The 455,699-nt window shown below is 38.6% G+C and overlaps 1 protein-coding gene and 2 long non-coding RNA genes across 16 annotated transcripts; 1 reads left to right on the forward strand and 2 right to left on the reverse strand.

The window, feature by feature from the left end:
- Positions 1–30,522: 30,522 nt before the first annotated feature.
- Positions 30,523–38,777, reverse strand: LOC116444695. The gene is made up of 3 exons (XR_004240448.1): positions 37,440–38,777; positions 32,399–32,445; positions 30,523–31,425 (listed from the first exon to the last, which is right to left on the reverse strand). It is a non-coding gene; the product is annotated as an uncharacterized LOC116444695 (long non-coding RNA).
- A 23,401-nt stretch (positions 38,778–62,178) lies between these two features.
- LDB2 (LIM domain binding 2) lies at positions 62,179–431,614 on the reverse strand. Of its 14 annotated transcripts, none has more exons than XM_032109229.1 (11): positions 431,532–431,614; positions 430,949–431,005; positions 274,929–275,004; positions 202,726–202,828; positions 114,687–114,859; positions 109,453–109,575; positions 107,747–107,830; positions 73,722–73,845; positions 72,461–72,606; positions 66,142–66,284; positions 62,179–63,475 (listed from the first exon to the last, which is right to left on the reverse strand). In XM_032109229.1, the coding sequence occupies exons 1-10, from the start codon at positions 431,597–431,599 to the stop codon at positions 66,180–66,182; spliced, it is 1,059 nt and encodes a 352-aa protein (XP_031965120.1). In that variant the 5' UTR covers positions 431,600–431,614; the 3' UTR covers positions 62,179–63,475; positions 66,142–66,179. The 14 variants fall into 14 exon arrangements, with proteins under 14 accessions (XP_031965120.1, XP_031965119.1, XP_031965118.1 ...); XM_032109228.1 differs by having other exon boundaries at positions 72,455–72,606; XM_032109227.1 differs by lacking the exon at positions 66,142–66,284 and having other exon boundaries at positions 72,461–72,603.
- Positions 81,473–86,857, forward strand: LOC116444129. Its single transcript, XR_004240216.1, has 3 exons — positions 81,473–81,740; positions 84,136–84,191; positions 84,991–86,857. It is a non-coding gene; the product is annotated as an uncharacterized LOC116444129 (long non-coding RNA).
- Positions 431,615–455,699: the final 24,085 nt, after the last annotated feature.

Here is a 455,699-nt window from a genome sequence, read left to right on the forward strand (position 1 = left end):
AAACCTTGAGCCACGCAAATAAAGACCTTGTTCAAAAATGGAAAGCGACTGGTCAATTATTAACTTTAAAGCCAGCAAGGTTTCAGTGAACTGCGGAGCACTAGGTGGCCTGGGCCGAGCCCTTGAGGTCACAGCGCGGCGCTGCCCCGGCTGGGGCGGCCCTGGAGGGAGCCGCGGCTGCCGAGCCCGCCCCGCCCGCCTCGCACGGAGCTCAGCGGGCCCCGCGAGGCTTGAGGAGCCTGCAGAGCTCGGCGAGCCCCACCATCCCGAAAAACAGGGCCCGAAATCGCGTGGCTCATGAAGTGCTGGAAATGCTGTTTGTTCTGGCAGCGTGGTACTGGCAGTGATGAGGCTTGCCAAAGACCATACTAGTGAAAAATAATTGTTCCTGCCACGGACTGCTTGTAATTTGTACACAAACATGATTATAAGAAGCAGGCAGCTCAAGGTAGCCGTGAAGCACTTGTTTGCAGGAATTCGCATGGGCACGAGGACAAAATACCTGGCCTGAATTTCAAGTATGAGTTCTCCTTCACATTCAGTTCTCGTGTTCTTATCATACATTCACAGGCCAGTCAGCTTAATATTTAGCCACTCGCCCTGGGAAAACAAAGAATGCTTTATTCTTTCTTTGGAAGGCCATAGTAGTCTTGGTCTATGACTCTTAAGTTAATTGTACAGTTGTCTCAAAGACCATTTCAGGCTTTGGATAGACTGGATGCGCCCGTTTCCATTGCCATGAGTAGTGCTAAATGCCCCAAATCAGGAATTTTCAGGCCAAATCTTGTATTTTTAATCCAAATTTTGTATCCAGTCCAATTTTGTATTCAATCCAATTTTTGTATCCAAACCCAAATCCAAATCTCCTATATTCAGGCGGTGGAGTGCTTTTTGCAGACAGTGATACAGTGTAATAAGAGTATCATGCAGGGGGCTAACAGTGATAGCTACTACACTACACATTATCAGTCTGGAGTTTCATCTTTTCTCTTTAGATGTAAAAAGTAGTTGGAAAAATAGGATGCAGAACAAAAGCTCAAAAAAAGAACTGAAAAATTCTCTCAGCTGGTGCAGTCTATACAAAGTTACATGATGCCTTGAGAGATGTTCTCTCCTTTCAACTCTGTATAAAAGTTTTATCCAACCATAAGAAGCATTGCATGATATTTAAGGACAACAAATTGTCACAACCTCGTTATCAGTCGTACTGAAAAGAAGGTTCTTGCAGCATCAAGCATCATCTAACATCTTATTCGGGCCCACTGAGAGGCTATCCAGTGAGTTTCTGGCACGAATTGTGACAGCACATACATTTTTCTCTTCAGGGGTTAACCCAAGACAACCTTGCCTAGTTTACAAGATCTTCAGTTTTCTGCTTGAAGTAATTCAGCTGAAGGCACGATAATATTATGACTGCAATACGGTTCAGCTAAGAAAGCAGTCTACTTCTGACACTTCAAAACCACATTGAGCAGGTATCTTTGAGTTTCTACCCACGGAGTCCTCTGCATTTTTTTTTCTGTATTTACATACAGTTTATAACCATCATTTGCAGGATTTTTAGTATGTTGTTCTTCACATGCAAATACATGTGTATTCCAAATATTACATGTGATATTTTGGCATGGTGGGCTCCTCTGGAAGGTCAACTCAACTGCAGCAAAAACCAGTGTTTAGGTATTTGAGACCTTGAACTAGCCAAGACAGAAGAGAAAAGTTGCCTGGTGAGAAACATTAGCAGTGTTCATACAGGAAGTAGTGGTTCATTATGATATCTTCTGTTGGGAGTTATCTGGAACCATCTGCTGTTTTGGCATAAAAAGCTGAATTTTTTTGCCTTCCATAGCTTATCTGCTTTGAGACATGCTATCGAGTGACTCTGCAGCAGGTCAGAATCTGCTTTACAGTTTCATAACTGTTCACAAATCTTTTTCCTGAAACGATTTTCTTAGAACAAGACACAGCCCTGTCAATGTTCCTACAGCTGCAGGTCCACCTTTTCCCCCCAAGAGATAATTAGCAGGTAGGGAGGAGAAAGAGGATTGTTTCAAAAAAATTACTGTCTCCCAGGAGAAAAACCCAGTTTCATTCATAGAACAGCAAAAACCACTAGGATAGTGAATACAGAAGTAAGGGCTACTTAAATTGTATTAGAAATGTCAGTTCTATTGATCTTTGGGGCTTTCTTTGCACAAGCTACTTAATTTTTTGGCTTAAGTTTTCCATACATATAGTAGACTAATGTTTAACTACCCAAAAGGTATCTTACACATAATCATCACAGAGGAATTTTTACTAATTTGATATTGGAAAAGTTTTCCTAGCACTGTTAAGTATTAAAGCCTTTATAGTGTGTCCAGCTCAGCTGTGCTTTAGTCCCTGAGTACTCATTGCTGCAACTACTCTCTCTCCTAGTGAGGAAGATTCTTTTATTCTGAAGAACATTTCACATGATTTAAAACTCCTCCTTTTCTGTAGTGGATTTTTTTCCCCCCACACAACTCAACAAAAAGTCACTAAGAAGAAGACTCACAAAACGCATAATAAGGTTTTTTTTGTTAGAGCTTTTTGCTGGTAGAACTTTCTTGTCTTTTCAGACCTTGCCATCTATGTCATTCACCCCCACCAACTCAGACATCCCTCTTATGAGAGATGATATATCAGTGATGTGTGTTAAAAAGAGGTAAACTAAGATTTTATTTTTAGATAGTAATAGAAACATGGAAAAGATCTATCACCAAAATTATATTTCATGTGAGAAGTAAATTGTGGACATAGGCTAGGAAATGTGAAAGAAGTCTAGAGAAACTCATTGTTCTGCCCCAAGCAGAGTTAAGTGAAACAAGAATACATTAACTAACGATAAAGAAGAGGCAGATGTTAAAATGATGATAATAACAATGCACTACTCATAGCGGTGTGAAACAGTTACGAGTAACTGCAATACTCATAACTGTGTGAAAATATCTGCTTTCTTTCCATTGTAAGCTTTTTGTTACTGGTGCTCAAACTTCTTTAGACTTTGCAATATTATACAAAATAGACTAGATACTAAAAATACATGGTTTAATTATTTAATTTCTTGAGTCTCCTGCAAGAATTATCTTGAATTATGATCTTCAATGTGATTTTCAGTATTTTTTCATTTTTAAATGTCATTGCCGTGTACACCTTCTGTGAGGAGGCAAGTTAACAAAACTCATGGTGAATTCAAAGTGCAATAATGCTGATTTATTTCCACAATAAAATATTTTTGGCCCATTTGGTAATATAAACAATTTATTTTGGTGTGGGTTTGTGACTTTTAGTTCATCAATACACTTATTTTGTGGGTGCATATTCATTCTTCTACTAAAGGCAATGCATCTCTTAGCAACAACTAATATTAACAAACTTAGTTCTAAATCTTTCAGAGTTGCAGCTGTCATATATTTGCAAGGTACAAAAGTATTGGTTGGAAATATAATCTAATTCTGTCTCAGTCAGTTGTGTTTGGTAGCTGAAGTTAAAAATAGCTGTTTACGCCCACAGGAGAAAAATAGAAAAATCCTGTAAAGACTTTTTCCTCCATTTTATATTCAACATCTAAGCAGCACATTAATTTTGCATGGGATAATCTTCACATATGAAAAATAATCAGTATAAGAAATTGTCGTACTTTTCTTAATTTTTTTTTTTTAATCTCAATAGAAAATACACAATGCTAGAGTTTAATGTATTTTTTCCTGTGTTGTAAGCTCACTAAAGATTAGGTTGACTCCTAGGTAAGCTTAGGGCATTACTCAACATCAGCATGTCCTTGAATAATGAAAGTACAAATCATGTTATGCAATAGTACAGTACCTGAAAGTCGGGTTTGACTTCTCACTGGTACATTTCCATTGTTTGTTTGCTTTGGATACCTCATTATATAGAACAGGAGCTACTGTACAGTTAAAAATCAATGGTGCTTTCCAGTGGCATCATGATTTTCCACACCTGCCATCTTTGAAAGTTTTGGAGAAATAGTTCTTTGGAGATACTTTTATATGGCATTTTTTCCTGGGACCGTAGTTCAAGCAGAACTGAAGGGAAGAGGTACAGAAAGTACAGTATTACAGGTTTTTAAATGCATGCACATATTATCCTAAAAAATAAAATTGATAATATTATTTGATTTTTATTAAGACTTCTAAGAGCTTCCTAGTGTAATATTTTTATATCTCTTTTGCTGTCAAAAAAAAAAAGTCTTGAATTTTTTTATCAAGACAATACTTTTTCTGTGACAGTGTTTTCCTGCCTGTGACCTGATCTCCATGTCTCAGTGTCAAGATTTCTTCAGGTTTTATATCTTGATCAAAATGCCACAGCTAATACTTAAACTGCTGCCTCTGTTGGAGTGCAGATATCTGAACCTCTGACAGCTTTTATGTAAGAAAAGCAACAAAGCGTCTTTTCAACAGCAGCGTCACTGACCTCTGTGATGGGGCATTTCCCCATGAAATTGAAAGTAAAGTAAAGTTTGAAAGTAAAGTAGTACCAAGATTCCTAAGTCTCTTCAATTCCAAGCTACTTTTATCATAACCTTCACCCTGAGATGCTGGAAGGAAGGTTTTGTAATCTTTTCTCTTTTTTTCACATTATGTATCTGTATCTGCATAACATTCAAAGATGGCTCTATACATGACAAGATAGTTTTAAGTGTTATAAAATAAAAGTTCAGCTGCCTTTGCCTCCATCTTCAGCTGCTTCCTCAGGAAAGCTAAGCCAGACATGGTGTGAGAGGACTAGGTGGGAGAAAATCAGTGGAGAAAATGCAGATGGAAAAAATGGTTATAAGGAGCTCCAAAAGTCAAGAATTAAGAAGAGGAGAGCACCTGGAGAATAGGGTCTCAGCATCTAAACATGAGTTTCCTGTACCTAAGAATGAAACTTCCAGTATCGTACAGAAAGTGGCTGGTGTTTCATTGAGGTGTCAGAAAATAAGTTACCTCTAAAAATGGGTTTCCTAATGTATAAGTTTCAATCTAACAGTCTTCATATTTTTTGGGTCCAGGGAGCAGAAGTGAAATGCCATATTTAGAGTGTCTGAGATTTTATGTCTGAATTTACAATATGTGTTTTCAGTCATGCCAAACCCAAGTGGAGATGGAAGTCTCTGTTATAAGAATCATTAGCAATCAGGTTTGTTCTAAATGTCCTATTGATTTTAATAAGTTGAAATCTCAGCTCAGCAAGAGGATTTCTATTATGATAATGTATGAACATGTATAGGTATAGATATGTAGATATGTATAGGTATACATACATACAAGCTTTGTGCCTAAAATTAGGTTGTGAGATCTCTAGATCTTATTTCTCTCTCTTCTGGGAAACATCTCTACTGAGAAGAGAATTCAAATGTGTTAGATTTAAACATAAGGATAACTGTTTTCTAACTTAAGGCAGTAAAAGTCGTAGAATTACAGAATAGGTGAGATTGGGAGGGACCACAGTGGGTCATCTGGTCCAACTTCCCTGCTCAAGCAGAGCACGTGGTGCAGGATTGCCTCCAGACACTTCTTGAGTATCTCCAGTGAGGGAGACTCCACAATCTCTCTGGGCAACCTGTTCCAGTGTTTGGACATTCTTCCTCATGTTCAGGTGGAGCTTTCTGTGCATCAGTTGCTGCCCATTGCATCTTTTCCCATTGCTTGGCAGCACTGAGCAGAGCCTGGCTCCATCCTCCTGGCACCCTCCCTTCAGATACTGACAGACATTGATGAAGTTCCCTCTCAGTTTTCTCTTCTCAAGGCTGACAAGGCCCAGGTCCCTCTGCCTCTTCTTGTAAGAGAAATGTTCATGTCCTTTCACCTCTCTAGCCCTCCCCTGGACCAGCTCCAGGAGCTCCAAGTCTCTCTTGTCCTGAGGAGCCCAGAACTGGACACAGCACTCCAGATGTGGCCTCAATAGGGCTGAGCAGAGGGGCAGGATCCCCTCCCTGCTGGCAATGCTCTTCCTAATGCACCTTAGGATACCATTGGCCCTCTTGGCCACAAGGGCACTGGCTCACGGGCAGCTTGTTGTCCACCAGGACCCTCGGGTCCTTCTCCACAGAGCTGCTTTCCAGCAGGTCAGATCCCAGCCTGTGCTGGTGCCCAGGTTTATTCTTTCCCAGATTAAGGACCCTGAACTTGCCTTTGTTGAATTTCAGATGGTTCCTTTCTACTATCTCTCCAACCTGCCCAGGTCCTTCTGAAGGACTGCACAGCACTCAAGGGGATCAGCCCAGAACTCCTCTCAGCTTTGTGTTGTCAGTGAACTTGCTGAGGAGGCATCTGGGCTTCATCCAAGTCACTGATTGAAGTTAAACAATCCTAGGACCAGTACTGAACCTCGGGGGACACCACTCATGACAGGCCTCCAGCTAGTCCCCGTGCCACTGATTATCTGGGATCTACTGTTCAGCCAGTTCTCAATTCACCTCACTGTCCACTCATCTGGTCCACAATTCTTGACCCTATGAGGTTGTTGTGGGAGACAGTGTTAAAAGCCTTGCTGGAGCGAGAGTAGACAATATCCACTGCTCTCCCTTTATCCATCCAGGTAGTTGTTATCCCATGAAAGGCAATCTGTTTGCCCAAGCATGATTTCCCTTCAATGAATGTATGCTGCGTACTACTGATCACCTTCTTGTCATCCATGCAAATAGAGATGGCCTCCAGAATGAGACACTCCATTGCCTTTCCAGGGATAGAGGTGAGGCTGACTGGCCAGTAGTTCCTTAGGGCCTCCTTCTTGTCCTTTTTTGAAGACCAGGGTGACATTTGCTTTCTTGCAGACCTCAGCCACCTCTCCTGATCTCCATGACCTTTCAAAGATGATCATGAGTGGCCTCGCTATAGTGTTGGCCAGCTCTCTCAGTACTCATAGATGCATCCCACCAGGGTCCATATGTTCTTCAAAAATGTTGAGCCTCCTTTAGGACTAACTGGATCAATTAAGAGGTTCTGGGACACTAAGTTTAGATTTCTGTTTGTGAAGATCATGGTTCATTTCGTAATTATACTTGCACATGAAAACTATGAACTATAGCATACACAGAAAAGGAAACGTATTGCTTATAAATGTATGACTAATGGCTTTGAGATCAAATCTTCAGTTATTGTAAGTCAAAATAAAGTAATGACCTTCGCTGGACTCATGCAGTGTTCATGAGGTTAGGACTGGTTTTGAAATATTTGAAGTTGGAAAGGATAAATGTTTTATTGTTTAATTGTTATTTGTTATTTAAACGATGCTAGAAGAGGTACACTTAATCCACTATGCACAATATATTGGGGGTGAAAAACCTTATACAGAACTGCTTTTCATGAACACACATACTGTTTTTATATATATAAACACACAAATGTTTATTTACATATATATGACGACAAAATGCTGAAAGCAAGGTCAACTTTATTGTTTTAACATTAAAAATGTTCTAAAATCAGCCATTCTCTTTCAGGAAGGGGTTCCGTGCTATGTTTTTTAATAATACTTATCCCTTTAGATTAATTTTTGCCTTATTTATTGGTTTTGTTATTAACTCTTACAATCCAATTGTCAAATGTGAGAACAGAATTTGGATCAAATTCAACTCTAAATAAATTTCAGTAACACCAATATAGTCTGTATGATCTTTTATAAGTTAGTATGCAGGTGTACAGTTTTGATATATTCACAAATTATGTCTATCAATATATCAAATTGTGTCTATCAATAGCATAGTTAGAGCATCAAGGGAGTGATTTCTTATGTGCCAAAGACCCTCAGTAGTAGCTTGATGAGATAAGAACCCATCATCAACTGGAACTCAAAATTTCCTGTCCTTTTTTTTTTTTTGCCCAAGTTTTATATTTTAAGCAGACAATTTTAATTTGGCAGGCTCTGTACAAGTCCAATTATCATTTGGAACTGCAGGAGGATTGCTCTACTTTGATGAATAACAAGATGCACTGTAATGTATTGGGATTGCTCTTTCATCCCTGACAGTTAATAAAGAAAGCCACTTGACACTGAAAATGCTTGATATATTCCTGCAAAGTAACCCTACCTGCCCTACATTTGCATCAACTAGCACATTGACTAAATATGTCTTTCCTTTCCATTTTCAAATTGCTATTGTTGGGAGGTTCTGTAATTTTCAACAATTTATATGCCCCAGAGTCACATTTTGGGTTGACAGAACTCATGGAGAGACATCAAGAGTAAAAGCTGAGATTCTGTTTGTCAGTTGCTAAGTTCACATTTGGAATACCAGAACACAGGTATTGGGGAAACCATCAACAGTTAAAAAAAATCTAGCAATTTAATTGAAACAAAATGAAATATATCCCTTTTTGGAAAATCTTATGAAATTACATTTTCAAACACAGGCAGAGGACTAAGAAAAAGTAATGTAAATTATGTATCTAAACACTATTACATTTAAAGTACTGACAACATTTGAGTTAGCAGGATTTACTGTGGAGTGCTAGATTAACTTCTATCTCAGCCTTATGAATATATGCTTCTTTACATTCTTATGGCTAGTTTTGGCCTAAAAAACTTGCACCAATATGCATTGATATTCATGTTTGTTTAGAGCACCTGCACACAGAGATGCCTGTTCACCTAACCAAGTACCCAATATTCCATAGAGGTGTTGATGAAAACAAGCGTAGACCAGCAATTATCCAACCAGCTTGCACAAAGATGACTCCCATGCATATGGATATTTTTGTAGGCATTAGTCAGCTGCTTGGTTATGATAACTTGATCCAAAGTCTGACTCTGGAGTTACTTTAGTGACCAGGATGCACTATTTTGGGTCTGTATTATAAATCCCTATAATATAATTGCTGACAGAACCTTTATTGCAGCATTGATAACAGGACATTTATGATCATTATGGTCTGCTAGAAGATCATTTATTCATTCAACCCGAGAATAAATGCTTGATACATAAATTTTAATAATTGTAGCCCTGCCCAGTCAGGATGACCCTTTCCGAATGACTGGATATTACATGACTCATTCCCCCTTTTTATATTCCCAGCTGGTACATTCAGTTCCCTCCCAGTGCTCCTATATTTCACAATCCATAACAATCATTTTCCCATTTCCCTAAGTGAGATTGTTTGAAATGAAATCAGGAGACTTATAAATTGAAATAAGAACAGCTGAATGTCTGAGTGTTTCCCCTTGGATGAATGCAGAACTATCATCTTAATTGAGAGCAGCATACTTTATGGTAATATACAAAGTATACCTTCTGATTATCTGCAGAGCACAAGCATACATTTAAATTGGAGTCCCTGATATGGACTAAGAAAGACATACCTGAGAATTAGCAGAAAAAAAGTTAATGATATTCACAGAATTACTGTGCCTTCTTATTTACTGTTTCCATCTCACAGCATGCTCTTGACTTCTGATGCTGTGACTTAAGATTACTCATAATCTCAAATCACCCTTTTATTTTTTTCTACAGTGCCTCCAGGGCACATCTTGTTTTTGCCCCCTTAAACATGTTTGGCTCAGGTCTTCGGCAGACAAACTTTACAACTTTGCCTGAGCAGTAGTATTGTGGGCTTTTCAGACCTCTAGCCCAACTTGAGTGAGCACATTTAATGCCTGGCTGAATCAGCCACATGATGAGCACCACAGTACCCAGAAGGCACATCCAGGAGCTGTGTGTTTCACTCTGGAAAATAACTGGTGCCCTGGGAGAGAGAACACCCTCCCATTTGTTTGCAATGGCTGCTCAAACACTGTTATGCTAGAAGCCGTCTGTTCTAGAAAGTTAAGGAATAGACTGATCCTGGGCCAGCTCTTTCTGTGCAGCTAAGCCCAGTTTCTATGGGCTTTCAGGGATCATTGAGCAGATAATTCAGACCTGAGAAAGTGAGAACACTGTGTCCTGCTGGGTTAGAGGCATTTGGAGGTGGCAAGCAGTTTTGCAAGGGAGCCACTTGTATTTAAAATTTTAGATCTGTGTTGTAGAGTGTCATTTTAGATACCCAGGCTTAAAAGCTGGAGCTTAAATTTATGTGTGGGTTAACAACTGGACTTTGTCTTTTGTGGGAAATGGATTTCCAGGTTGGGAACTACTCTAATACGCAGTTTTCCCATTTATTAAATATAGCTATTCATTTTAATTTGCATGAAGAATATGGATATGTAAGTCTTCAATTACTTTAAAAGCAGGGGTACGATGAAGTAATTAGTTCAACAAGGAAATGATATTATGTAGTGGAAAGCTTGGTTTGCCAAGGATCAATTTGTTGACATTTGAATCCAACTAGAAATGAAATGCGTGGAACAAAAAGTAGAATATTTTAGTAAAAAGCCATCTCATCAATTTGGATACAAATTAAAAGCATCCCTGCTTCCCAGCCAGAGAGGCTAAGTAAGGGATTTCTCTGCAGTAGAAGACTCACAAATGACCATTTAAAATATGAGAAAAATAGAACAGTGTATGACTAAGGCATAGGGAACAAGCATGTTTCTTTCTTTATTCCAGATATAGAATCATTATTCCTATAGCACTTTTTTCCTGTATATAAAATGAGGATATTGCTACATATGCTACCTTTTTACCAGAACTGTGAAGCTTGATCCTGGAACATAGAGTCATAGAACAATTTGGGTTGGAAGGCATCTTAAAGGTCATCTAGTTCCATTCTGCTGCTGTAGGGTGGGGCATGTGTGTTTGTGTGTGAAGTGTATAATGAGTGTTGTATCTGTGAAATTTCTGAAATCCTCAAACAGGAAATATTACAGGAAGGGAAGTACCATAACTTTGGTTTATATCTGGATTTCCTTTGCATGATGGCTACAGTTGTGTATGTAGTCATATAAATTCATTGCATCATTCTACAAATAAAGCACAACAAAATTTTGTTCCAAGAATTTTACTGTCTGAACAGGTGATTATAATAAATACAAATGAAGTGATAGCCATGAAAAATGAGTGAACTATGAGGGAATGAAGAATACAGCTGTGAGAGGTAAAAAAGCAGTTACTATGATAGACGCATTTTGTTACTTTGTCCGGGAAGCAAAAGGGAAGGACAAGGTGCTTTTTACAACTAGGAGGTTTTCTTCCTCGGTACAAGATAGATGTGAACGTTGCTGATGTAACAAGCAAGTGAAGGATTACATGAATTATCCAAAGCTCAATGACTTCTAGTTATTCTTGAAAATAAGAGCAGTTTTTAAGTCTTTTTTTATCAACTTAAGCTTGGATTTAAAAGTTATAGGCCCCGCATGAAAATTTTACTTTCATGCTATTCCTAGAGTAATATAATTACAATAAATTAACAAAAGCCATTAATTTCTATTCTAATTAAAGAGAATGGTAATATTTATGATCATTCATATCAGTGTTGGATAAAAACTCAGCAAAAGGCTAGCAAGGGCTCACTTTATCATCTAGAGATTGTGTAATCATGCCTGTCAGAAATAAATAATACATATATATTATACATATATATAAACCCCCACCCTGCTGAAAGCATTCAGACTATCTCCCCAACTGAAATTGAATCAAAATAGGGATAAAGAAAAGTCCTTTTAATACCATATAGGTATGCTGGATAACCAGCTTCCAAATAGCAAATGAAGCTATAATACTCAGAATTGAATTGGCAAAGATTCAGTTCTGTCGTAAGAATTAATTTTCTTTTTTTTGGACATGAATCAAATTTTAACTGATGAGAGTTAGAAAAATGTGCCTATGGGGCCCCTTTTTATTCCAGCCTGGTATGCTTCAGGATTTCTTACTCTTTCCTCATAACAAAATAATTGGGGTTGAAGATAGCCTGCTGGAGACGGGATACTGCCTCATGGTAAGGAGAAATCTCATCAGCTGTGGCCATGCTTATCTGTTTATCCAAAACATGCACAGATTTTGTCAATTCCAGTATAACAGGTCTTTCAAGGACTACACAATAAGCAATTACCAGTAGCTAAGAAGAATTCACCTCTTAAAACCAAAATGGGCCCCCAAGTGACTGAGTGCTGCCTTTCTGTGTTTGCTCTCCTGTGGATGAGCTAGGTCAAGTAGCGGACTAGTTCTGGCGCATCTCATGTTTCTCCTATATTCTGCTTTCGCCCCCTTTTGCAGCTTTGACAAAATTGGCAGAGAAGTATTTCAGGCTGACAGAGGTCATTCATGTCTTGCTGGTCGGTGTACACTGGTCTCTACCTCACACTGCTGTTGTAACCTGGACCACACTGGAGGCAGGACCAGGGCATCTGACTCCTCCTGGGCTTCTGCTTCCATGTAGTTCCTGGTGGCTTTCTTTCATCAGCAGTCAGAAAGGGAAGATTGCTTCTGGGTGACTCTCGTGGTTCCTATTTGTAAGTTGTGAGCTTATGCCATTTTGAAGGTGAAGCAAGTGCGAGGACTGATCAAGCGTGTGATGAAGAAATTCCATTGTGTCTGAGTATGTGTGGATTATATGGGTATTTTGGAAACATTAGTGACATAGCATATTGAATCTGCATCCCTGCAATAATGGTAACAGGCCCTCAGTCTCTGTTTACATTAAGTGATTAACACTTTTCGTAATAATATGAAGCATTGGGAACTGAGGAAACAGTCAGCAGTTAAATATATTTTGTATTCTAGAGACTTGCCACAGCTAGGTTAACAAAGAATGACTGCATGGCCGAACCAAAAGGCTCCACAACGCACCTGTGTGCAGCTGGTGGTACTGACACACTGCATCTGCAGAGCCACTGCAAGTTGTGTCAAAGCCACTTTGGGGGAATATTTGAAATAGGAGAAAAATGTGCCCTGGGCAGTCTATCATTCTACCTGTGGCTTGGCTCTTGTAAGCTCTGGGGGGAAAAATAAGCAGACAGCACAAATTATGGGAGACATTTAGATTAGGCAAGTGTACACCAGGGGCTGCACACACCTGTGGTAGCATATATACTTTTTAATTAGGACTTTTCTTGTCTCTCTGTTGATCTCAGGGACCTTCAGCTAAGAACTCTGTTCACTACTCGGTCTTACTGATGTATCCAGTTATTTATGAGTTACTCCTTGAGTTTTAAAAATGCATCTTTCACTGCACTGTATTTTTTATTTTCAATGTGGACTTAGATCTACATAGTTGCTAGTGAAGAGTTCTTGCCAGGAGTTGAATTATCACTAATTCTCTGACATGGATATAAATTTTGTGTGCTTGTCTGCTTATAAGAACAATTTCTCTTTGAAGGACTCACTATGGAGAAAAGCAAAAGGTAATCAGATTTTAAAAGAAAGGCCTGAAATTCTTTAGGAAAATGTAAACTAAGTATGCTTCTATAAAATGTTTAATAAATTTAGCGGCAAAAGTAAAATGTTTTGGGCACTGCTAAAAAACTTCACTGTTTATAGTGTAAATCAACCTTAACTAAATCACGTAAGCCCAAATACAAGGTATCAGAAATCTTTAATTCTCTGCTGCCATCTTGTGACTACTCCTGTGACCTGCTGGTGTATAGCAAAATCCTAGCACTTGAAGTATGACTGTACAGCTTGGTGGAGACGTTTTACTGCAGTACTCTTTCTGTTCTTATGTGCTCAGTCCATACTGAACCAATAGCAGGGAAAAAGAGAAAATACTTTGAATATTTGTGCTAATTCAGTTATCAGTAAGGAGTGCCAAGCTTGGCTGTTGTTGATAGGATGGTTACTCAGTGAAGTCATAGTCCTTACACATTTCTGAGAAGGAACCTTCTGTAAGCATCCATTGAATCAATTCCTGCCTATAGGTAAACAGATCTACCAGAAGCCCGTCTTCAAAACTCCCTGGAGAATGTACCAAGTGAGTTTTTCTGTCACTGTGGGAAAGCAACATGAAAACCAGCCAGCCTGTGAGTTCCTTCTCCTCTCTGTAATGTAAAAAAGTGGACATTTAGCATGGAAGGAAATTTGAGCTTGAATTAGATGTTTTAGAGCATAATATCCTGCTGTTCCTGCAGCTTGGCTTTGAGAAGTCTGTTGAGGATGAATGAATTAGCACCAGTAAGCAAGGTAGCTCTTAGCTGGCAGTAAGACAGGCAGTGCCATGCACTGTAGCACAAGCACAAAGCACAGACAGCATGGAAAGCATCTGCTTTGGGTAATGCCACTCAGGTTGAAGATTTGCACATGAAGACACACCAGCTTTCCAGAGGTGGGTAGATGGTAGAGTAGATAACTATGCTAAACCTTCCCACGAATCATACTGTGGGAACAAACTTTCGAACATGGAGAACATACAAAATAACAACAACTCAAAATTACTTGAGGGTGGAAGAAGTAATTTTTGATGCAAATATAATCCAATAGAATCAGAGCGTAAATTGTCTGAGGATGAATTTAACTTGGAATTTAGAGAAAAGTGGCTTATCACTTAATTAGTGAGATTCCAAAATGGCCAGCTAGGAGAGCAAAGGAAGCCTGGATACTAATAGGTTTAATCTTGTTAAAGCTGTTGAAGAAACACTGGCTGGATTTCAGGTTGCCTGCAGTTCAGTTCAGTGGTTGGTGCAGTTAATCAGACCCAAACTTTTGAAAGCTCAGATAAGAATTACAGTTATATAAACAAATGGAAAGTGCTATGTTTGAATAAAATATTGTAAAACACCCCAACACTTGACAGATACGGGTGTAGCTTGAATTGGAAAAGAGGAGAGCCCGAAGGACACAGAGCTGCATGCACAGAGAGGAATATGAAAAGAAATGGAAGGGACATGAACGATTGAGGCCTCTGTTTTACTCATGATGGGTTGAAACTGGCAGATTTAAACACCACTGGATGTAAGCATGCCTAAATTTATCTCTAACACTGATGAAACCTGGCAGATTCACTTTTTCCCTGGGAAGTGCACCTGTAGTGAGGTGGAGGAACTTCTGTTGGAAGAATCTGTGGTTTGTAGCTTCAGTTTGGAAGATTGCCTAGGGAAGAGTGAGAAGTTCAGTTAAGATACCACATGGTATTGAATTTCTCTAAGTATTTTCTGTTTTCTTTGTTCACCTTCAGTTTTGATCAGATAGTATATGACCATGGTGAATTAAGAAATAATGTTTTGTGGAAACTAGGTGGAGCTGATTTTTCAGCACATGAAGCAGGTCTGGTATGTTGCTCTCTGTATGCAGCATAAAGTGCATGTTTTATGTACGCAGATGATGCAGGTATTACCCATATTTCATGACTCACACATTTGCTAAACTTCTGTGAATGCACTGGTGCATTTCATGATGTATCTGAGCTGACATACTGAGCACATTGTGTACATGGGCAGAGTGACAGTTCTTTTTTTGTTAGAAGATATTTTCAGACAGCTTGAAGAAGGCAGTGGCAGCTACTTAAGTGAGTGGCAGAGATGGAGACTGCATTGAAGATTGACTGGTGAATAAAGTCTTAAAGGGAGCCAGGTGTTGGGGTCCCTCTCCTGCCGTGTAGCCCTCGGAGAGGGGCCCTGAGGGCACAGACACGGGGCTTCCCTGTCCCTGCTCAGCCTCGTTCCCATGGGTTGGTTTGTGTTCCCTGCGCGGGCAGAAGGACCCTTGGTCCCGTGACTGGAACAGTTCCTGGGCAGAGCTCCGGCCTTTGGGCTGGGGAAATAAACATCTCTGAAACATCTAGCAAGAATCTGTCTGTCCATATATATTTCCTTTCCACGGGACTCCTGGTTTGGTATATGCGTGTTGCAGGATCCCCACTGCAACATAATGGTGGGGAATTGAGAGCAGAACGATCCCCGATCCCTAAGCGACTGATTTGTGTGAGTCAAACTGGAAACTTTGGATTCCTCTTCTTGGTTTTGCTTTGCTATTCCATATCTAAACTATGGAGGAACCGTGGGAAGACTCTTGGCTCTCAGAGCCGCATATGGACATTTATCTTAAACTTAAAATGATTCTTGAACAACGATTTGTAAATTTTAGCTTGATTCAAGCTCAGAAAGAACTGAAACACTTCCTGGCATGGTTGTTTAAGAACTTTTTCTATGTTTCTTGGGATTTAATTCTTACCAAGGGCTTTTGGAAAACCGTTTGGACACAGTTAATATTTGAGTCAAAATATATGCCGATGGAAGAATATTTTCGTGAATATTATTTAGTTACCGAGACTGCTGAGCAATGTCAGCTGTGTCCTGGCGAAGGGAAGCCTGGCTCAGGGACCGTGCGGCCCAGGCCACGTGCACCGAGCGCTCTGCGAGCAGCAGCGAGGCAGTTCCCGCGTGCGGGCGGAGCCACGCGAGCCGCAGTGTCGGTGGCGGAGCGAGGCGCGGCGGGACCCGGCGGTGCCCGCCCGGTCCTGTGCAGCGTGTGGTGGAGCGAGCCCCGTGAACGCCCGACCGAGAGGGGCGGCGCGCGGGTGGCGGCTGGCGGCAATGGCGGTGGAACGGAGCCGCGCCGAACCGAAACACGCGCTGGAGCAGGGCGCGGAGGGGTCGTCGCTCGGGGGCCCGGCCGAGACGTGGATGCAGCGCCCGGCATCGGCAGCGAAGCTGCGACCAGAGGAGGCGACGCACGGAGAACTGAGCGGTGCGGCCCGGCCCGGCCCGCGCAGCCCCGAACGCGACACACCTCCAGATAGCCAGGAACATCCTGCTAGATAAGATGTTTTTATGTTATCTCCAATTTGTATTGCATTAGACAGCAAAGTTACATGGTCTGATGTGTTTTTACATGGTCTGATGTGTTTTCCTAGGGATACACTCCCTGCTTGTTAACTGGATAAAACCTGATATTAGCTTGGCTTTGTTTAATTTCTAATGCCATTTACTCTGCGATAACTGACTAACCTCAGTTAACATTGTGAATTGTTTGCCCTGTAATGACCAGATATTCCATTACATTATGTAAATTATTTGCATAGTGATCAGTATTTAATGTTATTGGTAATTAGAATTATTTGCCTGCTGGTAATGCTGTATAAATGATCTGTCATTAATCACAGGGCACACCTTACCAAGATCTCTAATGAGGAAAGCTGCAGTTTAATGTCTCTAGACTATTGGCCTCCTCTGGGCCATTGTTTTACATCACAGGGAAGTGGTTTTTGTATTTATTGATCAGTCATTGACCATTACCATAAAGACCTGGCGCTTTGTAAATGTCTTTATTCCTTGATGTAAGATATCACCAGACTTTGAGTCACAATAGTTAAAGCATGTAGCTGATAAAACTTGACAGATTTTCACACTTGCAGTTTTAAACCACATGAGAAATTCCTTCTCTTGAGAAGAAAGAAGTTCCATAATCCACACCTCTCACATTGGTACTGATAGAGCCAAGGGCCCATCTTTGCCAAAGGAAGATTTAAAAGACAGAGGCTAAGGAGACCCCAGCCAGCTGAGCATCATCTTATTCAGGAAAAGACACTTCCGAGAGGAAGCTCTTCTTCCCCTGCAAAAAGCCAACCGAGAAATTACTCACTTTTATTATTACTCATTTTTATTAGGAAAATATGTTATTACTCACTTTTATTAGGAAAATACACTTTGATTCACTGTATATTCTTCTTGCAACAAATTACTAGTAAACTAGTTAGTGAGAAGAACAACAGCAATAGACTCAACCTCCTTCCTACCCCTATTTAGACTTTGCTATGGCTAGCAGAGAATCCTATACTCTTGGAAAGCTGAGTGTCCATTTAAAGCTAGGTGCCAGAAAGACACAGCTGTGAGCCCTGCAGTGATGAGCCGGTGTGTAAGAGCAGTATCCACACCGCACACATGTAGCGACAATTTCTGTGTATAGAAAACAGAACAGAACCATTAACTGCCAGCATCTTCAAGGTAGGAATTAGGGCTTAAGGCCCCAAAATCAGGATTTAAGGTGCATTTCTATGCCTTGGACCTCCAGATCATGAACCAGTATGTTGAGCTCATATGAGAAGTCTGAGGAAGACTTTCACATACCCACAGTAAGTGTAAAACCTGAATGTTTTGTCTTCTCAGGCTCTGAAGTTACTTAAAATCAGACCTGTTTGACTAATATTAGATGATAGAGTTATTCACAAATGAGACACTACTCCGGACACTTTCTGAAATAAGACTCATGCCTAGGAAAGAGCCTTTCATGTGACTTTACTGCAAAGCATTTGGTGTAAATACTTTTTCTAAGTATCTGAAAGAGCTAGAACTGTATATGAAAATGCAAATACTTGTCACAACACTTTCTGTAATTTTTGTGGAATAAAGAACTGTTTACCCATATAGTGATTCATTCAAATTGCAATGCCTGTTTATCATGCTAAAAGATTTGAATAGTCTGAAAGAAATATTTGTACTGAAAAGCTTTATTTAGAATCAAAAAGAAAATAGCTGAAATGTACTGAACCAGCAAATGTATGCTAAGGAAGATCAATGTGAATAAAATATGTCTTTTAATATTTTACCAGGGGAAAAAACAGCATCGTTAATGTTATTTTTGATTTTGGCCCTCTGAAACGGTCTTGATTTTGCCCGGTAAAGTTAAACCATAAGTGTAATCAATTGTACAAGGGAGAAATGGATAATAGAGGAATAGGAAGAACAAATTAATATATATAAAAGGCTAATTGAGGATTGATCGATGCAAATAAATATAGAATGTGAATGATTTTGATGAGCCTTTCTCATGAAACCTGTGTGCTTCATAAAAGCTGAGCTATTAATGTCAGTAAAAGGTTTGGAAGACAAGTGTTCCTACATTCTTAATAAATAAAGACAAAAAGAAAGGGGTGAATACATTTCAAAGTATTTGGAATTGTTTGCACCACTCTGTACCCGTCGTAGGATACCTACTAACAGAATTAGGCAGGCAAACAGATGTGCACACAGCAATATATTGGAAACGTGGTGGGTATCTTTAGTTATTCAAAATACAGCAGCTACCTTTTTTGTGAAGCCAAAAAAAATTGAGGGAGCAGTTTGTGCACTAACCTTGTGCTTTCCTCACACAAGGACATTATGTTTCTCCAAGTCTTTTGATAGACATGGACCAATTGCCCTATAATAACAAGAAACCGAGGGAATGTGTTCTATGGGTTCTGTGAGCATTTTGCTAAAATAGCAGCAAATGATTTTCTATGAATGTAGGGATGGATGTGTTTTGCATTTTAGTTAATTTCATTTCACTTATTTTTTTCATCGACAAATGAAGCCGTAGAAGAGAACATTTTCTAATTTAGAGTTAGATTTTTTTCCTTACAATGTTTCCAATAAATGTATTTCAGTTTAGGTTAGAATAGTGCCATCTATCAGACAGTGCCTTCAGCTGAAAACACTGGAATCCCACAAGCATGGGCACTAGGGAGATGCAAAGGGTAGCAACAGTCCTGCTGCAGATCAGATGTACAAGAAAACCAAAGACACAGGTATGTTTTAAAATATGGAAATCCAGACTCACATATTAGCTTTTCCAGTGTCTGTGACTTTTTTGACCCCAATTGGTCAATTAATGAGGTTGGGAAATGCCTTTGTGGAATCCTCTGAGTCTCTGCACACAGGCGGACAAAAATAGCAGGGAGCACAGAAAGGCATTGGAGAGGAGAGGTTGTTACAGATGTTGTAGTTTCTTGAGGTTCTTCAGAACGTGTACAATGTGGGAAAATAGTCCAGCTACACCCCTGTATTTATTCCCTTCCAAGAGCTGGGCTAATCAGAGTTTACTTGCAGGAGTTTGTATAGAAAAAGAATATGAGAGGAAACAGCCTTATGGTCTGGAGGGGAGGGATAATGCGGACTGCCATGTGTGCTGGATTCACCACATCCCAGATCCCTCCCGATCCTCTTGGCAGTGGAGGATCAGTCTCTGTGCAAACTGGGGCATGATGATTCTTCCTGCTGTAAGTCTTCAGACTCTCTTTTGCTCATTCTCCCTGAAGAATCTGGAGGATTTCTAGCCATTCCTTTCTTCTCCAGGCTGAAGAGACTAGATGATTTGTAGCTACTGGATTGATGCCACACTGCAGAGACTGAAAAACTGCCTCAGCAAAGAAAATGGAATTATATATACACATATGCTAAAATACAGCCTGTACAGAAACTTACTAGCACAGATAGGGAAATAAGTGCAAGAAAATACTGACAAATACTACACAATAATTATTGAATTTATTAAAAAAAAAATCATAAAACTGCTTGCAAGGACTGGCAAGTGTGTATATTATAAAATAAAACATATGGTACTCCCCTAACAGTTTAGTTCTGAGCAATATTGACCAAACTTTGCTTGGCCTTCAGCTGAGAAGTGGAAAAAAAGGTAACATCTTAGTATTATATGTAATACTACCTTAGTGCCTTCCTAATCCGTAATGGAAGCATTAATCACTGTGTCTTTGTCATGGCAGCAGGGCAGTTTGCAGTTTGTGTGGGTACTTGATTTATAAACAGCTGATGGCCACTGAACTGCATCAGTCCACCGAACAGTACTTCCTTCTGCTTTGAGTATAAGTGCTACAAAGCACCAACATTATATTTTACCTAATATATGCAAGGTTAAATTTGTAAGCTCCTTAATTTTTGCCTTTCTTTCCTCTGGTTTTCATGTCTTGCTTTTTCTTCCTCCATCACAAAAGATATTGTTGGTCCCAGACCCCCAGCTCACCACCTTGCTTCAAAGTCTGGGCTTCGCTGTGTTCAAGAGCAGGATCAGCACACTTCTACCTTCCAGCATGGTCAAGGTGAGCTCCTGTCTCAGCTGAGAAACAAATGGCATGGTCCTCCAGCCTATTGTCCTTCACCTCTCTGTAGGTTTCCACTTGTCCCATGGGTTTCATACAAGGTTTGGAGTTTTGAGGTCTAGTGCAGATCCTTTTGGACATAAGTGCCCAGTATAGCCAAACTACATAGTTGCATTGGAAGGAAAAAGGAAGGGGACTAGATTTGCATTTTGTTCTTTTGCAGATCTTTAAGAACTGGGAGACTCAGAGCTACAATTTAGAAACACCTGGGCATTCAGAGAGAGCCCCCTGCTCAGCCTCAGCTCCAATTCCTTGTTTGCAAAGTATGTATCCTGTCTCCAAAAACATCCGGCTCCATTCTCACCAATGGGTGGAGGAAAGTGGCTCCATACCTGTGGTGGCACAGCAGCTGTGGAAACCCACACACTTCATTAATGTGCTTACTCTGTGTGTCATTTCTGCTGTGGTCTGCTCTGCAGGGAGATTTTGCCCATTTTTGATGAAATAGCTGTGTCCCCCCTTTTTTGATATTGTCTCATTCCTTAGGCCTCTTCTGTGCTCTGGTCTGCAATTTTTAAAAGCCAAGGCTGTGTCCGAATTTCTATTAATTAAGAGACTGACAGAGCAGAGATTACTGCATTTTGTAGTGCTTGGGAGGGTATTGCTTTGGAAACTGTACACTGCTATTCACCATTGCCTGTAACAAAGCACTTTTTTTGGGTTAATAGTGTCTAGAAAGTAATGGTTAAATTTAAAGCCTCTCCAGTTCTGTAGAGTGTGTTAAGAAAAAGAAAAGAAAAAGTCAATCACTAGAAAAGCCTAGGTTTTTAATGCTTTATCTCATGTCTCTTGGTAAGAGAATGAGGGATGTATTCACACATATTTGAAGAGTGGCTTGAAGAGATAGTGCTGCCCTACAGGAACTCCTGGCATCAAAGGGTATATATCAAGGCATAATGGGATGAAATTAGGCAATAAAGCTAACCAGATAAGTAGTCTTTCATCCTGGAAGTACATTCCAAATGTTGCATAAACGAAATAGCAATTGCAAACTTTTTTGGGGGAGGATTCCTACCAGCGAGATTTGCCAGGTGTGGGTGGGGACAGAAGAAGGGAGGCTGAGCTTTGTCCTGGCCAGCACAGCGTGGGCTCCCACGCAGCCCTCTGCCACCCCAGAGCAGGTCGAGCTGTGTTCCATGGGGTTCACTCCCCAAGGAGCCCAGCTGCAAGCCCTGACCCCTGTAAAGCTGAGCTGAACCAAAGCACTATTACAAGGTTCCACCCTACACTGGTGGAAAAATCCGTAGGGTAGGACCAGAAACAGAGCTTGGCCCAGAAATCTCCATGAAGCCTTGGCCCAAAGCCCAGGTGGCTCCATGGGAGCCCATCCCTGCCTCCATGGGCATCCTGCCAGCAGCAGGGAGAGCAGGGCAGGGGAGGCATGGTTCCATGGGCATGACACCATGGGCAGCGCTCGGCTCACGAGTGGGGACACAGGGAATGACAGCGTGCAGTCATTTGGGCTGTAGCCACCATAAGTGATGACAACAAATTACTGATCCATTTCTCACAAGAGAGTTTAGGAGAAAAGGTGAGATGCAGCAGAGGCATATCAGGTCGTGGGGCTGCAAGAGGGGGGGATTGGGCTGGTTTGCTTTACCTCCTTTGACTTTCTGTTATTTTTCAATATAGAGCTTGTATTATCATAACTATTTATTTTAAATGCCTGAAAATTTAAAGGATAATAGTATTGCGATAAGCAGAAAACCATTTCACCTCCACCACCGCCCACAAGATGGAGCTCGCAGCTCAGGAGCGGGGACGATGTTCTTTGTGTCACCAAAAAATGAAATGGTTTTACTCTCACCCTTTTCTAATTTTTATCTTTTGCTAATATAATGCAGATTGGTTTTATACATTATTTATGGAGCCCAGAACTAGTATAGGGAATGCTGTCACTCATTTTAATGATTTAGATATGTTTTTTATTATTATTATACTGTATAGACCTTGGAAAACCTTCATTTGGATCCCATTTAGAACACAGGAAGTTGCCCAAAGCTTGGATGTGAACCTTAATTTACTGAAATCCTTGTAAGGCTGAGAATATTTACTGCTGGCATTTATTGCTCCTATGAGAGTTAGAGTGAGAGAGAGCTGGGGGGAGAGAATGAGAGGAAAGACAACAGTAACTTCAGCCAAAAAAGCAAAGAACATATGTTGGAGTTGTGCTCGGCTGCATGCGTGCAGAGCAGGGTAATCTGCCTCTGAGCTGCTCTGCTGGGACAGGAGGTGCCTTACTGCCTCTCAGATTCAGGAGAACCCCACCAGGACTTATCCTTTGAGGAGCTCAATCTGCTTTTTCTAAAGCTTCTCTTTGTAAAGTGGGGTTCACAAGCAATTAGGACACTTGGTTTTGATGTACCCAAAAGGGCTGGGTTCTCTTTGTGCTGCAGCAGAAGTCCCTTTGGACTTCCCACTGTGCTCTGCACACAGGGATTTTAGCTGTGCAGAGTTGCAGAGGTTCCAATGGTGCCCGAGGGAAATACAGCGCACGACCCCAGGCAACCTTGGCTGGAGACAAAGGAGAGCTGCACACCCACCGCTGTCTTGCAGGGGGTGGAGAAGGTGACCCAGCGACCAGTAGTAATGGAGGCAGGAAAAGACCTCTTAATTTTCTTCCTCTTTCCAGTTACTTTGTGCCTGCACAATAATAAATAAGCCTATTCAAGCTTGGTTGTTATAACTTACAGAGAAAAATATTCCTAAGATGGGTCAGTCTTTGCTCAGGTAATGAGTGCAGGCAATTTCAGCAGTCTCCAGCTTTTCAGAAAATCAGAGTTCTGCACTTCAGGAAAAAGAACAGGTGCCTCAGTAAATCCTGTAGCCTTTTTTTACTTACAGAAAAGCAGAGCAAAATTTTAAAATTTTTTTAAGGTATTTGTTTTATGCTCCCCTGTTCCTCCACCCCTCTTTCATTCAGCTGCTTAACCTGCCTTTCATCTGGTCTCTCTGGTGGCTTGTTTGTCCTGCATCACGACAGCTAAAACAGCTAATAAAGCAGCTGGCAGGAGGGTGAATGAAGGGACCATGCCAGCTACTGCTCCTACTGTGGAAAAAGACCCAACAGTAAAGTTTTATATGTCTACCTTGAAATTTCCTCAAAAACCTGTATATTATGGAGAGTTCTTAAATGAAAACACTGTTTTGTGAATCTCTAAAGAAATACAATACATTTTCTGAAGAGCATTTTAATTTAAAAGATTGCCCATTTACATGAAATACCCACAACTGTTTGTTACTATTATTACTGAAACAGCTTTTGATGATATACTGTCATTATTTTGAATTTAGTTATGCTTTGTTAGTATTTATTACCGGCACTGTGAAAGGATCAAGGCGTTGCTCAACAAGGCATACCAGTGCATGGTGAAGAGACAGCTTTCCTCACAGCCAGAGTTTAGTCTTGAAAGGAAGCAGGATGGGGTGAGCAAATGGGAGCTGGAAAAAGCAGAAGAAGTCAGTCTATGGAAAGCTGTCCCCTCTAATAGGCTCTATATTGCATGCAATAGCTGGGTGGGGCCCAGAGACACAAGATTATTGCCAGGGTCTCAAATAATATTTCAGTGAGACAACATGATTCAAAGAGCAAGTACATAAAATTGGAAGATCTGTGTTCATGATACACTATCTAGATGCTTACAGTATAATTTTAATCATAGCACCACATTGCCTTCCGCATAAACATCTAACATCTCAGTAAAGGCCTCCTGAGGTACCTTGAAAGATGTGCAGGTAGCTCAAAATATGCAATGTCTGCTCCCAGAATTAGGAAAAGTGAAATGAGGAGAAGGAATTTGCAATTGCTTGTAGAGCTGGAAGGTTAGTGGTCATTCTTTATCTCTTATTGTGTGAGAGGACACCCACCATGAACAAACTGCTAGGCACAGTTGTTCATTTTTAGATTAAAATGTCATTTCACATTAATTTAAAGGATTCCAGTGCAAAATGTGGTGGTATGGTTTAATTCTTAATAATCTTGTAAGGATTACAATTTTGAGAAGATATTTAAGTGTTGGAAGAGATAAGGAAATTGGGAAAATTCAATCATTAGAACTGTTTAGAACAAGTTGGACAAATGTCTGCCAGGAATGACATAGATATAGTTGATTCTTCCTTGTGGCAGTAGAAATAGACAGGATGACCTATTTACTCTGTTTTCAAGGACTTGTGTGTGACTAGCTGCAGGTGCTTAGTGCAGAAATATTCTGTGTCAAGGAAAAAGACCAACTGCACTGAAATAAAGTTCAACTTAAGCTCAAGATAAACAAGAAGTTTGCAGAAATCATGTAATTATCAAAATCCAACATAAATAATACCTAAATTTCAAAGGAAATTGACCTTTTAAGGAAGTATATGGAAGATAGTATGAGAATGCTCAAGAAATGGCATCCAAGACAGCTCTGCTGTCTAACATTATCAAATAAATAAATTATTCCAGTGAGGGGCATTGTGTGTTTCTAGTTCCAGATTCAAATGTTTGCCTACAAATAGAAATTATCTTTTTTTTCCCCCCTTTCTGTCCTCATAGTGTTTGCCATTAAGAATATACGCCAGCAGCTACTTTCATTAAGAGAAGCCTGGTGATCTCAGCTGCAGGAAGAACAATGGAAAACATGCTGTTCTTCTCAAAATGCCTCTGTGGATATAAGCTTCTAATGCCCTGCTTTTTCATCATAAGCTCTCTGCACACCAGCACTGCAAGCCTCAAAGCAGCCAGGGAAGAGCAGGGTTTAGACTGGATTTCTGGGTCCTCTGTCCCTTGCATGGGCTGGGGCTGTGCTGGTGGTGTCAGCAGGTTGAGCTGCAGGATGACCAGGCTGCTGCTCTGCATTGCTTTGCCGTGCTGGTGCCATGGTCTGGCTGACAGCCTGCAGACTGGATTTCTTGGCATCTTTCCTAGGAGGGCACTCATCCTGTAACCTCATACCATATGCTACAAAAGGTACCTGGGACTGGTGGGCAGCCTGAGTTTTTATACTGTGGACACTGGGAGCTCAGCTATAAACCAATCCTCTGTCCCTCTGTGTGCCCTCAGAGAGCCAGGGCAGGGAGTCTGGTAGGCTGTATTCTGGCTCTGATCATTAGCAGGTATAGATGCAGCTCATACTGGGAAGTCACTTCCATTTAGGACAAAGCACCATTTTGACAGTTCCCACACTGTCCATTATTAATTTTCTCTGGTTTTGTATTTGAGTTCTTTACTCAGAGTTTGAATTAAAATGCAGGAGATTGAGAATTCTTGTTCAGACTTAGTTGTTATTATATCTTATCAGTAATACAGCTGCACAGTGTGCCTCTTAGTTGGCAGGGTGGAAAAAAGGCCCCAACTTCTAACTTTCAAGGCCTTTTAAAGTCTAAATCAACCAATTATGAAATACCAAAGTAATATGTTTTTACTTACAATCCAATAACTATCTATTTCATGACCTGCAGCGTGGGTTTTTTTGACCCAATAACAGAGTACTTAGTTTTGTGAAGCAGAAGGAGAAATGAGGAAGAGCTAATCCACGCCCAAAATCCTCCATATTGTTACATATATATATTATTATATCCCAGAAACCTAAATTCTCTAACCCCAGGGTTCCAACAGTCCATGAAATTTTCTGCAGAAGAACTTCTCAAAACAACAGTGTTTAAGGGGGGAAATGATTGTTAATCCTACAGCATTGTGTTAGAGTATAGGGCACAGTCTTTCATAGCTTTAAGTACTTCAAGAATATAGAGAATCCCCTATTTTACTATGATAAGAAGATCAGAGGAACAGAGCACTACTTTATTCAAGATAACCTTTTAAAATGAAAATTAACTCCCAAACTGACTGCCCTGGTTTATTTATAAAACCCTAAAAGTGTATATAGCTGTTTTGTGCTTTCCCTGTTAACAAGGGGGATTTATTTGGCAAGGCTGTGACCTTCTACTATCATTTTTTGAGGTCTTCATTGACTGCTTGATGTACCATTGAGTTGACACTGTTTTACTTCAGGATATCAACTGCTAGAATGACATTGTCTTGTTGGCTTCATTTGATGAATTCTTGCAGGTGGGATTCAATCGAATGTGTAGCAAGCAGTGCACAATGACCTGATTATTTATCTTGTCAAATGGAGTCCCTGGACATAACTATCAAGCTGCCATTGACACTGGAATATAACCAGCTCTGTATTAAACTGTCCAGCTGTGATGTGAAGAGTGCACCAATTATTTACTTAAGAAGCATAACACAGAGTGCTGAGGATGTTTGAGAGACTTGAGAGCCTGGATAGCATGAACTGCTGCCTCAGTAGCCTCTTTGAGGCTGTCCCAGTATCACATTTTCCCGAGACTGCTCTAAAAGGTCATGTTTATATCATACTTAGCACAAATTCATGGAACATGCCCACAATTGGTGGGTTTTTATTTTTAATGATTTCATCAGTTCATTCAATGTAGCATGGTACAATCAGCTAATGAAATTTCTAGATCTTTCCCAGTGACAGCTTTCATCAGGCTTCTTTAGCACAGTTGTGGTACCACTGCAACTTGAAAGGATCTGCTACTGGTGCAGCATGTTGCAGTTTAACCTGTCAGGCAGCTAAACACCACACAGCCACTTTCTCACTCCCCTCCCGTGAGATCTGGGAGAGAACTGGGAAAAGGGTAAAACTCATGTGCTGAGATAATGACAGTGTAATAGGACAGGAAGGCAAGGGAAAATAGCAATAATGATAAAGGGATATACAAAACAAGCTCTGCACAATGCAATTGCTCACCCACCCACTGACCAACGCCCAGCCAGTCCCTAAGCAGTAGCTACTAGCCCACAGCCAACTCCCCTCTATTTTTTGTTCACTATGATGCCAAATGATATGGTATATCCCTTGGGTCTGCTGGGGTCAGCTGCCCTGTGTGTGTCCCCGCCCAGCTCCTTGTGCACCTGCACCCTCCTCATGGACAGGCAGTATGAATAGTTAAGATGTCCTTGACATAGTGTAAGCTCTGGTCATCAACAACTAAAACGTCAATATTATTGTCATCCTAAATCCAAAACATAGCACAGTACCAGCTACTAGGGGGGAATTTAAGTCTATCCCATGCTAAAGCCAGGACACCCCAGTTTTCCTAACAGAGCTTTTTCAATTTGTTGTTGAGTTGAGGCAACAATGATGTGAAGACTTAATGGTCTTTCAGTCATTAATGTCAGCTTTAGCCAGTGAGAGTTGTGCAAAAAACATATACTAGCACTGGAGACTTGACATGTCCAGTCTACCTCCTAGAGCTGAATGCCTGTAATATCTAGCAGACTTCTTTGGTGAAGACCAGCTGTAGAGGAGGATGGTGACTGGCTACATCTCTGAAGTAGCTCCACTTTAGAGTTAACTGTTGACCTGACCCTCTTTGGATCCTGTATATTTACAACAATTATATAAAACAATAATTAGCAACTTATCTTCACTACAATCTATTTTTATGTAGTACAGCTTGTGCACAAGTTTTCGATTAATTTTAACTACATGAAGAGTTAAGAGAGTCTAGTTTTAAGATTATTCAGGTCAAAGAACAGATGTTAAATTTCTTTAAATAAACAGTTTAATTTTAGCACAAATTAACAGATTTGTTTATTAATGCTTAGAACACTCAACCTGGTTTTAAAGGATGAGAATTGTAGGATTGGAGAGGTGCGCTCATTTTTTTTTGTCCATAATAAAAATGGTAAATCTGTGCTCTAGAAGCAAGAGAGAAGTCTCCCTAAACCATAAGGTTGTGACCAAGGTCTTAAGAGCAGAGCTGAGAACCTGTTAACTTTGTGAGCAGCTGGGGCAAGTAAGCCTTTTTCAAGGAGATTCTTGAAGTTGATATGTGTTACAAAGGATTTGCTGTGAATTGGACCCAATGCAGGGAGTCCCTGCAGCTGGGCGTTGCCTATTCTCCATCCTCCTTCCTCTGACAGGCAGCCCAAGAGCAGGGGGGCTGCACATCCCTCTGGTGCCACACTTCATCCCTGTGCTACCTCCACGGATTGTTTTGGGCTTATCCTTTAAGTACTTTGGTCATCATAAAGTGGTGTGTGTGATCCCAAGCTATGAAACCAAACTTCATTTTAGACACAAGAACCAGCTTTGAGAGGTCCCCTATGTTTGCAGAAAATCTAAGCATCAAAAAATGCTGTATATTAACACCTATCAAAGTCTGTGATTCCTGGTATTCATGGAAATTAATTGGCTGTGTGAAATCTGAGAATTATACAGATTCACTGCTAGAACTAAGTCACAATTAGTGACAAGTGCTTTTACCACTAAAAAAGCCCCATGGATTAGGCCTTTCAGAAGAAAGAAAACCTGCTTCTGAACTTTTTGCCGCAGTTGGATACTCAGTCGTAGAATAGTCTCCATACTGCCAGTACATTTACAATGTAAACGCTTTCTTTTCAAGGTCAGGGTTTTAAAGCACTAGACTGCTATTGAAACTGCAGGGGCAGAGCCTGAACAATTCTACTGGTTTTCTAAAAATAAGGAGCTTTATAGCTAAACTGCAGGATGTGTTTTAAAAGAGTCTCAACATTTTTCTTTTTACTGCTACTTGTATCCCATCTCTACCAATTTTTACTGCTTTACACAAAGGCACATTTATCGCAAGGCATGGCATAAAATCAACACTCTTCCATCCTAGCAGTTAAGCCCCATCTTACAATGCTTGTGATGTGCCACAATATTCAAATGCATTAAAACAAAACCTGACCCACCAGAGGGAATATGGATTTACAAATAAAGTGACAGAACAGGAGAATGCCTACTTCACTAGTTCAGACTCCTTAGCTGCAACTACTCTGTTGAATTTTGCATTAAAAATGTCTTATTTTAAAACCTGCATCCCTCAAATATCTCTGAGGCGTGAATGAGGCAATCAGTTCTTTCATTATAAATGCTTAATTCTAATCAATCAGGGCTTAGTATTCCCAAACCTTTAGAGTGCTCTCGTGCAGCTTTTGCAGTGCTTGAAAGTGTTTATTGACCAAAGGGTAAAATGCTTTTTCTTCTTATTGGAAAAGTTTTACTGTTAAAATACTTAGCACTAATCCCCTTAAAATACTGAGGACTAGTTTCTGGTCAGTTTGTAGCTAGGTGTACTGACAGAAAAACAGTGAGGTCTTGGCACTCATATAAGGTTACCAAAAGATTGTCTGGGGTTGTAAGTAAAAGATCATATACCTGCTCATATCCATACTTTCCTGGAGGCTGTGACAAATGGTCATGAGCTTTCAAATTTAGAGGACAGCTCAATGTGTACTTGGCTGTCCTTGCTTCAGATTTCAGGGTGAGCTATTGTGCCTGTATCCCAGCTGGCTGATTTGCCTGGCCCAGCTGCTAAGCACTGTCCCAACGTAAAGGCCAACAAGTCAATTTAAGTGCCACCAGTCTTGCTTTCCCGATCCTCACTGAGAACCAGGACTGAGGAAAAGCAGATGATGGTGAAAACCCACCCACATGGATAACAAAGACTCATCTCTCATTTTCTTCTGCAAGATTTTCTCTTTTTCTTAGTACCACATTTAAAACTGAAATACTTAAGCTCTCTTTTATAGATATCTGAAGATCTTGTTCTTCAATTCCAAGCAAGTCCAATACTGATGGTGTGTTATTTGTCATTAGCAAATGTGGTAAAATGGTAAGTTTTATGTACAAACTCTTTTTTTTTTTTCCTCTATTCTTGTCATTTAATAAAAAAATAGATACACATGTAGATAGTGTACATAAATTTTTTGAAGTCAGACTAAGTGTGGCAATTTAATTGTTCCAGTCCAAGTATGTCTTAGCTGAATTTGGGTACTGGAGTGTAAAACTTCATTTTCATTTTCTAAACATTTTCGTTGCATCTGCATCTTTCAACCTTTTTTTCTCTTTAATTGCTTCTATTAAAATATGCAAAAAATATAAAGGGAGAACTCTATAAATTCTTTTAAAAATAGCAGAATTGTAGTTGACAAAATTGGTACAGCTTTTAGGACACGACTCAACTAGGAAATATTTCCATTCTTTAGCATATAGAAACTTACATATGGTTTGCTATCACTGCTGCCCAGCACCAAAGCCAACATCTCAGTCTGTGCAAAGAAACAGGAGGACAGTCAGCAGGTGGGCTCGAAGCATGAAACAGAAGGAGGGAGAGGGAGTGAGTGGGGGAGAGACTGTGTGCATATGTCCAGAGGAGTTGAGTAGTTAGAGCATCAGTTAGCGAGATGAAGAACCAAGATTCATACTCTTCTTCTCTATGATCCACAAAATGTGCTTAAATTCAGCTCCACCAGATCCCCCATGGGCAAGTTACTTGGTTATTCTGTACTTTCTAAATTCCAAATGAATAAATAAAAGATATGTCTTGGAGCAGGAATATTCTGTTCATGTTAATTAACAGTATTCTATATGTTCTGCCTCTCTTTGTTCCTGTGCTAACTATATCAAGTGAACAGCAACAGTGCGACACCTGGAAAATTTCATCCTGAACTGACCCAGGGGATGGAAGATGTTGATTGAAGTTTGTGCTGTGAATGGGAGCAGAGTGTGTTTGCAGGATGTGTCTCATTCCTTGGGATCCCACTGAAGGAGCACACCTGATCTGAGTTAGGTGCTCAAATCCAGCGACTCAGCCTCTATCTCCTGGGGCTTGTCTTCTCCTCTGAACTGCAATTGTATCCAGTAAAGCAGCTCTCTCCTCTCCCACAAGTGCTCTCTGTTCCCACAGGTTCCTAAATCAGGAAAGGAGATGGTATTAGATGGCAATCATCTACAAGTAAGATGTTTCAGTGGCTAAGTTGAGGATTTATTCATAGGTTTTACTGAAATCGGGGGGAAATGCTCATCTAGATTCCTCTGTAAGTTACCCCTTAGGAGTTTCAATAGGAAAGGAATGTCTGGGCATCATCTGTGTTATTAAAGTTTATTTTTGATGCCTCCATAGATTTTACAGTTTTGCAAAAACACATAGCAAACATGGAATTTATTGCTCATGGTTCATCCAGGAAATGTGTCATAGTACAAGATGGACTGAACATAAAAGAGTATATGGCAATGGTCTGTAAAACTGTTAAATAGATCAATAAATAATTCCAGTGATAGCATATTGAATTGCAGTAGTCAGTGAAAACCAACAGTTTCAAAATGCTGAATTTTGCTTTTGTAATGACTAAGTCTGTGTCACTTTACCATAAATACTCAACTTTAGCAATTATCATCAAGGTCTTATTTAACAAGTTTCTAATTTTTACAAATGTGTTTTACTGCAGTAGTGAACTGTTGATACAATACCTATTCTTTATCCCTTGATGATTTTAACCCATAAGTTGATTATATAAGTAAAAATGTCTGCAGGGATTTTTTTCAGTAAGTCTAAGGAATAGGATGGGGGAGTAAAGCAGTGTTTGTTATACTCTGGGGATACAGAACTGAAGGTCCCCCAATGTTTAACTGACATCCAGAAAGCTGGCAGCATCCAGTCTTTAGGGAGAAGCTCAACTCTCCTAGCTTGTCTGGGTAGCAGGATTTGTTCTAGGACCTTTGCCGTGTTACTTGGTGTTTACGTGGGGACATCTTCAATGCTGTAATGCTGAAACTTGTAGCACCACCCTTGCCACCCATCCATCTCAGTGATCTGAGACACCAGATGGAAGGAGGAGTCAGACACTGAATATACATTCTCAAAGGGACAGAAGACTTCCATACCTGACTGGGAATCACAGGCAGTTTTCCAGGGAACAGAGCCTGAAAAACTAAAGCATTTCATAGCACTGGTTTTAGAAGAAGTTAATTGAATATGTTAAAACCAGACCACTGTAAATTAATTTGTGTAACAAAAATACCGAATAAAATATGTAAAAAGCAGCATAATTTTATAAATGTAACAGAAAGAAGCCTAACACCAAAATTCTTTATAAAGAACATAAAATCCAGTAATAGCCAGCTAGTAAATTAGGCCTAAGTCTTGTCCAAGCTTTTTACTGTTAAGGTATGAAGAAGTGAGGACCTCTTTTCCCTGCAGGTGACGACCTTCAGCTGCAGAGGACTGCTGCTTTAAGGCGTGCAGATCTTTATTATCTAATCATTAACACCTTATTATACAAACATTAATACAGGCTGCATTGTTAAAAATAAAGCAAATGGATGTATTTCCAGGCAGACTAGATCTACGTGCATTGATGGGTATTCTGGGATTAGCTAAACCAGCCTGATTTAAATCTGTGGTCAGTCCTACCTGCACCAGTTCATTCCTTTTTGTCACCTTGATTTTTCTTTTTTTGTCAGCTCTTCTGACTTAACTTTAGCAAATACACTTACTTTTTAAAGCACTCTGTAAGAAAGTCTTACAAAATTTGCAAACAGCATTGCTGCATCTCCTCAGACATACTCCTTCTGCCTTATGCCAGGATCAATCTCTTTTTAAGTTGATGTTTGTATAGCACCCAGTCTAACAGGGCTTTGGTTTCTCAGGTGCAGCTGCATGGAGCAGTAACCCAACAAGATATATGAAGCAGACAGGTATAATTTAAGGCCCGGACCAATGAAAAATGAAAACAGAAGCTGAGCAAAAGCAGAAAAAACACTTTTACCCTCGGAGGTAATCAGAATTAGCTATTAAACCATGCACCAGACAGGTGGCCAACAGGGACTGTACCCATCAGATGTGTTCATATTAGGCATGAAATGTATCTTGATAGTGCCAAGAAGCTTACAGCTCTGGGTGGTACCTAAACAGGCACCAGATAAAGCTTCTGTCGGAAGGGGAGTGTTCACTGTGAGCCAAATGGACTTCCCACAGTGGGAAAATATTTCTAGGTAAAAGTTTATAGTGAAAAAAAATTTCATTATAACTTGTTAATTTGGACACAATGCTCAGCAAAGCTCCTCTGTTTCGTGAGTCTGTTGTTAGGCTGGAAATTAAAGGGTACAATTATAGCCACCAAAAAAAAAAAAAATAGATACAGGTATGTAATGCTTTCTTGTCTGTGACCCACTCAATAGCTTCCACAGATAAACAGCCTGGCACATGGCCTAAAATCTACACTCTCCTATTAGGACAAAATTGTCCAATGACAACCTTTTATAGCTTCCTTTCCTTTCACAAAAAGTAAATTGATTTGCCATGAAATTCCTCTTCATATCATGCTGTGTTATTCCTCATTCCTGCATTACATTGTCTTCTCTAGATAAATTACATACACTAAGTCTGTAAGGTATATGGAAATTCAGCATTTTTCTAGGTTTTCTAGGTTGTTCTCATTCTGGTTTGTCCCATTCCCCACCACCCTTCCCAACCCCCCAGACCTTCTTGAGCTTTACAATAACACTTTAATGGTTTTGTGATCTACTCAGCACGAACATTGTGGAATGAGTCTGGAAGCTGTAGTTCACTACCTATATTTTAATCCAAGTGGAGTAATTTAATACAAATATCGGGTTCAACTTCTAGATACATAAAGTATGTTGATGTTGTCAATGAGTTACGAAAATCACTTCAATCCATAGGGAAATAATTATGTATGTGAAAAGTAGAAAATTCTAGAGGAACCATTTAATGTTGAGAAAAAAATATACCAGACCAATGGCTATTGCAACAACTTTTCATTATAACAGCAATAAATTTTCTGCATTCATGAGATATGCTGATAAGACAGAAAGTTTAGTAACTTATATTGCTGAAAGTTGCACAATCACCTGTAATCCCAATTGCTTCCAGTAAGTGTACTAAGTACCAACTGCTTCTGAATAAAAAGTCTGCGGAAAATTTAATTGTTACTTTTGTTTGCCTTGCACATTATTTAAACAAGAGTTTGCACATTCATGGCAGCAATTTCTGTCTCTGAAAGCAGTAATGATTAGGTCTCTGTAACGATAATAGGAGAAATACAGTTTTTTGTATTTTTAGATAAATGTTTCCATGTTATGAAGTATTAATGCCTAATTACATGTTTCAGCAAATAATCAAGTTTTGTTTCACAGTGCGAATATTTATACTATTTGATCTGTCTTCTTAGTTCATCCTAATTTTTGTATAGATATATGTATATATATCCTATGGTAGTCTGCACCAAGCAGCTCAAATTGGCATGAAAATATTACCTCACATGTACATTAAAATGATTTATAAAATGGAATCAGTAAAAGAACCCCAAGTGGACTATTTATCACTGAAAAAGATCAAGGTTTCTAACACTTTATTTAGTTCATTTACATATCCTGAGCCGGAGCTTTAACTGAAACTCACTTTTCTTGCCTTCAGCAGAGCAGATCTAGCAGGGACGAATCATGAACCAAATCTTTGGTCTTGATTCTAATTTTGGTGCTAGCTGAAACCATGAGCTGCTTTTTCAGTTGTTCAGCTCCATGTTGAAGCTAGAGCAGACCTTTAGGGAAGTGGCCATTTCCCTGGAGAGTACAGGTTTCAGCTCTACTCTGGGCCGGTTGTAGAAACCTTAACAAAGGTCTCACAGTTTAATAATGTCGTGATTCATATAAATATACATGATTACTGTAGATCTTAAAGAGGTCAAGGGCTTCTTTGGGTTGGGGGTTTTTTTTGGTTGGTTTTTTTTTGGTGGGTTTTTTTTTTTATGTGTGTTTGTTTTGTTGGGGGTTTTTGGTTTGGTTTTTTGTTTTGTTTTTTGTTTTGTTTTATGATTTGTTTTGTTTTGTTTGGAGGTTTCTTTTTTTTCTTTTTTTTCTTTGTTTTTCTCTGTAGGTACTTCTGCTACTGAAAGATCTTGTCTTTTTAAGGAATCTGGATTAGCAAATACTAATTCAGAACATGTTGAACTTCTCTACTCAAAAGTACCCATAGCTGTGTAAGACCATGTCATGTTATGCCACCCAACACCACACAGATATTTCTGAACTTGGGGGGGACATTTTGTGACATATTATTCTCACTTCTGGTCCTGGAGAAGGCTTGGACTGGCACTGCTTTGGGTGTTTGCACTGGAATTCACTGGGCTGCACAGAAATACTTGTAGCTTGGGGTGATCCAAGCCTGGATATAAGCCCAATCTGATCCCTCCAAGACATACAGTTTTCTCCATGGACCACATCCTAACTTAGGGGTTGCCTTCATGTTGCAGCCTGGGTGCTCACCCTTTGATGACCATCTGTGCAAGAGGACTCTGTATTACACTGTACTCCAAAGGTCATTTTTTGCAGTGTTGGTAGCACAGAATGATTGGTTAGGAAATGCCGCAGGGCTAGTGCGGCAGTACAGGGCTAGTACAGGGCTACGTGAATAGATAGTTCATTAAGCATTGGTAGAAAAGTAATAATAATATATGTTCCTAATGACAATTGGGTGATTTACCTTTAAAAGGACCTTGAGTTTCCTGCATTTTGTCTTTTGGTACTTGTTCTGCTTCATGCTATGTCGGCAGCATGTAAATTACTGATAAGATACAATAAACAATCTGAAGACCGAGAAGATCCAAAGGTCCCGTTCATCTCTTATTCCTGGCAAGGACTTTCTCCCCCATCCAGGGAGGACATGTTGGGGTCAAGAACCCGCACACAGGCCCAGGCATTGCTGGATGCGGTGTAGATCTCAGTGAGGTTGGTTCCAATACCTGAATTCAACCTACACCCCATCTGCGGTGGAATTTCTCTTCACCTGAGTGTGTGTTTTGTTTAGGCCTTGTTTTGCTCCTTTGTTTGCTTCTCTCCATATGAGTGTGTAAGGAGGGCTTAGGTAAGAAAAGGAACAAGTGCCTAGTCCAATCCTGCATGCTGTTTGGATATGTCTCTTGAAGTGACACTGCTCGTTCCCATAGGATGCCCCAGATAAGTCAGCAGTGCTCTGCTGTCAGTGGCATTAAAAAGTTACACCTCGCTGCTGCAGCAAGGGCTCTTGTCCTCCCTCACAGATGAGACAGGCAGTGCAAAGGGCTCAATTCACCATTAATGGGTTGCAAACTTTGCCTTCTTTTTTGTGCTCTTTTAGAGTTCGTAAGTTATTGCTCACGTACACAAATGCTCTCTTCTGCTTTGGGAATTTTAAGCAGCTTTAACTTCTACCAGTAGATAAGTTTTAACTTGACCCGTTCTGCTCAGCCAAAACTGCACCAGTTTGGCCAAGCTGCTGGTTTTATTTGCTTTTAGGCACATTTGCACAGTTTGTTAATATGCTATGAAAAGCCTAAATATCAAATTACACTATCTTCACATTTCACTTATGCACTCTTTAACTTCCTACAAATAAAATGCTCTGCATCTTATAGTCCAAGCTACCTTTGTGCATGGCCTCTGTATTTGCTGTTTATTTAGGAACAAGATTGAGGAATATCAGACCATTACAAATGCTGGTTTTGAAATATACTCTTGGTATAATTTTTGGATTATTCCTTTTTATCACATCTTAACTTTGAATATCAGAAATCCTTCTCCTGTGGATAAGGGTAGTTATTGCCAACCTAATTTAAAATGGACTTTAAAATTTCAATCGTTTGAGCTCTTTAGATTTGATTGTGTATGGCTTGTAGGATTATAGCTTCTTAGTTTTAATGTCTATTTTTGAATGCTGGTTTGGGGTCAATGGTTAGAAACTCTCAGTATCATTTTTAGTTCTGAAATATCCTTTTGATTTACATGTCTGAAGTGGCAAAACCTCTTATTGTTATCATTTTTGAAAAATTGCCAATATACAGCCAAATCTTTCACTGCTTGCTGCACAGAACTGGTTCTTGCCTCCGTGTACTGTAGAATTCATTATTGTAATGCCTTGTTTACTTACATTTCTTTCTTGTGATAATAGGCTTTTCAGCCTTCAGCATTCAAGGCCTTTGTCTGCAGAGGAAAAGAAAAATCAGGCAAAACATCAGGCTCTTTCATCAAGCTTTTCAAATCTCATTTCAAAAGTTAGCTGTTAACCATTTCAGCATCACAATAGAGAAACAAAAACCTTCACAATAAAAGATCCGGAATCAGAAATACCTCTGCAGGGAAACAGTTTTTGTTCCCAAAGCTGTTTTGATGCAAAGCATATCTTCCAAGATGCATATTCCCCTTTCAGTGGTAAGGGCTGCCTACCTTCACACGCCTTCTCCAGTGTATTGCTTTCGATAAAGTCAGAAAATGATGCGGTAGCATCCTTCCTATTGTCATTCTGTTCATGGTACTAAATCCAGCGAAGTGCCATATTTAACCACTGGTCTCTACTTCCCTAAACGCACAAGTTCTTGGTCCTTTAGGAATCGCCAAGGCTAATGTGTTTCAAGAAGCTGTTGAATAATTTCCAAACAATTATACTTATTTTTAAACCCAAAATATTATCTGAAAAAAAATTACTGACATTATCAATCATGTTTTATGCAAAATGTTTTTTTCCACTTTTTAAAATAGCAAGTATTCACAAAATGTTATTTTTTAGCTGTAAACGTATTTTGTGTGACTATTAAAGAATAAACTGGGCTTTCTTTACCATCAACAAACCTGTAAACCTGACAGTGCATGTAAACTTAATAAGTAGGGTTTTGTTTTTCATGTAATTTAAAAAAGTTTTGTTTGATTGTTTGTTTGTTTGTGTTTTTTTAATTCTAACTTCACTGCTGTTATAGTTCCTCAGGCTTTCCTGTTTTAATACCATCTTCATGATGCCTTTAAGCTTGTGGTACCTTGCTGCTTTGATGTCATTGATATCTGGCTCAGAAGAATGTTTTAGAAACTTGTTTATAATTTCAGTGAACACAAATAAGTGATTTCAAAGGAGTAGGCAAAGGGCAAACTTGTCTTTCTCACGTTGGACCCCCATCACATTTCCCCAGAAAGGATCTGCTCATCAATTGAACATTGCTCATTCTGGGCCCTGGACATGGTGGTGGTTCAATGGAAAGGAACAAGAGAAATGTGTCATCAGATGTTTGAAGATTACATAGGAAAAATTAAAGTTCATCAGTCTCCTGACTGCTCAGTGCTTGGCTTTGCACCCATGAGCTCTTCAGGCCCGTCTCCATCATCATCGGTGATTTATTTGGCCACTCCTATTGTGAGATTTTTGTGATTTAGTCAAATATAAAATAGCTGGTCTGAAATGTTCTGTGCTTCCTTTCTGTCCCATGTGATACTTTTTGGAGATCTTGGGAATCAGTAGTCAGATGGCTTTTCCAGAATTAAGACAGATTTCTGGCTTTTCCAGAGTTAGGGCTCCCTTTCCAGAGTTAAAACACTGCTTTTTAAGAAAGTCTCTGACATGCTCATAATTATAGCAGAAATTGAAATCTGGCCAAGGGGGTTGGTTTGGCATCAATGACATTCCTTTTTTTCAAGCTCGTGAAAATTCATCTGTGTTTTCTTCTTGCCCTGTTGTGACTCATCAGAGTTTTGTGACCAATTGTCAGTAGATTTCACCTACACTGTGCAGACTCCATCTTCTTACAGCTCCTGTCTGCCACTTAGACTGTTCTGTGCCTGAGCCATCCCCCAGCATAACCAAAATATTTTATGGGCTGCTCAGACTTCCCAGCAAGGCTGCAGCTCTGTTGAAAGTGATAATACTGACACTGTCCATACCAGCGAGGTGTTGCTTCTCAAAGACTCTTGTTCTACAGCAACTGTGCATCTTCCAGTAGATTGATGAGGACTTTCAACTCTGAACCTCTTGAATTTATGGTTAGCTTGGGGTTTGTTTACCTGGTGCTTCAGCTCTGGCTAGACACTTCTAAAACACCCAAGCATATGAATACCTACCCTTCCCCATACAACACAATCCACCTGGAAATATGTCACAGGCCCCATAAGCATAGTGGGAGAGTAGTTTTCCTTTTTCTATTCCTGATGTAGTATTTACTGGTGGCTAAACACCATTAGCTGAATTTCAAGCTTAAAAAAGCAGAAGCATATTTAATATGGAATTTGAGTGTTTTAATAAATTGCGCACATTTGAAAATAGGACATATTTCTATTTTACTGTAAAAAATAAACAACCCTTTGTGAGTTACGGTAAGGATTCATGAAAATAAACATACCCTATGCTTTCTAAACATCTTATCAATGAATAATAAACTTTATTTCAGGAGTCTTGTAATAATATAAAGAGTTGAATCTGTCTGGAAATGTATTCTTTAATGAGTGCATGCTGCAAGCACATCCATCTGTAAAGCTGAACTTTAGCATTCAGGTAATAACTGTTCTGTCAGTTTGGCATCTATCTTATGGTCAGCACTATAGCAGTAAAATAATTAAGAAATATTAAGTGTCTTAAGATCCTCCATTTGAAATGATGCATTAGAACAGTGTTTGTAAGTTATTTTTCTTTTCAGTGTTGGCAGACAAGTTTCTTTTCCTTTAAGGCTTCTGGAGCTTGGTGAAGTCCCTACATTCTGTGCATTCCTGTGGGTTTTGAATTGCATTTAATGGGTGAACATATGAACATGTAAAAATGCTTTACCCCCTGCCATAAATTATTCATACCAATAGGCCACTCCTGCTGCTTCTGCACAGCCTGTGGAAGTTGGACACATGGACAGACTGATATTTCTAAGAGCTTTAGCATGAATCATGTTGGAGAGGTGTTAAGAAAGCCAGCAATTCCCTAAAGATGGAGTGTATGTGCTTTCTTCTTGGAGCATGTGCTCATAAGAAACTGTCGACTTATTCCCCAAGTAGAATGCATTTAAAAAAAAATCCTCTCTGTACATTAAGTAAAACACTTCAGCCATCATTAGCAGGTCTAAAAGAGAGCAAGAGCATTAAAGATAATACTTGCAAACAAATTAGATATGATCCTGAGCCTGCAACAAGCAGCTTTCAGAAGGCATTAAGGCAGGATGGAGACTGCAGGCTGTAAAACACCAAATTCTTCTGACGAAGAGAAAGGGAGAGAGGGAGAATGAATATGTGAAGTAAAGGCAGGAAAGTTCATTGGTGTGAGGATACTGCATCCCCATAGTCCAGAGCAGCTTCAGCAGGCTGGCTGGGGCAGTATCCTGGAAAATTAAAGCAGAAGTCTACATATACAGCTGGTAGTTTTCTGGTTATATATGAAAGTCTTGACTATGGGTTTTTTTCCCCCGTTTAATTTTGTGATGTCAGCAGATCCCCATTCAGCAGACAGCAACCCTCATGGATGGGATTTGCACACATCCACAAGTACCTTGCTGAATTAGGGCTAATGGCACTGACGATATCAGTATGTGAAACCACAGAATAGGGGTGCAATTGACTCGTAAACCAAAATTCAGAAAGCCAGTATTAAAACCTGCAAAATTAGTTAATATTTTGTCTTGGCACCCTCAAGCAATGGAAGGCAGATATATGAGATTTTAAGCAAGGACTCTAAAGAGGTTTTTAATTGCGCTTTTTTTTTTTAACTTTTATATTTTATGTCCTTGATTCTTTTCTACTCATGTTTTTAAAACTAAAAACAGTGTTATTTAAAATAATTTTCTCTTACACCAGAAGATATGAAGCTCTATGGCATAAAACCAAAATCATTATTTCTCTCATTAGGAATTACTTCTTCATGAAAAAACAATATGTTAAACTTAAAAGAAAAAAGGTACAGTTCTTCAAATCTTCAGTCAGAATGAGAGGAAAAAGCCTTGGAAGTGCATATCCACTGCACAGGTAGAACAATCTAAAGTATGAGGTCAATGTACTTGTGCAATATCTAAGGATTACTGTAGGTTTCTGGATGTTTCCTTTTCTTAGTTCCATGATTGCTCATCTTAAAATAAAACAGATTGAAATTGATTGGATTTCCTTACATTTATGTAATTAATATATCCTCATTAGAAATCAATTAGCTCTGATAATTCCCATTGGTGCCATGGTTGATAAACTAAATGCCAATCAGTGTAATAAAAACAGTGAAATATAATTTCTTGTTGTTCCAAGTGATGATCAACTAATCAGCAGTAAATTTAATCAGAACACATTAACATCAATCAGTCATATTAGTGCTTGCGAACTATAGTAACCAGCTATGTCTGACAAGTTATGGAAGTTTTTCTATGCTCAATTGTAGGCCATATGCACATTTAAGTATATGGGTTTTATGTATGTGTGCAAGCAGTTTAAACATATAAGACTATAAAATTTCCATGAATTAAGTAGTTAACCCTGTAGTAAATGTCTGTTGCTTGAACAGTTTTAAAATCTGTACTGAGCTTTACTGTTAATGGATCCAAGAGATGTTTATAATGAATGCCAGCTTTTCTGCATGTCCTGTAAATGTGTCCATACCGCTTGTTCAGACAGAAGCTTTAGTCTCTTCTCCCTTTCTGGTGGGCAGTAAGTAGGGAGAAAAATGGACCTAACTGATGCATTTCCCTGGATTTCCTTTCCTTAATTTAACAGGAGAAGATAAAATGTGGACCCCCACCTGGATAGGACCTGGCTATCAGTGGGGACGCGGGCTAAAATTGAAGTGGCTTTTAGGGCATTCCTAAATTTTTATTGGGTTGTTTTCATCCCAGTCACCAAAATTCAATATATTTAATGAAGGACTTGATGTCAGGTATATAGGATATGTGGGAATTTATTAATTTCTATGGTGTAAATACAGGCTTCACTATTCAGGCACTGACCTTTAAGATGCACATATTTGCAGTATTTAATTCTGCACCACACATGTTCATGGTAATGACTGAAGACCTGAAGAAGCATTTTGAAGGGTATTCATTTGATGTTAAGAGAAGCATTTTCATTTGTCTTCAAATAGACCACAAGTGTACATCAGGGCAGTGTACATCTATTTGGTGTTAGTTTCTATGGCTGAATGGGTATTTTATAGTAAATAACCTACTTAATTGTTTTAACCTTTCTCTGTTTGCATATATTCTGAAGATGCTTTATAATTTTCTTGAATTAGTGGAAATTACTCTTTTAATAGGTTCTCTGAAGATTACCTGTGGATTGTTTATGTTTGAAAGACTCACTATTCAAAATTAAAAATGTAAGATAATTTTGAACTTCACTTGCTACATACATTATTTCTATTCACAAATTAGGAGTGATTTCTGATGAAACTGCTCTGAAATACAAGTTTAAATCCACTTGGTGAATAGTGTCATTATTCTCAAATATTCTTCAACACTCCTGACTGTGAACTCATCTGCAGGAATAGTCACAGAAAGTAAATGGAAAGAAGACAAACAGCCAAGACACATTCACTGTTTTACTTGAGTGAATATTCTTAGAAAATATTTAGAAATATTGGCTCTGTTATTATTTATATAAATATTCATACAAATCTGTCTATCAGATTGCCTCCCTGAAATTACTCAGGCCTTTTTAGGAACTTGGAGAGAAAAGTCTCTTAAAAATATATTTCTGCACATTTTCCAGACGTATAATAGGCTGGATATGGCCTTATAAATTACAGGCTTTCCCATACTCATCCAGTCATGGGGCCAAATCTCAAAGTTAACTTTAATGGGATTTTGGCTCAGCAAGGTTGGAGGAAGGGCAGCAGAATTTAGCCTATGATTTATACTGCTTTCAAAAATTGCTCAGTGAAAAAAAAATACAGCAGTGGTACTTAGGTAGTACAGTTGCATGTAATTTATTTTCTGCATAACCCACATGAAATTGAATAAGATATAAAAAAGTCACATTTTTGACTGAAGTCTTACAAATTCTAGCTTTATTGAAAATAACTACTGGCTTCTCAAATGAGTTGATCAAGTAGGGCAAAAAGTGGAAAACATCTATTCATTCAAATGTGTTTTATTTGATTATTTTTATTTTTTAAAAAAAGGAATTGTATTTCACAAAATACACTAACATATGATAGAAATTAGGAAATGTACTGTAGCTGTGTTCTCAGCAGGGATGAAAAATGAGAATGCTCTGGCAGTCTAGGGAGATAGGATTCAAACTCCAGGGCCAGCAGCTATATTAGTCTCTAGGATAAAAAGACTGATTTTCATTAAAGACAGTGGTACCTGCTGCCTTAAAAAAATAAAATAATTAAAAAAAAATTTGTATATATAGGAACTTCCTTTATAGAATATCATAAGTTGGAACAATTACCACAAAAAAACCTTCAGTAAGCTATGAGCTTTGGTAACTTTTCCATGGACTTTTATTTGCACGTGGGTGTGTTTGATGACCAGATACCAAGATAAGGTGGCAGTCAAACCCTGATGTAGTCAATTCAAACAGATTTGTGGCAAATAAATGGAATTCAGTGAATAATATTGTTTATTGACTTCCTGAGATAAATCTCAAAGTAGAGCAAACCAAAAAGCAAAGCAGAGAGCTGCCTGCAACCATTGGGGATTACACCCAGCCTGCCACCCAAAGAGTAGCTGCAGCCACAGAGGCTTTGTTGTGCACCTAAGGAATTAAGCATCCTCTGCAGATGACAATGGTACAAAATGTGCAATTATTTATATACTTTTACTTAGGCACAGTATTAATTCTTCTTATGGAATACATATATTGATTAAAAGACCCAGGGACTATAAAAAAGCCAAATCACACCAAACCCCCAAATGCCCCAAATTTTAATTGCCAGCAGTTCAGTAAAACTTGTGCCATGTAGCCACAGGGCTACTATGTGCCTGTTTTTCTCTGCATCTGAGAGACACTGGGTTTACATTTGGAGCAAGGATGACTCAGATTAGACATTGAAACAGATTGCCTGGAGCATCTTCAGTCCTGCAGATCTATAAGAAGAAATTAGATAAATATTTGTCAGAAAGGCAACAGATATGGGTAATCCTGCCTTGGTGCAAGGGGCTGGCCCCCCATTGGCTTCCCAGACTTATGATTTAAAAGATAAAGCTATGTATATAAAGTTACAGCTTAGGTGAAACCTATATGTTCAGTAAAAAATAATTAGAATATACTAACTATTATATTCTTTTGGCACCTAAAATTAGTTTTAAATTTGACCGAAAAATTTAAAATTTATTTCTCTAGAGGTAAATACAAGAATAATCAGAGATTTTTTTTTTTTTTTTTTTTTTTTTTTTTTTTTTTTTTTTTTTTTTTTTGGAACAGGGATGCAGTTGCTTTAGGCTCAGAGGTCTACACTAAATATTTAGAATTCCACTAAGGGCAAAATCTCTCCCTCTCATGCAGTGTTCTCAGAAATGAGGTCAGGCATTTCTCAATCCCTGGCAAGAAAACTTTCTGACTCATTATTCCACCACAATGCATCCAGAATTTCCGCTTGGGTCCCAGTCAAGTTGTTCAAATGTTTTGGAAAAATATATCTTTGACATCCCAAGAAAGGGAATATAGAAAAGATGTCATCCCAGCGTGAAAGGATTAGAGTCCTCTTAGATTTGAAGCAGAATTTCTTGCAGTTTCCAAGATATTATTATTTATTAATTTATGCAATGGGCTTCACAATCACTGAGGTACTTTATAGAATTAAAATTCTCTTGCAAAAACACATATGTGAAAGTCCTTTTGTTACAGACACTGCTGACGTGACCAGCTTTCTTGTAAGACCCACATATCATCAGAAATCCCCACTAATTTGGCACTGAAATGACTGAGCTCCTCCTGCATCATTGCTGAGGACTTCCAAATTCCCCAGAGCTTTTTGCCCTGAGTTTAAGACATCAGGTACTCACTTCAAGCAATTTGAAGACCTCCTGTGTTTTTCTTAATGGTTGAGCCTATATGCTTATGTCCTGAAATGAATGCAGCTCATCCAAGCCTGCCAAGCAGTACACAGTTTTCTGGGAGGTCTGGGATTCATTTCTGAACCATAAGCCTCAGATTTCTTTTCCTTATGACTGTCCAAGATCTGATCTGGGCACATCCATTGCAAAAACATGTTGATGCATTTCCACTCCATCCCTCCGTCCACACTCAGACTCCAGCAGGTTTGAAGGTGTTCTGGTCCAGGTCCTGCTCAGAGTAGGTCCAACCATAACTCTTGTTCTGTTTTTTCAGGGAGCCTGTCTTAAATACTAGCTTTGTTCCTTTTTTCTACTTCCATTTTTTTTGTTGCCAATACATTGCTTATATAAAACTCCTGAAAGAATTCTTGTGGACAGAAATGGACTTGTGTCTGCCATGGTCATAACCATGCAGGTAACTCAGGTAACTGGCACTGCTACCCACTTTTGTCGTCAGAGAGCCTATCTACCCTGAGACTGGTTACACAAGAGGTGTCACTGTGAGGGCTCAGGGTTAGGAGGGAGGAAAGACAAAGGACAACACTGAGCTGATGATAAATTCATATTTCTACATCATGTATCCCTTTTAAGGAAAGGGGGAAAATGGGGTAAGCAAGGGCTACTCTCAGTGTTGGACTTGAGACAAATTAAAACCTACCCCTCAATAAAATGGCAATACTAGAAAAAGTTGATGGACACATAACCTTTTAGTTTGTGAGAAAGCAGGCGAGATGTCCTGCCCTGTAAAGTGCTACAAAGCAGCTGCAAGCCAAGTAGCAAGAAGAGGCTTTCCTGAGAAGGGAAGCCCTGGTATGTGTACATGGCTGACCACTGATCACCACTTCCCCTCTTCTGTCTCTTCTGAATTGCTCCTATAAATTGTAATACTGACATTGGTACTGGAAGAACAAGGATAAAACGTTTGTATGATCCCCAGGTGGTCCCAGACACCAGACAAGCCTCTTCAAACACATTCATACACCTACATGGTGGTGGTTTCTGTTTAAGCTTGAAGTAAGTAAACATGTATAAAAAATCAATTAGACCTGGATCAGTTTGTGATCTCAAAAACGTGGAATTATGCTTTCTCAATTAGCTGTTCTGTGCTGAATTTAACAAGGTGTAAAGCAGGAAAAAAAAGTACTGCTTTGCTTCTTGCATAGGACTTGTCCTGGAGCTGGAGAGCCCAAGGGCTGGAGGCTTAACACCATTTCATACCTCTGTCCTCACACACTAGAAAGGCCATGTATGCATGTATCCCACTGCTACCACTTCCAGTAACCACATCATGCAATCTTGCCTGGAAATTTCTCTCTGACAAAAAGATACCTTTTCCACCCCACTGATTTCATACTAGAAAGCAGTAACAAAAAATCACTCATTTAGCACCTGATTATACATCAAGGGCAAGTGGCAACACGCTGCTTTAGAGAAGGTAAAGTGTCATGCTAACATATTATATTCTAATATTAATAATCTGATTTAATATTTAATATTGCTTTTTGGTGTTTAGATAAGAATTCAGCAAGCTTTCTCAGCCATCTCCCACACTTCAGTTTCTGGAATATTGTGTGCCCTGTCCCTCACAGCACTTATTCACACATTAGGAAAATATTGACATGGTGTTGTTATCCTATTTGTGCAAAGGTCTCATCTGCTGCTGACACGTCGCTCCTTTAATCAGCCATAAGAGTGCCGATGTGTCGCACAATCAGTGTCAGACGTTTACAAGCTCGACCCAGTAGCTCTTCAGCGTGCACAAATCCCACTGACTGAAGTGGGAGCTTTATATGTTTAAGGGCAGTAGGATTGGAGCAGTTCCAGCAAATGATCCCTGCCTACATTCACAAGGACAAAGTGAAAACTCTTGACTTTCAAACAGCATCACTGGGACTCCCTACACCAGGTTTTCTGTCCCTCTTTGGTTTTATGTAGCAATGATTATGCTCATTCTCCACTTTTTTTTTCATTTGGGTGTCACAAAAACTTTTTTTTTTCTTCAGTCTACTACAGAGTAGTTCCTGGGAACTCAGCCCCCCCAAGGTTTCCAGGATCAGGCCCCAACTGATACCATTTCAGGAAATCTCAAGATAAGAAAAACTGGCTTTCTGCCAGAAAAATGATATGCATAGATTTTTTTCTTAGACCAAAAAGATTAGGCCTACTTTCCAGAGCTTTCTGATTAGTTAAAGATGTGCCTCTTCAAAACACTTTAATCTCAAAGTAGCATTAATGTTTCCCCCCTTTTTTACTGCTCTGTTTTTGTCATTATAAAAACCTGGCATACATTTGCTTTTTCTTTCTGAAAGAGCTTTTTCCTTATTTAAAAAAGTTTAAAAGTCTGTCCATTGTCCCTCACTCACACAGAGCTGCAGCCCAGGCAACCACACAGTTGTAATCCAGCCAGTAACTCCCTAAGCTCCTCAGCAGACAGGTCAGACAAAGCTCTCCCTGTGAGCTGCACTGGTGATGGTTTCTGAAGCAAGGTTTGTGGGAGAAAGCCACAAAACCAGGAGTATTGAGCTGTTACACATCTCAGCTGCTTTCCCTACTCTTGCAAAAGGGATTGTTCTTATGCTGGGCACTGCAGAGGACAGTAGTGGTAGTTTGCTGGGCTCCCAGTGTTTTTTATAGCTATTGTGAGTTTTCAGAAATTTGTATGAAAATGAAATCTCACCAATTTATTACAGTTCTGGTTTTGTAACCTCATGATAAATTCATGAGCTGTACCACAAAACAAACACATTGCATGTTGTGTTCAAATGACAACAAACTGAGGTGCTGAAGTTAAAAGCCTCATTTTTCACTTCTTACCTGAGCAATGGGTTCAGGTAGACATCTCTGGGGCACTTCTTGGATTTTTGGGTGGGATGAGTCAGCTAATAGAAAAACTTCCTTTCCCTAACAAAGACATTATCACCTCATAGTTTATTTTTGACAAGAGACTGAATACTTAAAGCTCTTCCCTCATATCCAACTGGGTTCAGAAGTTTTGCAAGACTGAAGAAAACTAAGGGAAGAAATAGGGCAGGTAATAAGGAAGGAGTGGCAAATAACAGGCTTGCATATACCATTCTGAACAAGGATTTTCTGGAGGCTGTATTTTATTTTTATGGGTGTGTGTGTGTGTAATTTAGATTTTGTTTAGCTTTTAAATTGCCAGGGAAAGAACAAAACAGGGAGCAACTTAAAATACACATTAACTTGGGCTCATCTTACCTTCAGCACTCTTTTGGTGCTGTGTTGCTACATTTTAAGAAGAAAAACTATCAAAAGGGCATAAAGCTTTGATTTGGAATTGAAATTTCTCAAAGCTTCAGAGTATGTGAGGTGAAACATGTTCTTCTGAGCAGGTCAAATATAGACCTCAGTTCTCTTCACATCCTGGCATAGTCAGGGATCTGGGTTTTCATTTAACCCCATACATGTCTCTTCAGGTTCTCTCTTCTCTCCTGGGGATGCAAGGAATAGAAGGGTTGAGGGGGAGAGGAATTTATTTCATTAAAAACCGGAGAGATTTTATTATATTTTTCTGAAGTGTCACAAAATTAGAAAATGAATGAAAGGAACAGTCATTATGACATCTTGTCATTCCTATTCTGCCTTTCCTCCAGCTCCCATAGGCTGCACTGAACATGCAGCTATCTGCAGATCTGTAAGGTATGAATCATCTCACACATTGCCGAGGTGAAACTTGGCAACTGCTTAACAGCACTGCTGCAACACTATGGAACATTTTAAGACAGGAAATTAAGCATACCTGAGCCAACTAAAGCCACAGGGGGAAGTTTAGATGGACAGAATTTAATTACCCAGTTTGGAATTTGGCCAGGTCACCAAAACTTACACTCCAACCTTCCTGTAAAGTGCCATCGGATCTTTAATACTAACAACTGTTCAAAACATCAGCTTTAGATCTGCTCCAAATGAGAACAGCACTAGAAGTCATCCAAGACCTGTTAAGGTATTCATTTACTACTGACTGACAGGAAGGGTACAACATATTGATTCACACAAACAAGCTAAAGTAAAGCACAGCAAGCAAAATACCTCTCTCCTAGCAGCACTGGAGGCTTAATGTTTTTAGGAGAATTCAGTGTATTTTCAGAAATGTATCAAGTAAAAAAATTATTTATTTTACTATCTCAGCAGTCAAAACATCTTTGTGTCCCCCTTGCAGAGCCCCCATATAAACTTCATTGCTCAGCCTCTTGTTTGTTGCCATTTGTAGCATGGAAAAGGGACACACTATAGTGAATAACAGTGTGTTGACTTTAAAGGGAAGATTAACGCCTGAAAGTCTATACATTTTCACTTCTCCCATTATTTTTCTAAAGCAAGCTGTATACTATTTAATGTTTATTTGTGGTGAAGATGAAAAATTCTTTCTGTGGGTTCTTCAAGAAGAGTAGGATTTCTACAAATCACAGTTCTTGAAATTCCTTAGGCTGAGGAATTATGTCAGCCCTGAAAAGCATGGGTTCATTATTCACATCGTGTTACTCTGTTGACATAATTCCCTAACAGACTGGGACATGAGGTGTCCCATTTTGATACTTCAACCTACAGTCACTGCTTTTGCTTTCTCTAAATAGTAAACACTTCTGTCTCTGAGTTTCTGTTTTAAAAAATCCTTTGAGCAGTATATCTATATAAAAAAGAAAATCTGGGTTAGCTGTGGTCCACCAGCAATTTATCAAGCAGTATTAGTTATGTCTGTGGGATATTTTTCATTATCTGAGGATTATTAATAGAGATACTATATACATAGTGATTATTCCTTGACTAATAATTGAGATAATATCAATATAAAGCCTAGTTTCATTAACACCTTAGTAAAGAGACTGTGATGTGAGGGGTTTTTTTTTATTCCCTCCAATTTGTAATCAAAAGTTATTTAATGGTAGAATCAGTCTTTACTTATAACTGAGGTTGTGGACTTTGGGAGTTGGCAGAGCCAGCTGCTGGGCTGCTGGGAGCCAGACTCTTTTTGATCTTCATATTGAATGGTTTCCTTTGATCACCTAGACAATAGATCATAAAAGAACAGAGCTTTTACCCATATCTCCCTAAATTTGCAGGTAAATAATGAGATGGTCTGAACTCAGGCTGGAGTGTAAGATTTTTAACAAACAATTCTCCCCTTTGAAGTAGACTTAGTAAAATTAGCATATAAATGAGCAATGCTGCTACATAAGGACATGTGGCTGAAGAAGAGGGATAATTGGACTGAGGGGGCTAGTTTCTAAATGAGGTCGTTTGCTGAATAACTGGCAGTTAGACTACAGGTGTGTTCATTTTGTGAGTCGAGGATGAGAACTGAATAATAGGTTTGCTCAGGTTGGGGGCCATGGCTGGTGTGGGAGAGGACTGGAGCTTTGTAACTGGGCTGGAAAGTGCCAAGTTAGGTGGGAGGCAGGGCAGAGATAGACCCTGCCTCTGCAGGAAGAGGCATTCTAATCAGTGCTGTGGAGTCAGGCTGTGGTCCATCACACCAACATTCGCCTCTGTCATCTTCAACTGTGCAGTGCTCTGCAATATGATCATCGATAAAGCTCCTCAGAGCTCCCTTTGCTGTGCCTATGAAGAAGGACCATTATGCTGAAATATCTGCACCAGTGGCTGCTGGCAGGAGCTGCATGAGATGAATTCACTGAACTCAAAAAGCAAGAACAAGGATTTAGTGTGGTGGTAAAAGGTTAACATTAGAATTTTGAGCTTCAGAGCTTTTTACTTCACCAAAATCAGTGGAATTGCCTGCCCCAGTGGGAAACTGCCACCTTGTTACATGGTACCTTGGACTCTCTCCCCTCTGCGTGGCCAGGGCAGCTGCCTGGGACCAAAACACCCTTGTCCTTCCATGGCAGGGACACATGGCTGGAGCCCTCTCAGTAGCAGTGCTTCCTAATGTAGTAAATTAAAAGGAAGTTAAATTAAGTACGGATATTTTGAGTCAGCTTTCAACAAAAATTTCTCAGTGTGCTTGAAAGAATCATGCTCAGTTCACTTGCTCCTTCATGCAATTTAACAAAAATCAAACTTGAGATTTATAGAGGACAGTACATGGATGGGACCATGATCCCAGTAGCACCTGAATAGCAAACAGGACAGTGTGTTCTGTGTGGTACAAAAAACCAAGCTCAGATTCCCTATGACTTGCTTTGAGTATAGATATAGACTAAGTTTTTGCAGAAAACATCAGCATATTCTGGAGCCACTCAGTATCCTTTGGCCCAGAAACTACTGAGATCACCTTTACCCTTCCACAGGACATGAAATTGGCCCCTCTTCATTGTAACCCTCCTGTAACATGGGAGGTTGAAGGCTGAATCCAGCTCTTCAACATCTTAAGTGAGTGTTAAGGGCAATATTTTTTTAACATATAAATAATGTTTCAGTCTCTTCTGAATATATGCTGAAAAAAGAGTTTCTGTACATCAGATATTCCCTCCTTATAGTACTCCTTTCCTGCCCTTGGAGACCTGTTAGGACAGGACTTGGTACTGCTAGTGAGCACAGCAACCCTCTGGAACCTTTGGCTTGCTGCTGAAGCGCCACCTGAGGCTTTTTCAAGAAGTAAAGATGGGCATAGTGGGCTAGCTGCAGCAGCCAATGATGCTGAGAAGAGCCAAGCACCTGCTCTGACATAGATGAGTGAACCAAGAAGGGGCTTTGGGGAGGATTTTTGGAGGTGCTTGAATATGGGGAGCTCTTGGTGGGTTTGGACAAGAGGAGTTTAATGCTGAGCTTTAGAAGGTATGGGGATGGTAGAGGCTGCGGGCCGTCCAGCTGGACCTGGGCATGTTCATGTAAAGGACCAAGGTATGGAGAAGGTTGAAATGGATGGGTTCAGAAATAGGAGCTTTGTCTCAGGAGGTGGGGAGAGCTGGGGCAAGGGCTGGGGCAGGAGGGTGATGGGCACCAAAGGAAATGGTTTTATTAAACACCTCTGACTTAGATGTTGTGTTTGGGGCAATCTCCTGTCCTGTTTTACTTCTCCTTCCTCCTTGGATTTTTTTTTTTGTTTTTGTTTCGGGTTTTTTTTGTTTGTTCATTTGTTTGTTTGTTTGTTTGTTTTTTCTTGCTGGCAACAGGAGTAGCCTAGCCCAACTAAACAGAGGTGATTGGTTCCAGAAAAATTGATATGAACTTCTTCTGCACTTCTGAAATCTTTCTGTCCTCACGTCTTATATTTATTAGTTCAAAGTTATTCACCAAAAGTTGACCTGAATTCTCAAACTAGTTTTCTTCTGGCAAATAAACTCTTCACTAAAAACATATGTGCCCATCACTACACTAAATGCAGGCAGTCTATTTACTTGCTGTTTGGCTGATAGCTGGCCCGCTCCCAGCAGCACAGAGGAGATGGAAGGCATTATGAAAAGCCCTGAATATTGCTGGCTGAATAGTCTGCAAAAAAGGATAAGGATGACAGGAATGAAATCCTAGCACTGTTAAGAGGCACTTGGAAGATTTTGCTACAGTTCCTATTAAAAAAAAGTTAAAAATTCAGTGGAAATTACACAAATAAAAACCATGCACAGCACTTTGAAACCACACCAGTGTGACACCATAAATATGTGGGAATTAAAAAAAAAAAAAAAGGACCTTAGTTGTAGGCAATTCACTTTAATGGCTCAGCTCAGTATGGAATAACCTCAAAAATACATTCCAGAATTGGTTTCTTCATCACATGGAGGAAAGGGGCAAATAGAACTGCAAATACGAAGGCACAGTGTCTGCTAGGACTTCACTGCCTGGCCACTGCTCTAGCACAGCTGAACACATTTCGTGGTGGGGCAGAATCTGGCCTTGGGCTGATGGGTTGATCTGGAAGCTGCAGGCAGAGAAGGTGCGATGGGATCACCTTTATGAAAGTGGGGGTTGGCCGAGAAGCTGAATGTGGAACTGGTGTTCAGCAACCCTGTTGTTACAATATGTAGGGGCCCTCAAGGAAGTTACTGTATCAGTCAAAATATATTCAATAGTAAACAAGGGGTGAAGAGGCAGCGAGCAGCAACAGCCTCCAAAAGGAACTGAACCATTGTCCTGGGTTTAGCTGGGATAAAGTAATTTTCTTCATATGGTACGGTGCTGTGGTTTGGATTCAGTGTGAGAATCATGTTGATAACACACTGATGTTCTGGCTGTTGCTCAGTGGTGCTTTAAATCAAGGACTTCTCAGTGTCCTGTGCTTTGCCACTGACCAGATGCACAAGAATCCAGGAGGGAGCATGGCCAGGAGAGCTGACCCCAACTGACCAAAGGGCTGTTCCATGCCACAGGATATGTTGATTTTATAAACTAGGGGGGAGCTAGCTGGGAGGCACCAATTGCTGCTCAGGGATGGACTGGGTATGGATCAGTGAGTGGTGAGCAATTGTAGGGTGCATCACTCGTTTCTCTTGCATTTTATTCCTCTCCTTCTCTCATTTTCATTACAATTGTTATTATTGCTATTATTATCATTAGTATGATTATATTTTACCTTTAATTATTAAACTATTCTTATCTCAACCCAGGACTTTTATATTTTTTTTCCTTGATTCCCCTCCCCATCTCACCAGAGAGGATGTGTGTGTGGAAGGGTGGGTGGGGTGTGAGCAAGGAGATTTCTGGTACTCAATTGCCAGCTGGGGTTACACCACGACAACTGTGCTGTGCCAATAGCTTGATTTGGAGACACCAGCAAGAATTGTGTAAAGGTCTCCTTGTCTTTAGGCTAATGGAGTAGCATTACAAAAAAGGTGTATATCCTCTAAAGACATTTCCCAGGAGAGAGACCATGCTGGTGGCTCAGGCAGGTGACACAGAAGGGGGAGTTTCCATTTGGGGGGGGGTACGATGGTTTTAATCAGGGTTTAAAGCAGGTGACACCTGCTCTTGGGGCCTTCACAGAACTGAAAACATATCTCGAGTGTTGATGAAGTGTGGAACAGAAAAAGAGCTTTTATTTCCATACAGGGGAACCATTTGGTGGTATTGAGAGGGAAATATTTCACTAGGAAATAGGAATAGTCATGAAGGAAAGATATAGGAAACAGAAAAATCACAGGATGAGGTAGGCTTAGTAGCAAAACAACTGGGGGGTTGAAAAATTACCAGAAAATTGATATTCTCAAAAGTACAAGCAATAGCACAGGCTCCACTGAAAATGAGGTTAGTTTTGGAAATTAACATCACATCTGTCTAGTTCCAATAATCCTTGTCCATTTTAAAATGGAGCTCATGACACAAGATAGCTGCTATAAATAATCAAATACATTATAACCCGGACATATCCTCTACATCAAATAATCCTGCTATAAAAACTGAGAATAAAGGAATTTGCTGGATGACTAGCACTTAAGAAATTGTTCCCTGGTGGGTTATTTGCAGCCTATTCTCTACTTCAGTAGGAGTTTATGTTGAATAACTCACAGCTGTGGAAATACCTGCACAATGGAATTTAATACTGCTAATAAAGGGATCCAAATTGGCCCAGCTCCACTCAAGACTCACGAATGTTAAGACAGACAAGTGTCTTGGGTTGTGTAAAAGGCTGCGTGGCCTCAGTGCAGGACTGTGGATGCTCAGGAAGAGGGGCTGTGCCCGCTGCTGAAGGGTGGGATGGGGTCGTGGATGAGCCAGGCAGCAGAGTGCACTGTACTCCTCATCAGGGCACTGCTGGCTTCCCACCAGGGACCATGGATGTGCCACAAAGCCAGGTGAGCCCTGAAGCCTTTTTTTTTTGTACAGAAAGTGAGGTCCTCAACACAGTCCTTTTGTGGGAATTACAGGAAACTGTGGTTTTTAGGAGCTTCTTGCTGCGCTGTATACACAGAAAGTGCCGTAGAGCCACACGTGCACGCAGTGGCCACAGTCCAGTCAGGGTTATCCAGTTCTGGTCACATTTAAAGAACCAGCTGCCATAACAGTATCCTGAGATGAGCCCTGTAACTGGAAAGCCAGAGCTGAAAAGCCTTCACCCCCTTTTTTTAAAAATTTTCTTTTTTTTTTTTAGGTTTTATTATTGCAACTCTCCTGGATTAGTCTATTTTCAAATATTGAAGAGGATTGAGGAAGGAAGGAAGGAGAGGAGAAAGATGGAATAACTGATGCTTTGGGTGATCTATATCGTTCTATATCATTCAAATGTCCTTCAAACTACCTCTCTGCAACGTTTACAAGCATATTTCTGTAGAGAGCTGGGCAGGATGCAATCTGTGTAATTCATTCTTAAGCGTTGTGGCTTAGTCAGGAGCCTTGAGAAAGGAACCTCATCAGCCCACCCCTGGCAAGTTCAGAGGTGCTTGTATTTGATATTTTACTTCCAGCTCAAAAAAATTTTAACTGTCTGTTTTAAACTGAAAACATTTGTGGTGCTTGTAGTTTCATGAATATCACATTTGGAAAGAAAATTATCGAAGTACAACTTAAAATTTCAATGCCTAGAAGGAACCAAAAGAAAAAAATGCATTCTAACCAAACAAAAAGGTTTTGGTTGAACAACAAAAAAAAATTAAAGAATCATGATTTTGAGAAATCATTATTTCTGTACATCTACTCTGAATATTTCACAACAGCCTGCAGTCATGCAGGCAGACATTTTGCAGTGACAAATTGCTAGAAACCTTTCCCTAAGGAAGGCGCTGGTCTGGAGGAGACTGTAGGATACTCAGATGGAGGGTGAGGTGCAGGTAGATGGCTGCAGCCAGGCTTTTAGTGTGACAAAATGACTCTGCTGGTTTTAAGGTAGGGCTGTCCCTGTGTTTTTCTTCTACCTCAAAGGTTATTTCAAATTAATCCACCTGTTAATCAGCTGAAGGAGGTTGTTGCAGTTAAGAAATCAGAAGTTTTTGGCACTGAACTGCATGGTCACAGATGATTAAAAAATAAAACAAATGAATAAAATTAAAAACATATTAAATAAGATCAATTTTCCATTTTCCCCTTTGAGTCTTGACCTTGCAGCTATGTGCCCATCCTGGTACATGGAAGTGCCTGCATGAGGCCCATTGCTAGGTTTCCTTCATTACTGATTGCAGTTTTCTTCCCCTGTATATGGGCTTTTCTTGGAAACTGCTGTCTTGTAGATTGCCACTTTCAGAAGCCTCAGACTGTTTGAAGGCAATTATTATACAGACCACTCCTTCCTTCCCCAGCAGTTCCCCTCCCTACTTGAGAACTGGCCATGCTGTGGGTCTCACAGAAAAATCATAGGACTCGACAACTCCCTTTCCATTTTAAAAGCCCATATCCCACTATTACATGGTCTTGAGCTCAAAAATGTTGCCTCCCTGGGGAGTGCCACTGTTCAGCCTCTCATTATAACTTGGCCATTAGTATTTCTTTCCTCCCTCTCAGGAATGCAACCGGCATCTACAGTAAAGCGAAATCCTGCTGCGTGAAATTTGAGTTAGACCCTTCACAGGGAAGCCCTGGCTTCTATAAAAAAAGGGTATATTTAAAAATAATACTTTCTGAAAGAAAGAAGGCTGATACAGGTTATATTTTTTTTTGCTTTTAGGCTGAAATAGCAGCAAAACAAACAAAGCCAACCTGAAGCTCCCCTCTCTGTTGACACAAAGATCAGCAGAGAAGATAGCTGCAATATGCAAAAATGAAATTGCATTACTGCTGCAGAGCTCAGGAACCACAATAAAGGTTCTTGATTGCTGTCCAGGGACACCTTAGCAATAAGCCCAGCTCCTGCAGCACTTCCCACCTGATTGACATTGGAGGAGCTGGTGGTCTAAGCACAGACACAGACACAGAGCTGCTGAAAAACTCAAACGGAACGATAGCTGTCTCAGTAGTTCACCCTTTGTTATCATCCTTTGGAACACGAGTTTAACCTGGAGGGGAGATTTCAAAGAAGACAGCTGAAAATTCCCTTTCTGAACGGAGTTTGCAGTCAAAGACAGACACAAGCCCCGGTATCGATCACAGTTCCTAAATTTCACACCTTCTGTCTGCTGAATTTGATCTCTCTTGGCAAGCCGGGAGCAACCCACCTTGGTTTTGATGGGTTTGTCTGCGTGGAGCACATGCGAGCCCTGTGTTCTGTTCTGCACATGGCCAGAAGAAGATGGAAAGTTAAAAAGTTTGTGCAAAATGACAAATAAATTTTCATAAGCTATCAAAGAGAGATGGAAGAAAATAGAATGGAAGAAAACCTCCAGCATCTGAAAGCACCAAACACCAGCTCTTAAAAGCTTTTCCAATACTCAGACCCCCCCAAGAGATTACTCAGGGAGGATGAAACTTCATGTGATGAAATGAGAGTCACAGCTGAATGCGATAAGGAGTGTTAAATGCCTTCTTTATATCAAGCATTTGCTAAAACGTCTCCTAATGCATTACAAAGGAGATGCTGACCTTATACATTATAACTGTTCAGTACAAAGTTATACATAGCATCTCAGATGAATTCAGAGTTGTTGAGACAGAGCTATTAATTAAACTGCGGTGATACACAACTTGAGGATCTCCAGAGATCAGGAGGAGCTTCTTTTAACATAATATAAAATACTGCTACACACACTCTAACGAGTGCTCTGCACGTCACCTTCCAACTGGTATGATCTTGGACATCTGAGAAGTACTTACTGGGCACTGTACAGATTGAAGAAAAAAGAAAGAAGACCCCAAATATTCCCAAATTAAAAATCCTCACCCTCATAAAATCCCCACAACTGCATACAGTAAAAAAAGAAAATGAACCTGAAGAAATTCAGACTCCAGGCATGAGCACTGACCTAAAGGATCCTGAATTTGGTTGTCTAACAGGCATGGAGGCACACTGGGTGTGCATTTATCTGGTTCAGCTGAAGCACGTTCCCTTGCTAATGTGAAGTAACCTGTAACCTGAATTATCAGGGATGGATTCAGGATCTTATTCAAAATAAAGCTAATCATTCTCATCCTGATCCCTGTAAAATTGATGGAAACAGAATTGGGAATTTCTTGGGGAGCTGGAGTGCTTGTGCTCTGTTGTAGGTGGATGCTTTTTATACAGTTTTTGACTCTGTATGCACAAGTGAATTATTTCCTGATGTCATCTTTAGTGCATAATGGTGTTTTAAAATGTGCTTATGAATTAAGACTGCCCATAGACCCATTAAAAATTATTTCTTGATGTGAAGGATAAAGTTCTTTTATTTCAGAAGTGATTCACAGGGTCGTAGAAGAAATGCTTTTACAGTTAGATTGCTCCATCACTGTTCCTAATAAAGCCTCTCCCCTTTAAAGAACTGATACTAGTTGCTGTCAAAATAACGTGGTAAATTAGATTTTAATACTGTGAGCGTTCAGTGGAAATTCATATTTTCTCAAGAAATGTATGAGTATGGTCCATAAATTTAGAGACTTGCACAAGCGACTCTCTATCTAAAGGTACCATCTGCCATTCTGCAATGCTGGGGTAACACCAGGCTTCCTAATAGAACATAATGACATGCTGGAGTAACATCAGTTCTATGGGATGTTAAATATTCAGTAGCTCCTCTTACATAGTAGAAGATTCAGGCCTTAGCCTTGTATAAAAATATGCTGTCAAAAAGCTAGAAAAAACATACAAATCATCCAGTCCTGCACAGTAAAACCAGCTGCTGGGGTTACATGTGCCCCAGGGCAGCTTTAATTTGGACATGCAATACATCACCATAGGGCTACTTGATCAGAGTTGCAGTCTCAGGAAATATTTTCAGGACTATTCAATTTCCATTAGCAGTTTCTCCAGGATATATTAGACACAAACTGGGTTTCCTTCAATATCAATCATTTATGTTTTCTCTTTCATCCTGTCTGTGCTAAAATGGGATTTTCATGGAGGCTGTGGAATTGCAAAATTTAGTCTGTTCTATCATTTAGACTCCTTCAATGGTGTTTTGCAGCCATGGCTGGGTAGGGAGCCTCTCTCCACCCTGGTGTTGGAGAACACCCAGTAGTGTTCAGTATTTTCCCTTTCCCTTTGGTGGTTTCCTCCCCCTCTAATCCTTGTGTCTTCCTGCACGCTTCAAGGCTGATCATCCTTGGCATCTCCAGCTCTCAGGTACGGGGTGCTTTTGCTCTGTTTCCCAAGGACGCAAGCCAGTTACGCTTCCCAAACCTTTGAGAGCAGTAACTTCTCCAGGACCAAGGTTAAAAATTAGTCACGACTTTCACAGAGGTCTGTGATGCTGAAAGAATGCAAATACTAGTTATACCTCCCAAGGTCTCTTCCAGATTTAATTATCCTACCATTATCACACCCATACAAGGATGCCCAATGCAAGGATGATGAAATCTGAGAAAACCTGCTTTCTGAAAAGACTACAAAGTGGTAAATACTGCTTCTTTTTGCTTGTTGTGAAAAGAAAGAGAGAAAGAAGGAGCTCTAGGAACTGAAATATTCTCACAAGGCGCAGCCAGTGAGACCAGCTGGTGATTCACGGGGGTTGAAAGTTCACTGAGAAATGGACTTTGCTGAACAATTACAAAAAAAAATAATAATCCCCAAACAAAACAATTCAAAGAACAATCAAAACCCACCAGTGCTTATGACTCTTGCATGGTTTAAGTTCTTTGTAACATCAACCAGCTTGGTTCTCAGTGTTCGTATTTGGTCCCTTTACTAATTATATGATTCAGCTTTTCCAAGTAAAGTCCTGGAATTTCCTCCCTCTGATTTGCAAGGGCACTTCTCAGGGCCAGTATTTCCCTCCATTTAACTAAAACAAACAAGAGCTTTCTTTTTGAAAGTATTTCAACATAATGAGATAAGTTTCCTTCCTCCTTTTAATAGCTTCAGAGCTCCCCAGGGGGAAGTGCCAAAAACATTATTTCCTTCCAAATTCTAAGAGAGATACAATGTTCTGGTAGGTGGTGAGATTAGATTACAGTAAAATTAACTATTGGTTTCAAGCTTTCATTCTTTAGGCTGCAACCTTATCTCTTCCAAACCTGTTGTTTGAACTCACCTGTGGTGTTTATTCACCTTTCCCACTGCTCTGTTCCAGGCAGTCATGGAGCACATGGAAGCTGCAGTGTCAGTTAATGACAACCCCCAATTGAGAGCCATGAAATCCATTAGTTCATGTGATCGATGTGCTTTAATCCTCAACCTGTGGGGAGAGTTCCTGAGGACAGGGCATGAGCACTTGGGAAGAGAAATCGGATCACAGGCTCCATCTTGATGAGCTCACCATGTCATTTCAAACATGGTACGAAGAGCCCACGCAGCAGCTTGGGACGTGGGGTGAAGGACACAGCAGTGAGGAGACCGTGTGTTCAGCTGCTGTCCATCTCAACCACTTCCTCAAGCTGGCCCATTTTGGCCATTTCATTTACTAATAAATAAGTGAATAAATAAAATCAGCTAGCTGTGTCTGTTATTCACCCTAACCACAATAGGGTGGATTGATAGCTTGTAGATGAGGGTTTTGAGGAGATATGGAAAAAGTGTCCTTCAAGATTAATTCAAGGACAGCACTCTAAGGAGTCTGTTGCTCATTTTTCAAGCATTCCTGTGTTTATTTACTGAAACAACAGGAGTAATATGACATCATAAATCTTTTAAAAATTGAAATAGTAATGCCAGTCTTGAAAGATTAATAATAAGGAACACCTTTTAGAGTGTGCTCATGGAGATGTAATATGAATGATTAGTGTTTCTGAACATTAGAATTACAGTGTATAATTGTAATGTTATAGTGGTTATGTAGAAGCCAGAGATCCCTTAATGGAATACATTGTGAATTTAATTATTTACATGGAAAAATCAGGGCTGATATAGTCACTGAATGATAAAACTACAATTTCCTACATACAAAGGAGCAGCATGGCTATCCACATTTTTTATTTAGCTAGTTTAAAATTCTGTAGTGGATATCCTTTGTGCTCTAGAGCTTGGAGTGTCTTTTGGGCTATCTTCCTTTTAGGCAAGGAGTACCACAGGTGCCAAAATTCACTGAACAAGACTTTGCTTTCAGGACCATGGGCCCAAGGCTGGTTCCTGGGGAAGGGAGAGAGCTGTCTCTCACCAAGAACCAAATGGCCACAGAGGGTGCTTTGCCTTGTATTCCTTCTGCAATGGTGGTTTCAAAACTGTTTGGTGGAATCACATCCAGCAAAAGCATTATTAAAAAAGTATGTATATATGCTTAGGAGACACATTTCCTTAGGCTGGCTTCTGGGTATACATACAGCCACTCAGAAAAAACCTAGGAGCTCTTTAACTGCTCTTATCATGTCAGCAGTATTGAAAGTCGAGTTTCAGGGAAGAACAAAACATCACTCCCCTGCACAAAAGGCAGGATGGTGTAGATTCAGCATCTCTCTGCCAACAGTTCTTCCGGTGTTTGCCACTCGCAGGGTGCACCTTGCAGGGCTTCCCAGGTGCCTCGGGATGTGGGAGTGTGCCTCTGTCCTCTGGATCAGCCATGGGGCTTTGCAGGCTGGGATGTGCTCAGAGTGGCTGCACCACTCCAGGGCTTTCGCTGGCACCTGTGAACAATTGGTATGATAGCAGAGCAATGAAAGAAGGAGGATTTTTAAAATCCTCTCATCCTCAATTGAGGGAGTCATCATAAAACTATCAGACTTAATTTGGCAGAGTGGAAATGCCTGCTCTGATAAGCCCTGGCCCTGGACAGCAAGGGATACAAAGTTCAGGACGGAGGTGCTCTGGCTGGACTCCCTCACACTTGGCTCTCATTGCTGTTACTCACCTGTGGTGCTGCACATTGTTATTGTTAGAAAAAGAGCATCAAACCAAACTGAGCTGCAAGTGATTCACACCTAACCATAAACCTTCCCTTTAGCTGGAAAAAGACTGCAATTCAGTGAAACACTAATTCCAGAAATCCCTGGTGCATGATGCTGAACACGGGTGTATGTGTTTTGCATGCAAGGAACTGTAAAAGCACTGTATAAGAGCACATTTGTTAACACAGTTTATTGGCACACTTATTGGCAAAGCATACATAAAATACAGTTGTATTATATAACACACTGACTCACTGTGTCTTTACATGATGAGTTGAACATATTAATATGTAAATGAAAAAAATTAGTTTCTTTTATAAAGTTTCACATAAATACACCGGAATATAAAACAAAACAAAACAAAACAAAAAAGTAAAACAAAAAATGAGGGCTTTACAAAAATATTATACAAGAAATATACTATGAAAAGAAATAACAACGAAGCCAACTTAGATACAATAATAAAAACACAAAAGTTTTAGATTTATTAAGCTGCCCACAAAGTTAATGGATTACATGGCTTTAAAATATCTGGATCGACAGCAATTTTACAAAGCATAAACTCTCATAGGACTGGGTGTCTTTTTCCACATAAAAATATTTCTCATGTCTTTGATGAAAAAAAGACATTTCTTGTTTCAGTATTTTTATTAAATGATGGATAGAGTATCTACTGGCATCAGCTAAATGTAAATTAAAAATGCTGGATCCTTTAAATGATTAACTGATGAAAGAAAAGTTAAAGAACGAACAAAAGTACTTTAAATTACTTTTCCTTAAAAGCTGATCTTTTTCTGAAACAAGAAATTTCAGGTGCAAGTTGAAAAGCAGAAAATATATTACAATTGTAAAAAGTTTTACATAGTTACGTTAATGAGATCCTGAGCACTGATGACTTGTTAAAATATGGCCATTGTTTGATGAGGAAAAAAACAACCCCTTCCAATAAAATGCACTGCCAGAAATTTGCCATGAGATGCTGTTTAATTTTCACTTATTTTAATTGAGGTCAGTGCCAGTATCTAGTTGTATGAGAATACTTCCAAGGAATGTATATGGAAGCTTATACAAGAGTTTTCCCTAACAAAAAAAATTGGATAGCTTTAGTTTAGAAATAGATACTGTATCATTTGAAAGGTGTTTCTTTTAAATTTTATTTTGAAGAATGCTGTGAAACAGTAATTAATAACCCACTGAGGTATATTGCAGTGGGCATTGCTGCCAGAATAACCTATTGGGAAGCTTGTGGTGTGGGGTTTTCAGATTTAGTCTCCTGGTTAGCAGGAGGTTTGCTGTTCCATGGGCTGTTATTTCCCAGTGCAGGTGAATTGTTGAAATCTTCTTCATCATCCATGCCATTTGCTGCATCATACTGTGTATTCTCTAATCTAGTGATAAGCCTTTCGTCTTCATCCCCAAATTCGCCTCCCATCAGGGTTGGTTCTCCTACCACCATCACATCCTGTGAACAGCACCCAATATTTGTTATATGGAAACCTTGAGAGAGAAAAAATCAACTTAAAATATTGTGTTAGAGAATTTGCATCTCTTAACTTTGTGACATTTGAACAACAGAGTTAAAAGTTCCCACATAGTAGGAACAAGGAGAGAGGCTTACACTTTATTTCTAATTTAATTTAAAAACTTCAACACATCTCTATAGATGCATGCTCATGGCTCTGGATCTCAGAAACCCCAGAATGGAAAAGCAGGTAGGCTGAAAAATGTGCCTGATTTTAAGCAAATAAACAGGCTATGAAACTGCCTTTAAACTTCTCCTTGAAATATTTAGCCTTTATCCAGTAAATCCTTCCTGAGCCATTTTCTTTGGAAAAGCACCAGGGTGTATCTCAGTTGGAACTTGGTGATATGCGTATTTTAAAAGTAGTTTGAAAGAAACCACATTTCTTATCCTCAGACTTCTCAAATGTCGAGCACAGCACTCTAACAAAGATGGTAACTCTCTTATCCATAGCCAGCCAAGCCCTTTTACGCATCCAATATACTTGACATTCTGCTACTTAATTATGGTAATTAATTTAGGTAAAGTTTTCGATAAAAACAATGTTCACACTGATTTGACAATTTGCATAGCTAATTAAGTCATTAGCAAAAACCTGCTGATTGCCAACAAGCCCTGAATTTACCATCTGTTATTTCATGGTGCCTGTCACCTAACTCCATGTAGGCAACCCTGCCGCCAATCTGTGCAGTAAGAGGACCAATCTGTCCAGCTGGTACCGTAAAAGCAAGATGAAGAGTGCTAATTATAATTACACTGATGAAGCTAGTACTCATCAGAAACTAAAGCATGCAAGAAAGAAAGAATTCATCTAATCACTGCTTTAAGTACAAATTGTTCTTCCATGAAAACAAGTAAACCGCCTACTGTACTCCAGTGCATCACAGATCTGCTGCAAAAAACCTAAGCAGCATGGGATAGAAAGGTGCAAACTTGAGATTGGAAAGCAAAGGTGCAAAGCTAGAGAGCTCTCTTGTTCTCTCTGTTCAAGGGAGAATCAGGCTGCTGTGCTAACAGCTAAAGAAATATGTGGGATGCATCTGTTCATGCAGCTCAGGTGTCAGGGCATCAGGTAGTACTTGGTAGAAGTGCAGTAATTCCAGATGTCTAGCTTTGTTCCTGCTGATTTAACAAGCCCTTCCAAGAATCCTAGTGAACAACAAATTCATTTTTTAAAGGATCTGTTCCTCCTTGTTAATGTAAAAAGGAAAATAGAAGACAAATATTTGCATTTAATAAGGTTTCTTTTTAATCAGATATCTACTTCCTTCACCACAAAACAATACAAATTATTGCCTGCAAGTGTTTACACCATTTCTTGATATCCCTCAGCAAAGGCTGGCATGCTACAGAAGAATGTTTGTGTCACATTTTCAGCCTGTGCTATGTAAAAAAATTGTGAGTATATGGAAATTGTTACATTATTTCTTCTTCACTTTGTCTGTCTTGTTACTCCATATATCCATAAAATATTTGGTTAAATAAAACTCTCACACAGCTTTGCGACATAGAAGTTCAAAAGACAAAGGTGTTCATAAGCAAAAGTTTATTCTAATTTACCCCGTCCCTGTGAACAACAGGCAGTATATAGTGCGCACTGCTGAACCAGACCTGATCCCATTGTGTTGCGAGAGCATTAATGACAAAAGAGACCTGGCAGAGGACAGCAAGTTGGGTGTGAGTGTGCAGTGTTATATGGCAGGCAAAAAGGACCACAGTGGCTGGAACACAGTAAAAGTTCCTTTTACTTCAACATTCTTGAGGACAGGCCTCAAGTTCTCTCTGTTGCGATACCAGCAAGAGGTCAGCGACTCAGATGAGACTTAGACAAGTGCATCAAAAATCAGTATGGGGCTACAACAGCTGGCTCAGGAGGCCACATGAAAGAATTAAATATGTATTACATCCACCAAATGATTGGGAGGGGGAAATATGCTTAACATCTGCAAGTGCTGAAAGGACGACAATCACTTTAGGCCAATCTGAGGAGACGTAATAGCGTACTAAGATGGCATTAAGTAAACAAAAATGTAATCCCCACTGCTAAGACAATATTCCTGTTCCTGCTAATGGCAGGCTGAGGATTAATGACCCCACTGGAACAGTGCTAGTTTTGCTGCTCAGGTCACCTAACACTAGGCCGGGAAAAAATCTCGATCTGTGGCAGGAAACATTTGTGCATCAGTGGGAAGATGTTCAATAATTTTGCAAGTATTTCCACCTCTAATTTCTCAGGTTCATTTCAAATATTATTCCTTTCATATAATGACTCCCACTGAGAGAACAGTTTGAACTGTTTGTATTTCCCTCCATGCTATTGAGTCTCTCTCTTTCTGGGAATTGAACTACAATTATATTGAGGTTAGTGGAGTTTTCCCTCATTCTATTTAAAAGATAGATATCACAGCATTAGTTACAGGACATCTGAAAAAAAATTCTTGACAATCTTGCCACTTATAGTTATAGCAGGCAAAAATAGTGTCTCAGGAAGCGCACATGCTGTTTCCTCCCCAGAGGATTCTGCTCCTCAGACTGAAAGCTGAAGACCCCACCAAGTGCACCCCATTGAACCTCCACTCACTAGATCCCGTGCAATGACCACCAACCTCTGAGGAGGACTGGAAGTGACTCCTTTTAGAGCCCCTCAATGCTTCTCCTTAAATTGGCCAGTGGGGGTCACTGCTGTTGAATGACACAAGGCTCCATCCCTCCCAGGGTTGAGGCTGCAGCTCTGGAGTGCTCCTAGCTCCTGCTCATGGAGTGAGAAGCAGAATCCAAGAATTAAACCCTAGTCTCTTGCATGGCAGCACACACTGCTATGGCCTAGTTATGGTAGCACATATTTGACTAAATTAGTTTAAAAAAGATTTAGACTGTAGTCACTCAATCTTATTATTTACTCTGTGATTAGAAACAACATTTTTGGTCAAGGAATGTCTCATGATAGTAAAATATGGTTGCAGTGAAGCACTGTAAATAAAGCAGTGGTTGTTTTACATTATGTGATAGAAATGTATTATTTTATAATATAACCACAAAAGCAGCTTTCATGTATATCATACCTTTCATCCTGTAATAACCCTAGTTGCCATCCAAACTTAAATTGATACATATAAACTATACACAGAGATCACTTCACACAACACTCAAATGCAAGCACTTCTATTTAACAGACTGGTCATTTCTAGGCTTCATCTTTTTTTTTATACCAAGCCTCAAAATTTAGCTCTGCCCTGCCCAGTCAAATAACTACACTTTTTAACTTGGGATCATTCTGTATCTAAACAATGTCTTAGTGAAGTTTGGAGGTAAAAATATCTTGTGGGCCATGTAAAATTCCCCATCCCGGAGCCTGCCATCTTTGCTACTGTTAATATGTAGCCTCAGTAAGTGTGTTACAGTGATCGATTTGTAGCTCTGTTGTCACAGTCCCCAGAAGTAGACAAACAGCTCTTCACAAGCCTAAAATAATTAAGCATGCCCGGCACTCTCAACTGTATCATTCAAGCACATCTCATACTCCAAGAACTGAAAGTTGCACTGGTTTTAGCAGCTAGCATATCTCTAAGTGCTAAGTCAAAAGAAGAAGGGTTCCTCCTCCTCCTTCTTATAGAATTGTGTTAATGGTAATTATTTTAATATTTGGCTTTTTAGCTCCTTGGCACAAAAATTATTAATGACTGAGAGCCCCACTGCTGCCCACACCCATAATGGTCACTGCTTCCATGAGAAAAACATCAGACTGATGTTGGAATTGAAATGATCTTTAGAAACAGAACTGACATTTTAATTAGGTTTCAGAGTAAACACTTTCTAGAGAAAAATCTTTCACATCTCATCATAATCCTCACTGTTAACTTGACATTCTGGCCTTGTTTGGAATGTTTTTCCTAAAGTTTCCTAAAACTGGAAACAAATTTATTCTCTCTCATCTCCTTACTACTAAATCTCAGATTCTGAATTGCACAGTTCTGAGACATGGGATAATTTCTGACACTAATCTCTGGCCCTGGAACTGTAGCTCTGGTTCTACAACATCCATTACAAACCACCTAAACCTCCCCCGTTTCTGAAACACGTAAGAGATTGTATTGCTCCTTTCCACATTAACAGGGTTATTTATGCATTTAGTTTCTGAGGAGCTTACAGAGAACTACAAAGAGAAAGAGAGATTACTGAGGTATGCAACTTGCTTAAAGAGTGCAGGGAGGTTCTACTTAAGACTCTGGATGTAACAAAGAATGTTTGATTTACTCAGTAGCATGTAGTGATGCTTTATTCTTTCCAACACATGATATTTCACTGGGTTCATGGTTACAGCATACACTCAACAAGATCTTCATTAGTAAATGAAAGCAAAATCCACCTATTAATTTCTGTGGTAATGACTGGGAGCAGCATAGAGCAATGGTTCTTAGGAGTTTGTGAGAGTTGTGGATTGCTACCAAGTTTCAAATATATGAAAAAGGATCGATGTGCCCTTTTTTTATTAAACTTAACAGAGAGTGATATTTAAGTGAAAACAGCTGTACAGACACCTTCTGATGACCATGCTTATTCCTGTAATCCACAGATCACAGTATACAAATCACTGCTCTACAGTACAAGGGTTTGGGCTTGCAAGGAAGTTGTATTTGAAACAGGGAGTATGAAAAATGCCAAGGAATATGATTTTAGCCAGTAAGAAGGCTTGAAAACTGAGAAAAGACTTGGGAAAATATTGCAGCTGGATTCAAATACTAGAGGAAATTATTAATACTGTGTAAGTGACAAGACAATTACACACCCAAATTAGATAACTGATTTCTTTACAATCATGGGAAGGTTAACATTAGAAAGCAGGTTTTCTGTGAACCTTGCAGAAGGACTCGCCCATCTTTCCTCTTCGTCTAGAGGAAAGTAGAAATTGGTAACTCCAGTTTCTGCCCAGTGGGCCTTTCGAAGATCAGATATGATTGAGAACATGAACAAATCCAAGTTTAAATTACTGGCATCTGCTGAGACTAAGGCAGCTGAGTGGACTACTGCTTCTGGGTCCCTGTCCTGTCCATTTTCTTTATGCACTAAAGCCAGTCAATGCATTTATGGGAAGCACTGGCAGTACTGAGCCTGCACCCATGAGAGCCTGAGAGAAGAAAACTTCTGGTGAGAAAAATGTTTTTGTATTTGTGCTATTGGACTGACTTTAGCAGCACTAAGTTCTATTGCCAGCACACTACGGTGTGTTGCCTCAGCACCCACAGGATTTGGGTCAAAAGCATCACTGGACAAGCAATGGAACAACCTAAGCACGAGCTGTGTGGTGCAATCATGGGGCGTCTTGGCTAATTGCACTTGTGTTAAGAATGTGGGAAAAATGTAGGAGATATGTAATACATAGAACAGGTATTAAACAAGGGACTTGGGCCAGAAGAGTGATGCTGACAAGAGATACTGAAGGTCTGCAATTTGAGAACTAACAGAATCCCAGAAACCACTGTTTATCCTACCATTGTAAGAGAAAATGGGGGCAATAGAGTGCAAGAGACTGTCAAAAGGACAAAGCTTTGTATTTTATTTACCACAGTTGAGAAAGTATAAACAATAGTTTAGAGGACGGACTGAAAGCGAACCTTTTCAAACTACTGATGAGAGGGAAGCTACCCACCCAGTAACAGAGACCCTTCAGATGCTTTTATGGATTGTCATTAGAGATGTATCAGAATGTGCTAGCACTGTGGAAGTGCTAATAAATGTAAGGCAACACAAGGAGCACAAATGATACTGATTGTTTAGGCTTCACCAGCTGAGCTTCAGGGCTCAGTGCCAACCTGAGCCATGCATGGAAACATAATCATGTCATTTCACTTTCTGGGCTTGGCTCTGTATTGTCTGCACTGTCCCTGCCTGGAGAACTGATCAGAAAATAATGCAGGTAGAGGAAATGGCACAACCTTCTCCTCCTACTACTAGAAGAACGTCTATGTGACCAGTACCATTCCCTCATTAATCAAGGTTTCCTCAGCCCAGTGTATTTATGTGAAGAGCTGGAAGGAGCTGTGGGGAATATGACAACACTGTGAAGATTCAAGCTTTGCCATAGCTGATGGTATTTCAGCTGTTTTCTGGACACTAATCTGAACATGGGACATTTGCCTCTCCAGGCATGAAGACCTCATTATAGAAACAGAAGTTAATGGTATGAGTATGAGTGAGAAGTGTGGATGAGGTGTATGGTAAGTTCACATATTTGCCAGAGTGTATGCAGCATTAATATATGGGCAAAACAGAATAATTACTATGTCTTAAACCAAGAAACATCACATAGAACAGAGGCTAAGAAAACACTGTTTAACCAGGATTGATTTACTATCAAAGTTAAAACAACACAGAAGCTTAAAAGAGACAGGAAATTAGATGTGATTATGGTGGAGAGACTGACTTTGCTGGCAGGGAAGAAATCATTGGAGAAAAAGAGAAAGTTGGAATACAGGACTTCATAGTAATCCAGGTTTGATATTTTGCGGGGCTCTCCAGAGAGGAGGATGAGAAAAATGGAACTGAAACTAGCTCTGGTTATGTGACTCATCTGGATAGAAGATGAGTGATTCCATTCCTCTTCTCTAATAAGGAGAGGGGAAATGCTTTTAACACTAAAAGGGAATGATTTCAGTAGGGTGGGGCTTTTTTTCTACTGAGCAGAAAAGTCCCATTCACAGAAAGCTGTATGGCCAAATGAATATTTTAGTGAATTGAAAACTGACAAATTGTGTTCAAGGATCTCTTGTCTTCTATTGCATGTAAGGGAAACCAAACGTTAACTACCAAATGATACACTTTAAGGTACAGTTATGGGAAAGAAACAGAAAGCAAGTTACTGCTACCTGCAGCTATCTTCAGAAAGCAATGGCAACAAGGTCGACTTCAAAGAATGCATAATTTTGAAGAAGCGTGGGGTAACATCTCTTTATTAAACTGAAAAGTGTTGAATAGTTTTACACCGAAATATCCTCCTGCTAAAATTATTTTGAGTTCTGTCTACTCTACAGAGTGGCCAAACCATCAATTCCATCTGGTTTGCTATCTTTGCTGTGGGGAAGATGGGAAGAGCTGTTAGTATGTCAAATCGAACAGCTAAGCATTTTCCCCTTTGCAGATGGAAAGGAAAAGTGTCCTAAAAATGGAACCTTATCCTCAATACAAAAGAGTTTGGACCATTTTGCTAATCTGGTACAGAAATCAAAGAATATTGAAAAACATTGAGTATGCAACATCCTCAAAGTAAATGAAGGCTAAAAATCCATCCCTCATACCATAATAAACTTCACCAATATGTCTCAGATGCTCAACTATCACCTGCATCAGGAAGAGCAGCCTTGACTACTTCATCTGTCAGGAGTAGCCTTTCAGTACCTGAAGTCACTTTCAATATCAGTGGGAGTGACAGGGAACTATCAGAGGGCTCAATCACACTCAAACATCCAAGTACACATGGCTACCACTGAAGCCAACAAAAGTCCTCTCTCCAGGGAGGAGCAGGCTGAAGAGAGGCAGGGGGTCAGATTCTGATCCTGCTGAACTCTGAGCAGGGTGTAGCTGACAGAAAGTGATTCTACTGTCTTTTGAAGTTGGAGGCAGCATGGAACTAGCTAGTTGCTCAGTTTTGCACTTCATTGCTGTTTTTTCTTAAATACGGTTGAATATTGATCCAAAGGTTTTTCTGGCAGACACCATCAGTGGGGCAGAGTGGTGCCTGCCACCAGGAGATCAGGTAGTCAGCCTTCTGACTGCTTTCTGCTGCCAGAAAAACACGGAGATGCCTATATTAGGGAAAGAATCTGACTCTGGGGATGTGAGCCACGTGAAAATTTTAATATGACAAGGAGGAAATATGAGTTTAATGTACTGAAGCCCAACGCTGTAAACCAGTGGATTGCTAAATCAGTTACTAAACAAAAATCTTCATTTCATTTCACTGATGTTAGTCTACTCTTTTTTTTTATCTGGATATTCAAGCTTCCTAGGAAGTGTCTGCTTTGTGCTAACAAAAGGCCTATATTCTTTGTCAGGTTTCAGAGGAGACCTAGCCCCTTCCTATCTGCTGATCAGAAAACCAATAAAAATCCTTGCATGTTATTCCCAGGATATGACTTTATGATTCCTATAATATCAAATTAATTTCCCGAGCTTTAAAATGCATAAGCTATCTCCTTATTGACTAAGGCACACTTTGTCACAATTTGGGGTCTGATTACCCCCATATTGTGACTAAGGTAGTAAATGTGACATTATTAAAGTGCTGATACAGTTGCTACTCTGGAAATGACTTGGTGTCTCCCTATACAATTAGGATGTCAACAGTTACAGCTAGAAGGGTGGATAAGCTGAGAGTCATATTCCAGGGGATCTACCCTCTGCAAGTGGAGTGGTTTGACAAAGATATAACCTCTGCAGGTAAATTAATTCATAACCTCTTCCTGTTCAGCATCTGAACCTGGCACCAATTAGAGGTAAGGTACTAACGCAGAGAGACCAGCAGCTTCCTAGGGGCAGCTGTCCTGCACCACTGGGACACATCCTCGCTTAGGACCTGGCAGATGGAAGTCTCCAAGGCTCATGTTATGTCTAAAAACACAAGGCCTAATCTGAGTCCCACCACTAGTGGAGGGACTCCCCCTGACATAAAGGGGAACGGGCCCAGGCCTTTAAAAAATCATATCTGATCCTCAGGATGCTTCTGTTTGAGGGTCCTTCATTAAAGCTGCACTGCAGAACAGCTTCTTCACACCTCTCCACTAATTCCCCAGCTTCCACAGCACACTGTGCAAGATTGCCTTTTGCTTGTGATAGTTTTGGCTCAAGAATGCACCTTCTTTACAATGTATGGAAATAATTAAAGCACCGTAAGTGATTCAGGCCTAAAAGGAAAGTGAGACTTACAGGTACCTGACTTGATAGACTCAGGTTTGCAGCAGCTGACTTCTTCTTGCTGTTGGTACTATTTGCATTGTTCCCAGCACTACTGTTAGAAGTGCTGCTGGTAGAGTTTTTCCTTTTCCTCCGTTTGGTTGTTGGTTGTCTTGTGGGTTCTGCTGCAATAAAATGGTAAGAAGGAAAGCAAATGGCAGATACTGTAAAGTGTGAACTAAAATGATCCATAAGCAGAAGTGCTGGAATACTGTTTATCTAGTTTTAAATTGCTAAGTTTAATAGTAGTAGTTGTGTTAGATTTAACATACAAACCGTAGAATGATATTTGGACCCAAACCAATGGAATCTGCTTTCAATTTTTTATGATGGATTAACAAAGCTTACTGTCCCAGCATTGTCTATAAAGGTACTCAAAAGCATTTTACCGATGGGAGTATCATGATAACGATCATTATGGTCAAAGCGACTGTGGAACTTCCTGAAGGTCATACAGCAAGAAACGGTGCTAAACAAAAATCCAGGTCTTACTCTGATGTAGGGTACAGCCTCAAATGACCCAGCCAAAGGCTAAAGGAGCTTTCTACCCTACAGCTGCCATCAATGTGGCACACAAGCAACCACCCTTTGAGTTCCTCCTACATCCTGTGTGGGCTTCACCTTTAAAACTGCTGCTCCCAAGAAAACCCACAAACACTAATTGCTAATGCCATTGCCCTGCAAGCCTTCAAAACCCAGACCAAATCAGGACAGTTACACAGCTTTGCTTAAATTGGCAAAGCACAGAGGGGCAATTGTTCTTCTCAAAATTTGGCCTGGGCACCAGTGTGAACACTATTAGATATATGAACCTTTGTAATCAGAAAAAAGAGAGAATTATTATTTTGAGGTATAAGAGCAAGGAGATTAGGTCCAGGCCTGTAAATAACTTGATATTAGTCTCAAAGACAATTAATTATGAATTGTAGCTGTAATTTCAGAGTCACAGCAGGAAGCAGGATTATATAAACGATGAATTCTAATGGAGCCAGTAGGCATTTTGCATTCCATCTACACATATTTTTGTACTAAATTATATCCCAGTCATAGTGAAACCATCTCAGTGTGCACATCTATAAATCAGTAGTGTCAGACTGAAATCATAAAATATCAGAATAATTTTCAGGCTTGCTTTGGGAGCAGTGTTAATTTTTATTACTTTCCTTTATAAGTAAACTTTCCCGTTGCTTCTCTATTAATTTAACTATAAAGTAAGTGGAATATTGGAAGTGAAACATACCTGGTGGGGCCACCATTCTCTGCCATTTTTGAAATAAGCAAGTCTTCAAGCAGTCTCGAGGACTTAGATTGTAAGTTTTATGTCTTGACATCAGTTCCTGCATTGGCTCCAATATTACACACAACTGGAAGAAAAAATCAGAATAGAACAATGTCATCCAAGCAAAGACTCCATTGATCAGTATTTACATAGCTGGAAATTATATTTTTGGATTTTTTTTAACTCTTGCTAACACAGCATGTCTTCTACAGTTCAGGTTAATCTGCACTGGGATTGCAAGATCAAAACTCTGAATTGGGAAAACTTTTGCTCACTATTTATTATCCTATGTATTTTTTGGATATATCAGATAACCTTCAGCTCTAGTCTTCCAGACTACAGAGATTTCAGAAGACTAGAAAATGTTCATGCTTGATTGCCAAAGATGCAAAGATTAATTAATAAATAATAAAATTCCCATAGTGGATTATCATTCCCATACAGCAAAATGTGTTCTTCTGACCTGCTGCACACCACAATGAGAACTTCTTATAAATGAACTTTTATTTTGATATTGCATTCAAAATAATCCAGGTAATTTTGGGCTTTTTTGTTGTATGAGGACTATACACACTCTTCCTATCATATGAATGACACATATGAGAAAAAAGGAACCATTTTATTTTTCTCATCTGCTTGAATGCTGAATATATAAGACAGAGATTTCTGAAAACATGGCATTTCAAACACCTTTTTTTAAATAGAGCCTTATATATTTTCTATCTGTTCACTTAATAATTAAAATCACTGTTCACTACTTTTTACTCCTGTTAATCCTCACAGCAGATCCAGCATAAGGAGCACTGAACTGCTTTCTATTTTCTCCTGTTTATAACCACAGAATCATTTCCAGTCATTTAAACCTCACTCAAAGCCATTGAAGGCTACAAAATTGCACACATGTAACTGAGGGCTTACTCTTGCTTGCTGGACCCTGGGTTTTTAGGCATCCTAAACAAGGAGAAAAAATCCAGGTTGACCTGTAAGTTCTACCTGAAATTTGCAGGGCTAGCACATAGGAGGAAAAGGTTCCTTACTTGCAAACTGAGCACATATGATAAGGAAGTAGCTGGCAGAGAATAAACATGGAGCCTGCGTGCCATTTTTAGTCACTTTTCAAAGCAGAACTGCATTTAGAAGCAGGGGCAGGTTTGGCTTTTTTTACCAACAGAAGTAGGGCAACAAGTTGATCAAATTATTAGAAGCTAGAATGGCAACTCAAGAAAGGCGTAACTTAAGCAAAGTCTTTTTTTTTGAATTATTTACTTAATTTTAGAAAGTTTTGCTGAAGAAGCATCTAGGATTTACTTCAGCAGGAGATGTTTTCCCTTCATTCTTTGACAAATATGTAAGACAGGAGACAAATTCTTCTCTCTGGGCTGCAGAGCTGAGCAATGCTCCATTCACCCCACCTGCACCCCTCTCTCATTCATATAAATGGAGATGCAAAGTATGCAGGGAAAATAGCTGAAAGGGAGCTGACATGAGGACTAATTCAGCATTTAAATATTACTGTGTATTGGCACTGCTGTTTGATGAGCCTTTCATTAACAGCAGTTAAAACAGAGATAACATAAAGCAGCAGGGAGAATGAAGAGCTTCAGTATGAGAAATTATTTTTTCCCACTGCAGAAATTGAATCTGCAGTTGCCTCATTGACTTTTTTCTTACATAGTTTTTACATATTTTTTGTAAATAAATATCTACAAGATAATCGAATAGACAGAAAGCTGCTATCAGATAGTGCACTTCGGGCTTGGATTTTCATCTAGTTCAATATTCTATCAAAAATTAAGATCATCAGGTCCTAAAATATATACAGGATCCAGTTTATGCTGTGAAAGAGGTGTTGTATTTTGAGTTCATATTCAATTTATTCTGAAGCCTGCAGGTCCTTGCTCAAGTTTTGTGTGTCTGTGTGTGTGAGAGAGAGAGAAAGAGATTCATGATCATAATGGACACCATTGTTTTGGCTCTCAAAAGTTTGGGTTTCTGGTATGGCTGCCTAAATTTTCTCATTCTGAGCTGATAGCAGCAAGCATGAAAAAGATACTTGTGATAATTCTGAACAAACTAATTACCCTGGGCAGAGCACTAGACTCACATAGCTCTACTGCTGCTGGGACTAAAAATACATAAATATATATGTACGTTCTTCCAACATTTCCTCAGGGACACTTTACTCATGACATACTTACTCTTCCCTAGATATTTATTACTGGCAACAAAGAGAATGTTTCTTCTTTATCATCTTGGCAAAGATGTTTGCTATTGTGCTCTGACCATAATGTGCACTGAGAACTATGCTGTCCCTGCAGCCTGTGGATATCTTGACTGCTAATCCTATATATAATCTCTTTCACTTCACACACAAGATTAAAATGGAATACAGACCCAAAATGTAGAAATGCTTGACTGATCTCACATGCATAGAGAAAAAAGTATGGGCATGGAAGGCCCTACTCTAGGATGTGGGAAAGTCTCATCTTCTGGATACCTGGGAGCTGTATCCACTCACACGAATTCCTCGTCTGGTTTTTCTTCCTCTAAACTCTGAAAATTGTAAGGTCAGCTTTGGATACCCGAGTAATAGGAGGGCATTGCACTCTATAGTTTTAAATGCATGTGAATTGGGCATAAGTGTAAAATACTTTAAAATGATTAAAAATGATTGATAGCAAATTTCACAGTCTTCTTCGGTGACCTCTGAGACCTACTTGAAATCTAAAGTTACTCAAACCCAAATCCTTGAAAGAGGAAATGATTGTGCTCCAATTATCTTAGGTCCAAGGAACTTGCCAGTGACAATCAGTAGCTTGGTTTTTTCAAAAAAGCCAGATCAAAAATGTAGGGACAAGATGCATTTAAAAGCTTGGTTGGCCAAAACCACCTGCTGTCTTTAACCATGGTGAGCAGGTAACTGGCAAGCTGGGTTGACAGAGTGAGCTCTTAAAACAAAGCTAACGAAATATTTCATATTCCTGCATTCATTGGCATATAGAAGAAGCCTGAGGCTTAAACTGTCTATTCCCCACAGATCATCTAGTCTCGCTCTGTGAGATTTCTTCAAAACACCCATTTTAACATTGTTTCAAGCACTGGATAATACCAAAATGTACAATTTTTTACTATAGTACTATATTAATAATATTTGGAACACCAACAAAACCAATCTCTTCTACAAGCAGTTTCTTCACAGCTTGAAATCAGTCACCCAGGAAAATAGTCTAAAGACTTCAAGGATTTAGTGCGGTGATGATGTATGATTACAGAAATAGTTTCTACATTCCTAGGAATGCAGAACCCTTAATGGCAATGCCTAACAAGACAGATATTTCCAAGTTCCACGCTTAGGCAACACTAGAGGTGGGACTCAGACGCATTCACATACGTGTCTAGAACTAGGTGATGATGCCCTAGATGATGCTGGATCTGATCCACCAGATCACTCTTGCTGTCCCAGAAGGACACAAAACTCCATGTGGATGTTTCAGGCACTAGAATGTGTCCTAATTGTGTGCACAATTGAACAAAGCCTAAAGTACAATGAAAAATTTTGTTTGTTTTAGCTTTTAAAACATATTTGGAACAATGTGTATCATAATAGATTATATACTTTCCCTTTGCAGTGCTAAAACCTACTGAAAGAATTCCATGATGCTTAACAACCCAGCATTATCAGAATTAGTTTCTAGACATGTTATCTGACCTCATAGTAAAGATGTCTGACCATTACTCAGAAGCATTGCTGTTTCACTGTCAGAGCAGTGAGGTGGAGCCAGCACTAGGGATGAACACAGCGCTTCACACTGAGAGATCACTGGTATGAGCAGCCTGTGTTTGTGGGTGCCCAGTACACACTGGGACCCGTGCACACGTTTTGGTGCTATACAGACTGGCAATGACTTTCCTAGAGTTCCATGTGTATCCTATGGACAATTCATCAATTACAGGGCTTGGATCCAACTTGACAAAATGGTAAAGCTATACCCTTGGGGCTCGGGGAAGTGAAAATAGGGAACGTAATAAAGCACATGTTTGGGGGTTGGTTTTTCTTTTTTTTTTGGTGTTAGTAAAACACATCTGAAAAATTAGATTTATTTTTTAATGATTTTTTTGGAGGACAAGACTAGCATTTACAGGTTTCAAAAAAACTGTGTGTTTCAAGAAGGGAGTTATACAAGGAGATACCGGCAGCACTGCAGACAGGAGTTAAAGGGTTCTGAGAATATGGATCCGCACAAAATTTCCTGTAATACCTCAGTTATCAGCAGAGCCCAAACTGGCCTTCATCAAGGAGGGGTCATAATCAGCTCTGAGATCAGTCCAGTCACACCACGAATAGTTTTAGCCTTATGATTTTTGTTCTAATGCTGGGTTTTTATTCTATTCTGAGAATGGATGCTCATTCTGGAAGCAGTGAAGATTAGCAAGAAGGACCGATGTGAAAGCTCTCTTTTACCTTTTGCATACCATAAGCTAATGTATTCTTTTCCTAATTTAATTAGCGATTACCCTCCTCAGCGAAGCCTCTTGCCTCCACGAGGATTTTTGAGTTTGCGGCAAGGAAGGCTGTTCTGCGGTCGGTGCAGGCAGCGCGGTCCTGCCGGCGCTGAGCTGCAGGTGGCAGAGCTGCCCCAGCGAACAGGCTCCCCTGCCTCCGTGCCAGCAGCACAAAGGAACGGCAGCCGTTCAGCGTCTTAATGCTTTTTGCATTTTAAAGAGAAATCGGTGAGCCTCGGGTCTTGCCATACTTAGCTGGTGACACTACATAATCACCTAGCCGGTTTCTTTACATCAGGAAACATATCTAGTCAGTAAATGCCAGGTGGCCAGCGAGTCCCATGGTCTACCAAAAGGAGCAAGTTTTAAGTATCTTCCTATGGTTGCCCATTTTGTCTGTATACATGAAAGTTTCACTAAGTACAATTTTAAAAATGGAAATAACTAAAATTTTTCATGTAGATGACACTTACAAATGTTAATGTACAATGTAACATCAGTTTTTCTGAATGAGCCGACAAGGAATGAGGCAGAGATGAGAGTGTTCTCTGAAGTTCTACTGAAATGTAGTTTTAACTCTTTGATGCTTGAAACTTCTCCTGGTCAAATGCCTGTATTAATCACTTGAAAATTATAGGAACTGTTGCATATTCAGAGCACATGTTGATTTACAACCCTTCCTAAAAGTGACAAAACCCCCATTTGAGTGGAGTATTAATCACTGGCTAATATTCAGGTAGGATGTTGACAGTGAAGGTGTACCTGGAATACAATGTGCAGCCTTGAAGAGGTTGAGTGCTTTCTTGCAGAGCTCATTATTTATCCTCCACAAAGATACTGAGTTACTAACCAACGAATCTAAACACACTGACGTTTTATTGCTATGCTGAAATGCAGTCTTCCCTCTACACACCCTCTATGTGCTCTAGAGAAAACAACTTCAGCTAATGCTGATAGAGAAATTCTGGCCACAGTGCATTTCCCTGGGAAAGGTCCCATTTCTTCAGTGGGGTGGAATTTCTGAAAAGAACTGAAATGTCTCTGCACATCCACATCCTCTGTTTAATACACATCCACAGATACATGTTTCCAGAGGTCCATGATATGTTACTGATATACCTGCAGTGAGGAAGGGGACACACTACAGATATTTTTTCAGGCCCTGTAAAAAAGCCCGAAAGTCTGACTGGAAGTCTGACTTCCTGGAGTGGTTTCAAAGCCTTGTACGAGTGCTCTGGACCCCCAGCAGCATGGCACTGAAATAGGAATGCATTGCTGCAGTCCTCAATACAGTTCATTCTTTGGAGTTAGAAATAGAGAAAGCTTATAGCTCAGTTTAAATTCCTCTGCTCATGCTTGTTTGTCAGAATTAATGTAAGTATCATTCCCCTGCAGAGCAGAGGGAGGAATGAAAATTTCCTAGGAACATATTGCTGCTTCTTTCACTGGCCGGCTTGCAATTCACTGCTCAAAATAGCATGTGTTTTTTAAGGATCACATGTGAATACAGAACATTTTCATTTTAAAAACCATCTTTATTTTCCATTAAAAACATGGAGATATAAATGAGAAATGTCTGGGGGTTTTTATGAACTGAAAGAAATGAGGTGATTTTTTAAATACTTGTTTTTCTAGAGGAGAATACTTTGGCTTTGTTCTAACCTCTTGCCCAGTATGTCAAGTCAAATACAAGTCTCTTGCATCAGTACAGTGCAGTGGACCAACTATATCCATGGTCCTTCCCTGCAAGATGAACTTTAAGCCGAAAGAAGGGGCTTTGAGATTCCCATCACTGAACTTACTATTCCTGCTACCTGCTTTCCCTTTTTGAAGAGCCACTGTGCACTCCTGCTGAGATGTGGAACTAATAAATGTTCATTGTACATCCCATGTAATGATATACATGGAATAAATAAATGTTCAATTTTGACCGTAGTTAGTGTAGCAAGCAGCAAATTCAGTAACTGCTTCAACTTAAATTAAAAACCCAGATATTTTAACCTGAATATTCAAATTCCAGTCTGCACAGGATCATTTATTTTAGGGAAACCTTAGATGATCTTTGGGACAGAATGAAAAGCCAGATCTTAACCCCAATAGCTTAAGTAGTCCAATACTACAGAGTAATCCCTAGCTTGTTTACAGTGACTACTGTTCTCTCCATATTTCCAATTCCTTCTGTGCCAAAGATTTTTTAAATTGGCTGTGTATAAACAGACGGAAGTCCTCAGGTTTGCTACATAGGTAGGAAACAATATGAGTTTTGAAATCTACAAGGAGGTGGGAAACTGCTTGGAAATATGGTATAGGCACGCTTACTGTATTTACTCCTAAAGACATTTGATTTAAACAGATAGCAATTAAAAGGTTTTAAAACTGTTACTAAAAATACTTCCTTTAGGCTTTGACTTAAAATCTCATTGAGATGAATAGAATCACACCCCTGAAAGAAATTGTTTTAGACTAGATCAGAGCTCAGCAAGGCAGCGCTGCATCAGGTTGAACTTGGCTCATATTTTAAGTACAACTCCAAACTCATATAGAGTGGATATTTTGTGTTAGCTTTAAAAAATACAGCACGAGTTTCTGCAGCACAATACCATAGCAAAAGCAGATTCTGGGACAAATTCCATAACCTGAGATTTACAGGGTGTGGAATATACTTAATAGGCATCACTCAGCATGGGAGAAGCTTCCATGTTTTGTGTACCATGCTGAGTCAAGAAATATTTGTACTTACAATCACCTAAGAAGCTAGAAATCAGAATTTCCAGCTTTACACTTGCAATATTAATGATCATTTGCATCTACAGCTTATTATTTGTACAATGCCAGAGATATACATATATTTTACAAAATACAGAGCCCCTTGTTCTAAAAAGATTCCTATCTCAACTAGATAAGAGGTAAAATACTAAGCCAGGAGTATTTTGGCAATAGAAAGGTATGCACATAAAAATCACAATTTCATGTATCTATCTACAAGTCCCTTAGGACTACTGATACATATTTAAATAGTTCTCACATATTGACACTTGGAAATATGGCTGTTTTGCCTGCTGCACTTTATACAAAATGTCATTAATTTCGTTGATAACTTGGTTATTTAGGAAAAACGTCTGCCACAAGGCTCCTGGCATTCACTATTCCTTTTGTGTGTGTTGCCAACCCTGGAAGACACAGTGGGATGACACACAACTGCTGAAGCTCCATGCTGGAATGACTAGTAAATACTCAGCACTCAGTAATGTTTATTCATCCTATGCTATGCCCTGAATGCCAGTCTAGGACTCTCCAGTTTCTCACTAACACCCAGAGGTAGCGAATGATTTCTCAATAATGCAGTATTCAGCTGCTCAATTGCTCCCAAGCTACATAGCTCATCATGTTTTTACACTGTTCTGTATCTGCAGCCATTTCAATTCCCAGCAACATCCCAGCAACAGTGATAATGGAAAGAAGCAGCATTCATTTCAGGTAAGACTAAGCTTAAAAAACATGTTTTTTCAGGCAAATACTATGAGTGGGTAGGAAACAGATCTTAACACAGCACAGCCATCACCAGCATTGCAGCTAATTCTTGTTAGTGTTGCACCCCAATTTAATTTCTCCTTCCCTCCCCCTCCCTTTTTTTCCCCCCCCCTTTACACATCAGCTAGATAACAACTCCCACCAGTGTCCTCTCCTCCATGCACTCTGGTGCAATTCAGGTGCCTATGGAAACTTTGTGAGCTCTCGTGGCTATTAATTCTGCCTTTCCTTGTGGTGGCACCATGACAGCATCAAAACTGTGCACCTGGTCAGCAGGGAACCCAACCTCCTTTACAATTCAAAAAGTTTCTTCCTCCTTCCTTGCATCCCAGCAAGGACTGCATGTTCCTCACTCCCTGCAGTGTGCCCAGGCTAGCAGAAGGGCTCTGGTTTTATCAGTTCCAGAACCAGGAAAGAATTCCTGTCAATGTCCCTGCTCCCGCAGAGCTGCTGCTGAAGTGCTGTGCAGACAGCTGAGCACACTCTCCCCTGAAAAAAACCTCATTTGAGGGCCTACTTAGCACCATATTGTACTAAACTAAGCATTTCTTACAGTGGATATGATCAGTCTTAGTGACATCTTCAGTTTGTAAGTAATGAGTGGTGTGAAGCACCTTCAAGATGCCACATAATGAATGTTGAACTGGACAGATGTGCTCTCCTTTCCTTGTCCGAGGGGAAGCTGGAGTGCATTTGTGGAGATGAGTTTGACATATACCTTATTTAGTTATCACTTTGTCAGTATGCTCATCATTACAGCATGTGCTGCAAGGAATTCTGTTTCAGAATATTCTTAAGCATTAAAAAAATGTTTTAGGGCTCTCAGTCATTGCTGTGACTATTTGAAAACCCTCTTCCCTCAAACTGAAAAGTTTTTCCTTGTGATTTTGCTTAATCTTTTTATTTAAGATCCATAGTTTAGGAAGGGTTTAGAAAGGAGATCCACTGCTTGTAGTTTCGCTTCTCTCTTTGAAGTTTTAATACTGTTTTTTTAAATTTCTATTTTTTGGGTTCTTTGCAAGAACTTTGCAACTTAAATGATTCACTCTTCCTCTCATTACCCAGACACTAAAAGAATGTCCTTTCAGCAAATGCTCTTTTTCCTATTTACCTTCTGTACAGTGGGGAGATGTTTTGAAAAACCCCTCCTTCAACAGCATCACACACAAGTCTTACGGGCTTTTAATTTTGTTTCCACCAGCTGGGCTCACAGTTCTTCCTACACCAAAGTGAATAGGGAACGTTATCTGCTTCCTTTCCCTTCCCTTGATGACAAATCAGACAAAGTAAGGGTACTTGGTTTCAATAACAGAAGCAGATAAGAGTAGATATTCCTGGAAGCCCAATGGCAGAGGCAAACTGCATTCAGTTGCTGTATGTATTTTCAGCTAATGAAAATAAAAGGACTTATAGGAGGAGTCTCATCTTCCTCCTGATGGGCTTAGTTCTGAAGGCCATGAAAATCTACAGTCTGAATCATCTAAATCTTGTTTAACATTGCCTAAGTCTTCCTTATGGATCTCCTGGAACAATCTGGCCTCATCCAAACAGTACAGATTGGTTTTTTTGTCAGTGAGGACAACCTACTTGAGCCTTTTCCTTCAGCAGAGATCCTAACTGCAGAAAAGGACTAATACATCAAGTCACAAGTTTGTATCATAAAGAAAAGCCTTGGACACCCCATCATATTTTGTGATTCTTCTCTCACAATTATCTATATAGTCAGTGATCAATAGGAAAGATTTGTGTCTTACACATATCAGATAAAAATTAAGCTCTTAAATGATTTTAAGAGAGACCATAAAATTTATCTTTGTAATTTAATTTAACATTAGTGTTAAATTACATTGCAAAGTGCATCATGTTGACTGCATGATATGATCTTTTATACTGCACTCAGTATTGCAGTGAGTATCAATTTCAGAGAGCTTGTCAGGACAAAATTAAATTTTAATGTAAATTGGAGCAGATTCATTAATTTCAGTCTATACTGGGTTTGGATGGAGTTCCACTGTTAGGTAAGGTTTAAAGCTGGTCTGTAGTAATTAAGAGGAGGAACTAAGCATTTTGCACCAAATATTTTTTACTTAAGCCTTGTCCTGTGAACTAATACCTCATCTTTTAAATCCAATTATAGGTTATGAATTGACATAGAAACCCAGTAGCTATTGTTTTATCTCAACGTGTTTCAGTGGCCTGGTGCAAAGCATATGGCATTTGAAATCTCTCTTAATTTCATTTTCTCTAGATAGTTCAAAAATCATACAGCTTACAATTTGTTCTCATTTCAATATTATTGCCTCTGCTTCTAACACGATCACCAATTTTATTTCTTACACAGTACCAAGTTAAGAAAAACAAGGGTGACTTCGGAGACTGTAGTGCACTTCAAAAGAGGTTTGTTGCTCTCTTATTCTTTGCCAAGCACAGATATTTAATAATCAGAATTCCTTAATAATCCACCATCACAGCCAGTCCAAACAGTATCTCTAGGAAACAGCATCGGAAAGGTCTATTTCCTTGTTTGCCATCTCCCATCACTATCACGTGTGGTGTTGCTGCATGACATTTCCTTCCTCTCTATTTCTCCAAAGGCAAACATGCTCCTATTCAGCAGTTCTGAGTCAAATCCTAACACCTGATATTTCTGATATGCAAACTGTTAGCTTTTTCTATTTGTGCAACAATGAGACCTTATCAGTTTTGCCGCTTTTCATTTTGACTATGAAATGCATCCACTATCACTCTTCACCTGTGTCCCTGGCAGCTCCCTTAGGTTCAGATGGAAGCTGGTATGTTGTTTGTCTTGTTCAAACTACTGTTGATTCAAAACAAATCACAGTATTATAAGAAAGATCAAGAGTGTAAGGACTGCATTTGAATGCTGACAATTTTTAGCGTGCAGCTGTATTACAACTTGGAAATAAGTTTAGAAATGTTTTCGAGGTGAAGCGGTCTGCAGACAGCAAATGCTGACTTAAAGTTACTGAAAGCAGACCAATAGGAGATGCTATGCCTGGCCAAAATGCAAGTCCAAAAATTTAGTGGTGAGATTGAAGTTTTTGGTTTGCATATAATTTTTGAGGCTACTTCAAAATATGTGACACAGATGAAGACAGTCTCTATATTGAAAAACAAAACATCACATTCACCTTTGATTTTACAAATTCACTTCCATATGTTGTTCTATTTTCAGGTTTCCTTGTACAAGAAATCATCTCTCCTTCATACAATAGATACACATGAAGATTCATACAGACTGAGGCAATACAACTGTGATTCATCCTTCAGACTAACGTGTACATAGCAACTCTAATTTTATTTACAACCATGAAAAAAGAAAGCTTTTTCCAGAATATAAGCAGCTAGCTCTTCTGTGTCATGAATCTCTTTCCCCATCCATATAAAATCCTCTTCTTTCTATACTGCAGCTCAAGCACAAATGCAGTGTTTTTCACATAACCAGTTCTATTTTTAGCCTGAATTGTAGGAAGTCTGCAGCATTAATAAATGGAAGAGAAGTACAGAAGTACACTGCATGGTAATGTGCCAATGCAAAACCTACCTTGGCCTTTAGCCAGTGAACTGTGGTTAGATGTTAGAGCAATCAAAGTGAAAACACCACTTATAACAGAATGATTAATAAGCTGACAAACTTCCATGCATTTATTTCATACTTTTTGAATGCCAACCTTATTAATACCAACATATTTTCTTTTTATTAGTGATATCTCTCAGCCTGAAGGACAGAGGAGATAAATATATATATACTTATATGTATTTTTATACCTGCAATTGAGGTTTGCTTAATTCTGTGTTCAAATAAAAAGGAGGATACTTTGCAGTGCAGACCTTGACACAGGAAAACAAGGAATAAGGAAGGAGCTTTTCTTTATAAACTAATATTGTGACTCCAGTAGGCATAAAACTCATTGTTTCAAGATTTTCTCTCCTATTGACTCCACAATTCCCTTGTCTGGCCCCAAAATTCAGAAAGCAAAAATGCTCCAAAGCTGTTACACAAAGGACAAAAGTTCACAGTTCTTACAGGGACACAGTCTTCCGTAATCACTTCTCACCCAATCCACAAAACTTGTCCCAGCACTGTTATGCTGTGGACAGATGGATGTTTATATAAAAGACCTTGTTCCTGAATAAAATTCCATTTTGGGGTTATATAAAAACAGCAATTACTGGAAAATGGAACTTTTTAATTAAATGTATTCGAAGAAAGTAGGGATTAATGACTTTAAAGTAGGGAGTATTTAATGCTTGCAGTCATAGATCATCCACTAGTGAAGCTGTATTATCACCATCAGGCAACAATGCTTTTAAGTATCGATGGTGGGTACGTTAATAAGGCTTCAAATGTTTTCATAGCAATATAATTAGCAACACAACTAATGTATACTACACCTATTCTTAAAATAATGCCGTATTAACCTTAACTCACAGCAACCTCTTCAAAATAAATAAACATAGACTTCAGATCAGGCTGGTTGTCCCTTGGTCCAGTGAAGTGAAGATTTGAAACATCGAAACTTTTAGGCAATGCTGATGTGGTAGGGTACGGTTCCTGATAATTACACCAGAAAAATGTAATAACGGCCTATCTGATTCGCTGATTTGTAGGTAGGAAGGAAATGATTGCTTTGCACTTCAATTAAATACAGGCAATAAAACATAGGCAAAATTTTATACTGGCTCTGAAATTGTGCCTGCACAGATCAGAGCCTGGGTCATGCACATCTTAAAAATCAAGCTCTGACTGTGTACCTCATATGGATCAAATACTATATGGTGAGAACAGAAACCCACGCACAGAAGTCAAGAGAGAAAAACCGAAACACCAACATTAGCTTTGTTTTTCTGTGAAGAATTTTATTCAGGTACAGGAAAATCAATACTTGTCCTCTGACTGTACACAGTGTACTTGAGCTGTTCTGTCAGGATCTATATAGAAAACAGAGATGGAATTTTAGGTGGGTGGATATGATGATCAGGTGGAGGTAAAACACAATGGCACGTGTGGCCCCTGCTTCCCAGAATGACTGCATCTCGCAGTGCTGTGGGGACATTGTGTGGGGACACTGGCACTGCCTTACACCACCCACTCAAAAGTGCTGGTGGTCTGAGTGTCTGTGCTGTAAAAGTCCTCCCCAGGGAAACACATGGCAGCTGCATCTGAATGGGGAGAGTCCAGCCTCTTCCCACCCACCCCACCCTGCAGCACAGCATAAACAGAAAGAAGGAGGAGTACCAACAGTACCAACAAACTGAGAATTCCTACACACATAGAAAAATCAGATTGCCCAATCTGATTTTATCAGATTGGTCACTTAATAAATTAGATACCACATCATTCTGCTGCTTTATAATACATGATGCTGTACCTCAACTTGACCTCCCTGCACTAGTCTTGAGAGACATGAAATGACTAAAATCTGTGCTCCCTCTTTGTCCATGTCCAGAGAGACTTATGCCAATAAGCTAATAAGCAAACAGGAAAAAACAATCTTTTTAACCCTTCCCCTGCTTCTGGTTTTCTGTCCCTGGTTTATGACCCCATTTATGTGCCCTGTAGTGGTTACTGGCATCATCACATGCTGCTTGGTGTGGCTGCTGGCTGGTCCTGGTGTGTGCCTTGAAATGTCTGTGTTGAATATCTGGGTTAGTTGTACAGGTGAGCTGGAAAAAGGAGAGAGCAATGACACACAATTGTTTCATAAAAGAAACCTGTCAAATTACTTAATCCACAGACTACTTAGATGAATAACTGAGCTGCCAGCTGAAAAGGAAATGTATTTTCTGGGAAGTCTTTCAAATGCATCCATTCATTTGAAGTTCTCAGTAACAGCAATATTGAGAAAGGTTTTCTGTGTGTGTATCAGTGCTACCAATTGCACTGCAGCACTGCTCTCAAAGCTGTTAAAGTGTGTCACTAAGGTTGTGCTTCAGCAGCACAGCAGCCCTGGTGTTAAAGCTCCTGGCTATTGGTGATGCAGACAGCTGTGCTTGTAGGAATTAATTTGACCAGTTCAATATTTTTCAAGAAAATTTGACAGATTACTTTAGTATCAGCATGCTTCATGGTGTACAGGGAATCATCTGCCAGTTTCATTCCAGCATCAGATCAGGTATTGTCCAACACAGACAACAAAATCAGCCTCAATTCCACAATGGATGCTCTGTTAATATAACAGAAATGTAATTTTCCTCTCATCTGAGCCATTCTAAGTTTATATGGCTTGATGATCCAATGCACAAGGATACATTGCTAATGGTTATGACACCACTTATGGATAAATGATAAAGCACAATACTCCCAAATGAAGCAGGTGAGGCCTGTTCTCCAGCCCTCAGGGAGGGTGCCAGTGCAGCACTTGTGCACACACAGCTCAACCCTGCCTGCTCTCAGCAGAGGGTGGCCCCTTCACACTTTCTAAAAACTACTCTCACCCAGGTTGATCCGAGAATGGCACCAAGACACAGTTTGGGAGACAGTGAGGTGGCATGGGATAACTTAAGAAAATGTGCCAACAGGTCACCTGGGCAGATGTTTATATGGCAGTTCTCAACTCATTGCCATAGGTCTGTCTCATTTACTAGTGGAAATACAGGCAGGGAGCATCATCTAACCAGTGACAGCTACAGGTCTGGTGACTGGAATGTCTGTTTGTTTTCCTTAATGAAGAGGAGCTGGACTAATTGGACAGACTGACATTTCTGGATGAGGAAGCTGAAATCTGTGGTCTCTTGCAAATAGCACTGTCCATATATTACTGATGCACGAAGACAGTGTGCAGTGGTCCCAGTGCTGCTGGGGTCACTGCAACTGTTATTTCCAGAGTGGTCACAATGTTTTTGGAAGCTCACAAGACACGATGCCTGTTGCTGGAAACTCTGACCACAAAAACAACTACAATTTGGCTTTTTAAACTTCATTTATATTAAAAAAAATACAATTTACACCTTCTTATGTGAGCAAGGCAATGTGAATTTCAATTCTGGCACAAGGCTTGGGTAATTTTGCCTATGCTAACACATCTATTTTCTTCAGTCAGTTCAGTGCTTTTAGACAGCAAGGACAGATTTTGAACTTTTTTTGCTAGTGTGATCACAGTAATGTATCCTCTATCTTCAAAACAGATTTTTAATGTGTCCCAGCCAGGACTGAAAATATCACACAAGTCACAGAACAATCGTCAAATTCTCATTATCACCCCTAGCATCAGGAGAAGACAGTTTTATGGAGAAGGAGTTACTGAGACCTCAAGATTCCTGTGGTGTTTTCCTTTTTTTTTATTTCCATGAGAAAATAGCCTCTTGGTAGAGCATATAGCATCCAGAAAGACCTCTCAACGGTTCCCCAAACCACTCTGTGTCCCATCTATATAATAAGGAAACTAATAATTCCATAATTTGAAATGGGTACTGTGAGGATACTTTCTGCTCTTGCCAAACACCAGTTATGTCTCAGTGAAATTGAAGCCACTAGGCTCACTTTGGCAGTAATTCAGTGAAGTATAATGGCCCATGATATGCACAAAGTCCAACAGAATTCTATTCTGTTGCCTTATGTCCTTTAACACCATCTCTCTATGAATCAATGATGCTTTCATGAGTATTTTTGAGGTTTTCTGACACTGCAGGAACTAAAATTTAAAATAAACAATTCCTACTTCTTATTGCATTTTAAAGGGACCTTTCTAATTTTTACAGTCATGTTCCAGAATATTGTCCTATTCAACACCAAAAGAAGAGACACAGTTTCCTCCTTTTTTTTTTCTTGCAGCTAAACCATAATTTTTCAAGTCTTTAAAGATGGGACTGTATTTGCAGATCTTATGTGTCATCTCACACAAGGAAGCCATTTATCACCAATTTAAACTTCTGTGCAAATGCCTTTTGACTTCCACAGCCATTACCTTTTGCAGCACAGATTGTTAAGTGTAATTATTATCAATTAAATAAGTAACAATTAATTTACATTTCTTGTAGCAATTAATATTACAAGGGAAAAACTGTAACCTCCAATATTTAAGCAGTCTTGATGAAGAGAAATAAACACATATTTTCAGGGTTTGAAATGGGTTCGTTTATACTAATACACCATATGACACTTCAGAGAGATGCACCAGCACTTCCCAGACTACTGGAATAACGGGATCTTTTCCTCTATTTTAGTGTTCCTGTGTTTGTCAATGCAGAAATCCAATATCATCTTTTGACTAATACACATATTTTACAACAGTATCTGAACAACAGAATTTCTCAGGTTTTGATCATATTTTCTAGGAAAGCATTCTCAGTAATATTAGTGATCTGAAGATCAGCTGAAAGGTTCCAAATGTCTCTCGCATGCTCCAGTGAACACAAAAGATTCTTAGCAAGTGGCTTCAATGTCTAAACCATCTAAACACAGTCAGTCTGTGGCTGTATCCTGGTGACTGTGTCCAAGCCCCAACTTTGCAGGTACTCACTCACAGCATCCATGTACATTTGAAAAATTTGTGCTTCTTGTTCTCTGCCTAATAGGAACCATGCTTGTGGTTCCTATAGTTGAATAGCAATTCCTGTCTGAACTAGACTCCAGAGTAAGTTATATTAAGTTCCATAACCTTCCTCACTTCTAAAAATGGTAAATGAAAAAAGCAAATCTCTGAGGTCTATGAAGTGACATCATTCTTTCTTGCCTCTGCTGGCTGCAGGTTTGTAAGCACCCAGATTTTTGTTTTCATAGCTTTCTGAAACAATTTTATTTTTCCAAATCTATTTCAACACACAGCCCCATGTGCCTACTATCTTTTCCCCTTCTGATATTTGGTTCAGCAGATGGTGCAAATGAACTGGCATATACAGTATTTGCTTAATCCTATGCTCATCTGAATTGCTGTTTTGAGACTAATGCAGATGCTTTATTCTTGTGAATTGTCTGCATTATGTCCTTGCCCATATTGTTTGATTTATCTTGTTCTTCCTGAGTGGGTTCATTCTGGGAGGTGCTGCTGAAGAATCATACAACTTGAAGTGTCCCTTAGTTATCTCCAGTGAAAGGTGGAAACTCTTGCTAAGAAATTTTCTGAAGTTTATGAAATGGCACCAGGTATAAAGCACAGCCAGAGACAGAGAGTCCCAATAATTAAAAAGATTCTGATATTGAATGGGAAAGTATGAGATAATTATGGCATGAGTCAATTGATCAAGACATGAGGATAAATTAGTCTGCAGAAACCACTGACCAGCAAAGCTTTAGCAGGAATATGCTCTTTCAGATTGCTTGTTTTGAAGCTTTTAATTAGTTTTGCAGACTGCAAAAGAACTCTAGTCTGGGTATTCTGGGAAGCAATATGGTATGTGCACCACCAAGTGAACATTTAGGGTGTGGAAAACATAAAAAATTATGGCGATATTTTTATGTTCACTAAGTATGCCCCAGTGTCCCCAACCCTTCATTAATCTGTGGCTAAGTGGAGAAATGAGTTAAACTTTTCTTCTGAAAAGACTGCAAGTATTTGTATCCAACCTGTGATTGAATGGTCCGTAATAAGTTGAATAAACTGCTACTTGGGAAAAATCTTAGTTCAGAGACATGGTACTCATTGACTATTTTCTCCTTCTTCTCCCCCTCTCCTGGAAAGCAAGGCCAGAAGCAATCATGTGGAAGGTTTAGGAAGGGACAGGATCCAAAGGAGCTACACTAAGGCTACTGTTTCTTAGGTGGCAATGCCAGCTTAAGCAGCACCGTACTGTCCCACTGCTGTGCAAGCACTGCTATTTGTGTGGCTGTACAGCAAAACAGCTGGGGGAAGAGATCTGTCCAAGAAATAACTAAGGAAACAGGCATCATGTGGGCAGAAATGTGTGGCTGAAACTAGTGATGTGGGGCAAATGCTGCTTAAGAAACTGTACAGATGGACAATCCACGTGTGGGTTTCTGAAAGCAATTGGAGAAAGTTTTCTGCTTGGTGATAGACAAAGGCATTTTTGGGATTGTGTTCTGAGCCAGATTCTTGCTAGCATCTTTAAGGAAAGCTATCTTATTTTAGCTCTTATTACTGCTGATTATCTCTGCTCCCCAGAAAGGGTCATTCTGGCACAGAGGATGATGTTACTGTGGAGGCTTGTGACTCTCAGGTCCAGACTTGGAAGAGCTCTTGGGGATCACCCTTACACATCCATGAGTAAGATGACATAACAGCTGAGTACCAAATCTCTTTGGCCAGTAGCCAAGAGAGATGACAATAAAAGAACCCCTACATTTAGTTCTATATTACATTTAAATTACTTTTTATCTGTGTATGACTCTTTTAGTTTTCCCAGTAGCCAAGTATGGTGAAGAGAAAGTGTCATTTAGACCAAGAATTTTCCTGATGGAAGTAAAAATAATGGTCATTTAACTGTCAGGCTGAGCTAGAGCAGTTTTTCTGCCTATTGTTATAGAAGCTGTCCTCTGATCCTGGCAGAGTAGCAACATTGGGTATTCACCTTCATCTAGGGTTTGGTATTAGAGTACCATGTAAAGTACTAGGGACATGCAAAAATACCATGGTTGTTCAGCCATTTAAAATTCCAGAGAGTGTATCAGAGTATTCCCTGAGCTTTGATACTCTACAACCTCGTATTCTGTATTCAGAATTTAACACACCACTGGGTTCATGCCACGATAGAGAGAGGCTGCACCTGGGCATAGATAAGGTTAAATCTGTACTTTTCATGGCTTTACTTTTCATGCATGTTAAAAATGTGTAACCTCAGGTTTCCCCCATACTTCTTTAGTACCAAGAAGGCAAATTAAAACAAGCTGGCCATGGCGGAGCATAGGCATATCTGAGGGTACACAAGCTTCTCCCCCAGTCACTGGGTTTTACTGTGTGCACAATGCTGCATCCATTCCAGAGAGGATCAATCCCTATGCCAATTCCACTGACCAGTGGAGTAACAGATTTGCATAGCCCCTTACATCTGATAGAGAAAAGTCTATCTTCTGGGAACGACCACGCCCAAACATCGTTTTGGGGGGAATTCCTGGAACCTTCCCTAAGGAATAAAGGTCAGCTTGTGTGCCAGGGTGGGCAGCACCCAGCCAACTGCCAGCCCCATTGAGCACTGGGGCAGCAGGCAGGGCCACAGTGCTGCCTCACTCCACCTGCACAGCAGGTCCCTTAGCCAGGAAGGCCACTGTGGGTTTGTTACAAGATGTGTAAGAGGCCTAAATCAAAAATTCAGAGAAGAACCTATATTACAAATACGCCCTACCATTTTATGTGGGAAGAACAAGCAACACTCTCTGCTGGTCACAGAAGAAGAAATATATTTGCATGGTCTCTAGGCAAGAGTTTGAGCCACCTAACAGCCTAGCTGTAAAAAGAAGCACTATCTTTTTCCCCTGTTATTGACTACAAATAGCCCAAGGTCACCAATAAGCAAAATGAAGGCTCAAAATACCAACTCCATGTGCAGGCTTGAAACAAAAGTTAAAATTATATCAAATCAACAATTACTCATTCCCACGGTGTTCCACCTGCCCTCATTAGGTTAAAAAGAACAAATGTCAGAGATAACATTCAGGAAAAAGGTGTTCTTCTGATAAGGAAAATAGCTTTGTAGCAGTTCCTTTGGGGGGAAATAAATAGTCTTCCTTCCCTCCTTTTAAAAACAGACCAGCTGATCTATTACTAGATTTGTACAAAGTTTTGCACAATAATGTCCTTAAACTGCTGTGTCTTGGTAAAAAGAAACATCATAAGGTCCCAAGATTATTAACTCAGTGATTTCCAGATAAGACTTACAGTTTACATGTACAAATATCTTCCTAATTGCTAGTACTGCAAACTCTTGCTTGGAGTTTGAAAATCAAGCTGTGTTCCTTCTGTTTCATGTATCAACGCTGCACTCGGCCCTTGACAATGCTGTTGTGAAATGTGACTCAGAAGGGAAGAACACCTCTAATCTGTGCAAGCTGCCTGACTTTGCAGCACAAACAGAAGATATCAAAAGGTAAATTCTTACTTTACTCAGACAGACATGCAAAGACCAGAGGTATTCAGGAAGCAGCTGGTTTTGGTTTGGGTTTTTGTTTGTTTTGTTTTGTTTTGTTTTTTCTGTTTTTAGCCCCATTTTGTGCACCTAGATACACATTTCCAAGTGTTATAGGTTCTCCATGGCATTCAGGAGTTGTCCTCACATCCTGGAATGTGTTCTGCTATGTACCAGTTGGTCACTTTGCTGCTTGGCTGCCACATGCCTGCCTTCAGTCCAAGCAGCAGGCCTCTTCCAGAGAGACAAGTTTCTTTCACTAATAGAAGTGTATATGGGAGTGGAGTAAAAAGAGACTGCCATTTCTCCTGTTAGCTGACAGTGAAAATTGTTATTACCTACTGTGATCCCAGTACACAGGAGAACAACAGCAGCATTTTCCTGTGACAGAAATAAAAGATGCACACAAGCGTGTGTTTCTGTTAACACAGAAAAAATAGCTGAATGAAATTGTGATAATGATATCAGGAAAAAAATTAGGAGAGCTGGTCTTAAAGCTCATTTTTGATCAGTGACCTCAGCTGTAGCACTAAATCAAACACCAGAAAAAAAGGCATCCCAAAGTACCTACATTTAAGCATTCAACTCCAAGAGTATAAGCCACGGAAGTGCTGTGTTTCACCAACCTAGGTTGAGGTGTGCGTCGTACATACTCAAACAATTCAGAATTCACAAAACATCGTGTTTAAGACCGTTAAGACATAGCAACTCTAGTAAACGAAATGTGCCAGCACAGTTCTCTGGCAGTGAGGCCAACTGGCAGAGAATGTCCTGCCTTCATAAAGTTAAGCCTTCTTATGCACCAAGACAGGAGACTACATACAAATTCCCTTCCAACGGTGGACTATCATGCCAACTCTTGAATTGAGGAATTCTCTAAAAGTCAGCAAATTAGGCAGGAACAGCTCTAAAAGAGTATAGACAGTTCATTCAGATACCCAAGAACACCACTAGACGCTGTTTAACATACAAAGATGAACACAACCTGAGGGTCTTGAAAAGGCAAATGAACTCTAAGTCTGACATGGCTTAAGCACACGAAAGTACAAGTTGTGTATACAGAAGAGAAACCACTAGCATCTTCACTCCAACCTGCCGTTCACTGTTCAATTAAAAAGATGAATCCTGAGGGCAGACTGAAGAAGGTAAGTCCTTGTTTTTATTCAGCCATGCTCTCCAGCAGCCAGAACAATCTGACTCCTTTTTTGACCCAGGGAGCCATGCCTTCCTGGTTGCATCATGGCCCAGCCTCAATAGGTTGCTCACAGCACCCACTATTTTTTTTTAGCCTGTTCGTGGTGTATGTACACATGAGGCTTTCAACTCCCTCAGGTTAAGTAGCATGTTGGCCCATATGTCAAGAATTTAGGGCAAGGGTTCTAGAATACCAGATAAAGCCAGGCATCGCCTCCCATCTCTCGTGCTTTGCTGTACGAATAAACAACATAGTGGCCAGCTGAAACCAGGATGGCACAGATGCCTGTGGTGTCCCAAGCACCGAAATCCAAAAAGATAAGCCTCTAGATGAAGGCTGCAGTGAAGCCACTGTGTCCGACTGTGGCTTTATGTCCTTGTAAGTATCCTTAGCTCCTCAGCTGTGCAATGGACATAATGGCTTTTATAACAATATTGCTAGAATGAAAAAAATAAAATGCAAAAACATTAGATATTACGATGATGGCAGTGCAGGTAGATCTAGATTTTCAGAGTCCACAGAAAATGAGAAGGCATAACAAAATTCATTATATGAAATGGTTTTACTATGCTAGAACTTTCAGGCACATTTTCAATGATGACATGGGCATATACTTTAGTAAATGTACACAGACATACTTTTTTCCCCTCTTCATAATTATTTCTATTTTATAATAGTGGCAAGAGGCTGCAGGCAATGCATTTTCTTGTATTTTTTGGATGGCTGAAGTCATCTGATTTTCCTGATGCTATGCAATTTATTCAAGGTGTTTAAGACTGATAACCAACCATAGATGCACTCCCTAGGCTTTCCCATTGCTGCAGTAACATGCTGCCTAAAATGGCCAACAAATATAAGGGTGTTTTTCTTCAGCTGAATTGACAAAACCACAAAATTTTATATCAATATAAAAATATCTATATGATAAGCAAAAAACAAAAAAAGTCATCACAAATTAACCCCTTTGGGGTTTTGTTTAAGTTTTTTGAGTGCTTCCAAGTAGAAAGTTGAATTGTTCATCACCAAAAGCGTTTTCCGTACAGTCACAATTCCTATGATATACCAGATTCACACAGCCTTATTAATTAAAACACAGAAAGCTGAGTGTCATTAAATGGATGATTCTAACAGCCCTTGCAGATAGGAATAAAGTAGCTAATGAGATCTGCCCATATTGCCTTATTCCTAAGGCACAGACCACCTTTAAGCTAGACTGCAATGACAAAGGGTTGTTTCCATCTTCGTATACATCACCTTCCATGATTACACATATAGATGAATAGCTTTTTGGACTGCATCTCTAACTGTCCTCAGACACTGTTTCAAGAATTCAATTCTGGCTTTACTAGTAGGAAGTTGAGCAAAGATGAACTGTATTAATTGTTTGGAAAGGCATATGTTTATGTACCTAAAAGAAATGAGCGTGAGCAAAATGTAAGCAGATCACCTTTTAAAAGCTTTGTCGAAGCAAGCTTGAAGAATATTAAATGCATATACTTCTTTAAGTTTTTCTCATTTTGACCTGATTTTTTTTATAACTTGGTATAATTCCACTGAAATCAACAACCCTCTTGTAGCTGATATCCTTTGAAGTTCTTTCTAATCTAATTTTTGTTCAGAAAGAAACTAAGAAAGAAAAAGAACAAAACTTTGAACAATGAAATCAAACACTGGAAGTTAAAAATGTAAGCTCCCTTTAGGTTTGCTTGAGAATATAAATTAGGGGCAAAAGCTGGCATGATACATCCATCTTGAGAAGTACTAAGCAGCCACAACTTCTACTTACACAAAGGCATTATCAAGGACCAGTAACAGCTTTCATAGCAGGTATCAAAAAAAGCTGCTTTCCTCTTTAATTTCATTTAAAGGAAAAGGCGAGAAAAAAGCCTAAAATATCATTCCAAACCAATCAGCATTTAAAAAGTATGTTTTATATTTTGACCCTTTCAATGATTTCTCTGGTTTTCTTTGCTCTTTAAGGAAGTGGTCTTTAGCAGAATTTGATGCAAGAAATGTGGAAGGACAGTGTAAGCAGAAAAGTGAGAGCACCTCATAGACAGCATCCTTCTCAAGTCCCCTGGAGGGCTGCAGTGCTTTGGTTTATGTGGGTAGATTTTGCTTCTGCTGCTTTTCCCCTTGCTTCATGTATTTCTAATCCCTGCTCTAGTAGTCAGTGAAAAAGACAGTTCTTGAAGCCTCTGTGGTGGGTTTTTTGGTCTATAACGGAGGCAGCCTTTTCCCTTTAAACAGGGTTTGTACTCAGAAGAGCCTTGAGAACTGCTTGGCTATTTCCTTGTGTTCTCAGCAGAAGTGAGAGACCAGAGGCTTTTGGAGCAAACCTTGGAGGTCAGACCATGACAGTGTCCACATGTCCTTTGCTGCTGTGATTAATCTGATGGTGTTCACACCTTGTATTTCTACAGGTAATGAAATATGTAACTGCCACAGGAGAAGCTTCGCACCCACTTATGTCACTCTGGAGAAAGGTCACTGCTTTCCAAGATGTTATTCTAGTTTGCTTAAGTGTGTGATGGAAAGCAGAAGTTTTCCCTATCATTTATTATAGCAACAGAAAGCTTACTTATGTAGTAAAGTGGCCCACAGTAGGAATCTAAATATTAAAATAAGACTACAGGAATCAACATATCCTTATATTAAACTAGAAAGAATTCAAAGAAACTGAGAAATAAAGAGACCAGATGGTCTTCATAATACAATTAGACACCAAGAAGGTGCCCAAAAGAAACAAAAAGTATCATGAATATTATATTTGGTGATAACATTGAAAGACTTCAAGAACATATGTTTTGTTCTGAATCATTTATCATTCTCCTTACACTGTTAACTATCATAATGGCCAAGCTGTATTTCATGTTCTGTTTCTTACCACAATTATTTTAGTAAAATTAATTCATTTTTAAAATTACATTGTTCAAGGGCACTTAGCAATAGAATATATGATATACTCTCCTTTGTATGGCTGAACATCTCATCTCACACACTGCTGAAGAAAATCAGTAAGGCATCCAAGGATACGCTAGAATACCACCATGATGCTGGGATAGTAATAAAATACAGACTTGCTATTAAATAGACTATAATATTTCAAATGATACCATAGCTCTAATATACCTCGTCAAAAGCTAATCACTGAAAAGGTCTGGTGTGGTGTTTAGAAGATGGAAATTTACTTCCTTCCTTTGCATATCACTATTAAAAGATTATTCCATTTTATATTTCATTACTTGGATTGGAAAGTCTCTAGAAAGAAACCTCTGCCTTCTTGTAGATATGGGACCTACATTCCATTGTGGTATGCAGCAGTAATACTGAAAGGCTGGACTAGCAAAGTACTAGAATGAGACAAGGTCTGCTCTAGAGTACTGTGATCCCTGCCTAATCACCAATAACATTTTGTTAGACAGTGATTGTGTTTAATTTGAAGGCTTTGGTCCAGCATGATCAAGTCCAATCCTGCTTTATAAAAGAAATGCTATGAAATCATAGCTAGGGAATACAGCTGTGGAGTTTTTTTCATGTGACTCATACTTACTTTATGTAAAACCATCTTATCTTGGATAGAAATGGTGCACAGTCCTTTAATTAAATCAGCTCTAAGTTTTGCCTGAATGATTAATAAAATGAGAAAATTCTCTGTCTTGCTATGAAAGCGCTATTTTTTTTGTATTCCTTCCTTCTTTTCTTTGCTTAAATTTCTTCAAATCAGATCCCCAAGTTGATATTTATTCCTTTGGGCTCACCTAAAAACTATAATCTGTGGTTAATCAAGCTAATTTTCTTTTGTCACAAAACTCAAAAAGAAAAGAAAACCAAAAAAGCAATAAAAATAACCATTTGTTGTTCCTGTTCATGAAGCATGACATTTTCATGGCTAAAACTGCCTAAAGGAATAGAGAAATTAATTTCAATAAATTGGATTTTATGTGTATAAAATACCTCTGAACAAATGAAAATGACGAGATGACATTTGGATCAAAGGAGATATACCCATTGACTCTAATGGATGTTGAACTGGATCTTCGATTAACAAACTGCCTTATTATGAGTAATCGTGAGGCAGCAACACCAAGTAGAAAAGGTAACAAAGCACAGGATTAAGGAAGCAATTCAGAGTAGGGAGGAATATTTAACACAGCAGAATTTTTTAGCTGTGCAGAACACAACACTAGAAATTACACAATATTTGTGTCAATTCTCAATGTCTTCTGCCTCCACTCTGCTCACAAGCCTTATGTGGACATCAGTACAGGTCTGGTTCAGCACCTTTGCGGATTGGTGCTGCCTATGAATTCTCCACATTACATCCCATGGGTCTACCTGAAGACACAAAACCACAAAATCATGGGCTTCCATTTATGAAACACAAAATCATGGGTTTCCATTTATGAAATTGATACATCTGTTCATATTCCCTTTAATATCAACAGAAGGTATGCTTAGAAATCAAAAGGAATGCACTGATCTACACATTAATGTAGGACACCAATATTCATAAATGTGTGCATACAGCAAGGAAAACGTTTACTGAAGTTTTCCAGTAGGAGAATAATGACAAATAATTGCAAAGGTAGTGAACAGTATGGTTCAAAGGACACCTACAGAAACGGGTGTTCTGTTTAGATTGATATGTAAGTGTATACAGATAGAATTTTCTTTTTCACTCAGAAGTAGTGCAAAAAATCAACCTTGTCTCTTTATGCTTATTTTGTTTTCAATTCAAGTTTTGTAAATTATGATAATCTGTTCTGAGCAACTACCTACTCTAAATTCTACTGCTGAAAATCAGTAGTCACTCTAGTGAAATGAACACATTCAGAGCGGTGTGAAACAATAATAGGTCAGATACAATCAATATAATGTTCCAGATCCAGAAGAATGAAACAGAAATTTACAGCTTCATGGAATCCTACTTAGACTGTAGGATTCCCCAGCTCTTTCTTGTCTTCTTCTATCAGTGTTGCCAAATTTGGAGACGAGGTCCAGCTTTGACAGATGCCAGCTTATAAAAATCCATACTGCTGCTCTGTTCTCTGCCCAGCACAAGTATCACTTGGGGAGCTATTAAGAATGGTCATAATTTAGGTGAAAAGGATTAGATTAGTTCTTTCATAAGATCAGTCGCCTGACCTGGCTCCAACAGTGCTTGCACCAGTACAAGGGAGGTGACCACAAGACAAATTTAGCTTTCTCTGTGCCAGTCTCTAACCCAGACTAATAGTCTCTAAACTATTTTACTGCTTAGAGTCAGATTTTGGTATTTAGGGGTTCTGTCATGAATATAAAATGGAGAGGTTACAGATGAAAAAATGGAAGTATATGGACTAAAAGTGACAAAGTGGGTGGGTATCCTCCATAAACACAACAATCAGGGCATCAACCAGAAAGATAAAGGCTTTTAAGAAACATCCTAGACGTAGGATCAAACTCAATAGCCCAGAGAAAACTTTCTATTAAAAAGTCAAATTTCAGCTTGAGATGCATCAAAGAAGATCTCTCCAGCAGTGATGGGCAAACAGTAATGTTGTTTTACGTATAGAAAGAGCGGCAGGGGAAGGGAAAGAAAGGGGATAAGCAGGCTAACAAGTAAAGTTAACTATGTATAGAAAATTACTTTACAAGGTTATACGAGCTAGTTGCTTGTGATATCCCAATTGATATGAAATTATCTTTATGAAGGTTAAAAACATGAGTGGGTAGGCTACAGGATTCCCTTTCTAAATGAAAAGCAAATCTTAGAGTTGCATAAGCTTTCCACAATAAATAGTTTAGGTTCTAAACCAACTCCTTCCAAGAACAAAGATTTGAACCACCAGCTTTGCATTAAAGCCTATTTCTTGACCTCTTTGGAGCACTCACTCCTCCCTGCATAAAAATTCATGCCAAATAGTGATGGATATTCAATATTAAACAACTAATTAAAATTTTTGCTGTTTTCATTGCTTTGAACAAGAAGCTGGTTTGGGCATTTTCAGGTCTTCATACAAACTGTACCTCTGCAGGTCTCATTCCTAAACTTAATTAACAATTATTATTATTTATGACTGTACTGCATACTAGTCCAAGCTTTAAATTGGTCTTCTAAAAAGAGAGCCTGTGGCTGTGTTCTTGGACTTTTTTTTCTTCATCTTTTTTCTTTTCTGAAATAACGTTATTAGTTCAAATCTTGTAGCTTGTTTTTATATAACTAGTGCTTTGTCTTTGTCTTCCTTTTTCTCCCTTTTACCCTTCTGACATTTTTAATTTTAAACTGCTCCAACCTAACTTCATTCTGATTTCTTACTCATAGATGCTTCAAGGACTCACATTACTGATTATCATCCTTCCATTCTCATTAGTCCAGACCTTAATTTTATTTCAAAGGTCATATGGTCTGTATGTCCAGTGAGCACAGCAACTGCTTGTCTTCATACACACACATCATTCTCCTTAACTGATACTCATGAGCCTGGTAGTGCACTTTATGTGAAAACTGGCCATTACCATCTCCAGAATACTGGCAAAGCTGCCATTTCTGCTAAAATCCCAATTTGTACTCTGATCTCTGTAGTCTCTTGTTCTCTATTCCCATTCCCCACTTCTCACTGACTTCTGAAATTTCTAATATTCACAAACACTAAAATCTGTTTCTGAGTCATTAGGAGCAGAAGAGGACACTAATGCACCAGCTTACTGTACTCTCCAGTCTGGTTTAAAATTGCCATCTGATTTTTTTTAAATGCTTTTGGGTTTGCTCCATCCTTTTTTGTTCCTCATGTGCTGCAATTTTCCCATTTGTTTTAGCAAAATACTTAGAAATCAAGGGATGAAAAGCACACCAGTATTATTTCTAACACTATGAATATTATCTTTCCAATCCATGTCCTAGCCAGGGGTTGCTTCAGATTCCATCTTTGCTTTAGAAAATTTCTAAGTCGGTGCTTAATTCTCTACCTGTCCCATCTTCTGCAACTCTCCCATCCCTGTTCTCTCTGATATTTCATGCTTATGATGAATTAACTCCTGATATAAGGATTCTGTGATGTTCTGTCTTTATTAAAAAAGTGAAAAGCTAACATTTGACTGTATGAGCTTTTGCAAAGAACACATTTCTTCTCATTTATTATTCTGAAAGTAACATATAACTATCCCTAAAGCATTAGATACATAAAAGAGAGGAACAGAAACCACTGTGATCATTACTAAAATAAATGCTAAGAAATTACATTACCAGAAAACCTTGGCAGAATCAGCTAATTATAGTTGGCACAGATAGATTATGGATAGCCAGCTACAGTAATCTGAATCCTTCTGTGAGAACCCTCTGGTTTTGACTGTATTTTCCTGTGAAGAGCTACCCCAAGCTGGATTTGTTTAGATTGAAAAATTCCATTATTTATAGGAACTAAGACTACAAAATATTGTGTCTGCTTTCAACATCTATGGTACAGAGGATTCTTTAAAATTTTGGCAGCTTTCTTATAAAAGTCACCAAAATGATTAAATGACCCAAACCGCCTCCTTTGAGTGCTTGAGAACCCTTAATAGAACTTCTCATTCACATCCAGTAGGACACAGCATCTGAACACATCTGTCTCCCTAGCACCCCCCATTCAGTGCACAGCACAAAGCTAATGAAGTTCCTCTGTGCAGGGCTTCACTCGTAGTTACTGAAGACATGGAAACATAGCAGAAGCAGGGGGCTGCAGAACAAGAAAGGATAGGCTTTGGAGTAGCCCAGTGCTGCTGTAACAAACTGCCCTTGTTCCCAAGCTGTACTCAGTCATGGAAAAAGAATTTTCACTAGTGTGTTTCCAGAAACACCATCTACTTTTTCAAATACATAGCCAGCCTTAGACAACAGACTGCTTCCAACAGCAATAGTTTTGTTGTTAGTACATGGGGCAAGATAAAATCCCAAGTGCTCTGCAAAATGAGGCCCTTGCTTTCTCAGAATGGCCACCTCCCACTAGCTGTCCCCTCAGACTGCCCCAGTGCCCAGCCATGTGCCTTAGCCCCACACGTGTGCATTGGAATAACAATGCCTCCTTAGCTGGTAGGAGCCATGCAGCCATTAAGGTTTGCAGCTGAGATGAAATCAGAGAGTCATTTAGGTTGGGAAACACCTCTAACATCATCGAATTCAACCACCAACCCAGCACTGCAAGGCTGTCACTAAACCATGTCCCATAGTGCCGCCTCCACAGGTCTTTTAAATACCTCCAGGAATTGTGAATCCACCACTTCCCTAGGTAGCAGAATGATGCTGGGGAAGAACTGACAAGAAAATGAGTAGCACTGAAGCACTTGCTACAGAGTGAGGGCTAGTCATCCCATGCACTGCATGCAGTGGGGAGTCTGTGGGAAACGCACTGCCTGATGATGTAGTTCAATGACGATGACACAATGTAACTCATAAAGGGAAATGAGTTCATATTGCATGCATGACTCTAAATATAGCATTTATTTTCCCCCAAGCACCTGACATTGCGTCCTTAACATGTATGCATGTAAACTTTCTCCTTCTTCACTGAAGATACACCAACAGCTGTAAAATAATGACTAGATAGATGCCACGTACTGTTATGGATTAGGAGCAAAATAGCTCCAAAATTATTTGAGCTCATATCTTTCCCATGCTTGAAACCATATTTAGAAAATAAAATTTCCCTGCACATTAAAGGAAGCTGTTGCATGTGTGTCTATTTTGCATGTGCAAAAGAAAATTTTGTGTACACAGTGGGTATACATACAAATAGCTTTTGATTACAATGTAAGTAGTGCCTTTAGAAAATTGTGTCCAATTAAATAATTCTCATTATCCTCCTAGCAGAAGAAATCCAAAAGTGTCTAGCGAGGAACTAAATTAGTGAAAGTGAGGACTCAGAAAATATTGTCCTCTGTGTAGCAATAGTGACACCTTGTTATTGTCTTATATAGAAAACAAACAAATTGGATAATTTGTAGCTCAGATAAGCAAGCCCTGGTTAATAGAGTCATACAGGATGTAAGGGGAAATGGGAGTGCGCATTCCCCTGCCTAGATACCTCTCCTGACGCGCTCTGCCATGCTAACTCTAACTTTGCAAGGGGCAGATGCAGATTTAGCTCCACTAACATCAATAAACTGGCTACCAGAGCCAGTGTGGGGAGGATGCAACAGATACATGTGGGGAAGAGCTCTAAGAAATCACTCCAGCCCAGCCTGTGAAAGAAAGCAGAGAAAAATTTTGAAAACCAGCTGGGCAAGATGCTACCATATTTCAAGGCTCAGGCCAGGTAATTCTGTCTAACTGACAGTAGGGGCTGACCTTTTAATAGTGTCAGAAATTTTAAGAGAATGAATCATTTTATAGATGGCAGCAAGAAATATCTGAGCTCCAAATTTTGAAGAGTGCAGCTAGTATAGAGGTATTGTTTTTAGAGTACATTCAAATCCATTATGCATTGAAGCTATAAATAAAATAGCTCAGCAATTAAAAAATTGTGTAGAAAAAAAAGAAGGTAATGTGGGGAGTAAATTATTGTAGCTTGGTGGAAACTGTTCTTCTCAATGTTATCTTCGCCTTCAAACTCTGTACAGGACTCCTGTTTGTTCCTGGACTCATACTGACTGAGACTAGGTCTTGGCCTTATTATCTGGTAGTTCATAATATCTACTACTTGATGACTTGATAAGAAATTACATTTTAAAAAGCTTGATATTAATTTAAAACCTACAAGATTTTGCTCATTATTTCTGAGACAGCCTATTCAACTCCTAGTCAGCAGCTACAGCAAAGTATGCTGACCCCATTGATGAGGTAATCAATTATGCTGGAACAAAACAAACTCATAACTAGCAAGAAAGGAAGCCTATGATCTTACACAGAGCCAGAGAAAACAGAGAGAAAGACCATTTGGCAATTGACATAGGACAAAACATTTCATTTCCAGGTTCCAAGAAGATATATTTTAAATTTATATTAAATATGATTTACAAAATCAATGTTCTTCTATGCTGGACAGTTTTACTTGTAGTGAATGAAGACAAATCAGGGCACACATCCAAAGCTGTGGCTTTACAAGCATGTGGCACTCAGGAATGGAGGTTTACATGCCAGCAACTGCAATTATCCCAGCTAGCAATGATTTAGCATTCTGTGATGTCTAGAGCCCAAAAAACACAGGCTATGCTTTTATATCACAACTATCTGAAATCCAGGTTTAAATTCTTCCTTTAAAGAAACTGCAGCACAGCTTGCTGCTGTGTGCACTTTGGAGAAAAAAAATGATTAATTCCGCCCATCAGTGAAGTTTTTGCTCATGAGTATCACAAGCCTTTGCTGTGTGCAGCAGAAAAAAAAGAAATAATTTTTATGCTTAGTTTCTGATCCTTATTCAAAACCATGCAACAGTGCTAATTACTAAACACTGGGAAGACTGAATAAAATATTATAAAATGCTGACTTAAAAACCAACAAAACAGAACACCTTAAACCTAAGTACATTTACATTATTTTAGTGCATGATTTTTAGTGGATGAGCTCAGAAAAGATTTTCATGTTAAAATAAACAGAGGAAAGTAACTGGAAAAGAAACAAATCAAAATGGAAATACACCATGTAATACAAGCTGCCATGATGAACCGAGCATCTGAAAAAAAGAGCAGAATGATCAATCCCTCACCACAAGAAAAAGAGACATGTAAAGATTGGCTTGAGAAAAAAAAGATTTCCTCTTGGAATCACCACAGCAGGAGCCAGAGGAAGCTTTGCACCCAGAGACCTAATGTCATCTGTTAAGCTAACAAAACTAGTTTGGAAGAAGAAAAGAATTAAGACTTCATCTTTTCATCCCCTTCCACTTCACTGCTCATCTCCCTAGTGCTTATCTTGATCCCAGTTTTCTTTTTCTGGGTTTTTTTTCCTCCCTCTCCCTCTCCCTCTCCCTCTCCCTCTCCCTCTCCCTCTCCCTCTTCCTTTCTTGCTTTTTTTTTTTTTGATGCTGACAGAGGGAGCAGCATGGGTGCCTGATGCCAGCTGCCTCCTAACTGGAACCCTGCCTTTGTCATTTCCAGTGTCACATTGAGCAATCACAGACTATTCCAGAGAGGACCCAGAAGGGGTCAGTGACAGAGGTAGTGCTGGGAATTCCACCTGACCCTTGGGGCCCCGTGGAGGCTGCAGAGTCCCGCGGCTGCTGAGGGGCAGCCCAAGCGCACGACGCTGCGTCCCATCACGCTCAGGGGATCAAACACCCCACAAGGGGGTCAGTGTCTGGTGCCACTGCACAGTTTGCAAAGAAACCACGGAAACAGCCTACCTAAGTCAGACACTTTCTGCCCAGTTTGCCACAAGGAATTTCGCTAGGACATGCTCTAGGATGCCCTGCCACAAAACAATGACAGTGTGGCTGTAGGGTTGCCAAAGCACAAGAGCTGCTCTCTGTACCAAATCACGGACTAAACTAACCACGAGAATACAATGTGCATTACACAGACATGTTAACCTTACATTTACACATGGAAAAATCCTAATGAAATGTATTATTCCTCTGAGGTTTTATGCCATATTCTTTCAGTTACAATAGACCAGACCTGCCCTGCACAACTCAGGCTATAATTTGAACAGTAATTTTTACATTAACACCACATAAGCAACAATCAGCAATGGTTTATGCTATTGGGAGAGTAAATACAACTACAAGCTATCTATAAACTGTAGGGATATAGTGAGAGAGATCTCATCACTTGTCTCGGTTCTGCACCCTGTCTCCCCTGGAGTTCAAAACATTCTGGGGACAGGACTCCATCCATCCATAAGGAAGGTATTACAAGGCTCATAGAACTGAATGAAGTACAGCTAAATTACAGACTTAGGTATAGCTCTTCATTAGGCTGAAAATAACTACATTTTATAGTGTTCATTTTATCTTTTAAAAGTGCCTTGAATAATTACTCACACAATTAAAAGGAATAAAACCAGATACTCTTGCCCAAGTTGGCTTGGTGTATCATTGAGCAATTTCCTAGAAACAGGAAAAATCTGAATTTGAAGCTTGAAATATGAACTCTACAAATCTGTATTTCTGTGTATGTATTGTAAGCCCACACCAGGGAATACTTTCAAAAATAAAAATAAACATCTAAACTTTGAATGCACTTTAGGGGTCAAAAAGCAATGGAAACAAATGCATTATTTAATCGTAAAAACCGCACTCAATTCAGTGCAAGGCTAAGGAGGAAGCTCAGGCTCCCAGAGGCATGTGAAGTGAGGACTGCTTTGAGGGACTGCTGCAAACAGGGCTGGAGCTGAGCTTTCCCTCAGCTCTGCCTCTGCCTGGAAGAGGTGGCAAGGTTGAAAGCCTGGAGAAGACAGGCAGCTTTTAATAAGAATTAGCTGCCATTTTCTCAGGCACAGTGAAACAGAGAAGAAAAATATTGGGAACTTCTTGCTTACAATAAAATAAAGGCATTACTCAAAACTGAGAAGAAAGACTGTTAAAAAGAGGGGCTACTCACACAAGGCTTGGAGTGAATGATAAAATTCTTAGCTTTTTTAATAGCCTATTGTTATCAGCTACATCCCTACTACGGTGTCTTTGTTTTTCCTTCACCCTCATTAAGGGTTAGGTCAATTTCTTACCTGAGTGACACAGGCTCTGCTCTCATTACCTTGACTCAAAGCCAACAGTACCTTTTAAAAAATGCTCACAATAATCATCAGCTATGGAATGCTTACCCTGAGGTAGTTGAGGGTGAAGTTTGTCAGACCCATTCGAGTGATGTTTTTGGACAGCTGCTCCAGCACCTGAGGGTCTTGTGCCTAAACAACAAAGGAAAAAAGAATTTTCACTTTGCTTTTCATTGGTTTGTTTTTGGTTTTTTTCTGTGTGTTTAGTGGAGTGTAGGAAGGGTTCCCTGAAAAGCAGTGCCACTGCTATGGAAAAATTACACATTGATGCTAAATTTATGTAATAAGCTGGAGTTCCATATGCATAGGAAAATGTAAAGCAGTATTGGAGCAGACTAAAGACTGTTCTCTAGTATGTTCCTTTGATCCCTGCCCATCCATTCAAAAGATAGACCTAAGAGGTCTGGTCATAAAAGTGAGCATGGCCCCACCATGCTCACTTGCTCAGGAAGCAAAGAGCTTCCTGAGGGGTTGCAGTACACTTTGAGCCTTCTATTTGTTGGCTGGGGTCCCAGGACATTAGACAGAAAAAGGCAGGAATAAGAAACTTATCATTTTCTTTTTGTGGAAAGAGACTGCAGCAGAAAGACCTCATCAAGTATATGACATTAAGCACAGTCTGGAGAACCCTTCTAATCTAAGTTATTTTGCCAGAATTAAACAGCGAAAAATGCAAGTATAGTGCTTCCCTGACCCTAGCCAGGATCTTTACCTGTGAGACCAGCCTCCTCTTTAAAATGAGATTAATCTTGTTACAAAATTAATACCTGCTGGTTGCTGTCTAACCTGCTTCGACTCTGAATTGTAGAAGTCCCCTAAATACATAATGTTGATCATGGCCATCCTCATTGTCCCTTAATGGGATACTGTTGAAGAGTCCAGTTGATTAGTCCCCTAAAACAGCAGATAATGCTGGGACAGAAATGGTGGGGCAGGTTTTCACAGGTGTTTTCTTCAGGCTTGTAATAGCACTTTGAAAAAAGGTCCAGGTTGCTTAAGCGATTTAAAATCCCTCACTATGAATATATCTTTATCTATAGATATCTAAGTAACTTGATATTAAAATATAGGAATATCTTTGGGTCTGTGTTCTTACCCTTTATAAAACCATAGTCCTGCACCTGATTTTGTATATTGGGGCATTACTAGCAGGAATGGTTCTATGGTGAAGAAATGAAAGTGTTAATAAAAGCATGTTCTTTGTTTCTCCACAATTTACCTTCTTATATTTTGACTTTAACTTGTAGAATATTTAATATTTTAATGTTTCATTGAGTGTGTTTTCATCCAATAACAAAAGAAAGTCATGAAATGTGGAACAAAAAGAAGGTCTGGATTAAAATTCTAATGGTTTCTAAGTAAATATATGGCAATTTCTTATCTTACGTCTATGCAAGGGTAACATCAGTTTCTTCATTTAAAGCTTAAATATCATTCGTACCTACAACGATGAAAATTCACAGACTTAGGTGTAGTTCATATCAATAAGAAGAGATTTTGGACCCAAATCATACAGACCACCAAGTGGGATTAAAAAGAAAATTACATGCTAAAACAGAATGAAAACATAGCAACAGTGGCAATAATAGAGCACTGAGAAACAAGGGAGTGATGAAAGAACTTGTAAATAGACGTAATTGCAGGCAAACCAAAATATTTATAGTTAATTGCCTTGGGTGTGAAATTTGCTGGAGCTCTTCATAAACCTAATCTCATCTCTTTGCATTAGGTCAAATGAATAAAGGATTACTTACATGCATGGCTAGAATGCTGCGTGGGACTAATTCTCTGTATTGTCTAATAGTAAAGTGCCATGTTTTTATTCTCATAAGATCATCAAAAGTAAACTCCAAGATAAGACGTCCTTCTGTGCATACCTAGAACACATAAAATGCATGAAATAAATTCCCAGGAATTTTGTTTTCAATGGTATTGTATCATCGATTAAACAACATTCAAAAATATCAGAGCAGTATTCTGTTGTACATCTCTGCTAGATTAATTGTTTTTTGTCCTCTTGGGGAGAAAGAATGAATGTGGGAAAATTACTTCATAGGCCTTACCTCAGAGACAGTAACTTATAATGCTATAGATTTTATAGCATTTTACAAACATAGAATATTGTGCACTTAATCTTGTTTATTGCATCAATTCTCTTTGCCTCATAGTTTGCTACTGCTAATTAATGACTGAACCTCACAGTGGTGGTGGCTGTGGTGCAACTGAGTGCACTCGATGGCAAGTTGCTGAACTAGTCATTCCCAACCTGTTTTAGACTGCCCTTTCCTTTCTACAGCTTGGCATATAAACCTTTCTTTCATGTCCAGTTGGAATAGGCAATGCCCTGAATGCCTGGGGCCAAACCTGGGTTTTTTCACTAATTTTCTCCTTGTCTTTTCCAAGTGTCCTTGTCTTTTCCAAACACTTTGTCCTGTTTGGTTTGTTTTTTGTGGTTTTGTTTTTTGGTTGGTTTTTTTTTTCATTTCTTATCTAGTTTTATTAATCCCCCCTTCCAAGGAAAGCCAGATTGGTACCCATCATGGAGCTCTATTTTCCTCACAGGTTTGAGACTGAGGGGAGCAGAGGAGAGCCAGGACAATGAAGCTACTTCCACCAAAAGTGGCTCACACAGTTTTGTGAGGAATCTTCTGTCTAAGAAAGGACAGAAGACATGGGAGGAATAAATGCAGCAAGTGGGTACTAGCTAAAATGAAAAATAAAATAAATTACTGGGGACTTTTAAACGACTCTTCACAATTTTATGTGGAAAAAGTACATGGTTGTGGTCTTCTTTAAGGTGAAAAATACAAGCCCAGCATGATATCTTGACTGGGGGCACTGTGGAGTATTGAAAATGATGTCTGATTTGAAAACTGATCATCACTGTTGATTTTTTTTTTAAAATTGGATATTTAGACTTACAACCCCTGTTCACAGTAAGCTTGCAAGTGCAGGGTACAGAGATATTGTGGAAACAGGGTGTAATGGCTTTCAAAAGAAAGGGTTTCTACAACTTTAATTTTAATACAGCTAGTATTTGATTGAAAAATAACCACCCCAGATTCAGCTGAGTCTGTTGAGCCTTTTTACAAGCTCCAACTCAGACTTGGCGAGCTCTCACTTGGTCAATGTGTGGCTTTTCTGGTTAACAGTTCACTTTAATGCCCTTACAGTTTTTCTTCCTTATTGTTTCTGCAAAAATACATAGGTAATTTTAACAGGCATACTATATAGACAATTTCCTGTAGACCTGTGAAGGAGAATCTTGCAACAGGTTCTCATCTGCCCTTTTCAACACACCTTAGTGATGCCTTCAGATGTTTAATGTGCCTTATGTTTCACCCTTATTTTGATTTTCACATCACCTGCACTATGATGAGAAATTACACAAGGGTACACATGCATACACATAAGGATTCACAGAAGAAAAATATTTTATATTAATGTTACTGTGTCGAGACCGAAGATCCTGGTTACTGACCAGTTAATGTGAAAACATTTCAGGTTTAAAATAATTTTTTATAATAAGACCTGTGGCTTCTCAAATGTTTCTTCTCTTAAGCTCACATCGCCAAAGCTCTTAGCAGATTTTAGGCACTGGCATTAACAAATTTTAATAGAAAAACTTAAACACATTCCTCATATTACAGTGGTAAAGATTTATACATCTTATAAAGGAATTTAATTTCCTTATGTAAAGTAGAATTTTACAAATTGCTTTTAATCAATAAAATTGGCACAGTTCTTATTTTAAAAGGGCTATTTTTTTTCCTGAAAGCTGCTTTTTACACAGAATCCAAAAAATCAAAAGGGTCTTCAATTAAGAAAACATTTTCTGTTGTGCTGAATTCATGTTACCGTACTGTGAGCTCTGACATTTTGTTTCTGTGGTAACCAAAATCAGCTGATTAGTTGGCATGGCAACAGAAAAGATGTAATCCCAGCAGACACACTCTAATCAATGCCCCCAGCACAGATGGTCTCCGGAGGATCAACAAGAAAGAGGCTGGCAGGCATTCAGTGTATCACGTGGTTGCTCTAGACTAGGCCAGGAAAAAACTAAAAAAGAACATTTCTCAAACTAACCAATAGATTTTTAACCCCTTCACTGCACTTATTAATTGTAGGGATTTCAGCTGCTTATGCCTATGAAAACCAACTTTGGTCCTGTGCCTTATTGCTCACAATCTCATTCTCCCAACACTGGGCATCTTTATAAGTGCTCCCCCTTTATTAACTACCATTTCTCAAACATGAGTTGTTGCTTGAAAAGAAATCTAAAGCTTATACAAATCTGGGCAATGTCTGGTATTATTAGTAAGGATTAAAATCGCTGAGTTTCAAGGGCTTCACCAATACAATCCAGCTGATGGCTGCACTGTTGGGAGCAGGAAGAGAGCAGTGAGCACATGGGGTGCCCACTGCTTTAGTGGTCAAGGCAATGCCCACCTCTGCCATTCTACTGGGAAACAAACATTGATAAGTGTAGAAAAACAATTTGCCTACACATAAAGTGGGAGTGCCAGAGTTGGAGTAAACATGGTGAAAACAGACTTAGGAGGACTCCTAAAACTTTCATCTACCGGAAGAAAAAAGTGGAGCATCTCCCAAGTAAACAAACAGAGTGGTCTTGCCTTCAGTCTCCTACAACATTTTTATGTATGCCATTGAACTGTTATAAATTCTTTATACTACTTATTTATATCTTGATAAAAAAAATTTAAAGTGTGTGACACTTTAGAAGGACCTCTCAGCCTCTAAAGACAAGCTGGACTATTCATATTCTTACTGCTAGGCATCTTCTGGCCATACTTGTTTGAAAAGAATTGGAAATGCCATTTTATGTATTCATCCAATACTGCTGTATGCAGTGATTTGCTCTAACTAGCAAAATGTTGAAATGAATAAAATACATTTGATTCTTGATTCTGTGGATTCTTGATTCAATACATAATGAAAAGTGTCACAGTCTGTTATATCAGAAGTTAGTGAATTTTCAGCTTAGAATTTTCTTGTGAAACAGAAACAGTTTGTAGTTTTGCATTAAACCCCCCCCTCATGGTAGTTTCACTGGGTCAAATTCAGTTATGATCCAAGGAGCTACACAGCCCATTGCAGTGGGGCTTATTATGGGAGGTCTGCTTTGTTCCATCACCGATGCTGTGAGAGTAGGAGTTTACCTTTGAGTACAAGATCTGTGCCTTTGGTATCTCTGCTAGGAGTTAAACAAGCACAGCTGAGACAACATTCAGCTCTAACTTATTTCTGAGAGAGTAATATATTCTCTTCTCCCCTATTCCACCAATTACTGTATTTCAGATTTGCTCTTACTAACGAGCCATATTTTAAACATACGTGCATTAAACCCTCCTAATTTTTCTCCTAGAATCCAAATCACATCTCCACCTGAACTTTTCCACCAGGACACAGAGGTTTATATCGGAATCTGCCAGAGAAACGTCAAGGCTGAGGCAAGCTGTGCACTGCTGGGGCTGCAGCAGACAGAGAGACCCACTGCACACAACAGGACTGTGCTGCGGGGGGCAACTGTGGTCCCCTCACAGGAGGTGGGCACCCAGCCCAGTCCATACTGTCCGTTCATCTTTGACTTGCTGGATGCTAACCTCCTTTCCAAAATAACAATGCTGTCATGTGCTGCCATGATAAGTAAAATAATCTAATTGCATTGAGAAAAGTGTACTGTATTTACTGGTTAAAAAAACCCAAACCAACCCTCTTTTATTTGCTATTGCAATAAAGCTAACACAAAGCGAAATGACACAGAAATCGCTTTAGGGAGCTCAGCAGTGAAGCAGCTACTGTGTAACTTTGGCACATCTCCTGCCCATGGCCAGGACTCACAGCTTCTCATGAGCAGACAGGTGGAAAAGAGGTGCTAATAGGAATATCTGGTCTCTTCTCTGTCTATCTGTGTGTAAGCCACAGGGGCTGGAGTGGGCTCACACTTCCTGGCTCACCAGGGCACCACACACTGGCAGCTTCCTCTCCTCTGAGCCCCACCCCAATGGGAGGTGGCAGAGAGGGCCCTGCAAAGGGATGGGACTCACATACGTGCTAGAACGGCACAAGCCATGTACACTGTAGTCATGATGCTGTCAATAGCCAATGACTGAAAATTAAAACCTCCACAGTCATGCAGGCCAGGATTAGCTACCATGGATTAGCTACCTTCTCCTGCTGCCCCTTCTCCTTTTGTTCTTTGCTTCATGAAAAAGTTACAGATGAACAGGTACAAGATGGAAGATCATTATTTCCTGTTAATATATTAAAATGTATTCACTTCCATATTGAAAACAGTTTACTGATTTTTTTTTTTTTTTTGCTATAAGAAAATTTTTGTTTTAATTTTTATTTTTCACCCTTTTGGTACTGCTGTTTTATATACATATGTGGCACCAGTTTTAATTACAGGACTACATGTGCCCTATGCATGAAGATTATTCACTATCAATTACAAATATTGAATATTCACTAACTGTTTGATCCAGAGTGTGTTTCAATCAATTGACTCCTTCCATTAAGTTCGTTATCCTTTGGACTGGCATCCTACTGTATTAAATCAGTATTTTCCTCGAGATTTATAGTTCTTGTACTAGCTAAGTATCAAATGTACCAAATGGTAGGTACCAGCAATGTGAAATCTCATAGTTGCCTTAAAATCAAACCCAGAGTAAAGGAGATGGGCAGGCTGAATTTAATTCACATAAAACTGATAATTCTGGCAACCTGGCATTACGTGCTTCTCTTGCAAACTTTCTGGAAGAATTGTAGGAGATACCCACAGAATTTTCCAGTCACATAATGAATATAGAAAACAGTAATTAAATGGCTCCAAGGGTTTTCAGAATTAGAAATAATCAGTCTACCAGAAAAATTCAACAGCCAATATTTTTCACCCTTATACACACTAAAAAAGAAAAAGAAAACCAAAAACCAACAATATGTTTTATTGAGTCTTCCCTGTTACCTTGGTAAACATGGGTTTTCCATGCTGAGTGACCATGGTGCATTGATCACAGTCCACTGTGATAGATGAGTTGTGGTATGACTCTTTTGAGTGCTTGAGAATGTAATACAGGTCTGTTACACCTCCTTCAAAGACAGTGCTAAAATAACGAGGGATGAGGGTCCTTCCAATTGCTGTGAGGAAAATACAAAGCAGAATTCAGCAAATGCTCTAGGTTATAAAATTTCAAACCATTTGCTAACAGCACATGAATAATTTTAAGTGCAATGAAATCAAACTTTCATTTAACGAATATAATACATTTTTTCTCCCTTTTGTAGAGACAAAGTTGTGCCAGCTCCCACTGAAATCAATGAAAATGGCTGACTCCATTCAGAGGGAGTGGGCTCATCATATTTAATCTTTTTACATTGATGGCAAGTTAGAGTCACTCTTGAAACCATCTGCAAGGTTTTTTGTTCCAAAGTAATTATTACATGAAAACCCACATGATGTCAATTACTACTGAAAGCTGAATATTACCCGTAAGTGTATAAATCCAAGTGGTGAATATTGACAGAAATATACTTCTACACACCAAAAAGCAAAGCACTTTTTTATAAGGAGGTTGTGTACACATATGTTTGTTTGTGTGCAGGGACACATATATTTATATGTACCCACCCATACATGCACACACACACACACACACATGCACGCTTGATTCAAGAGGAGGGCTACTACTGAGAAATCAGAGTACTGGGGATTGAAGGAGGACCTGAGAATGGAAAACTAGAATGCTATACAATATATGACTACCCACAGGTCTATCCGGGATCTCTCTTTAGACCAGAATTTATGTCATAGGCTAGAAAGTCTGAGCAGACACCTGCACTCCCTTACATGCACCACTTAAACCCCAAACTGTGGACTGAAGGTATCCAATTCAGCAACACTTAGGCAAAATTCTCACTGAAGTCACATCTCTCACTTCAGTAGTAGAGTCAGGTAATTTTTACAAGGTCTAATTCCAAAAATGTAGTAGTGAGAGTGAGCTTCTGAATGTGCTTCAGAAGCACAAACTAGTAGCAGCACTGACATCAAAGGCAATTACCTCACATGCAACTCATGCTTTCCATCTCCTTCTTTACAGATAAATTTGAATGTAACCACAAATTGGTATAAGAGAACACTTCAGTTTATAATAGATGGATACTTCCATACCAAATGACTCATTGCTTTGCAAGCATTAATCAATCCACAGTAATTTTGAGTGGTGGATACATAAAAATTGCCTCCATTTTACAAGGAAAAACCAAGCAATCTAAATGTTCTCTTGGTAGAATGAGATAGGAAAGTCACCATCCACAGGCAAGATTAGAGTTTATTAGTTCTTAATTCTAATTTGTCTATTAGGACTGTGTGGTGACTCATTCCTCCCTCATTTGCTGTATAATTTTGAGAGTGTTTTCTAAAAAAACTATTTTCATAGAAATTTTGCCAGAATATGAACAAAGGCTCCTGAACCTAAAAACGCATTTGCAAATGGGTGTTGCAAATTAAAAAATAAGGCATTTTCAGAATAGTTCTGTGAATACTGTTTTTGTTCTGTGCATTGCAATGTGGAATATTGTACAGGCAGTCATAATGCATATTGTATAATGAAAATATGCAAATATAGAAAATTAGGACTTGTTAAAGCTTTTGCTGTAATATCAGATATCAATGTAGTTTAATGTACAAAAATATACCACACTCTCTGGAAGTGGTTGACAATCAAGTGAATACATTGAAAGACTGTTATACGACTCTAGATCCTAAAAAACCCCACCCACTAACCATGCATATAATAATTTTCTACAGTCTTTTAATTTAATTTAGAAAAACTGAAGTCCAGTGTATTAGCACAGGATTTAACTCATGGTTTAACTCAAATTTCTTCATGTTGGTGTGGTATATAGCAAAAAGTGAAATTTACCCATCAAGTTAATTTCTTGCTCCCCTAAGGCTAATTAGTGCAAATTAAATTTCCTGCTAATCATCTTAAGCAGCAAATGGGCAATATGAAAATCCAGCATTCCTACTGATTGTGATAAACCTCTATTCATGTGACTTATGCACTGCATAAATATCTTGAAACTATTTAACTGCAGTTTATAGACTGTTCCCAAAGTAGCATGGTCACGTGGCGTTGCTTTTTGCCCTGTATTTACAGCTACAACACATTAAAGAAGGCTAGAAGTACATTAAATAATTTATTCTCATTACTAGTAAGCATTTTAATAAAAAATAATTCCTAGGAAGCGTTATCTATGTTTGCCACAGGGATATGCTACTGTGAAGAACAAAGTGGGAGACCAAAAGGATGAAGAGGAATAGAGGTGCACACAAGGATATGGTCTGTGGAACCTGATTTTCCATGACAGATGCACGTGCAGACCCTGTCAGTCTGTAAAAATGAAAATAACCGATGCAAATATCCAGCATAAATGTTTATAGCTACATATTCAGCTCCAGAAGAAGCAGTAATGGAAACTTGTGTTAATGAGCAGATCTGCCCTCAGCTCACTATGTTGTTTTGCCACAAAAGACTGAAACATGTTCAAGGTTTTGGTTCTCTTCCCGAAGCACTCAATGGCTTAAAAAGATAATTTAATTTCTAGGATAAACATGCAACTCTACAGCAGTAACAAGGTTTTTTGTGCAGGAGATGGCATTTCCAAGAACAACAAAGGGCTGTGGAATAGCTCTTACGAGGCCTAGAGATCATCCCAAACTTCAAGCATTTTTTTAGTGCAAAGGACTTTTCCTTGAATTTTTCTCTTCCAAGACATTATTGTGTAGATGAGTATGCAAGCACATATGTGTGTGTACTCCCTGCTTTGCTGCATGCATACATACAATCCTTTCCTGGGCAAAAGAATGGGAACATGGCAAAAGTGCTTTTCTTTCCCTTACTGCAGGTAGATGGACACGCTCATGTGTGGATGTACACACTCCACTCTGTCTCTGTCTCTACATGTCAACAAGATTTCAGCAACACCATGTAGCTTCTGTTTGAGATAGCAGAAGGATACTTTCTAGGAGCACCCTGAAAAATGTAAAGGCAGGATTGGATATGGGACAATTGTATACTTGTGGCCACTTCAGGATGTGGTCCAGCCATTCTTGTGCCAGTGAAGTGAAATCACCCCTTGTAGAGCACAGAGCAAGCTGCATGCCAGGTTGGCCTTGTATTTGCAATTCCCCAGTGGCAGTCACAGCAATAATGGAAAGTATAGTCTAAACAGCACATCCAATCCCACCAGTGGGGCTGAATGAAGTTTTATGTGCTACTGCAATTGGAATTCCTTTATATTTTAGAGTGTATTCTGTGGGTTTTAGTTCACAGAATACATGTTCGAGAATGTGTGTCTGTGCTCCTCCCTACCATACCACACCTCCCTAAACAAGCATCACATAGACCCAGCACACAGCTGAGTATGGAGAAGTTCTTGTAATTTCCTTTCCTAATGTCAGGACTTTATTCTTTCTCCAACCTTTTTGTTCACCCACCCCTCTGGTCCTATTGTCTGTTTCCTCAGCTTATGGTTGGTTGCTTATCTTCCAAGCTCACTGTTCAACTTCCAGTATCTCCCTGTCTTCTCTCCCTCCTCAAATGCTGCCCCTTTTTCTTTCGCTGCAGGAAACTCATTAACCTATCCTAATTCTACATGATTTCTTCATTCTTCTTACTTAGGAAGGCCCAGTTATTTAGTCTGTCTCTTTGTTCTCCTCCACACTGCCCAAAATGCCAACTTCACATACACTTTTTCAGTGTCCTTCCTGCCCAGCCAGGCTTCCACAGCTTCTTGTCCCAGGCTCCCTGCCTTAGCAGCCTAAGCTTTCCTTCTAGATCTTGATTTTGTGTGTTCCCCCCTGCCACCCCTCAAATTCCCTCTCTGCACACCCACTTTGTCTCCTCATAACAGCAGATTCTTTCTCCAAATTTATCTCATATTTCCTTCCTTCCTTCAGCTTCTCATCAGCCAGAGATCAGCCAAGAGGACCTCTTTACTCTTGAAAAAGGAAAGAGGTTTGGCCTCGCCCAGCCAAACATATCCCCATTCCCTATATTTTTCTCATTGACTTCCAACCCTCCCTTACTCCATCTTCTCCTTTCATCTGGAAGTTCCTATTTCTCTCTCCTCTATCATATCAATGTCATCTGGTCCTGATTTTTAGCCTCCTTTTTTTTTCCCCCTCCTCTTTCCTTTTCTTTCCTCTACATTCAGGTCAAGTGCCTTCCTTCATAAGGCCACCCAGATCCCAGGTGCATCTGCCAGCAGTGTAGAAGGGAAGGTTTCCTGCTCTTGCATGCACCACTGGCTGAGCCTTCCCTGTGGGTTTTGTAATGAAAATGACCATGGTTCCACATAGCCCTGAGCTGCAAAATATCTAGTTACTCTATGTAGTTGGCATGTGGATACCCCACTGGGCTCCTACTATGTACCTGGGAAGGCAGATCTTGGAAATTTCAGCTGTCAAACCCTAGTAAAGCCTGCACTGAATACCTGAGAATGGGTACCTTTCTTTTCCCCAAAATATTTAGAAATCTGCTAAATTCAGTCAGATTTGCACGAAGAGGACAAGAGGGATACCCCTACCACAAAGGTGAGCAACCCTACTCCAAAGCATACAGATTTTTAAACATTTAAGAAACAAACTTGCAACACTTCTAACATGGAAAAAATACCTTCATCTATACAAATAACAACAGGCTTTTACTGTCCCATTACCCAGAAAAGATCATTTAATAGTGTGAAATGTGACACCCCACATTGCAAGATACTGTATATCACTAGAAGGAAAAATCACCTGCACCTCAGCATTCAGGCATTCATTCCAGATCACTGGAATGCTGCTTTAAATTATCATTTTTTCCTGGGCAGCATTCCTCCCTAGCTGAGGGGGGATTTCTTACAAGAAGTGGGCACTGCCACTTAATCTTTGCTGAATTTTGCTAGCAGTTGCCCAGATAGCAAAGCAAAGTAACAAAGATCAGCTGGATTTAGCAACAGGAAATAGTTATTTATATGAAAATGTCTGTAAGAAAGGCATATCTGAAATGAGTATTTTGCACAAAAAAGAATGCTGTCATGCACTGGCATGACATAACTTTAGCTTATTTTGTAGCATGACAGCTTGGCTGCATGTGATTCCATGTAACTTTTCCATGGATCAGAGACCAAAAAACAATTTCAGAATTAAGTAAGATAGATTTGTGACACCCCCCAAATATGAGTGGTCCAGAAATCAATTAATTCAATCTATGAACATAGGCAAAAAGCTTTATAGGTCAGTAACAGTTACGTTATATATAATTCCTCAAGTATCACAGCTGGGGAATTCTAAGGAATAGAATGAAACCATATGATATATTAAATGGCCCAAGGCCTGCTTCTCAAGGAGGGAAGCACTGAGGACACACTCTGCTTTTTAGCCTGGGCATGCACCAATGATGATTAGGGTGTCCCTCTCTCACCCTGATCTTTTAGTTTATTTTCCCTTTCAAATATGTTTGCCTGAGCGTAAAACACTTCATTCTGTCAGGAATATGTATAATTCTGGAATTGTTTTTCCATCCCAAACTGAGCCAAAAAGTCCAATGATCTCCAGATGGGATTGTCCATAACTTGTGAAGTTTAGGGTTTTTCCAAGCCTCAGATGAGCTGTGGGTAGAAAGCCAGCTAAAAAAATAATTTACAATATAATTTTGGTATCACCACACGGTGTGGTGGCGATGGTACTGTTGGATGGTTGGGGTTTTTTTCCCTGAGGAAGACTTGAGTTAAACAGAAAGTAAACATGTTTTTGTAGTCCGCAGGAAACTGGTATTATTTGTGGGCTAGGAATAGTTGAAGAACATTTCCTCCCTTTGTGTGCCAAAGATAGGCTGTCAAAATCTCAAAGCCCCCTCTACAGAATGAAGGGTCACGGCCTCTTTGCAGAAGCAGGGCTTGACAGCAAACCCCTCCTTGCTCACTGAACTGCTCATGTGTTACCTTTACAGTAGAAGCTCTCAGAATCAGACATTTGGATTTAGCATATACACCATGTAAAATAACTGCCAAGTTGGTGTAGAAGAGAAACAACGGAAGTGTTAACCAGTGAAATAAAAATATTGGTTTTATTGCTCTCAGGCTGGTTTTTTTTTTTGCAGCTTGAATCCTGTCAAGTCCTCTGTCTTTAATTAAAGCTAGGTTATAAAATAAGTAATAAAACAGAAATGAATAAACCCCAAAAAATATAAAAGATAAAAAGCCTTTAACAGTTACACAGAATCAGCAACAGAATGAAAAAAAACACTCTCTGCCTATAGCTCAAAGGAATTCTGGAAGCTCTGGTGCAGCCTGCAGCTGATTATCTCATCAACATGATATAGATGGGCTTGAGGAACACTGCTGGTTGGAGCTGTGGATTTTTTTGGCTCCCAATACAAAATGTTGAGCTGTCCCATAAACCTCTAGGCAGACTATGAGAGTCTCTTGCTTGAAAGATTATCACAGTTGGATCTCAGTAATTAAATGGAGATGTAACTAACTCTCCTCAGCCAGATGCAGGGACTAGGGAAGCCAGGAGACAGCAGCCCGTTGATTGCAAATGAACCTTCCTGGGCACTGCAAAAGAGAGCATGAGCTTTCTGTTAATTGTTAATTGACATCTCTGGGCATGGCTAACTAACAGCTGCATGGGCCAGAGCTTGGCATGTTCATTTACATATGTTCCTGTAACTGAAGTGAACAAATCAGTACACACAGAGCAAAACTTTGTGGAGTTGCACAACACATGGCTGCTATTCTGACTACATTTCTATTTGCCCAAAATTGTCCCAGTGAAAGAGCACATCAGCCTGTTCTTCCAGACATGGTCCATCTGGCTGCCATGTGGAGGGAGGAATCCCTCTCTGAAGCTGGACAACAGCACAGCTCCAGTTTTCAGTACTGTGACCTGCTCTCTGGAAGAGCTTCAAGGCAGGACGCTCATGGGACTGCTCCTCCACCTCTGTAAGACCTTATCTGCTGAGTGGATTCAAACCCAAACAACACAAATCTGTCAATTCCTAGGAAAAGCTGCTATCAGATTTGATAGTGTGGCATGGAAGGCAGTGAAAAGACAGTCTAATAAGTCCAAATTCTGTCTGACAGAGACATGTGGGCCATGTTGATTAAACCACCCACATGTATCCAAGGCAGAAGCTGGCACACACAGACCTGTCCTTTTTAAATCCCTGTCTAGTGTGTAAGATTGGGCTTCTATCATGTAGGTTACTTTTAGAATAAAAATTAGAATATGTGATTAATTTCTGCTTACAGAAATTTCTAGTTATTTATACAAACTACATATTAAGTAAGAGTAGAGATATGATATAAAATCTCTACAATAGCAATAATGATAACACTATATTAGAGAACACTAGTGTACTTTTAATAGTATTATAACAGTAATATATTACATTGTATTCGCACATTCAGAAAACATACATATAATCTACCCATATTATAACTTTTAAACACCATGTATTTTGGAAGAGAGGGGAAGTAGTACTTCCATATGGCAAAATCACACCTTTTAAGGAGTAAAATTAGCATATTCTTAATTAACATATTCTTCCCATGTACTTAAAATTATGGTTTTATTTTTAATGATCTACTTAGCACCTTTTGGATATTGTGGAAATCTAATGTTTCTAACCAATTTGCCTTTGTTCTCAATTTTTGACAAAATTACGAAGTAGAATGTGTAACATGGATTCAGTACTGTTATTCAGTGATTTGAATCCTTCCCACAACCAGAACCCAATGGTTTTGTTTAGCTCCATGACACTTTCACACTATATGCAGTATCTTCTTTACTTTATATCAACAACATTGCCTATAGTTAAAGGCTATAACCCAAAATATTAAAGCTTATAAAGTTGCAAATGTGTAGGTTTTTTCTCTCCAATTCCTTCTAGCCTGTATAACTCAATCATTGTGGTAGGTCTGACCGTGCCTTTCCTCCAGTATTTTCTAACAGCATTTTACCCTTGTGAGGATTTGTGTGTATAATTTGATTCACTTGACAGTGTATTTCCTTTTTTTGAAAGAGCGTAACCAGCACTTCAATCCTCTAAAACACACTTGAGTCAAGAGCAAGTAACAGAAACTATGACAATGAGACCTCAGCTTTACTCGCCACACCTTATGACCCTTATTCTCAACAGACACATAATCTGCAACTCAGTCCTAAACCCTTCATCCCTCTGAAGAGAGACAGTATTTCGCTATAATTCATTTTGGTAAAAACATTCAGAACAGAACTATAAACCCTTCTATATGTCTCAGCACAAAGCTAAACTGCATCAGCGTAATTTTTAATTAAGGTTCAGCCAGTCTACAATAAAATCTCCTCCCAACCATTTTCTTTTTACACTGGCAGCTGACCACCAGTCTTTAAAGAACTGCTCAGTACAAAATTCATTCATCAGATCTCGAGTATTTCGGCCTCAGGCTAAGAGAGTCTGGACCAGGGAATGTAGAGAGCAAGCAGCAGAGTCCAAGATCCCTTCCACAGGATAGCACCTCGACTTGGAGAGCACCTCTGGTCATCATCCCACCCTCCCTCAGAGAAGGTGCACCTGCAGTGGCGTGGCTAGGGCTATGTCCAACTGGGTTTCGAGTACCTCCAAAGATGGAGCCTCCACAGCCTCTCTGGGTAACCTGTGCAAGTGTTTGACCACCTTTGAAGGAAAACAGTTTTTCTTGTGTTTAAATGAAATTTTCTGTGTTTCACTTTGTGCTCACTGCCTCTTGCATTACACTGGGCAATACTGAGAAGTCTGACTCTATCTTCTTTACTCTGTCCCCATCATATATTTACTCACATTATAGGCTTCTCCAAGCTGCAGAGTCTCAACTCTCTCAGCCTCTCCTCACAGAGCAAATCCTCCTTAACATATTCATGTCTCTTTTCTGGACTCACTCCAATATATCCATATCTTGCTTTTAAGTGGTGAGTCCAAACTGACTGTCCTACACCAGATGTGTCTCACCAGTGCTGAGGGAAAGACCACCTGCCTCAAACTCTCCCTCATGCAGCCCAGGAGGCTGTTGATTTCTCTGCTGCAGTGGCACATAGCTGGCTCTCAGTCAACTTCAACTCTCGGCTCCTTTCCTGCAGGTCTCATAACCAGTGTCTGAACCTGAAGCACAAAGCCCTGCACAGTTCCGTACCAGGTTCAAGCTTTAATTTTTTTCTCCGTATCCACTGACAACACTAAGTAGCCTGCTACTTGATCCTAAAATGAAAACTCAGAGCCCATACAATTTATTTTTTAAACAACTGAATTAGATTTCTAATAGTACAGAGCAGGCCAGACATTGAAAAACTCAGAATTCGTCATGGCAGGCAGGTTTATCAGGAAGCATATGGTATAAGCTGATTTTTTAGGCTGGAGGGGAGAAATGTTTAGGTGGATTACCCATGTTCTTGTTCCACAGACAAAAAGACATACCTTAGATGAGGAAGCTCCAGTTTTAACTCTAAAACTTCCATGTCTTATAAATCAAAACCATCACTCCCATGATGAATATTTATCAAAGAGAGTATTTGTGTTTGCATAAAAATTCTACACTCTGAATGCAAATAAAGCCAGAACAAATGGTTTGCCTGCTTGCAGTATACAGCCACTCACACTTCTGTCTTTGCTAATCATTCTGTTTGAAGAAAGAGTAGTTCAGTTAACTTTGTTCAACAACTGCAAAGAAGAAAGTTTTAAAAGCAAACCAGAGAGGTTATTCACAGCTGTATGACAAACCACTGTCAAAACATAACAAACCACAACCAAACCCAAGCGGAAAATGACAAAATGTAAGACCGTAAAAATGATGGAAATGGTGCAGGACAGGCATTTTAGATGAACAAATGCAATCTGTACCAGCATAAAGGACCAACACAGCAGAGAAAATGATACCCAGAAAAGTTGTCTCAAGAAATAAAGGCAAAAACATAAAATTCAAGTGACAGGACACCAAAAGGAAGGGACAAAAACCAGGGAAACCATCCAGTTGCATTAAATCAAGCACACCCCTGACCCCTGACTTCATCTGACATAGTAGAATGCTAAACAAGGCATGAAAAAAAAAGAATTATGTAAAAACATAAGCAAAATGATGTTAAGATAAAGTGATATTTGCTATACCCTCACAGACTGCCACAATTCTTTTAAGCAGGTACTCAAGCTGGTCTGAGTCAGAATGTAGACAAAGACCTCAGAACCAAAGCTTGGCTGCTGCAGAAAACAGGTGTTTGCCTTTCTGTGGTGTGTTCATGCTGGTCGTGGGTTAAGTGACCAACCCACATATTTCACAGCCATCCACTTGATTAATCACTTATTGGTCTAAATCAAACAGTTCCATGAAAATTAGGCAAATCACTGGAACCACACCAACTACCACTTGCTAAGAACTTTGCCATTATGTTGGTAATCTGCCTTCCCTTTCCCCTTCCTCCCCCAAAATTGTATAAATATTCCAATTATTGCTACAAAAGCACATAGGAAGATCTGTTGTGCTATATTTTCTGGAGTGAAGTTGTTCTGGAGACAGATGTCTACAAATATAATTCTACCAGTTTCTCATCTCCAGTCTCTCCTCTGAGCCATGTTGAGATGGAAAGCTGAGGCAGAAAAAAAAGTCTTATACATATTCTAGAAATACTATTTAACAAATGCAGCCTGTATAAGGGAAGAATAAACAAATGAGAAAGTACTGATCTCAAAAATGCATAGGTCCCTTTTACCCTTAGAAATGCTGGAAGAGAAGCTGTGAGTGACTGAGACAGAGTAGCATTTGTAGTGCAGGGCTTTTCCACTTCTAAAGTTCCTGATTTTCATCCAGGCAAAATCAGCAACATCACACACCTTTAATTAGCTGAAACTCTGATAAATTCTATTTTTGGTTTCAGTCCTGTTTGTATCTACCAGAACAGCACCTCATGTCATCACCACCATGCCCGATGGGAAGCCTCAGGACACCACTCATGATGTGAAGTCTGAGGACAAGCACAGGCTGCTGGGACCTCAGAGGGTTTAGCTCAGACAGAATTTACCTTTCTTCTTGGATGCTTTCTGCAGCTCTCTACAAGCTCCCTTCTACTGAGAGATAGCAATAGCAGTACTTATGGCAGCCAGTTTAAGTAGTGGAAGCTACTCCTTCATCGTGGTTAGTACAGTGTAAACATAGCCATGAATGTTTCTATACAGCATATTGTAGGCAGACACCAACTTGCTCTGCTAACACTCTGAATAACCCAAAAACTACATGTTTGCATATCTTGGTATAATGTCTGAGGACGGAATTCCTGTGAAGAGACAATATATTGCTTTGGGCTCTGAGATGATGAAAATGGCCACACAGCATCTGGTCAGCTTGTGTGTGTGTGTGTGCAAAACGGGCTCATATAGGCATTTGTCACACAGGCACAGCTGACCTCCTCAACACTAAGAATTCTTTTCCTGGCAAGACTGCAACCCACAGACTGCCCATGTGAAAGAGAAAGATAGTCCTTTCCCTGAACACAGGACTTTGTGCTCAACCACTGTCAGTCAAGCATCACAGCATGGTCCACATTCAGGTGAAAAGTATCAGAGGTGAAATGGGTTGATATGTGCATCAAAGAGGCGATAACATAGTGGGGAGTGTGTCTGGAGAACTGGTGGGAGGTGAGGGGTTACGGTGACACCATAAAAGATATACATGGCATTCTCAAAATCCTCAAACTGCATTAAGCACATGTGGATTGATAACCAGCATGATTTTTCTGGTAATTTTATGCCGTAGATGTATGAACAATATCTCACCAGTGGATAATATCAGTTGTCAGTTATATACATGTTTTATAACAACCAGAACACTCTTTTTCAAAAAGCTGTTGGTGGTTGGCTTTGATTTCTTTTTTTCTGCAGCAAAGCTTGCTTTCCCACTCTCTTTCAAGCTCATGGAAGCTAACTGCAGAGAAAGTAAAAATGGTATTGAACACACTGGACAAAATAATTAGAAAAATAGTCTACCATTTAAAAATGTTTTGTTGGTTTTAAAAGTGTGCCTTGTTTATTACCCTTAAAATGAAGTGCCCTGTGTTCAGTTATACAAATCAGATGTCTGACAAAATAACATGAAATAATAAAGAAGCACTTTCAGAAAAGGGCAAGCAATGTAGCAGGTTTATAAGCTTCAGTCAGAACACACATTATACGTAGTTTTTAATAAAATTTAATGCAAGTAATGCAGAATGCTCTTAACTCTAAAAAGGTAACGTCAGTAATAAGTACTACAACAAATCTGTGCTGAAGTTGAAACAACCACTTCCTATGTTTTCTGTCCTTTTAGTTGTATGATACATTTTTTCACATTTCCCAGAGAGTCATTACATTATCTTCTTGGAATAGTTTTTCTACAATGACTCACTGTGATTTCTGGAACTACCATTGGTACGATAGAGTTCCCATGACACTCTTGAACTGTCACTGTTTGGACAATTTCAGGGACTCCCTGATCATAGAACATCACCACCACCACCACACATGATCAACCCAAATTCCCACCCGGACCAACACCATTGCTTAACAACAGACAAACTAGAAACTTAAGAAAAAAAATGGAAAAAAAAAAGGACAAGTGTGGCACAATCCTTGCCCTGGTCCATCACACCTACTTCCAAAAATAAACACATAGAAAGCTACAGAAGTGTTTGTTGCATACAATTAGACAAGCTACCAACAGCTGTTGACATCCCCATGCTCCAGAAGCCACCCTAAAACCTCTTATTTAATAACAGAAAAATACATACAGACTTTATTATCTTAGGCTGAAAGCATATAAAATTTTTCTCTTGGAACATATTTTCCTACAGAACTTCAAGAAAGAAATTCAAGGTGGGAAGCTCTTTTCTAAAGATCCAGCAATAACTTTTATCTATCAGCAGCGCTTGATAGGGTTACAGTGCAAGTCTCCCAAAAAGAATCCCTGTAGACATCGAAGAGAATGACCCCAGATAGGTAACTCAATGCTCTGATATCTTAATATGTATATGACCATGCAATTCAAAATACTTCTTTGAAAAATTAAATATTTTTTTTTCAAAATCTACCAATTAAAAAACTTAAAGAAATCATCTAAAATGGAAAAACTAATTTAATTTGGTATACTTCGAACTCATTATGTTAAACAGGACTCTGCATAAAAATAAAATACTCCATCTTGCAGTGTGAACATGCAAATATATTGCTGTATACATATGTATTTGAAATATCCCCCTGACTTTCAAATAATTTGTACATATCTCACAACTAAGAACATAACATTTTTTTAACATCAGCATTGCAAACTCAACTCAGGATCTGGAAACAAATTCGTGTGCCAGCTACTGCAGCGAATAGCAAGCTGACTTACTTGTTTACAAAGCCTAACACCATGTAAGAGTAAGCTTGGTAGGTACCAATTCATACTTTCATTATGCAACAAATAAAAAAGGTGCTGGAATAAAATGCAGAAAACACCAGCACAAAATTGTTCTGTTGTTCCGTTACACAGAAGAGTAAGAGAAAGTAACACTCCTACAAAGTTGTTTTTTTCACCATAACCATAGAAAAACATCTTTGCCTAAAGTCAACTTCCTTCACTGCATTAATACACTAGTACATTAATATTTGCAAATATTTCTCCCCCTGTTAATACTGATCTTATTTCAGACATTATTCACAAATACTGGCCCCTCATGCATCTCCACTTTAACAGCAGAAATTTTGTTTGCATAATGATGAGGAGAATTAAAAAAAATAATTTTCATTTATGTGAAGTTAGTCACCTAAGAGGTGAGGGCAGAGGAGGAGTGCTGTACTCTCAAGCAGACCAGGTAGCTGCACTGTTTCTGCTCCACATGCTTCTGGATTATGCCAAAAAAGCACGCTGAACACAACTGGAAAACATGGGCTCTACTCTGCAACTGCTTTCTAATATAAAATGAAGCTTACATATTTTTTTTCAGCAAAATTGAGGATTAATTCAAAACTGTCATTTTGCTACGAAAAATAGAAATGGAGGAAAAATTGCCCACAGTGATGCATAAAACAATTTAGATAAATAGGAGTTGTTCCCAGACCTCTGCACAAGCCTTGGACTGAACATGACATTTAAAATTTTTTTGGATAAGTGCTCTTGTATTTCATACAGTACTTTAACCATATCACTTCTATCCTCCTGTTCCTAGAATCAGCACAACTACAAATATAAAATAAAAGGCTGTTCTTACATACCTCACATCTGGTTAGAGTTAGGAAGTGCTAAAAATCATGTGAGGGAGTTTATTCTTTCAGGCTGTTGAGTTTGAAATTCTGGTTGTTTCTTGCTTTTGCAAGAACCACAGAGGCAAATAGTCCTTAAAAAGGGATGGCTGTTTTGCTTGCCATTACAAAAGACTGAAATTACTTTGTTGGACTGAGCTATGGCTTTGAACTTAGCAATAGGTCATTAAATATTTGAATGTATGCAAGATAACACAGAAAACAATTCACAGCAACCAATGTGATATTAAAACCTCTCCTCCCCAGGCTTTGTACCCAGCAAGTGCCTGCACTGACTGCACAGTGTGCCACAACGCATGTCACATAGCTGCAGACAAGATTCATGGGGTGGTTTGGTTTCGCCACGCCATACAGCCGAGTCTCACCTGTCACTGCCCTGACACTGGTACAGGTATAGGGCCCCATACTTCTGAAAGAAGAAAATACCACCCCTCTCTTACAGCATGTGCTTTGTGTCCACTTCAGGAGCCATACACACTTAGCAAAGTAATTCTGAATTTCTCCAGGATAATCATCTATGCCTACACGCTCACGCAGCATTCTGCTGAGGTGGAACAGGAGCTTCTAACCACACACACATTTTGTTGGCAAAGCAGCATGAGTCTGATTTCCCAGAGCTATTCCCATGAGGTGGTGTGCAGCATAGTCACAAGCAGTGGCTCTGAGTGACTTTTGTCACCTTTAATGTCTCCTAAAAATCCACTACTTCCAAGGCAGATGGCAGGCTACACCCCCAAAGAGCAACTTCACAGGAAGCCTTTGCTCTGCGTGGGGATGCTGCCTAAGGAAGCTGAACTTTTGCTCCTCCTCTTCTATTTCCACCTGCTTTTTTCCCCTTGAGTCTCATCACTTGTATGTCATCCCATTCACATTTTACTCCCATATTGTAAGCTGTCTGCTCCATTCAATGTCCTTCAAAGGGGTACTCACACGGAAGTCACTCACAAGGTCACCCAAAGCATTTCCATTGAAGAATTTGAGTTTGCTGCTTGCTTGCTGTTATTTGTGCTCTGTATGTTCTTAGTAGTGATAAATGCACCCAAACCTTCAGAATCATCAGAAAGGTGATGGGAATGGTTGAATTTCAAAACACAGGTTTTCATGCAACTCTGAGAAGATTTAAGAGCAAATGGTAGTATTAACATAACATTTTTGTTTACTGCATCAGTTACAAGTCACACTTGAGGAATGACACTCTTAACAGTGTCAAGAAAAAGTGGCGTTTACTTTATAAGGAGTAAATTTTAACCCAAATAGGATCAGAAACCAAGAAAAATTCTTTTTTTTTTTTTTTTCTTCAGAGAAATGTCTATGTTTACACTCCAGTGCCATAGAAAAAACTTCCAATATCTATGTTGTGGGTGTCTTTTTTTGTCTCCCCAGTGATTCCAGAAATTAAGAATATTTTGATATATTCTATAGTCATCTGTTTTAAATAAAACATCCTTTATGTAACCAGCCAACTGACGTGGAATAATCATCTCCTTTCCATACACCATGCTAACTGTACTGACTGTGGTACATTGGGGTGACATGTCCTAGGCAAATGCCACGTTTGCAGACTAGTCCCAAGAGAATGACTGCCAGTGGATGTTTCTTAAAGGGCACAGTGAGATGACAATTATGGGGGATTCTTCCAGCTACCTGCCCATCTATGAATCATTCTCTTAGATTTACCAGGAATTACTACATTGTCTTTATTAAAGGTGATTCTAAGCAGAAGTCTTGCTGAAACATTGAATAAAAACTGTACTGCTGATGACATTAGATATGCTGAAGGGAAGAGTCATTGGCTGCTTCTCTGCTAACCACAGGAAAACACTACTGCAAGATGGATGATCCATATTAGTGATACCACAGTGGTGTCACTGTGATGGAAAATTGTACAGGTTTTCTTTTTGTCTTTTTCACTATTTTTTCAGAATGCATCACTGACAGTAGTAATATGAAACTGCTCTTATTTGAAATGTAGTAGCCTAGAAAATACATAAACTGATGCCAGTGTGTCTTCTACAGAACAGAAGAATCCCAGGGGGCTCCTGTTATAAGACTGTTCCAGTACGGGTCAACTGTTGCAATATTCAGCAACCTAAATATCATTAAAGTAGTTATTCCCTACTATTCCCTTCCTATCTAACACCTTTTTGAGCAAAAATTTTGATGTTTCCTCCAGTACATGTTTTTGAATATGCTGATCTGGCTTGTTGTTGCAAAACACACGGGTGATACGCAGAAATGAATCTTGTGTTTCCAATCCTACAAAGTAGTGTGTTCATGTGGTTCACTCTGCACCACAGTTTTGCCTCCTGACTCCTCTGCATGGGTACAAGAGACATTTACTTTGTATATTACTTAACTGGTAAAATTAGGATACTCTTCCCCCAAAAAAGTTCTAGAAATGTAAGCTCACTTTAACAGCAATTTTCTATATGATCTGGCACGAAGTTACTGCCATGGAAGGCACTGACAACAGGGAACAATTCCCTTCCAAAGTTGAAAGATATATTTTAAAACCAGGAAACCAATAATTGTGTTTATTCATTTATGCTTTTGAAGCATAAATACAGAGTCCTCCCCGTCCCCAGCATCACTGGGGACAATCAGTGGCAGTTCAACCCTTCCTGAGCCTTTGAACAAACTTTCTTGTAACTCTTACAACTTAGGCTGACTACATACAATACCATTTTATTGCTGCAATGACTGTCAATTAACGTATGCAAATTACAAATTAAAATATGCAAACCATATGTAGATTACACTTATTTTTAAAAGGCTCACCTAAAGAAGGGGATGTAGCTGTCACTTTTAACAATTGCAAACACCTAATAGCAAACGCCTACATGTAAAACTGCTAAAAAGACACATCCATGGTGCAGCGTTGAAGCACATCTGAACTTACATGCTCTTTCAAGATGCAAAATAAGTTTTTTTAGGATTCTTTTTGGCATTTGTTCATGATGTATTGCATACATATGCCTACTAGCAAATGCTTTAAAACAGGATATCTGGAAATATTGCAACAGATAAGTTTGCAGAGAACAACTTTTCCACTGAATATGTAAGCGAGCACATAATGCTCTATGACACAGACGGCAAGTACTAAAACCCCTTGCACCATGAATAAAAAGGAATGACTTGGCTTGGATTATTAAGTCACTGCTTTTCTCTGAGAGGTTGAGCCTGGAAATGGAATCACAAACTCATGAGGAGCTCCAAATTCTTAATTTATCATCATTTTCCCTTGAAAATCTTGAGAGAAAATTTCAAAGCCTTGCTCATGTCCTCCATAATGTCCTATGGCACACAGTAAACTGGGGGCAATTATTTAATCAAGAAGCAATTAATTATTTTCACTCATGTCATAAAGACAGGTACTGAACATGTGGGGAATTGAAACAGAAAGCCTAAAATACTTTCCCTGAAAATACTGCTCTTACAGCCTACTTCCTAACCTACACACAGTTTGACAGAAGTGCAATTGTAGGACAGTAAGTGTTACTGAAGTACTTATAGCAGCAACAATCCAGGAGCCATCACAGCAGTACTGGGCAACCACATATTACTCAGGCAATCCCTCTTTACACACAGGCATGAAAGACACCATTATAAATGTCTCATCCTGAAAAGGGTTAAGGACAACTTCTTCATGTGAGCAAAGCCCATGCTCACAGGCAAACACTCCCAGGAGGCAGAGCGGGAACAGCGCAGGACATGACCAACCTTGGCTGCCTGCTGTCAGCTCGCTGGGAGCTACAAGCCCAGGAGGAGACACCACAGTGGCCTTGTGAAGGCTCCTGCCCCAAACAGGGCTTGGTGGTGGCTGAAGCTGCCTGAGCAAGGCACCATGTGACAGAAACCCTTCTGTGAGGTCCATCACCTCCAGAGGAAGAGCAGTACCAAACAACAGGGAAGGTCACTTCTAAAATAACTACAGCCATTTTCTCATGTGACTGTGCTCTAACAATGTGGTTTGCAACCATTATTTAATTGTAATTTCAGCTAACCATTTTGCAGTAATTGATGGCTGAATAAGAAATCCAACAACTGCCTATATAGCTGAACAAATTATACTCTGCTTATAATACCTTCTAAACTCAGCCACCCACTATGGCTGAAATATTTGATTGCTAAATTGATTTTTCATTAATTTAATCTTCAAGGATGATTATTATTCTGAAGCTGGACCACACACAATAAAAATAGGCATTTTATTAGTCATATAGTCACAAGGCAATAGGGAAAATGGCATGAGCCTGGGCTGATGTATAATTTGTTGTTCCAATGCCAACTTGCAGAACACCATTACCTCATCACAGTTGGTCTGATAGAAGCAAAAAGAAATTTGGGTCTCATTAGTCCTTTTAAAAATTCTTGACCTTGAAAATATGAACGTACTTGGAAGAGATTATTAAATAGCTGTAATAATAAAAAATAATCTCAACACTGAAATTTTAAATTAAGGAAAGCTCTTTCTCATTTCAGAAGACACTTGTTATCAGGAAGACAGTGTGTCCTGAAAGTACTCTGTAATAGTTTCACAGTAAATAAATGTTTTTAAAACCATGGAATGTCACCACCATAAAATACACCCTTGCAAAAATTATAATCAATTATCAAAATGCCTTTAATACACTTTACAAACACATGCCACTGAAACTACTCACACAAATGTTTGTGGGAGAGCTAGAGGGAGACCGTGATGCTTTACCTATGAAAACTTGCTAGGAAGAAACTATGCCTACTTCAGTGAATAAAAGACATGGCTATCAACATAAATTAGGGGTCAGTGCAAACCATCTCAAAATTCTTACTTGCTAATGTTTTTTAATTACTTCTTTTTTTCTGGCAGTCACCATTTTGTAGGTCTTAACTATCCCAGCAGAATACTGCTGACCTCCTCATGGTCTAGAGAGGCCAGTTTTATTTCTAAGGTTAATATTCTCCCCTTTGGCATGAATTTCATTTTATTTCTGGAAGTAACCCAGGCCCAAAAGACTTCAAAAGGATGCCCATCAACTAATGAATTAATAATCTACACCAAAAAATGCCTAAAGCCCTGGACTGACCTGAAACTAGTAGTGTCTCAACCAGATTAGATCCACCACAGGTCTTTAACACTGGATCTTTAAAAAATGGAAATAGAGAAGAAATGAGGGAAAACTAACTTCTCTGTAATTTCTCTCCATATTATGGGTACATAAGAATCATAACAGCTTGTGTGATGAAGGTGTGAGGAAAGGAAGTGTAGTAATACAAAAGATATAGATGGTTCTTGACATATGTCCTTTTTGCTGCTTAGCAACGTGTCAGTGTACTGCATTCTTTTTCTGTTTCAACTTTCTACCAAAAGGATGTTTATACTGGAAGAATTGATTTTTTGCAGAACCCTATGCACAACCTTCTGCAGAGTCGGCAATGGCAAAGCAGTGGATACTGTGCTCTGAATAGACCCCAGAGGGTTCTGTAATTGAAATACTAGAATATTTTTCAAACAAGCCAAGTGCTCTCCAGTAGTGTGAGCCAGGCAAACCCAAGATGCTCAACTCCCTAAGAATTTTCTTCTCCTTTCTTTTAACAGCAACTCTTGTCATACTGCTTCCCCTCCCCCACCCTCAATCTATTACTGTAAAGGAGTAAAGTGAAGAAACACTTCATAGTTGAAATTAGGTAACCTTTGCTCTATCAGAGCCTCTTTCTTTTCTTGCATATATTTTTAAAATTATTTTTATTTCCTAAGGTTGGAATAGCCCGTTACAAGTATATTTTTAATAGGAAAACTTTCCTGTACATTCAATTGTTACTGACAAACATCTCAGGATCAATATTTTTAGCTAACCGGAGCCTTCACATTTATTATCCTGATAGAAATGATGTGCATTTGAATTTCTACTGGTGAAATTCATGTTGCACGGACCTTAACTTCCAAGGTTCCTTTCATATTCTATGCCAAATTCAATCTCTTACTTCAGTAAAAATTACTACCACAGTTTTCCAGTGAAGTAGTTGTAGAAGTTTGCATGCAACAGAGAGAACAGACACTATGTTTTTTGTATTTTTTTTGGATTGCACTTGTGTCAGAAAAGAAGTAAATAATATCACTAAATTTTACTGGTATTAAAGGTGTTTTATATCCTCTTAGAAGACCAGAAGTTTTGTTCGCACCCATTTTCTCTTTCCTTTGCCAAAATTATGAAATATAGGTTTCACATAAATGAAAATAATTCCATACTTTTTTTTAGAATGCAATGTAGCTTTTGCACAATAGTACCTCCTATAAATACATAAATTTTCTAAGTCTGAGTACTTTTGAGCACTGCTGCAGGTACGAATGAGAACATTTGAGTACTTTTGAGCAATGTAGTTATGAATAAGAATTCTCTTTCCATACCTCTCATGGAAAGTTTGTCTTGCTGTTGAATATCAGTTTGAGGTTAAATAAGTTGGCACAGTTTGAGCAAGCTGTATGCATCACATATGATGCATACACAGGTGATTAAGCAATGAAGAACATAAGACTTCATAAATCTGCTTCCCAAATGACTCAGCAAATCACATCACGTGAAAATCACACCATATAAATATTTTCCATGAGTTTACTGAGCTGTGTCTTAAAACTGGTCCATTTCTCTCTTCACTGATGCTGATTCAGACCCCACTGATCACTAGAAATATTCTTTTAATTTCCAGCCTATATTCACTCATGTCCACTTGTTTTTAGTCTCAAGTGTCACTTTTCTCTGACCCTGCTGTTTCCCCGCTGAAGAGCATGTGGACAGCAACCCATATATTACTGCACTAAACAAGCCACAACCTTTTACTTTGTTTGCAGTACATTTTGTTTGCTTCCAGATCATTCTACTTGCCCCTATAACCCTTCCTAACACTTGCATCACTTGGATTTAATCTTCCTTAAAAGCGGGTGTACAGTTTTTGAAAAAGCAAGCTCTCCAGTGCTGCTACAACATTAACACTTCCCAATCTTCACAGGAAATGTCTCATTTGATACTTTCTAGGATCACATTGCTTTCTTCACAGCTGTATCACATTGGTTACTCATAGTTATTCTATGACTGATTGTTACACACAGGTCTTTTGCCTCCTCTGTCATTTTCAACTGATAAGTCTCTAGCAGAAATTCTTTCCAGCAGGCCTTAAGTGCCATCAGTACTCTTAAATTTAATCTTATTTCTATTTCTTTAGTCCTCAAGGTCAGAATATTTTTCCTGCATAATATTCTGATCATCCTTTATATTAATGATGTCTCACAATATTTTGCCACCACCAAATTCCATTCCTCCAGTTCTACATTTTGTTCCAAAACCATTAATTAAAATGTTACATAAGTACTCTAGATTGATCTTTGAAAAATTCCACTGATATGTTCCTTCTACTGTGACAGTTCTCCATTTAACATAACCTGTTGTTATGGCTTTTTTACTCAGGTCTATTCCATTCTGCAGTGCCACTGCTAACATCCACCTTGTTCAGCTGGACTATTAATTTCCCATGTGTGATCCTGTATCAAATGTTGAACTTTGACTAATATCAGGCCTACCACATTTTCTGAATGTCTAGTTCTTCAGTGTAGACTGGGATAATAACCTTGATAAATCTATGTCGCATTTGTTTGAATGTTCTAATACTGTGGTTGCATAAAACTAATTTAAAGGTCAGACAAAATGAGACTGTAGTAAATCACCTCTTATGAAAATTGTCATTAAAGAAACTTTATTTCACAGCAACCTACGAAATAAAGACAACTTATATGCAAAAATTTAACTAAAGCACTTAAAAATCAGCTATTAACCAGCAGTGATCTAAATCAGTTGTAAGAAAAAGTATAATTTATAATGTAGATTTGGTATAGAGCCTTACGATACAATGTGTAGCAAGAAATAAACATTCTTATATGAACCTTTGTTTAAAACATAGCTATCCTCCTATGTCTATTAACAAAGCATTTTGACATATTCACAATACGAGTTGAAAAGCACAGATCTGGAAAAATCTGTCTAGCTTCTTTCTCATTGCCTGTGGAGCATAGCAAGAAAATAAGTGGTAGACAGAAAAATTAAAAATGACAAATACATGAATTTTTGCTCTTCAAACAGCACATTTTCCAGGCTGGTTACAGACTTGATTAGTAGCTGATTAGCATTGTACTCTAGCAGGGATTTTGAGTTTGCTATTGCTAGAAAGCAAGTGAACATAGCTGTTAGCCTAAATTCAGTAGTTATTATGTGGCTGTGGAAAGAGTTTTTGGAAAATGTTCTGCGCCACTGGACCCATTTTTTCCTGGAGCTTTTTAGATCTTTATGGGGGAACTGTACTTACCCAGAAGGCAACCACTAAGCACTGATAACAAGGAGGTTTCTGAGAGCATGTAACTAAATTAACATGCCTATCCACAGCTGAAAGGAAAGTCTGACCAGGCTGTAACACTGCAGCTTGCCTGAGCTTTAAACATCACGTTGAAAGCAGCCACAAACAGTGAATATGGCAGTATGCTATCTCATTTGAAAGGATGTTCTGAACGAAAGACTGCCCAGACCCAGACCAGAGGCCAGCTGTGCCTCGCTGCCTTCTCCTGCTTTCTGGAACTCCACAATGTCCCATCTGGAACATGCTGGGGGAGCTCCTGCCCTTCCTGATGTGATGGAGGCTGCTGACATGATCCCGCATAACTCAGGAGGTGGGTATGACAGCTGTGTGGCTGCCATACGGTTGACTCCTGATTTACCTGGATCACAGGACAATCACCTCTGTAGTCAGACAATGGGATGAGGGGCCACCAAACATTTCCCAAAGGAAAGCCCATAGGTTTGGAAATACTGCCAAGAATATCAAATCACCAGTTCCCTCCAGAATATTACGTTTAGGTCAGTTCTGCAGCCTTAGCTCCAAGTGACTTAAAGATCTGGGTGTGGGATGTTTAAAAGCCTGTTTAAAGCTCAGGAGTGATGACCCTTTTCCTTTGGTGCAGTGTCTATCATATGAATAAAGTTAAGTTTCTGCAAGAGCTTCCTTCTCTCACTTCCACACTTGAAGAACAGGTTTTGAATTTATGTCCTTCACCATGGAATTTATTAATATAAACTTGCAATGTAAAATGTTTCTACAATTTAAATATGATCTATCCATGACAGTGAACGGGTTCCTGTCATCATTGAACTAAATTTAATCCTGTTTCCCAAAATTGTTACAGAACACTAAGAAATGCTGCTGACACCTCAGAGATTGTTGGGTTATTGGAATTAGTAAGACCTTCTGGTACGCACTGTAGCATACATGTAGGCAAAGTTAGAACTTTCCAAGAAGGAAAAATAAAAAAACTGATTGCAGACAGCAAGAGCAGGAAGAAAAAAAAGAAGTGGTCTGAAGACTGAATCAGATTATGTTAATTAAAAGATGAAAACTGTTGCTTTTTGAGTGAAGTTATTAGTGAGGACTTTCAGGCAGAACCTATTTTGTCCTACAACTTCAATATCAGAAATTAAAGTTCGAAGGTATAGTACCAAGTACATTGGTAAGCAACAGCTGAAAAATTGAGGAAAATCAGCCATTTCCTAGATTACCACAGTACCTTCTCTTATTTTCTGTTAAAATGTTATATATGTATTCACCACAGATACAGTTGAATATAAGAGTAACTCATGTTTTTCTATGTGATGAGCTAGACTATGCATCTTTTTCTAGAGCAGCAACTTACATGACTGTGGGGTTGAACTTCTCCACATGCTTTTGAGCAGTGCTTTTGCATGGAACTACAGCAATCTGAGCAGGCAAAGTCAGCGGGGATGGGCCCCAATATTTCACGTTATGGAAAGTAACAACAAAATAGATAAAAATAACAGAGTTCATTACTGCACGAGTTACTTCTATTACTAAAGGAACTGCAGGTGTCAGAATAACTCCTCATCTGCTCTACATATATCACTGGAACTTGCACTATCTCTATAACAAAGTTGTCTCTGTAACTCATCCTGTGGGCACATGCATTCTACTGATCTCTCTCATGGACAGTAGTACATGTTTGCTCACTCCTTTATAAAATTCCTTTCCAAAAGAAAACCCAAGCAAGCATGGGGACTACAATCCTGTTCTGTCAGCTTAAGAAAGACTCCAAACAAAAAAGGAATCTGTTCTTTAACACACTGCCTTCATTTCTGTGACTTCATGAATGAGAGAGTCTTTCCTCAGACTTTCCTCAGTAACTGCAGGGTTTCTGTTCACAGCATTGTATTTCCCCACGCCAGAGCAAGGCAACATGGCACAAGGTAGTGCTGACCTGGGTCCTGAGGAAGCACCTCAGTTGGCCTCAACTTACACGCCTCACATATACCAGACCAGATTCTATACCCCTGCCAACAAGCAAGGGGTGCCCTGGGTGGGTATCTGGTCTCCTGATTAGCTTCTAGAGGCTGCCCTGGTATGTCAAGCATGCACAGATGGAACATAATCTACTGGTCAAAATCCTGTGTTTAGATTAGTTGAAAGCCATAATAACAACTGCTTGCTTGCAGGTATAGTGCAGGAAAAGGTCTGCAAGAAATTTCTTCACACCTCTGCACAGTGGAGTGGATATGAAGTAAATAGAATTTAACTCATCAAAGTGAGCTTCTGGTTAACTACTACCTCTATTTTTTAATTGTTTTAATTATTTTAATAATATAGGCTTAGTTTGCTATGGAAGAAGAATAATTAATGGTTTATTCATACAGATACAATGATGTCAAACAGCATAATGAATCTGTAACCAATGTTTAAGCTTAAATAGCTCACTATTGTATAAACTGTTACCTCATTATTTTATACATATGTCTAAGGGTGTATGTCTGTGTACACATTCCAAATATAATCACCAACAAATCTTGATTATAAAATGAAGGGAAAGCTTTAAAAATCTAACAAGTATTATCACATAAATTTTAGAAAAATTACACATAACAGACCAACATGCCAAATAGCTGTCTTAACAGTTTATATTTGGCACTCAGATGATGAGTACCTTGTAGTTAATAGTCAAAGATGTCACCTAAACAGAATGCTTTTCAGATATTTTAAACTGTGTAAAACTCAATATACCCTTTCTAACTTAGAGCTTTTTTTCAAGCTAGGGGACAATGTCTATACACTTTAAATCAAATAAATAGCTGCAAATCTAATTTGCAGATTCATCATACACAAAGCTCTTCTGAAAATTCTTAAGCGCTGCTTTTGCCTATATACATAATATGTGAACATACATATTGTACCACCACCAAAAATATTTTTATAGGATTTTCATCCCTCCCAAAGGACTTTCAAATCAGAATTCAGGATCTGAGTTTTACATCCTCATTTTGAAAAATCTAATGTTCCTTGCCATTTATGAGGCTTTAATTTAAATAATTTAAAAAATACATTAATTAAAGATCATATGTAGAAGAGTAGCTACATATACCTGGACATGACCTACAGGATGAATTAAAGGAAAAGCTGAAGTATAATCAACACACTGCACATTTTGGTAAGTCAGTGCTAGATTTTTCTCCGAGAGAGAAGCGGTTCCTGCTGGGATGTTATTTAATATGGTAGAACAGACTCTAACCAGCTGGTCCTTTTATATCCAAGGAAACAGAAAAAACAGACTGGAGATGTCTTACTATTACTTTTGCAAGCTGTTAGTTTGAACAAGCTACTTACAATACAGAAAACAGCTATTGATTCTTTAATGAGTGGAGTACATAGCACAGTATTTGATCTTGCATGCAAGGCACTTCTTGTAATGGAAAGTTATTCTAGAAGAGAGTACAAAATTAATAACCTATTAACAGGAAAAATCAACAGCACACAGATGCAAAGGTAAATACCAAAAAATAAATAAACGGATAATACCACTGCTGGTAGATTTGTGAAGAACCTTGCCTGTATTATTACATTAACTGCATTAGTCATGTAAATCATAACTAGGTTAAAAGAACAAGTTTGGGTTTTTTTCATACAGTGATAATCTTTGTATTAAACCAGCTAAAAGTCAAACTTCTTCAAATGGAACAGTAAACCACATGCTGATGCATAGCAGCAAATCTTATTTCCAAAGCCAAAAAAGTTTCAATTGTAAATATTCAAAATGATTTTGGCTATCGTAATTTTCCACATATCAAAGATTATTAATTTTATTATTACATTGCCTCTTACAGCCATACATTCTTAATTTTATCAACCCAATACAGAATTTGACTCTGACAGAAGCTGAATATTGTCATAAGTATCCAGTGTCTCTGCTGACCACTCACTTGGTAGTTGACCAAAAATTTTCCAAGGAATCCCAAAGCCTTCCAGTTTTAATTAACAGATTGTATTTAGCATTCTTCCTGACCAAGGGTATAAAGAATCTTGTTAAATAGCTATAGTAATCAGATAAAAATATGGATATATTGACACTGTTTCCCCTCTTAAAATACCTCTGCTAACAGCAAAACTCTCTCACCTGGAGAAGAGCTAGAAAACCGTCTGACAGAATACTAATTCTCAATACTTCTATGCATTTACAAGGTATCAAATGGTATTAAAACTGCCCAACTACTACACTAATGTACCTCCCCCTGGAAAGACTGAGGGGTTTATTTCCACTTTTCTATCACAGTGGATCTCACGGAGAGTGCTACATGCTTCAGTGCTGGATACACATTAGTCCTGTGGCAATTTTCCTGGAATTGCACATTTGAGAGACTCACATAGCCTAGAGATAGATTAGTGATTAACTGATATTTCTTATAAAATCCTAGGCTGGACTGGCTGAATATTGACAGCAAACAGATTTGTACCTAATGCAATGGAGGAGATATTATTTAAATATTTAAACTGTATTTAGGACTGTGCTTTTCATCTGCAAACCATTTAGTAATCTAGGTTTCCTTTATGAGATTATGGGATGTTCACTGGCATATCAGGTACAAAACAGAAAGGCCAAATTGCTGAGCGACATCTTCGTCTTACTTCTCAGGGATTGTTCTTACTTCAGGGAGTTTTGTGCAAAAAGCTAGGTTTAGCATGTTTTTGGGGCACACTGCTCCATTTCAGTGAGTGCAAATATATCATCTTCCCTCTTTTATGATTCCTCAGAGAAGTGACATGGGGTTAGTGTGTGTTTACAGATGTTCTCACAGTAAAAGTTGTTTGAAGGAAAATACTCAGCTTCTCAAGCAGGTTACATGTAATTGTGTATTACCTGTTATTAGGTACAAACCCCAACAATAGCAGCACAAAATTCCTGTTCAATTATATGAGGCATCAGGTGTCATTCAAAGGACAAGATCCAGCATAGAACATGACAAGCTGAATGTGTTGGGATATCTAGTGAAAAGCTGGGTATATCAATTCGATTTCAGCTCAGGGATGATGAAGGTACTTTCTAATGCTTCTGTGCAGGGGTGAAAAAATGATGGCAAGAAGCCCTTCTCCAAGCACCAAAACATGGTGTTAGGTACTAAGGATCCTATTCTCTTAGTAATAAGATTTTATGACTACTTCAGTGTTTTGTAACTGTTTTACTTTTCATGAGACTTTAAAATTAAATGTAATTTCAAAAAGTTAAATACTCTACTGTGGGTTTACATTCTGTGTACATCCAAAACAGCTGTCCTGTACATTCCCTCATTAGGCACCTAGGGAATGCTAATATTAAATACAAAACAGACATGTTTTTTTTCTCTTTCAACAGTGAGAAGTTCAAAAGAATAAACATTTTCTATTGTTAATTAAACAATACATACTCATATTATTCAAATCCATTTTCAAAACACACTGGCTGACTACAGAACTGCATAGCTGAGTCACACACCAAGACAGAAGTCAGTAAAAATTACAGCTGTCCATTGCAGCTGCGGTATCCATTATGCTGGGATTTAACAACAGAAAATAGAAATTCCACTGGAGGCCAGAAAGCTAAGAACTATAAATCAAGCAAGTACATTGCTGTTGCACTTCAAAATGACATCCATCCATTTGAGATACCTAAGTAATGGACAAGCAAATTGTGACAATATTAACAAAATTCTTAAAACACACCATTGCAATTTTTAAGGATACAGTTAGCAAGGACATCACATTCATGTGACTTTTTGTATGTGTCTAATTTTAACATAGAGATGCAGGGCTGGGTTTTCATTCTGAAATTTAGCATCTTTGAGATGCACAGTGCCAATAGGTGTCTTAACAAGGGCTAGAACTGTGTCTTGTTATATGAAACTGAAGAGGCTGGTGGGTGTATCTGTCCCATGTGTCACCCATCAGGCAGAAAAGGGAGGAACAAGAATGTGTCCTTTAAGGATATAGTAAGAGAAGGTTTTTCAGTTTTGTGTGATGGGATATGCATGTTCCCAGGGATATAACCTACAAATAGAAGCACCCCTAAAAGAAAGGTGATGCACAGATGAAAAGTTATATGCCTGCAGTTTAACTTAACCTTAGTTGGCTATTTTTGCATATGGGTATATGCTCAAACTAAAAACATCTAATATATTAGCATAATTTTTCCCAGTAGAAATTAGGGTGCCACCTAAGTGCTGACTTCAACTTTAAGCTCCTTAGGAGACAGCAGTTCACTTGATCCAGCCAGAGAGGTACTTCTAATTTTAGGGGCCTAATCTGACCCTTTTGTTCCTCATAATCTGTTGGAGATTCTTCCATTCCCATCTCACCAAAAAAATTGACCTTTAAGATAAAAAAAAGCCACCAGTCTCCCAAAATTTCTCCTTGTACCACTACAAAATACAACTTGGGGATTGGAGGAGTTCAGAAAGAACACTGGGTTTCTTGTGTTGTTGTGGTGTTTGGGCTCTGGCTGAACTCCTAGTGAAATCCATGGGATTAGCAGGCACTGGCTGTCAGCTGTGCATCACAGGCCTTCATAACTGGGATTTCATAACAGTTCCTATATGGGCTGATCAGCACAGGGAGTGTAGTCACCAGGAAGAAGAAAACTACAAATGATTAAGTGTTTGAATGGAAGACAGTTTTCCCTTCCAAACCTCTGGATCTGTGTCAGGTCCCTAAAATTACATTCATGTTATATGGCTGATTCCACAAGGTCTCAGCCTGTCCTCAGACTTATCCCAGATGGATTGTGCCTGAAATATCCAGTGAAAACTCAAGCGCTGTGGAATGGAGGGGTCATCAAACAAACCACAGCTTTACTTTCAGCTGCCCAGCTGCCTGGGCAAGGCTTCAGCCCTGAAGGACTATGCCATAGGGGAAGTGTATCCCCAAAGAAACAGTCCTTAGCACATGTGCTTAGTGTTCTTGGGACTTATTTCCATGGTATCTTCCAACACCAGCTCTGGTGATTAATTCTGCCTGCAGGTTGCAATTTCTCCTCCGCAATTTCTGTTATTTACTTCCTGTCCGATCCAAAGGTTGTTTTGTATTATTTTATTGTAGGTAGTGGCTCTGTTTCACATGACTGAACACAGCCACGTGAGACAGGACATGCCAATTTCTCACCTTTCTAAGGGTGGCCTAGCCAGTGTAATTGATTCAATTGCTATCAGAGTCAGCTAGCAATTACCTGGCTGAGTGAGAGATCATAACTACTTTTTAATTAAAAAAAAATCAAAAATTATTTTTATTTTTAAATAATTTCAGTTATTCTGGTTGGTTTTTTTGTTGTCAAAATATGCAGGAAATACCTAAATGCTAAGAAAACTACTTCAATTGAGGAAGAGATATATAAATATTTCCATTTCAAAAAGACTTCACAGCTTAAAGACCTGCTGTTAGTCCTTATTTTTATGTAATTCCTCATTTCTCTTTTCAAAAACCATAGTATGATTTCAGTATGCCTGAAAACCTCAAGAATTGTATTTTTGTTTCTATGGAACAAAAACTTTTCCCAATACTCACCCTTTTCCATTTATCTGAAAATGCATTGTATAGAGAATTCAGAGTCTCTATGAACTGCAGCATAATAAAGCTCTTCTAAGTTTCTTTTGAAAAGTGGCTGGAGCTCATAACTTTCTGAAAATAAGCTTGTTGTTATATGCTGTATCATTTCAGCACCAAATCCCAGTCCCTGTTGCCCATCCATGCCCAGAGTTGAGTTTTTCCTTTAACTTCACAGCCGGGAGAGTTCAAACAGATCAGACTCTTGGTCACAAAACAGACTCTTAGAGTATCAGTTCATGAAAGGCTCTTTATGCAAGTAGAGCCAAGTCAACATATGCTCCAAAGCAGCCTCCTCTACATCTGCATCTCAGTAAAACAGCAACTGAGGCTTCCACCCCACCCTTGCCAGTAGAGGACTCATGCACGCAAATACTCCCTCAACAAGCAAAATGTAAAATGTGTGTTTGCATGTATATTCTCTTCCTCTTCCATAGAAAGAAAAAACAAGAAAAAAAAAAGACTATAAACTACAATAAATTTAAAGAAAAAAAACCCAAACCAACAAAACCAGGAGTTACATGTGGATTTCTTTCAATATATACAACCGTTTTACACACAAAAAAAAGCATGAAAATGTAGAGTGCTAGGGTTTATAATTTTATTGTCAGTATGTGTGAAGCCATATTTTAAAATATTCTGGATTTTCAGGCAGGTGAATTAATAATGTGAATACCACATTAATATTGTAGGACATGATTCTGCAAAAGAGTTATGCATGTATTAAACTTTACTTATACAATAAGCCCCATTGAATTCAGGAGCTGGCTTGAAAGAGTACTGCAAATGATACAGTTCCAAAAATAATGAACTGCATTATTCATTACATGTATAAGAAAATAGCACCGTATATACATATGTATGCTTGCGTACATTTTTATTGTAGACAAGAGCTCCGGTTAAGTTTGCCTAATATTTTTTATTATAATACATTGGTTTCAGTTGCTTACGTCTTTGCCAAGCTGTAATTTTTTCGCTGAAATTTTCCAGGCTAGATGTTGCCTCAGATTAAATTTTATCTTTTAACTTTCAACAAAAGGAGTTTCTGTGTCTCCAAAAGAAGAAAGCATGTTAAAAAGACATGTTGTTTGCTTGTGTTAAAAATAAAAAGTCAGAATCTTTTCCTTTACTGGGAAGCTCGTATATCTTGATGGGGGAAGCAGGAATGGGAAGTATGGAAGGATGAAGATAAAGGGTAAAATACAAAAGTTTCCCTAATATCTAGAGTATGGTTTTACTGTGATTGAAAAATCACTTCTCAAAATTCTGATTACTAATGCAATTCACAGACATGCTATGCCTGTCCTTTTTTTTCTCTATCTATATTTCTCTCTGTGCCTTTATATTACAAACACATGGCCTCTTCCTCTTGTTTGCACCAACTCTAGTGCATGTGCAGTCAGGTGGCAAGTGAGTTTAGGGAGCTGCTATGGCAGGAAAATAACCAGCATTTAAAGTAATTAAGCTTCTATGGACCTGAACTTTGAAAGAAGTGATGCAAATGAAGCTGGAAGAGGAAATGTAGGAGAGGTAAAAGAACTATTTAATCTAAAAGAGAATGTTGATATGATCAAAAAGAATAGCTGTAAGCAATTATGGAGAAATGTAAACTAGAAATTACAAAAGAGCTTTTAAGCATTATCACCTTGTATTCTAAAATAACTTTCTGCCAGCAGTACTGAGAAAACAATCCTAAATAATGGAGCTTGACCAATTTAATAAAGGGATTATATGACATGGTGGCCTGTGGTACCACACTACTGGACTTACTGCATTTCTCTGTTATGCCCCCTTAGTAGTGGCATTCAGAGCCAAACTCCCTGGTCACAAAAGCAGCGTCCCTTGATGAGCACCAGCGTGATCTGTCGATGCCCTCTAGAGCACGGGAGAACCCGGGTGGGCTCAGTACAACGTGTACCTGCGTCTGCTGCCAGCTGCAGTGGCAGTAGGTGCCTGCAGCCAGGCTGTAACCCACCACACGAGGCTCTCGTGCTGAGAAAGTCACAGGTTACTGAGCCTGTCAATTTCTGCCCTCCTCGCACTCACCACTCAAGTGCCTGCAATGGGTGCTAATGACGCAAGAGCACCCTCTCAGCATCACATCAAAAACTCAAAAGTTACGAAACTCTGTTACTGTTGCTTTTTCAACTCTAAAGTGCGGTCTTGTCCTTGTGTGCAACTTTTAATTACATGACCTCCGTTTATCTTTTTCCACTGGCGGGGGAAAGGATCATTTAAAAACATTCTGCTAATATACTATATACGTCTTGACTTACATGTGAAAGTAGTTACTACCTGTGAAACTCATTTCAACACATTTCTCAGGCTGCCACGAAGGTAACTCTCTACTTCAGTTCCTCATTTCACTGCATGCTATAGTTCATGCATTCCCTTAGGACACAATTTTTATTTTTAGAGAAGCCTCTATTTGCTGACTGTTGTGAAAGGAACACTCAGGAGATGTGATTAGCAGTCACTTGTTTCAGTAAACATTGAATGTAACATATGCCTCTCAAGTAATGTGTATCCAAACATACAATTTACAAATAATTAACATCATGTTAATTAGTCACATTAATTTATGCCACTTTGTGGAATTATTTCCTCAGAGTCTTTAGGAATGCTGCCAGCAGTTTGAGCCAAAGAGTGTGAAAATTTGCTTGAAGTAACTGTTGTGACTGGCTGTGACACACAGCTTGAACAACAAGCGACGAGGGGCCACAAAGCCTGACTGAAGAGCGGGGAGGCGCCGAGGTGGATTGGCGCTGACAGCGCCGGGCGCGGGCAGCAGCCGGGGAGCGCTCCCCGGGCAGGGCTGGCGCACACGCTCGCGCTTCCCCGCCTCCTGCCCCACGCCTCTCTCCAAAAAACACGCGCAGGAGGTGCTCAGCAACATCCTGACAAATTCTTGTAATTACTGGGGGTTATTTCAAAGGATGAATCTTAGAAAAAAAAGCTGTTGAAACCAAGCATAACTTCAGAACTGATAAATGCCAAAATTAAGCTTTAACTTCTCCAAAACAAAAGAGAAGCCATTTGGAATACTGGCACAATCTCAAAAAAAAATCAGGCACGGCTATTCTTAAATGTGTGAGAATGGAGCTACTAAACACAGCTGTACATTTCAGTAATACAATATGAAATGTGCCTTGCATAGAAGAAAAAGAGTTGCTGTCTGAGATTTGAGATGGTGAGGCCAAACACAGTAAGAAACAAAAGAAACTATCTGCCATCACTTATGTTTTGTAATCAATAGTTCTGCTTGCATAAGTAATGATGCATTGGGATTGCTACTGTTTAATTTTTAGGAAAACCAAAATTACTCCAGATCAGTAAATGATTGGGCAAAGAATAGCATCACCAGTTTCTCCTAATACACCTGAATTCCAAATTACAGGAGTATTAGAAACATCCCAGCTCGCACTATAAATTCATCACATTTCTAGAAGAAAAAGAGCAGACTGGAGAAACATCTCAAATGATAAATACATGCAGCATTCTAGGAAGGCCATGCTATGACTGATAATGAGACACCCAGAGAGTCAGGCAGATACAGGCCCTGAGAAATGCATTAAGAATCTTTTTTTATTAATCCTTCTTCCTGTGCCAAGGACCATGAGCCATGATGTTAATACAAACTGACTTATGCAGAGTTTAAAAAAACTACAGTGTTGTCCCAGACTTGGGGTTTCAGTGCAGGGAAAAATCCCCAATGGTGCCTGTCTTGCCTTACTGCAGCATGAGCACTTTTACTCTCCCTCAGACAGACACAATACTTCAGTGAATGACTTTAACTAGTTGCTGAGAAAAAAAGATTTTCTGCTGCTGCTGTTTGCACACCTCTTCAGAAGCAACTGCTGGGACTTTAAAACAGAAATGAAGACAAATGGTATGGGCCTGATCTGTTGCCCACTGAAATCACTGGACAAAATCCTCTTTTCAAATGATCCACGTTTCGGTTTGCACTGTGTACTCCTGCACAGCACTTATATGTAGGAGCATATTAGCAAACCGCAAGCTGTATGGAGAGGGACAGGTAAGAGTCCCACATACAGAGTACATTAAGATGAGATAGAGATGACACATAAAGTTTTGAAGCTCTCTATCACCTTTTATACACTTATCCCACATACAGCTATAGACATCCATATGCATACCACTGCATGTAGTATAAGTAAAGAATTAGTTTCCCCAGTCCATCAAAGATACTTTCCCAAAAATATGGGAACCATTGCAGGTTATCTAGCACAACCAATTCAGCTTGCTATAGAAATAAAAAAATAAATAAACAAATACTAAATCATACATATTATATATAATTTTATATGTATGTATATTTATGACACCCACTATATTCCAAGCACTACAAGCTGTTTTGGGGGATGCTTATCTGGCTTATTTTTTCTTTTATTGTCTTTATACTTTACAGATAATTAACCAAACTCTTGCAGAACAGTATCTGAACAAGTGAAAAGTACTGAGTAAAGCACAGAATGCCACTGAGAATTTGAAAGAAGGGTATCTTTCACACAGTTTAGGAGGTTTGATCTGCCCTTCCAAGTGATCAGGAAGAGAGCAGTGCAACTCTTCTCAATATAAAAGCTCACTTAGTACAATCACTCTTACTGCACCTCCATTCCAAACTTATTTTAAATGCTAGTAGGGGTATCCTGTCTTTTATGTGAGCAGATGATAAAACATCCATTACTGCCCAGGTATTTTTGGAAGAAGATGTCACAGAACAGAAGTATATATTTCAACGCTTTTCAAGGAATAACTTTAATGACTTAGTTCAGCTTCTTTAAGGTTGCCAGCATCCTCTAAAATAAGGACATTGAAAATATTTGTGTAGGCCTGGATTCTGTGCAGATGCCCTCTGTATTTGCAGGGCTGTGGTACCTTCCACTGTTGAGTATGATTTTTTTGACAATTCAATAAAATTTTCTCCTAGTCATTTTTCATGCTAATTGTGAGCCTTTTGCTAGAGCAGCCAGTCCTGCTGAAAAGCCCCCCAGCGCATTCAGGCATGTTTGACCATATGGCACCTTGTTGTATTCAATAGAAACTCTACAGTTCTACCTAGTATTGTACCATCCCTCAGCCCCCTTCAATGGTTGCTGCTGTGCCCACCTGTTGTCTCTCATGCTTTTGAGTGTAAGTTCTTTTACAGTCCTTTTTTATATATAATTCATTACATGTGCATATGCATCAGCCACACAAAAGGAACCTAAGAACTAGATGGCCACAAAACAGACCACATTAGAAACATGTGTCATTAATTAATAAAAAATCAATGGCAGTTATGCTGGAGACGTTTTAAGAGAGAAGAGTCTAATGCAGGAGACAGTAAATTAGTTTCTAGTTTGGGTTGAAACATCATTTTCTAAATTAGTTTGAGTCTAATTTATAATTAATACACGCTGTGGCCAAAAAGAACTGCTCTGATCATCTAGTCTGACCTTGTCTATACACAGAATAGAATTTTCCTGAGATGCAACTCTTGTAAGAGTTATCTCATTTCATTTTAGTCTCCAACTGATGAGTCTGCCACCTTCCCTGGTGAGCTGTTCCCATGCTAAATTACCTTAATACAAGGAAAATCTGTCTCCTCCGAGGCCAAATTTGTTCAAGTTCAATGTTTACCCACGGGACCCTCATGTGCTTTTGTTTGTGATATCTAAGCTGCCAACAAGCCTGTCTTCCACAGGTAATTATCCATGTCCAGTCCTAGAGTTATGTCTCAATCACAAACTGACTCAGCTCCTTCTGCTCCTCAGATAATTCCTCTAAGACTTTTAATTGTACTTCTCTGTGCCTCTTGATCCTATAGCATTTATTATACCAGATACTGTTTCACATTTTCTTTCACTACAGATGGCAAACTTCTCATTTCATCTACCATTTCATCTCCTACTTCTCTTCAAACATTGAACAGAATTATTAACTGAATGTTTCTGTATTTTTTTGGTTTTTGTATTATTTGATTTTATATTCTTCATATTCCAATGGGCCTAGTCTTGGATTAAGGTGATTTTTATTCCTAATATAATTTAAAATCTTTCTTGCTATTTTAATTCTATTTCTACTTATATCTCACTGATTTCTTTAGCTTCTCTTCTTCACTGCCTGCATTTTTAACCTGTAATTTAAATTCAGTGCTTCTACTTTCACTTTTCCCCATTACTTCTATATTTATTTGTATTACTTTTTAAAGATAATTCTATATGTCATCTATCAGGGACTTTTCAGAATGTTTTTCATGTTTTTAAAGTCATGGCTTTTGGATCCACCAGGACAATCTCTTTCAACAATACCAAAGACTTACAATTCCAAATTTAAATATAATATTGCCATCTTTATGTCAGGAGAGACTTCAGCTTTGGTTAAAAGGTGGGATTTTTTGAAGTATGAAGTGTAGACATTATTTGCTGGTGCAACAGTTTCTATTCACATATATAATGATCATGAGTTGCATATGCAACAAATGCTTTTCATACATCCAGTGTTAACTCCTGGTTCATCTACAGAAGTCCCTGTCCTGAGCAGTATTTCCTTTGCTAATGAAAAAGGATCTTAGCTTTAGGAATTCAAAGGTACCTCTGATTCTGCTCACATCCAAATTCCCCATCATGCTGCAACTTGGGAATCTTTATGTTCACTAGGATTTATGTGCCTAACGGGGAAAGCCTTTTCTTAAGAGTGGATAAGGTTTAACAATGGGTGCCTTAGTTGGAGAGAAAGAAAGAATCTGGAATTTCATTTGTTATCTATATACACTGAAAAATGATAAGCCATGTGCCTCTTCAGAGACCTGGAGAGCTTCTGGCTCATATTAAGATGAATAAGTAAGATAAGAATGAAGGTATTATTTGGTCATTTCCTGAAACCATGTAAAATCATTCCCTGAGGTACACTTCTCTGACTTTTCTCAACCTCTTATTTACCTAAATTTTAATCCAGCTCAACTGTTTTATTTAACCACTCCACAGTGGAGAGCACTGTAGGGCCCATATAACATTCTTCCATAACATTCAGTCTAAATCTGCTCTTTTTCTTTATCTCCCTTTCAAACAAATGGACTTGAGCTTTCAAGCAATGGTGGTCAGTCCATACCCACCCAATTACAACGCTTTTGAAAAGTCTCCTGGAAGCAGATTGCTTCTTTGTTAAGCAGTTTTATGGTTATGCTGTGGCAAAGAGGTGGTGTGGTAATGAATCTGGGGGCAAAGACACAATGTCTCTCAATACTTTGATAATCTAACATCTAATGATCTCAACATCTAAGAACAAAAAAATGTGATCTTGGAGAGAACAGCATGCTTCCTTCATGGTGTGTAGAGCTAAATGTGTTTCTCAATGTTTACATACGGATGCAGAAAAGATAGCCTTTAAATTCTTATGTAAGCAGAAGCATAAATAAAGCTAGGCACACGCAAGGAATTCTTATGAGAAAGGATTCAAAACAGAGACATGAAATCTCTCATGGGTGTGGGTTTTCATTGCTGATGTGGTAATCTTTCTATCTGGTTATCACAGAAACAGGCAGATGCATTCCAAATCGCAGTTACAAAACAAATTTAATTTACACAGCCAATCCTCGGAGCTGTATGTTTGCAAGTGCAATATGTACTATTCACCTGATAGTCAATCACAACTAAACTTGTAAGTCCCTATTAAAAAGGGACTAAAAGCTTCTTCAGTGCCTTAATGCATATGCTCTATAGTCTATACCGATGAGTTACTAACTATATTAAAGCCCATACTGAATTGAGAGCACAAATTTGTTGTAGATATTGTATATTTATTAGTTTCCAGGGAAGATTATAGTCTAGAAATAAAATACAATTTTTAGTGTTCCTAGGATCCTTATGAGTGTCCTCATGCAAGTTTTTCTGAAATTTTTGTTTTCTTCCAATTCAGAGAGTTTTTTGAAAAATGAAAATTGGACCCAGTTTCTTTTTAACAATAACAGACTGAAAAAATCTGCATGTCAGAGTGTAGTAGGTTGAAACATAGTTGATGGACAAGCTGTGAGACAAGGGTGAGACTGGATTCCATGCAGGGGGGATTGGATGCAGGGAACCAAAAAGATTCACCCGTTTAACACGGGACCGTGTGCCTATGCGGACAATGTGCATCTAGAATTTGAAACAGCCTAAACTTACTTTAGATCTTAGGCTATAAAGTTATCTTTGTACAAACTTATGATCAAACGTAAATTGTAGGAAATAATTTATAATGAAATCACAGGCAGTGGCTGCAAGCGTAACCAAAGTGGGCAAGGGTGATCAGCAGTGAACAAGGCAAGCAGAAACATATAGCCAGATTCTGCTCTACTGATATGGAACCACACAACCTGGAATCCAAGGTTACTTTTAAATAATATAGAATTAAAGAAGTACTTTAAAAGGCATTTATGCTGTATTTTCATCTCTTCATACCGTTTTATCTGTACATGAAAAATATATTGTCAATGGAATGAAGACAACAAGGGTCTAAAGAAAACTTGGGGTTTTTTAGCTTTTTCATCTGCTTTGAAATCCTCCTTAGACATAAGTTTTTGCTTAAAACAAACAGAGGTGAATAAATCAGTTGATCAGCATTCCCCTAGAGCTGCCTGCATTAACTTTCTTGGCATGATCTCATCACTTAAGTCAATATGACTTAAGAGTTTCTCTAACAGTTTATTTGCCTCTAACTCTATACTGTTCCTGAATCTAAATTTCAGTCTACTGAACAGAAAAATGGATAGCCCAGAGATTTACTGTCACAAGAAGGAGAAGTTTTCCTTGCAGACCTGAAATAGGGAGCTGCTTTTTTTCAGACACAGAAGGTTCTCCATATGGTCAACTTTTTGTTTAGTAAATCAGAAGTATTCCAGAAGGAAAGTAATCTTTGTACCTGTACCTAGGTATTCCACATTACTAAATCCAATACATCTATCTCTATTCTCTCCAGACTTCACTACATATCATTTGGCTGAAAAGGCCAGACAGTCTATTTGAAAAACTGTATTGTGGGGAAATGCCACGTGGATGTGTTTGGAGACACTGGCTCTTTTTCTCACCACTTGTGAATGCATTCAGGGAACAAGGAGATGCAAATCACCAATTTGTTCACTCAGATGTTTACTTATTGACTTATTTTGCTAAGTGACTACATACTTACAGCCAATAATGAGGCCTTCGTTTTCACCTAACAAAGGCGCATTTGGAAACGAACAGATGTAGGATGCAATTTGGCAGCCGCTGCCTGTCCCCGGTAGCGGGTTGTACAGCTAGGCAGAGAGAAAAGAAGAAGAAATGCGCTCATACTTAAATCCTTGCATCGTCCAAGTGAGGGGCCGGGGGCACCCACATGAGCGGATCAGCTTTTGTGGAGACCCAGGAGCGCGTCGTGGCTGGAAAGCGGCGGGGTCGCGCTGTGCAGCACTGCCGAGGGTGGGCTGTGCGGCCGGCGGCGGGGCCAGCAGTGCCGGCAGCCGGGGCAGCGCTGAGCTCCAGCGAAGCCCCACGGAAGGCGGCTGTGTCCCCTGGGCCATGCCCCGCCGGGAGCCGCAGCCAGGCGGTGCGGGACACGCAGCAGCCTCCCGGTGGTGCCCCCGCTGCCGCAGAAGGAGCCTACAGTCACTGCGGGAAACGAGACTGAATCAGCCGGGGGCACTTCGCACAAGAAAAGACTTTCTGCATCAGTGAACAGATTCTTCCCCCCAGAACCACTCCTGGCAAAGGCTAGGCTTTCTCCCAGGTCTGCCTCAGCCTGCTGCTAACTAAGCATGAGCAGGTAGCAGCACAGCCTGGCGTGCAGTCTCCAAGGGGCCCTTGCTTCCCACAAAAACTGGCCATCAGCGAAACAGACAGCAACACATATTTTTGCTCTAAATCAGCGCTCTCCGATGAGATGCCTGGTGAAAAGCATTTGCACTGAAGCAGTACAGCAGCGGGAGCTCACCGGGGCCCCTCAACCCCAGCGGCACATGGTGCTGCACCCCACCTTCCCTCCTGGGAGCCCCGGCAAGCTTAGCCGAGAGGCATGGTATTCACTCATCTCAAAACTACCTGAAACCCTACCAAAACACACATTTTAGCATTCATTCAAAGAAGATAACTGCTTGATTCTCTCCCTTTGATCAACACTGAATTTCATAAAACAGCACCATTTCAGATCTACACACAGAAATTTACTTTTCTAGGCACACAACGTTATCCTCTTCTCATATAAACAGAAGTGCTTCTAATTTTTTTTATTTTGGGTTCTGGGTTTTGTTGTTTAGTTTGGGGTTTTTTTTTTCTGTTTGACTTACTTTCTCCCTGTTCTCTTCTAATTCACATGTGTTACTCCTGAACACTCCAGTTTTCTTAGAAGAAATAAATCTAAGGTCCTGACCACTGGGGACATTGGAAATCTTATAAAAAAAATTGAGGGTAAAGTGTTAGTTTTGCCCAGTTAGCCAAAATCTAATTTGGGTTGTCACATTATGTCTTTGTAACCTTCCCTTGTAATTTCAGCTGGATAGAGCTGCACACTACTACTATCCTTTGTGTAAAAGCCGCTTTCTGTGCCAGCATTTCTGGTGCAAGCAATTTCAACCCCTCATAGATTGTGTCAGACCTTCAAATTTCCTTTTTGTTCTAGTGAATTCTTTCTCAGACAGATTATCCACTGACATCATCAAAAGTGTTACCAAAACAGTGAACAAAATCTGACCAAGCACAGTTAAGAACACACTTGAGCAAAGTAAGCATGCACAGGCTTAAATTTAAGCATCTCTGTGTTGAACTGGTATAGTGAGCAGAACTGATAAAATGTGACTACATGGAAGTATATTATTGTCCTATTTTGTCTCATCAACTTCTCATATATAAGAAATAAACCTATTAAGACATGAACAATAATAAAAAAATATACCAGACTATTAGCTAAAAAAAAATAGAAGAATGGTCTCTTGATATTCTATCTAGCACAAAAAGCAACCTGTCCAGAGCAGAATATTTGGTCTCCTGGGGAAGAATTAAGAACAGCTTTGAGTTTTGTACAAGCATTTGTAAAGAAGGATTACACATAGTTGATTATTTTAACTTTAATATTTCTGAGCAAATTCCCCATTTCTCACCAAGGAAAAAAACCCACAGCATTCATCTATTTCAGTGGTTCTTTACACCAGTTTTAACAGAACGAAGACATAAATTCAGGACCAATAGTCCTGTTGATATTTAGTCTACTTAGCTACAAATACAGAAGTGTTTGGTAAAAGACTGCTACCAGTTACTCTGTAGTGCATTTCTGGGGAGAGCAGCTGCACTTTGGAGGAGGCTTTCGTGAGCTACTTCCCCTAATTAAGCTTTAATCTACAAATCTCATTTTGTAGATCAGTTTGTATAGCTACAGTTGCATTTAAAATTACCCTTAACTTTGTACTGGAATAAGTACAGGACAGGAACAAATATTTTCAGATTGCTTTGCAAAGTTTTAAGGCTTGCACTTTCCAGAGTAAATTGCACAGGAGTCACATAGTTACAGTTGTTAGCACACAGAGATTTGCAAACACTCTGCTTAGAATCAAGTTGATCTCACATCTTTCAGTAGAAATTTTTTACATTTTTTTAATCCCTATTTTGTTAGTAGATTTCATATAGCCAGCAAGACACATTCCTCCAATTTTAAGTGCTTAGAATACATTGCATCAGGAACTTGGGGGTTTTTTTTGGTCAAAATAGACTGCATGGAGTGGATGGGTCCACAATGAATCAGCACAACAGGAAAACAAAAATAAAAATGGATACTTCTTCCCAACAGCTTGTTTGACTAAATCTATTGCTGAAACAAAAACACATCGTTCCTCTGCCCATCTTCTAAATATTTCCAAACACTTTACACTAACAGTTTACAGTGTGTATGTTATAAAATTCTTACAAACTGTTGAAAGCACTGATGAAAACAACCTCCTTTTAATATTGAGTGGTGATAATTGCACAGGAACGCAGGCACAGGGCAAAAGCATGGTTTGCATGAGGTGTCAGCTCACTTCCTCTTGATTGGTATGGAATTAGTAGCCAAGCAGTGGAAGTCATTTGAACCCCTTTTCACCTACATGTGTTTTCAGTCCATACCAAGCAAAGATGTCTGATTTTCAGCTTTACCCATGACACTGGCTTCTTCATGCAGAGAAAATATTAAAGACTTTCAACTCAGTTTATAGTCATAGATGAGTAACTACATACATTCATGCTGGACAGAGTTGTGCTGTAGCTTCACCTGTAACAGGGGCATGGGGGATAACACCTTGCATCATGCAAGTCAGACAAAAGAGCTGCAGTTTTCCTCCATCTGCCTTTTTCTAGCTGAGCCAACACAGACCACTTCTGCAATCACAATCAAAGTTAAAATGAGTGACTAAAACAATGATAGCTTCTGTAAGTGTCAGATCCACCTATATATAGCATACCCTCAGTGTATTTTCCCATAAATCACATTTAAACATCACAGGCAGCACCAGCACCTGGGCAGGAAACCTGCAAGGGAGCCTAAGGATGGCAGGAGAGAGACTGCAAAGTCAACAGAGGCCACTTCTCCCCAGGAGCCTGGACTGCAGGCCTGTTTTCCTCCTGCAGTGCTTTGGGCCATCAAGCTGTTGGACATGCCTTTTCAGGGAATGTAAAAGTCAAGAATTTTCTTAAAGCCACTCTATAGAGATCAGGACCCCTTATACACAGATTTTTCCCATGGCATGGTAATGCTACTGCTTTTACTGAATCACTCCTAAAGTTTCTGTGTCAAGAGAGACCTTCCTTTGCCAGGTGTGCTGGTTCCTGCACTGTGCTGCTTTTCTAGGCACATTTTAACAGCTGTTGCAGCTCATGCATGAGCTGGCCACTATGATTCACTTTTTATTCTACAAAAATAAAGAATCCTACCTATTCTCCAATAACAGCCCAAATCATTTCAGTAGGACTAATGCAATCTGTAGTGTTTCAGACCATTACTCTGAAAACAGCAATTGTGTTCTGTTTTATAAGTGCCATCTATGTAACAATTTAAGTTTGTAAATCACCTCTGAATCCTTTGTGATGAAAGGTGCTATATAAACTCAAGCTATTATCATTCCTACATTTCACTGTTCCATAAATGAGATACTACAGCAGCTCCACTCCAGCAATATGTTTGTGATCACACAACCCTCCATCCCCAGTATTTCATTTTTACTGGAATTAGTGATTAACATGAACATCACACTCTTTTCTGTATCCCACTTCTCTTTGGGGTTTGGATTTTATGCCTGGCAACAGTGCACTGTCTTTCTGTAAGTGGTTTCATTGCAATCAGAGAAAAGCAATTAAATGGGCTATTAGGATGCAAAGTGTGCAGGTCAGTTCAGCTTCTGCCAGGCAAACCCACCTTAAAAACACAGCCCTTAGAGTCCCACCCTTTTTTGAAAGATTGAGGAGACTGTGGCAAAGCACCTTCTGAACGACTGCAGCAAAGCTCCTTTACAAACAATGGGATTATTTCCATTATAATTGATTTACACAGCCAAAAGTTAAGGAAGACAATTGGTGATTTCTATAAAAAGTTTAAAATAGGAGGCAGTCAGTGTCCTGGTCTTCATTCTCCTCTGTTTTCCCCACAACTTTTCTTTTTTGTTTCCATGGGTTTTCTCTCACCAGGGCCCTGCTGAGCAGATCCCATTTGGACAGTTTGTAATTTCCCCTCCTTGTTTTTGATATGCCACAGCAACCTGAGGGAGCCAATACTCAAAAGAGATAACAAGCTGTGACAAGTAATGCACGAAAAAATGGCACGGTAAAAGTCATTTGGCAGCATCCAGTTGATATCTCTCGGCAGTGAGGGAGAATAAGGTGCACCAGACACACTGCCGAAATTTCTGTCACCAGTGTAAATTAAGCAACATGGCAAAAGCAATCAGAGAGTTAAAAGAATCTTCTCTTTGCCCTTGTTCGCCTCATTTCTTGTTTTTCTCTTAAACTGCACCACTGGGATGAACCACAAGACTTCCTTTCTCCTTATTAAAAAGGCAAAAACTGCTTATGCAGCAACTGCAGCAGGGCTCTGTTGTTAGCAGATAGTAAGGATGCATGGAGATGAGCTACAAACAGTATCCATATCAGCGGAGACACTTACGGGGAAAAAATTGTTCTGTGAACATTACAAATTCTGGCCTAATTAAACATTCATCTCTCACTCTTCTGGGGGTGGAGAAGAAAATCATTGTCCTTTTATACTGCAGTTAAAAGTGGAAAACATTGCATCCAGCAACACGAAGAAGAAATATTTTTCTATTCTGTGACAGCAATGAACGCTGAGGGTTATGCTGACTGAAGGTAATTACTACAGCTCTTTGCTTGCTCTTTAAAAAAATAAAAAGAACTGTTCATGCCTTAAAATACTCCTTTTTAGAAAAATCTGTAAATCATTCTGCGATATAATTTTTTTAAACAGTTGGTACAAGTGCAGACATGATTCTCCCCTTGCTGAGCTTCCTGGCCTTAAAAAATATACTTGAAGATACATATATATGAAGTTGAACAAAGAGACACAGATAGAGAAGGAGAGGTGTTCCCAGCTGCGATCAGGTTCACTGAGGGAATTAGATACTCCTCCTTCCCAGGTCTCTGGTGAGGTAGATGAAAGGCATCACAAGTTTCTTAAGTGTGGAAAGAAGAATAATCCAAACATTAAATAGGGAATGACCAAAGAACCAAAAAGGACCAGTCTCACCTGAATCTCTTTCCTGCTTTGTCTCACAAAAACATTCGATGAGGAGTGCAAAATTGTAGAGCTAAGCTGCTTTATGAGAATAACTTAATGACATTTTGGAAGGGCTTATACACTGATTTGGGAACATCTCCAGTTTGTTTTTTCCTCTTGCCTGTTTAAATTCTTTTTCTGTTATCTGTGTGTTCCTCCTTTTTTCAGATGGTGAATCCTCTAGGGGTTCACTGAAGCCTGAAGTTCTTTCTTGTGGAGGAAAAGGGAGATGGGGTTGTATGTATCTATAGTAATAAAATGTTCCACATGATTGATAGAAATATTTCTGACTTTTCACATGCACTTGGGAAAGGCCTCAACTGCCCAAGCCCATTGTCCATACTATGCTCCCATTTGGCTTCAATATATAGGGAAAGGGAAGACTCACTCCAGCGTTTTTGAAGATCTGATGGCAATGCACTGGAGCTCACTTCTACAGAAACATGTGGCACCATCCAAAGCAGAAGATAAAGAGAAGCAGTCAGTGCAGAGGCAAAGAATCACAGAAGATCTTGAGCTGGAACGAACCCACAAGGATCATAGAAGTCCAGCTTCTGACTCTGAACAGGACAGCCCCAAGAGTCACACCATGAGCCTGAAAGCGTTGTCCAAACGCTTCTTGAACTCTGTCAGGCTGGTGCTGTGACCATTGCCCTGGGGACCCTGTTGTTAGGGAATACATTCGGTGCAGTAGCTCAGTGGGCAGCTGCAGTGTGAGCTGCAGACTGAGATCTGGGGTTGGAGCCCCGGGCAAGAGGCCATGAACTGCTGAACTCTTGCATGACAAGGGATACGGAGATCTGTGGTACAGACACTCACAGACACAGCAGGAGCTGACTACCCAAGACTTCCACCTGATTGTATTCCAAGAGTATAAAAACACTCATTTTTAAGGCCCGTCTTCAGAGGCACCCAGCTTTAACTATTTTCTTATTGCATCATGATTAAACTATTGTAAGGATCGAGACATCTGAGACTCTGCTATGGGAAACCTGGGGTCAAGGTAACAAAACCTGATCTGACTTGTGGAAGTATGGGGTGTGTAGCTGGAAATGGACTTCACTCCTAGCTCAGGCAGTGTCAGATGGACTGCCGGAGTGGCTCCTGGATTGTTAGGGCAGTTTCCTTAATGCTGTTTCAGTGCCCAACCACTCTCTGGGTGAAGAATCTTTTCCTAGTATCTAACCTAAACCTCCCCTGACTCAGTTTAATGCCATCCCTTTGGGTCCTATCACTGGTCACCAGAGAGAACAGATCAGTGCCTGCCTCTCCTCTTGCCCTCAGGAGGATGTTGAACACCACAGTGAGGTCTCCCCTTGGTCTCCTCCAGGCTGAACAAACCAAGTGACCTCAGCTGCTCCTGGTATGGCTTCCCCTCAAGGCCCTTCACCATCTTCATTGCCCTCCTTTGGATGCTCTCTAACAGCTCAATGTATTTTTTATATTGTGGTGCCCAAAGCTGTCCCCAGGACTCGAGGTGAGGCCGCCCCAGTGCAGAGCAGAGCAGAGCAGAGCGGGACAGTCCCCTCCCTTGCCCAGCTGGCAATGCTGTGCCTGATGCACCCCAGGACAGGGTTGGCCCTGCTGGATGCCAGGACACTGCTGACTCATCTTCAGCTTTCCATTGACCAGGACCCCCAGGTTCCTTTCTGCTGCACTGCTTTCCAGCACCTCATTCCCCAGTCTGTCCATACATCCAGGATTACCCCATTCCAGGTGCAGATTCTGTAATTTGTCTCTGTTAAACTTCGTATGGTTGGTATGAAGTGTGCAGTAAACAAAACTGGTCTCCAGGGCCCTGAGAACCATAATTTCTGTGTTTTCAGATTACCACCATGGACTCTCTATCTCCCTTGCTATTTTTGGATGGCTCTGCAAAAGTTAATCAACATAAAACAATACAAAGTGACCACTGAGCCCAAAAGATAGGAGTAACTGCTTTAACAGCTTCTCATCTACAATTGCCACTGAGGAGAAACGCAGAAATCCAAGTCTGAGAAATGGCTTAAATCTAAAATAGTCTTACTGAATTGTGAAATCTCAGATGAAAGATTAAGACAAAACTTCATTGTAAAACACTGGTGTTCATTGTATAAGATTTGTTCATGGTGCCAAATCAGTAAATCCATTGGATTTCTTTTTCAGCCGTTCTGTCAAAAATTGGTCAGCTTGTTTCTTACATGCACTCTAAATTTCTGGCCATGGAATTCTAATGCCCAAACAACTTATGTAGCTTCTGTATGGACTAAGACCTAGATGGAAAAATGACCAATTTTCTGCTATTACAGTTACTACATGGTAGTGAAGGAAACAGAAATCTGAGATTTTATTTCTGGCTATGTGAGAAGTATGTATTTTAGTGTGTATGGGCAAGACTGCTGAACAGAAAGAACTTTGTTTTTCCAAACAAGTGGATAAAAGTTGTATCTCTCGTCTCAATTCCTCTCTCTGACTGGAGAAATCTCCTGCAGCCTTTCAGAATATTTATCTGTAAAATGAAAAGAAATGGTTTGTTTTCCTTCTAAGTCTTTTAGTATTTGTAGCAAGCTGAAGTGTTAATCATACCACTAGTCTAGCAAATTATGCATGAAAAATGATGGGATTTCACTGAGCTAAAACTGCTATGATCCAGATTGTGTTAAGCATTACAGAGACCTGTGTTTTAAAGACCCACTATTTAATTTCTGGAAGAACTGCCAGTTATTTTCCCTTATAAAGGAAAATGAAAGTAAATACATTTTAAAAATAATATTAATAATGCATAGGTTATTTTGTCACTGACCAGATCCTAGACATGCATCTTTCAGAGTACTTTCAATCTTTAGCCCTGCTTTGAGAAAAAGAATTGAGCAGATGGCCTTTAAACACCTCTAGCAACCTAAATATTTCTATGATTCACTTGACTGACTAATTTTGGTTTAAAAGAGTAGAAAGCCTATGCCCATTTTTCCTTACCTAAGGATGACAATCCTCAGAGTTTGTAAACTGAGCTATTAAATGAAGCATGGGTATTATAACCCCATCATACTTGAAGGTTCACACCACACTAGGAGGTTAAATTAGCCCCCCCCAAATTGACAGAAGTTATTTTTGTATGTTCATGAATCAGAAAAATGCTCAAAAATTATTTCTACAAATAACCAAATTCCATTTAAATACGAAATCAAGGATGAAGAAAACCTGGTTTCACTTTAAGTTACAGAATAATTCCTTAAAATAATATGAACTCAAACATTTATTGGTATTGCTAAATTGCAACAAACGTACACGTGAGGTAGAGGAGTGTACCATAAAGAAATAAAAAATAAATGCCATTTGTTTTCACCTAAGAAAATAAAAGAGAGTAAGACTTACTAAATAAAATTTGTTTCTATAACACAGTATTCTATGTGGCTCTTTACCATATTACTAATTTTTCCTGTTACGTAACCAACATCACTTGAGTATGAAACACCAAGAGACAGCTACAATCTTCTTCTTCACTTTCTAACTCAGGTCAAATATTTGTGGAAGAAATGTGTCCTCAAATTATAAAAATACATTTGCATTATATTTTTCTGTCAGTTTGATAGTAGAATGAAGAAAATGTTAACTTGATCACTAAAATTACGCTTTTATTCAAAATGCTATCAGAAAGATTCATTTATCTATCTGTATCTTCTGACATGATAGGCAATTAAGTAAAATAATTATAACTTAGAATTGGAATTATTATTTAATTTCAGGGCTAAATATTCAGATAAAGCTCTTCATTATGTAACTTCTGCTACTATTTCAATTGTTTTGATGGAGAGGAATTTACGAATACAACCCTAACTTTGTGAAAATCTTCAAGGAGAAGAAGATTTACCACCATGAATAAAAATGTAAATGTGGACACCCTCATAGAATAAGAGTAGGAATTGCTGACAAACCTGAAAATTAATCATTGCAGAAAAAGATTCTATAGGCATTATCTTTAATAAGTCTCAAAGTTACAAAAGCTTAGGTCTGAGCTCAAATCTAAAATTAAGTCACAATAAATTAAGAATTTAGTTCTGATTATTGTTTTAATTCACAATCTTCCCCACCTAATTCTGATATGTATGCATTAGGTACAGTTTTGCTCAGATTTCTAGTAAAATTCATGCTCTGCATGACCGTATCAGTCTTCATCTCCTGGGAGTCAGAGACGGTGGCCTGTGTGTGAGAGCATGTCTTTGGCTCATTGATAGTGCCCTCAAGAATGCAGTCTACCACAAATGATTAGCTGATAATTTTACTGAGAGATTAATGATAGTTGATGACTTTCATAAATAGCAGGTCCTGGAATAAGGATCAACCTTCATATGATTAAAGGAAAATTCTTAGTGTTTGCAGAAGAAAACCAAAACTGAACCAGCACACATACAAAATATTTGAAATTTTGTGGCCAAATGTAAAAATATTATGTTCTTTAAAGCTTATACTATTTTGATCTATTGTTTATAAGCAGTTAGTTTTGGGCATGCTAGTTAAACATTCGAAAATGAACTTGTTTTCTGGAAAAGTATGAACTTGTTTTCTGGAAAAGTTCATTAAACGGATTCTTTTTTGGAGCTTAAAACCCAGTGTTTTGTATTCTCTATATGCAGACTGAGAGCTCCCATATTGCTTTCACTCTCAAAAATAATCCCACTCTGACAGATTGCCTTAATCTCAAAAAATAATGCAGTAATAAAACCGTTGTTAGTATAACATTCACATATATTCCCTTCCACTTTTTTTCAATAATAATGCCCAGATTCTTCAGATCTTGGCATTTTGTGTTTCGTAATTTTGTTGCTGCTGTTTGGGGGTTTTGCTTGTTTGTTTGGTTTTGTCCTTCACCGGTAATCTGAAAGGTTTGAGCCTTCAGAATCTCATTACAGCTTTCTTGTTTCAGATGACAGAAATGTCTGATGGACGGAGGATGCTGCTGCTTTCTGTGTAGACCAGCTCAGGCAGAGAGACAAAAATGTCTGCATTGCTACTTGTAGGCTACATAAATACTTTTAAGGCAACAAAGAACCCTGTACTAGGGTGCCCTCTTCTTTCTGCAGGGCACTACAGCAGTAATTACTTGCCAACTGTGTAGTTGTGCCTAAGTTCTGTCACCTGCCTGAGCTACATCAGGAACTAAAATTTCTACTTCTTCAGCTAAAGGACTAACACAGAAACATCAGAAGAATTCTAATCAAGCTGTGGTATAAACAAGGCACATAACCATAGAGGCAATGCCATTTGCCCTAAACATGACAAAATGATTGGTGAAAACTGGCATTTTGATACGTTCCAGAAGAAACCTGAATTACAACGCCTGCTCTTTCTGAGGTGGCTTTTCAACAGTCCCACTGACTTCACTCTAAGAACAATGCATGTATACCAATAAAAGAGGGTTGCCACAGTCTGTATTTCAAGCAGTAGTCCAGAGATGTGAAAATCAAATTGATGTTTGGTTGAACAACTCAACAATTTTACAACACTCCTTGCTGTCCCAAATTTATCACATAGGAGAAATATACTACTCATACCTGGACTGTATTGTATGTGTGAGCAATCCATTTCTCTTAACCCCTTTCTCTAGTCCCTAATTCACCAAGAGTCCTTTGTGAGACAAACATAATTGTCATTATTATATATACTGTTATTGTTTCATTGAACATACTGTTATTGCTTTATTATTGTTATATTGACAAAATGATTGCTAAACCACATTAGAGCAGTATTTATGACTTAGCATTCAAACCATTTCTTTCTCCTGAAATCTACTGGAAAAATAATGGCAGGGAAGCTACACTGAGGACTCAAATCCCTTTCAGGCCATCAGGATCTTTACTGGAGGACTGAAAATAAGGTTATTATCGTAAGTATATTTAGCACATGTGAATTTCTCATCAGATAGTGGTCAGAGGCAAAATTAGCTTTGAAGCAAGTCAATAACTTGAAGAGTCAGACATGTTGGAGAATGTTTAAGAAATGCCACATAAATTAAATACAAAGCTTAATATATTTTCAAATTGTTGGCCTGTCTGTGATACAATTAGTAAAGATATTTAAGTTTATCCGTAATGGTACAGTTTTCTCAAATATCAATTTCCTTCTGCAGGAAAGAGAGAGAAGTAAATTTAAGAGCTGGTATTCATTTTTCCCAAAACATATAATTCTGTATACAAAAAAGATTCACTCCTGAAACACTACTGCACAGAAGAATAATTATATTAGGGATGTCCTGTCTATGTTAATATCTGACAATCTAATTAATATGTTTATTTATTTCAATAGGGTAACATTTCTCTAAGTTATGAGAACATCAACCAGTCAAAAGACAGCTAAAGATTATGAAGAAAATGAAACAACATCATTATTACTGCCTATGAGCAGCTTGCAAAATGAAGGCTGGAGGCAGGAAAAAAGGTGCTAGTGTGGATGAGGTATTACACTGAAAAGGAAAAACGAAGTTTGATCCAATGAATAAATTGACTGGAGTAACTGGAGAAGCAGAAGTGAAGCAGCTTTAAAAAAATATTCACAGTATCACAAGGAAAAAATACAAGAAATTGAATGGTATTCTTTTTGACTTTGGCTTAAGATGGAAGTTCTTAAGCATGTCATCTGGACAGTATAGGTTAAATTACAGGTAGATTTTATGTAGGAAGATGTTGCAAACAGATTAATCGAGGACATAGAGAGTTTGTCTACTGCTTATACAAGATCCAGCAGAAAGTTTCAAATGTGTTTTACCCATGGATAAAGGATATCTGGGAGTAGCTCATCCCTTGGAAGAGCAGTACTCAGCTAAACTGAAGTTCATGACAGAGTGAATTCCAGACAACATCCAGAGCCTGAATTCCAGGGTGCTGCACAGTGCACGTTTCTTGTCCGGATCAGCAGGGGTCTGCTCTCCTGCACGCTCCATCCCTGCTTATATGGGTCCTTCAGACTGAGGACATCTCAGCCAAGAAATCTGGCTGGTCCAATTTCCTTCCATCTTATATTACTCCTCCCAAAGGACCTGTCAGAAGTTCTTCTTAACCATGTCAGTGAAACAAGAGAGCATATTTGTCTCAGTCTTTGAGAAATTCAGTAAAAGTTCACCATTTTCTGAATCCTGAATTGTGCTGCTGCTGAATATATACGTATTTAATATGGAACCAACATTTACACTGACTAATCTCTAATAGTCAGTTAAACTGAAAGAATTACACAACTTCAGAGAATCTGGAATGAAGACACTGGGTTCCATTTTTTGCTTCATCTCTGGCTTTTCAGGCAAACTTGGACAAGTCATTATTTCTCTCAATGCCCTACAGTTCACTTCTACAAAACAGACATACAAACAACCTATATACAAATACCAATAAGATAGGATACTTTCTCCTTAACAGTGTAACATTTTACTTAGAATGAATCCTTTCCTCCCAACAACCAGTATCTATAAAAGGGTTAATTCAAAAACACCCTCAGAAACCAGAGAACTACAGGTACTCTTGATACCCTGAACATGTAATATTTATAACAGTCATACAACTTTAATTTTACTTCTTTGCCTTAGAAAAAAAAAGAGTGCAATTTTTCTAAGCACAGCACTGCAGAAAAAAAAAAATGAAGCGCTCGTTAGTTTGGAATTTTCCATTCCTTTTTGCTTCTGCCTGAAAGGCAGAGGACTGTGGGGGTTTCATAGTGGAAAGAATTTAGGCCTGTCTCCCTTTGACTTGCAAATTTTAGAAACAGTGCGCTATCCATCGAACCGGTTGGCAAGGATTTAATATCCCTAAAGCTGGTCATGAAGCATTGTCTCCTCTACCTCCTCCCTTCGTCACCCTTCAGCTTGTGTATAAAAGCTCAGTGCATGCAGAATTTACACTCATAACAGTGGTGCTCACTAGTGTCACTATAAAGTGTCAGGGTAACAGCAGTTAGAGGTCCGGCAGTGATAACTGCCATAAACTCAGTATTTCCTCCGGCAAAATGATGCCTCACCTGTTAAAACTCATGCTGGTGCAAAATATGAGATTTAACATCAAATGCATCAAATACCACAATTAAAAAATATTATTTTCACAATATGGATTACCAAGTGGTAAGATATTTTCCCATCAGATTTTCAGCACTGTATCAGTAGGCATTTATATGTCCTCTTTTCATAGTTTAGCGTAGGTAGTAAAATAGGAAACCTAAAATACTAAATAAAAAATATAATCAAAAATACACTATCACTGAATTCACTTAAAAAGCTCTTCAGAAAAAAAAATTTTGAAACAATTCCACCTGTTGTCCTCAAACTACAGAGGAGTTCTACCGTGCCCATCACAGCAACTATATATAAAAAAAGCACTTGTCCTGTATATGCTTGTGGAGTTTTTTCCCTCTTTTTACTGACTTGTGCTTTGAAAAGCAGACTTTTCTGGTGAAGGATCTAATTAAAGAGACAAGCATGTCTAATCTAAATTTGTGTCCATTTTTAAAATTGCTTGATTAGTCATAGGAACAGGTAGGCTGAAGGAAAACCTGCATATTTATTGTGTCACAACCCCGCTGTACTTTCAGGGGCAAAAGGTAATGTGTACCTAAAATCCCATTTGTACATGTTGCTCTCTCAACTGGACATGACCTCTGAATGTAAAAAGGCAGGCTGGTACAGACATTATCTCCCACAGGGGGAAATGGTGGGCTGCTTATCATCCCATCAACCTCATAGCCTAAGTCACATTTGACATCAAACTAAAGCCGCTGAAATGAATGACATTTGCCTATTAGATGGTACTCAGAGCCAGATGAACTAGAAAACTCAGGTAGGAAGATGGTGCCACAGAGGAAATATTGGTACTTTGTTTAATGACTACTGTGCTCTCTTCAGTCCATGTAATAGAAGGAAAATAATATTAATTCTTCAAAATTCATGTGTCATTTCATCAGAATCCATGTAGAGACAACAGGAATAGTTAAAGACACAGTCTTTTCTATTCCATTACCTGTGTTTACACAGTACTAGAGTTTTGTATGCACCTAGTTGTTCCAAAATAAAACAAGATTTTTAGCACAATGATTAGAAAACCATCTGAAATGCACAGCATGTTTTGTGTAAAAACTCACTATGGCTTCACATTAGGTGTTAGAAGTTCTCTTGAACAAACTATCAGATATGCTGCTCTCAGTTTTTTCAGAGGATGAAATAAAAGTCCTACAGCAGAATCAAACCAAGCTCACAGTCCCATTTTCCAGTAATGTTAATGGACAAGGTACAGCAAATCAGCAACAAATGGATCAGCAAAGCAACCTTATCAGTAAATCACTTGCTACACTCTAAATAGTTGCCTTTCAAAATGTTTCTTGCATTACTTGAAGAGCTATATTGATTTTATATCTATCCCTGAACTTGTCTGTGTTTAAGTTTAGAGTCTGGAAATAACAGTTAGCTTTTAATAAAGTGCTATTTATACAATTATACTGCAAACAAGGCTGAATTTCACACATACACAAGTGATAATCTGCCTTCCTCCCTTCCAAAGAAAGGAGAGTACTGACAGCTATGAAAAGATATGTCTTTTTTTCTTTTTTTTTTCATTTGGTGGTATTGTCTATGTTTTTACTTCCTGCTATGGATCAAAGAAGGAACACCTAGTGGCTTTGTTTCTTCTCTCCTATTAGCAGGAAAGAGTAATCTTTACATAACCAATAATTTATTTACTGACATTTGCAAGTTCTGGGGCTAAAATGATTTGGGCAATTTAATAACGCTTTTTTTCTTTGCAGCACATTTCTGGAGATGTTTTACCTTTGGAAACTTTTCCAGTTTTCTTTTCTTGGTTTTTTTTTCTTTTTTTTTCTTTTTTTTTCTTTTTTTTAATGCTCACAGTGACATCTTGTCCTTTTGCTAGAACAGAACTCAAGGCTAGGATCCAGCTATTGAGCTCATTGTTTCAAGAGGCACCACCCCATTACCATTTTGTGCCATGCTGCCCATATACCAGGTGGCCAGAAGAATGGTAAGATAGCCAGTCAAACATAAACAAGTGAAGAGATACCAGAACTACTTACACTCAGTCCTAAAGTGTCTATAATTTGATTCTAGAGAATGCTGTATATTCAAATAATATTAGCAACATTTTACAGCTTTTGACTGTACATCATCTTCCAACATTGTACAATGAAAACATCTCATTGTCGTAAATTGTCATCTCTATTGCCCAGCTCCATCCATTCTTGATAACAAACACATATTAAGCATTTTTTCCATGCAGCCTGCCCTAGGTTAACCAATTAACAATATAATTAATTTAGTAGTGAATACGATGGCTTTGATATTGTGTGGCTCTGTACTGGGGAAGCCTGGCAGCTAAAGGCCTAAAGAAAAAAAGCATCCCTTCTCTGAAATCTCTGTGGGGACCAAGTCCAATGGGGTCAGGAGCATTACTGGCTCTGACAGAGCAGGACAAGCCAACAGGCGGCAACAGGCCTGAGCAAGCGTGAATGATGTGTCTATTTGGCACCTTTCTGGAGAAAACAGCTTTGCAATAAAGACAAGGGAAATATGAAAATCACCATATCCTTCTATGACAGCTAGATCTATGATGGATCTGCCCTTGGTCTGGCTCTGATCTCTACCAAAATCCTTTGGTAAGGAAGCTCTGGTGAAGGAAGGTTCTTCAGGGAGGGTTTGTACACCTCTCTGCACACAAGAGAGAAGCTGCTTTGCTCCCCAAGTACTGGGCTGATTTCAGAACCCAGGTTTATGAGCAGGAAGTCAAGCCAGAGCTGCTGCAGGGAAGTTTTATGGAGACTGGATCTGACCTTGTTTGAAGGGGTATGTCAGTCAGTGTCTATCACAGGAATTGCAATTGGGTAGGGCTTTAGACAGTAGAATTGCACAGTGTAAAGTGCTTGGACCTGCCACAGAGCTGGCCTTTTAAGTATATATTGAGTTCGACATTCATGGATGGGACTGAAGATGTACTTCTGAAGTGGCAGCCAGGTGACGTAGCTGCACATGAAAGGAAGTTCAGGGCCCAGTCAGGGAGAAAAGCAGGAGCTGCGCCAGAGCTGGGGCCAGGGTAGAACCCGTCAGAGCTCAGGAGAGCTGCTGTCTGTCCAGGCAACAAAAGCTGTTCTTGAAGGAACGTGCCACAGATTCCTTCTTCTGTCCTATGTCATCTTATCCTGAGGACCAGTTTGAACGTTACAGAAGAGAAGATTGTAGAGACCCTATTGGAAGGCTAGCTAAATTAATAAAAAAACTAAAATTAAACTTTAGTAAAGGACTGGGTGTAATATGTTATCTTTGGAAAGATGGCTGGAAAAAAACCCCACTAATCTTTAATCTGAGAAAAATTAAAAATATGCAAGATACCCAAAGATGGATTTCAAATACTTAAATGGGGGATTGATGTTATCTAGAAGTGAAGAAGCAGAGGCAGAAGATGTGGCAAGTGACAGATTAGATAAAGACCCTGCTACCTGGTTCATGGTGTATGTGGCATGATAGATCTGCTGGATTATCTGTAGTGTGACCATAATGTAATTTCAAATCCAGAAGAGGCTAAAAACACTTGTTCAAAGTCTTTTCCTTATTTTGTTTCTCTGGGGTAGAATAACATGACTGTGTGTGTAGGAGAGCCTTCTTGCTTGTGTTAGGAGCATCAGTAAGGAGTTCTCTGAGAGCTGAGGAGAAGAGACTGCCTTTGCCTTAGCACCTAAAATCTGAAAGTTCTTTCGACATGTCCCTCATCATACCTTATAAAGTCCAGCCTCAGGTGCTTCCACCCATTTTCAGCAGCACATTGCACTATACTCTGCCCTTTCACTAAATTAACCATATGCACAGAGTCTTTCCTCTGCTACACACCCTGTAAGCTCAGAGAATAAAATTTTGTTCTACTTCTCAAAGGTTTACAGCTCAGTCAAATCAAAAGCAATTTTCTCTAAAAAAAAAATAACAGCCCTTCTCCTTCATGAGAGTTATTTCCATGCCAATTTCAAGTTTCTACCTACAGCTGAACAAGCTGTCAGAGTCCACAGACATTCTCTGTAAATGTGGAAAAGTATGTTTTATCTTGGCCCCTACCAGAAAATGGCCCAACCTGTGACCAGGCACAGGGGATTCCCAGGTAGGTATGCAGCAGGAATATTTTTGCCTCCAAGTGAATGCTCTGGCAAGTTTTAATTGACTGAAAACAAGAAGTTCAAATGAAAACTACCATGCAAGTTTAGCATGTAATGCAATCCATAAGAGCCTATAATTGCATCTGAAAATTTGCTAGTGACCCTTGCTTCAAATAACAGCAAAAAAAAGGCGCTTGAGAAAATGAGCTTCGTTTTCATGTTTGTTTTCCATGCATGGCAGAAGTTGCACGTTACCAGTTTTACTCTTCCCTGTGCAAAGGCATTCACTTGCTCAGCTTCTGCCATTTGTTCAGGCATTGCAGGCAGTAACCAGGAGGAAAGACCTGTTTTAAGGTTCAGGATAATATGATTTAAAGCCACAAAATGCGGCAGCAAAACAAATGGATGAGTTCTAAAATCCTGCAGTCCTCGTGGGCCTTGGATTGCCATTGCTTGCTCTGCAGTATTGAAAATCAGGCCACCTACTTATGTCCTAAAGAGAATTAAAACCTAATTGAGGTATCTTCTTTGGAAAATCCCTGCCATCACCTTTAAGCCTGTGATTCTACTCCTTAAAAAGCAAATCAAACCAGCAAAAATGCTAACTCTAACCTAGCAAATAGTAAAAGTATCTTGCCTTTTCAGAGACTGCTTGCACTCAGATCCTGTCTGACATTTACCTCATGCAATGTGGTCTAAGGTGAAGAAAGGAATGTTTTTTCCCTTCATCACAATTTCAATTTTTCATTTTGTGTGGAAAAAAAGGCATAACTAAAATTCTGTTTCCATTGAGTGTTTACAGGGTTTTATGTGAGAAACCAAAGGAGTTAATTTACATCTAAAACCAAATCAGCACATGCAGGAACTAAAGCATGTGACAAGTCCTGAGATACTTGTTTGCGTATGATAATAACTTTATGTATTTATGTGGGCTGTATGCCTTCTTTGGCAGACAGAGTCAAGACACAATTTGTAAGAGATGCAGCATGATAGAGTCCATCTATCCTCTAATAAAATAATAGTAAAGGTACATACAAACTTTTCTGCTTGGTCATTTTCATTACTTCTGATGTTACAGAAAGCCTAAACTAATATTAACTTCTGTATTATGTACGATTATCCCCAACATTATATTATATAACCTTAAAAAACCTCAGAGAAGTCAGAAATAATTAAAAACCAATGTAAAATAACCTGAGTATTGTTCTGCATCAAGTTGTTTTCTTATATTCAAATATTTAAAATTCTAATATCTAACAGGAATATGCACAACTTTAAGAAAATACATGTGTACATATGTGTATCTATATAATTAAAAAATTAAATTTGCACTCCTAAAATTAATAAATCCATCCTATTAGTGGCAGTTAACAGAATTTTCTGGACTCGTTCTTTTCAATGGCAAAGCTGAACACACTTTCCGAGTGATAATTTCTAGGGTTAATTGTCATAGCTTCCTTGACGCAATCTTCCCCACCAGCTTTATTTTATCTGCCAGAGCACCAATATGCCATGATTAGCATAAATTAAACTAAATAAATTCAGTGAGTTACTATATTATTTTATGCTAATCCATTTATTTATTTATTTTTAAACATTTCAAGGTTAGGGATGGGTGAGCACTGCGATGGCGAATTCCTAACACCAGCTTGTTCAAATTCAGCTCAGAAGTGCTTTAAAACTGCGGGTTTTTTTCAGAAATGTTAAGGAGAAAAAATTCGGTGTGAAAAATGTCATCAAGTACAAACTGCTCTATCATTACATATTGACCTTTTACGGATGTACTGATGGCACGCTACTGTGAGGCAAGGAACTCAGTATGTGCAACTCAACAGCACAGAGCAAGGGGAAAAGAAGCTCCAAGTAAATTTGCTTGCATGACTCACATAAGAGGCTTTCCTGGTGTTAATAGATATATCCTGACCTCCTATTGCTCCAAATACTGTTCTTTCAGATTTTAGAAAGGAGTTCGCACATCTCGAACAACTGGTTCCTGCCAGCTGCCCGCAACATTACTCACAAAGGCCCTCCTTGTGAATCTGCTGACAAGTAAACTGGAGCCAGCTGGAGAATGGGGCAGTGGTGCACATGATCAATCAGCTGACCATTCGGCTGAGTTGGTGCCTCTGTCTGGTCTGAAAGGAAATTTTCTCAACAGAGGAGTGAAGAGCACATGTACCATGTTTATCACTGACTGACTCTCTCTTCAGGAGAAGGTCTAACTCAAAACTATAGTCAACCAATGTTTGATAAGACCAATTGTTCAAGGTAAAATATTCCATCCTATCTGTCAGCACAGCTTATGCAAACACACTGTACCACATCATGTAGAAATGAAACCAGCAGTGAGATTCATAAACCACTTTCATTTGCTTCTTGCACATGACAGCACAGTAAAGACATATGCTGTTCTGGTTTGTCAAGTGTGCATCAGTGTAAGAGGTGATGGGTACAGAGGCAGACCTTAAAGGAAATGGAAAGACAGGATGGGATTTTCATCAGAGAGTTTTAATGAAGTAAGTGGGTAGAATAGCAAAAGTAGAAAAACGATGGTGAAATTGTAATTGTTCCAACTGCTCTTGCACAAGCACTTCAGTTTTTCATTTATTGAAGACGTTAAAATTATCTTTGTTCTCTATTATCAAATTTTAAATTATTTTCTTGTTTTTCCAGTTATATATAAGACAAATTGTGACTCTATTCCAAAGAAAATGAAGAAAGAGTATGACAGTACAGATAAAGATGAGACACAGTCCCTGTGTAGGCAGGGACAGAATTAAACACAAGGGTCCAGCCAATAGCAGGAAAAATAAAGGCCATGTCCAGAATGCACAGTTAAGATAAGAAAATGCAAATTTTAAGAGCCCAGGATAGAGAACAGACAAATTGATCACTTAAAGTATGTCTGTATAGTCTCTGCCAAATTAACTGATAGCTATAGGCATCTTTTATGGTCTTTGCTCAAATTAAGTTCCAAAGTGGCAAATGATCTCTGCGTGTTCTGAGCATTTCACAGTAACAGAAAACAGATGAAGAAAACCTCAAATAAGAACAATGTCCCACTAGTAACTTACAATTTCTACTAACAATTCAAAAACAGGTGTTGCAAACTGACTAGTCTTGCTGGTGGACTGGCTGGTCTTACCATATGTTTCTTTTCTGTGTATCACAAGAGCTAATGTTTATAGGGCAGGAAAAATACATGACAGCACCTTCTGCCATCCAAAAAGTGTATGCCAGCAAGAATTTGAACTGAAAGCCTTCAGTTTGGAAGTCAGAATGGACAGCAAGGAAGGGTTAGGCCTTTACTTGGACCTTCTTCATTTTCAGGGCTCATATGCTGTGGATGCCAAGTCTCAGACAGGTCTCTTGTTTTGCTGTCCACAAGGCTGCTCCTTCCCCAAATCCAGCAGGCAGATGTGAGCCCTCCCTGGGTGGGCAACTGAGATGAGTGCTCTGGTTAAAGCTGAGGTAACCCTTGTGATATCAGCACCACAGCAGTCCACCTTGCAGGACCCAGACCTTCATGAATTGCATGAAAACTGTTGTCATTAGTAACTGTTGACTACGGAAACCAGTTTAGAAATATGTATGAGTTTAAAGCACTTGAAAAAAGGGCAGTTAAAAAAAAAAGCATGAAAGCAGATACTGGATGCATTGTATCACATAAATCATAGTAGCTTTCCTTCACAATGATTTTCAAGATGATATCTGAAAGGATCAAAACCTGTAAGCATTAAGAAGGGTGTTAGATGCTGAAAGCCATCAGAATCCCTTGTTCTATCACTCTGAATACATTATTGCCTCTCACTTTCTAATGCTGAAAATGGATAGATTTTCAGATAAAAATTAGGAGAAGCTCAATTGCACTCCCTGTCTGAATTCTTAATGTATGCATTTTCATAATATTTTGTGCAAAGCATTCGGGGAAAAAATCGCATATATTTATGGTCAAATTACTGGCAGCTTAGCTTTTTAAATGTTGTAATTTAATTGTTTAACAGTAAATTATATTTACAGTTTGTAATGTAAAGAAATTATTTTTAATTCAAATAATAGTAAATAATACATGTATAACACATTCTGTTTAACAATGAAAGACTATTTTCACAACAGATGAAATTTACTTATTTCAGCTTGTATTTACTGGTAAACAGTCTCACAATAATAGAGATTGTTTCCAACTATAAATGTGTGCTAAAACATTTAATTGTGGAATCTTGTCATATTGATGTACCGTAATAGAACATCATAAAATCATTTTCCAAATTGCAAACTCAAGCATAAAAATTAACTTTATATACTAAGGAGGACGGGTTGAAATTACTGCTATATGGTCAGAAAGCAAAGTTCACCGGTTAAAATTTTGATTCTGCTTAATATATTTTAAAAAAGAGATCCTAAATTTTTCGGATATTTCTAAAAGAATCAGAAAGAATTTAGGCCTCACTTCTGAGAGGATGATCTCTGCTAACAAATGTTGCTACTCTGCCAAGCTGTTCTGACTTTAGTCCTCTAGGGTGTGCAGAGGCAGACAACTTTGTAAGATAAGGGCCCTTATGTTAAAAATTCATAGGAAAGCTCATGTTTCTACCATTTCTGAGGTTCTGAGCAGATCAATGGAATGCACAAAACAAGACAGTAAGACACAGTAATTGTTTCCTGCTGACTGACACTCCTGGGAGCAGCACTTGGGAAATAAAGAGGGTTAAGGATTGCCACCAATACCCAATTTTGGGGCATTCTTTGCTTCCAGCCTGAGACAAAGCAAGGTCTGGAGACAGAGAGTCCGTATTCCACTTGCAGGAGCAAGCACATGAATCCCTTCAAAGGCCCCTAATGAAGTCAACATGCTGAGCTCAGCCAAGGTAACAGACTCCTTAAAAAACAGGACACAGCTATGTTGGAACCTTCTAGCAAGCAAGCAAGGGTAAACCCCTGGTAATTAATTCCCTCTGGTGTTGGCCAAAAGCCTTTGTGCCACAGGGAGGCTGGCCATGCCCAGAGCAAGGGGTTCCTCACCAGGCATGGTGGGCTCAGTTTAAAAGTCCACACCGACCAGCACAATAGGAAACACAGAGCTGTGCAACACTCCTCTGCTTCAGGTCCTATGGCATGAATGTGCCATATGAACCCTTGCCTAATCTGGGGCTGCAGCCACTCCCACTGGAAGCTTTTCCCTTTGGATTAAGTCCTCAATGTATACCTTTTTGTATCCAGCACAACCTGACCCTGAATTCCAGTGGCCAGCAATAAGAAAGTCACAGCAACACGGGGTTTATTTCACACAATCACAATTACCCTTTTGATACTTTTCTTTCATTTATACTGGAGACTCTCAGCTTGCTCTCTATTTCATCTGCTTCCCAGAGACCGAATTTACCTCCCTTAGCAATGTTTTGCCCCATAAATGAACACTTCGTGATAGGTGCACTACTATACCTTACATGTGACATTTCCTGTAGAGTAAAAAAGGCTCTTAAAGGGACTTTGTGACTTTACCCTACTGAAGCTGAAGAAGCCCAGATATAATTAAGGATGGCAGTTGGCTGGCAGTCCCTCAACAGCAGCCTCACCACGTCAGTCCTTTTAAAATCAGCAAAATAAAAAGCAGGTCATTCAGAACTGTGTTTTGGGGCCAGACACTTGCAAGAGAACTGAAAATGATCTAAACTCACAGCCTGGTACCACTCAAAATACACCACAAAATAAAACATACTTATTGATATTTTGGAAGTAGAGGTTATCACAGTTGTATTTCTGAAAGCTCTGAATACTATTTTCTGAGATTTTCCTCTTCCTGTATAGCCAATGGTTTTACTCATATGTATTCTTTTGAGGATTACGTGAGCTACCTTAACTCATGTTGAATAATATTGCATTCAACACACATCCCCGCTGAAGCTGATACAGGATTGGGTATAGCTAATATAAGGACTAGCTAATATGAGGTCTGACCGTTACTACTGGAAAACTCAGACAGCACCTTAACCTCACAAAAACCACAAAGTGCTTTACAGATTGAATATGCAGCAACTGATCACTCCAGCTTAGGTGTCCTCAGAAATCTCTCATCAGTTGTACATGAGGTATGCTAAGACTACAGCTAAGATGGCACATTTTCAAACATAAGCTGAAAATATCTAGAAGTCTTCTAAAATGAGGGACAGTCTAGGTATTAAGAGCAAAATCAGCTCCCATCTTTCAGCTGTTTTAAGTCACTGACAGCTGGTTCAGTCTTCCTACAAGTAGCTCTAGTTTATTTAAGAATTCTTCGTTTTGCCTGTACACCACTTTCCATTTGCTATTTCCTGCTTAAAGGAAAAAAAAGAAAGGTAGCTCACTGAAAATGTAAATTATATAAATCCTGTATCAGAAAAAATTAAAACACCTAAGTGAAAAGTATTGCTTTACTTGTTTTAAAAATTACAAGAGTTGAGACCCATGTGTCCACGTGCTGCCCCAGAACTGTGCCAGAGCTCTGCTCACTACATCACACTGCCAGCAAGAATGCTGCTGAATTACTCCTTGCAGCTTTCTCTGCAATGGAAATATTCCTTGCAGATTTTCCTTTGTTTAGTCAATTTTTAGTCAACTGAATTTCCAAGTGGTCATGTTCTGGTGGATGAAAAAGCTGTTTTCCAAGTGCTGCAGGGAAACATGATTTTATTTCTATATTTGTTTCCCTTGGAATTTAAAAATAAATGTGACCAACATCTCTATCACAGGTTCTGAAAGAAGCTAAATTCTAGACCAAGCTAAAAATTTATTTTAAAAATATCCATTTCTTCCAACAGTGGACACAACAACTTTGTCAAAATAAGAAAGTGAGCAGTACTGCTAAAGTGATGTGTTGTCCTGCCACTCCGCCTTGCACTTGCCTGGCTTTCTTCTATGCATTTAAAAATAACACAGATACTTTCACACAGAGCCTCTCTGTGATGCTTTTCAGTAATCTGGTCCTTTGCACTTCCAGCTAATGTCTAATGCAGGAGGTCCCAGCTCTGTTGTGAAGGCATCTGGTTCAGCTTCACAAGCGAGCAAGCTGTGAACTGCAGAGTGTGTGCAGGAGCCGCACTGTTGGACTTTAACAGCAATTTTCACTTAGCTCTCAGCATCCAGAAGCCACTTTGCATTCAAGTGATCCTAACTTAAGCATAAGGCATACAGTACTCAAAAGAAATAAAATGAAAAAAAGGGAAATTCTACTTCTGCCCGCACTGAGAAATCTGTTGGCAGGGTTGTGCATTCCACTCCTGTACAAGAGACAAGGAAGTACAATTTTCATTAAGCTTTCTAACTGTGTCACAGCAAAACTGGAGCCATGCCACTGACTTATATTCACCCTCCAGTAAAGACGGCAGCTTGCTCCACCTCTTGTTTGACTTGAAGGATTTTATCCAGAACAGTGGCATTTTTGCAGTGAGAACTGTGCCTGCTAATGTCATGGTGGTCTAACAAACCCTGTTTATGACAAAAGAAAGAGTGTCTAATTATGGCACATTCCTGAATACAATGAATCAACCACAATCAAGGAGCAGGATTTGATAAAGTTCTGCCACAAATTCTGTTTCAAAACTCCCTGTTTTCATGTGGAATGGACACATGAAAATCAGGCTCTGTGGGGGAAAAATTAACAAATCTTTGAAAAAAAACCAAAGCTGCATAATCTGTGGTATTTCAGTTGGTCTTTATCCGCAAAATCCCAGATCTTTGTTTAAGCTACAAACAGACTATAAAAATCAGCTTGCTGGCCTCTCTCCTTATTATCCACATCCCTGCACAAATCAAATGAAGCTTTTGCTGTAAAGCTGATAAAAAACACCACACACATGAGCAAGCTGATGTATTTAAAAAGTGGTTATCATTTCTAATCCTTTTCTCTCTCTCCAGGGAATATCATATTTCCAAGGAACACATAAAACTCCACCACTGAGCACACATCAGCACTTACACTTGTTTTGATTAGGGATTTTCTAAAATAACAATGAATGAAGTAGTCTGGCATCATCGTTGATTTTTAGCACCTAGGGAAGCAGTATGACAGTCATCCAATTGTTTGAAATCAGTGAATAGCCAAGACCAGTTCTGACAAATATTTGCACTCACTTAATCTATTTCAAAACCTCAAAAAATTAACTACAGTACCTGGTTTGATATCAGGTGGATGTTTTTGCCATTTCTTTGTAGATAACCTCCTTTGTAGAACCCCATGTGTAACCCAGAGCAAGAGAAGTGGTCACAGATGCTAAACTAATGCCTGAGCTCTCTTAGCAGAAACTGGGATTTGTTTGACAATCAGGCTATTGACTGAGATGCTTTCCAGTTCTACTTTTTTGCCAAACAGAGCAAATTTTACTCTCTAATGTAGACATGTTCAAATGATTTATCTAGATCCACTCTAGATGACCAAGTTTAGATTCATGAAAGGTCTAATGCTCATTTCACACAGATGTAAGTATAGTCTTGCAACTTGCCACAAGTCAAGGAGTGACAATACTGGGAAACCAAGGTGGTGTAAGATCCAGGTCCCACCTCCTAGAATTCAGTTTTTCAAACTGATTTGTTACAGACTTGAGCCAAAAAAATGGAACTTGTGCAGAGAGGTTTAAATGTCTCTCTTCACGTTGTGCACGGTAGAACTTTGTCCACACAAAGACTGTTTCACAAATAAAACTGCAGGCATGAGTTATGATTTTTAGACTCTTGAAAATACACACACACACAAAGACTATAGAACAGAAGCAAGCACTTAATTTAACTGACAAATTTCTGATGGCTTCAGAATGGAGAAAGGTGCTTCTTCAATGTGGGCTTGAGTACAGTGAGTCTTACATTCACGGCAGCGGTTTGTATGTCAAACACCATTAGCATTTCACGTTGTGTGTGATTTTTAACTTGTGCAACACACCACATGCATTATGCTACTTAGATTCTATCAATTTAGCCATGTCATAAGAGCCTCACCTTTTACACAAAGGCAGTAGGCCATTTATATTTACAAGCATCATGGGGAGCAGGGTGAGGTAACAGCCCGCTCCCTGCCAGGCAGTGGGTGACCCTGAAAGCAGAAAAGGACAAGGAAATGGAGATGAATCTACTAATGCAAGAAATCTTTGCTCTTCTTAAATTTTTAAGTGTTGGTAAACAGCAGGAACAGCACTTTAGAAGTAGCCACAGAAATTTGGGAATTATGAAATATCAAAATAAAATTTACTCAATGGATTTAGGCCAGTAACATCTGTAAAATTTTCTGTAGGCCAGTAACATCTGTAAAATAAGGTCCTCCTGTTTCAATTTTCTCTGATACTTCTTGTCTTTTTTTTTTACATTAAAATATATAAAGCAAAAACTCAAGCCTGATTTTCTGCAGAAGCAGTACAGAAAAGTAGCTGTTTGAGAAAACTAAATATAATTGAACATGGATATGCATTTTAAAGAAATGGAAACAAAACTGACATTAGAGAAAGAATAAGCATGTATTCCAGAAAATTCACCGCCTTTAGCTAAAAGAAGTTGTCAGGGTTTTGGGTTTTTTTAATTTGGCAATATCTGTTAAACAAATAATCAGATAAAGCAAATAAAAACAGAAGTAACACCTCTGTAGTCTGACATGAGCACAGACTTAAATCGAATTCAACTTTTAACAGCTGCCCTCAGGTGCCTGAGGAATCATAGCAAGGTAATTCAAACACTGTTAGGCCAGTTTTCAATGGACAGCTGAACAGCTGATAAAAGCCATCTGGACAATCAAATACTGCATAGTTCAAGATACACAAAGTGGTGACTATATGTAAGCCCAATCAGTCTGAATGACAGATCTGCCTCCTCACTGCCTAGTTTTTTGTTACTGTTTCTGACAGCTATATATATTCCATTTTCAAGAGTTCAGAAGTCCAGGCCCTATCTATTTGGCATTTTTAATTCACATCTACACAAATGTCATGGTATTTCTCTAGGGGGAAAAAAGTGTAGAAGCTGATTTTTGTGCCAGCTAATAAAATTATTGTATAGTTCATTCAATTATATTTTCTTAGCCATGTATCTATATGGATACCTAACAGTTACAAGACAAATGACAGACACAGATAAGATAATGCAGTCTACACAAGCTGTCACTACTACCTGAAAAGATATGACTGAAGAACTGGTATGGAAGAGGCTTGGTCTTTCACAAGGACCTAACAGGTTACCTCTCCTACCTCAAATAAGACAGCTATGAATCACTAACAGTTTAGCCACACAAATCCAGTGCGCAACCGCCTTGCGATTTGAACAAGTATTGCCCTTTTCTATCAGATATTTAATACCAGAGAGACACCAGAATTTATCTTCTGCCTGTAAGATGCTTTCTCACCTATGAGGGATTAGAGACCAACAGTATTCTAGATGCTAAAAACTTAACAGGTGAAAATGCTGGCTATTTGCATAACAAGCTTTTTCCATGGCACAGATTTGCTTTTTAAATGTGCTTTGATATAGAGGTCTGCATTTTCAACTGCACTAGTAATATCAGCCACTTAATCTTAGAGTGGCTTGCCACACACATGCAGCATTTATGTCATCTGCATGCCTATGACAATCCTCCCCTCAACCGTGCAAGTAACTTCCACTGATTTTGTGGAAAATTAATGTGTTGGAATTTTGAAAATGAGGGCAGTTTTTCGGGCCTTAGACACAAGCTTCAGAACACATTCTAGGATGCTATTGTGGAAACTTGCTGTCCACATTCATCATCCTCACAGTGTAAAGCGATGTCTTGGTAATAAGGAATGGAGATACAAGAACACATGTAAGTAGAGCTGGTGTTGCAAGCAAAGATAAACACTTCATTGCAAACATCATGACCAAAATTCACACCATCTAATTCCATCTAAGATGTAGATGGACTTCTATTTGCAAGAAGGTCAACTAGAAAGTCTTTGCAGTTGATTTGTGCAGAAGGTAACTCTCTGATGAGCCTGGAGGCTCCCAGAAGCCATGCATGTCGAAAGACAGCTTGAGCTGTCTGATATCCATCTACCATGTGTGGCAGTGTTTAAGATAGGCAATCAAAAAAAGCATCTGAACTTGTCCAACACAAAAAATCTTACCTGAATTTAACTGTCACAATCTGAACAGACAAGCGTTTGATCCTTCGTTAGCTGCATCCCTTAGACCTCCACTTGTTGAGCTGTAACTTCAGTCACAAATCACAGCAGAAGGCAGCACCTTATTTAGCACATACAATACATTGTTTGCACAGCATTATCTACAGATTTTGGTTATGAATTAAAGAAGAAAAAAGTTTGCAAAAGCACAAATTTTCACGACAGTTACTGGACAGTAATCACTGTGTATAGAATTTTCTAATCTCCATGATGATAAAAATGTCAGAGAAAAAAAAATAAAACAAGAGCATGGTAATTTTCCTCATAAAAACTAGAGGTTATATGAAAAAAAGCTGAAAAAGAATGGAAAACTGTCTCTTCTCCATTGATAATATGATGCAGCCAGACATACTGCAGAAGATTAGAAGGAACCTGCAAGGTTTTATTACTTTGATTTTTAGCTCGGTGCTACGTAAAATTAATTTGTATTTTGCACCAGAAAATGCATGGCATAGGATTAATGATGGCAGTGTGGAAGAGAGGATTTTTTTCTCCTGTGGAAGATCTGTGAATTCTTCTCAGACCTCAAACAGTACTTATAGCAAGAGAAAAATATCTGCTTTGTGTTTTGTGGTGCTACACAACCACAAGAAGCCCAGTTGAGATCATGCATGCTTTCAAATTCTGGTTACATAGCTAGACCTCATTGAGTCTGATCTTAAGTATCAGATTTGATCTTTTTAGAATGATAAGCAACTTAGCACGGTTTTTGGCAATTTCCCAGATCCTGAGAAAACAACAGTTTCCCATGCTATTTCAGTGCCTTCTATCCAAAATGAGGCCAAAAGTAGCAAAGGTGACAATACCAGAAAATAAGAGCAGTAGGTAATTGCAAAAGAAGTGATTAACTAAAGAAATAATTTTCTTACTACACAGGGTCTTGTCCAAAGCTTCAGGAAGGGTGGTCTAAAGAAAAAATCTGATTTTTTAGTGGAATTTCAGGAATTACAACTCAGAGGATTTGTGTTTTCTTCCTATCATCTATATATAGCTAGAGCAAGACAATTCATATTGGACTCATTATTTCCAGAATTTTTAGAATACTACTTATCCAGGTCATATGTTGTTGTTCATAGGAGACAAGACCTTGGAACACTCAAAAATTAGAGTAAAAAAAAAAAGAAAACTCCACCTTGATGTCTACTTTAAACAAACCCCACAACACAGAGACTCACTATGTTGTTCAGGTGCTATGTTTCTCTGCATGGCCCTTATTTACTGCAGGACAAATACTTACCCTCAATTACACCCTAGCAATAAACACATTTAAAAAAGTATTTGTGGTTTGTCCTTCTGCTACGTCCTTCTGCTGGGTTTACCCCCCTGGCAGATACTACAGACTTTTACAGTCCCTCATTTCCCCTGTACCAGATACCCCTCAAGGTCGCAGGTCCTGTTTCCCTGGCCAGCCTCAGAAGTGACCTTCTGTTTCCAGCTAGAAGAAGAACTTGGTCCTGTGGTAGGACCCCTGATGTCTCTTTTCATGCACTGGAGAGGAGAGGATAAAGTAAGTGGCAGGTAATGGGAGCTTGGAGGAGCTCAGATGTACAAATTCTACGCAAACAAGAACAAGAAAACTGTTCCCAACTGTGTTAAATTTGTAGACTGTGACACTTTCTGAGATTCTGAAGTGTAGTACTGTTTTAATTCCAAAAGACACTTGTCTGGCCACAGAGATATAGCACTAATGAACACTTGTGTCCCAATAAACTTAAAAGAAATAGCACAGTCTGATCAAACTTCAAATGAAAGGCAGGTGGTCTTCAGTAAAATTCTGCATAGCCGTGTATTGCTGTTTGAACAGGAAAAGAAGGTCTGCACTGAATTTGCCACTTCTTACTTTGGCAAAAATTAATAAAAAGAATCCTAAAACTCAAAACCAGACAATCCAGATACCTTCTAACAGATGGCTCAGTTAGGTGGGATGAATCAGTAAAGTCCTAGTTTCAAAGCATTTCAAGGATCATAGAATCATATAATACCTAGAGTTAGAAGGGACCTTAAAGATCATCTAGGGATCCTTGTAACTATAAGCCTAAAAGTGCATGGTGAGGGGAAAGTAGGCTCAATGCCTGGAAGGTAAACATTCCCTAACAGGAAAAACAGATGGTTCTTTCTACTAAGAGGCAGGGAGCAGTTCCTAGAGCCAATTCAGCTTCCAACCACCTGGGAATTACGGTCATCCTAGAGGTTACCAGGGGGGACTTCAGTGTGTCACATAGCATGGTACTATGCACTGACAGCTTAGGAGCTGGTAGGGCTAACGAGTCCTTCACAGAGGGGATCCAACAAGCCAGAGCCCCTTCCTGCCCTCTCCCACTTTTATGTTCTCAGATTATGCAGAAAGTCAGGATGTGAAAGTGTGTGAAGGAACTGGGCACTCAATGGCCATACAGAAAGAACTGTCAAAAAACCATTGACTACTTAAGATGTCATGTTAAGTAACAGCAAAGGAGGACTTTGAAACATCACTACTCATCCTCCCATACCTTTTTATTTTTATTAGACAGAAAATTGGGCTATCCTACTCTGCAGCATGTCTAGAGCACTGGGTGGACTACTCTGATGAGATATATCTTTAGCTAAGCATCTTATGACCTTTCCACCATCCTGAACTAATTTTCATTGCACTTTTGGCAATGGACAAAATTGGGTTTCAAACAAAAGGAGGTTCTCATGTGGTTCATGGGAAAACAAATAATAACTTGAGTCACTTGTGACATGTCTTGAGGAATTCAAGGCATCAGATTTAATCGCCTACATTAAATATATTATCCCTGGAATAACTTCTTCCAGTTTTGAAGCACCTGAGAAAATACTGTGAATTGGAAACTTGAGGGGGATCATCTTTAGTGCCACTGCAATTGTAAATAGCAATGATGGCAGACAGATGAAAGCTTCTTTGCTGTTTTGAAAGATATTACAGAAATCATAAAAGCATCTTCACTGACAGCAAAGGAATCTATACAAAAGCTCTGTAAGAATAAACCGGATATTAGCTGAGATTCATTACTGCTGCCTTTGTAGATGTCTATATTTAAGCTAGTTCAGCAACAGGATAAACCCGATTGCTGCTATTCTCAGTGAGCACAAGGCATCTGACATGTGAAACAGGAAGTTAGATTTCCTCTGGAAGAAGAAAAAGAAGAAAATGTAACTTTTAAGAAAGGTTTCCACTGATCTAAGTCTGTCAATGGTTCTCAGCAATCCCACTAAAGAAGTCTGAAGAACATTTGAAATAGGAAAGAAAAGAAAATTCCCTTTGAGGATTTGTAGACATTTTCACATCATCCAAGGAAACTTTACATGTTTTGTTAAATGATTTTTGTGTTATCTGCCATCCCTACAACATGGACCACGTCTATCATTAGTCTGAAAAATAAACGAGTTAAAAAGTTGATACATGTTTTTCCATTTTTAAAATTTTACCAACCAGAGTTAGAGAGAAAATGGACAGGCAAAAAAAAAAAAATCATATACTCCTTAGTTTGTACTGAGACAGGGAATTCTTGCCATTTCTGTAGTGCTGGTAGCACTGGGCAGAACTCATCCAGACGCAGGCAACTATGATTTACAATGCTGGTGATGAAGGAAGAGAGACTGATACCATCTACCTGGACTTGTGCAAAGCATTTCACACTGCACTACACAACTTTGTCTCTAAACTGGAGAGATATGGATTAGATGGATGAACCACTTAGAGGACAAGGAATTGTCTGGATGGTTGTATTCACAGGGTTGTAGAAAAGTGACATTCCTCAGGAGACTGTACTGGGACCAGGGCTGTTTAACACTTTCATCAATGACATGGACAGTGGGATCAAGAGCACCCTCAGTAAGGCAGCAGATGACACCAAGCTGTGCGATGGGGCAAGGCTGGATGGAAGGGATGCCATCCAGAGGGACCTGGGCAAACTCAAAGAGATGATCTGGGGGCTGGAGCACATCTCCTATAAAGGCAGGCTGAGAGAGTTGTGTTGTTTCAGCCTGAAGAAGAGAAGGCTCCAGGGCCTTATAGCACCTTCCAGTACTTAAAGTGGGCTACAAGAGAGCTGGGGAGGGACTTTTTACAAGGTGATGTAGTGATGGAACAAGGGGTAATGGCTCTAAACTAAGAGGGTAGGTTTAGATGAGCTATTAGGGATAAATTCTTTACAATGAAAGTGGTGAGATGCTAGAAAAGGTTGCCCAAAAAAACTGGATGGTCCATCCCTGGAAGTGTTCAAGGCCAGGCTGGGTGGGGCTTTGAGTAACCTGATCTAGTGAAGGTGGTCCTGCTCATGGCAGGTGGTGGGAACCAGAAGATCTTTAAGGTCTCTTTCAACCCAAACCACGCATGATTTTATAACTAAATATGGTATAATTTAAAGTTTAATAGTAGAAATAAATAACGGAAAAATAGAGTGGCAAATGATGAAGGGGAAATCTAAGAAGGAGCTGCTTACTTCAGACCAGATAACCTAAAACTAAGTCAAAATTTCAGACCAATATTTTGACAAAGAGTGCTGGAGCTCTGCCATGAATTAATGAGAAGATTATTTTTCTTTAAAAGACACAGAGCTAACTGGACACTAGCTTAACAAGGTAATTATCAAATGAAAGAGAACTGTTGTATTGCTGTGAACCTGCATAAAGACTTTTATAATTACTGATGTTTTGGCCTATCTTTGTTTTAGAAAACTATGCATTTTAATGTATTTGCATAAAATACGTTCAGCTACGTTGTCTGAAATAGGAGGTTTACTCATAAGTAGTCAATCAAATATTGTCTTTCCTAGACTGTTCTTCAAATAGGAAGGCTATATATGCATGGCATTTTACCAACTTTGTTGTGCCAGAAAAGTCAGTACACTAATAATTATTTATGAAAAAGCAAAAGTATAAGTTTCATAAATGATGACTCTAAACCCATAAAACAATGTTTTCAATAATGATTTTTCTTTCCTCAAATGCCTGTATATAATGGCAAGTATGGACATATTAATGGCAGGTTTACATGAACACGTCTAAAAATTGCTGTAATAGTTATTGGCCTCTGAAAATTTTGCTCTGTGTCCCTTTGACTCATCATTGCACAGGTAAGGCACAAGAGTATATACCAAAAGCCTGGTTTTTTCCCAAACACTGTTGACTTGAATATAATTAGTGTATTAGGACATTGAGATGCTATTTTCTTGTTGCTTCCTTCCTTAATAACTAAACTACCTAGACATATGAAATATCGTTTCTTAAATTAACAGTGACAAAAATGGTATAACTATGGTGGTATAAAGAAGGAGAAGAGTAAAATACAAGCAGCTGAAAAGCTTCCAAGAAAAAAAAACTAATTTTTTTCAGTGAGAATGAAAATCTTACAGTAATGTGCACTTGAAACACTGTAGTGCTGTTGTAACACAGCTATCTGATGCAGCTTCCCAGGTCTTTTCCTCTCATATTAGAACTGTTCCAAAATTTCAAGGTAAAAGACTCATGGTTGTCTCTTTCAATCCTGCTCAAATTCAAAGCACACAAAAGAAGTACAGTTTAGATCCTATCAACAGGTCTAGAGAAATGTGTCACGGTCTGGTGAGTAAATGTATCAGTTTCATAAAGACAAATTATATATGCTGTGCAATTCCAATAAACCTTACTTTAAAAAAGAAGTGACAGAAGGGGAATACTCAACTGACAAGACATGCAAACTAGAAAATTCTCACATGCCAAAATTATCTCATTAAATCCTTGCTTAAAAAATGGTTTTAACATGCTCCCTGTAAACAGTATCTTTTGTTTGCTGTCTCTGCTATTAACTAGCACTTTCAGTAGATTCTAAGAGTCTTTAAATAATCATTCAACTTAAACAGACTTGAATGAATATCCCATAATACACTATGCAAACAAGCAAAAATAAAATACTGACATTCTTCTCCTTTCTAGTAGGACATCCAAAAGTTGGGTAACGATGAATGCTGGTCCTTGCTAACTCTCTTGCAGGCCACTTCACTTCATTATTTTCTTGTAACAAGATGCACTTGTGGTGGCCCAGCCCATTGAAAGCTCTGTTCCGTAGACTGTGCCATAGCTCTCACTTCCTGCTTCTGCTGAGAAGCTACGCTGCCATTTCCCACTTCTGTCCTAGCTCGTGTTCCCCATGGACACTACCCTCATTTCTATTACTTCTTTTGTGTGCTGCAGGTGACCAGTGCACTGATCAGGATGGCCAGGTCCACACATCTGTGTTCAGGATAGCAGTAGCTTGCCAGAGAGAAGCAGGCATTGATCCTAATTCTAGCAGTTGCAGCAAAAGCCTCACCAAAAGCTAATGTTCCACTGCAGTGTGCTCAGATGCCAGGGGTTATTCAAATTGAAGCTGACAGCACAATCTTAATCCTGCTTCTCCGTGCATCTGTATTGCAATAGTACAGACTGTAATTACATGATCACATATATTTGCACAAATGAATTTGATAGTATACAAATTTACTACAATCTAGATATATGTGTGCACCTTTCTACAATCAAGAGACATATCAAAGTATATTAATACTTATTTGAAATCATGCAGTCCACAATATATCTACTGACATATTGGTTACATTCTGTTGAAAAAGTTATTGCTAGGAGCAGCCAAAGTTATATTTATTATATCTGAGCTCTCTACTGTAGAATCACATCATCAGATCCTAAATAGGTCTTTTGTCTTTGTTATTATTAAAGAGAATTGATGGAGGGAAAGAAGCTTCAGAAGAAAGCATTTTGGGATTTAAGACTGGCTTTCAAAGTATGCCAAGAGCATGCATGATGACCTTATTCCCTGAGGGATGTAGTTTCCACACAGCATTCCAGGACCATCAGATGGGACTAATTCCTTGACCCAGCGTGGGGGAAAGTGGGTCCAAGCAGCAAAACAAGCTACTACCAAGCCTGGCCACTGGCATTCTCAAAGGGAGGTCAGCAGCCCTGGAGGGGCTGAGGCACAGCTGTGGAGCAAGGCTGCAGACCTCACAAAGACTAAAATAAGTGAAAAGGGTGGGAGATTGTGTGCTGAATAGTCTATCTTCTCCACAGCTCAAGAGCAAAAAAAAAACCAAGGAAGTGTTTGAGGAAGAGGAATTGTCATCAGATCAGAGAAGAGCATTGTCATAGGAACATGACTGGTGCTGAATATGTAGAATATACTCCTCCAGAACTTACATGCTTTTTGTGGAAGCAAGGGAGAAGAACAGAGCGTTATTACGTCTATGGTATAAATGATATCAAAAGTAAAATTAAATGAAATTTTCAACACAGGATGGCACACATGGCACCTGGCAGAGTGCCTAATGAAGGCATTTTCACAAAAGAGTTCCTGTTCCATACCTAAATTTACACTCACTTTTTAGCTCAGTTAAGGAGCGCTTTTCTGAAGTCCGTGGCTGAATCACCTCACTTTGGGCCATGATATGGAGAGGTCTCCAAGCTCACAAACTGTACCCCCTTCACAAGAAAGGAGTCAGATGGACTCCAGGAATGCACCTAATGCATGCCAGCCATTAACAGGCAGGTAGCTCACTAGACTGGGCTGGATCTAGCCTGAAATAAACCTCTGCAAAACATGAGCTGTATGGCAGTCATGCCCTCAGCACTGCAATTCCTACTGCACAGCACCGCCTGCTAATGTCAGCATAGCATCCAGCCAGCAGCATAACAGATTGTAAATTAAATCAACAAGCTGGCTCTGAGGGTACTAACAGTACAAATTCTACCTCTCTGAAGGTGGTTGGAATGTATTGTCCAGACTTTTTCTTTCTATTTAGCCAAGAACCTTCTCCCTACCATAATACAACTCTCAAGTTGTACACAAATTCACACTACAGCCTGTGTACGTTTCACTAAGATAAGTTTAACCCTTCTCAGTAGAAGATACCCTCTGTTTCATTTGCATTTTAGAACTATTAACTAGTTCCATTAGTTGTGCATGCACAACGGAGAAAAGAAGTATACTGAAAAAAACCAGTCTGGAAAGGAAAGACATTCCTTTGTTTTCCAACTTGATACATCTTTTCTTGGTGCAAGTCCATGTGGTGGTTAAAAATCTCTTTGCCTGGACATTTTCCTTTTTTCATTTTCCTTTTTTTCTTTTTTTTTTCCTAAGACCATGACCTGGAGCATCCCTTTGGATTACAGAATCGGATGCACAGCCAGCCATGCATGTGCAACAGTCCCTAAGAGCCAAGCCTCAGTAAAAAAGCTGGTGTGCCTACAATCTTGAAACAAAAATAGCTGTCAAATCAAAGCTAATGTGCCACAAAAGAAAGCACAGATCCACAGTTAGGGAATACCAAACTAGTCTGAGTTCAAAATTGCTTAAAAAAAAGTGACTTGATTTTATAAAAGAAAAGTGTATTTTTAATCTCTCTAATATAATTTAATAATGGATGAATTGATTTTCCTTAAGGCTAAAGGTGGGAGTAGGGTGGGGGGGAAGAACAAATAGAGGTATTATCAGTTCTTGAGAGGGAAAAAAGTTTTAGAGTCTGTCAGCAACTGAAAGAGGGGAGGGAAACACAAACAGTTAAACAGCAGACTGCTGCTATCCACATGTGCCATGAAAAATACGTTACTTTAATGCTCCCTGGACTAGGGTTTAATTTTACCTTAGTTTAGTGAATTAAATCATGTACTACAAAGGAATTTGGATCTGAATGAAAGGAACAAGATTGATATCAGGATGAAAAGTAATGCTGTGTTAATTCACGTTCAGACATTAAAGACAAAAATAAAATTGAATTACACAGTCTTCTAATATTTCTGGACTAGATAAAATTGTATATAAAAACCGTTATCATAGCCAAATGGAGTTAGGAGTAATGGATTTTTAATAGACACAACAAAATGGTCAACATCTACTTTCAGGTACCCAGTCAACTACATCAATGGAGTTGACTCAAAAGCTGCCGTTGGACAGACTGCCGTGCACTGGTGCTTCTCTGCACATATTCCTGTACTATATCCAAAATGGCAAGCTGGGATTAGCCCAAGTCACAGATAAAGAGCAGATGTTTGAAGCTGAATGGTGTGGAAAAGGTAACACTGATAATGAAGGAATAGCACTTTCAAGACCCTGTAGTCAACACAAGCCTCTTTGGCTGAAGGAACACTTATGTGTAGGCAGTTTATGCTGGAGCAGAGCTATGGCACAGACATCACCCAGACTCTGCATGTGATAGTGCCCTTCAGCAACAAAATTTTTTCAACCATTGACTGTTGCTTCTTGGCTGGGTGGCAGCACGGAAACAGCCCTACACAGTGAAACCGTAAGGTTGCAGGTAATGCCGTGTGCTGTGCCATTATCCCCTCAGCTGCCAGAGCTTACTTGCAATCCTTCTCTTGGCTTTCTCATACAATATAAAACCAAGATACCAACACTCTTAACGACCAGAAACAAGATCCTTCAAAGAAGAGTGTATCTGGAACAATGGACCTGGACTAGAACTTTTTCCTGCACAGGCAGAGCTGGACACCAGTGTCTCAGGAGCCAGGATATTCCCAGCAGTCCAGTAGAAGAGTAGTTTGAACTCCACAAAAACAAAGGAATATCATAAATCTCAATCATTTTATTCCAAATCCAATACATATACCTATAAACTGTCCTCTCTGATGTAAACTTTTAGTAGTATCTATATATTGAGTTCATTTGTCTTGAAAAATCCTAAGCAAATACTTCACAGAGACTACCCCTCTGTGAAAATAAGGAGAGAAGAAACAAGAAATGCAAGGTACTGCTTACACTGCTATATGCACCAGAATGAACTTAAAATAGTATGGCGTAAAACCTATATGGATCAGAATAGTGGAACAGCAAAATGTCAGCAACATTTTAAAGGTAATGTAATTTGGAGTGCAGAATTCAATATGATAAAGAATGATAGTCACTGTATAATATCTGAGCCTTCCCATATATAGCAGACTTTAAAAAAAAATCATGACTACATTAATTCAAGGCAACCTTCAATATGGACCTGGGAACAGTATCTCAGCGTCCAGAATCAGCTTTTGGGTCTATTTCTACTAATCATGGTGCTGCAGCTGGCCCAGTTTAAATGTATTTCTATAAAGATTCCATAATTTTTGGTGATGTTGCATCTTGTATTCTCCTAAGCCATTTAAAAATGTTGCACTACAGTAAATACCTAGTGCCTAAAAATAAGGTGCATCATGTGGAACAGCTCTACTGCATCATAGAAATACAATGTAAAAGTCTTAATAAAGTTTTATTTTTACATTAAACACAAGCATGCACATTTTATGTAATAGAACCCACACTATATCAGGATGCATGTTTGTGTATTTGACTATGTTCTTTTTGTGTGTGCATACAGGTCTGAAAGATTAAATTCGTGGGTAGAGGAGCAAATATTTAATATCTGAATTTAAAGAAGATCATCTGCACCTACAAGACTTGTCCTGATAGTGTGCTAGAGCCATGAACTATGCCACACCACTAACTGCACTGGTAAGAGTAAATACACAACATAGAATTTATAAATTATTATAAAGTCATCACAATATACACAAACTTCCCAGAACCATTAGGAATTATGTTCTGAATCATCTACACCTGAGGATACACAAGGGGAAGAAAAAATCTGGCCCATTGTTTAGTTACTCAGTGCTCTAGAAAAGGAAATTTGCTTCTAATACCTTCAGGCAATCCATGTGCTCTGAAGTGTTATAGTTATACCAACTGTGGATAAAACTACTACACTTAATTAAACACCTCTCTTTGTTTTAGAAATGAGATGACAATATGAAAATATCCTCTACCAGAAAACTTCCATGTTTTTTATGGTGTTGCTTAAGTAACTCATAAAGTGAGGTGTTTCACTTCTGAAAAAAAAAATGAGTCTAACAAAAGAAAAGAAACAAAATGAAAAATGCAGAAAAAAAGTTCTTGACTACTAAGGGAAACATGAATATTCTAGCTGAGTCTTGCTTCTTACAGGAACTCTGTAACTATGTTAGAACATTTTTCTGCAAGATCATAACATATATTAACTGATCATCTTAAAAATCACCTGATAGTATTAAAAGCTGAAGCAATAACAACTGAGTATTTTCAATTTCATGAAAAAAATTAAAATATCTCTAGTATAGCAACATTTTTTTTCTCAATTAAAAAAAAAATATATATATACTGTATTGACAACATTTGATGCCAAACACAATTATTCAGCAAAATAGAAAAAGTACTAACCAATTCCTCACAATCACCATTACACTATGCACACAAAACAAATAAGGAATTATTTAACATGAGTTTAAAAATAGTAAAAAGTTGGTTAATATTTTGATGTAAAAAGCAATTGATTTCCATTATTTTGCATGGGTTTCCATCTTTTTGTTAACATCACCTCCAGCAGAGAGAAAGAACTGAATGCTACATAATTCAGACCAAATGGGTGAACTAAAACCAGCCACAACAAAGGGATTACTTGTATTGGATAGGGAAAAAGCCCATAAATCACTGTGATTCTCTCATGTAAATTTTGCCTTTATTCTTTCTGCTTTCTGAACAGACCCAAGACACTGCTAATGTATCATGTCCTGTGATATTAAGATTTCTCCCAAAGAGGGCTTATCACTTAATCTGTTTATACAGCAGCAGAACCAATATGATTGACTGGGGTTTCAGAAATTGCAATTAGAGGCTCCATATAATTGTGCAATATTCACATTAGGAGTTAGTAGCCCTTACTACATCAGTAGCCCTTTTCCATGTGCCACTTCACAGACATAGGGTCTCCCATATTGATTTGTACAACATGCGTAGTTACGAGCAGAAGAAACCAGGGATCCCCCTTGTAAGGTATCTGATATCTTGCATTATTTGTAAGATAGTTGAGAAAGAGGTTGATAAAACAGTTTTCATTATAAACTTTTCCACGGAGTACCTAACTGAGGCTGTGTGTGTACACACAGGCAATACACACAGACACATGTTGCATGTGCCTGGCACTTTGCAGTGAAGCAGCCCTTCTTTGTATTTTGAAGGTATGGATAATTCAGAGGTGCAGGAACACCAAGCTAGCTACTAAGACTGCAGCTGGCAGAGGTGAAGGTCTAATTCACATCTGCTCATTGCAAATCAGGAACTATTCCTTCAACACCTGTCAGTAATACGGAGAAAAGAAAAATGCTCTTTCTGAAGGAAATTGGTGGAAGATTCATGTGCAAAATTTTGCTTAGCTAGCAGTATTAGAAAAACATTATTTCTACTGCTCACAATTAGAAATAGTAAGGTGTTTTGAATCACAAAAAGTTTAGCATCCAAGATGAGAAAATTATTCCAGAACTGGTTATGATGTCTGAGACTGAACTGAACAGGGGACTGAAAGCTGACACTGGCTCTGGGACCAGTGTCTTCAGGGAATCAGAGGTGAAGGTCAGACAACCCCCTGATTACTGGAGGGTCCACAGCCCCCCCCAGGGAATCTCTCCAAGCACCTCATTTGTCTCACTGGTAAGAGTGAACCCCTCAATTTTTTTTTTTTTTTAATGCAATTTAAAGCCTGCATCTCTTCTCCTGCTCATCATGGCTATGGAAACAGACCTTACGACTTTCCTTGATATGTCTTGTTATTATGTCCCATTTTCCTCTTTCCTTTTTGCCACGTCTTCTCTTCTGCAGACTGACCAACTCAAATTCTTTAATTTTCCTTAGTAAGTCTTATTTCAAGACTTTTCCCTTGGACACTCTCCAATGAGACTACACATTTCTGTACAAATGCCATCGAAAACATGCATTCAGTACAGACAAGGAAAAGGCAATCCCAGTCAGTAGGAGAGATACAGCTGGTGCTTCAAAATACTGGATTCACCACAGATCAACTGGCTGGGAGAAAAAGCTGATAAAATCTATGTATGACAATTAAGAATCTATTAATGAGACTTCCTAAGATATCCAAAAGATGCAACTCTAATGTGAGAATGAGAATCACTTTGGCAAAAGAAGTTAGTAGATAAATGAAGGAAATAATTAGAAGAAAAAAGTCCGGATAATTATGATGACAATATTAAGTAAAAACAAAGATAAAAAGGGGGAAATATTCTGTAAAAACATATTATGAAAGATAAAATATTAGAAAGAGATGCTGAAGTTGGCAGTGAAAAATCCATACCTGTAAAAGGTAGAGAAAATAAGGCCTTAAAATTTATCAAACCTTAGTTTAATTTGGGAACAGAAAAGCTTTGAACATCGATATATGATAAGCTTTTTTGTTCTACTTTTGGAAAGATGTTGATCTTGAGTGAAAAGTGCTTCCTAGTCCATCAGCAACTAAAATGGATCTTAAATAGTATCCGTGAGAAGTAAATGTTTTGAAATCAGCAGTTATAAGGGTTTTTCTCACATTTATATCTAGTTTTATAAAATACTAATTAAAAAAATAAAAGAACTACATAGGGAGTTTTAACAATCCACTACTGCTGTGCTGATATTTAAGGGACACTATACAGTCAGAGAACAACATAACATAATACACTTGCTTGATATCAATCCAGACAAAATAGTAAAAAAAAAAACCTATATAGGATTTAACTGACAAAGATTGAAGTGAAAGGGATGTAATTAATGCCAGTCAACATGGGTTTATGCAAAATAGGTCTTGTCAAACAAATCTCATTTCTTTGACGAGCTTACAAAAGTTTGGGTGATAAAGATAAGTGCATGGGTATAATACACTTAGACACCTGTAAAGCATTCAACTTACTAGTGCTTACTTATATTCTTACTAAAGTTTATTAATAGGCAATTTTCATAGAGCATAAGTAAAATTGATTGAGAACTCTTTAAAACATCAATTTTAGGAAGTAATTCTTAATTAGAAATCATTAGCTGGAGGGTGGAGGGGCTAGTGGTGATTCAGGCAGTTCTGGACCTCTTACATATGATTTTAATGAAATTTTTACCTATATTCTGAAATTAAACTCAAAAGTATTGCCAAGAAACTTCGAAAAAATCAGAACTAGAATAGTGGTATATAAAGATGAATACCAGGGAGTCACACAGAATAATCTGTCTCACATAGCTAGGCCAATTTACTGTGTTGTACCTGAATGCTCAAATCATGTTTAATGACCGTGATTTCTTAGGGAAAAAAAAATAAAGGGAAAAAGAAAGAAGAGGTTCCTGGAAATAAAACAATCTGTTTCTCTTGGCAAATTTAATTTTCTCTTTAAGAGTTACATGAGAGAAACTAGATGACAGTTTTAGAGAAACCTGGGGTGATAACGTAGCATGCTGGCCCCTCAAACCACCTTTTTGAAAATAATTATGCAAGTGGGTAATGTGTGATGAACTTTCCCTGTTTATTCCCAAACTATCATTATAAGAAATATCCACTAGATGTAGCTTCCCACCATTAACCCTTGTAAAATTTTTCAGTAAAGGCCTATAAAGTTATCTGCATTGCACAGGTTATAAAAATGGGGACAAATACAGAATGAATGTGATTGCAGCTTCCTTGCTGTGTATTAATTAAATAATTTGTAGTAAAATCTAAAATACACTTATGTAATATATTCTAAAAGCACTCAGAAAAACTTAGATAAGCACTTCAAAGCTGATGATTTTCCCACTTGGCCCAAAGTTCATTCTGAAACTATTGCCCAGAAAACTCTTTCTCTCTCTCTCTCTCTCTCTCTCTCTATCCGTCCATCCATCCATCTATCCATCATTCTTTCAAAAAAATCAAGAAATTAAGAAAACTGAAACAGGGTTCATAAGCCAAGAAGAGAAAATGGAAAAAACCAGCATAAAATGCAAAGCATGGTATAGTTACCTTGTGCGTTCCAAACACAGACTGCAGTAGAAATTATAACACAAAGTACATATTCAATTATCAGCTACAGATTCAGAGCACCAATAAAACTGAAATCACTATATTTTCCTAGGGATAGGGAGAGCAAAGAGCTCAAATTGTTCCTTTTGAAATTTCTACTGTGAAACATTATGCAATGCCATACAAAATTGGGTGATGAAAGCCTATAAAAAGTGCCTGAAATTCTCAATATACTCTACATCTATAAGCTTAAATAAATCCATTTTGAGGACTCCATCATATCTAGCACACATGAAATTTTTTTACAGCTACAAATGTGATAGCTCATGCTTTTGCTTCCTCACAGTATATAGCTCCTCCATGGGAGAAATCATTTAGTGAACAGAAGAGAAACGTAGACAAGCTCTAATTTTCTGTACAGTGGCAACTGCATTCATTATGTGTTACAGTAGCACTTTGCCCTGAAAGAGTTAACTTTCTAGCTCCTATTCTCTGCAGTGCTGCATAAACACTGCACATTATTCTTACTGAGCATGCTTCATCTTTCCTGTCTCCACAGTCTTGGGCTGTCAATCACCTGTCAGTCCCGACCACATCAGCACAGTGCGCATCACCAGGCTGTCAGCACAGCAGCTGATGAGACTCTGCTAAGAGCTGTCAATCAAACTTGTTTCTCTTATCTGTTCGGGAAATATTTTGTCTCTGAGAAACAAAGAACCTGGGCAACAATGGATCAGAGTCTAGTATTTACTCTTTTACAGGGATAGAAGCCTCTTAACAGGAAATGAATGCTTTATCCACAACAAGGAAACAAAAATTCTGCTCCATTAGGCATATTTTCTTTTTTTGGTTTTGTTTAAATCCTATTTATTTCTTGACCAAACAAATCAGGGCATAATACATTAAAGCAAATTTCTTTTTGCTCTCACTGTAGAATGAACTTAATGTGTTTACTTCTTAGTTTCTGTCGACTATAATTTAATGCAGTGTAAGACAGGTAGCATCTCTGGTTTGGGGAATCTTTCCTTGTCTTTAAGCATTGGAATGTGTGAGGTTTCTCTCCATCTCAGGGCAGCCAAAAAGCCAGACTGGAGAAACGCATAATTTACACCTTTGTTAACTTAAAATACATCTTTGTTTTCTGCAGCATTTCTCATTAAAATTTCAATGTAGAATTCAGTAATGTGAGTAGGGTTCATAGATAATAGCAGACCAAAAGAATAGCTGAGGGGTATAAGAAAGTAGGAGAAAAACATATTTTCAGTGGTTGTTTGAAAGAAGAGAGTATCTTCTTTCTGGAATGCTGTGCCAGGGAGAAAGAATTGCAGAAGGTAAATTTCTTGCATCTACAGAAATCAAATACTGAAGAGAGACAAAAAGAGCTGCAAGGATGGGCACAGCAGCTATTTCTGGTCTGGCACAGAAGCTCTGCAAGAAAAAGTTAAGCTGGGCTTTCAAGTCACATCTATCCAAAGCAGAATATCATTCTGCACAGATAACTGGTCTAGGTCTAACAAACCTGGCAATCAAATTAATTAACACCGGTGGATCACGGAACTAACAAACCTCTGCTCTTCCCAGGGCATAAGTAAGTACCTTTACATGTTGTGCCATGCAGATATAGGTACATTTAAAGCTAGCTCGAGTATCAGCACATAATGCTGCCTTACGTGAAGCAAAGTAAACATAACCCAGTGACTTAAAATCCCTATTTTGAACAGTATCTATTTTTTCCTACAAAAGAAAGAATTTCGGAGCTGGCAGTCAAGGAGAAATACTGAGAACAGCAAAGGGGGAAAAACTGCTTTTCTCAGTATAGAAAGGAGTGCTGTAAAACATGGTAAAATGAATGAAAGATTTAAAAATACTTTGTGTTTTTCATAAAGCTTCAGTTTTAGGCCATGAAATTAAATAAGCAACTTAGTTTTCTGAGATTAAAAAAAAAAAAAAAGTGCGTTTACAACCCTTACAATCTCTTGGACAAAACTGTATTTTAAAAGTTAAAACAAAAGGCAAGGCAAATAAAAGAATTTTTAAAAAAAATCTTCTACCCCTTACACAAATACTGCAGGCCTGCTCTGAACATTTGCATTGGCTGTGGGATTGGACTGTTCAGGTAGAGCAGAGGGCAGAGAGAGCCAGCTGGGAAACAGGCTGTGACAGGAAACTCATAGAAAGGAAAAGTTTAAAGCAAGCACAGGAAAAAAGCTCCCAAAGGAATTTGGGAACTGCACTCAAGGTTAGTTCCCAGCAGCCTCCCACAACACTCTCGAGGAGCTTTGCAGAAGGAACCTGGGGCAAAACACCATGCCTCTTCATGTCTCTAATGGCTTAACACAAGTTCTGCATAGCCCCTGAGAAGGAGGGAACAGGACTGGGAATTGCCATAACCCAGAGAAAAATGAGGCCATGGACAGCAAAAAAGTTTTTGTCCTTTCCACACATGCACACACACAAGGAGTTTTTTTTATTTGTTTGTTCCAAAAGAGAATATTTTAGTTCTCAGAAAAGGAAACCATTGCCAAAAGGAAAAAAAAATAAGGTGGCCACCACAACCAATGTCAGAGATGTAAGCAAATCTCTCACAGGCTGAAGCAAGACAAAGACAGGCAATTTTGACCTGAATCCTAGACCAAAGGCAAGAGGTTGGCATCTTTCGTCACTTTCAACTTTACAAAAAACTTCTCAAAGGATGGGTATTTCTCTTTTCCTGGGCCTTATCTTTGTTCCCTCCACTACTGTCTGTGCCTGGAAGAACAAACAATTTGTCTTTTCTCTTTCCTTTCTGCCAGTTCCAATGTGTTTAATGCCCTCTACATCCTAAAGAGCATACACAGTAGGCAAGGAGGCAGGTGTCTTGCTGGCGACAGCACAGATGAAGAAACTTCTGTTTCATCACTTTCAAAACTCCATGTTTGGTGCTGCAACCACGTGCCATACACTGGCTCACCTAACAAGAGCCACAGCCCCTGGCCAGCAATTTCACCAGCTTGGAATAGAGGTACTGGGTCTCATAGTTTTTGGGAGATGCCAAGAGCATCCATAAGGGAATAGCATGAGCATGGCTTGGGCAAGCAAAAAAGAGACCTGTAAGGGGAGCAAACTGCTCTACTTTCAACTCCTGGACATGGTTTTGGACACAAACTTCTCAGCTAGGAAGAGAGAGCTACTCTTAACATGCAGCTTCCACTCTGCACCCACCACAAGCAACACCAAAGGTGTCCCCAAGCAGGGATTTGGACAGCACAGAGGCCCCAAGTCTGCTCTCAAAGCCTTCTCAGAGGACAACGGAAGTCTCAAACTGGAACAGCACAAGCATGCTCTTCAGAGTTTCACTGAGTTGGAATACCACTCATGTGAAAAAGATTCACACTAATGATGTAGTTCAGAATTACATAAATAGTAACTAACAAAGAAAAGGAAATAGGAATGAACAGCAAAGAGCCCTAAATGCGGAGCTTCAATTCCAGATGCTGAGAATAAACCAAAAGCAACAACAGTTTGTGGAGAGATCAGGAATTAAAACCAGAGGAAAAAATCCAGTGTACTAGTCACTTTTAAAAATATGACTAAAGTAACTTGGGCTTTTAATCATTCTTCTCAGCAACAATGCTAAGAATCACAGTATTACCCCATGCCAACCTGTCCCAGTTACAGACAACACAACCATTATCAAGCATTTGTGACACCAGGAGCATTTTACACTTTGACAAATACTTTCATATGCAGTACTGTTTTCCAGAATCACAACTCCCTCTGATCTAACTGGACATTAATTGCTTTTTTGCTGATGTATCTGTGCCTTCTGGACTGATAACACAACTAGCAAATTGATATCTGACAAGTTGACTCAACCTAATCAGGACAGATCAGCTGTTACCAATGTTGCTATAGGCTGTAATTTGAGGACCTTTACAGAGTTATCACTTGCTTTGAAAGGCAAGAAACTAATTCTGTGAACACGAATCCCAGAATGTACATCCAAAGTGGTTATTTTTTCTCCAGAAGAAGGTAACACTTGTCAAATAAATACCTGAGATAATTGATAATAGGAATTAGAAGTATGTGAGTGATACTCTGACAATCAGTCACTCTCATGAAAGAGAAGAACCTCGCAAGATTCAGAACATTAAGTAGAGAGCACAATCTGTCACCATGAAGCAGGGGTCACTCTGAATGGAGTCAAACAATTGGCAATGCATTTTTTCAATGTTTACTTCTCTCTCTGTTGCTTGGTGCTAAAGCTAAGAGAATGATTCACTTCAAACAATTTGTTCGATGAATGTTATCCCTTTTTGCTGCTCAGCATAGGCAGGCAATGGATACCAGTGCCATCACTTTTATTCACTGCTTCACTTTTATTCAAGCTTTCACCTAGTGCTTGATTGAGAGTATTCTAGACTTCCACTGCTGCTCAGACAGCATCCAAGGCTGGTCCTTAATGTGTGCAAGCAGCAGAGATCCACACAGTTGATGGAATAATACTTATCTACATCAGCAAGGATATAGCTTTTAATTTGTTGTTTTTCTGATCCCTCTTTAAATTTGGAAGCCCTTCCAGCAAAAATCCTGGTATTTGCTACAAAGTTCCCATTCTGTGAACAAGTTTGCCCACAAGACTCAACACTTGAATTTTTGCAGAAAACAAATTAACAAAGAGCGCAAGCACAGCCATAAAACACATTAATTTAAAAAAATCTAAGGATTGTATTATTTGCTTCATTCCACTAGGAAATGATTTATTTTCATGTAATAAAATTCAGAGGAATTCCAGAAAAAAATGGATTCCCAATTAATGGAATTCTTTAATGTAACTTAACAGTCACTGAATATACACAAGTGACTTTGTCATTGCCGGGGTTGCATCTGTCTTGTACAGATAAACTGTTTTTAGAAACTCAGACTTAACATTAGAACAAAAAATATACATTTCTTACTGTATCGCTTTGGTCCATCTTCCAAACAAAATGAAAGTGTTAAGGTTGCATCATCTTCAAAAAATTCAGTTGCAAAGGCATCCCACCAGAGGTTGTCACTATCCTAGGAAGCAACAGATCATTCACTTAACAGGAGGCAAAATGAAAATATGTTCATCTGTTGTAAAAGAAATTCAACAGGATCACACCTAGTTTGGCTTCTTCACCTATGGTTTTGGGGTGCAGATGTCTATATGATATTTCAAACTAATTTTTCTAGATAAAGTTCTAGTTCTAATTTAGGAAAAAAACTGAAGTGTTTAATTTACTGTATAATAAACTGTCTTTCATTTTATCAAGCATACCAAATATGTAAAAACTTTCTTTTCCATAAAGGTTTTTTTTTCAAAATGTTAGATGTGGTTTTATAAATCAGTTGCAAATAAAGCAATTACGACTTTTCCCTCCTTTTCTGGGCTGTATGTCTCAAATACTTGGTCCTAGTAATGAAAATTTCCTCAGTACTTAATTCTATAATGCTACATAAGCTCATCATCATCATGAGATGACAAGAAAGTTATTTAGAAACTAAATATAATGGCCATTCCACTCCAATGCATTTAATATAAATACAATGCTACTGCAAATTGATTAAATACCAGCTAGTTACTTAAATATAATTGTTGTGAGAAATCTTTACTTTCAAGTGTGATACAAGAAGTGAAAAAAATATGTTAAGATGACTTGTGTATACTTAGAGTAAGACACATCTGGAAAATGGCAATTATTAAAACAGTGAACAATGTAAAACATATACCAACACAGCACTACAGGTAGTTTCTTGACTTTAACAATTGAACCAGGCCTTTTCATACCTGGATGATCAACAACAGGCACCCAAACCTCAGTGTCTAGCACCCGAGCAAGTGGTTCACCTTGCCAGGGTTTTCACAGAAACTGGGCAACACAAAACCCACTAAATGTTTCATTCAAAAGCTATGGATATATTTAATAGCTGGATTAGAAATTTTTGGTACAGTCTCTTCTGCTCCTTTGAGGCCCCGAGACTTAAATCACTTGTAGCACACAGGGTCAGCAACGAAGCTGGAAATACCCTTCTGAAGATGCCTCAGCTGCACTCCGCAGAGCCACTCTGTCCCACTTACAGCACCTTCCTTACAGTGTGCAAGGCCTGGTTCGCTCAGCACAGTGAGGCCTGAGCACCTCTTAATGCCTGAGCAATATAGATCTAAGCCAGAAAACATTTGTTCACTTCACAGGAAAAAAAATCTTGAAATAAAGTGCCAACTTAAAAGAAAATATGCATCTATCATAGTCATTATGTGCACATGCAGAGCATACTGGAGATTTTAGTTCTGCGGCTGTGATCATGTTACTTTTGGATTTCACTCCAAAATGTTGAGCAAGGTATACTTTCTGCTTCTCAATTTCACTTTGATTTTTGTCAAGCATCCAATGGAGAAATGGTAAGGACAGGTTTGAACAATCTGGTTCCTACCAGAGACCCTAGAGAGACTTTTTGTCTGAGTCAGAGCCTGTAATACACTTTCCCTGCCAAGGCTCATCCCACCTGGCAACGACAGGACCATACAGCCCTGCCATTCAGTCACACAAAGAGGTATCAAAGCTGTCTCCACATCTCAGAAATCTGCTGTCACAGAGTTGTTGTGCTTTCCTGGGGTAAACCGGATGAGTGTTCCCACGTGCAAACACTGCTGTGTTGAGTAGCCAAGCAGCCACAACAGTAAGCATGAAATACACAGTGGTAAGAATGAAACATATGCACAGGTATTCAGCACACCTCTGCATGGGACCCTGCACTCAGCACAGCCTGGGGGTTGCATTACAAGCCCATACAAGAGTGTATTGTCCAACAAGTACCTCTGAGCTACCACTCTGTCATTTGGCAAAAGAGAGGCTGCAGTACCATTTAACCTTTTGGACATACTTTTCATAGGGAAGGAAGAGCGGAGGGAAAGATTTCAGCAATGCCACAGATCACATTTGCAGCTCTTGTTAATGCAGTAGTTGAGTATCACTGGAGCTACTCATGCAGCATCCAATGACATGGGAACAAAAAGGAGAGCATTGCAGAGCCAGGATGCAACTGCACACAGGAAAGACGGAGAAGAGCAGGGAAAGTGCAGGGCCTCACCTCAAAACCACACATATTTGCACTCACGCCGGCTTCCAAGAAGTGTTGAAAGCAAGGAAAATGTGGAAATGGAATTACTGCGGATTCCCTCCCTGGTTAGATGAAATATACAGACTCTTTCACATTTTGAACACCATCCAACATCTTTATCGTAAGCTTTTGCATATTTTAGGTGAGGAAGAAGGAAAAACATAAAATGCAACACCCCACCCCCAGAAAGAAAACCCAACCTTAAAAAAGAGTATATAAATCCTGACAAGCTTGGATATGCTCTGCTGTTTAATTTTCTGTCCCACCCTTGTCACAGGTGGGCCCACCTACTCTCAAAGCCAAATGTGAACAAAACCAAATGAGGTGTCCCCAGCCAAACTGAAATAGGAACCAGTTATTAAAAAAAAAGAATTTTTTTTTCTTTTTTTTTTTTTTTTTTTGCAAAAAGGGGATGGTGAAAGCAAGGCTGCCCTCAGGCATCTTTAACTTATGCTTTGACAGGTTACGGGGGATTTTGCCAGAGTAATTATTTTTCTATTCAACAATAATGAGAAATTACCATGGCAACCTCCCTTTCACATAGTGCACTCACATGCTCAAACATTGAAATAATGGCCTAAACATAACAAAAAAATATTAATTCTTTAAAAATATTTTGTATTAAAATAAGCTTAAGGATTAGGTCACAGGAGAGAAGAGGGCAGAGACAGCCAGCAAGTTGGGTCAGAAGTGAAGATGCCATGGTGCTGTGGCCAGGTACCCAAGCAGCAAAACGTCTTCTTCCACAACCGTCATTGTTCCCTCTGATCCCCTCCACCCCTGGTATTAATTGTAATTTGAAGCATGGCTCAACTCTGAATAGGGTCTCCAAGTAAATGGAATCCTACGGTTTCAATATTTTTTCCTGACTCTGATTTCTTTGGCAAAGGTAATCAGATTTAAGTACAATGATGTTCTTTTTCCCCCTCCATCTAACAGTCCTGTATGTTCACTGTATGATCTGAGAGTCAAGCTGGGTTCTTCTTTACACCTTACACACTTACATGATTAAGAGTCTGCAAGCTAAATGAGGCTTTTCCACTTGCCTGTGATAGATCTTGCAACTGGAATATGAGGCCAACTGAGACTATGGCATTTTCTTCAAATTCCTTTATTTTTGTTCAATGACTTGGAAGGCAGAGTGGACTGACATAAAAAGTCAGTACATGAAATCACACTTGAAAGGATGCAGATACCTTGTAGGACAGAACTGGAATTCAGAATGATTTTGGTAGATTGGATAAATTATCTGAAATGAAGATGAAACTCAATAAAGTGAAGGGACAAAAGCACAAAAACAAAATGGGGTATAACTGGCTAAACAGTACTGTAGAAAATGATCCAGATTATAAAGCAAATATGTCAGCAATCAATTGCTCTTGGAAAGAAAGGAAATGTCTTAGATACAATAACCTTCCACTCCAGCAAACACATCTCTGGAAAGACTTCAACTGCAATAGTCTGTCCACTTCTGGAGTACTGTGGCAAAGTCTGGGCCACACACTCTTAAAGGATTTAGCTAAAAACCACAGGAATGAATAAGTTTAAAGACACATACAAACCAACCAACCCTAAAAGACTCAAAAAGAAGAAAGGCAGAAGGATCTAACTGTGTTTTGTATAAGACAGAAGAAGCTCACGGGGAACATGATGACAGACCTCAACTATATGAAAAGTTTGCTATAAAGAAGAGTGAACACTTGTCCTTGGTGGCTAACAAGGAAAGAAGAAGTAATGATTGGTTCAGTTTGCTGCCATTGCAGGTTAAGTCGTTTAATGCCCTGTTACAGAATTTTAGGCTAGTGTTTTGCAGAGGGGAAAGAGCTGCAGAGCAGGACTGCTGTGTTCCCAAGAAGAGCGCATATAGAGATCCTGCTGCCTATGGGCCTCTGGCAGAGCTGCCCCTGTACAGCAGCTCCACAGCTCATGCCCAGTGAGAAGCCAGCTTTTGGTTTCTTCCTCACATAGCTTTTGGCTGCATATGTGTAACAGGTGTAAATAGTATATTTAAACAGAGTTATGGAAACAAATAAATACGATTCTGAATGCACACAGGAAACACATCTGTTCTGAAGTCAGACTTTTTTTTTTATAATCACTTTTTAGAGAAAAACTGCATTTTAAACATCAATCTTGGCACTGGACAAGGCAAAAATGAAAAGAGAGAGTGCGCTTGGGAGCTACATTTTACTTCTGGCACCAGCAACCCTTCCCTATTGACACTTACTATTTTCAGAACTCTATACATCTACATTCCTGTTGGCAACACATATGTGTCTTATATTCTTTTAAGTTAATGTTGCACAAGGAGCTGCTGTCTCCCTAAGGAAAGAATGGCATTCCTTCCCATCTCCTGTTCCCAGGAAATTAAACTACACTTGAGCTTTCAAAATGCAGTTCAAGATAAGATTTTACCATTAAATACACCTGTAAAAACTGCACAGCCATTACAAATCACAAAACTCACAAGTTTCAAAAAAAATCTGACATTAAAGTTTATACTCAAAGCATGCGGGCAGAACATGAAAAATAAGATGTCCAACTACAAGAAACCAATAATTTTCCCCATTAGTGTTAAATTAGACCCATCTTGTCTCTACCTTACATATTTAAGATTCCAATACAAATTTCATGTGAGTAACAAATTAATAGGGATCTATATATCCTAATTTTATACATTTGGAAATTTGAATACTCATCTGTAGATCTGGCTCTGCAAAGCAGTTTTATAATCTGGCATTGGGTTTTTTGCTATTTGTATACATTCAGTATGGACTACAGATGCTATGAGTCCTAGATTGGTTTTCCTGGAAACAGTATGAACAGAGTGGAAGAGTGGAAGCTCATGTGTATGTAGGTGGGAAACCCATATACTCAAGTGGCTGTCTGTTATACAAGAAGATGCACACTTTTCTTACATTCTCAGTATCTTTTCTAGGAATATGTGGTACCCCACAGCTAGTAAAAGTACCTGAAAAAGAGGACCAATCTGGTTACTCCGGGCTAGTTTTTAAGAACCACTTCCATTGCTTTTCCATTTGTTATTCTATCTCATTTATTTTAATTTCAAACACAAAACATATTTTACACAGAATTAAATATACCTTTAATCTTGCACCCAGTGGTATTTTACAGAATCTCTCTTTCCCTGCCAGCAATGACCGACTCTATTCCTTCCATTTGTTATTTCACACATATTCACAGTTTTAATGGTGTTGCTTTCTTTTACTTCACTTACTAGTGTGGCTGGATTCCATATCTCAAACAATGTGTAGTAAAACTGGCTGAAAGGTTTTAAGACTTGGCTTTGGTCATAAGTAGTTGTCTGTTCCATTATACACTTGCAACTTCTTGCCAAAACTCCGCTCAACGCCCAAAACATATCAGTCTCTTCAGCTCACTTAATAATTAATTAAATTATTGTTTACATTCCACTTACGAACTTATCTTCAATTGTACAGTAAAGAAACAACACAAAATTCTGTTTTACTGAAAAGGCAAAATATAGTCATGCAACAGATTCCCATAGCAATACCTCCTCAGAGAGAATGACTGGGGTACAAAATGGGGGCAACATCTCTGTTTCTCACGTAAATCTGGAATAGGTTTAAAAATCCAGTGGAATGTCAGGGAAGAGCTCATAATAGGGAGTTACTCTTACACATTTACTGGAAATGCCTCATATATCAAGGATCCTATTTTTATTGCCTATAAATCATTACACTATCAGGCAACAGAAAATCAAACATTAATTATTTGACTTCAGATACAAATAGGAGAAACAAAAAAAAAAAAAGAAGAAAAGGAGAGAGGCTTTGCAAAATACACAAATTGATTTATGCCATTTTCTTGTTGTACTCTGAACCCAGGCATATGAGAATCAGCATCATTACAGCAAAAACACTGTGCTGTAATGACACTGGCCATACAATTCAGCTTTGCAGATATACTGCCTTGAGATAATGTCACTTATATGTCACAAATAGCAAGTCCACACTGGGAAATTTACCAGGGGTTCAGATTAACTGAAACATGTTGACACTGAAATAAGGACAACAAATATTTTTCTTGTGTTCAGAAGGATGGTTGACCTCTTCCACTAACATATGCCCAAATTAGATACCTTTTGTTAGAATAGTTGTGGGAAACACTCACTAGGCTGGCAAATAGCAAGACCAGTCTACACACAGCTATAAAAGAACTGTTATTCCACAACGTCTAAGCCACCTGATTTTTCCATCTACACAGGTGCTACATGTATAACAATTTGGATATCCTTTTAAAACTGTAGTGCTTAAAATTACAGAGATTTTTAACTTGTCAGGAAAGGGTAAGACAGAGACATACCTGGTTCAGTCTAATAACAGAATCAGAGAAGAATGCCTGGTCTAAAACCTGTTATTTGTCAGTCTTTAAATTTTACTGGAGCTTGTGGACAAAAGAAAAATGAATTCTTAAATATCCACTCTGTGCATGTTTGACTATTCACCTGCAGCAGACAGGAGATTGCAGTTTAATACTCCTCTGTAAGCAGTACAGAGCAGAAGGAGTTAACTTATGAAATGTGTCATTTCACTGACTTCTTTAATTTGAATTCATTATTTCCATTCCTGGAACTTGTGCACAAGAACGGATAAGAGAAAGAAAGGGGAAAAAAGAGCAGTGAAGCTGGGTTCAAGACACACTCCACTGCCAATTCCTTACTGCCAACATGGCATCATCCTTGAGATTTCTCAGCAGTATCATCATTGACCAGCAGAAGATGCTCTTTTGTCCTTTTTAAATATATGGGATAAGATTGTACTTGGTCTCTAAGGATAAGACCTATATTCTGGCTGTGAGAACAAAAAGATGGGCACTAACAACTAGATTGTGCAGTTTTTAACAGAAATATACACTTCCACCCACAGCAGAGTATCTGTTAGTACTTGCTATATATACAGTGCATACTAAATCCATATTCAAAATTGTTTTAAATTTGAGCCCTTTTTTCAATAGGCATGAAAATGTCTCTAGCTGTCTGGAAAAAGTAATAGATTTTCTTAGTAGTATTCTCAATCTACGATCATTGCAGACAAATCACAGACCTAAGTTTTGTGTTTATCAAAAATGAACCACAGTTACATTTCTCTATTCTGCCACAGAATACCCCACAGCCTCTGCCTTTGAGAATAGTTTATAGAGATGGAATATTGTGTCTATTATCTACTGTACTACTGTCAGCCATACAAATGTTCTTATTTTATTCTGACATTTTGACCTGGTTTCTTTTTTACCTTGTTTACTTCCACCTATATGAGTAAATGGAAGCTGCTATGCCATCTATCCGAATGAAAAGACAATAACTAGTATTGCCATGAGTGAATATAGAGCATCAAATATTATGTGTCACTAGGGCACAGAAAAAAAGTCATATTCCCAGCAATATTAGTAAATGAGTCTCTCTAGGTCTATCTACCCAACTGTACCAACTCCCAAGGCTCTAAAATTCAGTGAACGCTAATTCCTTTATCATTTATTACAGTGAAAATAAAATTATTACTGACAGCATCTAAATACTACACTGGAACATGATGAAGACAGTCCTTGACACCTCCATTCCACACTGGACTCTCCCCACCTCTTTGATCACTGAAGTCTCGCAAAAGCACCATGTGTATCAGAGACAAGTACAAAGCTGGGACGTTCAGAGGTCTCTGATACTGAAAAACTAAAATCTGAACTATGATCTAACAAACTTTACTTTGAGAGGTCATAAATGGCTCTTCAGCTGAGTTTAAAAGCTTGTCCTGCTATGTAGTGTGCCTTACTCTTGTGCAAATCTAGTGATCCAGGTAGGAAAGGAAAACACAGGTAAGACAAACCATCCTTCCAGTTACATTCCAGATTCTTGCAGAAGTATCAAATAGTGAAAGGGCTAGGTAATGCAGCTACAAAGAGTTGATTTTATCATAAAAGAAGATTATATGGATTGAAAAGACATATAGTGAGGAGATATATATCTCTATACACACAAAGAAAGCTTGAGAGGGATTATTTACAAGGGCATGTAGTGACAGGACAAGGGGGAATGGCTCTCAACTGAGAGACAGTAGGTTTAGATTAGCTATTAGGAAGAAATTCTTCACTTTGGGGTAATGAGGCACTGGAATAGGTTGCCCAGAGAAACTGTGGATGCCCCATCCCTGGAAGTGTTTAAGGCCAGGTTGGCTGGTGCTCTAACCAATGTGGTCTAGTGAAAGGTGCCCCTGCCTGTGACAAGGGATTTGGAAGCAGATGATCTTTAAGGTCCCTTCCAACCCAGACCATTATGCACAACTCTAGCACAACTACAGGACTTTGAGAAAACTCTTGCTAAGAGTCAGCAAGAGACTTTTAAAATTAAAGATATGCTTAAGTGTTTTGCGGAGCTGGGGTCCACTTAAGCTTTTGCTAGTCTGCAAGTCTAATAAGCACAAGATTATGATTTCCTATTAAGCTTTGCAACCAGGTAAGAGCATATAAAAATTATGGGCATCTCTAATCAAAGAGCTGTTATTTCTTGGGAAGGTACAGGAAGTGGAAAAGATCAAGTATATTGTATATCCTGTCTCCTATGGAGGACAGGTAATCTCATGCACAAAAGTTTAATTTAGCAACAACTAGTCAGAAAAAGAGAACACAATTAAGAAAGAAGTGCTGAAGAAACCACCCCCTTTCCTTAAAATTTACAACCATACCTGCACTTTAAATTACATATACTTTAAATGATATATGGCTGCATTTCATTGTTTAATAATATAACTGTGGTTTTGGGTGTCCAGGTATCAACCAAAGACATTGTAAAAGCAGTATATAATTCCAGACAGTACAGAGAAGTAAACATTATGGCACCTTACAGAAATTTTGGCAAGAAGCAATGGTAAAGCACAAATATAATTCTTTGTTATGTACTGGCAATAAAAAAACCCCCTCTATATCTTTGCTACATAAACAGTGTGTATTCTTTAAGCAAAAAACCACTGGGGTAATTAACAAGTAATTTCATGAGAGAGATATAGTCACCTGCAAATTATGTTCCTTAAAAGCTCATTCACATTTTTTATTCAACTCATATCAGAAGCTCCACTCTCATGATCATTTAAAAAGATTACTTCTTTAGTATAGCAAAACTACACTCCAAATGAATTCCTGTATTCATTCTGTATTTATTAGGACTAGTAATCACAGTCATTTTTGTCAGCTGGTGATGTCACTCCATCCACAAATATTATCCCTGTTAAATGTGTTTCAGAATCTAAATTCTACTTAAGAGAAAGATAAGAAAAAAGATAGTGCTGAGGTATTAAGTTATTGAGTCTATATTTTAGACTCTACTTACTTGTTCCAGTTTTCAACACTACATCATAGTATCAACTGCAGTGGCTATTTGAACCACTAATTAGCTGCAGTTGTCAGATGCTCAGGTTTTTGAAAATAATACAGCTATATTTATTGCTTATAATTTTAAATATGCAAACACATATGCATTCAAACTTAATCAAACATTAAGGCAGAAATTTTCAAAGCTAATTAAAAGACTTACGCATTCATTTTCCATTAAGTGGAAATCAGATGTTGGAATATTCTATGCAAGGCTCCAAATCCCAGCATGGAAATGGAACTTGTTACATTTGCTGAATCAAAGCTAGAGGATGACAACAGGGCTGGGATTCATTTCACTCCAAGACAGTTGTCTAAATTCACGTGAGATAAAAAGCCTCCTGGAGGTATCTGTCTCTTCACTGTCTGTAGAGGGAGCCTAGAGAATGGTTCAGTCTAGCCATGTAACTTTTATAGGGATAAAGGTAGGTAAGATAAATCCTATTCTATATATTCTATCTACCAAGAATTTAAAAGTCAGGAAGAAAGCTGGTTGAGGCTTTGAGAGCTTAGTGAAGGACAAAAATACGTGAAAAGCTGGGTGAAACAACTGTATCTACTTTGTCTAGATTTTTACAGTCTTGGCAGGAAAACCTATAAATGATGTTCAAGTTTTTTGCTCGCAACGCTCAAAGATCTCCAGGCTGCCAGGTTCCTGCTGCTTCATATAAAAAGCTCCAAGTGGCAGACAGAAGTTGGAGAACTGGTTGAAGATTTCTGCCAGTATGAAATGCTTTAAATGAAGAAGATGTGATTATTTCCCTGGCTTCCTAACTTTACTCCCTGGCTAGCCACAGTTGCAAATAAAGGCCTTTAAGCCCTGTATTTTTTCTCATACTGTATTTGGACACAAAATTCCTGTACAAAATTCAATTAAGCTAGAGACAGAATTGCTCGTATGTGTCTTTCTACATCCTAGGTATCTGAATTACCCGAAATATAAGGAAATCCTTGGTCAAGACAACACATATCAAATACTGACATTTCTCATGTGTTATCCTGTGACCATCAGATCACTCAAGGGCTCCGTTTCTGTGGTGTAGCACTCCCCTTCTCAAGCACATAACGCTCACTACTGGGCATGCACAGCCAAGACTGATTAACGAAGGAACAGTCATCAGGAGTTCAGGTTGCTTTGACGAAGTGAGGATGGGTTGGGCTCCAGACACTTGCATATTCTCATTATACACTATGGTTTGCAAGTTTTGATGGTGAGAAGCACAGGGTAGTACACTTTTTAAACCAACATTTGCATTTACAAATTAAAAATCTGATTCAAATGGAGATGTCTGAATCACCAGCTTGCCATGAAAAAAAACTACTTAGAACCAAAACTTTTACTGTTATTGCTGCTATAATATTGTAGAACAGTGTAACAGATCACTGACAAGGCTGTTACAGTTGCTAAATCAAAGGATATACTGTACTGAAAGGCACTGAAAGAAATAGAGAGAGAATGAAGCACAGAGGTTGTGATAACAGAGTGGGTTTGTGTGTTTGTTTTAATTATTAACTTTAAATTTTCACTTCAAAAGAAATGGGAGAATTTATGCATGCCAAGAAGTGCTCCCTTTCAAAACTCGGTCTTCACTGAGCAAAGTAAGTAAAGCTTTCTTCTAAATGGCATCTCTTATCTTGTCAACCTCATTTAAAGTAAAAAGGCATCCACAGTAATAATAAGAATGCAGCTTGGTGAACAATTCCTTTACAGAACTCAGCCATTACATACTGTAACAAATTAAAAACTCCAAAAGTCTATGCAGGTCCCCAGAGAAATGCTATTTAATAAAGCAAACACTGATATTGAATGTGACAGAATTCCATTTGCTTCAGAATCCCATCCAACTGAGTTTGGCTGCAGCTGAAGCAATTAGAGAAAGCTGTGATTTAATGATTATGCTAAAACCCTAGACAAACAAAGCTCTCACCTACCAAGTGGCCACTTAGCTGTATCACTACCACCAGAATATATAAAAATCCTTGTAGGATTTCATTTGCTGTCAGCCAACTAGTAACAACATGAGCAATTATTTACTAAAAATGTCTATTTACTAGCTACCCTAGTGCTTAACATGAAAAATGTATAAATCTAAATTTAAACAAAGTAAGCAAGGCCAAGTGTGAACTACATATGTCAGGGAATCACCCACTAAGGTCATCCTTGTAGTTGAGACCTGGTATGATCCAGTTGAAAGCTCGTAACAGGTAATTTTTTTCAATGTATATCTTTATGTCGTATATGATAATCTACTGGGGCCTCACCTCTGGGTCCATAAACATTTAATGAAATTTTAAACATCTTTTCATTACAGCCATAGCCTCCTATGAACTAGTCTGAACACTTCAGACTCTGTGGACCTGTTAAATCAGTAAAACTGATTCACTTACCATTTCTTAGTTTTCCAGAAGTGGTATTCAGCCTTTCCTACTTTCTAATGCATTCAAAATTTCTCTGTGTAAAGTTGTAGGACATAAAGAAGTATAAAAAAGTGACAATTCAGAAAACTTGCTTACAGAAAACTTGTGAATTTGCTTGGAAACTCTAGACTTTCTTGCTGTATTCCTGCCAGCCAACAAGCTACATTGTGAAAAAAATTACTGATGGTCTTTCTGATTTTTCATTTTTACTTTAGTCAGAGAGCCAATTAAGTAACACCTTGGACTGCTGATGTAGATTTTTACCCTCACTACCTTCCGGGTGAAGGCATCTCCTGACAAAAAAGCCCTTGAAAAAGCAGTTTCCTTCCTCCCCAGCTAAGGAATAGGATCTAGAGACATGCTGCATACCTATAGCCTAAAAAACCTAGCACTGTTGATAAAAAATTTTTAAAACCACAGAGAATATGAAATCTGTGAGAAAGCTCAAACACACAATACTATTTTAAGAAAGAAAACAGTTTTGCATAACATGGATAAGTATTCACAAAATTGCTGCAGAGGAGACTGAAATAACTTAAAAAGCTCACAGAAATGCACCTATTGAGCAGCTCAGACCTATTTTCAAAGATCTAAATCCTCATGTCTTAACAATAAAATATACTGTGGATATACCAGCATTTGTCTGTTTTGTTACAGGTGTGCATTTCTAACTAAAATATACAATGGTCGTTCAGAACACTAAATTTTTTTTAATTACAATGTGTTCCCCCAGATTTCCATAAATCCAGAGCATCTACAATTTCAGAGCTTTTCTAAAAGGTTTGTGTTCAGAGTACTAAAGAGCCTGAGAAGGCAGCAATAGCCTTGACAAAGCCAAGAAACTACATGGTCCCATTTCTGGGAATGTGTTAACTGCCAGAGGAGCTGTCATCTGAAAGTGAGACGGAAAATCAGAAAAGATGCAGTGCCAATGTCTTCTTAGACTAGGGGAACCTTATGTCAAGCTCAGTCCAGAATATATGGATCTGAATCAAGCAGCTTGTTTTCTACTAGTGCAATGACAACCACTGTGAGATGTTATCATATTTCTTTGCACAATGTTTTGTCAGAACCTACAAAATTAGTTGTAGCTGGATCACTCTCTAGATCCTTGAAGAAATATTATATCAAAATATCACAGATGCTCTTTGGAGGGTACTGGTTTCAGGTGCTAACTGTTCTTAGGATTCTCCTTCTCTAAATGAGTTCTTCCACAATCACTTGAGTTTTACACCTGATTTCTGTCTGGTACACTGAAGGATCATCTCTCCGCTCTAGAACAAAACTACTTCTTTTTTTCTTTTCCCCCTCTTGCTTTCTTAGTTCTACCTTCTGATTTGTAAAGTTTTTTTCTAGAACCAGATGCACTGATACAGACGCGCACAGACACTTTTTTTTTGTTGGTACTCTCAGCTTCAGTAGTAGCGTCTCCTGGATTAGGTCATCTGCTTCTTAAAATCATATATCAGGTTATCCCTGGTCTGAGGCATTCTAGAACGAATCTGAGCTTTTGATAACTTCCACATGTGAAGTTTGAAAGCTGCAAGAAGCCCATCATGAACTGCCAGGTCAGCACAGAGCCCACCATGTATCTCGTGGCCTATCAGCAAGGACAAAGGAGTGTATTGTATCTCGTGGCCTATCAGCAAGGACAAAGGAGTGTATTGAGGATCAAGTATGCTTTGTATTAAGCAAGCAGTTCCTTGTTCTGACTCCTGTGAATGTGCTTGTTCAGTAAGGTACAACATCTGGCAAGGGTCAGGTCTGGACTAAGTTCCTTCTGAGTTGATTCAACCCTCTCCAGTATAGCTGAGAATCACAGGCACGTCCAAGAGTCTCAATAGACTTGCAGAACAAGTACGGAATCAAAGCAGCTTCCCTGTCTCTCCCTGCAAATACTCATGCACCTTGATCTGAAGGGACCACAAGCAGGATTACTGTCAGTATTCTCCTCATTCCTCTGCCAATATTCCAAGCACTCATTAGAATCAGTCAAAGAGGTGACACCAAACTCCCCAGGGCACATGACCTAGAAACTGCAGAGATACTGAATATATCCAGCTGTATAATGTAGCATGAAGCAGATGAAAGATCCTATGGGTTGTCAGCTGATACATATTGATATAGATGATATAGATGATACAGATATAGATAGATATAGATATAGCTAGATATAGATATCAACTGAATCCAGTGGTCAAGATAGGACGTGAAAAGAGAAGTGTACCCTATGTTGTACATGATGAGTCTCACAATAAAGAATTCCCTAGGGAAATATCTAACCTATCAGACCATCAGCGGCAGTGCCTTGCAAACATAAAAGGAAACATGGTGTTCCACAACATTTCTATGATAATAAGCACAGCAGTCAGGGATAATAAATGTCTCCTTAAGAAATGTAGGGTGAAAAGGTGATACAGTATGAAGTAACCATTGCTCTAAGAATTTATGCTTCCTACTTGAAAAGATATTTTTGTACTCCTAGAAAATGTCCACTTGCCAGGTGTACTTCGTAGATTTAAACAAGTACCTTCTGTACTTCCAAGGTGTCCATCTTTTGGATTTTAAGAGAGAAAAACTTGAAAGTAACTTAAACCCATGGTAAAATAAAGAGAAACAAGTTACAGTTTTTCCACTTTGACTACAACAATCATAAATAGCTCTAAGGAAACTACTACTCATCGTGTTTCATTATAAAAAGGAAAGTATTTTTTTCCATCCAGATAATGATCAAAATAATCCTGGATACCTTCCTGATCCACAGGGTCTACCCGAGGTGAGATGCAGCAGTGTCTGTTCCGCATGGTGTAGTGCTTGAAGCACACAGATAGAATTGTAGGTCAACATTTGAAATTGTCAAGTGTTTAGTATCTGTTTCTTGCTACAAGCTCAGAATAACTCAGTCCTCTATTCTTCTGCTGTAGAATTTGCACTCTGTAGCTTGTCCTATCAAAAAACTAACTTGTAATCAAAGTTCTCAGGTCCTCTAGGTAGACAATAAAGTGTGGGGTTTTTTTAAGAACAGGAGTCTACCCTGATTGTAGCCACGGTTGCAGAGAAAAGCTAGAGTGTCATGAAATACATTTAAACATGACCAGTGGAAAAAAGAGAATTCCGAACTCTTTTCTTCTTCAATAGGATGATATTTCAGCCAATGGCATGATCCTTCAGAGCCTGGCTCTGCTTGGTAAAAAGCATGGAGTGGTTTACCTATTTTAATTGTGCATGTTCATTCTCATGGCCATCAATATCAAATAACTGGAAGCTCACTTGGAGGCACGGTATTAAGCAGAATATGAATTTCTCATATGGAGAAGAAACCATGATCATCATTGGTATTCTCTTATCTCATTCAGCTTCTTTGATTTGAGCATTGGTATCAAAAGGAAGTGACCTGAACATATTAAAGATGATGCAAGTTTCACTATTCCCAGTTGCACATAACTTAAAAATTAACAGTTCATTAATATCCAAAGAGATCTGCTTTGGGGAGACCTGACCAGAATTCAACACTAGATTCACAAGCATCTGAGAGAACTGTCTATGTGTTTTTAAGAAGGCACAGAAGCAGCTTGTATTCTACATTATTTCCATTGCCTTCACCTGCAAAAGTGGTATCTCTGCTTCAGTAACTGAATGACTAGATAGAAATTTAATTGTTTTTTTCTCCAGTTATCAAAGGGACTGTATTTTGCACCAATGTAAGAAAAGATCAGCTTATTTTATCTAATTCATGACATACTACCCACTGCTATGAAGAGAAAGATGGCAGTTCCCATTTCCTTCATGCTTTGATAGAGAGTCAACAAAGAAGTAATACAAACTGACAGGTTTTTATGACTGACCTCCTGATACCTACTGGTGCATAAACATGTAGTTGTTAGAACTTATCACTAGGGCCAGGGTTATCCCCTCTTGACTAGGAGTCTGCCAAGTCGTAAATAAATAAGCTAAAAATAGAGATCCAAAATAACGTGGATTCGGCCCCTAAAGTATCATGTCCCAGAAAATCTCCAAACAGGAGAGCTGAGATTTCACCATTTTCTTGTCTTTAGTTTCCAGATGTTGCACTAAGCTCGCTAGGTAGGAAGGCCATCTAAATGTCTCTCCCGTGCTGAGAGGTGTCCCTGAGGGGTCTGTACTGGGACCAGTACCGTTTAGTATCCTCATCAGTGACAGCAGGATTAAGTGCACCCGCAGCGAGTTTGCAGACAACTTAAAGCTGAGTGGCGCAGTTGACACACCTGAGGGATGAGATGGAATTCAGAGGGACCTGGACAAACTCAAGAAGTGTGTCACGGGAATCTCATGAGGTTCATCAAGGCCAAATGCAAGGTCCCACACCCGATCCAATGCCCACAATATATGGGTTTTGGAGGGCAAAGGAGGAGGAAGGAATGGTTAAATTTCAATGGGTTTAAGACCAATCTCATGGGCTGAATGCCAAGGAGCAGTCAGAGACCTTAAAGTCCAGTTCACACAAGCCAAGACTGCTTTGCAACATGACTCAACATTTAGTAAGTTGAGACATTCACATCATTTACTTCTAAAGTGGCAATCCCTGTACAAATTAAAACATTAACAAGGGTGAAGAAGTATCCCCAACCTTTCCCAGACAAAATTAAGAAGAAAAATAGACCTCATTTCTGTGCCTGCTTTTTGAGAAGAAAATTTTAGGTTCCTGCCCTCAGGGATTTAGGTAGGCAGCTGTGTCTGGGTGAATCCCAGCTCTGATATGATGCTGAACTTCCACAAAAAAACCCCAGAAAATAATCCCCCTTTCTAAAGACTACCCCATCAAGAGTTTCGTGCTCACCTTAACAAACGGCTAGTTTGAAAATATGCTCTGAGGTCCCTGGCTTTCACACTACACCTTACATGGAACCAGCCTGTGGTTCCATTTCATTCTGAGGGCCATGTACCTCAGCTGTGAGATTACTAAATCTTACTTTTTCCCCACTTAACTGGTTTTAGCTAACATTTAGGCCTCTCTGCACATAAGAAATAATCACCAAAATAAACAAGAGCTTTTAATTTTGAGTTTATGAGAGAGGAATACTCCAAACGTACTATACACCCACTCCTAAGAGAGATCTGTGGCTGATGTGAGGACAATTACACTAAAGAAAACTCCACTGACTTAGGAGAATCCCTTCACTTTCTGTGACAGAATCCGTGTGACAGAAATCAGAATGTGGCACTTAGGGCAAATTTGGAACTGACATGGCTCAGAAATGCTTGAAAGGTGCTGCCTCTGAGAGGGGCTTCCTATGAGTTCCTTCCGGGGGAGAGCATGAAAACCTCTCTGATGGCTTAGCTCTAGAAGTCTCCTTGCCAGGTACCTGCCATATGCCTAAAGGCATTAGAGAAACACGGTTACATTTATTATCACAGGACTAGCTGGCTTTGTCAGAATACCTGAAACAAACCCCACATTTTTTAATGGCCTGATTTGTTTTTGCAGAAAGCTGAATCTTGGTATATGAGCTGTCATATCAGATTCTTCTTTATTCTTTTATGTTTACAAAGTATTGCATAAACAGGAACAGCTGGTGTTGATTAATAAACACGGGAGTTGTCTTGAGAGTTTAGGTATTATTTTGCCAACATTTAAGTCTAGTCATTTGCAACAATTGTTCTTTTCCATAGTGGGCAGTGGTTCTACTGCCTAAATACAAAGATATTTTCTAACAATACTAATAATGTAATTCTGAATTAGACTTAGAAGAAGGATCTTATGTGCATAGGTCTATCTATTCATATATCTGTGACTGTGTCTTCATTCATCCAGAATTTCTTAGAGAATGCCACTACATTCACTGCTCCAACTTCCTGTAAAATTACTGTAGCCTGTTGTAAATAGCCAGGCAAAGGCCTTGGCCTCTATGACAACCTGCACATTATTTGCACACGTGAGTACCTTGAAGTAAGATGTGGAAATGCAAAGAGTTGTTGAACTTAATGTTTAACCACCTTAACTGGGGGACATTTTCCTTCACTTCATTCAGAGTACAGTTGCCAATTTCTGAAACAAATATTCTCCTGACAACAGTCTCTTCCTTTATGTTATCCTGATTTGCTCCCATTACAGAGGCATGCTGTGCACTGAAGAAAGCAGGAATCACATGATCTAATACCATAAGATCAGTTAATTAAAGAATTTTTTATAAACTAAAAGATGCCAAATAAAGTTTCATAGGCAAATTGAATTCCTGCATCTCCAAGTGGTGGTATTGAATTTTTTTTTGTGAAATGGAGACAGTTTTTATCTTGTTCTAAGTTTCAATAAAGGAAAACCTAAGACTTGGTTAATAAATCATTAAAAGATAGCAAACAAAGGGTAGAAATAACTGGCAAGCTTTCACAACAGAAGAAAGCTACCAGCCCAACTCCCAAGGACCTGAGATGTTAGGTAGAGTCTTGTAGGACTTTGAAAGAAGATGGATAACAACATGAAAAACTTTACCAGGCATGGAGAGTCACTCTGGCTAGCTGATCTGAATGCAAAGAGTTGTGGGAAGCTTAAAATACTAAACAACAAAAACAGCAGAGGGTATTGATGAATGCAAAGTACTGCATATGAGGGAAAACAATCCTAATTAGATCTAAACCACAATGGACCTAGCTATTATCACGCGGCACAAAAATCTCTGAACCATTATGGATAATTCCATGGAAATGTTGGCTTAATGATATGTAGTAATAAAAAAGGCCAACCACATGCTTTCAGATCGGAAAAAAGGTAACTGGGGATGGGTACAACAGAGGTTTGCAAGTCATAAAAGTTCTGGACTTTCTTTTCTGTGATTAGAGAATTATTATTCAGTCTAAAAATCATCATTGTAATAAATAAATTACAAAAAAAAAAAACAACCAAAAAAACAGAGGACACTTAATAAAATTAGCTCACAGTTTTAAACCCAGTTAGAGGAAATCATTTTTCATACAATGCACAAGCTGTAGAACTCATTGCTGCCGGGCTTCAAGTCACAAGCATAAACAAATTTTAAAACATATTAGGTATATTAGCAGAGGCAGAATACATTGGTAATTCCTGAATGCAGTGCTCCAGGCACAACCTCCCATTTGGGATGAGCTGATATATGAGTAAAAAATTTTTGGTCATTTCCCAGTTTTGCTCGCTTATCCTTTCCCAATGCATCTGCTGCTGGTGGCAGGATAGTTGACATCTGACCCTTCTTCCCCACAAATCTTTCCTTCTGCAAAGGCTGATTCCAAAGCCTGATCTCCTGTGCAGTAAATACTAAATCCTGCAACTCCCTTTGACTTCCCGTTTCACATCAGTGTCTCATCCTCAATTAAGTGTTTCTCTGCTCATATCTCTTTCCACCAATACTTCCAGAGACAGAAAGATTTCTTTTCTCACTTTTTCACTCTCCCACCTGCCTTCATTACACTTTCTCAAAGACTTTTAACTTCACACAATGTGATGCTTTTCATAGCAATTTTATAAGACAAAGAACACCCTCCTGCCAAATTTCAAATCCTTATTCCCAAACAATGGGATGGGCAGCAGAGGGAGGGAGGCAAAGCTACAGCTATTCAGAGCAAGGTTTGCCAGGACTTTTCAGTGTGGTCCAAAAAAATATATATTCCTGCTGCCTAATGCCTGGAAATGTTTGAATAATTTTTTCTGAAATTTTCCAAAACAGATTCAACTAAGAAGAAAACTAGTGCGGAAAGCTTCACTTCATAGAGATGCCAAAAAGTTAAAGTCTGGCAAAGCTATCAGCAATTGCAAACTGGGAGCTATCACGGAGAACATTAGGCAACCTTAGTGAAACCTTATCTATTGCAGCACCAAAGAAAGCAAAATGTAGTACAAAATGTGATTATGGATGCATTTGATATAATGAAAGCACAGATTTCAGTTATAGGTTTTGGTAATCATTTCATCGCACATTATTTTAAGAATGCATTATTTTATTTTGCAAGATGTCATCAAATTAAAAAAATCCTTTGTGTCATGAGCCAAGAGGACTCTTAAAACTAGAAGTAATGGTAACACCAGCCCTGGCAATGACTGCAATGAATAATGCCCTGCAATTTTTTTTGTTTGCAAGTAGCCACAATTTTTTTTAATGACTGTATTATGATTGATTTTCAAAAATGTGAAACTAGCCATATATAAAATGTGTCCTACTAACTGAAGAAAAGCCAGTTTTAAACACAGATAAATAAAGGGATTCACATCTGAGGGTGGAGACAGTAATTTACCCTACTGAGCGCAATTCACCTTCCTGGTGATGGCCAGCAAGCACCAGCTTTCAGCCTCTGGTGCCAGAATTCTTGCAGGTCATGATCACATCAGGGCCTGTGATGCACCTCCCCGTATTTATGACCTTTCAGAACTTCTCTGTCACTAGCCTAAAGGTAAAGGCAAGCTATGTACCATGTGCATCCTCTCCCAATAAAAGCTTCCAAAGGAAATTCTGCAATAAACTTCACCGAATTTTACAGAGATTAAATATTTAAATCTTCATGGGTTCACTCCAACTGGGCTAATACTGGGGTGATTTGGGCTACTGTAAGAGGACGCAGTGGACAACTGGTCTGTGACTTGCATTTGAAACATGAGAAGTTATTCTGCAGGCTGAATAAATGACACTGGAAAACAGGTGACAAAAATATTGCTCAGAGGAAACCCCAACTCCTGCCCCACTGTTTACAGCCCTGTTTTCCCCATGAACCAGCCAATAGACTAGCATTTAAAAATAACCTTGCACTGTGAATTTGCTGTCAAGTAGCTTCCGTTTTTTAAGCTGAAAAGAATTTTAAGTTCAATCACAGCAGAGCCATTCTCAGCTGGGTTTGATTCCTTTCATCAGAAGAGATTCTGATTCTCAAATTGAGGAGAGAGAATTCAGGTTGTCTGCTCAAAGAAGGAGTCTGCTGGACAGGTAATCAGAAATTTTTTGTTGTTGTTGTTGCTTTTTTCCTTCGCCTTTTGAAACAGATCAAATTTCATACAGAGGATCACGGAGAAACAATACACATGGAAGCCTAGAATAGCATTTTTGCAGAAACAAGTTTCAGGATAGAATAACGCTTTAATTTTTTCCAGGCGTCCCACAGTATTGCTGGCAAGCCTTGAAAGCTGTAGAAGAGCAAGCAAACGGATTCCAAATCTCTACCATAGGCCAGATTGTATTCAGCCCTGCATGGGACTGAAAGAAGCGAGCCCAAGGGGAGAGAAAACAAAGAACCTCCTCCTGTGCTGAGGCATAAAACAGCAGGGAAACATGAGCACTGTCTCTTGCAAAGATGAATCATGACATCAGTTTCTCCCAAAAAGGGCTGGGAAGAGTTCAGGAGTGACTGGCAATTGTCCCTCCTTGGCAGTGGCCATCAGAGCTGTTCAAACATGAGAAAACATCTTTGCAAAGGACTACTGCATTTCACCTGCCAAATTTCTTTACAACTCCTGAGAGAACCTCAGCCAAAATGCACACTGAGACATCTTTAAAAGCAAGCCCTTCCTCTTTTAAGCTGTGTCCAGCACAGGCCCCAGTATCAGTCAGCTTATGGAAGGGATGTCTTAATCCCATGAAATAAGAAATTCCCAGGAACAAACATAAATGTATGGACTGACTACACAGACTAGACTTTGAAGAGATTTTTGGTGGGGGGTTTTTTTGTTTTGCTTTTTAAAGAATTTTACATCTATGATTGTAGAAGCTGAGGAAATATTATTGCTAGGAGAAAAAAGAGCTTTGAGTTTTTTAGAACACCACCATCATATACTTGGAAAGAAGTAAAATATTCTGTCATTCTCACTGTGCAAGGCACAAAATGAAGAATGGGTGGCTTGGTTTTGTCACACAACAGTTGATGGTAAAACCAAAATGTGCTTCTTGCTCCCCTATCTAGAAGATTGGTATGATTTTACACTTTATCCTTAATTCAGTTAAACATTTATACAGCATTGTAAGGACTTCTAAATTCAGGGTCTCTAGTAGCAGATTTACAAACTAACTAAAGCAATTGAGTGTCTTTCTACTGAAATATAGCCTCTTTTTGACAAAACACTGCTACTTATTTAGCACACGTGCTTTATCACTGTTCATGTAAAACAACTAAACAATTAAAGCCAAGAAAATGGGTCAGATTGGAGGGTGGGAATAAAACCATCTTCCTCACCACCAAACAAATCCTTGCCTCTGAAATCCCCTCTCTTGCTTCTTCCTATTTGTTTATTTGTTCATCCAAACTTCTAACTTTTCTCCTAACCCAAATTGTCAACTACAGAGGATAGCTGATGGATAATAAGGAAAAATAATTTCCTGAATAGACCTCATGGTCACACAGCAAACCATGTTCCATGTCATAACTTATCAGTCTACTCATATGAAAACAGTTTCCTTTTTAATTGCATGAGCAAAAGACCCCTTTATTTTCAGCAGCATTAAAAATAAACAGTATTTTTACTAATGTGCTTTTAAGTTATAGGATGTCTTCTTTTAAAAATAAACACATTGGAAATTAGTTCATCAGCGTTAAATGAAGATATGCAGAAAATCATTCAAACAGTAGAAATGATCCTTTTGCAATCATCAACTACAATTTGCAATTCACTCTCTTAAATGATATTAATATTTTAAACTGGTAAAACATCAAAACACCACAGTAACACATTTTTATCCTGTACAGCTTAGTTCACAAGTGTTTGACTCTTGTTGATATATTGTGACTTTAAAAAGTTTTTCACATGCAACAACACAGGTGCAGAGGTACATAGGATACATGGTAGCCTGTAACAAAAACACCACCAAGCAATCTTCCTCTCTCAGCTGCATATATGGAGTTTCATCCATATATACCAGCTGTGGACGCAGCAGCATGATCATTTATTATAGCCAAAGAAATGCCAAAATTCTTATATGATAAAAAAACCATGCAGCCCTTACAATTTTAAAGTAGGATACATTGATGCATCCTTCACAAACAGTCAAACAACTAATCTTGGCGACACAGAACTGTTCACAGATTTTAGCTCACATCTCTCAGTGAACACTCCTTTCTTTCCCTTAGACTGGCCCCTGGCATGTTTTATATGAGGATATTTAATAGACCCCATCAGCTCATAGTACACAAGGCTCAGAATTGGTTGCCTTTACTGAATAGGCTGGAAAAGCTGCCTCAACAAATCTGTTCATGCTTAAGATCTGGTCGCTGCCAAGTGACGTGCTCAAGACGGATGCCTTTCCATCCTCTCCTGTTAGTTTAACTGCACATTCACAGCAGAAAGAACAAAAGATAGACTCTACAACTATGCCAAAATGAGAAGCAAGACTAATCTTAGGCCCTAAATTCAACCCTACTGGGGCAGAGCTGGTGTCTAATTTTCTCTGACACAAGAGATTTGAAACAAAAAAAAAAAGAGTCCTGAATTTCATCAGTCTGCAGGAGTCTGAGAGACTTGAGAAAGCTCAAGCTTAATTAGAGATCTTCCTTCTATTAGTCATAGTAAATACATTCAAGCAATAAATACATGTGAGCAGAGAAAAAAAAAAGACATAAAATAATAATAGATGCAAGGTTGACAGTGGGGCAAAACTGATGAAATTGCTGGAGCTTTCTGTCCTTATATAAAGACCCAGTCATGCTGCCAAGGTCAGCTGGAGCTTGGGTTATCTGTTGCCTGAAGCTACTCTACCTTGTTTTTCATTCAGAGATCATTGTTCTTCAGTTGTTTACGTGGATTTATTCCACCCTTTTCTTCATACTGTCTTCCCTTTTCAGCTTGCAGTCCCTGGAGCACACACCAGAAGCCCATCCTGGTTGTGCACCAAGAAATCCAGACTACTCTAATGGGAAAGAGCAGCATTAAGTGAGAACAGTTTTCCTCTTTAATGGAGAGAAAGAGACAGAGAGAAGGTATTTAACAAATCCTTTGTGAAAAGTGAAAAATTTACTAATTACTTTTAAGGATGGTTCATGTATCTAACTGCTGGGGGGATATCATCTAAATATCTTTATCACCATAAACAAGGTAGTTAAACAAAACAGAGTTTTTCCTGTATTTTAATGCCATTTAATACATTACATTTATCCCCACTTCAGAGATTCATCAGAGGGAACAAGATAAAGGAGAAATGATGGAGGGGAGGAAATTAAAGGGGAGAAAGAAAGGCAGATAACAAGGTGTATATTTTATCATACACATAGTAGAATAATTGAGATTTTAGAGTGGAGGTTTTAGGTACGATTTTTACAGTGAAATGTTGTAAAGAGTTGGGCAGGGAAAGACCAAGAGACCCGAATCTTCCATCATGAGTGTTACACTTATCTTTCCCATCACTTAAAACCACTGCAACATAAGCCAAAGCTTCCTTAGTCCTTCTTTAAGGTCCGTATCTGTAGAAAACGTTACAGGAAACACATGCAATACACTGAGTTTTCACAGGAAAAGTTACACCAACGGGCAGAACCAAACCCTGCCATTAGCAGTGCCAGCTCCCACTGACTGAAGAGGGAATTGGATTTGCTTCTATCAAAGCTGACTTTGGCAGAGGTAGTCCCAAAAAGCCAGGTATTAGGCTTCCTTATCCTTTCCTCTCTGTGGAATTTGAGATGATTTTTAAGCTGCAGCATGACTTACATGCCCCTGAATGCAAGATAGAGAACTAATTTAATATTTTGCCTACTTTGCAATGCAAAATGTTAATTTGTTGTGCAAGAAAGGGGCAAAAGATTTACATTTTGAAAAATAACAATTAGTGTCATTAATGTAGCCATTATTTTCTGTTCAAGTTTTGTTTCAGCTATATTTCTGTATTTCAGGGGCATTTATTTATTTATTTTTTCATTGGTTCCAAAATTTTTTACATTCTCCAGGACAATTAGAACTTGCTGATGAAATAAGTAATGTATAAAACTTCAGGATAAAACTACTGCATATATTTGGAGGACAGTATGCCTAGAAGAAATTACTGTAAAAATCTAAATCATCTTACTTAGACATGAAAAACAACCACCACTGGAAGCCTAAGGAGCCTAGATTTTAAAAAAATTGCTTGACACTTGAAATCAGATAGGATCAGTTCAAAGTTCCTCAAACACTTCAGAAGAACCAACTAAAAAAATGGTTCTCCTCTGCCTAAATCTCGTATCTTCCATTATATGTGTTAAACCTATTTTTATAATGCAATAAAGTTTATACAGCAGAATAAGTGCACAGCACAGCCTTTGGCGATGGGTCTTCTGCTGTAGAAAATAATTTAGTGACAGAAACGTCTGGCAATTTTTTATCAGAGAAGAAACTTCTTTTTCTTTGAGAAAAAAAAGCGCCTAACGTTTTGTGTGCACACAAAGTTCATTCACTTTCCCAAAAAAAAAAAAAAAGAAAATCAGTAAAAGCTTTGAAAAGCACTTTCCAAACAGTGAACCTCATCAGGAATGGTTGTATGTCCCTTGTATGGGATTTACAAAATTCTTTGTGTGAACAGCATTAATCAAGGTCACTACTTGATTCAAGGTCACTATTTGATTCAAGATCTGTCCCTACGCCATGTCAGTTGTACAGCTTTGGGAAAAGATCTCTGAACCTCTGTAGAAAAGACTACATGGAAATAGCTGATAAACTGGTATTGATTTTCACATATCGCCCTTGTCAAAAGGATTTATTGATGTGTCAATGCATGTTGTGGCAAGGATCATAGCAGGATAGCTTTAAAGGATTTATGGTGAATCGACAGGCGTTAATACACTCTGTGGTAAATAACTAACAAGTACTGTGTATATTGATTCTTGTTGTGTGGTCAATGGAATCTTTAGCCCACTAATTGTTCATATTGACAAAAGGTTCATGATCTAAATGAGCAACAGAACATCACTCCTAACTAACATTGCTCCAAAGATGCTTTTCTTCACCATTCACCCCCACCAGGAACAATGCTTAAACACAGAAGTATTTATCAGGACTCTGCCTTACTAACTTAGCTGGAGCCTGGTTAGTGTTTAGATCCCTGTTCTCCATCCTGCTGTTGCTCCATGCAACTTTAAGCATCTGTAACTCAATTTAAAAGTTGCAGGACAGTTAACCGTGGTTACAACTTTCATCTGAATTATTTCTTACTAGGACTTCTAAGTGGGCATCTTACTTCAAATTCAGACAATTGGATTCAGAACTATTAGTGGTTTATTATTTTCAACATTTTAAAAATTCAGTATTTAAATATATGTGGGTACAAAGATCAGACAACGGTTTGATATCTGCAAAGAATTTTCTGAGAAAAGTATTATTTTTGTGTTTATATAGGTGTGTGTTAATTCTTGGCAGCTCAATGTCTCAGCTGCGACTTTTAATTTTATTATATACAAACAAAGAAATAAACAATTAAATAGTTGTAAAAAGATTTATCAAATTCACTGCTAGTGTAAAATCAATACCCAGAACTAATATAGCTGGTAAAATAATTATTAGTTAAACAATAAGTAAAATTTCCATTCGGACTTAAGCAGGACTAGGTAAATACAGTGTGTGTATCCAGGGCATTATCGATTCATTCCATTAGCCTTGCGTCTTCCACTGAGTAATAAATACAGATTACAATGTTTTTGAATGTCTGTCAGGTCAGCCTGTCTCTCAGTATCTTAGACACATAGAAAAAAAAATACACTCATAAAAACCCCACTACTCCAAGACAAAATAAACAAAAAAAGTAGGCAAGCACTAATGCTTTCCCTCTAAAGACCTGAAAACTGGTTTGTACCCATCTTTGTCCTCAACCACTTGAAAAAATTCCAACATTAAGTTTATCAGAGTTGGATTAATTTGTGCCAAAGACGGAAGAATAAATTAAAAACTGAAGGTTCCTAAGAGCAAAATCAGGTTTTTTTCTTCTACAAACCAGTCTGTATAATTCAAGACAGGGATGGGATTTCAAATTTAAGTTTAAATGCTGATGGATCGTATTGAAATTTAACATTACCTTCTTTGTTTGACTTTTTAAAAAATTGTTTATTTGAAGTTTAATTGTGTTTCTGTCTTTCTAAAGCAATGTTTGCAAGCACATTTAAAAAGTGCTTTTGCCTGAGCAGTGCAGATTATTATTGCCTTAAGTTTGCTTTGCTTTCCTAAAAGGGCAATTTGTGGCTTGTGGTGAGCAAGCTTGTGGTAACACAGGCAGTCTCAGTGTCTAGTCTACTTTAAGGAGGGTTGACTTGAGATGGCACTTCTCATCAGATCTATACTAGCCAGTCATCAGTTTGATACCTACAGAAAAACCCAACAACTTCCTAAGTAAATATTTACCAGTTCAAAGCAGGCAGCCAACCTGATACTCATACATACATCGAACGTATGGGCAGAGAAACTGTTTCTAGCACATAGCAACAAATGCTACATCAAGTAATTTTTAGTAAAGTGCCCTAGAGTTAAATCTATAAATGTATTTAGTATTTGTGTTGTCTTGAGAACTTGAACCAGTCTGTGTTACTGAACTCCCTTGGACCTTTTATTCCCAATAACTTTTAGGTAAAATTACGTAATTAAAAACACTGTTTACTGAATCCACAACAAGTCAGGGAAAATGTGTTCATACATTTTATCTTGGCTCAATTAAAAACCTCAATATACTTTCTGATACTGATTAATAAAACTGGGGTATGTGTTTATGTATATGCCTAAATTCCATTTACTTTAGCAGATCTTAACAGCTCTGCTGTATAGGGATCCTTTTCTCAAACAGAACCTACATTATAGGCAGCTACTGGCCTCATTTCTTTTTTCCTATAAATTCTTACCATTATATTATAAAATTATCTTTTTGTCACATTCAGGTCATGTGTCTTAGAAGCAGTGGATATGAATATAACACACAGCCTGAATACCTTATATCTAGGGTAACAACAGCAGCAAAAGGGCACAAAAGGAAGTTCTTAAATCTTTCCAGCATTTTTTAATCCAAGGTCTCATTTCAGAAACAGAAAGCTATCGTTTAAATCACACACACTAACGTACCGAGCACTGATTTAGTTATGAATAAATAAATTTTAACCTGTTTGGTCAAATTGTATTACTTAATTCACATGCTACCTTCATTAAGATCTAGCAATCCTTCTTACATCATAATACATAAGTAAAATAGGAAGTTATTAATGAAGTATACTCTGGAGGGTAATATAACCAATATGTCCTGGTTTGCAGGGTTAGAAGGTATGACTAATTATTGGTATTGTTCTTTACAACCTCCTGATGAGATTAATAATAAAATACCACATGGGACTTCACCATCTACTGCTCAGTTCAATATTTAGCTGGCAATTTAGCTTCATCGGAATATAATTTTCAGCAGCTCCTTAGACAGCCAAATGTTACAACTAAGCAATACAGGCATCCGCTGCAGGCAGTGTTGTGCATACTTTGCAAGAAGCAGGACAGGAACCAGTTAAAAGTGCTAAAAAGGCAGCACAGAGCAATGTGCTGCATAAGTATCCTGCATCTAAGAGGCAGCATTCAAAGATGTAAAATGAAGGAAAAAAAAACCCCAGTTCTTACAAGTTATTTGACAGACAGAAGTGTAATTGGAGAAGTCAGAATGATGTATGACCTTTTGCTGGAATTTCTGCAATTATATCATAGTTGTGTACAGTGCCCTGCAAAAACCCCCATATTTTCTAAAAAGCAAAAGCTAAATAACAAGGAAGTTGCAATAAATGATGCTTAAAAGCAATGCAAAAGGAAAGGCTCTCATTAACAAACTTTGGGACGCTTTTTGATATGCAGATCGTTGGTAATTGTGACAATTCACTCTTCAAAGAACTAATTTTTTTCTTCATCTTGTTCAACTCCATCAGAGCAACATTGAGTCCTATGGCACAGAATAACAGCGTGGCTGAAAGGCGAAGATTAGTAATATAATGCTGACCAAGGGAAGCAAGATTTGGAAAAGAGGTTTTATACCTGGTAGATAACTAATATACCTGCTTCATTCCAGGCCAGAGCCATCAGAGCCAAAAGCAACCTCGGAAGGATGGGTTTATCCATCCCTATCTTACACTTCTCCAATCTCATTAGTATTTTGTAAATTTTAATATGCACAGTTGTAGAATATTTTAAAGAACAAGAAAGGGATTGAACTGAGAGTATTTTGATAAAATGCACTTGACAATGATGCATATGGTGTTTGCTGTGGACATCGCCTGGGCTGATGACAGAGAAGACACTGAAGCTCCACCATGAGATATTTTATGTTTTCAGTAACTATCAGCACTGTCACTAAAGGCTGATCTGCAAGTGTCTCCTGTGTCCAATTATCACTACCCGTTTTGGTAAATGACAAGCTATCAGGACAAATCTGTCTTCCAGACTCCTTCTGGGTATTTAAACATAGCAGATTTCCCTGTTACAAGCTAAATCTGTGGGCATAAGCACTATAAATGCAGTTCACCAAATTTATGGCAAGACTGCCTTTCTTCTTTTGGAGACACCAAAAACCCTTTTATGGTTTGAGTACAGTTTCTCTCTTTTCTTTTTTTTTTTTTATATAGAGATGGTTTGATTCTTTCTACACCACATCAGGTCAGAGAATGAAAGCAGGACTTCAGAGGAAACAGGTAAATCAACCCACTTTCAAAGTGACTGTAATTTGCAGCAACAAATAGGATTCTAATAAATAAGCATTTCCACCTAAATATTCATTTCCCCTGCAAATCAGCCCAACATTATAACCCAGTCTCTTCAAATTACACCGTGTGCCACTCTTTGCTGGCACAATTTGGGCTCAGATTCAGACTAGTTTCTTTGGGCAGGACTGTGAGCTATTTCCTAGGTCTCATAGAAGACAAGCAACAGATTTTCCAAAGAATCCCCAAACCTGGATGCTTTCCCCTGGGAATGTTGTCTCCACTGGACAGAGAGGCTTTTCCTCTACTGTACAGGAGATTGTCTCTCTTCATCCACTACTATTCTTATCTGGGAGAAGAGGGAAATAATAATAGAAGATTTACCTCCTTAAAGGCTTCCCTGCTGATGACAAATGTCTGTTTTTAAACATTCCCAACGTTACAATTTTAACTGTAATCTGTAATGCATTTTTAATTATAGGTGCCCTTAAAGATGTGTGTGAAATTCAAGTGTGCAATTAATCTTACTCCAGCCACTGAAACACACTGCCCTGAGGTGGCTGGCAAGAGCTGTAGGGCTGGGTCCAGGAGAACTCTCACTGCTGCTTTCTGCAGTGCCCATGTTGGGGGAGAGATGGGCCAAAGGAAGAAATTTCTATACAAGCTTGACTGTTCTCAGTGTCTTGGTTACATTCTCCTGTGTCATCCAACCAACAGTGCACAGAAGACAAGCAGCATCCTAGAAAGGGTGCCCATTTGTGTCCTCAGGCAAGCCTTCTCTGTAAACAGTAAGGCAGACATCTCAGCTACCTTCTCAGGCTCCTCAAAACCACCAAGGAATGGATCATTTCACACTTAGACTTCAGTCACATGTTTGCTGTGTAAGTACAGTCGAGAGACTCCAGTCAAAGGCACAGCTCTAGGCAGCACTACGACAAGGAAAAGCTGCAAATTAAGCTACCAAACGTACTCGGGAAGCCACCAAATCTCCCCAAAAGGTCTTAAAAGTAGTTGAAAGCCGATAATCCCCAGAACCTCTGGGATACCAAGTTCTGTGCCATTCCTGCTTAGCTATCCAAGCAGATTGCAATGTTTATTTTTCTTGAAGTACATTTCCAACTGTTTTCAACTTGAAAATATTTTCCAAAACCCTCTGGCCCTGCCAGGAGCAAACGTTTTGGTGCCTGTCAGGATTGGGGCTCAGTGCTCAGCTCCTCTCACTTTTCTTGTTCTTCCCCCGTGAAATGGGGAGTTACTGCTTCTTCCCAGCCCTGTTAACCTTGTTTATTTAGATGGAAAACTTGTTGGGAGAGAAACTGTCTCTTACCATATGTATGTAGACTACTCCAAACAATAAGGCCTTTGCCTCTCCAGGCACTATCAGCATTTAAGTAAGTAAGCCAAGTGATGATAATTCTTAGAGAAAAATGCAGGGAAAATAACCTAAAAATCACCAGAATTGACATAAAACTCTCCAGCAGATGGGGGCCTAGCACTCCCTGAGGGCCCTGCTTATGCGAAGACCAGTTACTTGTAAACATTTATAAATTCTGGCAAATATGTACAGACTTCCACAGAAGCAATTACATTCCCCTTCTCTTGCATCAGAGGCAGCTGGTGCTGTCTGAAATACTCCCCATCTTTATGCCATAACTACATACACATATACGTCTGTAAAATGGGTTTCTGTGTGTGCTGATGTGTTGAGGGCTAGGAAGAACTCCCATGAAAAGATGGTTGTAAGAATGATTATTTTTGATTAAAGTATCACCCATGCAAGACACACAAAGCAAAGGTGTTGGCTTACTCAAGTTACATTAGGTCTCTCAGCCAAGTTAAGTTACACTGCTCATTTTCTGGTAGGGGCATTTTATCCTAAAGTTTGCCTGACAAAATAATGAGAATCTGTTTTCCAAGATACAAAAAGACAAGTTATAATTCCCAGTCAAGTGTTTCAAGTCATAAGTCATTTATACTTATAAATATACTGGCTATTGAATACTGTAATAAAGTAATAAAAATCAGATTCAAATTAACAGACTGTAATAAAATCAAATAGCAAATATAACCCTGTCATGGTGAAAAATTAAAATATTATAGGAAGATAATTATTAAAATTATCTTTACTGATAGCAGCAATCACTAAACAAAATCAGTACTTTAACTCCCATATAACAACTATACCAGCAAAAAGGACACCCAACACGATCACAGCTGCAATAGACAAAAGCCAAAGAAATCTAACCGGAATTAGACACCCGGCTTCCATCTGCTGCTCTGAATGGCTCCTGACCTGACAGAAACCTGTAGCAATGAGGTTTTCATTAGTGAACACGCACTGAATAACTACCTGAATAAATATGACTTACCTGTAATGGCATATTTCTAGAGAATACAGATGCAAAGAATACAGTGAATACAGATGGTGCACAAAAGTCACCACATAGTCTGAGAATTAAAACTCTGCCTTCGTATATTTGGGAATACATATAAGGACAGTGGATAAAAGCAATCAAGTATTTACCTTACACTGCCTAGTGGTGTCTGTCTGTCTGCAGGCTTTGAATCCCTGTCCCATGGCTCCCAGAAAAGCCCTCAGAAGGTTGCAGGGCTGCATCACTGAAGCTGGACTGGCAGCCCCTCAGCTGCAGAGCTGCTGTCAGGGATCAAGCACCTCCTGATCAAGCACACCACCAGCTCAGCCCTTTTTGGCACTGTTAAAAACAAACTTTCCAGCACCCTTCTGATTTTGTACATTCAGCAGCCCCTGCACAGCACACAATAATCCATCAGAACAACAGGTTGTTATTTCCATGTTTGCATTCCCAGTCCTTGCAGTGCACTGAAGGCTGATGAAGATTTCCCAAAGCATTAAATGTGATCTGAAGAGAAGCACCTTGATTAGAGAGGCACTGAAGAGCAGCAACAGTCATACAACTCTGTCACTCCAAAGAGTGAGGCCTGATGGCTGTTATCTGTTCTCCCACCAAGATGAAGAGGAAATTCACTTGGTATTTCTAAAGTACAGTTTTGCTTAATTATGCTGTCTGATCACTTTAAATGCCTATTTGCACACAAACATTGTACAAATGACCTGCAGGAGAACAAACTAACTGATAAGGGTGACTATGCAGATGGGTTTGCATCCCTTTCAACACAGAAGTTATTTACATCTATTTTGAAACATTTGAAGCATCTGAAGCTGTGCTGTATCCTTGCCTCATGTCTGGATCTAAACTGGATAGTCCAGATTTCAGGCTTTGCATGAAACTCAACTGCATGTCAGTCTGCTTAGAGAACAGCCACTCTGTTCCAGAGAGAAAACAGCCCCCTTAAAGCCAGGGAAAGCACCTAGTGCTGTCCTGCTTTGTGTCCAGATCAGTCTGGTGGGACTTCCCCAGCAAAAAGTAGCCAATGCAGCTGTAAATATGGTGTGCTAAAATTTGCATGTAACTCTTGAGTGTTACTTAACCTGCCGAGGTAATGAGCTGACTGAGTGGAAAGGCAGCAGGGGAGGGTGAGGAAAGCGAGGCAAACAACCACGGCCCCCGAGGTACTGTTGGTACCAGGGGCTGTTGCTCTCCTGAAATAGATGAAGCACGTGAAAAATTGAGGTCAGAGTGGGAAGGCCTGGGGAAGAGCACTGCTAGGAAGGATGGTATAAGAGGCAAGGGAACAGCCATGAAGGCAGGAGTAGCCAGAGCAGGGAACACAGCCAGGAATCATGTTGATTACTTATTTTTAAGCAGTCTATAGTTCACACTTACAAGCTGTGCTTCTACAGACAGACAGTGATGGCTATTGGAAAGTTTGTACTCCAGATATACAGAAAGCAGAATCCTTGAATGGATTCATGTATAACTTATGTAATTTGTTTTCTGTGTAATAGTTCCCCCCTGCATGCTAGAATCTATTTCTTCTAATGCAAGTGATTCTTAGTTTGCTTTCTGGGCTACAAATACAGTCTGCTCAGGGTCCAGAGAAGCTCTCGCTCTCCCTTCCCCCCACGTTCACTCTTATTCCAAGTCAAGCCAGTGTAAGGAATTTTACAAAATGAGGCAGTTATAAAGGAGTCAATATCACATTACATTTACATTTTAGGGAGTTTTAAGAGAGGTATACAAGAGTATTGTTCATCTCAGCTTGTTCTATTTAGGGAGGCTTAGAATAACATTGCAAATGACATGTCTACTCCGATAAAACACTAGAGGGCTTGGATGCCATCTCGCACTTCGGCAGAACAGTAAATACAAAGAGCCTTACTATGGGAATATGAATATTCACTAGCAACAGAGAGAGGTGAATTGTTATGCAAGTGGCAATATCCACTGCATACACTGAAATTCCTCTTGCTTCACTCTAATGCACAATGTTTCTCTGCTTTTAGATGGATGTATCTGGATATACTTTGTGCCGTTAGCATTTTTATAAAATCTGGCATGAACTGATTTAGTTTTAAAAAAACTGAATACCACATTATTTGTAATACATTACATTAATCAGCTTGTTATAAACAGCTCAGAGAAGACATGTTTTTCTACAAGCTTAAATACTTTCCTCTGCAGAAAGTAATTAAATACAAATATGAAAGCTTAGTGAGGTGTAAAGTCTCATATTTGAACTTCAAGTGATGTAATTTTAAACTGACCTAATACTATCTTAAGTCTGATTATTTGAAAGTCTCAATCATAATATTTTTTAAAGTACCTTATAATATTAAGGATCAGAAAATGGGGTTAAGAAATTCTCTGAAATGTGTAAGGGAGGTCCAAGGTCCATATCTGTCTTCAGCTTTGATACTCAGCACAGCTATTACCAAGCCTCCAGGAAGAATTTCAATAAAATAGCAGAAAAACCCTCCACTAGTAGATCTGCTGGAAAAGTGTCCACCAAAGACACTACTTCATCACCTGGACATAGCAGGAAAGCCAAGTTTGAAGTCATACTATAATCACTGGATGGACTTTGCAAAAAAATAAACCATTGAGAATGGGCTAATGGAAGAGAATAATCTGGACAGAGGAAGTAATACAGAAAAAAACCCCAACCCATTACTAAAACACATTATATTATTAACTGTTACCACATAGTATGACAAGGCAAATAAGGAATAATTTAACTGAAGCATTTAGCCATTTCTCCTGCTTGCAACTGTCTGCAAATAGGCTCCTATTATTATTATTACTATTACTCTTCAGAGTTGCTCAATGAACAGTGTATTGAACACATCTCAGCACATAATGTTTGCAACTGCTCACAGGGCATATTCCTTAGATAATTCGTTAGATGCAGTTCAACATTTGCACTGTAGAACAGTCTCTGTAAAGCACAGAATAAAGTTTATGTTCCCTGACTAGCTAATATGAGCTTATAAACAATTTTTACCTGCAACCCATTGCAAAAATAATTTTTTTAATTTAATCTTGGCTCTATCTTCAACAATAGAGTTTTACAAACCTTCACTTCAGCAATTCCTTGGCAACAGAATATTTCATTGAAAATCATCACAATGTCTACAGTTGAAAAAATAAAAAAGCCTGCAGGTGCATTGTGATGGACTTTGGTCTCTTTACATTTAAATTTGCAATAAACATAAGCCCCAAGAAAAGGCTTGAAGTGTCTTTTTGTTGTGTTAAGAGACAGCAAGGAAAAATACTTCCATAAGTGCATCGAGCCCCTAAAGCCACTTATGTGCCATGTTCTGCACATGGTAGCAAAGCATTCAGAAGTGAGGCAGATAATATTCTACAGAGATGCATTAGAATACTTCTCAATTTAAATTTCTCAAGACCTCCATTACAGCAATAAAGCTCACCCCAGTAATTTTACCCTCCTGAATAGGCTGAACATTAACTAAATCAGAATCAAACCACTGTGCGAAGCTTAAAAAAAAAAAAAAAAAGCTAAACCAAAGCTTCTATGAAGGAACAACTTCCAATAACAAACACAACTTTTCTGCTATTCTTTCTGAAAACTATGACTCAAATACATGTAATATTAATGGCTGAAGTTTAATTAATTAAATTACTGTGGTTTTCACCTGTTGCTTCATTATGATTGGTACCATAGTCACTATAAAGCAACTGTAATTTGATTGAAAGGTACTGCAGTACACTGAGATATATAAATACAGAATACTTAAAATTGATTAGTTGTTCATTAATTCATTTTAGCTGATGTTTTAAATAATGGATAATTGTCTTTCTTTAAAATTTCAGCCGATTTTTACTGAACTATCACTGTTTCAATGAAAAATGCGAATGTTGATTTTAAACCTAAATTCGGAATTGAAAAATGATATTGATAGGAAAATATCACAGCAATGCCACTGTGTGTCACAGCCCATGGATAATCAGTGGAGGATAGCGGCGTCTTTACTTTTCATTGGTATTTGGTCCCATGTAGACCTTATTCCACATTATTATATGCCACAATCCCTGACACCAGCCCTAACGGCCACACCTGTTACATGGATAAGTGTAGGTTTTTAAGACATTTGGATGTGAAAATCATTATATTCTGGGAAAGAAAGGTTCCATCCTGTAAGGTATCATGACCTAGTTCACTAAATTGCTTAGAAGTTGATAGGAAAATTCAGGCAATAGAATTTTAAAGTGGTGTTCTCAAAATACCCCCTGAATTCCTCAGTTACCTTTTGCCACATTTATGTCAACCAGGCTACTTTGGTGCAGTCATCTACATGTGGGCTGCTTTTCTAAATTTCTTGTAGTTTGAGAGAAAGAGATGCTCTGAAGCTGCAATTCATTGTGTCCATTTCAAATGTCCACATTGGAAGAAGAGCTGTTTTCTATGCAAACATGTTTCTCTCCAGTGGTCATACATGGAGTCTAGAAAAGTGACTCAGAGGTCACCATCCACATTTGGTCAGGTGAATCCCACTCCTCTTATTTGAAGTCTCCTCTTCTGCACATAATCAGAGCTGTGGTCAGTGTGCTGGGGAGCAGGGCTGGATCCCAGATTTCCTTACTTCAGGTGAGTGCCCTACTCCCTAACCCTTGGCATAGTCTCTTCTCCAGCCCCAACCCTGCTTGGTAAGCACAGATGTAGCTCTCTGGGTCCATTTGCTCAGCATAAGCAAGAGAGCTGAGGAACCTCTTCATCACCAGCACCTTAAACAAAGAAGTAAATTTAGGCTAGAAAGGGATAAATGGCTGTTCCAGGAAGAATTTGAACCAACAGCCCTAATGAAGTGTTCCCCTGAAGACCAAAGCAAAGAGAAGATTTACAGCTCCTGGTTTTGCTCCTGTCTTTCTTGGTGACTAGGGTGGCAGGTTCCCTGCAGAGTGTCCTGGATGCTGTAAATCCTGTTTTGAGAGTGTGGCTAAGCAGCACAGATGAGCCTGTCCAACAGTGCCTTGTGTCAAAATGAGCAGCCTTTCAGTCTCCTGCTTTTGGGTTCATCTAACTCCTCTGTGGGCCAGGTAAGCCATTCACCTGGCAAAACACTGCAGGGATTTGTCTGTTGGTTTCCTGTGGTAGCTTTCTGTTTCTTTAGCAAGGCCAATCAATTTGTGGAGGAGCTCAAGTTGTGCCATTGCAACTGCAAGAGTGGGAATGGCTGGAGGGAGACCCCCTTGACAAGAACCAGGAGCTTAAGAGGTCATTTATGGAACAGCCCAGCCAGGAACAGGGCTAAGTGAGCTCCATCATTCATCCCCCCCCTCATTCCTTCACATTGCCCTCCAGCCTGCACTCAGCCTCTTCTTCCCCCACTTGTGCTGCAGAGGCACCACACAATCATTGCAGCTGGCTGATGTTTGTTCACTTTCCAGCCCATTTCTGTGAATTGATTCCAGTTAAAACCAGAAGCTGTCTTGTTTATAAGAGGAAATGATTTCTCAGAGAGGAGATAGAGACCAAACAAGAGTTAAATGGGCATAGCCTTCAGCTGAGGCTAAGGAGTGATCCATTTGCTCTGGATACACAACTGCAGTCCCAAGTAGGACAGAAAGAAAATGAGCATCACTGGGCCTCCCTCCTGGCTGTCTTCCTTCCACAAGGAAGAAGGAATGATGGAGATACTCAATGCTATGTAGGACTGAGCTCAAAATACTATTACCTAGCCTGACCAATTTTGGCATATTTTTCCATTTTTACCACTAGAAACCACAAGACATCCATCCTCCAACAATTAAATACAGTTAGCATGAGAAATTACGTATTTCTTGGCAAAGCAAGTACCCTGGAAAGTTAAACTGAATTTTATTTCACAGAAACATGCCATCCATACACTTGTTAAAATTCAACTGAACTATAACTAGCTCTTGCATTAGCATTTAGGAGCTGACTTAAATTTACAGGAAAGCACCCCTAAACAGAGAAGAATATTATGTGCTGTTTCAAATGTTTTAAAATCTGGTTGAATTAAAAAAACTGTGATGACAGCTATAAATATCTACTATGTCATAATTCTGAAATGGGCAGTTATGCAGCTTTGAACAAAATGCAGTCACCTCAGCTTTTTTGGATGATTTATTTTATCTTATTACAGACTACTTACACCCTGCTCTACTGGGTGTTTTTTCATCTAGCAGAAAAACATATTGTTAGCTATATTTATGAAAGTGTATACATATGCATATTATATATATATACATACATACATGCATATGTGTGTATATATATATTGATCAATCAAAATCTGAAAATTTAACTCTTTGGACCCTTAAATATTTTTAGCTGTACCAACTGTAAGTTTTCTGGATAACACTTAAACACTTAATGCATGAAACTACATCAAATACACAATTATTAAAAAACAGTTTTGAAAGTTAATTCAAATAAGGAGACTAATTTGGATTTAGATGGAAACAACCATGACAACTTTTAATCTGTGTTCTAACTTATTTTCAAAACTACATTGTTAGCTGCTGTTGCTGATATACTGCTCTGAGTACACCAAGTATCTCATCTTCCACTTAAGACTGAAATATTTTCCAACCAGGAACCTTCTGTGTGATAGTAACTTTTGTTTCTTAAATTGTGTGGTAAAAGCAAAAAAAAAAAAAAATTGTTTCTTTTCTTTTTTTTCCAAATTTGTAGCTGATGTGAGATTTCACTGGAGACCTGAGAAATTCCCAGGAATCTATAGTTTTGGCAGGTCTCTGGCTACTACAGGAAAACCTGAAGAGATGCATAATGCAAAATTTTGCACATTTTCTCTGGCAGTGAACACAGCATTTAAGTAGTCTCTATCATCACAGAATCCATGAAAACAAAAATTAGAAATAATTAATTGAAATGCCTTAGAAAGAAGGAAAAAAATCAAGCCAAAAATATTTGCATTTGACACACACAAACCCAATCAAATTAGTCTTTCATTTTCCTCAGTTGGTCTATCTGAAATCTTCCCCTGATCTGGGAAAGTTACACAAATGCTTCTTCTGGCATATGGAAAAAAGGCAGGGCAGGCAACAGGGATAAGCTCAAAGAAAAGTCACCATCTTCAGTGAGAGCAGTATCTTATGCCTGCTAACAGTGTTTCTTGGGAGCTGCAGCTTCTCCCTGCTCTTCCAGCTTCACAAGCACTAATTTTGTACGCTATGAGTCACAGAGATGAAAAGTGTGGGCACTGCTCTGTAGCAAAGAGCATGCAGTGGAGCCAGGATTTTATTCCTCCTAAGAATTAAACTGGGACAGGGGAAGAGAAAAGCATCCCAAAATTGGAATTTGGAAAGACACAGGCTGTTCATACAGAGGGAAAAAAAGGTGAGAACTGGCAGACAAATTACAGTCAGAAGCTTGAAGATTTGAATCTGTGTGCGAGTGTAGGTGCAAACTACTGCAGTTTTTTTGGCTTGGCTCAGAAAAGCAGTGAGCTGATGGATGAAAAATCATAACTGAAAAGACAACAAAAAGATATAAACAGGCAACAACAACAAAAAAACCATCAAAGGAAACCAAAGTGGAAGCAGTCAAGAAGACAAAAAGCAGGGAAAGGAGGTGACTTGGGGTTGGTGCTAGAAATAACTTAGGGGAAGCTAATATAATAGCAACAATTCCTCTAAAAAATCCTTTCTCAGGAATCATTTGCCAAAACAAACAACATTTCTGAGGATTAAAAAAAAAAAAAAAGGAAATGAGGATACTAGTTCTCTGTCACACATTTGAAGAAAAAATAGAATGACCAGCAGAGGAGGCCACTTGCCTCAAGAAAGATGTGCAGGTAGAAAGGAAGAACATGATCCCTAGGTCAAGGAAAGTAACCCACCCAAATCAGCTGAAAGCAGCCCCTTCCTCGAAATACATCTCGGTGAGCTCAAAAATTTATGGTCATGAAAAGAAACTGGTCAATACAATCCAGGAGACAACTACCACAAAGATACAAGCTATTTTTGCAGAACTTTGTCCACAGTATTAAAAACTTTTCCACCTAGTCAAAATAGCTTGTAATATTGCCTTGCAGGACAAAGTTTAGCAGCATACACTTATTTCCAGTAATTCTCTAGCACGTTCTTAATGGTATAAATAGCCTCCTTCAAACTTGTTTAGTCCAATGTTAAGGCTGTGTCCAATGTTAGTTGTGTCCAGTATGCTGATACCTGTGATTCCCTGAACAGCCATCCTTAAACGAGGGAATTGCATAATGTAATTGCCTGTACCACAAACAGTTGCTCTAAAATAGCGTAATATTTTAGAAGGGAACTGAATTCTTGTTTAGCCACCCTGAAGGTAAATAGTGAAATAATGAAAAACCTTCATTTTTGAAGTAGAAGTTGACCAAATATTCTGCAATTTTGTAGCAAATAAAAACTTTTAAAAAGGGTATTTCCTTAGTAGGACTGCTTTGTAATACTGATGAATTGATATTTGCTAGACAAAAATAGCCTCTGTGTCTGAGAGAATGAGCAAGAAAGCAACCAACTTCCCTCCCCCACCCCTTTGTTATCCATTTCTAGATCTACAGCCACTGCAAGCACAGCATCTCCTGTATCCTCCTATACCTTCCTGACTCCATACAGGATATCCACTCCAAGGCAGCCTGATTTCCTAAAACAAAATGTTTCAAGATTCTTGTATTTATTGTATCTGTCTATAAAATGCCTTTCTGCAAAACAACGTGCTCTCCCAAAGCCGGGACAATGGCCAGGGCATCTCTTTGGTACCAGAAAAACACATGTGCAGAAACCTACATTTAAGCAAATACCAGACTATGTGAGTGAGGCTGGTAAGAATCTAGAGATATATATACATATCCTAAAATTTAGTTTTTCTCTTGATCTGATTCACATACATGAGAAGTCTCTGTTCCCTACTGACAAAACAGGAAATTATAGTCCTAAATTTGGTGCTTAAAATTAGGCAGGATGAGCATCCTTGTAGCCATCAAGAAACTACACTATTATTCTTCCATCCAGTTTAAAATGCTCATCTCTTGCAGACTTACCCAGGGCCACCCTGCCAGCTCTCTTATTAATCTAGAGAAGTTTTGCCAGCCACACTGAGCATGGGCATTGCCATCTCCAGCAGGGCTTTGCAGGGCAGGCTTATGCAAGTAGCAAGACCAGCATCCACACTCGGATAAACTGCAACTAATCACTTAGTGCTCGCAGATGGATTATGAGAATTAAATAGTTAAGGCTTTCATAGCATTTTCAACATATCTATGGCACTACAGCTCTGCACAGAACATCGCAGAAATGCCTTTTCCGATAAAAAGCAATCATGCTGCATGTTTACAAGAAGTCCCCACAAGGCTTCCTCTCATCTTCCTACTTTAATGTATTCAGCATCTCCAGTAACACTGCAAGGCAACACCTCCTTTCTGGATTAAAAAAAAAAAAAAAAAAAGTTGGGAGGAATAAGCTGTTTTAGACATCTGCAGTCATACCTACTGCCTTGAACAGTTCCTTCTATATAAGGTGAGGTATATGCTGGGTATGGGTGATGAAAAGCCTTTTGCAGAAAGGCTAAAATACGTGACCTAATCAACTGCATTTTGCCCTCTCTATATATAATTCAGTAGCATTAAATGCAAGGAAAGAGTATCACTCAAAGTACAGTATCACAGAATCACAGAATGGGTAAGACTGGGAGGGATCACAGTGGGTCATCTGGTCCAAATTCCCTGGTCAAGCAGGGCCATCCTAGAGCACGTGGCACAGGATTGCATCCAGATGGTTCTTGAGTATCCCCAGTGAGGGAGACTCCACAACCTTTTCCATGTGTGGTCACTGCACAGTAAAGAAGTTCTTTCTCATGTTCAGGTGGAACTTCCTGGGCATCAGTTTTTGCCCATCGCCTCTTGTCCTATTGCTTGGCACCACTTAGAAGAGACTGGCTCCATCCTCTTAACACCCATCCTTGAGATACTTACATGATTCATGTATTCTCTTCATCTACTTGAAAGGAGGTTTTGATAGATTACCTAAGCTCTGTGAGTCTATCAAAAATATAGTCTTACTATTCATTAACCTCAAGGACAGAACAATTAACAGTGCTGGAAGGAGCAGGAATACAGATTCTCCTTTTCTAGTTTGCTTAACTTGTAAATCTGTCTTATTAACGTCACGTCATTTTGCACAAGTAGATACAAAAACATTCATAAAAATAATCTTTTGTATTAAGATATTAAAAACATATCAACCAGACAATACAAATCATGGCTAAGAAACAGCCTTCTGTCAAAAGAAAAAGAAACCAACCAGTTTATTCTGACAGTTTCTGCGGATCTTTGATATCAAAGTCTTTTTATAAGACACTGACATTCATCAAGTGGATGTTTGTCAAAGTACATTTTCCAGATGTCTAAATAAAACTGGTTTACTTTGATGAGTTTTATACTGATAGCTAAAGGTAGAATACAAGCGTTGTTTCTATTTGCAGCTCTTTACTTCAATGGCTGGTAAATTTGCTTTAATGCTCCATCTATTTTTGTTGTGTTTTTTGAAAATTAATTTTTAAAAACCTTATGAAATGATGAAATCCCTCACTGTATACTTCAGAAAAAAATCCCAAAACTCTCCTCTGGCTTGCACATTTCCAACAGCAGAAGTAGCCAGTTGTGAGGATCAGATGGCACAAGGTGGTCACAGCAGAGGACAAACTCCAGGGCATGTAATGAAGAGTTTAACCCTGTTCGTTTGAAATACAGGGAAGCCCTGGCATTGATTTCAACAGCAGGAGGACTAGCCCCACTGAGAAAGGCTTTGCTCAAGACAATCAGCAGCCCCATGCCCCACAGCCCCACATGCTGAGGGGCAGGGAGCTGACCTGCACACCTGCACTGACACTAGTGTTCTTCCTGCACATGTTTTGGGTGCACAGAACATCTCCATACATTCCATGGAAGTCCCTCCTGTCTGTCTTCTTTAATTCCATTTGGTCTGGAGGCAAGTTTTGGCCTGTAAGACATTTTTTTTTTTTAAATTCACAATATATACTATGAAAATTAACCTTCTTCTGAAAACTTTTCTTTTTTTCAGCGGTTCACAAGTTCCTTTTTTACACAGATCAAATAAAACACAACATTTATTTTAAAACTTAGTGGAAGACATTGCTGTACAAAGTAAATCTACTTACAAAGGTAGCAAACTGTATCATCAATAGTTACATTTCACAAACTAATCCAAATAGTTTTAAAAAGAGGGTTGCTGTGCCCAGCATTTTTTATAAATATTTATCTCAGTTTACATAAACCAGGATTTAGGGAATGGAAAAAAAGCAAAGCCATTTCCATGTGGTGACATTTTTACTCTATTTTCACTGTATTTATAATTTAACTGATGAGGATAAATTGACTTATTCTTCATTAGTAGCCAGTCAGAAAAAAAAAATAACTTGGCTGCTAAGTACAGGCTGAAGCATAAATAACCCTGCAAAATGCCTGTGGAAATTAACTGAGTGAGCTGAGCTAAAAACAAGGGACTAGAAAGAATTCCCTATCTGTAAGGAGAGCATGAAGTAACTGTGTGTATGTGTGTTGATGGGAACCACAGCGAGGCCCTGTGGACCCCAGCATGACACACACACCAGAGAGGCTCCTCCTTGCACAGCAAGAATTTCTTTGCACCCTGATGTCACAGCCAGCTCCTAATCCATGCTGCACCTCCCAGAGACATGCTTGCAGAGCACTGCAGTGATGGGGCATTTTATCTAAATACCATTCCTAAACAGATAAAAGTGGCCTTACTCTAGGCAAGCCTTACTCTAAAGCTACAACTCCTGTGCTGCTGCAGCCTTGGCTAGAGAGCTGCCCCAGCTCCACCCTACCCAGAGAACAGAGGGCAACAGTAAAACACATCCATGATGCACAGAGAATAGGAGGATGTCCATAAAGGCACATATACAACCCCAAAAGTTCACATGTAGGGGACTACATGTGCATTTTGAACAGCATGAGAGCTTTTCCCAAGTCACATGCACTTTGAAAAGCATTATTGGCAAATCAAGCTGTTTCATGAATACTCAAGTCCCAGAGAATCATAAAAGCTAACTTCAAGTAGTTTTTTCTTAAGAAGAAACAGATGAACAACCTTCTCATTTAAGCACAGTTAGTTTATGAGATATGAATTTACAGAATTAAGTAATTTTTTGTCTTTGTCCTGCTGGAGTAACACTTGCACTAGGAAATTAGGCAATTTTAAAGTTACAAAGCAGTATTTTAGCTGAAGAGCTGTAAAACTGAGTGTCATAAAGGGTGTTGTTAAGATTCATTTTTAATCAGATATAAATTTAACAAAAAAATTACTTTATTTTCATTTGGCACAGGATCCAGTCTGCAGCAGTCAGTTATCTCTGTCGCCTGGAAGGAACTCTGGGTAAGTCACAGGAAAAAGGTGGGAGCATTGTCGTGGTTTCCTGATGGCCAGAACACTGCAGTATTGTTTTGCTTTGCTTTTTTCCTTTATTTTTTTTAATTTTTTTTTTTTAAAGAAGGGGTTATCACATCATGTCATAATTATTTCTGCAACATCCTCTTTCCATACAGGAGCTGATGCACTATTTATTGACTTTGAAAACTGCATCAATATGTATGTGCAACTCAGTACTCTTAAATCTAAAAACAAAGTCTAATCACCCAGCAATGTTGCTTTTTAAAGATACTTCTTGCACAGCTTTGTATGCTATTTCACTAAAAATTCCATTTTAGACTTTTTTTTTAAGTAGTATCTTAAAGTTCCAACTATTTCACTTTTTGTCAAGATGCATTATTGCCTCAGTTTTACTGAAGCACAGAATTCTATCATTTACCTATAAAAGAGCTGAGGTATTTATCAGCAAATTAAATGTCTCCTGAAGAGGTCCAGGAGACTGTATAAACAGAGTTTACAGAAAGCTAACAGGCATACAGGCTTTACACAAGCTCTGAGCAGAGACACACGTTGCCACACACTAAACCTGAAAAGATACAGGGAAGGAATAGGCAGTACATGTTGCATACAATTACTGTGGGTCATGTTGCCTGCTTCTCTCCCCTAATATTTGTAGAGGACATACAAAGCTAAAAATTAATATAGTACTTTAAGGCACATTTTCTTTTAACAGCGTCAATGACATTTTCTCTCAGGCTCTAGGGGTTAATTGAGCTTTGTTTTTTTTGGGTTGTTTTTTTAAGAACTGAAGCATGGGGAGAATCCATGTGATTCAATAGAATTTCAATATTTTACTGTTGAATTGCAATCTGTGATGAGGACTGCTGCTCTGAGTAGGGGAGAGATCCAACACTTGAGGAGTATAACAGATCCAACATTCGACATATTCCTTTAATGTGTGAAAAACTGCCTTGTTAGCGAGAACAGATTCAATATTTCAGTGCAGTATGAACATTATGGCCAAGATATTTAAATCTGACTGCTGAAACTTACAACTAAGTCTGAATTAGACATTTCAAATTAAAGTAGCCAGATTTAAGAAAAAAAAACACTAAACAAAAAAATCAACCAAACAAAAACTCAAATATAAACACAACAGAAAACTAACAAAACCAATTAACATGATCCAGAGGTGGCCTAGAGAAGGAGGGTAAAGGCCGAGGCACGTAGTGTAACAGATCTTCAAACATGATCAACAGGCTGAAGGTTTAAGTAGGGATGCCTGAAAGGGACCATTGGAATAAAATTTCTATAGAAATTTCCTCCTGCTTTTTCTTTATCACTCTGGATTGTTTAATGAAGGATCATAGCAGGATTACATGGTTGATTCTATGTCTTCCTCCTTCATAATCTGTCATCCAGTGCCAAAGGAGGAAGCTGAATTTAAAATGCTCCTGTATGGCAGGTGCCTTTCTGGTTTCTATTGGTCAGCTATGGATTCCCTAATAAATCTGCCCAGTGTAGCATCAGCAATTTATCAACTCTTATCGACAAAGACAAGCATGTTAAATAGAATTACACACCCAGAATTTTCCTCAGTTCTTTGTATGTTTTAGGAGTCTAATTTCAAAACTAACAAACATTATTTATTGCCACAGGAATGGTTTTACTGCATATTCCCCACGTCCAAATGAACAGGTGTTGTTCTACCTGGGGAATGCTGAGTGCTGATTAGTGATCAGGCTGGTTTATCGTGATATTTATGGGTTTACCCTAATAATTATGGGATTACAACCACTCTCAGAAGAGGAAAACCTCCTGTGGGAATGGAGAGTACAAATAGTCCACCATGGGGAGAAGGGTTAAGCTGAATCATGCACGAGAAAAAGAGCTTGGACTAGCATTTCTATGTAGTGTTATTTTAAACACACACACACTAATAAATACTAATAGACTGTAGAAAATGTGGCATGTGTGAGGGAATTATATTTATTATTTGAATGAACTTCAGTCTGCATGCAACTTTTGTGAACATAAATAAATGTTTGCTGAAATTACTAAAGCAGGAGAGCTATTTTCTGGATCATCCTCCTGAACTATTAAGCCAAAGCTAACATGTAGATAGGATGAAAATGTCTAAACTGTGTTATTCAGTGTACCAAATAACTGCCTGTAACTGAGTCATGTTAAGCTTTTGGTATTTCTATTCTTGGTCTCTGAGGCCAAAAGGATCAAGGCAGCATCTCAGTCAACAAGTAATGGCCAACATTGTTTTCAGCCACATGAAAATAGAAGTGGTCAGGAAACACTTCTTTTTCTCACCATCAGCAGTTTTGCTCCAAATACTGCACAGGTTACTTCACACTCACATAAGAATTCTCTGCTATCACAGCACACAGAGATTTCTATACAAAGATAAATGGTTCTTGGGCTGTATAAATCAGCTTTCCATTTCTTTCATGCTATCACTTAAAATTATGGAGGTGGAGAAGGGCTGGCTTAAAACTTTCCATTCCAAGTGAAGTCTCATCAGCACCAGGGAGTTTCAAGTTTGAACAGTGCAGAGTTCAACAGAAAATGCAGACAAGATAACCAAATTCAGATAATATACCCAAAATGTAGAGAGTATAACCAAAGTTTGGGTGTATGGAGACTGTTTAGAGAGTCACAGTAACATTAAACAAATACAAACAGTTATCAGATGAGGGGCTTTGCCACCCAATCAGACTGTTATGGTCATGGAGAGGACCCTATCACAGGGAGGGAGTCATGTGGAATGAATTGCCTCTGATACTGTGTTACAATTTAGAACAAATATGTGAACCAAATCCAAAGTCTAAAGGAAAATGGGAGAATAGAGACAAGTCTAGGTTGAAAAAGCCTCAGCAAAGGCAAGAGATGACACCATTGAAAAAAGGAAGGCTTTTTATTCTGTGGCAGCAAAAGAAGCCTAGTAAGAGGTGGACACCTGTTATTTTCTGTCCTGTTCTTTTTTTTTTTTTTAATTGGATGAACAATTTTTGCAGTCTGAATCCAAAGATGAAGATTATAGCAAATATTCTGACTGTTGTATTCATAGTACAGGTGAATAGTTGTGCACGTTCTCAGGATCTAACTTTCAGCCTGGTAAAGCTGTTCCTTGTGAAAGTTGTTCTCTTTCCCATGGGAAATTCCCGTGGGAATTCAAGGAAATTCAAACTCCATCAGAAAATAAGAGGAAGACAAAAGCCCTCAACCATTCTTTCTTCCTTTCCAGAACTCCCAAAATATCTAAATTTGAAGTATTTTTAAAGCCACAGCAGAGCCAAAGACATTCAGTTTGGAAACCACTATGTTGTCAAGGGGAAAAGGAAATGAAATACAGTAAGGGAAGGGGATGCAGAAAGACAACAAGATTCAGTACAGATACCAATCACCAGCTAGCACTGGAGCATCCTGTGCATTGACAGCTTCTAAAGACATCAGGTTTTCTGAACCAAAGGTGAGAGAAACCAAGGAAGGGTTAAAAAATAGAGAGAAAAAAAGAGAGAAAAATAAATAGAGAGGGAAAGAGAGTTCTCAAATGCCAGGCACTTTGCTCCCAAAAAGACATAAAGCAGATATGGATGAATACTGTACTACAAAAAATGAGAAAGTAAAGAGCTTGTATGGCCAGATATCAAGCAACATATGTGGTAAATTGGTCATGCCTGAGGAAGTCCCTCAAAACTAACACAGTTCTCAGATTTATTCCAATAGTAAATTTTGACCCCTGGTATTTTTAGCTCCCCGCTGTTTTCTGTTCTAGCAACAATGTGCCCATAGTTCTGGCAGCAATTCATACTGCAAATACTCCCTATATTAAGAATCCTGTCAGAATCACTAAGCACAGTGGAAACATCATGCCTAATGCTGCCTTGTTACACTTAGTTGTGTCACTCTTGCTGTTTGTATGGAGGGTTGGAGTAGACATATAGTGCACAGACGTATTATCTTCTTAAAGAATAAATGCAAACCCCCTGCATTTCACACACTCTGGAAAGCTTAACACAACCTAGGGCATGAGGATGGAGTATTTCTTTGATCTGACCGTGCAACCAGCAGGTCTGACATGTTTGAGCCAGTGGTGTCTCCTGCCTTAATGAGGCAGATTGGTCCTGTACCCTACAGTCCCCTGGCTGTGAGCTTCTCAGCACCACCCTTTCTTTCCTCTTCTACTTCCCTTCTTCCATCCAAACCATCTCAGGGGATTAAAAGGTGAAACCTCTCAGAGCTGTCATGGACACTGCTAAAATGTTTTTGAGCTAAATACATAAACATGTATTGTCAGCAGTGGATTTTTAATTTTTCTTTCCCTCACAAATATTTTCAGAGTCACTTTCTGGTACATGAGTAGTCTACTAGAAGGATTCTGCTAAAGTCACTGCCTTTGGGAGAAGGTACTACACAGCAACCAACTGCAGCAAAGCTGAGGCCTGCCCTCAGCTATACAACTTCTGCCTTGCATATTTGCCCATACAGTTTCGTGTATGACTTGCTCTACACTGGTTTGTAGAAAAAACGAACTCATCTTCCTTTACTATTAGGCCTTTCACATAGTTCTCTGTACTCTAGTCCATTCCTATGGGGCTTCATGAGAGAAAAATACACGACCTCTTGCTACTGCAGTAAGTCCTTCTCAGCAGGTCTGACTAGCCTTTTAAAGCTCCTCTATCTGATCGTGTCATCGAGCCTCTTCCTGATCAGTCTGCTTCATACATCTCACCTCTTCCCAGCCTCACTTCTGCACCCAGCCACTTAGAGCCTTCCTTTCCTCTTCTGAGTTGTGCCAATGACCGGGAAGGGAAGCTGGCAAGTGAGCATGCAACCACCACAAAGCAGGAAGAAAGCAACAATGGAGATGAAATCCACCCATCCAGCTAAGTTACAAAACCATATTGTTAACCATCCTGCCTCCCTGACCCCATTTAAGTTTCCTTACAAGGAAAGAACAAACTAACTGTTTCCATCCCTGGTGGGGAAGGAAGACAGAGATATGATTGTTGTTCTGACACTTGGGAAGTACTCACGTACAATGGCAATGAGTATTAACACAAGATCCTAGGCAGGCAGATTAAGATGTTCTTCAAAACTTGTTTCACTGTAAGAGAGTGATATGCCAGCCCATCAATGAGCTCTGAGCAGGGGCACAAGAGTAGTTAGATGGGCTGGAAGAAGCATGTGATTCATTTGTTAAAGTTTCACTGTCAGCATTGAGATCTTCACTCCTTCCATTCATCCAACTTATTTCTTAAAATTTCATGCCATGAAGAAGGCTTGCATGCTTGTGCTAGCTTGTGACACCCTAAAAAACAAAACTGCAAAGCCTTTTCTGACATGCCAGCCTGTGAGAGCACTGACATGTGAGAAAGTGTTCAGTCTATAGATGCTCTTTCTGAGTTTCTATGCATATTTCACTCACTGTCTTTGAGAATTTAAACAGATAATGTCTGGCAGTTCAATCAGGCATCCAGACCTTTTTTGCCTTTTTTTTGTGTGTGTGTGTGTCTGTGTCTGTGTGTGTGCGGGTGATGATGATCATTTTAAGTCTTTGTTTAGTACTTTCATCAATTAGCAAACAAACTTGGGAGCTACAACCAGAGTTAAAGAAGTTCAATGGATCTGTGTTGAGATCTCTAAGCCTGCATATTAGGACAGAAGACAGTGAACTGGTTTATTTATAATCCAGATACTGCATGATGGAGGTAGTGTTTAAAATATGACAGTGAAACCACACAGTGCATCAGTTTTTGTTTTTGTATATGCAGACACCTAAAAATTCTAAACAGAAGATATGCTAGCATCTGTAAGGCAAATAAAGGCTTCCAACAGGGAGATTTTCTTCCTAGTTTCCTTTTATGAAACCCTTATCAGTAGTCCTGCCAACCAGTCAACCAGTCCCAGAAAATCTGTCCAAGAAATCTACCACAAACAGAAGAAAGGGAAAAAAAGAAAAAAAAAAAAAAAAGAAGAAGAAGAAGAAAAAAGTATTCCTATATTTTCACTACCAGGTAGAAAACACTATGCCAATTTGAACAATACACAATAAACAGTGCTAGGTATAGAAGATCTTTTAAAAAAATCTTCTATTTATAGCACTACTGGCAAGGGATTCTGATGTCTTGGTTTTTTATATAAAGCTGACAGTATTATTTTTAACTAAAATTTCAAATATGAATCTTAGACAAAGTCAAATGGGGACTGTGGATGAAAAAGCAACAACAGAATTTTCTAGGAGTTTGCCTTGTGTATTTTCAAATGCTCTACACTTTCCTAAGTGATATTAGACTCAACTATGAGAAATTCACAAGACCTGAACCCATACTTTTCATAGAAAATGTACTCATTTGCTCCTTTTGACAATATTCACTTGCTGAGAACACACAACCTCTATTATTTTGGTAAGAGAACTGCCACTTTTAGCTGCAGATAATCCTAGAAGTTTACAACATTTTTCTTTCTTTTATACACATATTCTTTTCTTACATACTCTGGGGCAGAAGAGGATCTTGCAGTATCATCTCCTTTTACAGCTACTTACATCTATAAGATATCAGATATATTTGTGGAGTCTGTCCTTCACCTTCTCTTCTCTATATTAGATCTCACAGAAAATTGTCAAGTAACATATTTCAAGCTATTTCTCAGTTATGGCCTTTGCATAAACATGATGGTTACAGGCCAATTGCACACACTCGTGGTAGATTTTGTTGATGAAAAAACAAGTTACTGTATTGATCATCACTAGGTGACCCTTCTTAACACTTCTGTTAAGTCCAGAGGAATAGTCTTCTATGAAGAAAAAGAAAATAGATTTATTTAAAGCAATCCTTAGTATTGGAGCGTCAAAGCTGACTAATCTAAATAGCATCTATCAACTATCTTTCCTCTCTATTGATTTACAAAAATAAGAGCCTCCAGGCTGTTCTAAACCCTGTTCTAAAGCTGTTACTTTGCCAATATTTTCCTTACTCTGCTAGCCGGCCCACAGTACTATTGAGTTTGGATCTGTTTTTTCATGGTGCTCCCAGGAACTGAGCAAGAGGGCTTGTGCCAATCTGTCTTTTCCTGATCTCTCTTTCCAGGCAGTCTGGCCAAGCAACACAGAAGAGATGGCACCGTATCTTCATGTTTGTGCCCACACAGCCAGGACAATCAGTTAGCTTTAGGGTCTGCTTTAGTTTTCAGAGCTTTGCTGGCATTCCTGTAAGTGAAATTACTCTGGCTAGTTTAAACACCTATCATGTGTGATGCCTAAAGTTTAAAAATGTGCTCATTTACTAAACTGACAGTCATGTAAATGGCATCCAAAGAGACAAAAAAAAAAAAGGAAACTGCACAGCTATTTTAGTGTTTCATCTTTGTTCACAGTTTGCAAATAAAAGCCTAGACTGGTTGCTACTATAAAAGCAAACAGACTGTTGAGTAAATATTTTGTGTTTTCCACTTCCATTTTACCAGTGCATATTCTTGATTGCTAAGTAGTATCAGTTGTGTGGGCACAAATATTACCTATTGGTGAAGCACTTCGTCATGATGGCATTATCTTTTTTTCCCCCTCTTTCCTATTTTTTTTCTCTCCACTTAAGCAGCTTTTCTCCTCTGAAGATCACTAGATCACCAGATAGCAATCCACTCACATAAGCACAGTCAAAAGATGCCCTAGATAAAAGATTTGGGTTATGATTCATGTGTGCAGTGAATATACTATTCAGGACATTCTTCACTGAGACCACTGCATTGCATATTCATTTGCAACACAGGTATATGATGAACATGGTGATTGTCAGAATCATACTGGAAGAGGTTTCTTATTAACCCATCATTCACAACAAAAAAGTCTACAAAAAAATTAACCTCAAATTTAGAAAATTCAGAATTGTGAATATATTGGTTTGTTGGGTGCTGCTCCAGAAAGGCTAAGAAATTATCTGGAGAAGTACAATATTAATTACTGAACTTCACTGGCAAAACCATAGCACCATATTATTAACAGTCTTTCCAGGGCTGGAAGAGAAGAGGAGTCAGACCAGAGCACAGCACTGAGGAGGTCTAGGTCTAGGTCTGGGTCTGAGAGCAAGCTGGGAAAGAAACGGTACTGCTTAATAAATGAAAGACAACCAGCATGGCTCATATGAAAAGGGCAGCAACCAAGAGGGACACAGAGGGGCCAGACATATTTTTAACAGCTGAACCTTAAAATAGGTGAGATGTGAACAAATGAACCTTCTGGTCATGGCCAGATTGGCTCCAATATCCATTGAGCTTTAATATGGTCTGTGGTGGAGCACAGCAAATTACAGGTACTGCTTCAGTCTCTCTGGCACATGAGCCAAACTACTGACAGTAGTAGTAAGTAGGTAATTATTTATTATTATTTCATTCCCATGTACAAATGGCTTGCCAGTGCAATGCAGGAAAAGAAATGTAATGGTGACACTTCAGCCAGGCATTCCAAGTAAGAGTTAACCTAAGTTTGCATTCAGTCACATAATTTATTAAAATATAGTACAAGACACATGATTATTAAAGTGTTTATTGAGTCTGCATTAGAACTGCAGGAATTATTTATGTAAGAAATAGAAGTCTTGTAGATCTAGACTATAAAGTACCAATTGGGTAAGAGAATATATGTATTTAAATTAAAGACTGCAACTATAATTTTGGACTTTCTTTCTTATTACAAAAGCAAAATAACATCTTTGCTCAGCAAATAAATTCTTAAAAATCAAGAATCAGTCCAAGTGATTCCATAAGTCACCTTGGGATGACATGCTGTAGCAATAACCAGAAACAAAGAGAATGTCACAGACACAGAAAAGTCACTACAGTCTTTTTCTTAACTCACGAGCAGAATTTTAACAAGGAGATTGTACAATTCATCAGTACCTCTTTCTAGACTGCAGACAGCTAATCGGGTCTGTGGTACGGTTTTTCAGGGCTATTATTATTATTATTATTATTACTACTATTATACAATTACACTGTGATATGAAACTACAATGTTTTCAAAACATAATAACAAGTATCTAAAACATATGTTGATGAAGATGTACTAGTGTGCCTCCAACATTTAATTACCGACACTTCATTAAAAAATGTCTACAGTCCAAAGAGGGGTTAGTTAATGGCACAGATTGATAGCTAAAAATACAACCTCATACCCAAGGATTTTTAAACTAGACTAATCATAGAAGTTAATGATTTCCCCAAATTTTTCTTGAATCATGTCTCAAGAGTACGCAGATCATTTTCCCTTTTAAAGGCATCTAGATTTCACACCATGGCTAGCCATGGCTCCTACATGTATAAACTCAAAAAGTAAGGTAAGAAGTAACTAATACTCAAAAAACTTCGAGGACAGTTTAGACAGTAAAAGTGCAATGAAAACAAAAATATTTAGGTCTTAGGTTTTTTTTAACAGAAGCCATGCTTTGGTACTCAACAGAGTAGATTGCGGAATAGCACAATAATTATGAAACTATTACATAAAAATTAATACAAGATTTTTTTACAATTTTAATAGAAATTAGTAGTCCATGATTGAAAAAAAACCCCATAAATACAGATGTTTCATAGAATCATAAAAAGGGTTGGGCTGGAAGGTTTCAACCCCCTGTATTAGGTAGGAGCAACTTTCACTAGACCAGGTTGCTCAGAGCCCCATCCAACCTGGCCTTGGACACTTCCAGGGATTTGGCATCCACAACCCCTCTGTTCCAGCACATCACTACCCTCACAGGGAAGTTCTTCCTCATACCTAATCTAAATCTGCCCTCTTTCAGTTTAAAGCCATTCCCCCTTGTTTTATCACTACAGACCCTTGTAAAAAGTCCCTCTCCAGCTCTCCTGCAGGCCCACTTTGGCTACTGAAAGGCTGCAATAAGGTCACCCCAGAACGTTCTCTTCTCAGGCTGAACAACCTCAACACTCAGTCTTTCCTCAGCCTTTCCTATTTAAACTTTTCTCAGCCTCTCCTGTTTAAAAGAGATCAAGTTGTAACACTGTGGGAATTGCATCTGAGAAAGAAGTAATGCCGAAAAAATTCTAGAGACTAAAAATTTATGTATACCAAACTGAACATTACCAATTATTACACACAAGGTTATGTATAGTGATGATAGTAACAGAAATACTTAAGAAGAGTGAGTCTAAAATGAGAACTTAGAAAGGGACTATGACAGGTATAAAACTTCACATGAAATTTAGTACTTGATTTCAGGAGAGAAGCCCATCCAAACTCAGATCAACCAAGGCCAACTAATGAAAAGTGAAAATATTAAGCTCTGAAAATACACAATTGTTCAGATGTGTAACATGTATTTTTTATGCTCTTATATTGTATCTATTTCATTGGCTGTATTCCAGTAGAATAAGGTTTACATAAAAAGCTTTGCAGTGTTTTTTTTTATTATGTGAGTTCCTTCAGATCCCCTGCAGCAGCATAAAAATTTAACCATTTTTTGTTACTAATCTAAAGAGAAGTTGGCCTAATTAATATTGGTAATTGATTATAATTAACACAACATAGCATAGTTAACATGACACTGGCACTGATGTTAGCCCCAAAGATTTACTCAAAATCTGAACACAATTCAAAATGAATGATAGATAGGATTTTCTAAGACATTTTTCTGTTTCATCATTTTTCTGTTGTGAATCACTTCACTTAAAATATGTAAGATGTCTAATGGAAGAACAACTTTACAGGCAAAAATATGACAGGACTGGGGAGAGAGCTGTGATGTAGTCTGTAAAATGTGGTGCATGTTCCCAGTATGAGGAACAACCGGGAGACACAACATGGAAGAGAGAAGAGGGCACCAAAGGAGAGATGAAGCAAGAGAGCTTGCAAAAAACAAACATTAACTGAAAGCACCATTTGGAGTGACTTCAAAGCAAGTCTATGAGACTCTGCAGACATCACCGTCTGTCACATACTTCTAAGGATTTGAACTCTCAAGGGGCTACTTCCTGCAAGACATGTACATCTTAACAGAAGAGATTAGAGATACATCATGAACTATCTATTCCTGACTATTTATCATGATAAACCTGCCAAGTGCATTAAATTTGCATAAAAGGATGTGGTCACCTTTAATAAGCCACCTATTTCTCGATTTCTCAGTGACAAAAACTGAATTGAAACACATTTAGTAAGAGTGCTGCAACTAATCATTGAGCAGGCAATCTTTCACAGAACTGCCACACTATGATCTAGCTCCAGGATTTTGTAAATGTGCTCTTTCATTCATAGCATAAGTTTAAGTTGCTAGGTATTACAACATAGTGCATCTCTCTAAACGAATAAGAAATGCCAATTTAAACTTGTAAAACAATAAATCTCTCTTACAATGTCACTTAAAAGGAAAAACCCACAGCACTGGTATTTTGAATGATAATCGGTGGTGGAATCATCTGTATTCATTGCAGTTCCCTGTATCAGCAATGTAGGTTCTGGGTGAAACTTCAACAAATTTCAGGTTTTTTTAAGTTTTTCTGCTGATGTATCTAACATTTTCATGTGTACTTGTGACAACACCCAAAGGGAAATCCTGAAAGGTATTCAAACCTGTGCAACCTAGTTAACATTTGTTGATAAATAATATATTAGCTTTCCATGAGTTACTACTTCAGTATAGTTTTTTAGATACATCCTAATCGAGTTTTAAATGTAGCTCATCAAGGTAAGACAAGTAAGCTAAGTATGTCATCTTTGCTAGAGGTTATCATCCAATCTTGAACTTTCATGTCAGGTCACAAGAAATTTCAAAATGCCCTTTTAAAGACACTGTATGCTACACCAGGAAACCCTTTTGCTTTTACTGTTCCCTTCGGGTTAGTAATGTCTATAAAGATGGTATTTAAACATTTGCCTGTTCATGGTCACTCAGACCAGTATATTTGCTGGAAAGTCACTTCTGAAAACCTTTCCCTTCCTAAAGCTAACACTATTTACTGTATCATTCTCCCATTTCCCTGAATCCAAAAGTAAAGAACAGAAAATTCTGGTAAAACTCACTAAGGGAAGCAGATCTTGAATGCACCTGTTCTCTGAAAGTATTCATCCTTTTTTCTTTCTCTTCCCCAAAGTGACATGGTTTCCAGTTAATTCTTTCCAGATGTTATGTTCGGAGTCTTCAGTGAAATCAGCAAGCCACAGAAAAAATCCCAAATATATTTTACACGAGTATTTCTGCAGGATGGAAGAGACTTGGCCTCAGCTGAAGGATCACTACCTGGTACTGCACTCCTCTTTCCACCAGCCACTATAAAATAGGACTTACCATCTTGCTCCAAAATGCCTGTAATGCTCCAGTTTGTTAACATGGATGACAAGACCTCCTGTTTCTAGTGACTGGTCCCTGTGACAACAGGATACAATTCCTTACTGTTGGCTGACTGGAGCCCTTCCTGCAGCTCCGGCTGTGGGTGCTGAGGATTCCATACGCTGTATGTGCAGCCGTCCGGAGCCTGCGGGCCAGCAGCACGGCCATACTGCAGGCTGCCCTCTGCCAGCACCTCATTAACGACAGCAGTGCACACGATTCTGCAGCTTAGGAACCAAATGCATTGGCTGAAGGAGGAGCAAGGCAGAAAGATGTACAAAGAAAGCATCAAGAGTCTGCAGGCCCAGATGTTTCGGCCCCAACACAAGAATTGCCTCGTTCAGGCGGAGATGCTGCTGTCGAAGTGCAGGGCTGTCCTGTGGAAAACCTGATTGCATTCCCACCCAGGCCTTTCTTTAACTGACCTCTGAAAAAGCCCAATAGCTGCATTGCCTATTGTACCTAGGTCAGTCTTTAACTACATATTTACAGTCTGCTAGATACTGTGGTGACAGAGCATCTCAGAGGCTGCAATCCCCTAGCCTGCACCCCGCTCTCTCCACAGACTCCAAAGGAGCACAGGAGAGCAGAACAGATTTAGCAGAGTTTGTGGAAACGGCCTGGGCCCCTGGTCTAATAGCCTCCTTCCAAGTGCAAAGGCAAGCTAATAACCAGGCACAGTGTCCTTTGATGAGGCTGTGGGCAGGGGTGTATTTGACAGCAAGAAAACTTCATTCAATCACCTACCACTGAAGATGCAGCAAGGTTGCACCTCCAATGCATAGGACATAGAAGGGAGATAAATGCAAGGGTGAAGCATTTTCTGCAAGAAGTCATGAGAAAATTGAAGAGTCTTATCTTTGGGAACAACTTGGTAAAGTCTTTCTGTCACCACAATAAACAGATGAACCCATGTTCACCACAGTCATCCCCTTCCTAGAGACTCCTCTGCAATTACAGAGGTGGCATCCCAGCTTTCCAGCCCAAATCACTTCTCCTTGCAACTGTTTGTGTTGTGAGAGCTTTCTTTAATGGATTCATGCTCAAAGCGTAAAAGCCAAGCAGCCATACACACTTCAATATTTAAAAGCATAAATAGAAATCTTAATAGATCCCAGATGTTTCATTTCCTCCAGCCCTTGTCAGTGATTGAGTTGGTGCTGATGTAGATGATTTTTTAAGATCAGTGGTCAGTTTGATGCCGAAAAAAGTTTAGATGTCTGGGAATTTCAAATGCAATTCCTAGAAATAAATAAAGTACATCTGTGAATGCAAGCGGCTGTTATTTTGTAAACTTATTTTATGGCCTGAAATGCACCCACAGGTTTTAAATACAACTGAGTGTGACAGTAACATTTTGTCAAGATATATAAAACCTTGTAGATATAATTATTTCAATCTCATTTTCTTAGCAAAAGAACTCAAAGGTTCATACAAATAACAAACTGAAGGAATCCATACTTTATATGACGCTGGTGATATTGAAGCTAATGAAGAATTTGCTATTTATTTGAGCAGAGCTCAGATTTGATAGCTGTATCCATTTTTCACTTATTAAACCACCAAGTTACCATTTACCATACCAAGCAAATAAAGCACTATACAGAAAGCATGTCTACAAAAACAAGCTGCTGGGCCCAGTAACTCAGATCATGCTGCCACACACAAGTCTGCAAGTGCAGTGAGCAGCTCAGTTCTCTCATTCTTGTTTTTACTTATTTTTCTTAGTCTCCTAAATGGAAATAAATGTGGGGTGGGGGAGGGGAGGGAAGGAGAGGGAAGGAGAGGGAGGTTGAAGCTCATATTTAGCTTGTACAGACCCATGATGTGTGCACTTGACGTCATAAAAATGCTGTAAGTCTGCCAGGTCAGCAGCCACAAACCCCAAATGCTGCCAGTTGCAGACTACGCAGACACTAAAAGGCTATGAATTTCATTTTATCATCTTTCCTCTTCCCAGTAAGGCAGTAGAAGCTAGCAGCTGCTGGAGGAAAACACTGGAAAATATTAACTATGGATATCCAGGATTTGGTTTTGATCAGTATTAGAATAACTCCAGTGACAAATCCTGTAAAATGTGGTTTTTATTAATACAGCTAACAATATAGGCTTTGTAGTCCACTTTTCAAGGAGTGTCGATAAGCTCGGCTAAATTACGTACTTCGTACAGCCTGCCAGATCTACCTGCTATTCTGCTAATTTATGGGCCATACATTTCTCTCCACCTAAATTCTGTTTGATAAAAACTTCACTCAGTTTCTGTTATTTGTTTTGCTACACACTACTCCTTAGTAAGGTGCTGCTTGTTCTTATCTGTGCTCTATTACACCTTCCACATTTTGTGAAATTGTAGTGCAAACATAATATAAGCCCCTGAACACAGTTTTATCACAGAGCCAACTGTGGACAACACTGAAAAGCTGAATATTTCCTGTCCTTTTGGAAAATCTATTAGAATAGGCAGGTTCCACAAACCCAAGTTTTTGCTGTACCAGCTTCTGCACCTTGTTCCAGCACCTTCATATACAAAACCAAATGCTCATTTTATTGACTTAAATAAGAAATCTTTGCATGGGATGAGGAGCTGCAGTTACAAGATCAAACTGGAGCAAACCTAGGAGGCTTGCGATAGAGAAAAAGAATACATTTTTTAATTTTTTTTTTTTTATCACAACAGCACCACTGGCCTACAAATTATGTTATTTGCAATTGTGCATCTGTGTGTCATCAATCTCCAAGGAAGGGAAAGACTGCTGGGCTGAGCTCTCAATTTATGTTTCTCAGCTGACTCTTGTAATCACACACAGTGTTCTCAACCTTAGTGCAGCTAGTCTGGTAACAGAATTTGCACACCAGGTGGGTTTAACCAAGTTCCCATGGTCCTAATAGTTTCGTATACTTCCTAATAACAATCTTGAAAGTTATATAGGTAGTTGTGTCTCTAAAAAGCCACCTTCAGCAAAATTGGGAGAGTTCTTTCCTCTCAACAGGAAAAACATTTTAATAAAGTAGCTAGTATATGCCTATAAAAATGGTGAGAAAAAATGCTATTTAAAAAAATTCACCTTTTTTTGATGCTGCCTTTAAATGTGGCATTAAACAAAGCTAAGGGAATTCTGGGGTCCACAGGTGATGAAAGGTGCCAAAACAGCATGGACACAGAGCAGGATCCCCTGACAAGGATCCTTGGTCCTGCAACACTGTAACCCGGATAAGGCATTAATATTCATACTCTAAACTGCGATTAGAAAGGAGGCTGGAGCTCTGTGCAAGGGTGGGCCTAACCCAGCAGAGGTGCAGCGAACTGCTTCGCTGCCTTATTGAAATTCAGTCCATCTAATTGATACTGCAGAAGGCAGTAGCATAATGAAACAGAGCAGAGATCACTTCAGTAGTTTTATCAATCTATGCTCTCCTGCTCCTGACCAATACATAACCCCACACAGGACTTCACTCTTTCCAACTTCAAGCAGTCCTAGGAATGATTTAAGTTTCTATAATATGGTAACCATTAAGATATTTCTATTAGATCACCATTCAGAAATGTATCAAGACTGTGACTTCCTTCATTTGTACAATACCAAAAATGTATTGGTTTTGCTTAAGGTAGCAAAGTTTCTTTCAAAATGACAATTTAAACAGCACCTTTTCCTCAAACCCAGAATAAAACACTTATAATGACCTCATTTATTTGTGAGCAAATACAGGTAACGCCTGTTAAAAAGCAAAATCCATTAGACTCTGGGTAGTTTTGGTACTGTAAGTAGTCTCCAAAAGGCAACAGATGTGGGGACGGGGGAGGGGGAAGTTGATTTTCTCTTTTTAATATTCAAAGTGGGTCTGTTCTCACTGGCTAATTAAATCAGTAGAGTGCAAACAATAAAAGAAAAAATAAGTGTTGCCTTTCTTCCCTAGAACAACCTCCCTGATTCATCTCTACTTATTACAAGAACTTAATTTATTACCAGACTTTACAATATTCCTTCCCCAAATCATCATGAAGTAAGATACATATTCCACAGCACCAGTTCCCATCATAAAGAATATGCTTTTCCTGTGGAATTTAAGATAGAATGTTTTTTCCACTACTAAGAAAATATGGGCTTAGAATGAGCTTCTTTGATTGACATGAAACTACTGAAGAATCACACTTAAAAAGCAATAGATTTAATAACAATATCAGACGCACAAATCAACCAGCAGAATGCTGCCTTAAATATATTTGTAGCTGCTTGGCAAAGCCAGTAGATTTGTACGGGTGTCCTGAATTACTTGAGAAGTAACAAAATGTGTTAATAACATTAAACAGTCGTCTTCCAAGAACTTAAGACTATTATGGTACTTTCTAGTCAGATAATTCCTTCTAGTGCATAAATACATGTAATATCAATTAATATTTTTTTTTTTATTTATGACATCAAAATGTCAAAGGTTTACATAGATTTGGGTTTGAAAGTATTTTAAATACTACTAACAACTTTTAGCCTTTAGTTACTTACAATACACAGCACAATAATAAAAACATGCTGCAGATACAGAGCAGAACTCCACTGTTCTAGCACCATACAAGAACAGAGAAGGTGGCCCCTGCCCCAAGAACCTTACAGTTAAGGTGCACATTGTGAAGACAAGGTAATATGAGCATCAGTAACCACCTAATTTTATGAGCATAATCAATATACCTGTGCATGAAATAAGGCAGAGTCCTGGGCTGCTACCTCTTCCCACACCATCAAGTTAAATGCAAGTTTGGGCATGTATGTCTACGTGTTATGTTTAAGTGACAGCACTGTGGACATACCTAAAGATAAGGGACAATAAAGGGATGCAGACCCTTTACATCATAAGCGTGTATTCAGCAATAAGGTACTATTTGGCAACAGAAGGCAACTTTTTCAGCCCAGCTGTTACCTAGTTTTTGAAAGTATCAGAGTCAAGAAAATTGTTATGGGACATAATGGATGAGTTTACAGGCAACTGCTCTCAGATGCTCAGGATCATTGTGGAAGAAAACATGGACATGCTTGTTTGAAGATGTAACATGTGACAATCAAGACACTATTGTCAGGTACCGTGAGTTCCTGAGCATTTATAAATGCACTGTTCTTTCTTGGCTCCATGCACTACTGGCCTAATTTTAAGTTTACTGATAATTTCTCAGCAAAACACAACTTCACTGAGGTTAATGAACTATCCACAGCTGAAAAACAGATCTATTTAATCCCAGATTCACGGCTGTACAGACTTACATGCTCATTGCCAAATGCTAACTATAACCTAGTCGAAGCTACTGTTTAGCTACCATTTAGAACATACTCAGTATCAAAAAGTACTCTGCACCCTTCAAGCATTCTTTTGGTTAACCAAATTAGTGGTTGCAAACAAATAAAATATTTACTCTGTACTGCATCCAAAACCAGTGTTTCTTTATGTAATCTGACTGATGAGCAAACACCAAAGTCATGGAGATAATAGCCGCAGTTCAGACTTAGCAAAATGATGCCCCAGCTTATGCCACTTAGCAGTAAAATACATACTATAAAGACACAAACAGAAATGAGCCCACTAACACCTAATTTAACTGTATCTTGAAAGCACAGTATAGTAACCCAGCCAAGAGATTTCTGTTGGCATTTGAATGAAAGGACATTTGTCAATACCCATTAACCTCTGGCTTTTACCTGCTAGTTTTCAAAAAGATGCTTCTGTTGCTTCACAAGCCACAAGGTGTCACAGTGGCTCAAGTGGTAGGATTCTTGTCAGTCCAGACACGCAGGTTGTGGCTTCAGGTTACATACCAGAGCTAACACCACTCTGTATGAGGAAGCCTGTGCTACACTGCATATTTAGAAGCGCAGCCCTTTGGATGCAACAATCAGTCAAGGTGCAACTTGGTTGCCTCAGGATGTTTTTTATATGGGCATTAAACACTCTAACAGCACTGTCAGGGAATAGAAGTACTTGGTGTGCTGGCATCTTGACCAATCTTTTTACTTTGTATTATTAATCCTGCCAGTGTTAGAAGTACTGAAAAGAGTTGAGCTAATCATTCATATCAAATAAAAAATTTTATGAATTCCACTTTGTTCTACCAAGGGTTTCTAGGAATCAGTAACAATTTATTTGAATGCACCAATTTTTCAAATTTAAGACGTATTTTTGCTCATCTTTCACAACAAGCAGTGTGCTATAAGCATGTAATATTCTGCTAAAACCATATGCTGTAGTTGGTCATATATTGTGTGTTACTCTTTTGCATCCTTGACTGGATGAGCACAGATGGAGCTAGAGCTTAAAATGCCAGGAAGCTTAGAAAATTTTTACCATTTTTCTAATGTAATTGCACACTAAGCAGGATTCCGTTCCATGAAAAATTATGCATATACATCATATTTACTGACTTGTAATTTTCCCATTGCAACCAGCCATTGTTATTAATTTGCTTTACATTCATGCACCAGTCAGTCCTCACTGCAAAGCAATCAGAGATTCTTCTCTTGTGGATTTAACTTCTAAGTATCATGGTTCTATTTGGGAAGTAAACTCAAAACAGGAAACACTGCCTCTCAGCTTAGCCCATATAAAATAAGCAAATTCTTTCAAAAATGGTTAACAAATTGATATTTGCATTCTGCAATTATTTGTAAGAAGAAAATCCCATTGATCAAACATTCACAGAAACGCATAAAGAGCATGAACATAGCCAAAGCAAATTCACTGCTAAACTCAAGTGAATTGTCACGGAAATTTTTCATGTAGTATTTGTTGCACTCAGGTAATGAACATTTACCCAGTGTGTTGGCTTTTCATGTCCCATTATTCATGCCAACACATTCATTAAAATGGGCCTATGCTATTTAACATAATCAGCAGTGTGCATAGGTGTGGCCTTCAAAGAGTTATTACCACAGTTTACAGGCATGCTGTTCATAAATACAAGCAGAACCCCAGTCAGTGCAAAATGCCAAGTTTCCCAAAAAACATATGGTAATTTTTGCTGTGTAAAATGGATAGATGCACTATATAATGCATAATTGCATCACATTATATCTGAACTTCTAATTGCTTAAAACGATACTTCAAATCACATCAACATTATTACCTAATTACCCTAAGGGTTAACTGATACTCCAGTGATTAAGTCTAGGTGGAAGTGATGGAGCTATTGTATTGCTTTCATCCACTACAGCAAAAGGTATGGCTGCAAACACACATCTCAAATCCGTATCCTGTGAATGTTTTCAACAGCTTGGTATGGAGAAAAAAGGTGGAAAAATGAACACCAAATGGAAGGAGGTCCTTCTTGCAACATGCTGAACAACAAGAATTATTTTCATTTGCTCTAAAGGAACTATTTTATATCAGCTCTTTTCCTTTGACATTATTGTGATGCAAAATAGAGTAACATGGTAACATTTTTGGTACTTAAACCAGCTACAAGAATTATGGAAGATGGTGAGTGACAGTAATCTGAAAAGGCAAGTTACTATCAGAATGTGAGGGAGTAAAACAGACAGCTGTAGGCCTTTCTCCACTGCCAAATGACCCATGCATGAGACTTTTGTAAACCACAGAAAGAAAAGATGGCATTCTAGGTGTGAGGCATTTCATATTCCCCTTTTCCACCTATAAAATGCTGTCCTGGTTGCAAACCTGGAGGCAAAACTGGTGTCATGCCTGCCCTGCCCACCTCACCTTGGAGCATGTCTAGTCCATAGATGATGGTTAGGAATGCTGGTGCTGCTGAGTGCCTTCCTAAGGGATGAAGTATGCTGAAGGTGCTTCAGCATAAGAAGAAATAAAATGAAAAAGTTTCACTCTATTTACTTTCCTGTTTTCTGAGCATTTTCCTCTCTTCAAGTAACTACTGTGTTTAAAGATTTAGAATATTTCCTTTTGTATAATGTAGTCATTAATATCCCAGAAATCTCTTTGTAACCTGCTCTAGGACAGATGGCAGCTATTTGTCTGATAAAATCTTCTGCTAATGGCTGAGGCAAAACTACACAACTGGAATAAAAAAAAAATCACAGTAAGGTACATAAAATACTTCAAATGTACAATGCGTTTAAAGTCATAATTTTCTCAATTTACTACTTTAGAAAATAACCTAATAAAAATTTAGCTAGGAAAAAACTAAATGTTTGAAAGTCCAAAAGGAAAGTAAAAATAGTCCACTGCACCTGTAATATAAGACTGCACATAATACTCAAACAGGGTCAGTTGTTTCTTCCACGTATTTCATTTTTCAAGAATAAGTAAAGTGCATCTATGATTCAATCTAGTGAGTCTGCTTTAATCAGGGGGTTCCAAATATGATCACTTTTAAACACGCATAATGTTTCTTTGTCCTTTGAATGCAACACATAAAGTCATCCAGCCAGGCACTGCAGTTCTTTTGGATGTTCTAGTCTGCAGCTAGCAGTTGGGTAAAATTCATGGGATCTAGACAGATACCAAATCTGCTTTATGTGAGTAATCTGATGTCAAAACTGTACCCACAGATTAGATTTCCCCCTCCCCTCTTTAAACACACATACAAACAATGCTCCTGCTTAGCTAACTAGGCCTGGCAAGCTTAGAATTGGGGAGGATGGATATCAACAGGTACTGCAGATTACATGTGACAGATTTACAGCAACATTCCAACTCATTACATGCTCCAAAAGATGCAAAGACCTAACTATTTGGCTTGCAGGTGACTGGACAGTAGATTTTAAGTACATTTAGAAACCTACGTAAAGCTATGGCTTTACTGCATCAGTTCTGAGTTTGCCATTCTGCTCTGGACAAGCACCTGAATGTGAATATTGACAACAGAAAGACCTTAGGGAGAAGTTCTAGTGTGATAGTTATATTTTGGCTGTAGTTATCAGAGTTCCTCATAAAGAAGTAGTCTGCTATGCTCAAGTCTCATACTTCAACCCAAACCATTCAGTGAGTCTGTGATTGAAGTCTGTATGCTGAGGATGGGAACACCCCCTGGCCAGCAGCTTCAATGTGGGCATGCCTTATTGTCAATGCTGTAGAAACATCAAGGTGGTGCCAAGGCGACCTAAGTCTCATGGAGAGGACAGCCTGTTGCTGTAAAATTTATGGGCTTTGTAAAGGCTCCACAGTACCAGCAACTCTTGAATCCTGAAAAGGTGATAGGTTTAGAAACACACCAAGTCCTACTTCATGTTTAGTTCTGAAAAGGTCTCATTTTTCCAGAGCAGTTGGTTTTTCACTAAGCTTTTAAGGCATGGAAATGCTGGAGTTGTTTCCAGAGGCATCAGCTGTTCCCATACTGAGGTTTAAGTTCTGCAGGTGGGTCTAGCTGATTCCCTGTTACCTCAGAAGTACCAAGTGGACTCTTCAGCTTACATCAATAATTTAAAGGCTTTAGTTTAGTAGGGCATGGCTGTCAACCACGATGTGATAGAAACAGTATTCTGACCGTAAAGTCCTTTGTCTCTGAAATTCTGACAGTAACCAAACACAGAAAGAACGTACCAGGGAACGAAGAAAGATGCAGGTCTAGGGAGAAGATTTTAGCCAGGGATTTGGGGATGTTTCTCTCACTATTAATTTTTTCTAATAAGTAAAACCAATTGAGACCTGGCCAACAGATCCTGCCCTACCACAGTCTTTTTTGGAGAATAATTATCAGCCTCTTTGGGGCAACCTTGCTCCTGCCACAATCACCCCTCTAAGGCATCAAGCAGCCCAGCAACAACTTTTGGAAAAGAGCACCTGGAAAAACTGGGGATCTATCCTGACCTGTTTACACAGAACAGTGCAGGAACGAAGGCTCTTATTGTGGAGGAAACAACCGAACAAAGTATCAGCATGAAATGCCTGTTTATAGTAGATATGCAACTTCTGGCAAAGAGATGAAAAAAAATACCAATTGAAGTAAGAAGTCCAGCTAAAAAATACTGCAAAGAGTTTAGCAACCTTACCCCTTTTTAAACAAAGAAAGTGTATATACCAAACCCAAACTATTTTCTTTTTTTATCTGATCTTGCAATCTTACTGCAGGCAAAACTCCAGCTTAAATAAGAGCACAGGACTGGGTCCTTGTTATGATCTCTATTTTGTTCTTTCTCACTAACCAACAGCTTCTATTTTGGAGACTAGATCTGCATAGTAAATCTTGTTTACATCAGGGAAAGATGAAGTTTAAGGGTTTTTCTAAGTGGATTTACAGCTTAAAGAATAAAGAATGAAAAAGAGAAGAGTAGCAAAGGTTTAGTAATAGAAAATTATCTAATAAGCATCAGAGTGATTGCAGGCAAGACCCATTCTTACACTTTTGCACTGACTCCTTCTCCACCCTCACCAGCCCCTACCCCCAAAAGCGGCATGTGTGCAGTTTCCATTCTATTATATGACTTTTTCTTTGGAGGGAGGTGGGCAGGAGCAGCAAGATATCCCTCATCGTAAGCTAAGGATCAACATGTAAAGGAAGTGGAGTCTTTTTTTCTCCCCTGGCCTCATAAGAATTGTTAGTTTGCAACAATTTTAATTGAAAACAGCTGCAACTGAAATTTTTTTAACGGATAAAAAACATGTATGAAATAAAAGACAATCAGTAAAAAGAACCTTGAATCCATTCTGAAGTCAGTGTCTGCCTAAAGGCATTCAAGGGTTTTAACACTGACCTTTTAGTTTCAGCAAAGCTTGGTTCATAAGTACTCTCAAAATACTTTACTCATGTTCCTAGAATTGCTAAGTATTAGTGTATTTGTGGGTGAAAGAATATTTCCCCAAAATTACTTTGAGACAGAAGTTTATGTGTTTTCCCCTCAACAAAACAAACTCACTGGACAAACTCGGACTTATGTACACAATATGAGAGATCTGTTTGCCATACTAAGTTGCTAGGCGAACAAATGTGATGTCACAACACAGATTTTTATGACTAATCTATTAAAAATGCATCAGGAAGAAGAAGATTATTTCATCAGATAGCAATGTGAGGAAGAAAAATAAGACACTTTCATTAAACTGCAGAAAATTTGTTTTGCTTGTTTTACTTTAAATATTAGGTTGCATATGAATGTCTGTGTAAGCTTCCAGTTCATTTAGCAGCTTTTAAATAATCATAACACCCTCCTTTATTTTCCTTTTAATTTTCTTTATATATTTTTCCATCATGAAATCTGTTAAATTCACTATACAGTTTAATATGAGTTCAATATATTTGATTAAGCTGATTGTCTTTAAAACAAATATGCTACTAATCAAGGTTTCTAGTCACCCCTAAAACACTGCTCTTAGCCAGAGGGAAAGCTGTGTTTTGCATCCAGTGGTGATGTAAAGCATAATCTCTTGTAGTGACAGAGAGATACAGGTGAATTTAATATATTGTGATACACAAAATTTCTAACAATACAGGGGACTAAATAAACTAGTGAAAGGCTCGATAAATTTCTTTGATTACTGACAATAAAGCAACACCTCAAACTTTAAACTGTCAGCAACTTTAAGTGATCTATTCACAGCACACTGTAATGTTACTGAATAATTATATACAAAATATAGTCACCATTTTTAAGTGTGAGAAATTTCAAGTGATTAAAAATTAGAACAAGAAAAAGATCTGCAACATCAAAGAGGGAAAAAGGTGCCTTTTTAAACATCAATTTTTATGAAAAACAGAGATATTTACCTATGTTGTGTATTGCTACCTAGAACTTCAGAAACTGCTGGTTATGCCACAACAGGATTCCTTTCTTGAAATGTTAAACTAACAGAGATATAAAAAATATTAAGATAAACCAAGTATGAGTGAATGGGAAAGAAATCCTCAAAACCACACACAGAGTGAAACAGCTGCATTTTGTTTAACCAGAAGTTAATCAACTATGAGAGAAGTAAGCAAGATTTATCTTTATATCTGCCAGAGATTATTAAACATTTAAATATTCATTTTACTTCTTTAAATAGGGATTGTTGCTGCATTACAAAATGTCACTGGATGCTCCCCAAATATTATTAAGACAGCATGTATTAATTTAGAAAAAAGTACCACCGCATTAGATTTCTTTGAGCAACTTTTAAGGAAGGTACACTGTTTAGTAACTCAGACTCCCTAATTTACTTTAGATCACATAAGAATTAGCTAGGTGGTGGACTTTTGCCAGTACTTACATCATAAAACCACCCCCTGCCTGGGTGTGATTGGAATTCTTTGCCTAAGAATGACCCTGAATTTAAAAAGGCAGTTGTAGGTTCTGTCTGAGGAACCCATAAAGTTATAAGAAGTTTGGAGAGCAAAAGTTTGCACATCTAGCACAGGCTAAAGCTGCTAATTCTTTACTTTCATGACTTCCATTTCTTCCTAAAGAAAACAAGAACAACAAAGATAGCTATGCTGCATCTAAATGACCTTTCTTTATCACTCTGTACTTTGTCTGCTTAATACACTGAGCACATCCTTCACACTGACTGTTATTCCCTTCCACCCAATGCTGACAGAAACCGGAGTGGAAGCAGCAGATTTCTCAGGAAGGGTCCCCAAGCCCTGAGCCATTTTAGGGACACCACTACCACCCCCAACATACCATCAACCCTGCTTCTGGAAGACCAGGAACAGAAATGGCATTTAGTGGTGGATTCCCCAATGGTGTTTCTACCAGCCTATTGGCTTTTTTTTTTTTTTTTTTAATAATTTCTCACCTACCTGAAAGCTTTGGAGAACTGTTACAGGAATTCACTAGAAAGGGAAGGGAGAGGAGAAAACAGATAGACATGACATACAGATACTTCTTCCATAGCCTCTCCATCCATCCTCTGTACAACTTCATTAAATTATGTATGTTTTGCTCTGCCTTGGAGCTTCCACCACTGCAAGGGACAGTAGAGAACCTGGCTCTACAGGGTTATTAAGAACATTTTTATTTTTTATAAAACCAGGGAAATCCCAAAGGCTTTCCATGGATATATTTGGGATAACAGCTGTAGTTGCCCATTTTTTTCATGCATCCCCATTTGCCACTGTCTCTCTGCACAAGTTGGGTCCATGTGGAATCTGCCAGCTTGCTACCCCCAGTCTTTTGGAGAGTTTCTTTGTAATTCCTTTCGCCTTAAGCTGCTTTGCCTGTGCTCACCTACCCCCTGGGGCTCACAGAGCACAAGCAGCCTCCTTCAGAGACCAGTGCCTACATTATTCCAAAGACTGCCTGAAGAGAAACGTTCATGCAGTAAGCCTGTATCACCCAGAGCACAAGCACATTCCTTCCATGACATACTGGGCTCTGGATTCAAAAAATTTAGAGCTAGTTATACATGCTCCAGAAGCCTTCACCTACCAATCCCAAACATGCTTGGAAGTGCATGAAACTGATGTGAAACTTCCACTTCTGACCTGCTCAAGAAGCCAGCATTATTCTTTACAGACTGTCCACACCTAGTCACTCTAGTGTCCCCAGAAACTAGTTTAATTTTTTTGTTTGTTCATTAAGGAGATGTTTTAATTGAAGGATGAATGAGATGAACTGAAGTTAGCTAGAAAACACATTTCAATGGACAACAATGCTTACAACACAGAGCTTATAAACTAAAAAAACAGAGAACCAGAATGCAAACACTGAGCAATCACAAAGCAAAAGAATTTTTATTCTGAGCAAATAAAAGAAATGCTGGAGCATAAGGCCTTCATTAACTAAACACTGTCTGTCAAAGTAAAATGCTGCTGAAACCTAGCAAGGCACTCCTAGCAAGGAAGAGTGGGTTATTGCTTTTTGCCCACATCAATCCATCTGAATTTGTGCAGCAAAAATTGCAGTTAAAGGCGCTGAAGTTTAATTCAGCACATCTCAGCAACGAAGGAGGGGAAAGCTGTTTCAAAAGTCCCTCAAAAACTTTTCTAGTGTAACATCCATAAGGAAGCTACAATCAGGAACTAGTCAATTATTAAAAGTACCACTAAAATAATATGTTAAAAGGCTAAGATAGCACTGACAGCTTTTAGAGCAGGTTGTATATAAAGCCCTGAAGAAATCACTCAGTTATACATATTTGCTCTTTTCACATGAAAAAGTCTATAAATTATTCCATGAATACGTACAGGAATGCAAGGAACAGAGTTGCAGGACACTAACAAATAATCAGTAGCAAACCCCAGGAACCCCCTCATTCTAAACGGCAACAACGCCCTGCAACCAACAACTTGGGGCAAAACTGACAAACACTTGCCATGATTTTGGGAGCAAAGAGCTGCTTGGAGTTCTTAGCCAGCACAAAGTGTATTACCAATTACTCCCCAGCAACGTTTTAAGCCTGGCAGTGGTAACAGTGATAGAAAAGCAGTTACCCCGTGGCGGTACCCAATCAGAAAGCAGGTCACATCTCGTTAGCTGTATCATATACATTAAACGTCACAGATTCTCCATGGCTTAGCTGACAATTCAGGCATGTGTGTTTTATTTTATGATAACCTCATGTTATCTTAAAGAATCACAATACAACAAACAGATCAACCAGAGACCCTTCACCATGCTTTATGGCATGAACCTGGCAGATATTTGTCACTATATAAAGCCATTTACTATAAGAGATTCATACTTTTAAAAAGTATTCTCAGGGCACCACTAATAAACTACTATGAAAAATTGCAGCACCAAGAATGTTTGCTGCACAAACATAGACACATGGACAGAAATGCAGCCTGATTCACTTTCACTTCAGCAGACTTGAAAAGTGTGCTTTATTTAACCATGTAAATAACAAGATGCAGCCCCCCTTTTTTTTTTTTTTTTTTTTTAATGACAAAAGCATTTCCCTGTCCCATTTAGTATATTCTTTGTACTGGCTGATCTGGATTTTGAAGCCAGGGTGTATAAACCACTAACACATTATACAAAACATAACCAACAGTGAAGGTAGTTTACATTACTGGGTACTTTTGACAGCTATACGATAAAGTAGTGAACTGACCATCTCTCTTGCTAAAAGCAACAGCATTCTAAATGTAAACACAAATTTCTTTTGTCGGTCGTCCCAAACATTTAAGACTACTTTAAGAGTAGCCCAGGAATAAGTTTTTAAAACTCCGCTCCTCTTTTCAGTTATCATCCATTTTTCATTTTAACGAGTTTACAAAACAAAAGCAGAGAATGTTCGTCTCTCCCCCTAAACCTGCAACATTCCAGAATTAATTTTGTGCAAAAGCCGAAGCAATACTTTGCAATATTATAGCTGTAAATGCCAGCAGGACAGATCCTGAGCACACAACACACTAAGGCAAAGAAATTTCCTGAGACCAGTATTATAATCAATCCTGAAGTGCTGTACTGTAATTTCATGATTTCAGCCTAAGCTGGTATCTCCTCAAAGAGTTGCTCTGCGTGGAAACATAATGAGGGATTACCCAATTAAACTACTAAATTAATTAGGGTTCATGCCTGCATATACTGTACTGTCTAGTGGGACGCTTCAGCTGGAATTCGGGCTGAAACCTACCACGGTCCATGCACAGGAAAACAAGGCTGGGGGACTTACCTCCGTCCGCGACTGCAGCCTCTTGTTCATTTCATATATTCGGTACTCTGGTTGCACCATGTATGGTGTGTGTCTCCTATAAAATGGGCCAAAAGGAGAAGAATAGAAAGGGTCATGTGGTGTGCTGGACATCTTGCCTGCTTGCAGAGATTCAAGCTACACAGAGTATCATCAACATCCATACAGAGCACATGGGCTGTGTGTTCTTCACAGTACAAAGTAGCGGCGCGCACACACACACACACATCCAGGCTGCACGCACTGGCTGGGGACTGCTGTGGGAGCCCGCTCCGGCGGAGACGGGCGGGGGGGGTGGGGGGAGCGGGAGCGCACAGGCTCCAGACACGGAGAGGGAGGCTGGATAGCTTCAGGCACCGCCGCTCGGTTTTAAAGCAGCAGTTTCTGGAGGGGTCATTTCCTGTCCGCGCTGCCGACTAGTTCAGAAATGCCATCCCCCCTCTCCGCCTGGCAGAGGTGCGGGTTGGGGTTCGCTGTCCCCCCGCAGGCCCCGCCGGAGCCGCGGCGGGCTCGTTAGCATATAGGTGGTTTAAAAGCTGCCTGAGCCAATCACCCCGCGGGTAATGTCAGAAATGTGATTACTACAAAATACATAAACACAGGCCACGGCCATCCCGCCGCGGGCAGCCGGCGCTTCCCCCGCGCCCGACGGCTCCCGCTGCCCGCCCGGGGCGGCCGTGCCGCGCTGCCCGGGGCGGGGGGGGCCGCACCCGGGGCACGGCAGGGAGGGCGGCCGGCACAAAGAAATAACCCCGCACGCCACACTTCACACAATGGAGAGCGCTCGGATGCCAGCCGCAGAAACCTCCCGCAAAATGGGAAAGCACAAAGGGGCGGGTGGCAGAGCGGGACCCCCGGACAAGCACCGGCAGTGCCCTTTGGCGTGGGTCAGCCGTACACAAATGGGTCATTTTAGACTCCGCTGTCCGGCGTAAAGGCGTCGGCAGCTAGGTGGGAGACTGCTCCCAGTTTTTAGGATCACTGCTGGGCATAAATCCAGTAGCGGTTAGAAAGCGTTGCCAGTGAATATCTAACATTGGGGAGGGGGGTCCCGCGGGAGGAGGGGAGAGCACGGGGAGGAGATCACCCTGTGGAAGTGAGGGATGAACTTTATCTGTTGAATCATACTTGCAGGAAAGTGCTGGGAGCGGACACCACGTGAACGAAAAGTCCTCAAAATACAGAATAAACAAAATGGGCTCATCTGCTCAATGGGTAAGTGCAAGGTCTAGGAGGAGAGCCTTCAAATTACCTGTACGAAAAAGTCCTCGAAGCACAGACTCTGTCCTCATACACAGCTGTAAAGTATCAGGCATTATTTACAGTACGGAATAAATGTAAAAACAACAATAAACAGCGCTGAATTAATCTCTCATGTAAATTCATTCAAGCAAATGGAACCACTCTAGGAACAGATTTAGTTAACTAATATGATTAAGAGAATAACAATCACCTGCAGCCACAACGGTTCTCAGTCAGGATGCTCTGCATGAACGCTGCGGGATTGCCCATTTCGCAGATGAGGAAATCAAGGCATGCACCATTACTTTTTCTAAATTTTTGTAATAATCCCGAAAAATATTTGAGCATGATATGGCTTTACCCACTGTCAAAATTTTAATTCAAATCTGACTGAATGTTGGAATATTTTGAGACATATTTGAAAAATTCTAGTTTTCACAGGCATTTGGCTAATTCTGGAAAGTCTGACCTCTCTTTTCAGGATAAAATATGAAAGTTCATACTTTATACTCTACTGACCACTGATCTGGATCATAATTTATCTTTGCCCTACCAGTAGTTGTTTAGCAAAACTATTTCTGTATGTTCTTATGGAATAACAGTTTCCATAAGAAGTGACGTATTGAGCTGTTTTTATAGACTTCCCACAGCTTCTGTCACTAAACACAGAGACAACAGATAATACATGAGGAATGTCACTTCTCTCTTTAAGAGCACCCCAGCTATGTAGCAATGCTATACTGCCAGTCCAGTACCATCAGTGGAGGTGCTGAGTTTAATAAATACCATGTGGAATGTTTGGTTCAATATTGCTGCAGAGACTGTGACATTGCTCTGCCAGGGTTCCCTGGCCCCATGAAAAGCCTGTAACATGGCTACACACCTAGGAGAAAACTTCCCTGCATCCACCTTGTACCCTAACAGATCCCAACAAGGCTATCTTAAAACCTAAAACCAAAACAGCCAGAAAAAATAGAATTACAGGACTAATAAACACAATATTTATAGCCAAAGTGTGACATACTTTAAAAAATTAAAAAAAAAACCAACCAGAAATCTACCAAGTTACAGATTTTACTTTCTTCGCGAAGCAAATCTGAAATAAAACATATTTGCCCAAGAAAGGACACACTGTTTTCTGTAATTAAAATGGTGGAATTTTGCATAGGTTGAAAGCTATTTCTGTTTTAAGGACTTTTTGATTAAGCTAAAATTCACTGTTTCCCTGAAGTTAAACATAGCATTTATATTAGTATTCTTATTTTGGCTGAGGTGGGGGAAAAGGAAGGAGCAGTAGGATTTGCTTTCATGATTAGGAATCCTGGATACTCCCCTCAACCCCCTTATAAGAGCTTCTGTGTACAGGTCTAGCACAAAGCAAAAATATGCAGTGATATTTTAATAATTCCCATTGATTAACTGGCAAATTATCCCACACCTACAGCCCACCAGCAAGAACCAAGTCCCAGGGTAGGAGCCTGCTAATTACAGGCTCCGGCAGCTCTTCCAGTTGCCTGTTATCATCTAGAGTAGTGTGATGCGCAGAACAGTAAAACAGAAGGCAGAATCAAAGGAACATAAAGTTACAGGGATCCTGACAGTGTCATCTCGATTCCCACTTGGATCTTCCGCCTTTTAAGTTTTGTGTGTGCTCTGGGGGCGTGGGTTAGTGGGCGTGCAGCTGGCCCCATTGCCTGGGCTGCTCCAAACCCCCTGCACCACTGGCATCAAGCTGCTACCCAAAGTGGCTCAGGGGCCGAGGGCAAATGTCTGACCCAACATTTAGGGCAGTCAATAAATTCCTTAATCTGGAAAACAAGTTTAATGTGAGCAGAGGAAAAAAAGAGGTGGAGGAAAACAAGAGGAAGAGACTAGTCTTCCCAAATCTGAAAATGAGTCTCCTCCTGTGGCTGTGCCTATGCCTGGCTACCAGCAGATGAGGAAATAGTGTGTGCAGAGCTGTCTTTACATGGGTGTATGCACGTGCAAATACTGCTGCACCTCAAAGTGGTGAGACTTACTCCAGCACCTGGAGGCCAGAAAGGAAGGACTGGGACTTGTCCTTGGTTCCCCAGTCCCCAGACCTGCACACTGCATTGGCTTACCCCAACCCTGCCTGGATGCTGCACACAAACACAAAACAAGACACCAGAGCAGAGAGAGGCCACCAGAGCAGAGGGACACAGGCTCGTGATTCCTGTCTGGGTGGACGTGTGCCATCAGACCCCACCAGCAGACACAGAGCCATGTTTTGTGTCCCTCTGGCGAGGCACTAACCACCACACAGCCCCTTGGCACTCCAAAGGAGGCGTGGGATAATCTGGCTGCTGTCTGGGTGCTGGATTGCCCTCTCCTGGGCAGAAACAGAAGGACCCACTCAAGTCAAGGACTCACAGTGTGACAGCTCTGGAGGACAATTTCCTTTCATTTCAGGAGAAAGCATGGCTGTGGTGGAGCAGAAGGGTGCATGTCCTCTGCCTCTGCACCCACCTTTAGTGCCTGTGAGTAGCCAAGTTGCACTACAGTAGGAGCAAAAACCAACAGCAGAAACTTCCAGGACAAAAGCAGGGAGCCAGAAAGGGTGTACCAGAGCAGTTTGTTCATTTGTCCAAGCAGGAGCACCTGGCACAGGGGGTCCCGCACAGCCTGCACTGGGAGGGCTCCTGTGCTGCCACTGCCACACCATGCCACAGACAGCCCTGTGGCACAGCCCTGCCGAAAGCACCACGTGCGGCTGAGGCACAGCCCTCGCTTTGCCACGCTGACAATCCAAGCAGCTCTGAAGGCTGCACTATTTTTAATAACCGCTTAGTAATAATAATAATGCAAAAAGTGATACAGCTGTAAATAGGTGTAATTGCTGTATTTATCCCTAGTATGTGTTGACTGTTCAGCCTCTGTCAGAAATCAGGTTTACAAGGATACATTTAAGGTGTTTTGTAGCTTTTGAAAGACAGTAGAGACTGATCTTAGTTAAAGACACATAGCTTATGAAGAGATAAAAACTACAGGTACTTGAATATTGAGAATGCTCAAGTAAACATGATTTGTTTTTTAAAAACTAACAACACTACGTTTTCAAACTATCCTTTGTTTGTACAAAAGCCAGATAGCACTGAAGACTTCTGATGGAGTCGCCTTAGGTAAAAGAACAAAACTGTTTTCCTGTGGATGCTCAAGAGTGACTAAATGAAATATGCTTATCAAAAGCTGGGATGCACAATGAAGAACCACCAGCAATACCCAACCATCTGTAATACATACTCAACTGCAGAGCTCAAACACAGGATTTTGACAGGCTTCAGGTTACTTCCATTCATTTCTACAGCTATAGAATAGAGTGTATCAGATGCTTGGAATTTATAGGAAAACTAGAAGCTGTAATTTGTTTGCATTAAATATTAATACCTTGGAATAAAAATATATTCCAGAAAACAGTGCTCTTTCACAGATAATTTGTGGACAGGAAACCAAATAAATCTGTTCTAGCCATTGTTAAAAATATTGACTGAGCTCAGTGTACACTTCCAGACTTTTTTCCAGGTAGATTATTTTTTATTATTGTTGTGATAATTTTCATTTTCTGACATTAATGAATGACATGATTATTTTTATCAGGAGGGTTTTTAAAAAATCCATAAGTGGGGCCCACCAAAACTATTGTGTTTCACAGTTTATAATGGCAAGAAGGATTCACATCTTTTAAATGCTTCAGGCTTTTTGCAAACTCAAGCCCACCTTGCATAAATTACATATAATTATAACTCAATACAAATGAAGATTCTAAGAATTCTCTTCCCCTGTTTAATCCTAGTAAATTAGAGTTACAGCTCCAGCACTCACTAGTGATGGTAGAAGTACTTCTAAATTTATGATAACACAGAAGGGATTTTAAATATTTTTAGTTCTTCAGTATACACAACATCTTTGTCCTCCATCAAAATGGATATTTAATTTTGTCTGGAAACTTTATGAATGCTCAGCTGAAAGCAGTCTTTGAGGAGCCTGCCCATGCCTGACTGAGCAATTTGTCTGCTTTACTCATCCAGTACCTGCACAGCACCTGAAGGACACAGAGCAGGGGAAGTAAATGTGGAACAAATTTGAAGTGATGAAAATCTTATCTTGATGGTAACATTGATTGGCCTTCTAAACCCACCAAGAGGTAGCAGAAAAACTGACTTACCATCTCTCCAATTAAGCTGTGGTAAACCAAAGCTGTGTTTTAAGTGTCCTCTCTGTGCCACTGCAGGGGGATACTGGTCTGTAGGAGCTCCCAACTGCAGTCCAGCTGCTCAGTTCACAGGAGACTCATACTTTAAGCCTGAGTGGCTTCATTTTGTTCCTCACCATGCTGTCAGTGCAACACCTGAGTGGACTTGGGCAGCCTCCATCTACCCTGCATCACACCTGGGCACTGTAACTACAAAGTACTTTGTGACCATGTGAGAGGGACTACTGTTAGGGGAAATAGGTGCTGGGAGGAGAGGATGAGGTCTCAAGTGTGACATATTCAGCCCTTGACCTCCAGGGGAGCTTCTCGGGGCTGCAGCAGCCTCAGGAGACCAAGGAATATCTGCCCGTTGACAGCATCTACCACACTAGTAAAACAGCAAAGAGATTTAATATAGCTTGGTTTTGTTGAGTCTCTGAGGACGCCATAAAGGCTGCTTTCGAGAATCCAGCAGCTTCAAGAACACTTATGTCTTGTTTCGTTCCATCTCCCCACTTTCTTTCATATTGCACATACTTGCCCACAGCTCCTCTTGAAGCAGAATTCCTTTCCCATGAATCATACCTGCCGTGATAGCTTCCCACCCTACATAATTCGGTTTCCCCTTCCCCACCCCCTGCCTGGGGATACATGCTGCTGAAGTTTGGGTGGATTATCACTGGAGACTGATGCTGGGAAGGGTTGTTTGAAGCAACTGAGATTCTCCACTCAAAGTGCTCAGCAAGTTTTGCTGAATGTGTTTTCCCTGAAGAAAGTATGAAGAAGTGATGCTGAGGATGGTGAATTTAGAGCAGTCAAACAGGGGAAAGAAAGGGATGAAATTCGTGTAATTTGCCTTTGGCAGCCATCTGCCAGTGGCTGAGGAAGAAAACAGCCTTCAGCAGCAGAGAAGACAGTGCTGCAGTTTATAGCATTGGCAGACAGCCAAAAAAAAATCTCCAAAGAAGTGGTGGGGGAGGCTACAGGAGCAGACTATGGTCTGGGAGGCTGACCCTCTAGCAAAAAACCAGACAGGTCAGGAGAGAGGAAAGGGCCTGAAGCATCTGAGCCCCTTTCTGATATACTAGTTTCCCTTACAGACGAGCTAAATATGAATTAAATGCATGTGGCACAGTCACTCAGCTTTAATGTATTATGCAATTTTTTATTCCAAATTTCTTTAGTCTATCTCAGTCCAAAGCAAGAATCATTTTAACTACCCCTCAATATAGTAAGAAATAAACAACACTAACTAGACTTCAACATACTCGTTAAGCAACCCTTCCTCCCTAACGTGGGTCTTAGAACAGATATGTGAATATGAAAAAGGGATGCTCATTTTGGCTAGTGATTCACCTGACATATTCATTCTGGGTGGCTTTTCCTACCTGGAAAAGCTTAGTATTCCTTCTCCATAACCAACTCCACCATACTGATTTACCTGTTACACACCTCACCGACTGCTCAACTTTCAGCATATTTCAATTAGTTGAAAGATTACTTTTTAAAGGACTCAACTGGGAGCACTCAGCTTTGGAGGCATTTCTGTTGAGTGCTAATTAGCAACTAGCTGACTGTCAACTTTTCTTCTTCGAAGAGAGGGTAGGGTTGGTGATTCCCATCTGAATTACCTGGCAATCAAATACATGTTGAAATTTATTCATTAACTTACAATAATCATCCCTAGCTTCTTTGGCAATTTTCATCTTCAAAGCACTTTATAAACATTCATAGAGACACTGTGGTGATTAGCACTATGACAAAACTGTGCAACTTTCTGCATAGGGGTCTCTCTCCCTATTTTACAGGTGTGGAAGGTAAGGGAAGGTTGAATGACTGAAGAAGTCAATGGCAGAAACGTAGTTATACCTCAGGAAATTATGACTTAAGGATTTGCCTTTGGATCTTGCACAGCAGAGATGTACATACTAAGCAGAACAAGTCAGGGATGTACAGGAGAACTGGTGCGAAAGGGAATGATGCATGGAGAAATTATGTGCCTGGTACCAAGGTGGGATTAATTTATGACTGATTTGGAACTTGTAACTATGCCTTTACCATGTAACTGAAACATGGTCCCACCAAATCCTGGACTGCATTCAGCATGTTGTTTTGAACCAATTGTCATGCCTTACTACAAAACATGCAGTGCCATTCTGTTTTATTTATTCAGTTATTTTAACACAAAGTCCCAACCAATTGTATAAAGAAATGTATGTTGAAAAAATATTATTTACTACACAGATTTTTTTCACTCTTTTAGTTCATGTTTCTAATTTATACTCCATTTTTTGTAAAGATTTGATCATAAGCGTTTCGATCTTAATTTGATCTTAGACCTTTGTGCTTGGAAAACACAAGCCAAAACTTGCCAGGAAATGAAAGCATGCAGAATACAATTCATTGAGATTCTGGATATCACTGTTTCAGGTACTCTCTCCACTGTTTTAGGCTGTACACTCAATATGTAAAAAATGCAATCTGTTACTTGTATGCATATTTTGCAGACACAACATATTTTTTTAATTTGGCCTTTAAAATTTAAGTACATGTTATCATTTTAAGTTTTATAATTTGAAATGTTACCATGCTCTGCAGTGCTTGAATTTTGCCAAGGCCTTGTACGACTGCATAAATATGAGTGAAATAACCAGGAGTTTTGCTTGGAAAATCTGATTATGCTGCAAGAGCAAAATGTTCCAGCTCATGAAGACGAAAGACTGGCTGTGCCTCTCCTTTAAGTGAATAATGAGTTTGTACAGAAAAACAGAGTCTAAGGAAAATATATAAAGATATATAAAAATATATAAAGATGAGCACATCTTTATCTCCTCTATCTCATAGATTCTGTTCTTTCTTCATCTCATACCTTCCAGGTATGCTACCCAGTTACGTATATCCAAACAATGACCAAAAAAGTGAACACGTATCTAATTCAGCATTTAAAACACACCAGATGCATCTTAAACAAGTCTGGCATGCACATATTGCAGAGTGCATGGAAAGATGCTGACATCTCTGGAGAAGCAGCAGATTTGAGCTCCCTCTGATTTGAAACTTGGCCCACATCAGGAGCTGCTGTCTCTCATGGAGACAGGACACCACCAACCAGCTACTCAATGGCAGCAGATGCATCTCCCAGCTTCAACTCTCATTGCTAGCTTTGATTTCTGATTCTAAGTGTGCATTCTGCTCTCTGCTGTCTGCTGTCTGCTGTCTTCCCAGCATCATCCCATTGCATGGATTCTGCAGCCATGCCAGGGTGCCTTTTATACTGGTGTATTAAAACCCCACAGTTTTAACAACACAATGTTTTGTGCATGAAGTACAACAGCTTGTGGAATTCCTGTACATTTGCCATATCTCCTTGCTTGTGGAGTTTGAAGTTTGAAGGTTATTGATTAGAAAGCTTTGTTTCTAATTAGACAAACAGAAAAAACCTCCAGAACCCTTTATTTTTGCTTGACACTCTACCCAAGGAACTGGCACAACACTCTTGTCTGTAACATGCCTTCTTAAGTGCAACTATCCCAGTAAATATTGCCTGGATTTCAACATCTGGTTCACATTAAATAAAACTACAGATGTGAATCCAATAAAGGTAGAAATTTTGGAGAGAAGATAAAAGTCTTTAAATTAGCCATCAGGACATTTGTGTTAATTTGCAAAGGCAAAAAAGCAAGTGCAATTATCACAGGACCTGCATGTCTTAGCTACAGTGGGTAGCACAACAATGCCCATTATTTTTAAAACAACTAATCCTTAACGTGATATGAAATTCTGGACTGAATTCGGGCATTAAGATTCTAAGTCACAATATTCTAGTTTCTTGCATTTTTAAACTGGTAATCTTAAGATTTGAGGAGAAGAATAAATGAAAGTGTGTGAGAAGGGACATTTAGTCAGCTAAAGAATTACGAACATAATGAGGACAATTACAGGGCTGTTTCACATTAACAGCATGAGCACTGAAAATTCCTAAGTCTTCATACAACCTTTGTATTTCATGTATATACATATGTTATAATTGCATCCTAGTTAGTCAGATGCATTGCACAGAGATCAAAACAAAGGAGGTGTTCACACACCTGGAGTTAAGTCTGCCCTGAAATATGCCATTGAAAAAACCCAAACATTTAAACCATTTCACATTTTGATTAACTGAGTTTACATTTTCAGAACTTCTTTGCATTATGGACCAGACCAAAGTGTTTGCCAGACATAGCTAAGCTCACTTAGGTTTTTCTAGTGAAGTAATAAAAAGAACAATGGGATGGGGGTGTCAGGATGAGTACGTGACCAGTGTGTGCAGTCAAGTTCATGGAGGGACATATTCATGGGTTGTGTCCTTGCTGCTACTGTTCCCTTTGCAGGGTAGGTAGTTTGTATATGATCTGCAGTCACACCTCCATTTGGCAGCTGAGGGTTCTCTATGTAGTTTTAGGGAGCACATCTGATGGCAAATAAGTCAAAAGTAAAAATAGTCACCCCAAGACATAGTTGTTTTAAGTATTCTATACTTAAGCTTCATTTTTATTAACTTGTACAGAGGAAATATTTTAAAATCAAGTTCTGTTGTTGAAAACTTATCCAGACTAATTTCTGTATGTTTACTGCTTTTACCTCTTTCACTCTTCCCAGAAGGTCTTAGTTGTAACTATATGTGCTATGGCACAATTTTAAGCATTTGACACTTTCGAAATTCTAAAATTCAAATTCCAATTAATGTCCTTGATTCAAAACAATCAAATTGAGTCACTGGGAAAATCTTTAGAGAAAAAGTAGGCGTTTACAAAGACAGAGGTTACATTTGGCATAGTCTCAGTGTGGCAACAAGGCTGTAATATAAAAAGGAGAGACCCCTTTGCCTCATCTTCCGAAGTTTTTATTTACATGTATTTGGGGTTGTCATGCATCTCTCACAAACATTCTTCAAAGAGACTGCTCGTTATGATGAAGAGTTAAGAGGTGAGACTGAGTTGGGAGACTGGAATAGCTGAGTGACTGTACTAGCTATTTCTTACATTTTTTAGAGGGTGTGGTGCTAAATGAATTTTAACAACCCAAAATTTAAGTTAATGGTGTTTCTTGAAAGAAACTGGGAGCATATATCATGCATACAGCTTGACATAATATATTACTAATTTCAGAATGTCATTTCCGTAGGCATATTTTGTGCAAATCATATTCCGCCATTCCTACACATATCATAAGGGCATGGGATCAGTGGAATCTGGTGGTGTGTATCAAGGCAGACACACTCTCCGGTGTGTTTGTGACACTGATTGCCCAGCTGTTCAGACTGATGTCCCTAAACTTTCACATGTCAGTTCATGAAGCCAGGTCTTCTTCTGCTGGCAGTGAGGTAAAGGGGCAGGCAGCACATCCCAACACCCAGTTAGAGCATCACTGCAAGGCTCACCCATGGGATCCTATCCTGCAATGTAGACATAATCTTCATCATACATCGGTTAATACTCATTAGCAATAGACCACAGTTAGGGATGGGCTATTTTACAAAGGCTGGAAAGTATAGTTCAGTTCAGCCAAAGGCAAAGACAGAAAAATGCTTATTTTGCTAAATCCTAATGAAGCTTCTTCTTCATCATAGTCATCATCATCCTGTGCAGGTGCAAGCATCATCATTCTCCCAATACAAACTCACCTTTTTCATCTGTTCCATTTAATTCTCAATTTTCATTTCCCTCTAATAGTCCGTTCCTTGCAACTTATCCTGAACCAAAATACGTTCTATCTTCCCTTCAATTTCAGATATTTCTGAAACACCTACTAACTCTTCCCCTGCCACTGTTTTTAGACCTCTCCTCCTACCCAACATCTACTCTGTTTCAACACTATTCCTCCATCCTTCATCAACATTTACTCATCTTTCTTTATCCCCTTGACAAGTCTCAGCACTTCTGGCAAAATGCTGGGGGAAGCTGCTGCACACAAACCTTGTTTGGTCACAGCAGCCCAATGATGTATTGTGCGTCATCAGTCCCACAGAAACCCTGAAGGACATAAATATGGTAATGGCAGCCAGCCCAGAAGAAGCTATCAGATCTGTTGATATTCTGCCAGGGTTTTGTGGGAGACCAGGAAAGGTAAGGGGGAGTACATGAGAAATCAGGGAGATAAGAAACTTGGAATCATATGGAAATCAGTGGAAAGGGAAAAAGCGTTGGCCTTTATGGTTTTGTTTAGGTTTTTGAAAAGGCAGTGATTTAAGATGGAATATTTTTATTTTATAGGAAAGCAAAGTGCTGGAGGTTAAAGTTTGATACCAGGTTCACTGTCAATGTGAAGATATACTGAAAGTTTATTCTACTGCTACTGTGATCAATCATCTGCATTTAGGTCACAGTTCCTTGAAATATTATTCAAGACTTGGATATAGCCAGAGGAAAGAGAGGAGGGAATGGTGTCCACAACAGGATCTATGTGGCTTGTAGTCATCCCCATTTAACCCAGAGTTATGTCCATTCAGGTGTTCAACCAACTCCCACTCTGCTGTTAAGCTAAGTAGGTTACAGGCTTCTGTTTCTCACTAATACAAAAGCTTAGTGGTGGTGTGGGGGACATGCCCCATCTTGTGTATTGTTCCTTCATGAGAATTGATCCTAATTTTAGAACCCTTTAATAATTCACAAATAATGCCCTGGATTTTTATTTTATTTTTACTCTTTAATCAGTGATTGAAAATCTTACATTCAAAAAGTTCATTTAACAATATTGCCCAAACTAACCTAGAGACACACATGCAGACAGCTCAGATGAGTTTCGGACAAACATCTGAAGTTTTGAATTGTAATTTGAGCTTAAAATCCTGCCTTTTCAGATTTCCTATTCTTGGTGAAAACTGGACAAAGAAATACCAAAATAAAATGGGAACACTTTGTCAAGTAATTAAAACCACATGAGATCGCATAGTTGAGAAAAATACGTGGCATAAGAAAGTTTTCTGTTGACTGTTGCAAGGCATCAGTTACTTCTGATTCCAAGTACATGTCTCAGCTGTCCTAAGCCCACTTTAAGGAGCAGGTTTATATGGGATGTTTCTTATGGCCAGGCTGCAAGGTCTTGCTTCATCTGCAGGAGATCAAATACCAGATAATTGCAAAGCAGGAGAGGACAGGCCCCAATGCGGTTTCAGTTTGCTCTGATCCAGGCTAGCTGCTGCACAGGACAGGACACATTCTGCTGGTCAGCTTAGACACACTGTATTTACAACTGTCATTTTATACAGGTAATCATTAATTTTACACTGTCAGTCACTCATTTTCACAATTCTGGGTCTTTTATTTTCCCATTTATTTTTTTATTTTCTGCAGCAAATGATATGTGTATTTTACAGACAGCAGTTGGTGTTTTAACTACTCATAATTCAGTTTTGAGGGTTATGAACCTTTAACAAATCACATCTTCTGGAGCAATATTCAAATTCAGACATTTAATCCTGTGTTATTGAAAGTTAGTCTCCATTACACTGTGCAGTATATTCCAGGTAAATGCACTATGTGTTGCCTGATTGACTTTAGCACAGGTAAATGCACTATGTGTTGCCTGATTGACTTTAGCAAGTCTTTATAAGAGCATGTTTAAAAACCAGGTCAGCAATAACTTAGCCTATATCTATCTTTCTATATTACTTGGTTGTTTTTTCTTTTCTTTTTTTTTTTTTTTTAATCTGACCACCAGAAACCTGGTGTCCTCATCTCAGCCAGCTGTCATTATCCCTTGGACATTGAATCCTGCTGCTTCTTCTGTGTTCTATATTTGACTCTGCGACTTCTCCCGAGGGAAGAGCAGAGCAATGTCTTCTTAAATACTAAGCTATAATGTCGTGTTTATGGCACGCTCCTAGGAGCTGTGAACCCCTTAAGCAGAAGAGGGGAAAAAAAGTTACATTTCCCACTTTGTAAGCCAGAGCAATTGAATAAACAACGGGTGGAGGCAGCACCATTCCATATTTATGTGGAGACAGTGGGACAGTGAAACACATATGAAGAGAGTGTTGAATGTAATAATCAAAACCAACATTGGCATACAATAGACCACCCAAAACACAGCTGTAACAGTTTTTCAGCTCTGCCATGGAAACAATGAATAGAAACAACAAGCAGAATAGTTTTGAAAATAGCATTTCTACATTTCAAAGTAGAATCTTAAACTTTGAACCAACTGGGATAGTATTTAGAATCTTTTTGCAGATATAACTTTTGCTGTGTGAGGTCAGCTGTGCTAACAGCACTGGGGAGGCATAGACCCTAACACAGTGATAGGTTCTGTGTCCTGTGTAGGAGGTAGGTATGTCACAGAAGCTGCTCTAACTGGATATTTCGTGGTATTTAAAGAATTGCATTCGGAGGTAATTGCTGTCAATACTTAGTAAGAACAACCATTATTTTATATCATACAGACATTATTAAATTTAAAAAATAGATTTAAATAGTTTTGAAGTCTTTTCCATTTTCATTCTGCTCAAGAAATTATGAGCTACTTGGAAGCAAAAACACTTTATTCCAAATCTGTGAAATTATGACCAGAGTAATTTAGCAGAATTTCCCTTACAAGCCCTTGGTGTGCCAACCTTTGGTGTGCCAACCTATGGTTTGGCAGATGTGCACTAATAAAAGGTCCAGTTAATCTGCAGCCTGGAGTGATCATTGTTTAGATTTCCAGGGAGCCTCTGCAAGACTGACCATGATCCTGTGGGGTGGCTTGTGGGGCCGCCTCCTTTCTGCTGATGCTGAGTGTCAGTACTCAGGATTTTCTTATCATAGGGGAAGGTTCTTCAGTCTATGTGGGAACTTTGCCAGCCCTGTCATATAATATTCACTACACTTTATCCCAAAGCTGCCTGAATAAGAAATTATCTTTTTTCTCATGACCTCTTCTAGAAACTTCACCAGTAGAATACGCCTCCCAAATGGAGGCACCTATTTTTATGCTGACAAATTCCTCTGCTATATAATAGGGCATAAGTGCTTCTGGTTTTGCATATGAGCTCCAAAACATAGCAAGAATAAGGCTAAAATTTGTGAATTTCTCAACTTCAGAGTGCCTCAGTGATTAGTTGCCCAGCTTTAAATACATAGACTTTGATTTCCCTGGGCTGTTGCTCATCAGCTGCTCCTTCAGATTTCATCTACAGTGAGAACTGTCAGTGCTTCAGATACCCATACCCTAATTTTCAGAAGCAGAGCCAAGAAATTATATTGAAGCTTAATAAAATAAAGATTTTCCCTATTCCAAGTTGAGGGAAATATTTGGAAGCATCAGGAAGAAAGACTATTACCATGGGAAATAACTGAGTGATGAAATCCTTTGCCTAAAAGTGTAAAAGCCTGAGGTGCAAGGTTCTTCTTTGAACCAAATGGTTCAAACCCAGATCTTCTCAGTATTGGTTGCATAGAGTAGTAGCATATCTTTCTCTTATTTAAAAAAATGCTTTCCCAGTTGAAGTGAGACTTTCCATCCAAAGCAAGCATGAATCTAATCCTATTTTAAAAAGTTTTGATATGGCAGCACTTTCCTCTGACCTCTTTCTTCTCTCCTGCTCTCCCCAAAACTTTTGACAAAAACAATCAAAACCTAAACTAGTTTTTACTTTAAGCTTGACAGATGAAAAAGTACTTTCAGAAGGTGGTTATCACACAGAAAAAAGAAAGAAGTTCTCTTAAGTTTGGTGAGCCATATAACCGCTAAAGACTATCGGCCATCTTCCTGCTGTCCTTTTGCTCTGCAAGAAGAGAGCACTGAGTACCAATTAACTTTGGCAAGTCATAATGCTGGGGGAAGGGTTCCTAATGCCAACTTTATTTATTAAAAATCAACATTGGTTCTTTGAAAATCTTCCAGCCTCAGCCCCACATGAAGTAGAGACTCAAGGGAAAACTAGGCTGCAGAGAAGGATCTTAAATCCCAGCCTTAGTGGAGCTACTGTGAAAACAGGCAGAGTTTAACAACTCAAGGGCGTTCAAGCTGTTTTCCACATTTGAAGACATTTAATGGTGTTCTAATGGGAAAAAAATGTAAAATGCTGTTATGTGGTGTGACTTGTAAGGCCTATGTGTGGCACTACGACATTTAGGGACAACAGCACTGAAGAAAAGAAAAATTATATGGTAAATTAGGCTTCTTTCTGTAGTAATAGAAGTCTGTAGCAACATAGACATGAAGAAGCACAACATTTATCCACAAATTCAAGATTTAATAAAAATGTAAGGGCTTTTCTTCCCCTTTAAGTAGAGGGGGAAAAAAGAAAAGGCAAACTTTCTCCTAAACTTCTGTGCTTTCTCACCCCCAACATCTCAATCTCCAGTGGGCACACATAGATCATGTCTGTCTCAGAACATAAACACACAGCAGTGCAACATAAGAATCAAAATTTACAGATGAATCCAAGGAGTGAAACCAGCTAACAAATGTATCGTGTTAGACTTCTGTCAGAGAACAAGATTTTTATCAGAAATGCTGTTTTTCAGAGGATACCAGGAAAATTTTCTCTTAATAAATTTCCATCTTATTGAGAGCAGCTAAAGTTCTGCCAGTCAGAGGGAATCTCCCAAGGGTATGTCTTACGCAGCTCTCCTACCACTGGATTAGATGTATAGACACGTTTTAAAATACAGTGAGCCCAGAGTACCTCTGAAAGTGTGTTTAGGTATTAAAAACACACAACACTGGTAGAAGTTTGCCTCATTTTGAAAAAGATTCACTGCTTTGTTTATTGCAGTCTTTTCCCCTGAATTCAGAGGAAATGAGTGTGCATAATTCCACATTCCCTGGAAGGCAAGAGGCAAACATTGGTCTAAATAGTTTGTGGTGGTGTTTTGTAATTTTCATGAATCAAAGCTTATTTTTTTTACTGCATCATCTATAATGTTTTATAAATCTCTCTCCTTTCCCTTTAAAAATATTTAGAGAAAAAAAGAACCGTGTGTCATAGGGTATTAGCTGATTAGTTCATTCAAACAGTGCTAATTATAGGTTTAATTGCTTAAATGTGAAAGTCATTTATTTAAATTAGCTGCATCAAACATACAGTATGCTCAAAACCTGAAACATTTTGGTACAGGGAACCGGAGTTATAGTCTGTAAACAGCACATACAAAATATAAGATGAGAAACAATGTGCCTCTATGTACTGATCGGCAAACTCATTTAAGCCCCAAACTCCCTCCTCCCCTGCCTCTGGGGTCGGAAAACAGCCTCATTTGAACAATGACTAATGGAATGCACTGAAATGTGTGAGGGTTGAAAGGAGAAATACTATTCAAGCCAACAAACTCATTTCATTTGTGATTTAGAGGGGCTCTGCACCTTTCCCCTGAACTCCTTCTGAGAAAGAATGAATAGGCATCTCAAGGTTATGTAAAAATGGGTATTTCGGGTGGAAAACTGTATTGGTTTTTAAAATAATAAATGAAGAAATAAATAAAGGTTTGTTATGCCATAAAAATACCGCAGGGAAAAGATGTTTACACCACAACAAAAAGGTAGTCAGAGCTATAGTGGCTATAGCAATGACTGAAAGAGTATGCTTGTGAATTAAAAAATATGCTGTATTAAATACACAGCATAAGAACTATGATCGGAGTGCAAGAGAAGGGCTCAGATTTTTAATCTGAGAAAAAAAAAAGGAAGAAAAATCAGAGAATTTTAAAGAACAGAAAACATTAGATAATTAACACATTGAAGAATGCCTAGCTGCCAATCCCTCCATCTTCCTGTGTTGACAAAGGAATGCATATAGACATAGACATTTATTTTTTAAGAATTTTTTTTTTTAAGGAACAAAGAGATTCAGAAGAGCTAGATTCCCCAGACGTATCAGTTTTTGTGCTCTGTATCTCTGTTTGGTCTGTAATCAAGTTGTATCTGAATGTTATTGCATTTTTCTAAACCTTCAAGTTGATATTAAGCCCCAGTTTTCTCAACAACATTATGGAAGTACAAACAGCAGCAGCGGCAAAGGCTGGGGTATGCAGAAAGCTCCTCTTAATTTAATAAGGGTTTTTAAACCGAACGCTATGCACCATTGACTATGCAGGAAAGCTATTTTTTGCTGCAAAATTTCCCAGCTCATGAATATCCTTGTATGCTTCTCTGTGCACAGCCTCTCTCCGTGCCCTCTTTTCCTGCTGAGAGGGTCATATGGCCACAGGAGAGCCTGACCCCCTGTTTACATTTCACTGTGCAGATTACACAGTGAAGAATAATACTACAGCTGGTTACTGCTTACAATTATTTAATTTAAAAAAACCCCAACCAACCAGCACTTTAAAAGCAGAATTTATATAAATCCATCTGTCTCTGTGTCTCTTTCTCTTTCCCCACATGCAACTTGCTATTTATTTTTTACTTGTAAATTTGTACTCATTCATTACAAGCTTCCTTTTGGGTGGGGAGAATGTTTGTACTTTTGCTCCATGCAATGGAGCCTTAACTTGAAAAGATTAAAAAGTTAATAAGGTTTGGAAAACATTATTGTCATATTTCATATAAGCAAAGTAAGGCAGAGAGAAGGTACAATCCTAACATCATGCAGCAGTCAGTGACAGAGGAAACAGTATGCTCCCATGCATGAGGCTGAGCCAACAGTTCCATCTCTAGTTTTTAGAGACCCCTACCCTCCTAGCACACAGTGGTACCCCCATAGAGAAGCAGGTTTGAGGATGCTAAGGGAAAATGCAGTTAAGTATAATAACCCAAGCAAAAAAAAGTACCAAAAAAAGATAGTATTTCAAATTTAGAAAGAAAGTCCTGGGTAGATTTTGCTGAGATTAAATCTAAATTGAGTGGATTTCCAATGTGATCAGGGAACAGCATGTTAAGAGAGAGAGTTGGAGACATATCCTCGGGGGATTTATGTGGTTATACCTCCAGATGATCCCAGGGCAGTCGGAAAATGAGATACAAAGGGCTCTATTCTGCCCTCATTTGCACAGCACTTAACTCTGATTTTCATGCCGTTTAAACAAGAATGTCATGTAAAGTGTCTTGATCATTGAAAATGGTGCCAAATACATATTCTCCCCTCAAGATTACTGTATGCAATTCAGATCATGGGACATCTACATTTGTAGAGCTGGCCTTTAGAAAAGAGGTACAGACATTAAAATAGAGGTTGTGAGGAAGCTAATCTGAATTGGCCTGTTTCTCAATTACTTAGCCAACATAACCATGTAAATTACAGTTTCTTTAGCAGTTTTACATTTGTATTTGCCAGAGCAAACTGGTATTTATATACTAGACATACTTCATATAAATTTCAAGGACACAAAAGAAACACTCAGAATGCCATCGTTTAAGACTATCATCTAATTTGCTAACGTGTAGATCTCTAGTATTGCCAGTAAGATCCAGGAAAAGGGAAGTGTCACATCTTCCATACATTATATGATATCATGGTAATATGTCTCCTCATTTTTAGGTGTTTTAAAAGCTTAGCATTTCCCGGTTACAGGGAGCTATGTTGCCCTCTGGATAAAAGATGGAGAAATACATGGCAATGCTGACTTTTTGAAGGAAAACTATTACACAATATAATAAATACATGGTATGCTAGTCTCCATTTAGCTCTGCTGTTAGATGTTGTGAACAGGCCTGTTTTATCTTATTCCCAGTTTTATAATCCTCAACAACTTAAATGATTGTGGGACAGCCAGCTCAAAGGTGTTATAGTATGTTATTATACAGTCATATTTCAGTCATTGACTAATCTCCTTGTTAAACATCATATGTAAATCAAGGTGTGACACCAGCAGGTATGGTCCTGTTCTGGAGAGGGCTGTACTTTAAAAAAGCCCATCAGAATCTGTGAAGGCACATGCTACAGGCATTCTTGAAAATCATAGGCAGCCATGAATGCAAAACACAAGATGAGGTCACAAGTCTCTTTTCCACCTTTTATTGACACTTCCTCAGACTGAGATGGTATTAAATTTAAGATGCCAGGTAAAAGAGCCCAGCAAAAGAATCCATCAAGTTTGTTTGTCCAGTGTTATGCACTTGCATTACTGTCTTTAGATACTGTAAGCTGACCTGAGGGATGGGCATTACTCTAAAGTTGGCTCAGGCTCAACTTGAAATGTAGCAAAAGCCCTCATTTGCAAAGTATGAATAAGAAGCAAAGTGGGTTTCAAGGCTCAAACTCATGCTCGGAACATGTGGAGGAGCCTTTAATTATTCAAGAATCTCTTCAATACACACTTTAGTGCATTTCAGTTTATGGCTAGATTTTTAAGTAGTTTGTTGCATATTTGGCCACTAGAATCATGTTCTGTTTGGGAAATAGAAAACGATAATGCAACAGAACTCAGAACTATGTGTTACAGCATCAGAGAAGCATTTTTGTGCCCCTCCATTTTCAATCTCTATGAGTAATGCAGCAAATAGATTGTATGATGCATTATAAATTACATGATCCATCATAGTAATCATCATCACTAACCAAATTATATAGAACATAACATGAAATACTAGTAAATATTCAGCGAAAGCCAACTTTGAAATTATGAGTCATTTTATTCTAGGAGTTAGACCTAAAATAAAAGAAAAAAGTATCATGTAGCCTACCTATAATCAAAACAAAACACAGCATTTCTGTTATGTAAGGTCTAAAATTGAACAGCCAAAGACCTATTTTATTGCAAGATTTTGAGCAGTGTGTATACTTAAGAAACTAAAAACATGTTTGGAATAATTTATATAGAGGTATAAAAAAGGCAAAATTACTATACTGTTATTTCTTCTCTAGCCTATGGGACGAACTTTGTGCGAATGTTCAGTGAACACCCTTTTTTCCTAAGAATTCTCAATGCGCTCTTCAGACTAAAAAAATGCAGATACATGTCAAAGTAAAAATAATGCCCAATGAGAAGGGATCAGGCATTAGCTTTTCTTCACCAATCTCAATTAATTTTCAATTTGGATTTGCTGTGAGATCTGTGGGAGAGATTAGAGGGATTCTGGCTGCAATGCTTTTCCCTGCAAGACACCTCTCTGTGTGTTATAAAATGACCAAAAGGTGGTGTAGGTTTGGAGTGAACATACAGTCTTTTCCACATATTGTCTAAGAATTTTGTAAAGAGAACGTATGTCTCAATTTTTAAAAGCTTTTTCTTTTATAGAAATAGAAAAGTTGGTAAAAACCAAGGCTAGCAAGAGAGTCTAGTACTATTTTCTTAGTCAGTGAGTACTGACTTGAACATTATTAACTTACATCAAAGAAGGCTCATACCCTTAACACAATATGAAGAAAAAAGGTATCTGGCTACGCTGGCCTCATGTTTCATTGTACTATCACATCACAGGCTGCTGCACTGATAGAAAAAATCACATATCCTCTACAAAAGAAAGAAGAGAAATGTATATATAACAGTCTTTGGAAGTTCTGTAAATGCACATTAAGTGCTGACTGCATTTTGCTGGCACAATACATGCCACTCTGACAGCAAAGGCACGAAGTCATGCATCTTTAGCAAAGACAATAGAGAATACAGGATTTAAAGTTGCCATTAGGGAGCACAAGTGAATCAGGAGTAGTGCTTCTGATGGGATTTCTCTTTGAATTTTTGAAGCATGATAATGTAACCAGAGTAACAGCTATTCTCTTCAGCCACATTGAGCACAGGTAGAGTGGTCATTTCTAAAAATATAGAATCATAGAATCATTAATAGCATGCCTAACTCAATTCTTATTTCAAATACTTGTAAAAGGAAGAAAACACCCCAAAAACCTGAACATTAAAATAACTCTTGCCACTTAACAGAATTGCGCCATGGTAAGAATGTTGCTGTCACAATAAAAACTGTTTCATGCTCCCACAGTAGTTCTATAGAGGGGCATTGCTGCACCTGTATAATTCTTTGGGCTGAGAGAAAGACTAACCTTTCTGCTGTCTGCCTGCAGCCAGATGGTGGGCTCAGGGTGGGTTCCAAACAGCCAGCTTCAGGCAGACAAAGGCTAAGTCTAGCTTTTTAGAAAAATGCATGAGACCTAAATATGTACATTTTCCCTCTCAAGAAGTGACACAAAACATGGATAGAAGGAGATAATTATTTGCATCCAAAATTTGCCTGTAAGGATAGAAAGTGGAGGGGAGTGGGACATGCACACACCCATGGTGACAAGGGAGATGAGGCTTGGTTTTTTTCCCCTGAAGTGGGACACAGGTCACACATTAATTAGATAAAGTCTTATGTATTGTGATTGTTTTGGTTATGTATGTAGATATATGTATAGACAGATACATTTATGATCGCCAGGGGTCCCTTCCAACCCCAACAATTCTGTGATTCTGTGATATACTTAATTGAACAGGGGACATTAGAAGCCATATCACTATTTAAGGCCTCTGTGTTCCTGTAAATACAACTAAAAGCATGATCCCAGGGTTATGCAATGTATTTCAAGTACCTTGGGTGCATATGTGCTATTTCAAAAATTCCATGAGTTTTATTGTGGTGTATAACCTTTCACAAACACTGGACAAACCTGTGTATGTAGGTAGAAGCACTTCAGTGGAATTGGCAGATTTCAGCTAATCTAATAGTGTAACTTGATATGTCTTTTCTATTTAATGTGTTATGAAAAAATCTAAACACAGTCAAGATTTTTATTTTATTACTTTCATTTTGCCTTTCTTCCAGTGTTTGCAGTAGCATGAGCACTGAAAGCTGAACAAAACCCATAATGTGATGTTTAAAACTGTTACCATTTTTCAGAACTATTTTAGTAGGTGGTAGAGATTGAGAGATTGTTTTCTAAATTAAGAGTCCAGGATTTATGGGCAATTTGAGTGGTACCTGGAAAATCAAAAGGAGTGGGAAGGAGAGAAAGAAGCAATGGTGTTGTATTCCAAGGAAGAAATAAAAAGCTTTTTTTGTCAAATTCTTATTACCAGGATTTAGTACTTTTGATTATTTATTTGAGCAAATACCTTAACTCATTCATCTCAGTCTTGAAATACAGCTGGAAAAAGCCTAGGTCAGGCTATCAGCTTGACCACGAGTCCCTGATGAGGTAGCAGGTGAAATAAATGTGACATCCCTTGAGTGCTGCACTCAGATACCTGAAATTTTGCCACTAGGATGGAGTGGCGTGGCATACTAATTAAAACACAGGTCTTAAAACCTCAAGTACAAAGGTGAAATAAATATGTTACAAAATCCAAGGGAATATGGACACAAGGTCCAGGCTGCCTGTACCTCCCATCTGCCTGTACCATCTCCAACTGCTCATCCAAATTGAAAGGAGTCTGTGTGTCTTGGTTTGAGACAAATTATGAGGAAACATCTGAAATTAATGGGTCCTCTAATAGAAGACAGGTTTCAGCAGCCCCTCCCCCACCAGGTTTGGAAATGGCAGCTGACTTCAGGGCTGGGCCTTTTTCTCCCAAAAGTAACCTAGAGCTGCTCTAATATTTTACAGAGGTTTCTGTGGAACAGTCAGTGCTGTCTTGCTATGTATGGAGAAGCAAAGTCATACAGGAAGCGCCATCACTAATACTGTGGGTCCCCATGGGAAAAGCTTGTGCTTTGCTTGGTAGGTTTTCAGAGTTGTGGTCACTGTTGCTTTTGACATATGTATATTGTTAAATATTTACATTAGGGAGGATAGGGTCAAAGAAGAGTGCCGCACAACTGGAGCAGAAGGCAGTGAGGTCTGTGGGGATTTTTTAAATTTCTGGAGTTCATTCCAACATAAGATCAGCCCTGGAGAAAGTTATCCTTTCCACAGGGATGAGATTCCCTTTTAATATAGAGCACTTCACTTTTCATAGAAGTGTAGTGAGCAACAAATCCCTTCCACATCTCTTTATATATCTTGGGCAAGGCAATGAAGTATACCTTTGTTGGCGTATAAGGCAATGAGGTACCCAGCTGAATCTAAGCAACAGCTCCCTGATTCTGATTTAAAATCTAAGGGGAAGCCAGTGAAAGCATCTGAGGACATATCTTACATTCTCACAATAGGTTGCCTTGTTGAAAACAAAATTCTTTAAAAAGCCTCTCTTCTCCAAGGCTCATATGTGTTGAAGACAACATAATGGGTTTCCTACATGTTCAGAGTTCATACAAGAGTAACCAATGTACAAGTATCTGAGGGTAGATCCTCAGCAGGAGATGACAGTGAGAATTCCATGCATAAACTGCGTTCTGGGAGGTCAGCATCTGCCAGGGATTCAATTGTAATGTCCACCTGCAGCCCCAGTTCCCCAGGTCCATGATGTACATATTGATGTACCCAGGAAGTTAGAGAGGACATGGGTGTAGGTGATGGATGGGCAGCTGGCACGACAGAAGGACGACACCCTGCCTAGTCCACCCTGTGGATCTGGGCTGTTTTCTGCCCTCCTGGGAGGCAGGTGAGGCAGAGCACCTTGGGACAATATTGCATCATAAAAGCAAACCTGCATTTACATTTCTTTCAAAAATGCATGCGTGGCATTCTCTTTCAAAATTACACGTCTAGTAGTGTGGAATAGATGCCCTCAGGATGCTATTATTGGCCAAAGTTACTGATAATCACTCACCCAGCAGGTCCCCACTCTTGCTACAAATGAATCACTTCCAACATTCTGCTTTTGTCCTTCTTTCCCATGTAATTAGTCCTGAAAATAATCTCTCATCAAATAAGTAAAACCTGAGCACGGCCACTCAAATTCCATGAAAATGAATATAGCATTTCCTGAAATAAACTAACTATTTCCTTATTTTTCCATGCTTCAATTTTCTACTTTCCTTCAAATTCACATTCCATGCCTGGTGCATTTTAAATGAAAGACTTTATATTTAATAGATTAGAATTCTTATTGTTTGTTCAAAAGTTGTCAAAAAAATTACTTAGCTGTTTCTTGAGGAAGAAAAACTAAACTTTATTTCTTTTAAGACATAAAAACTCCAGGCATTTTAAACCATATTTCTTATTTCACACTCATGCCACACAGTGTACACCTCTTTTTGTAGTGTTTTAAGTGTAAACATCTAATTTTAACCAAGTTTAAATAATTTATTTTACTTCACATCCATATATTTGAGAATTTAAATACAAAATATTGAATTTTCATTTACTCAGTGTCCAGAGGGAATAAACAGTGTATGAACTGTCTATAGTCGCATCCTAGTAAAAAGATCATCAAAACCCCCTAATATTTTCAGATTTTTAAGAGAACATTTCTTGGGAAGAGTTGAAGCTGATAATTTACACAGGATCCTGGAAACTGGCCCAGAGAACAGAGTTCATCTGTAACATATAAAATAATGCTAAAAACCAGTTACATGTGACCTATTTATTACATATCCCTATATTTGGGCAAATAAACTCAGCTACTTTTGACTTGTGAAGTACAGAGTATAATTTGTATTAAACATAGCTTCATGCCTAGTTGGTGCAGAGCAAATGCCTTGCAGTGGTGCAATTTGACAGTGTTACAGCATGAACAACCCGGACAAACAAGCTCTGAGCAGTTGCCCTCTTTTCCTGACAGTTTCAGAAAAGCATTTTATGGCAGTAGCAACAACTGCCTATTTCTTTTAGCTGATCGAAATAATGTATTATTGGCTAATTAGGGAAGAGATACTTACCATTTTGAGATATGGTTTACTAAACAGTTTCATTTACTGTTCAGTATAATTAAAATTTTAGTACTCCTGATACAGTACCAAATAGGCTTAAACAACTGTGACAGCTGTGAAAGAGGCAGACATTTTTGTTTGACTATTTTGCAAGCTTCAATTAAATATCCGCAGTTAAGGTACTCTCATAAAAAGTCATAAATTTATTCTACAGTAGAAAATAGAGCCAAAATAATGTTATTTTTTTAGAAGTTGCAGGAATGTTTAGACTAATTAAAAACAATCTCAAATATCTACTCTTTTATAGGTGCAGGGATTGTGGTAGGTGGAGTGGAGACTGGGAGACAGGAAATAGCCTCTTGCATGCACACATACACACACCACAAACCTGCTACTACAAATCCTAGCTACAGAGCAACATACATTTTAACATCAGTGCCACAGGTATATCTCAAAGCCTTTACTGAAACCCTATGAGCAGTCCACTGTGGTGGAACGAACAGGAAGATGGGTGCCAATTCATGTGGGGAAGTGGATTAAGCGGGAACAGTTACAGGAATTCTTGCTCTGTACTCTGTGTCCCATATCTCTCAGTAGTTGGTGTCCCCAGAGCCAGGGCACACAGAAGTTCCATAATCCACCACCAATTTATTAATCTGAACCATAACAGGAGAGTTTTTTAAATGAGATCTTTCCCAGCAACTAGATAAAAGCAGACAACATGAAGGCTAATACTGGAATTAAAATAGGTTTAAACCTATGAAAGATAGCTGTCTTTGCTTGTGCCAGAAGGATTTTTCTTTTCTTGGTGCTTTACCGTCTAAAGAGAACTGTAAAATCTCTGTGCTTACATAGCCAGTGAAATTTTTTGGGAACATCTAGATTAAGAAGCTTGGATATCAGATAAGTTATCCTTAGGCCCAAGGACAAAGCTGGTAGTCCAGGTTTGTGTTTGACAAACCCAGAGAGCAGGAGCTGTTACAAGGTGCAAACTGCTTACTTTTCTTCCTGTCCCTAAACTGGTAAAGTTTACTTACTTTATATAACTCATGTGAAATTTAATTGCCGAGCACACTTTTTAAATTCTAGCTGCATGTCTTTGCTAACACTTGTCTTTGCTGAAGTTCCTGCTGGCCAGGTAAAATGGTGAAAAAAGGTGTTCTCAGTGAATAATAAACTTGCTGCAGAATGCACTGCAGTAGGGAAACAAATAGCTCACAAAGATCAGAAAGAAATGTTTGTGTCTAAAACTGTTGATTATTCATTTTCAAAATAGCTCTTTTGCTTTTACATGTCTTTTAAAAGGAGTTAAACAATTCAAAATTAAATGAAATGTTTTCTCTTAGGTTCATCTGTCAATTTTAATTATTTGTTTCCCCAAAAGCAGACAATTTTTTTGAATTCTGGAACAGACCTCAGTTGCTTTCCTAACCCAGTTAAATTCTTACAGTCATTTCCATTGAGAAGAAATCCAGCAGCCCAACTAAAATTGCAAAGAAAATCTATAACTAGACTGCAAAAAGGCATGTAGACAAATAACTATATGTTTTCCTGATGCTCTTGCATTGCCACTGGAGGTATCAAGCAGAAGACAAGAAATCAAGGAGGGAGCATGGATCACAGTACCTTGCTGAGGAAAGATGTCCCTCATTCATATCTGGCATAAAAGACCAACCAAAACTGAACATTCAAAGACATGAATTGGAAGATTTTTAGGAAGACTGCAAAATGCAAAATATATTCTGTCAAAAAAGAAGTGACACTCTTCCACTAGCAAATTCCCAACATGTCATTCTTAATTTGCTGTCTAGTTTTATACAGAATGTACATCGGGCCTCTTTCACTGATACTTGTAGAACCTGGGACAAAAGTATTATTAAATGCCGAAGGTCTGAACTTGAAATTCAGTTTCTATTGCTGCAGTTTACCTGCCCAGTTGTGCTTGGGGAACTTTATGATTAAAATATTATCTTCAAGCCATAACAGCCCAAGATTGCTGTAAGGTTTCCAAAATCCTAGAATTTGTCAAAACTCCACCATGCATCTTTCTAGGATTCTCTTTGGCAAGCATCAACACAAACTTAACTTAATTTCAAATTTGTACACACTTCTGTAGAACAAAATCAAACCTGTGGTGACCGAAGGGTTGTGAGTAACCTGAGAGAGTGATCTCTAAATACATGATAGAATTGAAAATGAAAGTAATAAAACTGTATAATGAAAGGATGTTGTTAAATGTCCATTAGATTTAGGAGCGTTTATTTTCATTATGTCTCTGATACTGGTTTAAAATGGGCCAAATCGAAATGTAGAGGCATATGCCTTCAAGAGAATTCTCTGTCTTCAGAGAATTTGCTAATGAGAAAGCTTTAAGAGCCATTGAGTTAGTCCTTGGATTTGGAATTGATGTATCTGCTCTTTGCATCTTTAAGATGCTGCACAAACTACCTTAATTACTAAATAAAATAGTTCCCATCTCAGAGGAGAAGTACTATGTATTTGGCAAGAAGAAAAGGAATCTTATGAAGCAATCTAAATGCCTTCAGGTATTGCAAGTACAATCGCCAGTGAGGTATGTGCCTGCAATTCAGAGCATATTTGGGCCCATTTGATGCAGTTAAGTATTAATTATTTCATTTTTCTCCCTAATAGATCAGTATAGAAAAAAAAAAAAGGGGGGGGCTGCACAATGATGTAGAATGTTACACAACTTGCCCATCTGCCCCAAAATGAATGCGACTATAGTTAGTCAAGCATAGTCTATTCTGCTTCCCCCTAAATAACATGATACTAGAAAGTGATCATGGCCAGAATATTTCTCAACAAACTTCCACAAAATACTGCGAAATACAGTGTCATGGACCTGAACACTTCACATACGCTGTTAAAACAATCATTGGGGTAAAAAGCCCATAACTACTTCCTGAAAGAGTCCTGTAAAGAAGGATGGCAGTGAGCCATGATGGCTTCTTTGGTAGCAAATACTTTCAGGTCTCCCCTGTGAAGACTGATGCCTTAAAATAAGCAGACTGCCAAGTCCTCCTGCTCAGGAGTTCTGTAGATCAGCAAACAATTGTCCATGAGAAATGCTGTGGCATCAATGGTGAAGGCAGCAAATGTACCTAACAGTAACAGATTTCACTTCAGCCAAGCAGCAGTATGATGTGTGTTTAGGGGAAAACAATCAGAAATTCAAGCTTTGCCACCTCCTACTGGGGGTTATTTATCCCAATGTGAAGAATTTAAAAGGTCACAAAGCCACAAGGCTTCCTCTCCACCTGCCTTTTGGAACAGGCATTTGTCGTCCTTTGAATGGAAGACAAATGCCTGTTTAATCATTAAATAAGCTTCAGCAAAGCAAATGAACTTAGTTATTTCAAAAGCAGGAGAAGTCTAAATTGTCTCCTAAACTCCTTATATTCAAGCTGCCAGGACAGTTGCATGCTTTTCTTTCTTCCAACAGAGCCCTTTTTAATTCCTTATTGCTGTCAGTTTCCTTTTATTTCAGGAGTGAAGCTGTGACAGGTAGTGGGAGCCCTGCGACAGGAGGTGGTGCAGATTGCTGCAGACACGCCAAACTACCTGCGGCCACTGGAGCTGCCTCACGGTCACCTGGCCACTGCAGGCACTGAGACATCCACGTGCCTTCCCTCTGGATGCTGAGCAGCAACATTTTAAAGCAGCCAAATCCCTCTTTCCCCCTCAATCTCACTTTCACCCTTTACCCAGAATTGGTAAGGAATGTGCAGTACCTGTTTTTAAAATGCAAATTTACCTAGGTATTTTTTTAGCCAGGGGGGTTTCTTAAAAAGATTTTTTAAAAAGTCATAAATTACTAAAGAGACCATTTAATGTCTAAACTAAATCTTTCCTCTGTTCTTATTATACCAGTTTGTTTGTTGGCCTGAAAAGTTGCCAAGCTGTGTGACTAAAGAAGATGAAGCACAGCCTGGTCTTCAGGGACAGACAGCACATGGCAGCATGATGCTGTCAAGTAGAGGAAGCATGCAAGGGCAGGATTTTCTTTTTTTTAGGCTGGTATCTGGAACCCCATTTATCCTCAGGTAGGCTGGTTTGTTTGCTTGTTTATTTATTGAATGTATCTTAGTCTAGTGAAAAACCACCATGATGCTCCCAAAGCTGCCCCTCTGGGTTCTGCAGGAATCCATCCTGGCAGACAGATCTGCAGACTTGGAGGAAGTTCAAGTATTTTCCAGTGTATCAACAAATATGACAAGAAATCCCACTATATTCTGAGTGATGCCATAATAATAAGTGAGGAAGAAAGTAGTAACATTAGATAATCCCCATAGAAGACTAACTCTTTGATCTCCAGCATTTACATGCATGCCTTTACACTTTGTACATTGTAAGCATTTGATTTCTTACCAATAAAATACAGCTACAAACTCCTCTTGAATGTTCCAGAAATAAAATTCTCCTTGATCCTGTTATATGCCTTCTAAGCAGTGAGGGAGAAAAGTGAGGCCTCAGATGACCATGATGAGTAAATGAACAAGTTATCATACAAATGCCAAGAACTAATAATGTCTATTTAGTTTAGCTGCTGCTAAATATTAAGTCAATTACGGTTCTGCTTTTTCTACAAGAGTCAGTGCATTATCATGATTTTAATTCTTTGTCTCCAAACACAGAGGCAAGCCTGACACCAGGGCTTGTGTAGATAGGGAGTGTTAATAAAAACATTTTCATAGCCCCATTTCTGTCTCTGATGGTAACTAAGCCTAATTCTGTAAACAAATTTTGCATCAATTCATGTGAATAAAATCCATCCTCCCTTGTGTCCTTGACCTCCCTAGGCCTAGAACCTTTTGATTTTTTCTGTCCTGGAAACATTCACATACTTGAGCAAATGTGAAATAATGAGCTATGACCTCTCGCGATACTGCTTGTCTGGTTACATCAGTGAATTTTCAGCAAGGGAGCTATTTCAATGGGTGTCAGTGGAAAGGAAATGACTCACTAGGCTGGCTTATAGCTGCTTGTAACTACAGAGACTGTTAACTAAATCCTAAATAAATAGCAGTAAATAATGGAAAATAAATCATGTTTCATTGCTAGCACTAAAATCCAGTACATGCATTATTAAAATTAAATGAATGCAAATAGTCAAAAATCTCTGAGCAACTATTTTTTTTTAAATGAAAGAATGGAAATTTTTTGATGACTATCAAGAAGAGAGAGGAAGAAACAAAGAGAGAGGAAAATCTAAAAGGAAGACATTTTCCAGGCTGTAGTGCCAGAGTCATTCTTTCACAGGCTCTACATCACAGAAAGCTCAGATTCAGAGTTGAAAATGTATGTCTCCAAAATACACCCATCATGTTTCAAGATTTCAAGCAGGGTTTATTCATGGCTGGGAGCCACAGTGGTAAAAGGAAGCAGTTAAAACCAGGGACATTATAATGCATATTATGCATTGTCTCAGCTTGACTGTGAACAACTAACTTGAAAATGAACATCAGCTAATTAGTTGCATACCACAGAGGAAGCTTGAGCCTATTTCATTTACTGCACAAACAATTTCAGACTTTGTTCTTCAGCTCAGAAGAGGCATAGCCCTCCACTGCTTTCTTGGACGTGGATTTTACATGTGACATGGCGATGCAATCTGGAAAAAAACAGAAACCCTGGAAAGCCACAGACATAAAAATAGAGATAGGAGAATTTTAGCTTCCTTTCTGCTTAAGCAAGTGTTTGAGAAGCTGAAATCTGGATCTTGCTAAAGAAGTTTGCATCCACACCACAAATGGCACTGCAATGTAGATATACCCTAGGCAGCTGAAAAAAAAAAAAAAGCAGCTCACTCTAGTACCACATACTATTTAATTATAACATCACGCAGCTTAGCTGCTCATCCATATGGATACTCCACACTGAGTTCTGTGCTGCTGTGGGTACTCATCTCTCTGAGCAACCTCACCTAAAGCCCATCTAGTGCCTTTATATTGCAGTGAAGTCGCGATAGATGTATCTTAAGCTTGTGCTTTTCTATGCTATACTCCTGTCAACCCCATGCAAATGATACCACCATTTTTGAAATACAGGTACTCCAGTTTCCCCTCTGACAGACTACAAAAAGTCCAAATTTGAAGTCTAAGATGGTAAGGGCAACAGCATTTTTCTGCTAGATCTGTGCAATAGCTTGCCTGAGAGGCAGCTGGCTACTGGGAAGCTCTGTGAGCACTACAATATAAATATAATGAAATGACAAGGTTCTGCCATTTCTCATCCTTGTCACTAATTGCATACTTTCATAGCTCTCTCTGAGCCCTAAAACTCTCTAAACACCAGAAATGACTAACAGCCTGAGAAAAGTTGGAGTTACAGATTGGGAAGGCATAAAATGGAAATAACGTGTGACTGCAAAAGAGGTCTTTTTAAGTTATTCTTACCACTCCCATACAACGTCAGCAAAGTGTGCAGTGAAGTTAAGATCAGTGGACACAAGCTAACTTGTTATTAGCAAGGCTGAGCCAAAAGCCCCCACATTCTTTGGTCACCTGTGGTGAACACCTAGACCACGCATCTCACTCCTAATGAAGAAGTAAAAGTGCAAGGTGTGTTGCAAAACTTTTCTACTAAAGCAGGTCTCTTCTTCTCACGTGCACATACAGGAGCTTTTGAATAAATGGTGCTTACCATCACAGTAATTGTATCAAAAGACCCAGAATTTGATTCCATTCATGATTCCAGAAGTTTAGGAAGTGATAAAACTAACAAGAGCAGTTCAACAAGGCCAGTGTGTGACTGTATGTCATATTGGCACTTCAAGCACATGGCAGCATCAGCTTCATAGAGGATCTTTTGACTTCGCACTCGAAATTTCTCTTTGTTTTTTCCATTTCATGGACTAACAATGCAAGAATTAAAGTTAGGAAAAAAACCCAATTATTGCTGAAATTTGACTACATGGACCAAATACAAGCACAATATTTATGTCACTGATCATCATCTATGAAAATGTTGAACTAAGTCATAGATGTTACTGACAGCCGTGGAGGTTTAGCTAGGGAAGAGGATCTCCAAATAAAGGCAGATGCCTCCTTTGCTGAAGTGAGTTCCTATCCAATTCTTGGGTAAACTCCTTGGACAATTATGTTGCTTTTGCCTCAAAAGGAGCTTTCTGTCAAATCAGGATGGTGCTTCCTCACGAGTATTTGTACAACAAATATAATGTCAACTGTTTCTAGCTTTGCTTGGAATTTATGTATTTGATGGGAAAAATGCTTGTATTTAATGAATTTCAAAATTCTCTTCCTACTCCTAAAACTATGACACAGTTCCACATCAGAGCTATGTCACTATATTTTTTCCTCAGGAATAACAATACATTGTAGTTGTCAGTCTGAATTTTTTTGTAGTTCTCTAAAATAAAATCTTTCAAAGATAGGAACTGACCTTTGATTTCTTTCCCTTTGCTAATACTCTCAGTTTTGTTGGCATGAGAACATAAACACTAAATCCCCTAGAGTGAACCTTCCTTCTACCTTTTTTTATATGTAGATTGAACATTTCTTATTCTATCATTTGATTTGTGAAACAGTTTGTTAAGTTTTCCTCCAAAGGAATGTTTTTATTGATTGCTTGCATGGCCATGAAACATATTTTCTATATTACAGAAATGTTTGCATTTTGTCTTTGTAAGTTCAGAGGTAGAACTCTAGTAACAGAATTTCATTTTTATTTTCATCTAATGTCCATATTAAGGCTCTCCTAACCTTTAAGGCAAGCAGTTTCAAATCAATTAGGTTATTTTTCAAGAAGGATGCTATGGAAGAATTGAGATTCCAAGTTAAATTCTATTTACTCTTTCACAATCATTGACACATTTACAAGTGATCAGCTAGGAAAGGTCTGGACAGAGTGAACTGAGTATTGTAATTGAGAGTCTGAATCAGAAAAAAATAAATTAGAGACACTGTATAAGAATAATGATAACTTCTAATGATGATTTAGCTTTGTAGTAGTGTTGTAGCATACATGAGAAATAACCCATAAATATCTAATAGAGTTCAAAAGAAGTGATAGAAATAGAACACCAACAATATTATCTGTTGCATACTAATGGAATGAGAGAACTGGAAAGTAAAATATTGAGTATTTTTCTGTATTGTTTATGTTGGATAGGAAGTTAGGCAAGGTCTCAAGAAGAATTTTTCCCATATAAAAAAGTCTGAAGGATTTCAGAGTTTTATGCTTGTCTGTGACTTTCTAATCACTAAAGATTAACAGCACTGATATTCATTAAAGAAAACTCAAATAGGTTTCCTGGGAGTAAGGAATGAAAGACTGGACTCATGAGCTATCTGTTTGAAAAAGCCCTGACAGAAAAACAGTTTCATGTTGATAAGCTGTGATCTTTGCATCCTCTAATTATGTCCAGCAGAACATACCTTATTTGAGAGTTGCACAGGCATAAATATCATCAGAACTTGGCTTAATACTGTCACTAAATCTTCTGTAAGGAGAAGACAAACAAAAAGTGAAAAAGCAACACTTTTGCAATATTTCTTTGTCAGTTATACAGCACCTTAGTTTAAATCAGTTCTTTTCAGAGTGAGAGACAAAGCTAAGGGCTCAGTGGGTGAGATCCAAAATTACAATGGTCACACCTCTGCAACTGGAGAATAAGTAAGGCGAACCAGAGCAGTGACAAATATTCCTCAGCTGCTCCCCAAGATGTAAACCAGAAGACAAACCACCTGTTGAATACCTGTTAAGAACTACAAAGGCATTGCCAGGGTGCCAGAGATGCAGCTAGAAAAGCAAATGCTCAGCTTGAAGTTGTCCAGAGATGTCAAAAACCACAAGATAATCTTTGGGTCCATAAACAACAATCAGAAAGAGAAGGAAAATATGCTGTTGAACAAGAGAGAATTAATTTCACATGCCATGCTGAAATGGCAGAAGTTCTTAACACTTTCTTCACCTCTGTCTTTGCCAGCACTGTTGAGCCTCAGGCCTTGGGAACATAAATCCAGGTTGATGCAAACACAGCCACAATCAAGGAAGGAAGGCTTGGTGTGTGAACTATTACAGGGGCTTGACCCCTAGAAGTCAATGTTCCCTGACAATGTTCACCTGAGGGTGTTACAGAGCTGATGTTGTCCTGAGGCCCTTCTCAGGATAGTGGCATCCTCTTGACAAGTGTTACAAGACAAATATGCATAATTCTATATATTCTGCTTGTGAATGGAAGGGAAGATTAATCCAGACCTGGGTGTTAGAAAACAGTTTCAGGTAATCTTAGATGAGCATGGTCCTACTTACAGAAGTCTGTGGTATCCTCATGGGACAGAGAGATTTTCAGAATTGTGTACTTCAGGCTTAGACTTTGATGGCACAACACTTATAAAAATAAAAATCCATAGCACATACATCTGATCCACATAAAGTCAGAAAAAGAAAAACAACCCCAAAACCCAGAAGAAAGCAGACTAGAGCAAGGATTTTAAATATATTTTTTTCACCAAGGAAACTCAGAAAATCACTGGAGACATGATGCACTTTTTAGCCCCCTCCAAGTACCAGTTGCCTTTATAAAAATTTCCAAAAAATAAAAACTTGGCTTTTGGTAAGAATGAGGGCTCCCCAGTGAGAGTTTTAAAGATATGAAGACATTAGAAACATTTGCAGCCACTTCATTGATTTTTAAAAGAAACCTAAACAATGCAATTCTGTCAGCTAATTAAAATGGTTCTCTCCAGTTGCACTGAATTTCTTTTGGAGGATCGTTACTTTTCTTGCAGCAAATTTTGGTACTTTGTTTTAAGGTTTCAGACTAATGGAAGGAAAGTTGAGGGGAGACAATAAAGCCATGCAGCAACACCAGGTACACAGGAGCACAGACCTTTTGGTACATCCAGTTAAAGCAAATACCATCGATTGAGCCAGGACTTGGATGTTTTCTGATGAAAAAATCTTATAGACAGTATTTCCAGAAAGAATAATATCATAAACTATACAAATAAAGGAGGTGGTATTTATCTTTCTTCTTATGTCACATATTAAAAGAAATAGTTATGAAGGACAAAGTTTACTGTTCCTCTTACCACTCAACAGGGGACAGCTTCTGACCCTGTCATCACGCAGTACTTGTTAGTGTTATTTCTTACTGGTATTCCCTAGGCACAAATGTGATTAAAAAGACTTCTCAAAGGTCACTGGGCAGAACATCTATTATCTGTCCTAAGACATGAGTTACAGAAAAATAAAGCAGTGAAAAAGATGACTGACCCACTGACTAAGCTGAAGTACAGGACATGGCAGACGTGACCTCCAGACCCTTCTCTGCTCTGGCAAGACAGGCAGATGGACATAAATGTCTTCAGTAAGTCTTCAACATGCATAAGCATTTCAGCTTTTTTTTTAATCCCATTTGATATTCCTCTGCTTTCTCAAGTGTCTAGACATCTTTGAAAACCTGTTACCTAGTCTCTGAAAGGATAGTGTTACTACCTTATTTAGGTGCTGAGACTCCTGAACAGTTTTTTCAGAGATTAGGGTAGAAGCCAGGAAGGCTTAAGTTAACAGCCTGACCTTTTTTACAGCCCATACTGGAATCGAAGGCAACAAAGTGAAGCCTAACTTAGACAATTAAAGCTGGATGGTATGAATTACATTCAGTTTTCAAAATGTAGCTAATGTACTCACTTATTCAGAGAGGCCTGGGGCAGATTCACACATTAAAGGATATGAAACTCGTATATTATGGTAATGGAAACCATGAAAATAGATGAAGATAAATAACCACATTTGAAGAGTGCACCCCATGAATCTGAACATAAAGTCAATTATTATATTACAATATTTAAAAAAAAATATTAAAAAGTTAACCTTATAAATAGCATCAAAAATTCTGGTATTTTAGGTTATTGAGATGAGAACCATAGATTGGAACTGAATTAATTAATGCAATAACAATCAGAAGAATCAAATTTCTGTTATTCCTAAGCACTGGGGCCAAACAAATAAACTCATTCATAGTTACACCATTCCACAGTGCTCCCTCATTTCGTGCAGAGCTATTCATGAGTCTCTACCCTGCATTCCTAGAGCAAGCTCTGCTAAGGTATGAGTAGAGGCAAGGAGTCTGCCCACATCTCTGCCAGGGCTCATCCACAAACCAGGTAATCTTCCTACAGGTAATGGACAGTTGACTATAATTGCTCAGGTTTTTTAAGTATATAAACCAGAGACAGCTAAAATGAGACAAAGGGAATGTCTCAGATGAAATCAGATGTGACCTTTTCAAAATGGGGAGCATTTCAGTGATTTTAATTAGAAGCCTAGGAACAAGAGTTAAATAAACTTGAAGATACCTGCTCTTTCAACTGAGCCTGGTGGGCTGGTAGGAAACTTTCTCTGCCTGCTTTACAGCACATAGGTTTTATAGCCTCTCACTCCACTAAAAAAAATAAATAAATTAGAAGCCCCAAGGCAGCCACATATTTAGAAGCAATGAAAACCCAACCTGCCTACCTCTAAAGCATTTAAAGGGAAATGTATTTGGGCTTACTACCCAGGAATGAAAGCATAGCAGAATGAATTAAAACATTGTGACTTTTCTGTAATCTACATTGCTGCTCATGGCACAAGTCTGAAGATCCAGAATTCATTCTGTGTTTCTTAATATTTCATAGAAATAAAGAATCTCAGTGCTAACAAAATTAACATTGTGAACAAATGTATCTCATTACAATGTCAAACTATGTAAAACCACAATGGACCATTCCAGGGGAGTCAAAACCAATTAGTTGTATCAGAAAATCTACCAGACTACAAAACAGAGAGGCCTGTGAACTTCTGCAACTGCTTCAGAGATTAAAGAAACTGCAACACAGCATGGGGACTAGAGATAAAGTGAGTGGGTTTAGAAAGACTTCAAGGGAACTGAGAAGTTCATGCCCAGTTTCAAAACATACCAAAGTTTAGAACTGACTTGCTAAGCAATTTTAGACTGTTTCTCTTTTTAGAACTAAAATCATGCTCCGAGCCCATAATGTATCGCTCATTTCCCTAAATTGATCACCAATACAGGACTCTGCCAAGAGAGTGATCTCTTCTCCTACTCTTTTGTGTCCCTGTTCATACTTTTATTCCCCTTGTGAATCCTGAAATGGAAAGACGATAATCTAGTCTGAAAGCATAGCCATTTCTGGCCTTAATTGTAGCTAGAATCACTCATTAAAAAAAAAAAAAAACACACACACAAAAAAACCCTAAAAAGACCCAACCAAAAAAAAAAAAACCAAAACCCTACAACCAAACCAAAACAAAAATACCTAAAAAATATTTCTCTACCTCTTTGTTTCCATGACCATTACCAGATAAACAGATAGGTCTCAAGCTCCAAGTCAGACAAGAAAAAGGTACTGTTTCTTAGTATGCTTATAGTATAAAGCACAAAGGATGGATGATCACAAAGTAAACTCAGCTATAGACATTTCTAATAAACACTGACTAACTGGAGAAATGTGTCAACCCAGGACTATATGCAGTCTTGAGCTCATGCAGTGCAAACTTGAGTGACTTTCATCACAGAAATACTAGGTGAATGAAAGATTAAGCTAAAACAAGGTAGATCACTAATAAACTCAAAATACAGAAGCTTTATGTACCTGTCTCCCCATGTGCATTTTTAAAGTGCATTTATGTATGTATTAGTTGCTGTCTTTCACTCCTGGCAAGCATCCAGCATTGGCTGGCTGTAGGAAATGTTAAGCAACCCCCACCCCTGAATAACTACTTGGCATAGAAGGATTGCTTGTAACTTGTGCAACATGCTTCATATTAAGGACTCCTCAGCTTCAAAGATACTCCCGAAACTGGGAATTAAGTACTTACATTGCATGCTTTGCAAGTTTAACTCTGTGCCTCTTGATCATCATCAAAGTTGCCCTACAGAAATATTCCTCCCTCAATTTGATACCAGTACTTGAATTAAAAAAGATTCTGTACAGTATTTTAAACACATAAAAGGGAGCACTTCCTAGCATAAAATCTGGCTTGCTATCATACTGATTTTGTGGTCTGCAATTCTAATAATAATCATAAGCCTGTTTATTGAGGATGAGGAAAGAAAATATTGTGGAGCAATGTAACTTACAATGCCCATTAAGGGCACTCCTTTGGATTCTCTTTGTTAACTTTTTTGAGATAAGCATCTCTTCTAATCAAAATATGAAATCTGCTCTGCTGCTTCACAAATGAAATACCATTTCTTGTGTCTCATGCTTGTCATTTTCACCCTTGTCCAATTTGTTATCACATGAAACTTTCACATCAAAGAACAAACTTTGTAGAGGTTCAGTTTTGAATTTCTCCCTCCCTCTTCTTTCTACTGTCTCTATATGGAAAGGAGAGGGAAAAAATGTGAGAAGGAGTCTAAAATACATTAGAAATACAGAAGAATTAAAAGACTTTTAATCCAAATTAATATATGAAGGAACTTAGCTTTCCAAGATAGCCATTTCCCACAAGACTTGTGTTCTAAATGATGCATTTTCTATAGCTTAGTGGAGAAATGAGTGTTTCTATTAAATTTAAGAGAAAAAATCCCTGCTTTTTGGTGTCTTGACATAAGGAGGCATTTACTTGGATCATGTATGCCGAACATAATTGAAAGACAGCTATTGGTGTGTAAAAAAAAGATTTGCAAAGATGGCTAATTAACAGAAAATAAAGACATGCATTTTGTGGGATTTACCAGAAGAGATTGTGTCCAATATCCAGTGGAGTCAGAGTTTGACATCAAGCCTGGTTTTATTAATCTCATCTTAAATACTCCTTGCTAGGTTTTATCAAAACACACATCACCCTACATGGTTGAAAGAAAATCCTTGGGGTTCATTTTCCAAATTAAGGGTGAATTTTACCTCAGTAATTTGCAGGATTATGAATATCTGCTGAATGGCATTGTCTCTATTTTCAGCAATGGAATTCAGTAAAATCTATATTCTGCATTAGTTGCAAATTTATGCAAAGGGATATAGAAGAAAGCCAGCAGGTCACATTAAAACTCTTTTAAGCTAATATCTAATCTGTGCAACTTTCCAAAAAATGCATCTGAAAAAAAGTCAGTGTTATTTAGCTTAAAACAGGAAACTGAACAGAAATTTAAATGACAGGGGTCTTTTTACAAAGAGATAGTGCCATTTTTTAGCAGAGACATTTCTCTTCACAAGTTTTTCAAATTATATGTTCTTGTGAAGGATGTTAAATGTCTGGGTTGTAAATTTCAAATTGTCACTGCATGATGAACTCCAAGATGAGAAAGAAAGGAAAAAATTACTTGTTTTTAATTCAAGCTGAACATAAGCTATTGAAAATTCATATTTCATTTGTGGATTTTGCTCAACATTCACAGGAGCTGGAAGTGCTACTTCAAGGCTAGCTAGCAGAAATGAATCAGAAAAAAAATCTGAGTTGTGCTGCTATTATTTCACCATCTTGAGGTAAAAATTAGAGCTAGATGAAACTAGAATTTTCACTTTCTAAGAAATTTTTAATAACTTTTTAAAATCTGCTTACAGTTAAAAAAAATTCTTTCCTGATAAACTCCAGCTATTTAGTTCAGTTTGACTTTTGCATGATGCATAGTATCCAAGCAAATTACAGTGTTCTAACCCAAGAAGTTATACACATTCTGCTGTGATTCCATCAAAAAATTTTAAAATGAAACTTCATCAGAAATGGCTGATTTCCCATGCAAAGTTTCATTCTGAGAAAACATTAATTTCCAAGAGAAACACTCTTGGCCAGCTCCAGAAAGGATGCTATGCTGACAAAACACAGTAAGGTTCTACCTAAAATTTTATGTCTGTAAGGAACATAAAGAGCACATAACATTACTATCTCAAGGATTTTCTCCAAAATTTGGAGTCTCACTTGGTTTTGCAATAGTTTAAGTTGCAGGTGTTTGACAGGAAAATGAGAATGACAGAGTCTTCTCTAAGGATCAAGAAGATACACTTGGTTAAAATGGACGTCAGAAGCTTGCATCAACAGCATCAGACTTGAAATTGTTCAGAGAACTGTGGTCCTCTGCACCAATAAGTCAACTTGCATAGCTTTGGGCAGACACAGTCTTTTTGTACATCAAGCTACCCACAAGCTGTTCCTTCTAGGGCTGCTGCAAGGCTCATTTAGCTCTTCTAAAGGACTCTGAATCTCCTGGAAAAAAAAAAAGATGTAAGCTATTGCATATTGTCCAAATCAGTCTTGGCTTAAGAGGTGTTTGTCTTGGAAACAGTGAAGTGTCCAGGCATGTTACTGCAAAAGCCCCATTTTTTGCAAGAGATTCAAAACAAAGTGCTGCAGTAATATGGAGAAAGCAGTTAGTTTACCCCCTTGATTGCCTTGATAAGAGGATTTGTAATTACTGTACCAATAACAGATACAATAGAGAAAAAAATATTTGCCATCAAGCCCAATTTACCACCACAGGAGAGAGTAATGGAAAGGCTACTGATGGATTAACCAATGCCTCTTTCTTCTCACTCTTCTTAGACACGACACACACTGATGTGGGTTTATATATTTTTAAACAGAACTATTATGGATCTTTTATGTAGTGGAAGTGTTGTGTACTCTAATTCAAAAGGGATTTAAGGAAACCAAGTAAAACTGAACAACTGGGGTGGGGAAGGAAGGGAAATAAACTTGAACACGTATTTCCCTGTACATCAGATTGAGAAGGGCATAGCAAGCAGCTTTCTGCAGATATGAAACACAATTTTTATTTATAGATGTGTTTCCCATGTGTTCACCTGTGGAATTCATTCCAGTGTACCAGGAAAAAATATTGCAGTGGCCTCATAGCCACCATTTGCTGCACACTCCTGGCAGTTTCCAAAATGTCTCGAAAGAGAATGCATTCCAGCTGTCTCCTGCACTCATCCTCTGCCTGAGATGCAAGCGTAACAATGCAAAGAGAACAAAGCTACTCCCCTAACAAAGGCAGTATTAAATACTGGCAAGGAAATAAGAAACAAAATATTCTTTTCAAACATAGGGAAAGCACAAAAGTTCACATTTTTTCTTCTGCTTGTTTTCTTAGTAAGGGTTTGTGTATCTCAGAGATTAAAAATGTAACACATACTTGCTTCAGTTGCTATGGTAATTCTGTGGGGTTTGGGGTTTTTTTATTATTATTATTATTTAACTGAATAGCACTGTAAATAGCTGTATAAATGTCCAGAACACAAAATACAGCTTTGCCCCAGGCATCTTCTATTTACACACCCCTCTTTTTTGGCAAAACTTCATTATTGTTGCTTTTAATGAATATGCACACTCTATGCATTGAAGCAAATCTGAAGCAGAGAGGTACAGGAAATTGAATCCCCACTAATGAACAGCATGGTATTTGAGACTGTTTCAGAACCCAAATGTCACAGGTGTTCAGGTGGAAATTATTTGTCATCTTATGAATTCAGAAATGGAGGGTTATGAACAGGACTTTCAGAGTGATCATCATTTCAATATCACCAATTCACCACTAGTGGAAAGGAACCCCTGTGGTGGATGTTCTGGAGACAGTTAGGACAGAAACAAAGTTTCTTCTAAAGAAATTAGCATTTGTTGCTATGCCTCTCTGAGGGAAAGGGATAGTCCCATGCATCAGAAAACTTTGCAAATTAAAAGTATCCAAAATCTTGAGCATGCCAGCAGTTTTATGAGCCAAATTATCTAACTTAATAGGACACTGACAGTACCTGTCAAGCATCATTAATAGCAGAAGATGTGCTTTTCTGAAAGATTGGAGAAATGCAATTGAAGAAAAAAAAAAAAGAGAGAGAGAGAGTCAGACAGGACATCTGTCTGATGAGGAAGGAATATCTCTCCAAAACTGGTTTTGATAGAAAAACCTGTTCAAGCACAATCACAGAAGTGCAAAAGCATCACTGCAGGTCTAGTCAGATCCATGCTCCATGTTGTACCTAAGTGTGGAAGCGTTTGTGCTGTGTGCCTGTGTGCAGGCAGCGCTTCTCAGAGAGCAGGCAGAGGTAACATATAAACACCAATCCATCAAAGTGTGGGTGGAGCAATGCTCTGGAGAGCAATTTTAGCATGCAGAAAGATGCAGAATACTAAAGCAGCAGGTTATGGAAGAAGAGCTGATTAAAATGAATGGTTGGGGCAATGCAAGGAGAAAAGTAAAATATGAGACAGCAAACAGCAGACAAAAAGGAAAGGGAAAGTAAAGAGGCAATAAAATAACATCTTTCTTACGGGACATGTGGATTGGTTTGAGGAATATTGTATCTTTCTACCTTTTTCTGGTGTTATCCTAGGCCTTGTACATCTGCCTTTTCTGAAGAAGCTTCAGATAAATTTAGTCTTCTCAGAACAGTCCCTAGACCACAGTATTTTGACTATGTTCTGAGTCTCTTATGCAGACTGGTTCCCTCTGTGCCATCCTCCACAACTCTGCACCAAGTGGGATAAATAAGTCTCCTTAGCAAAAATAAGAGTTATATTTAACAGAAGGAATGATTCCCTTAAGGAAGATGTGGGGGTTTTTAAATATCAGTCTATCTGTAGATATATTTATGTGCCTTATCTAAATGCAAACCACTTCCTGAAAAAATTGGTAGGTCAATTTTATCCATCCACCTCATGAATTCTCCAAAAACTAATTCATCTCTCTCCTCAAAAAGTCAAATTGCCAGTTTATCCTTCTGCCTCCTTCAATTGTCCCACCTGCTTTGATTTCTGAAGCTGAGTGAAACAAAAGGTAAAATTGACCAGCCTGTATAACCAGAACTATCCCTGAAGGCAAAGGGTTTAGGAAGTGGCTAAGATGTGGCTCAGCCTTTCATTCCTCTCTCTTTTCACTTTTGCTCTACTTTGCTAAACACATAAATCTGTATTACAAATAATCTATAGCTAATATTCCATTTAACATAAATGCATCAATTCAGATTAGAAATATAGTGTGCTTTTTGAAAAAAAAGCAATGAAGTAGACATTTTTAGAGCAGTTAAAAGATATAAACAAAATGCAGTTTACTTTCTCTCTTCTCATGAAGTTAATGCAGAGTTTCTCCATCTCTCAAGCTTTCTCAAACTGTAAAAGAATTAAAACACACTTCTTTATTGCTTCCTCTTCAAGTGTTAGTTATTCAGTTGCCAGGGTAACATGAAAAGCAACTACATAGCTCCAAAGTACCAAGGTTCATACTGCCTGATAGGAGTGATATAGGAAACCAACATGCTGAACAATGGAAACACATTCCCAGGCAAAAAAAAAAAAGGAAAAAAGTAACTATTCTATATATAAGGGGAACCCAAGGCATGACTTTAAAAGTTATTACAGAGCCTCTTGAGCAATGCTGCTATCTCTATTTATTATTCATTGTCTGTATCCTTCCCTTGGCATCACTTCTTCCTCTCTACTCAGGACCACTGTGGAAGACCTGTGCTGTTAAGATGCAAGGAACTGACCCAACTGTGGTCAGAACCTGCACACTCTGATCCCAGATTCTCATGATTACAGCTTTATTGATCACATGCTACACCCTCAAGCATTAGCCCTGATCTGATCTTTGAGATACCTCCTCTATGGCTGGCTTCTGTCATATCAATAACTACAGTTAGAGCTCCCCTAGTTGGGCACAATTTTCCCCTCACCAGCCCTGTGGAAAGCAAAATACACAGAGTGGATGAACTTAGCATTTCTAGCCAAACTCTAAATATGAACTGTTTGGTTTTGAAAATTAAATTTACTGTACTTCAAATATCAGTTGGTCTTCAGGCCAGGAATACTGCTGTTTGAAAGGCAGCAGTCTCAGCAAGGATGAGGTTTTCAAGGGAAAATGAAAGACAAATCTGGAGGACTTGCAGCTGTGTGCTCCAAACTTGATTTTAGTATAATTGCTATTTGTTACTTGGCAATGTGGGCAGCTAAGTGGAAGCCACAAGGAGACTGAAGTCAAAAAGGTCTCAAAGAGATAAGATGCAGGAAGCCTACACTTGCTTATGCCACTACAAAAAATGATCCAGACTTCTGAGTATATGCTCATATGCTCATAGGAGGGATGCTGATGGCTTATTATTGCTTTGGATCTCTTAAAAGCATCTAGATTTCAGGAGAGATTTGAAACCATGTTCCTAGCAAGTATCCCAAGACCTAGTAATGCCAATGGCAAGGGCAGGCTAGCTCAAGAACAGCTATTATCTTCAATATATTTATTGGTGGTTGATATTAAATGAAAGGAACTTAGTATATAGCTATGTCTGTTCTTAATTGTGAGCTGGGCAAGCAAACAACTAGAGACACCTGTATAAATCTTATTAATCCTTCACTGAATTTATGGCATTTTACTTTTTTTGCTCAATTTGTTTTTTACTTTTATTTATCCACTGTTGAGAAATCCTTCTTGATAATTATGGATATTTTTTCAATGTACAAGAATTCAAACACTTGTTAAAAAATTTGAAAATACATCAGTTAGAGCTCATATGGCACTACCAGCCTCTCTTGGACTTCCAGGATTTTCAGGCTTTTTTAGAAGGATTACTATTGCTAAGTATAAACACATTGAGGTATTACTTTAAAAATTAAACATAAAATTTCTGATTATATGCTTAGCAAGAATTTTGCTTTGATTTTTTCTTCATAAAAATGTTCATGTCCTCTCAATCAAAAAGAAAACAAGAGAAATATTCATGCCTGTATATTAAGTAAGCAATAGTTTAACAATTAATCCATCCATGATATTTAGATGAAGTAAAACGTATTAAGTGATGTTAAGGAAATACATAATTTATAAAATTACTGCTATGAAATAATTTTTATAATTCTGATATACAATATTTATACTGTTATGACATTAATTCCTAAATTAGTTTTGGTGTTACTTACAAAAGAGTAGATTTATACATGGATGATGAGCAAAATTTTATATAGATCATATCCATATAAAGGCATATTTTCCAATTAGCAGCATTTTTTAAAAAAGCTTATGTAGACCCACAGTCTTCCTAGTAGCTTAGTTTGGGGTTTTTTTGTTGAGATTTCTTGTGCTTTACATTGGGATTTTTTTGGCTTTGAAATCATTACTGAGATAAAGTCTCCAGTACAATAACCCTAGTTAATGTTTGATGCTTTCACTTTTCTTTTACATCTCTGATGTTCAAATGTCAGTGATTTTAGCACTGAATTTAACCTTTACACATTTTTCTCCTGCTCCCAAAACCTTTCTAGTTCTTTCCTCTGCTGGACTTGGCTGACAGTAGCCCAGAATGCATCATGCACATACACACATTGCTGTTCGAATTCCTTCAGGCATTTCATGGCAAGTCTATTGAATGACATTGTTCTCTCAGAGGAGGCACACAGAACCTCAGATCTGAACGCCTGTTAGATCCCTCAGAGGAATGTTCCAAACGAGGCAAAAGCCCACCTTTGTGGACTGTGACAACCGGGGAGGTCCTCATTTTACTGTTTCTTCACATGAGTTTCTAAGAGTGAAGCAAAGAACTTGTAACCCTTGTGGTGCAAAAAGCTACATTCACTACCAAACTAACACTAAAACCTGGAAGCACAGTCAGGAGCTATCTCTTGTGAATCATTCCTCCACTGGATAACCTCAAGCAAAATCTAAGATAAGATATAAATCTATATTGCCTGTGCTAAAAAAGTAAGTTGTCTTTACTTAATAAAAGACTATTCTGCAGTCTAGTATCGCATTTATAATGTCCATCTTACCCTGGATAAAGCTGACCCTTTTTTAGGGACTCAAAGTAAGAACCAGATGTAGATTGAGGTATTCAAACAATTTCATGTTCTCAGTAAATGTTAAGTAGAGATAACATGAAGACATTTGTGATTCATTTCTAGTTAACTATGGAACAATTGTTCTTTTTCAACACCTTTTTTATCCTAGTAGCCTAATGAATCTCACATGAATGTTCATCCTCATTTTAGGCAAAATGAGGCAAAGAGAAGGAAATTGAGTGGCTCCAAAAATTAGAGATGCACTGCAGCAATTGCAGTGCAACAGGTCTTATCTGTTGTTTTACCCATTGAGTCATGTTGCTTCTTTCAAAAATTGAAATATTAATTATTGACCATGCATGGCAGGGTGAGTGCACTTTTCCTGATCTCTGCCTATATGGCTGAATTTGCTTTTCTGGAATACTATTACATATCGCTGCCTCTCTGTCATAGGGAGAACGCAGCTGGTTTCTGAGTTTCTGTGTTCTCTCTGCTAGAGAATTCTGATTAAAACCTCAATAAAAATAGCAGTTTGTCAGCTGATGCATTCCATAGGGCTAGCAAACATCATAATGCTTGGTGGTAAATGGTTTGCATGGATGTTTATTTAAACCTGGCCAAGCCTCTCTGGTTCTGGAAGCTGTAAAACTCCTAAGGCTAGGCTTATGAAAAAATTGTGTGCTAAGAGGATGAGCATAAATTCCAGACAATAGAAAGGAACTTTGCTTAATGTAAAAGACACAGACAAGTTACAAGCCTGGGTCCAGTCTAAAACTGAAATAGTTTGAAAGAGGATTTTCTTACAGTGCTGCCATCTATGAGTTTGGCTAGGTCCCAGAAAAGTTGAAAAGAGTCTTTTCCACATTTTGATTATTTCTACTGTTAGTTTTCTTCCACTCCCAGAAAGCAAGATCACAAAATCCCACTTTTATCACTCATAGAATACAGTATAAGCCCTTAAAATGAAAAAGAAAAATGCAGGTGACCAAGAGTATCCGTTTTTTTCCTGGCATCTTACTCACTCATTATAGCCACATATTTAAATGGTTTGGTACCTCATCTAACCAGGTGCTATCAGCAAGTCTATGAGAATTTCTTGGAATGTGCATCACTGAGGAACTCTTACTTTGGAGCTAAACTCTAAAATAAAGACATGATGTTAGTAAAGTTTTAATTCACTCACACGTTCTCAAAACAGTAGGTTTTCAGTGATACTGCTTAACTGACAGAACTGTATTAACATTATCTATTTATATATACATATATATATATATATCTACACATATGTATGCATGGCACACATTTAAAATTCATCTAAACCTCCATTGAAAGAGATCAAATCTCTTCTGAATTTAATGGGAGGGGGCTCAGGCCTTTCATATACCTACTCTGCAATTGGCATTTATATGCCTTCATCCTGTTCCTGATCCAAGCCTAGTGAAATCAATAGAAAATTACATCACTTGACTTCAGCGTAAGAACAGTTGGTCATTTAGTCAAAACTTGTAGCTTGAGATCATTTCAACAAATCATCAAAAACCAGGGTGGGAGAAGTGAGAAGTCATCTAGTCTATTCTCTGCTTCAGCAGGGTATCAAATATAACTACCATATTCCTGACAGATGTTTACCCAATCTGCTCTTGAAATCCCCCAGTGACAGTAATTCCATGATACTGTTAGGCAATTTCTTCCCAAACTAAAATATTCTGATAAGAATCCCTAATATCTAGCCTGAGTCTTTCTCTCTGCAGTTTATGACAAATATTTTCTCTACCTACAGAAGGAAAAGAGTTTCTCCAGTTGATTCACGTCTTTCTCAAAGTGTTACGCTTGTAAATAGGCACAGTTCTCCAGCTGAGGCAACATCTGTCCTGAGTAGATGAAAAAGATGGACCAGGCAATAGTCATGTCTCCATCCCAGTAAAACAGCTGACCTTTCCCCAGCAGTGTGCCATTGCTGATCTGTGCTACCACTGATAAATGTTCAGCTTGCAATGTGCTGTGTTTCCCAGACCTCCAAGACCATATCTGAGTCCTTTGTTCCTTATCTTATCTTTATGCAATTTTTCATACCCAACCCAGTACTTCTCTTCCTTGAACTCCATGCTTTTTTTCAGATTGAATTGTATATCTTCCTTCCCAAGACTTTTGTTTTTTCCCAGCTAGGAACTGTGAATTTAGTACATATGCTCTTTCTCCTGCTATTCACTTCATTAACGACAACATGCAATTCACCACACCCAGGAGAGATTCTTGCAGAACCCTACTCAGTATCTGGCTCAACACATAACCTGCCAGAGTTCAAGAAGCATTTGGACAATGCTCTCGGGCACATGGTGTGACCCTTGGGGTGTTCACTGCAGGGCTGAGTTGGACCTGATGATCCTTGTGGGTCCCTTCCAGCTCATCATACTCTATGATTCTACTATACATACTGCTTTCCAACCAGTATTTTATTCCGTTTATAGTGATTTGATTCAGACTGTGCCATAAGACAGTGACAAAAGCCTGGGTACAAACAAGATGTATGACATTTATTTACTTCATATTTATGCTCTTTGTTACCTTATTAAGCAAAGAAATTAAACTAGTTTGACACATTGAGTTTATAAATCCATGTTAGCTCTTATTCTTTCCCTTGTTACACAGTTGTTAACAAATCTTTATTATCTGTTCCAGTGCTTTTCCAGTGACTGTTGCTAAGCTGGAGGGTGTGTAAGTCCCATTGTTGTTGCTGTGTTTCACAGGTAGGCAATGCCTTTTTCTTCCTCCTGTCACCACATCCCTGAATGAACTGCTCGCTCAGGGCTGTGACACTGCTGACACCTATTCTTGAAGTACTCTGTGGCAAACTTCATTAGGTCCAGCCAATTAAAATGGACATACATTCCTTTCAAATTCATTCATTAATTATTGTTGTGTCATCCCAGCATGTGTACAGAACTGGTTTTGTTGATTTTTTTTAAATTCTAAACTAATCTTCAAAACACTTTATCTTGTCTTACCAGGATACCAAATACAATATGAAATGCCTAATGCATGCTCTGATTATTCCCTGAAGCACTGTGAACATTACACTGACTGACACATCAGCAATAAAATTCTACACAGTAAAATAACTCACCGAAAATCTAACATGTTAATTACAGAGGCACTTCTTTGCAATAGCCCTGAATAGAAGATAGATTGTGAAAGAAGCCACTAAAACAAATGTAAAATTTAGAGTATTTATTCTTTGCCTTTCTTAAATTTCTTTAATTGAAAAAGGGTTTTTTTAGTAATTATCTGTGAATAATTAAATATTCTAAGTCTACTTATTTCTGTATTTTTCTGTTTTCCTAATAGTCATCCAAATCTCAAAGACATAATTTTAAAAACATGAGTGGTAAAGACATTAAAAATATTTTTGTGCCACAATATTAATTATTTTAGTGGTTACTTGATTCAAAACAATTTTAGTATATAATTGTCTTTAGTTCCAGAGACTGCTCTTTACTACAGATGTGAGTTTCCTTTAACTATTCACGAGATGTGCCCTCATGATGTAAAATATATTCCAAAACCTACTTTTTTTTTTAATACCAAGGACTGCAAGTAAATTGGTAGCCCATAGTAACAACATATGTTTATAATTATGATTACCATCAGGGAATTCAACCTTACTGAAGGACAGAAAAGAGGCCCAAGCAGGGAAACCTCAGAAAATTTATGGAAAAAAAAAAAGAAGGGAAGGAGAAAGTTGAAATGGGAAAACCACTCTTGAATAATGGAAAAGACTCAGTTGTAAAAATAAACATAACTTTCAAATGACTCTGCTGCAAAAACTCCAATATTTTAGTGAGCAAAATATTTAGTAACTAATTATTTTCACTATTCAACTGATCTGTGCAGTGTTCTCCTTCTAAGCCCTAAGCATAAATTCTCTGAATTTGTCACAAAAAAACCTGCTAACAGATCAGCTACGTGGCAGCAAGAATAAAATGCTGCAAATGCTGCTTTATGTTATTAATATAGTATGCATACATTTAAAAGTGCCATAGCTAATGCTGAATTGTTTCCATTACAAAACTCATTTTATGAGTGTTCAATAACTCAGCTGTTTGAAATCACACTGAGCTGAAGTTGGCAAGCTTCACTTGTGTGTGCACAGAAGATAGGACTTTTACAGCACATAAGTGCAAATCTCTAAGTTGTGGGTGAATCCTGAAAGATTCACATTTAGAGTTTAGCTTGACTGAGAAAAGCCCTCAAACCTCTTGGATCTAATGAAATAAAGGGAAAATACTGCAGAATTGCCACTGCTCAGGCTATTAAAATCAGCAGGTTCAAAAAATAAAAGTTCCTCAGGGTTACAGGTATGCATTTATCAAGTTATTTTTTAATCTAAATAAAAAATCCTACTTAAATTCAGTAAGTGGCTAAGACATATTACTTTTACAAAGAGGTGATAAATAATGAAAATAAATCCCATTTTAAGATTTTTTATTTTTGAGATTTTTCTTTACTTTTTTCCTTAGATGAATGATTTTCTAAAGAAACTTCAGGCTAGGTAAGTTTTGCAATTTTAAAATTAGATAAAATCTAAATAACTAATCTATCTAAATAAATATCTAATAAGATACTAAGGTATCTTACATGATCAAACCTTTTGAGGTAACTTCAAAATGGTGCTAGACTTAATTCACAGTGACTTCTTTTATGCACCTTGTTTTATGTAATTGAAGAAAATCTCTTCTCATGTTGAAAAATGACTGAAGCTGTAGTACTTCTGTACCTCTTCACACTGTTAGGGTAAATTAGAACATAAAGTTCTTGTAACATTGTGGGAAGCACCTCGCTTACATGGCTCCAGCCTCATTCAGCCCTGGAGAGGCCACACCAGCTTGATAAAAGCTCATCAGAGTTAAGGGAAGGAGAACCATTTCACAGTTGTTTTGCAAAAACAAAATAACCTGAAATTCATTATACCTGCAGGGCAGCGCCAACTCACAGGACTTTAAAGATGTGTGTCTTCTAGCCCCAGCTTCAGGATTCACATGGTTATGATTGAATCTCAACTTTCTTTCTTTCTTTTATTTTTCTCTTTCATCATTTTTAAGAATTCCATTTCCACACTTCATGGTTGTAGGAAAAAATGTCTGATAAGGACATTGTTCAAAAGCTAGCGAACAGTAAGAATTCAGTTCAGAAACTGGAAAAAGCTGCAAAGAGGCAGATCTTCAATAACATCCTGCACATGTTCTCCGGAGTGTTAGGTAATAGAAACTTTAAATTAAGCTAGCTTCCAGTTGAACTGTTGGTGATTTCTGATGCTTAATTGGAATGCAAAAAGATTAAACAATAATAAATAACAAACCTCATTGGAAGCAGTGTCATGCACTATTGGTCAAACATGTTCATTAATTCTCATACCCCAGGGTTTACATTTGAAGAGGAAAAGCTATGGACTGAAGTTTCAGGGTTTTTATTTAGTGGTCAGGTTCTCCTCTGAAGTGTTTCTGAAACACGGTAACCTATCTAGAAATTTCTAACTTCATCTAGAAATAGTATTGCTACATTCAGCCAAAATAGTCATTGCCCTTTGAGTCATCCAAAGCTCTGAAAGGCCTTGGACACTGGTTCTCTAGCAGGCAGTGATGTAACAGAAAGACCCCTATAGGAAGAAGTCACATTGATCCAAAGACTGACTGCACTTAGACAGAGGTGTAAGACACAACTTTGTGACAGAGCCAGAAACAGCACCTGTAAATAATTTTCTGTTAAAAGAAACTTTTGACCACATGAATTTCCTGGAAAAGAGGAAACTGGCACAGAAAAAAATCCTCCCTTTGAATTCTTATTCCTTGATTTTGCTTGGAACCTGAGTCCTCAAACTTATCATCGTGGTAATTACTGGCTACTTCTGGCAAGTGTGAGGCTTTCTTTAGACTTTTTAACCCAGCTTTCAACTTTTTCCTTTAGTCTCACAACAAAGGTAACGTTCCATTACTACACAATAAATAGTAAAGCCAGTCTTATCCCCTAAAAATTTATTCCCAGTAGAAATGACTGACTGGAGGGCCCCATGTTTCTTTGAAATGTCTTTACATAATAGTTACATGGGAAAATCTTATGAAGATCTTTCATGCTTGCCTATATAATGCTGACTTTATCCCTGCACCTTGGATCTGAACTAGCATTACATGATCACTAACAAGATGAAAGCAAATAGCCCTTCAGGCTTCGAGAAGTGGGAACTGATCACAGTTCCAGTTGACTTCAATGGTCCTTTGTGTGCCTCACATCCCTGTGAACCACATCCTGAAATACTGAGCAGGTATGTCTTACCAAGGATTAATAATCTTAGCAACACATTTTTATTACTGAAATCAACCCTCAGAAGCTAAAATGCTCAAAGTTATTCTTATATGGGAAAAATTATGTACATATCTGAGGAATGTATGGCTTATAGCCTTTATATCGAAGAACTGACTGGCTTGTTTCCAAAATATGTGATGGATTGATTGATTTGAAAATAAATCCGAAAGATCTTTTTACAAAATATTTAATAAACTGTATTTTATACCCATGAAAATAATAATTGGCATGATTATAAAATTAATATATTATTATACATATTAAAAAATCTTTACAGTTTCAGCTTCACAAACTTTTGGGAATTTAATGATTGGAAATTGTGACCAAAATCACATACACTGTTTAAGCATTTAAATAAATAGTATTTGAAAGTCATTTTATCCAGACCCCTTACATTGCTGCTGACTGATAAAACAATCAGACTTGAAAACTGCAATAATAACATAGTAAAGAAACAGTTTGGAATAGGAATATTGCAGGGAATAATACTGCATCTGGGGGTAGAAATCCTTATGCAAATTATAGGAAGACCTAGCAAAGGTCCCCAAGACTTTAAAAGTCCTCTAGATCCCAAATTGTTTCAGCTTTGAAGGGTTGAATGCACTCCAAACACTGACTTCCACTGTCTGCTTGTTGTCTGATACTTGTGATTTATAACAACTGAAACTTTTTGCATTCTTTAGGCTGGTTCAAGCTGTTTATGACTTGTTGTGTCATAGGGCTGGGACAAGATTTTATTTGAGTTCATTAGCCCATGGACCCCTGGTGACAGAGGATTTGGTTCTGCTTCCTGACTTACGGGGACACCTTTTCCTTGATATGGGGAGAAAGATATTTTGTATTTCTGTTTCTTCTGACATATATACAATAAATTTATGTTTAAAGTATGCATTAAAGATGTCAAAGAAAAAAAGAGAAGTATTTAGAAGAGCTTTTGCTTAGAGATTTAAGTTCTTTATAAACAAATACTTTCTTCAAAGTTATATTGCTTCCACTTCATCTTGAGAAAATGGTGGGGGGTCACTGAAACCTCGGATGGTCTGAATGACTGCAGTATTGAAGTATGATTAGACACCAGGTACATGGGTGGCAGTAGAGGGGCACTTATCCCTCTGCAACTAAAGTCACAGGGTGACACTCTCTGCTGAAGACAATATTCATTTTAGAGCTTGGAGGCAGAGGATCTTGAATGGAAGCAGACCAACGTGCTATGTGACTAAGCCCACAGCAAGGATCTGATTTTAAAAACCAAACCCACACACCCAAAATATAAAACAATAAATTAAACCAAAACCAGGATAAAGTACTCCTTAACTTTCAAAAGTGTGGAGGAGAAATATATTGTGGGGTACTTCCATTTGGAAGGCAGATGTGGAAACTCTCACCTAACAAATAACAAACTTCTTTCCTGCAGTTCAGCCAACAGTAGCAGTAAAACAACTTAAAAGAAGTTGAACTCAGTATGAGATAACTATTTTAGATTGCTTTTAATATTAACTAAGGTCAAACTATAAACTACAGATAGGATGTATAAGCACGATCCATTGATTTCATATAGACAGAATTTGAAATTACTAAGAATAGATGCATTTAAGATTTCCAAACAGCTAGTTTCCCAAAGATGCAGAAATGTCTAAGCAGGACTGACTGGGTAGGAAAGTTAAAGGTGACAAATAAATAGAAATAAGAGGGTTTTTTAAAGCTTAATATTTAGGGGGAAAAAGCACAATTCTTCAATCCAAATCCAAGGAAGGACTGAGAAGAAAGTTAGAGGTATTCGGAAATATCCAGGGCTTACAGGGCTCCTGGGTGGTTTTTTTATTTCTTTATTTTGTTGGGGTTTTTTTTCAGTTTTTTTGCTAAGAATATTCTTATAACAAAAGGGATTTTTAGCAATGTATGGATTATTTCCAGAGGACAAATTGCTAAGACATATAGAAAAACCTGACACATTCTTTAGCTAAGACAAAAGGTAACGTACAGTGACAGTGGGATGATATTTTTTTAAATGTATTAGTGACATAGTTGGGTGTTAAAAATGTAACTTGGTAGAAATATTCTGAAGTCAGTGGATCTCAGTAATCTTCACCCAGGTATATTAAAGGAATGGCCAAGAAAATGTTTGTCATACTGATGTTAATCCATAATAAATCTTGTTGTATTAAGGAAATTCTAGATGATTTGCAGAGTGCCACTGTGCAAATACTCAAAAAGTACCAAGTGATAAAATCAGATAACTATTGCCCCAGGTTTAATCCAGTGATTAAACTAATGGGATATCACATAAGGTACTAACCTGAATAGAAATTAACATTAAGAAATCTCAATAATGCCAGTTAATCAGTTTTACTGATAATAAATTTAATCAAATCTGACTTATTTTTAACTGATTACAAGTCTGGCAAAAGTTGAAAAATTGATAAATATAATTTAATTGAATGCAATATACTTAACCTTTTAATAGGGCACTAATTTTTAATGTGTAACAATCCAATTGAAACATGAACACTCTACAATATCGGCAAAGCCCATATTATATGAATGAAGTCCTGAACAACTGACCAGTTACTAGCACAAGGAGTTTGCAAGGAATCCCTAAATGTGGATATTTGTATAACCCTATTCTGTTATTATTATATACCCTATTCTGTTTGGCTTTGAACTACTCAACTTTTTTTGTCTTTAATGATAATTTGGAAATAGTAATAAGGTCACTGCTTGTCACATTTCAAGTTAAAACTAAAACTGAAGGTATAGGAAATATCCAGAATAAAGAAGAATGATGACCATCCGGGGGGCCAATGCTAATATCTTTCAGACAGCAGATATCTCACATTTAATTAGCTTCACATTGTGACTAGTGTCTGCACTCCAGTATGCACTCCATTGACATGTTCCATGTATTCAACTGTACAATCCTCTTTTCCATTCTTTTCCAGTAGAAGAGAGCTGAAGGGGTTTGTATGGCATGTCCACACAGGGCAGGGAAGATCAGAGATGAATGAACGTGCTGGGATGAAAACAGCTGATGCTATTTGGGACCCAAAAGCAAGGCTGGACTGACACAGGAGTGCCAAGGCTGGACTGCACAGTGCTCTACCACACGACACTGGGAATTAACTGATCATCTTACTCATTAAGGGAATTCCCTGCCATGCTCCCCTGGGCATCAGAGGCACGCACATAGAGTCTCAGAGCTCGGGCCACAAGCCACCGGTAGTGATTTAGTCCAAGCTCCCATATATTGAAAAACATGGAATGTCATAGTTTCTCTGCTACAGAATGTAAAAAACAATCCTTATTTATACAGGGAGAGAAAATGAGACGAAGGATTTGCACAACTGCAATCAAAGTCAAAAAAAATCATGTTGTAATAACCACTACTTTTGCCCAAAATAAGCTACTTTGTGCACTGAATAATGTAACAGTTAAAACCACCTCACCTTTTTTTGTTACATAATTCACCACTCTTTCCAATATATGAACTTCTTTTCTCAATTCTTCCAACACAACCCTCCACCTTTTTTCAAGTGAAGGACTTAATATCTGTAATTCTAATATTTTATGGTTTATTTTTGCAAGAAAATTTTAAATGGATAAATAATGAACAGAAGGTAATTCAATCTGCAAAAGAATGGTAAATTGAAAGAGACTATAGTTTACCAATGAATACATAAGAATCATTCAGCAATGTCTGTAGTTGTGACACTGATTGGTTAGTGTATTTGGATCCTGGTAATTTCTCTAGGAAGAAAAAGTGAGTAGACAGCAGAGACCAAATTACTAAATTATCCTTTTACGCTTTTATTTAGAAATGTAAAATTCATGCAGACAGACTTTGAATAGACTGGATTTTAACAGCAAAGTAGTGCAATTCAAGCTCAGGCACCAGCTAGCAGCAAAGATATTTTTCACCATCTGCTTTTGGAAAATCCAGATTCTTGTTCCCAGTACAGCTCCCACACATTTTCTCTAAGAGTGTTCATCTTCCATCCTAAAAAATTTTTAACCTGGTAATACTTCTGAATTCAAAACCGTGTGTAAATTCATGTACCTTTCTTGAAATCAATAGCAAAGCTCACTTAGACTCCAATAAGGCCAATAAATTGCCCTTTAAATTTTAGAAGTCTGAAGTTGGCCATCTGGCTCCAGATGGTCTGAAACTGCTCTTTCAGGACTGATTCTCCAGAGCTATCTTAGAGAGCAGATTCCATTCCTGCTGGGATTGGAGCCATCAAGTCTAGGGGCACTTCGCCAAGACAAATGGGAAGCCACTTCTACCAGCAAACAGCCCACCTGGTTTTCAGTCAGTACTCCTTACCCTCCCTTTCACCAAATTGCTGACATTTCTTTTACTAACATTACACATATCCTCCCCCCTCAAAACAGCAGTGCCCTAAATTAGATGCAAATAGCATTCCTGGTCATTCTAGTTTTGTGTATCTCTGCATTATTATTGGTGTATATTCTGAATTGTATCTGTATATATCATATACATATATATGTATCAGACAAGAAAGGCAGGAGACCAGCGTGGCTGAGTAGGAACCAGCTGGTCAAACTAAAGAGAAGTATGGTTGAAGCAAGGACAGGAAAGTCACCCGGGAAGAGTTGTGTAGGGAGACCAAGGTGAGGCTGGAACTGAACCCGACAAAGGAAGCAAAGACTAACAGGAAGAGCTTCTAAAGGTATGTTAACCAGAAAAGGAAGGTCACAGCAGGTGTATCCCCCTAATAAACAGTGCTGGAAAACTGGTAGCAATGATGAGATTAAGGCTGAGGTACTCAAAAACTTCTTCAGCTCAGTCTACAATGGCAACCTCTCTTTCACACTACTCAAGTGGATGGACAGCAGGATAGGGACTGGAGGAGCAGTGCCTTTCCCACTGTAAGAGAAGATCAGGTTTGTGACCACCTGAGGAACCGGAATGTACATCAGTCTATGGACCTGATAAAATTCATCCCAGAGTCCTGAGGGAATTGGCTGATGTAGTTGCCAAACCACTCTCCATGATATTTGAAAAGTCACAGTAGTCAGGTGAAGTCCCAGGTGACTGGAAAAAGGGAAATATTGCACCTGTCTTTAAAAAGAGGGTAGAAAGGAGGATCCTGGGAACTACCAACCTGTCAGCCTCACCTCTGTGCCTGAGAAGATCACGGAAGAGAAGTCGTTCTCCATCAAGAAGCTGTCCATGGAGGACAAGGAGGTGATTCAAGATGGCCAGCACAGCTCCACCAAGGGCAACTCCTACCTGACGAACCCAGTGGTGTTCTGTGATGGAGTGATTACACCAGTGTACAAGGGAAGAACTAAAGATGTCTTTTATCTGGACTTCTATCCCAACTTCTATAAAGTTCCCCACAACATCCTTCTCTCTCCGTGGGAGAGAGATGGATTTGATGAGTGGACTCAAGATAACAAGATAACAAGATAACAAAGTAGTTGGATGCATCCAGAGGGTAGTGGTCAATGTCTCAGAGTCCTGATGGACATCAGTGATAAGTGATGTCCCTCCCAGATCCGTACTGGGGCCAGTGTTATTTGATATCATCATTAATGACATAGATGAAGGAATTGAGTGCACCCTCAGCAAATTTGCAGATGACTGAGTGCTGAGGCTGCCACACCAGAAGGGTGACATGTCATCCAGAAGGACCTGCACAAGCTCAAGAAGCAGACCCATGGGAAGCTCAAGAGGTGTAATAAGACCAAGTACAAGGTGCTTCACCTGCGTTGGGGCAACCCCAGGTATCCACACAGGCTGGGGATGAACAGATCAAAAGCAGCCCTGTTGAGAAGGACTTGGGGATTCAGGGCGATGAGAGGCTGGGCAAGAGCCGGCAACGTGCGCTCACAGCCCAGAAGGCCAAAGGTGTCCTGGGCTGCATCCAGCGCACTGCGGGCACCAGGGCGAGGGAGCGCGTTCTGCCGCTCTGCTCCACTCCGCTGGGACCCCACCCGCAGTGCTGCATCCAGCTCTGGGCTCCCAGCACAGGAAGGACAGGGGCCTGCTGGGGTGAGCCCAGAGGAGGCCACCAAGATGATCAGAAGGATGGAACACCTTTCCTATAAGAAAAGGCTGAGAGAATTGGGATGACCTAATCGTCAACTTCCAGTACCCGAAGGGAGCCTACAGAAAAGACGGAAAGGGGCTTTTTACAAGGACATGTAGTAACAGGATAAGGGGGACAAGCTTCGAACAGGACAGGACAAGCTTCAAACTGAAAGAGAGTAGGTTTAGATTAGATATTAGGAAAAAATTCTTTACTGTGAGGGTGGTGAGGCCCTGGCAGAGGTTGCCCAGAGAAGCTATGGATGCCCCATCCCTGGAAGTGATCAAGGCCAGGCTGGATAGAGCTCTGAGCAACCTAGTGAAAGCTGTTCCTGTCCATGGCAGAGGAGCTAGATGATCTTCCAGGTCTCTTCCAACCTGGGCCGTTCTATGATTCTGTGATATCTTCATATATATATATATATATATATTCAGTATATATTTCTCAGTATATACTCCAAATTATTTCCTGTTAATACACTTGCTACCATAATAGCAAATATTAACATATTTTTATGTTTTTCAAAACAGTTTACAATCCAGAGGGTCTGCTGCACTCCAGTTTACTCTCAGTTCAGAAAAAATGGTTTTTTATGTGAGCAGGAGTAAATGCAAACAAACCAAGCTTTCAGTCTTGCATACATGTATCACTAAATTTTAGTCCCTATAATTCTCTTCATTGGGCAATTATGTTTGCAAGTGTTTTATTTACTATTTATAAACTATTTCATTCTTCTGTGTAACATGATTCAGCGGTCATTTTTTGCCAAAATTTCTTTTAAAAATTCATGTGTATTTATAGCAATGTATTTTTAATGCAAAATGGAACAAAGGCAGAAGTCCTCTGCTTTTTTACAGAAAAAATGCTGTTACCCAGCCTCTAATTTTCACCACATAACCTCATCTGTTCTGCAAAGACCTCTTGAAATTCATTCTATGGAATTAAAAAGAAGTTACATGTATACTGTACACTGATGGTGTTTTAATGGAAATAATAGAATTGTGGAGGTACTGGATTGCAGAAAAGCAAATGAAGGAACAAAATATTCATGAAAAATAAAGAAGAGTTATGAAATTTACTCTTGCATAAGTTTGACTTCTATTCCCAAGAAATGAATCCGAGTTAAAAAATTGCAACACTATTTCAGGATAATAGTAGAGCTGACTGAATAACAAGAAAAATATTTCATAGAAAAATAATTTCAACATTGTTTCTATTCCATGGTGTACTGAAAGTCAGACCCATTTTCTGTTAAAAATAAAAATGAATTTTCACGTTTTAAAATCAATATGAGAATTAACACTGAAACCTCAGCTGAAGCTAAGCAAATTCAAGCTAGGGAAAAGATTTCTGCAGTGAACACAATTAACCCCAGAGCAATTTACCAAGGTTTGTAGTGGATTTTCTATTATTAGAAATGCTTAAATCAAGACTGGAGTGAGGTGGGGTTTTTTTCTGTCTGTTTTTTTCACCCCAAAAAGATCATCTATCCTTCAAGCAGAACCACTGGACTCGAGGTAAGTTCTAAATGGGTTCAGACTGGACAATGACCATGTGAAGACCCATCAGCCTTTAAAATTCATTAGCTAAACTCTACAAAGGAATAGTTAATGACATTAGGAAGAAATAGCTTGGGACTTCATTTGTGTCAAGAATTACACAAATGTGATCATGAGGTACAGCTTTGAAAACTTTTCTGAAACTGATTTATGAATACCAATATTTGGAGATGTGCCTAAAATCTAGTTAAAACTGATCCCAAGTGGTCAATAAGAAGATAAGGATGGTAATCAGTTTGAACATCACTAATATTTTGCATATTCTGTTACCTATAATGCTTTCAGGCTCTTTGGAAAGGTGCAAAATCATTATTTTCCACTTTTTATAGCAGGATGAATTGAAGCCCTGATAAATAAGGTAACTTCCCTAAGGCCATACAGCTTGTCAGAAATAAAATTATAGTCCTCATACCAAATTTGCTTCTCCAGCCACTAAGCGATCTGAGCACTGCAGCCCTCTTGCTGTATGGGTAGCACAGTATTTAAGGAAAACTGGGTTTTGAATTATGTGCCTAGGCCTCACTTGTACTCTCATATGTAGACATCATGTGTTTCCCAAGCCAAATGTTTCTTTTGCAGAATTCACCAGCCTAGGCAAAAGTGGTCGTTCGTCATCTCTCATGTGAGCTACGAGGGAGGAGAGATGAAGAAAAACGAATGACATTACTGCCAGTCAGAACATCTGAATCGCCCAGTACATTTACTCCTTTAAATATCTGCTGTCTTGTAATCTCCTTGGAGCCAAACTGAGTTTTATTCTGTTCTTTGTATTGCAGCAATGCACTTTTGGCACTTAATAAATGAATAATGATTTTCAACAGTATTCAGGAAAAAAATATCACATTTCAAGTCACTGTTTGACAAGCGTGACATTGACTGCAACACTTATCAGACAGTATTTGGAGTCGCCATCACAAGTGTTTAGAAAAGTTTCCTAAATGCAAAGGTTTAATGAACATTTACTCTCAGAACTATTACAACTCAGTATGTAAAAAACCCACTCTTTCCCCTGAAAAATCTCATTGTTAAAGATGTTTTATAGTCTTAAATATGTTAATTCAGTGGAGTAATGCTCAAGTTTATACACAGCCATCACCCCTCCTGCACACATGAACCTCTCCCCGTAAATGTGAAGGTCAGGCTACAGTCAGGGAAACCAGTCTGAGAGGCTAAGCATCCATTTGGCAGCCCAAATGCACACCAAACCACCTCAGCTCAGGCAGTCCTCTCAAAACCTTTTCATAATCTTTCATTTTTACCCCAAAACATCCAGATCGTCTCCCACAAGTCTGCAGGAAAGCATCATTAAGCTTACCACAGCCCTGGTAACCAGGCAGGAGATCACAAAGTCCTAGTGCCTTTATATGGGGCAACTCTTGCCACAGGAGCAGCAGTTAGACACACTAAAGTCCTGTCTTGCAAAGTAGTTACTCACACCAAGTCCCTGTCTATGTTCTGAGACAACTCCACAGTAAAGGAAGAGCCCAATGCAAAAAATCAAGAAAGTAGCATTAATATTAACACTGGTGAAGGCTAAACTAGGTATAGTGTATAATTATCTACATAATTCAAGTGAATTAAGAAATTATTTCAACACAAGATAAAGAGATCTACTAGTAAAAAACTATTTTAATGGACTTTCAAAAGTATTTTGAACAGATATATAGAAAGTAAATATCTGTACCTGTTCATAAATACTGTGGATTATCAAGAAACTGTGACACTTTGCAGTCAACACTAATTTATGCATTCAGGGAACACAATCTTGTTTTCCATGGATTTATGAAGAAAGATGGAACACACCAAGTGCACATTTCCAGTTCAGATTGTTTTCCTAGACATGTGCCCTGAGAGCATTTGGGAAAATCATAGAATCATACAGTGGTTTGGGTTGGAAGGAACCTTAAAAATCATCTCTTCCCAACCCCCCTGCCATGAGCAAGGAACACCTTCCACTAAAAGGTGAAATGAACACAGAGATTTACCAGTTCACTTACCACAAATATTCAGTGTCAAAGGGAAACAGCACAGCAACCCTGGGTTCTATCCCTGCCTTCATAAAAAGTCAATGTTGTTGTCACATATAACGATGTCAACCTAAAGGAATTCTCTCCTTTCTACTAGCAAGTCACTGGAGAGCTACACTTGTATCATGATTATTTCTATTATATTTGTTATATATTTTAAAAAGTGGTTCCTATTTTTATATTAAACCCTTGCCACAACTTCTCTAAGTCACCTCCAAAGGAAAAAAAAATACTTTTAAATAATTTAGATATCCATCCACCAGAAAAAGATTCAAGGTCTGTGCAGGGCAGTTATTCTGTCATTTTCACAAGTGGTTTAAAGGCTTACCTGAAATAGAGCTGAAAAACTATTTTTTTCTGCTGCCTAATAAATCTAGATTAGGATGAAAAAGAAATAAATTGCACTTAAAAAAAAGGTAAAGCTCCATCACAGTGCAAAAAAGATTTCAGAATTGAAAACATACCTCTTGGCAGCTCCTAGAACTTCAATTCCATCTTCATTCTCTTTGACTTTTAAGTATTCACTACTCCAGCAAGCTCCTTTATTACTTAGCTTTAAGATTCCTTTTTTCATAGTCCTACTTTTGTCCTTTGCTTCTTGAGTGTGTCAGTGGAAATGTGGTATGATCTGCCCTTGAATTAAATATAGTAAACAGCTCATTGGAAATTAGTTTCTGGTCATCTGACTGAGTTGAGCCTCTAGATTAGCTGCTACTGTAGAGTTTGCCACTGGACTGAACCACGGCAAACAGCACTTTCGGTTATGTGTTTCTATGAGTAATTTCTCCTTCAAAGCTGACAATAACCACCATCGTTTGGTATAACAAAAGGGTGAGAAGCAAATGAAACTATCAGGATCTGTATCACCTGCATAATACATTGAAGGGGTGGTCTGAGGCATGTGAAATCAAACAACAGCAGTGAGTTGCTCAATTGCTTTTTTTCTTCCAACACCCTGAAATACTGTCTTGCCTCAATGTGCCTTTAACAATATCTCCATTCTCCTTAGATAGATTGATATTCCCACAATTATGTAAAGAAAATATATTTCTGCTAACTTCTCTGTCTTCATGCATTTACAATTATAGAAGCTGTTAAGACTGATAGACCAAACACGAAAATTTACCTAACTTTTCGTAGGTTAAATATCTAATCTAATCTAATACATGTCTGTGTTTTGATAAATATATGCAACTACAATAAACATAATTTGCAGTTGTATTTTTTGTCCCTCAGACAATCACAAGTTACAAGACTAAGCAAATTACTGGCACACTGCTATGGTTTATGACTTCTTGGTTTGAAAATTCTGAGATCTTACAGTTTGTTGTATATCGTGCCAAACTGCATGGGTCCAATGGCTCACTGGTTGATGACTTCCACTTCCGTAAACAAAGTGCCTTCTCAGAACTTCACAACAAACTATTACATAAATCTCTTACCTTATTGAGCCCCCGTCCCCCATTTCATTCTGATAACAACATGAATACCAAATTCTTGCTGCTGCCCTGCAAGCACTGATGATTTCCCTTAGACCGCCTTGGCATGCAGAGAGAACACCTCCACCAAACTTTTCAAATAACATTACTTTATCCTTTAAACCTTTTCTTAACTTTACCTCTGCAATGGTATTTCCAAAACTCTTCCATCTGGTATTGATTAGGAATAAAAGCTTTACTTTAAAATTCCACTGTGTTAATTTAGCTCTTTCCCACTATAACCTCATTTCCCTGTTTGCATCCTGGCACACATACTGGAGGCATCATGGGACCCAGAGACAGAGGTTGTGCCTATACTTGTAATTTAAATGTGCCTGAGACTATACTATGGCACTGAGGTAAGCAAGAAGAGAATGCAACCATATTATAAACCATGTTGAGCATCTGAAACAGGGAGGACATGTGCCAACAGCCTGGAGGGAGTGGTCCCTCACCTGCACCAATTCCTGGACTACATGTGGGAATCATCTGGGAAAGTGCTACTGGGGCACAGAAAAAAGCCCTGCCAGGAACTGTTCACCCAAAATATCAGCAGAATGGCAGTGCTTGGGAACATCCTGGATGCTGCTTGATTTACAAATACAGCCACAGCAAACTTTCTCCTTCCTAGTTGTCCATATGGGGCTTAAAAGAAACCCATACAGGTGTTTGATTAGGTCCCAGGTACTTCTGTAATATGTAACAAGTATAACCGGGTAGAACGTACTTTTCTGTAGCAAACAGTTGTTTTATATAACTTCCCAAACTGAAAACAATACACCTACAGTGTGCAATGTCTTATTCTCGTGGCCATATGAAAAGATCGTATGAAAGGAGCTGGTAAGGGATCAGACACTGAAGCTGATTCCAAGTACTTGAAAACTGAAGGCATCTGAATGCTAGGTGTGGCTGTGTCTCAGCTGGTACAATGAAGTACAAATCATGAGAGGTACTATTTGATTTAACTTGAGTGAGTGTTGCCAGCAGGTTGAGGGAGGTGATCCTTCTCCTCTGCTCTGCACTGGTGAGACCACACTTGGAATACTGTGCCCAGTTCTGGGCTCCCCAGTAGAAGAGAGGCATGGATATACCAGAGAAAGTCCAACAAAGGGCCATGAATGACAAAGGGATGGGGGAGCCTCATCTGTGAGAAACCTGTGACCGTTCAGCCTGGAGAGGACAAGGCTCAGGGGATCTCTTCTATTTATATCAATGTCTGCAGGAAGGGTTCATAGAGGACAGAGTCAGGCTCTTTTCAGTGATGCTCAGTGACAGACAGGAGGCAATGGGCACAAACTGAAACACAGGAGGTTTCCTCTGAACACCAGGAAATGCTTTGTTACTCTGGAGGTGTCTGAGCACTGGCATAGGTTATTCAAAGAGGCTGTGAAATCTCCAATTCTTTCAGATATCTGTCTTATGGAGAAGGTCCTAAACAACCTGCTTTAGGCAGCTTTGCTTGGTCAGAAGTTGTGGAGAAGGTCACCTTCCAACTTCAGCCATTTTGTGCTTCTGTGATTATCAAATTTCCCACTCTAATAAATTTGAATCTTCAGGTGAAGTTCAGCAGAATGCTATTTCTCTCATATCTATGTATTAGTTTAGATGCAAACAGAAAATCTGGATGCTGAGGAGCTCCACGGGGAAAATTATTCACCAACAACTGCTGAAACAAGTGATCAAGTCCTCGTCTCCATATTGTACAGACTTACAGGTGCTTTTTGGGGGTGGTTTTTTGTTTGGTTGGTTTTTTGTTTGTTTTTGGTTTGTTTTTTTTTTTTTTTTTGAGGGGGATAAATACCACTCCAATGGTAATAAAAGTAGTTTTCAGATCTATGTTCTGACATGCAAGTTACACATGCAGGATTTCTTCAGTCATCTACGATGGGAATGTGTGACATAGCATACTATTAGAGATAGCAAAATGCTTTAAGTTCTAAGGTTCATAGCCTTGGTAACAATTTAAATAACCTGGATAACAGAGAACATAAAAATTTCAGTGGCAAGATATGAATATATATTCTAGCTTTTGACATGTCACTTTCAAATGCAAACAGAAATTAATAGAATGAAAAGAAGAAAATGTCATGGAGTGGAGACTGGGGTGCACTTGGACTTTTTCTATCTATACTTTGGTCAAGTGGTCCATTTTTTAGTTCCCTAAATTCATCATGTTTTATGTTTCATCTTACATGCTTTACTGATGGCATCAATACAAGCAATATTGTTCTTAAAATATTTTCATTTCACCTTAATGATGTTGACATCACTACAATTCCTAACTGATTCTTTTGTTCTTTATATGTTCATTATCTATTCAGGTATACTTTTCAGCACTCTCAAAAAACCTATTACATTAAAAACTGCTGTGGTTTGTTTGTTTTTCTGAGTAAGGTTAGTATTCACAAAAATGCTATGACAGCAGACATTTAACTCTTTAACTGAAAACAGAAGAAATGCAGTTCTCCAAGATTCTTCACAAGTATGTCTCAATCCTACATGTTGAGACTGCACAGATATCTCTTTATCTAATAATTTTCACCAGAAAGGATGTAAAAGAACACCATCACAGATTACATAATACGGGTGCACTTTTCATGAACCTGAATAAGACCAATGGACTGTTTCAACTGGACAAGACCATGTTGCATCAGACTGCACATCAGCACAGTACTCTACATCTCATTACAAAGTCCTGAATGCATGTTTCAGGGGTTTTCAAGTGCTGAAGTCAGTAGCTCTCTTGCTGGCAAATATAAATACATTGTATCTGAAAGAGACAGTGTTATGTATTTGTCAACATTTTCCTTTCAGTTTGGCAGTGTAAATTCTGAGGATGAGTGAGTGAGTGGATGGGAAAAGAGCCCAAGTCACACAAGGGAATTGACATATCAATGCCCATTGTTGACTAGAAGCTCCTTAGCATGCTGCTATGAATCAACAGACACTTCTACTTTCACACTTACAGAGATCTGTTATAAAAGACATCTCAGAGCTCCGTTTCATCTTGCTTGCCTTACAATGTTTATATGCTGCCACTGAGACAGAGAACAGATGTGATGGATTAACTAGCAATAAATCATATGGCAGTGAACACACAGCATTATCATTCTAAAGAGGTAGCATAAAGTATTGCTCTAGAAAAAATGAGAACATTTCCCTGTAAATAGATGTTTCGTTGTCCCATACGTGACCATCCCAGCCTGTGTCTCAGTCTCCAAACAGTAGTGCTTTATTTCACTTTTAAAAACTGTAGTAATTATTCACTCAGGTTCAATGAAAATTGAGATTATTCACAGTCTTCAAAGTTGTGATACTGAGCACCATGTCCCACCATTTTCTCTATCATTAAAGCTAATGAAGAAAAATTTTCTTACGACTGGTAGAACTCCCACCAACAAAGCAGCAACAAAAATGAAGCCCTGCCAGTCCAGTCACATCCTCCCCAGGGAGCACTTATACTCCCCCGGCATCTATTTTCTGATGGCAAGATGCCGACTCCTACAACCTCCACAAGGAACCCAAGAGTCATAACATCCCTCATTAGTATTTGCACACCATCTGGTGACTATTACTGAATTAACTTCTCACAGAAAATAAGTTTTTAGAATATAAGTATAAAGTTAAGCCTTTGATATGAAATCTTACTCTTCTTCTCCCTCTCCCCACCCCAAAAACAGAAGAATTTTTAAAAGAGAAGAAAGAGGAGTGTGACAAAGATGCAGTTAAAAAAAGTAAAGATTCTTTCAAGTGCCCCCATTGTCCTTCTTCCCAATTTATGAAAGTATAATTTAGTGCACACATGGGCTGTTTGGGTACAGCTCTTACTCTGGTTTACTTAAATAGCATGCACACTTGTTGGGTGATGGAAAAAAAAGAGTGATAATTTTATAGTTACTTTACTCCAATCTACCTTTTTTTTCTGTGAAGATACTCCTAAGATTAAACTCCTGTGTGTTTCATTTGTCCCAGCAAGTCCCAAGGTGCTGCAAGGGCTTTCAGATTTTGAAGTTCATTTCCCCTGTAGTACTACCCTGGGAAAAGAGAATAAGGTAAATCTTCAGGTTTGAAGTACCAGTTAAGGGAATTTTTTTCCTTTGGGAAGGGGGAAAAGCAAGAATGTTTTTGTAGTTTGATTTCTTTGCATTTCTTTTAGTGCTATTTTTTTCAAAGGGAAGAAAATCCTGGCAACACATAACTAACCATTTGATTTCACTGATTGCAATTAGAAATTATCACCGACTACTATTTAGAGCAAAGCTGTGACAACGCAATATAACTGACATGGTATTTATTAGTTAAAATAGAAACAAGTTCTCCCCAAAAAAACCAGTGATATAACTATCTATTCAGATAAACCACTGGGTTTCAGAGAAGCAAAAGTTTTGATGCTATGGCAATTTTAGGAAAAACAGCTGTTCAGGTTACATGCAGCAGTTATCTTTTAAATGAAATACATTGGTAATATTAAAGGAATTTTAATGCAACTGCAAAAAATTAAAAATAAAATACCAAGGACCATATGGTACTGCCATAAAACATTTATGTCCAAATATTTGCTCTCATTCTCATCCAATGAAAACAAAGTCCCAACTAGGAAGCAGAACTCATTTCTCTCTAACAACCAGTAAAATATCCCCCTGCCAAATTACAAACTACAGCAAGCAAATTCCTCCTTGCCAATCATAACTGAAGTCAAACTTTGTCAGAGAGGGCAGGACGTATTTCAGAAGTTGGACCAAAACATTTTACCATTCACCAAAAGACCCCACAGTACCTCAGTCCTTGTACAAAAACTGCAGTGACGATGATTTTTCTCACCAAAACACTTGAAGTCTTAATATATTAACACTGAAATATATGGGTTAGTGATGTCCAGCATAAGTACAGCTGTTTGCAAGACCAGAATCTAAGCACAACTGATGATGATTTTTTTTCTTAATCAGTGCTTTAGCCAAGAGAGATTGGAAGCTATTTGAATTGCAGTCCTGGAAATGTTAGATGTCTGATTTCAAGTTTAAGGGATCCAGATTCCACGGGTTAAACCTCTTCAGTTATAATGCTGAACATTCTGGCCCAAATCCAACAAAACACTTAAACACATGCTTGACCTAAAAGAGACAGCTGCAGAGAACTTAAAAGTTAAGAATTTACAGGACCAAGGAAAGAATGCTTAATACCATTCAGGATCAAGCCTAAATACCACCAATCTCTTTAAGAGACTTTGATTTCTGAAGGTTCTTCCTTCTATAATTTAACACAGAGCTATATGACAATCTGACTGGTCTGTTCAAACCTGACTGGCATCAAGTTCATCTATATTAATTTTCCATAAAGAAAAAAAATGAAACCCTGATGAGTTTTCTGTAATTTTGGAAGGGGAGAAATGTAAGCACTGTCTTAGTCTAAAGTAGGAGCATTGAGTACAAAAGGTGACGACAAAGCGTGCTGATCTTTGACTCAGTACAACCTAGCCCTTAATTTAAACTATACCATAACAGACCAAGATGGCATTGTAATTAAAAGAAATTCACACAAACTCAAAAACGTAAGTAAATATCAGACTTTTTAAAAACAAGCAGAAGGTTTTCACTTGTGGTTTTGAACAGACCTTTTGCTTTGTATAAAATGTTCACCAAGTATATCTCATGTACAGACTCAACTGAGTTATAAACAGTGCTGCTCATGCAATCACACTCATCAGAGACTCTGTTACTCTGGGTGTCACTGCCTAGAGCAGCCAGCTCAAGGCACACTGCACTTGCCCTGAGGGCACCTTTGCACCAGGCAGTGGAGCTCAGCACCCACATCCTCAAAGCAGAATTCACCAGGCACTAGCACCAAATTTGCACTGATTCAAAGTCCCTACAGCTGTGCCTTCATAAAGGAGTTCTTAAAGGATTCATCCCATCTGAAAAACAAGACTTACTAAACATAGTTATACTTCACAGTGCCAGAGCATTGCTACTCCATGGAGCTGAACCACTCTCACTCCTGACCAGCACCAGCGTGCTGGGTGCTCAGTGCTTAACTCCCAGTGTGTCAGTCCCAGGGGAGGGGGCAGCTCCATCCAAAACCCTCATCAGTGAAAATCATACTCATGTCCCACAGTACTACAAGTCACAGTATTTTCAACTAATTCAACCATCTGTCTGGTTAATATGAGGTGGCTTTAGGCCTGAATTTCTTTGCTGTTCTGCTTTGACTTCTGAAAACAGTCTTTGAATCATAAAATAGTTTGGGTTGAAAGCTCATCTAGTTCCAACCCCTCTGCTGTGGACAGGAACACCTTTCAGGTTGCTCAAAGCCCCATCCAGCCTGACCTCAAACACTTCCAGGAATGGGGCACCCACAATTTCTCTGGACAACCTGTTCCACTGCCTCACCATCCTCACAATAAAGAATTTCTTTCTAATATCCAATCTAAATCTACTCTCTTTCAGTTTCAAGCCAAAGTGTCCATTCTTCCATAATTCTCAGTATTTTTTTCCTCCTGCCACTTCAATGTAAACATAGCACAGACTTTAAGAGAGGAGGATATCTATTGTTTTTATGAAGGCACTATTCATTTCTCCCAATAGAAAACTAGTTGGATTTTTTTTCTCTTAAAAAGGGAACTAAGCTGCTTCCTACAGATTCTTATCAGAAAAAAGATAAGGCTGAAGAGGCATTGCTGTCATGAAAACTGACCCTTATATGTAACTCAGAATGCAGATGCTTTTAAAAAAAATGTTTTGAACAGGAGCACAGACTTTTAACAGAAAAGCCTATTTATGTTTTCTGCAGTGAGAAATCATAGAGTTAAAGAACCTACGTAAGTTGTTCAAATTATTTTGAAAAGTGTATTACAATGATTAATTTAAGAAAGTGCCCTCAATTTCCAGCTTCAGAGTGTTGCTTTGCTTTTGTCTGTAACCTTCTAGAATTTTCTTCCCTATTTTAGTTCTTGTACACCAGGACTAAGTAACCTCCTCTGATAAGAAAACAGATGGAGATCTCAGAATCTTTCATTGCAAAGCATATTTTTAAAAAAATTGTAACCATTCATTTTTTTTTCTTCTAACACTCTCCAAAGTATTTTCTTTCTTGAAAAGTGTGTGCCAAAAGTGAACTCAAGGCCCCATTGGATTTTCATCAGACCCCCAAAATAATATCATTTTCCTATCCTTTACTTGAGATTTCTCCATTTGATATACTCAAGCATCACATTAGCTTCCCTACTGTGTTAGCTGGCAGCTCACCTTTAGCTGATTATTTACCAGAACTCAAAAGCCTTTTAAAGCCACAGCCTCCCAGAACAGGGTCTCCATTTTCCAAACACTGGCTTTGTCCCAAATTCGTCTCCATTTGGCCATACTACAACACACATTGCCCACCTCCACTTATCTAAACAAGCAATCTGAGCTCACTGTTTATCAGTGATCTGTCATGCTCATCTTCAGCCACTTCCCCTACCTGTAATACTTATGAGTAATACAAATTTTCTATCCAAAACAGTGTAATTCAATAACAAGTTGATTTTATATCAGTCTGCCAGTTAACTATGAAGCACATCCAGTAAAGTTCTTGGCACATGCTTAAACCTTAAGCACTTTACTCACACTAATGTTAAGTACCTTGTTGCCTGCACACCCAGGACTCGGCTACAGAAAGGAAATAAGATACACCAGCACGATCGATCTGTACAGACAGGACTCCAGGTTTGGCATGTCATTCAGAGATTTCAGGGTAGCCAGCAATAATGTTTAATACAAACAGAAAAAGCTGAGCTCAGACTGAGAAACGATTCATGAAAACAGTGAATCCTTTGTATAGAAAGTGTTAGGATTCTTTTATCTTGTTCTTGTATTTTGTATAACACCTGTACATGGAAAAGCTGGGGTTTAGACAATAAAATACTTCTTGCTCTAGACATTTTTTTTTTAAATTCACTCTACTTACATAGGAAAGGTCACAGCCACTCTGCTTGCACTGTGCTTGGGAGGATTAATCCCCCTACCTGGGCTTGTATTTGATGATACACTTTTGGCTTAGAAGAGAACATTGTTTGGAAAATCTGTGTTTCTATACACCCTTCCCCCCACACCAGCTCACAATTTTTAGTATTTCTATTATGATGATTGGGTTTTAAAAGAAAGACCATTGTTATGAGTTCATGACACTCCCTTTGAAAGAAAACAGAAAAAAAAAAAGGAAATATGTACAAATTTACCGTACTTATCCTGTTTCAACTCTTAACATGCTGGATGCTATCTTAAAGGATACTGCTTAGTTTTGCCTTCAAACTTGTCATTTCACAAACAGATGGACAAATTTATTTAAAACCTGTCATGACTTAAACCATCAAATATCTTGTATAAACACATCAATAGAATTTTCTGTTGTCTCTGTCAGAGGCTATAGCATTGGTCAAGCTATGGCTGGACTACAGTAGGGATATCGATTAGCTCTCACTTGTTCTCTGAACAAAAAATTGCATTTCACAGATAGACATTCAACAGTTCATCCAGACTAAATCCAAGATATTTTTGTATTCGTCATCACATCCTCTAGATATTTTTAGTCTTCTTCAAGTTCTCTGAAAGGAGGTACAATGTAAATGCTGCTTTCTATGGGCCACCTTTAAAGCAAGGGCATAGAGCATTACTTCATCTTTCATTATGTATATCACACATTTCTAAATGTGATATCAATGTAGTGTAAGCTGCTAAATACATCCTCATTAGCATATATGTAGAGTGAGATTTGCTGCTACTTCCACAGCTAGCTAATGCCGCATCTTAGTGGTATTACCCAGAAAATGTAAATTGGGGAATCCCTGATTTATCTTGTACAGCAAAAAAAACCAACCCGATTTACAATTATTTAGGTTTTGAAATCTGTAATATGGGAAGAATGGCAGGGCAAAAATGGGCTGGATGCATTTTTTCAAATGCCATATGTGAGAGAAAATAAATTCCCATGTTATTTTATGTATTTAGGGTATTAATTCTACTCGGGTCACAGGAAAACAGCTACATATTCATTAATGAAATGCTCTTAGGCTAATTTCCATTTGTATGCAAGCAACATCATCAGGTTTAGTACATGCACACAGTCGTACATACTTACACCGATATCTGCATGAGAAGAAAGCGAACAGGCTGTTGATTTATTACACACAAATTGAATGAATAAGATAACATTTTATTAGCAAGATACCATTATAAAAATGACTATAAATGGATACAGTACAATACAAGTGGTATATTGCCTTATCAGTAAATCTACTGTATGTTAGGACCTGGTACATGTTGTAATAAAAGATAATTAAAAGTACTGAATCACAGAACCATACCAAGAAATAGCCCAGTAACAACAAGATCCATTAGTGAAACAATATGTACTGCCAACCAGGTTCAAATACAAAAAAGTGAAGTCAATTTCTAAGGAAGCATAAAATAAATCTAAAGTCCAGGCAGTAAAAGAATAAAGAAGGGGAGCATATTTCCAACTTTCTCTAAAAAAGACTAGAAAATGACCTGACACCAGGATTTCTTGTTTGAGGACTTTATCTCATACCTTTAGTGAGTATATTTTTGGAAAAGTGGTATTCACGCTCTTCAACTGTTGTAACATAGCTATAGAAATATTTCAGAAGGCTTTTTTTGTAGTTTGAGGGGGTTTTTTGGTTGGGTTTGGTTTTGGTTTTGGGGGATTTTGGGGGTTGTTTTTTTGTTTGTTTGTTTGTTTTTATGAACAGGACTGTCTAGCTTTGGAAATAAACACTGTCTTCTGGTCCTCAGCCCTGCCCCTTTCCCCTCAGGTCAACTGCTTCCCCTCGCTCCCTCTGGTCAGTTTAATATGGAGATGCTGCCTGAGCCTTGTTGTACAGAATAAGCACACAATATTTTCTCCTGGGAGTTGGTTCATGCAAAACACTGCCCTGCTGAGAGAGTGGAAATTTACCCATAAGACATTCTTCCAGCAGCAAGACTCCAGAGGAAACCTGATCAGAATTTTTAAAGACATGCCGTGATTTTCTGTATAATTCATTCAAAGTTTCAGGGAGAAAAAATATAAACCAAATGTTTAAGGTTTGTTATGTTTGGTCTTGACCAGAAACAGATTGAGATATAGTCTCATTTGGGGATAGAAACTGAGAAGACAGCAGTGGATCATTTTCCACAGATTTTCTGCTGCTATGTGTTCTCCTGTGATTTCTTTTTGGGTTTTTTTTTTCCTCCTTCTGACTATCGGTTTATAGTCTCTGCAGCACTTCAGCTGATCAATACACCAGCTCTCCCCCTTCCACACACAGGCAGAATCTTACTTGCTTTAAGACATGCTGGTGATATTTGCAAAGTAAAAAAACATTTTTACTACTTAAGTTTGTATCACGGATTCATTAAGAAATTATACCTCCAAGTAACATAGAACATAAGAAAGGTGATAATTTTTAAGTTGTTATTTATTAAATACACTTGGAAAATCGTAGGAGAATAGTGAATATAAAATCTCTTTTAAGAAAGAAACCTTTAATTTTGGGCCTGATCCAAAGTCCAATGAATGCTGCTCCTTACTTGTGAGTTTGATTCAAAGCAGCTTTATTGTTTAATTTTACCCTGATCGATTTCAGCAGCACAGCTCCCACAATCTTTTATTATCACAATAAATTTAACTTTTATATTTTCATAGTATCTAAAAGTTGCAACTAGGGTAGGATCCAGTATGCCTAGTACTACTTAGAAATACTCCTTTTTAAATGACAGCCCCTTCCTTCTGAGATTTCAGTTGTTTAGTCAGTTTGCAGATGACACAACCCACAGCTGCACATGCTGGCATGATCAGACCTGATGAATCAGTGAAGTTAGCCACAAGAACAAGGACTTTGCAGAACTAAACTTTTATATGGCAACATCTTTAGGAGAGGAAACACTTCTCACTTTTGATCTTAAGCAAACAAGCATCCTTATGTAAAATACAATACTGGGAACTTTTTTTTCTCCCTTCTCTTCCTGCAGGGGTAGGGAGATTGTTTTACCCTTCTCTGCAGCAGTACTGAGACACTACATACATTCTGGTGAACAGGTGTCTCGGTTTTGGAGAGTCCAAAGTCCCACCTGAGTCCCTTCAGGTCTTTGAAATACCCACTCTGGGGAAAATCTATGCCCAGAATACATGGGGCCCCTGGGCCAGTCACAATACAATGTTTCTTCCACTCATTTCCAGTTAGGCTCACGTCGGCTTCAAGCAGTGTCAACTGCTGCGATCCCCCTGTCGCTCCAGAAATAGAAGCTGGTTCTGCCCCCATGTGCCTTGATGGAATCCAGGTGCACTGCACGCCCGTGTCAACCAAGGCTTCGTATTTCTGTGGTTCTGATGTGCCAGGCCATCGGACCCACACTGTCCAAAAGACACGATTTTCACTGGTCTGTACCTGGCTAGAGGCAGGGCCCCTCTAGTTCTGGTTATCATTTGAAACTTGAGCTACTTCCCTTCTGGTAGAACTCCTTCTCTCAGCATTACCATTCTTCAATTCACGCACCCCCGCTGCCAGGACAGAAGTTGGTTTTCCATCCCACCTCCTCATGTCTTCCCCGCAGTCACACAGGAAGAACCACATCTCAGCTCATGGGGTGTACCCTCTCTCCCTACCCGTGGGACGTCTGCTTCTGGTAACAGGGCCTCTGGTCTGCACTGATGTGATTTGGAGAAGGCCCTCTTTCAGCTCCTTCCCGAGTTTCTGATGAGTCTTGTCCACCCTATCTTCCATCTTCTGTATGGTCTCTGACAGACTCTTTTCCACAGCTGCAATTCTTGCTTGTGTTGGGCCGTGCCCAGTGTCTGCATATGCCCGGAGCCTCCTCACCATAGAACTCACTGTCTCATCCCCATCATTCCGTGTCAGCATTGCTAAAGCAGGGGCATTGCTTGGTCATCTGAGAATATGATCTCTATCACTGCCAGTTCTCTCAGGCATTGAATCCCTTGTTCCATGGTTTTCCAGGGGTTTAGCTGCAGCTGGAGGTCTACCTGGCACAGGTATCTTTCCTTCACACCTCTTAAGAGCCGTGTTCAGAGACTGAGAGCTTCAGGGCCCCTTGTGATCCCTTGGTCAAGACTTAAATCATGTGACAGGGATCCCAAATGCCTCGCTTCAGTGCCATCCAGAATTGTACCATCGCTTGCAGCGTCCCAGATTCGGACCATCCAACTTAATATAGTTTCATCATGCCATCAGGTGTAATCTTTCCTCAGGGTACGAAGGCTCTCTATGGACAGGGACTCAGTGATGATTTCAGGTTCCGATTCCTCTGCTGGCTGTGAAGGTCCTGGCTGTCCATCATCATCCACTGAGCGAATGGATTTGGCTTTGTGTTTCTTTCTCTGGACAGGGACAATTGTTATTGGTTTAGGCTCCCTATCTGCTTTAGCTGCAGCCAGAGTGATTGGGGTGTCTGCTGGCTTATTCTCCTGCCCCTCTGGCTGTGTCTTCTGCCCTACAGTATCTAGCAGTGTGTGGCAAGTGTTAGCCAGGACCCAGCACATGGCAATGAGCTTTTCCTTTTCATCAGCGTTGTTATTGCAATTTTCCTTCAGATACTTCCCTACCTCAGCTGGATTCTGAATTCATTCAGGAGGGAAGTTCCAGGCTACTGGGTCAGAAAACTGCTTCAGGGTCTGGCGTACGTCGTCCCATACCCCACACCACTTAAGATTTTCCACAAGTGGGGCAGGTGTCTGGGCAACCCCTCTGGAAATCTCAGCCCTTATTTCAGACAAGCTGGAGACCACATAGAGAAACCCTGAAAGACAACATAATAAGAAAATGGTATCTTTGACATCCAGGGGAAACTGGATGACACTTTCAAAAGGTGACGTGCCAGATCTGAAGGGGAAGAAGGAGATGAAGAACTAGGAATTATCATCCCCTGCTTTTCCCCTAACAAACTGGGTGTAATTGCTAATACATTCCAAAAGGAAACTACCAAGGCTGGAACGGAAAAACAACATGACATACACATTCTTGATGGTTTCCATTACTTCCATCAAACTTCAAGAAATCACTAGCACCAGGGATATCAAAATGGCAGTCATGATTCTTATTCCTCACTTATAAAAGGTGTAAGCCAGGCGCCCAACTGCCCATAGCTGTGGACATGTACTTATGGTTAAGTTCCACAGAAAAATTATTAAATCAAACAGCATGGTCTTACTGCTGTAGTTCAATACAAAGTGATTCAAAGCAAAATGGTGTTGTTGTTTTTTTTTTTTTCGCTTTCACATGCCCCTTAAATTGGGCGCCAAATTTATGTATTGGTTTTGGAGAAAAACTTCAGGAGGAAAGGGCCTCCCCTTTTCCTCCACCAATAAGACAAGTGGGTCACAAGAAGTGAAAGTGGGAAAAAGAAGCCAAACTGTTTATTAACACATAAAAAACCAGGGTAGAACAGGATTAAAAAACCCCTCAAAATATAACAAATTCCCGGAGAGGGAACAGACATATGGGCTTGGACCAGCCGGGGCTACCCCGCGGGCCCACTGGGGCTGCCCCCGCAGGCTCCCCGGACCGGCAAGGAGGGAAGGGAGGCAGTGAGGCAAGGGAAGGAAAGAGAAGAACAAGAGAAAAAACCAACAGAACCTTTTCCCAGCTAGCTGGAACACAAAGGGAACCAAAAAGCAGCACAGTGCTCCCAGTGCACTCCCCCCCGAGCCCTTGGGCTGAGCCGTTCAACCGCCCCTCGGGTCCGCGGCTCCGGCCCCGCCCCCGGGTCCCTCCTAAAGGCGCAGCGTCCTCGGGCACTGAGCAGCGGTTAAGGAACAAAGCAGCTTCATAACGTCACCCCAGGACAACAGGTTTTTAAAATTATATTAGAAGTGGATCTAGGAGTTACAGAAGTGTTGTGAGGGAAGGAGAATTTAACAATGAGAGTTCAAATTTGGTGTATGTTAGCAAGAGAAGATTGAGATGTGATTACAACAGTTAAGATCCTTAAAAGAAGAAATCGCCAAGCTGTAAATGGCTTCTAAATGCTGCAGAAACAGGTGGAACAAGGAGCCATGACTGGATTTTATATCCACATAAAATAAATGTGAAAAGGAAAGTACAATGATATCAATGGCAGCAAAAGATTTTTGGAAGTACTGAGAGAAGTGGTGGATTCCCCACATCCTGATAAATTTGAATCAAAATCAACTAGAAAATCAACACTAGCCAAACAAAAATAACTAATATAACTTAAGAGATAATAATTGAAATTCTGTGGTCTAGACAAAAGACATCTAATTACACTACTGATAAATGTAAAGATCAGAATAACATCTTGTTCAGATGAAAATAGGGATTTTTATTTCATTTTGGTACTAAGAAACTTATATTTCTGTTAAAAAGTTTCTACTTTGGAGAAACAACCTCTTGGGGCACACGTATATATCAGCTCCTGTAGGGTACTTGGTATTCCACTCCAAACCCCATTCTTTGAACTCCACATTATTAGTCTATTTTCTTATCCCATTTCCTAAGGACCTCCCATAGTTACATCACATTTCTGACTATTCATTGGCCACATATCACTTTGTTCCCCTGTCTGTAGTGAGATATTATCTAGCCTGGGGGAAGTTTTTTATCTTGCCCAAGTGTCCAGCTATAAAATAATGCAAACATAAAAAAGAGGAATCACAAATTGTGACTAAGAAGACACATTTAACTGTTGTAATGAAGTAAAATTACTCCAGATGAACTGTAGATAGTCAAGGTAAAATTTGATTACTGCCATTATTCTGAGATGTACAAATACTATTCCAGTCTCCTCTGGTCTGCTCCACAAGAAAACCCGGTACCTGGCAGAATCAATGAGGTGCTGAATCAGACCAGCTTGAATCACAGCTGGAGGATTAGCCTGTATCAAAGGTGGAGACTCTTTTAAGTGGGTGGGACCAATCCCAGTAAGTATGACATGATGCATTGTAATAAAACTTAATGAGGGTTGGGGAAGAATTTAAGCATTCTTGGGAACTGGTGGTCTAATGTTTCTCTGCCTTAGGGGCATGTACAATGTCATTCACTTAGTCACCAAAAAGTAAACATAACTCTCCATTCTTTCATATGATAATGCAGAAAGACAGGCACTATGACTACTTTATGTCCCTAAGCTTAGCAGAGTAATTACTCACTTCATTCTCTCTGCTCTCTGTGTTCCACATGTACCACAAAATAGTAATAAGACATAGGTTAATAATCAAGGAGATTAATTTTAAGCAGGGATTTTTACTAGCTTCTGGGAAGATATGGTCCTCTCTCATTCCCACTATTCCTCTGTGTTTTGATGCAGAAGCACTCTACTTTTGCATGGTTTGAATTCCTCATGATGGCATGCTCTACTTCAACTTATAAAAAAGCATTAACACAAAGCACAAGTCCCTCACAATTGGCCCTTTTACCTGATGTCCACATATGTTTCTATCATTTTATGCCTGTGGGTGGAGGTCTCATCTTTTTGAAACTTTCTCTCTGACTACTCAGAATGTTCATCTCCCGATCCTCAGAACATTCTGAACATCCTTCTTTTCTTCTCATGAAGGCTGTGGAAAATTCATTAAAAACTAGAACACAGAAAAGGTGTAACCTATTATTATTTATTCTCAGTTTCAGGATTTTTGCTTTCCATTCTTCCAAAAATCACACTCTGTGGAGATTCTACATCTACTTACAATCAGTTTAAACAGTTCCATTCTTTTATCCACACATCCAGTAAAACATTTCTTAAGTTAGCAAGAAAAGTTAACCTGGAACAGTGGTCCAACTATTAAGGTCTAATAGAATATGTGCATAGATGTTCTGCCAATTATAAAATATTCCGTATCTTCTAAAAATTCAGGTAGTACAGACCTTTCTAGACCTTAAAATTTCCTCTTGTGCACAGAAGAGCTTGCCTCTTTATCCTTTTATTTGTTTTGTTTTTAAAGTGGGAACAGTGGTTTAAAGTTATGTCTGTAAGTGGGAACCAGGACAGTGATTTGGAAGGGGAATACACAGCATCTTCTTGGAAACTAGTGTACAGCATTTTATTCTACTGTTCAAATTCATGGATCTTCTTTTCAGCAACACCACAGTAAGTAAGAATATGTGACAGTAACCTTGTGAAGAGCAAATGACCACAGGCTTTTCTCTAGTGCTAAAATAGCTTGCACATGGACAAGAAATATTACTTTGCCTAAATCCAGATGTCGCACCTGTTACAGCTTCAGGAAAAGGTCCCAAAATAAGGAATACAGTAGCCTCAAATTCATTAAATATTGCTATGTATGAAGATATATAGAAATCTTGGACCAGAAGATATGTTGATTTCCAAACACAGTCCTAGTGAGCAAGGAAATTCACTGTTCCTTAATTACTGTGCACACACAGTATGGATGACACAAGTGTAGTGATTTGAAAGCATAAACCTGAGTATAGAGCCTAAACTCTTCTTTAGATTGTATACATTGGACAGCAGCCATGTCTTGGCAGTGAGCAGTGTGTATTGCATGTAACAGAGTACAGCACAGGGATCGAGTAATCATAATCATATGGAAAACATTTGTTTTACTTGCATTACAAAAGCAAGATTCACCATGAATCTACTGGCTTAAAAGCTCTTTAGAAGATAGTGGAAGGCAAAGGAAATAAGAAGGTTGGTTAGCAGTTCCTCCAAGATACCTCTATACCACCCCCCACCCCGCTCAGGCTCAGTTTAAAGGCACAGAAAGGCACAAAATTTATTTCTGGGCATAAAGCAGCGATAGGGGATACACATCATAAAGTCACCCCAAGACAGATTATTACTATCAGATCATTTCCTTTGAAAATTTCCTTACAAATTCCTGCTTACATTAAAATTTTACACCAAGCCATACAGCCCAATATAAAATGCATCAATTAGCTATGGCGTTTGTATGCCACACTAATAGTTACAATATGAAAATACCTATAATGCATGAATTAGACAGATACCAGGGATATAAATTTAGACAGAAATTTGCCCAAACTGTGCAAGTTAAAAAAAAAATCTTATTTAATTTCCATTAATGTGAATGAGAAATAAGCTATTGGAAAAAGACCTTTCTAAAAGCAAAGAGCAATTATGCTTCATTCTCAAAAGACCACAGATTCCACATAAAACTCACAATGCATCACCAATTATTTGGAGTTCAAATTGCCTTATTGTAGCAATTGAAACAATCTCAAAGAGTGCAAAAATTACCAAGTTGAAAAATCTATTCTTTAAAGTTTATATGCATTCATTTTGCACATAAACGACCTTAAAATATTTCAGAAGGTGCTGTCCTTTTTAGTTTTAAAAGTAAAAATAACATCTATCACTTTAGTAACACTGTTAGACATCTTTTAAATAGATATTTAACAGAATTACAGACATGTTGGAGAAGATAGCTTATATTCACTGAAAAGGCTACTGTAGTGCATTAGTCTTTATCTAAAGTAATAGGATCTTTTCCATGTATTAACGATCCTCCATACAAAAGATTTCTTAAAACTTTTTAAACAGCTTTATCAAGTCAAGGTTACAAAGCACAAGTGGGTAGCTAAATGATACATGGTTAGTGAGAAAGGTATTGCCTGAATCCATTTTGATTGCTTTAGGAAAAAGAGGAATTTGCAAGGTTTGCTTCTTTAAAACTAAAGTATATTTTAAAATTTACAATAGCATAACAAAGTGATAGTCCTGTAGTGCAGATTTTTTTACTATCTCACTTGCTTCTAAAGAATCTTTAGCAGACTGATACAATTTAAGCTGCAGTGCATTGATTTGTCCCTTCTGACATGATCACAGAGACCAGCACTACACTAAAACCTCCAAAATTTGTTGCTGACTTTCCATTTGCAGCTCTGGTAATTGCAAAGTCTAGCAAAGGCAATGCTAATTTTATGCTATAAATAACTGTTTTAAAAGCAGTTTTTACTTAAAATGTAGAGATATATTCTGTTCCAGTCAAATTCCTGTTGATACAAATAACAGCTGTATTTTTAAGAAGGTGGCTAAATATATATATTCTAGCATTTGCACATCCATGTGCACATTTGTCTACCCAACACCCATCATCCCACCAATGATTCAAGTACTAATAAATGTGTATTTTCTTCTGGTTCCCACTTCTTTGTCTTAATCAAGAGTGTCCAAAAAGACTTGTACACATACACCTACAATTTGTCCATTTTTCTGGTTCAAATTTCAAATCACTCAGGATCAGGAAACATAAACCCAGGCATTTGGCAAAGCACCCAAAAGTAATAGGAAAAAATACGTTTTGTGGAAGAAACGATGAATCAGTCTTTTATTCATTTTTCTGCAAGGTTTGTAGCAAATAAATGAGCCTTTCTTTTTGGTGCTACCACAGCATAAAAAGAGAATCACTGGAACATGCTGGAATAGCCATAAAAAGTGAATAAAAAATAGCAAGAATGACTCTCAAATGCCTACATAAAGCTAAGTCAGGGCTATAAAAACTGCTACATCTAATTCCATAATTTCTTTCTGCGTTTTCATGCAGTCAGCCATTCTGAATTGTCCTGGAGTTTGCTGTCCAAGGATATTGGAAAAACCCTTATCTAATCCATAATAATTTTTTTTTTATTATCATTATTTCCTATTGATGCCATCATTGCTAAAACAGGGTGTTAGCTTCAAACCTAATAATTACCAGAAGAGGGTGTTCACCCTTTTACTTCCCCTCCCACAAGATTTTTTATAGACATACATTTCATTTGATTTTCTGTACACCCCTTAACAGTTTGTGAATTTTCATTTCTCTCTAAGATATGAATATATTATACCAAGGGATATTATATAAATGAGACCATTATTCAAAATGAGAATCTTCTCTACTAACAGCATCACTATTTGCAGAGTATGGGACAAAATAAGTGTCTCCCATGAGTGACTAAATGCAAAATAAAAAGTAACCACTCAACTTTAATAGTTTAAAAATGCTATTAAACATAATGGCTCTTCAACATTCAAGCAGCACTATGTTTTAAGTGATCTTCATTTTTAAAGAACTGTTTTATTTACATTTGAAATATTGATGGTGCATAAAGTTCTGTTCATGTAGTAATGATAGTCAAAAGTATTTAAAATAATTGACACAAGACTGAAGCCATAAGTTTGTTCTGTCCCTAGGATGAGACTTCAGTGCTAAAAATGTAAATATCTGAAAAAATAATAAGAAACACCTACTCTGCTCTGCACAATTCTTGAGAAAGCATCTGTGACTTTCTTAGTAACTAAAAGGAGAAATATCAAAGCATAACCTACCAGGTTATTAAGCAATAAAGTAGTAACTCAATCTGGATTTTTACTGGTCAAGGAGAATTCTGGCTCTGGGTGTATGTTCCCAGAAATTAACTCTTTAGGTAACAACCTTATCATTGAAAATTCTGGATGTAGACAATCTGTTTCAAAATACCACAAAGATCATGCTTACATTTAAAAAGGTAAAAAGATGGAAAGATTCTTTTTAATTTGCGATGCCATCTTTAAAAATAAATTCACATTGCTATTTCTTGTGTTGCCCAGGACTGAAAGACAAAATCGTCAGGAGCCAGTACAAGTGATTTCCCGTATTGATTTGTCTCCTGATCCCAAGCCTGGTGGCCATGCCAGCACAGTGTCCAAATGTGCTCTGAGCTACAGCACAATTTGTGGGAAACCAGACAAATACACACGCCCCTTTACAAGAAAACAAAAAGACTACAGGTCCGATTTATGATGCCACAGTTACTAATGTGCTAGCAGCATACAAAGCTGCATGGGCCTTGAGTAAGCCTAGCAAAGGATGTGAGGTGGCCAGATCCTCAGGATCTGTAACTCCACTGAAATGTGTAACTGGAAGGAAAGCAGGACACACTCAGAGGCCACAACTGGTACGTGTTGTGAGCATAAGCTATAAATTACTTAGCCTTAATCTCTCTTTTACTCAGTTGAATTTATCCAAAATTTCTGTATAGTTCCGTGTGTTCTTGAAGAGCACTCCAGCTTATTGCTTTTCAGTGTAGACAATTGAAAAAGAGAATGGTTACATCCGCTCACCGGAAATGTAACCAGCCATAAGCACTGCAGGCTTTGTAACATACCAAGAGCATGTGTAAACTCAGAAAAATTCTCAAAGTTATACTAGCCTGGACTGGGAGGAAGGGGACCAAATTAATAGCCTCTCCAAAATAAGCCAAAAAGCAGATCAAGAAGTCACTGGTTAAGTAAACAACAGAATTGTCATTTACTGGCTTTCATTCATTAGTAGCTTTACTTTGTATTTTGTAATCAGGAAAAACAAACACTTAGATCATCTAGAATAAATATATATTTATATATGTGTATACATATATAACTGAATATTTATTGTAGAACAAACAGAAAAATTTTCTTTTTCAAACCATGTTTTACTGTTAAGTACAATAACTCTAGAATGGTTTTACACTCACGAATCAAACAAAGACTTGGAGTCAATCATTTTAGAAGCAGGCAACCTCAACACCATTAGCACTCATAGGAGTTCTCTATAGAGCACCAAAAGTATTTTGGGGAACTGGTAATCCAGACACTCAGGTTGAAGGAAAAGTTCCCTATGTAATAAGTAAAAGCAGTAAGAGGCAGTGACTCACTGCAGTGGGATGTTCTGCAGTGCTCCCCAGACTTTTTTACATCAACTTATTTTTCATTTGTAAATTTCTTAAGGTAGCATTTAAAAGACCAAACAGAAAGTGAGACCAGTTGAGGTAAATGTTCCGCATACAGATAGTTAAAAAACCCCCAAACATACTTTTCATGGATTTTTGTAAATTATATAAAGTCACAGGACAGGATAAGAAACAGATTTAAATTACTTGTCCAATATCACACAGCAAGTCAGGGACAGAGCTTAGAGATAATCCAGACATATATCCGTGTAGCAAACTATTTACTTCTTTGCTTCCCGTTCCTTACATCCCTTCCTGGGTAGGTACAGCCATTTACATGCTTCAGCTGCCAACATTTTGCTGATAGCTCAGTTGTGTATCTACACTCACATCTGATTTCTGTCCAACCAAAATCACATCTGGCATTTCCAACTGGAATAACTTAATATTAAAACATGGACACCTCTAATTTCCATTCCTAACTGTCTTTTCTTCATACAGTGTCACAGTCAATACCACAGTATTCTTTGCAGACATGATAAATACCTCTCCTTGCACTGAAACCCTATCACCTGACATTCCTCTTCCTCCAAATCATTTCTACACCTGTATTTTCTTTTCTTTTAGAGGCAACACCCTCCTGTCATTTCATAAAAGTCTCCATATACCATTCACAAGCACAGCGTGTTGTAAAATGTAACTGTGCTTTTTCTGATCAAACTCCTATATACCAGCAACCAGCTCAGCTTTTCTTTCTAGGATCTGGCCTTTTCTTCAAGGCCCTGCACCGCTCTGAGTGCCTGCCTCATTCACATCTCCTCTGTTTTGGTTGTCATGGCTACAACGCCAGCCTCACATCCAGGCTTCCTTTTCCACACTGGAAATTTAGCATCACAGAAACAGAGAATCATTAAGGTTGGAAAAGACCTCCAAAATCATCACCCTACCTTTGACTGAATACCACCTGGTCAACTAGACCATGGCACAAAGTGCCATATCCAGTCATTTCTTGAACACTTTTGAGAATGATTACACCACCACCTCCAGGAGCAGCCCATTCCAATATCTGACCACTCTTTCAGTGAAGAAATTCTTCCTCATGTCAAACCTAAATGTCCCCTGATGTAACCTGTGGCTATGTCCTCTTGTCCTGTCACAGTTGCCTGGGAGAAGACACCCCACCTGGCTACAACCTCCTTTCAGGCAGCTGTAGAGAGCAATAAGGTCCCCGCTGAGCTTCCTCTTCTCCAGGATAATCCATCTCAGCACCCTCAGCTGCCCCTCATAGACTTGTGCTCCAGACCCTTCCCCAACTCCTTTGCCCTTCTCTGGACTTGCTCCAGCTCCTCAATGTCTTTGCTGAAGTGAGGGGTCCAGAACTGGACACAGTTCTCAAGGTAGCCTTCCTACTCTCCAACAGCTTGAAACTCCTGCCCATCTTAGTGTTGTTGGTGAATTTACTGAGGGTGCACACGATCCCCTCGCCCAGGGTCTCATGGACTGCCAGCATATTTCTTACAGTAGCCTTGGAATGAAATTTGGAAAATGGATGGAGGGGGTGTGTGTATCTTACTTTCACAGGAATATTTTCAGATCAGTGTGACACAATAGGCAGGCTTCAGGCTACATTCAAACCACAACACACATCCATTCAGGCTATAGCATTGCATCTAGTGCAGAACAGCTACTTGGACAGCACCTACCTGCTTCAGGGCTCCTGAAAATTACACATTTCTATGAAATTCTCTGGGAAAAGAGAAGCAGCACCTTCTTCCCTTGTACAGCCTGCAGACTCTTGTAGCTACTGCCATTTTTGAAGCAGGAAGGAAGGCAGGGACACTCCAACATGAGATCTATTGCCTTTTTTTGGGGAAGAAAGAATGGAAGTATCTTCAGAAATCCACAGCTGGTGTTGAATTGTGGATACTGGAAGAGATGGCACAGCCAAGATATCCAGGAACTTGTGGGAAGGTGAGGAAGGGATAACACCTCATAAGCAAAAGTGAGACATAGCTACAGCAGCACAATCCCACAAAAACATCACAGAGCTGAGGCTGTAGATTTTGGCTCAGCTGTAATCACATGAAGTGATTAATCTTAAGTATCTTCCATGTCTACTTTTTATCTCCAACTCTCCCTCATGTAATGTCACTGGAGCAGATACCACATTTCCCTTTGTGTCTTAGGAGAAAAAAATAAACTATATGTGTATAAAATGGCTGCTAAGCTGCAATCAGTACCTCTAGGGATCAGGCTATTTTATGGCATGAAAGTTTTAGATTACTGTGAAAGTTACCAACCTCTACCATTGATTGAAGTTTCATCACACACATAATGTTTTTTATCTTGCTTCTCCTAGATTTTAATAATGTCTCTAGTTTGACTTACAGCCCTTATACCACAAAATATTAATAATTTCAAAAGAGATATGATGAAGGCAAACAAATCAGGGGGTGTTAAGTTTTATTTACATATATATGCTCAATTTGCTTTATTCATTGATTTGGTAGAGAAAACGTGAAACAATAATTCATGCTGAATGTACTTGTTCCATTGTACTTACCTATCCATTGCTGCTGTTAATGTGGCATCAGTTATCGGCCTTCACCTTTTAACTGTGTTAAGTGGAGGGAGCAAGAAGAAAGGGACAGCCATCCATTGGCATCAGTGGCATTTTTCAATATCATGACAGGTTCTCATTCGCATGGTAGCAACTGCAGTGAAAATAGGTTGGTTTACACCTGTTTTTCCTTGAGGGAGAATAACCCAGTGACTCTGGGCAGAGCACAAGTCACTGCAGGAGTGGCAGCCTGTCCCTCATGTAGGTATTGTTGATGAACCAGAAGAACTGCCTGTAAAGTCCTTAAGGCTGTGACCCTTAAAAGATGCAGTGGCCAATTAAGTCTAGGGCTTTTTATACATTTTATTTCCTTCAACACTTTTTCAAGGCTAAGCTTTGATGCTTAGGGAAATGGCAAACCAAGTCTTTCCTTATCTATCATATAAAGACATGGAACAATGGCTTTCTAGCCACTTACTGGTTCAGCACATGGGCACGTAGGCACAGAACAAAAATACCTCCCAGTCTTTGGGGAGGTTCAGATCTGGAGCTCTCTTGCTGGGGGTCATCGTCTACCTTATTGTGAAAGTAATGTGAAATGACAACACTTCCCAAATAAAAAGAGACTCCTTTTCTTTTTTAACTTCAGTGTAGCAGACTAAAGGATGAAGCAGAATCCTTATACATCATGGTTACTTTTCTCTCTATTTTAGTGAAAACCAAGGAACCTTCCACGTTCTGTCAACCCAGGCAGTGAAATACATATGCCACAGGTCCACTGTTGTCTGCACAGTCACGTGTGGGCTGTTTGAGTCCCACCACACTGCACTTATGGAATTTGGTTTTCTCTCCAGGGTTCAGCAGTGTCTTGCTTTGTCTCTCAAACAAATTTTGCCTATACATTTTGTAGTTCAAACAAAACTTTTTTGCTTTGGTTTATGTTTTTCACATCAGGGATATCAAAAATATAAATGTATAATTCATATCTCTTCCAAATCATCTAAATCTGCTTTTCTTCTGGTTCGTCCATTCAAGCCTATCTCTGCCCATCTCACCTTCCAGTACTTGAGAAGATGCTTTCCATTTCCTCTGACCAGACTTGATCAGGAACAGCTGGCATATCTCAACAGATAACTCATTTTTTAAAGAGCCCCATCAAATATTTTCTGTTTACATTTACAGAGTTGTTGCTATGTCACTGTTAGTCTTTGAGTTCTGGCCCACTGTAAAGATGACTAAATCAAAGTAAATAGACATGCAATCAAAAAGAAACTGCTTGTTTATGGACAGCTTCTGTTCTGGAAACAGTAACACCGAGCAAAGTCCAAAAGCTGTTCATGGGACATTGTCACTGCATGCCATGTAGCTCTCTATCCTAGGCACCCAGAGATGGTAATTAGATTTTAGATAATGCATTTCTATCTCATACAATGTAATTCTTTTTGTGAGAATGAGACACTGGTGTCCCTAGTTTCTTCCCTGGTGGCTCTGCTCTCAGGGATCAGATGCTGCTCTCTTCTCTCTCATGGAAGAGAAGCCATGAATAAATACTGCTAAGTTCATTCCTACTTTTACAGACTTTAGTGCTCTTTATAAAGAGGTGTCATGGTTTTAAGGACAGTTATGGACATATTTGGAAACCAACAAAAAAAAAAAAAAGAAACTGCTACCCAGATAAGCAGCCAGGGTTCCATAGGAATCAGGGCTCTCTTACGTGCTCTGAACTTCAAAATTCCACAGCACCTGTTGCTGCTCTTGTTCCCATCAAACTAATTCTTTGAGTGAGCAATTAGAGTTTGATCAACATAAAATCTGTGATTTTTCTAATTGTGATTCATTACATCTTCTCTAAATTGATAACTCTAAGAATAAAGACTAACATTTTCAAACCTCTCATCCGAAAATATTACAAAAATGAGCAATGCCCGAGCTTCCCAGAGAATTCCTGCAATATTAACTATACTATTGAACAGACATATATAAATCAAAAAGGTTGCTTCCAGATAAGACATCTTTAAGGAAATACTTAGCCTTCTTTAAATTAACAATTCAGACTTATTTCTTATTTTAAGACATTAGCAGAAGACCACCTAGATGCCAACATTTGCTTTAGAAATTATACATTACCATTTAACATGGAGAATAGATGCCTATTTATGCTCCAAGCTACATAATATTTTTACAGGAATATTCTATAAAAAAATTAAGCTTCCCAAACTGAAAAACATTCTACATTATGTGAGGAATGAATGAAAATGAAATACACTTCATTCCTATGTGAGGAGTGTTTGTGGAAAACTGCAAACCAAAGCCTATTTAATCTAGTGCAATTTATATGAATGATCTCATAGCCACAAAATAAGTCCATGTTCAAATATTTCTGTGTTAGATATCCAACAAATATGCAAAATGGCATTTGTGCAATGCACATGGATGTTGATGTTACAGAACAGCAGACACTCTGCTTTGAGGTATTTTGAAAAGAGAATTTACAAACATTTATTTTAGGAGGTCAATAGTGCATTCTCTCTGCTGCCCAAGCTATTTGTGATGCTATTAGTCAGGGTTATTTGCCTGCATCTATGCTTATTAAAGATTTTTAAAAGCAAACTTTAGTTTGAATTTTACCTCACCATGGAACAATTTTATTTTTTTTTTACTTTTAGAATTAAGTCTTCTAGTCAGCTATCCCATAATGTCTGCAAAGTTTCATTTTACGGCACTCATGTTCCGGCACTCTAAAGCACTTAGTACTGCAAACTCCAGTGCAACAATTTGCAAACTTAAAGTTAAGTACATATTTTTTGGGACCTGGGCCTAATACTTCCTTTCATTGTTTGTATGTATTGCAAATGCTTTCTGTTTCCTTCTGGATGCAGGATAGCTAATTATGTTTCGGTCCCTGGGCATCCAGCAAGCATAAAACAAAACCACAAGCTTATGGCTCTTGCATACTGCAGTTTTGTCCCAGTGCAGGCTGGCTCAAAGTGCAGCTACAGCCTCCCACTCCAGAGCAGCTTTTCCCCAATATCCAGGGAAAGTAATCTCCTGGCTATGCTAACAGCCATCCAAAAACCTACCATATAACTAATTGAACTATTGATTCCCAAGCTAGGCCTCCTATTTAGCATTCCAGAGAGAAAGAAATGAGAGAGAAAAAGGTTTTACAGACACAGTAACACAGTACCGCACAAGCCTTCCTTAGCTTTGTTTGCTTTATGTTCATTTATCATAAAGATCATGTAAAAAACGTAGTTACGATGCTAATGACAGAATCCTACTCCTCTGAAATGTGTTCTTTTTATTTCAAACCACAAATTCTTAAGCAGGGAATAGACATTTTTCTTTAATAAGAAAGAGTCTAACGGCAAGGAGGAATAGAAGAATGGAAAGTGTACCATCACAGCATCACCTCACATTACTTATGTGCCTAGACAGCTGGTAGCACTATCAGTATGACAGAATCTTTCTCAGATGTTTTTTTTTTTTTTTTTGCGTGTTTAGTTTGTGGGTGTTTTGTTTTGTTTTAATTTAAGAGGAGAAAAAAAGGAAAATTCCAACAGAAATCTACTTTGACTTTCATTCAGATTGAAAGATCAACAAACTCCCTTGACAATTATTTCCTATGAATATTAATTAAGTTACTACTGCAGCGTGTTTACCAATCTTTTAGAAATAACACAAGCATTATGGGGACAAGATATAAGTGCTATGAAACTAAAAAAATATTTTTAACATTTGACCAATAGAGATCCTAGTCTAATAATTCTGCATAGCTTTTTTACAGAAATCTATGTATGTTGATAGCAATGTGTGATATTCCTCCATCTTTTTGACAAAGCAGGCCAGGATTATTTATACCGATATCAAAGATATGTACTTACAAAAGTATTCTGTACTGGTAGCTGATCCCAGAATATTTAATTAATATAACTGAAATACGAAAATGTATTCATTTATCTAAATGGCATTATGAGATTCGTTCTTTCTTGTCAAAACATTTCCTTCTATCATAACTTTTTTAAAATGAGGGGTTAAAAGCATTTCTCAACTATTTCTTGGATAGATTTATGTATTTGGAGATCTTTTAAGACATTAATTTAGCAACTTCAGGAAGGTGAGTTCTTCACAAAATAATTTAAATTCAGCTCCAAAAGAGTTTCTAAACTGATTTTTTAAAGGTAGCTTTTGTCAGAAAATAACACTGGGGATTCTTCATACCTATTCATGGCACCTATTTTTAGTTTTCAGGCTATAACAAACAACTTCCTATCTGCTAGCTCTGAAATTTCCCTAAATAGTTAAACGTGTTGATATTTAAGAGCTACAGTTTACTCTAGTCTCGTACTTTCAGATTCAGGCAATGAAACTGAAAAACACAACAATGGGCAACAGCCTAAACTAGTATTGCCCCTGCTGGTTTTCCACTGGGATTATAAAAGTGTAAATTTTAATCTTATCTAGGACAGGAAATCTTCAAGGGAAATACTTCTTTCTACTTGTGAGGTCCACATACATGTAAGGGGAATGGAGTGACATAAAAGCCCTAGAAGAGATTTCCCCAGAGAAGGAATTACCTCCTTGGGGTCCCTTTGCAAGCTGTGATGAAGCAGCAGTTGTGTGAAGACAGCCAAAGAGATCTGTCAGAACAAGTTTTGCAGTGATTGCAGGCAACACTGCACTTCCAAGGCAATGCAGGAAAGTTACTATAACTGCAAGAGTGGTGATCCTAACTTTTGCAGGCATCACTTCCAGAGCAGTCAAGCATTAGGTAAAAAAGGAGCCAAATTAAATACCATAATTCCATTTCTTCCTAAGAGTCTTAAAAAAATCTTAGCCTGCATTTTCAGTGAGGACTGTGTGACAAACACTTTGCACAGCTTAAAAGCAATGCTCGCTTCTGCAGAAGAACTCTTGGGGCAGGAGCAGCCTGAGGGAAAGAACAGCCCCAACACAGTTGCTCCAACACCAGCCTACATCATCCAGAGATCCATGATCCATCTGGGGAGAGAATAGCTGAAGAAGCAGTGTGGGAGCGCAGATATATGGCATCAAGGAATCAGTCAAAAGACAGGAGCACATATATTGCTCTGCAGCTATTTGAATATTTACCTCAAAAAAAAAATCAAACAGGTACTCATGCCTGTTCTGAAAGGAGGGTAGGAACATTACTGGTATTGTTAATGCGAAAAGGGTCTTTTGCCCATGAATTTTTTTCAAAGTTTTCTCATGAATAATAATCAGCCCTTGACATTTTGCTTACATTCTAAAACTGGTGTAGTAGATAACTGTTGAGGTCTGGCTCTTGTTCCATCACATTTTGTAGTTATTTACTGATAAACTCTATTCAAATCACTCTTGACAGCAATTTGGTCTAATGTGATGAATACATCTTCTTTGTGAGAACTGTCCATAACACGCACAATGAAGAGGACCGTGTGTGTGGTGGTGCAGGTGGCTCCAGACAATGTCTCCTGAGAACTCAGACAACCAACTGTGCTAGTCAGAAACCCAAGTTTAGCATGTAACTTTCAGTCATGCTGAGAACCCACGATTCCTTTGTTCTGCTGCTTGCATGTTTTCCCCTGATTGGTTAATGTTTTTCCCTCTTTGCTTTATGTATGAGGTTGTCTATATTCATTTCCCAAGTTTAATATGTATCAGCTCTAGAAAGTTCTTTGTTCCTCGACACCCCATTTGTTCCTTCCCTAAATCCCTCCTTGGTGTTATTTCCATTGGTTCCCTTGCACTCAACCCTGCCTCCTGTCAAGTATCCCATTTGCTGTATCCCTTATCCCCGCCTTTCCTATCCCGACTATAAAATCCCTGGACCCCTGTCAGATCCTCGGCTCTCCCTCCCCTCCCGCCCGTGTCTAACGTCAATAAACTTTCTGCTTAGAAATTACACGGAGAGTCCCCTCTCTCTCCCTTCTTTGCCTCTGCCTGCGTGCCTTCACGCCCTATTTAGGGACAGCCCCCTCGGGTGAGGAGCGCACCCTCATCTGCCTGCGCTTCTGTGTGTGTCTGTGCCTGCCGTGGTGCAGCAGTCGGGTTGTGGTACACCTCCGGGCTCTGTTTGAGCTAGCACGCAAAAACCTGACACGTGTGCACTCCTTCTAGTGTTTTTTCACTGTTAGAAATGGTGGCTCTGTGCTGATGCCCAGGAACATGTCTAATTTCTCCTAATTTACCCTTGTTGACCAAAGCCTATGGATATTAGAGGAGAGTTCAGAAGTAAAGCCCAAGACACCCCAGCAGAAGGCTACCTTAGTTTTCATTCTCTTCAATAGCTAACAAAAATCATGAGATCATCATCTAACTGCTCTTCCATTAACTGTGCATTTCCATTCTTCTTAATTATAATTATTTTCATCTTCTATTATAGAATCATCGAGAGCATTTTCTTATCAGCTCTGTCATAAACTTTCTAAAATATATTAATTCTACATCACCCCTCCGTACCTCAAACTTTGAGGACTTCACCATAACTTCCAGCACTATTCCTATTGATATTTAAATCATAAAAACATTGAATATTTTTGGTTGGAAGGGATCTTAAAAATCATTCAGTTCCAGCTCCCCTGCCATGGGCAGAGATACCTTCCATGAGACCAGGTTGCTCAAAAAATTAATAAAATATGGAAATCCTGAACAGCTCAATAGAGCCTTGCCCTATTCAATAGAAAGACCTAGAACTTTCATTCAGGAATTCAGCTGAAGTGGAACTGTATCCTGTTCACTGGAGTACAGAGCAGTTGTCTGCAATGTTTCTCTCATGTTTCAGCAATACAGAAATTTCTTGGCCTAGTCAAGTTCCTTTACTATGTTGTTCTGTTGAAGTTTATTGAAATGGGTTCTGGCATGACATGCTTTTGCCCAGACAGGCCATTTACAAGCAAGTGCAGCTTCATCTCATGACTACTGATGAGGTATGGGTTTTGCCAGGAATGCTGAAAAGCATCTTTAAAAACGCTTTGGAAAGGACTTAGGCTGCCAGCTCAGACATTGAAAACAAATATTTTAGCCATCCACAGTCTTGTAATTCACTCCTTCCTCCGTTATAGGGCATTATACTTCACTGATGTACCCAAAATAAAAGATTTTTAAAAATACTGATTTTGAACTGCAACAGTTACATGCAGTGGCCCAGCAGCACTATGGTCCACTTAATGAGGACATTCGTGGTGGCCACCATCTCAGGGGTTCCAGGCTCCTTTCTGGAATTTGACTACTTAACTAGCTTCTTCTTCTGAGGCAGCCTCACTCCTCTGCCTGATTTCTGTGCTTGCCCCAGAATATGAAACTGAAGATTTTCAGTTAATAAAATCTTGGAGATTGCCAGTGACAGACAGTATTAGTTCCAGTGGTGGTAGCACAGTTCAGTGAACTACTTCCCGTTAAATAGCACATAATTATGTTTCCATTTTATCTTTTTCTCCATAATTGCATAAATTCAGAAAGCCTTTGCAAGTGTAGATTTTTTTGAAAGGAACTCTGCATTTAAGGGGTTAAAATGACAATATTCTATTAAATCATCTTTTTACAAATTGAAAAGTGTCATAGACTACATGGTAACAATGCTTCTAATCAAACTAGTGAATTCTTTCTAAGCAATCATCTGAATGAGAAGTAGAGAAATTCTAGCTTTTAAAAAAGTCTTATATTGTCATACTTATTTATTCTGAAAATTGTTTCTTTTTTTGAAAAGGTGGAAATTTGAGCTGCCTAACACAATCACATCAATCAACAAACATAGTATTTTGACTGTATCTCCTGCTACAATCCTAGAATTCAGTCTTTTCTTGCTTATTTTTCTTTTCTTCTTCCAGACTGCTTTGTGACACCTTTAGTATGAAAGCAGCCAAATAAAATCTGCCTATTCTTTCCAGTCTTCTGAAGCTACCAGAATTATAGGGAAAGAGGATGGTAAAACTTCCAAAGGTTCATTACATTATACTCATTGTCTGTAAGTACTGTTTTACTTGCTTCAATTAATTTGGCTTTACAGTGTGCAGAGGCAGCCTGGCAACTATACTTTCCCCCTGCAAAATCATTGTTTCAGCACTGAAGCAATCCTCTCAGTCACCCATCCAGCAAGCACATGAATCATTAAATTCTTAGTCAGAAAAGTTATCTGTCTTTTTGAGATGGCAAAGTAAGTGCAGAGGAAGTTCTTAATAGCAAGAAGACTTTGTTTTCTATATTTGAACTTTAAAAAGCAATTTTGTTTGCAAGCAGCTCCAGAAGAACAAGGTACATTTTGCCCTACGTGCAGGATTCTTGGGCAGTGAATGTTTTCTAACAGAAAAAGAGGTGACATACTTCCATTTATACCTGCACACAAAAAGAATATTCACTAACAATGTACATATGCTCACAGATCTACAGTATTTTTTAAATCTGATTTCTCTAAGAGTTCTTAGAGGGTAACAAAGCAGTGCTTGAGCTGTAAACAAGAGAAGGACCAATGACAGCCAGAGAGCCACGAGGCCCTTCCATCCATCAGTCAAGTTGTCACTACTCCTTCAACACAGGTGAACGAATGTCAAACAGTATTTGCAGCAAGTTAAGCATTCCTACAAGTGTTAGCAGGAGTGTATTGGCTTCAGAAACCTGTTTAAACCTTTTTTTTTTCAGGAAGAAAAACCTTGGAAGGCACATAGCTTGTGTGACATTTTTGCTTTAGATGACTAGTTTCCATGAGGACCTGAGGTAGAGTATGAAGCATTAAGGGACACTTGCAAGACCACAGGTGTCTAACACAAATAGGCAGCCAGTGCAGGGTTGTCAGCGAAGATAGCAACCTGGCACGAGAAATAATAGTAGTGAGTAATTGAAGCAAGGAAAAGGTGTGTCAGATAAGACAGCTGAATTGGCATGTGAGTCTCCCATGACATACAAAGAGACATCAGTTTGGAGAATCAGACTCTCTTCTGCCATCATTCAGAGTCTCTTTCTCCTCCTCTTAAACGTAAAAGAATCAGACAGGCAATACCATGTCTAGCATCACTTGTATTTAATCTTGGTGATCTGCAGATACTCAAGCCCACTATCTTTAGGGCAGGGGCCAGGTAAATGAAGGGGGTTTTTAACTGTAATGCCTAGCTTGGCTACAATTCTGACAGCAAGTTATTGTTTGCTTCTGGCATTTCTTCTCCTTGGCTAACACATGAAATTTACATCACTACCTTGTTTACAGTAGAAGTTTAACCTATTCCAGAAATACATTTTATATATGTATATTTATATATCTATTCCTTTGCACAAATAACCCTCCAGTTTTCCCCCCGGGAAAGCATTCAGCAAGGAAAGTGAGAAAGGGCCCTTTTTCTCCCAGCACCCCTTGTTGCCAGCCCGCAGTGCCTCTGTGAGGCTGATCTCCTGTCACCACCAGCAACCAGGCACTGGGACAGTCTCCTTTGGGAGGCTACCATTCCTAAATCACTTCCTTCAATGTGCCATCATGCTGTACATAGAGAGGGACATTTCTACACTGCCTTCTCAAAGCAGTTCTTGGTCTAAAAAAACCAAAATTACATAGGTTTCATGGCAGACAGCACACTTTATAACATTAAAAAAAATAAGTAAAGTTCTGTCCACAAGGGAAAAAACTGCAAGGGATGGAACCAGGAGATTATTTTGGGTATGAAGCTATGAGATACTTTTAAAATAAAAAACAAGGAAAAAAAGGACTAGGTAGTATATAAACATGACTGAGGGAAAATAAATATTCAGACAAGTTCGGCTGCTTCATTATTTCCCCCGATGCTTTTCAGACGTCTTCACTCTCAAGCACTTTAAACACATACCAAAAATATTTGTTACTCCCTTAAGCCATTTTTAGCCTACCTGCCTAGTGCTCAAATACAATTCCTTGCAACTGCAAGCTGTAGTATTGTGTTAATAATTTTCCCCCAATTCCACTGAGGTACCAAGAGAAACTTGAAAGGAAAATCAAAAATTAAAAGGGCAAAGGGATCTTTTAATATATACTGTCAAACAGCTGTGAGGCCTTAATCCTAGAGGCCTTTTTTTTATCCTTCCGTAACACCTACTCAAGATTTTTCTCTACAGCAACAAAAAGATGCTAAACCCAAAGAATGGATTTTTGAAATGTGATTTTTTAAAACATGGTTATTTCAGCAAAAGTTCTCTCACTGACTTCTTGACAATGCCCAGAAATCGTACACAAATTTGATGAGGAAGTGACTTTAGCCTGTTACCACTTAACCCTATCCCCACCACCATTTCCTTGCTCCAGGACATTTTTGCCCAGCATGCAAATTCAGAGTTGTTGTCAACAGATGGTTCATGCCACATTTTCACTTAATCATCACAGACCCAAGCTGGAAGGATCCTTGAGTAAGATGCACATCACTGATGTTTGTAAAATCTTTATGTCCTTATTCCACTACAAATACAAGCTGAAAGGCAAGGACTCAGTTCTTTAGCATGTTAAATACCCCATGTACCCTGAAACAGACAGGGACCAAAAATGCTCAGTTTGCTGAACACAGTGTAGAGGATGGAGACTCGGTGTGCCCACTTTAAATCTGCTCTTCTCTGCACAAGCACATGCCCCTCAGCAGCTTGACATAAAGCAGTGCAATCCAGGTAAAATGACAGAAAACAAAAGATATCCAAGGCCTGATTTTGGTTCATTTTTCCCTGTGGTAGTTAAGAGGTAGGTAGAAATGTGTCTCAAAGGATATTTCTATTAGCTCGTTTCATTAATTTATCATTAACTCCAGTAAATACCAGTACTGTTCTTGTCTATATAGGGATAGTTAAAAAAACTAAACCAAATGAGCATCTAATAGGAGTAATTGAGCTATGTTTAAGGAGTTTCTGTGAAAGTCATAATTAAAAAATAAATAATGTTTTCATTTAAAAAATAAACTGACTTTAAATTTCAAGTTATGACAATCTCTGTGAAATGTCCAAGAGCAGCGTGAAGGTGTCTCATTAAAACCTTAATACTACAGCTTTTTTTTTTCCAAGCTGAATTTATTGCAGTAGCCTCTGAAGACCAGGGAGAGGAAATATTCTCTTCACTACTACTCATCCAGCTAGAAAACTCAGTGATTAGATAATGAAAAACAGGGCAACCACCTGGAAGCTGAAAAAAATCCCAACTTATTTTCTCCCTCCATGATTAGGGCTAGAATTAGGCATTAATGGATGAGATCTACAATTTCTAAATCCTGGCAGACTGAGTCCCCCAGAAGGTATTGCATCAGTTCCTTCATTGGAGAAAATATTTGTTTTGTTAAATAATTTTTTGTGTGTGTGAAATGTATATTCATGAACTTATTTACTTATACATTCAGTGTATTTAAATTAACTGAATTTTTAAATTCACAGGAACTTTTTATATCTATTAACTAAATTTCAATTGCTTCCAAAAGATGTCCAGAATATAAATCACTAAAGTAGTAGAACATTAAATGCTTGAATCTACTTCAGATAGTAATCTGAATATATGCTTCTTTCTTATGAATACCTTAAATAATGTGTGTAGGGCTAACCAGCAAGTGTTTCTTTTATTGTAAAGGCAACATCTTGTAGCAAATCAACACTCAATAGCAGCTGCAACTTTCAAAATACAAATGTACTGGCTATCAACTGGCACAAACTAACTCTTCTTTCAGAAAGTGGTGGGAAGAAAAGCCTTTTAAAAGTCTATTACTTGAGACAATTTTTTCTGGCTTCAGGCTTTAAATCAGTAATAAAAATGACTATTTAAATTACTTTCATGTCAATCCATCCACCATGATCTGCAGAGAGCTATTTAAGAAGAGAGAGACAGACTAAGGAATATCTTCACTTGTGTTACTGTCAAACCTGGTAAGGTTCATATTGATCATGTCACATTAATATTTCTTAAAACTCATATTTTTGCTGCATTCATTATTTTAATGGAGGAAGATATATACATTATTATGAACACAGATGATTGGCAAAAAGAAAGGAAAAACTTTTTTTTTGCAAAATCATATTAAGGAGATGACACATGACTTAGAGCCTCCATTGTAGTAAAAAGATAGCAGCACCAATTGTCAACAAGCAGAAGCACAACAGATAGATGATTACCCCTTATTTCTCTAATACACACAGCAAGACAGAAAATAACATGAAAGAAGAAATATATTCTGTAAATCAATTAAAAACTCAAAAACACAAGTACCATGTACCTTGTACTATAGAAAATAAAACAATTTAAAAACACTAAAAAGGAGATACTAAGGTGTCTGTAGAAATAATTTTCAGTGAGATCAAGAGTCTGAAATCCTTTCAGAAAGTACTTCAAGGCCCAGAATGAGATGTGCACTGCTACTGCCTTCAGTCTTTCCCCCCATCCTTCTTCCATTTTTTAAAATCCTCTCATAGTAAAAGATCATTAGAGACGTTTATGGACTATCCATTGGACAGTGGCACTCATGTCTTACTTAATTTGGAACTATCTAGCAAGTACAATACACCCTGCAAAATACCTGCCAGCAGTGATGAAGAACTATGTTTGTCTGCACTGAATGCTTACACTTGACCAAATACAACATAACCTTTGCCTTCCTGTGAAGTAAAAGTGGACATAAACAGTCTTCCCAGAAAGGAGAAACCACTCTGGTACTCTTAGGTACCTGTGATAGGGTTGTTACTGTGAAAGCGCCTAACAAGTTAACCAACCACAGTTAATTCAGGGTTGTTCCAGTCACTTCCCAGCAACATGAGACCAATGAAAAACAAGTAAAATCACTATTCAACTATCACAAAAAACCACTCATGTCACTATCTGGGCTTCAAACCCCCACATATCCACCCAGGCTGGCTCTGTACTGGCAACTTCCTTATCCTTTCAAAATACATTTTCCAGCAGCACAGAATTCAATCAGACCACAAAGTTGTAGGTCTGTTCTCTTCCCTCCCAAAAGAATAATGTGGAACATCATTAATAACAGGCCAGGGCTGTCAGCAATATGTGGATAGCACCTATTACAGTGCACTCTTGAAAATAATTACAAATACAAAAAATAGCCATGTGGCAACACCTACAGCAATCAGGAATTAATCTTAAACTTGTGCATCCAAGAAACCAAACATTTTCGGGCAGACACAAACCAGTTCATTTAAAACAAAACAAAAACAAAAACAAAAACAAAACAAAACAAAACAAAAAAGAAGGGTAATGTGTTCTGGTTTTACAAGAGCTGATACCTCTCTCTACAACTGAGAGGTGACAACAGTGTGAGATCTATTTGGTCTGAAGTCTTAGCTAAGGGTTTTCTCTATTTTTAGCAGCAGTAACAATAGCAAGTGGATGAAGAACTGCATGTTTATATTAGACCACAGAACAAACTTGCCACATCTTTCAGTGAATTGCCCAGTCTTTCCTTCATCTGGTGACACCTTGCCATGTGAATTAGCTCACCTGTATTAACCTAACTCCACCTTAAATGCTTTATTTTCAAATGAAAATACGTATTTTTAGGCGCAGAAATACAGGTAGTAGGGGGAAAGTAGAATTTATCACATCAGAGTACCTAAATAGGTAGTTGGGATTTAAGTTTGTAAATCTGACTAAATACATTAATTTATTTTGGCACATCCATTGCTTTATGACAAATTAAAGGAATGGTTCATACCTTACATGGCTGACATCACCAAGTTTCAATATTTACACATCTCCAAGAGTCTCAGGATCACAGATACACATACAAAGAAGAACCAGCTCTGAGAAAGCTGGCACATTTGGAAAAGGTACACACATCTGAAAAGCAGCAGACATGAAGAGAAAAAACACACAAAAATAAAGGAATCCTGAAGGTACTGTTAAAACAAAATAGCAATGACTAATCTGTATGTGAAGCCTGGAAATTAAACTCCAGGACAACAGATGAAAATTAGGGGATGGATGGAAAAACCCTTTCAGACCAGAACAACAACTACCCTGACTCTCTGGCCACTGCAGACTGAGGGAGAAAAGCACAGTGCTGCAGCCAGATTACCCTGCCCAAGAATCTTTGCACAGCTACTCATCACCTCCAAACTGTACTAGGACATGTGCATGAAGGGGCTGGCAAGGAGATTGTGTGCTGTACCCTCTTCTTTTTCACTTGAAATAAAGTCAAGTTCCATTTCAGAGAATCAAGCTCTTCTCAACTGAGGTATAAAATCTGCTGCTAAGATAGGGGACTCTGTCGATAATCAAGTTAGACATGAATAGGGGGAGGGATATTTCCTTCTGTTATACCCAGATTTGCCAAATTTAGGTATATTTGTGACATTTGAGACAGTTAAAGCCATCCATCAGCATCTCTGTCACTAGCTTTGGGCTTGCAAAAATGGAAACAAGATGTTGCCTTGGAATGCAGCTTTGTAAAATTCTGCAAATTAAAAAACACCTCACTACAAGTTTCTATATACAGCTAGAAGCTACTGCTGTAACATGATAAGCAAGATAGGTGCTATCGTACGAATGGTCATTTAATAAAATATTAATAGTAGGATCCTGAACTTACTCAGATTAACTTTCCTATTATTTACACAGAACATCATTAGGCTATCAAAACAGACCACACTCTAACCCAGAAAAACAAGCAGTGTGCTGGGGGGGTGGAAGGAATCAGTATTCTGGTGCAGTAATAAAGGTTTCTTTCTCCAATGATAATCTACTCTGCATAATTAAAATAGCTCAGACTGTTGAACTAATTTTCAGACTGGAGGTTTCTTCCTGTAGCAACACTTACACACAAAGTTTCTACTGCAACTGAATTTAATCGTGAGCCTAATTACAATTTTAATGAATATCTTCAACACTGCATGTAAACTTGCACTTCATAGTCTTGCTATCAGAGCATTCTTAGAAGCTTTCTGCAGTTAATATAAAGGATCATTCTGTGATGCTCATGGTATGGCAGTATTTTTTAAAAGACAGCTTAAACTATATTTGGCCAAATTGAAATAATGTTTAAATTAGGACTGTAATAATTTTAAGTTTTAATATGCATATTTTAGAATATTTTTACAATACATTTAATTAAAGATGAGAAATTTGGGTCTTTCTAATCAAGTTTTACCTTCAGAATGATCCAAACTCTATCTGTTAAGTTTCCCTTTTTGTAAATATGTGAGGTTTACTTACAAATTTTCTCACCAGAGGGCAAAAAACAATACAGGAAATCCTCTGTTTACAGGAGAGAAGACACATTTAATAGCCAAAGCCTAAAATTTGCACCAACAAAATACCAGTTCTAAGGTGGTTGATTTTTTTATGTAATTCTAGTGCAGTGAGCTAAAACATCTGTAGCAGCCCCACATAAATCAGATTATTTTTAATTAAACATGAAAACTCACAATTCACCATAAAGTTTCTTCTTCTATATACAGTTTATTTTATTTTACACCCCCCTCCAATTTGCAATGGCCAGACTGACGGACCATTTGCATTACCACAGCACAGGTTGCTGGTAAAATAAAAGCAACCTGGTCATCCAGCAGTTTGCAGATGACTTTTCTAGGTCCTAAGAGATTGTGACAGATTCGAGATGACAGGATGTGAGCATTTTGTAGCAGTTACTGATGTACCCATCAGTACTGAAGTCATCAATACGGAATAAGCATTTTGGTGTTCCAGGGTTAAATTTCTGTTTAGGTTTCTGTGACAGCCTATTCAGATGTGCTGAAGGTTTCCATAGTGAAACCATTCCACCATTCCACCTATATATTTCAATAGAGAAAATGTCTTTCTTATTTGCTTTAGACTTTAAATCTAGCAGAAATATCTTCAATCACAGAGCACTATTCCCTGTTTTTATACAATAGCAGTGTATAATCACTTCTGGACATTTATAAAACGATGTTGAAACTGGTTAGCTTTCTTGTCACATTAGTCCTTGTGGGAGGCTGTCCTAGAATCCCACTGATTCACTGGTAAGGAACCCCCATTCCATGTTATCTGTTAAGTGTCTGTGCAGGAGGATTCCTCCTCCAGAGCCCATCTTCTTGTCCCCTGCTGCAATGCTTGCAACTTCTGCATTCCTGGTTCAACACAGAGGGTTCTCTCTCCAGCTCCAGGAACCCCCTATGCCAGAACTAAGCCTCCAACCAGCTGTGTCTCACATGTGGCCCTAGAAATAGGCTGCAGTGTTATGAAGCAAATGGGGTGCTCTGTTCAGAGGAGTCTCATGAGAAATGCTGCTATTCCCAGCTGCAACTCTGACTGTGGATCTCAGCTCTTCCCACCATGCTCTGGATATCAACAAAGATATCTGCTATTTAAGATTAAGGAGGAAAGCAGTTCCATACAAAAACACTTTTGGTTGTTTGCTTTGCTTTTCTTGCTCGTTTCCAATGCCCATCTGTATACACTAGGTTTGTTCTTTTTTTTTTTTTCCATGACTTGCATTTAGTTTCATGAAGAAAATTAAAATATTTTTTAAAAAAGAGTTGCTTTTTAAAATTTAAAATTATATTGAGTGGTGGAACTCTTTAATCTGTGCATTTCATGGATAAATTAAGCCATGTTTCAGTAGAAACGTGACTGCTAGAAGAAAAGAAGTTGTAATTTAATTTACTTTCCTTTACTCTGGAGAACATCACCTCAGTACTGGATCATTTCAGCTGTGCTGAAAGGACCAGGCACAGGAAAGGGGAAGACTTTGTTTTTCTGTGAGTCTTCTACTTCTAAACATGCTCTAGCAGATAAGTATCTCTAAGCGAAGATATATATAAATGTAAATATAATTTGCCATACTCTCAGTGTGGAGGCCATTTTTCTATTTGAATAAATACCAGTATAACAATACTGTCCAGAATTTGGAAAAAACAAATAAAAAAACCCAAACCCAAGAAAACTAAAGCTTTTCAGGGATTTGCCAATGTTTAACCACACTTATGCTTGTAACATAGTCCAGAGGTATTCGATGAAGAGGCGACGAGGGATGAAGGGCACAGGCAGAGGGCAGTTTGTTGTACCTCACACACATAACACAAAGCAGCTACAAACAAAACTGGATGATGGAGGTCTTCAGGTGTGATTTCAGGGTTTGTCTAAACTGATCTAGCTGCAAAGCAATGCAGAGAGGTGTAGTTGTATCCCCCTTGTTCCTACCCAGATTTATGTTGCCACTTCTTCCCTCTGCCTGTTCACACACAGAACCTCATCTTTCAGTCCAGCTGGCTGGCAGGTCTGGCTGACTGTGCAGCTTTACACTGCAATATAGCAGGATGACTGCAAGACTGGACAGCCCAGAATCAGGACAACAGCTTCTCTGAAGGTGGCAACATCTGCTCAAACTGCTGGGAACACCTGCACTATGCACAAAAGCTTTACTCTGATTTCAAGTTAGTAACTGATGCAGTAATGACATTTTTGTTCTTTAAATTATGCACGCTGTGGAAGAATGAGGGAACTAAAAGCACGAAGAAAGCTGGAAACATCTGCAAAAAGGAAAACCTAAGGAGGTTCACGCAGCACTTCAGATGTACTTGCAACGAATAGGAGCCAAAAAATGAGAAGTTACATGGGAGGTGGTCTGATTTTTCACATAGCACTGGCTGACTCAGAGCAAAATGTTTAATAATTTTCAGCTATCTTAGAGAAGTGGAAGTATGAAGCAGTACCAGAAATTCAAGGAGCGCTGCATTCCTTGTAAAAATGAAACACGTGAAGTATGTGCTTTTAATCAGGACACAGAAGAATGTGAAATTACAGAGGGGGTTTTGATCAATCTAAGCCAATTTTACAAGTCTAACTAGGACCAGATACAAGGTAAGATTGTAACTGAGATCTGATCATTTTGGAAGAAAAACTGAGTGTTCACTGAAAAATGCAGAATTAACCCTGAGCTATGCAATTATAACTTACAACACAACTATAGTTGTCCAATACACGATAAAGATTAGGGTATTATGAAAGGTAAGCGATTCTCTGACACTGAAGTCACAATTAAGGATATGCAACAGAAGAACACTGGCATAAGATTATGGGTGAGTTTCAAAGTTTGCAGCCATTATGGCAATTAATGTAAGCTGCCACAACAGAAAGAAGCAAGAAATTAAATGAAATAGATTAAATTGATTTTATCACTTCACAGCAGTTTGGAAGCTCCAGCAACATGGGCTGCTGACAAGAAAACACCACCTCTGTCAGCTCACTGCTCCAATACAGGTGAATAGTCTATACCTTGATTTTAACCAAGCAGGACATTGCTTTCGTGTACATCAAGCCAGCCCATGCACCAGGGAGTAGTTAGGAACAGGTAATGGAACATAAATGCATAAAAAATGCAACTTACAGGAATGACTGTTCCTTCTGGGGAGGGAACTAAGCACTAAGCACATGGGTGAGAAAGAAAATGCAACATCAGTAGTGGAAAAGAAATAATTGTTACCATGCTAAAAACTCATCCTACATTCAGTCTCATCAAGCAGATAGACCAAAATTATTAAAGAAGAGTTTGAATCGGTCTTCTGTGGACAAAGTTCACCCCAGAAAACAAAATATAGCTAATTCCATGGCCTGTAGAGATGTTGTTCTTAGCTATGCCAAAAGAGGAGCCCAAGAGACAAATTGTTCTGGGTGTAAAGAGAGAAGCAGATAACAGAGTGAGTATACACACTGTGCATCATTTTTAAAAGAGAAGAAATAAAAGAGATAGAGAGATCAAGACCATACTTTATGTACAGCTAAGTTACACAGCAAGGAGCAAGTGTGTAAAATGCAGGCATTTTTGCACCTGATGAACAAAAAGTACTGGTAGAAGTGAAGGAATATAATGTAATTAAAATATTTTTCGTGTATGATGTGAGAGGTTATAGTAAACAAGGTTTGATAAAAAAAAATCATATCCATGTATAACAAAAAAAAGCCAACCATTTTTTCATAGTTCTGGGAATTCCAGTCAATACCCAGTTATATCTGACAACACAGTTGTTCATATAAAATACACATAGGTTTTTAGATTATCTTTTAACTGGAGAATAGCAACAGAAAAGTATTATTAGAAACTCTAGGCAATTTTGGCAGCGCCACCAATTAAGACAAAGCAAAATGACAGAAATATAAATCTCACATGAAAACTACAGAAATATAAATCCCATATAACAAAAAAACAAATAGGAAGATCTTTATCTTAGCAAGGCATTTAAGCAAATTAGGGTAAGGTGAATAATCCATAGGGAAAACTGTTTCATGTATTACTCTTAAATGTTGGGATAAAAATTCTGACACTTCCTTTTATTTCTTCCAAGTCCCTTGCTAGGTTTTTCTGGAAAGCATTAAGGAGTACATCTGATTCTGGCTCAGGTTTTTGGGATAGATCACTGGAGGTTTTCTAAATTGGTCGGCAGCAGATTTTGCCAGCATTCATCTCAAACTTCCCTAGCTTTCTCCAGGGTGCAGAGTAAGCTGGATCAGGTTTCATGTTTAAATTAATTTGGAATTGCTTGTTCCAAAAGTGAACTGGAGTTTGCAAGTTTTTCTGCTTTCCTTTGCTGAAGATGAAATATTGCTTTCTGCCATTATACTTTTCAGAGTGAGTCTTCAGCCTTTCAACCTACCTACATGACCAGATATTTCTTGCCTTCTACCACAATTCATTTGTGTTCTGTTCTAAATTTTTCTTAACCAAGTACAGTTCTATTCCTGTCAGATTTACCCAGCTCTGAGATCCCATCTGCTTGGCTATATATTCTTTAACAGATTCTGTTTGCTTTATGCTGACCTAGTTCAAAGTTACATTTGTTCATTGACTGTTCTGTACTCTACCTTCTCCCATGTTTATTTCACAGAAAACTGTATGGGTTTGCAGTTAGGTTTTTCACCTAGGGCATTTTTATAGATTAGAAACAGTACAAATTCAAGTAATGATCCCCAGGGACCCCATTTAATACTTTACCTAAATTGAAATAGCTTCACTTACAATCACTTTTTATTCTATATGGGTAACCACTGTGCTATTCATCTAATTTCATGTTACTAGATCTCTTAAGTCCTTGAAGCTCTTTGCTGTGAGCAGTCTTGTGACAATGCTTGCTGCTTAAATACACCCCATTATACCCCTGTGGTGTACATCTGAAATATACTGTGTGTACAAGTCTAACATTACACGTGTTGGACCACCTAATGATTTTTCTTTTGCTTATGCCTGCTTTGTTTATTAGAAAAGGAAAGGATTTCTGCTCTTACAGTCATAACGTTGCTGTTTTTACATGCAGGAAAAATACAGTGATGAGACTGACAGCCATTTTTTGGCTCTTCTCTCTAACAAGTGGGTTTGGTTGTTCTAATTTGTATACTCAAAAGCACCATCATTACAAAAGACCTCATAGAAAGATCTTAAACTCCTCCTGAGTTGCATCTACTTTTTGAAAGCTTTACCATTCCCCACAAAACTGAGATATTTTACTGGTCATTAACACAGAGCCCACTTTGAGGAAGCAGATCTCATACCATATAAAGGCTCTAAAATACAATGATTCCAGTGCAAGCTGAAGTAGAGACAAGCTAATCTAGCAGCAAGAAGAAAATCTCCAAACTAAACAAAAATTTTCATGCTGACTGGAGGGGTGGAAGGGAATCTATGACAAGTCAAGCAGAGAAGCGGGTCTGACGCACCAGGTTAGTGTAGTTCCCATCGTCAGAGGGAACTCCAAGCTTCCAGAGGCTGCCACTTTTCTCTTTGATGGGAAGACTACAAGTCAACTGAAACAGCTCAGCCGTTTTAATGTTCTTTTCCCATCTTCATCCAGTTCTTAGAATAAAAGAAGCATAAAATCATTAATGTTGGAAAAAGACATCTGAGATCGAGTCCAACTGTTAAACCAGCTCCACCTTGTTCACCACTGAACTGTCCCCAAGTGCCACATCTACACAACTTCTGAACACTTCCAGGTATGGTAATTCCACCAATTCCTTGGGCAGCCTGTTTCAATGTCTGACCACCCTTTCAGTGAAGAAATGTTTCCTAATATCTAATCTAAATGTTCTGTGGAACAACTTGAGGCCATTTCCTCTTATCCTGTCACTTCCTACCTGGGAGAAGAGACCAAGCCCCATTTTGCTACAACCTCCTTTCAGGTATTGCATCATTCTGTAATTTTTTTTCTATGTCTATCTGATACACCACCTGATGCATACCACCCATCATCACTTAAAAATCATTCTGGTCATAGCTGAGAGGACAACTGGACTTGATCCAGTAGATCAGTCTATCCGGCCCATTTCATTTCTTATCAAACAAGAACCTGTGCATTTTTTCATGTTACTGCCCATGCTTGGAGCAGTGCCCTTAAGCATCTTCAAAATTGCCTCATTATCCTGCTTTGAACTTTATTTGCATCGAGTCTTGTGCTGAGGTGGGCTGGGGAGGAGAGGACAACAAGAGCTAAAAGCAGGTCCAATGCAGGTTACCTATTCAGAGCGACAGCAAAGGGCTGAGGTAACAAATAAAGAATAATTTTGCTGCTCTTCAGAAAACTGAAGGATTTTTTTTACCAGAATCCATGAAATAGTGTACATTAAGTTTAGCTGTAAAGCCATAACCCTGGAAAAAAGACTTGGCTCTAAAGCAAATGTTTTTCATATTCAGTTCCACTTTCCTGGTATAAAATATTTAAGAAAACATAATTCGATTTAAAATAATTCTATGAAAAAGTCATCTCATTCTTGTCTTTTATATGTATCACAGTCAGACATTTCAAAATTATTTCATCCAGCACAAGGCTTCCATGTCCCTTATGTTGTAAGTAATCAGTACTTGTGAAAGCCTACAGAACTTACACTGAAAGGCAAGACAATGAAAAAAATAAACCTTCTTACTGCATTAAAAACTCTCTTCCTCTTATCTCAGTGTTTGTACTGTCACCAGCTATTGGAGAATGTGAATGTTTCTACATAAAACAGATTAGTGCTAATGAAGTCTCTAGTAAACCATGTGCAATTTCTGGCCCTTCTGTCTGTTGAGGCTGTGGAAATACTCTGCTCTTAGTGAGATTTTAGAGAATTGTAATTATTTAAGAAGTGTGAGTTCTTGGTGTTGCAAGTGACATTGTAGTTTTGATGGAAGGACTTTATCAGACACAGAGGTTTTAAAACCTTTCTTAAAGAAGGTCAGTTTCAATTCAACTAATGTCCTCTCAAAGTTCATTCCACTCCCAAGACCTTTTGTCCCCAGACTTTACATGTGCTTCTGCATCAGGTTTGTGATGGAGAGAAGAGAGAAGAGAGAAGAGACATTCTAATTCTCAATCTCTATAAAGTAAGAAATGGTTTAGCTGAGAACAGAACATTGCAAGTTTTATAGTTCAGGAAATTGTCTTTGTTAACCAGTAGAATTTATGGAACTATTTCATTTGAATTTTTAAATAAAGGTTTTATATAATCCAAGTTTTATATAACCTATGTTTTGGCCTAAATAGGTTTCATAATAATTGCATCCTGAATAGTTAGGCAGATTGGATCCTTCTTTTGAACCTGGTATTTTTGAAATATGTAAGATATATATATAGCAAGCAACCACATCATGTCCATCTTAATTCTGATCTTTAATGCTGCTGTCCTGAAGACACAGAGGTGGAGGATGCCCCAAATAAGGAAGCTTTTCCTTTGGTAGCAGTCCCACTGCTTGGGCCTTTCCCAAAACTGGTACTTACAAATTCTACCATACAGCTGCCCAGCTGGGCAAAATCTGCGAAACTTTATGTAAGGCTCTTACATAGGGTGGATTTGTTTGTGGTTTTTTAGGAGGGGTTTTTTTGCCACACTGCCAAGGAGAATGATTGATTTTCTACTGGCTGCAGCAGAGCCAGTTTTCTTCTGCTCAGTCTGTTTTATGGAGGTCACTGAAACCAGCTGATGTCTGATATAAGCAGGGAAGGAGAAAGAAATTTGAAGAGAATCCTAGGCCAAACACCACCTTCTTTACAGTGCAAACAGGAACCAAAAGGATCCTGAGTCCCTCATCTCCTGGTGTTAACAGCATCTCCTTTCTGTGAAGTCAGTACATTTAGCAACTGAACTTAATAGAACAAAAGTTTCCTTTTGTTTCCATGAGGGGAGCATAAGTCAGCTATCCCTCAAAAAAAGACCACAAAGAAACTCCTTCATTCCCAGAGATGTTCCTGAAAAATCAGTACCCTAATAAGATATATAAAGACCAGGAAGTAGATGCTGTAGGGAAGTGCATAATTTCCTCACACAGAGTGCTCTACTGGTGGTCTTCTTTCCTGTTCCTTGCTTCTCCAAACACACCAATCTGTGCTCTGCCAGATAAAACTGTCCCACACAGCCTCCAGCTATATCTCTCTGATTCTTCAGGGCCAGAACACCCACATTCATTCAGAGAGATTGGTCTCATGGCAGTCTTCTTTATGAAGGTTCTAATTTTTAGAACTGTTGGGAAAATAACAAAACAACAAAAGCAAACCTACTTCATTCTTTGAACGTAATTAACCTTTTGGAGAATAATCATGCCGCATTTCAGAAGGTCAGCAGTTAAGGGATGAGCACTTTAGCTTCAGCTCACCAGGCAACATACTCCCATTGAGGCCACAGGGTATCGAGTCAAGTCTTGGGTCAAATTTAGTGATTTTCCAGCATAGTTCACTTCGGTGCAAAGTGCAGTTTTGTTGGGGTTTTAGTGCAGTACGTTATAGGGTCAAGCATGAAAACATTTGGTAATGTTAACATTTGCTAAGACCATCTTTTGGCATTACTCATTTGGTCTGCCAAGGCATGTAAGTGGATGCTCAAATTATACTTGGGAATGTGTAGCTCATATGTAAGCAATAGAATCTTTGAGTTTCAAGTAAAAACTAAAGATATATCTCTGTATTGGAGTTTTGTGAGGGGTTACTATTTATACATATTTTTCTGTTTCGAGAGTTTTTTATCTCTTACAGGACAAATACACCCAGCATTATTAAATATTACAGACATACTAACTTGTATTACTTCTGCTTTTTTATTTTGGTTTCTCTTTAGCTTTTCTTCTCATTTATTTCAGAAAAAAACCCCCTATGAACTGTTATTTTGAGCTTTTTATGCAGTGTCTTTTCTTGTTCTATTTTAAACATATTGGCAATCACAACAACAATCATTCACTGAATCTGTTCCTGGCATTTTACAACCAAGAGCTAAGTTGTTGACAGAGTACTGAGAAGATTTTTTTATTGGGGACACTGGGAATTCCTTAAAAAATGAAGCTTTATCCCTCCAGTTCAGTTACCTGGGGATTTCTTTTTCAACCTGGTTAGAAGCTAGAATACCATTTCCAGGCAGAACTACTCTACTTGTGTCCCAAAAGGACGCTGTTTCCTGGTGTTAACCACCATAATGTTGAACCCTACATTTATTCATTTGAATCTTAGTTAAACTGAGGTTTATCTCTTCTTGTTCTTGATCAGATTCTTAACCCCACCCTCACCTCAACTCAATCCCATTTATTTCAATGTCTTTATCTTCACAGAAAGGCAAAACTTATGAAGTACAAGAGAACTGCAAGCCAGTGATTTAGCATTAAGGTTATTAACATACCTAGCACTGACAATTCTGTTTTCTGCATTATTTTGGATTTTGTTTATTTTCTTTCTTTTTTTCCATTTTAGCTCTTTTAATCAGTCTTCAGCCATGGAACATTTTCTTCGTTTAAGATTTGCTTGAGTAGCTTTGGAAGAAAAAATTTTTATTAGCATTTCACAGCAATTTTGTTTTATCTTTAGTTTATGGTTCAGTCTAAATTAATCCTTGGTTAAGGCACTGCATGGCTCTATGGGGCATTTGACATGCCTAACATATTAATGGTTCAAAATCACCAGTCATTTCCTTTCTCTATCCCTTGGTTTATCTCTCTGTGTCGCATTTTAAGTAAAAGAGGCTCTTTCAAGATGAAGTCCATGCCTATGCTAAGAACAGGGTCTCCAGCATCAGAAGCATTTACAGATGTTACACTACATTCCAAGATGTTCTGTGTGGAAACCTTTTGAAATTAACAGGATACATTTCATTACTGTTTGATGGATATCCTTGTCTTTTTCCGACAGCTATTTAGCACAACAATTTTATATACAAGATTTTTATTCAACAGGACTTACCAGCAAAAATCAAATGTTTTAAATTTCAAACTGCATAGTAGGCATTTAAGATGAAAATATTTCAGCAGTGACTAGTTTCTGAATTACTTCCTCAAGTTAACTATATTTTTAACAAGTTCTGTCTCCACAGTACCACATGCAGACTTATCTCCATGACGAAGTTTATTTTAGAGGTGGAAAATACAAATGACTTAGATTCAGATATTTATATCACCTGTTTTCTTTCAGTTTTAAAAGGAAGGGGTGAAAAAAATGGAGTTACATTTTCTCAGATTTTCTTCCCTTTTCCAAACAAACAAACAAACATCTTGAAACTCCAATATGTTGTGGAATTTTCCTTTTCACCATTCATAAGGAGAGAGAGTTGGTGTTCACTGAAACTACATTGGTTTTGGCTTAATTTCCATCCACTGGGTGTGAGGGGGTTATATTTCTTGTTCTAGAGTAATGATGACAGCACTTAGAGCACAGGTCCATCTAGTCCTGTCAGTACTCTGGCTGTAGCCAGCAGCATGAAAACACAGTGTTACCTACCTAGGGACCCTTGAGCCTCCATGTATTTCCTACCAAGAGACAGGGTCAGCTGAATTGAAGGTGGATTTGTGTGGGTTTTGCCATTAATTTCTACAACCATTATTTAAGCCCATTAAGTACACATTTCTTTGTATATGCATAATACATAATATACACAGAAAACACACTGATTTGAAAATTCAAGGCAAGGCATTTCACAGATACCGTGCATCACTTTTACTTAAATTTTAATGTGCTCCATAAAATGAAGAATCAAAGCCTTAAGGTTTTCTTAGGATCACTCTGAATTCCTTAAAAGCCAAATATCAAATTGATTTTTTTCATAATCATATTCAAAAATACAAATTTATCAAATTGTATGCTCTATTTAGAAAAATATTACTTGAAGCTAATTTTTTTTTATATTCTAATAGTACGGTAATCAACAGACATGCTGAGATGCCACACAGCATAACCAGACAGTTGTAATTTTGTAATAGTACTCTAAAACTTCTTTTAGCTAATAAAAGTTACCTCATGTTGAGCACAGAAGCACTTTTGCTCTACACAGCGTTGTACAACTGATGGGCAAGATCTTCACATCTGAAGTAATATGAACAGTGCCTGTGGATATTTACATGTCATATTAAAGATTTCTTCTTGTGGAAAGTTCTACCTACAAGCATGCAATAAAAATGTAGCAGTGAAATCTGATAAATGAATGCACGGGGTACTTTGCCAATAAGTAGGTTCCATCCCTAAGTGTGAAGCCATGTCTGAGGGCAACTTCACTATAAATGAGAGGGCAGGAGAAGGGAAAAGCATTGAAGCTGATCTTGCCTTGGGGCTACGCTGTGCACTGGATCAATAGCTATCATTAGCAGAGGTCCCTTAGAGGAAGCTGGCTGCCACAGCACTGACATTTAACCTGTGTCATGTGGCGCCATGTGCACATGTAGAGAACTTCAAGTTTAGAACTGGAAGACAGAAAATGAAAGATTCTTTAGATAAATAGCAGCTCCTCCCTGGAATTTGAGTAGTTGTTGAGCTTCAAGCAAAAGTAACCTCTTGTTACAAGAGATCAGTGAAGTTACAGCTACTTTTAGTACTACACTTTACACATTTCAGCTAGTTATGTGTACTTGGAATCACTGGAACAGAGAAAGCAGTGCACGTCTGCATAAACCTCATTGTCAGTTGAAGGCATGTCATATTCATTTGATTAATCTCAATTTGCCATTGAATCTCATTTCATTCCAAACATGTTGTCATTTCAACTAATTTAACTAAAATCCCCCCCCCCCCGAATAATGATCTTGCCAAGCTTGGTAAACACGCTGTTTGTGTTGTTTATATTGCCTGCCTCAACTGACAGCCCTCTCTACAACAGTCTGTATTTTTAATATTGTAGCATGATCACAAAAAACTGAACATAGAGATAGCATACACATGTCCACAGAATTAATAACGAGATCAAAAAAATTTTAGAGAACTATTATCTGCATGTAGATACAAAATCCTTTTGTCTCCAAAGGCACTGAAGAAATAAAACCAGACTGTTCCTGAATTCTGGATGCCTTCACATATGGCAGCCTAGTTCTAGACCACATATGGTCTAGAAAACCCTCTGAAGGAATAGATTTCTCATAGTTTCATCATTGTGCAGTCATCATAATAAAAGACAATCCCGTAACTCCAAGAAAGTTATAGTCTGAATAGACAAAAAGGGAAAAATGGAATAAGCCACAAAAAAAAATTGACATATCCAGAAATTAGTTAAGACAGGGTCTGTCAAGTGCTATTCTAATACCACAGTCACCAATACTCAGACAACACTACTACACATTTAAGCACTGTACTAACACACATTGTTGCTGATTCTTGTTTGAGGATCTTCTTCTCCCATCCAAGCAACTACGTTTAAGAATGTCATGCTTGAAAGTTCACAAACACTGACGGTAATTCTCCCTGTAACTTCATCCCTTTTGTTCTAATAGAATGCCAAACACAAAATTTTGACTTCCAGATTTTCCCTCAAAATTTTTAGGCAGTAGTCCTTTGCTATATGAGGCATAACAGAAAGTGTCTGCTGTGACCAAAACAATTATAGAAGCAAACTCTCACTGAAGTCTACAGAGGAAACAGAAGACAGAGTAATTTCAAGCAAATTACAGATCTGTGGTATCTTCCAATAGGAATGAACTAAAAAAGAGCTTTATATGCGTTTTGCAATTTATTTCTGTTGAAAAAGTAGCCAAGATGTCTTTGTCATGAGGAAATGAATATAAATTTCCTCATAAATACCATGAAAGTTCATAATCTTGTAAAATTATCTTCACCCCATGCTGTGCCTGATGAAAATAGGGTAATAAAGAGTCCTTAATCTGTCTTCAGAGAGGAGACCCTCCATAGTTAGGATCCTTTTCACCTTTTCCTTGGTTTCCATTCTTCACGCACACCCACCTTGCAATCACTGAAAACCTCACCTTCAGCTTTAAAACCCTTTCTCCTCAGTGCCTTAGAGCCTCACAGGAAACGGGCCCAGAAACCCTTAGTAATCCTGGTAAATCAGTTAGCAAGCTGCAAACCCATTTTTTAATTCCAATATGAGGATGGGTTTCCTTTGATCTATTCTGGTGCACACTTAAGATTTTTCTGAGAGCAACAACTACAGAGCTGACAGCAATGTCTTTTTGCTCGTACAGCTGATAAAATATTCCTTTTTAGCAGTAAATCATAAAAGAAACTGATGATTCATTACTAGGGTTTTTTAATTCATCCCCATCAGAAATTTTTCATGGTGTAACTTTGTACTTCTGGTGACTGCTAAACAGTTCAGAAAGAAACAAATTCAACATTTGAGAAATAACTGCTACATCCAGTGAGAGATTATTTTAACACGGTTCCTCTCCTCCCCATTTCCCTTTTACTCCACCCATCCCACTGAAGTTTAATGCCACAGAGGTAAAATGCTTGGAACAAACATGGAGTTCCCTTTTGTGCTCAGACTCAGTAGTACATCCACTTGAAAAGAAGGATCTAACCACACTTTGAGGGGCTCTTAGGTGAAACTGCCCTGAGAAATCTTGCTTTCACAAAGTCTGTCTTGTTTCTCAGGCTACATCCTCCATGTACCCAACTACCACAAATCTAAGGTGGCAAGAGCCTAAATAAAAGCAGCCAAGAATTGGCCTAGAAGAAAAACCAGGAAAATGGGATTGGTGAACATTTTGTCATACCTAAGGAAGCAATGCCTGCAATACAGAATAAAATTTATAAATATTTCTTTATAACAGAAGACTTTTCCTGAGTGGCTTTAAAGTTTTTTTCCTGAAATCTTTGAGTATGTTTAAGCCAACTTTTCTAAAGCAATAATAAGAAAGAAGTAACAATAAGTCCCATCACTCGAGGAATTTAAGTTAAAATTCGTATAATGAGATTCATTTGACATCTACTGGAGCTGACAAAACTGGAAAAGTAAACCCAGCAGCTTGGAGTGAAGTCCACTTGAGAGTAGGTATAAGTTATGTGAATTCAAATTTTGAGAATGTGAGAAATAAATACTTTTCATTTTTAAAACAAACCTGAAAAAAATAATGAAGACTAATTTTCTATTTCATCATTTTTAGCCATAAATTATAGTAAACTGCTGATTGTAGGCTACAAGCTAAGAATATCTTTATCAAGACATTTGGAGGTAAGAATCAGTAATCTTTCTTTTGTACTCTTCCCCCATCCCCTCTTTTTCTTTTAAATCCTTCCTTTTGGACGCACAGAAGAGATTTTCATTGTGTTGAAAAAGAAAGGAAAGCCTTAAAATATAAAAAATTAATTTTACTAGAAAGCTAATGAATGCACCATAACCCAGATTTTCTATGGCTATTGCATTAGGGAGAAAGAGTTATGAAGCTTCATGCTTTTATAAATTTAGTTGAGCTTGCAATCCTGGCTGAAGGAGAGAGCAAATTCTCAGGTGCTAAACATCAAATTGCTTATTGGAACAGCTGCTGCACTGAGCTGAGTAAGCAGGACATGCAGGGAGTGTCTTTTTCTAGGCTAATCTTTGACCAGCATCAGTGCTAACACTTACAAATTAAAATGAATATCTTACAATTAGAGTATTGTAACTGTTATTTCCTTTCCACTAAATGTACAGACAGAAGTGTTCTTTTTGCATCTCTTACTTTTGGCTCCACTGTTTTTGTCTCACACTGGCTAGGCTCTGCAATAGGAATTTTATGTTTCCTATTCTCCGAGCTGTAAAATCTGAAGGGTTTTTTGTTGTTGGGTTTGTTTTGTGTTAGTTTCTGCTTTAGAGGGGTAGGGTGGTTTTCTTGAAAAAATGTTGCTTGAACTGGGGGACTGGAAAAGCAAATCTTTTTCCCTTTTGATGAACAGTGAAATGCACTGGGAGAAAGACAACATTAGGAAACTGCATACTGGTTTTCCTCTTCCAAAGAAAAGAAATTCTTAAAATGTCACTAGCTCACTAAACCCTCTAAAGTATAGATCATTTTTCTTTACATTACAAAGAATATGTTCCCTGATTTTATGGCAGATGGGCAGGAGATGTTAAATATCAGGAAAGGATACAGATTAGATTATTCAGTATTCAAGTTCTTTAACTTCCAGATACGAGTTTGGGTTCTTTTATTGACTTAGGATGCAGTTAGGGCTGAGCAAGTATTAGTTGCTCTGTGATGGAAACAAGATTAATATTATAGATTAAGATTAACAAGATTAAAATTATTATTATAATAATTAATACTATTAACAACCTATTTTGGCTGTAAGGTAGGAGGCAGGGGAGTGCTGGTATACATTTCACTGCAGACCCTCTACATTGACAAGCTCTGCAAGCAGGTAGGAGTGACTGAAGTAAAAGGCATGATCCTGAAGAGCAGGCTCCATCAGACTTGCATTAATACCTCTACCCAGCCCCCTTCTTACTTTCAGGCTTTATTTCCTTAACCTTTCATTTCACTCTTCGTGTTTCTGCTTTTTTTTTTTTTCCCTCCAGTGAAGTAGGGGTTCCGCTCCTGCTGGGGAATAAAAGGTGCCACTCCTGAGATCTCCTGCTCACTTTGAAAAACGAATTACCAAGAAAGTCAGCTTCTGTTTCCAGCAGGTTCCAATTCATGTTAGGAGCCTGCAGGAAATGGGCACATTGCAGCATCTGATTAAAGTCTTTCATTGCTTAGATTAATGCAGGGTCAGATGGTGAAAATTCTTTCTGTAATAGAAAGCAAGCTGAAACAAAGCTAAAAAGCCTTTTCACTTAAAACTCAAGCACAAGGGGGAACAAAAAGTAATCCTAATAATTATATGCATGCTTTTGAAAACTCTCCTAAAATGTACTTTTTTCCCCCAACTGCTAAAGGGTGTCCATATTCTAACCACAAACCTTCACATTTCAATAATTAGTGGGAGATAATTACCTGGAGATCAAAAAGCAACTTCTATACCTTTTCATCACAATTAACAATAAACAAGCATAAAAACACTAGAAGCTTGATTTATGAAAGACTAGCGATGCATTCTAGGGCACATCCAGGACGTAGTCAGGCCTTCCCTCTTCACAAGCAGAGACAGAACTTTCACGTTTTCTGAACTACTACTTCCCACTAATTTTCATCACAATCCCCTAGTCAAGCAAGAATCCTGCCAATCACTAGCTTGATCCATAATTCTGATACTTCATATGGTCTTAGTGTATCAGCAATCACCTTCTGCCTTCTCAGCGTCTCAGATTTCTTGCCCTTTTAACAACCCCCTCTGAGATTTAATCTCCCAGGTGCTTCCTGTTTGCAGATTGTGCAGCAATAAACAACATCAGTAAGTATGCAGGTTTGCTATGTACTGCTAGTTGTGAATCTGGAAGCAGAGAAGAGGTCTGAGAGAAGGACAATGATACTTTTGCACATTGTTTTGAAAGCTTAGTAAAAAACTACAATTATATTTTATTTCAGTACAAAGTACCTTTACAGACACTTCATTTACAGAGATGTATAAATACTCTCAAGCTAATTCTCAAAAAACATTCAGTTGTTCTGTTGACCGCAGCAAAAGTTGCCCTTGGGCCATTTAACTTCCAAATGAGCTACAGAAAAAATTTAGGAGAGTCCGATTAAATGTTTCCTGAGCAGACAGTTTTTTAAATGCCCAGCATAGAAGTGCCTGCAAAATAAGTGTCTTGTCAAAGTAAGTGTATGCTTACTTTCCTGCATAATTAATTTATTTTAAAAATATTCCTAGATCAGACATTGGTGTCTATTTTGCAGCTAAAAGATACTTGGTGTCTTATAGTTTAAGAAATGCTGACTGAAATGGTGGGAAAATGTTACTTTTTGGAAGTTCACATCATCTACTTGTTTTCTCAGAGTCTTTGTAAAGTTTAACCTAAGTGTCTCTAAATTACTGTATTTTCCTCTATTTGAATTCTAGGTCTTTGCTATGTTTTTTAACAGATAATCTTGCAAGTCTTGGATGCTCTGAGGGCCTTCAAAACATTCTGCTGCTGTGTTTCCTTTTATTGGCATGGCAATTATAGTCAATTTCCCAATCTTGGTGTGGACAAACAGGTGGCAACCTCAAACAGACTCTTAAATAAGCCTCTTGTCATTTTCCTGGTTACTTACTCTCCAAAGTCAGTCCATCTTTGCTTGCAATGTTTTTATATATGCAGGTAAAACTTAGGTACACAATGTCAAAATTTGTATGTAGTAAAATGGACTAAGGTTTTAATTCCCTGCATAATCTGTCTCTTCTTTTTTGAAGAACACCATCCACCAAGCAGTGACTGTTCCTACAGACAGAAAGAGCTAAAGCATACCCTTTTCATAGATGTCTTTGTTTGAAAAAGAAAAGAAATTTTTTTTGGTCCTTTTTATTCCCAAGATATTGGAAAGAAATAAATGCAGAATTGAGAAAAGAAAACAGGGCTGTCTTCTTGAATCTTTCTGCAAGCTGTTGTGACAATGATGCTATTACTCAGCATATTCCTCATGGAAAAGGGGACTGAATTTCAAAACTGATTAAAGTCTCTGCTAGGAAAAGGCCATAGACCTCAGATAAGAATCCAGCCAGGATTCCTCAAAAATTGTCCCTACAGCAGCTTAATGCATAAACAGCAGAAGAAGACACTACAATTATTGACAACAAAAAATGACTCAAAAAGCTAAAGATTGACATAGCAATCAGAGGGGCTGTGTGGCACCCCTCCAGTAGTTATTGGCATAGCATAAGAAAAATGGCACCTCGATAGCGTGCATGGGTGGGGGGTAAGGTGATGAAGCAGACTATCACCATCAAGAATTTAATACAAGGTATTCATCCTTTTTCTATTTTTTATGATCACGATTTCACATTGTAATAAAGAGAAGAACTGCTATAGTTCAAACATACATAAGTCAGCACAGAGGCCAAAACTGAAGATGACTTAGCTAAGCTATGAGGTTGCTGATATGAGCTTGCCTATATAGGAAATCTACTGCAAAGTGAGCTAGAACACAAATTTACAGTATGTTATTCCTTTCAAACAACTATTCCTGTGATGGTGAAAAGTAGCTTTCTCCAAACAGAGCAGACCTTATGCCCTACCAAAGTCTGAGAAGACTACATTGCATTTGTTCTTCTCAATAAAAAATGTCTGGATGATTTGTTAGTATAAACCAGCAAATGTACTGTGGGGCCACACCCTAGCTAACCTCACAGGTGTATTCTGTATAAGATATCCTCTGCTTAAACAGAAGATAGAGAAATTAGTTGCAACTCTAGAGTATCCAACTATATCATACAAAAAGGATAAAGTTTAGATTTGTTCAAGCATTATCAATTCACTTAAGCTACTTCATTGTTATATGTCATTTCATTTTTCATTATCAAAGCCCAGGGTGTTTAAAAGGTCCACAAGAACTCTTCTCTCAATTTGTTTGCTGCTATAGTTCAGCAATACTTAGCACCAATGTGTGCTGGCCCTTTGGCACTTTTCTTCATCTTTAACATAATTTATCAAAGGAGGGAGCAAAATACAAGTTGATCAGTCTCTCTGGTTTAATTTAACAAGGCAGGTCATAAAGGCTTTGTTCCTTGACCAGCCATGCCAAAGTGCTGCTTTCACATATTAATGTGACATGACTTGTACAGTCATAATTACTATGACAAGATAAAGAGAATTAGTTAAAACTTAATTAAAACCACATGCCTTACAACTGTGACCCTGTACATATTTAGTAACTTTACTTCTTTGTTTCTGGTTTATCAAAAGGGGAAGGGGTCCACATGAATTTCCCTGGTACTACAAGTGCATCAATTATGAAAGAAAATTAAACCCTGATCATAAATAACCAGATAAGAAACAAACCTGAAACAAGACAAGTACTCTGATTCATGGTTAGTAATGAATTTCTTTGCTGATACCTATGTAGTAAAGCAGCAATAAAGGATAAACAGCAATGCCTCTTCTACGGGTATGAGAAAAATTGATCAGTGCAGAGGTAGGGCACAGAGATGGAAATCTGCAGTGACTCTGTCGCATTATTGGTAGCCTTTTCAAAGCAGGCATTACTGAACAGCACCATGAAGAATAAAAATAAGGCTTGTCTTTTCACATCACAAATAAGGGTGATCAAAAGGAAACAACAGCTTTCTCTGGTTTATCATCGCTCTGTACAGCTCTGTAGAAAGCATAGAGGGAAAGCAGATAAACCATATTGGACTAGGCTAAAAGTTTAACCCTATGCAGTATACTGTAAGTGAGCAAAGTCAGTCTAGTAATATGTCCTTTGCTTTAGCAGCTACACTGTTTTCCTACAAAAAAAAAAAAATTTCATAGGATGCCCTGTTGTCATTTATAGTCACCTTCTCTTTTCTGTTAGGCACTTCCCCAAGGGCAAGACCATATTATTGTGGTACAACCCATTGGCAGCATCAGAGCAAAACATAATCCTTTCCAGGTTTTGGCTGCAGAATAATCTATCTGTTCTTCTAGTATTGTAGAAGTCATATGCTGCTTTTAGTGCAGACATGCTCAATATGATCTGAGCTCCATTGTGACAAGTTCCCATCACTTGGATTTGACTGTTTCAATCAGCTTTATGGGCTTCTCATTTTCAAGAGCTCAAAATACTTAGTATGTGTCAATGTGTTTCTTAACCCTTGTTCACCAGAAGAAAATAATGGCAACAACTACAGGAAAACAGAAGAAAGCAAGAGTAGGAAAACTCATTGTCCCAATGGGACAATTGGCTCCTTCTTGATTGAGGTAAAAAAGTGGCTCATCTCCCACACTGGTACTACTAGTACCAAATGAGCTCTGGCTCTAATAGGTTTTGCAGCTGTTTCTAATCCTGCTCTAACATGCTTCTGATGAGCAGTGAAATAGTTAACAGCACATGAATTTACAGTGTAACTAAGTATCAGCATTAATAGTGCTGAAATGAATGAGCCTGTCACATCTGTCAGAGCTATTGTTTCAGGCCCCGGCAGGCAGTGCCCGCTCCAAGGCTCACAGCTAGGGGCTGGCTTGTGTGAAGAGCATTCCAGCACAGGCAACAGGGTGTCTGCACCAAAGGAGCATCTGGCTTCTGTTGCACCTGCACAATGAGACCTTCTCCACTACACCCTGAAGCTAGAAGGGTGTGTATACAGGAACAGTGCAAAACTGTCTAAAAATCTAGGAATTTAAGGACATTTATAAGCAAAATTTATGCAGTCGTGTGTCTGGTTTTCTTTGTAAGGAAATGCTGCAAAAGCAGACAGTTCACCAGACTCTCAGACCTCCAAGTGAATCTGACACCAGGTCTGACCACTTCATAGCTCTTATATGCTAGATCAAAACTAGCTAGTTCAGGTGGCACTGGTAACCGAGCTATAGCAACACGGAATGTGACACCACCTACCTGCTGAGTTAGTCAGCATCCCAAGGGTGAGCCATGCCATGGTCATGCCTTTCTGCAGAAGGCTAAAGCAGGCTTGTAATTCTTTGAAGGTGGACACATAACAATAGCAGTCCAGTTATTCTATTCACATTACATGAAACAGAAAAGCCTCACAAGAATTAGAAAAGGATGCAACAAGGTTTTGCTTCTGCCCAATGTTTTGACATATTCTCTCAGATTTCTTGGTGTATAAGAGCATTTTATGAACATCTTTTGAAGGGGAATCCATTTTTTTTCTGGCTGCTGGATGAAGGGGAATTATGTGAAATGCAGTCATGAGGTTTTGAAGTAGAATTAGCAGATTGAAACTCCTAAAAGTAAGAATAATAAAAGTGAGAAATAATCCAATCAATAAAGTATAATCCCCGTTCTCCTATCCTGAGTGTGCCACACTGCAGCTAATTCAATCAGAGCATATCTACACATCAATTAGACCATATCTATATTAGTATGACATTACTGTTATGTAAACAGATTATATGTGCCTGCATACTATAACGTATAACACACTATTTCACTGTAAAGCTTCGAAAGCAGATGTTGCTGTATTTTCAGACTGAATCTAGCACCGCCTCATTCTCACAAGTTAGACAAGTAGCACTGACAAAAGTCCTTTTTTTTAGATAGACTGAATCTCAGGCGAGGGAAACTACTGCAGTGATTTAAGACATTATTGCCTGCAGTTCTTTACCTCGCCCACCTGGCAGAGGGAACAGCCCCCACAGCAGAGACAACAAAAGCAAACTACGGTTCACGGATTAGCACAAGCCTGTTTTCATTAGCAACTTAAGAAAATATAGAAGAATGTGAACTGGAGCATCCATAACAAAGATCCGTGTTCCTTGATGCTCCCTTATAGCAATGCTCACTTACAGCAATGAGGTAAAGTAAAAAATTAAGGCCAGTAGCATCTTGTCTCATTTCAGAGAAATCCAGACTTGTTAGTTGGAGTAGGATCAGCCAGAAGAGCACAACTTACCTGGCTAACAGAGCTATGCCAGTGAAAATTCACCATATAAACATGCACTCAACCAATTTAGAACATTTCTTAATTACAACTCAATTAACAGTAAAACTGATATCCTGCAAGTTGCACAAAAACAGAGTGAAAAAAATGAGGCATGATCTGTCTTTACCTTTTAAGGTGGATGTCCCTTAGTGACTAACAAAATCATCAATATCTTGAACCAAATGCAAATGTTAATAAGCTGAAATGCACACTTTTATGCAACCCTGTGACAGCCATTGGGATCTACACTTTTATAAAATAGTGAAACTCTTTTGGCAGCAAATCATCTGCAAATGTGGAAGATGTGAAAATATCTTTTTTTGGCCCAGCAGTAACACATGAAGTGTAGCACTAAAGAGAATTCCAGATAGCAATACTGTTTGAAAGGCAAAAAAATATCAAGAACGGAAAGGAACGTTTAGGGCTGTAGCAAGGCATGGCTAATCTGAAGACTGGTATAAATAAAATTCCAAATTAAGTTTTATATTTTTAATTTACAAAACACTTTAATTTTGGGCCACCTTGTATGGTGTCATTTACTTAGTAAATGCCACAGTAGCAAAGTAGACATTCACAACAACAAAATCCAGACCTGAAAATATTCAGGGAAAAAAGTACATCTATGCAGCCCAAACCACAAAAGACACTAAATACTTTCTGAACAGAAACATGACAGTGTCAGTGGATACACAAGAGATAGAAATATGTATATAACCCATATAAACAAGGGAAATATTTTTGCTTTGAACTTTAAAACCTACCAAGTTTAAAGCACTCACTGGGAACTACTTACCTGCCGTTTTACAACTAAAATCTCTCTGATCTTTGCACTGCTGAAGGCGTTCCTTCTTGCTCAGTCTACCCAAATACAGTCACTCTTTAACCTGTGCAGTACTGCATCCCCTGTGCTTTCAACTAGAGAAAAATGACAAGACTGCCATATGTGTTATGTACGTTGTAGCCAGAGCAAAACCTCAAAGAGTTGTCAGAAGAAATCTCCCTTACACCCATGTCTAATATGAAAGCACAGGACATGTCCTACTGCGTCAGACCTAGTAGTCAGCCTGTCTCCTGCCACATCAGAGACTCTGTTCCTAACCCAGGAGAGCACATCAGGCTGCCCACTGCAGCTCATTCCTCTCTTTTTCTCCCAGCAGAGGCTATCTTTGGATTAGGGATTTCAGAGGTTCATCCCTGTCTCTGTCTTTAGCATCTGCCTTGGCCTCGATGTAATTTTCTCCAAGCCTGTTTTCCACGTGATGATACCATCTGTCTTCTCTCCACAACCTCCCATGGCAACAATTGAATGAGTTCACCATCCATGATGTAAAAAAACCCCTTTTTCCCCAGCTTATATCTGTTACTATTTTCAGTGACCATCCCTAGACCAACTGTTGCTGCATTTGTTGAAACAAATGCATTCCTTGCAAACATCAGGTATAACAGGTTCTGGTTTTACCTCTCCTAGTTGGAAGGTCCTAGTCTTTTTAGTCTGTCCTTGCAATACAACAGCTATCAGCCTCTCAATCATTTCAGTTGCCGTCTTCCACAATTGTTCCGTGTCCTCCACAGAGCCCAGAATGACCTACTGTGGGTTCTTTAAGGTTTTACACAGCATTAAAATGATACCCAGTCTTGCTCTCAAAACTCTTTCTGATCATGTCTGACAATTTTTCTCTTTTCTGGCTGACACTGTGCATTGAACCAATTGCTTCAGAGTATTGAAATCAGTGATAACTCTCAAGTTCTCTTTCCTGTGTTGCAATTACAAGATCAGCAGTACATGTATTTAAATTCAGTTTTCTGCAGTTGCGTTACCGTACATTTATCTATAATGAAGTTCATTTGACACATTTTTGTCCCCTTACTCCATTTTGCAAGGTGTTTTAAGAGTTCTTCTGCACTGGTGTGGCATTTGAAAACCTGGAGGTCCATGAACTTGGAGATTTCATTGCAAACTCCCCTAGGCCATTAATGAAGGTGTTGAAAAGGAATGGTACTAGCACTGACCTCTGGGAGTCTCCACTAGTGACTCTTTTCCTTTCTGAAGTGGCCTTAAGACTCACCTTTCTGGTTCCTAACATTTAGTCAGATTGGAGTCCTCAAAAGGACCTTTCCTCTTGTTTCTTCAACAATCCCAACTCTCTTCCTCCTGGGCTCTAGGCTGTACCAACAAAAAGTGATGTAGAAATAGTCTCAAGCAAGCAGCAATATCTATGGTTTCTTCACCCAGATCCTTTGTGTATCAGAATATGCTTTTCTTAAAGGTCTCTTGCTACAATGTTAAATTTTTTCTAGCCCCTCCTTTCACCTCTTAATTTTTGTCTTCTAAACAGTTCCACAGCTACTTGTACCAACTCCCATCTTTCCCACTCAAATAGTCTTTTTCCTTATTTCACCACATCATTTGCTTTACTGACTTCCAGTGGATTAGAGGGAGTCCATTTCCTGTGTTTAAGAGGCATACTATTTTCTCAAAGGAAAAATATCTTGCTCAAATCTTCTATATGATTTCCTTTAAACAAAATATTTATATCAATATTTTAAAGAGTATTTAGCATAAGAGAAATCTGGGTAATAATTTCATAACCAACACAAATGTCTAAGAAATTATCTGCCAGTTTGTGACTTGGTTACATTTTCTTTACATAAATGATTTACAGATGAAGTACTAAACAGACCCCATTAAAGGGTTTTTTCATCTAGCTAGAAACTTGCTGCTAGCTAATCTGATACAGCAGCACCCATGTCAGAGGGGAATGATCAAAGTATTGAACTAAAAAATAAAGTAAAAAGGATTGGGTGACAACATTTTGATGTCTCATTGAGGAGAGAGCAAGGCTCGAAAACAGCTTTTAACATTTGGTTGTACATTCAAAACTCAGTTCCTGTGTAGCATACACTAATTAAGGAAGGAGGGGTTATTTGTTAATACTATCTAAACTATTGGTGTTTTTCTGGTACTTATTAGCACCTACTTGTCTTCAATGAAAAGTGAATATTTTTGATAAATGAGGTCTTTGTTAAAATTTCAACACTTCTGGCTACCTTCTTCATGATAAACAGAGGCCAGCCCGTTAAGACAGGGAAGGCTCTCCCCTTCCAGCCTACTCAGTTGTGAACAGGTATCTCATAATTTGGGTTAGGAATTAGGAGTTGCTGTCTGATGACTGATGATATTCATAAGTCTCATGTAATGTTGGTAAGTTCTCCTGTGCTGCTAGCTACAGCAGGTCACATAACTTGACCTATTTACTGCAGGGGTATTTCAAGATTCACAATCTATCTGGCCTCATTATAGCTATTTCTATAAAACTGAGGAAGGTCAAACACTTCTAACATAAAACAAACAAACAAACAACTTTTTCTCCCTTAAATGATCAAAGGGTGGAGCCAAAGGCCTGCTCTAAGTTAGAAATGAGAAACAGGGAAGGAAAAGAGGTAAAAAGAAGCAGCATGAGAGATTTTGGGACCTCCTTTACAGACCTAAACCTTTGCTATCTGGAGACAAAAGAGATAAGTCTGGCACAAAGTTATCTGACACCTAATTCTCACTATTAAGGCATTCTTTCTAGTGCCTTCTTTGTTTTCTCTGTAGTTTCACTCTGTAGACTGCTATACAGAGGCAGGTTTATACCTTTTCTTTTCTTGCAATGAAATCGAACATTGATAGCAAGGCAGATTTTACTTCATTGTAGTTCTCATATGTTTAGACTAACACAAAGAGGTAACAATAAGCATTAACCACTTCCCTTAGCTAGATTTTGTCAGATTTTGTCTTCTGATTACCATGTCAACATGACAAGAACCACAACAGGTCTAACTAATAATGATGAAATATAACAAGATAGTTATAGATGAAACATTAACATTGAGACTGCTTATTTTTCCACCTCTGCTTTTCCTGAGTTACAAGGAGGGAAAATCCAGTTCCTGAGAGACTTTTTATTGTCAGCTGTGACACTGAAAAAAAGAATATTAGGATTTTGAATCTTGATTTATGCTTTTGGAAAGCATCAATGTACAAGCATCATGGGGGTTTGTTACACAGATTGAACTGGGGTTGAGGCAAAGATGGGAGTTAGAGGCCCACCTGGAACTAGAATTCCAGGGAAGTTTTCTTACTTCAAACACTTATTTCAGGTTAAATGAAATATGGAGGGGTATTTATCTATGACAATTCAAGGGGCATTTTTAGTACATAGTGAGAACATGGAACTAAGGAGACCTGCTTATGCCCTGAAGTCCAGTGTTGAGACAAATTATCGTGGGTTAATTTTCCTGGAAAAAATAGACCTGGTTACTGCCCATCTTTCCACTGTCTAACACTAAGCAGAGAAGATTCTGATCTTCAATGTCTTAGTCCCCAGCAACAGGAACTATTACGAATCACTAACCTTTTCTCAAAGATAAAATGGGAAAAAAAGTCAAAGAACTGAAATTTTAAAGTAGTAACTCACACTTTCATATTAACTACCCCTTATTCCTCTGCCCTTTACTTGTAAAGAGATTTTTAAAGGGAAACAGTCCTGGTGATATTAAAGGTGATATTAAAGATGGTAAGAACTGTTCTTTTAGCAAGAGTTGATATGGATGGGAAATGCTGTTAAAGTTCAGTGTCGCTTCCTTGAAAACAAAACCAGACAAACACACACCTAAACGTGAGGCAAAAAAACAGCAGAGGCAGAAAATGCAGTTTTTGTTGACAACCTCCCTGGTGACAAAGGCAGACACTGCACAAGGGACTACTACTGCTACCATGGGACTTGAGTGACCTACACCAACATCAACCTGCTTAAGACATTGCTTTTAGTTGCTTTCTAAATTATGAGTACATGGCAGTGTCACAAAAGAGACCTTTTTAGCCATAAAGGTCAAAACAGAAGGCAGAGAAGAAAGGGCAGAGGTATGAGGCTAAACCAGACAGAAAAAATAGGAGAACTAAATACCACAGCTAAGGTGCTTCCTCTGGTTCAGAAATTTTGTGTAGCCTCAATAAGTGGTCTTTGGAGTAAGGCATCTTAGTAGCAAGTATTCTTAGTAGCCAGGTGCTGTTATGATGGCTGACCCCTCTTACTTCAGTCTGGTTGTTGTAGCAAACCCAATACTCGTTGGGATGTTGCAGTGAGCTTTTTGTCTGCATGCCCTGCATCCAGTCCTGTGAACAGGAGAGGCAAAAAGGTACCAAGAGATGACTTTTCTTTTTACCAGAAATGCATGTAATACAACTCATAGGTCTGTCAGTAAGACCTTTGTTTTGGAAAAAATAAAAATCATACTGTAGTTATATGAGACAATATATATAACTTAAGGATTCCTAAATAAGCAGATTTAAAAGCTGTATTTACAGATCTTACGTAAAAGCTTTTACTCACTCTGGCAGGTCATATTCAAAACTATTTGCATTTTCAGGTTTTATTATGGATCCAATATTGCCTGCCTTTCTACAATCTTCATAAAATCAGTGTAAAACTAAGAAAGCTGGCACAAACTTAAGACCACATTCTGATTAAATGGACAGAAATGCAGTTGTGTGCTTGTGACCGATCCAGATCTAATTTGTCTTGCTGGATGTTTCTCCAGAACACAGATATGGTATTAATGATCATGCAACCATAGCCACAGTCTTTTTTTTCTTGCTTTGGCTTTTGCAAGCAATTTTATATAAAACCTGGATTGGATTTTTTTTACCTCTGACAAGAAGTCTAGGTCTCTGCTAAGCAATGACTCAGATTCAAATTCTTTCTGTCTGATTTAGCATGAGGATTCCTATCAAAATCTCCAAGCAGACTGTACAACAACATTCTTCCACTTCTCTCAGATTGCATCATCTTTGCAAAGCCCCATTTTGTGCTATGTTTGCAAAAGACCACTCACATTTCTGTGTCATGACCTACTTCATTAGTCTTCCTTCTCTTAAAGACTAGGCTTTCTTTTAGTCCTGGGCAAAGCTTCTCTACTTGGCAACTGAGTTAAAGACACTCATCTTGTTCCTTTTGTCTGCCCTAGGTATTGCAAAACCATGCATGGCATTCTTAGGCCCAAGATTCAGGCACGTTGGGAATATCTTCCAGGTAACTTATCCATGAAAAGTAAAAATCCTCTGATCTGTCATTGTTCTTTAGGCTACCAAGACAACTTAAGCTCTGTCTCCAAGGATAGAGGCATTTTATTAAAGGTAGGTGCATTGATGAGAGAGTTACAACTCCCTCCAGCAGAGCCACAGGATAAGGGTAGGTGATGTCAGTGGTGTGCCTCTCTCGGGTTGTATGGCAGGATAAACAGACTGATGAGAACTTGGGTGTTCCAGCAGAGCACAGTCAGCCGGAGATACACCAGTATATGCCAGGACCCAATTGCCTAGACAGCAACTTTGCAGAAAAGGACCTGAGGCTCCTGGTGGCCACCAAGTTGAACAAGAGGCAGCACTGTGCCCTTGCAGCAAAGAACTATCACATTTCCTTCACTACATTAGGAGGAATGCTGCCAGAAGGTGGAGTGAGGTGATCCTTCCACTCTGTTCTGCACTAGAGAGGTCACACCTGAATGCTGTGTCTGTTTCTGAGCTCCTCAGTACAAGAAAGATATGGAGCTACTGGAGAGAATCAAGTGAAGTAACACAAAGATGATGAAGGCACTGGAGCATTTCTTATATGAGGAAAGGTTAAGTGCTGGAACTGTTTATGGAAGAGAAGGGTCAGAGGGGATTTCATTAATGTCTACAAGTATCTAAAAGGAGACTATAAAGAAGAAAGAGACAGTGGTGAACAGTGACAGGACAAAAGGCAATGGGCAAAAACTCCTTCTGAGTATCAGGAAACACTCTTTTACTGTGAGGGTGACTGAGCACTGGAACAGGTTACCCAAGTAGGTTGTAGAGTCTCCATTCTTGGAGATATTCAAAAGTCATCTGGACATAACCCTGGGCAGCCTGTTCTACCTGACTATGCTTTTGCAGGGGGGTTGTACAAGATGTTTTTTATTCTGCATACCTGCAAGTCACGCTTTCCCACCTTTAAAACTATCCACCCCTTGGTTTGCAGTGGGCTCTTGGAACAGCCTATGCTGCAAAGGATATTGCAGCAGTTTTGTAACGCTGTAACCTCTCCTCCCAGCAGGCTTCCAATGCCATGCGTTTGTGTCAGGATTTATGCCAAAGGAAGCTGGCAGAACCCCAAGCAGAACCTCACATGGTGTTTTAAGGAGTCTCAGAGGTATCATGTGAAAAACAAACTCTCTCAACTACTGCTTGTTATGGTAGCACAGCATTTCTAACCCTAGACAGGCCCAAATTTAACTTCATGGATGTAAGAATCATAATGCCAAGTTCCTCCCCATCTGAAAAGGGCTTATATTGGCATAGTTGATGAAACTGATATATATTAATTTTCTCCTTCATCCTGGCCTCTTCTTTGAATTGCTGCTGTTATTTTACTTTCCAGACCCTCATTTCTAAACCCATCACCACACCTGCCCACTTCACCCCATGGATGCTCCTGTTCCCATTCTGAGAAATGCAGATTTGGCATCTATTGTTCCTTCTGAGGACTAAAAAAAAGCGAAACCCAAGTGATCCTGAAAATGCTTGTGACTTTGTACCAATTAAGATATTCAATTATCTGCTTATTTGTTTGACTTTTTTTGTTCCGATTCCTTAAGAGTTGTTATTTTGAGAAAATCTAAACTTCCATTAAATATAAAAAGGGTTTTCTTTTTGGCAGAGAAAAGTTTGAAATTATCTGATTATATTCTATTCTCAAAATCTGAAAGATTACTATAAATATGTCACCACTGTTAATTTAATTTAACACAAAAAGTCAGGGTGAAGGAGAGGGATGGGAAAGGCCAGTACTTTTCTAGCCAGAAAAGACAGGAATACTGCCTCTTCAGGCTTCTCATCACTTGACTGCTGTTCTGAGTTGAACCTCAGACAATGTGTGGCTTCTTTTTCCATGCAGAAACACTGGGCTTGGAAGGAGTTATACAAAAGTTTATTGCCTGCAAATCAAGCTCTGTCTGCACAGTTCACATTCTACTCCAAAAAATAGGAGAGGATCCAATTGGAATAAGGAAATCTTCAGTTACTAACTGAAGATTCCATGACACTTTGATGCAGTAGATTTAGATTGTATTTATTACATGACAAAGAATTTTGATGTACCTCTGAGCATGAAATATGATCTCTTGGTGAACCACCATTGAAAAAGCAGTTTGTGTTCAAGTGCTTTTTTGCGAAATTTCACCTGATTCAAAGAATCTGGATTTTCCCCGAGGTGAATCCCATATTCAGAGGGTGAAATCTTCCTAACCTCTGAAGCAGAAGAGGACAGCAGGGTAGCAGTGGTGCTTACTACAGAATTACTTACTTTCCTAGTCTGTGGAGAAAGACTTGATAGAAGCCCTTTAGAAGTTGAAAGATGCCTAGGGACATACAGGGGCCAAAGTTTAGGAGTAGTTTGGCAGAAGAAGCCAGTCCAGAACAACAGTGAACTGGGGTCTTTGTTCCTGAAAAGCTGCAGTCAGAGCTAAGAGCCCATAGAAACATTTAACAAGAGCAAAAGTGACCAATAGGAATGGAGAAGAAATATTACAGTAGATTGACTCCAGTTTGTATTTCTTAGTCCTCTACTACTGTTTATTTCTTAGTCGTGTCTTACATCTAGTACATCTATACTGTCTGATTACTGTTGAACGTTATTTTCTGTTTATTTCTTAGTCATCTCTACCTCCCTATTATGAGGAATATCAGATGAACACATGGATCTGTGGTCTCATACAGTGAATTTTTTCTTATATTCTTGTACTGGGGACAGAGAGGTGAAAGGCTCTAGAGCTCATTAGTAGTGTCTGGTGATATAAGCACTTACTTGAAGCTGAAAAAGACCTTACTCTCTGCGAAGAGAAACCATTTAAATATTAAGTGTTAAACATTTTTGGCCTTTACAGAACTCAAAGAGGCAAGAGGGTCCATTCTTTCCTTGAATTGACAAAACTTTATCTTCTACACTGCTCTGCTTGTTGAACCTACAAAGCCTGCAGCACCCAGACTGTGTACTTTTGAAACTATAAACATTAAACAAAATGCAAATAGTTTTGAAAAAATTCATTGCAGACCAAATATTACTGCAAGGGCTAAATTCTTTTTTAAGTAGAACATCCAACAATAGAAAGCCATTCAAAAAATAATTCCAGTGATCCTTTCTATGACTATTCTGTAGCATGCTGTTACTGTTTTTCATGCTTCATCCCCTGTGGCCATAATAAAAGCAAGGTATTTAGCTCAAAAACTTATTAATCACAACTACCCCTTCTTTCATTCCAGGAAAAAAAATGAAAAAGCATACAGAAAAAGGAGTTCTCATCTCTGTGGACCAGCTTATATAGAGGAGATCAATCCCTACATCTTCAAATCCCCTTTGCTGGTGGATTGCATGGTATTGCAGCAGTGCTGGTGTGCCCACTTTCTTTCAAGCCCCACATTGGGCACCACTAATTATTTATGCCGGTTTGGAAAAATTTGGAGGAAAAAATATCCTCTGATAGAAGGCAGGTTACAACCAGCCTTCCCCCACCAGGTTCAGGAAAGATAAGTTTTCCTTGGAGGAAAGTGAAAAAAATAAAAACTATTTATTTAATAAACACACAAGAAAAGGATAATAATGCTAAATAATAAAACCTCTCGCTGTGGAGAGAAACCTGGGAAAATTTCCGAGTCCTTCCATGGCTCACGGAGTCTCTCTCCTCCTCTCTGGAGCTGGGTCTTGGGCCCACCTTCAGGGCCTCAGTGGAGAACTCTCCCGAGGTGTTCTGATGTTGAAATAGTCCAGAAGAAGGGAAAAAAACCCCGAAGTCCCAGGAAAACAAAGTTCAACTCTCCGTCTCTCTCCGGATCAAAAAAGGGCCAAAAAAACTGGCTGGAGAGCAAGCAGGGTGCTTCCTCCCGCTCCTGCCGCTGCAGAAGCAGAGGAGTGTGTATATCTGTGTCCTTGAAACAACTGCTTTGAGAAGTTTGCTTCGTTTTTTTTCCTCTCCCCCCTCTCTGGCTCAGCTTAAAGGCACAGAAAGACACACAATTAATTTCTGGGCATAGGGCAGCGATAGGGGATACACATCATAAAGTCACCCCAAGACAGCTGGACACCGCAGCTGGTCTTCTTAAGAAGAAATTGCAGTCTAGTGTTTACAGATATTAGAAGAAAATAAAATAATATTTGTGTTTGGATCACAAAAAACATAACTCCATGTCCCTAGATAAAAAAAACATTCCCCACGTGGTTAAAGCAGCATGTGTAAGCCCCTACATCTATGGTTGAGAATGACAAAGCTCTCCCTACCTTCCCAGCAGCAGAATCAGAAACCTCCATGCAGATTCAGATACTGCCAAGAGACAGGAACATAAAATGGCAATGCAGACAAGCATAGATCAGCTTTTTGGATAGTTGGATTCTGCCCTTTATTTGGCCAACCTTTCCCAGATTCTCACTACTAAGAGATGCCACATGTGTGCAGTCATGATGCCTAGAGGCACACAGGAATGGCAAGGTTTTCAGATATTTTAACATAACTTCATGGGAAATCTATTACTAGGCATGCTAGTGTCTAATACATTCCACTTTATAACGCACCAGAAGGTGAAGATGCAGGGATAGAACTGATTCCTCTCAAGTCATGTTGCAGCTACTGGCTCTAACATCATCCAAGACTGCCCACAAAAGAGAAATAACAAAGTTTGTGAGAGAACAAACATTCTTGAAGATATGACCAATGGATACATCACCTTTGTAGCACAAGAGCATCCCAGGGCACATAAGAGAAAACTGAGGTGCAGTCACACACATCCACAGTTTGTCTTTGACTGTATTATACCTCTCTCCATACACATAGCAATGACTTAGCCTATGGGAATAAATGGAAGTTATCTTGATGCCTAACTGGGTAGTAGGAGTGCAGTGTGGAGTGAAACATCTAAGCAAAGGAAACAATACACAGATATTTGAACCACAACCCCTTAAAAGGAGTCTTGCATGCTTTGCCCTCTCAGAAAACATGTTTAATTATTTTCCTAATAGTTGGATTATTTTAGGAAAATATTTGAAATTATTAATTTTAAAATGCTGCAGTGAGCATTTCAATTACTATTATCCACTTCCTCCTCTGTCATGCTCAGGGACTGATGACAATCAGAGAGCCCAGATGCCAGTCTGTATATTATAGTCTCAGCCAGGGTATTTGGCTCCTTGGCGAGATCCACAGGCAGTTATTCTGGCAGCTCTCAAGTTGTCCCTGCCTAGAAAATGATTAAGGCTGTTGACTGACTGCTCAGACTACCCTGCTCTTGACATCTGGGCTCTTCTCCCCTTCCCTAACTTGTAACAGAACAGCTGTTCTGTTCATGTACTGCACTTGTGCAAGTGTGCATCCATTCATTTATTAGCAAGGAATTGAGAAAAGCATGTTTATATAGATCCCTTTTAAGTCACAAAACATATCATTATCCCCTAGTCTAGCATAATTTCCCATAAATTGGAGAGAAAGTTTCCCAACAAATAGATGGAGAAATAACCACGGAAAGCCGTATCTGAGAAAGGGTCTCTACACACATGTAGGTGTGTAGCAGGTGATGCATATTGCCTGTTGGTTTCCTCTGGAATCTGAAGAACACTTGTTTTAACACGTGCCTAAGAAAGTTGCCAGATACTCTGTAAACGCCAGCTCTGACCTTAGCCACCTCTTTGACTTCCTGCACAGAATTTCCTCTGCATCAAATGGGCCAGAAACACTCCATATGTGGCTGATGTCTCAACACCATTGGCCTTAAATTCTTTATTATTTCTTGAATGCAAAGTTTCTGAGGTTCTGTGACACAAAGGGAAAAACATTATCCCTGTCTTGTAAGACTTAATCTAAATAAGAGAGAACTCTTAGAGCAGACATTCAAAGTAATACCACACAGCACAACAGATGAAAGGCCAGGCTCAAAATTTCATCACTCAACTCTGCTATTATCTGACATTATTGCAGAACATGTGTGCTTTCAGTAAAGCCAGGTGTTCATGTAAAGATTTTCTTATATTACCCACATCAAGACAGAAAGTGACAAAGATCAGACCTGTTTGACACAATCATTCTGTCCAAAACCTTAGCATAGATGACAAAAAACCACCAGGTGCTATAATGGAAGTGGTGGCTAAATGTTTTGAAGAAAGCTAGGACTAAATGCACATGGAAGTTACTGTAAGGTTACACACAGATAGATATCTAGCACTCGTAACTATTTCTGTGCCTGGTCATGCTCAGTAACTCACACACTTAAAAGGGTAAGAATTTGGAGGAAAATTACTTGTGTTTACAGCCAGGAGGAGAATGCAGTTAGGTAGTTATTGGGGTGCAGATGACACGTTTTAGCTTTAGCCTGCTTCGTGGCAGTGTGTGTATATACCCACATGCTTTGAGAAGTAACTTTACCCCAGCAAATGGGCACAATGATGTGGAAAGAAGTGAGCAGAATTCCAGGCACAGCTGGAATCACTCAGTTATGACTGCAAGGAAGCTGGAAATGAAAGCAACTGATACGGGAAAGTTGTTAAAAGGATTCAAAAGTAAAAACGTGGTCTAAAGAGTCATTTTCCAGAGAAAATGGATTGGATCAGTAGGACAGAATTAATTGAAAAATCTGAATATTGATATGGGTGAAGTATCTATTTCCGTCAGATGTGCTGTCCTAGACTGGCTTACTTAGAGGATTCTCCCTCTGCAACAGGACAAGGAGACCTAGTTCAGATGTAAACCTAAGGATAACCTACCCGGGCATTTTGTTTTTTATGCTTCATGGTATTTCAAATCCTGGTCTAAATTCCCATAAATGAAGAACAAACATGACTACTGACTGCCTACACATGCCCATCTGCTCAGATGGCACAGCTCCCACTAACAATTTAGTTGGGCAGTTTCACTGAAATCTAGGTGCCAAACCAGCATACGTTTCACAAAGATAAGTCTCTATGACACTACAAGCACCATTTCCTCTGCAAGATTCCCTTGTCTGGGACAGGTTTGAAGATTAGCCATCTAATGCTTCCCTGTTAGCTTTGTTTCATAGGAAACAAGATAATGCAATCACAGTCTGACTCCTGATCTCTCAGTCTGCCCTCTTCTTTCATACAGAAGTTTGGCAAATCTCAAACAGATTTGACAGAAGGGCAATGGTTTCAAAGTTATTATTTTTCTATGCATTTTGTTAAAATGAATGTCTGGTTAGAGGAGACCAGTGTTCAACTGTGTAAACTAAATTCTTACTAGACAACAGAAAATCTCCACAAGTGATTGCTGTCTTACCTGTGGGAAAAGCTTCTGTCAGAAGTTCACGGGTGCTAGACAGAAGGGAATCCAATCATTAGACACAATCCATAATAAAGAGAACAGCTGCTCACAGAACAACTTGGTTTTGATCACAGTTCTCATCAAAGTATGCAACCAAACCAAATACCTGAAGGCAAATACTGAGGAATCCCAAAGAGTTTACTAGCATTTCTGGCCACCACTCAAACACTCCATGTGTGTAGTAGAATAAATTGGCAGCACTCTCAGCTTGCACAGGGCAAGAACAGTGCCATCCACCTACACGTAGCAAGAGTGCATCAGAATATCTGTTGGGTTTTTCAGATTTTTCAAGTTCCTCAGTAATTTCCTAATGAATGCTGCAGAACTTGGAAAACTCAGCAAGCTCTCTCACACTTTTCTGAATGTTCAGTGTCATCCATCAAACACTTGGCCACAGGAGAAAACCCATTCAATGAACAAGTCATGGACTTGTACAGTATAAAAGAGGCCTATATGACAGCTTTCCCTGGCTGGTACAGTCCAGTCCAAGTACCTTGAGCCATTTCACTGATAAGGCTACTTGCAAAGTTACACAAAAACTCTCAGTCAAAGGCACGGTGAACTCTAAGGACCAACAGCAGCAAAGTGAGCTGGTTTTCAGTCTCAACAAATGGCAGTGCAGAGTGGAATGAGGAAATACAGGCTACTTTCCAACCACAGTGATAACAAAAAGTGACCCATGCATACTGGCCAGGAGAGAGGGCAGTTGTTTATTTTTTCAGCTTCAAAAGAAACCCAAATCCACAAAACTCTCAGCATAGACAGGTGAGCTCTACAAAAGCAGCTGGTGTGGTGAGGGGTAGGGAGAACATTTGTGCTTGTAGTGTTGATGCAACCACACAAAATCAGTCCCAGCTGTCCTGGCTAAGAACAAGGAGGCAAAGGACATGAAGAGAACTGGATTAACAGTACTGAGTGGTATGGCCAGCACCCACAGCATGCAATTAATATCATCCTGGCAAGAGGGAACATCATCCCATTTCCTTTCAAACACACTGCTGCCCCAGATGAACCACATCTACCAAGAAGTCTGTGGCGAGGAGCAAAATTTAATCTGGATATCTGAACTGTATTGGCGTCAAGAGTATTTGTGTTCCCACCATGAGACCTGCCCTAAACTGGAACCCTCCCAAACTAGTATGTTGCTGTCAGAAAAGGCAGACCATTCTTACAATTCAGAATTCATTAAGAGAAATAATTTTTACTGATTTGAAATGACCATTTTGTACAATAGTATTTTGATTTTATTGTGGTTTTTGTTTGGCGGGGAGGGTTTAAGAAATAACAAATATTTTCTTTGGCAAAACTAACTTTAAGATTAGCATTATTGTCACTGTTATTCTATCCTGGGGAGAGCATTCCCATAAAAAAGAGTGAACTTTCCAGGTATATTGTCTCTTTTGACCTTGTTGGATCAAATACAGCATTGTTTCTATTTACTGATAGTTGATATACTACAGAATAGCTTCACTGGAGTTCTGTGTGTGAACAATGTCACTGGCAGTGAGAAACAGACAAATACAAAACAGACCAACAAGTTATCATTTTGATTTTTCTAACACATTCCTTGTGTTTTCTGAGAACCTTTTACTCTGTTAGATAAAAATGGAGAAGATTTTTGAAGGATCCAATTTTGCTGGCAGTTACTCCTCAAACAAAATCAATAACTAACAATTTTTAATAGCGAAGCTCTTTCAATTGGAATGGCTGCAGTGCATGTGCATAAACTGCAGTAATGTTTATTGTATACCAGGATGGAAAAGCTAGACTTTAGATTGTGTAACTTTCCACAACACAGTTTTCCTGAGGGCTGTTCAGCTCAACAAGCAGCCAAGGAAAGGGAGGGCGAAGGCAGCAGATCTGTTTCTCTCCAGCTTGAGATGAAGATGAGGCCCCACCCAGCAAACCAAACCTTTGGCATTCATCCACATGATCCTCCAGGCTAAGGAAAGAGGAGCCATGAAGCAATATAGCAGAACAAGCCCTCCTCACCATTCTCATTCCGGTGCTTGCTTTTTCACAGGCATATACTGCCCTACACAGTAAACAAGGCTGTCAAGCTTATGGTCCTCCATAACTGTAAAGTAGCCATGCAAACCTGGCTTCTAACATGTTAGCTTTTGCTCTGTTTCAACGTGGCAGAAGCTACAGATTTTTCTTATCCATTCCTCACTGTGTCCATTGTTCTGGACACAAACAGGGTAGCCTCTTCAAGACAGACAGAAACACATTCTGTTTCCAAACCTAATTATCAGTCAAGCAACAGGAAGACTCTCTCATCTGAAATTTGAGAGGTAATCAGAATTCCCTCAAATGACAAGATTTTTACTGCAAGATCAATGTGCAAATAATTTGGGAGAACATCACCATCTGGTGGATACACCCACTGACAATTTGGTTTAAATTTTTTATCTCCCTTGTAGTTCTTCAGCACACTGAAGAATATTACATCATAAGTTCACAGAAAAAATACATTCAGTCCATCCATTGGCAATCTGTAACTTCTTAGGACAAGACACAAATCTGCAAAGAGGAAGAGGGGTGTGGAGAATTCCTATCTTTACCATCATAGGTGGCAGACCTGTAAATAGAGTCCAGACAGGTGAGGCTACTCAACGACTCTTCCAGGCTACCTTGGAAAGATCCTATCCTTTATGAAAAATAGCATACACCTCCTCCAAAGTCAGAGAGAAAATAGTATCTGGTTACCAGTTGGTTAAACAGTGCATTCCACACCAAAGCTGAGATTTCTTTTTCCTTTTACTCTCAGAACTGAGCAATTAGTCTCACTGTTGATAGAAATCATCTGCTTTGCATAGTCCCTACTCCCCAGCATGTCAGCAAGGTGCAAGATGCCACCCTTTTCACAAGCTCTAACTGGATAGTGGAGAAAAAGGGGAGGAAGGCAGGCAAAAAATGTCCATACTGAATTCTATGAAGGAATTCTGTCAGCTGAAAATTGAGCTCCCTAAAAACACCACCTTAGACCTTGCATCTCATATCACAGAATCACAGAATGGGTAAGGCTGGGAAGGACCACAGTGGGTCATCTGGTTCAACCTCCCTGCTCAAGCAGGGCCATCCCAGAGCATGTGGCACAGGATTGCATCCAGATGGTTCTTGAGTATCTCCAGTGTGGGAGACTCCATAACGTCTCTGGGCAACCTGTTCCAGTGCAAGGTCACCCGCACAGTAAAGTTCTTCCTCATTTCAGGTGGAATTTTTGGAACTTCCTGGGCATCAGTCTCTGCCCATTGCCTCTTGTCCTATTGCTTGGCACCACTGAGCAGAGCCTGGCTCCATCCTCCTGGCACCCTCCCTTCAGATACTGACAGACATTGATGAGGTTCCCTCTCAGTTTTCTCTTCTTGAGGCTGAACAGGCCCAGCTCCCTCAGCCTTTTCTCATAACAGAGATTCTCCAGTCCTGGACCCCCAGGTTCTTCTCTGCAGAGCTGCCAGGTCAACTCTTAGCCTGTGCTGGTGTCCAGGGTTATTCTTTTCCAGGTACAGGACTCTGCATTTGCCTTTGTTAAATTTCAAACAGTACTTCTCTGCCCATCTCTCCAACCTGTCTGAAACATGGTGCTGAATATGGTATTTTCTGTCTACTTTATTTTCCTGTTGTTGTTTTAACCAGAAGCCCTATCAAAGAAACCATATACATGGTAGGCTAGATAACTTTCTCATAACATCATAAAAACCCAGGGTCTTTTCAGTCTGTTTCCCATTTGTAGGAACTCTCATCCTACAGTTTAATGTAAGCCCCAGAGAAATGAGCTTTTTGTGATCATTTTCTGTGTCTAGGTGTTTGTCTGCATGTCTACCTGCTGTTTTCAACCAAAACCTGAGAAAAGGTAGCGGTCTCTACATCCATTATGTTCTGGCAAGTTCCATGTAACTATGCTGATACCTAAATAATGGGATGGAACTTAGACCATCAGGGAGACTGGTACAGCACAGAGACTGCAGAGAGTGTGGAGCTCAGACTCCCAGAGACAAAAGTACCCCAGTCACTGAAGAAAAACATAGACAAGATATTGTAAGAAAATTAAGGCTTCCATTCTTCCAAACTAAATACTAAACCCCATAGCCTCCCGTCACAATTTACCCCAATGCCTTTATACTGTTTGTAACTTACACCTTTATTCCACAAATCCCTTAGCCTGGCATGTTTAAACTCTACATTATACTGAAAGCAGTATGTACTTGGCAAAGAAAAAGCATAAAAATCAAACTGATTTCATTAGAGATGTATGTTGTGCAATTTATATCATAATATTGCACAATACTAAAACAGAGGTAAGAATAACACAAGAAAATCTTTTTTGTGAGATTTTACTTAATGAAATAAAACCACACACAACTACACAGCTGCTTCCAACTGTGGTTGTCAGAAGTTTGTACCATAAAGTTTCCGTGAAAGCCTGTGATGAGCAGTGACAGGGTGAAGTAAGGCTCTATAACCACTCAAATAAAACTTTAAACACTGACAAATAATGGATTTAAAAATAAGAATTTTCAGGTGCTACCAAAAAAAAACCCAGAACACCACCTATTTTAAAAAACATAAAACAGTACCAAGAAATGGATAAAAACTAGCACTAGCACAGAAAATCAAGAGTTAACAGCAAAGCACTAATTCTTACTTGCGAGTGTGTGGGAGGTCCCACGGCAGGATATGACCTGAGAGACAACCCTGTATGCTAAAAGATTGTAAAGTCTCAAGGAGAATCAAAACACCTGAGCAGTGTTTGAAATACCTAAAGTTTTACAGTATATTTAAAACAAAAGATCTTCTAAGGACAGCCAATATGCATATGCAGAAGATGACAGGAAAACAGGATCAATAGCAGATCAGAGATAAACACATCCTTAAGACACTGTCAACAAAAAGAAGTAAAATTTTCATTCATTGTTGTAGCAAAAGCCACTTTGAAAAACAAAAACCTGTTTAAAAGCAATTAAGCAATTTTACAGAAATAGTCTGGGATTTTGTGCAAAGCGAGAGAGACTCCACACTTGCCTCATCTCCTAGAAGCATCCCATATTCTTAGATGTGACGTTGCCATGACAACCACAACTTGGTGACCTCGTTATTTCAACCTAATCCTGCTTTGAAATTATAGTTGCTCCACCCTTTTGCCTGGCTAGCCTGATAACATAATCATTGTAAATGAGGATGGAAAAACACAGCAGGATACCATTCCCCTAGTGACATGGGACTAGTCTCACCTTATCGGGGAAACAGAGCAACAATTAAACTGCCCAAATCTAAACACCCGAAAGTAGATTTTTATTTTTGTTGTTGTCGTTGTTTTGTTTGCTATTCTATTTTGGAAAAAAATCTAATAGCTTGTCAGTGCAGGGATTCAGTTTTGAATGGGGGCTTTTGGGGAAATTCCTTTTAATTTAATTTAATGTCTTTATCAGGAAATTAAGCAGTAATAAGGGGTAGTTCTTCTTAATTATGCATATGTTTCGACTAACAGCTGGAGGAAGATTTAAGATATAGACAAAGAGTCAGGACAGAACTTGTTTAGCTAAGTTCAAGCTTGCCTTGCTCTATTTAAACTGGTTAAAGCAGTGAGTACTACAAAATCCCAGCTGCAGATATTGTGGAACTACTTAACTATGCTCACATGTCACAGGTAGATTACTGTAATTCCACGCTTATTACACATGTGGACAACAACCATCCTGATGCTGTTGCAGATTTGAAGGAAACACTTTCGGGGAGGTAATTCAGAGTTTTCTAAGTACATAGGACATATGAAAGCTAGATGAGGAAGAAGGGGAGCAAATAACTTTAAAAGAACATAAATTTGGAGCTGTTGGCATATGATCCAACTGAAGTGCCATAGATTTTAGATCACAAAATCATTTTGGGACCGTTCTTACATCCGTGTGTCTCCCTCCATTTTCTATCAGTCTAATTTCTCCCTTTCTTGGTGTTTGCATGCTTTAATCTGTTTGGGGACATATTTTACATTGGAGGTTGTGATATTGCATGAGACTTCTTGAAGGAACACCCTGCACAATGAGGCAACTAAATTTGTAAATAATGGTCATTATTAGAAGAAGATGACAAAAAGGAAGAAAGACAAGCTACTTTGACAGAGAAGTATAAAGAGGTGTTAGCTTGCTAAGTATGGATACAAGACTTCTGTTATTATGGTTATTTTCAGAAGAGTAACAAAGATTTCCTCAATCGTAACCTTATGCACCCCTGCCAGCAAAGGGGCTGAGTCAGCCTCTGAGGATATGAGCTCACAATTCTAGAAGGAAACTCTACATTTTAACATTTGGAAAGTTGTAGTGCTAAATTGTTCTTTCCAGCTTTCATGTCACAATAAGAGAAGTTGGGTGATGCCCTCTAAATCAATCACCAAGGACTCCATGCACAAGCAAAGGTACCTACTGGGCACCCATGGATTCAGTGACCAGCGAGGAAAACCTTTATGCAGAAAGTGCTTTATTAACAGTATAATCCAAGTCTATTGGAAGTCTGAGGTAGCTGATGAAGTAATAAGACAAATAAAGTAGTGATTTCTGGTAAGGCACGAAAAAATCTTTTGAATCCTGCTGCAGCAGTTCTTAGGGATAATCTTCCTGGATAACCAATACAGAAATCCAAAAGCACTATAGCCATGCATTGCAGGTACAACATGATGAGCTGAAGACTGAGCTCTTTTCTCTGTGCCTTAAAAATACCTTTGTATTCAAAAGCATCTGCAACAGGCAGGGCTAAACCACCACTTACCTCTGTTTGAAAACTTGCCACTCCCAGCAGAGAAAATGAAACCACTGAGGGCTTACACAGTCACCTTCACATAGGATCAGCACAAGGTGTCTCAGGCACAGAGAACTCAGCTTTTCTCCACAAAACATACCAAAACAAACAAAAAACCAAAAATTTAAAAAAAAAATTTAAAAAAGGAAATGGAAAGAAAAAACCCACACAAACAAAACCACCAACAAAGAAAAAAAAGGGAAACAGAGAGACCACCAAAACACACAGCTCATTTCCTCCATGAAGGGACCCCTTAACATACCCTTGGCCTTCCTTCACCTTCAGGTGGCGTGCTTTGCTGCCAATATCTAACCATTAAATGATTAGAAGAGATGTGAATGTAATAATTAGATTTTTTTTTTCTTGAGTTGTTCAGCAGTGGTTAGAAATCAGTCTCCATTAAAATATTTTTCTTGAGCTCTGTTGAATCCCAAGAGCAGAGAATAGACATGAGTAGGAGATGTTTTTACAGCACTGCAGCAAAGGAAGCAGGTTTTCCTTCACTAAAAGGCCAAAGTTCATTTTCTTAGAATAGCAGCATACATTCCAAAATGGTGCCTCACATTTACCAAGAGCTATCAGGGAGCAAGTGAACAAGATTTATGTCCAGATTCAAATTTAGTTCTCCTACGTACAATAGTAAAAGGCCAGACCATTCAATACTTAATCAGGTTTGGAGTCTGATTTTTCCAGCCTTGCCTGAGATCACCATATATCTTGTGCAGGCTGATTAATCCCTCTAACTACTGATTCTAACACATGAACAGGAATCTAGAAGCCCCAAATGAAATTCCAAGCAGGAAGTGTACTTTGACAATTGATTTTTGCATCTACAGTCTGACTTAATCTATTACAACCTAGTTTTCTGTACTCTTTTCAGAAAAAGGAATATATTTTCCTTGTTACAGTTATGTTCCTGTATTTCAACAGCTAAAATCATTTTGTATTCAAAACAGCTAACATACAGGGTGGGAGGGAAAGAATTACTAACTCTTCCTTGTGCAGTTTAAAGTGGACTGCATAGCAGACCTCTTGCTGAATTTGGGGGACACGATTCCTTACTGACACTGCTATGGAATCAGTAGGTATGAGTTTTTACAGACAATATAGAAGTTATTATACACAAACGATTTTCTGCTTCGCACAAATTTAAAACAGAAATAAGAACAAAGCTGTGCTTCTCTCCTAGATCAGTAGTGACACCTAGTGACCAAAGACTAAAGGAACCACGCTCCAGAGGAACCGATTTGCACTGGGCTGGATTACACTACAAAAACTGTAGGGTGTGGCAGGACATAAGCCAAATAAAAGCTGACATTAGCTATGGGGTGATTTAAATTTACACAGAAACGCTGCATCTGCTTTAAAGAACAATGTTCTTCAAATCAAATAGAAAGGAAGGAATGTTTTCATAAGCAGGAAAGAAACCCTTTGGACAAGTAGAACGTAATTACCCAGTGAAACCTAGGAAGGCTCTGGGGCAGAGCATTCCTACACATGAATGATGTCCACAGTACAGTTCTAAAGTTCTAAAGATCTAATTTTTCCATCTCATTCAAAAAGAGTGCAACTGCTCCTTATTATGGTCCAAGTTGATACAGAAAATCTCACCAACATAGCTGTAGTGCAATGTATTATTCCACTTAACCTACACCAGAGCAGACCTCTCTATATCTTGACATACTACTCTATAATAAAAATTACTTGGTTGCTGATCGTTACCTGGATCAATGACTTGTGGTTGCAGGGCAATGCTGAAAAGACTACTGTCTCCGCAACAGGCTTGTCCTGTATTGTTATGCACTGTATGTTATATGGCTTGGGAAGCACTACGCATATGTTCCCCATAGAGGTGGTTAGCCCCAGCCTCTAAGCCACCTTCTCTTTGGGCCATGCTATCCACACAGTAACCTTTTCCCAAGTGATGGTAACACTGAAGCTGCAGTAATGCTTATCACTCTTATGGAACCAGGCTCTGCTCCTGGGGGAGACGATGCCACTTTCTGCCTAAAAATCACTCTTTTTTTCCCAGCTTTTCACCAGGTTTAAGATTTGTAAAATGCTCTGTGCTGCACTTGAAATACAAAAAGTTTAAAAGATCCCCAGGAATAATGTTAGGAGACATTTCAGAGGAAGACATTAGTCAAAATAGGGGAAGGGGGGAAAAGAATTTAAGGAAGAAAAACCTGGGCAAACTCCAAAGTAGAAGAGATTAGCAGAAACCTTATGCAATATATCTCAAACTATACTTATAGTTGAAGAAATCTTTTTTTAGTCTCATAGGGACAAATGGATATTTAAGCATTCATCAGTCTCCTTTATCTTCACTTCATGCTCATTTCTCAGAGAAAAGAACTCCAAGTTGCAACACAGTAGAGATGCAGGCTTGTAATGTCCAAACTGGAGAAACTGTGCTGATTCATTAAAGGATGTTGCACAAAACAGGTAAAATCACAGATGACTAAAGCAGCTGAAAAAGGACTTGGGTGAAAGGAGAGACATCCATGACCAGCAGCAGAGAGATCATGAACCATACAGCCAGAAAACTTACAGATTCTGGGAGTTTTCAAGACACATGCACTGGGAAATGTGTTCAGAAATACAAAAGAATGCTACTTGTTCTTTGATTTTCTGAGATAAGGAATACTGGGGACTGATGACAGAGAAGGTTTAAGAATTTTGTGTTACCGAAAGAGGACAGCTGCAGCCTTGACCGATAAAAAACCAACCCACACAACGACTGGCAGTGTCAGAAATACATGTCTTGTTACACCCAAAAATAATCTGCTCACTACAAGCAATTAGCCCCATATCGCATTAGAATTCACTTGTGCTCCTATCTGTACCACAGTATCATATAAGATCCCCTCAAAGAAAGAGGAAAAAATTCCAACAGAGACCAACTGATTATCACAATCTAAAAGTCCTGGAAAAGTCCTCAAAACAAGCACAAAGATCAGAGAAGGGGAAAGGTCCCATGTTTCCCCCTCATTATGTCTTTTCCTCACTGCCAGCTAGAGACTAGCCAGTTACCTTGGCCTCTTTTGTACAGAACATAGGTAAGTTTGAAGAGGAATAGAAGTTTTTGTTGATTCAATCTGTCAGCAAGCCAGTGGTTACTTCTAAATGGAGAAGCAGCATAGACTTCTGAACTCAGGAGAACCGCTCTCTGTGTGACTGGTCTTTGATAAGCAGCTTTCACCCTGGCCCTGAGTCTCTGTAGTATAGCTAAGGGATCCATGGGAAGTGAAATAGAGCCATTATTCGACCTTTATGAAATTTCTAAGAGTCAGAATCACTACTGGAAGACCTTTAGGGGCCCACAAAAACGAAAAACAATGACAGCTATCGCCTTAAATTGGCAGATCTTTAGTTTTGTTCCCGTCTTCAATGTGGGCTGGCTGTGACCTTACAGAAAGTTCACTGGGACATGTTTGAGGTTAAAATAATCAGCTGTATATTGTCACATCTCTTATTTATACCTTAGGTTGAAGTGAACTAGTTTTAACTTGCATTAAGATTTGCAGCCTTCATTATGTGGTATCTTTCTTTATAAATATTGAAAGAACGGTCAATATCTATTCATAGCATAATTTATGTATTTGCTAATTACTGTAGCTTACATCTAAAGTGAGGTGGTCACACACTTGTTAGCTCCAATTACAACAGAAAAATCATTAATCATAGCTTTATAGTACAGAATAGGTATTGTAGGTATTAAATAGGTGTTTAGCTTATTGCTGTACAGCTATGACATCAGTGTGAGTACCTTAAATAACAAGACACTATAAAAATATCTGGAATGTCTTTGCTGTTTTCAGTTTTGTGATCTGAAATGCTGAATTGCAAAAAAAACCCCAGGTGCACACGAACTGGGGGGGATGAGGGAGAAAGATTGTCTTGATGTTTCATAAAATGAAAGTTCAATAAGAAAGCCCTTTACCTCCATGTAAAAATTCAACTTTTCCCCAAATGAAACAGAGCATTAAGATTCAAGAACATAACCTTGTAATCAGATCTATTATTTCTTTGCATCAACTCTTAGATTCTTTCCTATGTGGTTTTTTGCCTAATGATCTTATCATTAAGCTCAACAAAATTGAGTGTAATGTACTGAAAATACACTGAGCTGATATTGAACTTGTTGACGAGGAGTGTAGGCCTGTTAAAATTGACAAAACTGGCAAGTTCTCTATTCCCTATTATTTTATTGCTCTTTGGTTCAACATGTAGCTTTGCAAGCAAAAAAACCTTTATTGCTTACTGGTTGAAAAGAAAGATCATACTCAGGAATACATTTCATTAGTCATGATTCAGACTCCTTTATCAGTTTTCTTCTTTGATGTAAATTCCAATTTGTTAATGGTATGTAGGTACAAAGGCAAAAATAGAAATATTTCATGGAGTTCTAGAGACTATCACTGACAAACTAAGGTTATAACTCTATTTTTATCTCACGGAGGTGATATTTTCTTAAAAATATTTTCTTGGAGATACAGGAGCAGCAGAGATATCAGCAAAAATTTATGCTTTGGTTTTAGTAGTGCAATCACTGCTAGACTGAGTGCTAAATGCATGGGTTGCTGCCCAGATTGTTTTTGCTGAAAAGCCACTGGAAGATCTAGTTCACTACATGACCCCAAAAAAACTTCACTAATGCAGCAGGGGGTAGACATGCAGAACTGTGAACAAAAAGCCAGGAAAAAGAATGGTACACTGCCTAAATCCAGAATTTCAAGACCATATGTCTAGGCAGCAAACTTCTACCAAGCAAATCTGAATATTTAATCTTTAATTCCCTTGACCACCTCAACATTTTACAGAACTAGACCGAGAACCACATCTATCCGAAAAGATATTTGGTGATCTGTTTCAAAAATAGGCCTGTAAGTAGTCATAAAAGCACAAGTGAGGGAAGTAAATTTGGGCAGAAATGACTGAATAGATCAAAGGAAGGAAGTGTTCAAAACAATTTAACAACTAACTGCCAAAATTATACTGCCCTTCCTGATGCTGTCTGTTTCCAGGGCCAAATCAAGTTATATCCAACACAGCCTGTGCCAACCCTCAGAAAAAATTTGAAAGTACTTCACTCATTTAAAAAAATGTTAAATATTAATAATCCAATAAATAGGCCACAAAAATACAATATGCATAAATATCTACGCATTAATTTAGGTTCCTAGTGTAAAATATCCAAGGCTTCGCCATTTATTACATATTGCACAAGTCAAAAGAGTATTTTACCAATCATGAAACAAAAAAAACTCAAAATGAACAAAGCTGCTTTGTACATTATGATTATAATGCCAATATTAAATCCTGTTCATGTACCCTTTTTTATATCTGATTCCTCTCAGTCCTTTTCCAGTCCAACCAGAATCAGGACTACGTACTTTATCTCCCAACTAGAATCCTTGCATTTGCTCTAAAAGGAGTCACAAATTGATTCTTCACTCAAAGTCAGCATGTGAAAAGCTTCAAAAGAAAAATTCTTTGGCAGCCCAAAGTTTTCTTTAGCAGTATATTTTCAGCCCTACTCCAACCAGATCTCCAGTCCTGGTGGATTGATTCTGCCCAGCTTCAAACAGGGACTTTCAAGACTGACACTAGTACCTCATATCTGGCAAAATCTAAATATTTAATATTTCCTTACAGAAAAGCAGGATAGCAAGATCTCTCAGATAATTAGGGATTTGCTCACAGACCCTCTCTTAGCACTGAAACAGTCTTTAATTTTGCATGGGGAAAAGAAGAATTATCAGAATTTTTCAGACATTTAGAATATCTTACCATGTGCCTCAGGGAATCCTGGCTGGATCCTGTGAATGGCAGTGACACTACTACTTTTGACTAAACTATGCCTGCAAATTCACCAGAAAGGTTTCAGAATGAACTGCTACCGGTTTACCAGTTGCCCTACTTTCCACAGAATTGAAACAAAGCACCTGAGCCTAGTTAACCACTAACAAACAAACCTTGAACGAGGTCTAAGTCTACTTCCCATTAATATAATTTGTAAGTAATATTTTTGCCTGCAGGAAACATTACAAAGAAACCACAAAGTTGCCTCCAATTTCAAATTAGGAGCTACTTCTGCATTTAGTTGAAATAGTTTCACATGACTGAGGTGCAGTCAGATGAGCTGTAGTCATGCTGTCTGCATATACCTGAAGATGTGTGAACCTTTTCCCCCCTCTGCTTGCTTTGCAAAGTAAAGGCATCTCCTTCCAGCTGTAGCTCAAACTGCTGTAATCCATTCCTTCCTTGCTCCTAAAGCAGATTAAAACAGGCTGCTCTTGTCCACTCAAAACTTCAGCTTCTATGGTTCCTCTCCTCAATAACTCTCCTGTGCAACAAAAGGTACTTGTGCTTTTCACATCTGCTGCAGCCTTGGATTTGTTTGGATTAATGAAAATTCTGATCCTGTGGATAACAGCCAATTATGTCACTGTGATCCCCTCAAGTAGCTGAGAAAAGAGGGAGTTCTCTGGCTTGCAACCCTCAGATTTAATACTTCTAGATCAAGGTTAAATTTGGCTCCTGATCTTCACTTTGTTCTGTTTTTGGAGAGGTAGAATACCTGATGAACTCTAAAATGTAAAACTTTTGTATGTCTGCTTCTAGTACTGTTTTGGTCCTACCTCATTTCCCAAGTATTTTATAAAAATTATAGTTCTTGTAATTTTTATAAGTCATGTCCATCCAAACTACAATCAAGTACATTAAGAGAAATATGTCATTAAAAAAATAAATAGAGAAGATTGAAATAAAAAGTATTATTAAAGAGCAAAGGCAGATGAAAAACTGAAATTAGCAACATATTTTTCAAAATAACACAATATTTTCTGTTTAAATTTTTGGTTTATGTTCTTTTACATTTTTCAATTCCCATTTCAAGATAAAGTATGATGAATAAAAATTTGTTCCAGAGAAGTGCACCCACAATAACACTACATTTAATTTTATGTTTCTTGTTCTGCTAAAACTTTTTTTATTCTTTAATTTTATTTTTGACAGCTGGGGGAAGGGGAGACACTGACAACCACACACGAAATGGGAAGTCCTCCTTGTGCTATTTGTACTCTATGGAACATAAGTGCCTCCTAACTCTGCAGCTGTGTGGCAGACAAGCAATGCAATTGTTTAATGTAATTTAGTCAAGAACAGCTAAAGAAGGAAAAACCTGACTTAGGAAAAATCAGAGACAGATTCCAACTTTGCTCATTAAGGTTTAAAGAAAAGTGCTTTATATGCCTGAATGACTGCCTTGGCGTGGTATGCTGCTTTCCAAGTCCTGAATTTCATGCCTTTTTTTCTTTCTAAAGCTGATTTCAATTTTGGACAGCATCCACCTAGAATTACTTGTATGTTTTTAATTTCTCCTTTGACTACACAACTTAAACAAACAGGTTTGGCTGGGTGGATTTAATCAGAAACAGATAAAAAGTTTTGAAAATGAAAAGTAGATATGCCAAGTGCACCAAAGTGAACTTTCATTCATTTACTCCTCCTTTATTTCTGTTATTGGATAGTTTAGCACTCAGGTTTCTCAAAGACCTGAAGTAAAAAGAAATAATGAGCACCAAGAGTATTGAACTTACATATCAAAATTTTTCCAGAAATCTTAAATTAGAAGAGTCAAATGGAGTGTGTTGTCTGTTGCAAATGAACTAGATGAAGTTGAAAATTAGTCCAAAGTAAATGGGAGATAAGTAAAGTATCAAAGATTTCAAGAAAATGAGTTTGACTGCTCTGCTGTTATCTAAGGGTCTTTTAATGCCCTAAATGGTTCTTTATTCTTTACTACCACAAGACAAGACTGATTTATTACAACAGTGTTAACACCACTTTAGAATTTGAGTTTATTGGAATAGAACAAGGTAAGTTGTTTGAAAAAAATTTAACTCTCTCTGCAGATAAAAACCTTGAGATCTTTAGATTTGAAATTGGGTTTTCCTAGTTTCTAAAATCCTGGTTTCTTGGTCTTACCGTTGAAATAAAACTCCTTGACCAGACTCAACTGACATGAAAAGTAGGATTGGGTCTGCAATGAAAAGGACTTACGAATTCGGTAAGTCCATCTCAGTAAAAAAAACTTAGTCATGTAAAAATTAGGGGCATGTTATACTTCTACTTAAATTCAACTCAGAATATGTGCATTAAACAAGCATATAAAACTTTCCATTTTGGGGGTCTTCATTTAAATATATCTGTGCCTAAAACTGGTCATTAAGTGTGTTAGAAATTGAAGCCCCATTGAATTCCCAGCATTGTCATCGTCAACTGGCACTCTGCTGTTGACTTTTGTAGAATCAGGATTTCATCCAAGACACTACAATCTAAAACAAGTTCTGAGAAGTTTCAGCTGCTATATTTATCACAAGAGGGTTTTATCTTGAAATTATAAAAAGTGAGATTATACAATTTACATTATTTTTCACTGCTAATAACTTTTATTATTGTGTATATCTAAACTGTTGAATCAAACAACAATTATAGAAGTAGAGACACCAGGCTTGCAGACCGTCATATTTTTGTATAGGGACTCAGAGTTCACATTACGTTCGCTAGAAAAATAGACAGAAAGAAAATAAAAAGTGACAAAACCCTCTGTTCCTTCCAGTGTGCTTAGAACAAGGGAATAATTTCCTCCCCATCATCCAAGTAGTAACCACCAAATAAGAGTAAATAACCTCCAACAATTTTCCAAGAGTCAAAAGCATCAATTATTCCACAACCAGATGTCTACTCCTTCTTCTCAACTTGTAACAATTTCTACAATACAGTTATGTGTTAGTCAAACAAAACAGGCACAACAGTACAAAACCTCAGGCACAGCATGGAGAAATGGAAAGGAGAATGTGGAGTAACTACTGAATACATTATAGTAGAGCATTTGCATCCAAAACCTTGCCTATATTTCAGCCACATCCCTGCAGAGGCATCAGTAGGTATAATAGAATATATTATCTTCCCTTACTAAACTTTCCTGTGCTATTCAGTATTGAACAGAAATTGTCCCTTTTTAAAATGTGGTGACAGTTGAAGGACTACAGAAAACCTACTAACTGAAATATCTGCATGCTGCATGAACTGTCCCCTAAACCAGAGAGGAGGAAATCAAGGTACAGCTGGAGAGTCCGGTTTCAGTAAAGAAGTCTTAGCTCAAATGCTATGTGTAACAGAAATTCTCAAGCATGATCAAAAAAATATCAGCTAACACAACTATTAGCATGTTTCAGATTGCTGTGTAGTAGTTTTCACACATCAAAGAAATTAGAGGAAAGGACAACAGATGAACAGCAGGTAAGATTCAGTGTCCTTGACTTCCTCTTTGTTTTAGCTTACAGGAATTCTTACAGTAAAATGATTATAAAAGAAATCCTATGATTCTGAACAGAGATGCCTATAGGTTTTTGGGTAGTGTGGGACACAGCACATCTCTGGTAGCTGACTACAGAAATAGCCAGTGATTTCTCATTCTTTTTGTCAGTTCTCAGCATATTTCTACTGATTTATGTGTTAAATCAAATTTTTTCCAATCTTCCCTCAGAAATAGTTTATGGCTAAGTATTGATGTCCATGTTTCCTTTTACACTGCCACACATGCATGAACATGTAACAGTTCACATACAGATGTTTACTTTCCTCAGCCATCTGTTCCATCTGAAACAAAAGAGAACACAGAAAATGAACTCCCACTGTAAATCTCTTTCTGAATACATAAACAAACAACTGGGTTCTCAACAAAAAGTCTGTTGATTTTCACTGTGTGTCGGAAAATATTGCACTTTATGGATGACTCAGAGAGTCAGATCCCTGGTCTGAACAGTGTGGAGTATTGGTAAGATAATAATTAAAAATCATGAGTAATCATGGGATAAGGGAGCACACAGATCACTCCAGAATTTTTATTTGCAGGATGCTGTTCTGTGTCTTTTTTTTCTTTATAGTTATAGGTGTTTGGGTTTTTTATTTTCAGACAAACCCACAACTAAGAACTGTATTGGACATAAGCAGATGCAGTGAAGGGTGATAGAGAAATGGACTTAATGAGAGACTTGAACAGGGAGTGTGGTGGGCAGTGCCAAAATCTTAAGAGTCTGTTTTCAGCTGTGGGGATGAGTTGGCCCATAAAGACTGAGTCACAAAGCGGCAGTCAGGTAAGAGTTACATGCAGAGGGGGCATGAAGTGGGAATAATGAAGTCTGGAAGAGGTATACACAACAGTATGCAAACCAACAGCAAGAAAGAATTCTAGTTTGGGAAGGCCATTAAGAAGTATATGAATTTGAGTCAATGAGAGAAAAGGGAGAGAACCATATGAGAGTGAAGTTTGGTGTAGAATCTGTTAACTAAGAAGAAAGTTCAGTTACTTGGTGTGACTGGAAGACAGTGGAGGAAAGGGAGAAGAAGGTACAGCTGCTATAGTACTGTCAGAGAACTGGTTCTCGTGAATATGAAGAGATTTTGTCTACCTGGAAAGAGTTCTTATCCATTCCTGCCTCCTGATCATATATCTGCATGGAGACCATACCTTTACTTGTTAGCTGGTGGCCACAGCTATCCAAGACTGTTCCAAACTTTGGTCCTGAAAGTTTTAGAATGTCCTCAACCTAAAAACTGAGCAGGTATAGTTTACCTAGGGTACGATCTGACCCCCAAATAAATGAGCATAAGTAGGTTCAAATCTCACTGAAGGCAACAGTAACACCTGGAGCTGAGCAGGTTCACTATAACTACTGACTCTCTTTGCACTGACATATATCAAGTCAAATTTCCTCACACACCAGCCCAGGTCTCACTACGTGCTTCACTTGGCTCTTACTACATTAGCACATGTACTCCTGCATTGGAGTGGATATAGCTGTAACATAATACCTGACTTCAGGATGAAAATTTTCCATTTTATACTCTCTGAAACTAAACAACCTGACAAAGCATGAAATTTCATGCAACTGAGCCAATCAAATTCATATCGTGCAGTCAGGCTTTAAACCAGAATTGTACCTGGGGACTAAAATCCAGGCCTAGAAGAGATCAAGTAATGCAACCTTGTCTCTTATTTTACACGTTAAGAAAACTAAAGAACCAACAAAATCCCAACAATGACAATACTTAAACCTGGAGTTTCTGTAGAGGTATTCCTACCTTAAGTTTCCAAATATGGGTATCTATCACACACAACAGCCTACCTGATCTCCCTGTGTACTAAGTGACAAGTAGTCACTAAATGAGGAAATTTTGTTGGTTTCTTTTTTTTATTTGTCAAGGGACACTGTCTGGTATTACAGCATTTTTTTTTTAATGAGAAATTATGATTTTGAAAAATAAATTCATTAAATACTTGCACTATAAAACAAAGAGTAAAAATGCTTTAGCTGTAATATTACATTCAAAAAATATTTTGGCATATTTGATGCACGCACACGAGTTTGGAAAATAAGAGTAAAAGTTGACACTACTACAGTAATAATTAATAAATCTGTTAAAACTTCCCACATATATAACCATCTAGATACATTCATAGATACCCAAAGAAGCACTAGCCAAACATGATCAGACCCAGGAAGCAGTTCAGTGGTGCTATTACGGTATGTATCTATGAAAGCTGACTCATGTTGACACAGCAGCTGTACCACAGGAAGAAAGCTAAGGTAGCCCAAAAGGGTTAACCTACGCCAGACTGAAGTAAGAGTTATGTTACAGCAGCTCATTTACATCTGGCTCATGAGCCTGTGCACTGCACTGCCCTGCCTTTCCCAACACCGAAAATCAGAAATAGCCAAGACAAAGAACGAGCTTTTGAATACCTTGAGATTTATATTCAGTCCTGTTGCTTCTGGGTGAGTTTTCTATCTGACCTCCTGCACTATAAAAAGTGTTCATCTTTAACATGTGAAGCTTTCAGTTTTTAGAATGGCTATGTTTTACCACAGTGAACAAGGTTTTGTGGAGCAAGACCAGCAAAGTAGGACATCCAAGCCAAAGCAACTTAAATTCATGCAAGTTCATGTTAAAGGGAAATGGCAACGCCTCTCTTCTAGTCCTTTTATTAGGTCACATTATTGACAATGTGCTTTTTCTACAGATGTCTTAGGCATAAAATAATAATATTACACCACATATCCAAAGTAAAAAGCAGAGACACTCTTCAACAGGAGACAAGGTACATCTTCACGTGCTCTTACTGGGCATTGGTCTTGATACAGTCTGTAACAGCTGACCTCATGGCATAAAAAGACTCAAATAGATTGTGCTTCGAATATTTATCCTTGCTGAGTCTCTTACTCCTGCACTTCAACATATATACACGCACCTTATACATTAATCACTAGGAGTTTACACACAGACTAGTCATAAACACCTTTATTTTAGCAACACTGGTTCAATCACTGCCATCTTGCTTTTGGTTTACCTCATTCAAAATAAAACCCCTCTCCCTGCTTGCTTTGATTTGATATAAAACCCCTTTAGACTCATTTCTGTTGTTCTTGATGCATTCTGTTCTAGTCTCTACCTGGATATAAGCCCACAAATTAATGCTGATGCTGTACTCAGTACTGTGACAGCATTAATAGAGCACTATTTTGTTGTCCACAATAAGCTCCCTCTTGTGCCTCTGGTGTTCAATAATTAGGCCCCTTCAGACACACAGTTTAGTTATTATGGTTCATCAGCTTATAATGCATTATTCTAAATAGCTGCATTTTCATTCTTTTTTTTCCCCTTTTCCTTTTTTGCTGTTAAATTTTAAAAACTCAGATAATGGAAGTGAAAAGAATTACTCACCCTTCCTCTCGATCTAACATAACGTTTATGGGAGGCAGGGAGAGCAGGAAGATGTTCCTGTGAAGAGAGGAACTTGAACAGCTTTATAGGGCAACAACCTAGGAAGAAATGACAAGCCAATACCCACATTTACTGTTTGTAAATCTGAGCATTGATTCTGCTTTCACAAGTGGCTTTCATCAAATGCAAATCAGAAGCCTGGCATCTGCTTGAGTAACCAGGCAGCCCTGTTCCCCTTTCAAGGGAACAAAAGCCATACAATCAAAGGGTTTTAAGAGGATGGCAAACTTATTGTAAGCTAGAAAAGGTTAAAAGTCTGCCAGGGCTTAAACATACCTCTCAGAACTCCCAAGTATGGAAACACTTCTGACCTTTATGAATTCTTTTTTTTCTGTGAAATGTTCCTGTATATTTGAAACATGATAAAAAGTGACCAAACAGGAGGGAGACAAACTAGTTACATTTCTTAATTCCCAACTGATTTTGAAAGCTTCAGAAAGCAAACTCATACAGTTTTATTTGTTCTCAGATTCCAAAAATCCTGCTCTGAACAACAGCACTTTGGCTGTCGTACAGGACCTACCTGTGCTCCCCTGCATAAGTGACAGATCCTCTTCTGTAAAGATGGGTAACAACTTTCCCTCCAGACATGCTAATTCCTCTCTCAGAAGTCTTCACTAAGAGTGGCACACCCTGGAAAATGGCTGAATCACATCTGGGTAGAGAAAAATTTATTTTTAATAACATTTTGATATTTTAAAATACTATTTTAATAATATATAACCCTTTCAGATGTATTTCTGTTGTTCTTCTTTGAATTAACTGAAAATTCACGACTTCTATTTGCTTCAGTGGAAAGCACCCTTTCCCAGCAACAAAGAAAATCAGATTACTATTTCTACTGAAAATCTCTGAACAATGTCTAATACTAACTTCACAAGTGTATTTATTGTGAAAATAAAGCCCTTTGCTGTATGATAAGAGCATACAATATAATTTTTTAAAAAATATATTAAGACAATGAATTCATCAGTGTCTTTCTAATAGTCTTATTTCTCATTCATTTGGGAATAATCACAAAGCTTATCCCAATGATTATGAAGTTAGAAACCAACATTCAAAGACTTGTAATAAGCCTGAAGTGTCAGTTTGGTAATTTTTGAGCTTTTTATTTAGTGATTGGTTCTAGGTTCCAAAATAGAATACCATCTCACACACAAGTTTAAGCTTCATAAGAACAGGACTTGTCAATGCTGTTAATAACTAGATGGATAATAATTCACTCTGAGTAATGTCTGAAGGACCCTGCTGCTGTGAGGAGTCTTTGTAAATATAAACAGTTTAATTTAAAACAGGTCTTGGTTCTAATGTTTTGAATACAGTCTAACAGAGCAACCTGTGCTGTCTTCTGAAGGAATCATAACTCTCTCAGGTGTTTAGAGGCAAATATAAAGCAAAGGCTGGCAATTCTCTAAGGTAAAACCAGAACAAGAAAACAGCAATAGGAGGGAGTTTTGGAGTTGAGTTTTTAATATGTATTAGGAACTACATAAATCAGATTATGAAACTCAGTGTCACAAAATGTCATGGAGCCCAAAAATATAAATAGAACTGAAATTAAATCGTGTGGGCTAAAGGAAAAATCTATTGCTACCTATTGGACCTGCTGGTACAAGTGTAAGCTCCAGGTCAGCTGGACATACTAAAACTCACCGGGCTTACCCTATACTTTTTCTCCTTTTAATTCTATGTTTGCAGCACCTCATATTGGCAGATATCTTTGTTGCATTACCCAAGGAATAAGTTTGAAATAAACAGCCTTCTCTCTGAAGCATAGGATCTGGTGTTCATGTAATGCAGATACAAGTGATGAAAATAAAAACCAACCAAAACAACCACCCAACACAAAACAAAACAGGAATAATGATTTAAAAATGAAAGGCTCAAGAATAGGATCCCAAGTAGGAAATAGATTCTGTTATCGTTGTAAATATAGCAGGTAAAAGACTACTTCTAGGAGAAAATATCACATAGAAACAAAGCATGAGTGGTAATTCTGGACTAAGCATCCTGCATTCTGCCCATTACATCTCAAAGACTATCTCCTGTTTGCTGCCAATGAGGATTTCTCCCAAACTCAAACCCCTTACAGAGAGCAAGACGGCTACAGAAAACAAAGTGGAAAGATCAAATGATCCCAGACTATAACAAATGAAATAAAGGAAGAGGTCAAAGCATCAGAAGTGGAATAGCAAGGAAACTGATGAGGGATGTAAAACAGAGCATTCCTGACAGCAACCCAAGTAGCTGAAGGATGCTGCCAAGTGATGGTCTGCCCAGGAACAGAGACATCACCATCAGAATGAAGGTACTGAGCTGAACTCAACATCTGATATTGAGCTGGCACTTCCATCCAACCCACTAAAAACGTTCTTAAGGCAACACGATCAGGAAAAGAAAAACAGAAGTTACATTATGCTGTCTTTCAATACAGTGTCTTGTGTTCAGAGGTGATCAAGGTTTTCCCCACAAGGACTTCTGTGTTAAGTAGCGTCACAAGACCTTTCTCCGCCTAAAAGCAGCATCTGGATTTAGTGTATCTGTTCAAATCAGACCCAGAAAAAATAAGAAATTCCGTGCTGAGTCATGCTCAGAATAATTCTTACCTTCTCCGTGATTCCTTTCAGCTGCAGATATTAGACAATGTTTCCCGAGATAGAATGCAAACAAAGTACTTCATTATTAGTCCTGCAAATAAATCACTTTCACAATATCAGCCTTGCATAACTTTTATTCATCTAATTCAGTCATCTGCATAATAACTGGTCTTCCCAGACTCTTTGACAGAACGACAAAATGTAAGAACAAGTGTTAGGGTGGCATGCTACGTTTGTTTAAGACAGCTATTCTAGAATGTCTGCAGTAGTGCACAATGCACAAAAAAGATGATAAATTTTACCAATGTTATCCAAAATGCTGATGGCCTGATGTTAAGTGCAGTATCCTTTCTTAATATGCTTACACAGGATAGACCCATGTAATATGAACATGATAAAGTGATAAAAATTAAATAAAATAGACTTTAAACTACTGTATCATTGTTTTCCACATAATCCTATGGTTTTAGCCAGATCCCACTGTATTATTATCAGATAATACGTGCTGATTATTTCTTGAAGTATGAGTGAGAATTTTTTGAATTGTTAGTTTCTACATCTCATTAAGTCAATGGGATACTGGTGTCTAAACAGTGCTAGCTCCCTCTCATAGGCCAGCACACAGGATAACACAGATTAAAGGTTAGAATCTTCCTAGTCTCTTTGATACTTTTAATGTTGTCTCTTACTTTAAAATTAGAGCAGTAACTGTAAGATTTTCAAAGACATTTCAAACAAAAACATCAAATATTGAAATTGCTTTAACTTCTCACCTTCTCTTCTATCATTGCATTCACTTCTTTCTCCTCCCATACACACAAACACATGCAAACACATTCTCACACACACCAAAAAGGAACTGAAAATTAGAAAGAGTCAACATTTTTTAAATGTGAACATAGAGAAATATACTCTCATAAATGTGAAGCTACCAGGGCTTGAAGTCTAAACATTCAACACATAATTTGTAACTTTAATCAACACATCTCATTTTGCTAATGCATACTGACTGGCTGCCTGAGTGCTAATGAGCATCCCTGAATGCTAATGGCTCTGTGAAACTAGATGGCCTCTGAGCATCACATGGATTATCTGAAACTTATTTGCATCTCAGATTCCCAGCACCATTCAGCTTCACCTCTCTTTGACCTTGACATTTTATAAACCAGGGAGAACAGTTGTGTTATGAAAGAAAAGCCAAAACTGAACCAAAAAATGCAGGCAGGCATATATCCATCTAGAATACATTAGAAACAATTTAATGAATTGAATGTTCTCACACTAGAATATGGTCTCTCTAAGTCATTATACATCTTATCTCCCCTTTCTTTGAACGCTAATGCTTACAAGACATATGCTTAGGAATTCAGTGTGTGTAACCAGGAAATAATAAGACAAGGATTGTGAGAAGAGTTAATACCTTTTAGAACCAATTGATTTGCCAGCAATTAAACATATTAAATATATTATACATTACTGCATATATTACTATGATGTAATATAATTTTATATATATATATATATATCCTAAAGTCAGCACAGTTGAAAAAAAAGACAAAGCTTCAGGTACACAAGACCTCCTCCAAATCCTATCCCATGTATTAAAACTGTATATTCCCTTTTCTCCAACATATAACATTTATTTGGTGATGTGTCCTGTAACTTTGCAAAAGCCCCACCATCCTGCTCCAGTGAGTAGACATTGCATCAATGCCCTGCTTTAAAAGGAAACCTGTACTCAAGGTATTATTTCACTGCTCTGAATGTCATAGCACGGTACAAAAAGTCAGAAATATTTTCCCTGAAAGCTCTTTTTTCTTTTTAGATTGTGTTTCATGTTGGGATTTTTTTTTCTGTGAAGAAATCCATAGATACAAATATATACACATGCACACATACAATTACATATTACATATTTGCAGGAAAATAAACTTTCTTGTCTGTAAAATGACATGAAAATTATAATTGAAGAATAAGATGCAAATATTATTTTAAAATAAACTGTCTTTTTACTTCTTACTACCCTCAGAGTAAACAGACACATAACATTCACATGATAATCAGATCTGTTTCCCAGCTTGAAATACAGTGGAAGCACTTGATGTATTGTTAAAGTCAAAACCCAGGAGAGGCCATTAGATCATCTGGTTTGATCTCTGCAGTGTACAGTCCATTTGACCACCAAATTTAATATGGAATCCTTAAGATGTGGTTGGCTCAAACATACCTGCCAAAAAAGGTGTATGACTGATCTGAGAACTTCAAATCATGCAATATCCACACCTTCTTTGCATGTTTGGTTTGCAATGACTTAATCACTTCTCCTCTTAAATTTATTATTATAGAAGCTTTTGATACATGGAGAAAAATAAAACTAAAGATCTGTAGGCTTCTGTATCTGCTTTTCCATCCATCCAAACACACTACCATTGGCTACCTTATCCAACATGTCCTTTTTTTTTTAATATTTACATTTTCTCCCTTCAGCTCCTCTGAATTTTGTCTAGTATTTCAAGATTTATTAAAAATTACCAGCATGCCAGATGTCTTCTTAGTTCTTTAAAGACTGTTTGGTACAAATTATCTGCAACTCTAAAAGTGTTTATCCTTTAATATCTATCTGTGCCCTGAAAAGCACTTTCTTATCCTCATGGAATGCAAACACATAGTTTTCCAAGTACAGAACAGAGAATCTTACTGAATATTTCTACATATTCTTTGTAATTATTAAGTATTAATTTATCTCCAGTTGTTAATGGATCTATAGCACCTCTAGGATTTCTCTGACTCCTCATTATGATTAGCTTTTGGGTTTTCCCCCATTGTCCTTGGATTCCTTAAGAATTTTCTAGATTTTTTTATCTTCCTAATGATGTACACTGCCATTTATTTGCCAAAACTACTTTTCTGTAACACTATAAAATGACATGTCCTACAAGAAGACAGCTGACATCATGAAACTGTCTCCAGAGACAGTTAAATAAAAATCAAGTTTGGATAAGACTGAAGACAAGTTTTTTAAAGACAAAGCTAAGGGATCATGGATTCTTCTGGGAGAATTCAAACTGGTGTCTAAAACAATGTCACTGCACAATCAAGAAGCCTAAGACCCCTGCATTAACAGGTTATGATATAACCTTTATGAAACACAAGTTAGTAATGAAAGTTTGGTGAAACAATTAGATTTGACATTGTAAGGAACTTTAGCTGATCCTAACAAGGATGAGTGTGATGCTTGTTACAGTCATACATGGTAGGTACCAACATCTGCGACAATCACATCAAGAATATATAAAGAAAAAACTGTAAGGTAAGAAAAAAGCTGACATTTTAGCAGACAAAAGCCTATGTGAGTAACTTTACTGGAGAAGTTAATTGTTCTGGATGAATGCCTAACACTTTGCATAATTCTCAAACACAAAACTTTATATTACAAGTTGGACAAAAAAAATGAATAAAAATTAAAGCATCATAATGTATAAACTCATTGTATCAGTAGTAATCAAACAAACATAACAGCATCTTGGACTGATAAGATTTATTCAGAAGATTCCCATTAATACTACTGGGAATTTATTGCAGTAAAGCTTCTAAGCAACAGTGGTAGAATAATATTCCATAATAAATTACATCAGGTGATGTTAATTAATTTTGGAGTCTAAAATAGTTGCATTTCTATTCTTTGCCTTCTTATGTTAACAAAAAAAATTATAGATCTGAAAAAAATTTAAAAATGTAAACTTTGATTAATTTTACGACTTCCAAATAATTTGTTACTATCTTAATATGACATATACAAAAATAGTCCTATCAGATATTTAAAGAATTTTGTGAATTTTTAATTAGCCTGACAATTTTCAGCAGCTTGTCACCTAATACCACAGTGTAGTCCTCACTGTTTCCCACTTCCCCGTAAGCTGCCTGAGTTTTGCTCACATCACACAAGAACCCACGCTGTAGGCTGGCTTTTGCAACCAGTTACGTGTTGCTGTGGTGGGTTATGTAAGGTGAGCAAAGGACCTTGCCAGATACTTAATTCTCCAGTGTTTCTGGCAACACTCCCAGGGCACGCAAAAGTCAATTCCTCATCCCATGTTACCTGTGCTGTGTTACTCCAGAACAGGGACTCCTGAAAGAATCCCAGTAGGACAGTGAAACTGTTCCAGGCAGAGCCCACAGGGACATGGGGCAATTCACTCTTCTCAGACCTACTATTCCAGGCTTTCTTCAGACCTCTATTTAACTTCAGCTCAACTCAGATTCAGGTTTGGAGTTTTTCCCTACATGGGTACAGCAGCTAACGATTTTAAATGTTAAAAGAGGAAAAGAATTAGGGCAGTCAGTGGTGTATCACAAGGTCATTCAGCCACTGTGGGAATGTGGGAGAAGAGTGGCAATGATTGCTTGTTGGAGTTTAACCTGTGCCTTGATCAACCTTTGCATTTGCCACTAACATTTCTGCCATCTCCTGGCTCAAGCAGCCAATGTCAAACACTCCCTACTTGAGGTGTTTGAAGCAACATGAACAGGGCTACTCTGAACCTGAACTGCAAAGAAATTCTCAATTTCAGTAAGAGACCCTCTATTGGTTATCAAGGAAAGCAGTTATTGTTATAAATATGGTGTTATTCACAAAATAGAGCAGCAGCAATGACTCAAAATATGCTTGTCCTGCATTCTGGCATATGGACCATGTCAGTTTGACCTGCACCACCTTCTGTGGGCCACATCTGGAGCTAGATCAGGAAACTGATGCAGGCTGAATGAAACTGAAGACATAAACAAATGAAATACTAAAGATAGGTCAGGCCCCAAAACTCTCTTTTTGCCATATTTATGGCAAGGATACATGTTGCATCAGAGCTAACTTTCAAAACTCCTCAAAAAAATCAACCTTTCCTCAGTTTTCCATTTTCTTTAAATAAATCATACTCTGTGTATTTTATATGTAGGAAAGGTATTTTGAAAGTTTTCTGTTCTTTAAATATTTTTTCATTTATTTTCTAAGAACATTTTTCCTATATAGGCAACCCCCAGGGATGAGTAAATTCAGAGTTTCTGAGCCAACTTCTGCCCAGGTTAGATGTCTCTGGAGCTTTGGGACTGTTATGTGCTGCTCATTACAGTTGCCATGTAAATGCTGGTTTATAGTCTCTTGAAGCATTTGTCTCATTCTCATGAAAACACATGAAGACTAGCAACACCTTGTGTGGCTGACAAAATGAAGCTTATCCTTTTGTAATTAATCTTATTATCTCTAATAATGGCTTTAGAAGCTGCTGCACAAATATCTTAAAATAACTCCCTACACCACATTTTAATCCCAGTTTAACACACCCTTCTACCAGGGAAAAGAAATCCTATTAATTCGTGATAACTTTGTGATACACAGAAAAAGGTGTTGTCTTCATTCAAATCCTCCTCCTTTTCCACTTAAGACCTAAAGAGGAATGGAGAACATGGGCAAATCTGCAATGCTAGTAATGTGCTAGTAATCCACTAGCACACCAAGCACTTCTGTGAAATGTTACCCCAAAACATAAACTTTACATTTGCTGTGTGAAATTGTTACAGACATTTTGAGCATTGATGCCATGTCTGCACCCCAAGTGTCAGTGTTACAGGTACACCACAGCTAAAACAATTTCTTTAGCTGTTTAGTCTTTAAAGCATGAAAGCTTTATTGCTACCAACTGCATCATTTTGGGCACATTTATTCTGCAGAATAGTAAGCTTATAGTTTAAATGAATCTTTGGGAGACTTTAATCTTTTTTTTTTTATTTTGACCTAACATTTTATTTTCCAATCAGGTCGTATTAAAATAACAGGCAAATTATTGGCAAATTTCTATATTTTAGCACTTTATTCAAGTTTTATCATTTATAGAAATTATTATAATTTCCCATAAATTCACAAATATGAAAAATATTGATGTGTAATCTGTTTTTGACAAAATTTGTAAGTTTTAAGAGCATATTTCCATTTCTCAAAATCTTTTCATTGCATTCCTAATTTGTAACCTAAATTACCTAAAAATGACAAGATAGTTACTTCTTAGCAGGAATGAAAAGGGACAAGTTAATCTCTTTTACGTACAAAAAAGTCAGTTTCTTTTAGATACAAACAAACAAAAAATCCAGATCCAAATAAAATTCTCTCAGCTACAGCTCTCAGAGACAAGTAATTCTGTCGGTTTTCACCAGGTATTTTTCCCCTGCCTTCCTCCAAGGAAACAAGGAGATCATTAATTCTACAGTCAGCAGCTGAAACCAGTTAGTCTGACTTCAGACCTTACTGATCACATCCCTTGTGCTCAGTAAACCCCAGACTACAAAAGATATATCACTTTTCCTTTCTTACTAGGAATCAGCATTCAGGAAAGAGCACTATTCCTAATACAAATGTGCATTTCCAGTTAGACCATGCACCTCTGTGAGTATTTTGATCCAAAATGCATGGCCCTATAAGGAAGACAGAACATAGAGGCAGTAATGACAGCTACATATTATTTTTACAATATGACTTTTTACATTCAAATTACAGTGCCATGGATTTAACCAGTCACACCTCACAGCATCACAGAATTACAAAACAGGAACAGTCTTCGCTGTAATTTAATTTAAAAGAAGTATAAAAAAAAAAACCTTTGGAAAATATTGGTTCTCCTGATCAAGATCAAGACTACAAATTAGAAAAAGCAGTCTAGCTTCTCTGAAACAGTTAAACACTAAACTGCTAATCTAGAGACTTTACAGCACACTAATTCACCAGCTCTCATAGTCTGATAAAGAATGATTTTAAGGACAGCCACTCAGACTGTAGGATCTGCAATCATTTTGGGCTAACGGTGTAGAGAGAGGACAACAAGAAAGAGAGGGAAGAAAGCAAGAACATCCCTAAAAAATAATATTCGGGGGTTGACCATGCAGTGTCTTGTCATGATGAATCAAACACATCTATCATACAGTCACTCTGCAGCTTTCTATAAAGATTTTTATAAAGAATGCATCTTTTGACTTGCAGTTTATTTAAAATCGTGCATTTCTGTGGATCCAAGCTTGACATTGATTTCTCAGCAACCTATGTGATATGGAAAGCCACTTCAGCTATAATACTGTAAAATGATATTTTGTCACATGGTATTTTACAAAATTCTCATGGAAGAATGTGTGAGAGCTCTTTAAAATGCAAGATTCACCACAGGGAAAACAGCGGTTAGCTCTGCAAAGGAAAGAATGTCACATGGCTGAACACATTCTCTCATTATTCCCAGAAGCTAAAAGAGTAGCTAGAGGCAGAAAACTGACAATAATTATATTGCCTAGAAACTGACAGCATACATAAATCTACTGTATTAAGCCTTTACTCATTGATTTACTTTCCAAAGCTCATTTCAGCATTAGCCCAGAAGTAACACTGTTCAAGGCACTGCTCCTCAGTTTAAGGGAAATTTGGGTAAATTTTTCTTCCACATACTGTGATAATTAACGTTTTGTATGGCTGCTCTCTCTATCCTGTGGCAACCTGAATTGCCATGATTTTTGACTGTAATTTTCTTCCTTAGTAGGTTGTCAGTAATACATGAAACAGAAAGCAGGCATGCTTAAAGGAAGAGTAATTCAGCCCTTGTTGAAATTGTTATATTTACAGCAAAAGCCTGAAGTGATGGCAAGACAGCTGTTCAGTCCTGAATGTCTATGTCAAATCAGAAGAGCACAGTGCAATCAATCTAGACCCAGCAGGACCTTTTACTGAACTAATTCTGACATAACACTGGAAAATCAAAGTTGTAACTAAGTAAGAAAAATAAAGGTTGGTGATGCTACACAAAAACCGTTAGCATGGTACTGTCAGAATGGAACACACTGAAATTACCTCAAAGGCCAGTAAATTTTAAAAAAAGTAACTTTCCTTTATTAGGTGGCAGATGCAGCCTGCAGTATCACTGCTCCTTCAGACACTGTAGAACATCAGTCACTGATTGGTCCCAGGATGGAGCAGAGAAGCAGACAAGCCCAAGTGGCAGTCAAGGGGAAAAAAAAGTTTTAAATTTCCCATGTTTATGAAATTAGCATTGCTATTTTGCTGACATTGCTTGAGTAAACATCATACCTTTGGTGCAGACAGATTACAACTGCAATTAGAAGTCTGGAAAGATGTTCTATCAAATCAGCTTATTACTTACAATGATTCTATTATTCTGAGATTTTTGTACACATTTTCATGCATTTACCTTATTTTGGATGTCTAATTATTAATATGGTACCATATCACTTACTGACGTTTCAAAGTCAGAAAGAATGTTAAGAATATTAAGACTTCCATAGCAACATCTACTGCATATAGTACATTACAAAGTAAAATGTACAATTTTTGGAGGGATGAGTGTTTTTTCTTCTATAAGTCTCAGGCTATACTGTGTCCTGAAAATAATGTTAACAGGTCTGCATATTGCTCCTTGCACAGGGATTTAGTGTTATTTGACCTCATAATCAAGATGAAGAAAAAAAAATTGAAGTCATTTCTGTACCAGATATTTTCATTATATTTTCATGAATAGAGAGGGATTATAGCATTGTCTCTTTAATTAATCTACCCTATTAAACAGTTAAAAAACCCCTTGATCTTGCATCAATTAAACTAACTTTTATAGACCACTCACTGGTAAACTACTGTTTCAAAGTTTTCTAATATACTGTCAATTAAATATTTGGTTGGGTATTACAGGCATATTGCCTGCAAGTTATGAAGAATAAGAAAATCTCATAAATATTTTGGTTTACTGTTCTTAAAATATGTTATCCTAATTAAATATTTCAAGAAATTATTTTCTCCTTATCATATACAGAAAACTTTTTAAATTAATTGATTAGGGAACAAGATTATTTTTGGTTGTGCATGTACAGACTCCCAGCAAAGCCAGTCAAAACTACTACTTTCTAGCCCCATAAAATACAATGTCCCAACATGATCCTTGGCAACTTACACCTCTCACTCTATAAGTACAAAAGTATTGTTTATATTTAAATGAAGGGTAGTGGTGAAGAATTTAGATAAAGAATCAAGATCCCCTTGTTCCTCTCACTTGTTCTGTGACAATGTGCTAGACAGGCACAATGTTGTTCAGATTCTAAACAACCACCTTCTCTTGTTGCCTGAATTGTGCCTATTAATTCTGGCTAAAATTCCTCCTTTCCTATTCCTACGCTTCTTGAAATTTCATATAAAATAAAGCTGTCTACCACAAGGAAAGCAAAAAGCCATTCCTTTCTTAAGAAAATTGAAGGAAGATTCACAAGTGGAGAAGGGTGAGGAGAAATTCTTGTGGTGTTATATGTTTGAATCCTTTTTGTCTAGGGAGATTCACCAGGTTTTACTCCATTAATCCCTCCACCTAGAAAAAGCTACCCCCTAATATCCACTCTTTCCCATTCTTTCTTCATTCATCCTTTAGTCGGGTTCCTTAGTCCTAACTCTGCATAGTCAAAAAGAAAACAAATCAATGAGAAGACAAGTGGGTTTAGAATCAGTGAAATAAAAGTCCTATCTCCTGAAACGCTAGGGCAACCATCTGCAATCTTCACTGGATTCTGCTGACAGCACCGAACAGCAAAGAAAATTATGTACATTCAGAGAATATGAGGAACCCCGTACTAACCACACTGATTGTCCTGCCACTTGAACAATGTCAGTGATGTTGGTGATAGAGGAAAAGGTTTGCATAAACAGTGGCAGGAGTACAAAGCATTAAAGGAATGAGGAGAGTTGGAGCGTGCATTGATAGATCTTTAAGGCAGAGATTACATAGCATTTTGCCACTGGGTGAATGTAAGAAAAATATTTCTTTTATCTGGTGTGACTAAATGATTTTTCTTAAATTGGCTGTAATTTGGCACAATACAGCTATGTTATGCAAACAAAAATGTTTATTCAGTGGTTTTGTTCTTCTGTTTTGTACTTAGCAGATTGTAAATGCACATTTTCTTAATATTTCATGCAATCCTTGGATTGCCAACATTCAGATAAAGTGTATTTTCAAAGACACGGTGGACTGGAAGGGAATTTGCATCCTATGTATTGATATTAATCAATCTTCCTCCTATTCCATGAAGGGGGAAGCCACATCCTAAAGATGATTAATCTTTTGAAATAAAGAAGAAAAAAAATTTTTTCTTCAATTACTTCTGAATCAGTAACTAGCTCAAAAGACAAGTTTCAGCATTTCTTGGTAAAACAGATGAGAATTTTTCCATCTGTTCCTTATAGAAAACCAAATTTTGTTTAGTCACAATTATATTTCCTTTTAAGTATTTGCAATTTTTACTGCATTTTCCCCATTTCCTTCTTTTTTAAAGAGGAAGGAAAATGTGTACACCAAAATTTCCTCAGACATACTTTCTTACTGTTTTCTGCATATCATATACATTTACACACCAAAAACATTACGTAGAAGTAAAGGAAGGGGACAGGTTTTTCCCCATCTGAAAAAGCAACTTTTGAAAGCTGTTTGATAGTTTAATGTAATATACATAAGAATAAAGAATCTTTTCTCTAATTTCACAAAATGAACTTATAATCTATTTACTACTTTCAGTCAGCTTGAATCTCCTCATTACAGACTTAGTTGTTAAAAAAAAGGAAAATTTCATTCCATTAGTGCTAAAATAATCTAAACTGGCTAGTAATTTTGCCTTAAATCAAGCCTTTCAAACATTACAAAGTATTAAATTACCTTTTCTTTTCCCTAAATGAGCTTTTAAAAAGCATCTCATCCTACTCATGACTTTTCTTTCTCTCTTTCTTAAAATAGACTGCATTTAATTCCACTGAAAAAGAGAACTTTCTTTGGTACATCAAGTTAACTACTGAACATAATCACAGAAAAGAGATGTCCAAACCAGAATATCCACTGCTCATTTGAGACAAACAATCAAATCTTCTAAATTGCTTGAAACTTTTTGTGTCAGTTTGTGTGCATGGATTCATCTCCCTTTTGAAATCTTTCAGTACACAAAGGATTCTGCCATTATGTTAAAATTATTTAGAGAATAGCTGCTAATGTGAAAATTAGTGATTTTATTTTCGTAACGATACCAGAACCACCCTGCTAAAGAATTTGATTAAATCCTTGTTAAAGACTTCTGTCTTAAGCTTGGACTTCTAAGAAACCTTTGCAGAAAACTGCTTTGATTTTTGTATAGAAAACCAGTGAACCTTCAGTGGTGAATCATTGCTCTGAAATACAGTATATTCATCCTAGCGTGTGTAAATTAAGTTCCCACTTATGCCTCATCGAGCTTTGTTTGCCTCCCTACGTACTTTTACTGCCACAATATATAAATTCATGTCCTGGGCGATTTTAATTGATAAATAAATGCCTATAGAGTGACATCTGATAATTAGCGGATTAAATCCAGTTTCCTTATGCTGTGGGGTAGTTTCTGGCTGTGGCTGGGGGATTGGAAGTAGATGGTCTTCAAGGTTCCTTCCAACCCAAACCATTGTATTGAAAGCTCATTTTAGTCACCAGTAACTAAACAGGAAACAAGTACCCCTAGAGAAATCCCATGGGTTTTGGCTCTAGAAGGTAAGGGGAGGCCAAGACAGCTGGTCAGTATTCAAGCATCACTTCCAACGTATTCCAGTGAGCAAGAAATCAAGCAAAGTGTGCAGGAGATCTGCATGGATGAGGAGGGAGCTTCTAGTAAATTTCAAACGGAAGAAAGAAATGTATGGGATGTGGAAAAAGGGACAGGTCACAAGGGAGAACTATAGGAACATTGCATGCAGGGATTCTGCATGCAATGTTCCTATCTATATGCAGAGGAAGGCCAAGACCCACTTGGAATTGAGTTTGGCAAGGGATGCCAAGAAGGGCTTCTGCCAGTACATCAGCAGCAAAAGGAAGACTAGGGAAAATATGGGGCTGCTGCAGAATCAGATGGGTGTCCTGCTGATGGAAGACACAGAGAAGGTGGAATTACTGAATGCCTTCTTTGCCTCAGTCTTTACTGCTGAGGCTGGCCCTCAGGAGTCCCTGTCCTGGTAAGAGAGGAATGCTGGAGAAAGAAAGACTTCCCCTTAGTCACAGTTAGATTAGAGATCAGATAGACAGACTTAACAGCCATAAATTCATGGGCCCTGATGGGATGCACCCATGGGTGCTGAGGGAGCTGGCAGATGTTTTTAGGACACTCTCCATCATCTTTGAAAAATCATGGAGGATGGGAGAGGTGCCTGATGACTGAAGGAATGCCAGTGTTACTCCCATCTTCTAAAAGGAAAAGGGGGACCTGGAAAACTACCATCCAGTAAGCCTCACTTCCATCTGAAAGAATAAAGCTTAGAGGGCAATTTAAGGCTCACAGAATAGGCTGTAGTTTACATTTACCTCTGTCTGATAAGGCTGTACATGGCAGAGGCAAGAAAATGTTGCTGTCTTTCTCTCAGAGTATTAATAATAGGAGGGATCATTAAAAAAGTTACCAACAAACTAACAGTGCAGCTACTGGCTTTAAGGACTAGAGGCAGGGAACTTAGATACACTTCACCTGTGATAGAAGAGAAACAGTTCTCTTCATGACTGAGAGCCATCATTCAAAACATCAGCAACAGCAGAAATATTTCATGGAGAAATGCAAGAACATCTGCTAAATAACAGATTTCTCTAACTACTGATGTTTTTCTTCTTTTCTTTTTCTGAATCCTATCTCCTGACCTTAGAAAAACCAGTTCAACCAGTGTCCTTCTTGAGGACAAGACATGCTACTCAAATATGGTGCAGCTTACTCAAGGGGCAGAGCAGACACACTGTTAGGATCAGGTACTGCATGACCAGCAATAACATTCTGCAGCAATAGGAATAACACAGAAATTTTGTAGAACAGTCTACAAGTCTCAGCAGTCTACAAGTTCTCCCATAGGTGTCTTCAACATACCAGCTGTCTGTGCTCCCAGCTCTGAAGAGTCTGCTCACACACCAATGGCTACTGCCCCCCATTCTTGGACACAGAGCAGGTTTCTTTTAAAAAAAGAAAAACAGTGATGATTTCACATCAGACGTGATGCTTCATCACATCAGAATTTCTGTTTCCCTCTCCTCAGGAGAGAGAGCCAGAAACACATTTCCAAGCTGATGGTTCCCCCTCCCTGTGCAACTCTGCCCAGCACTCCACAAGGCAGGAATTAAACCACAGGAAGGAAGGCACTACAGGGACAGCATTGAAGAGACACCTGAAAGACACTGATCCTAGGGTTTATACTGAAGTGGTTGAGCAGAACAAGCAAGAACCTGAAGTAGTTTAAAGACTGAAAAGACACTAATTACAAAATAATTGCAGTTTCTCAAGGGCCAGAACTGGTTCACAGCTGTGTCTCCTGCCTTAGCTTAATCTCTGTCCATTTGAGTTGACAGTCTAGAGACAATGAAGATATTGTGCTCCCCTTTATGTGGCACTTATTTTTAACCTGTGTTTTTCATATCTGCACTTTTTTTGCTTCAGAGAAAGTGAAAAAAAGGTGAGTCCTTCCTATATAAATAGTTTGCAATTAAAGAAATGGGTAGTGTGAGTGGGAATTACCCACTTTCCAGTTAAAATCTGAAAAAAACTTCAGCGATGCCAATTTATTTTGCTTTTTTTCTTCCTCTATAATGTGTGTCTAACATGCTACATTTTTAGTCCTTACTGCAGCCAGCTACAAATCATGTGGCTGACAGTTAAATGGCCGCTCTGACGATGTTGTCTGATGTTGCTGAGGCTTTGGTATGCCCCGGGATGTAGGTCACTGTTAGTGCACTGCCTTTCTCATATTCTTTGTTCCCATGATGCATTTATATGATGGTGCTTTAATGTGACACTCTTTCAAAATAGAAGTCGAGAGATGTAAAATCTGTTTCCTACATAAATTATTTTTAATCTGTAATTTCCATGACTTGACATCTGCCATCAAATGAATATATCTTGTTGTTTTATTCTCAAGACAAAGGCAGATTGTTGCTATCTCTACTGCCAGCACTCATCTCATCATCTTTAAACAGCCTTATTCCTGGTTTCCAGAGGTGCAAAAGAGACTTGTAAGGAGCAGAGTGTTGTGGGGGTTTTACATAAAGAAACATTGGTGTTGCAGTGGAATGAAGAAAGCTCCTAGGATTAGCAAGGCTTGCCCCTCATGTCACACGTGGTCACATCACAAAATACTTATAAATTTAACAATCTCCATCTAGAACACAGGACAGTATTTTACCTCTCTCTAATCCCACTGAAAAAGCTGATCCAAAACTTCATAGATCTAACGACTGGAACCTTATTCTAATTTCTAGGTTGACCTGTCTGGTTAGTAGCAAGATAAAAATGCAAAAAAAAAATATAAGAACTAGTGTATTATACCACAGCCAGTCCATCTGTCTTGGCATTTCCAACAGTGAGCAGTAGAGGCCATTTGGGGAAAGATATTTAGAATCAAGCACTAGAAGAGCAAAGAAGAGACAAAGTTGCGACAGAAACAAGCATGTTGAGACACTAATTCCCAACTGCAACCAAAATAAAAATTAACTGAATAAGTGTATTTTCTTTGGTCCTGTTCCTTTCTGAACACTCTGAGCCTCTGAGAGGCATTTCAGATAAGAAGATTACAGGTGCTTTGTTATCAATATTTTAAAACTGTTTTTAAGTAGAGTAAATAGCTCAGGCTGAACCTTGACCTATGATGCCTGCACTTTTGCCATATCTGGGTTAATTTACAACTAGTCTGTATTCCAGTTGGAAACATCTGGCTTGATTGGGTGACAATGGATATCACTAAACCATATTCAGGGTCTATAGGGACTTCAGGACTTTGTATAGGTGGAAGTATATGTTTTTGAAGATGTTTGACTTTGGCATGCCTACAATTAGTGCCACTGGCTAAAAAGAACCATAGATGTGACATTAACACTGATAGAATCTGATCTGAAACTTGTAAGATCAACGTTTTCTATCTTATACCAGTTCACTTGACAAAAAACATCCTATTAGCCAAAAATTTACAGGCAAAAAGTTTAATTTTCCAACACTCATTTTTCAGTGAATGGAAGACAAGCTGGCTTTTGAATACTGGCTCCAAACAGCTCCATAGGTGGGGCTTTGACAGGGTAAAATTGATGGTGAGTAGCAACAAACCAGACATTTTGTAGTTTCATTTTCACTGCACTTGCCATGAAACATTTTATAACTTCAGGTTATTAAGCTAGAAGCAGTGGGGAACATTCAGTTCTCAGGGCACTGAGAACTCAAAATGCCAGTTCAATGACCGATGCAAGCACTGAGGCATTGATAGCTACATTCAGAGTCTTACCCCATGTGATATTTCATGACAAGTTATCTGAATGTCTTCTGAAAAATGGAAAGAACTGAAAGAAGACTGAATTTCATCTCTTACACTCCTTAAAATAGAGATGAGAGAAGCAGAGGTACAGAGTGTTTTTCTGAAAAACAGTCAGCGTAATTCATGACACACTGTGGGAGGTCTGCATTACCACAAGGAGAATCACAGAATGGCCTGGGTTGGAGGGGACATTAAGGATCACAAAGTTCTAACCCCTCTGCCATGGGCGGGGACACCCTCCACTAGACCAAGTAGATCAGAGCTTCATCCAATCTGGCCCTGAACACTTCCAGGGATGGGGCATCCACAGCTTCTCTGGGTGACCTGCTTCAGTACTTCATCACCCTCATACTAAAGAATTTCCTCTTAATACCAAAACCTACTCTTAAAGTTTGAAACTGTTCCCCTTGCCCTATCATTACATGCTCTTGTAAATAGTCTCTGCACCGTTCTTGTAGACTCCCTGTAGGTACTGGAAGGGCACAATTAGGTCACTCCAAAGTCTTGTCTTTTCCCTCTGGATGTGACCATGCAACCACTTTCCTATCCACCTAACAGTCTTGCACAGGGTTTTTTCCTGAGGTTAGCAATACAAGATAACCTTGTTTGTTCAGGAAGTACAGATCAGGGGTTAAAATTTCATCCTTTCTAATAGAACAGGTGTATTTTTTCTATCACCTGGTTGATAGTTTCAACTGTATTGGACATGGACCAAGTTAGTTGATATTTTTAATGACTGCATAAAGAACACATGGAATATCAGTTCCCTGAACACAGAAAGAATCAAGAAACAGAAGAAAATACTTTGCTAATATTCATGCTTGTTTTACCTAATTCTTATCTCAAATTCACCTCTCTTAAGTGTTTTTTCCCCTCTTGGACATAAATCCATGATTTCCTTCTTTACCTAGAACATTGGTCCTTCAGTATGATGTTGATACCTGCACAAGAAACCCTGAAAATTAGTGCTAGTACAACCCTAGGTTTGCTTTTCTATTCAACATGAAAACAGGGGCATTGCACAGCTCCACTTCTAGCCATATGTTCTGGGCTTGTATGCTTACCTTCAGTTTGAAGAGTAACCCCATCTTTCTCATGTCCATGTTTGTTCTTAATTCACCCATCCATTTTATCCCAGTCTTCAGTATCACCATCATCCTCCAGTACTGTTCCCACTTGCTCTCCATCAGAACAGACTGTGCTCTAAGGCTCTAGCATAAGTTCACCCACATCAGAGACCCTTTCTTGTTAACACTTCCACTTTGCTCAGCAATCCAAAGAAACCTATAATCACAGTGGCTGGAATCACGCCTCACATAAAGGGTTTTTGATTGAGATCTCAAAAAAATGAAGAGAACAAAGAATGATAAGTTTAACGAGTAAGTAGAACAAAACTACTTAAGATCAATCCCTCTTTTTTCCTGTTGAACTTCAAAATTACCTTGTCAATGCCACCCTCAGCAAAAAAGTATTATAGGAAAAAAACCCTAGCATTAGGAATTTTCTTAATTATAGCATGTTTAGCTGCAGTCAGAGTCTCTGCATGAAATCCACACAATGCAGCCCTACACAAAGGAGTTGCTCTGTCTTCATCTGTTCCCTGTTGACTATGGTTGAGGTGAAATTAATGCATTAAATGATGGAATGTAACTCAAATTTGCTACAGCTTTTAGAAAGTGTTAATCCTGAAGGTGTTTACCCAAGTAATTTTGTTGTAGAAGAGGTATGTAACAGCAGACGCACCTGATATCTTTTTCTGAATAGAACGTATTGACTTTAACCATTTAACAATTGGGAAACTGGAAGTTAGAAAAAGAGGAGGTGTATCCCCTTATCTGAAATCTAGTGGTATTGGCAAGTTACTAAGTAAAAGCTCAAGAGTTAAGGAGAAAATGTTAGTTTGAAAACTCAGCCCCCACTGGAAATGAACAGTGGACACTTGAAGACTGACAATTCCTGTTTTGTTCCAATTTTAAACAGTATTTCAAAAGGTATCAGATCCTCATGAGACAATTAACTATTACCTTGTCTGAAAATTCAACTCTTGCTCTCTGAAAGATACAGTTATCCACCTCTGTTACTTTGAATCCACCTATTTGTTTAGCCCTGGTGACCAGGGGCTACAGAAGCCACATGCCTGGGCATGATGCAGTGCTGCCCAGGTGACTGCTGTACCCAGTGCACAGCAAGCAGCCCACAGCTGGGAAATTGTCCTTGCCCCTTCAAACAGTATTTCATACCATCTTCTGTCTATACAGGCAAACACCACTTGGCCCTTCCTAAGAGCCACCAAAAAAAGATTCTTAAATGCATGCATGACTGCGTGCCAGCTAAACAGTTCCTACATCATTAATAACCTGTCCTCCCCACTCCATTTATCCTGCACATGATGACCATGTCTTTTTCTACAGCACTCAAGACATTTGTATGCTAAGCATGACTTATGCTCATCTTCTCTACCAGCATGGTGAAGAAAAACCCCCTCTGCAGCAGGAACATGGTGCATGCCTGCAATCTCATCAGATGAGCCTTCAACCCACCCCCTGGCAAGGTGGCAAAAGCAGAGGCACCAGGGGACAGAGCAGCAGGCAAACCAGTAGGCAAAGTGGAGGAGAAAACCATTAGAGGCACAGCACCTCAACCTCCTACACTGCCTGACACCCCTCTGAGCAAGTCTGCTCTGAGAGACCACAGGGAAAAACAAGGGAAGCTGAGACTGGGGAAGGGGGAGGGTAGATGTTTTTACACGTCTGTGTGGCCTCATATTGCTAATACCATGGTTTCCCTACATGCTAACTATACAGATGGTGTAAAGGCTTGCAGGGTAACACTTTGGTAGAAGAAAGGCCTGAATTTGCAAACAGGATGTTTTTGGGGGGCTGTAAGGAAAAAGAAAATACATTATTCACAAAATTTTGTCATGTTAAAGCTATTTATCAAGTAATGTGGATAAAGTAGGTCATTAACCCCTGCTGGATTATGGACTGATTTTTTTGATTAGTGCAACCAATGCATGAGGCACTTAGGGCATACATAGCTATGTCCTGCCGCCCAGGATATGAGTCACTGACTTTGAAACTAGAAGCTGGCAGTTTAGGAGTCTGGTCATTGTTCTCATGGAGGGTGGAAAAAAAATCTGGACATCTGGTCATATAAGAAGGATCTCAACAACTGGAAAAAATATCCTCCTGGGGCCCCGAGGTGTTTTCTTTCAGGTGATATTTGTGTATGGTCTTAAATAAAAAAGCTAACTATCACATGAACTCATGTTGATCCAGAATTTACTATGAGGGCCATTTCTTTTATAACCTCAGCCCTGCCTCACTGAGATGTAAGGATACATTGATAGAAAGAGTTATTGGTTTGTTCAAATTTAAAATCAACAATGTATTTTTAAATTCCAGCTGTGATAGTCATGAAAAACTAATGCCTGTTGTCCTGGAGAGAAAATATTACTACATACTATCAAATACACAGGTAAGTGATGTCCAAACTACCAAGCTGAGGTAGTCTTTGACACAGCGTTTCTTTTGCAAATCACCAAATACGACTGGTGGTAACAAAGTGGTCTGACTTTGGCTCGTGGTCACAATTTTACATTAAGTTCAATGAACAAAAGAGGCATTTTGAGTTTCTATTATTGCACCCACAGAGATAACTGTGTTTCATTCATATGTTCTGATGCATCAGTAGATCTCAAAGCACTATAAAATGGTCTCATATATATTTGGGATAAGAGCCACAGATACAGAGATGTATTGAAAGTCTTCCACCAGACCAGTAGCCAAAACAGAAGCAGAAACTGAGGGTTTCAATCTTAAGGTTTTACTATGCTCTCCATTTGTAAGAACATCCTAGTATGTACTTAGAAAGTGCTTAAGAGGAGGTTCATACAAGGAAAGTACTAAGATGAGTGGTGTGGTTCGTATCTACAGGAGGCACTGAATAATGAATATTAAACTATAGAAATGACAGTTGTGTGTCTTGCTACTTTTTGTTCCCTCCTAAATAGCTTTTAAAAAAGATATTATCCATTCCTCCATTTCACAGGCAAAGGAGTTTAGACTTTAATACTCAAAACCCCACAGTAATTAATTTTTGTCTCCAAATTCCACCTCTTTGTTAATACCAGTCCAGTCTGAACAGATGCTGGCTCTTTTGTTTGGGTTAGGAAATTCTTATACCCTTATGTGCAGTACAGTAGTTAAATAACCTGTGTGCAAGCCCTTAAAGCTGTGTTACAAAATATTGCCTTTCCACTAGCTGATAACATGTCAAAAGCAATAGTACACCCTGCTGTGGGACTCCTTTCACAGTCTTGACTTCTTTTTTTTTGTTGTTTTCTTTTGTGCATGAGTATGCCTGTGTATTGAGAGTGGTGGTGTTTGTTGGGTGTTGCTGCTATTTTTTGGTTTGTTCTGCTTGAAGCTGATGGATTGGTTTCTGGAACTGGTATAGGGAGTAGGCTGCATGTGCTTGGTGTAAGAAAGGCCAGAAGGGTGGGACTGTGGGCACTAAAGCAAGAAATGGGGATGAGCCTCTCAGTAGAGGCTGTAGCATGGTTAAAATCTTCACTGATAAAAAGATATTCCTTAGCAGTAATCTCCCGAATTCAGTGGAAGTCTCTGCCCTCTACTGGCATTCCTGAAGATCAGCCTTGTTTAGCCGTGGGAGTCTGTGATCATACCCTGAGAGCCCTCACAGACCATGTTGGGACCAGACGTATTTATAGAGCAAATCCTTTAGAACATGGTGTTTCAGGAAGTGCAAGAATAACAGCATCTGACAGAGATCTAAATCTCAAGTGACATTTGCTATTGACTTCTGCAATGCCTTTCAGATGTCTGCCTACTTCTCACCTTGTTCAACACTGCAAGGGTTAGTCTGAAGCATCTCCACATGCTATTGCAGTCCCCATCTGTTTTCTTCCAGTGAGCCAATACGAGGAAGAAGAAAGATGATAAATGTTACTTTTTGTTGTGGTAGTAGTTTTCATTCCACTATTAAAAAAAAAAAATCATGCTTGTTTAGCATAATTATTGCAACAAAATACTTTAAAGTGCTATTTGGGTTACTGTAGAACTGCACCTGCTAAATGACTCAGCTATCATTGTATTTGGAAACTTCCATTTTCCTTGGATGTGGGGCATGATTCTGAATCTTTGTTTTGTGGCAGGTTTTATTAAATAACTGGTAGAAAACTAATTTGCTCATGAAAATATAACCAAACAAATTAAACCTGTTGGTAAAATACATTTTGGACTCAACCCTGTAATGAACCAAAGGTTCTGCAAAGCAAAGGGACTGTACACAGGTCAGGCTCTGCAAGACAGCAGCCACAGTCCAGACAGCAGCACAAGTTCCCACACACTTAGCACCTGGAATGTCAAAAACAAGCTCTTTTCCAGTGCTCAGAGGTCTTTGGATTTATAACGGTACTACTGATATTCTACTGCAGAAGCCTTTTATGTGTGCTTTATTAAAATCTGATTTCTCTAAATCTGTAGGAAAAAAACCCATTCATACAGAGCAGGCCTGTCCCCGCTGCCCTGGCTTTCTGACAAAGCTATGTTTTATCTCTGCACCTTCGTATCAGCTGCCATGTGCAAGAGCCATCCCATTTTGGGGAGACTGGAACTGTGTTTAGGGCTGGGCCATGCAATTGCATCACCTTCTCCAAGGTGCATTGGCTTGGATCTAGAAATAATTTTTTTCAAGCAATATTACACTTGTGAAACCCAGAATGCTGAGCACAAGTGGGATGTAGTGCAAGAAGGACTGATCTGATGTGATTTGTGTTTTATTTTTCCCCAGACCTCACTGACTTCCTCCCTAATAAACAGCGCACATCTTTGAAGGAAGGTTGCATAGGAAAACGCCCTACTAAACAGGCTCTGGGCATGTGATTTTTTTGGTATGACAACATCTGTACAGTCCTAAGTAAAAAAACACAGTAAATTCAGCTGCTTAATACACCTATTACATTCCCTTAAAGTAGGATAAGTGTCTAACTTCTGCAGTATTAGCGTTGTTATTCGTGCCATATAAATAGCAAAATAAAAATATGAGCAATTCAGAGGTTCTCATCAACACTAGAGTGGAAATTCATCCACATACTTATGTCTGTAATAAGCACTAAGACATCCCTGCCTGACAGGGAGGTTGGACTAGATGATCTTCAGAGGTCGCTTCCAGCCCAAACCGTGCCGTAACTCTGTGAAAATCTTCACAACAGACCTACAGTCTCCAGTTGCAGTGTGTGGGCACTGCAGGGAGCTCATTCATATGGAACACACCCACACAAAGACACATCTAATCACAGCACAACCAGATCTCTGGGCCAGCTGAAGAAGCCAGGCAACCCAGATGTTTGCAGTGGCAGGGTGGCTTTTACTCCTAGACAGTTAACTGAAATTAAGTTTAGAGAGATACAGGATGAAACTGGTCACAAAAAGCCTCTTCAACATCAAACTCCTCAGGTTAAATCTCTCACCTTTAGCAGCAAGCTTAACAGACACTTGCCTCATTGTCACACACTCACCTCTATTTTCACTCTCCAGCTTTAATAATGTCATTTTTGTATCTTTCTGCTCATACCTGAAAACTGATGAAAGTTAATCCAGAAGTTTTCCATTCACAATTATGCTTTAACGCTATTCACTCTTTTAGCTAGCTTGGCAAAGGGAAGCCTTCAAATCATGTTAGTTTGTAGTATGATAGCTACCCCCTT

This window comes from Corvus moneduloides, chromosome 5, assembly GCF_009650955.1.
Source record: "Corvus moneduloides isolate bCorMon1 chromosome 5, bCorMon1.pri, whole genome shotgun sequence".
Lineage (NCBI taxonomy): Eukaryota > Metazoa > Chordata > Aves > Passeriformes > Corvidae > Corvus > Corvus moneduloides.

Bases quoted from the DNA above. Each gene is read 5' to 3' on its own strand.
- LDB2 (XM_032109224.1), bottom strand. From the start codon at position 431,599: ATGTCTGGAGGGAAAGTTGTTACCCATCTTTACAGAAGAGGATCTGTC. The intron at 114,860-202,725 runs GTAAGAAATGTA...TTTTCCTCACAG, and splicing joins AGATGGACCAAAGCGATACA to CAATTGGAAGGACCCTCATC. The intron at 63,476-72,454 runs GTAAGTCTCACT...TGCTGTTCACAG, and splicing joins GTCTATCAAGTCAGGTACCT to GATGTGATGGTGGTAGGAGA.